A 576,716-nucleotide genomic window follows, 5' to 3' on the forward strand; every position below is an offset into this window, starting at 1 on the left:
TAGGGCCTTTTTATGCAGGGCTCAGATTACATAGCCACCTCCATGGGTATCACACGGGATAGGACACTAATAGTAATGCTACTCAACACCAGCAGTGTACACCTCAAGATGCATGCAGTGGACACTGTCCTTAGCATGGTGAACTGCAATATCTGTGCAGTAACAGATTCCTGATTCAAGGCTCACAGGTGCACCCCATCACTGCCAGGTTATACCTCATACCATGCTTGTCATCCCCTACACATGCACCAAACATGAACTGGGGGGAAGTATCTAAAAGCACCACAGATACACACATCTCCAGGTTGGTGGCACAACACAAAGCATCAGAGCCTATCCATGTGCAACTAACAGTGGGTTAGACTGCCTTCAGGTTCTTGGCCTGGCACACACCACCCTCCCATACCCAGGAAACCCACTTGTCCTCCCTGACAACACTGGGAATATGACGGTCTCTACATACATCATTATATGGCTGGCCTGCAACTACCCAAACATAGAGTGTGAGCATTACTGTAGCTCCAACATCCTAGCTGAAAGGTTCCTAGCATGTAGTCACTGAATTGCTATGGAACAACTTGTTACCACTCCCACAACAGGTGAAAACATGCAGCACCTGTTCATTAACAACATGTAGACTATATGCCCCAGACCAGATGTGTATCCCTCACTGCTAGGATGACACCATATACAACTCACACTGTATATTCACATACCACATGCAGCCCCTGCACAGAAAACCACAGTCATATTGTTATCCAGTGCAAATACCATGTATTCACATGAGGCAGGTGTCAGACATGGGAACTATTGATGATCACAGGTATATATGTGTATGTGGCACACGCATACATCATGTGTGCATTGCCATTACTGGTTTAATCGATGTCATGCATTATTGTGAACAACAACCTACACACATGGGCATTCTGTGTGACAAAAAACACGTGGCATTTGTAGGATTCAAACCCATACCTAACTGTGCTATGACAGTAGTGAGAGACACAGTAGTAGAGCACACTATTTGCATTACTGGGAGATTTGCCCTCTTTTGCTGTACTTATAGGTTGCTGATATAATCTCTGTTTAGAGATTGGAATAAGCAGCAGCTGGTGTGTTGTACTAGTTGCCAAAAGGGACAGTTCTCTCACACATATAATTGCAGCCACACTGGGTAGGGTCCAATGTCTGTAGGTACCCAATATCATTATTCCTGGTCTCCATGATCATCCTCTCCATTACTTAGCCGACCAAGATGGTCAGGCAGGGTTGAGGGGTGATAGTTTGCGTATCCATTCAGGCACCACCTTTGTGGTGAGGGACCACTGTTGCTGTACATCACTCTTTGGGTATGTATCCTGTGGTCAGCTGAGAGTGAGCAGTACTGCTATTTGGTATTCCATTCTTCTTACAGTTCTGGTTGGATACAACCCAGGACACCATCTGGTACCATTGATGCTGTGTGGTTTGCTTTGTAGATGCTGCCTGTTACCTCAGCATCTGCAATGTCAGGGGGCCGGCACTCTGCTGGGATAGATATTTGGCAGTCTGGTGCTGGTGGTGAGTTTGCAAAGAATCTGTTAGGTTGGATATTGACAATGTGTGTGGGTTTGGTGTATTGTTTGTGATATTTGGGTAATGCAGATCATATCTGTGGATTACCACTATGCTTCCTACCATCAGTTAAGACAGCTGTGTGATTATCCTTTGTGTCTTGCACATTTTATCTCGTCATAGGGTCATAGGTTCATACTAGGCTATCTGTCCTGGCCATGTTTAAGCCTAGACAGACTGTGTGTGGCTTTCGTCACCACTTGCAATGTGCATATTATGCCCATTTAGGGTTTACTTTACTAGATGTGACACAGAGATGGCTACCAGTGTTAACCTACTATCTCCCATGCACTCAACTGGATTTCTCTTGTAGAGTATGAGTGTGGAGCTATGCCTAACATGGACTGGGATTCTGTTCCAGACTGTAAGTTGCCTCTGGGTTATGTATCTGTCCCTCCAGCACATCCCATTTATGTATGTGATGCAGTTCAGATATCTCACTGTGGTGTCTCTGCTGCATTTGTGGTTTCTGCAGTGGAGCATGTCAATTAATTCTGGATTGGACTGGGCCTTGTACATCAGGCATGCATCGCCTCTGACTGGGCAGTATGCAAGTGAATTGGTCTGGGGTTTCTTCAGCCAGCCAGCAGATGACAATAGTTTGGACCCTTTATCCTCTTGGTGAGGTACGTTTGTGGTCTTTCTCACTGCTGCAGGTGTCAGGTATGGTACATCCAAAATGGGGCATTGTTGTCATGTATGGGCCTGATAAGTGTGGAGTATGGGGGCACAGTGACCTCTTTTGATCTACATGTGCATCCTTTCATGTTAAGGTGGGCAATATAGCAGGTCTTACTGGCCACCTTGGGAATGTCAGTGTCACATGACAGGTTACTGTCCACTTGTGTCCCTAGGTTCCTGATTACTACTTTCACACATACTTTGTGTGCCTTGTTTGGTATTTGGTGACACATTCATACTCTGCAGTGTCTTCATTACGGCTGCTGGGGTTCCTGCGTTTGGGAGGGTGGTCTGTAGCTGGCTGAAAACTGGGACACAGTTCAAGCCACTGTTACCTGCCCATGGATAGTCCATGCTGCTTCGTGCTGTGGTACCAACCTGGGGGTGTGGTAATCCTTGACAATTATTGATAGCCACACTCCTATTGTAGTTTGTTCCATATTTTGGGGCTGTGCAGCATGGTATACGGCATGACCTGGTAGTATTAGGGTCATCTTATGAGCCTTGACCCTGGTTTCTGTTACAGAACAGATATTACCATTCTCCATGCTGGGCTGGGATTGGTCTGCATGCATCTTGCAGTTTAGACCTCTGGCATTGGGTAGCATTACATCCAGGTTGTTACACCTTGTGCTACCTATGGTGGTGTGTTTGTGTTTCCAGCCTTACCTATTCAAGGCACAGTGGGGGTGACAACAGCCTTTGCCAGTATCCACACAGCCAGGTGTGCTGGGTGCATGCCATCCCTAGCAGGTGGTGCATTCTGTCTTGCTCAGCATGTCATTCCAGGCTGTCAGACATTTGATTTCCTGTGACTTGCAGCAGTACTTCAGCCAATTATTGTACTTGGTCTTGTTGTCTTCATAGTGTGGCATCATGCTTGGTGCGGGTGGGATGTTGGCAGGGTCGTCATGTTTGCATATACTAGATGGTGTTACATGGCTTAACACATGGCAATCATGCCTCAGGTGGTGCTGCAGGGCTGACTATGTCGGATGCACATACTACACTCCCTGTACATGTTTGACTGCAGGTTGTGTCATGTTAGGCATCCCTTTTACTATATGAGTGAGTCAGAGGGGGTATCATTCCCAGGGTTCCTACTGATCCAGTGTATGTGCTATGCGTTGCCTCTTTGCCAAGGCCAGGGCATACTGGGCACGCCTCCTTCTGCCTACTGGGGCAGGCTCAGGTTGTTCCTCCTCCGAGTCACGCTCTGCCTGTGATGGCCTTGGCAATGGTGGGGGGCTGTTTGGCCCAGCCCTATGCTGGTCCTGCTGCAGCTGTTTTCACAGGATCATATTATGTAGCATAGCACATACCATGACAATTTGGGTACATGTAGTTGGTGTGTACTGCAAGGCTCCACCAGATGTGTCCAGGCACCGGAACCATGACTTGAGCAGCCCAAACACATGCTCTATTACATTTCGTGTTTGTGCGTGTGCCTCATTATGGCGTTCTTGTTCGGGTGTGTGTGCATTTCTTGAATGCCATGAATGGTGGGTATAGAAAAGAAATAGATATGTTAAAAAATAGGCTTATTAAACGAGGGTACCATCCACATGAAGTAGAAAGTGGTTTGCAGGATATGGATTCATTAAGACAAAATAGAGCTGCCCCCGTCTTTTCCAATATTAGAGCCGAGACAAGTTCTAGGGAAAACTTTACATCTGTCTTGAAAGTCCCCATGTATTATACTAGAAACAATCAAGATATTATGAAAGTAATACAGTATCATTGGCGTATTTTAATGACAGATACACATCTTAAAAATATTGTAGGGGAAAAACCTAAATATCAGTTCAGAAATAAACCTAATATTAGAAAGCTTCTCTGTTACAAGGGAGATAAACCTAGGGTTGAGAACTATACCGGGACTTTCCCATGTAAAAGATGTAATTATTGTGCATATATTAATCAAACAGACAGATTTGTACATTCCGACATGCGCAATGTCTATAAATTTAAAGTTTCAGCTAATTGTAACACCTCGCATGTGGTATATCTAGCCACATGCCAATACTGCTCATCCTATTATATAGGTAAAACTGACAGGGCATTCCGTGAAAGGATAAGCGAGCATTTGTATGCTATCAGAATCAATTATTCAAACAACGCTCTTGCCAAACATGTACAGGTGTGTGGCGTAGAGCACACATTTAAATTTATGGTGATAGATATAAATGAACCAACTATAAGAGAAGGTGATGTTAGAAATGTTACAGAGAATAAAGACCTAACATGGATCCTTAGGATGAGGGCAGACAAAGGCAAGGGCCTTAATGAAAAAGCATCTATAAAGCCTGTCCTGAGAAAAAGATCAATCCGTTGTAATAAATGAAGGCATCCCACATATAGGTTTATTTAGTATTTCAGTAAATGTATCATCTCTGTTTTTTATAATAGATTAGATAGTTTGAGTTTTCTAGGTGCATTGTATGGTTTTTCGTTAGGATATATTGTATTGTACTGTCAGCTTCGTTGAGAATTTTGAAGTGCTCTTTGTTGTGAAATGTATTCGATATACGGTGCGCATTTCATGCAAGTCCATGTGACTCTAAGGCCTCTGATTCATTGATAGTCTTATGCTTGCTATTAATGTGTGCAATGGGTAGAATGTAGCGCCTTTATATCCATAATATGTATTAGCTTTAAAATAACTGGTTTACAACCTAGTTTTTTCTTTTTGATTTAACTAGCAGAATAGTTTTTTAATAACATTTATCTTGATGTAACATCATTAGAAGTTAGTGTAATTGTAACTCATTCTGCATGTTTATTTTTATTTTATTTGGTTATTATATGTTTGCATATACTAGTATATAGTTTGTTTGTTCACCTTTGGATATATTTTTTGTTGTGATCTCGTTTAGTTTATTCATTTGTATCCAACATTATGTTCATGCAAGCGTAGGTTTAGTTGATACATTTCCTAACAATGTAGTTGTCAGTTTTCTGGCGACATTTGTTAGATGCTATGCACAGAAGGCAAATGTATGATTTTACATTCTACATTATTATATATTCAGTTTCTAAGTTTCAGTGTATGCATAGATAGCTAGATAATAATTTGCACTTACATATTATAGTCATTAGAGTAGTAAATTTATTCTCTGGTTACGCATATGCTTTAAAATGAAAACAGTTTAATACATTTTTGTACTAGTTAACATATGTACTTTATTCATTTTTAAAATAAGTAGTTAGTATTTAGACTAAGTGTTATAACAATATATTCAAACACTGTGATTTTAAATCAGTAATTGATTAATTGATTTTTATCACATGATCATTATTTAAACAAGTGTTTGTGCTCTAAAAAGGTTTTACGGTCTGAGGAAGCAGATGTGAAAGCGCTTACCGAATAAACGTTTGTATTGTTTTTACTCAATACAGTTATACTGGAACTTTTTCGAGCCAGTGGTTGCCTTTTGCTGCTATATATTTTTGTACTTCATTCATATTGGTTTATTGGCAGCATTAAGGCATTTATTCTATCGTGTGATTGGCTATATTATCGTACTCTCTAACTGTCCTTAATTTATTACAGTTGGAATAAGACGAAGCTTGTATTATGTGTGCTTGTCTTGGGGAATTCCTGGACAACTTCACTCTAACTCAGTCTGCACTACTACCACACCATCTTCTCTATCCCATCAATCTGCACTACTGTTGCACCATCTTCTCCATCCCATCAGTCTGAACTACTGTTGCACTATCTTCCCCATCCCATCCCACCCATCACTCTTCCTCCCCATGTTATCTATATTCCACTGACATTTCTACACAACTAACACCTTATTTTACTCTAAAACCCATTCCTACCTCTACCATAAAAAGACTTATGTTTAAACTAAAACCTTGCTCTCATGCAGTAGATGATCTACCCTCTGAATATCTAAAAAATGGTGTAGTTTAGCTTACCCTATTGGCATACTTATAAACAGAACCATTCTGAAATCCTTTGTCCCAAAAACCTGGAAAATGACTTTTATCTTGCCCCTTCACAAAGGTGGTGACCTCACAGGTCTCTCTACCACCCTATAGCTATTCTCTCTCCCATATCCAAAATCCTTGATAAATGTATACAAGTTCGACATCTTGACTACCTCACTCATTGTCAAAGTCTATTATCCACACAGCATGGCTTTAGACCAGGTCACAGTACTATGGCCGCTTTGATTTCTTTCATGGATACAGTCAACAAAGCTAGGGACTCTGATAAATTACTCTGCTCACCATTTCAAGACCTTTCAAAAGTATTTGATATTATCCTTCTGTACACCTTTGATGATGAATAAAATAAATAATAAAGATAATCTATGTAAAAGATGTAATGTAGAAATTAATGCTGACTGGGATCATATGTTTTATGACTGTATAAAACTGAAAGAATATTGGAAGTCAATTAATAAATTTTTGCAGGCTCTTTTTACAGATAATTTCATTATTTCTAAATCTCTTATATTATTCAACACACCTGTACCTCAAAGTGTTAAAAAGGTTAGGCTTCCCTTGTTATGGTCTATTCTAGCAGTGGCTAGAAAAATAATAACCAGAAATTGGATTTCAGATACACCTCCTTCGTTCAATTAATTTAAAAATGTTATGAATATAGTGTGCCATATGGAATTGAGTACAATAAAGTCAAGAACTACTAGGAAAACATCTTATTATATTGTATGGGATAATTTACAAAACTTGTTAAAAAAATCTTAACTTCAATAGCATGGTATTTTAGTTTAATTAATTGATCTGATTGTAGTGGATGTCTTTGTAAATACTTTGGTTGTTTTGTTGAATGTTATAATCATATCTATTTTAATTACTTATATAAAATTGTTATGATATTTCTCTTGTATGTTAAAAACAATAAACTTGTTTAAAAAAAAAAAAAAAAGTATTTGATACAGTGTGTCACATGTCTCACAAACTGGACCCTCCTCCCCTACAGGAAACTATTTTATACTGAAATGTTTTAAACTGAAAACAGAAAAATAAGCTAGTGACTTTGAATCAGCTGATTTTTTTAAACCAAAGTGCCACTATTTCATACTATTTAGACTGTTTTACTTCCTAAATACAGACTGCATTTAATAACACTACCACTGTGCTGTGAAATGTGTTAACTACTGGGCTGGTCTGACTGTGTTATGGACATTTTCTGTGATTATTGCTGCTTTGCTGTATAGAAAATAAATGTTCTTAACAGTGCTATATTCTCCTTGCTGAAGGACCCTCTACTTAGCACATCTAGTAACTTATGTATGTATTATCAGGTTCTATTCCCCCTCTATCTGCTAGATCCCTGAAGGGCTTGAACGTTAGAAGGACACCTCCCCTGCTGAAACCTTACTGGAAACTTTCCTGCACTGTCCCTCGCCCCTGAAAAGATCTGCCAAGGTTAATATTACCTTATTCTGTCTGTGTGTACTATATTGAAAAAGATTTATTGGCAAAAACACGGTGTAGTCCACTAAAACCAGATTTATTATGTAAGTGCTTTCATGCACATAACTCCGTGCACTTCTTCAGACCCGAGCACTACCAGTAATCCCTCAAAGCCCGACAATCAACCCTAAAGTACTAAACTGGGTTACTCCTATATCTATCGCTAAGGATTTCCTAGTGAACTATCTAAGTTTCTAAGCAGCCCTAAAACTACAAAAATAGCAGAAAATTGGCAGAAGAAAGCTTAATGTATGAAAAGGCTGCAAAAAGTGATTACTAACAGTATACTACATAAAAATTGTATAAAGTCAAAAACAAGGGTAAGAAAGTATTTAAAATAAATAAAGCCTCATTGTACTTATGTGCTTATACAGGTCCTACAGATCTCATGGTCAAGTTAAGCCCCGCTGGCCCTCGTTGCACGTGGGCTCACTCCTCACCCCGCCCTGCTCCCAAATTCCACCCGCCTTTTCTACTACTAAATTTATAGCTCTAAAACCACTCACCCTCTATTTAGAACCAATCAGCAACTCTCCAGGCACTATGGGGACCCTCCCTCTGTACCTATTCTTATTATCCTTCTACTCAAGTTGGACAAAAATCAAAGCTAATATCTAGATAATGCCTCTGTTGTTCGCCATGAAACCTCTCAAATTAATGCTATTTATACTGCCTACTACCCTTGATGATAATTCCATATCTTCTCACCACCTACGAAAATTTGTCCTACCTAGGCTACCACTACCCAAGAAGCCAAGCCACCACTCCAGTAATACAAATTAAATTAGACCACTTAATAATCCCCCTTACGACAAACTCCTTGGATACAAAATACCACCAACCCATTAGATCCAGTTATATCAACCCCAAAACCAAGAATTACCTAAGACTAATATTTAAATTCCTGAAGGTCACAATTAGACTACATGCCAACCTCACAAGGAATGAGAACATTCATCTAAACCCTGGCCCAATCTCACTAGTCGATCCTAGCCCCAATTCTACTATTCCCATTAACTTATGAACTTTAAATAGACCTTTGAACTCCTGGTCAGTCACCTAAATATTAGAAGCTTAAATAATAAGGTCCACCACCTGCCTGCACTCTTAGATACACATTCCCCAGATATACTTTGACTTACTGAAACCTGGCTAAAACCATCAACACCAGATAATGAGGTTTTACCCCCAGGTTATAACATACTAAGGTTAGACTGTACCACTAGGAAGGGGGGAGGGGTAGCTGTACTATACAAAACTGCTCTAGATGTGACCTCTGATTCCACACAATCAACCTGTGTTGATAATGCTGAAACTCTTATTACCAAGCTTCAAATTAATAAAAACAAAAGTATTAACAAATCCTGTATCTACATTCCCCCAGGTAATAATGCAAACACCCTAGAAGATATCCTCTCTTGGCTGTCTAGTAACTACCCTCAAGAAACCATTGCTCTAGGAGACTGCAACCTTGACTGGAATATTTGTTCCTCAAAATCTCCAACCATCCATGTAAATCTATATGGATTTACTCAGATCATATCCTCCCCTACTAGGATCAGTAAACCTAACAACAAAGATAGTATCCTAGGTTGGATCCTCATTAATAGCCATCCTCACATGTATAGGGCCAGTACCTGACCATCCTCACATGTATAGGGCCAGTACCTGACCATCCCCACATGTATAGGGCCAGTACCTGACCATCCTCACATGTATAGGGCCGGTACCCAACCTGAAGACATAAGTGACCATTCTCTTACCTATATAATCAGGCATAAGACTGACATCCCCCACTAACCTACTTACAAAGCAATTAGAAACAACAAAAACGTTAACCCCGCTAATTTCCAAAATGAACTCAAAGCATGTAATTGGACAGGTTAAAACATCTCCCACTTGAAGAAGCTGCATCATATTTCAACACCACATTCCTAGCCATCCCTGATACCCCTGCACCTGCACGTTCTAGAAGAACTAAAGCAAAAGTTGCTCCATACCTTTCAAAAGAAACCAGACAAATGATTTTAATTAGAAACAAAGCTTGGACCACTTGGCATACCACAAAACCCCCCTTAGATCAGCTTAGATTTAGAGAACTAAGGAACAACACTAAAAAATCTACCACCCTAGATAAAAAAACTTTTACTGCCATTTACAACAGAAGCATCAAAACAATCAGCAAAAGTTGTGGGCAGGCATAAATATACTTATTCGCCCAGGGTAATGCACAACTCCTACCCCCTCAGCAACCATCCAAAAAGCTTCGGAAGACATTAACAATTCTGTTAATAGTTCCTTCACAGAAGCTATCCAGACACTAGCTAACCAACTATCTCCCAGTTGCCCAAGTTCTAAAGCCGCTGGACCTAGATGTCCTTCAAGGATGCATCTGCAGTCCTAACATATGGGTTGTCCTGCCTCAGGCAGCCCTTCGGTCGGCCGGATTCCAAAGTCTGGGTCTGGCCTCGGCTGATGTCGCACTTCACTCGACGTCATAGCTGCTGTTTATTGGGTATAAAGGCATCAGCCGACGCCATTTTCCTCAGTCTTTCTTGCCGCGCAGTGCCCGAAGCAGAAGCTGTTCGGAAGTGCCGGTCGGTCAGATCCAGAGATTTCTACTACCGAAGACTTCTAAAAAGCTAAGTACCCCGTTGGGGACTCTTTCTTGCCTCAGCTGATGTCAGACAAAGTAAATAATTGTTTAACTTATGGGAAACAAATACCTCATAAGGATTTCCACTCATACTGCCTTCCTTGCTTAGGCCCAGACCACGACGTATCAGCTTGTCTAGCCTGTGCTTCCTTCAACTGACGGACACTTAGACGTCGGTCGGAGTTTGCAGAGGAGTTTTTTGGTCCCGCTTTTGCATACAAAATGCCATCGGAGACTCCGACTACTCAATTAGCTAAAAAGCGCAAGGAAAAGGACCGACACTCGCGGCCCGCGGTTTCGGCTGAAACCACGGTTAGGCCAACCATGAGTGTCTCGGTTTCGGCTGAAACCGATCCCCAAGTTCTTCCTTCGGCCGAAAGCATGCCTCCGATAGCCGAGGCCTCACAGAGCATGGCTGAATCTGCTACTGAAATTACGGCTACAGTAGCAGGCACCCAGGATTTGTCAGATACTATTCCTTTAGACATATCTACCCCTGCACGTGGGGCTGCTAGACCCCCTGCTTCTATGTCTATCGAGGCTTTTGCCAGGGCTAAAGCAGCTAAATCTTCTAAGGCCTTACCTGCTAAAACTCCTTCACATAGGCCTACCTCTAGTTCCCAAATGCTCAGCCTGGCTGAGGATCTCATTTCTTTGATCAGGGGATCCCAACCTCACCCAGACAGGGCCTCTCAGCCCCCTCCAGACAAGAGGCCTAGGACTGAACCTCCGGAACCTGTCTCTACAGATTACTCCTCGGATGACTCAGACATTTCAGACCCTCACGAAGGCCCATATTCTCCTTATGAGGATTCTGATGCAGAAGACTCCATTCCTTCTGCTTCTCCTCCTGAAGAATTTTCCTTTGGGGAAACTTTGCATGCTATGAGGGAACACTTCCAATGGCAGGGCCAGGATTTTTCAGATTCATGGAAAAGGCTTAGGACCTTTTTACACTTACCACAGCATAGGCCTTTAGCCATTCCACCAGTACTAACAGTTGTTGATGATGCATATAATGATGCCTGTACTGCCCCTGATTCTCTTCCTCCGGCCCCTGCCAAACCAGACAGATATTACAGGGTCCCGGACACACATTACCATTTGTATAAGGCTCCTGTTGCAGACCCTGAAACCATTTCACAGGGCCCTAAAGGTGTGGCAGCTGCCTCTGCCAAAAACCCTCTTCCCTCTGAAAGGGAATCTAGAGCATTAGAGAGATGGGGTAAAAAGGTTTATACTTCTGCTACTCTTTCGGCCAGGGCCTTGAACTGTCATTTTCACATGATTCAGTACCAGGAATTTTTGTTAGACCAGATAAACAAAAAACTGTCTTCTCCTGAACCTTTAGATCGCAAGTCCCTTCAAGATTTGGTACATAACTCTCAGCAGGTCAGTAATCATTCCTTAAAATGTGGCTATGATGCACTGGAGGCTTCCTTTAGATCAGCTATGACTGGAACAGTGATTCGAAGGCATGCCTGGTTAAAAGAACAATCCTTACCAGACCATGTTAAGTCAAAACTTCTAGATGCTCCCATGGAGAAACAAAGTTTGTTTGGCTCCCCTGCACAGGAGGTTCTAAAGAAGGTGGAAGAAAAAGCAAAATCTGTCCAAACAGTCAAGGATTTCTTACAGGTCCAACCTCCGAGGTTTAGCCGAAATTGGCCTTCGAAGAATTGGTCCTTTCCAGACAACTCCAGAACCCAGAGAGGCAGAAATAGACGTCCCAGAGGCAGAGGTCAATCTAGGGGTGCCTACAGGGGACGTCAGTGGCAACCTAACAACCAGAGAAATACTGCCACAGATTCAACTACAACCGCTTCCACAGGACAGACACAATGACTTGGCTCTAGTTCCGCCTACCAGGGAACAACTGGAATCACCCTTGGGTGGAAAGCTAGCCTTATTCTCCGACAACTGGCATTACATTACAGGAGACAAATGGACTTTACAAACAATAGACAAGGGCTACAGGTTTCACTTCCATACTCTACCAAAAAAGAGAGGAATGCCAAACCTACCACCAAGCCAAAAAACAGACGCTCTAAGACAAGTCAACAACTTACTAAGGATGAGAGCTATAGAAGAGGTACCACCTATGGAACAAGGCCAAGGATTTTACTCCAGGCTTTTCCTTGTACCAAGAAAAGCAAATCAATGGAGACCTATTCTAGACTTGTCCGCACTGAACACATACCTCATTGTTCCAAAATTCAAAATGCTGACCCTCCAGCAGCTTCTTCCCATGCTGGGCAAGGAGTCTTGGCTGGTGACTCTAGATCTCAAGGAGGCATACCTGCACGTCCCTATACGACCAGATTGCAGAAGACACCTCAGATTTCTTGCAGGATCAGAGCATTATCAATTCTCAGCATTGCCTTTTGGCTTATCTACTGCCCAGAGTATTCACGAAATGCCTGGCATCAGTAATTGCTCATTGCAGGCTTCAGGGAATTCAAATTTACCCATACCTGGACGACTGCCTAATACAAGCGGACAACAAGGCAAAATTAACAAAATATTTGGAAAATGTCATACAACTGTTGCAAGCCTTGGGATACACAGTCAACATGCAAAAGTCAAGACTAGTACCATCCCAAAGGATAACATTCTTGGGTGCAGAACTGGATACATCAACTCAGATGGCTTTTCTCACAGAAGAAAAACAAAAGCAACTACCAGCCTACTTCATGACATTAACAACACAAACTTGGCTTACTGCAAGGAAAGTCCTGCAAGCCCTGGGCTACATGGCATCATGCATAATATTGGTTCCACATGCCAGGCTGCATATGAGAAAGCTACAATGGTACCTAAGGAATGTATGGTCTCAACACAAGCACAGTCTAGAAGCCCAGATTCCAATAATTCCATGCCTGAAGCAAGAATTCCTGTGGTGGGCTCAGGCCTGTTAGTGCAACAGAGGCTTGCCTTTCCACAAACCTCATTCAAGCCAGACCATCACCATGGACGCCTCAGACCTAGGATGGGGGGCACACATGGTGGACAAGTGTATTCAAGGCCTATGGACCCAAGACCAGTTGAATCTACACATAAATCTAAAGGAGATGCTGGCAGTGAAAAATGCGATCCAGGCATTCAGACCACTCCTTCAACGGGGTCATCTGCTGATAAGGACCGACAATACCACAGTCATGTGGTACATCAACAAACAGGGAGGTACACATTCATATCCTCTATGCCGGATGGCAATGGACCTGTGGAATGTGGCCCTGAATCTCAACATTCAACTTCAGGCCAGATTTGTACCAGGAAAAGAAAATTCTCTAGCAGACGCCTTAAGCAGAACTACCACGGATGCTCACGAATGGATGCTGCATCCAGATATCTTCAAAGCCATAACAAAGAAATGGGGACTACCAGAGATAGACCTGTTCGCCTCCCCACACAACCACCAATTGAAGAAATTCTGCACAAGAGCATACCACCCACGTGCTTAGAGGGTGGACTCCCTTTCCTTCAGCTGGAAAAACCTGACAGCATATGCATTTCCACCTCTTCCCTTGATGTACAAAGTTCTACTGAAGATCAGAGAGGATCAGCCAAGGGTAATCCTGATAGCTCCAGACTGGCCGAGGCAACATTGCTACCCGCTACTGAGAAGCATGTCTCGGACACACGCATGGCCTCTACCTCTATGTCCCTTACTTCTAACACAGGGCAACTACAAGATCCTACATCCAAACTTGAAAACACTGCAGCTAACTGCTTGGAATATTGCATAAAACAAAATAACCCAGGTTTATCCCAGAGGGTTAAGGACATTATCCTGGAGGCACGCAGACCTTCCACAAGGAAGACTTATTCAGCCAAGTGGAAAAGATACCTCATTTGGAGTGCAGCAAAGGGAGAAAATGTCTCATGGGCAAACATAGCACACATCCTGGAATATTTAGCAGAGCTGTTCCACAATGGCCTGTCTTACTCCTCCATTAAGATTCATGCATCAGCAATTTCAGAAGAATACAACATGGATCCTCCTGTCTTCTCTCATCCTCTACTCAGGCAGTTCTTGAGAGGAATCAAAAATGTAAAACCTCCAAGAAAACCACCTTTACCTTCATGGGATCTCAACTTTGTGCTGGAAAAGTTAACACTTCCTCCTTTTGAACCAGCAGCAACAGCAGAATTACAGTTCTTGTCTTGGAAAACTGCTTTCCTGCTAGCAATCACTTCAGCAAGAAGGGTATCTGAGTTACAGGCATTAATGGCAGTACAACCCTTCCTCATCTTCCATCAGGACAGAGTCTCTCTGAGAACTAACCCTACCTTTATGCCAAAAGTGGTCTCTAGAGTATCATTGAACCAAGCGATTCATTTACCTACATTCTTCCCCAGCCCACAGAACAGGGGGGAAAGACTACTACATACCTTGGATGTGCACAGACAATTACGCTACTATCTGGACAGAACTAAGACCAGCAGAAAAACTGACCAGCTTCTGGTAGCATATGCAACAGGAATGCAAGGAAAAGCAATTTCGAAACAGACAATCTCAAAATGGATAGGAAATTGCATTTGATTTTGCTACTCTTTTCATGGAAAGACAACTCCTGATAGTATCAGACCTCACTCCACAAGAGCTACAGCCACCACTACAGCTTTCCTACGAGGAGTGGCTACAAAGACATTTTAGAAGCTGCTACTTGGAGCTCCGTGCATACATTTGCCAAGCATTATAATCTTCCCTTATATTCTAGATCCCGAGCAGGTTTTGCAACTGCTGTTTTGCAAGGGATCTTAACTACACCATCTTTATCTTAGTGCCTCCTCCCCCAGTTTGGCTATGGTATTCTACCCATATGTTAGGACTGCAGATACATCCTTGAAGGACATAGTACAGTTTTGTACCTACCATAAATGTAGATGTCCGATAGGTATGCATCTGCAGTCAGGATTACCCACCCTCCTTCCCCTCTGTGGTATTCCTAGGGTATTTACCCCTCTTTTAGCTAGCTGGGGGAATCTATTATGGTGTATTTGTTTGTATATATGTATATATATATATATATATATATTCTTATATTGTTTGCTCTCTACTGTTTGGAATTATTTGCATTTATCCAAATTTAGCCTTCCTAGAGGGCACCTGGCATCTGGGGCAAGAAACACTGAGGAAAATGGCATCGGCTGATGCCTTTATACCCAATAAACAGCAGCTATGATGTCGGGTGAAGTGTGACATCAGCCGAGGCCAGACCCAGACTTTGGAATCCGGCCGACCGAAGGGCTGCCTGAGGCAGGACAACCTATATGTTAGGACTGCAGATGCATACCTATCGGACATCTACATTTATGGTAGGTACAAAACTGTACTTTCTCAACTCCCCTTTAACTTTCAACCAGTTTCTACATTACTTATCCATGCCCTAATCAAGGAACTAAAACCTACCACCCTTGCATCCGATCTCCTCCCAGCTGAGTATCTACAAAAAGCTGCAGATGCCATAGCATACCTGATCTCTATCCTGATCAATAGAACTATATCAGAAGCCAATGTCCCCTCCATCTGGAAGACAGCCCACGTTGTTCCATTCCACAAAGGGGGCAGTTCCACTGATCTATCAAATTGCAGACCTATAACTATTTTGTCACTCCTGGCTAAAATTATGGAGAAGTGCATTCATAAACAACTCCTGAGCCATCTCATTCAGCACAGTCTCCTGGCTAACGCACAGCATGGTTTCAGAACATGTCACAGTACAACCATGGCCCTCCTTTCCTTCTCCAATGTTATTAATAAAAACCGAAACATAATAACTTTTCTTCTGCCCTCTTTCTTGATCTTTCCAAAGCCTTCGACATGGTCGACCACCAACTACTCACACACACTTAAAACTATTCCCCTAGATGTCCAGGCTATCCAGTGGTTCAAATCTTATCTGAGTGGCAGACAACAGGCTGTACTATGTCAGAACAAACTATCTTCCCTTCTACCTATCACCCTTGGGGGTCCCTCAGGAATCTATATTAGGACCCCTATTATTTTCTATCTTTATTAATGACCTGTACATAGTCATCCCAACAGAAACCTGCATTCAATATGAGGATGACTCCACTTTGATTTGCTCTGCCACCTCCCCTTTAAGTCTGCAGACTCTGTCGCAAAATGTTTTTAATACTGTTGAAAACTGGCTCTGTAATCAATGTCTCCTGTTACCTAACAAAATGAATCTACTGCTTTTCTCGCCCACTCGTAAGGCCTCCACTCCAACCTTTACTGTAAAATATAACAATGGCACTGTCATTGTCCCAGATCCCTGTACCAAACTCTTAGATGTAACAGTGGATAATAACCTCAAGTTTGATATGCATATTAATCAAACTATTAAAAAGGTAAATAAAAAACTTGGCTCACTATACAAGATCAAACCTTTCCTCACTCCACTAGCTTGGACGGTAATTGCCCGTACGCATCTACTTTCCACCCTTCTTTATGCATCCCCTCTCTTCACGAACTTGATTAAGTCTGACCTTAATAAACTCTTTAGCTGCTTTAATCATATTGCTAGATTTGCCACTGGAGCAGCATACAGAACACACCACTGTCTGAAACTAAAAAATCTAGGGTGGCTAGAATTGCCTATCCAGCTTCAGTACAATCAGCTAATAGCAGCACATAAAATTCTCTACCAACCTGAAAACACACCCATATTTACAAATATTATCACTCCTTACAGCAACCTCAAGACGCTCATCCAACCAATTACTAGTCCAATCCTCAAAAGCAACAACTCATCTGGAGAATCTCTATATGACAACTCTGTTGACAAAATATGGAACTCACTTCCTGCTGAGCTTACTTCAGAACCTGTTCTAACCCAATTTACAAACAATCTAAAACAGTACTTTAAAAGGCAATGGCTATGTCCTTGCCCTAATCCTGAATAACTCTGACAATATAAACATGTGCTAAAGAGGTCTTTTGGCCACCCCTACATTGCTTCCTAACTGTTACTCTATAACAAATCATATATATATATATATATATATATATATATATATATATATATATATATAAAAACAGAATGAAAACTTTTATCCTATGTATTGTATTTGTAAGAGTGCTTTAACTTGTTTAATGTAACAGTTTTTCTGTATGTATATGTGGAGCTTTTCTCCCCGGGGCTCCTCTGAAAATGCACAAGTATCTAGTCGAACTATCCCTGTCAACAAATGTAAAATAAAATAAAATAAATAAATAAACAACTACAATCCACTCTGCTACAGGCCCCATGAAGGAGCTCAGTGTCTCTCCAACCTAACACCACTCTTAAGTATTCAGCTGCGGTACCACCTTTATCATTCTTATAAGAAAAGCGCAGTCCAGGTCTGAACTGTCTGCAAACAGCTAAAGTTAACTTTGAGTATGTGTCTACCTGTTTGAGCAAATATTCATTTTCCCCTGGAGAGCACTCTGCTTTGGCTTGTAAGCAGCCCCCCCACACACACACACACACACTCATCTTCCACTTTCTCTCTTATTCCCTTCTATTAGCAAATAGTATCCATAACTGATCAATACTGTGTGTTTGTTAATTTAAACTGAGACCACAGTAGCCTACTGATACAAGGTTATCCTGTTTTTCCACCTGAGAAATGGTTAAGAAATTACTTACAGTTTCAGAGCAGTCCTTGGTCAATTGTGATTGTTTCTTAAACACATACTTGTCTTGCTTTGGCTCATTAGCAGCAGTACAAAAGAACTGCATGTTCACACCCTTGTTCTCCCCTCCCCCTTCCCTGTTTATTACCTTAAGACAATCCCAAAGTTAATAAATATTACCTGTGGCAGGCACCATTTTTAAAACTACAACCACCCTTGTCACTATCATATGTTCATTTATAAGTTTACTCTGTTACCTGATTGTTTCCAGCCCCCTCATAAGAGTAACTAACAGGGTCTCCACCCGCTTCGCTCCCCACCCTGCTCCCTATTCCCTCCCGCCCCAGTGGTCCCACCTTTATTACACTCACAAACCCCTCCCATCTTTCCAATAGCCAACCACAGCAGTAACCCAACACTACCTCCTCCATCTTCAAACTACTATCACACCTCCTCAACTAACATGTACAAGCATACCTTACCTATGCTCACTGCATGCACTCTCCTTGCATATCTTACATCCTACCAAAGCTCCATCATTCCCCCACTCAACCACTACCACTGTACTAAAACTCACACCACCACTCATGTCTCACCCTCACTCAGCTCCCCTCCCACCAACTCAAGAAACATCCCTATGCACCCCCCACATATTCTTCAAACATAAAGCATCCCTACAACTTAACACAGTAACCCTCCCACCATACCTATTACCCAAAAAGCACAATTATAAAGATTCCCTTATAAACAAACACATTCAAAAACTAACTGAGAAAACTAATAACCTCATGCATATCTAAACTAGCCCAAAGTGGAGATATCCACCCCATCCCTGGCCCTACCATCTGCAACCCCAATCCTCATAATCAGAGTAGAAACCACAACTTCCATCCCATATTACAGCCAATAGAAAGCCAAGTGACTTCCTTCTACTAAGCCTAAATATTAGAAGTATATCCAACAAAGTCCATGAACTCCATGCCAGCATAGACTTGTACTCCCCAGATATAGTCATCCTGACAGAAACCTGACTAAAACCTCACATACCAGTGAGCAAATACTCCCTACAGGTTATGGCATACTAAGAGTAAACCGGCTAAACAAGAAAGGAGGCAGTGTAGTTATAATATTTAAACAGCATCTAAACATCCAGATCTTAAAATCAGAAACAGTATAAAAAACCAACCAACAGCACAATCCTGCCAACCGGGTCCCAATAGCTCGAACAGAACAGGACAGGAAATACAGGAAATCTGCCAGGATACAAAAATGTCTCCAAAGATGCACCAACAGTCAAGACTCAGCCGATAGTAAAAACACAGGTTTAATTCCACAAAATATAAGTTTCCACAATACAGGTTTAGCGCTTTCATCTACATCAGGTAGACTTCTTCAGAACCAATTGTAACCAATTACGTCAGCTTATTTAAAGCAGTTTTGGCGCCAAAAATACATATAGTACATTAAAATACATAAAAATACTACTTCTCCCTACAAAGTTAAAAATATTTAAAAATAATGTATTTGAGACAAATAGGGCTAATAGTACTTAGAATAAACCACTATCCTAACTAAAAAATATAAATTAGCTGCTATGAGTGAACATATAGATGTATATAATAATATATAGAAAATATATAAGTGAAGAATGGTGTAATGATTGTTACAAGATCTTATTGAATGAACAAGTGTATATGTAATATAAGAAGCTTACCAACCACAATGGGGGGGGGGGGTATGATTTGTGCGTAAAAATGGTATTAGCCACGGTCCAAAAGTAAAAAAGGTTTAATGCTGATACTTTCATTTAGACCTGGCCATGAAGTAGCGTCGCACAAAATATGCCATTTGGTCTCAAGGCATGACAATCCTACCTTCCAATTACCTCCATGCTCGCTCACCCCTATCTGATCAATTATTGAGAATGTAAAGCTGTGGTGGGAACCTTTTTCACTAATATGCTTACTTAAAGCATTATTCATATCAACCTTTTTGATTTTATATAGGTGTTCATATATGCGGGTTTTAAGCTTCCTTTCAGTCTTCCCAATATAGTATCCTTGACAGCTGGAACAAATAGCCAAATAAACCACCCGCATGGAATTACAATTTCCTTTCTTGCCATAACATGTAGTTCTATTTTTATTACATAATTTAATGGTGTTGCTCTCATTGATGTATTGGCAATACCTACAGCTACCACATTTATGAGTGTGCTCATCTTTGGATTTATTCAAATCCTTTTTCTTTCCCCCCTCAACAATCCTCTTGATGTTAACCGAAGTCTTGTACACACTGGTGGGATGTGTTCCCAATACTGAGGCTATGTCTTCAGAATTCAAAAAAATATCCCAATGTCTGTTCAGAATCTCCTTAACCAAATTAGAGAAAGGGTTGAACATAATAACGCACACATTCATTCTGTCACCTATCGCTTGCTTTCGGGTGTTCTTCCCCACGAATGTACCTCCTAACAGGGGGATATATTTGTTTCCCCATGATCTGGTGACATATTGGGTCACATCTGTCACCATCTCCAGAGGATATCCTCTGGCTAAAAACATTTTGGAAACAGTATCCATCTGTTCCTCCATAACCTGTCTCGTTGAACACATTCTGGCTACCCGAATGCATTGTCCCTTAAGAACATTGCGAAAAATGTGCGGGGGGTGACAACTGCCATATTGTATATAATCATTAGAGAAGGTGGATTTCCTAAAAATTTTAGACTGAAAACCATCATTCGTGGTACTGATGTAAGTGTCTAAGTAGGGGATACCAACCTTCTCCACCTTGTATGTAAATCTTAAAAAATTGGTCGTACTGTTAATGTATGCTATAAAATTGGGTATATCTTCTATTGGCCCCTTCCAGATGATAAATAAATCGTCCAAAAAACGTGTGTAAAGGGCAATGTTTGAAAAATTCACTAGATTTAACATAAACATCCTCCCACTCGAGCATAACGAGATTTGCAAAGATGGGGGCACAGGACGCCCCCATTGCAACTCCTCGAATTTGTTTGAAATATTCTCCTTGAAACTGGATATAATTATGTGAGAGGACAAGTCCCATCATATCCAATATCAAACAAATCTTGTCCCATGTAAGGTCGGAATATTTCCTTAAGCTATTTTCAAAATATTCAAGACCTGTTGTATAGGGAATGCAGGAGAATAAATCCTGAACATCTATCGTGAGAAATGTTAAATCACATGACCATATGTCATGTTTTAAAGTACTCAAAAAATCCCAAGAGTCCTTAGTTAAATGAGGGACTTTGTTGTAAATGTGTTTGCACCAAAAATCAATAGCTACCCCTAAGTTGAATGTTTTGGACCTAGAACCAGAAATGATGGGTCTAAAGGGGGGGTTTTCAACACTTTTGTGAATTTTAGGTATCCCAACTATTCTAGCCATTGTAGGATGTTCAGTTCTAATGAATCCATATTCCTCATTTGTAATACGGTTATCTAAGAGATATTCCTCTATTGCTAAATCTATTCTATGGTAACCAATGTTAATCTGATTGAGGGATGTCTGTTCATAATTACCAGAAGTAAATAAAATATCTTGAATGGCTTTGTAATACACATTTGTGTCATATACCACCAAACCACCCCCTTTGTCCGGTTTCATAATTCTAATATCACTATTAGCAACAATCTGGTCCAAGCACTCCCTTTCTCCCTTAGTTAAATTGTCACAAAAAAGTGAAAAATAACCTACATCTCTCCGGATATTTCCGTACAAATGATAAATGTCCTTACAGACCATTCAGTATGTAAAAACCTATTTATCTACACATTCAGATTTTTTAAGAGTGAAAATTGATTTGGTTGCTTTATACCTTGAAACGGTATTGAACAACAATGTGTTTGTTTTTGGAGAGGATGTGTACCTCCAAAGGGATGGCGTAGCTATGGGCACTTCGTGTGCCAATAGCTACGCCAACCTAGTTATGGCCACCTGGGAAGATGAATTTTTGTTTGAATACCAACTTTACAAGAAATATGTAGGGATGTACCGTCGATTTGTAGATGACCTGTTTTTTCTGTGGATGGGGAATATAGAGACCCTTGAAACTTTTGTACATCATTTGAATGAGTCAACCAGTTTTTTAAAGTTCACGTTAAATTATTCAGATGTGAAGATTTCATATCTGGATGTGAAAATAACTAGACTGGAGAATGGAGCACTGAATACCTCCATTCACAGGAAGTTATGCCATAGGAATACGCTGCTTCATAAAAGCAGCATGCATCCACAGCATATTTTCTATAACATCATGAAAGGTCAGTTTTTGAGAGCATCCAGGTACAATCCTCTAGATAGTAGCTATAAAATTGAAGTGGAAGAGTTAAGAAAGAGATTCATTGATAGAGAATATGATATAGAAGCAATAGAGAGGGTAATTTCTGAGGTTGATGAACTAAGGTCTACGACAGCTAAACCCTATTTTATAGAAGGGAATGAGAGCTTAGAAATCCCCCGATTGTTAGAGAGAGAAACAGTAAGACCTGTTATGACATATAGTAGGGACACCAAAGTGATTAAAGAACTATATAGTAAGCACTGGGAAATTCTGTCATCCAACAGGGAGGTTGGTGCTATAACAGGGTTCGAACCTAGTTTTGCCTTTAAAAATAAACCAAATTTAAAGAGATTGTTATGTAACCCTAAAAAGGTGAATTCTAAAAAGATATCTGATAAGGAAGATAGGAACACAGTGCCTTGTGGCAACTGCAACCACTGTGGTTTCATTAATGTAGAAACCGTATTTATTCATCCGGTTACAAATTATAGGTTCTATTTTGATACTAATACTGATTGTAATAGTAAAAATGTGGTTTATCTCGCAAGGTGTGATATATGTCCAGCCTTCTATGTAGGCAAAACTAATAGGAGCCTTAAAGAACGCATAAGGGAACATAACTATAACATCAGAATAAACTCAGAAGTAAATGCTTTAGCTAAGCACCACCAGGTATTAGGACAGAACCATATGTTTAAATTTAGTGTCCTACAATATATGAATACCAACTCTAGAGGAGGTGATATTGTTAACTTGACCTTAGAAAGTGAAATGAGGTGGATAATCAGACTGAATGCCGATGAACCACCAGGGTTAAACGATAAAGTTCAAGTTAAACCCATTTTGAAAAATAGAAGGGTATACAGACCCAAAAAATGTTACTAGTATTTTAGGAATTTGAACAAGCACTTTAAGTGAGGGTTTACACATAGGCAGTAAATGTGCTGTACAGGTTTTTTATGTTTTTTATATGTTTTAACATATGTATATATATTCTTTCTATATAAATTAGCTTAAGGATATATTTTACAACCTTATGTTTTATGAATTATGTATTTTCATGGTCGTAGGATATATATTTATTTGAATTATTCATGTTCACTTTTAGAATAAAATGTGTGCTTAATTAGTGAATTTGAAACGTATTGAACCAATCACAGTTCAATAGAATGTATTTAAATGCTTGCCTTTGAGTGCTATTTTATTAGTCTGAAGAAGCCTATTGGCGAAAGCGCTCACTCTGTTACTTGGAATAAATCGAGTTTTGGAATTTTAAACATTTGGATCCCCTTTTTGCAGTGGTTTGCTAACTTCCTTTAACTGTTGTGGATTTATTGGTACTCTGGACTGATACATTGAGGTGTAAGGAGTGTCTTTAGCATCTTTTCAGGAAGAGCGTGCTTTTGGTGAATGGTCGTACCATTAAATTATGTAATAAAAATAGAACTACGTGTTATGGCAAGAAAGGAAATTGTAATTCCATGCGGGTGGTTTATTTGGCTATTTGTTCCAGCTGTCAAGGATACTATATTGGGAAGACTGAAAGGAAGCTTAAAACCCGCATATATGAACACCTATATAAAATCAAAAAGGTTGATATGAATAATGCTTTAAGTAAGCATATTAGTGAAAAAGGTTCCCACCACAGCTTTACATTCTCAATAATTGATCAGATAGGGGTGAGCGAGCATGGAGGTAATTGGAAGGTAGGATTGTCATGCCTTGAGACCAAATGGCATATTTTGTGCGACGCTACTTCATGGCCAGGTCTAAATGACAGTATCAGCATTAAACCTTTTTTACTTTTGGACCGTGGCTAATACCATTTTTACGCACAAATCATACCCCCCCCCCCATTGTGGTTGGTAAGCTTCTTATATTACATATACACTTGTTCATTCAATAAGATCTTGTAACAATCATTACACCATTCTTCACTTATATATTTTCTATATATTATTATATACATCTATATGTTCACTCATAGCAGCTAATTTATATTTTTTAGTTAGGATAGTGGTTTATTCTAAGTACTATTAGCCCTATTTGTCTCAAATACATTATTTTTAAATATTTTTAACTTTGTAGGGAGAAGTAGTATTTTTATGTATTTTAATGTACTATATGTATTTTTGGCGCCAAAACTGCTTTAAATAAGCTGACGTAATTGGTTACAATTGGTTCTGAAGAAGTCTACCTGATGTAGATGAAAGCGCTAAACCTGTATTGTGGAAACTTCTATTTTGTGGAATTAAACCTGTGTTTTTACTATCGGCTGAGTCTTGACTGTTGGTGCATCTTTGGAGACATTTTTGTATCCTGGCAGATTTCCTGTATTTCCTGTCCTGTTCTGTTCGAGCTATTGGGACCCGGTTGGCAGGATTGTGCTGTTGGTCAGATCTTAAAATCATCAGCTCCACAAATAGGCAGTAAAGAAATAATATATACCAACCTCAAAATAAACCAAAACAAAACAATCAACATAATTGGATGCTACTTCCCACCTGGCCAAAACATCCCTCCACTAGAAAACCTCCTCAGCTGGTCTACCCACCATCTCCCCCAAGAAACAATCAATTTAGGTGATTTCAATATTGACTGGCAATCCTGTTCTGGCAACCATCCAACCCATCATGTAAACCTTCATGGCTTCACCCAACTAGTCCAGTTGCCAACCAGGATAAATAAAAACTTCAACAAGCACACTACCCTGGACTGGATGCTAGTCAGTAAGAGCCCTCAGTCATATATAACAGACCACTTATCAGATAGCCTCTGTGATCACTCCCCAACATTCCTACTCAAAAAATACCTATACCAAGCTAAACCTGTCATCTACCATCAAATACGTAAATAAAACTAAACTTTAACTCATCCCTCAAAGAATGTAACTGGCATCCTCTAAAGTACCTCAGTCTTGATGACGCAGTTGAATTTTTTAATACTACCTTCCTGAGCATCCTTAATTACCATGCCCCCATAAGACTTTCCAGAATCAAAGCACAACCCTCCCCATCGCTATAGAAAACCACTAAGTCAGAAATGAAAAACAGGGATAAAGCCTGGGAGCACTGGCGCAAAACCAAAACCCCCTCAACTAGACAGAAATTCCTAGAACTATGCAATAAAGTCAAAAAGCTAATAAAACAGGACAAATTCCAATACTACCAGTCTGCCCTTGACTCCTCCCAACACAGCCCCAAACAATTCTGGTACTTCATAAACTCCATCCTCCACCCAGGTCAAGTCAGTACCCTTCCTCCTAACATCCCTCACTCCTCAGATAATATTGCTACCTCATTCAATACACACTTCACATAAACCATACTATCACTAGCTAAACAACACAACCCCCTCCCCTCCAGCCCACACCTTCAACTAGTAATCTCCCCACTGCCTTCTCTTTTTCTCCTGTACCTACCTCCAACATAAAAAAACTCTTAAGTCAAAAGGAGAGTGCAAACAGCCAAAAAGAACTCCCATAACTTCTGTCCAAAGGCTTTAATGACACAATACGAACAAAGACATCATTCTTAACTATTTCAATATCTAAATATTGCAATACCTCCGAACTGATATTATAGGTAAATTTAAGAAAGTTGGTAGTGTGACTCATATATTCCATAAATTCTGTAAACTTTTCCTGTCCCCCAGTCCAAAAAATGACTATGTCGTCAAGAAATCTTCTGTACAAAAGCCATTCCCTACTAAATTCTGAATTCAACACGAATTTTTCTTCCCATTTTGACAACACTATGTTGGCGTATGTGGGTGCACACGCCGCCCCCATGGACACTCCTGCTTTCTGCTGGAAATATTCTCCATCAAATAATAAGAAATTGTATCTTAATATAGTGTCCATAAGGGCTACTGATAGTATTTTCTCATCCTGTGTCATAGTGTTGTCCTGGAATATACACTCTTCAAACATTTCCATACCACTATTGTGTGGTATGCTGGAAAATAAATCCACAATATCTATAGTGATAAAGAGAAGATCGTCTTTAAAATAATCAGGGGAAAGTTGTTTTAAAAAATCCCACGAATCTTTTAAAATAAAAACTCTTAACTAAACTTAAGCCCACCAGATTAGCAGCAGACAACCTCCCAAGTGAATACCTGCATATCGCAGCTGATGCTCTGGCCTACCCAGTATTCATCTTGATTAACCAATCTCTGTCAGAAAGTTACGTTCCCACACTGTGGAAAGTATCACATATAATTCCCCTCCAGAAAGGCGGACCCTCCACAGAACTAACCAATTACCGCCCCATAGCTATTCTCTCTCCACTCTCCAAATTACTAGAGAGATGCGTACACTCTCAGGTCTCAGACTACCTCCTTACTAACAACCTCCTTTCCAATACTCAGCATGGTTTCCGACCAAACCATAGCACCACCACTGCCTTACTCTCCTTTACTAACATTATCCTTCAGCATAAAAACAATGGCTATCTCTCCTCTGTTACTTTCCTAGACCTATCTAAAGCATTTGACATGGTCCCACACAAACAACATATCTCTGTCCTCAGTAACCTATCCTTCTCACAATCAGTCACCAACTGGTTTCAGAGTTACCTGTCTGACCACCAACAATCTGTGTATGGCAGAATGACATATCTCTCCAACTACGTGTCTTCATAGGGGTTCCCCAAGGATCCATCCTTGGACCCCTACTCTTCTCTGTTTTCACCAATAATCTAGCCTCTGCCACCAAACATGGCACACTCATACAATACGCTGATGACTCAACCATCATCTGCTCAGCCCAGTCCCTACCCAAACAGCAAAAAGTCACACATGAAGCCTTTTCCTCTGTTGAAACTTGGTTATCAGTTGCCCAATTAATACTCAACCCAAACAAAACTAAACTACTCATCTTCCAACCCACCAAACATACTCAAAACAACTCTTACTTTAACATCACAGCAAAAGACAACACCACTATATACCCAACTGAACACACCAAATTGGTAGGAGTGAAAATAGACAATAAACTCAAATTTGACATTCACATATCCATGACCATAAAAAAGTCTACAAAAAACTAGGAGCACTATACAGAAATAAGCAACTTCTTACCAAAGCAGCAAAGATTTCAGTAGCAAATTCCCACCTTATCTCCACCCTACTTTATGTCTCTCCAATATATACCAACCTAAGGCAATGCGATCTAAACAAGCTAGAGACCTGCTACAACAAAATCGCCAAATTCGCCACAGGGGCATCCTACCGTAGTCACCACTGTCTCTCACTTGCTGAACTGGGCTGGCTTGAACTCCCTCACCTCCTTCAATGGTATCATCTCTCACTCACCCACAAACTAGTAAACCATCCACTAAATGTCCCATCCCTCCAGAATCTACTCCAACCCTATCGCACCACCAGACCACTAAGATCCAGCAACAAAAATCACTTGCAGATCACTAAAGCCAATAACTCTGCTGGTGAAGCACTATTCTCTTGCACCATAGTCAAATTATGGAACTCCCTCCCACCCACAATTACCTCCATACTATCATGCACCCACTTCAAAACTTTACTAAAAGCGCACCTAAAACATGCTGGCTATGCCCTTGCAACTCCCACTCTAATATCACCCACCCCATCCAACCACTACACTAACTTCCTTGATTATAGCAAGCTCAGATGCTCATAAGCCAGTACTTATTATACAGCAGGAACTTCTTGTAACATTTGTTAATGTCTGTTATGTGCTTCACAAATAAAGATTCTAGTTGTCTACTGATGTACTTTGTTCTTCATCTGTAAATATGTTGTAAGTAATTGCTATGTAAATTGTTAATCGCTATGTAATCCAATGTAACTACTGTCTGTTTATTTTAACTGTGGAGCTTTTCTCCCCGGGCCTCCGCTGAAAATGGACCTACATCCAGTCGGACACTCCCGGCCAACAAATATAAATAAATAAATAAAAATAAATAAGATATCTTTCACAGAGACAACAAGCAGTTAGATGGAGCTCTTCCCTCTCTTTTTATCTCTAAAACCTTACCGTGTTCCCCATGGCTCAATACTTGGGCCTCTCTTATTTAGCATATTTATCAATAATCTACACTCCTCACTCAAACCTGGCTCTGTTATTCAATATGCAGATGATTCAGCTATCATCTGCTCAGCCAACTCCATATCAGTCCTCCAACATACAACACAACTCGCCATCACCTCCATAGAAAAATGGCTTTACAAAAATCACCAGTTACTCAACCCAAACAAATCCAAGCTAATTCTATAATAATAATAACCTACAAACAAAGACCAACTTACTATATTCTCTCAGAGCATAACAGCAATTGAAGTAGTATCCCACACTAAATTACTAGGGGTAATAATAGAGGAACACCTAAAATTTGACTTAGATATTCAACACAACATCAAAATAAAAACACCCAATACTTTGCATTCTGTGTAGGCATAAACACTTTCTAAGCTCCTCCAGTAAAAATTTCCTTGCCATCACATATCTATTACCCTCCCTAACCTATGGAGCTCCATTACTTATTAATTTACTTTCTACCCTACAGTCAAACTTGAAATGTGTTACAAAAAGGTTGCTAGGTTTGTAACCAATGACTGCCATTAAAGCCACCAATGAACAGCATTACACTCTCTTACTTGGCCCTAACTACCACATTACCTTTCCTATAAACAACTGACAACTGCTCACATATTAGTAAACAAACCCTCTGACTGTTCTGCCCTCACCTCACTGTTCAGTAACTACCTAACAAAAACGTCCCTTAGATCTGAAAATCAACATCTCCTACAGGTGCATAAACCCACCCTACCTGCAGGAAAACTTCTATACTCATACTCAGTAGCCAAAAACTGGAATTCTCTTCCCGCATCACTTAGAGCCAACCGGAGCCTTGCAACCTTTAAACTTCTTTACATACTCTCTTTGCCTCCATATGGAGATGCAACTACACCTGACCACGTCCATATCTCCTGTCACATTCCTACACCTTATACTCACTTCGTCTCTTTTTTGCTCTTTAGATAGCATATGCCTATAACTTAATTACACCTACCTACCACCTTACTCTAAATGCTCCATCGCTATTTTATTTTGTAACATTTGTCCGTAACAGCTGTACAGAGTGATTTTCTCCTCTGTTTTTCTACAACTGTTACTTGCCATATACTGAGCATTTGTGCGAACTTTATGTGAATTATCACCAAAATGCCTAATATTTATTTTTGTCTAATACTCATTTGTGTTAACATGCTTGTTATTGTAGTTATTGTTTAATTTCAAGTAATTGTTCATATTTGTCGTATTTACTTGTATTTTGTGGAGCTTTTCTCCTAGGCCTCCACTGAAGATGAGCTTTTAATTGCCCAGTGGACTATCCTGGTAAACAAATGTCAGTATATAGAATAAATAATGTTCTGCTGCTACATCTACTTTTTACCATATTTAGAACATCTCTTGGATTGAACTCCTGATAAAATGGTGGACTCGTAGAATGGTGTTTGCCCCCCAGGGTCAGTGTAGTTTACTTACCTCCGCTGTGTAATAATTACCAGTGGTGCCAGTGTCTTTATTTTATCTTTTGCACTGAATTACAAGGATGTACATATTCTTGCATTTTATGTTACATAGTCTGTCTAGGGAAATCATACACCTTTCATGCTTTCATAAAAATGGGCACTAATAAAACAAGTTACTGTATCTATTTTTTTATATATGTATATATGAAATATACACACAGACAATACCCCAAAACTCCTCAAATAACCTCTCTAGCATCTTGTGCCTTTCTACAAATTATAAGCAGAACAGTAACCACTGACGCACCTAGCAGTTAAGTAGCTTCATTTCATATTCACTCTGTGCTTTCATTGTTTCACCTGCCAGTCTGAGAGTTGCTGTGCTTGGTTAGTTCCTGATTGCTGTGACATGATGGTTTACACCAGTGTTGCAGAAGAGGCTGTAATATCTTTGACCTGGTCCTTACCAACCTACCCCCTACCTCTACCCCACCGCCCGTCTCCTCAACCCTAGTTAAATGTGCCCCACATCACAACTCCTCATCCTTAGTAAAATCTGACCACAAGTCAGCCATCTTGTCTGTTAGGTATAATCTTCCCAGCTCACCAACAAGTGAGACCTTCCTTAGGGACTTCAGGGCAGACCTACTTCAGCTTGTTGAAGACCTGTGTAAAAAAAAAAAAAAAAAGAAATAAACATTGCAAATGGACCTAACTCAGGTACTTGCCACATTCATCTCTGACTTTATAACATATGAACAGCTGTGCAAAAAAAGTAAGTACCTGTCTGCCATAAATATAATAGTAAATTCAGGAATAAAACACCATGGTGGAACTCTCATATTAATAAACTGTATAAGAAAAGATAGAAAATGAGAAATGTAAGCAATCCCCGTCAACTTTATCTCAGGACCCCTCCCCTTATATCAGGACCATCCCCTTATCTCTGGACTCTCCCCTTATCAGAGGACCATCCCCTAATCTCAGGATCCCTCCCCTTACCTCACAACCAACCTTATTTCAGGACCATCCCCTAATCTCAGGACCCCTCCCCTTATCTCACAACCATCCTTATTTCAGGACCATCCCCTAATCTCAGGACCCCTCCCCTTATCTCACAACCATCCGTATCTCAGGACCCCTCCCCTTATATCAGGACCATCCCCTTATCTCTGGACTCTACCCTTATCAGAGGACCATCCCCTAATCTCAGGACTCCTCCCCTTATCTCACAACCAAACTTATTTCAGGACCATCCACTCATGTCAAGACTCCTCCCCTTATCTCACAACCATCCTTATTTCAGGACCATCCCCTAATCTCAGGACCCCTCCCCTTATCTCACAACCATCCTTATCTCAGGACCCTCCCCTTATCTCAGGACCATCCTTATTTCAGGACCACACTGAAACCTGCCAGCAGGGAAGTGTAACATTAGGAAATGTAAAGTAGAGTATGAGACTGAGGTCAGTGCATGTCTAATCAGAAAACACTGCAACAGCAAATGCATGTTGTTGTCTTTACTGGTAGTAGGCAAACTTGAGCAATGATGCCAGCCATGTTTGTGTGATGTTAAGTGGAGAGCAACAGTGCCAAACGGAGAGGAAAGCAGTTTTCTAAATGCGAAGGTTAATGTGATACTTGGCATTACTTTGAAGGTCGGTTGCTGCTGTAACTGTTAATTAATTTCACTTTGCAGACATGTACAAGTTATGACCTGGCACATTTTTTTGCTTGGCTGTACACACTGATAAAATTAATTTTGACACTGTGGGACTCAAACCTATGCATAAGGACCAAAACAGTTTCTTCCACAGCAGTGATTTTTCATCCTTGCTACAGAAGAAGTGCTTGTCAGACATACTCATTATTTACATATAAATACACATAGGATCATAGCAAGTGACTAAGTTAATGGTCCTAGGGGCATTACAAGCCAAGCCAAGTTCTACCCTTATTTTCATGATCAGCACCTATAGTCCCTATGCAAGAGGGACACAAGTGGAACCCCTGGGGTTAATTTACAGTTACCCATCCAGTCGTCTAGACTGAGTTTGAAGAGGGCCAATGAGCTGCTGTGTTTGACATGAAGTGGAACTCTATTCCAAAGGTGTGGTAACCTCTGGGAGACAAATCTGTCCCTCCAGCAGGTTCTATTAATGTCACATACTAGGCTAAGGTCTTTAGAGCGATTAACCCATGTACCATTTGACTTATGGAGATGAAGCATTTCCAGTAAAGAAGGGTCAGAAATTGCCTTGTATGTAAGGCAATGATCGCCTCCGAGTAGTCTGTATGAAACAGAATAAAGTGACAGTGATTTCAGATGCTCCACATAGGAGAAATGCTGAAGACTTTGAGTTTTTCTTGTGAGGAACCTTTGTGTCTGTCCAATTGCTGCAGGTGCTTGGAAAGGTACGTACCCAAAGGGACGTTGTTCTGAATTGTTGGCCTGATCAGGGAAGATAACAGAGAGGTTATAACTTCTTTTTTCTGGAGGCAATACCCTTACTTATGAGGTGAGCAGTATAGAATGGTCATGACCTTCTTACTGCTGTGGAAACAAAAGGTAAGCTTGCTGTTAACCTGTGTGCCCAGTTCTCTCCCCACTGAGAGCATACATAAGTTGTTGCTATTGATGTGATAGTTAGAAGGAACATTGCCTTTACTGAAAGGGATGACAATACATTGTTTTGCACTGAGTTAAAGCCATGACTTTGGCACCAATAATTATATTGTGTAAGACCCTCTTGTAGGATGTTGACATAATTTCGAGTTTATTGATGACTACTCCCAGGATGTAGTCATCAGCAAACTGTGTCAGCCACAGACCTTTAGTTTTTGCTTGTACTTTGGAGAAATAGATTCCAAACAGTAGAAGTCACAGGACTTATACCTGGGAACACCACTGGTTTACAGGGAAGGCTCTTGCTATAGGACTGCAGGACTGCAGCCCCCCAGCTGTAGAAAGAAAAACAAAAACAAATTGTGAGTCCCAGAACCGACTGCATAGAACAGAAGCACTCCGGACTGCATCGTCTGCAGGCTGGAGCCTACTCTCAAGGGGAAACCAGCCATTAACTTGCACGGGATTGAGTATACTGCAGATGGACTCAGGGAACACTGAATGGGAAATGGACTCAGGGAACCTAGAACAGTCACTGAATGGAGGAGTGTATGTGTGTGTGTGTGTGTGTGTGTGTGTGTGTGTGTGTGTGTGTGTGTGTGTGTGTGTGTGTGTGTGTGTGTGTGTGTGTGTGTGAGAGAGAGATCCCCCAGTTGCTATATATTGGTGGCTAGAGAGAACTCAGGATACATGGTGGTGGGCTTGAACCCTGTACCTTAGGTGCAGGTAGCAAGATCCTGAATTCCCTACCCACCACTGTTTGTAGAAAATGTGTAGATTTTTTTTCTGTTCTGTTCCTCATAAAATTTGCAGTTTCTGTATTTTTGTTTCCTTACACAGTCAGTAGTGCAGTGGTAGCATTGTTGCCTGACAGGTACAGGTTCTCTGGTTTGATTCTTTGCTCTGGTGCCTTCTGTCTGGAGTCTGCATGTCCTCCCTGTGTCTGTGTGGGTTTCCTCTGGTGTCCTCCCATCTTACAAAGATGTGTTTGGAGTGTTTCTCCCTGGGCTTCTGCTGAAAATTGACTTTTGTTCTAAGTCAGACCTTCCTGGTTAACAAATGTTAAATAAATAAAAATGACAGGTATTTGAATTTCAGACTTCATATTCTTCAGAAAGTACATGGTAACACAAAACCTTTTTATTCCAGCAATGTTTCTAAGTTTATAAGATGGATATTTGAAATATGTCCCTATTTTGGGACAGTATTTCCCCATTATTAGCTTCATCCAGGTTTTTTGTGCTAAGGTTGAAAGCTATGGTGAGAACTGAATTCCCTGAATATGTCTGGGGGATGTATTCCCCCATTACTGGTTTTGTTCAGGTGTTTTTTGCTAAGAGGTTGAGAGCTGTGGTGAGAACTGAATTTACTGAATATGTTTGGGGGCTGTATTCCCCCATTATAGACTTTGTTCAGGTGTTTTGTGCTAAGAGGTTGACAGCTATAGTGAGAACTAAATTCACTAAATGGTAGCCATTTATGTTTCAGTATTCCTCTCTTTCACAAAACAGCTGATTTGGCATAATGCTATCTTGCTCTGTCTGTTTTTCACAGGATCCTGGGTTCAAAACTTGGCAGTGAAATGTATGGTGGTAACAGAGCATTTTATTCTAGCAACTTTCCAACATTATACAAGCAATGTTTAAAATGGGTCCCTGTTTTTTCGGCTTTTCTCCCTCCCCCCAATAAATGTTCGCTTTTTCCAGATTTCTTGTGCTGCAAAGTTCAGAGATACAGCTGAGTGTCGAGTAGATTTTACAAGGAGCTGAGAACTGCAGGGAACAAATGTTTAGTGCTGCTTATGCTGAGTCTGCTTGCATCATTAATAGCACAACAGGTAGTGTACTTGCTTTTGATGCAGAAGGTTGTGGGTTCTACTCCCACAGTAGGTAGATGCATTGCTGATACTGTATTGTGTTGTAAAGTGGGTGGATGCTGCAGCCCTTTTTGGTGAAGCTATCTAGTAACTGTTATCAGTTTGCCATCCATTCCCTATTGCAATATTACTAGCAATTTATTCCTCAAGGGCAACAGGCACTTTATTTGTAGATGAAACAATGAAATATAAAGTTGTTTGTTAGCAGCAACCTCTTTATTAATTACAGATCTCTTTAATGTGGAATTATTTAGATGACTTTTACTTCTTCAGAGATTGTGCATATTTACTGATATTGGTGGACTGTAGAAGTCTGAGTAGACTTTTATGATGGAAATGTTCTGAATTGGGCAGTTTTTTCATTATTGGTGCATGCATTTTGTTTCATTGTTTACTGGAAAAATGTTCAAAGCAATAGATTTAAAACACCCTCTAACAACTGTATTGTATTGTACATGGAATATCATTTAATACAATCAGGAAAGTGTATCAAACAGCATGTGTATGTTTTGTGTGCAAGGGGCCTATGATTTGAAAACAGCCCAAAGTTAATCTTTATCTGCCACTGGCAAAATGTATTTTCTTTGAATGGGGGTTTCAATGAATTTGAGTTTCAAGGGCAGAGAAGTTTTAATGCTAAGTCTATTTTCATTGCGAGACTGCATTGCTTTGTTTAGCAAATATCTGTTAGTCTTTGTGCTGTAAAATGCAAAATAAAACTTTCAAATGAAATCCAAATCATCTCAGAAGTAAAGCAGTATGCACATTACAGTGTTTATGGTAAATGGGGTGAAATAACCAAGGAATGGGACACTGGAATAGCTGCAGGGGGGAGGCTCCATTTGACCATGATTGTGAGAGGGGGGGAAGGGCAGCAAACTCAAAGACAGCCCTGGCTTAACTATACCTCTTAACTGTCCAGATTTTTGCAGAATTAATAGATTGTTGCTTCTTATTTTTGGTTTGTCCTCATAAAATTTGTGGTTTTTTTGGCAAATCATTTAGGAATGAAGTCACTAAATAATGACAGACATTGAGTTTCAGATGTCATAACCTTCAGAAAAATGCATGGTAAAGCAAGACCTGTTATTCTGTCAACTGTCTTAAGTTTATACAAGATCAATTTTTAGTACTGTTTGTATGTTCCCCCAATATATTTATCCTTGACCAGATTTCCTGCATTAAGAGGTTGAGAGGTACGTGCAAATAAATTGCTTTATAGAATTAGGAATATCCAAAACTCTCAACTGTCCCCAGTTTTGGCTCAAACTGTTGCTCTCCCTCTAATAATCCCTCTGCAAAATGGCAATTTTGGAAGAAAACATAGGGGGTTTAAAATTATAAATAACTGTAATGATCAGAGTTATAGATTACTTTTATTTCAGAAATGCATGTAGATTCTCTTATTTTGTTAGCTGCACAACTTAACCGTACTAATATTAAAAAGGTGTCCCATCTTTAACAGGTTCCCAGCTGTATTGTGTGGCAATTTTATATTTTGGCATCACATTTTTGGTCCATTTTTCATACAGTTGTGGTTTACTGGCAAATTAGTGGCAAATCATTAAAGAATGAAGTTAGAAAATTATAGCAGACATTTGAGTTTCAGATTACATACCCTTCAGAAAATTCATACTAATGCAAGACATACTACTATTCTATTATCTTTCTAAGTTTATAAGAGCAATATTTAAAAATTTTCCTTATTTTTGGGCCTTCGTCCTACTTCTATGTATGGCTTTGTCCAGATTTCTTGTTCTGAGGTTGAGAGGTGTGAGTGTCAGAGCCATCAGAGTCAGCCAGAGACATTTCAAATTGTGACATACTTGTTGCACCCCACTCCCCCATGTAGTGACTCTGGATGTGTCCAAGAAAGACAAGGAGCAGTTATGCAGTGTAAGTGTGCAGAATATTTCCTCATCCAAGGTAGACACAAGTATGACAGTGGCTTTCCATCTGTCCTTGATTTTGCAGAATGTTCTGGTTTTCTGTCATATTTTTATACTGTTGGTTTATGCTTCATATTATTCAGAAAATGCATGCTGTCGTAGTGCCCTGTTGCTCTGAAGTAGCAGTGCTTTAATGACCATCGGGTAAGCTTGTCAAGATTGCAAGATGCTAGTAAGCTTTAATAAGCATACTGTTAAAGAATTACCAACATTGAAAGCCTTTTTGCTGTTGCCATGCAGAGAATATTCACATAACTTGATAACGTATAAGCCTTAGGTATTGAAATGCATATGACAGTATTTGTAATAAAAGGCAGGATTACAGTATTTTCAGGTGCTCATTACATTTGTTGGAGACTTGCAGTCATCTTTGCAGGCTTTACCCATAAAATAAACTGCCAGTCTATCATGTGTGGTCCATAACTTGTGCAGTAATCGTTTAAGCAATTTATCCTGAGCTTGTTTCTTGTTTGCTGCTCATTTTTTACTTTGATCATGTCTTCCCCATAAAACAAGTAGATAGTTGTTGTCAGGCAGCAGGCCTTTTTTGGATAAGAAACATTTTTACAAGTGGGGGTATCACAGAGATTGCTACTTTAAGCATGTTACTTGGTAATTTTATAAAGCTGAATATAAATTATAATTAGAACTGCAGTGCAAGGAGAAGTGGTTTGAGCTGAGTGCTGCTTGTTTTTTTTTACTTGATTTTGACTGGCATTCCAGTAATGTATTTAAAAAGTAATTTATTTTTTCATGCCTCACAACCTTTGTGTTTCCATCTAGATATTAAGTAAGGTGTCACGTAGCCAATGCATTGAAATATTTTTTCTTCTACACTTCATTTTGTCTTGATTGGACTCTCGTAATGACAGTTTGGCACCCAGGGCAGCGTATTTAATTAAAGTTGCAGTTGTTGTGATTTTAAGCATAGGTCCACCCCTTTCTAGTTGACCACACCCCCTCCCATTGGCCACACCAATTCACCTGTCTCCTGCAGTCCCCCCTTTAATTTGAAGTCACCAGCTGCCACTTAAAGGTCTGCTGTTGGAGGTGGATTCCCCTGTTATGACTATATGGGTTATATCACTGAGCCATTTAGTGACCCATCTAAAGATATAAGGATTGATACCTAGCTGGATGAGTTTGCCAATGATGCCTGAGTAGGGGATCATGTCAAATGCCTTGGCTAAGTCTAGATAAGCTGCATGCACAGATTTCCTTACACTCAGGTACATGGTGTCTGTCTTGAAGAAGTCCACCAGGTTTAATGGCCAAGATCTCCCATCAACAAATCCATACTGAGTACGGTCAAGTGTTTAGAGATTACCTATATCTTTGTTGATAAGGTCCATGATGATTCACTCCAAAGCCTTGCAGATAAGGCTAGTCAGGCTAATAGGTCTACAGTTCCTGTGGTCATTGGAAGCACTACCTTTGTGCATGGGAATAACAGTGGTCATTTTCCATTCAGCTGGGATGAAGCCGGTGCTTAGACTATGACTGAAAAGAATACCCAGTGGTGTTGCTAATTCTTGTTGCAGCCCATGTAGGACACAGCCTGGGATGTTATCAGGTCTAATGGATGCTGTGTTTTTGGCCTTAGAGAGGGATTTTACGACCTGCTCTTTAGAGATACAAGGTAGGGGACAGGTAGTAGGGATGTCATGGGGTATGTGTAGCAGGGACAGGGGAGTAAAGTTTTCACAGAACCTGTCAGCCAACAAGTTAGTTATGTCCACAGGCTCAGTATATGTAGTATTATTAACTACCAGTTTCACACAAATCTGGGCCTTTCCTTTTAGGTTATCAATGTAACTAAATAACACGTTATGGGTTTCTTTAGTTGAGGAAGCTAATTTGGATTAATAATTTGCTTTGGAGGACTTTACAAAAAGTCTTATTTGCTTATTTAAATTGAGGAGGGAGTGTTTCCAGTTTAGGGCTCACGCACTCTTACTCTTAGACAGCAGTTTCTTCCTTTTATTGTAAAGCCTGTTAATGGGAGTTGTCCAGCAGGCAGGTTTTGTCTTTCTTGAAGAGCTTGTTTTGGTCCTATCAGGTGCAGCCGAGTCAATGCAGTTATACAGATGTTTGTATACAGCATTGTTGTAGAACTTGGCATAGTTGCCAGTTCCATCTGAGGGGGGAGGTGCAGTGAAACTGTTTATACCATCCATTAAGAGATTATAATCTGTTTTGGAGAAGTTTTTTAGTTTAGTTGCTGCTGGGGTGGGGGGGGTCAAGTGTGATAGTTACTTCAAATGAGACTGATTTGTGGTCAGATCTCACCAGGGAAAACCTCACAGTGGGGGTGCTACAGTGGTCCTCCATATTGGCAAACACCAGATCCAGGATGTTGGCACGGCTTATGGGGGTTTCAACCAGCTGGTCCAGGGCACTGCAGTTAACAAAGTTGAGGCACCTTTGGGCAAGTGAGTTTGAGCATAAATAATTTACCCAGTCAATGGATGGGTAGTTAAAGTCACCCAAAACCATGGTGTTCAGATGTATCTTGAAAGGCTCATTTAGATCCAAATAGGCAGAGTTGGTGTCCTGATTCATGGAGGGGGTCCTGTAGCTGGCAATGACTTAAATAGGTGTCCTACTAACAGTTAATTGCACCTAAATATCTCCAGGGAATCATACTGTTTAACCACTCTGTAAGTATATTTCTCTTTAAGGAATATTGATACACCACTTTCTTTAGTTTTCACACATTCAGTTTGTGGTCTCAACATGTAGAAGGAGATGTAACCCAGTATGGCTGGGGTGCTTTCTGCAGCTTTGAACCAGGTCTTCATGACGTCACAAATGTTTGCATCTTCCAAGGTGAGGGCTGCATCCACTAAGTGCAGTTGCATGTTAAGACTCCTAGCGTTTAGCAGCATAACCTTGAGGTTGTTTTTAGATGGAGTTTTTACATTGGGTGTTTTTTCTTGAGACACTGCCTGGGGCTGGCAAGAGCTCTATCCAGTAGATGAAATCCCAGGGGTGACAGATAAAGACCATCTCTGGCAAAGCATCGAGGTCTGTTGATCATGTCATCTCATGCTGACAGGTACTGCATCCTCTTAAATGACACCAGAAACTAAGCCAGTTATTGAAGTCAATCATTTTCTGTTTGTATTGAGGCATCATTTTAGGTGAAGGTAAAATTCTGTGTAAGACTAGGGATGTACCTGCCTGAAACATATAGTTCAAGAGCTCAGTCATGTCTCTCTTCATATAGTACAGAGAGATACGTCTCAAGTCGTTCACACCAACATGGACTATGATGGAGTCATAACAGTACCTGTTGTTGAGAGACATGAGTGCATATGCTAAATGGCGTATCCTGGCACCTGACTGATGACTGACCATGACCTTTTCCTTATCCAGCCTGGTGAGAGGGATGTTTATGTGTCTCACAATGAAATCACCTATAACTAATATGTTTGATTTTGTGGTGTGCCTTAAGGGCTTGACAGGTGAGACAATGGTGCATGAGCTGATGTTCATCATGTTTCACTGTCGCAGTCATTACAATTGGGTTATCCTGCTGGCAGGCTACCCGCAGTCAGCCTGAATTCCAAAGTCTAGGTCCGGCATTGTTTGCTGTTGCCTCCTCCCTGACATCAGTGTGCCAGGGGTATAAAAGATGCAGCCGATGACATTTTCTTCAGTCTTTCTTGCCGTGTGGTACCCAAAGCAAAAGCATTTCGCAAGTGCTGGTTGGCCAACTCCTGAGATTTTCAAGTTCAAATTTCAGATCCGAAGTCTTCATTAAAAGCTAAGTACCCCATTGGGGAAACTTTTTTCTTGCTCCAGACCGATGTCAGAAAAAGTTAATAATTGTATTTCTTGTGGGAAGCAAATACCTCATAAGGATTTCCATTCTTACTGTATTCCTTGCCTAGGCCCTGACCACGACGTTGCTAGTTGTCGGTTTTGTGCTAGATTTAACCAACGCACTATTAAGCGTCGGTTCGACTTTGCATTTCATTACTTTGGCAGATGATTTAATTATATAATGCCATCAGAACAGCCGACTACCAGAGTTTACAAAAAATGCAAAGAAAAAGAAAAGGACAGGCATTCGAAGCCAACACCGACGACAAGGCTTCTTCTAGGCCAGTCGACGGTTCGCCAGTTCTCAGTGAGGCGCTTTTGCAGCCCCTGACGACAGCTACTTTAGAGCCACAGGCCGATATTGATTCCCACGTGGAGTCAACCAGGCCTACAGAAACACAAGGTATTGGACCTTTGGAAACCATTCCCTCAGATGTGTCTGGAGCCGCTCAGCAGGCATCGGCTTCTGAGGGCGTTTTCAAGCCTACACAACTATATGTTAAAATGACTTCAGCTTCAAAGGCAAAAACTAAAGCAGCTTTAAAGACAAAGAAACAAGTACAACAGCCCCATGGACAGGCTTCCATGTCTAAAAAACAGATGCTCAAAATGGCCGAAGACCTGATTACTTTGATCAGGGGTTCTCATCCCCCTCCTGACAAGAGGCCTAGGCAAGAGATAGAATATGAATCTTCAGATCAGGTTTCCATTTCATCTGATTCCTCTTCTGATCAGCAATACTTTCTTCCTTCTTATGAGGATTCTGATGCTGAAGAATCTATCCCCTCAGCTTCCCCACCTGAGGATTATTCTTTTGGGGAAACACTGCATACCATGAGGGAGCATTTCCACTGGGAGAGCCAAGATTATTCAGAATCTAAGAAAAGGCTCAGAGGCTTTCTTTTACTGCCTCAGCACAGGCCCCTTGCTATCCCACCTGTGCTTGACACTGTAGATGATGTATTTTCGGAGTCCAGTCTGACTTCAGACTCCTTATCTCCAGTTCCTGTTAAGCCAGACAGGTACTACAGGGTTCCAGACTCCCACAAATTTCTTTTTAAAAACCCTGCTGCTGACCCAGAAACTATCTCTCAGGGTCCCAAGGGGGTCAAGGCTTCCACTGCAAAAAAACCCTACCCCCTCTGACAGAGATTCCAGGGCACTGGACAGATGGGGTAAAAAGATTTACACTTCTGCTACCTTGGCTATAAGGGCTTTAAATTGTCAGTTTCTTATGCTTAAATATCAGCAATACATAATGTCACTGCTTAAACAGAAAATGTTGACAAATTCTGAATGTGCATAAAATAAAGAAATGCAGGATTTATTGCATGCAGCTGAACAAGTTGGAAAGCATACTTTACAATGTGGTTTTTGACTCTCTGGAAGCCTCCTGTAGGGCCACCGTTACAAGTTCTGTCATTAGGAGGCATGCTTGGTTAAAAGAACAGAATCTGCCTGATCATGTTAAAGCAAAATTACTAGATGCTCCATTACAGCATGATACCTTGTTTGGTGTTAAAGCAGAAGAGGTGTTGAAGAAAATGGTGGGCAACGCCAAATCTATGTAGACAGTCAAGGATTTCTTACAGGTACAGCCTCCAAGATTTAGCAGACACTGGCCTACAAAGAATTGGCCCTTTCCAGTGTTAGACAGGCCACAAAGAGGCAGATACAGATGCCCCAGAGGCAGATCCCAGCCCCAAGGTTCATACAGGTCTAAACAATGGGGTGCTTCTACCTCCAAAAGTGGAGAAGACAAGTCACAGACATACAGAAAGCAGTTCCAATTACTTCCCCCTGCCAGCGCCAAGCACTTATCTACTGGCAGCTCCTTTAGGGGGGAAACTAGCATATTTTTTTTCTCAAAACTGGCACCTAATCACCCAGGACAAATGGGTCTTGAACATAGTGTCACAAGTTTACATGTTCCACTTTCACACCCTACCAAGGACAAATGGTATGCCAGACCTGCCAAAAAATAAATGAGCAGAGGCACAAAAACAAGTTACATCCCTCATGGACATGGGGGCCATTCAGCAAGTACCACAGCAAGTGCAGGGACAAGGATTTTACTCAAGACTTTTCTTGGTACCCAGAAAGGACAAAGCCTGGAGGCCAATACTGGACCTATCTATTCTGAACACATTCCTGGATGTTCCAAAATTCAAAATGTTGACTTTGCAGCAGCTTCTGCCCATGCTGGGCAAGAAGGCTTGGCTTGTAACTTTAGACCTAAAAGAGGCTTAGCTGCATGTCCCGATCAGACAATCATGCAGAAGATACCTCAGATTTATAGCTGGCTCAATGCACTACTAATTCTCTGCACTGCCCTTTGGCTTATCTACTGTGCCCAGGGTCTTCACAAATGCCTGGCACCAGTAATTGCATTTTGCAGACAAAGAGGAATACAAATATATCCTTACTTGGATGACTGCCTTATTCAAGCAGAGAACAAGGACATACTACTACAGCATCTGGCATTTGTAAAAAGATTATTAACATACCTAGGGTACACAGTAAACGAAAAGAAATCAAAACGTGTACCCTCTCAAGAGATAATATTCCTGGGTGCATGCTTAAATACAACTGCCTAGATGGCTTATCTCACGCCACACAAACAAAGGCAACTGACTACTTATTTCAAAAGGTTAGCAACAAACACCCAGTTAACTGCAACAAAAATACTGCAGGCTTTGGGCTTCATGGCATCCTGCATTCTGCTAATTCCATATGCACGACTGCATATGAGGAAACTACAATGGTATCTAAAAGTCTTTGGACTCAACATTGCCACAGCCTGGAAACAATAATTACACTCATTCTCTGCCTACAACAAGAGTTTCGATGATGGGCAAAGGCCTGTCACCACAACAAGGGGCAGCCATCCACCATGCCCCCAGCCAGGCAAACATTGACAACAGATGCATCATATTACGCCTGGGGGGCCCACATGGCAGGAAGATGTGTTCAGGGCTCATGGTCCACAATCCAAATGCATCTACATATCAATCAAAAAGAGATGCTAGCTGTTCAGAATGCCCTGACAGCCTTCAAGGATCTACTGCATCCAGGACAACTACTGATAAAGACGGACAATACTACAGTCATGTGGTACATAAACAAGCAGGGAGGCACACATTCCTACCCCCTCTGCAGACTAGCCATGACTTTGTGGGACACAGCATTGACTTACCAATTACATCTGCAAGCACAATTCCTGCTAGGAAAAATAAATACTCTGGCAGACAAACTAAGCAGAAACCTCATGGATCCCCATGAGTGGAAATTGGATCCACAAGTCTTCAACATGATAACAAGGGATGGGGGATGCCCGGACATAGACCTATTTGCCTCCCCTCACAACTGCCAACTACAGAGATTCTGCACAAGGACTTATCACAAGCAAGCATGGAAAGTGATTGCTCTGTCTTTCAGCTGGAAAAACTTAACAGTATACGCCTTTCCCCCACTGCCTCTCCTCCCCAAGGTACTCCTAAAGGTCAGACAAGAGAAGCCAAAAATGATACTGATTGCCCCAGACTGGCCCCGCCAGCACTGGTACTCAATCCTAAGGAACTTGACTCAATGCCCAGCATAGGCATTACCTCAAATTCCTCACTTACTGACCCAACAAAACAGTCAGATCCTGCACAGCCAACTCAGGACCTTAAATCTGGCAGCATGGCGGATAATGTAATTTTTCAAAACACACCTCTCTCTAAAGCGGTTATGGATGTTATCTTGGAGGCCAGGAGGCCCAGTACCAGAAAATCTTATGCAGAAAAATGGAAGAGATTCTGTGCATGGAACCAGACACAAGGAATTGACATGGTTGTACCAAATATCCCTCAGATTTTGCAATACTTAACTGAGATGCTGGACAAAGGCCTATCCTTTTCATCAATTAAGACTCATGCTTCTGCCATATCAGCTCATTACAATACAGAGCCACCTCTTTTTTCTCATCCTTTATTAAGACAGGAGATCATCAGTGCCTGCATGGGACCTCAATTATGTCTTGGAAAAACTCACTCTGCCTCCTTTTGAGCCAGCCGCTACAGCTGATATAACATTTTTATCATGAAAACAGCTCTGCTCCTAGCAATACCCTCTGCAAGACGAGTCACAGAGCTACAGGCACTCATGGCTGTGGAACCTTTTATCATTTTCCATCCAGACAGGGTTTCTCTAAGGACAAACCCCACTTTTATGCCTAAGGTGGTGTCCAGTGTGGCCCTCAACCAAACTATTCATTTGCCTACCTTTTATCCAAACCCACAGAATAAGGGTGAGAAACTTCTGCATTCTTTGGACATACACAAACAGCTACGCTTCTACTTGGACAGAACCAAAGCTTTCAGAAAGACAGAGCAATTATTGGTAGCATATGCTGCAGGATCACAAGGAAAGGCTATCTCAAAGCAGACTATTTCAAAGTGGATAGGTCACTGTATTTGTCTATGCTATTCTCAACATGGCAAATCTGTACCTAAGGGCATTAGGCCACATTCTACCAGAGCAGCAGCCACTTCAGCAGCCTTCCTCAGAGGAGCACCAACCAAAGACATTTTAGAGGCTGCAACCTGGAGTTCAGTGCATACTTTTACAAAGCACTACCACTTACATCTCTACTCCAAATCCAGGGCAGGCTTTGCCACTGCCGTTCTGCAGGGCCTCATAGCCACTCCTAATTCTATTTAGTTCTAGGCACCCAACCTTAGCTTTGGGATTCAACCCAATTGTAATGACTGCAATAGTGAAACATAATGAACATAGTACAGTTGTGTACCTACCATAAATGTAGATGTTTGAGTGTATTCACTGTTGCAGTCCAGGTTACCCACCCACCATCCCCTTTATCTTTGCTGGACCTTATCTGTACTTCTCTATTTCTATACAACCTGTGTGGTGTATTTGCTTGTAGAAGAAGGAAACTTGTTACTTGGTGCATGTATGCTTATTGACATATTTTTAGCCTAACCTTTTGGGGGCACCTGACATCTGGGGCAAGAAAAACTGAAGAAAATGGCATTGGCTGCATCTTTTATACTCCTGGCGCACTGATGTCAGGGAAGAGGCGACAGCAACTGACGCCTGACCAGGACTTTGGAATTCAGGCCGACTGCGTGTAGCCTGCCAGCAGGATAACCCAATTGTAATGACTGCAACAGTGAATACACTCGAACATCTACATTTATGGTAGGTCTGCAACTGTACTTTATGTGTATTGTGTTCTGCAGAGGAAGCATTATGTGTAGCGTGCTTGTGTTTGTGTTTGAGACGTCTCTGGCATTTAAGTATGTTTCTAGTGAGGACTTCCACATATGTAGGTATGTATGATGTGGATTAGGGTGGAGTAGGAGGTGAGGTGTGCATGCTGACAACCCACTCACTGTCTTATGTACTAACTGGTGTGTGAGAGAGCATGGATTCCAAGTTCTTAATATATTTCCATCTCTCACATGTTGAATTTGTGTGAACTAGGAACAGAGTGTTGTTGGTGAACATGAGACAGCTGCTACACTGCCTCAGGATGCCCATGTTGACCAAGCTGGCTGAAGAAACTGTGGGAAATTGTCCATCCATAGTGTTAGGTAAATTTATATGGTCAGGAAAAGAGGTCACACTTAGGAATGGCTAGTGGGTAAGAGGTATTTTGGTACTTCTGAGGTTAGGCTTAGTGTTCCACCTGACAGTAGAGCAGAGCCACAAAAAGCTCTGGAGATCCACAAGCAAACTGCTAAGGGAAAATATAACAAGCAAAATGTTTGCGTCTATAACCACCACTACGCAGCAGTGCATGATGGCGCACTACATGCAAACAAGCGAATGTTTGCGTCTATAACCACCAATGGTAAGTACCATTACGCAGCAGTGCATGATGGCGCACTACACGCAAACAAGCGAATGTTTGTGTCTATAACCACCAATGGTAACTACCACTACACAGCAGTGCATGATGGCGCACTACACACAAACAAGCACAAACGCAGGGCTTAAATAAAACAAGAAATGAGGGTTGTGTATGTCACCTCAATGTCCTAGTTTATACACTCATGTTTATTTATTTATTTAACATTTGTTATCTGAGAAAGTCCAACTTGGAACAAAGCCAGTTTTCAGCAGAGGCCCGGGGAGAAATGCTCCAGATGTATGTCTTTCTAATATGGGAGGAAACCAGAGCACCCGGGGGAAAGCCACACAAACGCAGGGAGGACATGCAGACTCTGCACAGAAGATACCCCAGCCAAGAATCAAACCAGAAAACCTCTTGTTGTGAGGGACAATGCTACCACTACACCACTGTGCTGTCCAATACAATAAATGGTTTTATCTTAATTCAGCTTGTCTGACTGAGCTGTATTTTCCAGTACTGGTTTATTCCATTGTGTTTTCTTCTGCTGTGCTGCCTTTTTATTGAGGTTTCTGGTTTGTTTGTGTTTATTTTACACATGATCTCTCCTTGACAAAAGCAAACCGTGTGGGATCAAGCATTTAGAGGTTGCAGATGTCCTTGTTAATGTGGTCCATGATAATGCGTTTGATGGCCTTGCAAATCAGGCTAGTTAAGCTGATGGTTCTATAACTGCCTGCATCAGTGAATGGTCCACCTTTGTGTAAAGGCATGATGATGGCCATCCTCTATCAGCTGGGATGAAACTGTTACTCAGGCTTAGGTTAAACAGGCTGCCTAATGGTGCTGTGAGTTTCTGCCTGAGTTGATGCAGGATACAGCCTGGGATGTTTTCAGGTCCCATGGAGGCTTTGTTTTTAGCCTTTGAGAGGGTTGTAATGACTTGTTCGCTAGAGATAAGGGGTGAGGGGCAGGTGCTGGGGATATCCTGGATTACTGATGGGGGGACAGAGGGGTGACATTTTCACTGAATCTGTCTGCCAGCAGCTTGGGTATATCCACGATATTTGTGTATGTGGTGTCCTTGCCAATAAGATGTAAGGATCATAGTAAGATACCCCAGCATTTATATATGTATCAGATTTCAAATTGTATAACTATTTTATCCCTGTATGAAGTCAGGAGAGTTATAATTGCCTAACTCTGTACTGGCATTCCAGACACAGGTTACACTAAATTAATACCACATTACTTCACCATACAGTAGTGCAATACAGCATGATAAATGTAAATATAGGTTCATAGGTAGGTAGTAGGCTATTGGCCCTAGGGCCTATATAAGCCTAGCCAAAAAATGTACCATGGCTTTCGCCACCCAAGAAAATTATTTTCCTGTGTCCCTGTCGAGCAGAGGCACAGAAGTGATCCCTGGGGTGAATTTCCCATTTCCCATCCAATCATACAGGTTCATAGGTAGGTACTAGGCTATTGGCCCTAGGGCCTATATAAGCCTAGAAAATAAACTGCCTCTGCAAGGCTCAAACTCAGGACCTGTACTCTATAGCCACAGTAGTCAACCACTAAGCCATCATAACAGCCTGTTTACTGTCGACATCTTAGCTATGGAGAACAAAATATCAAATAACTGGCAGATTTTGGGCAGCAGTGAGGATTTGGGAGAAACATTGGGGGTTGTTGCAACATGTACAAAGAGCAGGACTGTGAATGAACATTGCTTGTCATTACAGTTCATAGGTACTTAAAAAGTTAATGATCTATGAGGATCTTAAGAAGTCTAGCCTTACATTATCATGGTAGTTTTTAACAGTTATGTTTTGTGTAAGAATAACCCAGAGGTAGGAAGGACATAGATATGTTAAGACGTTTACTTGCTGCTAATTTCTGAGGGATATGGGTACTAAACCAGGGAAGAATTTACATTTTCCCATCCAGTCATTCAACTTTTATTTGAAGAGAGTAATAGAAGCATTTGGTATATTTGTAGTGGAATATTGTTCCACAGAAGTAGTATTCTCTGTGATTCTTGTCTATCACTCCAACGTGTCCTGTTTATGTTGCAGAAGAGGTTGAGATCCCTTGATCAGGTGTTTACAATTTACTTGTTGCACCTTTCTGTGAGGGACACGGGTGCTACACCAGTGTTGGACTTACAGTTTCCCATCCACGTTTCATCTGCCTAGAGTACGGGACATGTTTTGCTTTATGTGGAGTGGAAGGCTGTTCTGTAATAGAGGAATTCTCTGGCACACTTTCCTATCCTGAACAGATGAATAAACAAACCAAAAATAAAAGACCTGTTGCAGTGCACGTAGAGACAACTTCAAGCAGCACTAATGGTAAATCCAAAGGATTTATTAAAAGAGTTCAACGCTTCCATTCCTCTATGTTTGGAACTTCACCAGAACTAACAATATAGATTAAAACACATTTCAATACAAGAGTTTTAAAATCATATGAATCAAACCAACCAATTAAAACATTAAGTAACAACACAATTAACTTAAGCAGCATTATGGTATTTCAGTTTTAAAATAGCGTTAATAGAAAAGGTCTCATTTAACCCTGGGTAGTTCATGGCATTCAGTCTAAGTTGCCATTTAAGTTCAGATGCATCTAGATGTTCATTTATAATCCAACCCTGAGGGTAATTTCGTACCTGTTCAGTAACTAAAAAAAACAAAACTGTGTGTATTAAAATCAAGTATATGTTTATATAGAGCATTAGTCATTTTCCCTTTTCTTATATCTAATAAAAGCTAATACTTTCCTATCCTTCCAACATGTCCTGTTTATGTTGTGGAAGAGATTAGGATCCCTTAATCAGGTATTTATGTTACCATTGGACTTGCAAATGTGTAATATGTCTGATAGGATACGGTCTGTTGATGCTCTTTATGGGAGGCAGAGGTCACCTCTTACAGGGTCATAGGTAAGTACTAGGCTAGCTGCCCTTGTGGGCCAATTTTAAGTTTAGCCAATTTCTCCTTTTGTGCTCAAAATAAACTATCCCATTTTGCTATAGACTGGCCTTACGTATCCCATAGTCAAGAATTATGCTAAAGAAAATAACTGGGATCATACCATAGATAATTTGAATGGGCTCACCTGTGCATTAGTAGTATGGGGGAAGTCCTATGATACATTTTCTGTTTCCCATCCATAGATATAAGTTGTACTTGAAAATGCAAAGGTATGAACACAGATGAACTTTGTTTTCGTTTGTTTGTTGTGTTTCCTGTAGCCAGTATGATACAGCTACAGTTATCCCACTCCACAAGGGGGGATCCACCTTGGATCCTGGGAACTACCATCCTATCAGTTTGACGAGCCTGATCTGCAAGGGCATGGAACGCATTATCATGGAACTTATAAACAAAGACATTGGCAACCTTCAAACACTGGACCCCACCCAGTTTGGGTTTGTGAAGGGCCAATCTTGTCTCCTGAACCTGATTGACTTCTTCAAATAAGTCTCCAGAGCTGTGGACGAGGGTAAAGCGGTCCACACAACCTATGTGGACCTTGCCAAGGCCTTCAGCACCATCCCCCACTCTGGAATCATAGATAAACTTACTAAGCTGGGCATAAATCCCTACGTCACTCGATGGTTTGCCAACTGGTTTACTGACAGAACCCAGACTGTAAAAGTAGCCGACTCCAAATCCAGCTCTTGACAAGTGACAAGTGGAGTACCTCAGGGTTCAGTCCTGGGACCGCTCTTGTTTGGTATCTACTTCTCTGAAGTACAGGCCAACACTAAGAGACTCTGGCTAACAAAGTTTGCAGATGACTGCAAACTGGAAGCCATTATTGAATCCCCAAATGATGTGGATATTCTACAAAAGGGCCTTACAGAAACAGATGCTTGGTGCCAGAGCCATGGGCTCAAGCTTAATGCCAAGAAATGTATAGTTAACCCCTTTGGGAAAAACCATGTACCCATGAATTACCACATAGGCGGCAGTACACTAAACACTGAAAGTGTAATGAGAGACTTAGTAACACAGGTGGACAGTGGTCTCACCTTCGATAACCACATCACCACAGCAGTCAGGAAATCCTTCTATCTGGCACACCTCATCACTAAGGGCTTTTCATCCAGAAAAAAGTAGGTCATTTTCCCACTGTACTCATCCCTCATTAGACCCATTATAGAGTACAACTCCCCATTTGGTATGTACCTCACAAGACATCTGCAACAACTGGAAAGGCCGCAGAAATACCTCGCTAAAAGAATCACAGGTTTAAAGCAGATGCCCTATGCTGACCATCTAAAAAACTCCAGCTATACTCTGTCGCATATCATCTACTTAGAGGTGATCTCTGCTTAACATGCAAGGCCATGTCAAACTCTGAGCTGCTGGACATGCTACACTTAATGAAATCCCAATCCCTCAGAGCCACACGCTCCAGGGATCTAAACCTTGTCATCCCAATGAACAAAACATGCTGGAGAGATAGGTTCCTGACCCAGAGACTCTCCATACTCTGGAATAGACTTCCCATTCATGTCAAGAAGAGCACCTCCTTGGGCCCTCTTCAAAAGAAACCTTGACAATTGGATGGGAGATAAGAAATTCACCCCGGGGATCACGTGAGTCACCCTGCTAGACAGGAGTCCAGGGAAGTAAATATTGTGGGAAGAAATATCCAGGGAATTTTTATGGCTAGGCTTGTATAGGCCCTAGGGCTGATAGCCTAGTACCAACCTATGAAGAGGGACAAACTTTGCGATGGTCTGCATTGTTTTTATGATTTTGGTCTTTGACTTTTTATTAGAAAGCATTGTGGTCATTCCTCTTGCACCAAGTATTTGGATGAATGCATGTGAAAGGGGCATTATAGTCAATGATCAGTCTAATAAGAGCTGAGTACAGTGGAATGTGATTACATCCCTGGACCTGTAAGCCATACCTTCAGATATAAGCTGTGCAGCGAAGGACTTCCTTACAATAGCGGATACATGGTGATTGAAATGACAGTTCACTGTCAACAGAGGATTCCAGAATTTCTGACTATGGGATCAACTTTCAGGAATGTGTTGTCAATGTGATAGTGACAAGAGAGGTCATGTTTGCTGAAGGATATATTAAACAATTCTTGGTATTTAGTTTTAATCTGATTTTGACACTAGCTATTTGTTTGGGAAAGGCCTTCTTAGAAGATTTTGGTATTCTCTGGGTAGTGTATGATGTCAAAAAGTGTACAGTCATCTGCAGACTTAGTCAGGCATAAACCCTTAACATTTGTTTTGACCTCCAAGAAGAAGGTGTCAAAAAGGAGTGGTCCAAGGATTGAACCTTGGGGTACACCACTAATGATAAATCTTTTGGAGGAGGTAGAGCCAACAACCTTAATTTCCTGGATAACATTTGTGATCCAATTTGCTGTCCAATAAGTTACATAGAGATTTATATTTAACTGTGAGATTTTATTGATGATGCCTGAATGCAGGATTGTGCCAAACACCTTCATGAGGTTTAGATATTTAGTCTGTGCTGATCTGCCTTCTTCTATTGCTTCGGTAACCTTCTCAAAGACGTTGACTGTGTTAAGTAGGCAGAATCTGCCATTGAAGAATGTAAAATGGTTTGGGTCAAGAGTTTGTAGATTGCTTATGTCCTTATTTAGTGATTCTATAATTACAGATGAGGCTAGTCAGGCTTTTGGGACTATAGCTGGCTCCCTATTGAAATTTCAGCACTCAAAATGCTAACTACCAAAAAGCTTTAGAAAAAAGACCAAAAACTTGGAGAAGAGCAAATCTCAAAAATTCTCCTTAAATCTTTTTTTGTGGGGGCACCTCCTAAAGATATTTATACCAACTCTGAGATTGCCATACCTCAGAGAAAAGGGAATATCTGAGAAATGGCATCTTGGACTTGGTTTATATAAATCAATTCTTTCAGACATTCAGTCTCTGCGTTTCAGGAATCAATCTAGTTGGTCCTGGCATTTCAACTGGTTACCACTATAATTACATGGCTAGTTTACAATGCACGTTTGTATAAGGGAATGATGGTTGCTATTCTCCATTCATTCAGCGTTAAGCCTGTTTGGAGGCTTATATTGAATAGCCTTTGTCAGGGGTCTGACAAGTTTTGTTTCGTACTGACCAGAAGCGAGACTGGAATGTTATCCCAGGCCAAAGAAGAAGAAGTGATCCTGGCCTTGGATAGTGCCTTAAGGACTTTTTCTTAAAGGTGTTGAGGGAGAGGCTTAGAATGAGGTGTAAGATCTGGGAATGTAGGAGGGGCGGGGGTTAATGTGTGAGCTAAATTTGTCTGCTAATAGGTTGGCTACGTCCTCTGGGTCCAGTTACGTAATATCATCCTCTGCAGTGCTGTACATTCTTTCTGAGGTTTCTAGCACAGTTAAAGAAAGAATTGTGATAATCTTTCAGCTGTGTGGCTAGTTTTACCTCATATCTTGCTTTGGGTGATTTGTCCAGAGTCCAGAGTTCTCTGTTAAGTTCAGCTACAGCATTTTTAGCATCTTGAGATTTAATTACAGAGTCTGTTTATATTTTGTTTCCACCATTGTTGTTTTCTCTTAAATTTGTCATTGTATTTACTTCGGGGGGGGGGGGTACAAATGCACCTTTGCAGTTATTTACAGTTGCATATCATTTGGAGCTAATGGATTCTGCATAAGCGATGGAGAGATCAGATCGGAAGGGCATTTTTGAATTTAGTCAAGTTGTCACTCAGCTCTAGCAGATTAGCTTTTGCAGTTCTGAATAAAGAGACACTGGAAGATACTTCTTATTTCACAGGTTCATAAGCAAGTACTAAGCAATCGGCCTGCTGACCATTTCAAGCCTTGCCAAAAAAAATATTCAGAATTACTGTCTGGTCTTAAGGAGGGCAAGACAAAATAGATTGGGAGAGAATCTGAGGCTACCCATCAAATTATGTACTTTACCTTGAAGGTTGCAAGGATACTGCTTTGCTTGACATGTAGTGGAAGTTTGTTCCAGAGGTGAGGGATACATTGAATATGAATCTATCGCAACAACATATTTTATCTGCAGATAAAGGTTTTGTTCCTTTAACTGAGTGTTTGATGTACCATTAGTTTTGCAAAGGAATTAGAGATCAAATAGTGTTGGACCATTCATGGCACAAAAGGATATTCATAGATCTCCGTGGAGACCAAGTACAGAGAAATGGCTGTCAATCTCTCCTAATAATTAAAATTTTTGAGGACACTGATCATTTAGTTTTGAACCTCTGAGGTCTCAAGTTGTATGATATGTGTAGATAAACACATGCCAAAAGGTGCACTATATTCAATAATGGGTCTGACAGGATATGAGTAAGAGAGAATAAAGATGACTGAAGTTAGTGGAGATGCCTTTGGAAATTGTATGGAAAAAAATAAAAAGCTTTTCAAATGAATGTGGAGAAATAGCCAGGGAATTGTTATGGCTAGGCTTGTATAGGCCCTAGGGCTGATAGCCTAGTACCAACCTATGAACCTATGATGATCAAATAATAAGGAATTATCAACAAGAGTACCCAGATCCCTTACAACAATGTCTGATTAGAGGGGTGCATCTGCTGTATGGTAAGTGAAACTGTTGTTTACCAAATGAATTAAGCTACATTTTTTTTACGTATAGTTTGAGACTATAACATTGTCTAAATCATGGTGGACCAATTGTGAGTCAGTTCAAGACTGAATAACTACACCAGTTTACAGTTATCTGCAAACTTAGTTAAGTTAACCACAGAGCAGAAGTGCTGGCCTGAATCTCTAAAAAATATATGCCAAATAGGGGAGGGCCCTAAACTGTCCCAGTGGTACACCACTGGTAACTGTTCTGCATTCAGAAGTGGAAGTTGCAGTGACAGTTAGCTATCCCTCCCACAATATAAGGATTTGTATTCAGATTTACAAGTCTATCAATAATGCTTGCATGGGTAGGATTGGTATAATTGTTAAGGTCTTTATCTGACAGGTACAAGGTACTGGGTTTAATTCTAATCTTTGGTTATTGGCTAGGCTTGTAATAGTCTGTAGTCTGGTTTTCAGAATATAGGTTCATATGTAAATATTAGGCTTATTCCACTGGTGGAATTTTTTTTTTGTCAAGGGTAGATCATGCCTACTCAACCTGATGGACTTCTTTGGAGAAGGTCACCAAAGCAATAGATGATGGCAAAATTGTTTACACTGCCTACCTTGACCTGGCTAAGGCATTTGACACAATATCTCACTTGGGCATTGTTGACAAACTCAAGAGGTTAGGTAAAAACCCTTATGTCACCCGTGAATAGCTAGCTGGCTCAAAGATAGGACACAGGAAGTTAGAATTGGGAAGTCCGCTTCTACAAAGAGCCCAGTCACAAGTGGAGTCCTTGAGGCAGTTGGTCCTGGGACTTCTTTTGGCATTTACTTCTCTGAAGTCAAGGCCAATGTCAGTGGCCTCTGGCTGAATACATTTGCAGATTACTGCAAATTAGGAGCTGTCATTGAATCTGCCACTGACACAAATGTTCTCCAGGAAAGGTTCACACAGACAAATAACTGGTGTCTGAGTCATGGACTAACACTAAATGCCAAGAAATGCATAAAAGTTTCCTTCAGGAAGTCATTCACCCCGGAAACTATCATATTGACAACACAACTCTAAGAGCTGACCAAGCTGTCAGGGACTTGGGGACACACATAGGCAGTAATCTAGCCTTTGAACATCATGTGTTTACAGTACAGAGGAAATCATTCTGTGCTGTGCAACATATAAACAAAGGTATGGCATCTGGGTCTAAGGAAGTCATTGTTCCAATTTATTCGGCATTCATCATGCGTATCGTTGAGTACAGTGCCCATTTGGTATATATTTAATCAGGCATATCCAACATTTGGAACATCCACAGAGGTTCCTCACTAAAAGAATACGGGGCACAAGTAAAATGTCCTATGTAGACTGCCTCAAGGCCCTATTCCTCTATTCTGTCTCCTACAGGCTATTGAGGGGAGATCTATGCCTGGTGTATAGGGCATTGTCAGACCACATTTTGATAGTCCTCCTGCATATCCACAAAACAAACAGCACCAGAATTACCCATTCCAAAGACTTAAACATTGTCTGTGCTATAAATAGGACCTGCTGGAGAGAAAGAGACTGAGAAATGTCAACAAGAATGGATAATACGATTAGATGTAGATAGGTCACCTGGTATTAACGAGCGTGCTTCTCTCAAACCCCTGTTGAAATCCCATCCTTTGACACATTGAAGGTGCTATTTTTATAATTTGTTGATCCCTTGGAATTTCAAGTTTTGTGATGTTATTGAGTTTTATTAATGTTTTTAAATGTATTAATAGGTATTTTAATATATATCTTACAGCGGTTGTGTGATCTTTTCGTATATATGTATGTATGTATATATATATATATATATATATATATATATATATATATATATATATATATATATATATATATATGGGGTCTATATCACAATGTCAAACTTATAAAAGTTCGATCGTTGTAATATCGAACTATTATGTTCAAAACCCAACAAAGCCAAAAGTACAGAACAGCAATTTTTTCCCCAGAGAAAAAAATCGCTGTTCTGTGACAAAAAAAAAAAAAACTTAACCTTAAACCTAAACTGAAAAGGGGGACTTTGCCCCCCCACACCACCCAATGTGGTAGGCTGTGCCCCCACAACCCCTCTACTGAAATATACCAACTCCTGAACCTATACCAATGGATGGGAGATCGCAGATATACCCCAGGGATTATCTCAGTGTCACTGCTTGACAGAGGCACAGCAAAATAATGGGCATAGTACCCTCCAAACTAAAGGATAAATGCCCTTGGGCAGATAGCCTAGTATGAACCTATGAACCTATGAACTTATACAACAGTGAAGCAAATATCAAAGCCCTGAAAATGGCCCACCGATTTATTTTCCCTGGGAAAAAATATGATGTGCCGTGACTTCGCTATTTTCCACTTTCGGACTTAAGGGTTTGATATTTATTCATTTATTTTATGTATTTTACATTTGTTGACCAGGATAGTCCGACTGGATACATGTCCATTTTCAGCGGAGGCCTGGGGAGAAAAGCTCCAAGGGTAAGCAGATACAGCATTACATAATACCAGCATTACATATTACAAACAGACTATTTACAGAGATTACATAAGTAAGCAAGTTAAACAAGTTCCACAGGTTACAGTTAATCCTGAGCACAAGGCAGGATTAAATTAAATTAAATTACACAGTAAACTGGTTAACAGATTTTTACACATTCTAGAGACAGTTAGCCAGGCTTGATACATTGACATAGCCAGTTAAGTGACAAATATTACAACGTTCGAACTTGTTTTAGTTTGACTTTGTAATATAGACCTATATGTATGAATATGTGTTGTATAGATGCTTTCATACATTGATTGAATGAGTTATTTGATTGGCTTGTTTGTGTTTTAAAAGGAACCATTTAATGCTTTTTATTCAGGTCTGAAGAAGCAGCCTGATGGCTGTGAAACCACTTTTATCATTTTTTAATATTTTTGTTGTGTTAATTCGAGTTTCACACTTCAGCTGTGGTGTACGCTAAGTTCTTTGTATTGCTGTTGGACTTTGGCGTGTGCTACAGTGCATACTCTAGCAACCTGTAAGTTTTTTGTTTTTTTTGCAGAGAGTACCCCTTCTCTGACACAGCCTCCCCATCCTTGTGAAGTAGGTTTCTCCCTAAAGCAATTCAAGTTTAACATGGATTATCGGATGGGGAAAAGGAAATTCCTCCCTGGCTTGGCACCCATGTCTCTAATGGACACAGGCAGCTTGTAAATGGTTCATCTTCCAGGCCATCATCATCTTCTTCATCATCATCATCATCATCATCATCTTCTTCTTTCAGCTGTTCCCATTAGGGGTCACCACAGCTGATCATCTCTTTCCATTTCTTCCTGTCCTGTGCATCTTGCTCTTTCATACCAACCGCCTGCATGTCCTCTCTCACCACATCCATAAACCTTATCTTAGGCCTTCCTCTTTTCCTCTTACCTGGCAGCTCCATCCTTAGCATCCTTTTCCCAGTATACCCAGCATCCCTCCTCAGCACAAGTCCAACCCAATGCAGTCTCGCCTTTCTTGCTTTGTCTCCAAACTGTCCAACCTGAGCTGACCCTCTAATATACTGATTCCTACTCCTGTCCATCCTAGTCACACCCAGTGCAAATCTTAACATCTTTAACTCTGCCACATCCAGCTCTGACTCCTGCCTTTTCGACAATGCTACTGTCTCTAACCCATATAACATAGCTGGTCTCACTACCCTCTTGTAGACCTTCCCTTTCACTCTTACTGGTACCCGTCTGTCACAAATCACTCCTGACACTCTTCTCCACCCATTCCACCCTGCCTGTACTCTCTTTTTCACCTCTCTTCCACACTCACCATTACTCTGAACTGTTGATCCCAAGTACTTAAACTCGTCCACCTTTACCAACTCTACTCCCTGCATCCTCACCATTCCTCTATCCTCCCTCTCATTTACACACATATATTGTGTTTTAGCCTTGCTGACCTTCATTCCTTTCCTCTCTAAAGCATATCTCCACCTCTCCAGGGTCTCCTCGACTTGGTCCCTACTCTCACTACATATCACAATGTCATCTGCAAACATCATAGTCCACGAGGCCTTCTGTCTGATCTCATCTGTCAACCTGTCCATCACCACTGCAAATAAGAAAGGGCTCAGAGCTGATCCTTGATGTAATCCCACCTCCACCTTATACGTATCTGTCACTCCCACCGCAGTCCTCACCAGTGTCACACTACCCTCGTACATAGCCTGTTCCACTCTTACATACTTCTCTGCCACTCCTGACTTCCTCATACAATACCACAACTCCTCTCTAGGCACCCTGTCATGCTTTCTCCAAGTCCACAAAGACACAATGCAACTCCTTCTGACGTTCTCTGTATTTCTCCAACAACACTCTCAGAGCAAACATCGCATCTGTAGTGCTCTTTCCTGGCATGAAACCATGCTGCTGATCACTAATCATCATCTCCCTTCTTAACCTAGCTTCTACTACTCTATCCCATAACTTCAAGCTGCAACTGATCAATTTTATCCCTCTGTAGTTACTGCAGCTCTGCACATCACCCTTATTCTTAAAGATAGGTAGCAAAACACTTTTTCTCCATTCCTCAAGCATCTTCTGACTTTCCAAAATTTCATTAAACAATCTGGTTAAAAATTCCACTGTCATTTCTGCTAAGCGCCTCCATGCTTCCACTGGTATGTCATCTGGGCCAACAGCCTTTCCATTCTTCATCCTCTTCATAGCTGACCTTACTTCCTCCTTGCTAATCTGTTTCACTTCCTGATTCACTATCCCCACATCATCCAACCTTCTCTCTCTCATTCTCTTCATTCATCAGCCCCTCAAAGTACTCTTTCCATCTACGCAACACACTCTCCTCGCTTGTGAGTACATTTCCCTCACTATCCTTTATCACCCTTACCTGCTGCACATCTTTCCCAGCTCTGTCCCCTAGCCAATCGGTACAGGTCCTTTTCTCCCTCTTTAGTGTCCAATCTCTCATACAACTCTTCATACACGTTGTCCTTCACCACCTCTCTCTCTGCCATGCTCATCTCCTTATACTCATGTCTACTCTCTTCATCTCTGACAATCCCACTTCTTCCTCACCAACCTCTTCCTCTGTATACTCTCCTGTACTTCTTCATTCGACCACCAGGTCTTCTTGTCCTCCTTCCTCTTTCCAGATGTCATAACAAGCACCTTTCTAGCCATCTCCCTTACTAGCTCTGCTGTAGTTACCCAGCTATTCGGTAACTCTTCACTGCCTCCCAGTGCCTGTCTTAACTCTTCCCTGAACTCCACCTCACAATCACCCTTTTTTAACTTCCACCATTTAATCCTTGGCACTGCTTTCACACTCCTCCTCCTCCTCTTGATCACCAATGTCATCCTACAGACCACCATTCTATGCTGCTTAACTACACTTTCCTCTGTCACCACTGTACAGTCTCCAATCTCCTTCAGACTGGCCCTCCTACATAATGTTTCATCTCCCAAGCCCTTTCTTACACATATCAAGGGTACCAGAACTTGTCAGAGATTTGGGATGCATGGTTAGGCTTACAAAGACCCTTGTGGTCTTTTAGCCTAGTAAACACCTATGAACCTAATAGTGTCAAAGGCCTTGGCCAAGTCTAGATATGTTATGTGCACTGGATAACCACTATCCACTGCTTTAGTTAGCTTTTCCAAGTAATTATTGAGGTTAAAGCAGCAGAATCTTCCTTTGAAAAAGGCAAAGTGATGAGGGCCCAGGATTGACTGATTTTCAATGTCTAGATTAATGAAGTCTATGATAATGTGGCCCATAACATTACACAGGGGGATAGTGAGATTAACAGGTCTGTAGGCAAGAGGGTCCATGGTCGGGCCACCCTTGTGTAATAACAGTACAATGGCTGTTTTCCAGGCTTCAGAAATGTAACCATTGAAGGGGCTAAGATTAAAGAGTTTAAGTGGGTGGTCAGAGTAGCTATATTTTATACTGATAATAAGGCCCCCTGGTATGTTTTCAGGGCCCATGGATGAAATACTCTTAGTTTTTGACAGGGCTGAGAGCATGTCTTCTATACTAATTAAAGGGGTTGGCTGGAACTGTGTAACCTGCGTTGGAGTTACACCTGTTAGTGGAGTAAGATTTACACTACATTTGTTACACTACATTTGTTAACTAAGATATTAGCTATTTCCTTTGGGTCAGAGAATGTAGTATCATTGTGGACTAGCTAAGGACATTGTTGTGTGTTAGTCTTATGGTGAATGTGACTGATTAATGGTCCAGTTTGACCAGAGAGGAAGTCGTAAATGATGAGAAGCAAAGCTGTCCCTTATTGGTAAGGATCAAGCTATCCCTTATTCATAGGTTGGTACTAGGCTATCGGCCCTAGAGCCTGTACAAGCCTAGCCATAACAATTCCCTGGTTGTTTATACCCATGATATTTACTTCCCTGGGCCTCTGTCTAGTAGGGTTACTGACATGATTCCTGGGGTGAATTTCCTATCTCCCATCCAATTGTCAAGGTTCCTGTTGAAGAGGGCCAAAGAAGCGCTCTGCTTGACATGTATGGGCAGTCAATTCCAGAGTATGGGGAGTCTCTGGGTCAGAAACCTATCCCTCCATCATTTCCTGTTCATTGTGATGATGAGGTTTAGATCCCTGGAGCATCTAAGGGATTGGGATTTCTTTAGGTGGAGCATGTCCAGCAACTCAGGGTTAGACATGACCTTGTAAGTTAAGCAGAGATCACCTCTAAGTAGGCGATATGGGACAGAGTATAGCTGGAGTTTTTTTAGACAGTCAGCATAGGGCGTCTGCTTTAGGCATGTGATTCTTTTGGTGAGATATTTCTGTGGACTTTCCAACTGTTGCAGATGTCTTGTGAGGTACATACCAAATGGGGCGTGGTACTCTATAATGGGTTTAATGAGGGACGAGTACAATGGGACAATGACCTCTTTTTTTTTTTTAGATGAAATGCCCTTTGTGATGAGGTGTGCCACATAGAAGGATTTCCTCACTGTTGTGGTGATGTGGTTATCGAAGGTGAGACCACTGTCCACCTGTGTTCCTAAGTCTCTCATCACACTTTCAGTGTTTCGTGTATTGCCTCCTAAGTGCTAGTTCATGGGTACGTAGTTTTTCCCAAAGGGGATAACTATACATTTCTTGGCATTGAGCTTGAGTCCATGACTCTGGCACCAATCATCTGTTTATGTAAGGCCCTTTTGTAGAATATCCACATCATTTGGGGAATCGATAATTGCTCCCAGTTTGCAGTCATCTTCGAACTTTGTTAGCCAGAGTCCCTTAGTGTTGGCCTGTACTTCAGAGAAGTAGATGCCAAACAAGAGCGGTCCCAGGACTGAACCCTGAGGTACTCCACTTGCCACTTGTCTGGGGCTGGATTTGGTAAGGACCAAGACCAGGATTTTATTGCCTCTTGTTGGGGTGCAAACTAACTGGTCCACAAAGTTTGTATTGATGAAATCCAGAAATTTTTAGGCCTGCATGTTTGCCAATTGATAATTCTCCCAGATATTGGAAGGGTAATTGACAGTTGGCATAATGGTTAAAGTCGTCACACCTAATGCACAAGGTACAATTTATTTATTTTACATTTGTTTACCAGGAAAGTCTGACTTGGAATGAAGCCAATTTTCAGTGAGGGCTCGGGGAGAAATGTTCCAGATGCTTGTCTTTGAAACAAGGTTCAATACTCACCTCTGACCAATGCTTGTTTGGAGTTTGCATGTTCTCTCTGTGTCTCTTTGAGGTTCCTCCCACCTCTGAAAAACATGCTGAGGGTTTCCATCTCAAACTCACCTAAGAACACAGCTGTAGACAGCAGCACAGACTCTAGATGGTGCTGTATGGGGGAAGAGTTGTAGAGACCAACTGCTTTGGGCATCTACTGTGGTATGCAGTATCCTCAAGACAGAACCACAGACATCATGATGTGACTGGGCTAGCAATTTGATGGTGAAAAATATGGCTTTAGCTGATTTAGTCATGTTGACTGATGTTGTAAAAATGGACATGGGCATTTGCTACTGATAAGTGAACTGAGGACCTGGCATTTTCTGACCTATGCCAGGGAATGATGCTAATGGTGGGAGGGGTGTAGGTGCCCCTATTGGCCAATGATTGCCCACCATAAAGCCCAGCAACCCTGGATCAATACGTTTCTGGCAGGCCTGTGTCCAGTGTCCAGCTTGGGTTACCTGAGATAGATCTGTTGAGTGAAAGCTGGATATATAACCAAGCAACCTGCCAAACATGGACTACGATTTGCCACTTTCAATGTAGGTTCACTGACAGGGCATAGTTTGGAAGTGAATGACATGATGTTATGGAGGAGACTGGAAATCCTATGTATCCAGGAGACAAGATGGAAGTGCAGTAAAGTGACTTGGCTTGGAATCCAGAGTCTGCTACTCAGGTGGACGAAAGGCTGGACATGGTGTGAGAATTGACGTGAGGGAGAGTATTCAGAAGGTAGTGAGGGATGTCATCAGAATTAGTGACAGACTCGTGGCAATCAGACTCCAATGTAATGATAGGACAGTATTCATAATCTCAGCTTATGTCCAACAGCAGGGATGTGGCGGCAAGGAAATGACTGCATTCAGGCAGTAGTTGCCTAGTAGATAAAGCAGGACAGCAGGAATTGGTGTTGATAATGGGTGACCTGAATGCACATATAAGGAACAACAGAACAGGATTTGAGGACCCCCTGAAACGACATGGGTGGGGCAATGGGAATAAAGAAGGAGAGGTCATTCTATACTTCAATCTGGCAAATGGTTTGATTCATGGATTCATGGGTTAGTACCAGGCTAACTGTCTTTGTGGGCCATTTTAAGCCTGGCCAACTACCCCATGTGAGAATCAAACCCTGCTACATGTATCTATAAAGTAAACACCTTAACCATTACTCCAACCTCCCAACCCTTGAAGGTAGCCAACACATGGTTCAGAAAGAGAAACAGTCACAAGATCACATACAAAAGTGGCCAACGTGTAATTTAAGTGGACTTCCTCCTAGTAAGGAAAGAGCACTGCAGTAGAATCAGTGATTGCAAAGTCTTCCTCAGTGAAACACAGCCCATAGCATAAACCACTCATTGCCACAATTAGCTGCAAGCAGTGGTAAGAGAAGGCTCTAAGGTCAAGAGATACCAGGCTGAAGACCTGGAAGTTGACTAGAGAGAAAGCACAACAGCTCAAGGAATTACTCAGAGCTCTAGCAGTTGAGGAAGAAGACGAAATAGGTGGAGTTGAAGAAGAATAGCAGCACCTCAGAACATGTGTGAGGACTACAGAACAGGTATGTGTCAGAGCCAGGTATGGAAATAAGGTACATAAGGAAAGCTGGTGGTGGAATGTAGAAGTCTAGGAAGTCATCAAAAGAAATAAATATGCAGAAAAAAGTGGGATAGAAAACAGACACCAGGCTTGGAAGGAATATTGACTGGCTAACAAAGAGACTAAAACAGGAGTTGTAATTGCAAAGAACAATGCATCAGAGGCACTGTACCATCCTCTGGAAAGTGACTGCGTAGATGGCACAAAGAAACTCTTATGAGGTTGCAAGGCAAAGACAGAAAAATAAAGAAGATAGTCAGAACACCCTTAATTAGACATGCCAGCAACAACCTGCTCACCAGTCCAAAGGACATCAAAGACAGATGGAAGGAGTACTTCCAGCAGCTTCTGAATGAAGAAAAACCCACAGAAACTGTATTGCCACAGACACAGCCTACAATGAGAGAAGAGGAGGTGCGACCCTAGAAGAAGTAAGAACAGCACTAAGGAAAATGAAGTCTGGGAAAGCAGCAGGCTCACAGGAGGTCACAGCAGATATTATCAAGATGTTAAGTGAGACAGGGGAGTAATGGCTTCTGAGGGTACTCAGAGCAGTGTGGAGAGAAAGACGTATCCCAGATGACTGGAGAATAAGCATACTAGTACCAGGGTTCAAGAACAAAGGGGGCATCCACAACTGTGGGCAGTACAGGGGTATCAAACTCCTACCACACTGCATGAAGTTTATGGAGAGGGTGACTGTTATGTGAATATGCAGAGTACTAGAAAGTAAGATGGGAGATGAGCAGTTTGGATTCAGAGCAATATGAAACACAGCTGAACAGATGTTTGTAGTGAGACAGATACTTGAGAAGAAATGAGGAAATAATCCAACTGGGCATTACTAGACTTGGAAAAAGCATTTGACATGGTCTTAAGAAAGCTGATTTGGACAGTCCTGTTGTTGTTCAAAGTCTCAGAAACATTGGTCAAATTAGTTCAAGCTATGTACAAAAAAGTATGTACAGAATTTGATCTTACATATGGGTTCCCAGTGAGAGAGGGTGTGCACCACGGTTCAGCGCTCAGCCCAGTACTTTTCATACTGGTGATGGACTATACTAACAAAGAGGTCAGAGGGAACAGATCAGCATTACAGCATTACAGGCATCATCTGAGCAAGAACTTCAGCAAAAGACAGGGGAATGGAATGCAAGGCGCCAAGGTGCATGGGTTGAAACTGAGTACAGATAAGATATTTGTAATGGCAGAAATGGAAAAAAATCAGAAAATAGCTAAAAAAAAAAAAAAATAAAACAAGCTGTAGAAATAGATATATCTCCCAGAGACTGCCACTTCTCTGGAACAAGCTTCCAGTTCATGTGAAGTAGAGCCCCTCCCAGACCCTCTTGAAATGCAGCCTAGATAATTGGATGGGTGACTGCTCATTCAGTCCTGGGGTGGCACCCACATCCCTCCTGGACAGAGGAAGTCTGTATTAACTATCCAAGTGCAACTAACTTTGGGCAAAACTGCAATCCAAATTGTAGCTTGCTACAGATCCCCCACCATGCCCCAAAATTCCCACTCCTCTTTTCTTGATGTACTGGAAAATATTAGGGTTCAACCAAAGACCCTAATAATGGGCAATTTTAACTACCCCATCATTAACTGGGAAAACTACTCATGTACCAACTCCTTCACACAACGCTTTCTGGAATTCATAAACTCCAGTGCCCTGGATCAACATATCCACACCTCCACCAGGGCAACAATATCCTAGACCTAGTCATTACCAACATGGGTGACCTGTGTTCCACACCTGAAGTCAACTCCTCGTTGGTCCGATCCGACCATAAGCTAATCACCCTTGATATCCACATCCCGCCCCCACCCCCCATTAAGGAAATCATGGTAAAAAAATTCTCCAAAGCCAACTTCATTCTTCTTAAGACAGAAGTGGTGAACTTCATGACACCCATGCAGATGGACAATACAGTTACAACTGCTGAATCCCACACAAATGCACTCTATAAGCACTTACACGAGTGCATGTATCATGCTATCCCAAACAGAACCAAGACGCTATCCTCCAAAAAAAAGGAAGCCAATCTGGTGGTCCCCTGCCATAAACAAACTGTACAACAGAAGGAAGAAATTGTTGCAAAAAAGAGTAAAATCCCATGAGTGGAGGAGCTCCCTGGTCAGCCTCAGTAAGAAGCTGAGATCCCTTATAAGATCCTCCAAAGCTAGCTACGAAAACAAAATCGCCACTAATTCTAAGGACAACCACAAAGCATTCTATAGCTATGGCAAGAATCTCAATGGAAACATCCAAATCTGCTTTGAGTTACAGCACAATGGTATGAAAATTACAGAACCAACTGATACTGCGAACATCCTGGCAGATTCAGTGCTAACTTTACCCTCCCACCCCCTAAAGGGCCCATATATCTATATAGAAGAATGCAGAGTCCCTGGATAAGGGTAAGGTGGTCCACACAGCCTATCTGGACCTCGCCAATGCCTTTGACACCATCTTCCACTCTGGAATAAACTTACTAAGCTGGGAATTAATCCTATGACGCTCGATAGGTTGCCAACTGGCTCACTGACAGAACCCACACTGTAAAAGTTGTACACTCCAAATCTGACCTCAAACTAGTGACAAGTGGAGTACCACAGGGTTCAGTCTTGGGAGCTCTCCTGTTTGGTATCAACTTCCCTGAAGTACAGGCTAACACAGAAGGCCTATGGCTAACGAAGTTCACAGATGACTGAAAACTAGGAACCATAGCTGAGTCCCCAAATGATGTGGACATTTTACAGAATGGCCTCACTGAGACAGATGCCTGGTGTCAGAGCCATGGCCTCAAGCTCAATGCCAAAAAGTGCATTGTCATCCCCTTTGGTAAAAACTCTGTACCCATGAACTACTACATAGACAGCAGTCTACTTAACACCGAATGTGTGATAAGAGACCTTGGGACCCAGGTGGACAGTAGTCTGTCCTTTGATAGTCACACCGCCACAATAGTCAGGAAGTCCTTCTACGTAGCACACCTCATCATAAAAGGGTTCTCATCCAGGAAAAAAGAGAACATTGTTCCTCTCTACTCGACACTCATTAGACCCCATTATAGAGCAAAACGGCCCTTTTGGAATGTACCTCACAAGACATCTGCAGCAGCTGGAAAGGCCACAGCAGTACCTCAGAAAGAGGATTACTGGCCTCAAACAGATGCCCTACACTGACAGTCTCAAAAAACTCCAGCGTTACTCCGTAGCATATCGCCTACTCTGAGGTGATCTCTGCCCAACATATAAAGCTATTTCAAACCCAGAGCTGTTGGACATGCTACACCTAAAGAAATCCCAATCCCTACGGGCTACACAGTCTAGGGGCCTAAACCTTGTCACCACAATAAACAGGACATGCTGGAGGGATAGATTCCTATCCCAGAGACTTCCCATACTCTGGAACAGGCTACCCATCTATGTCAAGCAAAGTTCTTCATTAGCACTCTTCAAGAAAAAACTTGATGAGTGGATGGGAAATAGGAAATATACCCTGGGATCACTTCTGTGTCTCTGCTCGACAGTGGCACAGGAAAATAACTTTCTTGGGTGGCGTAAGCCAGGAAACCTTGTTGGCTAGGCTTATGTAGGCCCTCGGCCGATAGCCTAATACCTACCTATGAACCTATGAACTACCATAGAATCATAGCTGTATAAACTTCACTCACCTAACTACTGACAATTGGGGCAACTCGGGATAAATTTGGCTAGGCTTGTAAGGGCTTTAGGGCCATTATCTTAGTAACCTTCTATGAACCTATGAGCAATAAAAAGTTAATGCTTTCACTGGAGGTCTCTACCTGGTGATGAAAATGAGCATGACCAGGACTGGACAAGGTATTGTCCTGGTGATTCATGGATTCATAGATTAGTAATAGGCTAACTGCCCTTGCGAGCCATTTTAAATCTAGCCAATTATCCCTTGTGAGACTTGAACCCTGCACCTTGTGTTTGTAAGGCAAACACCTTATCCATTAGGCCACCCTCCCAACCCTTACTGGGTAAGGTATAGTCCTGGTGATGAACATGAGCATGACCAGGACTGGGTAAGGTAACCTGGTGATGAACATGAGCATGACCAGGGCTTGGTAAGGTATTGTCCAGGTGATGACCATGAGCATAACCAGGACTGGGTAAAGTAACCTGGTGATGAACATGAGCATGACCAGGACTGGGTAAGGTATTGTCCTGGTGATGAATATGAGCATGACCAGGACTGGGTAAGGTACTCTCCTGGTGACAAACATGAGCATGACCAGGACTGGGTAAGGTATTGTCCTGGTCATGAATAGGTGCATAATCAGGACTGTGTTTGGTATTGTCCTGATGATGAACATGAGCATGACCAGGACTGGGTAAGGTATTGTCCTGGTGATGAACATGTGAATGACCAGGATTGGGTAAGGTATTGTCCTGGTGATGAACACGAGCATGCCTTGGACTGGGTAAGGTATTGTCCTGGTGATGAACACGAGCATGCCTAGGACTGGGTAAGGTATTGTCCTGGTGATGAACACGAGCATGCCTAGGACTGGGTAAGGTATTGTCCTGGTGATGAAGATGATCATGACCAGGACTGGGTAAGGTATCATCCTGGTGATGAACACATGAATGACCAGGACTGGGTAAGGTATTGTCCTGGTGATGAATATGAGCATGACCTGGACTGGGCAAGGTGTTGTCCTGGGGATGAACATGAGCATGACGAGGACTGGATAAGGTATTGTCCTGGTGATGAACATGAGCATCACCAGGATTGGGTAAGGTATTGTCCTGGTGATGAACATGAGCATGAACATAATTGGGTAACTGCAAACCAAATGCAAGGACGGATTCTTTGACATACATGGTCAGCAAATGCATGCACTGTAAAATACTGCCTCTTGGTACTAGAATCCTGTGCACATATTGTCCCAAGTGAAACGTATGCAAAGTGAAATAGGTAATAGAAAAATGATTGATATGAAACAGCAAAGCTGTCAGAAGTGGGGTGGTGCTGCAACGTCATGTATGTTAGTAACTTCTAAAGAAAACAGCTTTTAAGGAGGTATATAATTGTTCCAATTATTCAGTTTTGTATATATGCAAATAGTGAATGTTCTACTATTATATTTTAGTGTGATACAAACAAATCTAAGTGCCTGCCTATAAATATCCATCTGTGCATGCTCATTTATCTAGCCTATTGTGAAATATTTGTAATCAGTTTTATTTGTGTAGCTTTTCTTCCTGGGCCTCCTCTGAAAATGGGTTATGAAACCCAGATGGACTATCCCTGTAAACAAATGTCAAATAAATAAGGTAGAGGGTTTACCTTTCTTTCTTCAACAAAACCAAATATCAAAATATGAAAGGTAAACCACATTATCTTAAAAATGGAAATGTTGATCTCTTACTATGCATGCCATGTTGTTGCATGCAAAATAAATAAAAAAAATATATATACTTGTTTTCCTGCCTTTCTAAGCTAGTATAGTCCAGTTTTCAGGTTAGTGCTGAATTCAGGGCTATGTTACAAGTTTCTGTGTGTGTCTAAACCTTACTTGGATATGTTCACCTGTGATAGAGGGGAGCTTTGAGCAGCCTGTCTGTCCCTGGAGGAGTGGTTTCAGCCCAGAAATTAGTAATTTATTGGCCATTTTGGGCTAATTTCTATCTATTTCATTTTCCTGCTATAAAACCCACATTAGCACGGTCTTGTGCGCCAGGCAGTGCCGGTTAGCTGGAGTATAACTATTCCCGACTCCACAAAGTCTACTCTTCAATTTTTCCCTTGGAACTAGACAAACATTCAACTTAAGCACTCAAACCATTCACTTCTCAGCCCGGCACTTGGTCAAAACTCATAGCAAGCTCTAATAAACCTTAGCACTAGACCCCCCCCCCATACTGTAGAGAAGGACAAGGCTCTCTATTCGACATTACCAGCCAATCAGTAAAACAGCTCACTGTACCTATCCAGGCATGTCCAAAGGGCAGTTTCAGATGTACTCTCTGGTCCAACTGGTGAATCTGGGCATTTTGAGGCAATGTTACAACTGCCTCATGTACACAGACAACCCTATCCTCCTACCACCAAACACTAATGCATGCGAGAGATTTATTTATTTATTTATTGCATTTGTTAACCGGGAAAGTCGACTGGGCCTAGAAAGAGCCCATTTTCAGTGGAGGCCCGGGGAGAAAAGCTCCACATGATTACATAAGAAATATACATAAGAAATTGACATAATTGCATAATCTTGGCATAAGTACATAGAACAATGTATGCTGATAATTTACATTTTAGCAAAATAATAGGAATAAACAGAAAAAATAACAAGTCAAAATGTTAACATTCTAGAGTAGTATATTGGTTGAGTTGGCATATGAATCTACAGAAGGCATATGTATCTGTACCATGGTTAGACAGGCTAGAGGAGAAGGGGGTGTGGTAGGAAGTTAGAATGTAGAGGTTAAACTGACGTTTCAGAGGGGGAGTTAGTTGTTGGGGTAAGTGGGGTGCAGGAGCATATCCAGTGAGAGGAGAGATGTAGTTTGAGTGTCTTTTTGAAAGTGGCAAGAATACTGATTGTTCTGATAGTAGTGGGAAGATTATTCCATAGCTTGGAGACAGTATGGGAGTACAACATCTGACCTGGTGATAATTTGGTTTTGTTAACTGATAGTAACTTTTTGCTTTCAGACTTAAGTTGGTGATTAGGATGGTACAGGTTTACTATGGAGGATAAAGAAGGGCAGGCTTCAGGTTGGTAGATTATTTTCTGGGCTGTCATTAGTTATAGATAATTAAGTTGGCGAGGGGATTCTAGCCAGTTGAGCTGATGTAAAGAGGAACAGTGGTGTGTGTAGTTGTTTGCATTAGTGGCAAATTTGGCTACTTTGTTATAGCAGGAGTCTAGTTTTGTTTTTAAGGACGAAGCAAGGGCTATTCTAGTTGAGTGGCTGAGAAAGTAGTTCTGTCTGTAGAGGGCACCGAGTTTCTGGTGGGTTCTTTTAATATTGCTATAAATATGAAGGGCACATGTTAATTTATCGTCTATGATGACACCTAATAGTTTGGTGCTTGGGACCACTTTTATGGTAGTGTTGTTTTGGGACTGGATAGAGAAAAGAAGTTTGTCAATGTGACTGGATTTAGTGGGGGAGAATACTAGAAGTTTGGTTTTATTGGGGTTAAGGGCTAGGTGGTTTTGGGACATCCATGTTTCAGTGGAAGAAAAGGCTTCTTGGGTAAGGTGCTGCAGAACAGTGGGAGATTTAGAGGAGCAGAGGATGGTCGAATCATCAGCATATTGGATAACAGTACTGTTGCTTAGGGAAATGTAAAAGTCATTGACGAATATGCTGAATAAGAGGGGACCAAAAAATGAACCTTGCGGGACTCCTGTGTTAGTGCTTATGAAAGGAGAGGGGGACTGCTGCCATATAGCGGCCTGGTGTCTATTGCTGAGATAGCTAGTAAACCATTTTAGGGTAGGGGAACTTAGGTTAAGGTTGGAGAGTTTAGTTAGTAGGAGGGAGTGGGAGATAGTGTGAAATGCTTTAGATAAATCTAGAAAGAGAGCAGAGATTAAGGAACCTGCATCAAGGGCTCTATTTACTGTGTCCAAGAATGAAATTAGGGCTGTGTTGGTGCTATGTCATGGTCTAAAGCCGTGCTGAGTTGGAGAGAGCATTTGGTGCTTTATTAAGTGGTCAGCATTTCTCCAGAATTTTGGAGATGGTGAAAGTATGGCAATAGGACGGAAGTTTGAGATGTCGTAATTAGAGCCCCCTTTGTGGAGAGGAAGGACAAATGCTTTTTTCAAGATGTCGGGAATACAGGATTCTTGAATAGATCTATTAAGGAGTATACTGACAGGATAGGCTATAGAAGTGGCAGCTAGTTGTAGGTATTCTGAAGATAGGTTATCTGGGGCGTTAGTGCAAGGTTTTAGTTTGTGTAGAAGTTTTTGGATAGTAGATGTTGGAATGGGTGCTAGAGAGAAAGTAGGTAGAAGAGAGCTGCTGGTAGGTCCTAAGGGTACAGTTGCAATTATGCAGCCAAACTAGAGGCTAAGCTCTCTCAACCCAAGACTGGACCAGACAATCAAGAGGAGAAGGGAATTACTTGCATCAGACCAACAGTCTCACATAGACCTATGAAACCAGCACCAGCAAAAAACACACACAAATACAAGAAAACATACGCGGAGGCTCTAAATAAAAATCTGCAAAACCAACAGATACCTCCAAAGCAGACATCCAAGCAACCTGCATCCCCCCAACACAAACCATGAAACAAATACTTTGCAAAATCAATTTGCCATGCAATCAAAGCCCTTAAGGCAAAATAACATATGCAACACACTAGTAATAGGTGACTCTATAGTCAGGCACACTGACGTCCCACTCACTAGGCTGAACAAGGAGAAGGTTACTGTTAGCTACCTGTCAGGTGCCAGAATCCGCCACATAACACAAGCACTCAGGTCACTCCAGAACAAGTACAAATATGACTCTGTCATTGTCCATGTTGGCGTGAATGACCTGAGCCATACCTCCCTGGACTACATGAAAAGAGACATGGAAAAGCTCTCCAATCACATAGCCCAGGCTGGTATGACCCTAACTCTGAGTAGCATTCTGCCATCACCAAGAATGATACCATGGTTTAAAGAAAAAAGGATCAATTTCAACAATTGGCTAAGCTTCTAGTGTCATTCAAAGGGGATCCAGTATCTGTTCACCTGGGATGACAGGCTCGACAAGCCACGCTGCTTCACTAGAGATGGCTTGAACCTGTCACCCTTAGGCTTTCGAATACTGGACAAGGCTACTGCCACCCCCATAGTGCCATTTTTAGGAAAGGCTCAAAAGACAAACCCACCGCCATAAGTAGCACAAGTAACAAAAAACTGAGGGTAATGCTACTTCAGTGTCAGAAGTCTAAACCTCAAAATGCATGCAGTCAAGGCACTCCTCAGTATGGAGAAAATCGATATATGTGCAGTAACAGAAACCTGGTTTAAGGCTCCAGAGAGCACCCCAGCACTACCAGGCCATGCCATACATTTTGGCTACAAAACCGGGACCGAAATATAAAAGGTGGGGGCATAGCCATATTCATCAAGGATACCCACACCTCCAGGTTAGTGGCACAGCAAGATGCTTCAGAGATCATCCACGTGACGTGCAACTAACAACGGGCAAAACTGCTATTCAGATTGTAGCTTGCTACAAATCACCCACCAGATCACCCACCTGATACTGGCAAAGGCTCTTGCTGCCCCTAGAGTGCCTTTTTTTGGCAAGGTTCAAATGAAAAATTCACCACCATAACAGGAACAGGCAAGCAAAAACTGAGGGTAATGCTACTCAATGCTAGAAGTCTAAATCTCAAAATGCAATCACTCGAGGCACTCCTTAAAATGGAGAACATTGATGTCTGTGCAGTGACTGAGAACTGGTACAAGGCTCCAGAGAGCACCCCTGCATTACCAGGCTATAACTCATACCACACTTTTCGGCCATTTAACCTGGACCGGAACACCAAAGGTGGAGGTGTATCCATATTCACTAAGGATATCCACACCTCCAGGCTAGTTGCTCAGCATAATGCAGCCAAGGTTATCCAAGTGCAACTAACTCTGGGCAAAACTGCAATCCAAATTGTCGCTTGCTACAGATCCCCCACCATGCCCCAAGATTCCCACTTCTGTTTTCTTGATATACTGGAAAATATTTGGGTTCAACAAAACATCCTAATATTGGGTGATTTCAACTACCCCACCATTAACTGGGAAAACTACTAATGTACCAACTTCATTCACTCAATGCTTTCTGGAATTCATAAACCCCAGTGCCCTGGATCAACTTATCCACACCCCCACCAGGGGCAACAATATCCTAGACCTAGTCCTTACCAACATGAGTGACTGGTGTTCCACACCTGAAGTCAACTCCTCGTTGGTCAGATCCGACCATAAGCTAATCACCCTAGATATCCGCATCCCATCCTCACCCACCATTAAGGAAACCAGAGTAAAAAATTTCTCCAAAGCCAACTTCATGCTTCTTAAGACAAAAGTGGTGAACTTCATGACACCCATGCAGATGGACAATACAGTTATGACTGCTGAATCCTACACTGCATAAATGCACTCTATAAGCACTTACACAAGTGCATGGATCGTGCTATCCCAAACAGAACCAAGATGCTATCCTCCAAAAAAAGGAAGCCAATCTGGTGGTCCCCTGCCATAAACAAACTCTACAACTGAAGAAAGAAACTGTTGCAAAAGAGAGTAAAATCCCATGAGTGGAGGAGCTCCCTGGTCAGCCTCAGCAAGAAGCTGAGATCCCTTATAAGATCCTCCAAAGCTAGCTATGAAAACAAGATTGCCACTGATTCTAAGGACAACCACAAAGCATTCTATAGCTATGTCAAGAATCTCAATGGCAACACCCAGATCTGCTCTGAGTTATAGCACAATGGCACAAAAATTACAGAACCAACTGATATTGCCAACATCCTGGAAGATAGGTTCAGTGCTAACTTTACCCCCCTATCACCCCCTAAAGGGCCCATATCTATACATGAAGAATGGAGAGTCCCTGTAATCACAACATCACAGGTAAAAACAGCACTCTCTAAAGCCAAAAACACAGCATCTATGGGACCGGACAACATCCCAGGCTGTGTTTTACACGAACTTCAGAACGAACTGGCTCCCCACCTAAGCACCATGTTCAGTCATAGACTCACGCCAGGCTTTGTGCCCACTGAATGGCGTAGAGCAACAGTTATCCCACTCCACAATGGGGGAGCCACCACTGATCCTGGGAACTATCACCCTATTAACCTGACGAGCCTGGTCTGCAAGGCCATGGAACGTATCATCATGGAATTCATAAACAAAGACATTAGTGACCTCCAAACTCTGGACCCCACCCAGTTTGGGACTGTGAAAGGCACATCTTGCCTCCTGAACCTGGTTGACTTTTTTTTTGGCAGCCACCAAAGCCATAGACGAGGGTAAGGTGGTTCACACAGCCTATCCTGACCTCGCCAAGGCTTTCAACACCATCCCCCATTCTGGAGTTATAGCTAAACTCACTAAACTAGGTATAAATCCTTATGTCACAAGATGGGTTGCCAACTGGCTCACTGACAGAACCCACACTGTATAAGTTGCAGACTCCCAATCTGACATCAAACCAGTGACAAGTGGAGTACCACAGGGTTCAGTCCTGGGACCTCTCCTGTTTGGTATCTACTTCTCTGAAGTACAGGCTAACACAGAAGGCCTCTGGCTAATGAAGTTCGCAGATGACTGCAAACTAGGAGCTATAGTCAAGTCCCCAAATTATGTGGACATCCGACAGAAGGGCCTCACTGAGACAGATGCCTGGTGTCAGAGCCATGGCCTCAAGCTCAATGCCGAAAAGTGCATTGTTAACCCCCTTTGGTAAAAACTCTGTACCCATGAACAACCACATAGGCGGCAGTCTTCTTAAAACTGAATGTGTGATAAGAGACCTTGGGACCTAGGTGGACAGTAGTCTCTCCTTTGATAATCACACTGCCACAGTAGTCAGGAAATCCTTCTACATGGCACACCTCATCACAAAAGGGTTCTCATCCAGGAAAAAACAGGTAATTGTTCCCCTCTAATCGACACTCATTAGACCCATTATAGAGTACAATGCCCCTTTTGGAATGTACCTCACAAGACATCTGCAGCAGCCGGAAAGGCCACAGAAGTACCTCACAAAGAGAATTACTGGCCTCAAACAGATGCCCTACACTGATTGTCTGAAAAAACTCCAGATTTACTCTGTAGCATATCGCCTACTCCGAGGTGATCTCTGCCTAACATATAAAGCTATGTCAAACCCAGAGCTGTTGAAAATGCTACACCTAAAGAAATCCCAATCCCTCCGAGCTACACAGTGTAGGGACCTAAACCTTGTCACCACAATAAACAGGACTTGCTGGAGGGATAGATTCCTGTCCCAGAGACTTCCCATACTCTGGAACAAGCTACCCATCTATGTCAAGCAAAGTTCCTCATTAACACTCTTCAAGAAAAATTTTGATGAGTGGATGGGAAATAGGAAATACACCCTGGGGATCACTTCTGTGGCTCTGCTCGACAGGGGCACAGGAAATTAACTTTCTTGGGTTGGCGTAAGCCAGGGAACTTTGTTGGCTAGGCTTATTTAGGCCCTTGGGCCGATAGCCTAGTACCTATCTATGGACCATGTCCCAGGACCCCCATTCCGGATTTCTGGAAACACTGGGAAATGTAAAGGTCCTACCAAACACCCTGATATTGGGTGATTTCAATTACCCAAACATTAACTGGGAGAACTACTCAAGTACTAACTCCCTTGCCCAACATTTCCTAGAATTTATAAACTCAAAACGCTCTGGATCAACTGATCAACACCCCCACCAGAGGTGACAACATACTGGACCTGGTCATCACCAACATGAGCGATTGGTGTTCCACATCGGAGGTCAACCCCTCACTGGTTAGATCTGACCTTAAACTAATCACTCTGGATATCCACATTCCGTCCCCACCCTCAGTCAAAGAAACCACTGTGAAAAACTTTTCAAAAGCAAACTCCACATTACTTAAGACCTTGGTGGAAAGTTTCAAATCCCCCGTGCTAAAGGATAATGCTGCCCAAGCTGAAAAATCCTTTAGTAATGCACTCTATGGGCACCTACAAGAATGCATGGATCGTGCTACCCCAAGTAAAACCAAGACTCACTCCTCCAAGAAAAGGAAAACCATCTGGTGGACCCCTGCCATAAACAAGCTATACAATAGAAGGAGGAAACAAATACAGAAACGAGTAAAATCCCAAGAGGGGAAGACATCCCTGATCAGTATTAGCAATAAACTACGATCCCTCATAAAATCATCCAAGGCTAGCTTTGAAAGAAATATTGCCAAGGACTCCAAAGATAACCACAAGGCATTCTTTAGCTATGTCAAGAATCTAAGTGGCAATCCCCAGATCTGCTCTGAGTTAGTGCAGAATGGCACAAAATACACTGAACCGACCGATATTGCCAACATCCTGACTGACAGGTTCAGTGTAAACTTCACCCCCAAAAGGGCCCATAACCATACCAGAAGAGTGTAGTGCCCCTGAAATCACAGGCACTCAGGTTAAAACAGCCCTCTCCAAAGCCAAAATCACAGCATCAATGGGACTGGACGGTGTCCCAGGCTGTGTCCTACATGAGATCAAAGATGAACTAACCCCTCACCTAAACACACTGTTCTAACTTAGCCTCTCCACTGGCTACGTGCCCATAGAGTGGCACACAGCAATGGTTATTCTGCTCCACAAAGGTGGAGCCACAACAGACCCCAGGAACTATCGCCCTATAATGGTTAAGGTGTTTGCCTTACAAACACAAGGTGCAGGGTTTGAGTCTCAAAAGGGATAATTGGCTAGGCTTAAAGTGTCTGGCAAGGGCAGTTAGCTTAGTACTAATCTATGAACCTATAAGCCTGACTAGCTTGGTCTGCAAGGCTATGGAGTGCATCATCATGGATCTCATTAACAGAGACATTGGGAACCTCCAAACACTGGACCCTACCCAGTCCGGCTTTGTTAAGGGCAGATCATGCTTCCTAAACCTGGTGGACTTCTTTGAGACAGTTACCAAGGCTATAGATGAGGGAAAGTTGGTGCACACAGCCTACCTGGACCTCGCAAAGGCCTTCAACACCATTCCCCATTCTGGTATTATAGGCAAGCTCACCAGCCTGAATAAACCCCTACGTCACAAGATGGGTTGCCAACTGGCTCACGGACAGAACCCACATGGTAAGAGTTGTGGGAGCTAGGTCTGACTCTAAACCGGTTACAAGTGACGTTTCCCAGGGCTCAGTCCTAGGACCCCTCCTGTTTGGCATATACTTCTCAGAGGTACAGGCAAGCACAGGAGGACTATGGCTGACCAAGTTCACAGACGACTGCAAACTAGGGGCTATAATTGACTCTCCTGCTGACACAGACATCCCCCAAAAGGGTCTCACTGAGACAGATACCTGGTGTCAAAACCATGGCCTCAAGCTAAATGCCAAAAAGTGCATAGTCATCCCTTTGGAAAAAAACAAACTGCCCACAAATTACCACATAGGTGGTAACTCCCTAAATACAGAAAACAAAATAAGGGATCTGGGGACCCAAGTAGATAGTAATCTCTCCTTTGATAATCACATTGCCAAAGTGGTTAGAAAATCCTTCTATGTGGCCCACCTAATCACAAAAGGGTTTGCATCCAGATAAAAAGAGGTCATTGTGCCCCTCTATGCATCACTCATCCGACCCATCATAGAGTACAATGCAATGCCCCATTTGGGATGTACCTTACAAGACACCTGCAACAGCTGGAAAGACCACAGAAGCACCTCACCAAGAGGATCACTGGCCTCAAACAGATGCCCTATGCAGCTCGACTGAAGAAAATCCAGCTGTACTCAGTTGCATACTGCCTACTCAGAGGTGATCTCTGCCTGACATACAAGGCCATGTCCAACCCAGAATTGATGGACATGTTCCATCTAAAGAAAACCATATCCCCTTGAGCCACACACTCTGGGGATCTAAACCTCACCACAGCAATAAATAGGACATGCTGGAGGGATAGATTCCTGTCCCAGAGACTTCCCATGCTCTGGAACAAGATTCCAAATTACATTAGGCAGAGCTCCTCACTAACACTCTTCAAGAGAAATCTTGACGAGTGGATGGGAAACAGGAAGTTTACCCCGGGATCACTTCAGTGGCTCTGCTGGACAGAGGCACAGGGAATGAATCTAAGGGGGCGGCGAAAGCCAACACATTCCAACTAGGCTTATAAATGCATTTGGGCAGATAGCCTAGTACCTACCTATGAACCTATAAAACAATTTTTTGAGGGGGGGAACCACCCAGCACCCTCTACTAATCATATATACTAATGCTGAGATCACACATTTTCTGGGGAAAGGGAATATTCCATTACCTAGAGATTGTTTATTTCCACACATCTGTCAACCATCTGTACAGCTGACCAAATGCAGCCGATTAAACACGTCAACCAAATTTCTCGTTGACTAATGCAGCTATGGTAACAATTGTGCAAGGAAATCCACTTGTAGCTAATGAAAATAAATCAACAAAATATACAATGACAAACCATGCAGGCCCCTTGTCAGTCTAGAAAAAACATTTTAAAAAGATAAAATGAAATGAAAGAGACAGCAAGCATAGCCCTCGGTCTCTCAGCATATGAAATCTGGACAAAATCAAAAATAATGAGGGGGACAAAGGCCTCAAAAATAGGGACAGATTTTAAATATTGTTTTTATAAACTTAGAAAGTTGATATAATAAAAGATGTTGTGTTAGCATGCATTTTCTTAAGGATATGAAGTCTGAAATTCAAATGTCTGTCATTGTTTAGTGACTTCAATCTTCAATGATTTGCCAGAAAACCACAAATTGTATGAAGAACAGACCAAATGTATGAGGCAAAATTCTGGACTTTCTACAAAAAATCTGGGACAGTTTATAGGTATGACAGCAAGATGCTATCTACTAATGTAAGTAAAACTGTATGAGTTAGTATAATGTGTCTTATTTATAGCTGCTGTTGTAATCTAAAACATATCCTATACCCATTTTTTCCTGTGATACTTATTTTATTTGAAGTTTGTTTCACTTACCATAACAAACACAAAGTTTAGCTTGACATATTTACTATTCTTTGAATATATCAGTATCACTGTTAAGTTTGCAGTTGTATTCTGTGCACACAATGCATTCCAAACTGCTGGTTTTGTTTACATCATGCATCATTCATGAGATACCAACGATCAAAGTAAAGTTGTTAGTGTGTAATTAGATATATAAAACTTGTAAGCTATCACTTACTGCTGCAGTGAACTCGAGACTGGAAGTGCAAAACAGATGCATCAAAATCACTAAACATTTAATGCATTCAGATCACAGTGCATCATAAAAATCTGCGGTTTTGGAATGAAATGGTTAACTGTTTGAGCTGCACTCTCCTTACAGAGCCTCTTTCCAAAATGCTTCCTATATGCACCCCTCCCCCAGCCAACATCTGAGCATGCTCAGAAAGGCACTCAGGAGGGTACATCTTTACAAAACAAAAGGTTAATGGTGAGCCTTTGAACAGGAAGTAAATGCTAGTGTTCAGAGGTTATTTGGTTCTGGAGTGCAGGGAACTGCTGAAGGAGTTGTTTGCAAGTGAAATCTTACAACTGGGTTTAATACGCCTGTCTGTGTTTCTGAGAAGTGCAGGTTGTGGTGCTAGTAAAACAGAGCAATGAAACTGAAGGTAGGTGATGTTTGTTTAAGTCACATGGTGCATACGACATTTGTTTAGTGAGATCACAGTTCTAGCATTTTTTTCTAGTTCTGAAATTGCAAAAAATAGCAGGATATATTTCTGTCAAGCAATTTCAATATAGAAGACAGACATTGCAGTAGTTGTTAGACTGCTTTGAAATTCTTTTGTTACTGTTAATTAGCTTGGGGGTTTCTGCTAACATTAAAATCTGTGTTGGTTACATTTCTAGTAATCATTTTAAATCGAGTTGCTGGCTACTGAGACTGTCTGCATATATCAACTGGACATAAGCTGATTTAAGTATATTTTCTGCACTTATTTAAGATTTGAGTGAGTAAATATTGTGTGTCGTGGATTCACTAAATATTGTGTGTGTCTCTGAATCTCTGCAGTAGGTGGCTTTGGAATTGCCCGCCCCTGCTGTAAATCTCTTTTTGCACACTCCTCCTGTACCCATCTCATTCGCTCACTCAACTGAGTACAGTGAGATCATATTTTGATTTTGGATACTCTTACCAGTCCCATCTCCTCTGCAGTGTACAGAGAGAGCACTTGGGAAGGGCATTCCCCTATAGTATCTTAATCTGCTCTGTTTCCTCCATCTCAAAAAAAAAAAAAAATTGCACTTCCTCTGCCTCACTGTATTTGTGTTTCTTCCGACTTTATTACCTTATTTTGCTTTTGCCTTTTTTTGGACATATATAGAGTATATTTCAGAGCATTTATTATAACTGTAATTGCCTTAATATTGCTACAACTCAAGTGCTCTAGGTTGCACTGCATCTGAAGGGTTTGTGTGTTTTAGCTGCTTTTCTGTATATATAGACTTCTCTGTTTCTTTAACTAAATAAGCTCTGCAAAGTTGTTTTATTGCATTCCTGCCTGTATTTCTGAGTTTTTTGCACTTTTAAAGTTTGTTTTTGCTTAGTTTAACTGGCAGGCTACACACTCAAGTGCGCTAGCCGAATTAAAGCATTTACTGTGTTTCTGTACCTAATTTCTGCTACTTTGTAAAAAAAAAAAAAAAAAAAAAAAATCCTTGTTTCCCACCTTTACTGAACTAGAATAGTCCAGTCTTCAGGTATTGCTGATCTCTGGGCTGTGTCATAGTTCCTGTTTTGCCCATGTCCTTATTTGGATAGGAGGAAGCTTCTTTGTTCACCAGTGAGAGTGGGGAGCTCTAAGCAGCCTATCTGTCCCTTGAGGAGTGGTTCCAGCCCAGTAACTTGTAGCTTATTGTCCATTTTGGGCCATTTCCTATCTCTTTCTAACCCCTTGCATTAAAGCCAGCTTTAGCACGCTTTTGCGCTTGTAATTTAAAGTTTGCCCTGTTTGTTGCATTTACCTGTTGAGGCTACACACTCAAGTGCGCTAGCCTGTGTTACATATTTATTGCTCTTTCCTGCTGTTTGTTGCAAAAAAGAAACAAAAAACAAAATTATCCTTGTTTCCCATCTTTCCTGATGTAGAGTAGTCCAAATACAGGCTTTGCTGTATTCTGGACTTTTGGAAAGTTCCTGTGTTGCCCATTTCCTTTCTTGGATAAAGGGAGGCTTCTTTGTTCACCAGTGGCAGTGGGGAGCTTGGAGCAGCCTATCTATCTCTGGAGGAGTGTTCCCAGCTCAGGAATCTGGTAGTTTATTGGCCGTTTTGGGCCAATTTCTAGCTCTTTCAAGTCCCCCTGTATAAAACCCGCTTTGGCGCGGTTTTTGCGCTTGTTACTACTCGGCCAAGCTCCTTGTGGTCCTGCAGAGTGGTGCTAGCAGCAGAGAGGCTAAAAAAGCGACTGCTAACCTGATTAAAGTGTTTGTTTTCCTGCTACTACCTGGGCGACTGTCCGATCTAGCTAAACTGCAAGTATTTCTGCTTCTTGAACTGTTTTAAACTGTTTAAAGTTGTTTTTGCACCTGCACTTTTAAAGTTTGTCCTGTTTGTTGCATTTACCTGTTGAGGCTACACACTCAAGTGTGATAGCCTGTGTTACATATTTATTGCATTTTCCTGCTGTTGGTTGCAAAAAAGAAAAAAAAAATTATCCTTGTTTTTGCATCTTTCCTGACCTAGAGTAGTCCAAATACAAGCTTTACTGTATTCTGGACTTTTGGAAAGTTCCTGTGTTACCCATTTCCTTTCTTGGATAAAGGAAGGCTTCTTTGTTCACCAGTGGCAGTGGGAAGCTTGGAGCAGCCTATCTACCCTGGAGGAGTGTTCCCAGCACAAGAATCTGGTAGTCTATTGGCCGTTTTGGGCCAATTTCTAGCACTTTCAAGTCCCCCTGTATAAAACCCGCTTTAGCGCAATTTTGCACATAGCGCAGCATTGGGCAGCTCCGCTTAATTGGGTTTAAACCATTCTCTGCTCCACAAAGTCTGCTCTTCACCTTTTCCCTTAGAACTGATCTAGTTCTCATAATAAACACTCTATTCCCACTCTAAAGCCTGGCACTTGCTCACTAAAGCAATTATATAAGTCAGCACAAAAAAATTAAAAGCATTACACCCTCACAAACTCCCCTTGAGTACTTTGTTCCCCAATTGGCCCTTTTTTCAATTCTAAAGGAATTCCCAATACTATTCTGGCATGTCCAAAGGTCAGTTGTCAATCTCCACTCCGGTCCAGCTGGTGAATCTGGGAATCTTGAGGCAATGTTACAACTGCCTCATGTACACAGATAACCCTCTCCTCCTCCCAACAAATTCCAACACATGTGAGAGATGCAACCATATAGCCAAACTGGAGGCTAAGCTCTCTCAACTCAGTACTGGCATAACCAGTCAGGAGGAGAAGGAAACCACACTCACTACAATTCCAGTTTCACATAGACCTACCACGACAGCAAACCAAACACATAAACACACAAAAACATACTTGGAAGCTCTAAATAAAAATCTGCCTAAGCAGGAGAGACCGCCAAAGCAGACACTCAAGCAACCGCTACCCCAAAACAAAACACGTGCAACACATAGCTCACAAAGCCAGTGTGCCGAACAGTCACAGCCCTTAAAGCTAAACAACACACCTGATACACTTGTAATAGGTGACTCTATCGTCGGGCACACTGACATCCCGCTCACCAGGCTGAACAAGGAGAAGGTCACGGTGAGCTGCCTGTCGGGCGCTAGGATCTGCCACATAACACAAGCACTCAGGTCACTCTAAGGCAAGTACAAATATGACTCGGTCATTGTCCATGCTGGTGTGAATGACCTGAGATGTACCTCCCTGGACTACATGAAAAGAGACATAGAGGAGCTCTCTGAGCATGTAGCCCAGGCCGGTATGACCCTGACCTTCAGTAGCATCTTACCCTCACCAAGAAGGATACTACAATATGAAGACAAGATGATCAATTTCAACAATTGTCTTAAGTATTAGTGTCATTCAAAGGGGATCCAATGCCTGTCAGCCTGGGATGACATGCTCGATAAGCCACGATGCTTTGCTAGGGACGGCTTGCACCTGTCACCCCTGGGCTTTCGGATATTGGCAAAGGCTCTTGCTACCCCCATAGTGCCTTTTTTAGGCAAGGCTCAAGACAAACCCACTTCCATAGGTATCACAAGGGTTAAGAAACTAAGAGTAATGCTACTCAACGCCAGAAGTCTAAACCTCAAGATGCACGCACTCGAAACTCTCCTTAGCATGGAGAACATTGATATCTGTGCAGTAACAGAAACCTGGTTCAAGGCTCACGAGAGCACCCTAGCACTACCAGGTTATACCTCATACCATGCTTTTCGGCCCCAAAACTTGGACCGAACCACAAAAGGAGGGGGAGTATCAATATTCGTCAAAGATACCCACACCTCCAGGTTGGTGGCACAGCACGAAGCATCAGAGACTATCCATGTGCAACTAGCAGTGGGTAAAACTGCCTTCCAGTTTATAGCCTGCTACAGACCACCCTCCCAAACCCAGGAACCCCACTTGGCCTTCCTGAGAACACTGGAAAATATGAAGGTCTCTCCAAACACCATTATGTTGGGAGACTTCAACTACCCAAACATAGACTGGGAGCATTACTCTAGCTCCAACACCCTAGCCCAAAGGTTCCTAGAATTTATAAACTCAAATGCTATGGAACAACTTGTTACCACTCCCACAAGAGGGGAAAACATACTGGACCTGATCATCACCAACATGGGGACTCTATGCTCCAGACCAGAAGTGTATCCCTCACTGGTAAGATCAGACCATAAACTAATCTCACTGGATATTCACATCCTGACCCCACCCCCTGCCCAGAAAACCACAGTGAAAAACTTCTCTAAAGCAAATTTCATACTCCTCAAAACCGAAGTGGAATCCTTCAAAGCCCCCGGGCCTGTGGAAAATACGTCCCAGACCGCAGAATCCTTTATAAACACATTCTATGAACACCTTCAGGAATGCATGGATCATGCAATCCCAAATAAAACCAAGACCCAATCCTCCAAAGGCATATGTCCTGTCTGGTGGACCCCAGCCATAAACAAACTATACAATAGAAGGAGGAAGCTACTACATCATAGAGCAAAATCCCAAAAAGGGAAGGCATCTCTAATCAGTGTTAGCAAAAAACTACGGGCATTCATAAAATCGTCTAAGGCCAGCTTTGAGAGAAAAATTGCACAGGACACTAAGGATAATCACAAGGCTTTCTTTAGTTATGTTAGCAACCTGGGTGGTAATTCCCAGATATGCTCAGAATTAGTCCAAAATAACAAAAAATACACTGAACCCACAGACATTGCCAACTTCCTAGCTGACAGGTTCAGCGCACACTCCCCCCCCCCCCACCAAAAAGGCAAATATCTATCCCAGCAGAGTACTGCCCCCCTGACATCTCAGATGCTCAGGTAAGAGCCACCCTCTCCAAAGCAAAAAACACAGCATCAATGGGACCAGATGGTGTCCTGGGCTGTGTCCTACATGAACTCCAAGAAGAGCTAAACCCAAACATAAAACTACTGTTCAATCTCAGCCTTACTACAGGATATGTACCCAAAGAGTGGCGTACAGCAACAGTGGCCCCTCTCCACAAAGGTGGAGCCTGAATGGATCCTGGAAACTGTCGCCCCATAAGCCTGACTAGCTTGGTCTGCAAAGCTATGGAAAGGATCATCATGGACCTCATAAATAAAGATATTGGGGACCTACAGACACTGGATTCTACCCAGTTCGGCTTTAAGGGGCAGATCCTGCCTCTTAAACCTGGTCGATTTCTTTGAAACAGTCTCCAAGGCCATTGACGAGGGGAAGGTGGTACACACAGGCCTACCTGGACCTCGCAAAAGCCTTCGATACAATACTCCACTCGGGCATTATAGATAAGCTCACCAGCTTAAATATAAACCCCTTTGTCACTAGATGGGTGGTAAACTGGCTCAAGGACAGAACCCACATGGTTAGAATTGCTGGAGCCATGTCAGACTCCAAACCAGTTACAAGTGGTGTCCCACAAGGCTCAGTTCTGGGACCTCTCGTTCGGTATATATTTCTTGGAGGTACAGGCCAACACGGAAGGACTGTGGCTGACCAAGTTTGCAGATGACTGCAAACTGGGCACCATAATCTACTCTCCAGCTGACACAAGTATCCTCCAAAAAGGCCTCATAGAAACAGACAACTGGTGCCAGAGCCATGGCCTCAAGCTAAACGCCAAAAAGTGTATAGTCATCCATTTTGGCAAAAACAAAGTGCCCACAAATTACCACATAGGTGGTAATCCATTAATTACAGAAGAAGTAATTAGGGACCTGGGGACCCAGGTTGATAGCAATCTCTCATTTGACAACCACGTGGCCAAAGTGGTTAGAAAAACATTTTATATAGCCCACCTAATCATGAAGGGATTCACATCTAGATCAGGGGAGGTCATCATGCCTCTTTACTCATCCCTCATCAGGCCCATAATTGAGTACAATGCCCCTTTTGGGATGTACCTTACTAGACACCTGCAGCAACTGGAAAGACCCCAAAAGTACCTCACCAAGAGGATCAAAGGGCTCAAACAGATGCCATATGCTGCCCAGTTAAAGAAACTCCAGCTCTACTCAGTGGCATACCCGCCTGCTCATAGGTGATCTGTGCCTGATGTATAAAGCCATGTCCAACCCGGAATTAATGGACATGCTGCACCTCAGAAAATCCAAATCCCATCGAGCTACGCGCTCGAGAGACTTGAACCTCAGCACTGAAATAAATAGGACATGCTGGAGGGACAGATTCATAACCCAGAGGCTCCCTTCACTTTGGAATAAAATCCCAGTCCAGGTTTGGCAGAGTCCCTCATTGACTCTCTTCAAGAGGAATCTTGATGAGTGGATGGGAGAGCGTAGGTTTACCCCAGGTATCACTTCTGTGTCACTGTTACAGAGGCACATTATAATTACCTCGAAAAAGGGCATAGCAAAATTAATTTAAAATGGGTGGCGAAAGCCAAACACACTCTGGCTAGGCGTATAAATGCCCTAGGGCAGATAGCCTAGTATGAACCTATGATGATACATTCCATGGCCTTACAAACAAGGCTCATCAGGCTAATAGGGCAATAGTTCCTGGGATCAGTGGTGTCTCCCCCTTTGTGGAGTGGGATAACTGTTACTGTGCGCCATTCAGTGGGCACAAAGCCTAATGTGAGACTATGATTGAACATGGTGCTTAGGTGGGGAGCCAGTTTGTTCTGAAGTTTGTGTAAAACACAGCCTGGTATATTGTCTGGTCCCGTGGATGCTGTGTTTTTGGATTTAGAGAGTGTAGCTTTTACCTGTGTAGTTGTGATTACAGGGAACTCTGCATTCTTCTTGTATAGATATGGGCCCTTTAGGGGGTGAGAGAGGGGTAAAGTTAGCACTGAACCTGCATAGTTGTGATTACAGGGATTCTGCATTCCTCCTGTATAGATATGGGCCCTATAGGGGGTGAGAGGGGGGGTAAAGTTACACTGAAACTATCTGCCAAGACGTTGGCAATATCGGTTGGTTCTGTAATTTTCTTGCCTTTGTGCTGTAACTCAGAGCAAATCTGGGTGTTGCCATTGAGATTTTTGACATAGCTGTAGAATGCTTTGTGGTTGACCCTAGAATCGGTGGAAATTTTGTTTTTGTAGATAGATTTGAAGGATCTTATAAGGGATCTCAGCTTCTTACTGAGGCTGACCAGGTAACTCCCCCACTTATGGGATTTTGCTCTCTTTTGCAACAGATTCTTCCTTCTGTTGTAGAATTTGTTTATGGCAGGGGACCACCAGATTGGCTTCCTTTTTTTTTGGAGGATAGTATCTTGGTTCTGTTTGGGATAGCACGATCCATGCACTCGTGTAAGTGCTTGTAGAGTGCATCTGTGTAGGATTCAGCAGTTGTAACTGTATTGTCCATCTACATGGGTGTCATGAAGTTCGCCACTTCTGTCTTAAGAAGCATGAAGTTGGCTTTGGAGAAATTTTTTACCATGATTTCCTTAATGGGGGTGGGAGTGGGATGTGAATATCTAGGTTAATTAGCTTATGATTGGATCTGACTAATGAGGAGTTGACTTCAGGTGTGGAACACTGGTCACTCATGTTGGTAATGACTAGGTCTAGGATATTGTTGCCCCTGGTGGGAGTGTGGATAAGTTGATCCAGGGCATTATGAATTCCAGAAAGCATTGAGCAAAGAAGTTGAAACATGAGTAGTTTTCCCAGTTAATGGTGGGGTATAGTTGAAATCGCCCATTATTAGGGTGTTTGGTTGAACCCTAATATTTTCCAGTATATCAAGAAAAGAAAAGTGTGAATCCTGGGGCATAGTGGGGGGGGGGGGTCTATAACAAGCGACAATTTGGATTGCAGTTTTGCTCAGAGTTAGTTGCACTTGGATAACCTTGGATGCATTATGCTAAGCAACTAGCCTGGAGATGTGGATATCCTTAATAAATATAGACTCACCTCCACCTTTGGTGTTTCAGTCCAGGTTTAGGTGGCCGAAAAGTGTGGTATGAGTTATAGCCTGGTAATGCAGGGGTGGTCTCTGGAGCCTTGAACCAGGTGTCAAGTCACTGCACAGATATCAATATTCTCCATTTTAAGGAGTGCCTCGAGGGAGTGCATTTTGAGAATTAGACTTCTAGCATTGAGTAGCATTACCCTCAGTTTTTGCTTGCCTGGTGGTGAATCTGTCATTTGAACCTTGCCTAAACAAAGGTACTATAGGGGCAGCAAGAGCCTTAGCCAGTATCCGGAATCCCAGGGGTGACAGGTGCAGGCCATCTCTGGCACAGCACCGTGGTCTGTCGACCATGTTGTCCCAGGCAGACAGTATTCTTGTGTAGTATCAGAGGCCTTAAGTCTGGGGATAGGTGGTTCTAAGAAGCTGGGGCAAATGTTGTAAAGGCTGTTTTTCTTGTGGAAGTACCTAATCTGGGTCTAGTGAAGAACGGTCCCCCTTCTTGGGAATTTCTGAATGCATAAATTGGCTGTCTTACCTGCAGCTTTGATCTGAATTATGGATAAGTGACCTAGAAACAGGATATGGAATATGGGTTACTAGGAATCAATATTACTTTGTTTTGTATTTTGAGCCAATGCAGGCCTCTGACCATGTGACAGTAATGTGTGTTATGGGTGGCTAGCAGTACAAAGTGGTAGTGGAGCATTTTCTAGCTTAGGAGTGCTTTGGGTGATAAGAGGTAGTTTATGCTGCTGCAACTTTTTATCTGGTTTAGTACCTTGCTAATTATGTAGTTGGTGTGGACCGAGAAGGAGATGTTGCCTTCCGGTTTCCCCTAAAGAGAGAAACTTGTATCTAGTGGCCTTACATGGTTAGCAATCAAAGAAAATGAATAAATAGATAAGTGATGTGGTTGATTAATGGGTACCTGCAACTTACTTGATGCTGACTGTGACAAAAGGAGGTACTGCCAGCACAGCTAGCTGGAATTTTGTAAATCATTCTTTTTGTCATTTGTGCATATCAGCATGATTTATGTAAGATGCTTGTGTTGCAAATGTATTTTAAACTGTATGTCATGTGTATATCAGACTGGTTTGTATAGACGCGTGTGTTGAAAAGGTATTTATAAAGTGGTTGAGTTTGTACTGTATCCGTAGTGTGCCTACTGCAGAGAACAGAAACATACACGCACTATTGTAGCTGTTTAAATGTGCATGTTTTAATAGAGGAAATGGGGAGGTTTACTGCAGTTCAGCAAACTTTAGAAAAATATCTGAAATTAAATCACTTTATAGGCTAAGTCATAAAGATGCTAGCTTACATGTTTCAATGCAGCCAAAGACACACAGTCTGTACTAGGAACCTTTATGTATTGTCTTTGGGGGTGAACTAATTGCTACTCTGGAATCATGAAGAAATGCAATTGTTTTATGACTTCCAGCACCTGCCAAAGATTGGAGAAAAAGCCCTTGTTTGTGTTACAGGTAGATGCTAAACACTACTAGCTGCCTGCACTGGGGGTTTTGCATGAGAAATAGAAGTTAGATGAAGAGCATTCTGTATTCTGTCTTGGACCTGACAACAATAAGGAGAACTATTTCCTACATCATCTGCCTTGCTCTAGTAAGTAAGTTATGAGGGAATAGTATCATTCTCTTAGATTCAGTCAGGAATATCGTAAAGCTTATTTTGGGTATTGTTTTTCTTTATTTGTATGAGACTATCCTTCAATGTTTTAAATATTTCCTGTGACTCACTATCCTGTGAATGATCACATCATTCGTGTTTGCAGTTGCATATTAGGAGTGAGGCTTCTTTATTTTGTTCATCAGCCACTGAAATGTAGTTGGAGCCCTGTGTGGGTGAAATGATAACATTGTGAACTGAAATAGACCATCATTTGTTACAAAGACAGTTTTATCTTTGGCTGAGGGTGTAAGTTTTATCTGCTAGTATCCCTTTATTATGTCTATTTTTCTACCCCTGTAGTAGACTATGAGCTCTCACCAGCTCCTTATCTTCTTCACCAGATATACTGAACCTAAGTTAGCTTCCTGTGGGCTCAGTGTGACTCATCTGGGCTGGCGAGGAGATTGATGCTGCGGGTGCAGCTTTGTATTACTTGTAGGAGAGTGTACCTCAACTCCCACCCCCCATGGAAGCCTTGCAAGCGCCATGATCTCTGCCTTTGGGAGGCACATGTGTGCTTCCACGCATGCACAGCCTCCCTACTGGGCAGATCACCATGCATACAGCATAGAACTGGCCAGGCTGCTATACTGCATATTGCAATGAACCATGGCTGCCACCTTCTCCCCAGGATGGGTGAGTTGACATTGGCCAAGCATTCTCACCCCCCCCTGCAGCCACTCCAGTGCCCTTGCCACTAATAAAACACTGATCGTCTCGGGTGCAGTAAGGGCTTATCCCTCTGTGCCATGGGACAGATCATTATCCATTGTCAGGTATCTCGCGTTTCCTAGGTTCTCTGTCATCTGCTCAGGTCTGGGTATTGGATAGCTGTCATATGTTTAATATGCTGTTCAGTTTCCTAAAGTAATTACAGAATCTTATACTTCATGTATGGGAACTGGCCCTATCGGTCTGCTGCATTCACTTTGACTCTTTGATCACCTCCAGATTGAGCACCTTTTGAACTTCCTTTACTAACTGTTTTTGTGGCTGATGTAAAGTCTCTGTAGCCTTTCTTCCAGGTGTTGTCTATGTTCCCTTCTGTTAGTTTCCTTCTCTCAGGTATGTGTGAGAACATTATTCCCCCCCCCAGTCTTACAGCTGACCATCCATTGCCATCAGCTTCTCATCTTGTTCACTGAGTGTACCTTCCCTGCAATAGCCTCCCCTTGGCTCAAACTGACCCCTGTCTGCGGCTGGTAAAAACATTGAGGATGGTGCTGCAGCATCGTATTGCTGCTGGTGAGGGTGGTTCAATCCCCCCTTGGCACTGAGCACTGTTTAGACTTTTATTTATTGTACATTTATTTACCAGGAAAGTCCGACTGGTCATAGGTCCATTTACACCGTGGCCCGAGCAGAAAAGCTCCGCGGTGAGATTAACATCAACATGGTAATACAAACAATCATATAACAGTGATAACTGAAGTAAGTACAGACATAAAAAGTCTCATACATTCCAGGCTAAATAATAAACAGTACATCAGCAGTAAGTGAGTAAATTTACAAAGACAAGTCTCGTACATCAAAGCTTTAACATTGATTAGTGAGACAGGATAAAAGAATAAAAAAATCATGATTACACGTGACGTGTTATGCAATTTAAAGTTGGCAGTAAGATACCCAACTGTAGCGTATATGCAGTATATATAGCAGGAGGGAAGGTGTAAAGTGTGCAGAGATTGTGAGATTCAAGTGATGCATGGACATAGCCATGTATTCATAACATGTGATTTGAGGGCATTTTTGAAGTGTGCGTTAGTGGGGGCAGAGGTCAGAGAAGGGGGAGGTTATTCCAGGATCTAGCTATAGCATGAGAAAAAAGAGCTTTCCCTGAGTTGTTAGCTTAAGAGATGCAGAAGAGGGATTTCTCAGTAGGTCGGAGAGTATGATTACTTTTGTATGGCGAGAGTAACTGGCTTAGCGCTAGGGCTTTTCAGGATGTCTGACAGTATTAAAGGCAATGACTATCTGGTGGTAATTGAGTAGCTGGAGAAGTTCTAACCATTGTAGTTCCCTTAGAGATTGACAGTGATGGGTTCTGAAGGTGGAGTTGGCAAACTTGGCAATTTTATTGTAACATGATTGAAGTCTGGTGAGATCAAGTTTTTCTGACTTGATAAGAATTGGCGTGGCATACATTAGAGTGGAGAGTAGATGGGTTTGGGCTAGAGTGATCCATGCCTGTTCTGAGAAGCATTGTTTATGCCTATATAGGGTTCTCATTTTCTGTGGACCTTTTGTATGGTTTGTGAGATGTGGACATCAAGGAGTAGGTTATTCTCGATTTCTACACCAAGGAGTATGGTCAGAGGGAGATATGATGGTACCAGTTTTGGAAGCGATTGAAAAGGATAGGGGGGTAGGTATAGATTTGTTGGTGGTGAAAAGTAGCAATTTTGTCTTGCAGGGTTTTAGGATTAGTTGGATGTCAGTAATCCAACTTTCTACAGAACTGAAGGATTCTTGTGTGGGTTGTTGTAGAGTGGAAAGTGATGGAGCAGAGCAGATAAGAGTCTCATCGTCAGCATACTGTATAAGGGAGGCATGCTAGGCGGAGATGTGTAGATTTTTGGCAAATATGGAGAAGAGTAGTGGGTCTAAAATCGAGCCTTGTGGTACACCTGTCATAGTTGGGAGTAAAGGAGATTGTATGCCTTGCCTTTGAATTGATTGCTGCCTATGTGACAGCTTTTAAACCAGGCTATAGTGGAAGGGAGGAAGGATAGGGAGGCCAGGGAGTCTAGAAGTTTTGAAGTGTGAGACCATATCAGATGCTTTTGAGAGATCTAAAAAGATTGCAGAAACAAAATTATTTCTGTGAATGTTGACCTGGTTGGTGAAAGAGAGGAGAGCAGTTGTTGTGCTGTGATTTTGCTGGAAGCCATGTTGTGTGGAGGAGAGGAGATGTGTGTGTTTAGGAATTTCATGACTAATACATTTTTCAAGCAGTTGAGATAAGGGGATAGAATGGCAATAGGATGGTAGTTTGAGAATTCATAAGAATTGGCCCCTTTATGAAGTGGTATAATATATGAAACTTTCCAGAGTTGGGGGATGTAGGCTTCCTGTATGGAGTGGTTGATGAGGATAGAAACTGGGAAAGATAGGAGTTTAGCAGCAATTTTTAGGAAGTTGACTGGTAGACTGTTAGCTGCAAAGGTGGTTGGTTTTAGCTTTAGGAGGAGCTTTTTAATAGTGGAAGTGGGAACTGGTGAGAGAGCAAAAGAGGGGATATTGTCGGTGCATTTGGTAGGCATATGTGTATGGTTGTTGTTGTGTAGCTGGGAGGATAGAGTCTGTAAAATAGTGATTAAATTGGGATGCTATGTCTTTGGTATTGTCTGAGGAGGGGGCTGGAGTGGTAATTTTTCCTGGTTTTAGAAGGGAGTTGATAGCATGCCAAAACATTTGAGGGTCTTTTGAGTGTTTGTTTTGGACCCCGAGGAAATGGTTATTTTTGTCTAGTTTGGTTTGTTTCTTGGCCTGATTTCTGATTTGTTGGAAATTTTGTTTGGCTATGCTGCTGTTATCCCTTTTCCAGATTTCCAAGCTTATCTGTAGACTTTAGTAGGGCTGTTGTGTCCCTACTCAGCCATGGTGTATAGTTTGCCTTTACTCTGATTTTTCTAATGGGTGCAACTTTGTGAGACTACTATTAAAGTATGTGGCATCTTTGTCTAAACCCAGGGTTAGTAGTGGTTTCCAGTTTGTTTTAGATTAGAGTTTAGCTCCTGTATGTTTAGTTTACAGTCATCTCTAACTTGTCTAAAGGTTATGAGTTTGGGTATGTTGGTGCGTTTGAGTAGGAGAAAGGTGGAGACATGGTCACTGAGACCATCTGGTAGGCAACCTGTCTTGTAGTTTTGTTTGGGGCAATTGACTAGTGTCCAATCTAGGATGGATTGTTTATGGGTTTATCAACTCTAGTAGGTTTTTGAATGAGTTGTGAAAAAGCAGAGAGATTAATATGATTAGTGGGGTTGTTAGAATTACAGGCTATCCAGTCAGTGTTTAGATCACCTAGTAAGATTGTTTCTTGTTGCAGATTCTCTGTGGTCCACTGTAATATATCCTCAATAGTAGGGGAGTTGTTTCCTGGGGGAATATAACAGCAAAGAATATTAATTGTTTGTTATTGTTTAAGTATAGAATTGTAGCTAAGATTTCAGCATTTTGAAACTTGGAAGTGGGATTTGTAGAGGTTTCATTTTGAGGTTACTTTTAAAGAAAATTGCAATTCCACCCCCCTTCTTGCCTACTCTATCTGGTCTTACGGTATTGTATCCTACTGGGAGGATTTCTTTGTTTTGGTTGTTGGGTTTTAGCCAGGTATCCGTGATTGTTAGTGTGTCTGGGGAGTACTGGGTTATAAATGCATGTAGGTCAGGAAGCTGTTTGGATATTCTCCTGGTGTTGATGAGAATTAGCAGGTCAAAGTTTTGTTTGTTTGAGGGGTGGGGTATTAAGTGGATCTGGATTTGGGTGTATGATACCTGATATAAGTAGGAGTTTTCTGATCAGTAGTGTGTGTTTAATTGTATGTGCTATTATTAAGTTGGATCTGAATTATATTTTAGTAGTGTAAGATCTAGTTATGTGGAATTTATGTATGTGTAGTATTGAGCTGTCGCTAAATAGTGTGGGACTGATAGGAAAGTTTGTGTGTGTGACACCCGTGCACTGGCCCAGCAATCAAGGAGCCTCAGTCCTCACCACTAACACCAGTGAGAGGCATCCGTATAGGGAAAGGATAATAAATGTGCACACACAGTGAAGTACAATTTCCCTTAAGAGCACACATAGATCACAGTCAGTCTGGGGCTGGTTTCTCCCTTTTTCTCCAGGTTTTCAATAAGACTCCCCACTGCACAGCTATAGGGTCCAGATCTCAGCCTAGTGGGCAAGCTAAAACCTCCAGCACCCTCTCTGCCCATCCAGTGCTTTGTGTCCCTGCCCAAATAGCACACACACACATTTTTTGATAAAGAGTTGTATACAACCACACAGACACTCCTGGAGAAGGCTGGCACAGCTTCCAGCTGTGCCCCTTTTACCCAGACTATACAGTAGTACCACTTGCCACCACCCACTAATATTTATTAGCTACTAAAAGACCCTTATGAAAGAGTATCCAATTATTACTGTGCAGTATTATTATCCAAATGGTAAGTGCAACTGAACAATCAAGGCTTATTGGAGTGGCTTGGCCAGTACCACTATATACATGCAATATACTCTAGAGCATTTCTACACAAAACAGCCACAGTTGAAAGTTTTAAAATATTTAATAATACATAATAAAAACACAAGACAATACTTCTTTACTGCACAGTGCTAGTCAGGATTTCAGAGATTACAGAGAAATGCTTAAAATAATACAGTAGAAAATTTTTGACATCAATACAGAAAAAAACTAATCTAATCTTCCTATTTCCTAGCTATATCTAAGAGAAAACACAGTTCTAAAATAAACTTACATATAGAACACAGGCAGAGTGCCGGGGGTTGGATGGCCCTTTTGATCGTGCAGCTGGTCAGGAAGCCAGAGCAATAAAAAATTATACATGGACACAGGTGGACAGTAGTCTCTTCTTTTGATAATCACATTGCCACAGTGGTCAGGAAATCCTATGTGGCTCATCTCATCACAAAAGGATTCTCATCCAGAAAAAAAGAGGCAATTGTTCCCCTCTACTCATCACTCATTAGACCCATTATAGAGTACAATGCCCCTTTTGGTATGTACCTCACAAGACATCTACAACAACTGGAAAGACCACAGAAATATCTCACAGAGGATTACTGGCCTCAAACAGATGCCCTATGCAGACTGTCTCAAAAAACTACAGCTTTACTCCATCGCATATTGTCTACTCAGGGGCGATCTCTGCCTAACATACAAAGCTATGTCAAACCCAGAGCTGTTGGACATACACTTAAAGAAATCCCAATCCATCTGAGCTACATGCTCTAGGGACCTAAACCTTGTCACCACAATAAACAGAACATGCTGGAGGGATAGATTCCTGTCCCAGAGACCTCCCATACTCTGGAACAGACTTTCTATCTGTCAAACAGAGCTACTCATTGGCACTCTTCAAGAAAAATCTTGATGATTGGATGAGAAATGGGAAATTCACCCCAGGGATCACTTCTATGGCTCTGCTCGACAGGGGCACAGGAAAATAATTTTCTTGGGTGGCGAAAGCACTCCCCTTTGGTAGCTGCATGGATGCGTCTGTGCATACTCGACCTCTGGTTAAGACGTGCAGTCCCCTTTGGTAGCTGCATGGATGCGTCTGTGCATACTCGACCTCTGGTTAAGACGTGCACTCCCCTTTGGTAGCTGCATGGATGCGTCTGTGCATACTCGACCTCTGGTTAAGACGTGCACTCCCCTTTGGTAGCTGCATGGATGCGTCTGTGCATACTCGACCTCTGGTTAAGACGTGCACTCCCCTTTGGTAGCTGCATGGATGCGTCTGTGCATACCGACCTCTGGTTAAGACGCACCCCTTTGGTAGCTGCATGGATGCGCCTGTGCATACCGACCTCTGGTTAAGACGCACTCCCCTTTGGTAGCTGCATGGATGCGCCTGTGCATACTCGACCTCTGGTTAAGACGCACTCCCCTTTGGTAGCTGCATGGATGCGCCTGTGCATACCGACCTCTGGTTAAGACGCACTCCCCTTTGGTAGCTGCATGGATGCGTCTGTGCATACTCGACCTCTGGTTAAGACGTGCACTCCCCTTTGGTAGCTGCATGGATGCGTCTGTGCATACTCTACCTCTGGTTAAGACGTGCACTCCCCTTTGGTAGCTGCATGGATGCGTCTGTGCATACTCTACCTCTGGTTAAGACGTGCACTCCCCTTTGGTAGCTGCATGGATGCGAATGTGCATACTCGACCTCTGGTTAAGACGTGCACTCCCCTTTGGTAGCTGCATGGATGCGTCTGTGCATACTCGACCTCTGGTTAAGACGTGCACTCCCCTTTGGTAGCTGCATGGATGCGTCTGTGCATACTCTACCTCTGGTTAAGACGTGCACTCCCCTTTGCAGTGAGGAGTTCACTAGGCTTATAATGCTAATGTACTGCAGTGAGCTTAGGTTGCCTCCCTCCCTCCCACCAGGATAAGAGACACTGCATTGGCCAAACTCTGCCATCATCCTCTCTGGGGGGGGGGGCTCCAGTCCCTGCACTGCTAGTGGTTTACTGGTCATCTGTGTTGCAATAAGGGTTTTATGCCTGAAAAGGAATACTGGTTAACCGATAATGTCATGCAGCTATTCAATTCAAAACACAAACTGTCAGATTCTGGATGCAAACACATTATTATAAAGTATCATAATAATGGAATATCTTAAAACAGGGAGATTCAACTGTATGCTCAGATGTAGCCCTTTTTATATCATAAAATTCAGAAACGTTTGGTTCATACAAACTTCAAAGCTTTATCAACTTGATTAAAGCTCAAGTTTCCAAGGTTGAACGGAGTAAATGGATAACAAGGTAGTCTTCTGTGAAGACAGCTGGAAACCTTCTCATGTTTGAGTCTGACATGGTTTATGTGTTTACTTTGAGCAGGCGTACCTCAGAGAAACTCCTTAAAAGTACAAAGTGCCTCTTAAGGTTAAAATATTACAGTAAACATTTCCCATCTGTTTGCAAAGCTCTAATGAACTCAAAGTCAAACCCTTCTCAGGTAAGTAGAAAAATGTATGAAGTTATTGCAGTACTCGTAAACTAGCAGTATATTTAAAATAAGGATTAATAGTCGCACAAATAACGCATCCATTACATGCTCCTGTACCGTGGAACTACTCTCACCCCTTTTTTTTTTCCCTTTCTCATGATAAATGGTTACTTCCTGGTTTTGTACCTTTGATGAGGATCCATCTAATTGTACTTCAAGTAAAGATCCTGTTTGACAATTACTTCTGAGGGTTAAAGCTTTGAGGCGCCAACAAAACTGTTGCCTGTAATCGAGGGTGCAGGGTTCGATTCCTTCCTTCCACCATTATTTGCCTACTTCTTGAGCAGAAAGTGCTCCCGAGTCAAACGAGAAAAGGAACACATGTAAGAAAAGACCTCTCCTGTATGCACTTCTACTTGCAAGTTGACTGAAGAATTTTCTACTCCATTATGTGTCTTTGATAAGTTAATGTGATGTGTTTGGTTTGTCTTTCCCTTTTCTGGCTGTCTAACCGTGATATCACTGCAGTGAGTCTGACACTTGGCCAGAAATTACCTTCTGAAGCAGATGGTTTAAACTCAAAGTTGGGGATTTGAATTATAAACTCACTGATGCATTTCCGGGGCTTTCTGCATGTGCTCCTTTACTATGGGTATAACCATCATTATTCTAGCCTGCAAGTTACCATAGTGACGTCCTTACATTCACTGCTGCAGTATTCCTAACAGGGATTCCCTGCCGTGAAAGCCCGGACGTTAGGCCAGCATACCAAAGACTACTTTTTGCTTTTAAAACATCACCGAAATGCTTTTGGAAAAGTTTTCTATGAAGGTTTACACTTCTGCTATCCTAACTTTTAGGGCTATTAATTATCAGACCCATATGTCTAGGTATGTGTTGCCTGTTCTTTCTTAGGTCTCTCAACTTATTTCCGATTTTTCCAGACTCTGAAGGTAGAACTTTTATGTTCTTTCCTTGCCAGGGACTTCCTCTCGCGTCATTCATCATTCCATTAAATATAGTTATGATGCAGGAGATGCCTCTTCTAGCGCTGTTGTTTTTGGATCAATGATGAGGTATTCCTGGCTTAGCTTCAACCACTACATGATGATATTAAAGCTAAGTTGATGGACGCTCCTCTGGATTCTAAAACTTTGTTTGGAGAAGCTGCTGCTAGTTTGTTTAAACCATTTCAGGCTAAGGGTAAGGCCTTACAGGAGCTTAAATATGTGTTTCTTTCTCCTGTGCCTAAATTTCAGAGACATTACCCTGCTAAGCCTGCCTTTCTTCATAGCCAATCCACCCTTCTACTAAAGGTAGAAAGAGTGGCAAACGTGCTCTTCCTGCTAAGGTTTCTCAGTTTTCAGGGACTCTGAAGATCAAGTTTCCAGACAAACCAGGTGCTGTATGACTCTTCATCTCTTCCCACCCACATTCCTGTTTATCTTCACTTTTTTTCTCTTCCTGTTTGGTGTCAGATCACTCAGGATTCTTGGGTTGTGCTGAATATTTGTCAGGGGTACTGGTGTGGAAATCCTGTCCTCCTTTTATGGGCATTCCTTAGCCTCCTCGGGAATAACTTCCCTTTTTCCCCAGGTTCTTCAAATTCTGTTGACTCAGGGTATTATTCAAGAGGTGTCTGTGTCCCAAATGGGAAAAGTGTTCTACTCCAGACTGTTTGTTTCTAGTGCCCAGAAAAGAGGGCACTTGGAGACCTATTCTGGACCTCTGTCATCTAAACACTTTCCTTCCTTTCAAATATTGCCCCTTCAAATTCTGTTTCCTCTGTTGCTCCCTCAGGTCTGTATTGTGTCTCTGGGTCTCAAAGATGCTTATCTCCATATTCTGATCCATCCTCTTTTCAGGAAGTTTTTATGCTTCTCTGTTGTTCCTGGCATTTTCAGTTCTGTACTTTGCTCTTTGGCCTTTCCTACTGCCCCACAGGTGTTCACCAAATACCTTGTTCCTGTGATTGCTTTTGCAGGCTTTGATGGATCCAGATTTTTCCTTAATTTAGAGAACCTGCTGATTTCAGGCATCCCCTCCAGAGACCCTTTTGCAAAATCTTTATTTTGTTGTTTCCCTTCTTTAGAGCCTGGGGTTCATTATAAATTTCAAAATGTCTTCTGACTTCTTCACAGGATCATGTTTTTCTGGGTTGCAGGATTCAGACCATACCAGTGCTTGCAACTCTGCCTCCTCCAAAGGCCTTGACTCTAATTTCTTTTTTTCAAACTCGTCCTCTGGCTTCCTTTACCACCTGGGAGTTTCTGGGCATCCAGCATTTTGATGGTCCATCTGGCCAAACTTCACTTTAGAAAGTTTCAGTGGTTTCTGAAGTCAATTTGGCTCCAGCATGCACATCCTCTAGACTTTGTAGTTCTCTTCTTCCTGGTCTCAGACAGGAACTTTACTGGTGGATTAAGTAGTTGTCTCTGAATCCAGGGATTTATTTTCATTCCCCTCTTCCCTCTCGGGAATTCTTCGCAGACGCTTCAGACATGGGATGGGGGGTGATATTTGGCTACCTAAAAGTACAAGAGTGAGGTCGCATTGTCAGCAGAAGGAGCACATCAGTGCCAAAGTGATGAGAGCTCTTCTGCTGGCTCTTCTACCCAGGGCCTCTCAAGGTGTTCACAGACAATATTACAGTGATGTGGTATATCAACAATTGGGGAGGAATGAGATCTTATCTTCTTTGCCGGATGGCGCTTCTGGTATGGGATCTTGCTGTCAAGTATCAAGTGACTCTTCAGGCAGTTTATTTCCCTTTCAGTCAGAACCTTGTGGCAAAGACTCTGAGAAGGTCCTTAACTCAGTCCCATGAGTGGATGCTTGTCAGGGATGTTTCTGAACATTATCCACCAGTGGGGTGCTCCTCAAGTGGATCTTTTTGCCTCCACTCTGAACAGACTTCCTCTGTTTTGTACTGGAGTTCCAGGTACTCTGGTGTGGAATGTGGGTGCCCTCTCATTTTCTTGGAAGGGGATGTTTATTTATGCATTCTATCCCCTTCCTCTCATTCTGAAAGTCTGTTCAAGATTAAACAGGCTGCTCCCAAAATCTTGTTGGACACTCCCTTTTGGCCATGACAGCACTGGTTTCCTATACTTCTGCATCTAGCCAGGGGCAGTCATCACAAGTTATCTCACAGGGTGGATCTAATCACACAAAATAAGGGGTCTCTCGTCCATCCCCACCTGTCCATGCTTCAGCCTACACTGTGGGCAGTACAATTTTGATTCTTTCAAACACCTTTTTTTTCTGAGGACATGCTGCAACTCCTGCAGGAGGCCAGGAAACCTATTACTAGGAAATCCTACTTGCACAAATGGAAGAGGTGTTCTATTTGTTGTCTCTCTTGTAACCTGGACTTACTTACTGTGGGTGTTCCTTTGGTTCTCTCATTTGTTTGAGTTGCTCAGTGCTGGTTTGGTCAGGTATTTCTGCTTGTCTGCCTTCTTCTCCTCCTCTAGGTTCTAGATTTAAGTTTAAACAGTTTCTTAAAGGCATCCCTAATATTACACCTCCCAGAAAGCCCGTTTCTCCTCCCTGGGATCTTAATTTTGTTTTGGAGAAGTTGATTCAGGCTCCTTCTGAGTCTGCTACTTCAGTTTCTGTGCTACATTATTCCAGGAAGACACTTCTGTTAACTCTTACTTCTGTCAGATGTCTGTTGCACGCTGTTATGGCTTGTCCTTTTTTTTTTTGGTCTGTCATAAGGACAGGTGCTCTTGAGCACTAAACCCTCCCTTTATGCCTCAGGTGGTTAATGGCTTATCAGTGAATGACTCTATAAATCTGCCTACTTTTTTTCCCCCTGTCCACAATCTGACAATGAGAAGGTGCTGCATACTTTAGACATGCATAGGCAACTCAGTGTTTATTTGGATAAGACTAAGGCTGTTAGAAAATCTGATCCGTTATTTGTTTCTTTTAATCCCTTCAGGGCAAGTGCCTTCCTTCAGTTAAGGCTCAGTCTACTAGAGCTATGGCTTCTTTAGGTGTTTTTCCTTTTCAAAGGCTTGGGTACTAATTCTATTCTTGAGGCAGCAGCTACCTGGACTTCATATTTTTACCAAGCAGTACGTTGGATGGTATTTCTAGAGCTAGAACTGGTTTTGCTACTGCCATTCATCTTGGCTTTTTAGGGGGCTCTTCTGCACACACCCTCCCAAGTTTCCTCTTGAACTTTGGCACTATCCCATCTGTGAAGAATACTGCAGCAGCGAATGTAAGGACATAGTACAGTTGTGTAAAAGCTTACTATACATAATGGTAGATGTCCTTGCCTTCACTGCTGCAGTATTCACTGCCTGTGTCCATTCCCCTGGTCTTCCTGGATGTACAGGTTATCTCTTGGTTTTCTTGGACTGTGTTCCTACTGAGGCATTCAGTTCTAATTATTGTAGGCCTGAATGTCAGCTTTATGGCCAATGCTACACTAGGACTGTTCTGTGTAGCTTTTAAAAGCAACATAGCAGTAGGAACTATCAGATTGTACAAGAACTGTATTTACTTGTAATGAATTTTTATTTGCACCATACTAATTGCCCCTTCTAATGCCAATACACTAACTTATTACTATGTACTTTCGAAATTCATTGTAATATTGCAACTTTTATCATTGCATTTGTATTTTGTACTTCTGTATTATTCTGGAGCTTTTCTCTCCAGGACTCCATTGTAAATGGGCTCCTAGTGGCCCAATGGACCATCCTGGCAAACAAACTGCAAATAAGTAAATAAACATTTAGTCTTTGGTAGATTGGCTGGACGTTCAGGCTTTCTCATCAGGGTGTCCCCATCTATTAAGAATACTGCAGCAGTGAAGGCAAGGACATCCACCATTACTGTAAGGTTTTACACATCTGTACTTTTTATCATTTATCACAGTTTAAATAGCTTTGTTTCTTCTTCCCAAATTTCCTTGATCATGGCTTTTTCCTTTTTAAGTTCTCCATGACTTTTGGATTTCTAACACCATGACGTTAATGGACCCCATTCCTAAGCCACAGTATGATTAAAGTTCATGAAATTAGTATTGTTTTAGTCTTTGATGTTAGCCAAAAGTGCTCTTCGCAGCACCCACAATGTTCCCAGACTTGACTCCTTCTGACATTCATACTGAATTACATGCATCAGTAGCATATCTACATATGATGTAAATTCTTTGAGACCCATTGTTCCTCATACTACTACTGGTACTGTCTGGTTGTCTTTCTTCCACATTGCTCTTGTTTCTGCCTGCAAATTGTGGTATTTTGGCTTTGTCTCTCGCTGTATGTAAGACTGTGTAATCACTGGTTGTAGCAATTTAAGCGATCAGTGATACTTTTTTCTTCTGTTCATGGACTGTTATATCTGCTTTTCTTGCATCCATTTTCTGAACTGTTGGTAACAGATGTTAACATGTGATATATACTTTATCATTTTCTATAGTACTTTATGTCTCGTGTTTCCATTGTTTCTCCGCTATTTCAATGTTTTATAATGTTTGCACAAACCCCAGTGCAACAGTCTTGCCACGTTGTTATGCCTTTCAGTATGCAGGCTTTCTGCCATTAGTGCATCACACCCGGTAACAAGATGGGTGTGATACATCAGCAACAAGATTTGTGATCATTTCCAGTTCTGGTTTATAAAACTTGCATTTGTCTGTAAGGGATTTTGTAAACCAACATGTAATCCACTGTCTTGGTCTGCCATTATTAATCTTTCATCTTTTAGTTTAAAATGTACCTTTCCTTAACCATTCCTGCATTAAATCCTGATCAACATGAGCTTGTTCCAGAAGTTTTATTCATGCATTTTCCATATTTCTTGCCTTTTCATCTGATCCTTCACCTTATATATTTTTTTTGTTTTTTAACACATTCAGTTGCTGCCTTATTTTATTTTATATTTTATCTACTTCTGTTTTGATTTCCACTCCAGCTTGATAAAGATATAGTTCTTGTAGGTTCGTAGGTGTTTACTAGGCTAAACCACAAGGGCTTTTTTAAGCGTAGCAATGCATCCCAAATCTCTGACAAGTTTTGATAACCTTGGTAAGTGTAAGCAGGGATTTGGGAGATGAAACCTTTACAAGCCCAGAGACTGGAGATGAACCATTACAGGTTGTCTGTGTTCGTTAAAGACATAGGTGCCAAAGTTACAATTGAATTGGGTTAGGGATGAACTCTACTTCACATGGATGGGGAGCTTGTTCCATAGACAGGGTATTGTCTTGGATACATACCTGTCTGTCCAGCAGGTCGTCTTTATATCACAGGCAAGGCATAAGTCTTCAGAATAGGTAACTGTGGTGCTGTTTGTTTTGTGGATATGTGGGAGGTCCATCATGGTGGGGTCTGACTATGCCCTGTATGCCAGGCATCAATTTCCTCTCTATAGCATGTAGGAGACAGAATACAGGGATTGGGCCTTGAGACAGTCTGTATAGGACATTTTACTTGCACCTTGTATTCTTTTAGTGAGGAACCTATTTGGCTGTTCCAGTTATTGGACATGCCTAGTTAACTGTGTCAAGAAAGGAGATGCTATCTGCTCAGCTAGCTGGACCTTTGTAAATAATTATATGTACTTTGTGAATATTAACATAATTTATATAGAAGTGTAACAAAAGGAGATACTGCCAGCACAGCTGTCTGGAATTTTGCAAATGTTTGCGTCATTTGTGAATGTCAACATACTTTATATAAGATGGCTGTGTTACAAATGTATCAGAATTGTATGTCATATAAGATGGTTTATACAGATGTATGCTGAAGAGATATTTGTAAAGTACTGAGGTTAGAGGTGTGACCACCCTGTACCCGGCTGGATTAGTCAGAAATGTATACATATTATTGTAACTGTTTAGTTGTATATGTTTTAACAATGGAAACTGGAACACAGGAGGTTAATTTCAGAAAAATAGCTGAAAATTTAAATTACTTTTTGACCACTTAATAAAAGGATGTTATCTTTAAGTTTCAGTCAACAGGAGACGTAATGTCTGTACCAGAGAAGTTTTTTGTATGGTCTTTAAATTTGGAGGAATGAGAATTATTTTATGACGTCCACCAATTGCCAAAAGATCTGAGGTCTGTGCATTTTCACAGGTAGATGCCAAATGCTACCAGCTGCATCAGTGGTTGTTTTCGAGCCTGGGAAGTGAAGGCAGATGACAAGAAATGATTTAATTCTGCAAGGATCCCAGCAGTAATATTTAGGATATTAATTTGGGAGGTCTCTGCATGAGAGAGAGAGAGAGAGATAGCATTCTATATTCTGTCTTTGACCTGACGACATCAGTTAGAGGATCCATTCACCACACATCTGCCTTGCTCTTAAGTAGGCTAACTAGGGTATAGTAACTCTCTTAGATTCAGTCAGGAATATAGTGAAGCATAGTTTGGATATTTTTTTCTTTATTTGAGACTGTCCTGCAGTGTTTTAAATATTTGCTATGATTTTTAATTCTGATGACACTGTAAATATACAGTTAGTATTGTCTTGTTCTTTTATTATTTATAGTTAAATATATTTAATCATTTCATTGTGGCTGATCTGTCTAGAGATGTTTAAGTTCTGAGAGTATTTGCATATTTATTTGGTGACACTGTGTAGGCCACTCCTAATAGCCTTGCTCTTGGTCAGACTACAATTTATATTAACAGTAACATTACACAGTAAGATTGGACACCTTTTGTTAAGGGTCTTAAAGTAACTCATAAGGACATGCAGTGATAACTACCTTATAGTCTGAGCAAAATGGAGCATAGCTAGTAAACCTATGTCAGCCTTTCCCAGGTGTGTGTGTGTGTGTGTGTGTGTGTGTGTGTGTGTGTGTGTGTGTATAAAACAAACCCAGAAGTGTGTGTGTGTGTCAACTACTTGGACAGGGACACAAAGTACTGGTTGGACACAGAGGGTGCTGGAGGTCTTAGCCTGGCCACTCAGCTGAGATATCAACTCTAAAGCTGTGCCAGTGGGGATATGGAGAAAGAGGGAGAAACCAGCCCTGGACTGACTGTGGTCTTTGTGTGCTCTTGAGGAAAATTGCACTTGATGCAGAGAGCTGCATCTGGAAATACTGTGCGCCTACCTGTCATTCTCCCAGTGTGCATCCTCCACTGGTGAGGATTTAGATGCCTTGATTACTGGTCAAAAGATAGGTCTGAGGAATGCTGAATACAGTGGAACAATGACTTCCTTGCACTTAGATGCCATACCTTTGTTTATAAGTTGAGCAACATAGAATGATTTCCTCACTACTGCAGACACATGATTGTCAAAGTTTAGACTACTTTCATAGGTTGTTGCTAGGCTATCGGCCCTAAGGCCTATACAAGCTTGGCCATAATAATTCCCTGGCTATTTCTTCCCACAATATTTACTTCCCTCAACCCCTGTTTGTCATGGTGACTGACGTAATCCCCGGGGTGAATTTCCTATCTCCCATCCAGTCGTCAAGGTTCCTTTTGAAGAGGACCAAAGACGCGCTCTGCTTGACATGCATCAGCAGTCTATTCTAGAGTCTGGGGAGTTTCTGGGTCAGGAACCTATCCCTCCAGCATGTTTTGTTCATTGTGATGATAAGATTTAGATCCCTGGAGCATGTGGCTCTGAGGGATTGGGATTTCTTTGTGTAGCATGTCCAACAGCTCTGGGTTTGACATGGCTTTGTATGTTAATCTGAGATTGTCTCTGAGTAGATGATATGCGACAGAGTATAGCTGGAGTTTTTTTTACATGGTCAGCATAGGGCATCTGCTTTAGGCCTGCTATTATTTTAGTGAGGTATTTTTGCAGCCTTTCCAGTTGTTACAGATGTCTTGAGAGGTACATACCAAATGGGACATTGTATTCTATAATGGGTCTAATGAGGGATGGGTACAGTGGGACAATGACCTCCTTTTTTCTGGATGAAAAGCCCTTAGTGATGAGGTGTGCCACATGGAAGGATTTCCTGACTGTTGTAGCAATGTGGTTATCGAAGGTGAGACCACTGTCCACCTGTGTCCGTAACTGTCTGTGTGTGTCCCTAAGTCCCTGACTACTGAGTCAACTCTAAATGGTGTGTTGTCAATACGACAGTTGCCATGGGTGGTTGACTTCCCAAAGGATACTATTGTGCATTTCTTGGCATTTAGGTTTAGTCCATGGCTCTCACACCAGTTGTTTCTTTGTCAGCCCCTCCTAGAGAACATTTTGTGTCCGTGTGGGATACATTGGCAGCCCCTGATTTGCAGTCATCTGCAAATTTAGTCAGTCAGAGACCACCGACATTGGCCTTGACTTCCAAGAAGTAAATGCCAAAAAGGTGCAATCCAAGGACTGATCCTTGAGGGACTCCACTTGTGACTGGCCTCTTGTAATGGTGGACTCCCCAATTCTAACTTCCTGGGTCCTGTCTGTGAGCCAGTTGGCTATCCACCGGGGCACCTTTTGAGTTTTTCAACAATGCCCGAGTGGGGTATTGTGTCAAATGCCTTGGCCAGCTCAAGGTAGGCAGTGTGGACCATTTTTCCCTCATCCACTGCTTTGATCATCTTCTCAAAGAAGGCCACCAGGTTGAGTAGGCATGATCTGCCCTTGACTAAACCAAACTGGGTTGGTTCCAGTGTCTGGAGATTTACTCTGTCTACTGATCATTTGCAGGATAATTCTTTTCATGGCTTTACATATAAGACTAGTGAGACTTATGGGTTTGTAGTTCCCAGGGTCTGTAGATGGCCCACCTTTGTGCAGAGGGATGACTGTTGCTGTTCTCCGTTCATGAGGCATGAAGCTTGTTTGCAGGCTATACTTAAACAGATGCCCTGATAGGTCATGTTTCATGCTGTTTAGAAGGCATCCTGGTATATTGTCTGGTCCCATTGATGCATTGCTCTTGGTCCCAGAGACAGCATTAAGGACCTGTTCCCTAGTGATTAGTAAGGGAAGTTATATTTGACAGTATTTCTTGAGAGAAGTTTGATAGGGAGAGAGAGAGGTAAATTTGGAGCTGAATTTTTCAGCCAGGAGGTTTGCTATATCTTTTGGGTCAGTATACGTGGCTCCATTTACAATGAGCTTTGCACACAAGTTGTGTATTGCCTTTGAAGTTATGGTATAGCTAAAGAATGCTTTGTGGTTGTCCTTGGACTGGAGGCCAAACTTACCTCAAATCTAGCTTTGGTAGACTTTATTTATCCTCTGAGTTGTTTTAGTTTGAGAGTGTTTTTATCCTGCAGGGGGCTGCATGTCCTAATTTTTGTCATGGTTTCTTCCTTCTGTTGTGCAGGTTATTGGTCTTGTGATTCCACCAGGGGGGCCTGTTTTTTTAGTTAGTTCTGTACTTCTTCTTGGTATGTACAGCTGCCTCAGTGTAGCTACTAACGTGCTTGTACAGGGGTTCTTTGAAGAGTTATGCATAGGCAGTATTCCTCACAGGGTTTATGGGGGCTTGAATTTTTGCCAGGTTATCAGTTAATAGCAGGAGAATAGCCTTATAGCAGTTCCTGAATGTTCCAGATTAGATGGGGATCCAGGATTTTTTTTTACTTCAGAGGAGACCATTTTTTGGTCTGACCGTACCAGGGAAGACATTACATTAGGGGGTGTGCAGCACTTTCCAATATTAGTGAGGACCAGATCCAGTATGGTTGCAGCTCTGGTTGGTGTATTGACCATCTGGTCCAGGGAGTTTGTGTTTACAAAATTCAGGAATCTGTATGCCTGTATGTTTGATGTCATATAGGATTCCCAGTTAATAGTGGGGTATTTAAAGTTACCCATGAATATGGTATTGGGTTGGATGGTTAGTGTTTCTAATAAGTTTAAGTACATGGTATGGGTTTCCTGGGTCAAATTGGTGGGTCTACAGCTTGCAAGGAAATGGAATTGGATTTTACCAATGGTGATTTGAATATGGAGAAGCTCAAGTGCATCGTCCTGTCTGACCAGCCTTGATGTATGTATATCTCTGATGTAAATAGAGACACCGCCACCTTTAGTGCTGCCTGTATTGTAGCTGGTGTAAATATGTGGAAGGCATTATAACCTTGCACTGTTGGTGTGCTCTGCATGGCTTTAAACCATGTCTCTGTGACCGGACACACATCAGCATTCTCTAGGGTGAAGAGAGCTGTTAAGGAATGGAGTTTTTGTTTAGACTCCTAGCATTGAGCAGTAATACCTTTAGATTTTCCTGGTTTTGACTGGATATGTCGGAAGTACTTTCAGTTTGGCATTACCTTAAAAAGGCCCTATGGGGGAAGACAATGTTTTAGCTATTTTACTGTGGGAACATCCTTGGAGAAGATAAAATGCTACTTGGTGTGATGCACATACCAACCTGAGAGATGTATTCTGAGAGTTCTATGATGTTTCTCTTCATATAGTTTAGGGAGGTACATATCGGGTAAATTTATTCACACATGCACTATGACTGATTCATATTGGTACTTGTGGTCCAATGACCTGAGTGCTTGCATAATGTGGTAGATCCTGGCCCCGATAAATAACCAACCATGACTTTCTCCTTACTCAACCTGGTGTTCAGTGTGTCTCATGATGGAGTCTCCAATGATTAGAACGTTGGATTGTGTGGTGGCCTGCCTTATGGGCTTAGAGGTAGAGGCTCCATGAAATGTAGCTCTACGTGTTGTTTTGAAAGAGTTCATTTGGGGCTGCTGAGGGTATTTGTTATGTGTACTTTGTCTAGGAGGTCTTTATGGTTTAGGAAGGTTACATTTATGTGCCTCAGCATGTATGGGTATGTATGTCTGCTTTGCATAGTGTGATGTGTGCAGCGTGTTTACTGTTGGCAACCTTATTGACATTAGAAGTATTTTTATGTGAGAGCTTTGCCTCCAGTGACTTTGTGTAAATACTTCTCTCACATACCACATCAGTTTGTTTGAGAATTAACTGGTTGTCAGTAAACATGAGGCAATTTCTACATTGTCTTAGGATGCCCATATCCACCAAGCTAGTAATGGAGGCGGTGTGAAAGTTCATATCCATGGCAACAGTCAGTATCAGTAGTATCTGGTTTGCAATTATGTGGACAGTGGTCATCACTGCACACTAGTTGTCATGTGTGGTATTGTAGAAATTTCAGTTGTGCTATTACAGGAAAAGTGTCACTCGTGGTGTCTGAGTCTGTACAGAGCACTGCCAAACTCGAGGGGACCTGAAAATTTAAGAGTGAAGTATTTAGGCAGTGAGACCAGATGGCTTAGTGGTTAAGGTCTTCGCCTCCAATGCACAAGGTACAAGGTTCGATTCTGACCTCCGACTAATGCCTGTTTGGAGTTGGTATGTTCTCTCTGTGTCTCCGTGGGGTTTCTCCCATGTTCGAAAAACATGCTGAGTGTTTCCATCTCAAACTCACCAATGAATGGAGCTGTGGGCAGCAGCACAGACTCTACATGGTGCCCAATGGGGGGAATAGTTGTAAAAAGACCAACTGCTTTGGGCATCTATTGTGGTGCACAATATCCTCAAGATAGGAGAACACGGATCACAAACTGAGTGCCATGGCAGGGCTAGCCACTCGACGGTGTAAAATATGGCTCTAGGTGATTCGGTCATGTTGACTGTCGCCAAAAAAAAAAATGGGCATGGGTAGTTACCAGTGATAAGTGGGTTGAGGACCCGGCCTTCTCTCTGACCCACGCCAGGGACCCATGCTAACGGTGAGAGGGGTATATGTGCCCCTATTGGCCAGTGTGTGCCCGCCATAAAAGCCCAGAAGCCCTGGGTCAGTAGGCTACTGGCTGGCCGGTGTCTAGTTGCCCAGCCTGGGTTACCTGGGATAGCTCTGTTGAGTGAAAGCTGGACATAAAACCAACCAACCTGCCAAACATGAACTGAGAATTGCTACGCTTAATGTAGGTTCACTGACAGGATGCAGCTTAGAAGTGGATGACATGATGATACGGAGGAGGCTGGACATCCTATGTATCCAAGAGATGATGGAAGGGCAGTGCAACAAAGCCACTTGGCTTGGGATCCAGACTCTACTACTCAGGTGGTGGACAGGCTAGAAATGGTGTAGGAATTGTGAGACAGAGGCTTCAGAAGTCAGTGAGGGATATCATCAGGATTAATGACAGACTCATGGCAATCAGACTCCAGTGTAATGATAGGACAGTATTCATAATCTCAGCCTATGCCCCACAGCAGGGTTGTGATAGTGAGGAAAAGAGTGCATTCAGACAGCAGTTGCAGGACCTACTAGATAAAGCAGGACAACATGAATTGGTGTTGATAATGGGTGACTTGATTGCACATATCGGGACAGACAGAACAGGATATGAGGACTGCCTTGGGTCCACATGGGTGGAGCAACAGGAATAAAGAAGGAGAAGCCATTCTAGACTTCTGTCTGGCATACGGCTAGATAGTAGCCAACACATGGTTCAGAAAGAGAGACAGTCACAAGATCACATACAAGAGTAGTCAACATGCAACTCAGGTAGACTTCCTCCTAGTAAGGAAAAGGCACTGGGGTAGAATCCATGATTGCAAAGTCATCCCCAGTGAAACAGTCGGTTCACAGCATAAACCACTAGTTGCCACAATCAGCTGCAAGCAGTGGTCAGAGACGGCTCTAAGGTCAACAGAGACCAGGATGAAGACCTGGAAGTTGACTAGAGAGAAAGTACAGCAGTTCAAGGAATTACTCAGGGCTCTAGCACCCCAAGAAGAGGAGGAAATAGGTGGCAGCACCTAAAAACAGCATGTGTTAGGACTACAGAAAAGATATGTGGCCGAGCCAGGTATGGAAATAAGGTACATAAGGAAAGCTGGTGGTGGAACGCCGAAGTCCAGGAAGTAATCAAAAGAAAGGAGTGCAGGAAGAAGTGGGAGATTGAAAAGACTGACCAAGCTAGGAAGGACTACTGGTTGGCTAACAAAGAAACTAAGAAAGAAGTTGAAATAGCAAAGAATAGGGCATCAGAGGCACTCTATCAGCTTCTGGAAAGTGACTCAGTAAGGGGCACAAAGAAACTGTACCAGGTTGCAAGGCAAAGACAGAAAGATAAAGAAGATAGTCAGACACCCTTCATAAGGGATTCCAGCAACAACCTGCTTACCAGCCCACAGGACATCAAAAGCAGATGGAAGGAGTATTTCCAGCAGCTTCTGAATGAAGAAAACCCCACAGAAGCAGTACTGCCCCAGAAACAGCCTACAATGAGAGTAGAAGAGGAGCCCAGCTTAGAAGAAGTAAGAGCAGCACTAAGGAAAATGAAGTCAGGGAAAGCAGCAGGCTCAGATGAGGTCACATCAGATATAATAAAGATGCTGGGTGAGCTAGGGGAGAAATGAGTCCTGAGGGTACTAATTGCAGTGTGGAGAGAAAGGCGTATTCCAGATGACTGGAGAATAAGCATACTTGTGCCAGTGTACAAGAACAAAGGGGACATCCACAACTGTGGACAGTACAGAGGCATCAAACTCCTACCACATTGCATGAAAGTTCTGGAGAGGGTGATTGATAAACGGATACGCAGAATAGTAGGATACACAGAATAGTAGAATGTAAGATGGGAGATGAACAGTTCAGATTCAGATCAGGATGCAACACAATTGACCAAATGTTTGCATTGACACAGATACTTGAGAAGAAACTAGAGAAGAGGAGAGAGTCAAACTGGGCTTTCCTAGACTTGGAGAAAGCATATGACAAGGTCCCAAGAAAGCTGATCTGGGCAGTACTGCGGTGGTTTGAAGTCCCAGAAACATTGGTAGAATTAGTACAGGCTATGTACAAGGACCCAGTGACTCAAGTACAAACAGTGTTTGGCCTCACTGAGGGGTTCCCAGTGGGAGTGGGTGTACACCAGGGTTCAGCTTTGAGCCCACTGCTGTTCATACTGGTAATGGATTACATCAGCAAACAGGTTGGAGGAGTCAGAGCAACAAAGCTGCTGTATGCAGACGATGTGGCAGTACAGGCAGACTCTGATCTAGAACTTCAGCAAAGGATAGGAGAATGGAATGCAAATCTGAAGGCACATGGGATGAAACTAAGCACAGATAAGACAGTGGTAATGGCAGCAGATTGGGGAAATCAGAAGAAGCTGAGAATAGAGATAGATGGGAAGATAGTGGAACAGGTAAACAGCTTCAAGTATCTGGGAGGGGTGGTTGAGGAGAAGGGTAGTCTAAATGAAGATGTCAAAGCTAGAATCAGAGGGGCTGCAGCCAACTGGCATAGAGTATCAGGTGTAGTATATGACAGAAGAATGCCAAAGAAGCTGAAAAGTAAGGTGTACAAGACAGTGGTGTGACCAGTACTACTGTATGGTACAGAAACCTGGGCAGTAAAGGCAGAACAGTTGAAGAAGCTAGAGGTGATGGAAATGAAGTGCCTGAGAAAGGTGGTAGGATGCACACTGTGGGACAGGTGAAGAAATGAGGACATAAGAGCAGAAGCCAAAGTAGCTCCAATTGCAGAAAAGATCAAAGAGAACAGATTACGATGGTTTGGGCACATGTGTAGAAAAGCAGAAGACAATCTGGTGAGGGAGATTTGGGACAGATAGGAAGAAGGTAAGAGGAAGTGAGGGCGTCCAGCAAAGAGGTGGATGGATTGTGTGAAAGAAGATCTGCGACAGTCAGGCATGAGTGTTGAAGAAGGCAGGAGAGTTGCACTGAATCGAGAGAGTTGACAGTTAATACGATACCTCGATCCCATGTAAATGGGAAAAAGGGGATGATGATGATGAAGATGATGCCTGCAGGTAGCCCTCAGCCAGCCTGAATACCAGATTCTTTGGATTTCTGCGTCGGATGCTGTCTCTTCTTCCATGACGTCAGGTCGTCAGGGGTATAAAACATGCAGCCGACGCCATTACATCAGTCTTTCTTGCTGTGCAATGCCTGAAGCAGGAGCAGTTCACAAGTGCCAGTCGGCTGACTCCTGAAATTAAAATTTTCGAGTTTCAGACCCGAAGTCTTCAAAAGATATAAGTACCCCATTGGGATCCTTTTTCTTGCTCTAACCAAAGTCAGTAAAAGTTAACAATTGTCTTGCCTGTGGAAAACGTATACCTCATAGAGATTTTCATTCTTACTTCATTCCCTGTTTAGGCCCAGACCACGACATCCCTTGCTGTCAGTTTTGTGCCTTGTTCAACCCTCAAACTATTCATCATTGGGCTATTTTTGCAGCCAGTTACTTTTGTATTCGATCTGTGTACTCCGAAATGGCTTCATTAAGCCATCCAACTACTGATCTTCCAAAAAAAGTAAGGATAAAGATAGAGACAGACTGCATAGGTCCAAAACTGCTGACAACGCGTCCGTTAAGCTAGTCGCCAGCCCACCAATATTCAGTGAGGTGCTTTTGCAGCCCCTGATACCCGCTACTTCAGATTCGCAGGCCTCTACTGAGACCCATTCGGAGTCCGGTATGCCGTGAGATGCTTCTTTGACTATGGAACCTGCGGCTGTCTCTACCTTGGATGGGTCCGAAGCCACTGTGCAGGCACCAGCTACTGAGGGTGCATTCAGGCCTACAGACATTCATATTAAACTGACACCATCGTTTTCATCCAGGCCAAAAACTCGCACTGCTCCTAGAAAACAGACAACCAAACCGCAGGCTCAGGCCCATACGCCTCAAAAACAAATGCTTAGAATGGCTGAAGACCTTATTACCTTAATTAGGGGAAGCCAGCCTTCCCCCTCTGAGACCTAGAACTGATTTTCTTTCTGATTCTTCTGACCAGGAATCTGATATCTCTGTTTCTTCTGATTCCCAGGATTTGCCCTTATCTGCTTATGAGGATTCTCATGCAGAGGATTCCATTCCCTCTGCTTCCCCCCCGGAAAATGTTTTTCAGTGAAACCTTGCATACTCTTAAGGAGCATTTCTGCTGGGAAAGCCAGGATTACTCTGACTACAAAAAGAGACTTAGGGAATTCTTACTCCTACCTCAACACAGGCCTTTAGCTATCCCTCCTGTTCTGGACATTGTAGATGATGCTTTCTTGGAATCTAGCTTTACCCCAGACAGCTCCCAGAAAACCTGGCAGGTACTACAGAGTACCTGACTCTCACAAGTTCCTCTTCAAGAATCCTTCTGCGGATCTAGAGAGCATTTCCCAAGGACCAAAAAGCATTAAGGCTACTCCTGCCAAAAATCCTACCCCTTCTGATTCTAGAGACTTGGACAGATGGGATAAGAAAGGTATACACTTCTGCAATTTTGGCCAATAGGGCTTTAAATTGCCAGTTTCCTATGTTCAAGTAGTTCCATAATATGCTGCTGATACTTTGACAGAAAATTATGTTGATTCCTGACTGTGCTGAACACAGAGAATTACAAGATTTAATGCATTCTGCAGAACAAGTTCTGGAACAAGATTCCAATCTACATTAGGCAGAGCTCCTCATTAACACTCTTCAAGAGAAACCTTGATGAGTGGATGGATGGAAAACAGGAAGTTTACCCCGGGATCACTTCAGTGGCTGTGCTGGACAGAGGCACAGGGAACTAATCTAAGGGGGTGGCGAAAGCCAATACATTCTGGCTAGGCTTATAAATGCCTTTGGGCAGATAGCTTTATACGTACCTGTGAACCTATAAGTTGGTAAACATACTTTGCAATGTGGTTTTGATGCTTTGTGGTTTTGATGCTTTAACAGGGGTGTCCAACCTTTTGGCTTGCTGGGGCCGCATTGAGTGAACATAAATGGTCTTGGAGCCGCATATAAAATATATCATATAGTTAACTCTTTCATTGCTCAGGAAGACCACAGTCGACCTCCTGGCTGTACTGTAGGTGCATTTGAACAATGAATAAATGTAATAAATGCCTAATATTTGCCTTAAAATTCTAATGCTCATTCTAATTCTCTAATCTAACATTTAACTTTAACATCTTAGTTACCATATCTATATAGCGGGGTATATATATATATATATATATATATATATATATATATATATATATATATATATATATATATATAAAAATTTTTTTTTTTTTTTTACAAATAAACAGATAATTCACTAAAGCACTAGCATTTCTTACTGGGAAAACCATTCCAGCAGTCCAACTACATAAAATGTCAACATCAGCAGTCCTACAATACTATAATCCACAAAAATAACCCAACAAATTTGCAATAAAATAAAGCATTCACATTACTGAATTAATAAAACAATTCTGAATAAGCTACAAGAGGGTCTCACCCAAACAAATAACTGGTGCCGGAAATATGGCCTCAAGTTAAATGCCAAAAAATGCATCATCATCCCCTTTGAAGAGAGTGATGTCCCCACAAATTATCACAGTAATAACAATGTTGTAAGCACGCAATCAGTCGTGAGGTGCTAGGGCACCCAGGTTGATAGAAATCTAACTTTTGACCACCACGTTGTCTCCGCTGTAAGGAAAGCTTTTTACACGGCCCACTTCATTAGTAAGGGTACCTCATCCAGGGACGAGGAGGTCATAACATCCCTGTATTCTTCCTTTACAAGAGCCGTTATTGAGTGCAATGCCGCTTTTGGCATGTGCCTCAGCAAAACACCCTGCCAAAAGAAAGACTACAACCATTTCTGACAAAAAAGGTCAAAGGACTGAGTTCACTTAGTTATCCAAACGGACTAAAAAGCTTCTTGCTTTCCTCTGTCTCTCACTGGCCCCTATAAATTTCATCATTGGCTTGCTTTACAGGCTAAGAAAGATCCTGCCTTAAGAGACTTCCTCCACCTCAGAAATACTGGTCATTCTCCTAAAAACTTAACTCATTGATATTTGCCTTGTTGTAATTATAACTGTAAAAAAAATGTTTTTAAGTTTATTCTGTACCTCAATGATTCTCACTGCTATGAGATGTAATCTCTGCCATATTGTATGAGTATTACATCCATAATTTGCTGTCTCTCTCTCATGTATTGTATTATATTTATTTGTGGAGCTTTTCTCCCCGGGCCTCAGCTGAAAATGGACCTGTGTCCAGTCGGACTTTCCCGGTAAACAAATGTAAAATAAAATAAATAAAAATAAACTTCCCTTCAATCTAAAGCCATTTGGCATTCAGACATTTTAAGTTGTGCAGAAGTTACTCACACACTGACATTTTACTGAGCTGTAATGCTGATCTTCGCTTTTGAAAAAAACAAATTCCCAGACTTTGTCAATAGCTCAAAGTGTAGAGAGGATTATTTATTTATTATATATTTATTTATTTTTGGAAAACATCTTTAAAATTGTTAAATTGATTACACACCCAGAAACACAGAAAAGATATTGTGATTATGTAAACCACAGACTGCTGCAAGAAATCAGTCACATTAGCAGTCTATGCTTATGTCCGAACAGATGAATAATACCTGTCGATTCTAAAAGAAGTAAAGTAGCTTAATAAGAAGGTTATTTGCAATGTTACATGGCAGTTTATATTGGAAATAAGCAGAGATATTAAAAAGGCTCTGTTTTTCATAATTACACCGAAAAGTCTTCCAAGGTAAATTCAACTTCTGATTTAGTATGGAACCATACCTCTCAACCATAGAGCAAGAAATCTTGACAAAGCGAAAAATAAAAGTGGGACACAGGCCCAAAAATAGTTATGCATCACAGACACCATTGAAACAACTGTAGCTGCAAACATTATACATCACTTATAATCTTTCTATCCCATCATTGTCAAACATTATATGGCTCATTCAGTCATGCCTTCTTTTGCATCAAAGAAAACCATGCTTTGAAATGACAAATGCATAAAAAATAATAAATAAAACACATTGCATCAACATCCTGCAACTTCCTAGGGAGGGTGGCCTAATAGTTAAGGTGTTTGCCTTACAAACACAAGGTGCAGGGTTTGAGTCTCACAAGGGATAATTGGCTAAGCTTAAAATGTTTCGCAAGGGCAGTTAGCTTAGTACTAACCTATGAACCTGCAAGCAGCCACAGAGCTTTCACTGAAACTAGGGCTGCTTGTTTCCCCAGAATGACAGCTCTCCCTAATTAAGTCTAATGGTATAAAATCTACCAGTATCTGGACTACCTGAAATAAATTAAATTATGGCCTGTAAATTGAAAGTACACTTTGTTTAATTAAACTATATAAGCCCACTTATTATATTTTTTCAGTAACATCCCAATGTCCATTTCCAGGTCACTTTACAAGACATTGGCAGTTGTAGACTTGGCATCCTTCAGAACCCCACAGGCCCACGCTAATACATTGCCCATTAAATGTAAATATCCATCCACTGTAAATGGCAAGAAGCTGCGTTCCCAAGTATTAGGTTTTGAAACAAAGAAACATATTTTCAACAGTCCGTAAGTCTCTGTCTTTAATAATCATCTAATGTTGCAGCACTCCCATCAAACAAGCACACACATACACACTAAAATCCCCAACATTTAAAAAATTACATTGTGCCCATTTGATTTGCCAGTATTGATGATCCGCCAATGCTATGCTTACTGTTGTCCAATCTATCACTGCTTAGAACCCACTAATGAAAAAACAGTACTAGGTGCTTTTTTGTTTGTCTGAAAAAACAATACTATTTTATATGCTACAATCCTACATAGTCAGTCCACTACTGACCCATTAACCCTAGGCTGCTGTCTCATTCTTACTCCCTGGAACTGCATTACCTTGGATGACTACTTTTATTTCCTAAGCAAAAGGCACAAATTGGAAGATGAGGCAAAATTTAGACATTCTTTGAAAATCCATAAAGTTAAGAGGTATGAGTTCATGTTCAATACCACACTCTCTCAGTCAGGAAAGCCACAATTTAATGAAAGTGTACTCCTTAATGTATGATATATTTGTGAGCTAACTTGTGTGTGTTCAATAGGTAGACTGATCATAGTCTCTTTGTGCATGCTTCTCTCTCTGTCATGCACACATATACACGCACACACTCTTCTTCTACTTTCACGCACACAGTTCTGCTTTTATGCATACACTCAGTCACTCCGTACTTACCTATTAACACAGGTAATTGCTGTCCCTTTCAAAGGCAACAGCGGCAAATCCATACACGAGTCCCTCTTCAGCGAGAACACACACACACACACACACACACACACACACACACACACACACACACACACACACACACACACACACACTGATTGCTCGGCGCAAAATAATGGCGTAAACACAGACCCTTTTTTGGCTCAAAAACAAAACTAGAAGGGTGCTTTGGCACATGCGCACACCGACATTAGCGTTACAGGTCACGGGAGCGAAAAACACAAAACAAAAAAAAGGGTTTTGGGGCATGTGTACATCGATGTTGGAGGTTGAGGGCCGCATGGAAGAGCTCTGAGGGCCACATGCGGCCCACGGGCTGCAGGTTGGACACGTCTACTTTAGAAGCATCTTGCAGGGCTGCTGTCACTGGGTTTTCTACTTAGAAGGCATGCTTGGCTTAAGGAACAAAACTTGCCATGTCATGTTAAAGCTAAATTACTGGATGCTCCTTTAAACCAAGACTGCCTTTTTGGCAACAAAGCAGAAGTCCTCAAAAGGATGGAGGAAAAAGCTAAATCTATGCAAACTGTTAAAGATTTCCTACAAGTACAGCCTCACAGATTCAGTAGGCATTCACCTTCAAAGAGCTGGTCCTTTCTAGTCTTTTACAGGCCTTCTCAATCAAAACCCAGGAACAGCAGACCACCTAGGCTACAGTCTGACTATGCACAGATCCAGGCATTGGAGGGGGGGGGGGGCTCCCACTTCCAAAGCAGGTAGTAGTAAGCCACCCCCCTACAGAAAAATGACACAATGACTTTATCTTAACCCTTTCAAGCCCTCCTCAACAACCTGCTCCCTTAGGAGGAAAGCTCGCCCTGCATGCAAAAAACTGGGAACTCATTACCCAGGACAAATGGGTTTTGAACATAGTTTCCCAAGGATACAGATTCCACCAACCCCAAATGGTTGACCAGACCTACCCCCAAATCAATGGGTGGAGGTCCAACAGCAGGTTCTCTCTTTTCTCAGTATCGGGGCTATTCAACCTGTCCCAGCAGAACAAAGGGGACTAGGTTTTTATTCAAGACTTTTTCTGGTACCCGGAAAAGACGACAACTGGTGCCCTATCCTGGACTTCTCTGTTCTCAACACCTTTCTGGTGGTTCCAAAATTCAAAATGCTAACTCTCCAACAGCTTCTTCCTATGCTAGTCAAGAATGCCTGGCTGGCAACCCTAGAAATAAAGGAAGCTTACCGGCACATCCCAATAAGGGAATCTTGCAGGAAATGCCTACACTTCAGGGCAGGCTCTCTGCACTTCCCTTTGGCTTCTCTACTGCGCCCAGGGTATTCACAAAGTGTCTAGCTCCAGCCATTGCATTTTGCAGGCAGAGAAATATTCAAATGTACCCACACTTGGATGATTGTCTGATTCAGGCAGAAAGCCAGGACTTGCTATTACAACACCTGGCATTCATAAAGAAACTTCTAACCTCACTAGGGTACACCATCAACGAAAATAAATCTCACCTATTACCCTGCCAACAGATTGCATTCCTGGGAGCAAGCTTGAACACAACTTCCCAGATGGCATTCCTCACTCCGGAGAAACAAGTTTATTTGGCAACCTACTTCAAACTATTGGCCACAAAACCGCAGCTATCTGCAAGGAAAATACTGCAAGCTTTGGGGTTCATGGTCTCTTGCATTCTACTAATTCCATATGCAAGACTGCATATGAGGAAACTTCAATGGTATCTAAAAAGCCTATGGTGTCAACATTCTCAGGACCTGTATGAAGAGTTCCTTTGGTGGGCAGAAGCCTGCTACCACAACAAGGGACTCCCTTTCAGTCTTCCCTCTGCCACCCAAACCCTAACAGCAGATGCATCAGACTATGCATGTGGGGCTCACATGGCAGGGCAGTGCATTCAGGGCAAATGGAACCCGAGACAGATGCACCTGCATATCAACCAAAAAGAAATGTTAGCTGTACAGAATGCTCTGACAGCCTTCTAAGACCGTATTTTACCAGGACAACTATTGGTAAAGACAGACAACACCACAGTTATGTGGTACATAAACAAGCAGGGGGGAACCCACTCGTACCCCCTCTGCAGACTAGCCAAGGCTCTGTGGAACACAGTCTTGAGCTACCAAGTGCACCTACAAGCACAATTCCTGCCAGGCAAACTAAATTCACTGGTAGACAACTTCAGAAGAAATCTCATGGACCCACACAAATGGAAACTACAACCCAAAATATTCAACGTCTTGAGGAACAAATGGGGGAACTTTGAACAAATTTTGCACAAGAACTCCCCACAGGCAAGCTTGGAAAGTGGATGCTCTGTCCTTTACCTGGGAAAGCCTCTCAGTTTATGCCTTTCCCCCTCTGCCTCTCCTCTCAAAGGTTCTACTAAAGATTAAACAGGACAAGCCAAGGACAATACTGATTGCACCAGGCTGGCCATGCCAGCACTGGTACCCCCTCTTGCGCAGTGTGACACTGCTGCAACCATGGCACCTGCCGCAGACCTCTTCTCTGCTGTCCCAGTAGGCGGCCCAGATCCTGCACCCTCCGCTTCAAACCCTGAACCTTGCAGCCTGGCTAATTCCTTGAGCTCTCCTCTAGCATCCCTCAGTAAGCAGGTGCTGGATGTCATTCTGGAGGCAAGGAGGCCTAGTACCAGAAAATCCTATGCTGAAAAGTGGAGAAGATGCTGTTCCTGGAGCCAGGCTCAGGGGATGGGCACAACAGTGCCCAGCTTACCTCATAGTCTAGATTATTTAGCAGAAATGCTCCACAAGAGTCTATCCTTCTCGTTAATTAAAATTCATGCCTCTGCCATTTCAGCCCATTATAATACTGAGCCACCCCTCTTCTCTCACCCCTTTGCTAAAACAAATCCTTAGAAGGGCAAAAAATTTAAGACCCCCCCCCAGGAGAGCTCCTACTCCAGTCTGGGACCTTAACTTTGTATTGGAAAAGCGCATTCTTCCCCCCTTTGAACCAGCTGCAATAGTAGAGTTGAAATTCCTTTCTTGGAAAACAGCCTTCCTTCTAGCCATCACTTCAGCAAGAAGAGTGTCTGAATTACAGGCCCTCATGGCAGTGGAACCCTTCATTATCTTCCATGCAGACAGGGTTTCCCACAGGATTAATCCTTCCTTTATGCCCAAGGTGGTGTCTAGTGTGGCCCTAAATCAGTCCATTCGTTTGGCTACTTTTTTCCCTAATCCACAAAACAAAGGGGAACGGATACTGCACTCTCTGGACATGCACAGGCAACATAGATTTTATTTGGACAGGACTAAGCCTCTCAGAAAATCTGAACAGCTGCTGGTTGGCTTTGCTGCAGGGGCAGAGGGGAAGGCCATTTCAAAGCAAACCATTTCCAAATGGATAGCCCATTGCATTAATTTCTGCTACAAGCACCATGGAAAACCTTACCCCACAGGGGATAAGATCACATTCCACCAGGGCTGCATGTACCTCTACAGTCTTTCTCAGAGGAGTCCCTACCAGGGACATCCTAGAAGCTGCTACCTGGAGCTCTGTACATACCTTCACCAAGCATTACCACATGCCTATCTTTTCTAAATCCAGAGCTGGATTTGCCACTGCAGTCCTGCAGGCCTTAATAGCTGGCCCTAATGTTCTTTAACTTCCTCCTCCCTTACTTAGCTTTGGGAATCGACCCAAATGTGATGACTGCAACATTGAAACATGAAGAACATAGTACAGTTGTGTACACTTACCATAAATGTAGATGTTAGAGTGTATTCACTGTTGCAGTCCTGGTTACCCTCCCTCCAGCCCCCTGACTTCTCTTGGCTCTCCCTTTCCTTCTTGTTTGGTATAGCTATTTTTTCTGGTGTATTTGCTTTTTGATGGGGGTGTTCCATACCATATAATTGCTTCCTGTTGTGGGGGCAGCTAACATCTGGGGTAAGAAAAACTGATGTAATGGCATCGGCTGCATGTTTTATACCCCTGATGACCTGACGTCATGGAAGAAGAGAGAGCATCCGACGCAGAAATCCGAAGACTCTGGTATTCAGGCCGCTTGAGGGCTACCTGCAGGCAGATAACCCAAATGTGATGAATGCAACAGTGAATACACCCGAACATCTACATTTATGGTAAGTGTACGCAACTGTACTTTCTTCGTCTTTCACTGTTGCAGTCATCACATTTGTCATCACATTTGGATTATCCCTGCCAAGGGTAGCCCTTGGCTGGCCCGAATACCAGAGGCTCAGTATTTCTGCATCGGTTGCTGTCGCTTCAGGGCTGACGTTAGGTCGTCAGTAGTATAAAGTAAGATAGCCGACGCCAATACATCAGTTCATAGGTTCATAGGTTCATAGGTTAGTACTAAGCTAACTGCCCTTGCGAGCCATTTTTAAGCCTAGCCAATTATCCCTTGTGAGACTCAAACCCTGCACCTTGTGTTTGTAAGGCAAACACCTTAACCATTAGGCCACCCTCCCAACCCCCCAGTCTTTCTTGCATGGATCCTGAAGCAGAAGCAGTTTGCATGAGTGCCATTTGGCCGCTACCCGAGTTTCGTCTTCTGAACTGAAGCTGAAGTCTTCTAAAGTTAACTGTTTTGCCTGTGGAAAGCAAATACCACACTGAGACTTTCATTCTTACTGCATCACTTGTTTAGGCCCAGACCACAATGTCCCCCGCTGTCGCTTTTGTGCTTTGTTCAGTGCCAGAACTATACATCTTCGGGCCTTTATTGTAGATAGATATTTTCGCTTACAGTCCCCGAATTCCGATATGGCTTCAGTAAGCCATCTGACAGCAGATCTTCCCAAAAAACATAAGGATAAAGACAGAGACAGACCACACAGGTCCAAACCTACCAACGATGCTTCTGTTAAGCTAGTCATCAGTTTTCCGGTCCTCAGTGAGGCACTTTCACAGCCCCTGATGCCCGCTTCTGTGGATTCGCAGGCCACTACTGAGACCCTTTCGGAGTCCAGTATGCTGCAAAACTCCTCTTCGACCAAGGATCCTCCAGTTGTCTCTCCCCTGGATGTCTCCGGAGCCACTGAACCGGCACTGGCTTTTGAGGAAGTACTTCGCACTACCGATTCTCGACATAAACTGAGACTTCTTTCGCGACTACCTTTCTTTCAGAAACTACTGAGTTTCTTTGGCCCAGGGTACAAACCACACCCAAGAAACCGACCCAATCTCAAGCACCTGTGTCCTTGCCTCCGTCTTAAATACTTAAAAGGGTGGAAGGACCTTGTCATGCTGATTAGGGGAAGACAAGCTACCCCTTCCAAAAGAAAGAGGTCTGTCCCCAGTAGTTTTGTCTGAACTGGAGTCTGATAACTCCGATGCATCTGAATATGAAGACATGCAACCCCTCTCTGCTTATGAGGATTCTGATGCAAAGGACTCTATTCCTTCAGCCTCTCCCCACCGAGGACTTTTCCTTTGGGGAAACCTTTCATACCTTAAGTGAGCATTTCCATTGGGAATGTCATGACTACCCTCAGTCTAAAAAGAGACTCGGGGAATTCTTGGATCTTCCACAGCACAGGCCCCTGGCCATTCCCCCAGTTCTGGATGTTGTGGACAATGTTTTCTTGGAATCCAGTTTGACTCCTGACACCCTCCCTCCTGCACCCAAAAAACATTACAGGTATAACAGAGTCCCTCACTCGCACATATTTCTTTTTAAAAATCCAACTGCTGACCCTGAGGTAATTTCTTAAGGGCCTAAAGGAATTAAAGCAACCTCTGCTAAGAATCCCACCCCCTCAGATAGGGATTTCTGAGCACTAGACAGATTGGGTAAAAAAGTATACACCTCTGCTACTCTTGCTATCAGAGCACTAAACTGCCAGTTTTATATGCTAAAATTTAACAACATACCATGGAACTCCTCAAACAAAAAGTGTCTTCCTTTCCTGCTTGTGGAGAATCTAAAGCGTTACAAGAGTTAATGCATTTGCAAGTCAAGTAGCTAAACACCTTGCACTGTGGTTTTCATGCTCTAGAAGCTTCTTACAGGGCAACAGTCACCAGTTTGTCCTTAGAAGGCATGCATGGCTTAAAGAACAGCCCTAGTCAGACCATGTTAAATCTAAATTGTTGGCTGCACCCTTGCACAAAGACAGCTTATTTGCCTCTAAGGCAGAGGAGGTCTTACAAAAGATGGAAGAAAATGCTAAATCTCTGCAGACAGTTAACAATTTTTTACAGGTCCAGCAAGCATTGCCCCTCCAAGCACTGGTCCTTTCCTGCTCCCACCAGGTCAATTTATCCCAGACCCCATGGAAGCAGGGTCTATACTATAAGATCGACGGTTGAAAACCTCGAACAACATATGGCCAACACCATATGGTCGATGTCTTCAAATGTCAACCTTATAAAAAAAAAAAAAAAAAAAAAAGTACCCTAACTGGCTTAAGCAGGGGAGTAAACCCCCTGCACCCCCCCCACTGCTTAAATATACCAACTCCGAGACCGCACTACATTGCAGTAAATGGAAATCTCCCCTTACAGAGATTTCCGTTTACATGCTTGAGATTCTGAGCGGTCGATATTCTCGTGTCGACAATGTCAGATTAGACATTGTCGGCTTTCAAGAATATGATATAGACCTTGGAAGCAGACCCCCCCCCCCCCTCAGACAGCTGCCACAGGGAATGCAGAGATTAAAACGGTGGAATTCCTCCACCTCAAAATCAGGGAGATCTAAGTCACCCCCTCATGGTCACAATGACTCTCCTCCCCCACCCCTTCCCACTGCCCACCTTCACTTACCCCTAGGAGGAAAACTCTCCTTTCATGCAAGCACCTGGGCCATCATTACTAACGACTGCTGGGTCCTCAACATAGTGTCCCAGGGATACATATTTTCTTTCGACACTCTTCCACCTCCAAAAGGGTTCCCAGATCTGCTCCCAAGCCAATGGGCAGAGGCACAGAAGCAAGTCCTTTCCCTGTTCTCTGTGAGGGCAATAGACCATGTTCCTGCAGAACAGAAAGGCCAAGGTTTCTACTCCAGACTTTTTCTGGTACCCAGAAAAGAAGGCACCTGGTGCCACATCCTTAGTCTATACATTCTAAACACCTTCCTGGTGATGACCAAAATTCAAAATGCTCACCCTACAGCAACTGCTACCCATGCTCTCCAGTGATGCTTGGCTAGCCACCCTTAGACCTGAAAGAGGCCTACCTCCACATTCCTGTCAGGGAATCATGCAGGAAATATTTGTGTTTCAGGGCAGGCTCTCTGCACTTCCCTTTGGCTTATCTACTGCTCCCAGTGTTTTTCACAAAATGTCTGGCTCCGGCCATTGCCTTTTGCAGACAAAGGAATATCCAGCTTTTCCCATACTTGGATGACTGCCTAATTCAGGCAGACAGCCAGGAAAAGCTGCTGAAGCACCTGGCCTTTAAGTCCCTACTGACCTCCCTAGGGTACACTGTCAATGAAAAGAAATCCAAACAAGTACCCACCCAAATGATTATATTCCTGGCAGCAAGCCTGGACACAGCATCTCGGATGGCATTCCTTACTCCAGAGAAGAAAACTTACCTGACGATGTACTTCTCTCAACTAGCCACCAGACCCCAGTTAGTTGCAAGGAAAATCCTGTAAGCTCTGGGGTTCATGGCATCTTTCATTCTAATTATTCCATATGCCAGACTGCATATGGGGAAACTTCAGTGGTACCTAAAAAGCCTTTGGTGTCAACACCCTCAAGACCTGGAAACTCTTATACCCATGATACCTTGCCTCAGAAAAAAAATTCTTTGGTGGGCAGCAGCATGCTCACACAACAAGGGAATACCTTTCTCGCCAGCCCCTGCCACCCAGACCCTCACCACAGATGCATCAGACTATGCCTGGGGTGCACACTTGGATGGCAGGTGCATACAAGGTCAATGGAGCCCATAGCAAATCCATCTGCACATCAACCAAAAAGAGATGTTAGCTGTCCAGCACACATTGACATCTTTCAGGCCCCTTCTCCCCCCCCCCCAGGGGCTCTCCTGATCAAAACAGACACCACCACTGTGATGTGGTATATCACCAACCAGGGAGGGACTTACTCCTGTCCTTTATGCAGGCTAGCCAAGACCCTTTGGCACACAGCCTCTACCATGCAACTCCACCTGTTAGCACAATTCCTACCAGGTTCTCTAAACTCTCTGGCATACCACTTAAGCAAAAATCTTCTGGACCCACATGAGTGGCAGCTAGACAAAAGAACCTTCACCCTGATAACTCAGAAATGGGGCACGCCAGAGGTCAACCTCTTTGCCTCCCACACTAGCCATCAGCTCAGCAAGTTCTGCACCAGGCAGCATCACTGTATGGCTTGGAAAGTGGATGCCCTGTCCTTCCCGTGGGTCAGTCTATCTGTCTGTGCCTTTGTCCTTCCCCTGGGTCAGTCTGTCAGTCTATGCCTTTCCTCCACTACCTTTCATCCCCAGGGTACTGCTGAAAATAAGGGAGGAAAAATCAAGGACAATTGTTATTGCTCTAGACTGGTCTCGCCAGCACTGGTACCCACTGCTGCGCAGCCTGTCCCCACTGCCACCATGGCATCTCACTCAGACCCCAACCCTCCTGACCCAGAGGGAAGAAGAATTCATGCATCTCCAGTTGCAGACCCTCAGTTTGGCAGCCTGGCTTACTCCCTGCCCACTGATCAATCTGTCAACCCCAGTAATCCGGTACTAAATGTTATAAGTGAGGCCAGATGCCCTAGCACTAGAAAGTCTTATGCTGACAAATGGAAAAGGCTCTGCACCTGGATTCAGGCTAAGGGAGCCAATATGGGACAGCCCTCCGTCTCATCCTGGATTACTTAGTTGACCTGTTACACAGTGGTCTCTCTTTTTCCTCTATTAAAATTCATGCCTGTGCTATCTCTACTCATTTCCCCACTGAGCAGCCACTTTTCTCACACCCTGTGATCAAACAATTCGTAAGAGGGACTAGCAACTTGAGGCCACCCAGAAGAGTACCTACCCCAGCTTGGGACCTTAACTTTGTGTTGGAAAAGCTCATCCTACTCCCCTTCGAACCAGCATCTTCAGCAGAGTTAACATTTCTTTCCTGGAAGACAGCTTTCCTTCTGGCCATCACTTCAGCCAGAAGGGTCTCTGAGCTACAAGCACTCATGGCTGTAGAGCACTTCATCATCTTCATGCTGACAGGGTTTCCCTCAGGACTAACCCATCCTTCATGCCGAAAGTGGTGTCCACTGTAGCTCTCAACCAGTCCATTCATTTGCCCACCTTTTTCCCTAACCCATAGAACAAGGGTGAAAGGAGCCTGCACCCTCTAGATGTGCACAGACTGCTCAGATTCTAGCTAGACAGAACTAAATCCTATAGAAGGTCTGATCAATTGCTGACTAGCTTTGCTGCAAGGGCAGAGGGCAAAGCCATCTCCAAACAAACAATTTCCAAATGGATAGCACACCATACATTTATGTTACAAGCAATATGGAAAGCCTCCCCCTAAGGGGGTCAGGACTCACTCCACAAGAGCAGCCTCCACCTCTGCAGCTTTCCTCAGAGGACTCCCCAGCAGGGACATCCTGGAGGCTGCCACATGGACATTTGTTCACACTTTCACCAAACATTACCACCTACTTATTTTCTCCAAATCCAGGGCAGGCTTTGCCACTGCAGTCTTGCAGGGCATCCTAGCCAGCCCCAGTCTCCTTGACTGCCTCCACCCTTTTCCTCAGCTTTGGGAATCAACCCAAATGTGATGACTGCAACAGTGAAACATGAAGAACATAGTACAATTGTGTACACTTACCATAAATGTAGATATGTGAGTGTATTCACTGTTGCAGTCCTGGTTTCCCTTCCTCCACCCCCCTCTTCTTTCTTCTCTCTCCTTACAAGGGGCATTTGGTATTTACTTTCTACTAGTGGGGTTCTTCCACCAGAACCTGGCTCCCACTTGGGGGCTCCTGACAGGGCAAGAAAAACTGATGTAATGGCAGTCCTGAAGCAACAGCAACCGATGCAGAAATACTACGCCTCTGGTATTTGGGCCAGCCGAAGGCTACCCTGGCAGGGATAACCCAAATGTGGTGACTGCAACAGTGAACACACTCTAACATCCACATTTATGGTAAGTGTACACAACTGTGCCTTTTTGGCTTCTCTTTGGCTAGGTGCTTCAGAGAAAAGGTTTACTGATACTAGCTGTTAGTGTGTAGTTGCAAATATGAAAATTAGTGTGTGTGTGGGGGGGCAGGGGGGTGTAACAATCACTGTAACTTGGCTGTATTCAGTTTCTTACTATAATGCAAGGGACATAATTAGTATTTGAATTCCTGAACTTGATGTCAGTTTTTTTTTTCCCTGGAGTGGAGAGAGGAATTGTTTTGTCACTGAAAGTTGGAAAACAATGTATTTATTATAACTGTGGGAGAATGTTGTTATGGTTTATTTATTTGCAAACTTTAATATTTGAAGAAATGGTACAGAAAAATATCATACTTTTTTTAGGTACCAAAAACCTTTAAAGATGTTGCTGTTGCGTTTTCAAGAGAAGAATGGCAAATGCTGAGCAAAGAGGAGAAACAGCTACACCAACAGGTGATGGTGCAGAACTACGAGCACATGGTGTCAGTAGGTAAGAGTGGTCTCTCTCACACACACAGCATACCTCTTAACTGTCCATGATCTGGCTCAACATTTTGGTATGTACATACTAAAACTGACTTGTTTTGAAAGGAGATGATAGATTATATTAAGTGAATGTTGCTTTCAATATAGTTGCAGACTTCTTTTGCTGTAAAAAGTGATTGTCAAATTCTGCCAGTATTCCAGGTTCATGCCACAAAGTATGTGATGTAATTCTTTTTGGCTTTGCCCATTACTGTGGAGGAACAGTGCTACATGGGGTGGTAACGCTACAGAGCTGTTAGTACATTCTTTTAGGATGTAAATAGGGTGGTCTGAGAGCTACACATGGTGTTAGTAGGTAACAAGAAAGGTCCAAGAGTTACAGAAGGAGGTGATGGTACAGAAGTGTGATCACACAGTGTAAGTAGGTAGTCCCAGAGGTACACAGGAAGGGTAGTACAGAAGTGTGATCATGTGGTCTGAGTAGGTAATGAGGAAGGTCCGAAAGGTACACAGTGAGGCAATGGCACATAATTGTATTCACATGAATTTATGTATTTTACATTACAGTTGTTTACCAGGAAAGTCCAACTGGACACCAGCCCTTTTTCAGCAGAGGCTGGGGAGAAAAGCTCCTTGTTTATGAAACAAAATTACTACAATAAATGAAGGTTACAGAGAATTCATGCACAAGTTAATATATGCAGTTTTACAGTTTAGGGAAAGTGTCATGTTGCAGGAAGGGTTACATTAAGATATAAATTTAATTCATGGAAACTCTTATTATATACAGTTTTACAAGTGAGGGAAGGTATCATGATACCGGAGGTGTGTGAAGAATAGTCAGTCATATGTATATACGTACATATACAAGTCTTAGAGATGTAGGACATTCCCTGTATTACATAAGTTGCAGAAACAGATGAGGTCTTGCATGGAACAAGTCGCATACACTGTGGAGGTTCTTTGGCCTACAGTGTGGAAATGCTGAAGGAGGAAGGAGACAGTAGACCGTTAACTGGTTAGTAGTCGGTATGAAACAGAGTTGAGGAAAGCGAGAAGAATTAGTGTTATCTAGTGGACTGGTACCAGCCAGGGGTGGCACAAGACCAGAGCCATGTATCAGCCAAGTGAGTTTTTAAAGTTTTTTTCAATTGTGTTGAGGTTGTAGCTGTGAAGTTGTTGGGTAAGGAATTCCATGTTATAGTTATAAAATTTGAGTAGAGGTATTCGTCTGCTGTATTTTTGGCTTTAGTTGCATCCAGTAGTTTATTATTGGCGCATAACACTCTGTTACTATAGGGATGAAGTCATTTTTTTAGAACATTGTTTTTTATCAGGATGATACAGAATTTTGTGGGCTAGAGTAAGTTGATTATAAAGGATGAGCTATAGCAATTCTAACCATTTAAGTTGCTGCAGGGATATACACTGGTGAGACCCATAAGGAGAGTCTGTGGCAAACCTGGCAAATTTATTGTCACCTGAATAGTTTTGCAATGTCTGTTTTTCTTGGATTAGTGAGAATTGGAGAAGCGTAGGTAAGTGTTGAGAGGAGGTGTGTGCGTGTTATGGTTTCTTTAGTTAATCTTGTAAGAAATTGTTTATTTCTGTGTAGGATACCCAGTTTTTGTGGATCTCCTTTTATGCTGTGGGATATGTGAATGTCAAATTTCATATTTCAGTTGATTTCGACCCCAAGTAGTTTATTGTCGGTGACAAGTGAGATAATGGTGTTGTTTTTGGATGTGGTTGTAGTTTATTGTCGGTGGCAAGTGAGATATTGGTGTCGTTTTTGGATGTGGTGTAGTTTATTCTAGGTGACAAGTGAGATAATGGTGTCGTTTTTGGATGTGGTTGTAGTTTATTGTAGGTGACAAGTGAGATAATGGTGTCATTTTTGGATGTGGTGTAGTTTATTGTCGGTGACAAGTGAGATAATGGTGTCATTTTTGGATGTGGTGTAGTTTATTGTCGGTGACAAGTGAGATAATGGTTTCGTTTTTGGATGTGGTGTAGTTTATTGTAGGTGACAAGTGAGATAATGGTGTCGTTTTTGGATGTGGTGTAGTTTATTGTAGGTGACAAGTGAGATAATGGTGTCGTTTTTGGATGTGGTGTAGTTTATTGTAGGTGACAAGTGAGATAATGGTGTCGTTTTTGGATGTGGTGTAGTTTATTGTAGGTGGCACGTGAGATAATGGTGTTGTTTTTGGATGTGGTTGTAGTTTATTGTAGGTGACAAGTGAGATAATGGTGTTGTTTTTGGATGTGGTGTAGTTTATTGTAGGTGACAAGTGAGATAATGGTGTCGTTTTTGGATGTGGTGTAGTTTATTGTAGGTGACAAGTGAGATAATGGTGTCGTTTTTGGATGTGGTGTAGTTTATTGTAGGTGACAAGTGAGATAATGGTGTCGTTTTTGGATGTGGTGTAGTTTATTGTAGGTGACAAGTGAGATAATGGTGTCGTTTTTGGATGTGGTTGTAGTTTATTGTAGGTGACAAGTGAGATAATGGTGTCATTTTTGGATGTGGTGTAGTTTATTGTAGGTGACAAGTGAGATAATGGTGTCGTTTTTGGATGTGGTGTAGTTTATTGTAGGTGACAAGTGAGATAATGGTGTCGTTTTGGATGTGGTGTAGTTTATTGTAGGTGACAAGTGAGATAATGGTGTCGTTTTGGATGTGGTGTAGTTTATTGTAGGTGACAAGTGAGATAATGGTGTCGTTTTTGGATGTGGTGTAGTTTATTGTAGGTGACAAGTGAGATAATGGTGTCGTTTTTGGATGTGGTGTAGTTTATTGTAGGTGACAAGTGAGATAATGGTGTCGTTTTTGGATGTGGTGTAGTTTATTGTAGGTGACAAGTGAGATAATGGTGTTGTTTTTGGATGTGGTGTAGTTTATTGTAGGTGACAAGTGAGATAATGGTGTCGTTTTTGGATGTGGTGTAGTTTATTGTAGGTGACAAGTGAGATAATGGTGTCATTTTTGGATGTGGTGTAGTTTATTGTAGGTGACAAGTGAGATAATGGTGTCCTTTTTGGATGTGGTGTAGTTTATTGTAGGTGACAAGTGAGATAATGGTGTCGTTTTTGGATGTGGTGTAGTTTATTGTAGGTGACAAGTGAGATAATGGTGTCGTTTTTGGATGTGGTGTAGTTTATTGTAGGTGACAAGTGAGATAATGGTGTCATTTTTGGATGTGGTGTAGTTTATTGTAGGTGACAAGTGAGATAATGGTGTCATTTTGGATGTGGTGTAGTTTATTGTAGGTGACAAGTGAGATAATGGTGTCGCTTTTGGATGTGGTGTAGTTTATTGTAGGTGACAAGTGAGATAATGGTGTTGTTTTTGGATGTGATGTAGTTTATTGTAGGTGACAAGTGAGATATTGGTGTCGTTTTTGGATGTGGTGTAGTTTATTGTCGGTGACAAGTGAGATAATGGTGTCGTTTTTGGATGTGGTGTAGTTTATTGTCGGTGACAAGTGAGATAATGGTGTCGTTTTTGGATGTGGTGTAGTTTATTGTAGGTGACAAGTGAGGTAATGGTGTCGTTTTTGGATGTGGTGTAGTTTATTGTAGGTGACAAGTGAGATAATGGTGTCGTTTTTGGATGTGGTGTAGTTTATTGTAGGTGACAAGTGAGATAATGGTGTTGTTTTTGGATGTGATGTAGTTTATTGTAGGTGACAAGTGAGATAATGGTGTCATTTTTGGATGTGGTGTAGTTTATTGTAGGTGACAAGTGAGATAATGGTGTCATTTTTGGATGTGGTGTAGTTTATTGTAGGTGACAAGTGAGATAATGGTGTCATTTTTGGATGTGGTGTAGTTTATTGTAGGTGACAAGTGAGATAATGGTGTCGTTTTTGGATGTGGTGTAGTTTATTGTAGGTGACAAGTGAGATAATGGTGTTGTTTTTGGATGTGATGTAGTTTATTGTAGGTGACAAGTGAGATATTGGTGTCGTTTTTGGATGTGGTGTAGTTTATTGTCGGTGACAAGTGAGATAATGGTGTCGTTTTTGGATGTGGTGTAGTTTATTGTCGGTGACAAGTGAGATAATGGTGTCGTTTTTGGATGTGGTGTAGTTTATTGTCGGTGACAAGTGAGATAATGGTGTCGTTTTTGGATGTGGTGTAGTTTATTGTCGGTGACAAGTGAGATAATGGTGTCGTTTTTGGATGTGGTGTAGTTTATTGTAGGTGACAAGTGAGATAATGGTGTCGTTTTGGGATGTGGTATTGAAAGGAGGAGATGGTAGAGTGAATCTAGTTGGGTGGAAGTGCAGCAGTTTAGTTGTATTGGGGTTCAGAATAAACTGGGAGTCAGAGAGCCAAGGTTCGACAGAAAGAAAGAGGCTTGTGTTAGTGAGTGAAGTTCTTGAAGGGAAGAGGCAGCATGTATTAACGTGGAGTCGTTTGCATATTGAATGACCGTAGCATGTCGTATAGAGGTATGAAGGTCGTTAGTAAAAATAGAAGACAGTAGGGGCCCGAGGATGGTGCCTTGGGAACACCCAGGGTAAGTGGAAGTATAGGGGAAAGGCCTTAGAACTGCTTTCTGCCGACCTGATAGTTTTGGAACCAAGCAATAGTAGGTTCACCGAGATTTAGATCAGAAAGAACATTTAACAGGTTTCTTGAGTGCTTCTGTATCAAATGACTTAGAGAGGTCCAGAAAGATTGCAGATACCAATTTTCCATTACTTCTGTGATTAATTGTGTTTGTGAATGACATTAGGGCAGTGGTGGTGGTGCTATGAAAAGGCTGAAATCCATGTCATGTATTAGTCAGAAGTTTGAGAGTATTTGATAAGACTTTGGGACACAGGTGGACAGTGGTTTCGCTTTAGATAGCCACATCACCACAACAGTCAGGGAATCCTTCTATGTGGCACACTTCATCACTAAGTGCTTTTCATTCAGAAAAAAAGGAGGTCATTGTCCCACTGTACTCATCCCTCATTAGACCCATTATATAATACAACGCCCTGATGTTCATCGTGTTTCACTGTTGCAGTCATCACTGTAGGGTTCTCCCCTGCCGGCAGGCAGTCTTCTGTCGGCCAAAATCCCCAAGTCCGTGTCCGGCATCGGCTGCTCAGCCATGCTCCCTGAAGTCAGAGCGCCAGAGTACAAAGCTGGCAGCCAATGCCATGTTCTTCAGTCTTTCTTGCCGTGCGGTGAAAGCAGTTCGCAAGTGCCGGTCGGCTGACTCCTGACAATTTTTTCTTGCGTACTTCAGTCCGAAGGCTTTCTTCTTCTAGCTAAGTACCCCATTGGGGAAACTTTTTTCTTGCTCCAGTCCGATGTCAGAAAAAGTTAATAATTGTATTTCTTGTCGGAAGCAAATACCTCCTAAGGATTTTCATTCTTATTGTATTCCTTGCTTAGGCCCTGACCACGAAGTAGCTAGTTGTCGGTTTTGTGCTAGATTTAATCAACGTACGATTAAACGAAGGTACGATTTTGGATTTCATTACTTCGGTAGGTGATTTAATTACAAAATGTCGTCGGACACACTTCCGACTACCGGACTTTACAAACGACGCAAGGATAAAGACAGGCCTCTGAAGTCCAACACGGATGCCGTTGTGCAAGTAGAGCCAGCTTCAGGTTCTGCCGTCGTCAGTGAGACGCTTTTGCAGCCCCTGTCGTCGGCCATTTCAGAACCAATGGCTGAAACGGACTCCCACGAGGAGCCAACTAGGCTTTTGAATATTTCAGTTGCAGGACCTTCGGACAATGCTCCCTCGGATGGGTCCGGAGCCTCTGTGCAGGTACCGGCTTCCGAGGGGGTTTTTAGGCCTACACAGCTTCTGATAAAAGCAAAGCCAAAGACAAAGGCAAAAGACACCTTCCAAATCAAAGACTACAGCCCAGGCCTCTTCTGATCCGGGACCCAAGTCTCAGAAACAGTTACTTAAGATGGCGGAGGACCTCCTTACTATGATTAGGGGTTCACATCCCCCTCCAGATAAAAGGCCAAGGCAGGAATTGTATTATGACTCTTCTGATCAGGCTTCTGTTTCTTCAGTGTCTTCTTCCGACCAGGATTATTCTTTCCCTCCTTATGAGGATTCTGATGCTGAGGAATCCATTCCTTCAGCTTCTCCCCCTGAGGATTTTTCATTTGGGGAAATTTACATGAAGTGAGGGAGCATTTTCATTAGGAAGGACAGGAGTACTCGGAATCTAAGAAAAGACTTAGGGATTTTCTTCTTCCCCAACATAGACCCCTGGCTATTCCTCCTGTTTTGGATATTGTGGATGATGCCTTTTCTGAGGCTAACTTAACTCCCGACTCTCTTCCTCCAGCTCCTGTTAAGCCAGATATATATTATAGGGTTCCTGACTCCCATCAATTTTTATACAAAAATCCTACTGCTGATCCTGAAACCATTTTTCAGGGCCCTAAGGGGGTTAAGGCTGCTTCTGCTAAAAAAACCCATTCCCACAGAGAAGGATTCCAGAGCTTTAGAGAGATGGGGCAAAAAAGTTTACACTTCTGCAACTTTATCTGTTAGGGCTTTAAACTGTCAATTTCATATGCTGAAATACCAGCAGTTTCTATTGTCTGTTTTGAAACAAAAGCCAACTTCTATTTCCGCTTGTGCAGATAATAAGGAATTACATGATTTAATGCATGCCACTGAACTAGTAGGGAAGCATGGTTTACACTGTGGATGTTCTTCATTCCACATTGCTGCAGTCCTAACTATTGGGTAGTCCGCTGTCCAGTCGGCCCGAATACCAAAGTATATGGCTGACGTCGGTCAGGGCGCATTAGACTGACGTCAGTACGTCAGGGTACTAATGCGCATGACCGACGTCATATCCTCAGTCTTTTTTGCCGCATGGTCCGATGCAGAAGCTTTTTTGCGAGTGCAGGTTGGCGTTCTGAAAGTTTCTGAAGTCAGAATTTCAGACCGAATCAAAGTTGGCTAAGTACCCCGTTGGGGATTATTTTGGTTTTTTCTTGCCTCAGTATTTAACCGGATGTCAGAAAAAGTGAATAACTGTATTTCTTGTGGGAAACAGATACCTCATAGGGATTATCATACTTTGTGTATACCTTGTTTATGGCCTGAGCACGACGTTGTTGGATGCCGCTCTTGTGCTAGATTTAACAAACGCACTATTAAGAGAAGGTTAGACTGTGCCAGGTTAGTGTTTGGGAAGCGTTGTAATTATAAAATGCCGTTGGATGCTCCGACGCCGGCTTCGGCTAAAAAGCGCAAGGACAAAGCAGCAAAGCCTAGAGGGGAAGAACCGACAGTCCCAGACGTCGGTTCTTTGGAAGAATCAGTGGAGCCGGAGGTTCTGCCAGGTATTTCTTTGGAGTCTCAGGGAGAGGCTTTATTGTTACAGGATGTATCCTCTCAGGAAGTAGGCCAGGCTGAGGGGGCTTCTCAGGTGACTGTTCTTCCCTCTCTTCCTAAGGTGGTTAGAGCCTCCCCCTCTGTTTCCAAGACTTCTTTGAGAGGCAGGCCTAGTGTAGCTTCAATGGGGGTTTCTCCTAGTGCTTCAGGGTCTTTGCCTAAGAAACATATGCTTAAAATGGCAGAGGATTTGATTACTATGATAAGAGGTTCTATGCCCCCTCCTGATAAGAGGCCTAGGGTGGAACCTGAGTTTGAGAGTTTTGAGCAATGTTCGGAGGCTTCTGAGTCTTCGGCTGAAGACTTGCAGGAGTATCCTCCTTATTCTGATTCTGATGTGGATGATTCTACTCCTTGGCTTCCCTCCTGAGGATTTTTCATTTTCAGAGACCCTGCATTCCATGAGGGAACATTTTAAATGGGAAGGTCAAGATTTCTCTGACTCCAGGAAAAGGCTTAGGAATTCTTATTTTACCCCAGCATAGGCCTTTAGCTATACCTCCTGTTCTGAATGTGGTGGAAGATGTTTTGCAGAGGCTTCCCTGAATCCTGATTCTTTGCCTCCTGCCCCAGTTAAACCGGATAGGTATTATAGGGTGCCTGAAGCTCATAAGTATCTTTTAAGAGTCCTAGAGCGGACCCGGAAACTGTCTCTCAGGGGCCTAAAGGTGTGAAGGCCTCAGTTGTTAAAAATCCTGTCCCTCCTGATAAAGAGGCAAGGGCTTTGGATAGATGGGGAAAGAAAGTGTATACTTCTTCCACTTTAGCCATGAGGGCGTTGAATTGTCAATTTCACATGTTAAAATATCAGAATTATCTCCTTTCACAACTGAAAGCTAAGGTGGATGCTCTGGCGGAAGGTATTGAGTGTAAAGAGTTGCAGGATTTAGTTCATGTGTCTGAACAGGTGGGTAAACATTCCTTGCAGTGTGGTTTTGATGCTGTGCAGGCCTCCTCGAGGGTGGCTGCCACTGGTTCTGTTCTTCGTAGGCATGCCTGGTTGAGAGATCAGAATTTAGCTGAGCATGTTAAGACACGAATTTTGGATGCTCCTTTGCAGTCTGATGTGTTGTTTGGTTCGCCTGTAGAAGCAGTTTTGAAGAAAATGGAGGACAAGGCTAAGTCTATGCAAACTGTTAAAGATTTTTTGCAGGTGCAGCCTCCGAAGTTTAGTAGAAATTGGCCTGCTAAGGGATGGACTTATCCTGCTTATGATTCCCAGTCTAGGGGTAGGTCTAGACGTGGTAGGGGCAGAGCTCAGGGTTCTTTTAGGCCTAGGACAGGGAGTTCCCCTGCTCAGACTTCTGGTGAGGGCAGGGGTCAGTCCTTTCGTAAGCAAACCCAATGACCTGCCTTTTCAGCTGCCAGTTCATTCTCGCCTGGCAGCACCGTTGGGAGGAAGGCTGTCTCTTTTCAAAGAAAATTGGGATTTGATTACCCAAGACAGATGGGTTCTGGATATCATTCACCACGGTTACAGGTTTTATTTCCATACCTTGCCTCCTTTCAAAGGCATGCCAGACATTCCTCCTCTACAAAGACAAGAGGCTCACAAGCAAATTTCTCTGTTGCTCCAAATAGGGGCCATTCAGCCGGTTCCTGTGCCAGAAAGGGGCCTAGGTTTTTATTCTCGCCTGTTCCTAGTACCGAAGAAGGGGAACACGTGGAGACCAATTTTGGATTTATCTATCCTCAACACTTATCTGGACATTCCCAAGTTCAAAATGTTGACGTTACAACAGCTTTTACCTCTGCTGGGCAAAGATCACTGGATGGTAACTTTAGATCTCAAGGAAGCTTACCTTCATGTGCCTATAAGACTAAGTTGCAGAAAGTATCTGCGTTTTCGAGCTGGAAATTCTCATTATCAGTTCTCTGCATTGCCCTTTGGCTTATCTACTGCGTCCAGAGTATTCACAAAGGTTCTGGCTCCAGTGATAGCTTACTTCAGGCTAAAAGGAATTCAAATCTATCCTTACTTGGACGATTGCCTGATTCTGGCTCAAGAAAAGGAAGATCTTCTACAGCATTTGGAGTATGTCATAGCAGTGCTAAGATGCCTAGGGTATTCTGTGAACGAAATAAAGTCCAGTCTAGTACCCTCTCAAGACATGTGCTTTCTGGGTGTGAGACTGAATACAGCAGCCCAGATGGCCTTTTAACCCCGGACAAACAAAAGAATCTTTCCAGTTACTTCCATCACCTATCTCTTCAGTCCGGGCTGACTGCAAGGACAGTCCTTCAAGCCTTAGGGTTCATGGCATCTTGTATTCTGGTGCTTCCCAATGCCAAACTGCATATGAGGAAGCTGCAATGGTATCTCAAAAATGTATGGACACAGCACTGCCAGGATTTGGACACTGTCATTCAAATAATACCTTGCATTCAAAAGGAATTTTTGTGGTGGGCTCAGGAATGTCACCTAAACAAGGGACTCTCTGTGACCCGGCCAGAGGCGAGTCAGATTCTAACGACAGATGCCTCAGACATTGCTTGGGGAGCTCATCTAAATGGAAAGTGGATACAAGACAAGTGGCCTGCCAGACTACAGCATCTACATATCAACATAAAAGAGATGTTAGCAGTCCAGTTTGCATTAATGGCTTTCAAGGAATTACTTCGTCCAGGGCAGGTGTTGATTCTAACAGACAACACAACTGTCATGTGGTACATCAACAAACAAGGGGGAACACATTCTTACCCATTGTGCAGGCAAGCAATGATTTTATGGGAGACTGCGCTCAGCTTGCAACTAACTCTTCAGGCAAGGTTTCTGCCGGGAGCAGAGAACTCCTTAGCAGATGCGTTAAGCAGACAAATCATGGATCCCCACGAGTGGAAACTGGATCTTCATGTATTTCAAAAATTGACAGTGTCATGGGGAACTCCAGACATAGATCTGTTCGCTTCTCCACTAAACCACCAGCTGCCAAAGTTTTGCACAAAGAGGTTTCATCACACAGCTTGGAAAGTGGATGCTCTTTCTTTCAGTTGGAAAAATCTTCATGTGTATGCGTTTCCACCTCTGCCTCTTCTTCCAAAGGTGCTTCTAAAGGTCAGACAAGACAAGCCAAGGATGATTTTAATAGCTCCAGATTGGCCTCGGCAGCACTGGTACCCATTACTGAGGAGTCTGGTAAGGAAGCCTCCATGGCCTTTACCTTTGATTCCACATCTGTTGTCTCAGAGGGACGGGCATCTGCTCAATGTCAAGCTTCACTCTCTTCATCTAACAGCCTGGCATATTCTGTTTTGAAAGACAGCAGGTCTCAACTTCCTCAACAAGTTTTAAATGTGATTATGGAAGCCAGACGACCTAGTACAAGGAAAGTGTACGCTGAAAAATGGAAGAGATTTTTATTTTGGAGTGCAGCAAACAATTTGGAGATTTCTGAGCCTAATTTGAGTGTGGCTCTTCAATATCTTACTGAGTTATTGGACAAAGGTTTGTCTTTCTCTTCCATTAAGATTCATGCTGCAGCAATTTCAGCTCACTATGATTGTGACCCACCATTGTTTTCGCATCCTTTGTTCAAGCAATTTCTTAGAGGGGCAAAGAATATAAGACCCCGTAGAGCTCCTACTCCTGCTTGGGATCTCAATTTTGTGTTGGAGAAACTTACTCTACAACCTTTTGAGCCTGCGGCTACTGCTGAATTGAAATACTTGTCATGGAAGACTGCTTTTTTGTTGGCCATTACTTCTGCAAGAAGGGTTTTTGAGTTGCAGGCCCTTATGGCAGTGGAGCCTTTTTTGATTTTTCATAAGGATAGGGTATCTTTACGTACTAATCCTTCCTTTATGCCTAAGGTGGTTTCTAGTGTGGCTTTAAACCAAACTATTCATTTGCCTACTTTTTATGCAGAACCCCAAAATAAAGGGGAAAGGATTTTGCACACTTTAGATGTACACAGGCAATTGCGTTATTATTTGAGCAGGACTAAGGATTTTAGGCAGTCTCAGCAGTTGTTTGTTTCTTTTGCTTTGAGTTCGCAGGGCAAGCCTGTGTCAAAACAAACTATTTCTAGGTGGATTGGGTGTTGCATTGCATTTTGTTATTCCCATCATGGCAAGGAGATTTCAGCTGGGATTAGGCCTCATTCCACTAGGGCTACTGCCACTTCAACAGCATTTCTAAGGGGGGTGGCAACTAAGGATATTTTAGAGGCAGCTACTTGGAGTTCAGTGCATACTTTCTCTAAGCATTATCACCTTCCTCTCTACTCTAAGTCTAGGGCTGGTTTTGCCACTGCTATTTTGCAAGGCATGTTGTCAGTTCCTGCTTCCTTATGATTTGCCAGCCTCCCTTACCTCTGCTTTGGGATTCTACCCAATAGTTAGGACTGCAGCAATGTGGAATGAAGAACATAGTACAGTTTTGTACCTACCATAAATGTAGATGTTCGAGGATCCACATTGCTGCAGTCCAATTTACCCTCCCTCCTTCCCCTCTGTGTTAGGGGTGGTTGTGTAGGTGAGGTTGTCTTCTGCTACTTTTGTATATATTGTACATATGTTTGGTGCAGGTATGTTTGGAGTTTTTGGGTTTTGGCCTTATCTTTTCAGGGTCTTCTGACATCTGGGGCAAGAAAAGACTGAGGATATGACGTCGGTCATGCGCATTAGTACCCTGACGTACTGACGTCAGTCTAATGCGCCCTGACCGACGTCAGCCATATACTTTGGTATTCGGGCCGACTGGACAGCGGACTACCCAATAGTTAGGACTGCAGCAATGTGGATCCTCGAACATCTACATTTATGGTAGGTACAAAACTGTACTTTTTGATGCCTTGGAGGCTTCTTGTAGGGCTGCTGCCTCTGGCACAGTCATTAGAAGACATGCTTGGTTAAAGGAACAAAACTTGCCAGATCAGGTAAAAGCTAAGTTACTGGATGCTCCTGTTCAGCATAATGTTTTGTTTGGATCTAAGGCTGAAGAGGTGATAAAGAAGACGGAGGACAAGGCAAAATCCATGCAAACGGTTAAGGATTTCTTACAAGTACAGCCCCCCAGATTTAGTAGGAATTGGCCTACTAAAAATTGGTCCTTTCCCAATTCAGACAGGCCTCAGAGGGGTAGATACAGATGCTCCAGAGGAAGGCCCCAAACACAGACCTCCTACAGACCAAGACAGTGGACTGCTTCCACCCCTAGAGGTGGAGAGGACAGATCTCAAGCTCATAGAAAACTGGCTCAATTACTCCCTCTGCTGGGCTGCAGGAACTTCTTGCCTGGAAGCCCCTCTTGGAGGAAAACTGTCTCTTTTTCACCTAAATTGGACTTACATAACCCAAGACAAGTGGGTTCTGGATGTGGTTTCAAGAGGTTACAAATTTCATTTTCACACCCTACCAAGACCAAGCGGATGGCCGGATCTACCAAAACATCAATGGTTAGAGGCCTTAAACCAGGTGGAAGCCCTCTTGGCTATGAAGGCCATAGAACTGGTCCCACTTTCGGAAATGGGACAAGGTTTTTACTCAAGGCTCTTTCTAGTCCCCAGAAAGCAAAATTCATGGAGACCCATCCTGGATCTGTCAGTCTTGAACACTTTTCTCGAGATACCAAAATTCAAGATGCTTACTCTACAGCAGCTACTTCCAATGCTGAGCAAAAATGCATGGATGGTAACTTTGGATTTAAAGGAGGCTTATTTACACATTCCCATCAGGCAGGAGTGCAGAAAATACCTCGGGTTCAAGGCCGGATCGAGGCACTATCAATTCTCTGCGCTGCCCTTTGGATTGTCTACTACGCCCAGGGTCTTCACCAAATGCCTGGCACCAGTAGTAGCTTATTGCAGACTCAAGGGAATTCAAATTTACCCATATTTGGACGACTGTCTTATTCAAGCAGACAGCAAGGATGTCTTACTCCAGCATCTGGAATTTGTTCAGAATCTTCTCAAGTTCCTGGGATTCACTGTGAACATAAAGTCAAATTTGACACCCTCACAACAGATAACTTTTCCCGGTGCTCTTCTGAACACAACAACCCGGATGGCATTCCTGACATCCGAAAAACAACTACAGCTGGCTTCAACTTTCAAAACCTTGGCATCTCTAACTCAGTTATCTGCAAGGAAATTCCTGCAGGCTTTGGGTTACATGGCCTCCTGCATCCTCCTAGTACCATATGCAAGACTACATACGAGGAAACTACAGTGGTACCTAAAAAGTGTATGGTCCCAGCATTGCCACAGTCTAGACACACTGATCACCGTCCTGCCTTGTCTACAAAAGGAATTCCTTTGGTGGACCAGGGCATGTATTCAAAACAAAGGGAAAGCCTTAAGTCTGTCTCCAGCCACCCAGATACTAACCACAGACGCCTCAGATTATGCATGGGAAGCCCACTTGCAGGGAAAATGTCTGCAGGGCCTTTGGACAAAGGATCAGATGCACCTGCATATCAATTTAAAGGAAATGTTAGCTGTTCAGAATGCACTATTGGCCTTCAAGAATCTGCTACAACCAAGACAACTACTGATATGGACAGACAACACCACAGTTATGTGGTACATCAACAAGCAAGGGGGTTCACACTTTGCAGACTAGCCATGAATTTATGGAACACAGCTCTAGCTTGCAAAGTGGACCTTCAAGCTCAGTATCTACCAGGGAAACAAAACATCCTGGCAGACAGTCTGGGCAGGAAAACGGTCAGACCCACACGAGTGGATGCTGGACACCAAAATATTCAAGATGATTACAGCAGTCTGGGGATGCCCGCACGTAGATCTTTTTGCATCCCACCTCAATCATCAACTACAGAATTTTTGCACAATGACATTTCACGAACTAGCATGGAAAGTGGATGCACTATCATTCAGTTGGAGAAACCTCTCGGGGTATGCCTTCCCGCCTCTACCTCTTCTTCCACGGGTGTTATTAAAGATCAAGCAGGACAGGCCAAAATCATTCAGTTGGAGAAACCTCTCTGGGTATGCCTTCCCGCCTCTACCTCTTCTTCCACGGGTGTTATTAAAGATCAAGCAGGACAGGCCAAAATGATAATTTTACTGGCCCCAAATTGGCCTCGACAGTTTTGGTATCCGACACTGAAAAACCTTTCTCTGGAACCTCCTTGGTTTTACCTCAGACTCGAACCTTCTGTCCCAACTCCAGGGTCAGGTTCTGCACTCTCATGTCAAAACTCTCAGCCTGGCTGCCTGGCTAATCCAGGGTTTATGATTCATTCTCTCCTACCCAAGCAGGTTATGGATGTCATTTTAGAAGCTAGGTGTCCTAGCACTAGAAAATCTTATGCAGGAAAATGGAAAAGATTTTGCACCTGGATGCAGACTCAGGATTCGGATCCTCTTATTCCTAATATTCCTCTGATTTTACTTTACCTGTCAGACCTCTTGCATAAGGGTCTCTCCTTCTCTTCCATAAAGATATATGCCTCTGCTATCTCTGCTCATTATAATACAGACCCTCCTATCTTTTCCCATCAGCTCATGAGACAGTTTCTCAGAGGAGCTAAAAATTTAAGGCCCCCTAGATCTCCGCCCATTCTTGCCTGGGATCTCAACTATGTTTTGGAAAAACTCACCTTGCCTCCTTTTGAGCCTGCTGCCACATCTGACATCAAGTTTTTATCATGGAAGACAGCCATCCTGTTGGCTCTGACCTCTGCCAGGAGAGTCTCGGAGTTGCAAGCTCTCATGGCTGTGGAACCTTACCTTATTTTTCACCAAGACAGGGTGTCTTTAAGGACTAATCCTACTTTCATGCCTAAGGTGATTTCCAAGGTGGCTTTAAACCAAACTATTCACCTGCCAACTTTTTTCCCCAGTCCTCAAAATAGGGGGGAAAGGATCTTGCATTCCGATGTACACAGACAACTACGTTTTTACCTGGACAGAACCAAGGACATCAGGAAATCAGAGCAATTATTTGTTTCTTATGCTTCAAGTTCCCAAGGCAAAGCCATTTCAAAATGGACCATTTCTAAATGGATTGCTCATGGAATCAGATTTTGTTATTCGCACCATGGAAAACAAATCCCAAGGAGTATTAGGACTCTCTCTACCAGGGCTGCTGCCACTTCAGCTGCCTTCCTCAGGGGAGTCCCTACCAAAGACATTTTGGAAGCTGCAACTTGGAGTTCAGTGCATACTTTTTCCAAGCAGTACAATCTACCTGTCTACTCTAAGTCTAGGACAGGCTTTGCTTCTGCAGTCTTGCAGGGCCTTTTAGCCACCCCCTCTACTTTGTGACCACCTCCCTTTTCTTTTGCTTTGGGATTCAACCCTACAGTGATGACTGCAACAGTGAAACACAATGAACATAGTACAGTTGTGTACACTTACCATAAATGTAGATGTTCGAGTGTCTTCACTGTTGCAGTCTGGGTTATCCTCCCTCCTGTCCCCTCTTATTTTTTCTTTTGTATTGTTCCCTTCTTCACCCTTCTTCTGAGGTGTATTTGCAAAGGGTATGGTGTTGCACTCATTTTGGAACACCTGACATCTGGGGCAAGAAAAACTGAAGAACATGGTGTCGGCTGCCAGCTTTGTACTCCTGGCGCTCTGGCGTTGGGGGGCATGGCTGAGCAGCCGACGCCGGACCCAGACTTTGGGATTCTGGCCGACTGAGGACTGCCTGCCGGCAGGGGAGAACCCTACAGTGATGACTGCAACAGTGAAGGCACTCTAACATCTACATTTATGGTAAGTGTAAACAACTGTACTTTTGGTATGTACCTCTCAAGACATCTACAACAACTGGAAAGGCCGCAGAAATACCTCATTAAAAGAATCACAGGCCTAAAGCAGATGCCCTACGCTGACCACCTTAAACAACTCCAGCTATACTCTGTTGCATATCGTCTACTCAGAGGCGATCTCTTCTTAACATACAAGGCCATGTCAAACCCAGAGCTGTTGGACATGCTACACTTAAAGAAATCCCAACAGGGATCTAAACCTTATCACAATGAACAAAACATTTTTGTGGACGATGTATTTATTTTTTGGCAGGGCACTGTTGACATGTTACATAGGTTTTTAGAGTTCCTCCACTCTACAACCTCTTTCTTTAGGTTTACGTTAGCTTATTCCCATGTACAGATTGATTTTCTGGATGTAAGGATCAAACCTACTCTGGAAGGATTTTCGTCCAGCTTGTATAAGAAAGATTGCTGGAAAAATCATCTATTATCTTTTGATATCATGCACCCCCGGTTTATGTTTCCAAACATTGTACAGAGCCAGGTGTGTAGGACATCCAGGCTGTGCCTGGAAGATGAACAGTATGAAATGGGAAGTAGAGGGGTTGAAAACATGTTTTAACTTGAGAGGTTATAATGAGAGCATGGTAAATAGGATAGTTGATTCCAGCTCGACAAAGAGAACCAACAGATATAAACCTTGGTTGAGACAAGATCGAGTTGAGGGGGGTACATCTTTGCAAAGCAAAAGATCCAACAATGCCAGGCTATAGTTTACTTACAGTAGTAATATTAATGATATAAAAAACATAGTCAGTAAAAATTGGAACATATTGAGGAGTGATGCTAGGCTACATGATTTGGTTGGTCCCAGACCCAATTTTGGCTATAGACGTAATACCAATCTGAAGGATATGCTATGTAGAGAAAAATCTATGTCTGGTCAGAGACCTTTGATGGCTAAAACAGGAACGGTACCATGTGGCACCTGTAAGGCCTGTAATAGGATAAATAAGATTTCCACCTTTACACATCCAGTGAGTGGCCAGTTTTTTCAGTTTAAGGCCAGAGCAACATGCAGAACAGCTAATGTGGTATACTTGGCTGAGTGTTCACAATGTTCGGTTTTTTATGTTGGGATGACCAACAATATGCTAAAGGTTAGGATACTACAACATTTATCCTCTATTAGGAATAAGGACCAGCATAATGCCCTTTATAGACACTTGGCAGACAACCCTACACATGTATTTTTGTTTAAGGCGGTTATTAATGTAAAATTAGGTATCAGAGGGGGAGACATTAGATTACTTACTGAAACATTAGAGTCCAAATGGATCATAACACTTTCATCTCATAGGTACCCAGGTTTAAATGAAGATGGTACCTTTAAAACCGGCCTTACAAAAAAGGCGGGTAGTGTACTGAAAGCTGATTGGCTGTTTTAAGATTTAAATTATGAAGTCACTTGTCATTTTAATTGTCTGATGAAGGGTTGTTGAACCCGAAAGCGCTTAAGATTTGGATTTTATCGTTTTATTAAAGAAGGTCACTTCATAGCTGTGTCTTGCCTTTCTTTCTTTTTTTTTACCATTGACATTATTGGCTTGGTGAGACTTTGGTTTAAGCACAGAACATTGTTTTTTGGAATGAACAAAACATGCTGGAGGGATAGGTTCCTGACCCAGAGACTCCCCAGACTCTGGAATAGACTGCCCACACATGTCAAGCAGAGCGTGCCTATTTGGCCCTCTTCAAAAGTAACCTTGACGATTGGATGGGAGATAGGAAATTCACCCCGAGGATCACGTCAGTCCCCTTGCTAAAGGGGTCCAGGGAAGTAAATATTGTGAGATGAAATAGCCAGGGAATTGTTATGGCTAGGCTTGTATAGGCCCAAGGGCCTAATACCAACCTATGAACCTATTTAGGTGTTCGTGATTTGCGTATGTATGCAGCACTCTAGGATTTTAGATAGGGGAAAGAATGGCGATAGTATGTCCACTCATTTGAATGATTTCCTTTGTAGAGGGGAATTATAGGGGAAATTTTCCAGATACCAGGAACTAGCTTTTCTGATGTAGATCTGTTAATAAGAATGGCTACAGGGTGGGTTATTGCATCAGCAGTAATTATCAGAAAATCAGCTGGTAGTTTATCTGCAGCTAATGTTGTGGGTTTTAATTTTTTTGGAAGTTTATTACTCGTGTCCATACAGGTTGTAGGGAGAAGCGGTTATTGTTTGGTTTAGGTGGTTCTTTGGGGATGGGGGTGTTGAGGGCTAGTTAGGGCAAGAATAGATTCAATGAAATATTTGTTAAATTGTTTGGCTATATTTTCTGTGGAGTTTGTTGTGGCTGGGGAGGGTTTACCAGCTTTAACAGGTAGGAGAATGTTGTTAATGGCTGACCAGAATTTTTGTGGATTGTTTAGATGTTTTTTTTTTTATATTGTGATAGTTGATCTATCTAGTTTGACCTATTTCTTTGCTTTATTTCTTATCTCTATGTATAATTGTTTAGAGGCTTGAGAACTGTTATGTCATTAGTCCCAAATTTTGTCTCTAACTTGCAGTAGTGATGTTGTTTATTTGCTAAGCCATGGCGTAAATTTAACTTTAATTCTGATGGTTCTAGGAGGGGCACTTGAGTTCAGGATGTCTAGAAAGTTAGAGTTAAAGTAATTAACTGCTTTGTTAAGGTTTAGGGTCTTAAGTAGCTCCCAATTACAACTTATTAAGAATAGTAATAAAGTAGGTGGGGTTAGTTTCTTTTGTTTCTTATTAGCTGGTAGGTTTTAGGTTTAGCCTGATATGTTTGTTGTTTTAGCATAAAGGTTGGTAGGTGGTCACTCAGGCTGTCAGGCAACCAGAATGACAGGACTGAGGTGGTCTGTTTATCAGTATCCAGTCCAGATTTGTCTATCTGGATGATTTATTGATTCTAGTGAGTGACTGGATTATTTGGTTATATCGGTGGAGGTTGATGTAATTGGTGGGACTGCTTGAGTTACAAGTTGGGTAATCTATATTAAAGTCCCAATAATGATTCTTTCATAAGCGAATGTATTGGAGGCCTAGTTTAATAATAAGTTCTCTAATGTGGGTATGTTATTACCGGGTGGGATGTAGCATCTAATTAAGTTAATACATTTTGGGGGGGGTTAATTTTTAGTCTGGGAAGGATAACATCTGCTTTGTCAACAGTAGGGGTGGATAGTTCCAAAGTTTCAACATCAAGCTGATTTTTAAACAAAATGGCTATGCCGCCTCCCTTTTTGTTTTTTCTATCATTATGCAAGACATTGTCGCCTCACAGTAAGACACTGTCCGGTTTGATTCTCAGCTAGAGCGTCTTCTGCGTGGAGATATGCATGAATGGGTGTACCTTCGTTGAAGGTTGTGTATCAGGGCTGGTAACTCGGCACGTAAAAATCAACTACCAATCATTAGCGGACCGGAGTTCCACTGTGGCGACCCCTAACCTGGAAAAGCCGAAAGACACAACAAGACACAACATGCAAGAGATTGTAACCTGGCGCCGAGATTTCATTATTTGTAAGGTTTGGTTTTAGCCATGTGTCAGTTAGAAGAACAATGTTAGGTGAGTATAGTGAGAGGTTTGCGTGTAGCTCATGAATTGTTTTAGTAATGCTTCTTGTATTTATATTTAGTAATATGTCTGCAGCTTTCCTAGGGAGTTGTAGTGTTGTGTGATGGTGACTAGAGTGTTGAGTGGAGGGGCGGACCAGGATTAGGATGTACATTTCCACTGAGAGATAGTTTAGATGTCACATAGATTATGATTTTTGCCATATACTTGTATTTCAGGGAAGGTTTGGGGGGAGTGATGGTGAGGTAGTGATATGTAGGGAGTGTAATGAGTTATGTTGAAAATGGATGAATTGGTGAGAGAATTGAAATAAGTAGAGTTTTGACAATGATGGGTAGTCGTGGCTTGGTGGGGTGTTGAATCAATTAGATTGTCATGGCATGAGGTACCCTGGGAAAGTATTGTCAGAAATGCCAGGGTAGTGAGGTATAGTTGGAGCGTATTGTTATTTAAATTTAAATTCTCTTTAAGTAGCAGATTATCTAGCAGGGTATAGTTTACTTAGAGGTTGTGTCAATGTTGAAAGCAGTTTTGATGCCTATGTGAGATGAGTGGTAAGTCATTTTATCACCTAAGTGTATAAGATTTAGAGGAGAACATGGGAGGGTTGGGGTATTTAAATAGTTATGTTTTCCAAGTATGATGATGATCTATGTTTACAGTTTCATTATGGCAGAGTCATGGGTAGAGGAGTGAAGATTAGATAGAAAGGAGTACTCTGTAGTAGAGTGAGGAGTGGGACTGCTAGGTCGTATTGGCATGTAAATTATATAGGTACATGAGTTGAAGTGGGGCAGTTATAGGGAGGGAGGGATGATATAGGCACGAGTTGAGGTGGGACAGTTATAGGGAGGGAGGGATGATATAGGCACATGAGTTGAGGTGGGACAGTTATAGGGAGGGAGGGACTAGCGCTGTAGTTGCTAAGGAATGTGGGTGGAGTGGAGAGGTGAGGAAAACAGGATTGGATCAAATGGATAGATGAAGTCAGAGGGATTTGATTTGTTCATGTACAGGTGTGAGAGTGGTTATGGTGTATAAATGTAATTGAAGTGGGGGTGGGTGGTAATGACAGTAAGGCAGAGGAGTGGAGTTTGCCTGCGCTTAGCGAGGGCGAACATAGCAGGTAGAATCAGAAATTTCCCACAGTGTTCCCAAACAAAACTAAAACAGAGGGACAGTAACGCAGGTACTAGAACTGCCTACTACTCGGCTGCACAGTGCTCAGTTAACTAACATGAGCTCTCAGTCACAGTGTTGTGTAACGCAACAGAAATTAAAAGGAATTAGGAACATGGAGAGCTAGCTGGTATTGTACTCCTCTGCTGACCACTCTGCTGAGCCCAGTATTATAATTGGTGTCCGTAGCCAAGGAGTGTGGTCCCAGAGGTATGCAGGGAGGAGATTTATAAAACTATGAACTGATGATGTCAGTAGATAGAGGGTGATCACTGAGGTACCCAGAGACATGATGGTACAGAGGTGTCATCACATGGTTTCAGGTAATGAAGGTGTTTCCAGAGTTATGTGTGTGTGTGGGGGGGGGGGTGATGATACAGAACTGTGATCACATGGTGTTGGTAGGTAAAGAGGGTGGTCTCAGAGGTATATTGGGGGGGGTGAGGATCCAGAACTGTGATCACATGGTATCAGTAGATATGGAGGAAGGTCCCAGAGGTACATAAGAAGGTGATGCCTGTGATCACATGGTGTCCTAGGTAAGGACAGTGGCCCTAGAGGTACACAGGGAGGGTATAGTACAGAACTGTGATCACATGGTGTCAGTATATGTTATTATAAAGTATCATAATACCTGAAATGTCTCAGTATAGAAAAATTAAACTGTATACTCAGATGCAACTCCCTTTGTTTTTCTAAATTTGATATAAAAGATTTCTTCATACAGAGTTCAAAGCTTGTACTTTTAATTACAAATAAACACACATTTCCATGGCTGTAAGGAGTATTTAGATTACAAGATATGCATACAGTAGGACACTTATGCTTTACTACTTTGCTTTTGACAGGCTTAAGGGTTCCTTTTCAGCAGACTTGCCTCCTACAGAATATCTAACTTTCTTTCAAGGCTAAATGATTGATTATAAGAAACATTTACCATCTGTTTGCCAAGCTCTAATGAACTCAACAAAGTCGAGCTGTTTTTTTTTTTTAACTAAGTGAAATACATATGTGAAACTGTGCATTATATTTTTATAGACAACTAGCTTAAAATAAGCATTAATAGACATAAAAATAAAGTATTTTTATTTATTTATTTATTTTATTTATTTACATTTGTTGACCAGGAGTGTCTGACTGGACGTAGGTCCATTTTCTGCAGAGGCTTGGGGAGAAAAGCTCCATAGTTAAAATAGGCAGACAGTAGTTACACTGGATTACATAGCAATTAACAATTTAACATAGCAATTACTTACAACATATTTACAGATGAAGAACATAGTACATCAGTAGACAACTAGAATCTTTATCTGCGAAGTACATAACCGACATTAACAAATGTTACAATAAGAAGTTCCTGCTGTATAATAAGTACTAGGCTTATGAGCATCTGAGCTTGCTATAATCAAGGTAGTTAGTGGAGTGGAAAGAAAGGTAGTTGTTGGATGGGGTGAGTGATATTAGAGTGGGAGTTGCAAGGGCATAGCCAGTATGTTTTTTAGGTGCGCTTTTAGTAAAGTTTTGAAGTGGGTGCATGATAGTATGGAGGTAATTGTGGGTTGGAGGGAGTTCCATAATTTGGCTATGGTGCAAGGGAATGGTGCTTCACCAGCAGAGTTATTGGCTTTAGTGATCTGCAAGTGATTTTTGTTGCTGGATCTTGGTGATCTGGTGGTGCGATAGGTTTGGAGTAGATTCTGGAGGGATGGGACATTTAGTGGATGGTTTATTGGTTTGTGGGAGAGTGAGAGTTGATACCACTGAAGGAGGTGAGGGAGTTCAAGCCAGCCCAGGCCAGCTCAGCAAGTGAGAGACAATGGTGACTACGGTAGGATGCCCCTGTGGCGAATTTAGTGATTTTGTTGTAGCAGGTCTCTAGCTTGTTTACATCGCATTGCCTTAGGTTGGTATATATTGGCGAGGCATAAAGTAGGGTGGAGATAAGGTGGGTATTTGCTATTGAAATCTTTGCTGCTTTGGTGAAAAGTTGCTTATTTCTGTATAACGCTCCTAGTTTTTTGTGGACTTTTTTATGGTCATGGATATGTGAATGTCAAATTTTAGTTTGTCTATTTCCACTCCTAGCAATTTGGTGTGTTCAGTTGGGTATATAGTGTTGTCTTTTGCTGTGATGTTAAAGTGAGAGTTGTTTTGAGTATGTTTGGTGGGTTGGAAGATGAGTAGTTTAGTTTTGTTTGGGTTGAGTATTAATTGGGCATCAGATGTTTCAACAGAGGAAAAGGCTTCCTGTGTGACTTTTTGCAGTTTGGGTAGGGACTGGGCTGAGCAGATGATGGCTGAGTCATCTACGTATTGTATGAGTGTGCCATGTTTGGTGGCAGAGGCTAGATTATTGGTGTAAACAGAGAAGAGTTAGGGGTCCAAGGATGGATCCTTGGGGTACCCCTATGGAGACAGGTAGTTGGGGAGATATGTCATTCTGCCATACAACGGATTGTTGGCGGTCAGACAGGTAACTCTGAAACCAGTTGGTGACTGATTGAGATAAGGATAGGTTATTGAGGATCAAGATAAGTTGTATGGGACCATGTCAAATGCTTTAGTTAGGTCTAGGAAAGTAGCAGAGGAGAGATAGCCATTGTTTTTATGCTGAAGGATAGTGTTAGTAAAGGAGAGTAAGGCAGTGGTGGTGCTATGGTTTGGTCGGAAACCATGCTGAGTACTGGAAAGGAGGTTGTTAGTAAGGAGGTAGTCTGAGACCTGAGAGTGTATGCATCTCTCTGTAGTATTTTGGAGAGTGGAGAGGGAATAGCTATGGGACAGTAATTGGTTAGTTCTGTGGAGGGTCTGCCTTTGTGGAGGGGAATTATATGTGATACTTTCCACAGTGTGGGAACGTAACTTTCTGACTGAGATCGGTTAGTCAAGATGGATACTGGGTAGGCCAGAGCATCAGCTGCGATTTGTAGCTATTCACTTGGGAGGTTGTCTGCTGCTAATCTGGTGGGCCTAAGTTTAGTTAATAGTTTTTTTTTATGTTGGAGGTAGGTACAGGAGAAAAATAGAAGGCAGTGGGGAGATTACTAGTTGAAGGTGTGGGTTGGAGGAGAGGGGGGTTGTGTTGTTTAGCTAGTGATAGTATGGTTTGTGTGAAGTGCGTGTTGAATGAGGTAGCAATATTTTCTTAGGAGTGAGGGATGTTAGGAGGAGGGGTGTACTGACTTTACCTGGGTGGAGGATGGAGTTTATGGAGGACCAGAATTGTTTTGGGCTGTGTTGGGAGGAGTCTAGGGCAGACTGGTAGTATTGGAATTTGTCCTGTTTTATTAGCTTTTTGACTCTATTGCGTAGTGCTAGGAATTTCTGTCTAGCTGAGGGGGTTTTGGTTTTGCACCAGTGCTCCCAGGCTTTATCCCTGTTTTTCATTTCTGACTTAGTGGTTTTCTGTAGCCATGGGGAGGGTTGTGCTTTGATTCTGGAAAGTCTTATGGGGGCATGGTAATTAAGGATGTTCAGGAAGGTAGTATTAAAAAATTCAACTGCGTCATCAAGACTGAGGTACTTTAGAGGATGCCAGTTACATTCTTTGAGGGATGAGATGAATGTGAGTGGGTTAAAGTTTAGTTTTTTACGTATTTGACGGTAGATGACAGGTTTAGCTTGGTATAAGTATTTTTTGAGTAGGAATGTTGGGGAGTGATCACTGAGGCTATCTGATAAGCGGCCTGTTATATATGACTGGAGGCTCTTACTGACTAGTATCTAATCCAGGGTAGTGTGCTTGCTGGAGTTTTCATTTATCCTGGTTGGCGACTGGACTAGTTGGGTGAAGCCATGAAGGTTTACATTATAGGTTGTATGGTTGCCAGAACAGGATTGCCAGTCTGTTGAAATCACCTAAAATGATAGTTTCTTGGGGGAGATGGTGGGTACACCAGCTGTGGAGGTTTTCTAGTGAAGGGATGTTTTGACCAGGTGGGAAGTAGCATCCAATTATGCTGATGGTTTTGTATCCATTTTACTTCCTCACTCGGATGCTACAAAGCATCACAATCCTAGATTATTTTGAGACATGTCTTTGTCAAAGATGTAAGCCATAGGATACTTTTGTTTAGGAACTACAGTCATTGTATGTGCACTTTAACAAAGCAGTCTGCTAATAAACTTTTATATACAAGAGCTGGGAAAAGCACAATTATGTTAAAAGTAATTATAATTTGCATTATACTAGTACCAACATTTCCAAATACATTACCCAATCACCCAAACAAGTTCCAACCAGACTCCATTTTAGTCATATTAATGGCCAATTGCTCCATAAAGTCAGCCACCTTTTCCTGTTTATCAAGGAAAATATGAAAAAATGTACAGCACCATTTTCCATGAAATGGCAAACAAGTACATAGTCTAGAGCTATTTAGTTTTGCAAAACTGTGGCTCAAACTGCAATTAATTTTCTTTTTACCATGCGAATGTGCTAGCCATTTTAGCTACTATAAAGGACAGCTGATTCATTCTATGTATCATTTCCAACAAGCCCTACTGTTGAGAACTGAATGCTACAGCTTTTTCAGTAGGATGTGTGGCTCTCATTTCATAACCTTCCAGCAGGTACAGAAAACAAATGAAAAACAGCTGGTGTCATTTGTCCCACATAACAACCAGACCAGTTTCCGGGTAACCAGGGGTAGGCATTGTCTCCACAGATGTAATACAATTGTGCAACATTTGCATGACTTTTTCCTGGAAATATCTGGTTAATCCAAGATCCTTCAGTAAAGTCTAAGGGTGTCATGTCAGCTGTTGTAACCTTCTCACTCCGTTCCTTTTCTAGCATAACAACATAACAAGTATTGCCTTGAGTCGATGCAACCATTTGGTAATATCCTTTCTTTGCACAATCTGTAACTTTAAGCCAGGTTTGATTTTTCACAACATTTTGCTTTTCTACACAAGTGTTGCACAGGGACAGGTAACATTTGAGTGTCATCTTTAGCATTATGGGGAACAAATCCACATACCAGCAGTTGGAAACAAATAGTCATTGGCATATTGGTGGAGTATTTGAAAAACAGGTTTTCTTTTATGTCATTCAGAAGCAACAGCAGGAGGACATGCAGTGTTGTCATCAACAGAGGGTGTGGCTTTATTTTCTGTAGATAGGTGAGACGTCAAGCAGGTTGTTTGTGGACCCAGTTTGGTACTTCAGCACACTTTACTGCAGTATGATTTGTTAAGAGGATAAGATGAAATCGCTTTCACTGTGGCTCCAAAGAAGATTTGCATTTGAATACCTTTACATAGACCCAATCACGTGGCCATAGGTCATGGCAAGCATCAGCAGATGGACAAGAGAGGCCTGTTTCCACTCTCTTGTGGAAATTCTATAACGCAGAAGTCAATTTTGAGCAATAGTCTAGCAAAGCTTCATTAGTAAATACAAGTTCACAGTTTCTGACTGGTGGCAAAAGTGGCATTCTCATGGGATGACCCATAAGAATTTCATGCAGGCTTAGTGTAGCTGCACGTCCCCCGCATACTCATTAAAACCAGAGGCAAAGCATCGGACTGTTTTAGTGTTGTCTCACTGCAAATCTCACTAATTTTGATTTTATGATTCTGGTTAGTCCTTTCAACAAGACCAGATGACTGTGGATGGTAGGAACAGTGTAACTGAAAAGAAGTTTTAAACACTTTACACTATTGCTTAATGGTTTTAGCAGTAATATGGGTGCCCATGTCTGAAGTTATGCTGTGTGGGACACCAAATTGAGGGATAAATTTTGGCACATGTCACATCCCATGCAGAACCCCCCCCCACACACACACACACAAATTATTGCTAAAATGTAATTTAAATGTAGCACAATGGGATTGTGTATATTTACAAAGGGTCCCCAAGGTGGAGGCAGTGCTGAAGGCTTTATTTGTACAGATGCTGCAACATTATAAGATAAACATGGTTCGGGATTATTTATATAATTACTAATTAGAGACTGAGAAAGAGGGGTAATCCAATGCCCTTGAATAAGGTTAATAATTCCATGCTTACTAATATAATTCAGTAGGTGATGTGCCCCTACTGACCAAGGTAGTACGACCAAAGGTGCTACTATTCTTTTGTTAGGATACACACATAAGTTATCTCTTCTGCAACCAACACTGATCCACCTGTTTTTCTCTGCCTCTGTTGCCCTGTTTTGCAAGGCAATCCAATCATTAAAATCACAAGGGTTATTAATTTCTGCAGATGTTTTCATGCATAACAAAAGCAAAATTCTTAGTGACATTTAAATCAGCAGCTTGTTTGGATATATAATCCGGTAAGCGATTACCTTTTACACCAACATTCGGTCCTTTTGTGTGACCTTGTACTTTTCCTTTGGTACGAACAAAGCATCTAATAAGTCCTTCAGAAACTTTCCATTTTTTTATTTCAGTACCTGCTGATCTTAAAAATTCCCTCTGTCTCCACAATTTCCCCAAATCATGAGGTTCCCCAAAGCCATAACTGCTGTCTGTCTAAATATTTGTAACCTCATCCTTGGCTAATTTAAAAGGTTTTGTTAATGCAATTGATTCAGCAACTTGTACAGAACTAAACACTTGTAAAAGTTTTTGACAAATTTGTTTCTGTGCAGACAGCTATGCCTTCTGTAAGGTTTTTATTTCTCTCTCTTCTGCGTGATCTGTCCATGAACAGTTCCATTTTTGCCTTGTCCATTGGAGTATCTTTCAAATCAAATCTAAGAGAAAGAGCACAGATAGACAAAGTTGTACAGTCACGTGGTTCACCATCTGTTGTCATGGGCAGGAGGGATGCTAGATTCAATAACTGACTTTGTTCAATGATGATCGGAGAGTTTGAAATCGGCAGATGCTCATGCTTTGACAGCCTAGCAGCTGAGAGGTGCTGCATTTTAGATTTCTGCAATAGTGCAGATACCACATAGAGAACTGCAACTGTACATTTGTGTCCCGGGACTAATATTGCCAGATTGTTCCACCATCAGTGCAGCTGTACGTTTTTGTCCTGGGACCAATGCTGCAGATTGTTCCACCATCAGTGCAGCTGTACGTTTTTGTCCTGGGACCAATGCTGCAGATTGTTCTACCATCAGTGCAGCTGTAGGTTTGTGTCCTGGGACCAATGCTGCAGATTGTTCCACCATCAGTGCAGCTGTACGTTTTTGTCCTGGGACCAATGCTGCAGATTGTTCTACCATCAGTGCAGCTGTACGTTTGTGTCCTGGGACCAGTGCTGCAGATCGTTCTACCATCAGTGCAGCTGTACGTTTGTGTCCTGGGACCAATGCTGCAGATTGTTCTACCATCAGTGCAGCTGTACGTTTGTGTCCTGGGACCAATGCTGCAGATTGTTCTACCATCAGTGCAGTTGTACGTTTGTGTCCTGGGACCAATGCTGCAGATTGTTCTACCATCAGTGCAGTTGTACGTTTGTGTCCTGGGACCAAAGCTGCAGATCGTTCTACCATCAGTGCAGCTGTACGTTTGTGTCCTGGGACCAATGCTGCAGATTGTTCTACCATCAGTGCAGCTGTACGTTTGTGTCCTGGGACATTCTACCATCAGTGCAGCTGTACGTTTGTGTCCTGGGACCAATGCTGCAGATTGTCTATCATCAGTGCAGCTGTAAGTTTTTGTCCTGGGACCAATGCTGCAGATCGTTCTACCATCAGTGCAGCTGTACGTTTGTGTCCTGGGACATTCTACCATCAGTGCAGCTGTACGTTTGTGTCCTGGGACCAATGCTGCAGATTGTCTATCATCAGTGCAGCTGTACGTTTTTGTCCTGGGACCAATGCTGCAGATTGTTCTACCATCAGTGCAGCTGTACGTTTGTTTCCTGGAACCAATGCTGCAGATCGTTCTACCATCAGTGCAGCTGTACGTTTGTGTCGTGGGACCAATGCTGCAGATTGTTCTACCATCAGTGCAGCTGTACGTTTGTGTCCTGGGACCAATGCTGCAGATCGTTCTACCATCAGTGCAGCTGTACGTTTGTGTCGTGGGACCAATGCTGCAGATTGTTCTACCATCAGTGCAGCTGTACGTTTGTGTCCTAGGACATTCTACCATCAGTGCAGCTGTACGTTTGTGTCCTGGGACATTCTACCATCAGTGCAGCTGTACGTTTGTGTCCTGGGACCAATGCTGCAGATTGTCTATCATCAGTGCAGCTGTACGTTTTTGTCCTGGGACCAATGCTGCAGATCGTTCTACCATCAGTGCAGCTGTACGTTTGTGTCCTGGGACATTCTACCATCAGTGCAGCTGTACGTTTGTGTTCTACCATCAGTGCAGCTGTACGTTTGTGTCCTGGGACATTCTACCATCAGTGCAGCTGTACGTTTGTGTCCTGGGACCAATGCTGCAGATTGTTCCACCATCAGTGCAGCTGTACGTTTGTGTCCTGGGACCAATGCTGCAGATTGTCTATCATCAGTGCAGCTGTACGTTTGTGTCCTGGGACCAGTGCTGCAGATTGTTCTACCATCAGTGCAGCTGTACGTTTGTGTCCTGGGACCAGTGCTGCAGATCGTTCTACCATCAGTGCAGCTGTACGTTTGTGTCGTGGGACCAATGCTGCAGATTGTTCTACCATCAGTGCAGCTGTACGTTTGTGTCCTGGGAACCAGTGCTGCAGATCGTTCTACCATCAGTGCAGCTGTACGTTTGTGTCATGGGACCAATGCTGCAGATTGTTCTACCATCAGTGCAGCTGTACGTTTGAGTCCTGGGACCAGTGCTGCAGATTGTTCTACCATCAGTGCAGCTGTACGTTTGTGTCCTGGGACCAGTGCTGCAGATCGTTCTACCATCAGTGCAGCTGTACGTTTGTGTCCTGGGACAATGCTGTAGATTGTTCCACCATCAGTGCAGCTGTACGTTTGTGTCCTGGGACCAATGCTGCAGATGGTCTATCATCAGTGCAGCTGTACGTTTGTGTCCTGGGACCAGTGCTGCAGATTGTTCTACCATCAGTGCAGCTGTACGTTTGTGTCCTGGGACCAGTGCTGCAGATCGTTCTACCATCAGTGCAGCTGTACGTTTGTGTCGTGGGACCAATGCTGCAGATTGTTCTACCATCAGTGCAGCTGTACGTTTGTGTCCTGGGAACCAATGCTGCAGATCGTTCTACCATCAGTGCAGCTGTATGTTTGTGTCATGGGACCAATGCTGCAGATTGTTCTACCATCAGTGCAGCTGTACATTTGAGTCCTGGGACCAGTGCTGCAGATTGTTCTACCATCAGTGCAGCTGTACGTTTGTGTCCTGGGACCAGTGCTGCAGATCGTTCTACCATCAGTGCAGCTGTACGTTTGTGTCCTGGGACAATGCTGTAGATTGTTCCACCATCAGTACAGCTCTACATTTGTGTCCTGGGACCAGTGCTGCAGATTGTTCTACCATCAGTGCAGCTGTATGTTTGTGTCCTCAGTCCAATGCCACAGATTGTCTATCATCAGTGCAGCTGTACGTTTGTGTCCTGGGACCAATGCTGCAGATTGTTCTACCATCAGTGCAGCTGTACGTTTGTGTCCTGGGACCAATGCTGCAGATTGTTCCACCATCAGTGCAGCTGTACGTTTGTGTTCTGGGACATTCTACCATCAGTGCAGCTTGTTCTACCATCAGTGCAGCTGTATGTTTGTGTCCTCAGTCCAATGCCACAGATTGTCTATCATCAGTGCAGCTGTATGTTTGTGTCCTGGGACCAATGCTGCAGATTGTTCCACCATCAGCGCAGCTGTACGTTTGTGTCCTGGGACCAATGCTGCAGATCGTTCTACCATCAGTGCAGCTGTACGTTTGTGTCCTGGGACATTCTACCATCAGTGCAGCTGTATGTTTGTGTCTTGGGACCAATGCTGCAGATTGTTCTACCATCAGTGCAGCTGTATGTTTGTGTCCTGGGACCAATGCTGCAGATTGTTCCACCATCAGCACAGCTGTACGTTTGTGTCCTGGGACCAATGCTGCAGATCGTTCTACCATCAGTGCAGCTGTACATTTGTGTCCTGGGACATTCTACCATCAGTGCAGCTGTATGTTTGTGTCCTGGGACCAATGCTGCAGATTGTTCTACCATCAGTGCAGCTGTACGTTTGTGTCCTGGGACCAGTGCTGCAGATTGTTCTATCATCAGTGCAGCTGTACGTTTGTGTCCTGGGACCAATGCTGCAGATTGTCTATCATCAGTGCAGCTGTACGTTTGTGTCCTGGGACATTCTACCATCAGTGCAGCTGTACGTTTGTGTCCTGGGACCAATGCTGCAGATTGTTCTACCATCAGTGCAGCTGTATGTTTGTGTCCTGGGACCAATGCTGCAGACTGTTCTACCATCAGTGCAGCTGTACGTTTGTGTCCTGGGACAATGCTGCAGATCGTTCTACCATCAGTGCAGCTGTACGTTTGTGTCCTGGGACAATGCTGCAGATCGTTCTACCATCAGTGCAGCTGTACGTTTGTGTCCTGGGACCAATGCTGCAGATTGTTCTACCATCAGTGCAGCTGTACGTTTGTGTCGTGGGACCAATGCTGCAGATCGTTCTACCATCAGTGCAGCTGTACGTTTGTGTCCTGGGACCAGTGCTGCAGATTGTTCCACCATCAGTGCAGCTGTACGTTTGTGTCCTGGGACCAGTGCTGCAGATTGTTCTACCATCAGTGCAGCTGTACGTTTGTGTCCTGGGACATTCTACCATCAGTGCAGCTGTATGTTTGTGTCCTGGGACCAATGCTGCAGATTGTTCTACCATCAGTGCAGCTGTACGTTTGTGTCCTGGGACCAGTGCTGCAGATTGTTCTACCATCAGTGCAGCTGTACGTTTGTGTCCTGGGACATTCTACCATCAGTGCAGCTGTACGTTTGTGTCCTGGGACCAATGCTGCAGATTGTCTATCATCAGTGCAGCTGTACGTTTGTGTCCTGGGACATTCTACCATCAGTGCAGCTGTACGTTTGTGTCCTGGGACCAATGCTGCAGATTGTTCCACCATCAGTGCAGCTGTACGTTTGTGTCCTGGGACATTCTACTATCAGTGCAGCTGTACGTTTGTGTCCTGGGACATTCTACCATCAGTGCAGCTGTACGTTTGTGTCCTGGGACATTCTACCATCAGTGCAGCTGTACGTTTGTGTCCTGGGACATTCTACCATCAGTGCAGCTGTACGTTTGTGTCCTGGGACATTCTACCATCAGTGCAGCTGTACGTTTGTGTCCTGGGACAATGCTGTAGATCGTTCTACCGTCAGCGCAGTAACCACGGTACCTAACCTCTTCAGTTTGTACCTGCACTGATGATCGATATTCTTCATCTCACATTGCTGCAGTCCTAACACTTGGGTAGTCCGCTGTCCCAGTCGGCCCGAATACCAAAGTATAAGGCTGACGTCGGTCAAGGCGCATTAGTCTGACGTCAGGACGTCAGGGTACAAATGCGCATGACCGACATCATTTCCTCAGTCTTTTTTGCCGCATGGTCCGATGCAGAAGCAGCGTTGCAAGTGCAGGTTGGCGTTCTGAGATTTTCCGAAGTCGGAGTTTCAGACCGAATCCAAGTTGGCTAAGTACCCGTTGGAATATTTTGTTTTTTTCTTGCCTCAGTATTTTACCGGATGTCAGAAAAAGTGAATAACTGTATTTCTTGTGGGAAACAGATACCTCATAGGGATTACCATACTTTGTGTATACCTTGCTTAGGGCCTGAGCACAACGTGGTTGGCTGTCGCTCTTGTGCTAGATTTAACAAACGCCCTATAAAGAGAAGATTAGATTGTGCCAGGTTAGTTTTTGGGATGCGGTGTAATTATAAAATGCCGTCGGATGCTCCGACGCCCGCTTCGTCAAAAAAGCGCAAGGACAAAACAGCAAAGCCTAGGCTGGAAGAACCGTCCGTACCGGACGTCGGTTCTTTAGAGGGCTCGGTGGAGCCAGAGGTTCAGCCAGAAGTTTCTTTGGAGTCCCAGGGAGAGACTTTGTTACTGCAAGATGTGACCTCTCAGGAGGTAGGCCAGGCTGAAGGGGCTTCTCAGGTAGCTGTTCTTCCCTCCCTTCCTAAGGTGGTTAGGCCCTCCCCTTCTGTTTCCAAGGCTTCTCCCAGGGGCAGGCCAGGTTCTGTTTCAGGGGGTACCCCTAGTTCTTCAGGGTCTGTGCCTAAGAAACATATGCTTAAGATGGCAGAAGATTTGATTACAATGATTAGAGGTTCTATGCCCCCTCCTGATAAGAGGCCTAGGGTGGAACCTGAGCTTGGGAGTTTTGAGCAGGGTTCGGATGATTCTGAGTCTTGGCTGAAGACGTGCAGGAGTATTCTCCTTACTCTGATTCTGATGTGGATGATTCTACTCCTTCTGCTTCTCCTCCTGAGGATTTTTCTTTTTCAGAGACTCTTCATTCCATGAGGGAGCATTTTAAATGGGAAGGTCAGGATTTCTCTGATTCCAGGAAAAGGCTTAGGGAATTTCTGTTTCTACCCCAGCATAGGCCTTTAGCTATACCTCCTGTTCTGGATGTGGTGGAAGATGTTTTTGCAGAGGCTTCTCTGAACCCTGATTCTTTGCCCCCTGCTCCAGTTAAACCGGATAGATATTATAGGGTGCCTGAAGCTCATAAGTATTTTTTTAAGAGTCCCAGGGCAGACCCAGAAACTGTTTCTCACGGGCCTAAAGGTGTTAAGGCTTCTGTTGTTAAAAATCCTGTCCCTCCAGATAAAGAGGCAAGGGCTTTGGATAGATGGGGAAAGAAAGTGTATACTTCTTCCACTTTAGCCATGAGGGCTTTGAATTGCCAGTTTCACATGTTGAAATACCAAAATTATCTCCTTTCACAATTAAAGTCTAAGGTAGATGCTTTGGCGGAAGGTATTGAGTGTAAAGAGTTGCAGGACTTAGTTCATGTTTCTGAACAGGTGGGTAAGCATTCTTTGCAATGTGGTTTTGATGCTGTACAGGCCTCTTCGAGGGTGGCTGCCACTGGTTCGGTCCTTCGCAGGCACGCCTGGCTGAGGGATCAGAATTTAGCTGAGCATGTTAAGACAAGGATTTTAGATGCTCCTTTACAATCTGATGTGTTGTTTGGTTCGCCTGTGGAAGCAGTTTTGAAGAAAATGGAAGACAAGGCTAAGTCTATGCAGACTGTTAAAGATTTTTTGCAGGTTCAGCCTCCGAAGTTTAGTAGAAATTGGCCTACCAAGGGGTGGACATATCCTGCTTATGATTCCCAGTCTAGGGGTAGGTCTAGACGTGGTAGGGGCAGAGCTCAAGGTTCTTTTAGGCCTAGAACAGGAGTTCACCTGCTCAGTCTTCTGGTGAGGGCAGGGGTCAGTCCTTTCGTAAACAAACCCAATGACCTGCCTTTTCAGCTGCCAGAATCTTCTCGTCTGGCAGCACCTTTGGGAGGAAGGTTGGCACTTTTCAAAGAAAACTGGAGTTTAATTACCCAAGACAGATGGGTATTGGATATCATTCACCACGGTTACAGGTTTTATTTCCATACCTTGCCTCCTTTCAAAGGCATGCCAGACATTCCTCCTCAGCAAAGAAAAGAGGCTCACAAGCAAATTTCTCTGTTACTCCAAATAGGGGCCATTCAGCGGGTTCCTTTGGCAGAAAGGGGGCTAAGATTTTATTGACGCCTGTTCCTAGTACCAAAAAGGGGAACACGTGGAGACCAATTTTGGATTTATCTATCCTCAACACTTATCTGGACATTCCCAAGTTCAAAATGTTGACGTTACAACAGCTTTTACCTCTACTGGGCAAAGATCACTGGATGGTAACTTTGGATCTCAAGGAGGCTTACCTTCATGTTCCTATCAGACTGATTTGCAGGAAGTATCTGCGTTTTCGAGCTGGGAATTCTCATTATCAGTTCTCTGCATTGCCCTTTGGCTTATCTACTGCGCCCAGAGTATTCACAAAAGTTCTGGCTCCAGTGATAGCTTTCTTCAGGCTAAAAGGAATACAAATCTATCCTTATTTGGACGACTGCCTGATTCTGGCTCAAGGAAAGGACGTGCTTCTTCAGCATTTGGAATATGTGATAGCAGTGCTAAGATGCCTAGGGTATTCTGTGAACGAAATAAAGTCCAGTCTAGTACCCTCTCAAGACATGTGCTTTCTGGGTGTGAGACTGAATACAGCAACCCAGATGGCCTTTTTAACCCCGGACAAACAAAAGAATCTTTCTCTTTACTTCCATCAACTATCTCATCAGTCCGGGCTGACTGCAAGGACAGTCCTTCAAGCCTTAGGGTTCATGGCATCTTGTATTCTGGTGCTTCCCAATGCCAAACTGCATATGAGGAAGCTGCAATGGTATCTCAAAATGTATGGACACAGCACTGCCAGGATTTGGACACTGTCATTCAAATAATACCTTGCATTCAAAAGGAATTTTTGTGGTGGGCTCAGGAATGTCACCTAAACAAGGGACTCTCTGTGACCCGGCCAGAGGCGAGTCAGATTCTAACGACAGATGCCTCAGACACAGCTTGGGGAGCTCATCTGAATGGAAAGTGGATACAAGACAAGTGGCCTGCCAGACTGCAGCATCTACATATCAACATGAAGGAGATGTTAGCTGTCCAGTTTGCATTAATGGCTTTCAAGGATTTACTTCTTCCAGGACAGGTGTTGATTCTAACAGACAACACAACTGTCATGTGGTACATCAACAAACAAGGGGGAACACATTCATATCCTCTATGCAGGCAGGCAATGATTTTGTGGGAGACTGCGCTAAGCTTGCAGCTGAATCTTCAAGCAAGGTTTCTGCCGGGAGCACAGAACTCCTTAGCAGATGTGTTAAGCAGGCAAATCATGGATCCCCACGAGTGGAAACTGGATCTTCATGTATTTCAAAAATTGACAGTGTCATGGGGAACTCCAGACATAGATCTGTTCGCTTCTCCACTAAACCACCAGCTGCCACAGTTTTGCACGTAAAAGGTTTCATTACACAGCTTGGAGAGTGGATGCTCTTTCTTTCAGTTGGAAAAATCTTCATGTGTATGCCTTTCCACCTCTGCCTCTCCTCCCAAAGGTACTCCTAAAGGTCAGACAAGACAAGCCAAGGATGATTTTAATAGCTCCAGATTGGCCTCGGCAGCACTGGTACCCTTGCTGAGGAGTCTGGTAAGGAAGCCTCCATGGCCCTTACCTTTGATTCCACACCTATTGTCTCAGAAGGACGGGCATCTTCTCAATGTCAAGCTTCACTCGCTTCATCTAACAGCCTGGCATATTCTGTTTTGAACCATAGCAGGTCTCAGCTTCCTCAACAAGTTTTGAATGTGATTATGGAAGCCAGAAGACCTAGTACAAGGAAAGTGTACGCAGAAAAATGGAAGAGATTTTTATTTTGGAGTGCAGCAAAGGATTTGGATGTTTCAGAGCCTAATTTGAGTGTGGCTCTTCAATATCTTACTGAGTTATTGGACAAAGGTTTGTCTTTCTCTTCCATTAAGATTCATGCTGCAGCAATTTCAGCTCACTATGATTGTGATCCACCATTGTTTTCTCATCCTTTGTTCAAGCAGTTTCTTAGAGGGGCAAAGAATATAAGACCCCCACGTAGAGCTCCTACTCCTGCTTGGGACCTCAATTTTGTGTTGGAGAAACTCACTCTACAACCTTTTGAGCCTGCAGCTACTGCTGAATTGAAATATTTGTCATGGAAGACTGCTTTTTTGTTAGCCATTACCTCTGCAAGACGGGTGTCTGAATTGCAGGCCCTTATGGCGGTTGAGCCTTTCTTGATTTTTCATAAGGATAGGGTATCTTTACGTACTAATCATTCCTTTATGCCTAAAGTGGTTTCTAGTGTGGCTTTAAACCAAACTATTCATTTGCCTACTTTTTATGCAAATCCCCAAAATAAGGGGGAAAAGATTTTGCACACTTTAGATGTACACAGGCAGTTGCGTTATTATTTAAGCAGGACTAAGGATTTTAGGCTGTCTCAGCAGTTGTTATTTTCCTTTGCTTTGAGTTCTCAGGGCAAGCCTGTGTCAAAACAAACTATTTCTAAGTGGATTGGGTTTTGCATTTCTTTCTGTTACTCCCATCATGGCAAAGAGATTCCAGCTGGGATTAGACCTCATTCCACTAGGGCTACTGCCACTTCAACAGCATTTCTAAGGGGGGTGGCAACTAAGGATATTTTGGAGGCAGCTACTTGGAGTTCAGTACATACTTTCTCTAAGCATTACCACCTTCCTCTCTACTCTAAATCTAGGGCTGGTTTTGCCACTGCTATTTTACAGGGCATGTTAGCAGCTCCTGCTTCTTTGTGATTTGCCATCCTCCCTTACCTCTGCTTTGGGATTCTACCCAAGTGTTAGGACTGCAGCAATGTGAGATGAAGAACATAGTACAGTTTTGTACCTACCATAAATGTAGATGTTCGAAGATCCACATTGCTGCAGTCCAATTTACCCTCCCTCCTTCCCCTCTGTGTTTAGGGGTGGTTGTGTAGGTGGGTTTGTACTTTTCTGACTTTGTATATATTGTACATATTTTGGTACAGGGGTGTTTGGTGTGTTGTTGTTTTTTTGGTTTGGCCTTATCTTTTTAGGGTCTTCTGACATCTGGGGCAAGAAAAGACTGAGGAAATGACGTCAGTCATGCGCATTTGTACCCTGACGTCCTGACGTCAGACTAATGCGCCTTGACCGACGTCAGCCTTATACTTTGGTATTCGGGCCGACTGGGACAGCGGACTACCCAAGTGTTAGGACTGCAGCAATGTGGATCTTCGAACATCTACATTTATGGTAGGTACAAAACTGTACTTTTCTTCTCTAGCTACTTAGCTGCTTCATTACCTGTCTCCTGCTCAAGAACTTAGCTCCTTCTCACCTCTCTACTGGCTGTCATCTCCCTGTCCCTTTCACGTTATCTGTTTCAGCCCTTGCCATGCCTACTTCTCTTGCATTCTGTAACATTTGCACATTTTGCAAGATGACCAGTAGCCTTCTCTGATGTTGTCCATCTCTTGCCCCTCCTAACTGTTCCTGATTTTCTTCCTGTTTCACTGTTGCAGTCATCACATTTGGGTTATCTGCTTGCAGTAGCCCTCAGTCAGCCAGATTAACAAAGTCTTGGGTCCTGCGTCAGTTGCTGTCTCTTCTTCCATGACGTTAGGTCATCAGGGATATAAAATATATAGCTGATGCCATTAAATCAGTCTTTCTTGCTGTGCGGTGCCCGAAGCAGAAGCGGTTCGCAAGTGCCATTGGGCCGACTCCTGAAACTTTCGTTTCTGAGTTTCAGAACTGAAGTCTTCGACTAAAAGCTAAGTACCCCGTTGGGGAAACTTTTTTTCTTGCTCTAAACCAATGTCCGTAAAAGTAAATAATTGCATTACTTGTGGAAAGTAAATACTCGTAAAGATTTTCATTCATACTGGGGGGGTTAGGAGGGTGGCCTAGTGGTTAAGGTGCTTGCTTTACAAACACAAAGTACAGGGTTTGAGTCTCACAAGGGATAATTGGCTAGGCTTAAAATGGCTCACAAGGGCAGTTAGCCTAGTACTAATCTATGAACCTAAGAACCTACTGTATTCCTTGCCTAGGCCCTGACCACAACATACCTCACTGTCTGTTTTGTGCCTTATGTAAACCACAAACTGTCCGTCGTCGGTATATTTTCACTTCTAAATATTTTGGTGCTCTGTTCAATTATCCTGATATGTCTTCAGTAAGCCATCCAACTACCAACATTCTGAAAAAAACGCAAAGATAAAGACAGAGACAGGCCGCCTAGGTCCAAAGCTGCCGATGACGCTTCTCCTAAGCCAGTCGCCAGTTCGCCGGTACTCAGGCACTTTCACAGCCCCTGATACCCGCTACTTCAGATTCGCAGGCTTCTACGGAGACCCATTCGGAGTCCAGTATCCCACGAGATGCTTCAACTGTGGAACCTGTGGATGTGTCTACCTTGGATGGGTCTGGAGCTGTCTTCTGAGAGTGTATTCAGGCCTACTGACTTGCATATTAAACCGATGCCATCTTCTTCTTCAGGGCCAAAAACTCGAACCATGCCTAGAAAACTGATGCCCAGGCTGCATGGTCATGCCTCTATGCATAAAAAAACAAATTATAAGAATGGCTGAAGACCTTATTACTTTAATCAGGGGAAGCCAGCCTTCCCCCTCTAAGAGACCTAGGACTGAGTTTGCTTATGATTCTTTTGACCAGGATTCTGAAATTTCTGGTTCCTCTGATGACCAGGATTTACCCTTATCTGCCTATGAGGATTCTGATGCTGAGGACTCTTTTCCCTCTGATCCCCCCCCCCCCCCGAGGATTTCTCTTTTGGTGGAACCTTGCATACTCTCAGGAGGTATTTTCGTTGGGAATGTCAGGATTTCTCTGATTCTAAAAAGACGCTTAGGAATTTCTTACTCCTGCCCCAGCACAGGCCTTTAGCCATACCTCCTGTACTAGACATTGTTGATGATGCCTTTTTGGAATCTAGCTTGGCCTCTGACTCTCTACCTCCTGCTGCCAGAAAACCTGATATATATTACAGGGTTCCTGACTCTCTCACACATTCCTTTTCAGAAATCCTACTGCGGATCCTGAGGCCACTTCACAGGGACCCAATTAAAGCTACTACTGCAAAAATCGTACCCCCTCTGATAGAGACTCCAGTTCGCTGGATAGATGGGGTAAGAAGGTATACACTTCTGCAACTTTGGCCATTAGGGCCTTAAACTGCCAGTTTCATATGTTAAAGTATCAGCAGCATATTATTGGATTGCTTAAGCAGAAAATTATGTTGATTCCTGATTGTGCTAAAAATAAGGATTTACAGGATTTACTGTATTCAGCTGAACAAGTTGGAAAACATACTTTGCAATGTGGTTTTGTTTCATTAGAGGCATCTTGCAGGGCTGCTGTAACTGGGTCTGTACTTAGAAGGCATGCTTGGCTTAAGGAACAATCCTTGCCAGATCATGTTAAAGCGAAATTACTGGATGCTCCCTTAAATCAGGACCGTCTGTTTGGCAACAAGGCAGAAGTTGTTCTTAAAAAGATGGAGGAAAAAGCTAAATCTATGCAAACTGTTAAATATTTTTTACAAGTACAACCCCCAAGGTTTAGTAGGCATTGGCCTTCCAAGAATTGGTCCTTTCCAGCCTCATCCAGACCTTCTCAGTCCAAACCCAGGTCCAGCAGAGCTCCCAGGCTTCAGTCCCAGGGTATGCACAGGACTAAGCAGTGGGGGGCTGGGAGTAATAAAACTCCCCCCTATGGTAAACTGTCTCAATTACTTCTTTTTAAAATTTCCAAGCACTTATCTGACTGCCCCTTTGGGGGAAAAGATTGTTCTTCATGCAAAGAACTGGGAACTCATTACCCAGGACGAATGGGTTTTAATTAGTGTCCCAGGGATGCAGATTTCACTTCCACACGTTACCATCATGAAACGGGTGGCCAGAGCTACCCCCAAATCAGTGGGCAGAGGCCCAAAAGCAAGTATTTTCTCTCTTAAGCATGGGGGCTATTCAACCCAGGAAAAAACAGGAAGTTACATCTCCATAAAAGGAGTGATGGTGTTAACTTTTTTAATTGATTCAGTTTGATTGTAATTAAGTTTTAAAATTGTTTAATTAACTTTGGGTATTTAAATGAGTCTATTGTTATGTGTTTTTTATTCTGAAGAAGTCTACGGACGAAAGCGTGGAAATAAATCTTGTTTACGCTATTTGCTTCATTCCTTTTCGTTTGCCTCCGATTGCTGCTTTTGCCAGTTTGTGTTTTGGGTTGTGTTTCCATTGGCTTTTTACTTGATTATGGGGGCTATTCAGTTGGTACCAGAAGAGGAAAAGGGACAAGGTTTCTACTCGAGACTTTTCCTGGTACCCAGAAAAGACAATTCATGGCGTCCTATCCTGGACCTGTCTACTCTAAACACCTGTTGACTCTTCACCAGTTGCTCCCTATACCAGGCAAAGATGCCTGGTTGGCAACACTAGATTTAAAGGAAGCATACCTGCACATCCCAATCAGGGAATCTTGCAGAAGATACCTATGCTTCAAAGCAGGCTACACGCACTTTCAGTTCTCTGCACTGCCCTTTGGCTTATGTACTGCGACCAGGGTATTCACAAAGTGCCTAGCTCCAGTCATTGCATTTTGCCGGCAAAGAAATATTCAAATATAACCATACCTGGACAATTGTCTAATTCAGGCAGAAAGCCAGGACATACTTTTGAATAATCTGGCCTTTGTACAAAGGGTGTTAACTTGTCTGGGGTTCACCATAAACAAAAAGAAATCACACCTGGTACCTTGTCAACAAATTACATTCCTGGGAGCAAGCTGGAATACAACTTCCCAGTTGACTTTCGTCACTACAGAGAAACAAATTTATTTGACAACCTACTTCAAACAAGTGGCCATAAAAATCCTGCTATCTGCAAGGCAAATACTACAAGCCCTGGGGTTCATGACCTCCTGCATTCTTCTAATTCCATATGCAAGACTGCATATGAGGAAACTACAGTGGTATCTAAAAAGCCTATGGTGTCAACATTCTCAGGATCTAGAAGCAATGAATGATGTTCATAGTGTTACACTGCTGCAGTCATTACACTTGGGCTATCCTGCCGTCAGGCGGTCCCGCAGTTGGCCTGAGTTCCAAAGTCTTGGCCCGGCGTCGGTTGCTGTCGCTTCTTCCCTGACGTCAGTGCATCAGGGGTATATAAGAGGCATTCAGCGCCATTTTCTTCAGTCTTTCTTGCCATGCGGTGCCCGAAGCAGAAGCAGTTTGCAAGTGCCGGTCGGCCAACACCTGAGACTTTTGAATCAAATTTCAGTCCGAAGTCTTCAATAAAGCTAAGTACCCCATTGGGAACCTTTTCTTGCCTCAGTCCGATGTCAGAAAAAGTTAACAATTGCATTTCTTGTGGGAAGCAAATACCTCATAAGGACTTCCATTCTTATTGTATACCTTGCCTGGACGCAGACCACGACGTCACTGGTTGTCGGTTTTGTGCTAGGATAAGCGAACTATAAAGCATCACTTTGATTTTGCTCGACACTACGGTAGGAAATTTAATTATACCATGCCGTCTGAACAACTGACGACTGGCGTACATAAAAAAAAAAAAACGCAAAGATAAGGACAGGCAGCCTAGAAGAACCAAGCCAGACTCGGAGGCCTCTGCTGGGCCTGTCGCCGGTTCTCCAGTTTTCAGTGAGACTCTTACACAGCCCCTGACGACCGCAGAATTGGAGCTCCAGACTGCTTCGGATGCGAGTACTAGGCCGACGCAGCCATTTTCTTTAGGCACTACCGACACCATTGCAGAATGAGAAACCAGTGCTGTGGAAACACCTTCAGCTACAGAAGGTGTCTTTAGACTACTCTCACTATTAAATCTTATGCTAAGCTTAAGACTCCTTTAAAACCTAAAAAGACTACTTCAGTCTCCAGTTCAAGGCCCCATACCTAACAAACAGATGCTTAAGATGGATGAAGATTTCATTACCCTGATCAGGGGTTCCCAACCCCCTCCAGACAAAAGGCCAAGACAAGAGGAGGATTATGCCTCCTCTGATCAGGTTTCTATTTCCTCAGACTCGTCTGAGGGACAGGATTACTCATTTCCCCCTTATGGAAGACTCTGATGCTGAAGACTCTATTCCCTCAGCATCTCCCCCTGAAGATTATTCCTTTGGGGAAACTTTACATACCTTGAGGGAACATTTCCACTGGGAAGGCCAGGACTACTCCGACTCAAAGAAAAGGCTCCGAGGGTTTCTCTTACTTCCCCAGCAAAGACCACTTGCTATCCCTCCAGTTTTAGACATTGTGGATGATGTTTACTTAGAATCTAGTCTAAATCTCATCTGCTCACACAGCAAGACAGTCAGATCCTTCACAGCCAGCTCAAGACCTTAATCTGGCTGCATGGCAAATCACCTACGCCAGCTCCTCTATCAAAAGCTGTTGTGGATGTCATTCTGGAGGCCAGAAGACCCAACACCAGGAAAGCCTACTCGGACAAATGGAAAAGATTTTGTGCCTGGAACCAAGCTAAAGGCCAAACTCCCCTTGAGCTGGACATACCTCAGATTCTACAATATTTAACTGAGATGTTACACAAAGGACTTTCCTTTTCATCTATTAAGATCCACGCCTCAGCGATTTTGGCTCACTACAACACATATCCTCCCTTATTTTCACATCCACTCCTAAGACAGTACCTCAGGGGGGCCAAGAACATAAGGCCGCCCAGGAGAGTACCAACACCAACTTGGGACCTCAACTTTGTTCTGGAAAAGCTTACGCTACCACCTTTTGAGCCAGCTTTCTCAGCTGATTTAAAGTTTATATCATGGAAGACTGCCCTGCTGCTGGCAATTACTTCAGCCAGAACAGTCTCGGAGCTACAGGCACTAATGGCAGTGGAGCCTTTCCTCATTTTTCATCAAGACAGTCTCTCTCTATGAACTAACCCCTCCTTTATGCCAAAGGTGGTATCCAGTGTGGCCCTAAATCAAACCATCCATTTGCCCACCTTTTTCCTAAATCCACAGAACAAAGGAGAAAGACTCCTGCACTCCTTGGACATTCACAGGCAACTACGTTACTACTTTAAGAAAATCTGACCAACTCTTTGTATTCTATGCTACAGCATCACAAGGAAAAGCCATCTCAAAACAGACCATTTCAAAATGGATAGGACATTGCTTACATTTCTGCTACACTCATCATGGAAAACCAGTTCCTGCTAGCATAAGACCCCACTCCACCATGGCAGCAGCTACATCTACAGCCTTCCTCAGGGGGGTGCCAACCAAGGATATTCTGGAAGCTGTAACTTGGAGTTCAGTACACACCTTCACCAAACACTACTACTTGCCACTTTACTCTAAGACTAGAGCTGGCTTCGCCACTGCAGTTTTGCTGGGCCTACTAACCCTGTTTGATTCCACCTCCCATCCTTAGCTTTGGGATTCAACCCAAGGGTGATGACTGCAGCAGAGTAACACGATGAACATAGTACAGTTTTGTACCGACCATAAATGTAGATGTTCGAATGTTCACCCTGCTGCAGTCCAGGTTACCCTCCCTCCATCCCCTCTGATCTAGCTGAACCCTTTCTATGCCTTTATATCTGATACAACCTTTGTGGTGTATTTGCTTATAGCTGGAGGTATGCTTTGTTTGTTCTTCACATTTCTTATTGGTACTATGTAGTGACCTCCTGTTGGGGGGCACCTGACATCTGGGGCAAGAAAAACTGAAGAAAATGGCGTTGGATGCCTCTTATACCCTTGGCGCACTGACGCCAGGAAGAAGCGACAGCAACCAACGCCGGACCAAGACTTTGGAACTCAGGCCGACTGCGGGACCGCCTAACGACAGGATAACACAAGTGTGATGACTGCAGCAGGGTGAACACTCTAACATCTACATTTATGGTAGGTACAAAACTGTACGTACTTCGTGTTTCACTATTGCAGTCATTACATTTGGGTAATCTGCTGGCAGGTTGCCCTCAGCCTGAATAACAGTGTTGAGTCCTGCGTCGGTTGCTGTCTCCTCTTCTAAGACATCAGGTCATCTGGGGTATAAAACATGCAGCCGATGCCATTTTAATCAGTCTTTCTTGCCGCGCGGTGCCCGAAGCAGAAGCCGTTCGCAAGTGCCGGTCGGCCGACTCTTGAAATTTCAATATTCGAGTTTCAGAACCAAAGTCTTCAAACTAAAGCTAAGTACCCCGTTGAGGAAACTTTTTCTTGCTCCTTACCAATGTCAGTAAAATTTAATAATTGCATTACTTGTGGGAAGCAAATACTTCATAAGGATTTTCATTTGTACTGTATTTCTTGCCTAGGCCCTGATCTCACAGTGTGCCTTGCTGTCGGTTTTGTGCTAAATTTAACCAATGCGCTATTAAGCGTCGGTATATTTTTGCTTCTAAATATTTTGGTTCAAGATTTAACTACCCTGAAATGTCGTCTGTTAGCAATCTGACTACTGGAGTTCACAAAAAACACAAGGAAAAAGACAGTCGAGGTCCAAAACCGATGACAAAGCTTCTTGTAAGCCAGTCGCCGGGTCACCGGTACTCAGTGAGGCGCTTTCGCAGCCCCTGATACCCACTACTTCTGAGTCGCAGGCCTCTACAGAGACCCATTCGGAGTCAGATATGCCACGAGATTCTCAGAGTATTGAACCCGCGGATGTTTCTCCCTTGGATGGGTCTGGAGCCGCTGAGCAGGCACTGGCTTCTGAGGGTGTTTTCAGGCCTCAACATTTTTATATTAAACCGACTCCAGCATCAAAAACAAGATTAAAAACATATTTTCTGTCTAACAAAACAACGCTTGAGCCATGTGCAGAGGTCCCTATGCCTAAAAAAACAGATGATCAAAATGGTTGAAGATTTAATTACCTTGATCAGGAGTTCCAACCCCCCCCCTGCTAAGGGGCCTAGGCAAGGCACTGACTATGAATTTTCAGATCAGGTTTTCATTTCTTCTGATTCCTCTTCTGATCAGGAATTATCTATTCCATCCTATGAGGATTTTGATACAGAGGAATCCATTCCATCTGCATCTCCTCCTGAGGATTACTCTTTTGGAGAGACTTTGCATACTTTAAGGGAACATTTTCACTGGGAGAGTCAAGACTTCTCTGAATCAAAAAAAAGAGGCTTAGGGACTTCCTTCTTCCTCAGCATAGGCCTTTGGTAATACCACCTGTATTAGACATTGTTGATGTGTTCTCGGAATCAAGCTTGGCCCCTTATTCCCTGCCACCAGTTCCTAGTAAGCCAGACAGATATTACAGGGTTCCTGACTCCCACACATTTCTTTTCAAAATCCTTCTGCTGATCCTGAGACTATTTCTCAGGGTCCCAATGGGGTTAAGGCTTCTACAGCCAAAAATCCTACCCCTTCTGATAGAGATTCTAGGGCGATGGAGAGATGGGTAAGAAGGTTTACATGTCTGCAACCTTGGCAACCAGGGCTTTAAACTGCCAGTTTCATATGCTTAAATATCAACAGCATGTTATGGGCTTACTTAAACAGAAAATGATGTTGATTTCTGATTGTGTGGAAAATAGAGCTACAGCATTTATTGCATTCAGCTGAACAGGTTGGAAAGCATACTTTTGTAATGGGGTTTTGATTCCTTGGAGGCCTCTTGTAGGGCCGCCGTTACTGGATCTGTGATTAGAAGGCATGCTTGGCTCAAGGTGCAAAATCTGCCTGATCATGTTAAAGCTAAATTGTTGGATGCCCCTTTACACCATGATACTCTGTTTGGAAATAAGGCAGAAGAAGTTTTAGATAAAATGGAAGACAAAGCTAAATCTATGCAAACTGTAAAAGATTTCTTGCAAGTGCAGCCACCCAAGTTCAGTAGGCACTGGCCTACTAAAAATTGGTCCTTTCCTGTGTCCAACAGAGCCACTCAGGGCAAACCCAGGCGCTCAAAAGACTCCAGATATCAATCACAGGGTTCTTACAGGTCAAAGCAATGGGGTGCCTCCACCTCCAAATCCGGAGGGAACAAAGGACAACCCTACAGTAAGCAGTCTCAATGACTTTCCTCTACCGCCACCAAGCACTTATCTTTTGGCAGTCCCCTTGGGGGGAAAGCTAGCACTTCCTGCTCAAAATTGGCAGTGGGTGTTAAACATAGTATCCCAGGGGTAGAGATTTAATTTCCACACTTTGCCAATTCTGAATGGATGGCCGGATCTGCCACAAAACCAGTGGGCAGAGGCCCAGAAACCAAGTTATATCCCTCATGGATATGGGGCTATTCAACCGGTACCAGAAAAGGAAAAAGGACAAGGATTTTATTCGAGACTTTTCCTGGTACCCAGAAAAGACAATTGATGGCGTCCAATACTGGACTTGTCGATTCTGAACATGTACCTGGACATTCCAAAATTCAAAATGTTGACTTTGCAGCAGTTACTGCCTATGCTAGGCAAGAATGCTTGGTTAGTCACTCTAGACTTAAGAGGCATACCTGCATATTCCAGTAAGGGAATTGTGCAGAAGATACCTCCGCTTCAAAGCAGGTTTTTTGCATTACCAATTCTCTGCACTGCCCTTTGGCTTATCTACTGCACCCAGTGTCTTTACAAAGTGCCTGGCACCAGTAATTGCATTCTGCAGACAAAGAAACATCCAAATGTATCCTTATCTGGACGATTGTCTCATTCAAGCAGAGGATAAGGACACTCTCTTCTTCAACATCTGGCCTTTGTAAAAAGGCTTCTAGCATGACTAGGGTACACCATAAATGAAAATAAATCTCAAATGGTACCCTCTCAAATAATTACATTCCTGGGTGCAAGCTTGAATACAGCTGCCCAGATGGCTTACCTCACGCCAGACAAACAAAGGCAACTGACAACATACTTCAAACAAATTGCAACAAAAACTCAGTTATCTGCAAGACAAATTCTGCAGGCTTTGGGATTCATGGCATTCTGCATTCTACTGATTCCATATGCGAGGCTGTATGTGAAGAAACTTCAATGGTACCTAAAAAGTTTATGGAGTCAATATTGTCACAGCCTGGAAACAATGATTTCTCTCATTCCCTGCCTGCAGCAGGAGTTTCTTTGGTGGGCAGAGACATGTCTTCAGAACAAGGGACTGTCATTCACTCTATCCCCTGCCACCCAAACCCTAACAACAGACTCCTCAGACTATGCTTGGGGGGCCCACCTGGCAGGGAGATTCATTCAGGGCAAATGAAGCCCAAACCAAATGCATCTGCATATCAACCAGAAAGAAATGATGGCTGTTCAGAATGCTCTGACATCCTTCAAGGACTTACTTCATCCAGGACAGCTACTGATAAGGACGGACAACACCACTGTTATGTGGTACATAAACAAGCAGGGGGGTACACATTCCTGCCCCCTTTGCAGACTAGCCATGACCTTGTGGAACACAGCCTTGACTTATCAAATACATCTTCGAGCTCAATTCCTGCCAGGAAAGCAAAATACTCTGACAGATGACCTAAGCAGAAATCTTATGGACCCGCACAAATGGAGACTGGAGCCAAAAATCTTCAACAGGTTAACACAGAAATGGGGAAGCCCGACATAGATCTTTTTGCTTCTCCCCAAAATTATCAGTTGGACAAACTTTGCACAAGAACTCATCACAAAAAAGCATGGAAAGTGGATGCTCTATCCTTCAGCTGGAAAAACCTATCAGTCTATGCCTTTCCCCCTCTGCCTCTTCTCTCCAAGGTCTTATTAAAAGTCAGACAGGAAAAAACAAAAATTATCCTAATTGCTCCAGACTGGCTTCGCCAGCACTGGTACCCACTTCTAAGGAATATGTCACACCTTCCTCCGTGGTACTTGCCTCAAAACACCTCATCTACTGTCTCAGCAGAACTTTCAAATTCTACACACTCTGCTCCAAACTCTGAATCTTGTAGCATGGCTGATCAATTAATTATTCAAACAACACCTCTCATCTGTGATGTATGTCATTTTGGAAGCCAGAAGGCCTAGTACTAGAAAATCTTATGCTGATAAATGGAAGAGATTCTGTGCTTGGAACCAAGCACAAGGAATAGACACAGCAAAGCCCAATATTCCTCAGATTTTGCAATACTTAACTGATATGTTTGACAAGGGCTTATCTTTTTTTCTTCAATAAAAATCCATGCCTCTGCCATCTCGGCTCATTACAACACAGACCCTCCCCTCTTTTCTCATCCACTGCTTAAACAGCATCTCAGAGGAGCCAAAAATTTAAGTCCTCCCAGGAGAGCACCAACTCCTGCATGGGACCTCAATTTTGTGCTGGAAAAACTCACCCTGCCTCCTTTTGAGCCAGCAGCTACTGCGGATATAGAATTTCTATCTTGGATGACAGCTTTTCTTTTGGCAGTCACTTCAGCTAGAAGGGTTTCAGAGCTACAGGCTCTCATGGCAGTGGGGCCTTTCATTATTTTTTACCTGGACAGGGTGGCCCTCAGGACCAATCTTTTTATGCCTAAGGTGGTATCCAGTATGGCTTAACCAGACCATTCACCTGCCAACATTTGACCCAAATCCGCAGAACAAGGGGGAGTGGATTCGGCATTCATTGGATGTACACAGGCAACTAAGATTCTACTTAAACAGGACCAAATCTCTAAAAGTCTGAGCAACTACTGGTAGCATTTGCTGCAGGATCAGAGGGGAAGACTATATCAAAGCAGAGTATTTCTAAATGGATAAGCCACTGCATTCGTTTCTGCTATTTGTACCATGGTAAACCTGTGCCCAAGGGGATCAGATCACATTCCACCAGGGCTCCACTACTTCAGCAGCTTTTCTCAGAGGGGTCCCAACCAAAGACATTCTAGAAGCTGCTACTTGGAGCTCTGTTCATACTTTTACAAAGCATTATAATTTGCCTCTCTTCAATAAATCCGGGGCAGCCTTTACCATTGCAGTTCTGTAGGGCCTTATAGCCACTCCTAATGCTATTTAGTTCCATCCTCCCATCCATAGCTTTGGGATTCTACCCAAGTGTAATGACTGCAGCAGTGAAATACGAAGAACATAGTACAGTTGTGTACACTTACCATAAATGTAGATGTTCGAGTGTATTCACTGTTGCAGTCCGGGTTACCCACCCGCCATCCCCCATTCTATACCTTTTTTTTCCTTCGCTAAACTCAAAAGCCTTTGTGGTGTATTTGCTTTTAGACGAAGGTAAAGTTTATGTTTCTAAAAGTGCATATATATTTACAGTTTATATATATTTTTGCTCCCCATTTGGGGGGGCACCTGACATCTGGGGCAAGAAAAAATGATTAAAATGGCATCTGCTGCATGTTTTATACCCCTGATGACCTGACGTCATGAAAGAGGAGACAGCACCCGATGCAGGACCCAAGACTTTGTTAATCAGGCCGACTGAGGGCAACCTGCTAGCAGATTACCCAAATGTAATGACTGCAACAGTTATAATATACTCAAACATTTACATTTATGGTAAGTGTACACAACTGTACTTTCCCATCATACCTTGCCTATGCCTAGAGTTCCTTTGGTGGGCAGAGGCCTGCCACCAAAACAAGGGACTACCATTCACACTACCCCCTGCCACCCAAACCCTAACAGACGCATCAGACTATGCATGGGGGGCTCACCTGGCAGTTAAGTGCATTCAGGGCAAATGGAACCCAAGTCAATTGCACCTGCATGTTAATCAAAAAGTAATGTTAGCTGTACAGAATGCTCTGACAGCCTTCAAGGACCACATTCTTCCAGGACAATTAATGGTAAAGACGGACAACACTACTGTTATGTGGTACATAAACAAGCAGGGAGGGGTACACCTTCTTATCCCCTCTGCAGACTAGCCATAGTATTGTGGAACACAGCCCTGAGTTACCCAGTGCATCTTACAAGATCAATTCCTTCCAGGAAAACTAAATACACTGGCAGACGAACTAAGCAGAAACCTCATGGACCCACATGAGTGGAAACTGGAACCAAGGATTTTCAACATGTTGACAAGCAAATGGGGGAGCCCAGATATAGACCTGTTTGCCTTCCCCCGAACCATCAGTTGGACAAATTTTGCACAAGGACTCCCCACAAACGAGCTTGGAAAGTGGATGCTATGTCCTTCATCTGGAAAAATCTATCAGTTTATGCCTTTCTTCCTCTGCCTCTGCTCTCCAAAGTACTACTAAAGATCAAACAAGACAAACCAAGGATGATTTTGATTGCACCAGACTGGCCACGCCAACACTGGTAGCCCCTCTTGCGCAGTGTGTCACTGTTGGCCCCGTGGCACCTGCCTCAGACTCCTACCCTATTGTCTCAGCAGGAGAACCAGATTCTGCACTCTCAACTTCAAGCACTGAACCTAGCAGCCTGGCTAATTGCCTAATCTCTCCTTTACCATCCCTCAGTAAACCAGTGATGGATATCATTTTAGAGGCTAAGAGGCCTAGTACTAGAAAATCTTATGCTGAAAAATGAAAGATTCTGTGCCTGGAACCACTCTCAAGGGATGAGCACAGCAGTGCCCAGTCTACCTCAGATTTTACAATACTTAACTGAGATGCTTCACAAGGTCCTGTCTTTATCTTCCATCAAAATTCATGCCTCAGCCATTTCAGCTCATTTATAGGTTCATAGGTAGGTACTAGGCTATTGGCCCTAGGGCCTATATAAGCCTAGCCAAAGGTACCCTGGCTTTCGCCACCCAAGAAAATTATTTTCCTGTGCCACTGTCGAGCAGAGCCCCAGAAGTGATCCCCGGGGAGAATTTCCTATCTCCCATCCAATTATCAAGATTTTTCTTGAACAGTGCTAATGAGGAGCTTTGTTTGATATAGCTATGTAGTTTGTTCAGAGTATGGGAAGTCTCTGGGACAAGAATCTATCCATCCAGCATGTTCTGTTTACTGTGGTGATGGGGTTTAGGTCCCTAGAGCATGTAGCTTGTAGGGATTGGGATTTCTTTAAGTGGAGCGTGTCTAAAAGCTCTGGGTTTGACATAGCTTTGTGTGTTAGGCAGAGATCGCCTCTGAGTAGGCGATATGGAACGGAGTAAAGCTGCAGTTTTTTGAGACAGTCTGCATAGGGCATCTCTTTGAGGCCGGTAATCCTCTTTGTGAGGTATTTCTGTGGCCTTTCCAGTTGTTGTAGATGTCTTGTGAGGTACATATCCAAAGGGGCATTGTACTCTATAATGGGTCTAATGAGTGACGAGTAGAGAGGAACAATGACCTCTCTTTTTTTCCTGGATGAGAAACCTTTTGTGATGAGGTGTGCCACATAGAAGGATTTCCTGACTACTGTGGCAATGGGATTATCAAAGGAGAGACTACTGTCCACCTGTGTCCCAAGGTCTCTTATCACACTTTCGGTGTTAAGTAGACTACCGCCTATGTTGTAGTTGGTGGGTACTGAGTTTTTACCAAAAGGAATGACAGTGCACTTTTTGGCATTGAGCTTGAGGCCATGGCTTTGACACCAGGCATCTGTCTCAGCAAGGCCCTTTTGTAGGATGTCCACATCCTTTGGAGTTTTGATTATGCCTCCTAGTTTGCAGTCATCTGCAAACTTCGTTAGCCAAAGACCTTCTGTGTTGGCCTGTACTTCAGAGAAGTAGATACCAAACAGGAGAGGACCCAAGACTGAACCCTGTGGTACTCCATTTGTCACTGGTCTGAAGCTGGATTTGGAGTCTGCTACTTTCACAGTGTGGGTTCTGTCAGTGAGCCAGTTGGCAACCCATCTTGTGACATAGGGATTTATACCTAGTTTAGTGAGTTTATCTATAATTCCAGAGTGGGGGATGGTGTCAAAAGCCTTGGCGAGATCTAGATAGGCTGTGTGAACCACCTTACCCTCATCTACGGCTTTGCTGACTGCTTCAGAGAAGTCTATCAGGTTTAGGAGACATGATCTGCCTTTTACAAACCCGAACTGGGTGGGGTAAAGTTAGCACTGAACCTATCTGCCAGGATGTTGGCAATATCCGTTGGTTCTGTATATTTAGTGCCATTGTGCTGTAACTCAGAGCAGATCTGAGTGTTACCATTGAGATTCTTGACATAGCTATAGAATGCTTTGTGGTTGTCCTTAGAGTCAGTGAAGATTTTGTTTTCATAACTAGCTTTGGAGGATTTTGAGGGATCTCAGCTTCTTACTGAAGCTGACCAGGGAGTTTTTCCAATCATGGGATTTTACTCTTTTTTGCAACAGTTTCTTTCTTCTGTTGCAGAGTTTGTTTATGGCAGTGGACCACCAGATTGGCTTCCTTTTTTTGGAGGATAGAATCTTGGTTCTGTTAGGGATTGCACGATCCATGCACTCATGTAAGTGCTTATAAAGTGCATTTGTGTAGGATTCAGCAGTCATACCTCTGTTGTCCGTCAGCATGGGTGTCGTGAAGTTTGCCACTTCTGTCTTAAGAAGTGTGAAGTTGGCTTTGGAGAAATTTTTTACTGTGGTTTCCCTAATGGGGGGTGGGGGAGGGATGTGGATGTCTAGGGTGATTAGCTTGTTGTCGGGTCTGACCGAGGAATTGACCTCTGGTGTGGAGCACCGTTTGCCCATGTTGGTAATAACCAGGTCTAGGATATTGCTGCCCCTAGTGGGGGTGTGGATAAGTTGATCCATGGCATTGGAATTTATGAATTCCAGGAAAAAGTTGATCACAAGAGTCTGGTACATGAGTAGTTTTCCCAGTTAATGGTAGGGTAGTTGAAATCGCCCATTATTAGGGTGTTAGGTTGTACCTTAATATTTTCCAGTGTATTAAGAAATGAGGAGTGGGAATCCTGGGGCATGGTGGGGGATTTGTAGCAAGCTACAATTTGGATTGTGGTCTTGCCCAGATTTAGTTTTACTTGGATAATCTCGGATGCATTATGCTGAGCAACTAGCCTGGAGGTGTGGATATCCTTAATGAATATGGATACGCCTCCGCCTTTAGTGTTACGGCCCAGGTTAGGTGACCAAAAGGTGTGGTATGAATTATAGCCTGGTAATGCAGGGGTACTCCCTGGAGCCTTGAACCAGGTCTCTGTCACTGCACAGATGTCTATGTTCTCCGTTTTAAGGAGTGCATTGAGAGAGTGCATTTTGAGGTTTAGACTTCTAGCATTGAGTAGCAATACCCTCAGATTCTTCTTGCCTGTACCTGTTAGGGTGGTGAATTTGTCATTTGAACTTGCCTAAAAAAAGGCACTATAGGGGTGGCTAGAGCCTTAGCCAGTATCCGGAATCCCAGGGGCGACAGGTGCAGGCCATCTCTGGCAAAGCATCGTGGCTGGTCGATCATGTCATCTCAGGCAGACAGATATTGGATCCCCTTAGAATGACACCAGAAGCTTAGCCAATTGTTGAAGTCAATCATTTTGTCTTTGTACTGTGGTATCATTCTGGGTGATGGCAGGATGCTACTCAGGGCTAGGGTCATACCTGCCTGGGTTACAAGATCAGACAGCTCCTCTATGTCCGTTTTCATGTAGTCCAAGGAGGTACGTCTCTGGTCATTCACACCAACATGGACAAGAGTCATATTTGTACTTGTTGTGGAGTGACCTGAGTGCATGCGTTATGTGGCGAATCCTGGCACCCGACAGGAAGCCGACAGTAACTTTCTACTTGTTTAGCCTAGTGAGTGGAACATCAGTGTGCCTGACTATAGAGTCACCTATGACTAGAGTGTTGGGTACGTTGTTATTCCTTATGAGCTGTGGTTGAGTGGTACACTGATTGTTTAGCCTAGTGAGTGGAACATCAGTGTGCCTGACTATAGAGTCACCTATGACTAGAGTGTTGGGTACGTTGTTATTCCTTATGAGCTGTGGTTGAGTGGTACACTGAGTTTGTGGGCTATGTGTCATTTGGGTTGTGTTGGGCGGTGGAGGTTGCTTGTATTTCTGCTTTGGAGGTTCCTGTTGCTTGGGCAGGTTTTTACTGAGAGCCTCCGCGAATGTAGGTGTGTGTTTTGTGTTTCTATGTGTGTGTTTTGGTGGTGTAGGTTTTAAGGGACTATGTGCTGAGTGTGGTGTGGTGCAAGTGTTTACCTTCTCCTCTCGACTGTCTAGTCCAGTCTTGGGTGAAGAGAGCTTTGCTTCCAGTTTGGCTATATAAGTGCATCTCTCACAGGTTGTAGTGTTGGGTGGTAGGAGGGGAGGGTTGTCTGTGTACATGAGGCAATTGCTGCATTGTCCCAAGATGCCCAGATTCATCAGGTAGACAGGAGAATACACCGGGAGCTGACCTTTAGACATTCCTGAATAGATGCTTATTTGTTAAGTACTAGAAACTGTTTTCCCCTAGACAGTGAGGAAAGTTGAGTGCTGTAGTAATTTGTAGCTTATTTAGTGTTTACAATAAGTTCTGAACAAGTGCTGAAATAAAAAACTGGCTAGTTCTAAGAAACAAAATTAAGCTAGAAGGCTTCCCTCCAACGCAGAAAGGCTGGGCCCTAGAAGCCTACAAATAGTCCTGGACACAGCAAATGTATATCCAGGCTAGACTACCCACAGGAAAGGCAGGAAACAAGCTTAAAAAAAGTTTTTTTTTTTTTTTTTCTTTAGTGGAAAGAGAGAAAGGAGTAGCAGAAACTAAGCTGATTGACCTTCTCAAATGTTCTCCCTGTACTGGGTAGAATGAGGTAATGACACTAGACTGGGAGGAGGGTCCCAGATCAAATTTATACTAGGGGCGGGCAACTGCAAAGCCACCAACTATAAATAGAAATGTTTTGAGCCTTTAAATGAAAGTTTTAAACAGCTAAAGGAGCCTCTAGAAAAAAGTTTTAACTGCAACAAGTTATCAGAAACAAACAACCCAACAGATGCTTATAAAAGTGGACAGTTTCCAGTTAATACCTCACACACAGTGAAACTAGCTAGAAAAATACACAGTACACAAAGTGCTGTAAATAACAAAGAAATTAAGAAGTTTGCTCAGTGTCCTTCCTTCGATTAGCTCAGTGTGAAATGGCAGAGCATTCACAACTGAACTTCTTAGGTAACAGAAAGTTGAAACCTGAGACAGCTTTTAAGAAAGAAATCTCAAAAGAACCAATGAGGTGCTTAGCCTAAGCTGTAGTCCAGGTGACCTCAGTCAGCCAATGACCTCAAACAATTCTCTCTCACTGAAATGCCTGATGGCTTTGGCTAAAACGAGATATCCCTGAATTATGTGCTCAGACACACAGCCTCCACAAACACTAGGCCCAAATACTAGCCTGAATATGGACAATGCTACAAATATCCCCACTACTTAGAACAAACTGCAGAAATGTTACTCACAGCTGAAAAGTAGCAGTGAGCCTTTAAATAAAACGCAGAACATCCCATCTTCTCGCATCCTCTGCTCAAGCAGTTCTTCAGAGGGGCCAAAAATTTACGACCACCCAGGGGAGCTGCAACTCCAGCCTGGGACCTTAACTTTGTATTGGAGAAGATCACTGTTTGTCCTTTCGAGCCAGCTGCTACTGCAGATTTAAAATTCCTTTTTTGGAAAACCACTTTCCTTTTAGCAATCCCTTCAGCAAGGAGGGTATCTGAATTACAGGCCCTTATGGCAGTGGAGCCTTTCATCATCTTTCATGCGGACAGGGTGTCCCTCACGTCCCCTCCTTCATGCCCAAGGTGGTATCCAGTCTGGCCCTTAATCATTCAATTCATTTGCCAACCTTCTTTCCTAATCCACAGAACAAAGGGGAATGGATACTGCACTCCTTGGATATGCACAGACAACTTAGATTCTACTTACAGTACTAAACCCTAAAGGAAATCTGAACAATTGCTGGTGGCGTTTGCTGCAGGGGCAGAGGGGAAGGCTATTTCAAAGCAAACCATTTCCAAATGGATAGGCCATTGCATTCATTTCTGCTACAAGCACCATGGAAAACCTATCCCACAGGGGATCAGACCCCACTCAACCAGGGCTGCATCTATCTCTACAGCCTTTCTCAGAGGCGTCCCTACCAGGGACATCCTAGAAGCTGCTACCTGGAGTTCTGTACATACTTTCACCAAGCATTACCGTCTGCCAATTTTCTCTAAATCCAGAGCTGGCTTTGCCACTGCAGCCTTGCAGGGCCTTATAGCTTGTCCTAATGCTATCTAAATTCCTTCGCCCATCCTTAGCTTTCGGAATTTCCCCAAATGTGATCACTTCAACAGTGAAACACGAACATAGTACAGTTGTGTACACTTACCATAAATGTAGATGTTAGAGTGTATTCACTGCTGCAGTCCTGGTTACCATCCCTCCAGCTCCCTGACTTTTATAGCTCTACTCTCCTTTACTATGCTCAAAAGCTTTTTGGTGTATTTGCTTTTTTGTTTGAGGTATAACCTTGTATATTTATAGATTTAATTCCTTCCCATTAGGGGGTACCTGACATCTGGGGCAAGAAAAACTGATGTAATGGCATCGGCTGCATGTTTTATATCCCTGACCACTTGACATCACGGAAGAAGATGTATTTATTTGATTTGATACACTATTTTTAAATACTTGTGGCAACGTAACTTTGGTGTTCAAGATGAAACAGCTGATATTTTTACTGACATCACTTCCTGTAAGGAGATATATAAGAAAAGTATTTTATTACTGCATTGTTCTCTGATGAAGCTGAGTTTTTAACAAGGCGAAAACGTTGACTAATAAATCTTGCGTTAAGAATTTCATTTGGCACTTGAGCAGTTTTCATTTATTTGCAGCTGTTTTCTAAGCTGGAGCAAGGTTTCCGTGGCATTCTTGTGTTTTATCACGGAAGAAGAGACAGCAACTGACGCAGGACCCAAGACTTTGTTAATCAGGCTGACTGAGGGCTACTGCAAGCAGATAACCCAAATGTGATGACTGCAGCAGTGAATACACTCTAACATCTACATTTATGGTAAGTGTGCATGACTGTACTTTCTTCACCTTTCTCCCCTCCCCTCTCCACCTTTATCCTCTGGACTCCCATAAATACCCTGGGTTTTGTGTGGCACCATCTTTAGTAATCTAGAAATGCCCTGGCTGCTGTCTGCTCCTCTCCCAGTGTCTATTGCCTGTGGTGTGTAGTGATTTGCTTGATGTTGTTTGTCTTTCCATATGTTGACATGTTTGTGAGAACTGAGTGCCTAATACCCATCTCCTAAACTGCTGCTGTTGAAATAATTCTAGTTTGCTTGTTTTGTAAACATGTAAAGGCTCCTTTGTTTCGCACCTCACACGTGGAACCTTTTTGTAGTGTGCTAGTTCTCAAATTGCTTGTTTTAGGTTTATATTATTTTAGTTGTGGTTTTGTAAGCCGGTAACGGCTAATTAGTATCAGTCCACCCACGCAGAGCCATCTCTGAGTGCGTGCCTGTATTCTATTGTTTGTTTTAAGCCTGTAAATGGCTTTTTGAACTACGCCACTCACATGGAGAGACTTTGAGCGTGTTAGAGCTTAATCTCATGCCTAGCTGTTCCCTTACTGATACAATTTAGTTGTGACTTAGCTGTTCCCTTACTGATGCAATTTAGTTGTGACTTAGCTTTAACATATGTCTAGCTGATTTCAAACACTGTTTTTGATGTGTCTAGGAATACTCTTTACTGTGTTTGCAACCTGTTTAGCATACCCTGCTCATTTCTTACATGACCCGCTGTATGGGAATTTGTTCACATCATTCTGCAATTCTTAGCGATGTTCTTCATGTTTCACTGTTGCAGTCATTACATTTGGGGTAATCTGCTGGCAGGTTGCCCTCATTCGGCCTGAATTCCTAAGTCTTGGGTCCTGCGTCAGTTGCTGTCTTCTCTTCCATGACATCAGGTCGTCAGGGGTATAAAGCTTGCAGCCGACGCCATTTTCTTTAGTCTTTCTTGCCGCGCGGTGCCCGAAGCAGAAGCATTTCGCAAGTGCCGGTCGGCCAACTACTGAAATATTCGAGTTTGAGTTTCAGACTGAAGTCTTCACTAAAGCTAAGTACCCCGTTGGGGAAACTTTTTTCTTGCTTTTTACCGATGTCAGAAAAAGTTAATAATTGTATTACTTGTGGGAAGCAAATACCTCATAAGGATTTCTATTTATACTGTATTCCTTGCCTAGGCCCTGATCACAACGTGCCTGGCTGTCGGTTTTGTGCTAGATTTAACCAAAGCACTATTAAGCATCGGTATATTTTTGCATCAAAGTATTTTGGAAACAGATTTAACTACCCAGAAATGTCGTCTGATAGCAATCCGACTACCGGAGTACATAAAAAACACAAAGAAAAGGACAGAGAAAGTCAGTAGAGATCCAAAACTGACTAAGCTTCTCCTAAGCCAGTCGCCGGTTCGCTGGTACTTAGTGAGGCACTTTCGCAACCCTTGATACCTGCTACCTTCGGGTCGCAGACCTCTACCAACACCCATGTGAAGTCCAGCATGCTGCAAGATACTCAACGTATTGGACCGATGGATGTATCTCCCTCGGATGGGTCCGGAGCCGCTGAACACGCACCGGCTTCTGAGGGTGCATTCAGACCTCAACATTTGTATATCAAACTGAAGACAGCTGCAAAACCAAAGACAAAAGCAATTTCTAAAACTAAAAACCCGACGCAGGAGCCACGTGCACAGGCCTCTATGCCTAAAAAGCAGATGATCAAAGTGGCTGAAGACCTTATTACATTGATCAGGGGTATCCAACCCCCTCCAGATAAGAGGCCTAGGCAAGATACTGATTATGAATCTTCAGTTCAGGTTTCTCGAATTCCTCTTCTGATCAGGAATTATGTATACCTCCCTATGAGGATTCTGATGCTGAGGAGTCTGTTCCATCTGCATCTCCTCCTGAGGATTATTCATTTGGAGAAACCTTGCATACTTTGAGGGAGCATTTTTACTGGGAGAGTCAAGACTTCTCAGAATCAAAAAAGAGGCTCAGGGATTTCCTTCTCCCTCAACACAAGCCTTTAGCCATTCCTCCTTTTAGACATTGTGGATGATGTGTTTTCGGAGTCAAGGTTGACCCCTGACTCCTTACCTCCGGCTCACAGTAAGCCTGACCAATATTACAGGGTCCCTGACTCACATAAATTTTTATTTAGAAACCCTGCTGCTGATCCTGAAACTATTTCACAGGGTCTAAAGGGAGTTAAGGCCTCAACAGCAAAAAATCCTACCCCCTCGGACAGAGATTCAAGGGCACTAGACAGATGGGGGAAAAAGGTTTATACATCTGCAACCTTGGAAATCAGGGCCTTAAACTGTCAATTTCATATGCTAAAGTACCAACAGCATGTTATGGGACTGCTGAAACAGAAAATGATGTTGATTTCAGAATGTGCAGAAAATAAAGAATTGCAGGAATTATTGCATGCAACTGAACAAGTTGGAAAGTATACTTTGCAATGTAGTTTTGATTCCTTAGAGGCCTCCTGCAGGGCCACAGTTACTGGATCTGTGATTAGAAGGCATGCCTGGTTAAAGGTACAAAATTTGCCTAATCATGTTAAAGCTAAATTGCTAGATGTACCTTTACAGCATGATTCTCTGTTTGGTATTAAGGCCGAAGAGGTTTTAAAGAAAATGGAAGACAAAGCTAAGTCTATGCAAACTGTTAAAGACTTCTTACAAGAAGATTCAGTAGACCCTGACCTACAAAAAAATGGTCCTTTCCTGTGTCAGACAGAGCTCAAAGGGCAAATTCAGATGCCCTAAGGGTTCCAGATACCAGGCGCAAGATTCATACAGGTCAAAGCAATGGGGCACTTTTACCTCCAAATCTGGAGGTGATAAAGCGCAAACCTACAGAAAACAATCCCAGTGACTTCACTCTGTCTACACCAAGCACTTAGCTTTTGGCAGCACCCATAGGGGGAAAGTTAGCACTTTTTGATCAAAATTGGCAGTTTATAACCCCAGGACAAGTGGGTACTAAGCATAGTATCACAGGGATATCGATTCCATTTCCACACTCTGCCAATGGCAAATGGTTGGCCAGATCCGCCAAAAAATCAATGGGCAGAGGCACAGAAACAGGTTACGTCCCTCATGGATAACGGGGGACATTCAGACAGTACCAGAACAGGAAAAAGGACAAGGTTTTTACTCAACTGTTCTTGGTACCCAGAAAGGACAAGGCCTGGAGGCCAATACTGGATTTATCAATTTTGAACACATACCTGGACATTCCAAAATTCAAAATGCTGACTTTGCAGCAGCTTCTGCCCATGCTGAGCAAGAATGCTTGGCTGGTGACACTAGACCTAAAAGAGGCATACCTACATGACCCAATAAGACATTCGTGCAGAAAATACCTCAGATTCAAGGCTGGCTTAATGCATTACCAATTCTCTGCACTGCCCTTTGGCTTTTCTACTGCACCCAGGGTCTTTACAAAGTGCCTGGCACCAGTAATTGCATTTTGCAGACAAAGAAGTATACAAATATATCCTTAGACGACTGTCTCATTTAAGCAGAGAACAACATTATTCTTCTTCGACATCTGGCGTTTGTGTAAAGGCTTCTAACGTGCCTAGGGTGCACAATAAACAAAAAGAAATCACAACTGGTACCCTCTCAAAAGATAACATTCCTGGGTGCAAGCTTGAATACAACTGCCCAGATAGCTTACCCTCATGCCAGACAAGCAAAGGCAACTGAGTACTTACTTCAAACTGATGGCAACAAAAACCCAATTATCTGCAAGACAAATTCTGCAGGCTCTGGGCTTCATGGCATCCTGCATCCTACTGATTCCATATGCAAGACTGCATATGAGGAAACTTCAATGGTACCTAAAAAGTTTATGGAGTCAACATTGTCGCAGTCTGGAAACAATGATTCCTCTCATTCCTTGCCTACAGCAGGGGTTTCTGTGGTGGGCAAAGGCCTGTCACCAAAACATGGGACGGCCCTTCACTCTACCACCTGCCAGCCAAACCTTAACAACAGATGCCTTGGATTATGCCTGGGGGGCCCACATGGCAGGAAAATGCATTCAGGGCATATGGACCCAAAACAAATGCATCTACATATCAATCAGAAAGAGATGCTAGCTGTTCAAAATGCCCTAACAGCCTTCAAGGACTTACTTTATCCAGGACAACTACTGATAAAGATGGACAACACCACAGTCATGTGGTATATAAACAAGCAAGGGGGCACACATTCGTACCCCCTTTGCAGATTAGCCATGGCACTGTGGGACACAGCTTTGACCTATCAAATACATCTTCAAGCTCAATTCCTGCCATGAAAACAATATACACTGGCAGACGATTTAAGCAGAAACCTTATGGATCCTCACTAGTGGAAACTAAATCCACAAGTCTTCAGCATGATAACAGAGAAATGGGGGAGCCCAGATATATATCTATTTGCCTCTCCTTAAAATTATCAATTGAAAAGATTCTGCACAAGGACTTATCACAGACAAGCGTGGAAAGTGGACACTCTTTCCTTCAGTTGGAAAAACCTATCAGTTTATGCCTTTCCTTCTCTGCCTCTTCTCCCCAAGGTCCTCCTAAAAGTCAGACAAGAGAAACCAAAGATGATACTAACTGCCCCAGAATGGCCCCACCAGTACTGGTACCCCAATCCTAGGGAACTTGTCTCAAAACCCACCTTACCTCAAAGACCTCAGCTACTGTCACAGCAAAACAATCAGATCCTGCACAATCAACTACAGACACTGAACCTGGTGGCATGGCTGATCATGTAGTTATACAAACAACACCTCTCAGTAAAGCTGTGATGGATGTCATTTTGGAAGCCAGAAGGCCTCGTACTAGAAAATCTTATGCTGACAAATGGAAGAGATTCTGTGCTTGGAATCAAGCACAAGGAACTGATACAGCAGAAACAAATCTTCTTCTTTCGGCTTTTCCCAGTTAGGGGTCACCGCAGCGGATCACCTGGCCACTCATGATTGGCAGTGGAGTTTTTACAGTGTCGAGTTGCCAGCCCGGCGCCCAACCTTCCACAGAAGGCACACACATGCACACACTCACACCTAGGGCCAATTTAGAGTGTCCAATCCACCTACAGCGTGTCTTTGGGATGTGGGAGGAAACAGCACCCGGAGGAAACCCATGCGACCACAGGGAGGACATGCAGACTCCACACAAAAGGCACCCCAGCCGAGGATCAAACCGGAGAACCTCTTGCTGTGAGGCGGCAACGCTAACCGCTGCACCACTGTGGCCGCCCATACAGCAGAACCAAATATTCCTTGGATATTACAATACTTAACTGAGATGCTTGACAAAGGCCTATCTTTCTCATCAATTAAAATCCATGCCGAAAAGCCTCTGCCATTTCGGCTCATTACAATACAGAGCCACCAATCTTTTCTCATGCTTTACTAAAGCAGTATCTTAGAGGAGCCGAAAATTTAAGGCCTCCTAGAAGATCACCATTACCTGCATGGGACCTCAATTATGTGTTGGAAAAGCTCACCCTGCCTCCATTTGAACCAGATGCTACCGCTGATATAAAGTTCTTATCATGGAAAACAGCTCTGCTACTAGCAATTACTTCAGCAAGAAGAGTTTCAGAGCTACAGGCCCTCATGGCTGCAGAGCCTTTTATCATATTTTACCCAGACAGGGTGTCTCTGAGGACAAATCCTTCTTTTATGCCTAAGGTGGTTTCCAGCGTGGCTCTTAACCAAACAATTCATCTGCCAACCTTTTATCCAAATCTGCAGAACAAGGGGGCGAGAATTTTGCATTCCTTGGATGTACACAAACAGCTAAGATTCTACTTGAGCAGGGCTGAACCTCTAAGAAAAACTGAGCAATTACTGGTGTCATATGCTGTAGGATCAGAAGGAAAGGCTATTTCAAAGCAGACAATTTCAAAGTAGGTATGCCACTGCATCCGTTTCTGCTACCTGCAGTATGGTAAACCTGTGCCCAAGGGCATTAGGTCTCATTCCACCAGAGCTGCAGCTACTTCAGCAGCCTTTCTCAGAGGAGTACCAACCAAAGACATTCTAGAGGCTGCTACATGGAGTTCTGTTCACACCTTCACAAAGCATCATCATTTGCCTCTCTACTCATTTTAAGTCCAGGGCAGGCTTTGCCACTGCAGTTCTGCAGGGCCTTATAACCACACCTAATGCTGTTCATCTCCAGCCACCCATCCATAGCTTTGGGATTCTACCCAAATGTAATGACTGCAACAGTGAACTACGAAGAACATAGTACAGTTGTGTACACTTACCATAATGTAGATGTTTGAGTGTATTTACTGTTGCAGTTCAGGTTACCCTCCTGCCATCCCCCTGTCATTCTGGAGTTTATCTTTCCTTCTCCATCCCCCTGTCATTCTGGAGTTTATCTTTCTCTATCTTCTACTACCTATGTGGTGTATTTGCTTGTAGAGGAAGGTAAAATTTATATTGATGCATGTATAGATATATTATATATATATATATATATATATATATATATATATATATATATATATATATATATATGTATATATATCTATATATGTATATATATGTGTGTGTGTATATGTGTATATATATATATATATATATATATATATATATATATAATATTTTATATATATGTGTATGTGTATGTATATATATATATATATGTGTATATATATATATATATATATATATATATATATATATATATATATATATATTTATTTAAAATATTAATTTTTTTGCTACCTTTTTGGGGGCACCTGATATCGGGGTTAAGAAAAATTAAAGAAAATGGTGTCTGCTGCATGTTTTATACCCCTGACGACCTGACGTCATGGAAGAGAAGACGGCAACTGACGCAGGACCCAAGACTTTGGAATTGGCCAACTGAGGGCAACCTGCCAGCAGATTACCCCACTGTAATGACTGCAACAGTGAATACACTCTAATATCTACATTTATGGTAAGTGTAGACAACTGTACTTTCTTTAGCTCTGTAGAGTTCCAGGTGCTGAATCGCTAATGTGGGCAGTATCCTACTGATTCAAACAATTATGTTAATGAAGACACTATGCTTCTAGTCTACTTTAACGTCTTGTAGATTGCTGAGACATGAACAGCATTTTTGCTTTATTTATCCATGTTGTGTACTTGTTAGCAATCTCTAGCTCTGTAGAGCCATGGGTGTTTAAATGCTATCGTGGGCAAACTGGAGTAGCATAGGTTGTTACATTGTGTTTTATTACCCACATTGTGCTACATAAGTGCTTCTGTAGCTCGGTAGAGTCCCCAGGAGCCTCATCACTAATATCGGATTACTCTGGTAGTTGCCCCTGAGGGCTATTGCATACCTCTACTCTATGAGCAGCTCAAGTAGCATAATTTGAAGTTGGTTACTCGTATTTGAGTAATTCTAACGGTTCTCTAGCTCTGTAGAGTCCCAGGAGCTGAGTTGCTGACACGAGCACACCTGAGTAGCTATCCCTGATGACTGCTGCATACAACCCCTTGGCTAGCTTTAGTAGCTGAACTGGGATTTGTTAGCCACAAATTCTGTAAATTTCACTACATCACAGGTGGAAGTAGCTTAGTCTAAGGTGTGGATTGCAGTCCTACTGAGCCCACAAACAGTGTCCTGTTAAAGCATAGACTTACAGAACTGTTGTTTTAAAAGTGTTTTCTATTGCTGCTACCAAGGATGAGGGAATGTATATTTGCTAACTTTATTTATACTGTTACTGCATAGACTTACAGAACTGTTGTTTTAAAAGTGTTTTCTGTTGCTGCTACCAAGGATGAGGGAATGTTTATTTGCTAACTTTATTTATACTGTTACTGCATAGACTTACAGAACTGTTGTTTTAAAAGTGTTTTCTAGTGCTGCTACCAAGGATGAGGGAATGTTTATTTGCTAACTTTATTTATACTGTTACTGCATAGACTTACAGAACTGTTGTTTTAAAAGTGTTTTCTAGTGCTGCTACCAAGGATGAGGGAATGTTTATTTGCTAACTTTATTTGTTTGTGAATGTTTTGTGTAACTTGGCCATACTTACCTACTTCCCTTGCCATGTGCTAACTGTTGATGTTCATCATCTTACCCTGCTGCAGTCATCACCCTTGGGTTATCCTGTCGTCAGGCGGTCCCGCAGTTGGCCTGAGTTCCAAAGTCTTGGTCCGGCGTCGGATGTTGCCGCTTCTTCCCTGACATCAGTGCGCCAGGGGTATACAGGAGGTATCCAACGCCATTTTCTCCAGTCTTTCTTGCTGCGCGGTGCCCGAAGCAGATTGCAAGTGCCGGTCGGCCGACACCTGAGATTTTCGAATCGAATTTCAGTCCGAAGTCTTCAAAGCGAAGTACCCCATTGGGGAACCTTTTCTTGCCTCAGTCCGATGTCAGAAAAAGTTAACAGTTGTATTTCTTGTGGGAAGCAAATACTTCATAAGGACTTTCATTCTTACTGTATACCTTGCCTAGGCCCAGACCACGATGTCACTGGTTGTCGGTTTTGTGCTAGGTTCAATAAGCGAACTATATAGCGACGTTTTGATTTTGCTCGACACTACTTCGGTAGGAAATTTAATTATACTATGCCGTCGGAGCAATCGACTACCGGCGTGCATAAAAAAACACAAAGATAGACAGGCAGCCTAGATCCAAGCCAGACTCCGAGGCCTCAGCTGGGCAGGTCGCCGGTTCTCCGGTATTCAGTGAAGCGCCTGCGCAGCCCCTGATGACTGCAGAATTGGAACCCCAGACCGCTTTGGATTCTCAAGCAGAGAGTACTAGGCCAACGCAGCCATTTTCTTTAGGCTCTACCGACAACATTGTAGAAGGAGAAGCCGGTGCTGTGGAAACACCTTCGGTTACAGAAGGTGTCTTCAGACCGATGACTCTCACCATAAAATCTTATGTTAAGCTTAAGACTCCTTTAAAGCCTAAAAATAATGTACATCATTCTCCAGTTCAAGGCCCCTATGCCTAACAAACAGATGCTTAAGATGGCTGAAGATTTGATTACTCTGATCAGGGGTTCCCAACCCCCCCCCCGACAAAAGGCCAAGACAAGAGGAGGATTATGCCTCTTCTGATCAAGTTTCTATTTCCTCAGACTCCTCTGAGGAACAGGATTACTCTTTTCACCCTTATGAAGACTGATGCTGAAGATTCTGTTCCATCAGCATCTCCCCCTGAAGGCTATTACTTTGGGGAAACCTTACATACCATGAGGGAACACTTTCACTGGGAAGGTCAGGACTACTACGACTCAAAGAAAAGGCTCTGAGAGTTTCTTTTACTTCCTCAGCACAGACCACTTGCTGTCCCTCCAGTATTGGACATTGTGGATGATGTTTACTTAGAATCTAGTCTAAATCCGGATTCTCTGCCTCCTGCTGTGGCCAAGCCAGACAGATATTACAGAGAAATAGCCACTGAAAAAGAATGTATTCCTCTAGCGCCTCAGCAACAGTAAGCCTTCAAGGCTTACTGTTGCCGAGGCGCTAGAGGAATAAATTCTTTCAGTGGCTATTGCTGTGTGGTTCGTTTTTGTGGTGAAGCAATTTTCTTGTTTGCTGTGGTTATTTCTAGATATTACAGAGTACCGGACTCTCACAAATTCTTTTATAAAAGCCTGTTGCTGACCCAGAGACATTCTCCCAGCATCCCAAAGGGGCTAAGGCTTCTATGGCTAAAAATTCTGAGCCCTCTGAAAGGGACTCCAGAGCACTAGATAGGTGGGGGAAGAAGGTTTACACCTCAGCTACTCTTGCTATGAGAGCACTAAATTGTCAATTTCACATGCTGAAATATCGGCAATTCCTAATGTCCCAATTAAAGCAAAAGATGAGCTCACACTCTCAACAGTCTGAATTCAAGGAAATGCAGGATCTGTTGCATGCAGCTGAACAGGTGGGCAAGCATACTTTACAATGCGGATTTGATTCATTAGAAGCTTTCTGAAGAGCAGCTGTTACTGGGTCTGTCATACGTAGGCATGCTTGGTTAAAGGAACAAACTCTGCCTGATCATGTTAAAGCAAAGTTACTAGATGCACCTTTACAGCAGGATGTCTTATTTGGGGTTAAAGCAGAAGATGTTTTAAATAAGGCAAAGTCTATGCAGACGGTCAAAGATTTCTTACAGGTACAACCTCCTCGCTTCAGCAGAAATTGGCCAACAAAATATTGGTCCTTTCCAGCTTCTGACAGACCACAGAGGGGTAAATACAGACACCCAACGGGCAGAGGTCAAGCACAAATCCCTTACAAACCTCAACAATGGGGCACAGCAACACAAAGTGGAGGAGAAGACAGGCCCCAAACTACTAGAAGACAAACACAATGACTTAACCCTCAATCTGCCAAGAAAAGCTCTCTTGGCAGCTCCCTTGGGAGGAAAATTAGCACTTTTTGCAGACAACTGGCGCATCATCACAAAGGACAAATGGGTCCTTGACATTCTCACAAGGATCCAGATTCCATTTCCACACCTTGCCAAGGATAAAAGGAATGCAAAACCTGCCACCAAATCAATGGGCAGAGGCACAAAAACAAATTGCAGCTCTCATGGACATGAGCCATTCAGCTGGTACCTACACAGGAGCAAGGCCAAGGATTTTACTCAAGGCTCTTTCTAGTCCCCAGAAAGAACAATGCATGGAGACCCATTCTGGACCTTTCAATTCTAAATACCTACTTGCAAGTACCCAAATTCAAGATGCTAACACTACAGCAGCTTCTTCCCATGTTGGGCAAGAAGGCTTGGCTAGTAACGTTGGACCTCAAGGAGGCATACCTGCATGTCCCTATCAGACAAAATTGCAGAAGATACCTCCGTTTCATTGCAGGTTCAACCCATTACCAATTCTCTGCACTGCCCTTTGGCTCATCTACTGTGCCCAGGGTCTTCACAAAATGCCTGGCACCAGTAATTGCATACTGCAGACAAAGAGGAATTCAAATATACCCATACCTGGACGACTGCCTCATCCAAGCAGAAAGCAAGGACATTCTCTTACAACATCTGGCGTTTGTCAAACACCTTCTAAGTTGCTTAGGGTACACAGTAAACGAAAAGAAATCAAAACTAGTGCCCTCACAGAACATGACATTCCTGGGTGCCAACTTGAATACAACGGCCCAGATGGCTTATCTCATGCCAAACAAGCAACAACAGCTGACTCAATACTTCAAAATAATGGCAACAAAGACCCAACTCCCTGCAAGAAAAATTCTGCAGGCCTTGGGATTCATGGCATCTTGCATACTACTAATACCATTTGCAAAACTGCATATGAGGAAATTACAATGGTACCTGAAAAGCGTATGGACTCAACACAGCCACAGCTTGGAAGCAATGATACATCTCATTCCCTGCCTTCAACAGGAGTTTCTATGGTGGTCACAGGCATGTCACCTAAACAAGGGTCAGCCTTTCACCTTACCCCCAGCCAGGCAGACTATGACAACAGATGCATCGGACTATTCCTGGGGGGGGCACACATGGCAGGACAGTGTGTTCAAGGCAAATGGACTACAGATCAAAATCTGCACATCAATCAAAAAGAAATGCTAGCTGTACAGAATGCTCCGACAGCCTTCAAGGACCTCTTACATCCAGGACAACTTATGATAAGGACAGACAATACCACAGTAATGTAGTACATAAGCAAGGGGGTACACACTTCTACCCTCTATGCAGGCAAGCAATGACCTTGTGGAACACAGCACTGACTTACCAAGTTCAATTACAAGCACAATTCCTGCCAGGAAAAAAGAACACATTGGCAGACTACCTAAGCAGGAACATCATGGATCCCCACGAGTGGAAACTGGATCCACAAGTATTTGCAATGATAACTCAAAAATGGGGGCTCCCAGACATAGACCTGTTTGCTAGCCCCCAAAAGTATCAGCTATCAAAATTTTGCACAAGAACATTCTACCATCAAGCTTGGAAAGTGGACGCCCTCTTTCAGTCGGAAAATGTTGACAGTTTATGCCTTCCCTCCATTGCCCCTCCTAACAAAGGTGCTGCTGAAAGTCAGAATGGAGAGACCATGAATGATACTCATTGCCCCAGACTGGCCATGCCAGCACTGGTACCCACTACTAAGAAACATGGCCCACGACCCACCATGGATTTTACCACAAATTCCTCATCTGCTCACACAGCAAGACAAGTCCGATTCTACACAGCCAGCTCAAGACCTTAAATCTGGCTGCATGGCAAATCATCTAACCAAACAGCCAGCTCCTCTATCACAAGCTGTTATGGATGTCATTCTGGAGGCCAGGAGGCCCAGCACCAGGAAGGCTTACTCAGACAAATGGAAAAGATTTTGCGCCTGGAACCAAGCTAAAGACCACAATCCCCTTGAGCTGAACATATCTCAGATTTTACAATATTTAACTGAGATGTTACACAAAGGACTTTCCTTTTCATCTATTAAAATACACGCCTGAGCTATTTCAGCTCATTACAACATGGATCCTCCCTTATTTTCACATCCACTTCTAAGGCAGTACCTCAGAGGGGCCAAAAACATAAGGCCTCCCAGGAGAGCACCATCGCCAACTTGGGACCTCAACTTTGTTCTGGAAAAGCTTATGTTACCACCTTTTGAGCCAGCTTTCTCAGCAGATTTAAAGTTTATATCATGGAAAACTGCCCTGCTGCTAGCAATTACTTCAGCCAGAATAGTCTGAGCTACAGGCACTAATGGCAGTAGAGCCTTTCCTCATTTTTCATCAAGACAGAGTTTCTCTACGAACTAACCCCTCCTTTATGCCAAAGGTGGTATCCAGTGTGGCTCTAAATCAAACCATACATTTACCCACTTTTTTCCCAAATCCACAGACTAAAGGAGAAAGACTCCTGCACTCCTTGGACATTCACAGGCAACTACGTTACTACTTGGATAAAACTAAGGCTTTCAGAAAATCTGACCAGCTCTTTGTATCCTATGCTACAGCATCACAAGGAAAGGCTATCTCAAAACAAACCATTTCAAAATGGATAGGGCATTGCATACGTTTTTGCTACACTCTTCATGGAAAACCAGATGTTCATCGTGTTTCACTGTTGCAGTCATCACTGTAGGGTTCTTCCTGCCGGCAGGCAGCCCTCGGTCGGCCAGAATCCCAAAGTCCCGGCATTGGCTGTGAACTCATCCTCCCCAACGTCAGAGCGACAGGGGTGTAAAGCCCTCAGCCGATGCCATGTTCTCCAGTCTTTTTGGCGCACGGTGAAAGCAGTTTGCAAGTGCCAGTCGGCTGTCTCCTGTTATTTTTGGTGCTTCAATCCAAAGACCTTCTTCTTTTCAAAGCTAAGTACCCCGTTGGGGAAACTTTTCTTGCTCCAGTCCGATGTCAGAAAAAAGTTAATAGTTGTATTTCTTGTGGGGAAGCAAAAACCTCATAAGGATTTTCATTCTTACTGTATTCCTTGCCTAGGGCCTGACCACAAAGTAGCTAGCTGTCTGTTTTGTGCTCGATTTAACCACGTACTATTAAACGGAGATACGATTTTGCATTTCATTACTTTGGATGGCAATTTAATTATAACATGTCGTCGGACACTCTTCCGACTACCGGAGTTCATAAAAGGTGCAAGGTTAAGGATAGGCCTCTGAGGTCCATATCAGACGACAGTTCACAATTAGAGCCAGCTACCGGTTCGACCGTCGTCGGTGAGGCACTTTCACAGCCCTTGCCATCGGCCATTTCAGAACCGCTTGCCAATACAGACTCCCACAAGGAGCTGACTAGGCCTTCGGATAGTCAAGGTGCAGGACCTTTGGATAATACTCCCTCGGATGGGTCCGGAGCCGCTGTGCAGGTACCGGCTTCCGAGGGAGTTTTCAGGCCTACGCAGCTTCAGGTAAAGATAAAGGCAAAGACTCCTAAAACAAAGACTCTAGCCCAGGCTTCTTCTGATCCGGGACCTAAATCTCAAAAACAAATGCTTAAAATGGCTGCAGACTTACTAACTATGATTAGGGGTTCCCATCCCCCTCCAGACAAAAGGCCAAGACAAGAGTTGGATTATGAATCCTCTGATCAGGTATCTATCTCTTCCTCTGAACAGGATTATTCTTTTCCTCCTTATGAGGATTCTGATGCTAAAGAATCCATTCCCTCAGCTTCTCCTCCTGAAGATTACTCTTTTGGGGAAACTTTACATGATATGAGGGAACATTTCCACTGGGAAGGCCAGGAGTACTCAGAATCTAAGAGAAGGCTTAGAGATTTCCTTCTTCTTCCCCAACATAGACCCCTTGCTATTCCTCCTATTTTGGATATTGTGGATGATGTCTTCACTGAATCTAATTTAACTCCTGACTCTTTTCCTCCGGCCCCTGCCAAGCCTGATAGATATTACAGGGTTCCTGACACTCACAAATTTCTGTTTAAAAATCCTACTGCTGATCCAGAAACCATTTTTCAGGGTCCTAAGGGTGTTAAGGCCGCCACTGCTAAAAACCCTGTCCTGTTAGAGAAGGATTCCAGAGCTTTGGAGAGATGGCCAAAAAAGTGTACACTTCTGCTACTTTATCTATTAGAGCTTTAAATTGTCAATTTCATATGTTGAAATATCAGCAATACTTTCTGTCTGTTATGAAACAAAAAATGTTTACTTTTTCTGCATGTGCAGACAATAAAGAATTACACGATTTAATGCATGCTACTGAGCAGGTGGGGAAACATACTTTACACTGTGGTTTTGATGCTCTAGAGACCTCCTGCAGGGCGGCTGCCACTGGCACCGTTCATTAGAAGGCATGCTTGGTTAAAGGAACAAAATTTGCCTGACCAAGTAAAAGCAAAATTACTGGATGCTCCTGTTCAACATGATGTTTTGTTTGGGCCTAAGGCTGAAGAGGTTATAAAGAAAATGGAGGATAAAGCAAAATCCATGCAGATGGTTAAGGATTTCTTACAAGTTCAGCCTCCTAGATTCAGCAGAAATTGGCCAGCTAAGAATTGGTCCTTTCCCAGCTTGGACAGGCCTCAGAGGGGCAGATATGGGTGCCCCAGAGGGAGGGCCCAAGCACAGGCCTCGTATAGGCCTAGAAGGTGGAGTGCTTCTACCCCCAGGGGTGGAGAGGATAGGTCTCACCCTTATAGGAAACATGCTCAATGACTTTCCCTGCATGGCTCCAGGATCCTCTCTCCTGGAATCCCCTCTGGGAGTAAACTTTCCCTTTTCCACCGAAATTGGACTTGCATTACCCAAGACAAGTGGGTTCTGGATGTAGTTTTAAGATGTTACAAATTCCACTTCCACGCCTTGCCAAAACCAAATGTATGGCCAGACCTTCCAAAAAATCAATGGGCGGAGGCATTAAAACAGGTGAGGTCCCTCATGGCTATGAGGGCCATAGAATTGGTTCCAAATTCAGAGACGGGACAAGGCTTTTATTCCAGACTCTTCTTTCTAGTTCCCAGAAAGGAAAATTCTTGAGACCCATCCTGGATCTGTCAGTCTTAAATATTTTCCTGGAGATACCAGAGTTCAAGATGCTTACTCTGCAGCAGCTCCTGCCAATGTTCAGCAAACATGCATGGATGGTGACATTGGACTTAAAGGAGGCTTACCTGCACATTCCTATCAGACAGGAGTGCAGAAGATATCTCTGATTCAAGGCAGGCTCGAAGCATTACCAATTCTCTGCGCTGCCCTTTGGCTTATCTACTGCGCCCAGGGTCTTTACCAAGTGCCTGGCACCAGTGGTAGCTTACTGCAGACTCAAGGGAATTCAAATTTACCCTTATCTGGATGACTGCCTTATTCAAGCAGACAGCAAAGACATACTACTCCAGCACCTGGAATTTGTTCAGAATCTACTCAACTGCCTGGGATTCACTGTGAATGTAAAAAAATCTAATTTGATACCCACTCAAAAGATAACTTTCCTGGGTGCTCTTTTAAGCACTACAACCCAGATGGCATTCCTGATGCCAGAAAAACAACTGCAGCTGGCTTCAACTTTCAAGAGCCTGGTGCTAATGTCTCGGCTAACTGCAAGAAAATTTCTGCAGGCTTTTGGTTACATGGCTTCCTGCATCCTACTCATAGCACATGCAAGATTGCATTGTCACAGTCTGGAAACAGTGATTGCTGTCTTACCTTGCCTACAAAAGGAATGTCGTCGGTGGGCCATGGCATGTCTTCAAAACAAAGGGAAAACCTTCAGTCTACATCCAGCCAACCAAGTGCTAACCACGGATGCCTCGGATTATGCATGGGGAGCCCACTTGCAGGGGAAAGGCCTGTAAGGTTTTTGGACAGAGGATCAGAAGCATCTACATATCAATTTAAAAGAGATGTTAGCTGTACAGAATGCCCTCATGGCTTTCAGGGATCTTTTAGAGCCAGGGCAGCTCCTGATAAGGACAGACAACACCACAGTGATGTGGTACATAAACAAGCAGGGGGGATCACACTCCTACCCCCTTTGCAGACTAGCCATGACTCTATGGAACACAGCACTGGCTTGCAAGGTGGATCTACAAGCTCAATTCCTGCCAGGAAAAGAAAACACTCTGGCAGACACACTGAGCAAGAATCTGTCAGACCCACATGAGTGGATGCTAGACACCCAAATATTCAAGATGATTACAGAAGCCTGGGGCTGCCCAGACATAGATCTATTTGCATCTCCCCACAACTACCAGTTACAGACTTTTTGCACAAGGACATACCACAAGCTAGCATGGAAAGCGGATGCTCTCTCTTTCAGTTGGAGGAACATCTCGGGGTATGCCTTCCCTCCACTACCTCTTCTACCAAGAGTGTTATTAAAAATAAAATGGGACAAACCAAAGATGATCTTATTGGCCCCGAATTGGCCTCGACAGTTTTGGTACTCAACACTGATAAATCTATCTCAGCAACCTCCTTGGATTCTACCTCAGATTCCAAACCTTTTGTCTCAACACCAGGGCCAGGTCCTGCACTCTCATATCAAAACTCTTAGCCTGGCGTATTCAGGATCTATAATTAATCCACCCCTTACCAAACAGGTTATGGATGTTATCTTAGAAGCCAGAAGGCCTAGCACTAGGAAATCTTATGCAGGAAAATGGAAGAGATTTTGCACCTGGATGCAGGCTCAGGAATCGGATCCTCTCATTCCAAATATTCCTTTGATTTTGCAGTACCTTACAGATATGTTGCGTAAGGGTTTATCCTTTTCTTCCATAAAAATACATGCTTCACCTATCTCTGCACATTATAACACAGATCCACCTATTTTTTTTACGTCCACTTCTCAGACAATATCTCAGAGGGGCAAATAATTTAAGGCCTCCAAGGACTCTAACCATTCCTGCTTGGGACCTCAATTATGTACTGGAAAAGCTTACTCTGCCACATTTTGAGCCTGCTGTCACATCTGATATAAAGTACCTATCATGGAAAACTGTCATCCTACTGGCTTTAACTTCAGCAGGAGAGTCTCAGAGTTACAATCACTCATGGCTTTGGAACTTTACATTATTTGTCATCAAGACAGGGTTTCTTTGAGGACTAACCCTACTTTCATGCCTAAAGTAGCATCCAAAGTGGCTTTAAACCAAACTATTCACCGCCAACCTTTTTCCCTAATCCCCAAAATAAGGGGGAGAGGATCTTGCATTCTTTGGACGTACACAGGCAGCTTCACTTTTACCTGAACAGAACCAAGGATATCAGGAAAACACACCGTTTGTTTCTTATGCAGCTAATTCTCAAGGTAAACCTATTTCAAAACAAACCATTTCTAAATGGATTGCTCATGGAATCAGATTTTGTTACTCTCATCATGGAAAGCAAATCCCTGGAAAAATTAGAACTCACTCTATCAAAGCTGCTGCTACTTCAGCTGCCTTTCTCAGGGGAGTCCCTACCAAAGATATTTTGGAAGCTGCAACTTGGAGTTCAGTGCATACTTTCTCTAAGCACTATAATCTCCCTCTTTACCCTAAATTCAGGGCAGGCTTTGCTTCTGCAGTCTTGCAGGGCCTTCTAGCCGCCCCTTCTGCTCTGTAACCACCACCCTTTTTCTCAGCGTTGGGATTCAACCCTACAGTGATGACTGCAACAGTGAAACACGATGAATATAGTACAGTTGTGTACACGTATCATCCCCTCTTATACTCTTTTTGGCGTGGTTATCTGCTTTACCCTTCTTCTGAGGTGTATTTGCTACAGGGTAGGGGGTTTGTTGTATGTTACACCCTTGTGGTATTTTGTTTTGGGTATGGGGTTTGTTGTATGTTACACCCTTGTGGTATTTTGTTTTGGGTATGGGGTTTGTTGTATGTTACACCCTTGTGGTATTTTGTTTTGGGTATGGGGTTTGTTGTATGTTACACCCTTGTGGTATTTTGTTTTGGGTATGGGGTTTGTTGTATGTTACACCCTTGTGGTATTTTGTTTTGGGTATGGGGTTTGTTGTATGTTACACCCTTGTGGTATTTTGTTTTGGGTATGGGGTTTGTTGTATGTTACACCCTTGTGGTATTTTGTTTTGGGTATGGAGTTTGTTGTATGTTACACCCTTTTGTGGTATTTTGTTTTGGGTAGGGGGTTTGTTGTATGTTACACCCTTTTGTGGTATTTTGTTTTGGGTAGGGGGTTTGTTGTATGTTATACCCTTGTGGTATTTTGTTTTTTTGTTGTATGTTTACCCTTGTGGTATTTTGTTTTGGGTATGGGGTTTGTTGTATGTTACACCCTTGTGGTATTTTGTTTTGGGTTTGGGGTTTGTTGTATGTTACACCCTTGTGATATTTTGTTTTGGGTATGGGGTTTGTTGTATGTTACACCCTTGTGGTATTTTGTTTTGGGTATGGGGTTTGTTGTATGTTACACCCTTGTGGTATTTTGTTTTGGGTATGGGGTTTGTTGTATGTTACACCCTTGTGGTATTTTGTTTTGGGTATGGGGTTTGTTGTATGTTACACCCTTGTGGTATTTTGTTTTGGGTATGGGGTTTGTTGTATGTTACACCCTTGTGGTATTTTGTTTTGGGTATGGGGTTTGTTGTATGTTACACCCTTGTGGTATTTTGTTTTGGGTATGGGGTTTGTTGTATGTTACACCCTTGTGGTATTTTGTTTTGGGTATGGGGTTTGTTGTATGTTACACCCTTGTGGTATTTTGTTTTGGGTATGGGGTTTGTTGTATGTTACACCCTTGTGGTATTTTGTTTTGGGTATGGGGTTTGTTGTATGTTACACCCTTGTGGTATTTTGTTTTGGGTATGGGGTTTGTTGTATGTTACACCCTTGTGATTTTGTTTTGGGTATGGGGTTTGTTGTATGTTACACCCTTGTGGTATTTTGTTTTGGGTATGGGGTTTGTTGTATGTTACACCCTTGTGGTATTTTGTTTTGGGTATGGGGTTTGTTGTATGTTACACCCTTGTGGTATTTTGTTTTGGGTATGGGGTTTGTTGTTTGTTACACCCTTGTGGTATTTTGTTTTGGGTATGGGTTTGTTGTTTGTTACACCCTTGTGGTATTTTGTTTTGGGTATGGGGTTTGTTGTATGTTACACCCTTGTGGTATTTTGTTTTGGGTATGGGGTTTGTTGTATGTTACACCCTTGTGGTATTTTGTTTTGGGTATGGGGTTTGTTGTATGTTACACCCTTGTGGTATTTTGTTTTGGGTATGGGGTTTGTTGTATGTTACACCCTTGTGGTATTTTGTTTTGGGTATGGGGTTTGTTGTATGTTACACCCTTTTGTGGTATTTTGTTTTACGTTTAGCCTTATTTTTGGGCACCTGACATCTGGGGCAAGAAAAACTGGAGAACATGGCGTCGGCTGAGAGCTTTATACCCCTGTTGCTCTGACGTCGGGGAGGATGAGTTCTCAGCTGACGCCGGACCCAGACTTTGGGATTCTGGCTGACCGAGGGCTGCCTGCTGGCAGGAAGAACCCTACAGTGATGACTGCAACAGTGAAGACACTCTAACATCTACATTTGTGGTACGTGTACACAACTGACTTTCCTGCTAGCATAAGGCCCCACTCCACCAGGGCAGCAGCTACATCTACAGCCTTCCTCAGGGGGTGCCAACCAAGGATATTCTGGAAGCTGCAACTTGGAGTTCACCTTCACCAAATACTACCACTTGCCACTTTACTCTAAGACTAGAGCTGGCTTTGCCACTGCAGTTCTGCAGGGCCTACTAGCCTCTTCTAACCCTGTTTGATTCCACCTCCCATCCTTAGCTTTGGGATTCAACACAAGTGAGATGACTGCAGCAGGGTAACACGATGAACATAGTACAGTTTGTACCTACCATAAATGTAGATGTTCGAGTGTTCACCCTGCTGCAGTCCAGGTTACCCTCCCTCCATCCCCTCTGATCTAACTAAACCCTTTCTATGCCTTTTAATCTGATACAGCCTTTGTGGTGTATTTGCTTATAGCTGGAGGTGTGTTTTGTGTTTCACTTTTATTATTGGTACTATGTAGTGAACTCCCATTTGGGGGCACCTGACATCTGGGGCAAGAAAAACTGAAGAAAATGGCGTTGGATGCCTCTTGTATACCCCTGGCGCACTGACGTCAGGGAAGAAGCAACAGCAACCGACGCCGGACCAAGACTTTGGAACTCAGGCCGACTGCGGGACCACCTGATGACAGGATAACCCAAGTGTGATGACTGCAGCAGGGTGAACACTCGAACATCTACATTTATGGTAGGTACAAAACTGTACTTTTCTCTCCACCACTTTGTCTCTCTCTCTCCCTTATGTACCCTGCTCTCCTTGTACTATTCCTGCACTAGTTTCTAGGAACCTACCTATCTGATGGTAAAGGACCCTCTCCAAATACCAGCTGGTTCACCTCACAGCCTTAATTCTCTGCACCCTCTCTCAAGGAAACAAGAAAAGTACGTTGTTGACTAATTCCTGCCAGTAATACTTTCTACTATTGTGCCATTGCTACTGTGGTAAAAGCACGCTCTGAGCCAGGACAGCCAGCAGCCTCTACCCCCTCTCTCTTTTTTTACCCTAAAACCAACTCGCCCCCTATCCTTCATAGTAATCCCTTTTACTAGCACTCAGTCCTCTCATACCTACCTGCAATGTAAGACCTGTCCACTAGGTGGAACCCTTATCCCAGACTTCATCTCTTGCTTACCCTTCTGTTATTCTTAGTTACTTACCTTAATATTTCCGAAGTCCCATACCTGCTTTTATTTCTCTCACTTCACCCTTTACTACTGCTGCCTACAGCTACCTTTTCTAGGCTCACTTCTCACTGTTACCCACTTCTGACTTGTCTAACTTACCTTCAGTAGCCTGTACTGATTGTTTCTTCTCTAGCTGCTGCTTCATTACCTGTCCCTACCCGCTCCGTTCGCCCTGTGGGCTCACTCCGCTCCCCTATCCTACCCCCAAATTTCACCCACCCCCAGGGGTCCTACTCTTTTATACAGCCTAGCCACACCCCTTCCCACTAATCTCAGGGAAGTTTACCATTGGCCATCATCTCCTATTCCATTCTTCTCCTACCACACCCTCCACCTCTCCCCATCCACACCTAGTATACTTCCATACCTACAACAAGACACCCAACAACTGATCCATCCAAATGTATAAACTACCCACCCCAGCACATTTACAGCTATTACTTGTACTTATATTGCTACCACCTTTAATTTGTGCCTACTTACTCACCTCCTCTGAACACTTATGTCCACACCTTCACTACCCTAATAAGCTAACCAGCTCTCCTTCCCTACCTATCCTTTATAACCATGTTAACTTAACATCTGCACCCAGCTGTCTACTAGCAAAATAACATAGAATACTCCACGTTAGATATAACGCTCTCAGTCCCAGAAAATCTCTACCCCTAAGCAGCAGATTCACAAATCCAATCTTTCTAATACAACTCCTCTCATTAAAAGATGGAGACATACACCCAAACCCAGGCCCAACAACAACTCCTACCACACAATTCTATAACCCCAATCAATCCATTATTCATTCCCTTACTAAACCATCCAACTCGTCCCTTGTAGCTCATATCAATGTACGTAGCATTAACAACAAGGTTGCTCAACTCCATGCTCTCTTGGAAGTCTACTCCTTTGACATTCTCAGAAACCTGGCTAAAACCTGTAACTAAAGACAATGAAATCATCCCACGGTGATATAATATCCTGAGACTGGACCGTGTAGCCAAGAAGGGTGGGGGTAGCTAACCACATATGACTGTAAGTCACCTCAAAATTCCAATGCAGAAATTCTTATTTCCAAACTTCAACTTAACACTGCCAAATCCATCTATATTATCTGTATCTGTCTACCTCCTGGTAATAACAATGCCACCATAGGAAAATATCCTTTGCTGGCTATCTCAACACCTGCCCCAAGAAAGCATAATCCTGGGTGATATAAACATTGATTGGAATTGCTGTAGCAACAGCCACCCTCCCACCCACATTAACCTACTTGTTTTTTCTCAAACCATTACCCCCCCCCAACCAGGATAAACAAACCTAACAAGAAAGTAAGTACTTTAGACTGGATTCTCATAAATAACCATCCCCAGAAACAGGAATCTGGAACCCTCCCTGAAGACATAAGCAACCACTCACTCACCTACATCATCAGGCATAAGACCAATGCTTCCATTCCAGCCACTTTCAGGAAAATTCGGTCCAAGAAGAACTTTAACCCTGAACTCTTCCAAAGTGAACTAAGAGCATGCAACTGGTCTCCCTTAAGATACCTCCCATTGGAAGAAGCTGTTAAATACTTTAATTCTAACCTCCTAGCTATTGTAGACCACCGTGCACCTACCCGTTCTATTAGAATTAAGACTAAATCCGCCCCATGGCTTTCTAAAGAAACCAAACATAAAATCTATCTCAGAAATAAATACTGGGCCAAATGGCGAATGACTAAAAACCCTGTAGACCAACAAAACTTCAGACAGCTAAGAAATTACACTAAGAAAGCTACACTGTCTGATAAAAGAAACTACGACCTACAATTTCAGCAGGCTAACCATAATAACCCACAAAAATTCTGGGCAAGCATTAACCAACTACTACACCCAGGTCAATCCATTACACCAAACCCACAAGGCACAGACCAGGAGAATTCAATGCCTTTGATACCTTTTCACTGATGCTATCCAAACACTAGCCAGTCCGCTATCACCTAATAACTTCACTATACCTTCCTATAACACAACCCGACCCCCTCTATTTCTCTTATAACCAGTCCAAACGACATATATTCTTGCCCTTATCCAAAAACTGTAACCATGCTCTCCTTCAGCAGACCAACCACCTGCTGAATATCTACAGAAATCAGCCAGAGCTATTGCCTATCCCATTTCTATTCTGAACAAGAGAACCATTGGTGAAGGTCACATCCCCAGCATCTGGAAAGTCTCCCATATAACCCCCCTTCTTAAAGGTGGAAACTCCACTGAATTCTCGAACTACCATCCATAGCCTTACTTTCTCCTTTGGCAACGATCATGGAGAACTGCATCCATAGCTAATTGCTAGTCCATCTAATCCAAAATAACTTACTTTCCAGCTGTCAACATGGTTTCAGACCTTCCCACAGCACTACCACTGCCCTCCTTTCCTTTACTGACTGTATTAACAAAAACTGAAACTATAATATGCTTTCCTCTGTACTATTTATTGATCTGTCCAAAACATTCGGTATGGTAAATCACCAAATACTCATAAATATCCTCAAATCCCTGTCACTAGAAGCACTCACTATAAAATGGTTCCAGTCCTACTTAGATAACAGACAACAAGCAGTGCTTTGGAACAACACTCTATCTACCCACCTGCCCATTACTCTTGGTGTCCCTCAATGGTCCATATTAAGACCCCTCCTTTACTCCATATTTATCAGTGACCTTCATCTAGCCATCCCCAAGTTACATGCATACAATACATAGACGATTCCACACTTATATGCTCAGCCACATCCACTTCTGAACTTCACTCCCTTACCCAAAAAGTATTTAACACAGTTGAACAATGGTTTACACAGTGTTGCCTTCTCTTGAACTCCCCAAAAAACTAAACTCCTCCTTTTTAATCTTACTTGTAAGTTCTCTCCAACAGATTTCTCAGTTACATCCACCAGTGGTACCATTATATCACCAGACCCAACTACCAAACTACTTGGCATCACCATTGGCAACAACCTTAACTTTGACATCCACATCAACAATACTATAAAAAGGTTCAAACAAATTGGCTCTCTCTGCAGGATTAAACCCTTCCTTTAACGTACAGCCAGAACAACTATTGCTCACACTCCTCTAATCTCTACACTCCTCTAATCTCCTCTACGCCTCATCCATTTTCACCAATCTATCTAAGAATAACCTCAACAAAATGGAAATCTCCTACAATAACATAGCCAGATTTGCTACAGGCAACCCATTCAGAAACCCACCATTGCTTTAATTTAAAGCAGCTAGGATGGCTTGAACTACAAAATCTGCTTAAATTCCACTACATTGCCCATAAGACTCTTTATAAACCTTCTGATATTCCTATTCTATCTACCCTCATCACCTCTTATAATAATCTGAAGTCCTTATGGTCATCACATAAACGTCTTGTAAACATCTCGAAATCTAACAACAAGGCCGGGGATTCTCTCTTCCCTAATACTGTTGGAAAATACTGGAATCTTCTTCTCAGTGACTTTTCCTCAGTCCTGTATATCACTCTTCAAAAACAGTCTGAAACTTTTCCTCAGAATTATGGCCCCTGTACTAAACCTGACTGGTCATCTTTCTCTTCAAACTAGGCTCTGCCTACCCCATACTTAAGTGTTATACCTTCCTTATTAACTGCAATTACCGTTTCCCTCTACATTACATTATTTCTATCCTTTGTGTTTACTTATTACTGGGAGAACTCTTTTTATTAATCTAATTATGCAGTAAGCTGTCTCTTTTTTACTGCCTTTATATCACGTTATCGAAAGATGAAAATAGCGAATGCTATTTCATCTAACCTAAAATATCTAAATCACATAATATCAGACATTCAGAACAACAAATTTTTCCCCAACGAAAAAATTTGCTATTCCGAAACACACACACACAACACAAGCACACCTAAAAACCATCAATACACTTAATAATCCTACAACTAACCCTGCACTAAACTATACATACACTACTATCTATCCACTTACCTTAACCCAAACCCTAACTCTAAGGTCCGTCACTATTGCACACTCACCTAACCCGCCTCTAATCTTAATTCACCTAACCCACGCCCTAATCCCAACAACCACACAATCGCACACTGAACCCAACCCGTACAATTTACACCACAGCACTGAAAATAACGAAGCCACAGAACTGGGCAACTTGAATTCTTTCCCTAGGAAAGAATTTGGTGTTCTGCAGCTTCGCTATTTTTGCGTTCACTCAAAACGGGTCGATATTAGAACATTCGAAGTTTTAAAACTGATATAGACCCTTTTTTGTTTATGTATTGTACCTGTATGTTGTATTGTACCTGCATTTTACACTGTTATGATTTCTGCCCTCTCTGAAAATTTTGTGTTAACCTGTAATGTGCATTGTATATTTGATGTTATATGTTATTTGCTGTGTTTTATTTATTTATTTTTTTTGTCATGGAGCTTATCTCCCCGGGCCTCTACTGAAAATGGACATATATCCAGTTAGACTAGTCCGGTCAACAAATGTAAAATAAATTTAAGATTGCTCTCTTTGCTCTCTTTGCTCTCTTTGCTCTCTTTGCTCTCTTTGCTCTGTTGATCATTTCCATGATTATTCTTTCCATGGCTTTACATATAAGACTAGTGAGACTTATGGGTCTGTAGATGTTCTTCGTGTTTCAATGTTGCTGTCATCACACTTTGGGTTCTCTGCCTGCAGGTAGCCCTCAGTCGGCCCGAATACCAGACTCTTGGGATTTCTGAGTCAGATGCTGTCACCTCTTCCATGATGTCAGGTTGTCAGGGCTATAAAACATGCAGCCGACGCCATTACATCAGCTTTTCTTGCCACATGGGAGCCTGAAGCAGAAGCAGTTTGCAAATGCCAGTTGGCCGCTACCTGAAATTTTCGTTTTTCGAGTTTCAAACCTGAATTCTTCTAAAGCAAAGTACCTCATTGGGTATCATTTTTTCTTGCTCTAACCAATGTAAGAAAAAGTTAACAATTGTCTTGCCTGTGGAAAGCAAATACCTCACAGATATTTTCATTCTTACTGCATTGTTTAGGCCCAGACCACAACGTTCCTCGCTGTAGAGTTTGAGCCTTGTTTAATGCCCAAACTATTCGTCGTTGGGCTATCTTTGTCACTAAATTATTTTGCTGTCATTCTCCATTTTCCAAAATGGCTTCCATAAGCCATCCAACTACCTATTGTCTGAAATAAACGTAAGGATAAAAATGGAGACAGACTGCGTAGGTCCAAAACTGCCGGAAACGCTTCCATTAAGCTAGTCGCCAATCACTGGTACTCAGTGAGGCACTGTTGCAGCCCCTGATGCCTGCTTCTACAGATTTGCTGGCCTCTGCTGAGACCCCATTCAGAGTCCAGTATGCCGCGAGATGCTTTTTCGACTATGGAACCTGTGGATGTCTCTACCTTGGATGGGTCTGGAGCTGCCATGCAGGCAATGGCTTCTGAGAGTGTATTCCGACCTTTCGATGTTTGCATTAAACTGACAGCTTCGTTTTTGATTAAAACTACCAAGTTTCTCAGGCCTAGAGTTTGCAGTACACCTAGAAAACTGACAACCAAAGCACTTATTCAAGCTCCCTTGCCACAAACTAATTCTTAGAATGGCTGAAGACTATATAACTTTAACAAGGGGATGCCAGCCTTCCCCCTCTAAAAGACAAATAATTGATTTTCCTTCTGATTCTACATTTATGAGTCCAATGACTGTGATCCTTCTGATTACCAGGACATACTCTTATCTACCTATGAGGATTCGGGTGCAGAGGATTCCATACCCTCTTCCTCCCCTCCACAGGACTTTTCTTTTGGTAAAACCTCTTGCATACTTTGAGTGCATATCCACTGGGAATGCCAGGACTACCCTTAGTCCAAAAAAGAGACTCAGAGAATTTTTAGTCTTACCACAGTACAGGCCTCTAGTTATACCCCCCTGTTCTGGACATTGTAAATGATGTCTTCCTGGAATCCAGTCTTACTCCTGATACTTTAGAAAGCCTGATAGGTACTACAGAGTACCTGACTCTCACAAATTTCTCTCTAAGAATCCCACTGCGGATCCAGAGACCATTTCCCAGGAACCTAAAGGCATTAAGGCTACTACAGCCAAAAACCCTATCCCTTCGGACAGGGATTCTAGAGCTTTAGACTGATGGGGTAAGAAGGTATATACTTCTGCAACTCGTGCCATCAGGGCTTTGAATTGCCAGGTTCACATGTTGAAGTACCAGCAGCATTTTATGGAACTAATTAAACAATGTTGCTTCCAGATTGTACAGAAAATAAAGATTTACAACAGTTAATGCATTCTGCAAACCAAGTTAGTAAACCTACTTTTCAGTGTGGTTTTGATGCCTTAGAAGCATCTTGCAGGGCTCCTGTCACTGGGTTTGTACTGAGAAGGCATGCTTGGCTAAAGGAGCAAATCTTGCCAGACCTTGTCAAAGCAAAATTACTAGATGTTTCACTAAACCAGGAAAGGTTGTTTGGCACAAAAACAGAAGTTCTTAAAAAGTTGCAGGAAAAAGCTAAATCTATGCAAACTGTTAAAGATTTCTTACAGGTGCTGCCACCTAGATTCAGTAGGCAGTCGCCTTCTAAAACTGGCCCTTTCCAGTCCCTCCCAGGCATTCAGTCCAAACCCACGGGCAACAGGCCACCAAGACTACAGTCTCAGGGTATGCAGAGACCTAAACAATGGAGTGCTCCCCCCTCAGAAACAGGTAAGGCACCCCCTTGATCTGTCAATTCTCAGCACCTTCCTGGTGGTCCCAAATTTCAAAATGTTGACTCTGCAAAAGCTTCTTTCTATGCTAGTCAACGACGCCTGGCTAGTCGCCCTAGACTTAAAAGAAGCTTATCTGCACATTTCCATAAGGGAATCTTGCAGGAAATATCTACGTTTCAGGGCAGGCTCCATACACCATCAGTTCTCTGCGCTTCCGTTTGGCTTATCTAACGTGCCCAGGGTATTCACAAAGTGCCTGGCTCCAGCCATTGCATACTGCAAGCAGAGAAATATTCAAACTTACCCATACTTGGATGATTGCCTGATTCAGGCGGACTGTCAGGAATTGCTGCTTCAGCACCTGGCATTTGTAAAGAGACTTCTAACTTCTCTGGGGTACACCATCAATGAAAATAAATCACAGCTGTTGCTCAGCCAAAAGATTGTATTCCTGGAAGCAAGCTTGAACACAACTTCCCAGATGACATTCCTCACTCCAGAAAAACAGGCTTATTTGACAAGCTACTTCAAGGTAATGGCCACCAAAACCCAGCTATCTGCAAGAAAAATACTGCAGGCCCTAGGGTTCATGGCCTCATGCATTCTACTAATTCCATATGCAAGACTGCATATGAGGAAACTTCAGTGGTACTTAAAAGCCTCTGGTGTTAACATTCTCAGGACCTGGAAACACCGATCCCTATCATTTTTTGTCTAAGGGCAGAGTTCCTTTGGTGGGCAGAGGCATGCAACCACAACAAGGGACTTTCTTTTACTCAACCCCTTGCCGCCCAAACCCTGACAATAGATGCATCAGACTGTGCGTGGGGGCTCACATGGCAGGCAAATGCATTCAAGACAAATGCAGCCCAGAACAAATTCCCCTGCATATCAGTCAGAAAGAAATGTTAGCTGTACAGAATGCTCTGACAGCCTTCAAATACCTTATCCTTCCAGGACAACTCCTGATAAAGACAGACAACACCACAGTTATGTGGTACAAAAACAAGCGGGGGGATCTAATTTCTACCTTCTCTGAAGGTTAGCCATGGACCTGTGGAACACAGCCCTGAGCAACCAAGTGCACCTGCAAGCTCAATTCCTGCCAGACAAACAAAATTCACTGGCAAACGACTTTAGCAGAAATCTACTGGACCCACATGAGTGGAAGTTGGAACCCAACTCATTCAAACTCCTAATCCACAGGTGGGGGACTCCAGAGGTGGACCTCTTTGCCCCCCCCCCCCAAAACCATCAATTGAGCAAATTTTGCACCAGAAATCCCCACAGCCAAGCGTGGAAAGTGGATGTCTTATCCTTTACATGGGAAAACCTCTAATTTTATGCCTTTCCCCCTCTGCCCCTCCTCTCAAAAGTACTACTCAAGATCAAACAGGACAGGCCAACGACAATCCTTATTGCCCCATACTGGCCACGCCAGCACTGGTACCCACTCCTATGCAGAATGACAGCAGTGCCACTCTGGCACCTACATCAGACCCCCTCCCTGCTGTCCCAGCAGGAGGGACAGATTTTGCATCCACAGCTGCAAACCCTGAACCTTGCAGCCCGGCTTATCCCCTGAATACACCACCAGCAACCCTCAGCAAACCGATGCTAGACATCATCCTTGAGGCCAGAAGGCTAGTACTAGGAAATCCTATTCAGAAAAGTGGAAAAGATATTGTTCTTGGAGCCAGTCTCAAGGAAAGGACACAGATGTGCCCACCTTACTTCTCGACTGCCTCCACCCTTCCTTAGCTTTGAGAATCAACCCAAGTGTGATGACTGCAACAGTGAAACACAAAGAACATAGTACAGTTGTGTACACTTACCATAAATGTAGATGTCTGAGTGGCTTCACTGTTGCAGTCCTGGATGTTCATCGTGCATAAAGCTGCAGTCATCACACTTGGGTTATCCTGCCGTCAGGCGGGTCCTCGGTTGGCCGAATTCCAAAGTCTAGGTCCGGCATCGGTTGTCGCTTCCTCCCTGACGTCAGTGCGGCAGGGGTATAAAAGAGGCAGCCGACGCCATTTTCCCCAGTCTTTCTTGCCGCGCGGTGCCCGAAGCAGAAGCAGTTCGCAAGTGTCGGTCGGCCAGCTCCTGAGATTTACGAACAGTATTTCAGCCGAAGTCTTCTTTAAAGCTAAGTACCCCGTTGGGAAAACTTTTCTTGCCTCAGACCGATGTCAGACAAAGTTAATAATTGCATTTCTTGTGGGAAGCAAATACCGCATAAGGATTTTCCCTCTTACTGTATACCTTGCTTAGGGCCAGACCACGACGTCTCAGCCTGCCGTTTTTGTGCTAGGTTTAACAAGCGCACTATTAAGCGCCGGGCGGAGTTCGCCCTTCATTATTTTGGCAAAAAATGTAATTATATCATGTCGTCTGATACACCGACGCCAGTTTTAGGCAAAAGACGCAAGGATAAGGACAGACTTCCGAGGCCTGCACCGAGTACTGAGGCCACGCTTTGGCAGACTACCGGTTCTCTGGTTATCAGCGAAGCGCCTACGCAGCCCCTGACTACCAGTGAAACTATTTTACCGGCGACTTCAGTACCTGAGGTCGCAGGCTCCATTCCCACTGCAGATACCGATGCCACTCTTGGGGAAACCAGAAATTTAGTGAGGCCTGCCATTTCTGAAGGTGTTTTCAGGCCTACCACCTTCTCTATTAAATCCTTCACTAAATCTAAAGCTGCATTGAAAACTAAAAAATAGGGTCCTCAGACCTCCTCTCAAGGCCCCATGCCTAAAAAACAGATGCTTAAAATGGCTGAGGATTTGATTACTCTCATCAGGGGTTCTCAACCTCCCCCAGACAAAAGACCCAGGTTGGAGGAAGACTACCCTTCCTCAGACCAGGCTTCTATTACCTCAGACCATTCTGTGGACCAGGATTACGCCTATTCCCCTTTTGAAGACTCTGATGCTGAGGAGTCTATTCCCTCGCCCCCCCCCCCCTGAAGACTACTCTTTTGGAGAAACCCTGCATACTTTGAGAGAGCACTTCCACTGGGAAGGCCAAGATTACTCAGATTCCAAGAAAAGACTCAGGGAATTTTTACTGCTTCCCCAGCACAGGCCCCTGGCTATCCCTCCTGTCTTAGATATTTTGGATGATGTATACGGAGAAGCCAGTCTTAATCCAGACTCTTTACCTCTAGCCCCTGTTAAACCAGACAGGTATTACCGGGTCACTGATTTTCACCAGTTCCTTTATAAAAGCCATACTGCTGACCCAGAAACAATTTCACAGGGTCCCAAGGGGATTAAGGCCTCTACTGCTAAAAACCCTTTACCTTCAGAGAGAGATTCCAGAGCATTAGAAAGGTGGGGGGAAAAGGTGTATACCTCAGCCACTTTAACCATGAGGGCATTAAACTGTCAATTTCACATGTTAAAGTACCAACAGTTCTTGCTATCTCAGCTGAAAAGCAAAATGACACAAACAGAACAACCAGATTTGAAAGAGTTGCAGGATTTGTTGCATGGAGCAGAACAAGTGGGGAAACATAGCTTGCAGTGTGGTTTTGATGCTTTAAAGGCCTCATGTAGAGCTGCTGTCACGGGATCTGTCATACGTAGACATGCTTGGCTCAAAGAGCAAACCTTACCAGATCATGTCAAAGCAAAGTTATTAGATGCGCCACTACAAAAAGATGTATTGTTCGGTGTTAAAGCTGAGGAGGTACTAAAGAAAATGGAGGAAAAAGCGAAGTCTATGCAAACAGTTGAAGATTTCTTGCAGGTGCAGCCTCCACGCTTTAGCAGAAACTGGCCTTCAAAAAATTGGTCCTTTCCAGCCACGGACAGACCCCAAAGGGGCAGATACAGACGCCCAAGGGGTAGAGGACAACCTCAAGGATCTTATAGAGCTAGACAGTGGCAAGCACCAGCCCCGAGAGGTGGAGAATATAGACCACAGTCATTTAGAAAACAGACACAATAACTTTCCCCCATGCCTGCCAAACAAAGCTATAATGGCAGCACCTTTGGGTGGAAAACTGGCCTTATTTTCAAAAAACTGGCACATTGTTACAAAGGACAAATGGATTCTGGATATCATAGACAGAGGCTACAGGTTCCACTTTCACATCCTTCCAAAAATGAGAGGCATGCCAAACCTGCCACAAAATCAATGGGCAGAGGCACAAAAGCAAATTTCCGCTCTCATGGATATGAAAGCAATTCAAGAGGTACCTGCAAAAGAACAAGGTCAAGGTTTTTATTCAAGGTTATTTCTGGTACCAAGGAAGGACAAAGTTTGGAGACCCATCTTAGACCTATCTATTCTAAACACATATCTAGAGGTACCAGAAGATGCTCACATTACAGCAGCTTCTTCCCATGCTGGGCAAGGAGTCTTGGCTGGTAATGTTGGACCTCAAGGAGGCATACCTGCATGTCCCTATCAGACAAGATTGCAGAAGATACCTCAGATTTCTTGCAGGTTCAACCCATTACCAATTCTCTGCATTGCCCTTTGGCTTATCTACTGCACCCAGAGTGTTTACGAAATGCCTGGCATCAGTAATTGCCTTCTGCAGACAATAAGGAATGCAAATCTACCCATATCTGGACGACTGCCTGATCCAAGCGGACAGCAAGGACATTCTATTGCAGCATCTGGCGTTTGTAATAAAACTGTTAAACTACCTGGGTTACACAGTGAACAAAAATAAATCAAAACTAATACCTTCTCAACAGATAATTTTCCTGGGTGCCAGCTTAAATACAATGACCCAGATGGCCTACCTCACGCCAGACAAACAAGGGCAACTGTCTCAATACTTCAACAAAATGGCAACTTTAACCAGGCTAACTGTAAGGAAAGTCCTGCAGGCTCTGGGGTTCATGGCATCTTGCATCCTACTAATACCGTGTGCAAAGCTGCATATGAGGAAACTACAATTGTACCTAAAAAACTTATGGTCTCAACACAGCCACAGCTTGGAAACAATTATACCACTCATTCCATGCCTTCAAAAGGAATTTTTGTGGTGGGCTCAAGCATGCCAAAGAAACACAGGTCTCCCTTTCTGTTTACCACAAGCAACTCAAATCATCACAACAGACGCCTCAGACTACGCCTGGGGAGCACACGTGGCAGATCAGTGCATTCAGGGAAAATGGTCCCAAAAAGAGGTGCACCTACACATCAACCAAAAGGAGATGCTAGCCATGCAAAAGGCTCTTATCAAAGACCTACTGCATCCAGGCCAGCTATTAATAAGGACAGACAACACCACAGTCATGTGGTACATAAACAGGGGGGGACTCATTCATACCCCCTGTGCAGGCAAGCTATGACCCTGTGGAACACAGCACTGGAATTACAAATTCAACTACAGGCACAATTCCTGCCAAGGAAAGAAAACACACTGGCAGACAACTTAAGCAGAAATATGACAGACCCATACGAATGGAAGTCGCATCCTCAAGTCTTTTCAAGGATAACTCAGGCATGGGGACAGCCAGACATAGATCTATTTGCTACCCACAGAAATTACCAGTTGGAGAAATTCTGCTCAAGGACCTATCATCCACAGGCCTGGAAAGTGGACGCAGTCTCTTTCAATTGGACAACGTTTACAGTCTATGCCTTCCTGCCTGTACCTCTACTGACCGAAGTCCTATTAAAAACCAGAGCAGAGAGGCTACAAATGATTCTCATTGCTCCAGACTGGCCACGACAGCACTGGTATCCTCTCCTAAAGAGCCTGTCATACTCACCACCATGGATCCTACCTCAAGTTCCTCTTCTGTTGTCCCAGCACAACTACAAAACCCTTCACAGTCAGCTCAGAACATTAAATCTAGCTGCATGGAGAATACCTTAATTTCCCAACAGACTCTCCTCTCCAAGGAGGTGCAGGATGTCATCTTAGAGGCCAGGAGACCCTCTACTAGAAAAACCTACTCCGCCAAATGGAAACGATTTTGTTCCTGGAATCAAGCAAAGGGCCAGAATCCTTGGGTAATAAATATACCTCAAATTTTACAGTACCTAGCTGAGATGTTACAGTGGCCTTTCCTTCTCCTCCAAGATCCACGCTTCAGCCATTTCAGCACAATACAATACGGATCCTCCTTTATTCTCACATCGTCTATTAAGGTAGTTCCTCAGAGGGGCAAAAATATAAAACCCCCACGGAAACCACCAGTCCCAGCTTGGGACCTCAACTTCGTATTGGAAAAGCTGACCCTGCCTCCTTTTGAGCCGACTTCTTCAGCAGAGTTACAATACTTGTCGTGGAAAACAGCCTTCCTTCTGACTATTACCTCAGCATGAAGGGTTTCGGAGCTACAGGCCCTCATGGCTGTGCAACCATTCATCATTTTCCATCAGGACAGGGTTTCCTTATGAACCAACCCTACCTTCGTGCCAAAGGTAGTATCCAGTGTAGCTTTGAATCAGACTATTCATTTGCCTACCTTTTATCCAAATCCACAGAACAAAGATGAGAGGCTACTACATTTCTTGGACATTCACAGGCAACTTCGTTATTACTTGGACAGAACAAAGTCATTCAGGAAATCTGAGCAGCTCTTTGTGTCCTATGCTACAGGTGCTCAAGGAAAGGCTATTTCCAAACAGACTATTTCAAAATGGATAGCCCACTGCATACGCTTTTGTTATTCATTTCATGGAAAATCAGTGCCTGTATACATCAGATCCCACTCCACCAGGGCTACAGCTACCTCTGCAGCTTTCCTCACGGGGGTCCCTACCAAGGACATTTTGGAAGCAGCTACTTGGAGTTCAGTGCACACTTTCTCCAAGCCCTACCACCTTCCACTATACTCAAAATCTAGAGCGGGCTTTGCCACAGCAGTCCTGCAGGGCATTCTAGCTCCTCCTAATTCTGCTTAGTACCAGCCACCCTTACTTAGCTTTGGGATTCTACCCAATTGTGATGACTGCAGCTGTATGCACGATGAACAGTACAGTTTTGTACCTACCATAAATGTAGATGTTAGAGTGCTCATACAGCTGCAGTCCAGGTTACCCTCCCTCTATCCCCTCTTAGGACAGGGCTTATGACAAACACCTTTAACATACAACCTATTTGGGGTATTTCTTTATGGTGTAATTGCTTGCAACTACTGTTTTGATTTATCTACTTATGTATGTTTGCATAACATCATGTTTTGCCTTCCTTTCTGGTGGCACCTGACATCTGGGGCAAGGAAGACTGAAGAAAATGTCATCGGCTGCCTCTTTTATACCCCTGCCGCACTGACGTCAGGGAAGAAGCGACGACAACAGATGCCAGACCTAGACTTAGGAATTCGGCCGACCGAGGACCCGCCTGACGGCAGGATAACCCAAGTGTGATGACTGCAGCTGTATTAGCACTCGAACATCTACATTTATGGTAGGTACAAAACTGTACTTTACCATCCCTCCAGCCCCCTGACTTTTCTTTTCTTTCCATCCATCCTCTTTTTGCCATATCTTATAGGTTCATAGGTTGATAGCCTAGTACCAACCTATCAGCTCTAGGGCCTAAACAAGCCTAGCCATAATAATTCCATGGCTATTTCTTCCCACACTATTTACTTCCCTGGACCCCTGTCCAGCAGGGCGACTGACGTGATCCCGAGGGTGAATTTCCTTCCTCCCATCCAATAGTCAAATTTCCTTTTGAAGAGGGCCAAAGAGGCATTCTGCTTGACATGTATGGGCAATCTATTCCATAGTCTGGGGAGTCTCTGGGTCAGGAACCTATCCCTCCAGCATGTTTTGTTTATTGTGATGACAAGGTTTAGATGCCTGGAGCATGTGGCTCTGAGGGATTGGGATTTCTTTAAGTGTAGCATGTCCAACATCTCTGGGTTCGACATGGCCTTGTATGTTAAACAGAGATCGCCTCTGAGTAGACGATATGTGACAGAGTATAGCTGGAGTTTTTTTAAGGCGGGCAGCGTAGGACATCTGCTTTAGGCCTGTGATTCTTTTAGTGAGGTATTTCTTTTGCCTTTCCAGTTGTTGCTGGGTGTAATGAGGGATGAGTACAGCGGGACAATGACCTCCTCCTTTTTTTCTGGATGAAAAGCCTTTAGTGATGAGGTGTGCCACATAGGATTTCCTGACTGTTGTGGCAATGTAGTTATCGAAAGTGAGACCACTGTCCACCTGTGTCCCCAAGTCTCTTATCACACTTTCGGTGTTCACTGTACTGCCACCTATATGGTAATTCACAGATGCATGTTTTTTCCCAAAGGGGATAACTATACATTTCTTGGCATTGAGCTTGAGCCCATGGCTCTGGCACCAAGCATCTGTTTCTGTAAGGCCCTTTTGTAGAGTATCCACATCATTTGGGGATTCAATAATGGCTCCCAGTTTGCTGTCATCTGCGAACTTTGTTAGCCAGAGTCCCTTAGTGTTGGCCTGTACTTCAGAGAAGTAGATGCCAAACAAGAGTGGTCCCAGGACTGAACCCTGAGGTACTCCCACTTGTCTGGAGCTGGATTTGGAGTCGGCTACTTTTACAGTGTGGGTTCTATCAGTAAGCCAGTTAGCAGACCATTTGGTGACATAGGGATTAATGCCCAGCTTAGTAAGTTTATCTATGATTCCAGAGTGAGGGATGGTGTCAAAGGCCTTGGCAAGGTCTAGATAGGCTGTGTGGGCCACCTTACCCTTGTCCATGGCTCTGGAGACTGATTTAAAGAAGTCAGTCCGGTTCAAGAGACACGATCGGCCCTTCACGAACTCAAACTGGGTGGGGTCCAGTGTTTGAAGGTTGTCATTGTCTTTGTAAGTTCCATGATAGTACGCTCCATGGCCTTGCAGATAAGGCTTGTCCGACTGATGGGACGGTAGTTTCCGGGATCCAAGGTGGGATCCCCCCTTGTGGAGTGGGATAACTGTAGCTCTGCGCCACTCAGTGGGCACAAAACCTGAGGTGAGGCTATGATTAAACATGACACTTAGGTGAGGTGCCAGTTCATGTAGTACACAGCCCGGGATGTCATCTGGTCCTATGGATGCTGTATTCTTAGCTTTAGAGAGTGCGTTTTGTACGTGTGTGGCCATTATAAACGGAATTTGGCAATCTTCCGCTATTGAGATGGGCCATTTAGGGGGTGAGGGGGGGGGTGAAGTTGGCAATCGATCTGCCAGGATATTGGCAGTATCCTTGGGATCAGTATATTTAATGCCATTCTGTGTTAGCTCAGAGCAGATCTGAGCATTGCCATTTAGATTCTTGACATAGTTATACAATGCCTTGTGGTTGTCTTTGGAATCTTTGGCAATTTTATTTTCATAACTTGCTTTGGAGATAATATCTTACGGCAATGGTATTTGCTTTTTACTGGAGGCGTTTCACATCATGTAATTGCTTCCTATTTTGGGGGCTCCTGACATCTGGGGTAAGAAACTGATGTAATGGTGTCGGCTGCATGTTTTGTACCCCTGAGGACTTGACGTCATGGAAGAGGTGATAGCATCCAACGCAGAAATCCCAGGACTCTGGTATTTGGGCTGACCGAGGGCTAGCTGACGGCAGATAATCCCAAGTGTGATGACTGCAACAGTGAATACACTCTAACATCTACATCCAGGGTCTGTAGATGGCCCACCTTTGTGCAGACGGATGACTGTTGCCTTTCTCCATTCATGAGGTACAAAACCTGATACATATGTAATATGTATGACATGTGGGAGTGCAGGACAGCTTGCCTCACTGTAAAAATCTGTTTCTGTTATCTGCTTTTGGAGGATAATCCAGTTCAATTTTCTGATCCTCAGTTTTTTGCCATTCGATCATGTGGAATTTCAGCCATGTGATATAGATTGTGTGTGTGTGTGTGTTTATATCCGTCTCTATATGTGTGTGTGTGTGTGTGTGTGTGTGTGTGTGTGTGTGTGTGTATACATATATATATATATATATATATATATATATATATATATATATGTATATATATATATACACACACACCACATAGACACACACATATCTATCTTTCCCGATTAACAAAAAATCAACATATATAATCTCCTTCTACTCTGTATAATCAAATGTACATAATGTCAAATGAAAATATTGGCATTAAGATGTTCACACATACAGAATATTGAACACCCTAAAAATCGATCCCCAATAGATTGAGTAAGGAAAAACCCTAACCCCCCCATAATACTAACCTCAGATTTCTTTGAATTAGGTTTGGGAAAGGGGGTTTGCGTTAGGTTTAGAGTTACCACCCATCACTACTGCAGTCTTCAGACACTATTGATAATGCATGTCATAGGTTCATAGGTTCATACTAGGCTATCTGCCCTGGGGCATTTATAAGCCTAGCCCGATTGTGTTTGGCTTACGCCACCCCTTGATTTGAGTATACTGTGCCCTTTTTAAAGTTTAGTTTACTGTGCCTCTGTCTAATAGTGACACAGAAGTAATCCCTGGGACAAACCTACGATCTCCCATCCACTCATCAAGATTCTTCTTTAAGAGAGTCAATGAGGTGCTTTGCCTAACATGAATTGGAATTCTATTCCAGAGCGAATGTCAGCAATGACTTGCTCAGAGTCAGCAGTCCACAGGACATCAAAGGTAGATGGAGGGAGTAATTCCATCTGCAAGAATCCCCCTAGAGGAAGTAAGGAGAACAACAAGGAAATGAAGTCAGGGAAAGCAACAGGCATACGTGAGGCCACAGCAGATATGATGAAAACGCAGATGCCTTATGGGAGAAATGGCTTCTGAGGGTTTTCATAGTGTTATGGAGACAGGAGCATGTCCCAGATGAGTGCAGAATAAGCTTTCTAAAACCAGGAATGAACTTTGCAGTGTGGAGGGTGTGATGTCCACTTCCTGAATTATGTTATGCACTTAGTTCACTTAATAAATTTGAAGTGTAAAATATAACTATAAAATACACGCTACAAAATAATCAAATATAAAATAGTAGGTAGTCCACAGCTGAGTTAAAAATGGAATATCCTTTATTGAGACACACAAACCAGCGATCCTAGTTGAGTATAATGAAGAGCATAAAGAACATTCCTTATTTATATATAATCAGGTTGTTTGGAGCAAGGGAGTTGTTACAGAGGGTAGTTCTGTTAAGAGCAATAAAAGCATTAAAATCATTCCTTTAGCCAAGTCCCCCTTCCCCCTGAACACTATAGTGTAACCAGAGACTGTGCTACATAAAACTGAAACTGAAAATCTAGAGACAAATTACAATCTAAGACTCGTTTATTAACACTTTTTATAGGCTAACAACTAGTCACATCTTTATTAAGAAACAAACTAATGTAAAGATATATGACTAGACATCTACCAGAATAAATATTAACAAATATGCAACTTTTAACAAAGATCACTTTTGTATCAGATAAACACTTTGTCAGGTTTGTATGTCAAAACAAATCATAATATGAATAAACGTGTATAGGTATACAACTGAAAACTTAAGTAGGATGAAAAACAAAAATAATTGCTAAGCTGGATCAGTGAAAATGTTAAAAATATAAATAAAGCATAAGGCTAGGCCCATGTACATTGTGTGCACTGTCAGACTTTCACTGTCTAAAAGAAAAACGTATAACAAAAGTATTAGGTTTAAAATCGAAAGCAGTATTTAATTTATTTAGTATTTTATTTATTTGACATTTGTTGACCGGGTTAATCTGACTGGGCAGCAGCCCTTTTTCATAGGAGGCTCAGAGAGAAAAGCTCCATAATGAATACAGTCTTAAGGCAGAAAAAAATACAATGGTTCACAAAAAATAAAATAATTGTATGCTAAGGTTATTTAGGAAACCACAGAAACACTAATCAAGTGAGGTATGCAACATATTTACTTTAAACATAAAAAGCAGTCAAAAATTATGTAAAAATCTAGCAGTGCAGGCTCTATATTTACTGAATTGATTAAATGTGGGTGAGTTTATAGGTTCTTAGATATTTACTAGGCTAAAGACCACAAGAGCCTTTTTAAGCCTAGCCATGCAATCCAAATCTCTGACAAGTTCTGATACCCTTGATAAATGTAAACATGGTCCTGGGAGAAAAAGCCATTTACAGCTTACCTGTTTGCAGTAGAGACATACCAGGGATGAATTTCTGGTTTCTCATCCAATTCTCCAAGTTGCACTTGAATTGTGTTAGGGAGGAACTCTGCTTCAGAAAGAGGTCATTGTCTCCCTCTGCTCTTCTCTTATTAGGCTAGTCATCGAGTACAATGCCCCGTTTGGCATGCACCTCACTAGACACCTGCAGCAACTGGAGAGGCTGCAAATGTACCTCACAAAGAGGATCCCAGGCCTTAAACACTTGTCCTATGTGGACAGACTCAAAAAAAACTCCACCTATTAACTGTGTCACCTACTTGGAGGCGATCACTGCTTGACTTACTAAGCCATGTCTGACCCAGCTCTGTTAAAAATGTTACATCTAAAGAGATCCCAATGCCTCCACACCACACACTCCAGAGACCTCAACCTCATTACCACAATCAACAGAACATGCTGGAGGGACAGGTTCGTAACACAGAGACTGCCCATGCTATGGAATAGACTTCCCATACATGTCTAGCAGAGCGCCTCACTGGCCCTCTTCAAGAGAAATATTGATAACTGGATGGGAAGTAGAAAATTCACCCCAGGGATCACTCCAGTGGCTGTGCTCTACAGAGACACTGGGAACTAAGGTTGGGTGGCCAGATGCCAGGGTAATCCTATGGGCTAGGCTTGTAAAGGCAACAGGGCCATTAGCCTAGTGCACACCTATGAACATGGATGGGGAGCTTGTTCCATAGACAGGGCAGACTCTGGGATACATTCCTATCCCTCCAGCAGGTCCTATTTATATCACAGGCAAGGTTTAATTCTTTAGAATGGGTACTTTTGGTACTGTTTGTTTTATGTATATGCAGAGATCCTTCATAGTGGGGTCAGACATTGCCCTGTATACCAGGCATAGATCTCCCTTCAAAAGCCTGAAGGAGATAGAATACAGGGATAGGGCCTTGAGGCAGTCTGCATAAGACATATTACTTATGTCCTGTGTTCTTTTCGTGAGGAACCTCTGTGGATGCTCCAGTTGTTGGATATGCCTGGTTAGGTACATACCAAAGGGGGAATTGTACTCGATGATAGGTCTAATAAATGTCGAATACAGTGGAACAGTGATTTCCTTGGACTCTGTCATACCTTTGTTTGTAAATTGCGTAACATAGCATGATATCCTCGTCACTGTAGACGCACTGTGATCAAAGGCTAGATTACTATCTGTGTGTGTGTCCCTAAGTCCCTGCCTACTGGGTCAGCTCTAAGGGGTGTGTTGTCAATATGATAGTTACCAGGGATGGATGACTTCCCAAAGTATACTGTTATACATTTCTTGGGATTTAGTTTTAGCCAATGGCTCTGACACCAGTTGTTTGCTTGTGTCAGCCCTTCCTAGACAGCATTTGAGTCCGTGTGGAATTCAATGACAGCTCCTAATTTGCAGTCATCTGCAAACTTAGTCAGCCAGAGACCACTGACATTGGCCTTGACTTCAGGGAAGTAAATCCCATAAAGGAGCAGTCCAAGGACTGATCCCTGAAGGACTTCACTTGTGACTGGCCTCTTTGTAGAGGTGGACTCTTCAATTCTAACTTCCTGGGTCCTGTCTGTGAGCCAGTTGGCTATTCACTGGGTGACGTACAGGTTTGTAGCTAACCTCTTGAGTTTATCAACAATGCCTGAGTGGGGTATTGTCAAATGCCTTGGCCAGGTCAAGGTAGGCAGTGTTAACGATTTTGCCCTTATCCATTGGTTTGGTGACCTTCTCAAAGAAGTCCACCAAGTTGAGTAGGCATGATCTGCCCTTGACGAAACCAAAGTGGGTCGGGTCCAGTGTCTAGAGGTTTATTATATCTCTGTTGATCATCTCCATGATAATTCTTTCCATGGCTTTACATATAAGACTAGTGAGACTTATGGGTCTATAGTTTCCAGGGTCTATAGATGGCCCACCTTTGTGCAGAGGTATGATTGTTGTTTTTCTCCATTCATGAGGCATGAAACCTATTTGGTGGCTACAGTTAAATAGTAATTCCAGAGGCCCTAATAGTTCATGTTTCTTGCTATTTAGAAGGCCTCCTGGGATATTGTCTGGGCCCATTGAAGTGGTCTTCTTGGTCTTAGACAGATAGCATTAGACCTGTTCCCTAGTGATGGTAGGGGGAATTAAATTTGATCATATTTCCTGAGGGAAGTTTAAAGGGGAGAGAGGAGTGAAGTTGGAGCTGAATTTATAAGCCAGGAGGTTTGCTGTAGCTTCTGGCTCAGTATAGGTGGCTCCATTTACACTGAGCTCTGCTCACAATTGTGTATTGCCTTTGAGGTTACGGACATCGCTAAAGAATGCTTTATGGTTATCCTTGGCCTGGGAGGCCAAACGTACCAAAAATTTGGCTTTGGTAGACTTTATTTGTCCTCTGAGTTGTTTAGTTTAATGAGAGTGGTTTTATTTTGCTGGGTTCTGCACCTCATAATTTTTACCATGATTTTCTTTCTCCGGTTATACTGTGCTGCAGTAGCGTTGTCGCCTCACAGTTAGACATTGCACGTTCGATTCTCAGTTAGAGCGTCTTCTGTGTGTTGACATGCGTGAGTGAGCATTCCTTCGATGAAGGTTGTGCGTTAGGCCCGGCAGGCCAGCACATAAAAATCTACTGCCAATCATTAACGGACCAGAGTTCCACTGTGGCGACCCCTAACCGGGAAAAGCCGAAAGACAGAAGACATCTAATTGATTTTGTGATTCCACCAGGGTGGCTTGTTTTTTGAGTTAATTCTGTACTACTTCCTGGTGGATACAACTGCCTCTCTGCAGCTATTAACATGCTTGTACAGGGTTTCTGTGAACAGTTCTACTTAGGCAGAAGTGTTCTCAGGGTTTATAGGGGCTTGAAAGTTTGCCAGGTTCTACAGTTAATAGCATGAGGTTAGTCTCAGAATAGTTCCTGAATATTCCCGGTTGAGCTGGGGGTCCAGGTTTTATTTTTACTTCAAAGGAGACTATTTTGTGGTCTGACCTTATCAGGGAAGGCATTACAATAGGGGCTGTGCAGCGCACTCCCATATTAGTGAGGACCAGATCCAATATGATTGCACCCCTGGTTGGTGTATTGAATATCTGGTACAGGGAGTTTGTCTTTACAAAATCCAAGAATCTCAGTGTATGTACGTTTGATGTCGTATAGGATTCCCAGTTAATAGTGGGGTAGTCACCCATGACTATGGTATTGGGTTGGATAGTTAATGTTTCTAATAAGTTTAAATACATGGTATAGGTTAACTGGGTCATAGATGGGGACCTATAGCTTGCGAATAAGTGGTATTGGAGTTTACCTATGATGATTTGAACATGGAGCAGCTCAAATGCATTGTCCTGTTTGACCAGCCTTGATGTATATTATTTATTTATTAATTTACATTTGTTAACCGGGAGTGTCCGACTGGACGTAGGTCCATTTTCAGCAGAGGCCCAGGGAGAAAAGCACCACATTTAAAATTAACAGACAGTAGTTACATTGGATTACATAGCGATTGACTAACATAACATAGCAATTACTTACAACATATTTACAGATGAAGAACATAGTACATCAGTAGACAACTAGAATCTTTATATTTATTTTTGATGTAAACAGAGATACCTCCACCTTTAGCCCCTGCGTGTGAAGTAGTTGGTCTAAATGTGTGGAAGGAATTATAACCTTGCACTGTTGGTGTGCTCTCCGTGGCTTTAAACCATGTCTCAGAGGCTGCACAGACATCAGCATTCTCTAGGGTAAAGGGAGCTTCCAGGGAGTGGAGTTTCCTGTTTAAGCTCCTAGCATTGAGCAGTAATACCTTTAGATTTTCTTGGTTTTGATTTGCTATGTTGGAGGTATTTCCAGAAATTAAGCCAATTATTAAAGTCAGTCATCTTTTGTTCGTATTGTGGCATCATCCTTGGAGAGGGTAAAATGCTGCTCAGTCCTAGGCTCATACCAGCCTGAGGCACACATTCCGAGAGCTCAGGTCATTTACTCCAACATGGACTTTGACGGAGTCTTATTGCTAATTGTAGTCCAGTGACCTGAGTGCTTGCGTAATGTGGCGGATCCCAGCCCATGATAAGCAACTGACCGTAACTTTCTCCTTACTCAGCCTGGTGAGAGGGACATCACTGTGTCTCAATGATGGAGTTTCCAATAACTAGAATGTTAGATTGTGTGGTGACTTGTCTTATGGGCTTGGAGGTAGAGGCTCCATGAGACTTAGTTCTATGTGTTGAAGTGGATGTGGTTTTGAAAGAGTGTGTTTGGGGCTGCGGAGGGTATTTCTTGTGTGTACTTCATCTAGGAGGTCTTTGTGGTTTAAGAAGGCTACATGTAAGTGTCTCAGCATATGTGGGTCTATATATCTGCTTTGAATTGTGCATGATGGGTGCAGCATGTGTACTACTGACAACCTTATTGACATTAGGAGTACTTTTATGTGAGAGCTTTGCCTCCAGTGACATTGTGTAAATACATCTTTCACATATCGTATCAGTTTGTTTGAGAATTAACTGGTTGTCAGTAAACATGAGGCAATTTCTACATTGCTTCAGGATGCCCATATCCACCAAGCCAGTAACGGAGACAGTAGGAATGTTCATATTCATGGCAACAGACTATTTTTTTTTTATTGATTAGACTGTTGGAGTCAGAATATCAATCACTATCAGGAGTATCTCGATTGCAACTATCGGTCAGTGCTTGTCACTGCAAACTAACTGTCCTGTGTGCAACTAGATATTGGAGAAGCTTCAGTTGTGGTTTTACAGGAAAAATGTTATTCAAGGTGTCTGTGCCTATACAGGTCACAAACACTTGAGGGGAAACTAATACGTAGACCCTGAAAAATTAAGGATGACGTATTTAGGCAGATATTCTGAAGTTAGAAACAAATCAAGCAGTACTTACTGAAAACAAAGAATTAGCTTGTCAAGAATGATGAAAAGAGGGGAGTCACGTGAATGGCTACTACTAATGCTGGTCTCAGCACAGCTTCACTCTGTTGGGATTCGGTGCTCCTTTGCTTCTTCTCTCACCTGAAGCAAAATGTTAGCACCAATCCCAAGAAGAGAAGAAGGCCACAGCCTGCTTGTTGATCCACAGTCTTGTCCCAGATGATGCAAAGGTCTGTAGGCTTGTAGCCTTTTTCTGGTAGATGGCTCGAATTGCAACCAGACCAGTCAGGTACGTAAAGCACAGACACTCACTCTCCAACCAGAAACAGTCCGGAATCAATGCACTCTGCTCCTACTCTCACCAGGATCAGAATACAAGCAAAGATTCCAAGCTGTCACCTATAAAGCAGTTATTAGGCTTTCTGGTGATCAGCAGTCTTCAGAAAATAATTTCACTGTACTCCTTTGCTTACCAGGAGAAAACAGAAGCACTAATCCCAAGATTACTACTGAGAGGCAGAATGTGGGCTCTCCAGTAACTGGTGGTCCTGCGATAGATGTTTAATGGTAACATGAAAAAAAATGGTTTATCCTAAACACTGCAGTGTGCATAGATATGAAAGTGGGTAACTTAAGTTTTAACTGTCTAAAAAGTAAAGTTTTAGTGGAGAGCCGCTATTTTTAAAAGAGCAAGATAGATTGAAAGGGGGTGGGCACTTTTGTATTCTGGTACTATGGAATACAGTAGGATGGCCAATTAATTTAAATAGTTGAATGGGAGTGATTTCACAAAATGATAATTTTGTCCATACACCAGCCAGTAAAAGCAGAGACTAAATGAGATATGGGGTCAAATTAACATAAGGGGCAGGCAACTAGAAAGACAGTGGTGTTTAAGAACACTGCAATAACCAGGTGGGAGGGTGGGGAAAAATCTGTCCGACTCACAAGAGACAGAGCTGTGCTCTCTTTTCAAGTTTTAATATGCAGTTAAAAGCAGAACAGAAGTAAAACACAGTGTAAAGAAAACAAATCCCAGAATAGAAAAAGCCAGTGAAGTAATACAAAATACAAGAAATAAAAAGCAAACTAACCTTTCCCACACAGAAAACTATAGCAGGGTCTGGGTGAGCCTTTCTAGTAAAGCAAGTTTAATGTGGAGCCATTAAAAACGATTAATGTATATTAATGTATACATAAGCCATCTAAAGTATGTCCTTTGTAACATTGTAACTTAGTTTTAAAAGAAGTAAACATCGTTTGACATTTGTTTTTAAACACAATATATGCAACTAATGTCAGAATTGATCAGTCCCGTATCAGTCTTTTAAACAGTGGGGCGGTTTGAGTATTATTGGAAGATATTATATTGAAACGTATTTTTTGTGCTGCAAATTGTTTTGGAGTAAGTAGAATTAGGGTTTATGTTTGTTAGTTTGTTTTAAGGGTTTTGAAATGGTTGGGAGCTTGTAAGCCTGTTTATACTAATGTGAAGGACTGTTGGGTGATTTCTTGAAGCTGTTCAATGGTTTCTGCAGAACAGGTCAAGGTAGTAACATCTTCAAATTGAAGAGTGGTGGCATGTTTACTTGCTAGGTTGAGGTAATTAATACAAATACTAAAGATTATGGGGCCTGGGATAGACCCGTCAGGTATGCTCAGTGATGCACAGAGGAAGCTTCCTGCTGTACTTGTTTCTGCCACAGTGTTTGCACTCAGATAGTGTGAGTTTTCTGAGATAAATGGAAGGATACACATAGCTGCTTTTTAATTAACATCTTGAGTGTGTTGTGTGATGACCAGTTATTTATCTTTTCAGTCTGTGAGAATATGAACACACATAGCAGTTACCGATTTATAGAAGTATTGTTTTGCACTTTATCAGACTTCATTTTGGCCAAAAAATTAATCAGGGGTCCCATTTTTCAGAATGGGCATCTGTTATGATTTAAAAATTGAGACAGATACAATATTTTTACAGCTATAGGGTGACACTTGTGGGAGGAATGTGTTTTGTTTTGTTTTCCTAGTGTTATGCAGTCTCAGATTAATTATATTTATTTTGGTGTTTTTTCAAGATCGGGTATATTGTGGGTAAGAATTTTTCATCTTTTTCCCAGTGATGAGAGATATTGGGGTTAGTATTTTAGGAGACTGGTATGTGAGATGTGCAGGGCATGTGGATGTGTTTGTTTGGTGTAATGTTTTTCAATACTTTTCTAAAGATATATTGGATCATGACATAGTGTGCACTGATGATTCAGTATTGACCTGGCAGTAATTTATGCAGCTTGTCTGTACCATGTTTGAACTCTGATTATGCCAATTGTATTAATTTTTGTTTGTGAATTGTGAAGTGTCATCATGGGCAGACCCTGAGTCAGAATATAAATAAGAAAAGAAGTGCATGCTGGCTGTGGAGAGACCTGAGAGTATAACCAAATCAGTTACTGGATCATTAAAGGACAACCAACTTGTCACCTCAATTATCAAAAGTGCAGTGGACCAGACTTCGTCTAAGCAGGCAGATGGATTGTTCTGGAAGTTAATGGTTCATCATTCCAAGTGGAGTTCAGTTTCAGACGTCAGCTTGACTCACTACAGTAAATTTATCATATTTGTAAGATTTTGTGTAACTTGAAATCCCAATTTATATACTTTATCTTGTCCTGTACAAACCCTTATGTTTGCATCCTACGTACTTGTCTTAATAATTGTGCTGCATTATTACTGAAGACCTGACTTATTGACATGGAGCCTTTGAAAACACATCCTTAATCAGTTCATGACAATTCCAAATATCTTAAATTAATAGTGTCCAATTAGCTATAAAGTTTTATAGACATTTCAGCTAATTTCCGGGATTATGTGTGTTTTAATCATACAGTTTATGGTTTTGTATTATGCAGGATACAAAATACCATTGGAAGAACTAGCAATGCTGCTTGACCCTGATAAACGTCCATTTAGCATGATGGAAGAAAGAGTGACATCACTTCAGCCGGATCCACGTGACGTCCCCCAAGCAGGTAAGTAAGTAGCAAACTAGTGAACTGATTTGGCTTTATTACTCATTGCTGAGACTGGTTTAAACAATCCCTGAAAGATGCAGAAGGATGAACCTCTGACTGCAAGTCAGGTAGTAACTTGGTTAAAGTGTAGCTATCATTCTAAGTCTTTTGGATTAAGCACTTGGGCTTCAGATCAGTTGTTTTACATTAGGAAGGTTTGTGGCCTGCACTGTGGTGGCAGGACAGGTAGCTTACATCCTTCTAAGTTGTGAACTGCTGATTGAGGGCTCAGTGTCTGTTATTCTAAAAGTGTATTAGTTCTGGTTTAAGCACTTGGGTTTCAGGCCAGTTATTTTACATTAAGAAGGTTCGTGGTCTGCACTCTTGTGGGAGGAGAGGCTGGACTCTGCCCTTCTGAGCTGGGAATTTCTGGTTAAAGGCTTAGAGTGCCTGCATATTTGAACTGTTTCTTACTGAAATTGGTACAGCTTGTTTGCTGTAGCATAGACTAGATCCAGGCCTGCTGAATCTAGCTTTATTTGTATGCTGCTTGCTTGTTTGCTTCTTATTACCCTGAAACACTAATTCCACTTAAAACGCGGCTTTTCAGTGCTTCTGTGGATCCCCAGTGAAATATGCATTGCTTACTGTACTTATTTCCTTGATGTCCTTCATGGATGCATCTGCAGTCATAACAGCTGGGTTGTCCTGTCGTCAGGCAGCCCTTCAGTCGGCCGGATTCCAAAGTCCGGGTCCGGCTTCGGCTGATGTCGCACTTCACCCGACGTCATCTCTGTTGGTCTTCGGGTATAAAGGCATCAGCCGACGCCATTTTCCCCAGTCTTTCTTGCCGCGTGGCGCCCGAAGCAGAAGCTGTTCGCAAGTGCCGGTCGGTCGGATCCAGAGATTACTTCTACCGAATACTACTTCGAAGACTTCTAAAGCTAAGTACCCCGTTGGGGACCATTTCTTGCCTCAGCCGATGTCAGAAAAAGTTAATAATTGTTTAACCTGTGGGAAACAAATACCTCATAAAGATTTCCATTCTTACTGTCTGCCTTGTTTAGGCCCAGCCCACGACGTAGCAGCCTGTTCGGCCTGTGCTTCTTTCAACCGACGAACGCTTAGGCGTCGGTCGGAGTTTGCAGAACAGTTTTTCAGTTCTGACTTTGCTTACATTATGTCGTCGGAACCTCCGACTACACTTTCTGCCAAAAAACGCAAAGATAAAGACCGACACTCGCGGTCCGCGGTTTCGGCCGAAACCACGCTTAAGCAAACCGCGAGTGTCTCGGTTTCGGCCGAAACCGAGAAAACTGATCTAGGTACAGCCGAATCTCTTTCTACAGCTGAGGCCCCTGCTACAACTCTTGAAACGGCCTCTGAAATTTTATCCACTACGGTGGTTCCCACTGACTTATCAGACACCATTCCCTTAGATGTCTCTACCCCAGCACGTGGTGCTGCTAGGCCTCCAGCAGCCATGTCCATTAAGGCCTTCGCCAGGGCTAAAGCAGCCAAGACTACCAAATCAGTGCCTGTTAAACCACCCTCAACCAGGCCCTCTTCTAGTTCTCAAATGCTTACTTTGGCAGAAGATTTAATTTCTTTAATTAGAGGATCACAATCTCACCCAGACAGGGCCTCTCAGCCTCCAGATAAGAGGCCTAGGGCAGAGCCCCCTGAGCCAGTGTCCTCTGATGATTCTGCTGATGAATCAGACATTACTGACCAGCCAGAGGCCCCTTTCTCCAATTTTGAAGATTCTGATGCTGAAGAATCCATTCCAGCTGCTTCCCCTCCAGAAGAATTCTCCTTTGGGGAGACCTTACATGCCATGCGAGAGCAGTTCCAATGGCAGCAACAAGATTTTTCAGATTCCAGAAAAAGACTTAGAACCTTTCTGCACCTTCCACAGCACAGGCCCTTAGCTATACCTCCTGTTCTCTCTGTGGTAGATGATGCTTTTAATGATGTCTGCTCTGCTCCAGATTCATTACCCCCAGCCCCTGCCAAACCAGACAGATTTTACAGGGTGCCAGATACTCATCACCACCTTTACAAGGCCCCACGTGCAGACCCCGAAACTATATCCCAGGGTCCCAAGGCAGTAGCCGCGACCATAGCTAAAAACCCTACTCCTTCTGAAAGGGAAGCAAGGTCATTAGACAGATGGGGTAAAAAGGTTTACACTTCAGCTACTCTCTCAGCTAGAGCTTTAAACTGTCAGTTTCACATGATACAATACCAAGAGTTTATGCTTGATCAGTTAACTAAAAAACTAACCACTGATGAATCTCTTGACAAGAAATATGTATTAGAAATGGTAAATAACATACAACAGGTTAGTAACCATTCCTTAAAATGTGGCTATGATGCACTGGAGGCTTCATTTAGATCAGCCATGACTGGCACAGTGATAAGAAGGCATGCATGGCTCAAGGAGCAAGCTCTACCGGATCATGTTAAAGCTAAGTTGTTAGATGCTCCTATGGATAAGACAAGTTTGTTTGGTGCTCCTGCCCAGCAGGTTATGAAGAAAATGGAAGAAAAGGCAAAATCAGTTCAAACTGTTAAAGATTTCCTGCAGGTTCAACCCCCAAGGTTTAGCAGGAACTGGCCTGCCAAAAATTGGTCCTTTCCTGACTCCACAAGATTTCAAAGGGGCAGGAATAGACGTTCCAGAGGCAGAAACCATCCCAGAGGAGGTGCCTACAGAGGACGACAGTGGCAAGGTAACAACAGAGGCACAGACACAGCCACTGCCACTACATCAACACAGCCACAGTGACTTAATCCTAAATCCGCCTACCAGGGAACAAATAGCAGCTCCACTAGGCGGAAGGTTAACCTTATTTTCAAAGAACTGGCACCACATAACAAAAGACAAGTGGATTTTACAAATTATAGATCAAGGTTACCGATTCCACTTCCACACTATACCAGTCAAAAGAGGAATGCCAAATCTACCTCCAAATCAAAAAACAGAGGCTTTACAACAGATAATGGAGTTAGCAAACATGAGAGCTGTGGAAAAAGTGCCAACAGCAGAGCAAGGAAAGGGGTTCTACTCCAGACTATTCCTAGTTCCAAGAAAGGAAAACAGTTGGAGACCAATTCTCGACCTGTCTACCTTAAATACATACATCATTGTCCCAAAATTCAAAATGCTGACCCTACAGCAACTTCTTCCCATGCTGGGCAAGGAGTGTTGGCTGGTAACTCTAGATCTCAAGGAGGCATACCTGCACGTCCCCATTCGACCAATCTGCAGAAGATACCTCAGATTTCTTGCAGGATCAGAGCACTATCAATTCTCAGCATTGCCTTTTGGCTTATCTACTGCGCCCAGAGTATTCACAAAATGCCTGGCATCAGTAATCGCCTATTGCAGACTACAGGGAATTCAAATTTACCCATACCTGGACGACTGCCTGCTACAAGGGGACAACAAAAGCAAGTTGACAACAGATTTACAAAGGGTCATTTACTTGCTACAAGCACTGGGATACACAGTCAATTTACAAAAGTCAAGGCTGATACCATCCCAAACAAGGACATTCTTGGGAGCGGAATTGGACACAGTAAGACAAATGGCATTCCTAACTACAGAAAAACAAAAAGAACTCCCTCTTTACTTTTTGGCACTAACAAAGCGGAACAAGTTAACAGCAAGAAAGGTACTGCAGGCCTTGGGCTTCATGGCATCATGCATAATCCTGGTCCCATTTGCCAGACTACATATGAGAAAACTACAGTGGTACCTAAGGAATTTATGGTCCCAACACAGACACAGCCTAGAGACAGAAATCCCACTAATTCCATGCTTAAAACAGGAGTTCCTATGGTGGGCTCAGGCATGCCAGTCCAACCCAGGCCTTCCCTTTCGCAGATGTCAAGCAAGCCAGAGCATTACAACAGACGCTTCAGACCGAGGATGGGGGGCCCATATGCTGGACAAATGCGTACAAGGATTGTGGGCTCAGGATCAACTTCACCTGCACATCAACCTAAAAGAAATGCTGGCTGTAAAACTGGCAATCCAAAAGTTCAGACCATTTCTCAAAGAGGGCCAGCTGATGATAAGGACAGACAACACCACAGTCATGTGGTACATCAACAAACAGGGAGGCACTCATTCATACCCCCTATGCAGAATGACTTTGGACCTGTGGACCCTGGCACTCAGCTACAACATCCAGCTACAGGCAATATTTGTACCAGGAAAAGAAAACACTCTAGCAGACATATTAAGCAGAACCACATCAGATGCCCACGAATGGCACCTGCACCCGGACATCTTCAGGACCATTTCAAAGAAATGGGGAATGCCTCAGATAGATCTGTTCGCATCACCTCACAATCACCAACTCAAAAAATTCTGCACAAGGACATTCCACCCACTAGCATGGAAAGTGGATTCGCTCTCCTTCAGCTGGAAAGGCCTAACAGCATATGCATTCCCACCTCTTCCCTTGATACACAAAGTACTACTAAAAATCAAGGAAGAACATCCAAGGATAATCCTGATAGCTCCAAACTGGCCAAGACAACACTGGTACCCACTACTGAGGAGCCTGTCTCGGAACAATATGTGGCCAATACCCCTGATGCCTTTGATGCTAACTCAGAACAACTACAGCACCATACATCCAAACCTAAAAACGTTACAACTGACTGCATGGAACATCACATAGCAGCAGCTAATCAAGAACTTTCCCAAAGAGTTAAGGACATTATTCTTGAAGCACGCAGACCTTCAACAAGAAGGAACTACGCTGGAAAATGGAAAAGGTTTGTCATTTGGAGTTCTGAAAGAGGAAAAGATGTGTCAAACATAGATATGCCTAACATTCTGGAGTATCTGGCCGAACTTCTCCATTCAGGCCTGTCCTACTCCTCCATCAAGATACATGCATAAGCTATTTCAGCAGAATACAGCTTTGATCCACCTGTCTTCTCACACCCGTTGCTCAGGCAGTTCCTCAGGGGAATCAAGAATGTAAAGCCTCCAAGGAAACCACCATTACCAGCTTGGGACTTAAATTTCGTACTAGAAAAGTTGACACTCTCACCCTTTGAACCAGCAGCAACAGCAGACCTACAACACCTGTCATGGAAAACTGCTTTCCTACTGGCAATCACTTCAGCAAGGAGGGTTTCAGAACTACAGGCCTTAATGGCAGTGCAACCCTTCCTAATCTTCCACCAAGATAGGGTGTCCATGAGGACTAATCCAACCTTTATGCCTAAGGTGGTATCCAGAGTGTCTCTAAACCAGGCAATCCACTTACCTACCTTCTTTCCCAACCCACAAAACAGAGGGGAAAGAATTCTGCACACCTTGGATGTGCATAGACAGCTACGCTACTACTTGGACAGAACCAAAAGCAGCAGAAAGACTGACCAACTTTTTGTAGCCTATGCAACAGGAAGGGAAGGAAAAGCTATCTCCAAACAGACAATCTCCAAATGGATAGGAAATTGCATACGATTCTGTTACTCCTTCCATGGAAAACCAATTCCACAGAACATAAGGCCTCATTCTACAAGGGCAACAGCCACTACCACAGCCTTCTTACGAGGAGTGGCTACCAAAGACATTATTGAGGCGGCTACTTGGACCTCCGTGCATACATTTGCCAAGCATTATAATTTGCCTCTATATTCCAGATCCCGAGCAGGGTTTGCCACTGCTGTACTGCAAGGGATCCTAAACACACCATAATCTACTTTTATCCTCCTCCCCCTAGTTGGCTATGGTATTCTACCCAGCTGTTATGACTGCAGATGCATCCATGAAGGACATAGTACAGTTTTGTACCTACCATAAATGTAGATGTCCGAACTGGATAGCATCTGCAGTCAGGATTACCCTCCCTCCTTCCCCTCTGAGGTACTCCTAGGGTGTTTACCCTCCTAATAGCTAGCTGATGGGGGGGAGTCTTTTATGGTGTATTTGTTTGTGTATATGTACATACATGCTTATTTTTGTGTTTACCTCTATCCTTTTGGAAACATTGGCATCTATCCAAATTTTCAGCCTTCAAGAGGGCTTCTGGCATCTGGGGCAAGAAACACTGAGGAAAATGGCGTCGGCTGATGCCTTTATACCCGAAGACCAACAGAGATGACGTCGGGTGAAGTGCGACATCAGCCGAAGCCGGACCCGGACTTTGGAATCCGGCCGACTGAAGGGCTGCCTGACGACAGGACAACCCAGCTGTTATGACTGCAGATGCTATCCAGTTCGGACATCTACATTTATGGTAGGTACAAAACTGTACTTTTCACTTGAAAGAAAGTTACTGTTTGTCGTTTTTGCATTTAAGTTACCTGAAACACATTGCATTTAGGTTACCTGGCACTTGCTCACTAAAGCAATTATATAAGTCAGCACTAAAATATTAAAAGCACTGCACCCTCACAAACTCCCCTTCTGTACCTCGTTCCCCATTGGCCCTTTTTTTTCAATTATAAAGGAATTCCCAATACTATTCTAGCATGTCCAAAGGTCAGTTGTCAATCTCCTCTCCGGTCCAACTGGTGAATCTGGGAATCTTGAGGCAATGTTACAACTGCCTCATGTACACAGACAACCCTCTCCTCCTCTCAACAAATTCCAACACATGTGAGAGCTGCAACCATATAGCCATACTGGAGGCTAAGCTCTCTCAACTCAGTACTGGCAAAACCAGTCAGGAGGAGAAGGAAACCACACTCACTACAATTCCAGTCTCACATAGACCTACCACGACAGCAAACCAAACACATAAACACACAAAACATACTCGGAGGCTCTAAATAAAAATCTGCCTAAGCAGCAGAGACCTCCAAAGCAGACACCCAAGCAACCGCTACCCCAAAATAAAACAAGTGCAACACATAGCTCACAAAGCCAGTGTGCCGAACAGTCACAGCTCTTAAGGCTAAACAACACACCTGATACACTTGTAATAGGTGACTCTATCGTCAGGCACACTGACGTCCCGCTCACCAGGCTGAACAACGAGAAGGTCACGGTGAGCTGCCTGTCGGGCGCTAGGATCCACCACATAACACAAGCACTCAGCTCACTCCAAGGTAAGTACAAATATGACTCAGTCATTGTCCATGCTGGTGTGAATGACCTGAGACGTACCTCCCTGGACTACATGAAAAGAGACATAGAGGAGCTCTCTGAGCATGTAGCCCAGGCCGGTATGACCCTGACCTTGAGTAGCATCTTACCCTCACCAAGAATTATGCCACAATATGAAGACAAGATGATCAATTTCAACAATTGGCTTAAGTATTGGTGTCATTCAAAGGGGATCTAATGCCTGTCAGCCTGGGATGACATGCTCGACAAGCCACGATGCTTCGCTAGGGACGGTTTGCACCTGTCACCCCTGGGCTTTCGGATATTGGCAAAGGCTCTTCCTACCCCCATAATGCCTTTTTTAGGCAAGGCTCAAAAGACAAACCCACCTCCATAGGTATCCCAAGGGATAAGAAACTGAGTAATGCTACTCAATGCTAGAAGTCTAAACCTCAAGATGCACGCACTCGAAACTCTCCTTAGCATGGAGAACATCGATGTCTGTACAGTAACAGAAACCTGGTTCAAGGCTCCAGAGAGCACCCCAGCACTACTAGGTTATACCTCATACCATGCTTTTCGGCCCCAAAACTTGGACCGTACCAAAAAAGGAGCGGGGGGAGTATCAATATTCGTCAAAGATACCCACACCTCCAGGTTGGTGGCACAGCACGAAGCATCAGAGACTATCCATGTGCAACAAACAGTGGGTAAAACTGCCTTCCAGTTTATAGCCTGCTACAGACCACCCTCCCAAACCCAGAAACCCCACTCGACCTTCCTGAGAACACTGGAAAATATGAAGGTCTCTCCAAACACCATTATATTGTGCGACTTCAACTACCCAAAGATAGACTGGGAGCATTACTCTAGCTCCAACACGCTAGCCCAAAGGTTCCTAGAATTTATAAACTCAAATGCTATGGAACAACTTGTTACCACTCCCACAAGAGGGGAAAGCATACTGGACCTGATCATCACCAACATGGGGGCTCTATGCTCCAGACCAGAAGTGTATCCCTCACTGGTAAGATCAGACCATAAACTAATCTCACTGGATATTCACATCCCGACTCCACCCCCTGCCCTGAAAACCACAGTGAAAAACTTCTCTAAAGCAAATTTCACACTCCTCAAAACCGAGGTGGAATCCCTCAAAGCCCCCGGGCCTGTGGAAAATATGGCCCAGACCGCAGAATCCTTTATAAGCGCATTCTATGAACACCTTCAGGAATGCATGGATCATGCAGTCCCAAATAAAACCAAGACCCAATCCTCCAAATGCAGACGTCCTGTCTGGTGGACCCCAGCCATAAACAAACTATACAATAGAAGAGGAAGCTAGAGCAAAATCCCAAAAAGGGAAAGCATCTCTGATCAGTATTAGCAAAAAACTACGGGCACTCATAAAATCGTCTAAGGCCAGCTTTGAGAGAAAAATTGCACAGGACACCAAGGATAATCACAAGGCTTTCTTTAGTTATGTTAGGAACTTGGGTGGGAATTCCCAGATATGCTCAGAATTAGTCCAAAGTGACAAAAAATACACCGAACCCACAGACATTGCCAACATCCTAGCTGACAGGTTCAGCGCAAACTTCTCTCCCCCCCCCCCCCCCCCACCAAAAGGGCAAATTATTTATCCTAGCAGAGTGCTGCCCTTCTGACATCTCAGATGCTCAGGTGAGAGCTGCCCTCTCCAAAGCAAAAAACACAGCATCAATGGGACCAGACGGTGTCCCGGGCTGTGTCGTACATGAACTCCAAGAAGAGCTAAACCCAAACATAAAACTACTGTTCAGTCTTAGCCTTACTACAGGATATGTACCCAAAGAGTGGCATACAGCAACAGTGGTCCCTCTCCACAAAGGTGGTGACTCAACGGATCCTGGAAACTATCGCCCCATAAGCCTGACTAGCTTAGTCTGCAAAGCTATGGAAAGGATCATCATGGACCTCATAAATAAAAATATTTGGGACCTACAGACACTGAATCCTACTCAGTTCAGCTTTAAGGGCAGATCCTGCCTATTAAACCTGGTTGATTTCTTTGAAACAGTCACCAAGGCCATTGATGAGGGGAAGGTGGTCCACACAGCCTACCTGGACCTCGCAAAAGCCTTTGATACAATACCCCACTCGGGCATTATAGATAAGCTCACCAGATTAAATATAAACCCCTATGTCACTAGATGGGTTGCAAACTGGCACAAGGACAGAACCCACATGGTTAGAATTGCTGGAGCCATGTCATACTCCAAACCAGTTAGAAAGTGGCATCCCACAAGGCCCAGTCCTGGGACCTCTCTTGTTCTGTATATATTTCTCGGAGGTACAGGCCATCATGGAAGGACTGTGGCTGACTAAGTTTGCAGATGACTGCAAACTGGGTGCCATAATCGACTTTCTAGCTGACACAAGCATCCTCCAAAAGGGCCTCATAGAAACAGACAACTGGTACCAGAGCCATGGCCTCAAGCTAAACGCCAAAAAGTGTATAGTCATCCCCTTTGGCAAAGTGCCCACAAATTGCCACATAGTTGGTAATCCATTAAGTACAGAAGAAGTAATTAGGGACCTGGGGACCCAAGTTGATAGCAGTCTCTCATTTGACAACCACGTGGCCAAAGTGGTTAGAAAAACATTTTATATAGCCCACCTAATCATGAAGGGATTCACATCTAGATCAGGGGAGGTCATCGTGCATCTTTACTCATCCCTCATCAGGCCCATAATTGAGTACAATGCCCCTTTCGGGATGTACCTTACCAGACACCTGCAGCAATTGGAAAGACCCCAAAAGTACCTCACCAAGAGGATCATAGGGCTCAAACAGATGCCATATGCTGCCCGGTTAAAGAAACTCAAGCTCTACTCAGTGGCATACTGCCTGCTCAGAGGCCGACGTATAAAGCCATGTCCAAGCCGGAATTAATGGACATGCTTCACCTCAGAAAATCCAAATCCCATCAAGCTACGCGCTCGAGAGACTTGAACCTCAGCACTGAAATAAATAGGACATGCTGGAGGGACAGATTCATAACCCAGAGGCTCCCTTCACTCTGGAATAAAATCCCAGTCCAGGTTAGGCAGAGTCCCTCATTGAGTCTCTTCAAGAGGAATCTTGATGAGTGGATGGGAGATCGTAGGTTTACCCCGGGTATCACTTCTGTGTCACTGTTAGACAGAGGCACAGTATACTAACCTCGAAGAAGGGCATAGCAAAATTAATTTAAAATGGGTGGCGAAAGCCAAACACAGTATGGCTAGGCTTATAAATGCCCTAGGGCAGATAGCCTAGTATGAACCTATGACCTGTGTTTAATTAGCTGCTTAGGCATTGGAGGATGTAAGAATGTGGGCGGGGCATGAAGGAAATGATGAGGCAATGACAACTCACCTTTTCCAAGAGGAGGGTGAAAGGACATTTTGGGGGACACCTACCTAGGATATAAGCTCTTGTGGTGGTACTTGATATAGGAGGAAAGGCAGCTGCAACATTCTAAGGATGTGAACAAGTGAAACGAGCAGTAAACAAGCCAGCTGTTGGAACACTGATGCTAAATGTGCACCTTTTGCATTAATGCTGTAATGTACAGCAGCAACGCTGTTACGGCACAACTTGTTTCTGCCACAGTTAGTTTGCATCAGGGCTTTTATAATTTCTTCAGCATTTGGTAAAGCGGTTATAGTTCTGCCCCCCTCGATAGCATGATGTGTGCAAGGATGTTGACTTCTGCACCAGGATGAAAAGGTTGGCCTTGTCCTTGACTGTTAATATGGGTCATACCCTCCACCTGCAAAATTGCTGAACATACTGCCATCAAAATCTTTCACATAACAAGAGTACTTGTCTTGTAATATATTTTCATTTCTTTAAACCAGAATCTGATGCAAAATATTCCCTCGCATATATAAAAACAGCGTATACTGGAAATCCCATCATTTTAGGAGGCACTTCTGTCACAGATGATGCAGCAGTTTCACTTTGGTTGTTTCAACATTATATTTATATTCGTCTGTATCAAATGTGTGAATATATATTATATATATATATACATATATATATATATATATATATTCACACATTTATTTAGATATATATAGAGAGAGAGAGAGAGATGGAGAGATACTGTATGTGGATCTACTTCTAAATCTTGAAGCTTCAAACCTTTGAACTTCAAGTGACCGAGACCAGAAGTTCAGAGTTTTGATTTTTTTTTAAGTTTTTGCAGGGGGCAGACCCTCCTGTGCCCCCACACCCCTGCTAAATAAATATACCAACTGAGATCACACTATATTGAGAAAAATGGTAACGTTACTATTCCACGCTGTACAGCGATCTTCATTCAGAATGTTTGAAGTTTCAAAACATCAGTCTTCTGGTCACAGACATTAGAAGTGTGAAGGTTTTAAACTTTCAGCTTCTGAAGAGGACACTTATATATTGTGTGTGTGTGTGTGTGTATATGTGTATATGTGTGTGTATATATATATATATATATATATATATATATATATATATATATATATATATATATATATATATATAGATATATATATATATATATATATATATATATATATATATATATGTAATTTATTTATTTAACATTTGTTTTCCATGAAAGGTCCAACTGGGACAGAGCCCATTTTCAGTGGAGGCCCAGGAAGAAATGCTCCAGATGCATATCTTTGGAATGTGGGAAGAAACTGGAGGACCCAGAGAAACCCCACATGAATGCAGGGAAGACATGCAGACTGCACACACAAGACACCTCAGCCGAGAATCAAACCGGAGAACCTCTTGCTGTAAGGCAACAGTGCTAACCACTGCGCCAAGTTGTGTTTTTTTTTTTTTTCAATTGACAACTAGGAGAAGAATTTCACACCTTCTGCCACCTGAAGATTTCCTCAAATATAAAATAATTCTGTGATGTAGATAAAGCCTGTGTACTAAGAAATCAAGTAAAATAAAACAAAACCTAAAGTAAATCAGCACCACGACACTTGAGTCTTAAACAGCAGGAAATTTGTTAAGGCTTGGTAGTACTAGACTTTCACCAATATAGGCGTCTTCAGAAAAATAGCTGATTTAAAACACCTGGTTTAAATACAAAATGAAAAGGTTATGTGTCTTCACCTTTAAAGAAGTAACACAAAAAAGACTAATACATAAATAAATGCTTTATATGTTCTAGGAATAGTAAAAAGTACAGTTATCTGCATGTAACATAAATAAGGAGGATTTCCTCCCCGTATAGTTTTCACCTGAACCCTACAGTTTGTCTTGAGAAATGCATTAGCTACGTGACAACTGTCAGCAGGTAGTTCATACTCTCAAAGCTTTAACTATTTTTTATCCAAATATAACCCTGAACAATGTCAGTTTGTTACTGACATTAAATAACTGTTATTCTGTTTGTGACTGCAGTATATAGACCATTGCTGTCAGTAGCAATGCTGTTTGTGTAGCTGTGACCTTCAAATCAGTGTGAAACCATATAAACATTTTTTTATTTTAATATTTTTATAAATACGGATGTTTATTTGTATCTCTTAGTCCTTTACATCCTTGGGTCTGTGCTGATTGGCCCTTTGACTTGCAGTTCAGTAATAATCAAGTGATAACAATAATTCATAATTGTAGGATAATCCTAAATTGATTGTCATCCAAGACAGACTATGCTTCACACAACTAATTGAGCTGTCACTTTTCATAAAACGTTAGTTCAGACATTGCCGCAGTACTGTAGAGATGATAGACTGTCATCCATTGAACATGCATACATCACCTTATGCCACAAACCGTGGAACCAACTCATTATGAGCATAAAATCAAATAAAAAAATAGTGGCTTCCCTATGTGAATCAGTCAGCTTCATGTTTCAGACCACCTTCTGTTCCTAATTCTCCACAGATGTAGGCTCCATTATGATGCACTCTCATTAGATTTAACATACCCCCTATGTACAATCTTATTTTTACATGTGTAACTAGTTAGTAATGCAATGAGGTATTAACTGCAATACTAACTAGTAACGCATTGAATAATTCATTACAGTTCGATCTTTTCATTGTACTTACCTGCACTGGTATGTAGTAACACATTGAATAATTAATTACAATTCGATCCTTTCATTGTACTTACCTGTACTGGTATGTAGTAACACATTGAATAATTCATTACAGTTCGATCTTTTCATTGTACTTACCTGCACTGGTATGTAGTAACACATTGAATAATTCATTACAGTTCGATCTTTTCATTGTACTTACCTGTACTGGTATGTAGTAACACATTGAATAATTCATTACAGTTCGATCTTTTCATTGTACTTACCTGCACTGGTATGTAGTAACACATTGAATAATTCATTACAATTCAAGTCCTTTCATTGTACTTACCTGCACTGGTATGTAGTAACACATTGAATAATTCATTACAGTTCGGTCCTTTCATTGTACTTACCTGTACTGGTATGTAGTAACACATTGAATAATTTATTACAGTTCGATCTTTTCATTGTACTTACCTGCACTGGTATGTAGTAACACATTGAATAATTCATTACAATTCAAGTCCTTTCATTGTACTTACCTGCACTGGTATGTAGTAACACATTGAATAATTCATTACAGTTCGGTCCTTTCATTGTACTTACCTGTACTGGTATGTAGTAACACATTGAATAATTCATTACAGTTCGATCTTTTCATTGTACGTACCTGTACTGGTATGTAGTAACACATTGAATAATTCATTACAATTCGATCCTTTCATTGTACTTACCTGTACCGGTATGTAGTAACACATTGAATAATTCATTACAATTCGATCCTTTCATTGTACTTACCTGTACCGGTATGTAGTAACACATTGAATAATTCATTACTGTTCGATCTTTTCATTGTACTTACCTGTACCCGTATGTAGTAACACACTGAATAATTCATTACAGTTCGATCTTTTCATTGTACTTACCTGTACTGGTATGTAGTAACACATTGAATAATTCATTACAATTCGATCTTTTCATTGTACTTACCTGTACTCGTATGTAGTGACACACTGAATAATTCATTACAGTTTGATCTTTTCATTGTACTTACCTGCACTGGTATGTAGTAACACATTGAATAATTCATTACAATTTGTTCTTTTCATTGTACTTACCTGCACTGGTATGTAGTAACACATTGAATAATTCATTACAATTCGATCTTTTCATTATACTTACCTGTACTGGTATGTAGTAACACATTGAATAATTCATTACAATTCGATCTTTTCATTATACTTACCTGCACTGGTATGTAGTAACACATTGAATAATTCATTACAATTCGATCTTTTCGTTGTACGTACCTGCACTGGTATGTAGTAACACATTGAATAATTCATTACAATTTGTTCTTTTCATTGTACTTACCTGCACTGGTATGTAGTAACACATTGAATAATTCATTACAGTTCGATCTTTTCATTGTACTTACCTGTACTGGTATGTAGTAACACATTGAATAATTCATTACAGTTCGATCCTTTCATTGTACTTACCTGCACTGGAATGTAGTAACACATTGAATAATTCATTACAGTTCGATCTTTTCATTGTACTTACCTGTACCCATATGTAGTAACACATTGAATAATTCATTACAGTTCGGTCCTTTCATTGTACGTACCTGTACTGGTATGTATTAACACATTGAATAAATCATTACAGTTCGATCTTTTCATTATACTTACCTATACTGGTATGTAGTAACACATTGAATAATTCATTACAGTTCGATCTTTTCATTGTACTTACCTGTACTGGTATGTAGTAACACATTGAATAATTCATTACAGTTCGATCCTTTCATTGTACTTACCTGTACCCATATGTAGTAACACATTGAATAATTCATTACAGTTCGGTCCTTTCATTGTACGTACCTGTACTGGTATGTATTAACACATTGAATAAATCATTACAGTTCGATCTTTTCATTATACTTACCTATACTGGTATGTAGTAACACATTGAATAATTCATTACAGTTCGATCTTTTCATTGTACTTACCTGTACTGGTATGTAGTAACACATTGAATAATTCATTACAGTTCGATCCTTTCATTGTACTTACCTGTACCCATATGTAGTAACACATTGAATAATTCATTACAGTTCGGTCCTTTCATTGTACGTACCTGTACTGGTATGTATTAACACATTGAATAAATCATTACAGTTCGATCTTTTCATTGTACTTACCTGTACTGGTATGTAGTAACACATTGAATAATTCATTACAGTTCGATCTTTTCATTGTACTTACCTGCACTGGTATGTAGTAACACATTGAATAATTTGTTACAATTCGGTCCTTTCATTGTACTTACCTGTACTGGTATGTAGTAACACATTGAATAAGTCTTTATAGTTCGGTCCTTTCATTGTACTTACCTGTACTGGTATGTAGTAACACATTGAATAATTCGTTACAATTCGATCGTTTCCTTTTACTTACCTGTACTGGTATGTAGTAACACATTGAATAATTCATTACAGTTCGATCTTTTCATTGTACTTACCTGTACTGGTATGTAGTAACACATTGAATAATTCATTACAATTCGATCCTTTCATTGTACTTACCTGTACTAGTAAGTAGTAAAACATTGAATAATTCATTACAGTTTTTTTTTCATTGTACTTGCCTTTACTGGTATTTAATAACACATTGAATAATTCATTACCGTTTGATCTTTTCATTGTACTTACTTGCACTGGTAAGTAGTAACACATGGAATAATTCATTACAATTCGATCCTTTCATTGTACTTACCTGCACCGGTATGTAGTAACACATTGAATAATTCATTACAGTTCGATCTTTGCATTGTACTTACCTGCACTGGTATGTAGTAACACATTGAATAATTCATTACAGTTCGATCTTTTCATTGTACTTACCTGCACTGGTATGTAGTAACACATTGAATAATTCATTACAATAAGATCTTTTCATTGTACTTACCTGTACTGGTATGTAGTAACACATTGAATAATTCATTAAAGTTCGATGTTTTCATTATACTTACCTGTACTGGTATGTAGTAACACATTGAATAATTCATTACAGTTTGATCAGCCAGATAATTTTTTTTCTTGGAAAAATCTGATGGGGCAGCAGTTTCTTTAATGGTGTTTCTAATCACAGTCAGTACAGATATTTGGTTTTGTGTATTAACAGACCTTCTCTGGATTAATTTTATTTTCAGCAAACCTTTACCTTTCCGGAAGATTCACATTATTACAGTAAATCCACTGACGACCTGAACTCGCAAGTACATACTTCTGGAACTTAAGCCAAGCAAACAGGTTAACCCAGTGTAAGCGTTACTTCTGAGCCCCATCCCAAAACTTGTGCTGTTCAAGCTAGTGTAGTCAGAGATTTGCATTTTCGCTCATTCACTCGTATTATTACCCAACAATCCACCTCAGAATTAAGGACATCTAGTGTTTCATCTACATGGCTTCTGAATGGCCATGACTTTAACTTCTTAAGTCTTTAGGATTGCATTCAGGCCAATGAAGTCAGTGGTCTGAATGCAACCATAAAGAGTTAAAAAACAACTCCTGGACATTCAGGAGCCATATAACTGAAACACTTGATGTCCATAAAAATTATTTGTATCTTTTTCATGGGACTCCATTAACAGGAGGTTTAAAGTATCATACAGTGAAAACTCTAGCCACAACTATCAGTTTGACATTTCTTCATGCTGTGATCTTAATTTCCTGCAAAGCAGTCTTGCTGTAGTCTCTCGATTTTAAGTATGTGCATAATTATGATTTAGATACATATTTATATACATAATAGATAAGTAAAGGTAAATATATGGATAGCAATGCTAGTTAGATGCCAACTTCAGTGTCAACGTATTCCGGCATTGTGTATGCTTTCATTTGATACAGTGAAATATCCTATAAACTCCTTCTGCTTCAGGTTATTAATATAATTATTAATATATAACCTGTATTCATAATACTCAAGGAAAATAATTCATATTTTCTCTGGTGCTGAGTACGCTGTTTGGCTCGGGAGCCATTTATGATCTTTACTTTTAACTGGGCATGTGAAATACTACGGCAAAACGTTGTTAAATAGTCACAAGCGGTTACCCCCGAAGACTAAAGCTGTGCGCTGTTTAATGAGCTGTGTCCTGTGTCCATGGGTACAGAGTTTGATTTGTCCCACCTTCTTGTGCCTGCTGTTAGCCAGACTATGTTCCTTGGTTGTCCTTGAGAGTTAAATTAAAAAGAAAATATGATATTTTTGCTTACATTCATTTTTTATTGCTAAGCAAGCATAAATATCTGAGGAGTGGTGGTATTTAAACAGCAGGTGTCAGTGAAACATTGAGCTTTCATTTATAGATTTGTGCGTTGTTACTAGACATGAGGTTTAGAAAGTCATTGAGGAGCCTGGTTCAAGATTTCCATTTACCTCCGCTCACTGTCTAGTAAACGGACTTGTTGAAAGTTACACATAAAGCAAAAGGGTACTGCGAGAATCGAACCCTGGACAATAGGAAGCAGATCATGTAGAGCTCATAGCCTAAATACTCTACACTAACTGCCATACTGCCTGATACCAGGAAGTTACTGACAGAAATACAATGTACGACATATTCATAACTAGCAAAATCTATTCCAGAGTCTGGGGAGTCTCTGGGTCAGGAACCTATCCCTCCAGCATGTTTTGTTTATTGTGATGACAAGGTTTAGATCCCTGGAGCGTGTAGCTCTGAGGGATTGGGATTTCTTTAAGTGTAGCATGTCCAACAGCTCTGGGTTCATGATTCATTCACTGCAAGAATCCCTAGTGTACTTTGTCCATGACGTATGAATCATTTGCCCAAGGATCCCATAATTGCCTTGGTCCATGTATGCACAAACATAAAACAATTTTCCACAACAACCTCATCAGTACTCTTGTCAATGCATGGTAAGCAGAAAATTACATCTAAATAAATCACCCCCCCTCCAAGAATCCCTTGTGTACTTTGTCCATGTATGCAGAAACACAAAAAAAAGCATATTTTCCAACAAACCCTTCATCACTTCGTCTGTGTAAAGCACAAACACCCAAATGAAACCTTTCCTGCAATGACCCCTTCACTCCACTGTGCCCATGTGTGCACAAGCAGCAACAATGATGAAAATATATCCAGGTGAGAGGTGTGATCCACAGTCATGTCCCCCTTACGTGAATCCACACACACACACACACACACACACACACACACACGCACTTCCCCCTGGCTTGCATACACACACACACACACACACACACACACACACACACACACACACACACACACACACACACACACACACACACACACACACACACCAATTCACTCATTATTTTTTTTTTTACTATTATCCTGTAGTGTTTCTTGGGGTAAATTTGCATTAAGTTAAATGTTTTAGTGCAGTTCAGGGTCCTCAATTCTTTTGGTATATGGAAAGTTTAGCTATTTAACATTATCTCTAGATCTTAATGTATAACTTTTTTTAGGATTTGACCATTTATTTTGTAAAGCTAATGTATTTCCTTAGAGGATTAATTTATACCCTTTATGTTCCCCAGAGTAGCCATGGTCAAACTTCAGTTTGGACAAGTATACAATGTACTTAACAAAATGTTCCTCTTCTGTCTTTTGTAGTACCACTTAATGGATCTACTTCAGTAGATCGATTTTATCTGAACACTGAAGCCCAGATACCCGAGACAAAAGAATGAAAAGTCCAGGATACTGAACAGCAAAACATCTGAAGTTTAACAGCGGAAAAGAATCAGTTGGTTAACTTGGTGACCTTTGCCCTTTTCCACACTGTAGTGTGACTTCAGATTTGGTATATGTAAGGGGGGTCGGGGATGTAGCTTTCCATTTGGATGGGTTCATAGGTAGGTACTAGGCTATCTGCCCGAAGGCATTTATAAGCCTAGCCAGAATGTGTTGGCTTTCGCCACCCCCTTAGATTAGTTCCCTGTGCCTCTGTCTAGCAGAGCCACTGAAGTGATCCCCAGGGGTAAACTTTCTGCTTCCCATCCACTCATCAAGGTTTCTCTTGAAGAGTGCTAACGAGGAGCTCTGCCTAATGTAGATTGGAATCTTGTTCCAAAGCATGGGAAGTCTCTAGGACAGGAATCTATCCCTCTAGCACATGCTATTTATTGTTGTGGTGACGTTTAGATCCCTAGAGCATGTGGCTCGAGGGGATAAGGTTTTCTTTAGGTGGAGCATGTCCATCAATTCTGGGTTAGACATGGCCTTGTATGTCGGGCAGAGATCACCTCTGAGCAGGTGTTATGCAACCGAGTACAGCTGGGGTTTCTAAAGTCGAGCTACATAGGGCATCTGTTTAGGTTCATAGGTTCATAGGTTCATACTAGGCTATCTGCCCGAGGGCATTTACAAGCCTAGCCCATAGTTTTGTGGCTTACGCCACCCCTTTAGTTTGGAGAAACTATGCCCATTATTTTGCTGTGCCTCTGTCGAGCAGTGACACTGAGGTAACCCCTGGGGTGTATCTGCGACCTCCCATCCATTGGTCAAGATTCCTCTTGAACAAGGCCAGCGAGGTGCTCTGCCTCACATATACCGGGATTTTGTTCCACAGCATAGGGAGTCTTTGGGTGATGAATCTATCCCTCCAGCACGTCCTATTAATAACCGTGTCGAGGTTTAAGTCTCCCGCCCTTGTGGCTCTGAGGGATCTAGATTTTTTGAGATGAAGCATGTTCATCAAATCTGGGTTTGACATGGCCTTGTATGTCAGGCACAGGTCACCTCTGAGCAAGCGGTAAGCAACTGAATATAGCTGGAGTTCTTTCAGTCAGGCAGCATAAGAAAGATTGAGACCCTTTATCCTTTTGGTGAGGAACTTTTGTGGCCTCTCCAGCTGCTGCAAGTGTCGGGTCAGATACATTCTGAATGGGGCATTGTACTCAATCATTGGTCTGATGAGTGATGAGTATAGGGAGACTATGACCTCCCTTGATCTAGATGTGAATCCCTTCATGATAAGGTGGGCAATGTAGAAGGTCTTCCTAACTACTTTAGCAATATGAGTGTCGAATGAAAGGCTACTGTCAACCTGGGTCCCCAGGTCCCTGATAACTTCTTCTGTGATCAGTGGATTGCCACCTATATGGTAGCTAGGGGTAACCTTGTTTTTCCCGAAGGGTATGACTATGCATTTCTTGGCATTTAACTTTAGGCCATGGCTCTGGCACCAGTTATCCGTTTCTGTGAGACCCTTCTGAAGGATATCTGTGTCAGATGTGTTTTCGACTACGGCCAGTTTGCAGTCATCTGCAAACTTTGTCAGCCATAACCCTCCTGTGTTTGCTTGTACTTCAGAAAAGTAGATGCCAAACAAGAGTGGGCCCAGGACTGAGCCCTGTGGGACACCACTTGTGACAGGCTTTGAGTCTGACATGGCGCCAGCAACTCTGACCCTGTGGGTTCTGTCACTCAGCCAGTTTGCAACCCATCTTGTAATGTATGGGTTTACATGTAAGTTGATGAGTTTTTCAATGATACCCGAGTGTGGTATTGTATCGAAAGCCTTCGCCAGGTCTAGGTAGGCTGTATGGACTGCCTTTCCCTCGTCAATGGCCTTGGTGACTGTTTCGAAAAAGTCAACCAAGTTTAAAAGGCATGATCTGCCTTTGACAAAGCCAAACTGGATTGGATCCAGTCTGCAAATTCCCTATGTCTTTATTTATGAGATCCATTATGATCCTCTCCATGGCTTTGCAGATAAGGCTTGTCAAGCTAATGGGACGGTAATTTCCAGGGTCGGTGGAGGCACCGCCTTTATGAAGTGGGACCACAGTCGCTGTGCGCCACTCCCTGGGTACGTATCCGGAGGTGAGACTAAGATTAAACAGCTGTCCTAACTGTGGGTTTAATTCCTCGTTGAGTTCGTGGAGCACACAGCCGGGGACACCATCAGGTCCCATGGATGCTGTGTTCTTTGCCTTGGAGAGAGCAGTTCTCACCTGGGCGTTAGAGATGTTTGGGGGGCTACAATCATTTGGTATAGATATCTCTCCTTTTGGGGGGGAGGGGGGAGAAGTTTGCACTGAACCTGTCAGCCAGTATGTTGGCAATGTCTGTGGGATCAGTAATCTTCACATCATTTTGAACTAATTCTGAGCATATCTGGGAGTTTCCTCCTAGGTTTCTGACATAGCTAAAGAATGCCTTATGGTTGTCTTTAGAGTCCTTAGCTATTTTTCTCTCAAAATTAGCTTTGGATGATTTTATGAGGGCTCTTAGCTTTTTACTTATAGTGATCAGCGGTGTCTTACCTTTTAAGGATTTTGCTCTATCTTGTAGTAGCTTTCTCCTTTTGTTGTAGAGTTTGTTTATGGCTGGGGTCCACCAGACTGGACGCTTGCCTTTGGTACAAAGAGTCTTTGTTTTGCTTGGGATTGCCTGATCCATGCAGCCTGCAGGTGCTGGTAGAAGGCATTTGTAAGTGATTCAGTGGTTTGAGTAATGTTTACCGGCTCGGGGCCTTAAAGGAGACCACACTAGTCTTTAGAAGTGTGAAGTCGGCTTTCGAGAAGTTCTTTACTGTGGTCTTTTTATTTCGGTGGGGGCGGGATGAGGACCTCCAGCGAGATTAGTTTGTGATCTGATCTCACCAGTGAGGGGTATACTTCCGGTGTTGAACATTGTGCTCCCATGTTTGTGATGATGAGATCAAGTATGTTTTCTCCTCTTGTGGGGATGGTGACTAGTTGTTCCATGGCATTTGAGTTTATGAATTCCAGGAACTTTTGGGCTAGAGTGTTTGGGCTTGAGTAGTGTTCCCAGTCTATGTTAGGGTAGTTGAAGTCACCTAGTATGATGGTGTTCGGAGATACATTTATCCCCTCCAGTGTTTTCAGGAAGGCCATGTGAGGTTCCTGAGTTTGCGAGGGTGGCCTGTAACATGCTTGTTTGAGGCCAGTGATCCTCTTGGTGAGGTACTTCTGTAGTCTTTCCAGCTGTTGCAGGTGTCTTGTAAGGTACATCCCAAATGGGGCGTTGTATTCTATGATGGGTCTGATTAGTGATGAGTAGAGGGGCACAATGACCTCTTTTGATCTGAATGCAAACCCTTTTCTGATTAGGTGGGCCACATAGAAGGATTTTCTAACCACTTTAGCAATGTGATTATCAAAGGAGAGATTGCTATCTACTTGGTTCCCCAGATCTCTTACTATGTTTCCCTTATTTAGGGGACTACCACCTATGTGGTAGTTTGTAGGTACTTTGTTATTTCCAAAGGGAAGAACTATGCACTTTTTGGCATTTAGGTCGAGGCCATGATTTGACACCAGGTATCCATCTCAGTGAGACCCTTTTGGAGGATGTCTGTGTCAGCCTGTGAGTCCATTATAGACCCTAGTTTGCAGTCATCTGTGAACTTGGTCAGCCATAGCCCTCCTGTGCTTGTCTGTACCTCTGAGAAGTATATGTCAAACAGGAGGGGTCCTGGGACTGAGCCTTGGGGGACGCCACTTGTAACCGGTTTAGAGTCTGACCTAGCTCCCGCAACTCTCACCATGTGGGTTAGTCCGTGAGCCAATTGGCAACCCATCTTGTGACATCGGGGTTTATGTTCAGGCTGCTGAGCTGGTCTATAATACCAGAATGGGGAATGGTGTTGAAGGCCTTTGCGGGGTCTAGGTAGGCTGTGTGTTCCACCTTTCCCTCGTCTATAGCCTTGGTAACTGTCACAAAGAAGTCCACCAGGTTTAGGAGGCACGATCTGCCCTTAACAAAGCCGAACTGGGTAGGGTCCAGGTTTAGAGGTACCAAATGTCTCTGTTAATGAGTTCCATGGTGATGCGCTCCATAGTCTTGCAGACCAAGCTAGTCAGGCTTATAGGTTCATAGGTTCATAGATTAGTACTAAGCTAACTGTCCTTGCAAGCCATTTTAAGCCTAGCCAATTATCCCTTGTGAGACTCAAACCCTACACCTTGTGCCATTATAGGGCGATAGTTCCCAGGGTCTGTTGTGGCTCCACCTTTGTGGAGCAGAATAACCATTGCTGTGCTCATGTAGGACGCAGCCTGGGACACTGTCCACTCCCATTGAAGTTGTGTTTTTGGCTTTGGAGAGGGCTATTTTAACCTGAGTGTCTGTGATTTCAGGGGCTCTACATTCTTCTGGTATGGTTATGGGGTGAGGGGGGGGGTGAAGTTTGCACTGACCTGTCTGCTAGGATGTTGGAAATATCTGTTGATTCAGTGTATTTTGTGGCATTCTGCACTAACTCCGAGCAGATCTGAGCATTGCCACTTAGATTCTTGACATAGCTAAAGAACGCTTTGTGGTCATCTTTGGAGTCATTGGCAATTTTTCTTTCGAAACTAGCCTTGGATGATTTTGAGGGATCGTAGTTTCTTACTGATACTGATCAGGGATGTCTTCCCTTCCTGGGATTTTACTCTCTTCTGTACTAGTTTCCTCCTCCTATTGTATAGCTTGTTTATGGCAGGGGTCCACCAGACTGGTCTCCTTTTCTTGGAGGAGTGAGTCTTGGTTTTGGTTGGGGTAGCACGATCCATGCATTCTTGTAGGTGCCCGTAGCATGTATTAGTAAAGGATTTTGTACCTTGGACAGTGTTATCCTTTAGCATGGGGGCTTTGAAACGTAGCACCTCCATCTTAAGTAATGTGAAGTTTGCTTTTGAAAAGTTTTTCACAGTGGTTTCCTTGTCCGGGGGGTGGGGGTGGAATGTGGCTATCCAAAGTGATTTGTTTATGGTCAGATCTAACCAGCGAGGGGTTGACCTCCGGTGTGGAAACCAGTCGCCCATGTTGGTGATGACCAGGTCCAATATGTTGTCACCTCTGGTGGGAGTATTGACCAGTTGTTCCAGGGCATTTGAGTTTAAAAATTCTAGGAAATGTTGGGCAAGGGAGTTAGTACTTGAGAAGTTCTCCCAGTTAATATTTGGGTAGTTGAAATCACCCAAATATTAGAGTGTTTGGCAGGATCTTTGTTACCCAGTGTTTTGAGAAATGCTGAATGGGGGTACTGGGACATGGTGGGTGATCTGTTGCAAGCTATAATTTGAACTGCAGTTTTGCCCGTTGTTAGTTGCACGTGGATAATCTCTGAAGCATCATGCTGCACCACTAACCTGGAGGTGTGGGTATCCTTGATGAATATGGATACTCCCCAGCGTTTTGTATTTCGGTCCGGGTTCTGTTGGCGAACTCTGTGGTATGAGTTGTAGCCTGGTAGGCCTGGGGTGCTCTCTGGAGCCTTAAACAAGGTTTCTGTTACTGCACATTTATAGATTTTCTCCATGTTAAGGAGTGCCTCGAGTGCATGCATTTTGAGGTTTAGACTTTTGGCATTGCGTAGTGTTACCCTCAGATTTTTGTTACTTGTGCTATTTAAGGCGGTGGGTTTGTCTTTTGAGCCTTGCCTAAAAAAGGCACTATGGGAGTGGCAAGAGCCTTGGCCAGTATTCGAAAGCCTAAGGGTGACAGGTGAAAGCCGTCTCTAGCAAAGCAGCGTGGCTTGTCGAGCATGTCATCTCAGGCAGACAGACACTTGATCCCCCTTGAATGATACTTTAGCCAGTTGTTGAAATTGATATTTTTTTCTTTATACCGTGGTATCATTCTTGGTGAGTGCAGGTTGCTGCTCAGGGTCGCAGTCATACTGGTCTGGGCTACGTGATCAGAGAGCTCTTCCATGTTTATTTTCATGTAGTCCAGGAAGGAATGGCTCAGGTCATTCACACCAACATGGACAATGACAGAGTCATATTTGTACTTGGTCTGGAGTGACCCGAGTGCATGTGTTATGTGGTGGATCCTGGCAACCGACAGGCAGCTAACAGTAACCTTCTCCTTATTCAGCCTAGTGAGTGGCACGTCAGTGTGCCTGACTATAGAGTCACCTATTACTAGTATATTTGGTTTGTTTTGCTTTGAGGGCTGTGATTGCATGGCACACTGGTTTTGTGAAGTATGTGTTTCATGGTTTGTGTTGGGGGGTGGGTGGAGGTTGCTTGGATGTCTGCTTTGGAGGGCTGTTGCTTTTGCAAATTTTTATTTAGAGCCTCCGAGTATGTTTTCATGTATTTACTTGTGTTTTTTGCCAGTGCTGGTTTAATGGGTCTATGTGAGACTGGTGGTGTGATGCCAGTATTTTCCTTCTCTTGACTGTCCGTTCCAGTCTTGGGTTGAGAAAGCTTAGCCTCCAGTTTGGCTGTGTAATTGCATCCCTCGCATGTATTAGTGTTTGGTGGTAGAAGGAGAGGGTTGTCTGTGTACATGAGGCAGTTATAACATTGCATAACATTGCCTCAAAATGCCTAGATTCACCAGTTGGACTGGAGAGTACATCTGAAACTGCCCCTTGGGCATGCCTGGATAGGTACAGTAAACGGTTTTACTGAATGGCTGGTAAGGTCCAATAGAGAGCTTTGTCCTTCTGTAGTACTAGGGCTTATAAGTGCTTGTTATGAGTTTTGAGCAAGTGCTGGGCTGATAAATGAATGGCTTGAGTGCTTAAGTTGAAAGTTTGTCTAGTTCCAATGGATAAATTGAAGAGGAGACTTTGTGGAGCCGGGAATACTTATACCCTAGCTAACTAGCACTGCCCAGTGCACAAAACCGGGCAAATGCGTTTTTTTATAGCAGGGAAATAAAAGAGATGGAAATTAGCCCAAATTGGCCAATAAACTACTACTTTCCTGACTGAAACCACTCCTCCAGGGACAGATAAGCTGCTCAAAGCTCCCCTCTCTCTCACAGGTGAACAGAGAAACTTCCTTCTATCTGTGTAAGGTATGGGCAATCGCAGAGATTTGTAACACAGCCCTGAATTCAGCACTAACCTGAAAACTGGACTATACTGGCTTAGAAAGGCGGGAAACAAGTGTGTGTGTGTGTGTGTGTGTGTGTGTGTGTGTGTGTGTGTGTGTGTATATATATATATATATATATATATATATATATTTTTTTTTTTCCAGAAAATAAAGCAGATATAATCAAAAAAACACTTTAAATACCCAGAAAAGGATACCTATTGTTAAATATTGCAGATAAGAGTTGTAGTCAATGCCCCCAGTAATAAAGTAGGAAGAAACACAAATACAGTAAAAGCAGAGGAATTTTTTTTTTTTTTTTTTTTGGTAGTGAAGTGCAAGGAGAGAGGCGGGAAGAACCTAAGTGGCTGGTCATCTCAAATCTTCTCTCTGTGTTAAGTAGAGTGACCACTAGACTCAGAGTATGATCTCTCTGTATTGAGTAGAGTGATCGCTAGACTCAGAGTATGATCTCACTACTCGGTTAAGTGAGCAAATGAGATGGACTCTGGAGGAGTTTTCTAATACAGACTTACAGGAGGGAGCGGGCAGATGTTCATCGTGTTTCACTGTTGCAGTCATGACTGTAGGGTTCTCCTCTGCCAGCAGGCAGCCCTCGGTCAAACACAATCCCAAAGTCTGTGTCCGGCGTCTGCTGTTCAACCCTGCTCCCTGACGTCAGAGCGCCAGGAGTATAAAGCTAACAGCCGACGCCATCTTCTCCAGTCTTTCTTGCCGTGCGGTGATAGCAGTTCGCAAGTGCCGGTCGGTTGACTCCTGATAAATATTTTACATACTTCGGTCCGAAGACTTTCTTCTCCACTCAAAGCTAAGTACCCCATTGGGGAAACTTTTTTTCTTGCTCCACTCCGATGTCAGAAAAAGTTAATAATTGTATTTCATGCGGGAAGCAAATACCTCATAAGGATTTTCATTCTTACTGTATTCCTTGCTTAGGCCCTGACCACGACGTAGCTAGTTGTCGGTTTTGTGCTAGATTCAATCAACGTACAATTAAGCGAAGGTACGATTTTGCTTTTCATTACTTCGGTAGACGCTTTAACTACAAAATGTCGTCTGATACGGTTCCATCTACCGGAGTTCACAAGCATCGCAAGGATAAAGACAGGCCTCCAAGGTCCAAATTTGATGATAGTGCACATGTGGAGCCAGCTTCAGGTTCGGCCGTCGTCAGTGAGGCGCTTTTGCAGCCCCTGTCGTCGGCCATTTCAGAACCGACGGCCGAAACGGACTCTCATGAGGAGCCAACCAGGCCTTTACATATCTTTATTGCAGGACCTTCGGACAATGCTCCTTCGGATGGGTCCGGAGCTGCTGTGCAGGTACCGGCTTCCGAAGGGGTTTTCAGGCCTACTCAGCTTCAAGTAAAGGCAAAGCCAAAGGCAAAGACGCCTTCTAAATCAAAGATTTCAACACAGGCCTCTTCTGAACCGGCTCCCAAGTCACAGAAACAGTTACTCAAGATGGTGGAGGATTTACTTACAATGATCAGGGGTTCTCATCCCCCTCCGGACAAAAGGCCAAGGCAGGATGTTTATTATGATTCCTCTGATCAGGCTTCTGTTTCCTCAGATGTCCTTCAAGGATGCATCTGCAGTCCTAACATATGGGTTGTCCTGCCTCAGGCAGCCCTTCGGTCGGCCGGATTCCAAAGTCTGGGTCTGGCCTCGGCTGATGTCGCACTTCACCTGACGTCATAGCTGCTGGGGTATAAAGGCATCAGCCGATTCCATTTTCCCCAGTCTTTCTTGCCGCGCGGTGCCCGAAGCAGAAGCTGTTCGCAAGTGCCGGTCGGTCAGATCCAGAGATTTCTACTACCGAAGACTTCTAAAAAGCTAAGTACCCCGTTGGGGACTCTTTCTTGCCTCAGCCGATGTCAGACAAAGTAAATAATTGCTTAACTTGTGGAAAACAAATACCTCATAAGGATTTCCACTCTTACTGCCTTCCTTGCTTAGGCCCAGACCACGACGTATCAGCTTGTCTAGCCTGTGCTTCCTTCAACCGACGGACGCTTAGACGTTGGTCTGAGTTTGCAGAGGAGTTTTTTGGTCCCGCTTTTGCATATAAAATGCCGTCGGAGACTCCGACTTCACAATTAGCTAAAAAGCGTAAGGAAAAGGACCGACACTCGCGGTCCGCGGTTTCGGCTGAAACCACGGTTAGGCCAACCGCAAGTGTCTCGGTTTCGGCTGAAACCGAGTCCTCGGTTCTTCCTTCGGCCGAAAGCATACCTCCGATAACCGAGGCCTCACAGAGCATGGCTGAATCTGCTACTGAAATTACTGCTACAGAAGCAGGCACCCAGGATTTGTCAGACACTATTCCTTTAGACATTTCTACTCCTGCATGTGGGGCTGCTAGACCCCCTGCTTCTATGTCTATCAAGGCCTTTTCCAGGGCTAAAGCAGCTAAATCTTCTAAGGCCTTACCTGCTAAAACTCCCTCACACAGGCCTACCTCTAGTTCCCAAATACTCAACCTGGCTGAGGATCTTATTTCTTTGATCAGGGGATCCCAACCTCACCCAGACAGGGCCTCTCAACCCCCTCCAGATAAGAGGTCTAGGACTGAACCCCCGGAACCTGTCTCTACAGACTATTCCTCGGATGACTCAGATATTTCAGACCATCAGGAAGGCCCATATTCTCCTTATGAGGATTCTGATGTAGAATACTCCATTCCTTCTGCTTCTCCTCCTGAAGAATTTTCTTTTGGGGAAACCCTACATGCTATGAGGGAACACTTCCAATGGCAGGGCCAGGATTTTTCAGATACAAGGAAAAGGCTAAGGACTTTTTTACACTTACCACAGCATAGGCCTTTAGCCATTCCTCCAGTACTATCAGTTGTTGATGATGCATATAATGATGCCTGTACTGCCCCTGATTCTCTTCCTCCGGCCCCTGCCAAGCCTGACAGATATTACAGGGTCCCGGACACACACTACCACCTGTTGCAGATCCTGAAACCATTTCACAGGGCCCTAAAGGTGTGGCAGCTGCCTCTGCCAAAAACCCTCTCCCCTCTGAAAGGGAATCTAGAGCATTAGAGAGATGGGGTAAAAAGGTTTATACTTCTGCTACTCTTTCGGCCAGGGCCTTAAACTGTCAATTTCACATGATTCAGTACCAGGAATTTTTGTTAGACCAGCTAAATAAAAAAATGTCCTCTCCTGAACCTATAGACCGCAAGTCCCTTCAGGATTTGGTACATAACTCTCAGCAGGTCAGTAATCATTTCTTAAAATGTGGCTATGATGCACTGGAGGCTTCCTTTAGATCAGCTATGACTGGAGCAGTGATTCGAAGGCATGCCTGGTTAAAAGAACAATCCTTACCAGACCATGTTAAGTCAAAACTCCTAGATGCTCCTATGGAGAAACAAAGTTTGTTTGGCTCCCCTGCAAAGGAGGTTCTAAAGAAAGTGGAAGAAAAAGCAAAATCTGTCCAAACAGTCAAGGATTTCTTACAGGTCCAACCTCCAAGGTTTAGCAGAAATTGGCCTTCGAAGAATTGGTCCTTTCCAGACACCTCCAGAGCACAGAGAGGCAGAAAATAGACGCCCAAGAGGCAGAGGTCAATCTAGGGGTGCCTACAGGGGACGTCAGTGGCAACCTGCCAACCAGAGAAGTGCTGCCACAGATTCAACTACAACCACTTCCACAGGACAGACACAATGACTTGGCTCTGGTTCCGCCTACCAGGGAACAACTGGAAGCACCCTTGGGCGGAAAGCTAGCCTTATTTTCCGACAACTGGCATTGCATTACAGGAGACAAATGGACTTTACAAACAATAGACAAGGGCTACAGGTTTCACTTCCACACTCTACCAAAAAAGAGAGGAATGCCAAACCTACCACCAAGCCAAAAAACAAAGGCTCAAAGACAAATCAACAACTTATTAAGGATGAGAGCTATAGAAAAGGTACCACCTATGGAACAAGGCCAAAGATTTTACTCCAGGCTTTTCCTTGTACCAAGAAAAGAAAATCAATGGAGACCTGTTCTCGACTTGTCCGCACTGAACACATACCTCATTGTTCCAAAATTCAAAATGCTGACCCTCCAGCAACTTCTTCCCATGCTGGGCAAGGAGTCTTGGCTGGTGACTCTACATCTCAAGGAGGCATGCCTGCACGTCCCTATACGACCAGATTGCAGAAGACACCTCAGATTTCTTGCAGGATTAGAGCATTGTCAATTCTCAGCATTGCCCTTTGGCTTATCTACTGCGCCCAGAGTATTCACGAAATGCCTGGCATCAGTAATTGCTCATTGCAGGCTTCAGGGAATTCAAATTTACCCATACCTGGATGACTGCCTAATACAAGCGGACAACAAGACAAAATTGACAAAAGATTTGGAAAATGTCATACAACTGTTGCAAGCCTTGGGATACACAGTCAACATGCAAAAGTCAAGACTAGTACCATCCCAAAGGATAACATTTTTGGGTGCAGAACTGGATACATCAACTCAGATGGCTTTTCTCACAGAAGAAAAACAAAAGCAACTACCAGTCTATTTCATGACATTAACAACACAAACTCAGCTTACTGCAAGGAAAGTCCTGCAAGCCCTGGGCTACATGGCATCCTGCATAATATTGATTCCGCATGCCAGGCTGCATATGAGAAAGTTGCAATGGTACCTAAGGAATGTATGGTCTCAACACAAGCACAGTCTAGAAGCCCAGATTCCAATAATTCCATGCCTGAAACAAGAATTCCTGTGGTGGGCTCAGGCCTGTCAGTTGAACAGAGGATTGCCTTTCCACAAACCACATCCAAGCCAGACCATCACCACGGACGCCTCAGATCTAGGCTGGGGGGCACACATAGTGGACAAGTGTATACAAGGCCTATGGACCCAAGACCAGCTGAATCTACACATAAATCTAAAGGAGATGCTGGCAGTGAAACATGCAATCCAGGCATTCAGACCACTCCTTCAACAAGGTCACCTGCTAATAAGGACGGACAATACCACAGTCATGTGGTACATCAACAAACAGGGAGGTACACACTCATATCCTCTATGCCGGATGGCAATGGACCTGTGGAATTTGGCCCTGAATCTCAACATTCAACTACAGGCCAGATTTTTACCAGGAAAAGAAAATTCACTAGCAGACACCTTAAGCAGAACTACCACGGATGCTCACGAATGGATGCTGCATCCAGATATCTTCAAAACCATAACAAAGAAATGGGGAATGCCAGTGATAGACCTGTTCGCCTCCCCACACAACCACCAATTGAAGAAATTCTGCACAAGAGCGTACCACCCACTTGCCTGGAGGGTGGACTCCCTTTCCTTCAGCTGGAAAAACCTGACAGCATATGCATTTCCACCTCTTCCTTTGATGTACAAAGTCCTACTGAAGATCAGAGAGGATCAGCCAAAGGTAATCCTGATAGCTCCAGACTGGCCAAGGCAACATTGGTACCCGCTACTGAGAAGCATGTCTCGGACACACTCATGGCCTCTACCTCTATGTTCCTTACTTCTAACACAGAACAACTACAAGATCCTGCATCCAAACTTGAAAACACTGCAGTTAGCTGCCTGGAATATTGCATAAAACAAAATAAACCAGATTTATCTCAGAGGGTTAAGGACATTATCCTGGAGGCACGCAGACCCTCCACAAGGAAAACTTATTCAGCCAAATGGAAAAGATACCTCATTTGGAGTGCAGCAAAGGGAGAAAATGTCTCATTGGCAAACATAGCACACATCCTGGAATACTTAGCAGAACTGTTCCACAATGGCCTGTCCTACTCCTCCATTAAGATTCATGCATCAGCAATTTCAGCAGAATACAACATGGATCCTCCTGTCTTCTCTCATCCTCTCCTCAGGCAGTTCTTGAGAGAAATCAAAAATGTAAAGCCTCCAAGGAAACCACCTTTACCTACATGGGATCTCAACTTTGTGCTGGAAAAGTTAACACTTCCCCTTTTTGAACCAGCAGCAACAGCAGACTTACAGTTCTTATCTTGGAAAACTGCTTTCCTGCTAGCAATCACTTCAGCAAGAAGGGTATCTGAGTTGCAGGCATTAATGGCAGTACAGCCCTTCCTTATCTTCCATCAGGATAGAGTGTCTCTGAGAACTAACCCTACTTTTATGCCAAAAGTGGTCTCCAGAGTATCATTGAACCAAGCGATTCATTTACCTACATTCTTCCCCAACCCACAGAACAGGGGGGAAAGACTACTACATACCTTGGATGTGCACAGACAATTACGCTACTATCTGGACAGAACTAAGACCAACAGAAAAACTGACCAGCTTCTGGTAGCATATGCAACAGGAATGCAAGGAAAAGCAATTTCAAAACAGACCATCTCAAAATGGATAGGAAATTGCAATAGATTTTGCTACTCTTTTCATGGAAAGACAACTCCTGAAAATATCAGGCCTCACTCCACAAGAGCTACAGCCACCACTACAGCTTTCCTACGAGGAGTGGCTACCAAAGACATTTTAGAAGCTGCTACTTGGAGCTCCGTGCATACATTTGCCAAGCATTATAATCTTCCTTTATACTCCAGATCCCAAGCAGGTTTTGCAACTGCTGTTTTGCAAGGGATCTTAACTACACCATCTTTATCTTAGTGCCTCCTCCCCCAGTTTGGCTATGGTACTCTACCCATATGTTAGGACTGCAGATGCATCCTTGAAGGACATAGTACAGTTTTGTACCTACCATAAATGTAGATGTCCGATAGGTATGCATCTGTAGTCAGGATTACCCACCCTCCTTCCCCTCTGTGGTATTCCTAGGGTACTTACCCCTCCTTTAGCTAGCTGGGGGAATCTATTATGGTGTATTTGTTTGTATATATGTATATATATTTTTTTTGCTCTCTACTGTTTGGCATTATTTGCATTTATCCAAATTTAGCCTTCCTAGAGGGCACCTGGCATCTGGGGCAAGAAACACTGAGGAAAATGGCGTTGGCTGATGCCTTTATACCCCAGCAGCTATGACGTCGGGTGAAGTGCGACATCAGCCGAGGCCAGACCCAGACTTTGGAATCCGGCTTACCGAAGGGCTGCCTGAGGCAGGACAACCCATATGTTAGGACTGCAGATGCATACCTATCGGACATCTACATTTATGGTAGGTACAAAACTGTACTTTTCTTCTTCTGATCAAGAATATTCTTTGCCTCCTTATGAGGATTCTGATGCAGAAGAATCCATTCCTTCAGCTTCTCCCCCTGAGGATTTTTCTTTTGGGGAAACTCTGCATGAAATGAGGGAACATTTCCACTGGGAGGGACAGGAGTATTCAGAATCCAAGAAAAGACTGGGGGATTTTCTTCTTCTTCCCCAACATAGACCCCTGGCTATTCCTCCTGTTTTGGATATTGTGGATGATGCCTTTTCGGAGGCTAACTTAACCCCTGACTCTTTTCCTCCTGCTCCTGTTAAGCCTGATAGATATTACAGGGATGTCCTTCAAGGATGCATCTGCAGTCCTAACATATGGGTTGTCCTGCCTCAGGCAGCCCTTCGGTCGGCCGGATTCCAAAGTCTGGGTCTGGCCTCGGCTGATGTCGCACTTCGCCCGACGTCATAGCTGCTGTGAATTGGGTATAAAGGCATCAGCCGACGCCATTTTCCTCAGTCTTTCTTGCTGCGTGGTGCCCGAAGCAGAAGCTGTTCGCAAGTGCCGGTCGGTCAGATCCAGAGATTTCTACTACCGAAGACTTCTAAAAAGCTAAGTACCCCGTTGGGGACTCTTTCTTGCCTCAGCCGATGTCAGAAAAAGTAAATAATTGTTTAACTTGTGGGAAACAAATACCTCATAAGGATTTCCACTCTTACTGCCTTCCTTGCTTAGGCCCAGACCACGACGTATCAGCTTGTCTAGCCTGTGCTTCCTTCAACCGACGGACACTTAGACGTCGGTCAGAGTTTGCAGAGGAGTTTTTTGGTCCCGCTTTTGCTTACAAAATGCCGTCAGAGACCCCGACTTCACAATTAGCTAAAAAGCGTAAGGAAAAGGACCGACACTCGCGGTCCGCGGTTTCGGCCGAAACCACGGTTAAGCCAACCGCGAGTGTTTCTGTTTCGGCCAAAACAGAGTCCTCGGTTCTTCCTTCGGCCGAAAGCTTGCCTCCGATGCCGAGGCCTCACACAGCATGGCTGAACCCGCTACTGAACTTACCCCTGCTGTAGCAGGCTCCCAGGATTTATCAGATACTATTCCTTTAGACATATCTACTCCTGCACGTGGAGCTGCTAGGCCCCCTGCATCTATGTCTATCAAGGCTTTCTAGGGCTAAAGCAGCTAAATCTTCTAAGGCCTTGCCTGCTAAAACCCCCTCACACAGGCCTACCTCCAGTTCCCAAATGCTCAGCTTGGCTGAGGACCTCATTTCTTTGATCAGGGGATCCCACCCTCACGCAGACAGGGCCTCTCAACCCCCTCCAGAGAAAAGGCCTAGAGCAGAGCCCCCGGATCCTATTCTACAGACTACTCCTCGGATGATTCAGAAAACTCAGGTCCACCAGAAGGCCCATATTCTCCTTATGAGGATTCTGATGCAGAAGACTCCATTCCTTCTGCCTCTCCTCCCGAGGAATTTTCTTTTGGGGAAACCTTACATACTATGAGAGAGCATTTTCAATGGCTGGGCCAGGATTTTTCAGATTCAAGGAAAAGGCTAAGGACCTTTTTACATCTACCACAGCATAGGCCTTTAGCCATTCCTCCAGTACTTACAGTTGTTGATGATGCTTATAATGATGCCTGTACTGCCCCTGACTCTCTTCCCCCGGCCCCTGCCAAGCCCGACAGATATTACAGGGTCCCGGACACACACTTTTACTTGTATAAGGCTCCTATTGCAGATCCTGAAACCATTTCACAGGGCCCCAAAGCTGTAGCAGCTGCCTCTGCCAAAACCCTCCCTCTGAAAGAGAATCTAGAGCATTAGAGAGATGGGGTAAAAAAGTTTATACTTCTGCTACTCTTTCGGCTAGGGCCTTAAACTGTCAATTCCACATGATTCAGTATCAGGAATTTTTGTTAGACCAGCTAAATAAAAACTGTCCTCTCCTGAACCTATAGACCGTAAGTCCCTTCAGGATTTGGTACATAACACTCAGCAGGTCAGTAATCATTCCTTAAAATGCGGCTATGATGCACTGGAGGCTTCCTTTAGATCAGCTATGACTGGAACAGTGATTAGAAGGCATGCCTGGTTAAAAGAACAATCCTTACCAGACCATGTAAAGTCAAAGCTTCTAGATGCTCCCATGGAGAAACAAAGTTTGTTTGGCTCCCCTGCACAGCAAGTGCTAAAGAAGGTGGAAGAAAAAGCAAAATCTGTCCAAACAGTCAAGGATTTCTTACAGGTCCAGCCCCCGAGGTTTAGTAGAAATTGGCCTTCGAAGAATTGGTCCTTTCCAGACACCTCCAGAGCACAGAGAGGCAGAAATATGCGCCCAAGAGGCAGAGGTCAATCCAGAGGGGCCTACAGGGGACGTCAGTGGCAGCCTAACAACCAGAGAAGTACTGCCACAGATTCAGCTACGACCACCCCCACAGGACAGACACAATGACTTGACTCTGATACTGCCTACCAGGGAACAACTGCAAGCACCCTTAGGCGGAAAGCTTGCCTTATTTTCCATAAACTGGCATTACATTACAGGAGACAAATGGATTTTACAGACAATAGACAAAGGCTACAGGTTTCACTTCCACACTCTACCAAAAAAGAGAGGAATGCCAAACCTACCACCAAACCAAAAAACAAACGCTCTAGCACAAATCAACCACCTACTAAGGATGAGAGCTATAGAAAAGGTACCCTATGGAACAAGGACAAGGATTTTACTCCAGACTTTTCCTGGTACCAAGGAAAGAAAACCAATGGAGACCTATTCTCGACCTGTCCGCTCTGAACACGTATCTCATTGTTCCAAAATTCAAAATGCTGACCCTACAGCAACTTCTTCCCATGCTGGGCAAGGAGTCTTGGCTGGTGACTCTAGATCTCAAGGAGGCATACCTGCACGTCCCTATACGACCAGATTGCAGAAGATACCTCAGATTTCTTGCAGGATCAGAGCATTATCAATTCTCAGCATTGCCCTTTGGCTTATCTACTGCACCCAGAGTATTCACGAAATGCCTGGCATCAGTAATTGCTCATTGCAGGCTTCAGGGAATTCAAATTTATCCATACCTGGACGACTGCCTGATACAAGCGGACAACAAGACCACATTAACAAAAGACTTGGAAAAGGTTATACAACTACTGCAAGCCCTGGGATACACAGTCAACATGAAAAAGTCAAGGCTGGTACCATCCCAAAGGATAACATTCTTGGGTGCAGAACTGGACACATCAAATCAAATGGCATTTCTCACAGCAGAAAAGCAAAAGAAACTACCACTCTATTTCATGGCATTAACAACGCAGAACCAGCTTACAGCAAGGAAAGTCCTGCAAGCCCTGGGATACATGGCATCCTGCATAATATTGATTCCACATGCCAGGCTACATATGAGGAAGTTGCAATGGTACCTAAGGAATGTATGGTCTCAACACAAGCACAGTCTAGAAGCCCAGATTCCAATAATTCCATGCCTGAAACAAGAATTCCTGTGGTGGGCTCAGGCCTGTCAGTTGAACAGAGGTCTGCCCTTCCACAAACCTCACCCAAGCCAGACTATCACCACGGACGCCTCAGACCTAGGCTGGGGGGCACACATGGTGGACAAGTGTATACAAGGCCTATGGACACAAGACCAGCTGAACCTACATATAAATCAAAAAGAGATGCTGGCAGTGAAACAGGCACTTCAGACATTCAGACCTTTTCTTCAACAAGGTCATTTGCTGATAAGGACGGACAACACCACAGTCATGTGGTATATCAACAAACAGGGAGGCACACACTCATATCCTCTATGCCGGATGGCAATGGATCTGTGGAATGTGGCCCTGAACCACAACATTCAGCTCCAGGCCAAATTTGTGCCAGGAAAAGAAAATTCTCTAGCAGACACCTTAAGCAGAACTACCATGGATGCCCACGAATGGATGCTGCATCCAGACATCTTCAAAACCATTACAAAGAAATGGGGACTACCAGAAACAGACCTGTTCGCATCCCCACACAACCACCAATTGAGGAAATTCTGCACAAGGACATACCATCCACTGGCTTGGAAGGTGGACTCCCTATCCTTCAGTTGGGAAAACCTGACAGCATATGCATTCCCACCTCTTCCTTTGATGCACAAAGTGCTACTGAAGATCAAAGAAGATCACCCAAGGATCATCCTGATAGCTCCAGACTGGCCGAGGCAGCATTGGTACCAGCTACTGAGGAGTATGTCTCGGACACACGCATGGCCTCTACCTCTAGTTCCTTTACTACTAACACAGAACAACTACAAGATCCTTCATCCAAACTTGAAAACACTGCAGCTAGCTGCTTGGAATATTACATAAAGCAAAATAACCCAGACTTATCTCAGAGGGTTAAAGACATTATCCTGGAGGCTCGCAGACCCTCCACAAGGAAGACTTATTCAGCCAAATGGAAAAGATATCTCATTTGGAGTGCAGCAAAAGGAGAAAATGTATCATTAGCAAACATACCTAACATCCTGGAATACTTAGCAGGACTTTTCCACAATGGCCTGTCTTACTCCTCCATTAAGATTCATGCATCAGCAATTTCAGCAGAATACAACACGGATCCTCCAGTCTTCTCTCATCCTCTACTCAGGCAGTTTCTGAGAGGAATTAAAAATGTAAAGCCTCCAAGGAAGCCACCTTTACCTACATGGGACCTTAACTTTGTGCTGGAAAAGTTGACACTTCCCCCTTTCGAACCAGCAGCAACAGCAGAATTACAGTTCTTATCTTGGAAAACTGCTTTCCTGCTTGCAATCACTTCAGCAAGTAGGGTTTCTGAATTACAGGCATTAATGGCAGTACAGCCCTTCCTTAACTTCCATCAGGATAGAGTGTCCTTGAGAACTAATCCTACTTTTATGCCAAAAGTGGTCTCCAGGGTATCATTGAACCAAGCAATCCACCTGCCAACATTCTTCCCCAATCCACAGAACAGGGGGGAAAGACTACTACATACATTGGATGTACACAGGCAATTGCGCTATTATCTGGACAGAACCAAGACCAACAGAAAGACTGACCAGCTTCTGGTAGCATATGCATCAGGAATGGAAGGAAAAGCAATTTCAAAACAGACAATCTCAAAATGGATAGGAAATTGCATTAGATTTTGTTACTCTTTTCATGGAAAGACAACTCCAGCATACATCAGACCTCACTCCACAAGGGCTACAGCCACTACTACAGCTTTCCTACGAGGAGTGGCTACCAAAGACATTTTAAAAGCTGCTACTTGGAGCTCCGTGTATACATTTGCCAAGCATTATAATCTACCTTTATACTCCAGATCCCGAGCAGGTTTTGCAACTGCTGTTTTGCAAGGGATCTTAACTACACCATAATCAGCTTAGTGCCTCCACCCCCAGTTTGGCTATGGTATTCTACCCATATGTTAGGACTGCAGATGCATCCTTGAAGGACATAGTACAGTTTTGTACCTACCATAAATGTAGATGTCCGAGAGGTATGCATCTGCAGTCAGGATTACCCACCCTCCTTCCCCTCTGTGGTACTCCTAGGGTATTTGCCCATCTTGTAGCTAGCTGGGGGAATCTATTATCGTGTATTTGTTTGTATATATGTATATACATGCTTATATTGTTTGCTCTCTACTGTTTGGAACCATTTGCATTTATCCAAATTTAGCCTTCCTAGAGGGCACCTGGCATCTGGGGCAAGAAACACTGAGGAAAATGGCGTCGGCTGATGCCTTTATACCCAATTCACAGCAGCTATGACGTCGGGTGAAGTGCGACATCAGCCGAGGCCAGACCCAGACTTTGGAATCCGGCCGACCGAAGGGCTGCCTGAGGCAGGACAACCCATATGTTAGGACTGCAGATGCATACCTCTCGGACATCTACATTTATGGTAGGTACAAAACTGTACTTTCCTGATTCCCATCAGTTTTTATACAAGAATCCTACTGCTGACCCTGAAACTATTTCTCAGGGTCCTAAGGGTGTTAAGGCCGCTACTGCCAAAAATCCTATTCCTACTGAAAAGGATTCTCGAGCCTTGGAAAGATGGGGCAAAAAGGTGTACACTTCTGCCACTTTGTCCATTAGGGCTTTAAACTGTCAGTTTCATATGCTTAAATATCAGCAATTTCTCTTATCTGTCTTAAAACAAAAATTTACTTCCATTTCTGCCTGTGACTTATTGCATGCCACTGAACAAGTTGGGAAGCTTGTTTTACACTGTGGATTTGATGCCTTGGAGGCCTCTTGTAGGGCTGCGGCCTCTGGCACAGTCATTAGAAGACATGCATGGCTAAAGGAACAAAATTTACCTGAACAAGTAAAGGCTAAATTATTGGATGCTCCTGTTCAGCATAATGTTTTGTTTGGATCTAAAGCTGAAGAGGTGATTACAAAGATGGAGAATAAGGCAAAATCCATGCAAACAGTTAAAGATTTCTTACAAGTACAGCCTCCTAGATTTAGCAGGAATTGGCCATCAAAAAACTGATCCTTTCCCTCTTCAGACAGGCCTCAAAGGGGTAGATATAGACACTCCAGAGGGAGGCCTCAAACACAAGCTGCTTATAGACCAAGGCAGTGGACTGCTTCTACCCCTCGGGGAGGAGAGGACAGACCACAGTCTCAAAGGAAACAAACTCAATGACTCCCTCTGTTGGGCTGCAGGAACGTCTTGCTTGGAAGCCCCTCTCGGAGGAAAACTCTCTCTTTTTTACCAAAATTGGACTCAACCCAGGACAAATGGGTTTTGGATGTGATTTTAAGAGGTTACAAATTCCATTTTCATACTTTGCCAAGGCCAAGCGGATGGCCAGACCTTCCAAAACATCAATGGACGGAGGCCTTAAACCAGGTGGAAGCTCTTTTGGCTATGAATGCCATAGAACTGGTACCTCTTTCAGAGATGGGAAAAGGGTTTTACTCAAGGCTCTTTCTAGTTCCAAGAAAACAAAATTCATGGAGACCCATTCTGGATCTGTCGGTCTTGAACACCTTTCTAGTGATTCCAAAATTCAAGATACTTACTCTACAGCAGTTACTTCCAATGCTGTCCAAAGATGCATGAATGGTGACTTTGGATTTAAAGGAGGCATATTTGCACATTCCCATCAGGCAGGATCGCAGAAAATACCTCAGGTTCAAGGCCGGATCGAGGTACTTTCAATTCTCTGCGCTGCCCTTTGGATTGCCTACTGCGCCCAGGGTCTTCACCAGATGCCTGGCTCCAGTAGTAGCTTACTGCAGACTCAAGGGAATTCAAATTTACCCTTATCTGGATGATTGTCTAATTCAGGCAGAGACAGCAAGGATGTCTTACTCCAGCATCTAGACTTTGTACAAAACCTCCTCATTCCTGGGATTCTCTGTAAACATAAAAAAGTCAAATTTGACACCATCACAAAAGATAACTTTTCTGGGTGCTCTTCTAAACACTATAACCCAGATGGCATTTCTGACATCCGAAAAGCAATTACAGCTGGCATCAACTTTCAAAGCCTTGGCAACTCTAACCCATCTATCTGCAAGGAAATTCCTGCAGGCTTTGGGTTACATGGCCTCCTGCATCCTTCTCATACCATATGCAAGACTACACATGAGGAAAATACAGTGGTACCTAAAAAGTGTATGGTCTCAGCATTACCACAGTTTGGACATACTGATTCCTGTCCTTCCTTGCCTTCAAAAGGAATTTCTTTGGTGGTCCAGGGCATGTGCTCTAAACAAAGGGAAGCCCTTCCGTCTACCTCCTGCCTCTCAGATTCTAACCACGGACGCCTCGGATTATGCTTGGGGAGCCCATTTTCAGGGCAATCGTCTGCAGGGCCTTTGGACAAAGGATGAGAAGCACCTGCATATCAACTTAAAGGAAATGTTAGCCATTCAGAAAGCTCTATTGGCCTTCAGGAATCTCATACAACCAGGACAACTACTAATACGGACAGAAAACACCACAGTTATGTGGTACATAAACGAGCAAGGGGGATCTCATTCCTACCCCCTTTGCAGACTAGCCATGGATTTATGGAACACAGCTCTAGCTTGCAATCTGGATCTTCAAGCTCAGTTTCTACCAGGGAAACAAAACTTACTGGCAGACAGTTTGAGCAGAAACCTTTCGGATCCACACGAGTGGATGCTGGACACCAAAATATTCAGTATGGGGATGTCCTCACATAGATCTCTTTGCATCCCATCTAAATAGTCAGCTACAGAATTTTTGCACCAGGACATTCCACAGAGAGGCTTGGAAAGTGGATGCCCTGTCATTCAGTTGGAGGAACCTCTCGGGATATGCCTTTCCGCTTCTACCTCTTCTTCCACGAGTTTTATTGAAGATAAAACAGGACAAACCCAAGATGATAATCTTGTTGGCTCCGAATTGGCATCGGCAGTTTTGGTATCCAACTCTAATAAACCTATGCCTGGAGCCCCCTTGGATTTTACCTCAGTCTCCGAACCTTCTGTCCCAACATCAGGGTCAGGTTCTACACTCTCATGTCAGAACTCTCAGCCTGGCGGCCTGGTTAATCCAGGGACTTTGATTTCTTCTTTCCTACCCAAGCAGGTTATGGATGTCATTTTGGAAGCCAGACGTCCTAGCACTAGGAAATCTTATGCAGGAAAATGGAAAAGATTTTGTTCCTGGATGCAGGCTCAGGATTCTGATCCTCTTCTTCCTAACGTTACTTTAATTCTACTTTACTTGACGGATCTCTTACATAAGGGTCTCTCTTTCTCTTCCATTAAGATCCATGCTTCTGCTATTTCTGATCATTATAATACAGACCCTCCCATCTTTTCCCACCAGCTCATGAGACAGTTCCTCAGAGGAGCTAAGAACTTAAGACCTCCTAGATCTCCTCCTATTCCTGCTTGGGATCTCAATTATGTTTTGGAAAAACTAACCTTGCCTCCTTTTGAGCCTGCCGCTTCTGCTGACATCAAGTTTTTATCTTTGAAGACAGCTATCCTGTTGGTACTAACCTCTGCCAGGAGAGTTTCAGAGGTACAAGCTCTTATGGCGGTGGAACCTTATATTATTTTTCATCAAGGCAGGGTATCTTTGAGGACTAATCCGACCTTCATGCCTAAGGTGGTTTCCAAAGTGGCTTTAAAATCAAACTATCCACTTGCCAACCTTTTTCCCCACTCCTCAAAATAAAGGGGAAAGGATCTTACATTCCTTGGATGTACATCGACAGCTAAGTTTTTACCTGAACAGAACCAAGGACATCAGAAAATCAGAACAATTGTTTGTTTCTTATGCTTCAAGTTCCCAAGGTAAAGCCATTTCTAAACAAACCATTTCTAAATGGATTGCTCATGGAATCAGATTTTGTTATTCACACCATGGAAAGCAAATCCCAGGGAGCATACGGACTCATTCCACCAGAGCTGCTGCCACTTCTGCAGCCTTCCTCAGGGGAGTTCCTACCAAGGACATTTTGGAAGCTGCAACTTGGAGTTCAGTGCATACTTTCTTTAAGCACTACAATTTGCCTCTCTACTCTAAGTCTAGGGCAGGCTTTGCCTCTGCAGTTTTGCAGGGCCTTTTAGCCGCCCCTTCTTCTTTATGACCACCTCCCTTTCTTTCAGCTTTGGGATTCTACCCTACAGTCATGACTGCAACAGTGAAACACGATGAACATAGTACAGTTGTGTACATCTACCATAAATGTAGATGTTCAAGTGTCTTCACTGTTGCAGTCTGGGTTTCCCTCCCTCCTGTCCCCTCTTATTTTTACTTTTGTGTGGTTCCTTTTTTCACCATTCTTCTGAGGTGTATTTGCAAAGGTTTTGGGACCATTTTCATTTTGGGACTCGTGACATCTGGGGCAAGAAAAATTGGAGAAGATGGCGTCGGCTGTCAGCTTTATACTCCTGGCGCTCTGACGTCAGGGAGCAGGGTTGAACAGCCGACACCGGACCCAGACTTTGGGATTCTGGCCGACCAAGGGCTGCCTGCCGGCAGGGGAGAACCCTACAGTCATGACTGCAACAGTGAAGACACTCTAACATCTACATTTATGGTAAGGTGTACACAACTGTACTTTCCACAGCCACCAACACTAAAACCAAGACGTAAACAGAGAGGGTGGGTGAGGACAAACAGGAAGAAGAATAAGTACAGTTGTACAGATTACAGAGATATTAAATCAAAATGCAGACAAAAAATGAGAATAAACACTTCTTTTCTTAATATCACAGCTGGCAGTAGGTCAAGCTCTCTGCAGCAGCCTGAGCAACAGGTATATCTGATTTAAAACACAGGACCGAAACCAAACAATACAGATGCAGGAATACTTTGGCCGGATGAAACCAGTTCTGAAAATGTACTGCCACTAAGAAAACAGACGAGGCCTCCAGACAAAGGATTTCACTACAACTGAGGTCAACACTAAGAGAATATACAGCTATAACATACAGGAAGAAGACTAAGTACAGTTGTACAGATTACAGAGGTATTAAATCAAAATGTAGACAAAAATGAGAATAAACACATCTTTTCTCAAGATCACAGTTGGCAGGGTTGAATTTAGTGTTTTTTTTTTTTTTTTTTTTTTGTGGTGGTGTTGGACGCCTTACCATTTTCCTGGTGTAACTTTCTGATGTTTTGTACGGTCAGCATCCTGGCCTGTTCAGTGCTTTTGTCTCTGGTATTTGGGCTTCGGTGTTCAGGTAAGTTGATCTACTGAACTGGATCCCACTCAGTTTACATTGTGCTGAGAATGACTATCACGGTGTAATAACATATATTATAGAAATATATATATATTCATAGGGTCTACATCAGTTTGATGCAACATATATTGAGAACTGATATAGTGAATCATAACACTTTCAAAACGATATGGTTATACTACATAATACAACTGATATACAGGTATGTAGGCAGAAAATAATTCTGTCTCTAAGTCCAGCGGCAGCATAACAGAATCATTCTATAATCATTCAGCTCACAACACAAGATGCTGCTGAGAGCAAGGAACTCCACACAGATAGTTTGTAATCCACTGGCACTTAAAAGTTTCGTTAAAAGCAGAGATATGCAAGCTTTTTTGTGGTGGGGCACTTTTCCATCTTGGCCTGTAAAAAAATTAGGCTAAAAAATGAAGGCAAACTTAAGAAAGTACTTAAATTTCTATGAATACATAGTTATAATGAATACCCATCACTTATTAAAGCTACTGTCAAGTAAGAACCATGAAAGATGGTCATTATTTCATTTTAAATTACAGACTAGTAAAAAATGCACTGCTTACTGTTTTTTACATGTGATGGTTTTGGTTTGCGCATTGTTTGTAAGGCTCTTGATATTTACTTATTTGATATTGCAATCAGCAGGTTTTTGATGCCAGTGCTCTTCCATACTTTTGGGAGTTTATAGGAGGGAATATTTGTTCGTATATTTAAGTACTTGGAAAAAAGGCTACCATCATATAGGCTGCAAAGTCCTTCACTATGGGGGGAAGAGTTGAAATGGGATCCAAGAATAAAATGTTTTCAGATCTCTGGTGTTAATTGCATCTCTGAGTGTCTCTATTCCATACTTCAAGTAATGTAAATGGCTTCTGGAAAATGTCAAATTATCTGTGGCCAGGAATTCCTGCATCTTGATACAGATTTGTTTCTGAAGCAACTTGCTAACCTTAACAATTATTTTGTTCTTGTCATGTTTCATCAGTACTGTTGTAGCTTCAAAACAGAAAAACAAAAGGACCAAATTATATGTACTTTTTTTATAAATGTTAACTTCATTTCAAAAACATTGGTGTCTGAAAATGGATCGGGCAACAGGTTTTCACTCCTTGAATTCTTTTTTTAATGTCTGCCAAAAGGAAACTCCAAGCGTCACACAGGAAAAAATTCCAACTGTTTTATTTTAAGTGCTTTACGCCCCACACAATAGTGGGACTTCTTCAGATAAACTCAGATCAACATCTATTAAATAATTAACCTAAGAAGGTCATATATTTACTTGTACTCTAGTTACACTATTTAACTTTTGTAATTTTACATGAGTTTTATCTTTTCTACCAAGCCTGATGAATATTAATCAACGTATTTTAAATTGTTTGATTAGAAGAGGTGTATCGGAGGCGGTTTCAAATTGTTCTGTCATGGTGTGGATGGGAGGAGAAATGGGGTGTAGGGGTTATCCTGAAGGAACAGTATGCCAAGAGTGTTTTGGAGGGGGTCAGGTGCCTAGGCAGTGTGACATTTCCCTGAGATACATTTTGGTTGGGGACACATGGCTGAAGTGACATTAAGCTGCAGAGAAATATGGCTGTTTGTTTTCCCCCTGTGCATGTGGTTATTGAAGTTGTAGGTATGACAACACATTCTTCTCTTTGCCCACAGGGACTTTGCAAACAGCCATATTTCTCTGCAGCTGAATGTCATTTCAGCCATTTGTCCCCAGACAAATGTATCACAGGGGAAGTGTCTCGCTGCCTAGGTGCCTGAACCCGTTTTGGAGGTGAAAAGTGTCGGATAGAGTGATGTTTATGAAACTAGAAATTGATGGCGTAATGAATGTTGTTAGTGCATATGCTCCGCAAGTTGGGTGTGTGATGGATGAGAGAGAGAAATTTTGGAGTGAGTTGGATGAAGTGATGATGACTGTACCCAAGGGTGAGAGTGGTGATTGGAGCAGATTTCAGTGGGCATGTTGGTGAAGGGAACAGAGGGGATGAGGAAGTGATGGATAGGTATGGTGTTAAGCAAAGGAATGCAGAAGGTCAGATGGTAGTGGATTTTACGAGAAGGATGGACATAGTTGTGGTGAATACGTATTTTAACAAGAGGGAGGAGCATAGGGTGACATACAAGAGTGGACGAAGATGCACACAAGTTGATTATATCCTATGCAGGATGGCCAGTTTGAAGGAGATTGAAGACGGTAAAGTTATGACAGAGGAAAGTGTAGTTAGGCAGCATAGAATGGTGGTCTGTAGGATGATGTTGGTGGTCAAGAAGAGGAGGACAAGTGTGAGAGCAGTACCAAGGATCAGATGGTGGAAACTAAAAAAAAAAAGGGTGATTGTGAGGTGGAGTTCAGGGAAGGGTTAAGACCGGCACTGGGCGAGAGTGAAGAGTTACCGAACAGCTGGGTAACTATAGCAGAGCTAGTAAGGGAAATAGCTAGAAAGGTACTTGGTGTGACATCTGGACAGAGGAAGGGGGACAAGGATACCTGGTGGTGGAATGAGGAACACAGAAAGAGGTTCGCGAAGAAGAAGTGGGATTGTCAGAGAGATGAAGAAAGTAGACAGGAATATAAGGAGATGAGGTGCATGGCAAAGATAGAGGTGGTGGAGGCTAATGATAAGGCTTATGAAGTGTTGTATGAAAGATTGGACACTAAGGAGCGAGAAAAGGACCTGTACTGATTGGCTAGACAGAGGGACCGAGCTAGGAAAGATGTGCAGCAGGTAAGGGTGATAAAGGATAATGAGGGAAAGGTACTCACACGTGAGGAGAGTGTGTTGAGCAGATGGAACGAGTACTTTGAGGGGCTGATGAATGAAGAGAATGAGAGGGAGAGAAGGTTGGATGATGTGCGGATAGTGAATCATGAAGTGCAGTGGATTAGCAAGGAGGAAGTAAGGATAGCTATGAAGAGGATGAAGAATGGAAAGGCTGTTGGTCCAGATGACATACCTGTGGAAGCATGGAGGTGTTTAGGAGAAATGGCAGTGGAGTTTTTAACCAGAGTGTTTAATGACATTTTGGAAAGTGAGAGGATGCCTAAGGAGTAGAGAAATAGTGTTTTGGTACCAATTTTTAAGAATAAGGGTGATGTGCAGAGCTGTAATAACTACAGAGGGATTAAATTGATCAGTCACAGCATGAAGTTATGGGAAAGAGTAGTGGAACCTAGGTTAAGAAGGGAGGTGATGATTAGTGATAAGCAATATATTCCCATGCCAGGAAAGAGCACTACAGATGCTATGTTTGCTCTGAGAGTGTTGATGGAGAAGTACAGAGAAGGTCAGAAGGAGTTGCATTGTGTCTTTGTGGACTTAGAGAAAGTATGACAGGGTGCCCAGAGAGGAGTTGTGGTATTGTATGAGGAAGTCGGGAGTGGCAGAGAAGTATGTAGGAGTGGTACAGGATATGTACGAGGGTAGAGTGACAGCGGTGATGTCTGCAGTGGGAGTGATGGATGCATTTAAGGTGGAGGTGGGATTACAGCTAGGATCAGCTCTGAGCCTTTTCTTATTTTGCAATGGTGATGGACAGGTTGACAGATGAGATCAGACAGGAGTCCTTGTGGACTATGATGTTTGCAGATGACATTGTGATCTGTAGTGAGAGTAGGGAGTAGGTTGAGGAGACCCTGGAGAGGTGGAGATATGCTCTAGAGGAATGAAGGTCAGCGGGACTAAGACAGAATATATGTGTGTGAATGAGAGGGAGGATAGAGGAATGGTGAGGATGCAGGTAGTAGAGTTGGCGAAGGTGGATGAGTTTAAATACTTGGGATCAACAGTTCAGAGTAATGGTGAGTGTGGAAGAAAGGTGAAGAAGAGATTACAGGCAGGATGGAGTGGGTGGAGAAGAGTGTCAGGAGTGATTTGTGACAGACAGACAAGTACCAGTAAGAGTGAAAGGGAATGTCTACAAGAGGGTAGTGAGGCCAGCTGTGATGTCCTTCAAGGATGCATCTGCAGTCCTAACATATGGGTTGTCCTGCCTCAGGCAGCCCTTCGGTCGGCCGGATTCCAAAGTCTGGGTCTGGCCTCGGCTGATGTCGCACTTCACCCGACGTCATAGTTGCTGGGGTATAAAGGCATCAGCCGACGCCATTTTCCTCAGTCTTTCTTGCCGCGCGGTGCCCGAAGCAGAAGCTGTTCGCAAGTGCCGGTCGGTCAGATCCAGAGATTTCTACTACCGAAGACTTCTAAAAAGCTAAGTACCCCGTTGGGGACTCTTTCTTGCCTCAGCCGATGTCAGACAAAGTAAATAATTGTTTAACTTGTGGGAAACAAATACCTCATAAGGCTTTCCACTCTTACTGCCTTCCTTGTTTAGGCCCAGACCACGACGTATCAGCTTGTCTAGCCTGTGCTTCCTTCAACCGACGGACGCTTAGACATCGGTCGGAGTTTGCAGAGGAGTTTTTTGGTCCTGCTTTTGCATACAAAATGCCGTCGGAGACTCCGACTACACAATTAGCTAAAAAGCGTAAGGAAAAGGGCCGACACTCGCGGTCTGCGGTTTCGGCTGAAACCACGGTTAGGCCAACCGCGAGTGCCTCGGTTCTTCCTTCGGCCGAAAGCATGCCTCCGATAGCTGAGGCCTCACAGAGCATGGCTGAATCTGCGTCTGAAATTACCCCTGCTGAAGCAGGCACCCAGGATTTATCAGATACTATTCCTTTAGACATATCTACCCCTGCACGTGGGGCTGCTAGACCCCCTGCATCTATGTCTATCAAGGCTTTTTCCAGGGCTAAAGCAGCTAAATCTTCTAAGGCCTTACCTGCTAAAACTCCCTCACACAGGCCTACCTCTAGTTCCCAAATGCTCAGCCTGGCTGAGGACCTCATTTCTTTGATCAGGGGATCCCAACCTCACCCAGACAGGGCCTCTCAACCCCCTACAGATAAGAGGCCTAGAACTGAACCCCCGGAACCTGTTTCTACAGACTACTCCTCGGATGACTCCGATATTACAGACCCTCAGGAAGGCCCATATTCCCCTTATGAGGATTCTGATGCAGAAGACTCCATTCCTTCTGCTTCTCCTCCTGAAGAATTTTCTTTTGGGGAAACCTTACATGCTATGAGGGAACACTTTCAATGGCAGGGCCAGGATTTTTCAGATTCAAGGAAAAGGCTAAGGACTTTTTTACATTTACCACAGCATAGGCCTTTAGCCATTCCTCCAGTACTAACTGTTGTTGATGATGCATATAATGATGCCTGTACTGCCCCTGATTCTCTTCCTCCGGCCCCTGCCAAGCCTGACAGATATTACAGGGTCCCGGACACACACTACCACTTGTATAAGGCTCCTGTTGCGGATCCTGAAACCATTTCACAGGGCCCCAAAGCTGTGGCAGCTGCCTCTGCCAAAAACCCTCTCCCCTCTGAAAGGGAATCTAGAGCATTAGAGAGATGGGGTAAAAAGGTTTATACTTCTGCTAATCTTTCGGCCAGGGCCTTAAACTGTCAATTTCACATGATTCAGTACCAGGAATTTTTGTTAGACCGGCTAAATAAAAAACTGTCCTCTCCTGAACCTATAGACCGCAAGTCCCTTCAGGATTTGGTACATAACTCTCAGCAGGTCAGTAACCATTTCTTAAAATGTGGCTGTGATGCACTGGAGGCTTCCTTTAGATCAGCTATGACTGGAACAGTGATTAGAAGGCATGCCTGGTTAAAAGAACAATCCTTACCAGACCATGTTAAGTCGAAACTCCTAGATGCTCCTATGGAGAAACAAAGTTTGTTTGGCTCCCCTGCACAGCAGGTTCTAAAGAAGGTGGAAGAAAAGCAAAATCTGTCCAAACAGTCAAGGATTTCTTACAGGTCCAACCTCCGAGGTTTAGCAGAAATTGGCCTTCGAAGAATTGGTCCTTTCCAGACACCTCCAGAGCACAGAGAGGCAGAAATAGATGCCCAAGAGGCAGAGGTCAATCCAGGGGTGCCTACAGGAGACGTCAGTGGCAGCCTAACAACCAGAGAAGTACTGCCACAGATTCAGCTACAACCACTTCCACAGGACAGACACAATGACTTGGCTCTGATTCCGCCTACCAGGGAACAACTGGAAGCACCCTTGGGCGGAAAACTAGCCTTATTTTCCGTAAACTGGCATTACATTACAGGAGACAAATGGACTTTACAAACAATAGACAAAGGCTACAGGTTTCACTTCCACACTCTACCAAAAGAGAGGAATGCCAAACCTACCACCAAGCCAAAAACAAACGCTCTAAGACAAATCAACAACCTACTAAGGATGAGAGCTATAGAAAAGGTACCCTATGGAACAAGGCCAAGGATTTTACTCCAGACTTTTCCTTGTACCAAGAAAAGAAAATCAATGGAGACCTATTCTCGACCTGTCCGCTCTGAACACATACCTCATTGTCCCAAAATTCAAAATGCTGACCCTACAGCAACTTCTTCCCATGCTGGGCAAGGAGTCTTGGCTGGTGACTCTAGATCTCAAGGAGGCATACCTGCACGTCCCTATACGACCAGATTGCAGAAGACACCTCAGATTTCTTGCAGGATCAGAGCATTATCAATTCTCAGCATTGCCCTTTGGCTTATCTACTGCGCCCAGAGTATTCATGAAATGTCTGGCATCAGTAATTGCTCATTGCAGGCTTCAGGGAATTCAAATTTACCCATACTTGGACGACTGCCTAATACAAGCGGACAACAAGACAAAATTAACAAAAGATTTGGAAAAGGTCATACAACTGCTGCAAGCCTTGGGATACACAGTCAACATGCAAAAGTCAAGACTAGTACCATCCCAAAGGATAACATTCTTGGGTGCAGAACTGGACACATCAACTCAGATGGCCTTTCTCACAGAAGAAAAACAAAAGCAACTACCAGTCTATTTCATGACATTAACAACACAGACTCAGCTTACTGAAAGGAAAGTCCTGCAAGCCCTGGGTTACATGGCATCCTGCATAATATTGATTCCGCATGCCAGACTGCATATGAGAAAGTTGCAATGGTACCTAAGGAATGTATGGTCTCAACACAAGCACAGTCTAGAAGCCCAGATTCCAATAATTCCATGCGTGAAGCAAGAATTCCTGTGGTGAACTCAGGCCTGTCAGTTGAACAGAGGATTGCCTTTCCACAAACCTCATCCAAGCCAGACCATCACCATGGACGCCTCAGACCTAGGCTGGGGGGCACACATGGTGGACAGGTGTATACAAGACCTATGGACACAAGACCAGCTGAATCTACACATAAATCAAAAGGAGATGCTGGCAGTGAAACATGCAATCCAGGCATTCAGACCATTCCTTCAACAAGGTCACCTGCTGATAAGGACGGACAATACCACAGTCATGTGGTACATCAACAAACAGGGAGGTACACACTCATATCCTCTATGCCGGATGGCAATGGACCTGTGGAATGTGGCCCTGAATCTCAACATTCAACTACAGGCCAGATTTGTACCAGGAAAAGAAAATGCACTAGCAGACACCTTAAGCAGAACTACCACGGATGCTCACGAATGGATGCTGCATCCAGATATCTTCAAAACCATAACAAACAAATGGGGACTACCAGAGATGGACCTGTTAGCCTCCCCACACAACCACCAATTGAAGAAATTCTGCACAAGAGCATACCACCCACTTGCTTGGAGGGTGGACTCCCTTTCCTTCAGCGGGAAAAACCTGACAGCATATGCATTCCCACCTCTTCCTTTGATGTACAAAGTCCTACTGAAGATCAAAGAGGATCAGCCAAGGATAATCCTGATAGCTCCAGACTGGCCGAGGCAACATTGGTACCCGCTACTGAGAAGCATGTCTCGGACACACGCATGGCCTCTACCTCTATGTCCTTTACTTCTAACACAGAGCAACTACAAGATCCTACATCCAAGCTTGAAAACACTACAGCTAGCTGCTTGGAATATTGTATAAAACAAAATAACCCAGATTTATCTCGGAGGGTTAAGGACATTATCCTGGAGGCTCGCAGACCCTCCACAAGGAAGACTTATTCAGCCAAATGGAAAAGATACCTCATTTGGAGTGCAGCAAAAGGGGAAAATGTCTCATTGGCAAACATAGCAAACATCCTGGAATACTTAGCAGAACTGTTCCACAATGGCCTGTCCTACTCCTCCATTAAGATTCATGCATCAGCAATTTCAGCAGAATACAACATGGATCCTCCTGTCTTCTCTCATCCTCTACTCACAGTTCCTGAGAGGAATCAAAAATGTTAAGCCTCCAAGGAAACCACCTTTGCCTACATGGGACCTCAACTTTGTGCTGGAAAAGTTAACACTTCCCCCTTTTGAGCCAGCAGCAACAGCAGACTTACAGTTCTTATCTTGGAAAACTGCTTTCCTGCTTGCAATCACTTCAGCAAGAAGGGTATCTGAGTTACTGGCATTAATGGCAGTACAGCCCTTCCTTATCTTCCATCAGGATAGAGTGTCTCTGAGAACTAACCCTACTGTTATGCCAAAAGTGGTCTCCTGAGTTTCATTGAACCAAGCGATTCATTTACCTACATTCTTCCCCAACCCACAGAACAGGGGGGAAAGACTGCTACATACCTTGGATGTGCACAGACAATTACGCTACTATCTGGACAGAACTAAGACCAACAGAAAGACTGACCAGCTTCTGGTAGCATATGCAACAGGAATGCAAGGAAAAGCAATTTCAAAACAGACCATCTCAAAATGGATAGGAAATTGCATTCGATTTTGCTACTCTTTTCATGGAAAGACGACAACTGAAAATATCAGACCTCATTCCACAAGAGCTACAGCCACCACTACAGCTTTCCTGCGAGGAGTGGCTACCAAAGACATTTTAGAAGCTGCTACTTGGAGCTCCGTGCATACATTTGCCAAGCATTATAATCTTCCTTTATACTCCAGATCCCGAGCAGGTTTTGCAACTGCTATTTTGCAAGGGATCTTAACTACACCATCTTTTTCTTAGTACCTCCTCCCCCAGTTTGGCTATGGTATTCTACCCATATGTTAGGACTGCAGATGCATCCTTGAAGGACATAGTACAGTTTTGTACCTACCATAAATGTAGATGTCCGATAGGTATGCATCTGCAGTCAGGATTACCCACCCTCCTTCCCCTCTGTGGTATTCCTAGGGTACTTACCCCTCTTTTAGCTAGCTGGGGGAATCTATTATGGTGTATTTATTTGTATATATGTATATATATATATGGGTCTACTTCTAATGACCGAAACGCCGATTCGCCGACAGTGAAATCACCGACGCCAGAAAACCGACAACACACAAACCCGACAACGCGAAACACCGAACACCATAACACCGACACACTACACGTAAACAACACAGTACACTACAACACATATCCACTAGCCCTAACCCAAACCCTAACCCTAAGGTCCGACACTACCGCACACTCTCCCTACCTGCACCCTAACCCTAACTCACTTACACACCCCGAACCCCAAGCTCCGACACTACCGCACTCTCCCTACCTGCACCCTAACCTTAACTCACTTACACACCCCGAACCCCAAGCTCCGACACTACCGCACCTCTCCCTACCTGCACCCTAACCCTAACTCACTTACACCCCGACCCCAAGCTCCGACACTACGACACTCACCTATCACACACCTAACCCTACATCCCTGAGTATTGCACACTTACCTGTCCGCTCCCTACTCCTAAATCCCTCACTATCGATACTTACCAGGTCGCTTACACATTCCCTTGTCGGTCTTCCGTCTGTCGGATTCGAGTGTCGGTCAACTGCGTTGTCGGTCGTTCGCCGGTGATTTCACTGTCGGCGAATCGGCGTTCGGTCATTAGAAGGAGACCAGATATATATATATATATATATATATATATATATATTTTTTTTTTTTGCTCTCTACTGTTTGGAATTATTTGCATTTATCCAAATTTAGCCTTCCTAGAGGGCACCTGGTATCTGGGGCAAGAAACACCGAGGAAAATGGCGTCGGCTGATGCCTTTATACCCCAGCAACTATGACGTCGGGTGAAGTGCGACATCAGCCGAGGCCAGACCCAGACTTTGGAATCCGGCCGACCGAAGGGCTGCCTGAGGCAGGACGACCCATATGGTAGGTACAAAACTGTACTTTATATGGGTTGGAGACCGTAGCATTGACAAAAAGGCACGAGTCAGAGCTTGACGTGGCAGAGTTGAAGATGTTAAGATTTGCACTGGGTGTGACGAGGATGGACAGGATTAGGAATAAGTATATTAGAGGGTCAGCCCAGGTTGGACTGTGGGGAGACAAAGCCAGAGAGGCTCGATTACGTTGGTTTGGACACGTGCTGAGGAGGGATGCTCGGTATATTGGGAAAAGGATGCTAAGGATGGAGCTGCCAGGTAACAGGAAAAGAGGAAGGCCTAAGTTAAGGTTTATGGATGTGGTGAGAGAAGACATGCAGGTGGTTGGTGTGACAGAGCAAGATGCAGAGGATAGGAAAAAATGGAAACAGATGATCCGCCGTGGTGACCCCTAACGGGAACAGCTGAAAGAAAAAGAAGGCCTTGTGTATTGGTCTTAGGTTAATTATTTAATAGATGTTGATACGTTTGTTTTATCTGAAGTCGTCCCACTGTTGTGTGGGACTAAAAGCACTTAAAATAAAATAGTTGGAATTTTTTTCCTGTGCGACGCTTGGAGTTTCCTTTTGGCAGACTTTTTTTTTTTGTGTTCTAGTAGTTTACTTTTGCTTCTTAAGTTTTTTTTTTTAATGTAACAGCAAAGTGTGGAACTCAGTGTTGCATCTTAAAAGTATTTTTTTGATGCCTGAATTTCCAAAGGCACATTTAAAGAAAATCAAACCTATTTTTCCTTTTTGATCTTAAATGAAAAGATCCACAGTCACAATCGGGCCAAGTTTGTGTGAATAGTGATAGTGTTACCGAAAGGATTTTACCAAGTTAAAGTGCAAGGGTAGGGGTAGGGTTAGGTTTATCAGATGTTAGGTGGTACAATGGTCAAAGCCTCATTTCTGCCTTAGTGCAATAGCTGCTGATCCTAACCCTCTCCTAATGTTACACCTTAACTTAGAAAACACCTTTCTTTAACACTGCCACTACAAAAGACAGGCTGAGACACCCACCACATGCACCAACACCAAGGTTCAGCACTAGATATATGCCCTTACTTCCCCTTTACCCTAACTGTAGCACACGTGATTACATACACACTCCTAACCTGCACTGCTGAAATTTTCAAAATATCCAAGATTATTACCATAGCAAAAAAAAAAACAAAATAATGTATCTACAGAAATGTATGCCCATATACTGCAAAATCAAATTGTAAGTGATTGAACACAACTGGTCCATCACCAGCTGATTGTAAACACAAAAACAAGTTAAACATGTTTTTGTGTGGGAGGGCAAGACCCCCTGTGCCCCCAAATCCCCTAATTATAAATGCATCAACTCTGACACTGCAGTATAAATTTCCCAATCTCCTGCACCACAAACTCACACAGAAAAAAAAGTTATGTGCAATCAACTGATACCTGATCAGCTTTATAGGCTTTTTTCTCTTCAACTATTAGAACTTGTGACCAATTGCCAGCAATATATATGTATGTAGAGGTGCATGTTACGTCATTAAAAAAGCAACATATTCAAATACAACTTATTGAGCACGAATGCTTGAACATTTAAACTTTCTAATAAACCTAAAACAGACTACTATACACACCCTCTTCAAAATATACATATACCAAATTCCAAGGTCACAGTACAGTGGGGAAAGGAAAAATTCCACATTCCCCACTGTACCACACTGTTGCACAGAAATAAAAGCTGGCATGCACAATAAGCTGACTTTAAATAACACGTTGGGTTGTATTGCATTCTAGAAAAGAAACATTTGACAAAATTAATGTCTACTATATTTGTATATATATATGTGCATATGTGTGTGTGTGTATATATATACACACACACACACACACACACATACACACATATATATATATATATATATATATATATATATCTATCTATACACAGTTATATATGGTGCCACCATGTGTAATTAAAACGTTGTTGTTGTTTGTCTTTCGGCTTTTCCCAGTTAGGGGTCACCACAGCGGAACTCCGGTCCGCTAATGATTGGCATTTGGTTTTATGGTGTCAAGTTGCCAGCCCAATGCCCAACCTTCAATGAAGGCACACCCATTTAACACATGTCTTTCAATCGCATACTCTACCGCGGGGAGGACATGCAGACTCCACACAGAAGGCACTCCCAACCCAAACCTCGAATCGAATGGGAGAACCTCTTGCTGTGAGGCAAAAATGCTACTGCTGCGCCATCGCAGAAGTTGTGCAATTAAAACATTAGGAACTCGTTGAAACCTCATAAAGCCCCAGGGCCAGATGGTTTGACCTCTGAATTTTACAAAACTTTTAGTGAGATTCTGAGTAGAATACTTTCACAGACGTTTAACTATATAATTCAGAATAAAATTAATGATCCCCACTTTAATGCTTCAAAGACAATTTTGATACCGAAAGAGAAAAGTGATTCTAAAAACCCAGATAATTACAGACCCATTTCACTCTTGAATATAGACATGAAAATTATGACATCCATCCTGGCAAATAGACTGAAGAGGGTCATAAATTTAATAATATCAGAGGAACAGGCGGGGTTTATAGATGGGAGACAGACCACTGATAATACATTAACGCTTCACACATTAATCTCCTACGCCAACCATAAAAATCTCAATATGTATGCACTTATAATTGACGCACAGAAAGCATTTGACAGAGTTAACTTGGTATACTTATTTGACATGTTAGCATACTTTAATATACCTCAGGATTTCACTCTAACATTAAGGAAAATATATAACAACGCATATACAAATATATTTATCAATCAAGAACGCTCTAAAGGAATACAAATTACAAATGGTACCCGACAAGGGCGCCCGTTATCTCCGATTTTATTTAATCTTTATTTGGAACCGTTATTTTTACACATTAAACAAAATGTTTTTTATAATCCCCCGATATTATATGGTATGAAGATAAATATGGTTGCCTTCGCAGATGATTTAAATATATATTGTACCACACCTGATGTCCTTCAAGAATGCAACTGCAGTCATAACATATGGGTTGTCCTGCCTCAGGCAGCCCTTGGTCGGCCGGATTCCAAAGTCTGGGTCCGGCGTCGGCTGGAGTCGCCTCCTCTCCGACGTCAGAACAGCTGGAGTATAAAGGCATCGGCCGACGCCATCTTCTTCAGTCTTTCTTGCCATGCGGTGCCTGAAGCAGAAGCAGTTGGCAAGTGCCGGTCGGTCAGCTCCATTGTTTTCAGTACCGAAGTCATTTAAAAACTGGCATATATTAACCAAGGACAACTGGATTCTGGATTTAATAGACAAGGGTTACAGATTCCACTTCCAAACTTCACCAAAAAGACAAGGCATGCCAAACCTGCCACATCATCAAAGGGCAGAGGCACTCACTCAAGTTTCAAAGCTGTTAAGTATAAAAGCAATAGAAAGGGTTCCTCCTCAGGAACAAGGCCAGGGATTTTATTCAAGACTGTTCCTTGTTCCAAGAAAAGAAAACAAATGGAGGCCTATACTGGACTTGTCTACTCTGAATACTTTTCTCATTGTGCCAAAATTCAAAATGCTGACGTTGCAGCAGCTCCTTCCCATGCTGGGCAAGGGGTCTTGGCTGGTCACTCTGGACCTCAAGGAGGCATACCTGCATGTCCCAATCAGACAAAGCTGCAGAAGATACCTCAGATTTCTTGCAGGGACAGAGCATTATCAATTCTCAACATTGCCGTTTGGTTTATCTACTGCGCCCAGAGTGTTCACGAAATGCCTGGCATCAGTAGTGGCACACTGCAGACTCCAGGGGATTCAAATATACCCCTATCTGGACGACTGCCTCATACAAGCAGACAACAAACAAACCTGAATAGCAAACTTGGACTATGTCATTCAACTACTGCAGGCTTTGGGATACACAGTCAACATTCAGAAATCAAGACTATTGCCATCCCAACAGATTATTTTCCTAGGAGCCAAACTGGACACAGAAACACGAATGGCCTACCTCACAGAGGAAAAACAACAGCAGTTACCAGAGTACTTCAAAGGACTAGCAAAACTCTCCCAGCTTACTGCAAGGAAAATCCTGCAGGCCCTGGGATTCATGGCATCTTGCATTCTTCTAATACCTTTGGCAAGACTTCATATGAGAAAGCTGCAATGGTATTTAAAAAGCTTATGGTCCCAACACAGCCAAAGCCTAGAGGACGTAATCCCACTCATTCCATGTCTGCAAAAAGAATTCTTGTGGTGGGCTCAAGCAAGTCGGTTAAACAAAGGCATGTCTTTCAGCAAACCTCAAGCAGGTCAAATGATTACAACAGACGCCTCAGATCATGGTTGGGGGGCGCACATGGAGGGCAGATGCATTCAAGGTCTGTGGACACCAAGGGAAAGACATCTGCACATAAACCAAAAAGAGATGTTGGCAGTGATGCATGCAATTGAGACTTTCGAAAAATCACTACAACAAGGACATTTGCTAATAAGGACAGACAACACCACTGTCATGTGGTATATAAACAAGCAGGGAGGCACTCATTCTTATCCCCTCTGCAGACTGACAATGATTCTCTGGGAAAAATCCCCAAGTCTGAAGATACATTTGCAATCCCAGTTTGTGCCGGGCAAGGACAATGTACTGGCGGACAAGCTGAGCAGAAATTTCTTGGATCCACACGAATGGAGGCTGCATCCTCACATTTTCTCACAAATAACAAAGACATGGGGAAGACCGGACGTAGATCTCTTTGCTTCTCACATGAATCATCACCTGGAAAGGTTCTGCACAAGGACCCACCATCCTCTAGCCTGGAAAACAGATGCTCTCTCCTTCAGCTGGAATTCCCTAAAAATTTATGTATTCCCTCCTCTGCCTCTGCTGACCAAGGTGATACTGAAGATCAAAGCAGAACAGCCAACAGGCATTTTGATAGCTCCAGACTGGCCAAGGCAACACTGGTACCCATTGCTGTTGAGCATAACTCGGACCAAACCGTGGCCTCTGCTCCTATGGCCCCTGCTTCTAACACAACACAATTACATGACTGTCCATCAAAACCTGAAAACATTGCATCTGACAGCCTGGAGGTTACCATAACTCCTTCCGCTATCTCTCTTTCCAAAAAAGTTCAAGAGATCTTACTGGAAGCACGCAGACGTTCCACCAGAAAAACTTATTCAGCCAAGTGGAAGAGATTCAGCATCTGGAATGCCAACAGGGGTCAGGATGCAACATTACTGAGTATACCTCAGATATTGGAATACTTGGCAGAAATGTTTCATACTGGACTCTCATATTCTTCTATAAAGATTCACGCCTCAGCAATTTCAGCAAAATACAATTGTGATCCACCAGTGTTTTCACATCCTTTGCTAAGACAGTTCCTAAGAGGGATAAAGAATATCAAACCTCCCAGAAAACAACCAGTACCTGCATGGGACCTCAATTTCGTTTTGGAAAAAATAACTCTTCCTCCCTTTGAGCCAGCAGCAACTTCAGAGATGCAATTTCTATCATGGAAAACGTTTTTTCTATTGGCAGTCACATCTGCAAGAAGAGTCTCGGAGATGCAGGCACTCATGGCAGTACCTCCTTTCCTCATTTTTCATCAGGACAGAGTTTCTCTAAGAACCAATCCTACATTCATGCCAAAAGTAATTTCCAGGGTGTCTCTAAATCAAGCTATTCACCTGCCTACTTTCTTCCCCAATCCTCAAAACAGGGGGGAAAAACTGCTGCATACTTTGGACATACACAGGCAACTACGCTACTACTTGGACAGAACTAAGGCCACCAGAAAGTCTGACCAACTGTTTGTAGCCTATGCTGCTGGAGTACAAGGAAAAGCAAACAATCTCCAAACAAACAATTTCAAAATGGATTGGACACTGCATCAGATTCTGCTATTCTTTCCATGGAAAAGATGTGCCAGCCAATATTAGGCCACATTCCACCAGAGCTATAGCCACATCCACAGCTTTCCTCAGAGGAGTGGCTACAAAGGACATTCTAGAGGCTGCTACATGCAGCTCTGTGCATACATTTACCAAGCACTACAACCTGCCTTTATACTCCAGATCCCGAGCAGGCTTTGCTTCGGCAGTCCTGCAGGGCATTTTAGCTGCACCATCCCTTTCTTAGTTCCATCCACCCCAGCTTGGCTATGGTATTCAACCCATATGTTATGACTGCAGTTGCATTCTTGAAGGACATAGTACAGTTTTGTACCTACCATAAATGTAGATGTCCGATAGATATGCAACTGCAGTCGGATTTTCCCTCCCTCCTTCCCCTCTGCATCTTTCTTTATGGGTCCACTACCCCTATTCCTATTAGCTGGGGGGGGTATCTCCTATGGTGTATCTGTTTATTACTGTTGTGCATGTCTGGAATTGTTTATCCATTCACCAATTTTAGCCTTCCTAGGAGGGCACCTGGCATCTGGGGCAAGAAACACTGAAGAAGATGGCGTTGGCCGATGCCTTTATACTCCAGCCGTTCTGACGTCGGAGAGGAGGCGACACCAGCCGACGCCGGACCCAGACTTTGGAATCCGGCCGACCGAGGGCTGCCTGAGGCAGGACAACCCATATGTTATGACTGCAGTTGCATATCTATCGGACATCTACATTTATGGTAGGTACAAAACTGTACTTTTCAGATACTGAGAAAATATTAAAAGCAGTAGAAGACTTTGAGAAAATCTCTAATTATAAACTTAATTTTAAAAAAACAAAATATTCCCATTAAAGACACCCACACCCTTTTCATTGTTACCATTGATAGGACAGGTAATGACGGAAGAAAGAACAAAATATCTGGGTATTGTATTTTCAACCGATAATAGAGATTTTTTTATGAACAATGTTAAGTCAACTTGGGATCAGTTAACATTGGACTTGAAAAGATGGAGTAAATTGAAATTACCAATAATGGCAAGAACCGCAATTATCAAAATGAATGTTCTTCCCAGAATACTATATATCCTTAGAGCTACACAACTTAGAATAACAAGGAATTTTTTTAAACAGCTTCATATAGGACTAGGGAGATTTCTCTGGGAACCTAGGAAAACGAGGATAACATATGAGAAACTGATGGCTCCAAAGAATAGGGGAGGTCTAGACTTACCGGATCTTGAAACCTATTATTTGGTAATTAATGCTAACAGAATTTTAAGGGCGATTCACTTTGACAGAGCCAGCCTAAAATGGGCACCAGATGGTTGGTCCTAACTTATAGACACGTAACTGGAGTGGGAATTAACTGTAAAGCACTACCCTTTCTAAACAGAGGAACACTCAGTAAATATGACTTAATGGAACATATTAAAAGCTATGTAACTTCAATTCAAAATCTCTTTACTTCATTAAACCTATTAAAGTATATGATGGTGTTTCAACCATTCCACAAGAACCCAAACTTAATAATTGGGAATCAATTGATAGACTTACAGAAATTTCCTCTAATAAAGGATTTAACCATACTTGATTTATACCCCTTTCTTGGGGTATCAGTACATGATATTTTAAAAGAGAAGAATCTTCCTATTTCCTGTCTAATCATTATGAGGCAACTAAAAGATCTGGCTATAAATTATTTCAATAACTTTGAACTTAAAGAAGAAGACTTAAACATATGCCGTAATCTGTGGGAAGCTCTGATACAGGACAAAAAATATATAACTACCTCATATAAACTGATAAAAGAGATGAAATATAATAAACATATTCTCTTATCGAATTACTGGAGGTAAAAATTCATATTGGTTGACGACAGCAAGATTTTGGAAGCATTTAATCTAACATTAAAGTCAGTATCCCTCCAAAAATTACTATTCACACAACTGATGATATTTAATAATGCCTACTATACCCGTCTTACTCATAAATTTGACTCAAAGAATTCGCCTAAATGTCCACATTGTATAGATCAGACGGCTGACCTGTTGCACATGTTCTGGAGTTGCAAATGCATTTTTAAACTTTGGAATTCGTTAAAACTTCATTTACAGAAAATGGGCTACCAACACTCAACACTCTCTTGGGAATTTATGATCCTACACATTCCCCCAGATAATTTAGACAAATCAAAAAGGATCATAATCATGAATATTTGTTTATTAATGAAACTGTACATAGCTTCAAACTGGCTGAACCCGGCCCAGACATCTTGGGAAAATTTTAGAACATTAGCAATAAGACATATTCTAGCGCACAAATTGTTAATCAATGACCATAAGAAAAGCATAAACAATATAAAAATACGGGAGCAAATCTTTAATATTGTGTTGGCCTAGAGGTTTCTGTCCACTTTTTCTCAGGGCATACATTTATAGGACAGATTCAATCTTAGATTCGATATCGGTTGTAATAATAATATACCGTTGGCTTTTTGTTGTATTTCCTTCTTAATAATTTGTGTTAATATACAATGTTTGTGTAACTTTTGGAAGCAGTCATGTACATATTGTATATACATAGTGGTTTGTAGTCATGTAGTTGAAAAATAATAAAAGACGGATTATTGAAAAAAAAAAAAACATTAGGAACTCAAATTCTCATTTTTAAATATTAAAGAAATATAAATCCTAATCTTTCAACATGTGGTATTCTGCACTGAGAAATTAGTTTAGTAAATATTATTTTGTTGTATGTCCTGTTATATTATTTCATCAGCTGCATTTTAGATAATTATTAGTTTGTTCAGCTTAACTATTTGAAATAGCATACACTGAAAATGTTTCTTTCACTGAGCTTTTGTAATGCCAAAGTTGGTTTATTGGCTTAGGAGGAGCAAAGGACAAATCCCTTTGCATGTGTTTTGTGCAGGCTTGCTCCTGACATAAAAAAAAAAAATAAAAATCATGACAATCAGTTTGAATAGTCAAAGCCAATGGGTCATGGATTGCTTAGTCGAAATTCAGTGAGGCATAAAATAATAACAATTGTTTCGTAAAGATTGGGATTCCTTGTAAATCAAGATGTGCTGCACAGTAATACTTTAAGGATTCATAACACGTGAAACTGCATTCTGAAACAGGTAAACTGGCCTGCTGAGAAAAAAGGAAAGCCCAAATGGAGACGCTGGTTATGGGATAAAAGCATAAGTATCTTCTAGCGTAAGAGCTTTAAAATATGTGATACCAAAACGCACATACTAGAGTGGATGAGAAGTAACTAGAAGGAGCAATCAGGTCTTTGTCTGGCTACTGAAATTTTTATAGTACTATTATCCATTTATAGACCTACAGACTATTACTCCACTTAACTATATCAGTGAAAATATTTCATAATCCGTATACTGGATCTCTACTTGTTGACATTTCTAAATAAAAAAGTATTTTGTGTTTTGACCGTCTGCACTGATTGAATGCCAGTTGCATTTTTTAAAACTGAGATAAGTAGAGGCGTGGAGAAATATGTCTGAATAACCATGAACAGACATTTACCACATTAATGGTGGGAAAAATAATTTTCTTTTTTGTTTACAGCTTAAAGAACACATAAATAGTGGCACAGTTTCACTACATACTCTAGAAAGCTCGACAGACTGAACAAAATGATAATAAGGAACAGTCTGGAAACGCTAATGCAGACCTCGGCATACTAATCAGCGAGTCCGTTCCCCCGAATACTAATCAGACAGTAAGCAAGGCCATAATTTGCCTAATTAGCTAATTTAATGCAAAGTGGAGGCATAAAGTCTGGAAAAGCAATTAATATCAGAACATATATTTTAAGCATCATTCACTGTGCAAATAATAGTTCAATCTAAGAATAGGGTGCATGTTTCTGAATAGGTTCATAGGTTCATAGTTTGGTACTAGGTTACCAGCCCTAGGGCCTATACAAACCTAGCAATAACAATACCCTGGCTATTTCTTCCCACAGTATTTACTTCCCTGGACCCCTGTCTAGTAGGGCAACTGACGTGATCCCAAGGGTGAATTTCCTATCTCCCATCCAATCATCAAGGTTCCTTTTGAAGATGGCCAAAGAGGCACTCTGCTCGACATGTATGGGCAGTCTATTCCAGAGTCTGGGGCGTCTCTGGGTCAGGAACCTATCCCTCCAGCATGTTTTGTTCATTGTGATGACAAGGTTTAGATCCCTGGAGCGTGCATCTCTGAGGGATTGGGATTTCTTTAAGTGTAGCATGTCCAACAGCTCTGGGTTTGACATGGCCTTGTATGTTAAGTAGAGATCGCCTCTGAGCAGACGATATGCGACAGAGTATAGGTGGAGTTTTTTTTATACGGTCAGCATAGGGCATTTAATTATTTAGGCCTGTGATTCTTTTAGTCAGGTGTTTCTGCGGCCTTTCCAGTTGTTGCAGATGTCTTGAGAGATGCATACCAAACGGGGCGTTGTATTCTATAATGAGTCTAATGAGAGATGAGTACAGTAAGACAATGACCTCCTTTTTTCTTGATGAAAAGCCCTTAATGATGAGGTGTGCCACATAGAAGGGTTTCCTGACTGTTGTGGCGATGTGGTTATCGAAGGTGAGACAAGTGTCAACCTGTTTCCCTAAGTCTCATCACACTTTCGGTGTTTAGTGTACTGCCACCGATGTGGTAATTCATGGGTATATGTTTTTTCCCCAAAGGGGATAACTATAGACTTCTTGGTATTCAGCTTGAGCCCATGGCTCTGGCACCAAGCATCTTTCTGTAAGGCCCTTTTGTAGACTATCCACATAATTTGGGGATTCAATAATGGCTCCCAGCTTGCAGTCATCTGTAGACTTTGTTAGCTAGAGTTCCTTAGTGTTGATGTCCTTCAAGAATGCAACTGCAGTCCTGACATATGGGTTGTCCTGCCTCAGGCAGCCCTTCAGTCGGCCGGATTCCAAAGTCTGGGTCCGGCGTCGGCTGATGTTGCCTCCTCCCCAATGTCAGAGCGGCTGGGGTATAAAGGCATCCGCCGACGCCATCTTCTTCAGTCTTTCTTGCCGCGCGGTGCCCGAAGCAGAAGCAGTTCGCAAGTGCCGGTTGGTCAGCTCCCGTGTTTTCAGTTAACCGAAGTCATCTAAAGCTAAGTACCCCGTTGGGGGACTTTTTTTCTTGCCGCAGCCGATGTCAGAAAAAATTGAAAAAGTTAATAATTGTTTGTCTTGTGGTAAACAAATACCTCATAAGGACTTCAATCATCTGTAGACTTTGTTAGCTAGAGTTCCTTAGTGTTGGTCTGTACTTCAGAGAAGTAGATTCCAAACGAGTGATCCCCAGGACTGAACTCTGAGGTACTCCACATGTCTGGAGCTGGATTTGGAGTCTGCTGCTTTTATATTATGGGTTCTGTAATTAAGCCAGTTGGCAACTCATTGAGTGATGTAGGGATTAATGCTCAGCTTAGTAAGTTTATCGATGATTCCAGAGTGGGGGATGGTGTCAAAGGCCTTGGTGAGGTCCAGATAGGCTGTGTGGACCACCTTACCCTTGTCCACGGCTCTGGAGACTGATTTGAAGAAGTCACTCAGGTTCAGGAGACAAGATCAGCCCTTCACAAACCCAAGCTGCATGGGGTCCAGTATTTTGAAGGTTGCCACTTTGTTTATAAGTTCCATGATAATACGTTCCATGGCCTTGCAGATCAGGCTTGTCAGACTGATGGGGCAGTAGTTCCTGGGATCCAAGGTGATTCCCCCCCCCCTTGTGGAGTGGGATAACTGTAGCTGTGCGCCACTCAGTCAGCACAAAGCCTGAGGTGAGGCTATGATTAAACATGGCACTTAGGTGAGGTTATGACTAAACATGACACTTAAGTGAGGTGCCAGTTCATTTTGTAGTTCATGTATACACAGTCTGGGATGTAGTCTAGTCCCATGGATGCTGTATTCTTAGCTTTGGAGAGTAATTTTTTTACCTGTGTTGCTATTATTACCAGACTTTGGCAATCTTTCGGTATTGAGATGGACCCTTTAGGGGGTGAAGTTTGCATTGAATCGATCTGCCAGGATATTGGCAATATCCTTGGGATCAGTATATTTAATGCCGTTCTGTTGTAGCAGATCTGAGCATTGTCATTTAGATTCTTGACATAACTATAGAATGCCTTGTGGTTGTCTTTGGAATCTTTGGCAATTTTATTTTTATAACTAGCTTTGGAGGAGTTTGAGGGATCTCAGCTTCTTACTGAGGCTGGTAAGGGAGTATGTTAGATAGTCCAATCTCACCTTCATTTTTACATGCGGGTTCGGAGCCGATCCTCTGCTCTGACTCTGCCGATTTACAAGCTCGAAGACTTCTGGTTGGCTCGTGGCTAAGCAAGTATCCCATTATGCACCAGTGCAATCCCTAGATCTCGACTGCCGCATAGACTAGTTTGGATGTGCTCCTCTTGGCTCTGGCTAAGTCCCTTTCAATTCTTAAATTCTTAGTGGATATTGCATATTTAGTGATATATTAGTATTGTACCTTATTGGCCTTTGCCGAAGTTGTCTTTGTGGACTTTTTTGTCACTGTAGTAGTTTCAGTATCCTGTGTGCCAGTTAGTTAGGTGCCGTTACGCTTTTTTGCCTAGGTAGAGTTTGTTTTGGCATTTTTTTACATTCTTGATCAACAGGGGCTCCTGTTGATTTATTTGTACTGCTCGGACCTTTGTTGGTCTCTGTTGACTGTTAACTTGTTGCCTTTGGCTGGGATCCGCTAAGGTGGTACAAAAGTTTTTCCTGTGTGATTTCACTTGTGTGTGTCTGTGTTAAATACTTGATCTGTTTAGGTTACAAGACCTAGTTTTTCTGTTTCAGACTTAGAGGACCTAGTCCTTGTGTAACTTTTGTATTTTTAGTTTGGACATCTCAAATTTTTTCCTGTGTGACTGAATCTGTGTGTATCTGTGTTAATACTTGGTCTGTTTAAGTTAGAAGACAGAGTTTTTCTTACACCGGGCTACTTCGAGAACCTAATCCTCATGTAACTCTTCTGCAGGGCTAGGCCCGTTTTAGTTACAGGACCTAGTCCTCATTTTTTTTCTCTTCCTATCTCTCCTCTGGTTTTACATGTGTGTCTGCAATGTCTAAGGATAGCAAGGAGCATAAACCCTCCGGGTTAAAAAAATGCATGAAATGCCCCCAGAAAATGTCATTAACGGATGGCCATAGTAGCTGTGTCTACTGCTTGGGAACCATCCATTTGCAGGAATCATGCTTGTTCTGTCATACTTTCTCTCCTAGATTGTTGCAGGAGAGAAAGAACAAGCTGATACTCAAGGTTCTTCTAAAACCGACCTTTGAGGAAGCTTTATCTAGTTCGTCAGCTTCTTCCAGGTCTACAAAATCCAGCTGTGAATCCAAAACTAAAGCTTCTAAAAGGCCTTCTCTGGCACCGGCTGGTGTCTTGGAGCCGCCTACAAATTACCAAAATTTGCCTCCTCGACTCCTCAGTCTTCGGAGCCAAAGGAAAGCACCATGGTGTCGGAGTCGGTCACAGGTGCTTCGGTGCCGAATTCTGAACCTTTGAAAATAGCAGTTGACTCTACTGCTCAGAGCCGGTTTGTAGAATTCCTACCAGTCTCCTTGCTAATCAAGTCTCCAGTGCCTCCTAGGTCGACATCCCCTACTTTATCTTCCAGATCTTCTAGGAGCCTTTCGGAAGAATATGTGGAGAGGGTAGTACTGAGACTCCTGAAGTCATCTGCTCTGCTTAAATTTTTGGTGGCTCCAGCCCAGTCTGTTCCGGTGCCACTCGAGTCATTTTTGCCCTCGTCTGTGATTTCTCCTCCGAGCCATGTTGGCATTTCGGAGCCGGAGTGCTTGCTACCAGTGGAGGAATCCTTGGTTCCGGCTCCCCTTGCTGTTGCATTGGAGCCGAGTTCGGCTCCGACACTCTCCAGGGACGATTGCGATAGATTCGGACAATGTCGGTTGTGTGGTATATCAACAAACAGGGTGGTACCAGATCTTACCCACTCTGTCGAGAGGCCATGCGAGTTTGGGAATGGGTGATTTCTTCCCAGCACTTTCTGGTGTCAATGTACATTCCGGGGACAACCAACGTGATAACCGACAAGCTAAGCTGTGCTATCTTACTGCCTCACGAGTGGTCTCTGAAACGGAAAATAGTGGAACAGATTTTCCAGAGTTGGGGCAGCCTTGCTGCGACCTTTTTCCAGCTCAGTCATTGCCAAGTGCAGCAGCTATTTTTCCCCAATTCCTCCTCTGGGGGAAACACCAAGAGACGCTCTGGTCCACAACTGGCCCACGGGACTTTTATATGCCTTTCCTCCATTCCCTCTTGTAACCAAAGTGATTCAGAAAGCCAGTCGTCTGGGAAGTTGATCCTCATTGCTCCTTACTGGCCTCATCGGGTCTGGTTCCCCTTCCTCAAGCCACTTCTCTTGGACGATCCTTGGATTCTGGACCCAGTTCCATATCTATTGACCCACATGTTTGGTTCCCTGCATCCCGCTCTCCACACCCTCAAATTGACAGCATGGCTGCTCCAGTTCCATCGCTAGACAGGCTTCATGATGTTTCTTCATCAGTATCACATATTCTCTTATCCTTGCATAAACCCTCAACCAGAAGACTGTATGACAGTAAATGGAAAAGGTTTTCTATTTGGGCACAGAAAATGAACATGGATCCTTACACCGCTGCCATTCCCGTGATTCTGGAATTCCTTTCAGAGCTTTTTCAACAGGGATCTGCCATGGCCACCATCAAAGTACAGTTGGCGGCAATCTCTCATTTTTATTTAGGGTCCCCAAATGCCAACCTTATGTGTCATAAGCTATGCAAGACTTTTTTGAGAGGAGCCACTTTACTGAGACCACCATTACAAGAACCTGTGGCTTCTTGGGACTTAAATTTTCTGTTGTCCAAATTGACATCCCCACCCTTTGAACTTTCTCACTCATCTTCTGTAAAATATTTTTTATTTTTAGTAGCTATTACATCAGCCGGACGTGTGTCTGAGCTACAAGCTTTGTCTATTAAGCCACCTTATTTAGTCTTTCATAAAGACAGGGTTTCTTTACGTACCAATACTTCGTTTGTTCCCAAAGTTTCTTCTAATGCCACCTAAAGTCAGTCCATTGAGCTTCCAGTTTTCTTTCCCAGTCACTGTAATGCAGCTGAATATCGTTTCCACCAGCTGGGCGTTCGTAGACAGCTACGTTTTTATTTACAACGGACCAAAGAATTTCAGAAGTCAGACCAGTTATTCATTTCTTTTTCCAACTCCAGATTGGGCTTGCCAGTTTCTAAGGTGACATTGTCTAATTGGATTTCTAGTTGCATAGCCTTCATCTACAATTCGGAGAGGAGACCTTTACCCCACAGGATCAAGGCTCACTCTACCAGGTCTCTGTCTACCTCTGCAGGTTTGTAAGCCAGGGTACCACTTGATCATATTTGTGCAGCAGCTATGTGGGCTACCCCTCACACCTTCATTACTCATTATAAATTGGATTTGGCTTCTAAGGGTAGAGCATCCTTTGGCTCCATGGTGCTCAGGAGTATTTTCCAATGAGCTACCCAAGAATAAGGCGATAGGGACACTGTCCCATATGTAAAAATGAAGGTGAGATTGGACTACCTAACATAAAGAAGTTATTTATTCACCATAACGTTCCATGTTGGTAGTCCATCTCACCCTTCATTTTTACCAACCCGCCCTCTTGCCCCCATCCTGGAAGATCTGGAGGTAATAATTTGATTCTCTTGGTTGGTGAACCTTTAGTATTGGTTTGTTGGTTAGGGGGTTTTCTGTTTCTAGCGAGCAGCAAACAAGATCTGGGTATTGCACTGGTGCACCATGGGATACCTGCTTAGCCGTGAGCCAACCAGAAGTCTTCGAGCTTGTAAACGGCCGAGTCGGAGTTGAGGATTGGCTCAGAACCCATATGTAAAAATGAAGGGTGAGATGGACTACGAACATGGAACATTATGGTGAGCACATAACTTTTTTTTTTTTTTTTGCATCCTGGGATTTTCCTCTTTTTCTGCAACAGTTTCTTCCTTTTGTTGTAAAGTTTGTTTATTGCAAGAGACCACCAGATTGGCTTCCTTTTTTGGAGGAGAGCATCTTTGTTCCCTTGGGGATGGCACGATTCATGTATTAGTGTTGGACTCAGCAGTTGAACTTTCAGTTCCCGTCTGCATGGGTGTCATGAAGTTGTCACTTCTGACTTGAGTAGCATGAAGTTGGCTTTGGAGAAGTTTTTTACGGAGGTTTCATTACTGGGGGGTGGGGGTTGGGATGTGGATGTCAAGGGTGATTAGCTTATGGTCAGACCTGACCAACGAGGGGGTGACCATGGGTGTGGAGCATCAATTTCCCATGTTGGTAATGACTAGGTCTAGGATATTGGTGCTCCTGGTGGGACTAAGGATTACTTGATCCAGGGTGTCGGAATTTATGAATTCCAGGAACCGTTGGGCAAAGGTGTTGGTACACGAGTAGTTTTCCCAGTTAATTGCAGGGAAGTTGCAATCACCCAGTATTTGGGTGTTTGGTTGTATCTTAATATTTTCCAGTATGTTTAGAAAGGTATAGTGAGAATCTTGGGGCATGGTGGGGGATCTGTAGCAAGCTACAATTTGGAATTGCAGTCTTCCCTAGTGTTAGTTGCACCTGGAGAATTTCAGATGCATTGTGTTGGGCAACTAGCCTGGTGTTGTGAATATCCTTGGTGAGTATGGGCACTCCTCATCCTTTAGTGTTTTGGTCCTGGTTTGGTGGACAAAAAGTGTGGTAAGAGTTGTAGCCTGGTATTGCAGGGATGCTCTCTGGAGCCTTGAACCCGGTCTCAGTTACTACACAGATATCGATATTCTCCATTGTTAGGAGTGCCTCGAGAGAGTGCATTTTGAGGTTTAGACTTCTAGCATTACCTTCAGATTTTGCATGCTTGTCTCTGTTATGGTGGTGGTTTTGTCCTTTGAACCTTCCCAAAAAAAGGCACTGTATGGGGTGGCAAGAGCCTTAGCCAGTAATCTGAATCCCAGGGGGGACAGGTGCAGACCATCTCTGGCAAAGCATAGTGGTCTGTCGATCATGTCTTCCCAGGCAGATACTGAATCCCCTTTGAATGACACCAGAAGCTTAGCCAGTTGTGGAAGTCAGTCATTTTGTCCTTATACTGTGTTATCATTCTGGGCGTAGGCAGGATGCTACTCAGGGCTAGAGTCATACCTGCCTGGGCCACATGATCTGAGAGCTCTTCCATGTCTCTCTTCATGTAGTCCAGGGAGGTACATCTCAAGTCATTAACACCAACATAGACAATGACAGAGTCATATTTGTACTTGTTGTGGAGTGACTTGAGTGCATGCATTATATGGCGGATCCTGGCACCTGACAGGCAGCTGACTGTAATTTTCTTCTTGTTCAGCCTGGTGAGTGGGACATCAGTGTGCCTGACTATAGAGTCACATATGACTAAAGTGTTGGGTACATTGTCTTGCCTTACGGGCTGCTGTTGGGTGGCACACTGGTGTTGTAAGCTATGTGACACTTTGGTTGTGTTTGGTGTTTGTTTGCGTTTCATCTTCAGAGGTCCTTGTTGCTTGGGCAGGTTAATGTTAAGGGCCACCACATATGTGGGTTTAGTGTTGCTGTGTGTGGGTGTTGGTGGTTTGGGTTTAGAAGGGCTATGTGTTGCTTGAGGTGTAGTGCACGTGTTAACCTTCTCCTCTTGACTGTCTAGCACAATATTGGGCGGATAGAGCTTTGCTTCCAGTTTGGCTATGTAAGTGCATCTCTCGCAGGTTGTAGTGTTGGGTGGTAGGAGGAGAGGGTTGTCTGTGTACATGAGGCAATTGCTACCTTGCGCAGTATGCCCAGATTCACCAGGTGGACAGGAGAAATCACCAGAAGCTGTCCCTTGGACATTCCTGGTTTGGTGCTTTTTTTTTTGTAAAGTACAAGAGCTGTTTTCCCTTACCTTAGCAAGGTACTTTGCAGTTATAGGCTGTTTAGTGCCTATGATTAATTTCTCCTTATTAATAAGGAGAGCTGAGTGCTTGTATCAGTTTAAGGCTTCCTAGTGCTTTCCAGCAGATATTAGAGCAAGTGCTAGTCACAGGGATGCTTAAAGGTAAGATGAAACAAAAAGTGTTTATCCTAAACACTGCAGTGTGCACTAGAGAAGTTAGATGTGAAAGTAGGTAACTTAAGTTATACCTGTCTAAAAGTTAGGTTTTAGTGCAGAGTCAGTATTTTTAAAACAGCAAGATAGATTGAAAGGGGGTGGTCACTTTTGTATTCTGGTACTATGGAATACAATAGGATTGCCAATAAATTTAAATAGTTGAAGGGGGGTGATTTCTCAAAATTATAATTTTGTGCTTACACAAGCCAGTAAAAACAGAAAGGAAATTAGATATATGGTCAAATTAACATAAGGGGAAGACAACTAGAAAGACAGTGGTGTTTAAGAACACTGCAATAACCGGAGTGGGGGGGGGGGGCTTTCTGCCCGACTCACAAGAGACAGAGCTGTGGTCTCTCTTCAAGTTTTAAAATGCAGTTAAAAGCAGAATACAAGTAAAACACAGTGTAAAGAAAACAAATCACATTATTCAAAGTAGAAAAAGGCAATAAAGTAAAGTAACAAATAAAAAGCAAACTAACCTTTCCCCTCACAGCAAAGTGTAGCAGAGACTGGGTGAGCCTTATTTAGTAAAGAATAGAATGAGCTCTATATAGTGTATAACAACAAAATCAGCAATATGCCAAGAGTTTAAATTTAGATTTGTGCTGCAGTATAAGAAATCTACTTTATTTTCTTTACTTATTCATGTTGGCCGCATGTACAGTTATTTTCAGTGGAAATTTTAGATATGTTCCTACTACTGAACTGCAGTCAGTCAATCGTTTGAAGAATGCTCAAAAATAATGCCTGTAACTAATGCATCTGTCTTTGAAACCCAAAAACAACAGGATGGACTTCGGCAACCCGAACCAAACTTTACAAACTAGAACAACGACTGAAGTGAAGAGTAGAATGACCACACTGGCAGTGTGGTCATTCTACTCTTCACTTCAGTCGTTGTTCTAGTTTGTAATGCATCTGTCTTCTCAACAAGTAAATATCAGTACACAGCAGTTAGAATGTGTAGTAATTAAACTGGTTTTAAATACCACACTCCATATCTTTCTGGGTAGTGAATCCTTGGACTGCCACACTTATCTGCTTTTGCTTAAAATTATTTAAAATATAAGACACTACTCTGTACAAACATGTAGGTTCATAGGTTGGTACTAGTCTATCGGCCCTAAGGCCTATGCAAGCCTAGCCATAACAGTTCCCTGGATATTTCTTCCCACAATATTTACTTTTCTGGACCCCGGTGTAGTAGGGCTTCTGACATGATACCCTGGGTGAATTTCCTATCCCCCATCCAATCATCAAGGTTCCTTTTGAAGAGGGCCAATGAGGCGCTCTGCTTGACAAGTATAGGCAGTCTGTTCCAGAGTATGGGGAGTTTCTGGGTCAGGAACCTATCCCTCCAGCATGTTTTGTTCATTGTGATGACAAGGTTTAGATACCTAGAGCGTGTGGCTCTGAGGGATTGGGATTTCTTTAAGTGGAGCATGTCCAGCAGCTCAGGGTTTGACATGCCCTTGTATGTTAGCAGAGATCGCCTCCGAGTAGACGATATGCCACAGAGTATAGCTGGAGTTTTTTTTAGACGGTCAGCATATGGCATCTGCTTTAGGCCTGTGATTCTTTTAGTGAGGTATTTCTGTGGCATTTCCAGCTGTTGCAGATGTCTTGTGAGGTACATACCAAATGGGGCATTATACTCTATAATGGGTCTAATGAGGGATGAGTACAGTGGGACAATTACCTCCTTTTTTCTGGATGAAAAGCCCTTAGTGATGAGGTGTGCCACATAGAAGGATTTCCTGACTGTTGTGGCGATGTGGTTATCGAAAGTGACACCACTGTCCACCTGTGTCCCTAAGTCTCTCATCACACTTTCGATGTTTAGTGTCTTGCCACCTGCGTGATAATTCATGGGTACATGTTTTTTTCCAAAGGGTATAACTGTACATTTCTTGGCATTAAGCTTGAGCCCATGGATCTGGCACCAGGCATCTGTTTCTGTAAGGGCATTTTGTAGAATATCCACATCATTTGGGGATTCAATAATGGCTCCCAGTTTGCAGTCATTTGCAAACTTTGTTAGCCAGAATCTCTTAGTGTTGGCCTGTACTTCAGAGAAGTAGATGCCAAACAAAAGTGGTCCCGGGACTGAACCCTGAGGTACTCCAGTTGTTTGGAGCTGGATTTGGAGTCTGCTACTTTTACAGTTTGGGTTCTGTCAGTAAGCCAGTTGGCAACCCATTGAGTGACGTAGGGATTTATGCCCAGGTTAGTAAGTTTATCTATGATTCCAGAGTGGGGGATGGTGTTGAAGGCCTTGGCAAGGTCCAGATCGGCTGTGTGGACTGCCTTACTCTCGTCCACAGCCCTGGAGATTGATTCGAAGAAGTCAATCAGATTCAGGAAACAAGCTCAGCCCTTCACAAACCCAAACTGGGTGGGGTCCAGTGTTTGAAGGTTGCCAATGTCTTTGTTTATAAGTTCCATGATAATGCGTTCCATGACCTTGCATATCAGGCTTGTCAGACTGATGAGATGGTAGTTCCCAGGATCCAAGGTGGATCCTCCCTTGTGGAATGGGATAACTGTAGCTGTGCGCCACTCAGTGGGCACGAAGACTGAGGTGAGGCTATGAATAAACATGACACTTAGGTGAGGTGCCATTTAATTTTGTAGTTTATGTAGTACACAGCCTGGGATGTCATCTGGTCCCATGGATGCTGTATTCTTAGCTTTGGAGAGTGCAGTTTCTACCTGTGTGCCCGTGATTACCAGAATTTGGAAATCTTTTGGTATTGAGATGGGCCCTTTAGGGGGTGAGAGGGGGTGAAGTTGGCACTAAATTGATCTGCCAGGATATTGGCAATATCCTTGGGATCAGTATATTTAATCTCATTCTGTTGTAGCTCAGAGCAGATCTGAGCATTGCCATTAAGATTCTTGACATAACTATAGAATGCCTTGTGGTTGTGTTTGGAATCTTTGGCAATTTTATTTTCGTAACCAGCTTTTGAGGATTTCATGAGGGATCTCAGCTTTTTACTAAGGCTGGTGAGGGAGTTTTTGCATCCTGGGATTTTCCTCTTTTCTGCAACAGTTTCTTCCTTGTGTTGTATAGTTTGTTTATAGTAGGGGGCCACCAGATTGGCTTGCTTTTTTTGGAGAAGATCATCTTGGTTCTCTTTGGGATGGCACGATTCATGCATGAGTGGATGTTCACGCAGTGCCTTAGTGTAGGATTCTGCAGTTGAACTTTCAGATCCCGTCTGCATGGGTGTCGTGAAGTTTGTCACTTCTGACTTCAGTAGCATGAAGTTGACTTTAGAAAAGTTTTTTTAAGGACACAACTAGTACATATTCACAGACTAGGATTGAATTTTTGGATGTTATGTTGCAGAAGGAAAACGAGATCTTGACTACAGAGATATATAGGAAACCTTGTAGGTGAAATGCTGTCCTACATAGAGATAGCATGCATCCACCACACATACACAAAAATATTGTTAGGAATCAAGCAGTACGTCATTCTCATTTGATAAGTAATGATTCTGTGTTTTCAGATGCTGTTACAGGAGTTTATAGATAGAGGTTATCCTAGGAAAGATCTTGTAACTCTACATGAAGTAGAACGTGAACAAGTAGGACTACCATATATAAAAAGAAGTAATTCAACATATGAGAAACTTATTAGGAGTAGAGATGATAGGAGAAGGATAGTTATTCCCTATACTAATAACAACACTTCTATTGTAGATGTTAATAAACATTGGGGATTTCTACAGCTAGATGAGATACTAATAACAACACTTGTATTGTAGATGTTATTAATAAACATTGGGGAATTCTGCAGCTAGATGATATACTTCTATTGTAGATGTTAATAAACACTGGGGAATTCTACAGCTTGATGAGATACTAATAACACTTCTATTGTAGATGTTATTAATAAACATTGGGGATTTCTACAACTACATGAGATACTAATAACACTTGTATTGTAGATGTTATTAATAAACATTGGGGAATTATACAGCTAGATGAGATACTAATAACACTTGTATTGTAGATGTTATTAATAAACATTGGGGAATTCTACAGCTAGATGAGATACTAATAACACTTCTATTGTAGATGTTATTAGTAAACATTGGGGAATTATACAGCTAGATGAGATACTAATAACACTTGTATTGTAGATGTTATTAATAAACATTGGGGATTTCTACAACTAGATGAGATACTAATAACACTTCTATTGTAGATGTTATTAATAAACATTGGGGAATTCTACAGCTAGATGAGATACTAATACAACACTTGTATTGTAGATGTTATTAATAAACATTGGGGAATTCTACAACTAGTTGAGATACTAATAACACTTCTATTGTAGATGTTAATAAACATTGGGGAATTCTACAGCTAGATGAGATACTAATACAACACTTGTATTGTAGATGTTATTAATAAACATTGGGGAATTCTACAGCCAGATGAGATACTAATAACACTTGTAGATGATATTAATAAACATTGGGGAATTCTACATCTAGATGAGATACTAATAACACTTGTAAATGTTATTAATAAACATTGGGGAATTCTACAATTAGATGAGATACTAATAACAACACTTGTATTGTAGATGTTATTAATAAACATTGGGGAATTCTACAGCTAGATGAGATACTAATAACACTTGTATTGTAGATGTTATTAATAAACATTGGGGAATTCTACAACTAGATGAGATACTAATAACACTTCTATTGTAGATGTTAATCATTGGGGAATTTTACATCTAGATGAGATACTAATAACACTTGTATTGTAGATGTTATTAATAAACATTGGGGAATTCTACATTTAGATGAGATACTAATAACACTTGTATTGTAGATGTTATTAATAAACATTGGGGATTTCTACAACTAGATGAGATACTAATAACACTTGTATTGTAGATGTTATTAATAAACATTGGGGAATTCTACAGCTAGATGAGATACTAATAACACTTGTATTGTAGATGTTATTAATAAACATTGGGGAATTCTACAATTAGATGAGATACTAATAACACTTGTATTGTAGATGTTATTAATAAAGATTGGGGAATTCTACAGCTAGATGAGATACTAATAATTCTTGTATTGTAGATGTTATTAATAAACTTTGGGGAATTCTACAATTAGATGAGATACTAATAACACTTGTATTGTAGATGTTATTAATAAACATTGGGGAATTCTACAGCTAGATGAGATACTAATAACACTTGTAGATGTTATTAATAAACATTGGGGAATTCTACATCTAGATGAGATACTAATAACACTTGTATTGTAGATGTTATTAATAAACATTGGGGAATTCTACAATTAGATGAGATACTAATAACACTTGTATTGTAGATGTTATTAATAAACATTGGGGAATTCTACAACTAGATGAGATACTAATAACACTTCTATTTTAGATGTTATTAATAAACATTGGGGAATTCTACAACTAGATGAGATACTAATAACACTTCTATTGTAGATGTTATTAATAAACATTGGGGAATTCTACAGCTAGATGAGATACTAATAACACTTGTATTGTAGATGTTATTAATAAACATTGGGGAATTCTACAGCTAGATGAGATACTAGTAACACTTGTATTGTAGATGTTATTAATAAACATTGGGGAATTCTACAACTAGATGAAATACTAATAACAGCACTTGTATTGCAGATGTTATTAATAAACATTGGGGAATTCTCCATCCGTCGTGTCCAGGGACCGAAGCTCTTCTGTCAGTGCCGATGGGGAGGGCTTGAATTAATCTTCGGTTCCAAGCCTTCCTCCTGGTGCTTCGGCCAGGTTGAGCGCCTACCCTGCATCTATCTCGGAGCCGATGGCTCTTGCCCCAGCACCAACCTTTGTCTCTTCGGAGCGGGGAAGGTCTTCAGAGCCAGAGAGGTTGGCTTTTGAGGTGATGAGGAGCGTGCTCTCTCAATCTACAACCCCTGCCAGTGGTACAAGCACTCTTCCCCCCAGGGCACCCACTTCAGTCTTAGTACCTACTCTCTCCGGAGACAGCAGAGACCCACAGCCTCAGGAGCCACCGGCTGGTGGTCCCCACTCTTCTGAGGCCTCCCCAGAAGGTCCCTTCCAGGAGCCCTCTCGAAGAGGGTATACAAGAGGAAGCATACTGACTCCCAGGATGAATCTCTGACATTGGACACTGACCTCGAGGAGTCAGAAGGGTCCCCCAAGTCGTCCTCTGATGATGTCTCCTTTGTGGACTTCCTGGAGGTCCTTAAACAGAGGTGCGACTGGACCACTGTCAACCCTTTTGATGAGGAGTCTGTGTACCTGAAGGCTTTCGGATCTCAACCCTCTGCCTCTTGAGTATCTCCACCTTTCGACGAACTAATGGATCTGGTTAGTCGGAAGGTGTGGGATACTCCCGATGCAGTGGAGCCAGATGTTCGTGTTACACTGCTGCAGTCATCACACTTGGGTTATCCTGCCGTCAGGCGGTCCCACAGTCGGCCAGAGTTCCAAAGTCTTGGTTCGGCGTCGGTTGCTGTCGTTTCTTCCCTGATGTTAGTGTGCCAGAGGTATTTAAGAGGCATCCCACGCCATTTTCTTCAGTCTTTCTTGCCACGTTGTGCCCGAAGCAGAAGTAGTTCGCAAGTGCCGGTCGGCCTACTCCTGAAATTTTCAAATCGAATTTCAGACCGAAGTCTTTAGAAAAGCTAAGTACCCCATTGGGGAACCTTTTCTTGCCTCAGTCCGATGTCAGAAAAAGTTAAAAATTGCATTTCTTGTGGGAAGCAAATACCTCATAAGGACTTCCATTCTTATTGTATTCCTTGCCTAGGCCCAGACCACAACGTCACAGGTTGTTGGTTTTGTGCTAGGTTTAATAAACGAACTATCAAACGTCGGTTTGATTTCACCTGGCATTACTTTGGTAGGAAATTTGATTATACCATGCCGTCGGAGCAGCCGACGACCGGCATGCATAAAAAACGCAAGGATAAGGATAGGCAGCCTAGAACCATACCAGATTCCGAGGCTTCTGTTGGGCCTGTCACCGGTTCTCCGGTTTTCAGTGAGGTGCCTACGCAGCCCCTGACGACCGCAGATTTAGAACCCCAGACAGCTTCGGATTCACAAGCGGAGAGTACTAGGCTGCCGCAGCCATCTTCTTTAGGCCCTTCCGACTCCAGAGCAGAAGGAGATTTCCGGTGCAGTAGAAATGCCTTTGGTTGCAGAAGGTATCTTCAGACCGACTACACTCACCATTAAATCTTATGCTAAGCTTAAAACTCCATTAAAACCTAAAAAGACTGTACATCAGTCTCCAGTCCAAGGCTCCATGCCTAAGAAACAGATGCTTAAGATGGCTAAAGATTTGTTTACCCTAATCAGGGGTTCCCATCCCCCACCTGATAAAAGGCCAAGACAAGAGGAGGATTATGCTTCCTCTGACCAGGTTTCAATTTCCTCAGATCCTTCTGAGGAACAGGATTACTCTTTTCCCCCTTATGAAGACTCTGATGCTGAAGAGTCCATTCCCTCAGCATCACCCCCAGAAGACTACTCCTTTGGGGAAACTTTACATACCATGAGGGAACATTTCCACTGGGAAGGCCAGGATTACTCTGATTCTAAGAAAAGGCTCCGAGATTTCCTTTTACTACCCCAGCACAGACCACTTGCTATCCCTCTAGTTTTAGACATCGTGGATGATGTTTACTTAGAATCTAGTCTAAATCCAGACTCTCTACCCCCTGCTCCAGCCAAACCAGACAGATACTTCAGAGTACCTGACTCTCACAAATTCCTTTATAAAAACCCTGTTGCTGACCCAGAAACAATTTCCCAGGGTCCCAAAGGGGCTAAGGCTTCTATGGCTAAAAATCCTGTACCCATTGAAAGGGATTCCAGCGCACTAAATAGATGGGGAAAGAAGGTATACACCTCAGCTACTCTAGCTGTGAGAGCCTTAAATTGCCAGTTTCACATGCTGAAATATCAGCAATTCCTAATGTCTCAAAACAAAAAATGAGCAAACAGTCTGAATTCAAGGAAATGCAGGATCTGTTGCATGCAGCTGAACAGGTGGGCAAGCATACTTTACAATGTGGATTTGATTCATTGGAAGCTTCCTGTAGAGCTGCAGTGACTAGGTCTGTCATACGTAGACATGCTTGGTTAAAAGAACAAACCTTGCCTGATCATGTTAAAGCAAAGTTATTGGATGCACCTTTACAGCAGGATGTCTTATTTGGTGTCAAAGCAGAAGAGGTTTTAAAGAAAATGGAGGATAAGGCAAAATTTATGCAGACGGTCAAGGATTTTTTTACAGGTTCAGCCACCTCGTTTCAGCAGAAATTGGCCAACAAAAAACTGGTCCTTTCCAGCATCTGACAGACCACAGAGGGGCAAATACAGATGCCCAAGGGGCAGAGGTCACTCACAAGGCCCTTACAAACCACGCCAATGGGGTGCCGCTACCCAGAAAGGAGCAGAAGACAGGCCCCAATCTAATAGAAGACAAATACAATGACTTAACCCTCAGACTGCCAAGCAAATCTCTCTCTCTCTCTTGGCAGCTCCCTTGGGAGGAAAATTAGCACTTTTTGCAGACAACTGGCACATCATCACAAAGGACAAATGGGTCCTAAACATTGTTTCACAGGGATACAGATTCCACTTTCACACCTTGCCAAGGATAAGAGGAATGCCAAACTTACCACCAAATCAATGGGCGGAGGCACAAAAACAAATTACAGCTCTCATGGACATGTGGACCATTCAGCAGTTACCTACACAGGAGCAAGGGCAAGGATTTTTACTCAAGACTCTTTCTAGTCCCCAGAAAGGACAAAGCCTGGAGACCTGTATTGGACCTTTCAATTCTAAACACCTACCTCCAAGTACCCAAATTCAAGATGCTAACACTACAGCAGCTTCTTCCCATTGCGGGCAAGAAGGCTTGACTAGTAACATTGGATCTCAAGGAGGCATACCTGCATGTCCCTATCAGACAAAATTGCAGAAGATACCTCCATTTCATTGCAGGTTCAACTCATTGTCAATTCTCTGCACTGCCCTTTGGCTTATCTACTACGCCCAGGGTCTTCACAAAATGCCTGGCACCAGTAATTGCATACTGCAGACAAAGAGGAATTCAAATATATCCATACCTGGATGACTGCCTTATTCAAGCAGAAAGCAAAGACATTATTTTACAACATCTGGCGTTTGTCAAACATCTTTTAAGTTGCCTAGGGTACACAGTAAACGAAAAGAAATGAAAACTAGTGCCCTCACAGAACATGACATTCCTGGGTGCCAGCTTGAATACAACAGCCCAGATGGCTTATCTCACACCAGACAAGCAACAACAACTGACTCAATACTTCAAAATGATGGCAACAAAAACCCAACTCCATGAAAGAAAAATTCTGCAGGGGGGGATTTATGGCATCTTGCATACTCCTGATACCATTTGCAAAGCTGCATATGAGGATATTACAGTGGTACCTGAAGAGTAATGTGGTGCACAAGTAAGCAAGGGGGCACACACTCCTACCCCCTGTGCAGACAAGCAATGACCTTGTGGAATACAGCATTGACTTTCCAAGTTCAACTACAAGCACAATTCCTGCCAGGAAAGAAAAACACATTGGCAGACGACCTAAGCAGAAACATCATGGATCCCCATGAGTGGAAACTGGATCCACAAGTATTTGCAATGATAACTCAAAAATGGGGACGCCCAGACATAGATCTGTTTGCCAACCCCCAAAACTACCAACTTCAGAAATTTTGCACAAGGACATTCCACCCACTAGCCTGGAAAGTGGACACCCTCTCATTCAGTTGGAAAACATTAACAGTGTATGCCTTTCCTCCACTGCCTCTTCTAGCAAAGGTGCTCCTGAAAGTCAGATTAGAGGCCACAAATTATACTCATTGCTCCAGACTGGCCACACCAGCACTGGTATCCTATACTAAGGAACATGACCCACGGTTCACCATGGATTTTACCCCAAATTCCTCATCTGCTCACCCAGCAAAACAATCAGATTCTACACAGTCAGCTCAGGACTTTAAATCTGGCAGCAGGGCAAATTACCTAAGCAACCAGACAACATCTCTATCTAAAGCTGATTTGGATGTCATTCTGGAGGCCAGAAGGCCTAGCACCAGGAAAACATATTCAGACAAATGGAAAATATTTTGCGCCTGGAACCAGTCTAAAGGCCAAAATTCCCTTGCTCCATACATTCCTAACATCCTACAATATTTGACTGAGTTGTTGCACAAAAGACTTTCTTTCTCTTCTATTAAGATCCACGCCTCAGCAATTTCAGCTCACTACAACACGAATCCTCCTTTATTTTCACATCCACTCCTAAGACAGTACCTCAGAGGGGCTAAGAACATAAGACCATCCAGGAGGGCACCAACACCAACTTGGGATCTCAACTTTGTTCTGGAAAAACTTACACTGCTGCCCTTTGAACCAGCTATTTCAGCTGATTTAAAGTTCCTATCTTGGAAAACTGCCCTGCTACTAGCAGTAACCTCAGCTAGAAGAGTCTCAGAGCTACAGGCACTAATGGCAGTGGAGCCTTTTGTCATTTTTCATCAAGACAGAGTCGCTCTACGGACTAACCCTTCCTTTATGCCAAAGGTGGTATCAAGTGTAGACCTAAACCAAACCATTCATTTACCCACTTTTTTCCCAAACCCCCAGAACAAAGGATAAAGACTTCTGCACTCTTTGGACATTCACAGGCAATTACGTTACTACTTGGATAAAACTAAGGCTTTCAGAAAATCTGACCAGCTCTTTGTATCTTATGCTACAGGATCGCAAGGAAAACCTATCTCTAAACAGACCATTTCTAAATGGATAGGACACTGTATACGTTTCTGTTACACATATCATGGGAAACCGGTACCTACTAGCATTAGGTCCCACTCTACCAGGCTACAACATCATCAACAGCCTTTCTCAGGGGGGTACCAACCAAGGAAATTTTGGAAGCTGCAACCTGGAGTTCAATGCACACCTTCACCAAGCACTACCACTTACCTTTATACTCCAAGACTAGAGCTGGCTTTGCCACTGCAGTTCTGCAGGGCCTACTAGCTTCTCCAAACCCTGTTTAACTCCACCACCCATCCTTAGCTTTGGGATTCTACCCAAGTGTGATGACTGCAGCAGTGTAACACGAAGAACATAGTACAGTTTTGTACCTACCATAAATGTAGATGTTCGAGTGTATACACTGCTGCAGTCCAGGTTACCCTCCCTCCATCCCCTCTAATCTAGCTGAACTTTTCTATACCTTTCATTCTGATACAACCTTTGTGGTGTATTTGCTTGTAACTGAAGGTATTCCTGGTATTTTATTTACATGTTTTATTGGCAATATGTATTGCTCACCTACTAGGGGGCACATGACATCTGGGGCAAGAAAAACTGAAGAAAATGGCGTTGGATGCCTCTTAAATACCCCTGGCGCACTGACTTCATGGAAGAAGCGACAGCAACCGACACCGGACCAAGACTTTGGAACTCTGGCCAACTGCAGGACCGCCTGACGACAGGATAACCCAAGTGTGATGACTGCAGCAGTGTGAACACTCGAACATCTACATTTATGGTAGGTACAAAACTGTACTTTCTCAGGAGACCAGATAAGTTTCTGTCTGCTCCTCCTGGAAAAGAGTTCTTGTCTAAGGGTGTTCCAGTAGATGCCATGGTGGTGGCGGTGGCGGCCACGAAGAAGGAGTTGGCAGAGACTAATTCCTCTGTTTATCTGCCAAACAAGGAGTCTCGACAGATGGACAGATTTGAGAAGCATGTATTTAGTTCAGCGGCATTTACACTCCGCTCTCTGAACTATCTTGCTCACTTCACAAGGTTGCCGAGGAATCTCCTCGAGGAGTTAGGAGATTCCATACAGGGTGCTTGTCCTGAGGGGAGTCCCTGATATGATCTCTGCTCAGTTGTCCACCCTACTTTCTGTAGTTAACTCCTCCATGCGGCTGATGGAGCGAGCAGAGCAGCGGGTTCAGGAGTTGCCCTTAGGTGCCACTCCTGGATGCGCCTGTGTAATTTTTTGGAGCCCTTCAAGTTCACCTTCACCCATGCCCTGTTTGATGGTTCCTTCTTGTTTGGTCTGAAGGTGAAAGAAACACTCACTCGATGTGAGCAGGAAGGAGAAAGACTGCTGTGGGAGTCCATTTTACCGATGTCCTTCAAGGATGCATCTGCAGTCCTAACATATGGGTTGTCCTGCCTCAGGCAGCCCTTCGGTCGGCCGGATTCCAAAGTCTGGGTCTGGCCTCGGCTGATGTCGCACTTCACCCGACGTCATAGCTGCTGGGGTATAAAGGCATCAGCTGACGCCATTTTCCTCAGTCTTTCTTGCCGCGCGGTGCCCGAAGCAGAAGCTGTTCGCAAGTGCCGGTCGGTCAGATCCAGAGATTTCTACTACCGAAGACTTCTAAAAAGCTAAGTACCCCGTTGGGGACTCTTTCTTGCTTCAGCCGATGTCAGACAAAGTAAATAATTGTTTAACTTGTGGGAAACAAATACCTCATAAGGATTTCCACTCTTACTGCCTTCCTTGTTTAGGCCCGGACCATGACGTATCAGCTTGTCTAGCCTGTGCTTCCTTCAACCGACGGACGCTTAGACGTCAGTCGGAGTTTGCAGAGGAGTTTTTTGGTCCCGCTTTTGCATACAAAATGCCGTCGGAGACTCCGACTACACAATTAGCTAAAAAACGCAAGGAAAAGGACCGACACTCGCGGTCCGCGGTTTCGGCTGAAACCACGGTTAGGCCAACCGCGAGTGTCTCGGTTTCGGCGGAAACCGAGTCCTCGGTTCTTCCTTCGGCCGAAAGCAGGCCTCCGATAGCCGAGGCTTCACAGAGCTTGGTTGAAACGGCTACTGAAATTGCCCCTACAGAAGCAAGCACCCAGGATTTGTCAGATACTATTCCTTTAGACATATCTACCCCTGCACGTGGGGCTGCTAGGCCCCCTGCATCTATGTCTATCAAAGCTTTTTCCAGGGCTAAAGCAGCTAAATCTTCTAAGGCCTTACCTGCTAAAACTCCCTCATACAGGCCTACCTCTAGTTCTCAAATGCTCAGCCTGGCTGAGGATCTCATTTCTTTGATCAGGGGATCCCAACCTCACCCAGACAGGGCTTCTCAACCCCCTCCAGATAAGAGGCCTAGGACTGAACCCCCGGAACCTGTTTCTACAGACTATTCCTCGGATGACTCAGATATCTCAGACCCTCAGGAAGGCCCATATTCTCCTTATGAGGATTCTGATGCAGAAGACTCCATTCCTTCTGCCTCTCCTGCTGAAGAATTTTCTTTTGGGGAAACCTTACATGCTATGAGGGAACACTTTCAATGGCAGGGCCAGGATTTTTCAGATTCAAGGAAAAGGCTAAGGACCTTTTTACACTTACCACAGCATAGGCCTTTAGCCATTCCTCCAGTACTAACAGTTGTTGATGATGCATATAATGATGCCTGTACTGCCCCTGATTCTCTTCCTCCGGCCCCTGCCAAGCCTGACAGATATTACAGGGTCCCGGACACACACTACCATTTGTATAAGGCTCCTGTTGCAGATCCTGAAACCATTTCACAGGGCCCTAAAGCTGTGGCAGCTGCTTCTGCCAAAAATCCTCTCCCCTCTGAAAGGGAATCTAGAGCATTAGAGAGATGGGGTAAAAAGGTTTATACTTCTGCTACTCTTTCGGCCAGGGCCTTAAACTGTCAATTTCACATGATTCAGTACCAGGAATTTTTGTTAGACCAGCTAAATAAAAAACTGTCCTCTCCTGAACCTATAGACGGCAAGTCCCTGCAGGATTTGGTACATAACTCTCAGCAGGTCAGTAACCATTTCTTAAAATGTGGCTATGATGCACTGGAGGCTTCCTTTAGATCAGCTATGACTGGAACAGTGATTCGAAGGCATACCTGGTTAAAAGAACAATCCTTACCAGACCATGTTAAGTCAAAACTCTTAGATGCTCCTATGGAGAAACAAAGTTTGTTTGGCTCCCCTGCACAGGAGGTTCTAAAGAAGGTGGAGGAAAAAGCAAAATCTGTCCAAACAGTCAAGGATTTCTTACAGGTCCAACCTCCGAGGTTTAGCAGAAATTGGCCTTCGAAGAATTGGTCCTTTCCAGACACCTCCAGAGCACAGAGAGGCAGAAATAGACGCCCAAGAGGCAGAGGTCAATCCAGGGATGCCTACAGGTGACGTCAGTGGCAACCTACCAACCAGAGAAGTACTGCCACAGATTCAACTGCAAACACTTCCACAGGGCAGACACAATGACTTGGCTCTGATTCCGCCTACCAGGGAACAACTGGAAGCACCCTTGGGCGGAAAACTAGCTTTATTTTCCAACAACTGGCATTACATTACAGGAGACAAATGGACTTTACAAACAATAGACAAAGGCTACAGGTTTCACTTCCACACTCTACCAAAAAAGAGAGGAATGCCAAACCTACCACCAAGCCAAAAAACAGACGCTCTAAGACAAATCAACAACTTACTAAGGATGAGAGCTATAGAAAAGGTACCGCCTATGGAACAAGGCCAAGGATTTTACTCCAGGCTTTTCCTTGTACCAAGAAAAGAAAATCAATGGAGACCTATTCTCGACTTGTCCGCTCTGAACACATACCTCATTGTTCCAAAATTCAAAATGCTGACCCTCCAGCAACTTCTTCCCATGCTGGGCAAGGAGTCTTGGCTGGTGACTCTAGATCTCAAGGAGGCATACCTGCACGTCCCTATAAGACCAGATTGCAGAAGACACCTCAGATTTCTCGCAGGATCAGAGCATTATCAATTCTCAGCATTGCCCTTTGGCTTATCTACTGCGCCCAGAGTATTCACGAAATGCCTGACATCAGTAATTGCTCATTGCAGGCTTCAGGGAATTCAAATTTACCCATACCTGGACGACTGCCTAATACAAGCGGACAACAAGGCAAAATTAACAAAAGATTTGGAAAAGGTCATACAACTGTTGCAAGCCTTGGGATACACAGTCAACATGCAAAAATCAAGACTAGTACCATCCCAAAGGATAACATTCTTGGGTGCAGAACTGGATACATCAACTCAGATGGCTTTTCTCACAGAAGAAAAACAAAAGCAACTACCAGTATATTTCATGACATTAACAACACAAACTCAGCTTACTGCAAAGAAAGTCCTGCAAGCCCTGGGTTACATGGCATCCTGCATAATATTGATTCCACATGCCAGGCTGCATATGAGAAAGTTGCAATGGTACCTAAGGAATGTATGGTCTTCAACACAAGCACAGCCTAGAAGCCCAGATTCCAATAATTGCCTGAAGCAAGAATTCCAGTGGTGGGCTCAGGCCTGTCAGTTGAACAGAGGACTGCCTTTCCACAAACCTCATCCAATCCAGACCATCACCACGGACACCTCAGACCTAGGCTGGGGGGCGCACATGGTGGACAAGTGCATACAAGGCCTATGGACCCAAGACCAGATGAATCTACACATAAATCTAAAAGAGATGCTGGCAGTGAAACATGCAATCCAGGCATTCCGACCATTCCTTCAACAAGGTCACCTGCTAATAAGGATGGACAATACCACAGTCATGTGGTACATCAACAAACAGGGAGGTACACACTCATATCCTCTATGCCGGATGGCAATGGACCTGTGGAATGTGGCCCTGAATCTCAACATTCAACTTCAGGCCAGATTTGTACCAGGAAAAGAAAATTCACTAGCAGACACCTTAAGCAGAACTACCATGGATGCTGCATCCAGATATCTTCAAAACCATAACAAAGAAATGGGGATTACCAGAGATAGACCTGTTCGCCTCCCCACACAACCACCAATTGAAGAAATTCTGCTCAAGAGCATATCGCCCACTAGCTTGGAGGGTGGACTCCCTTTCCTTCAGCTGGAAAAACCTGACAGCATATGCATTCCCACCTCTTCCTTTGATGTACAAAGTCCTCCTGAAGATCAAAGAGGATCAGCCAAGGGTAATCCTGATAGCTCCAGACTGGCCGAGGCAACATTGGTACCCGCTACTGAGAAGCACGTCTCGGACACATGCATGGCCTCTACCTCTATGTCCCTTACTTCTAACACAGAACAACTACAAGATCCTACATCCAAACTTGAAAACACTGCAGCTAGCTGCTTGGAATGTTGCATAAAACAAAATAACCCAGTTTTATCTCAGAGGGTTAAGGACATTATCCTGGAGGCTCGCAGACCCTCCACAAGGAAAACTTATTCAGCCAAATGGAAAAGATACCTCATTTGGAGTGCAGCAAAGGGAGAAAATGTCTCATTGGCAAACATAGCACACATCCTGGAATACTTAGCAGAACTGTTCCACAATGGCCTGTTCTACTCCTCCATTAAGATTCATGCATCAGCAATCTCAGCAGAATACAACATGGATCCTCCTGTCTTCTCTCATCCTCTACTCAGACAGTTCTTGAGAGGAATCAAAAACGTAAAGCCTCCAAGGAAACCACCTTTACCTACATGGGATCTCAACTTGGTGCTGGAAAAGTTTACACTTCCCCCTTTTGAACCAGCAGCAACAGCAGATTTACAGTTCTTATCTTGGAAAACTGCTTTCCTGCTAGCAATCACTTCAGCAAGAAGGGTATCTGAATTACAGGCATTAATGGCAGTACAGCCCTTCCTTATCTTCCATCAGGATAGAGTGTCTCTGAGAACCAACCCTACCTTTATGCCAAAAGTGGTCTCCAGAGTATCATTGAACCAAGCGATTCATTTACCTACATTCTTCCCCAACTAACAGAACAGGGGGGAAAGACTGCTACATACCTTGGATGTGCACAGACAATTACGCTACTATCTGGACAGAACTAAGACCAACAGAAAAACTGACCAACTTCTGGTAGCATATGCAACAGGAATGCAAAGAAAAGCAATCTCAAAACAGACTATCTCAAAATGGATAGGAAATTGCATTCGATTTTGCTACTCTTTTCATGGAAAGACAACTCCTGAAAATATCAGACCTCATTCCACAAGAGCTACAGCCACCACTACAGCTTTCCTACGAGGAGTGGCTACCAAAGACATTTTAGAAGCTGCTACTTGGAGCTCCGTGCATACATTTGCCAAGCATTATAACCTCCCTTTATACTCCAGATCCCGAGCAGGTTTTGCAACTGCTGTGTTGCAAGGGATCTTGACTACACCATCTTTATCTTAGTGCCTCCTCCCCCAGTTTGGCTATGGTATTCTACCCATATATTAGGACTGCAGATGCATCCTTGAAGGACATAGTACAGTTTTGTACCTACCATAAATGTAGATGTCTGATAGGTATTTATTTATTTTTTATTTTATTTTATTTTACATTTGTTGACCGGGCTAGTCTAGCTGGAGAAATTTCCATTTTCAGTAGAGGCCCGGGGAGAAAAGCTCCACAGAGTGATATACATTCAGAGATGAAAAAATTTACATACAAACAAAAAATGTCATACAAAAATGTAATAGCAGTACTCAATATAATGAAAATCTAAGAGTTAGTAATAAGAGTTTGCAAGCAAACATTAAAAATAAAAGATAACACTTATATATAAAAAAACTACTACAAGAGTTAGTTACTATAAACACTCCATACAGTTCAAATCTCAATTAACAAGTTGGAAAAATACTGAAAGGATTAATATAGAAAGGAGTGAGGGTAAGGAGAAAAAAAGGTGGGAGTAGAAAGTGGTGAAAATAAAAGTGGATGCACTGCAGAATAGTAGGTAGAGAAGTAAGGGGAAGACAGAAGACAGACAGAAGGCATGCAGAATAGAAAGGAGAAGAGAAATGGTTTTATTAGGTAGTAATAGTGATAGACTAATCAGGTTTATTACAGGAGCAAAGCCAGTGATTTTGGAAATGCACTTTAATGTTCTGTTTGAAAAGGGGCAATGAAGTTATCTTTGTTATGCTAGTGGGTAACAAATTCCATTTTGTCCCAATAGCATTGGTAAATAGAGAGTCACCAGCATTATTATTTGACTTTGTTGATCTTGTCAGAAGTTTGCTGGATGAGCGGAGAGAGTTGAGATTTTTATAAGGGGTTATGAGTTGTGAGAGTATGGGGGTATTATTAGGTTGGTATAGTATTTTATGGGCAATGCAGAGTTGATGGATTAAAAGATAGTTCTGAAACTCAGGCCAGCCTAGAAATTTTAAGTTGAGGCAGTGATGAGTTCTATAGGAATTACCAGTAGCAAAGCGGGCAATGTTATTATAACAGGTTGCCAGTTTGTTAAGGCTGGTTTTTTTGAGGTTAGTGAAGATAGGCGCAGCATATAGAAGAGTTGAAATAAGATGAGAGTGAGCAATCCTTGTTCTGGTAGATGGTGTAAGAAAAGGTCTGATTCGATATAAGGATCCTATCTTTCTGTTAACTAACTTTATGGAGTTGTTAATGTGTAGGTCGAAAGAGAGATGATTGTCAATTGTAATACCTAACAATTTAGTTGAAGTGTCTGGTAAGATAACAGTGGCGCTGTTTGAAGAGATGGAGAAATGTAAGGGGGAGGTTCTAGATGTGGGAGTAAAAAGAAGAAGTTTGGTTTTTTTGGCATTTAGTAAGAGGAAGCGACTAGAGAACCATGTTTCTACTGTACTGAATACTTTTTGGGTGAGAGAGATTAGTTCTGGGGTAGATGGAGCTGAGCAAATGAGTGTCGAATCATCTGCATATTGAATGCAGGTTGCTTGAGGGATTATTGTTTGAAGATCATTAATGAAGAGGGAGAAAAGAAGTGGGCCGAGGATAGAGCCTTGAGGAACCCCAATGGAAACAGGCAGGAGAGATGAGATGTGATTATCCCGGAGAACAGCTTGTTTTCTGTTAGTGAGGTAAGATTTAAACCATTTAATAGCTGGGGGATCAAAGGAGATGGATTCGAGAGTATTAAGTAATACGGGGTGGTTTACCATATCGAATGCTTTGGAGAGGTCAATGAAGAGGGCAGAAGAGAGTAAGTTGTTGTTTCGGTTCTGGTTTATAGTCTCTACAAAAGAAAGCAGGGCAGTGGTAGTACTATGATGTGGTCTAAAGCCATGTTGGCAGTTTGCTATTATGTTATGCTTTGAAAGATATTGTACAAGTTGAAGGTGGATACACTTTTCCATAATTTTGGAGAGAGGTGAGAGGAGAGCAATAGGCCTATAGTTGGAGTAGTCAGTTGAGTTTCCACCTTTGTGAAGAGGGATTATATGAGATACCTTCCATACTTCGGGGATGATTCCTTCACTAATTGTCCTATTTATAAGAATAGATATAGGATATGCAACAACCTTAGCAGCCTTTTGAAGAAAAAGGGAAGGGAGTTTATCAGCAGAGGGGGTGCATGGTTTTAGCTTGAGAAGAAGTCTGTGAATATATGATGTGGAGATAGGTTGTAGAGAAAAGTTAAAAGAGGAGTTGGTTAGTTTACTTGGAGGACAGAAGTTGTTGGCATTAAGTTGTTTAGCTAGTGCTTGAATAGTTTCTGTGAAGAATGAGTTAAGAGCATCTGCAGTCTGTTGTGGGGTATCAGGGTCTGCATTTAGTGGGGAAGGTGTTTTGGAAGTTCCTGGTGAGAGGAGTTTATTGATTGAGGACCAGAAAAGTTTAGAATTGTTAAGATGGGTTTGTTGTAGGTCAATATAGAATTTCTTTTTATCGGCTATAACTGCTTTTTTAGTTAGATTTCTATGCTGTCTGAAGAGTAGGAGATCTGTTTTATTTCTGTGGGATCTCCAACTAGCCCAGACTTTATTCCTAGCGAGAATAAGATTTTTGGTTTCATGGGAGAGCCAAGGGGCTGTATTGGATTTCATTCTAATAGCACGTTCCGGTGCATGTGTGTCAAGAATGGATAAAAATATTTTGTTAAAATGTAGTACTGCATCTTCAAGAGGGAGTGTTTTTAATGGGTTCCAGTTACATGCGCTGAGTTCGGCTTGAAATAGTTCAGGATTAAAATGTTTGATGGTACGTATTTTTCTAGTAATGTGGGGATTTGGACAATCATTTCTTTCTCTTGTTATAAAAGTTAAGGAGTGGTCACTAACATCGTCTGGCAAGGTTCCTACTTTGTAATTAGTTTTTAGTCTGTTTATAAGTATCCAGTCTAAAATGCTTTCTCGATTAGTGTGTTTATTGAGCCTAGTAGTCAAGGTAATGGTTTGGGTGAAGCCGTGAAGGTTAATATGGGATGAAGGATTTTCTGCATTAATGCTATTCCAGTCTATGTTCAGGTCTCCTAGAATGATGGTTTCCTGTGGATAAGTAGCTGATATGCAACTAAGATAATCTTTGAGTATTGGAATATTGTTACCAGGAGGCAGGTACATACAGATGATATATATGGATTTTTTGGAATTTAATTGGAGTTTGATAATGATGGATTCTATCTTGCTGTCTTGAGATGATAGGGGTGGAAGGCTAGTGATATTAAGGTGGTTTTTAAAAAGAATAGCAACACCACCACCTTTTCTTTTGGGACGATCGAGTCTTACTATGTTATAGCCTTGGGGAATAATTTCAGTGTCTTTAGTGCTAGGTTTTAGCCAGGTTTCTGAGAGGCATAGAATATCAAATGAGTGTATGTGAAGGAGGGCATGTAGGTATGGTACTTTGTTGTTTAGGCTTTGGGTATTAAGATGTCCGATTAAGAAGCTATTATTGGTTTTGGGCATATATACTGTGGGGGAGGAGAGTGAAGGGCCAGGGTTAGGGTGGATATCACCATCTTGAAGGGTAGGATTTCTACATTTGATAACCAGGTAGAGTCTATGTAAGGTTAGATTTTTATTTTTGTTATAAGTTGTCAAGACATAGTTGAGATGTCTAAGTCTGTGGAATTTTGGTAGTTGATAATTGGGGGTTAATGAAGTAAAAGGATAAGAGATAAGTGGAGTGATGAATGTAGAGGTGTGTTTATGTGGAAGGAGGGATGGAGTATCAAGTGATATCTTGTAAGAGGATAGGAGATAGATTGAGCATAGGGTGGAGAGTAGCAGGAATGACAGTAAATGCTGGCTAGGTAGGTAGGGAGCCATGGTAAGATGAGTTTGAGAAGTTAGAGAAGGCAATAGAGTGTATGGGAGACAGGATGTATTCTACTGTAGAGTAGATATAAAGGTATAATAGGAATAGGGAAGAGTGGACAGTAAAGTGTTAAGGATTAAAGTGGGATAGATAAGTAAAAGATGTAGAGAGGAGGAATGGGAAAAATACAGTGGGAGTGGGTTGTAGAGGTGGGGTGTGTGTGGATGGGAGGAGGTTTGAGCGGGATGGAGAAGGATTGGAAGTGAGGGATAGGGGAGTGGCTAACAGTACTATAAGGTTAGGACCCCGGTGGGTGGGTGGGAAATGGGGGTAGGGAGGGGAGCGGAGTGAGCCCGTAGGGCGAATGGAGCGGGTACACACAACAGAGGTGGAGAGCGTTGACAATCAGAAATGCAGGTAGGTATGGCAGGAGCAAACAGTATATGGAAGGAAGAGAAAGACAGGAGACCAAAGGACACCAGAGGAATAGAAATAGGTATGCAGGAGTAGGTAGAAAACAAGCAGTAGGAGGTAAGGTCGAGAGGGGTGAGGTGGAGCTGAGAGGTCAGGCAGAGTACTGGAGCAGTACCAGCACTATTAGCAGGGAGATAGGCAGACTGTAAGATAGAATATCTAGCTTAAGGGAGATAGGGAAAGTAACAAATAACTTTAAGGGCTGATTCTAGGCAAGAGAAGTAGTGATGGAGAAAGAGAATAAGGAGAGCGCCACCTAGTGGCTAGGGCAGGGAAGAGAGGGAAAAGTCTCAAGAAAAAGAGAGTAGTGTAGAGGCAGGAGAAGGCAAGAGTAAGGGGATATGAGAAGGAGAGGTACCGGCTGCTAGGCACACAAGCACAGGGAACTAATAACTCTATAGGTTGACTGGAGCAGAGGTTAAGAAATCATCAGTGCAAAGCCCATAACCTACTTTGGTTCCTTGATAGAGGAGTAAATAAGGGAGGCAGATAGTCTTTCAGTACTGTAGGCAAGGCAGGAAATCGTCCGACACCTGTAGGGCGAAGGCAGGTCAATATTCAAAAGGGATTGAGCTGAGAAATTTTTTTGTTCCTTGATAGAGGAGTAAATAAGGGAGGCAGATAGTCTTTCAGTACTGTAGGCAAGGCAGGAAATCGTCCGAGACCTGTAGGGCGAAGGCAGGTCAATATTCAAAAGGGATTGAGCTGAGAAATTTTTTGGTTCCTTGATAGAGGAGTAAATAAGGGAGGCAGATAGTCTTTCAGTACTGTAGGCAAGGCAGGAAATCGTCCGACACCTGTAGGGCGAAGGCAGGTCAATATTCAAAAGGGATTGAGCTGAGAAATTTTTGGTTCCTTGATAGAGGAGTAAATAAGGGAGGCAGATAGTCTTTCAGTACTGTAGGCAAGGCAGGAAATCGTCCGGTATGCATCTGCAGTCAGGATTACCCACCCTCCTTCCCCTCTGTGGTATTCCTAGGGTATCTATCCCTCTGTTAGCTAGCTGGGGGAAATTATTATGGTGTATTTGTTTTGTATATATGTATATAGATATATATATATATATATATATATATATATATATATATATATATATATAATTTTTTGTTCTCTACTGTTTGGAATTATTTGCATTTATCCAAACTTAGCCTTCCTAGAGGGCTCCTGGCATCTGGGGCAAGAAACACTGATGAAAATGGCATCGGCTGATGCCTTTATACCCCAGCAGGGTTCTATCTTAGTACATCGACATTTCGAAATAGCGAAAACGAATTAACCGACACCAGAACATCGAAAGTCACGTCACCGACGCCAGAAGATCGACAAGGCAGAAGACCGACGGAGGAAGACACCGACGCTGAGAACACTGAGATGGGGAAAGGATGTGTAAGTATGCGGTAGTGACGGACGATAGGGTGCGAGTAAGGTAAGTGTGTGATGCTGGTGTTTTGTAGGGGTAGGGGTGGGATAAGTGAGTTAGGGTTAGGGCGCGGGTTAGGTGAGTGTGCGAGTAAGGTAAGTGTGCGATGTTGGTGTTTTGTAGGGGTAGGGGTGGGATAAGTGAGTTAGGGTTAGGGCGCGGGTTAGGTGAGTGTGCAAGTAAGGTAAGTGTGCGATGTTGGTGTTTTGTAGGGGTAGGGGTGGGATAAGTGAGTTAGGGTTAGGGCGTGGGTTAGGTGAGTGTGCGATAGTGACGGACCTTAGGGTAAGGGTTTGGGTTAGGGTTAGGGTTGTAGATAGTTGTGTATGTATGGGTTAGTGTTCGTTTGTAAGGATTTTGGTGTGCTTGTGTTGTGTGTGTGGGTGTTGGATAGGGGATGTGTTTTGTTTGTTGGTATGATGTGTCGGGTGTATGCGATGTCGTGTTTGTGACATGTCGATCTTCTGGCGTCGGTGATATGACTTTCGATGTTTTGGTGTCGGTTAATTCGTTGTCGCTATTTTGAAATGTCGATGTAGTAAGATAGATCCCCCAGCAGCTATGACGTCGGGTGAAGTGCGACATCAGCCGAGGCCAGACCCAGACTTTGGAATCCGGCCGACCGAAGGGCTGCCTGAGGCAGGACAACCCATATGTTAGGACTGCAGATGCATACCTATCGGACATCTACATTTATGGTAGGTACAAAACTATACTTTTCCTCTCGACCATACCCCAAAGGTCAAAGGGAAGGTAAAATGTGGTTCAAAAAGTCCCCGAGGGTTTTTCAGGAGACACAGAGTGAATCCTCCTTCAGAGGCAGAGGAGGAGGAAATGGTAGACATCGCCCTAGAGGCAGGGGCAGTCCGCAATACCAGCAAGGCCGTGATTCCTTTCGAGGGCGGCCTTATCAGCGCTCCTGATGTGGGGCCCGACTGCATTTCTCTAGGGCCAGTCGGGGGTCGCATCTCTTTGTATTCAGAAGCCTGGCTAAATATCACCCAAGACAAGTGGGTACAAAGAGTTGTTACCAGAGGCTATATCATACCCTTTTCCCTTCCACCATCTGTTCCCAAAAAGATCCCAGATGTTTCACCCAATCACAGGGATCAGGCAACTGTGGAGATCAACAAGTTGCTCTTAGAGTCATCCAGCCCGTCCCAGCAGACCAGACAGGATCTGGAACTTACTCCAGGTTCTGTTTAGTCTCGAAATGAATCAGAGACTGGAGTCCAATTTTGGACCTCAGCAGATTAAACGAATCCATGAAGAAGGACAAGTTTCGGATGGTCACACTGCAGTTGATACTCCTGTTGTTAGGGAAAGACTGCTGGATGTGCTCTCTGGATCTCCAAGACGCCTACTACCATATAAAAATGGACAAGGCGTCAAGGAGATGTCTGCGCTTCTGGCTGGGAGACAGTCATTATCAGTTTCGTGCTCTGCCCTTTGGTCTCACCACAGCCCCTAGGGTGTTCACCAAATACTTGGCAGTAGTGACAGCTCACTTGAGACGTCAGGGATTCCAGGTGTTTCCTTATTGGGACGATTGGCTCCTGACCGCCCCCACCATCCAAAACAGGGATGCCACCATTCAACTTTGTGCTCAACTAGGGATCTCCATAAACTGAGAAAAGTCTGCATTACTGCCCTTGCAATATGTGATTTATAGGCACAGAGGTAGACACAGTGGATATGACCGTTCGCCTCCCCGCCGAAAGAGCACAAAAACTCATATCACAAGTTCAGCATAGTCTTCCACTTCGGAAGGTCAAAGCAAAATTAATTCTTCTTCCACTTCGGAAGGTCAAAGCAAAATTAATTCTTCCAACTTCTCAGTACGATGACCTCAACCATTCTGTTAATACCTTTAGCCAGGTTGCACATGAGAATCCTCTAATGGCTCCTGTTTTCCCAGTGGTCATTCCAATACCTACTGCTGAATTACCCTATCCTGCTGACTGAGTCATGCAAAAAGGACCTTCATTGATGGATAGCCCCCAACCACTTGTTCACAGGAGCTCCCTTTCTTCCTGCCCAACCCGTTGCCACTGTGACCATGGATGCCTCCCAGGTCAGGTGGGGGGGCATTATCTTGGCAGGACTGTCCACGGCACATGGCAAGAACACAAGGCTCATCTGCATATCAGTGTTCTGGAGATGAGGGCGGTGCTTCTGGCGTTACAAGCACTTCAGGACCTTCTTCCTCCAGGGACGATTGCGATACATTCGGACAATGTCGGTTGTGTGGTATATCAACAAACAGGGTGGTACCAGATCTTACCCACTCTGTCGAGAGGCCATGCGAGTTTCGGAATGGGTGATTTCTTCCCAGCACTTTCTGGTGGCAATGTACATTCCGGGGACAACCAACGTGATAACCGACAAGCTAAGCTGTGCTATCTTACTGCCTCACGAGTGGTCTCTGAAACGGGAAATAGTGGAACAGATTTTCCAGAGATGGGGCAGCCTTGCTGCGACCTTTTTCCAGCTCAGTCAATGCCAAGTGCAGCAGCTATTTTTCCCTAATTCCTCCTCTGGGGGAAACACCAAGAGACGCTCTGGCCCACAACTGGCCCACGGGATTTTATATGCCTTTCCTCCATTCCCTCTTGTAACCAAAGTGATTCAGAAAGCCAGTCGCCTGGGAAGCGAGTTGATCCTCATTGCTCCTTACTGGCCTCGTCAGGTCTGGTTCCCCTTCCTCGAGCCTCTTCTCCTGGACGATCCTTGGATTCTGGACCCAGTTCCATATCTATTGACCCACATGTTGGGTTCCCTGCATCCCGCTCTCCACACCCTCAAATTGACGGCATGGCTGCTCCAGTTCCATCGCTAGACAGGCTTCATGATGTTTCTTCATCAGTATCACATATTCTCTTATCCTTGCATAAACCCTCAACCAGAAGACTGTATGACAGTAAATGGAAAAGGTTTTCTATTTGGGCACAGAAAATGAACATGGATCCTTACACCGCTGCCATTCCCGTGATTCTGGAATTCCTTTCAGAGCTTTTTCAACAGGGATCTGCCATGGCCACCATCAAAGTACAGTTGGCGGCAATCTCTCATTTTTATTTAGGGTCCCCAAATGCCAACCTTATGTGTCATAAGCTATGCAAGACTTTTTTGAGAGGAGCCACTTTACTGAGACCACCATTACAAGAACCTGTGGCTTCTTGGGACTTAAATTTTCTGTTGTCCAAATTGACATCCCCACCCTTTGAACTTTCTCACTCATCTTCTGTAAAATATTTTTTATTTTTAGTAGCTATTACATCAGCCGGACGTGTGTCTGAGCTACAAGCTTTGTCTATTAAGCCACCTTATTTAGTCTTTCATAAAGATCGGGTTTCTTTACGTACCAATACTTCGTTTGTTCCCAAAGTTTCTTCTAATGCCACCTAAAGTCAGTCCATTGAGCTTCCAGTTTTCTTTCCTGATCACTGTAATGCAGCTGAATATCGTTTCCACCAGCTGGGCGTTCGTAGACAGCTACGTTTTTATTTACAACGGACCAAAGAATTTCAGAAGTCAGACCAGTTATTCATTTCTTTTTCCAACTCCAGATTGGGCTTGCCAGTTTCTAAGGTGACATTGTCTAATTGGATTTCTAGTTGCATAGCCTTCATCTACAATTCGGAGAGGAGACCTTTACCCCACAGGATCAAGGCTCACTCTACCAGGTCTCTGTCTACCTCTGCAGGTTTGTAAGCCAGGGTACCACTTGATCATATTTGTGCAGCAGCTATGTGGGCTACCCCTCACACCTTCATTACTCATTATAAATTGGATTTGGCTTCTAAGGGTAGAGCATCCTTTGGCTCCATGGTGCTCAGGAGTATTTTCCAATGAGCTACCCAAGAATAAGGCGATAGGGACACTGTCCCATATGTAAAAATGAAGGTGAGATTGGACTACCTAACATAAAGAAGTTATTTATTCACCATAACGTTCCATGTTGGTAGTCCATCTCACCCTTCATTTTTACCAACCCGCCCTCTTGCCCCCATCCTGGAAGATCTGGAGGTAATAATTTGATTCTCTTGGTTGGTGAACCTTTAGTATTGGTTTGTTGGTTAGGGGGGGTTCTGTTTCTAGCGAGCAGCAAACAAGATCTGGGTATTGCACTGGTGCACCATGGGATACCTGCTTAGCCATGAGCCAACCAGAAGTCTTCGAGCTTGTAAACGGCCAAGTCGGAGTCGAGGATTGGCTCAGAACCCATATGTAAAAATGAAGGGTGAGATGGACTACGAACATGGAACATTATGGTGAGCACATAACTTTTTTTTTTTTTTTTTTGCATCCTGGGATTTTCCTCTTTTTCTGCAACAGTTTCTTCCTTTTGTTGTAAAGTTTGTTCATGGCAAGGGACCACCAGATTGGCTTCCTTTTTTGGAGGAGAGCATCTTTGTTCTCTTGGGGATGGCACGATTCATGTATTAGTGTTGGACTCAGCAGTTGAACTTTCAGTTCCCGTCTGCATGGGTGTCATGAAGTTGTCACTTCTGACTTGAGTAGCATGAAGTTGGCTTTGGAGAAGTTTTTTACGGAGGTTTCATTACTGGGGGGTGGGGGTTGGGATGTGGATGTCAAGGGTGATTAGCTTATGGTCAGACCTGACCAACGAGGGGGTGACCATGGGTGTGGAGCATCAATTTCCCATGTTGGTAATGACTAGGTCTAGGATATTGGTGCTCCTGGTGGGACTAAGGATTACTTGATCCAGGGTGTCGGAATTTATGAATTCCAGGAACCGTTGGGCAAAGGTGTTGGTACACGAGTAGTTTTCCCAGTTAATTGCAGGGAAGTTGCAATCACCCACTATTTGGGTGTTTGGTTGTATCTTAATATTTTCCAGTATGTTTAGAAAGGTATAGTGAGAATCTTGGGGCATGGTGGGGGATCTGTAGCAAGCTACAATTTGGAATTGCAGTCTTCCCTAGTGTTAGTTGCACCTGGAGAATTTCAGATGCATTGTGTTGGGCAACTAGCCTGGTGTTGTGACTATCCTTGGTGAGTATGGGCACTCCTCATCCTTTAGTGTTTTGGTCCTGGTTTGGTGGACAAAAAGTGTGGTAAGAGTTGTAGCCTGGTATTGCAGGGATGCTCTCTGGAGCCTTGAACCAGGTCTCAGTTACTACACAGATATCGATATTCTCCATTGTTAGGAGTGCCTCGAGAGAGTGCATTTTGAGGTTTAGACTTCTAGCACTGAGTAGCATTACCTTCAGATTTTGCATGCTTGTCTCTGTTAAGGTGGTGGTTTTGTCTTTTGAACCTTCCCAAAAAAAGGCACTGTATGGGGTGGCAAGAGCCTTAGCCAGTAATCTGAATCCCAGGGGGGACAGGTGCAGACCATCTCTGGCAAAGCATAGTGGTCTGTCGATCATGTCGTCCCAGGCAGATACTGAATCCCCTTTGAATGACACCAGAAGCTTAGCCAGTTGTGGAAGTCAGTCATTTTGTCCTTATACTGTGTTATCATTCTGGGCGAAGGCAGGATGCTACTCAGGGCTAGGGTCATACCTGCCTGGGCCACATGATCTGAGAGCTCTTCCATGTCTCTTTTCATGTAGTCCAGGGAGGTACATCGCAAGTCATTAACACCAACATAGACAATGACAGAGTCATATTTGTACTTGTTGTGGAGTGACTTGAGTGCATGCATTATATGGCGGATTCTGGCACCTGACAGGCAGCTGACTGTAATTTTCTTCTTGTTCAGCCTGGTGAGTGGGACATCAGTGTGCCTGACTATAGAGTCACATATGACAAAAGTGTTGAGTACATTGTCTTGCCTTACGGACTGCTGTTGGGTGGCACACTGGTGTTGTAAGCTATGTGACACTTTGGTTGTGTTTGGTGTTTGTTTGCGTTTCAGCTTCAGAGGTCCTTGTTGCTTGGGCAGGTTAATGTTAAGGGCCACCACATATGTGGGTTTAGTGTTGCTGTGTGTGGGTGTTGATGGTTTGGGTTTAGAAGGGCTATGTGTTGCTTGAGGTGTAGTGCGGGTGTTGACCTCCTCTTGACTGTCTAGCACAATATTGGGTGGATAGAGCTTTGCTTCCAGTTTGGCTATGTAAGTGCATCTCTCGCAGGTTGTAGTGTTGGGTGGTAGGAGGAGAGGGTTGTCTGTGTACATGAGGGAATTGCTGCCTTGCGCAGTATGCCCAGATTCACCAGGTGGACAGGAGAAATCACCAGAAGCTGTCCCTTGGACATTCCTGGTTTGGTGCTTTTTTTTTTGTAAAGTACAAGAGCTGTTTTCCCTTACCTTAGCAAGGTACTTTGCAGTTATAGGCTGTTTAGTGCCTATGATTAATTTCTCCTTATTAATAAGGAGAGTTGAGTGCTTGTATCAGTTTAAGGCTTCCTAGTGCTTTCCAGCAGGTATTAGAGCAAGTGCTAGTCACAGGGATGCTTAAAGGTAAGATGAAACAAAAAGTGTTTATCCTAAACACTGCAGTGTTCACTAGAGAAGTTAGATGTGAAAGTAGGTAACTTAAGTTATACCTGTCTAAAAGTTAGGTTTTAGTGCAGAGTCAGTATTTTTAAAACAGCAAGATAGATTGAAAGGGGGTGGTCACTTTTGTATTCTGGTACTATGGAATACAATAGGATTGCCAATAAATTTAAATAGTTGAAGGGGGGCGATTTCACAAAATGATAATTTTGTGCTTACACAAGCCAGTAAAAGCAGAAAGGAAATTAGATATATGGTCAAATTAACATAAGGGGAAGACAACTAGAAAGACAGTGGTGTTTAAGAACACTGCAATAACCGGAGTGGGGGGGGGGGGACTTTCTGCCCGACTCACAAGAGACAGAGCTGTGGTCTCTTTTCAAGTTTTAAAATGCAGTTAAAAGCAGAATACAAGTAAAACACAGTGTAAAGAAAACAAATCACATTATTCAAAGTAGAAAAAGGCAATAAAGTAAAGTAACAAATAAAAAGCAAACTAACCTTTCCCCTCACAGCAAAGTGTAGCAGAGACTGGGTGAGCCTTATTTAGTAAAGAATAGAATGAGCTCAATATAGTGTATAACAACAAAATCAGCAATATGCCAAGAGTTTAAATTTAGATTTGTGCTGCAGTATAAGAAATCTACTTTATTTTCTTTACTTATTCATGTTGGCCGCATGTACAGTTATTTTCAGTGGAAATTTTAGATATGTTCCTACTACTGAACTGCAGTCTGTCAATCGTTTGAAGAATGCTCAAAAATAATGCCTGTAACTAATGCATCTGTCTTCTCAACAAATAAATATCAGTACACAGCAGTTAGAATGTGTAGTAATTAAACTGGTTTTAAATACCACACTCCATATCTTTCTGGGTAGTGAATCCTTGGACTGCCACACTTATCTGCTTTTGCTTAAAATTATTTAAAATATAAGACACTACTCTGTACAAACATGTAGGTTCATAGGTTGGTACTAGTCTATCGGCCCTAGGGCCTATGCAAGCCTAGCCATAACAGTTCCCTGGATATTTCTTACAATATTTACTTTTCTGGACCCCGGTCTAGTAGGGCTTCTGACATGATCCCCTGGGTGAATTTCCTATCCCCCATCCAATCATCAAGTTTCCTTTTGAAGAGGGCCAATGAGGCGCTCTGCTTGACAAGTATGGGCAGTCTGTTCCAGAGTATGGGGAGTCTCTGGGTCAGGAACCTATCCCTCCAGCATGTTTTGTTCATTGTGATGACAAGGTTTAGATACCTAGAGCGTGTGGCTCTGAGGGATTGGGATTTCTTTAAGTGGAGCATGTCCAACAGCTCAGGGTTTGACATGCCCTTGTATGTTAGCAGAGATCGCCTCCGAGTAGACGATATGCCACAGAGTATAGCTGGAGTTTTTTTTTAGACGGTCAGCATATGGCATCTGCTTTAGGCCTGTGATTCTTTTAGTGAGGTATTTCTGTGGCATTTCCAGCTGTTGCAGATGTCTTGTGAGGTACATACCAAATGGGGCATTATACTCTATAATGGGTCTAATGAGGGATGAGTACAGTGGGACAATTACCTCTTTTTTTCTGGATGAAAAGCCCTTAGTGATGAGGTGTGCCACATAGAAGGATTTCCTGACTGTTGTGGCGATGTGGTTATCGAAAGTGAGACCACTGTCCACCTGTGTCCCTAAGTCTCTCATCACACTTTCGATGTTTAGTGTCTTGCCACCTGTGTGATAATTCATGGGTACATGTTTTTTTCCAAAGGGTATAACTATACATTTCTTGGCATTAAGCTTGAGCCCATGGATCTGGCACCAGGCATCTGTTTCTGTAAGGGCATTTTGTAGAATATCCACATCATTTGGGGATTCAATAATGGCTCCAGTTTGCAGTCATTTGCAAACTTTGTTAGCCAGAGTCTCTTAGTGTTGGCCTGTACTTCAGAGAAGTAGATGCCAAACAAAAGTGGTCCCGGGACTGAACCCTGAGGTACTCCAGTTGTTTGGAGCTGGATTTGGTGTCTGCTACTTTTACAGTCTGGGTTCTGTCAGTAAGCCAGTTGGCAACCCATTGAGTGACGTAGGGATTTATGCCCAGGTTAGTAAGTTTATCTATGATTCCAGAGTGGGGGATGGTGTCGAAGGCCTTGGCAAGGTCCAGATCGGCTGTGTGGACTGCCTTATTCTCGTCCACAGCCCTGGAGATTGATTCGAAGAAGTCAATCAGATTCAGGAAACAAGCTCAGCCCTTCACAAACCCAAACTGGGTGGGGTCCAGTGTTTGAAGGTTGCCAATGTCTTTGTTTATAAGTTCCATGATAATGTGTTCCATGCCCTTGCAGATCAGGCTTGTCAGACTGATGAGATGGTAGTTCCCAGGATCCAAGGTGGATCCTCCCTTGTGGAGTGAGATAACTGTAGCTGTGCGCCACTCAGTGGGCACGAAGACTGAGGTGAGGCTATGAATAAACATGACACTTAGGTGAGTTGCCATTTAATTTTGTAGTTTATGTAGTACACAGCCTGGGATGTCATCTGATCCCATGGATGCTGTATTCTTAGCTTTGGAGAGTGCAGTTTCTACCTGTGTGCCCGTGATTACCGGAATTTGGAACTCTTTTGGTATTGAGATGGGCCCTTTAGGGGGTGAGAGGGGGTGAAGTTGGCACTAAATTGATCTGCCAGGATATTGGCAATATCCTTGGGATCAGTATATTTAATCTTATTCTGTTGTAGCTCAGAGCAGATCTGAGCATTGCCATTAAGATTCTTGACATAACTATAGAATGCCTTGTGGTTGTGTTTGGAATCTTTGGCAATTTTATTTTCGTAACCAGCTTTTGAGGATTTTATGAGGGATCTCAGCTTTTTACTAAGGCTGGTGAGGGAGTTTTTGCATCCTGGGATTTTCCTCTTTTCTGCAACAGTTTCTTCCTTGTGTTGTATAGTTTGTTTATAGTAGGGGACCACCAGATTGGCTTGCTTTTTTTGGAGAAGATCATCTTGGTTCTCTTTGGGATGGCACGATTCATGCACGAGTGGATGTGCACGCAGTGCCTTAGTGTAGGATTCTGCAGTTGAACTTTCAGATCCCGTCTGCATGGGTGTCGTGAAGTTTGTCACTTCTGACTTCAGTAGCATGAAGTTGACTTTAGAAAAGTTTTTTTAAGGACACAACTAGTACATATTCACAGACTAGGATTGAATTTTTGGATGTTATGTTGCAGAAGGAAAACGAGGTCTTGACTACAGAGATATATAGGAAACCTTGTAGGTGAAATGCTGTCCTACATAGAGATAGCATGCATCCACCACACATACACAAAAATATTGTTAGGAATCGAGCAGTACGTCATTCTCATTTGATAAGTAATGATTCTGTGTTTTCAGATGCTGTTACAGGGATGGAACAGGAGTTTATAGATAGAGGTTATCCTAGGAAAGATCTTGTAACTCTACATGAAGTAGAACGTGAACAAGTAGGACTACCATATATAAAAAGAAGTAATTCAACATATGAGAAACTTATTAGGAGTAGAGATGATAGGAGAAGGATAGTTATTCCCTATACTAATAACAACACTTCTATTGTAGATGTTAATAAACATTGGAGATTTCTACAGCTAGATGAGATACTAATAACAACACTTGTATTGTAGATGTTATTAATAAACATTGGGGAATTCTACAGCTAGACGAGATACTAATAACACTTGTAATGTAGATGTTATTAATAAACATTGGGGAATTCTACAGCTAGACGAGATACTAATAACACTTGTAATGTAGATGTTATTAATAAACATTGGGGATTTCTACAACTAGATGAGATACTAATAACACTTGTAATGTAGATGTTATTAATAAACATTGGGGAATTCTACAGCTAGATGAGATACTAATTACACTTGTATTGTAGATGTTATTAATAAACATTGGGGAATTCTACAGCTAGATGAGATACTAATATCACTTGTATTGTAGATGATAATAAACATTGGGGAATTCTACAGCTAGATGAGATACTAATAACACTTGTAGATGTTGTTAATAAACATTGGGGAATTCTACAATTAGATGAGATACTAATAACATCACTTGTATTGTAGATGTTATTAATAAACATTGGGGAATTCTACAACTAGATGAGATACTAATAACCCTTCTATTGTAGATGTTAATAAACATTGGGGAATTCTACAGCTAGATGAGATACTAATAACAACACTTGTATTGTAGATGTTATTAATAAACATTGGGGAATTCTAAAGCTAGATGAGATACTAATAACAACACTTGTATTGTAGATGTTAATAAACATTGGGAATTCTACAATTAGATGAGATACTAATACCACTTCTAGATGTTATTAATAAACATTGGGGAATTCTACAGCTAGATGAGATACTAATAACACTTCTATTGTAGATGTTATTAATAAACATTGGGGAATTCTACAATTAGATGAGATACTAATAACATTTCTATTGTAGATGTTATTAATAAACATTGGGGAATTCTACAGCTAGATGAGATACTAATAACACTTGTATTGTAGATGTTATTAATAAACATTGGGGAATTCTACAACTAGATGAGATACTAATAACACTTCTATTGTAGATGTTATTAATAAACATTGGGGAATTCTACAGCTAGATGAGATACTAATAACACTTCTATTGTAGATGTTATTAATAAACATTGGGAAATTCTACAACTAGATGAGATACTAATTACACTTGTATTGTAGATGTTATTAATAAACACTGGGGAAATCTACAATTAGATGAGATGCTAATAACACTTGTAGATGTTATTAATAAACATTGGGGAATTCTACAGCTAGATGAGATACTAATAACACTTGTATTGTAGATGTTATTAATAAACATTGGGGAATTCAACAATTAGATGAGATACTAATAACACTTGTAGATGTTCTTAATAAACATTGGGGAATTCTACAACTAGATGAGATACTAATAACACTTCTATTGTAGATGTTATTAATAAACATTGGGGAGTTCTACAGCTAGATGAGATACTAATAACACTTGTATTGTAGATGTTATTAATAAACATTGGGGAATTCAACAATTAGATGAGATACTAATAACACTTGTAGATGTTCTTAATAAACATTGGGGAATTCTACAATTAGATGAGATACTAATAACACTTGTAGATGTTCTTAATAAACATTGGGGAATTCTACAATTAGATGAGATACTAATAACACTTGTAGATGTTATTAATAAACATTGGGGAATTCTACAATTAGATGAGATACTAATAACACTTGTATTGTAGATGTTATTAATAAACATTGGGGAGTTCTACAGCTAGATGAGATACTAATAACACTTGTATTGTAGATGTTATTAATAAACATTGGGGAATTCAACAATTAAATGAGATACTAATAACACTTGTAGATGTTCTTAATAAACATTGGGGAATTCTACAATTAGATGAGATACTAATAACACTTGTAGATGTTCTTAATAAACATTGGGGAATTCTACAATTAGATGAGATACTAATAACACTTGTAGATGTTATTAATAAACATTGGGGAATTCTACAATTAGATGAGATACTAATAACACTTGTATTGTAGATGTTATTAATAAACATTGGGGAATTCTACAGCTAGATGAGATACTAATAATAACACTTGTATTGTAGATGTTATTAATAAACATTGGGGAATTCTACAACTAGATGAGATACTAATAACCCTTCTATTGTAGATGTTATTAATAAACATTGGGGAATTCTACAGCTAGATGAAATACTTATAACAACAGTTGTATTGCAGATGTTATTAATAAACATTGGGGAATTCTACAATTAGATGAGAGCATCAAGGATTTAGTAGGCACTTACCTTGGCATTAGCTATAAGAATACAAAGTCATTAAAAAGAATGCTTTGTTATGAAAAGAAAGGAAGAAATAGGGTGATCTCCCAAAGAAAGGGAACATATGCTTGCCATAATTGTAATCAGTGTGGTTTTATTATGAATTCAAATGTCTTTGATCATCCAGACACTGGTGCTGTGTATGAGTTTAATCATTATGCTTGTAAGTCTAGAAATGTGGTTTACCTCGCTCTGTGTATGAATTGCCAATGTTTCTATGTTGGTAAGACCAATAGAACATTAACAGAAAGAATTGGAGAGCATGTTTATGCTATCCACAGAGAAAATGAGGGTAATGCCCTAGCTAATCATGTTTTACAACTTGATACAACACATACCTTTAGGTTTATGGTTTTAGGACATATGTATACTACTGAAAGGTTAGGAAATATTAATAATAATACGGAAAAGGACGAAGCAAAGTGGATCATTAAGTTAGCAGCAGATAAAGGACATGGCCTTAATGATAAGTTTTCACTAAAACCTTTTTTAGTAGATAGGCCGCTCAGACATTAGTTTTATTCTTGTGTGTATAAGTTTTGTTTACTAGATATATGTAATAATAAGTTAATTAACATTTTTGCTGTTTTTTGTTTTTTATTTTTATTTATTTTTTATATTGTATTTTTCATAAAGATGCTTTTTATGAAGATGTTTTTTGATATTTTTGTATGTGGATATTTGAGGAATGATTTTTTATTTTTTTATTTTTTGGAAAGGCTAGCTGTTTATATTTTGTGTGATGTTTTATTAACTTGAGCACCTATGATATTGCTTTTAGTGATCATGTGTTGCGTATCTAGCTTCCCATAGGTGTTATAGTAGTATTAAACAGCTTCGATCTGAAGTGTTTTATTTCAAGTCTGATGAAGCGTCCTTAGATGATGTGAAAGCGTTTATTGATTCGATAAAGGATTTTTACCTTCACTTGGAATTATTATTATTTCATGAACTGACTGCATCTGGTTTGCTTTGATTGCCTTGGCGTATCCACCTTTCTTCCTTTGCTCTTTATAACGTTTTTTAAGGAGGTTTCCTTACTGGGGGGTGGGTTGTGGATGTCCAGGGTGATTTGCTTATGGTCAGACCTGACCAATGAGGGGTTGACCACTGGTGTGGAGCATCTATCTCCCATGTTGGTAATGACCAGGTCTAGGATATTGGAGCCCCTGGTGGGACAATGGATTAGTTGATCTAAAGAACCATTGGGAAAAGGAGTTGGTACCCGAGTAGTTTTCCCAGTTAATGGCAGGGTAGTTGATATCACCCAGTATGAGAGTGTTTGGCTACATCTTAATATTTTCCAGTATGTTTAGAAAGGGGTAGTGAGAATCTTGGGGCATGGTGGAGGATCTGTAGCATGCTACAATTTGGATTGCAGTCTTACCTAGTGTTAGTTGCACCTGGAGAATTTCAGATGCATTGTGTTGGGCAACTAGCCTGGAGGTGTGAATATCCTTGGTGACTATGGACACTCCTGCACCTTTAGTGTTTTGGTCTCTGTTTTGTGGCCAAAATGTGTGGTAAGAGTTGTAGCCTGGTATTGCAGGGGTGCTCTCTGGAGCCTTGAACCAGGTCTCAGTTACTACACAGATATCAATATTCTCCATTTTTAGGAGTGCCTTGAAGAGAGTGCATTTTGAGGTTTAGACTTCTAGCATTGAGTAGCATTACCTTCAGATTTTGCATGCTTTTTTCTGTTACGGAGATGGTTTTACCCTTTGAACCTTGCCTAAAAAAGGCACTATAGGGGTGGCAAGAGCTTTAGCCATTAATCTGAATCCCAGGGGTGACAGGTGCAGACCATCTCTGGCAAAGCATCAACGTTTGTCGATCATGTCTTTCCAGGCAGACAAATACTGGATCCCCTTAGACACCAGAAGCTTAGCCAATTGTTGAAGTCGATCATTTTGTCCTTGTACTGTGGTATCATTCTGGGCGAAGGCAGGATGCTACTCAGGGCTAGGGTCATACCTGCCTGGGCCACATGATCAAAGAGCTCTTTGTCTCTTTTCATGTAGTCCAGGGAGGTACATACGTCTCAAGTCATTCACTCCAGCATGGACAATGACAAAGTTGTATTTGTACTTGCTGTGGAGTGACTTGAGTGCATGCGTTATGTGGTAGATCCTGGCACCCGACAGGCAGCTGACTGTAATTTTCTCCTTGTACAGCCTGCTGAGTGGGACATCAGTTTGCCTGACTATAGATTCACCTATGACTTAGTGTTGGGTACATTGTCTTGCCTTAGGGGCTGTTGTTGGGTGGCACACTGGTGTTGAGAGTTATGTGTCACTTTGGTTGTTACTGGTGTTTGTTTGCGTTTCAGCTTCGGAGGTCTTTGTTGCTTGGGCAGGTTAATGTTAAGGGCCTCCGCATATGTGGGTTTAGTGTTGCTATGTGTGGGTGTTGACGGTGTGGGTTTTGAAGGGCTATGAGTTGCTAGAGGTGTAGTGCAGGTGTTAACCTTCTCCTCTTGGCTGTCTAACACTGTCTTGGCCGGAGAGAGCTTTGCTTCCAGTTTGGCTATGTAAGTGCATTTCTCGAAGGTTGTAGTGTTGGGTGGTAGGAGAGGATTGTCTGTGTACATGAGGCAGTTGCGTTGCCCCAGGTTCACCAGGTGGACAGGAGAAATCACTGGAAGCTGACCCTTGGACATGCCTGTTTAGGTGCTTTTTTTTGTAAATTTTAAGAGCTGTTTTCCCTTACCTTTGCAAGGTACTTTGCAGTTATAGGCTGTAGTGCCTATGATTAATTTCTCCTTATTGACAAGGAGAGCTGAGTGCTTGTATCAGTTTCAGGCTTCCTAGTTCTTTTCAGGCAGGTTCTAGAGCAAGTGCTCGTCACAGGGGTTCAGATTTTAGTGCTACTACTGAGAAACCAGCTAGTTCTAAGGGAAAATTTCAACAGTAGACTTTCTGGCACCTGCAGTAGTTTAGCTGTAGCCTCGCAGTGCTGCACAATGTGAAAAATGTGCAAACACACATGTTTTTAAGCCAGAAAGTTGAAAGGGATATAAATCAGCCCAAAAAGGCTAATAAAATTACAGTTTCTGAGCTGGAAACCACTCCTCTAGTGTTAGATAGGCAGTACAATGCTCACCACTCACACTGGTAAAGCAGTAGGACCTCCATCTACTACAGCAAAGTCTGGATAGCTCTAAACACTGAAAATAAAGTCCTGAGACAAGCAAAGTCTAGGATTTGGATTGGCTAGGAAAGGTGGGAAACGAGCCAACAATGCAATAATACAGTAAACACAGAAAAGGCTAACACACTTGAGTGTGTAGTCCTAAACAGTAAATGCAATTAAAACTCTACAAAATTAGCAATTTAAAACGTTTTAAATGAAGCAAGGCAAGTGCACAACTGAAAAATGATTTGAGGCAGTAACACAGCAGAATAAGTAGCTAGTCTACATATACAGAGAAGTCTATATATACAGAAAAGCAGCTAAAACACACAAACACTTCAGATGCAGTGCAACCTAGAGCACTTGAGTTGTAGCAATATTAAGGCAATTACAGTTATAATAAATGCTCAAAAATATACTCTGTAGTTCCAAAATGTTTGAGAAGCACAGTCTGATCACAGGGAAATTCAGGCAATTTTTTGAAAGTGGCTCCAAAACAAGTTCAATTGTAAATACAATATGCCACATTCTATTAAATTGTTTACACCACAATTAAGAACCTTGCTGTGTCATCACCACAGTCCTAATTTAAGATATTTTCTTTTTGCACTATAACCTTTCTTATTTTTCATTGAGGGGAGGGAAAAAGCTCACTTTGACAAATTGTGGTTATGGAAATAAGCACAACTGTTGCAAAATAACACATTTTTAACGAATTGCCAAGACTCTCAACTTTACCAAAGATGATATTGTGTTGTCTATTTCCACTGATCATCCCTGAATGAAAAAATATTACTGCTGAATACTATAAGACCATAATGATGGTCTACTGGACCTATTATTAAATGCCTGGGGAAGGGTAGCACCATAAATTGCAGAAGGAAGTGAGCAACACAGCAGATCAGCTATTCAAAAGGGAATGCAGACTGTGGGTTAGCTGAGCTATGGAAGAGGACTTGAAGTTTATATGCTGCTCAGTCACCACCAGCAAGGACGAGTCAAAACATATCAGAGCAGTGTTCATCAAATGATGCCAACTTGGGGGGGGGGGGGCAGTGTTCATCAAATGATGCCACCTTGGGGGCAGTGTTCAAATGCCACCTTGGGGGGCAGTGTTCAAGTGATGCCACCTTGGGGGGCAGTGTTCATCAAGTGATGCCACCTTGGGGGGGCAGTGTTCATCAAGTGATGCCACCTTGGGGGGCAGTGTTCATTAAATTATGACACCTTGGGGGGGGGCAGAGCAGTGTTCATCAAATGATGCCACCTTGGGGGGGTCAGCAGTGCTCAAATGATGCCACCTTGGGGGGTCAGCAGTGTTCATCAAATTATGCCACCTTGAGGGGGTCAGGGCAGTGTTCATCAAATGATGCCACCTTGGGGGGCAGTGTTCATCAAATGATGCCACCTTGGGGGGCAGTGTTCATCAAATGATGCCACCTTGGGGGGGTCAGAGCAGTGTTCATCAAATGATGCCACCTTGGGGGGGGTCAGAGCAGTGTTCATCAAATGATGCCACCTTGGGAGGATCAGAGCAGTATTCATCAAATGATGCCACCTTGGAGGGGGGTCAGAGCAGTGTTCATCAAATGATGCCACCTTGGGAGGATCAGAGCAGTGTTCATCAAATGATGCCACCTTGGGGGGTCATCAGTGTTCAAATTATGCCACCTTGGGGGGTCAGCAGTGTTCATCAAATTATGCCACCTTGTGGGGGTCAGGGCAGTGTTCATCAAATGATGCCACCTTGGGGGGGTCAGAGCAGTGTTCATCAAATGATGCCACCTTGGGGGGATCAGAGCAGTATTCATCAAATGATGCCACCTTGGAGGGGGGTCAGAGCAGTGTTCATCAAATGATGCCACCTTGGGGGGGCAGTGTTCAAATGATGCCACCTTGTGGGGGAAGTGTTCAAATGATGCCACCTTGGGGGGGTCAGAGCAGTGTTCATGAAATTATGCCACCTTGGGGGGGCAGTGTTCATCAAATGATGTCACCTTGGGGGGCAAAGCCATGCTCAGAAGCTTTGTTAAAACACATTATTTCTATGCAGGATCAGGCTAAAGGCAAAAGGCTCGCTTGCAATTTAATAGCAAAAGGAGAATTTATTAAATCAAACCTTGATTTCTCAAGTATGCTTCTGTCTGTGCATTGGTTAAGGTTGCTGTTCTACTTCTATATACAGCAACATAATATTTTTATTCAGGAATGTTCAAAATACTTGCTTTGTTATTTAGAGGAAGCAAGGCGGCTCAAACTTTTCTTTGATTGTTGGAGGATCAGTGTAACAGTGTGTGAGAAACTATACACCAGAAGAATCCTTTCAAGGGCAGACAAAAGAAGAATGCAGTTAGGATAGAGTAATTATCATTTTATTGTTGCATATATAAGGAAGCTTTTCAACAACGAACATTTACCATAAAATATTCAAATATAATGTTCATTCTATATCTCTCCACCATATAGGCAACATATTTGCCATAATGCATGTTAAAACAGATATCTGACATTTACAGCTTATTGCAGTATAACAACATTTTTGCGTTTCTACTCATTCTAACATGTTCTATAATCGTAACGACACCCCAGAATTTCAGCCCTCTTCAAAAGTATATCAGCCTTATCCACCCAAACTTTCAGTGCCTGAAACCCAGCTTGAATTGGTGTAGAACAAGGCTGAGAACATACATACAAAGTAAACAAGTATCGATTTTGATCCATTCTCTGATTTTTATTTTTTCAATATTTTCTTAGCGTCTTGTAAGTACTAGAAGTAAGGTTTACATCATTCGACCGTAAGTAAGATATATATATATATATATATATCTATATATAAAGCAAAGCCCAAGAGTGTGTCGGGACAGCTTAGAAAAGAGTAACTAAAACACAAAAAAGCCCACAATGTGTGGTGGGGGGCTTATAAAAACTGCTTCTCCTCAAAAACCAAATACTTTCTCAATTAATTGAATGGTCAGGCACATCAGAACATAAATATAGATCTATAATAAAAACACCAATTGCCACTAACCCACTTCAACGAAAAAATACACCACAATTCCAAGCAGACAGGAAAACTAAAACGCAGAGATGGTAAAAAAAAGTTTTTCTTTTAATAACCAGTCCTGGTACCTCGGCTGTTCACCTTCAATGGAACACCTCACCATACAAAAAACATCTCCTTATATATTCTTTTAACAAGCAACTCATTAAACAATTAAGGCAAAAATTCATCATTTAAAGTGCAACATCTCTGTTTATTTACATTGTTAAAAATGCATCACAATGTTGCATTATTACAATGAAAGAACATTGATGAAAGGAATTCAGTAAACTTCATACTTTACATAACCATACATGCAACTATTAATTTATTACTTAATACATAATCAAATTGATGTTCACAATATAATAATATGACCATCATACTAAAATACCACTGTCTAAATTCATGCCCCTCAGATATAAAGTATGAAAATTCACTATCAGTCTATATTCTAATCTATTCAATTCTGTTTTAAAGTTCCCTGCCTCAGAATGTGGTCTAGCCAACGCACTAAAAATAAATCCATTACAATTACCATTCTGCAAGTTGACGAAATGTGAAGCCACAGGGCTGTCTGTATTGCTCCTCCTAACATCCCCAAAATGCTCTAAGGTGCGGATTTTAACTTTCCTCATAGTTTGACCAATATACCAAAGTGGCTAACACAATCACACCCTAAGTTATTAAAAGAAAAACTTTTTACCATCTCTGCGTTTGTGTTCCTGTCTGCTTCAAATAGAGATCTAAAAGAAAGACTAAAGGGTAGCGAAAACGGGAAAAATTTACAAACCAGATGAAGCATTGCATTCATGCGGCAGCATGCGACTTTTGGAGGCACTAGACTATGTTATGGCAAACAAGCACTTTCACTCAGTCACTCAAAGCATTCACACACACATGCAGACTTTAGTTACACTAAACACTTATCCTAACAACTATCGGAAATAAAAAAAAAAAGCTGATAAAAATGTCATTGGCCAGTACAGTTTGTTAAGACAGCAACAGAGAGAAAAATGGGTAGCCAAAGGAAAAAAAACAGAGAAAAACAAATGGCAAAAATGGAAATAGTTACCTATGAAGTTCGCATTAATTCTCTGCAGCATGTACATTCACTCAGTCACTTGAAGCATTGACACACACAAGCAGACTTTACAGTTAAACTAAACTCTTACCTGCACTTCAGCACATACATCAACAGCAGCAGTACATCGACCAAAAATAAGACAGCAACAGTAACGAGAGGAAAGGTATTTTGTTCAAAGCCAGCAGCAATATACTGAAGCCCCTAATCCGCTGTAAGGAACTACACTCAACTTCACCCCTACAGAAACCAAAAAACGACTGAAGCATGTGGCACCCACAAACACATAACCACAATTTACATAAGAATTACTCATCGGCTACCTATAAATGCAAACATGGGCTTCATGTAGCATGTATTCTTCATAAGGAAGACTTGCCTTCATATAAAAAGTGAATTTATGTCAGGGAAGATGCAGGCAATCCAACGCTATGCTGAAGTCCCTCACCAGAATACAGTCGTCACGACACACTGATAAAGAAAAATAGTTCCATATTGCAGCTGCTCATTTTTATTAAGCTAATTGAATGGGCCGGGCAAGACAGCTCTGACTTCACTGAGTGGGAGGTTCAATATCTAGTTTTATGGAGCATACAAATGTGGGAGTGCTGACGTCAGTTTGTGGGAGGATGCTGCCCAGTAACTACTGCAGAAGTGCAGTAGTCCTGACATCAGCAATGAAGACAGCTACAGGTTTTTCTATGGCGTGATAACTAGGTTTGAAACGGAACGTAAAATAGTACGGAAAGGCAGGGTGACTTTGAGGTTAAACAGTAGAGTGTATTTTTTTACAAAGCTGCAATGAGGGTTTCATTGTTTATGATCAAGTTACAGGGAGTAAAAGACACAGCAGGTTCAGCAACCTGCTTTCATATCCTGTTGTTCTCCTTTAATTGATGAATAATTAACTTGAGTTGACAATTTCCCTAAGGGCATTATAATGCATTTTTCGGCATTGACTTTTAGGCCATGGCTTTGGCATCAGTTATTTGTCTGGGTTAAACCCACTTGCAAGATATTGGTGTCTTGGGGAATTTTTAACAACTCCTGGTTACAATCATTTGCAAACTTGGTGAGCCAGAGGGCTAGAAAGTTTACCTTGCCGTCTGAGAAGTAGATGCCAAACAGGAATGGGCCCAGCATAGAGCGTTGGTGTACTCCACTGATGACCAGCCTCTTTGTGAGGTAGTCTCACCAATCCTGACTTCTTGGGTCCTGTCTGTTAACCAGCCAGTTCCAGGGACTTATGCGAGGATTTATGCCTGGTGGATTGTACGGTGTAGACTATTATTCAAAAGAAAAAAAATACTCAAAAGAAATTACTTTAAGATAAGAGAGCACCTAGTTCATAGGTGTTTCCTAGGCTAAATGACCACAAGGACCTTTTTAAGCCTAGCCAAAGGCTTGGGAGGTGGGTCATTTACAAGCAGGCGCCTGAGAGATGAACCATTTACAGTTTGCTTGTGTCCATCAGAGGGACAGGCATCAAACTAGGGATGAATTTCCTGCTCTTCATCCAGAGGGACAGGTATCAAACTAGGGATGAATTTCCTGCTCTTCATCCAGAGGGACAGCTATCAAACTAGGGATGAATTTCCTGCTCTTCATCCAGAGGGACAGGTATCAAACTAGGGATGAATTTCCTGCTCTTCATCCAGAGGGACAGGTATCAAACTAGGGATGAATTTCCTGCTCTTCATCCAGAGGGACAGCTATCAAACTAGGGATGAATTTCCTGCTCTTCATCCAGAGGGACAGGTATCAAACTAGGGATGAATTTCCTGCTCTTCATCCAGATATCTAAGTTGCACTTGAATTGGGTTACAGAGGAACTCTAATTCACACAATGGGGAGCCTGTTCCAGAGACTGGGTAGTCTCTGGGATACATACCTGTCTCTCCAGCAGGTTCTATTTATATCACAGCCACTATTTAAGTCTTTAGAACAGGTAATTCTGTTGCTGTTTGTTTTGTTGATATGCAGGAGGTCCCTCAGAGTGGGGGTCTGACAATGCCCTGTATGCCAGGCAGTAGGAGATTTAAATATACGGATAGGGCCTTGAGGCAGTCTGTATAGGACATTTTACTTATGCTCTGTATTCTTTTAGTGAGGAATTTCTTTGGACGTTCCTACTGTTGGATATGCCTGGATAGGTACAGAGCAAAGGAGGAACTATACTCAGTGACCGGTCTGATGAATGTCAAATATAGTGGAACAATGATTTCCTTGGACCTACATGACATACCTTTTGTTTATAATTTTCTAAACGTAGAATGATTTCCTGGCTATTGTAGGCATGTGATGGTCAAAGAATAAATTTCTGTCTGTGTGTGTGTATCCTTACGTCCCTGACTTCTGGGTCAACTCTAAGGGATGTGTTGTCAATATGATAGTTACCAGGGATGGACGACTTTCCAAAGGATACTGTTATGCACTTCTTGGCATTTAGTTATATTCTAATGGGTCAGCCTACCCCCTCCCCCTCCTGGTCATATGATATACTGAATTAGTCAGTATATCTGGGCAGTTAAGCGCCACAAGTAGAATTAATGCAAAATACCATTTTTAATAAAAATATAAAGAAGTGATAATATACTGGTAAATGGCATTGGTCATTACAAAGCAGGAGCCCATGTGAATTCTGTCCAGAGCTGCATAGATGTCACAATTGTTCAGTGATATCAGATATCCCTGAATGTCCAGATGCAGCAGCCAAAACATGCTATATTGCACACTGTTCAGACAGCACAAAGGAGTTGTTGGCAAATCTGTAAGAAAACTAAAAGATGTCTAATTTGTTTCTAATTATTGTCCATCAGCAGTTAATTTTTACCTTGCAAGTCTGACTGGGCTAAGATGGTCTCTGTAGCTGAGGTACAAGAATACAATCTGCTATATCTGTGGCACAAGGTGCAAGTGAAGTAGAGAAAAAGACCATATAATCCTGCGTTCAAATCCAGTTTATTGATATTTTCGGGAGGAGGTGCTGCATTGGTTAAGGTGTTAACCTCAGACATAAAAGTACAGAGTTTGATTCTCACCTTTGAGGAAAATTGGCTAGACTTAAATTGGCCTATAAGGGCAGCTACCCTAGTACTTACCTATGAAGCTATGCTAAGTTAAATATATGATGGGAAATTATACATTTTCACCCCGAGCATATGACATAATTTACACACCATCATTTGTTTCAAGAATGACATTAAAAACATTTCTTATCGGGCAGATTAACTGAAGAACTTACCAGGCATAAAATATAGTCACGTATTTGACGGGATTGTAAATGAACATAGAGCTACTGCTGTGACTCGTAAGAAACTTAAGAACTGTTTGAAAAGTGGAGTTTTCAGCATGAGCTTTCAATGCTGGCATAGACAAGAAGATAAAATTAAAATTGTGATGCTTGTCTCTTCTGTGAATGATAAGTAGTGAAGGAATGCAGGATAGGAGAAAAATAGATGTTGGGGTTCTGTAGATGGGGAGGAGAGGTCTTCGGCAGGGGGAAGGAAGCAGCTTAGGGGAGGAATTGAAGTGGATCACAGTTTCTAATGAAAAATGAGAGAACAAGGGATTTGATAAAGAAAGAAGAGTGAAATTAAGTTAGGAGGGAGGAAAGAGAAAGGCAGTATTAGAGGAATAGGATGTAAAGTGAAGGAAATGAGGGCTGCCATGGAAAAATGTAAGGAGGTATTTACTTGAGGCACTGCAGGATCAACTAGATATGCTATTAAAACCTGCTTTTTTATTTCTTTTCAAATGGTGTCTGTTTTTGTGCTGCAGTTAAACATGCACAGTGATCTTTTTTTTTTAAACAAGTTTATTAGTTTTAACATACAAAATAAATATTATAACAATCTTATGCAAGCAGTTAACATATAAACAGTTATAACATTTGATAAAACAACTAAAGTATTTACAAAGACATCCACTCTAAATCAAATCAATTAATTAAACTGTAACATCTTACTAATGAAACTAAGACTGTTTTAACAAGTTTTGTAAGGTATCCCATATATTATAGTAAGATGTTTTCCTAATGGTTCTTGACTTTATTGTCATTAGTTCCATGTGACACACTTCAATCATAACATTTTTAAATTCATTAAATGAAGGAGGAGTATCTGAAATCCAGTTTCTGGTTATTATTTTTCTAGCCACTGCTAGAATTGACCATAATAAAGGAAGTTTAACTTTTTTAACACATTTAGGAACAGGGGTGTTAAATAATATAAGTGATTTAGAGACTATGAAATTATCTGTGAAAAGAGCCTGCAAAAAATCATTGATTAACATCCAATATTCCTTCAGTTTTATACAATCGTAAAACATATGTGCCCAATCAGCATTTTATTTCTACAGTACATCTCTTACATATGTTGTCTTTATTGTTTATTTTATTCATCATTAAGGGTGTATAGAAAGATCTATGTAAAAATTTCCAGGTAAAAAGTCACCAATTAATAGAAGAAGTAGTTTTATAAGCAGATTCCAATATATATTGTTTATCTTGTTTTGGTAATTCACCATTAATGGAATTGAAATAATTCCAGTAATTATCTGAACTATAATAGGTTTCATCTCTAATAATTTTATGTATGTGTGAGAGCTTACCTTTATCAGAAACCCTATGTTGTAAATTTAATATCAAGTAGTCAATCAGTATTGGAACAGATTCTTTAACTGTTAAAGACATTAAATCAAGTTTGTTAGTAAGATGTCTAAAAGTTTGAATCTCTAACCAACATGTTTCTCTCAAATCAAATTCTTGCTTTAAGAAGACTAAAATTTTACTTTGTCAGACAGCATCTGATACCAATACTTTAAATTATTCTCTGTGACTAGAAGAGTTCTTTCAGAGGTGGATGATAAAAGAATACCTTGTGTATACATTATAGGAAATAAGATAAAATTCCATTCCTTATACTTAGGATGTATATATATATAATTACGATATCTAATAATAATATTTAATGGGTAACTAGCTATATATTTTGGTGTAGTAGATGAGGTACAAAACTCTTTTAGTAACCATAACATGGGATTGTTTATAATAGTATTTTTGTGTATTAACAATATTTTTGTGAAGTGCATGCTAATTAATTCCCAATATTCCTTCCATTTTGCAACATATGACTGATCTATTAGCTATGTTATAACTTTTATAATAGAAGAGATAGCATATAAATTAAAGTCTGGAAATGATATGCCCCCTTGAGACCAACTATTAGTATGTTTCTTTAATGCAGTCCTAGGTCTATTAGGTGCCCATAAGAAACATTTGTGAATTTAATTTCTTAATAATTATTTTTGTAGGTGGGAGTATTATTGATTGTATTATGTATAATATTTTCGGGAATATTATCATTTTAATAATTGTGAGTCTTTCTTCCATGGTAAAAAACATATTGTTCCAGCTATTGAAATGATTTTGTATATTATGAAGACAATTACTATAATTATTATGTATAATGGATTTAATATCTTTAGTTAATATTATGCCTAAATAAGTTATTTGACCTGAATTGGGTATGTATTTAAGAAAATCATTAGTGAGAACATTTTTCCCTGTGTATATTGGTAATATTTTAGTTTTTTCTTCATTAAATATCAAACCAGAAATATTCTTGAAATCTGTCATCTTATCAAATAATGACTGCATAGAATAATTTGTTTCTGCTGATGTAATTAAAACATCATCTGCAAAAAGTTGGATTTTAGATATTGTATTTTCGTCTATATCAAATCCTTCTATATCTTTGCTGATTCTAATCAAATTAGCCCAAGGCTCCATTATTAAAATAAATAATAATGGTGAAAGTGGACACCCTTGTTTTGTACCTTTTAATATGGGTATTTTTGTGAGACATATGTTCCAATTTTAATGTAAGCCAACGCTCCTTTATATAGATGTTCAATTAAATTCACAAATGTATTAGAGAAATTTGTATACTTCAATAAGATAAACAAATAGTCCCAACTTACTGAGTCAAATGCTGAACTTATATCAAGGCTGATGAGTGTCAAATCTTTCTTTTTTCTGTTTGCATAATCAATCAGAGTTAAAGTTCTCCTTATATTATCAAAATTATTTCTGTTTGTAATAAAGCCTGTCTGATCTATATCTATTATACTTGGAATGATTGTCTTTAATCTGTCAGCAAATATATTCATGAACATTTTATAGTCAACATTAAGTAATGAAATAGGTCTATATGAAGTGCATCTAGTTGGATCTTTATTGGGTTTCAAAATTGGTGAAATAAATGTGTATTGCCAGGATGGGGGAATTGACAATTCATTTTGAGCTGAAATGAAAACCTTATGTATTAATGAATAGGTACTCTTAGGAAGGATTTTATAAATCTCAGGAATAATACCATCATTACCTGGTGCTTTGTTTGATTTAAGTTTATTTATTTGTGTGATAACCTCTGTATATGAAATATTTTTATCTATTAATCTAGTCTGTTGTTAAGTTTTTTGTTCATGTTTGTAATTATAAAGTTCTTTATTTTGTCTTTAGATTCCATATTAATGTTATTATGGTTAATGTTATGAAAGTGATTTCTAAATTCATCTAATATTTCTGGTAAACTAGAGACATTCTTCTTTTTCCTTGGAGAGAAAATTCCTTTGATGTGATTTTGTTTATTCAGCCTTTTTTATTTTATTTTTAAGTCTATGTAAGTATTTGGGACTTATTGAGTAAGACAAAAATTTATATTTCTCTAATGTTATTTTGACTTTGTGACTTAAAATTTCTTTGTATTTCTCATTTTATTTATTTATTTCCTCAATTACTTTTTTTGTCCATAATATTTTCCTTATTATTATGTTTATATGAGTCTAATTTGTTTTGAATGTCTATTAATTCCCTGTCCCAAGATTTCCTTTTATTATACCATCTGATACTTTGTCCATATAAATAAGATTTTAGAGCATCCCAAATGTAAATAATGGAGACGTCAGGTGTAGTGTTTAAGTCTAAGAAATGTTGCACCTCTGTAAGTATATAATCTTTATAATCTTTTAGTTGTTAGGTTTGCTGGTATTCTTTTGATCTGAACATTATAAGTAATATTTACCATAAATTCAAAGACAATTGAATTATGATCTGATATAGGGCATGAAATGATCTTAGAATTAGTTAGGTCTGTTACCAGTTGGTTAGAAATAAAGACTCTATCTATTCTTGAATAAGTTTTATGTCTGTTAGAAAAAAAAGTATATGGTAATGATTTAGAATCTGTCTGATCATTAATATCATTCAAATGATATAAATTAATAAAATCCTTTAAATGTTTTGCATTAGATGTGATTTTCCTTTTTCCTATAGTAGTAGTATCTTTTTCATGCAGGATACAGTTAAAATCTCCTGCTAAAATAATATCTCCTATAGAGAATGATATAATCTTATTGAGATGGTGTTTCACTGGATTAGTGCCAATTCCTGGTATCCAGTATACATTAATCAATGTATATGTTTTCCCATTAATCTGTATTGTAACCAGGCAGAACATACCTTTGTCATCTTTATATGACTTAATAGTTTTAGGTATGGGCATATTTTTGTTCCATAAGATAGCCACTCCTCTTTTTTTCTGTGTGTGTACCAAGACTGTATATTTATTAGTGGCTAATTTATCTATATCTTTTTTCAGGAGATGTGTTTCCTGAAGGAATATTAAGTTGGCTCTATGCAGATTAATATATCTCATTAAACTTGCCCTTTTACATGGGTTATTCAATCCATTAATGTTTAAAGAAATTCCTTTTAAAGTTACCATTTAACTTTTATAAACATATAAAACTTATAATCAGAATAGCATTTACTAAAGTAAGTATTATTATGTCTCCTCCTTTAGGTGTTCTATTAATTATAGCTGCATTTAGTGAAAATCTTATGGAATCTTGTGAAATTTTAACTTTTATTTGTAGTGACAGTGAGTTTATAAAATGTGATGTGGATGTCAAAACTACATACACATAACAATAATCAGGTGAAAATATTGTTTGGATTAAACAATGCATCCAGCCTGGAGTTAAAAACTCCAACTTCGAGTAGCAAATACCACTCAAGTTATCCCCCTATCCTAAGCAGCAGTACCCCAGCTGCCACCAAAATTAATTAAATATTAACTTTTATTAACTAAAGTTAAGCTCATTATTTTGATTATCTATTATAACAAGACTTAAACAATTTATATAACAGCTTTGTATAATCATATAAAACTTTTATAATCAACTTAACAATGCTATGTACATCTATTCTATATAATGAGTACATTATCATAATAGCATTCTACCAATCTTGAAAGTGGGAGCAGAGGAGAGAGAGAGAGAGGAAAAAAAAAAAAAGAGAGAGGATACCCATTTGGCAGTTTGGCAGTTTAATAAAAATTTGTAATGATAGGTTCTTATTATATGTTTATGTTCATTTGAATTCAATAACATTTGTTATCTCAGGCTATTATGACTCAGACATTACTTACATTAGAGTATTCATATTTTCTGCCATAACAGTACTGTTAGTAGTTTTAAAACTTTAAACTACATGCACTAGAAGCTTCCTTCTCTTACTTATTCTTACCATTTAAATAAAAATGATTATTCTCAGTATATAAGATAAAAGAACATACTACAAAGCAATGTTGATCCCTAGTTATGCATAAATCATTGTGATGAAAGCCAGCTATATCTTATATATCTGACAAAAATTAAACCAACTAGTAAAAAATAATAAATGAATGGCGGAAGGCAACTGAAATATTCGAAAAACTTTAATGTAACAAAAACAACCACTGAGCGCTTTCACCCACCACAATGCAGGTTTCATCAGAGTAACAACTTAGAGGAGCAGCTTGTCTTATATACAACTGTCTGACCAACAGTAACAATTCATTAATTCATATACAATTGGGAAACAAAATGTCAATTAAGTCGATATTATGTTTAAATACATACTGAAGCAACCTAAAATACTTGTTAAATATTTATAAGAACTAAATATTAAAAACATGAATTAATTTGTCAAATCAAATTATTATAATATTAATATATATATACAATTCATTTAAATATATATAAATAATAAATAAATATATTTATAAATTTGTTATAATAATTTAATTAAGAAGTATATATATCAAAAATGTATTTAAAATATATCCAATTTATATTATCTGTGCATTTAATTTTAACTTACTTGAAATTGAGATTTGTTCGTTAATACCAGGCTTTTTACATGCATTCAATCTCAACTGCCATAAACATTCCCTTAACTCTAACAAAGCATTAATTTCAAGTAATTAAGTATTTAAAAAAGATGTAATGTTATTACCTTCTATATTTTCTGGCAGTCCAAAAATCCTTATATTGTTACGTCTGGATCTGTTTTCCAAGTCATCTAGTTTGGATTGAAGGTGCGTGTTTTGTTTCAATAAGAATTCATTGTTTATTTCTTCTTCCTTAATTCTGTTGTCCATATCATTAAGTGTCTCTTCTTTACCTGTTATCTGAGCTTTCTGATGTTGTAGATCTTGGTGTAGCACATCCATTTGTTTTGTGGTTTTCTCTATAAAATTATCAATTTTAACATCCAGTCTGTCCATTTTAGTTGTTAGTTGTTGTATAGTTGATAATAATGTCTGAAGCTCTTTCTTAATGCTGGAATCCTGACTGTTAGCCTTGCTGGAACTCATTCTGAACAGAGGTGATGAGAGAGAAAATTCCAAAAAGATTTCTGACAGGAAAATTAGTTAAATTTTCTTTCTTTTTTGGATATTATTCAAGGTAATGATATTCCAAACGTTTTTAGAAAGAAAATTATTCCATTAGTTGAATTTTGAAGTAATAATTTCCTGTTAATGTAGTTATGTTGGTGGAGCTGAAGAAATCTGCTGCTATCCTGTGTTCATCCTTGGCCACGCCCCATGCACAGTGATCTTGAGGTGCGAGCTAGCTGTGTGTTTGTAGGTGAGCTCATATGGGCTGTAGGCATAGCAGGAACACTTGCTATTACAGAACTTGTGCTGTAGGTATGAGTCTGAGATGAGAATGGTGCTATTAGCAAAAAAGCGTTAAACTGGCAGCTATCAGAAAAATGCTGAAAAGTAGAAGAAATAAGTACATGCTGGATGCAGTTCCAGGAATCTGACACATAAACAGATATTTTATGTGAGTGGAAGCAGTGTGTTTTTAAAATGTTAAAAGTAGTTACTGCATTACTTGTAAAGATGACTACTAGTGCATTGTTGATTCTGTGTACATGTAGCAATTCAATAAATAGTGCCGTACTACACACAAGTCTTATACAAATACACACTAATGGTTGCACTAATGACATATTGCACATGGATGTCCATTGTTTTTTTTTATTTTTTTTATTTTTTTATAAAGTTAGTGGAATGAAGTTTTATGCCAGAAGAATGTGGAAATTTGAGCATATTATTGATTTGCAAAATGAAATTAATTGCATATCTCTTTAAGTCCATAGGTGGGCAGACTGTGAAGGTCGTCAGAGGTCATTGTCAGAAGATCACATGAATTCTGAAGACACCAAAAGCTTCACTGATAGCATGGCCATAGCAGGACATGAGGATGTTCTCCACAGAAACCATCAGAGTAAATACATGGAGTCTGACATGAGTTTTACCCAGAAGAATGAGATAAAAAGCCCTCTGCAAAGGCATGAAGTAAAAGAATTATGCAGCTACAGTAACTGTAAACAGAGTGGTACATTTCCGTTTACTGTAAGAACAGATGTTAAAATCACTCAGACAAATAAGAATGGGTTTATTTCCTCTCACTGTCTGAATGTTTTCAGGAAATTTAGAATTATTAAAGGTGATAAAGATAAGGATATACAAGTAACGCACCAAGATTTCTTCACAGGAGAGGAATCATATAAATATGATCCATTGGCCAAAAGCTTCATAAAAAAGGATAAATCTGTAACTATTCAAACTGGTGAGAGGCCGTATAACCATGTTGCATGTGAGATGAGTTTTTTACAGAAGAATAACGTGACATTACAAGAGAATATCCAGAAAACAGTGAATCTCTATAAATGTATCCCATGTGGCAAGAGTTTTTCCAGTAAAGGCAGCCTTACAAACCATGAAAGAATCCATAGAGAGGACAAATTTTATAAGTGTGCCACATGTGGTAAGGGTTTTGCACGGAAGAGTAATCTCAGAAAACATGAGGGAATTCAGAGTGGGAACAAATCCCTTATATGTATCCAATATGGCAAGAGTTTTCCCAGAATAACCAGATTTAAAAATCATGAAATAATTCAGAGAGACACATGTGGTAAGAGTTTTGTATGGAAGTGTCAGCTCAGAGATCATGCAAGAATTCATGGTGGGGATAGACCACATACATGTGATACGTGTGACAAGAGTTTTACACAGAAATGGACCATAAAAGTCCATGAAAAAACACACATTAATTCTTATACCTGTACCACATGTAGCAAGTCTTTTAGATGGAAGGACCAACTCACAGTCCATGAGAGAAGACACACTGGAGAGAAGCCATATAAATGTGCATCTTGTGACGAGCATTTTGCACGAAAGGACAAACTTATTATCCATGAGAGAATCCACAGTGGAGAAAAGCCATATAAATGTTCAATTTGTAGCAAAACATTTACACGGAAGGACAGACTCGTAGCCCACAATAAAATCCATAAAGTAAATGCTGTAACTGTACCGCATGTGGCATGAGTTTTACACAGAAGGTTTACCTGAAAGTCCATGAGAAAAGCTAGTAACTTGCCTTCTAACAATGTATGAACTATAGACTGGAATTGATGCTGACACAGTTTATAGTAATTTAGAAGAAAGCTCAATTATGGCAGTAAAAGAAAGTCTGATGGAACAAAGGATCATTTATTGTTAAAGACATAGTGGAGAACTGTAAAAAGGGGAAGAATTTAAGTGTAGCATGGATTGGCTACAAAAAAGCATTTGATAGTATCCCACAGTCATGGATAAAACAGTGCTTAAAAATATATAAGATTCACCCTACACTGATCGACTACATTTACAGTGACCATGAAACAGTGGGAGATCACGTTGTAATTGAGCCATGATAAAGGACAAATTATTATTCCATGGATAAAAATTCAAAGGGGGATATTCCAGGGTGACTATCACCGCTGCTGTTCTGCATTGCCCTTAACCCATTAAGCTGTCTACTTAACAGCTTAGGCCATGGCTATAATTTGGCTCCTGGAAAACAAGAAAGTGTAATGACTTCTCATCTTCCCTTTGTTGATGATTTAAACCTGTATAGCTCATCAGATGAGGAACTGAAAGCATAATTGCAAGTTGTCAAAAGTTTTTCAGATGATATAAGAATGTTATTTGGTCGTGATACATTTGCAAAAGCTTCCTTTAAAGGAGAAAAACTGCAGCACCAAGAAAACATCAGTTTGAGGAAATAATGATAGAGGGGGTGTACAAATAATTGGGAACTGATGAAGGATCAACAATAAAACATGAACAAATGTGAATAAAACTTAGTCTTCTAAAATATTTCTTACTAATTCTGAAACAGCATTGACATCTAGAAACAAAATTCAAGCTATAAACCAATTTGTTCTTCCTGTCCTAACTTACAGTTTTGGAGTGATTGACTAGCCCAAAACATGTTGGGTAGATTAAAACCAAAAATAAATCCACTAGTCAAGAAGAACAGGATCCAAACACCATAATTAGCGAAAAACACCTTTTAATATTGCTTTCCTCCCAACAGGAACTTCTTCAGAACACAATTAAAACAGAACTGAACACATCTCTTACCCCCTCCAATTAACACACCCTGCAAACAATTGCTTAATAAATTAATAAATAGTATTATACTGATATATACAGCTGAAGTAAAGAAACAAACACACTACCCTGTTAAGGAAATATAAAATTCACAGCAAACTTTTATACATCTTTAACCTCCTATTCTTTAAAAAAAAAACACTTCATATTGATAGGTTCATTTAAACCAGGCTTTTTGTCTGCTCTCACTTTCAGTTGCCAAGCAGTTTCCTTTTGTTCAACCTGATGTTTGTAACACCCACCTCTCAGGTTTTTGGACACATGTTCTAAGATGGAAAATAAAAATTTCCTAAAATGTGGACAAACAGCAGAATGTCTAAACAAAGCATCGGCCCCATTTTTTACTCTAATAGCTTGTAAATGCTTGTTAAGCCTTTGATGTAAGCAGCTGGTTGTCATATGTATGTGTGTGTGTGTCTTTCGGCTTTTCCCGGTTAGGGGTCGCCACAGTGGAACTCCAGTCCGCTAATGATTGGCAGTAGAGTTTTACGTGCTGGCTTGCCGGGCCTAACGCAAACCTTCGATGAAGGAATGCCCGTTCACGCATATCGTCACAGAAGACGCTGTAACTGAGAATCGAATGGGCAACGGAACTGTGAGGAGACAATGCTACTGCAGCACCACCACCGCTATACCAATATAAAAGTCTTTACACCAAGAATATACTGCTCTATAAACAACTCCTTGTGTCTTACAACTGTACCTGCCCAACACAGGCAACGTCCTATCTAAATGGGGTAATTCTATAAAATGGCCTTCAAGAATATATCTACAAACAACACAAGAACCATATTTGTGCATTCCCCTAGACCTTCCACTTGGAACAGTTTCAACCACATTATACCTGCCCCTTTGTAGACATCTCTTTAAATTAAAAGTATTTTTAAAAACAAATCTCAGTCTATCCCCCACTTTTCTAATAAAATCAGAATTGCCTTTAATTATGTTCCAGTTCTTGTTAATGATAGGCACAATGCTTTGTCAATCCACTGTCATGTACAAACAACAAAAACTAGCGTTTCTTCCCATTTTCAGACAATGACACATTGTTAGTATCCCTCACAACCAGTCCTGACTTTAATATAGGAAGGATATCAGTTTGGCTTCTGCCCTTTTATTTCTTTAACCAACCTCTCTAACAGATGGTGCTTGTAACCTCTTTCAGCAAACACATTAACAATTGGTCTGACCTCATCCTCAAATACCTTGCCATCTGATGTCATCCTAGAGGCCCGTATCAACTGCCCCTTAGGAATGTTGGTCTTCATATAGACAGGATGCTTACTAGCATAATGTATGTAACTATTAAGAAAAGTGTCTTTTCTATAAATCCTACTGATGAAATTACAATTACAAGTAAAGGGTTCCCATTTTACAGAAACATCTAAAAAATGTACTTCAGACCCTGTGCCCTCCCTTGGTGAAATGCAAAAATCCTGACTATTCATTTAAACTAAAAATTAGATTGTACGACACTTCTTTTTCCTGTACCTTCAATAACAAAAAATAAATAATCAACAAATCTAACATAAAACTTAAATCTGGCCATAACATGCTTCAACATTTCCTGTTCCCACCATCCAAGGACTAAATTAGCATAGGCCAGAGCCACAGCAGAGCCCATAGCTACACCTTTTTGTTGTTTATAAACCTTCTTATTAAATAAAAAATAGTTGTTATGCAAAAGAAGCTCCAACCGTGTACTGCAAACATATGTCATTTTCAGAAAGGGAAGTAAAGTTAGAAACAACCTCACAGACTTGACTCTAAAATCATGAGGTATACAAGTAAACAAGGAACAAATATCAACTGTGAACATGACATTCCTTCCAAATCAAATTCAACCATGAAACTTCAAAAAATCCCATGGATCCCTAATATAAGAATCCATTTTTTGTACTATAGGGTTTAAGAAAAAATCCAATACTAAAGAATTACCTTCAGTTACAGAGTTGGGTGAAGAAACTACAGGTCGGAAAGGGGGGTTTAAACAATCTATGAATCTTGGGGATCCCGAAAAAGACCCCCCAACAAAGGCTCTTCTACCATCATGAAATCAAACATATCAGACAAAATGAAACCAGTCATTAGCAACTCATACAATTCAGCCCATATTTTCCTATAACAAAAACAGAGTGTTCACAATTGAATATTCGCTAGTATTTTCCAACATTTTTTCAGTGACCTGGACATACTTGTCTTGCTCCATGATGACAAGCCCCCCTCCCTTGTCAGCTTTAATAAATCTTAAATGGGTAAGTCTTTTTAGTTCATCTGATGTACTTCGTCGTTCCAAAGAATGGTTGACAAAAGGTCTGTTAACCTTAGTACACATTAAATTCCTAATATCCTCCTGACAACAATTTTCAAAAACTTTCAAAGTATTCACTAGAGCAGGATTATAAGAACTTGGCTTACAAAAAGCACTGTTTTAACAGCTCAAACATATTTTGGGCTAATTTTTTGATGTATTTGATTGTATACGGAATGTAGTTTATCATTTTTGGTTCAAGTTATATGTATGTATAAGTAGTATTTATTGCTAATACTACATATATTTTAATTTCTACACATTTATACATATAATTTATATGATTGTGTTTGTCTTTTTAACTAATTTTCATTTTTACTGTTAGATTAGATAATTGATTGGTTAATGACATGGGTGGGGTTGATGTTTTACCTTATTTAAGTGAACTTCATGGTTAACTTTTTTATTCTGAAGAAGTCCACATAGGACGAAACCTAGGTTAATCGACTCTGTTGAGCTGCTGTTTGTTTTTTATGTTTGTGGTGTTCGCAATAAATTCCATTTTGGGTCCGACCTCGTTCTTCATTCCTTTGGTGTTGAGGTTCATCTTGGTTCTTTGGTAATTTGTTTGTTCGTTATGGAGAGCGGTGGTATATCGGCAGATATTATGGAATTATTGGCGCAGATTAAAGAATAATTAAGGGAGCATTCCGATCAAATTCAATCCTTAGTTGAGAAGCAAGGTTCTGGGCTTAACTTGCAGGAATTTGGCAACTACGGTAGTTTGGGAGTGCCTCTCACTCAACCTACACCCAATATTAATACACAGACTGGGAGTAATGGTGGTAACAGTGTGAACAATGTAAAGTAATTAATCATGAGAGACCCCCTGGAGTTGAGGGGAAACCAACACGGGTCAGTAGTGATTGTTGGAAAAATAATACCTTCATTTTTAATGCAGAAAAAAACTATAATGTTGGAGAGTAACAAGGCTAACCAGTCTTTGACTGAGCAGCTTAAGCAGTTTGAATTTAAGTTATTCAAACTGCGGAGAACTCAGAAAATAGTTATCTGGTTAGGAATATCGAGCTAGGACTGGTACCAAAAGGTTTGCGTGTGTGGAGGTACCCTAATGGTATTAATGGTGATATGGAAATGATCAATGAATTACACACGCTTTTTAATAAGACTGGTTTGGCCATTATGGACATTATGGTTAAATTCAATAATAACAAAATCAACATTTATTTATCTGATCTTGAGCGTATCAACGACAATATTACTAAGGACTTACTTTTTGAACAGTATTACACTAATTATACCAACATTATTGACTATGTTGAATGTAGTTGTGGTTCTATGTTCAATAAAAAGATACAAAAAATACAACGGGATATTAGAATTTACGAATTGAACACTGTTTACCTACAGTCGAAGGGTAACCAACGTAACCATAGTAATAGGTCTTCCACCAATCAAACATCCGATGAAGCGGAGATGACGTCAGAGAAACGTAGTGGCGATAAAAACGTGAGGTTTGACGGTGGGAGCCCTTTAGGAGAAGGGGTAAGGCGTTCCGAAAGGATACGAAACAGAGAGGTATCCCACGAGGAAAAAAGATTTTCATGGGATGGGTGCCTGACCAAAAGCGGGGTACACTGCCAGCAATCACCGGAATGGTGGTTGGAAAACGAGGAGGTGAGGAATGATGTTATTTCAGTTCATGAATCAGCTTACACGGAATTTGGTGTGAATTCTGAGATTAGTAACTTTATTGCCGAAGACTTTGTCGTCCAAAGGACATTAGTCGTAAGTAATGAATGTTTTAATCATCTGAATGATGCGAACTTTAATGTAAAATCCTCTGAAGCATGTAAGGTGACGGCGCAAGATTTTGATAATGCATACATTAATGCGCCGGATTTATTGACTTTAAACAGTAGCCTTACAGAGGTGACTACCAATTCTATTAATGTACATGATGATTTATTAAATTTAAGTGTCTATTCTGTTAAGGGAGTTACTGGTGATGTGGTTGTAAGCGAAGGCATAGAACCACACAACTGTTATAGTGTTGTGGAAAGTTTTTCTCCCAGCAGTGCAAGTGTTCTTGATTATTCCGAAGTGTTGGTCAGTAAGGATGGGATGGAAGCGATATTTAATGACACATATAATGAACATGTGCGAACCGTCAGTATTGAGAAAAGGGAAGATGAAAATATATATGATGGTTCGTTGCTTTTACAGGAGGGTGCTGAGAATATTACACTAAATGGAATGTCCCTAGAGGGTGATGAATTAGGAAGTAAGTCACCACAAGGGGAACATAACGGGTTTTTAAGTAACCCTATTATTATGGAAAATGCTACCGGTGACTTTAAGCTATTTAATTATTCCAATTATAGTTTCCATACTGAACATGTCAATTTATTTTCCAAGGGTTTTACCTTTGTTCCGTGTAGCAGGGGCACATTGGTTGATGCCTTAATTGATTTAAAATTATTTGTACGGAAAATGAATTTGAGAGTGTTCTTTGATGGGGTTAGTGTGGTTAACAGACAAGGGTTTATAACAAAACCAAGTATTTTTAATCCTCCCCTCAACCCTGTTATAGCTACTTTTGAAAAAGTGTGTGAACTTGACATTAGGGATTACTATAAGAAAACTATAAGACAACCATGTCTGAATTTAACAGAGTTTGAGTGCACATTGCTGAATAATTTAAAAAAGGTTGACAATATACATATAATGAAGCCTGATAAAGGCAATAGAGTTGTCATAGTTGATAACAATGATTACAGTAATATTATGATGACTATGCTTATGAATGACAATTACGTAGAAACCAGTATTAATGAAATCAATATTGCTTTTAAAAAATTGGACCTCATGTTAGAAGACATGTTGTTTCAAGGGGAATTAAATGAAGTTGAGTATGAATTTATGTGTAACCCATACCCAGTAATTTGTGGACTTTTTGGAATGCCCAAGATACATAAAGGGTTGGATAACGTTAAATTCAGACCTGTTGTAGATGGCAAAACTTGTTTCATAAGTCAGTTTTTAGATCATCATATGAAACGAGGATTAAATGCCTTCCCATACATAACAAAGGACTCTTGGGATTTTTTGGAAAGGGTTAAAAAATTTAAGTGTAATAGTCAATTGAGCTTTCTTACCATAGATGTGTGTAATTTGTTCTCAGTTATTCCCCACGATATTGGTCTCACATGGTTAGAGGAACAATTGCTGATGACAGGCAATTTCGAACAAGATAAGAATAATGTTTTTGTCAAACTTATGGAAGCAGTTTTGAAAAATAATTTTATATTTTTTGAAGGGCACCTATTTAAGCAACACACTGGTGTGGCTATGGGTGCCGCTTGTGCCCCAATTTATGCCAATTATGTCATGGCATATTGGGAGCAAAATTATGTTTTTACCAGTGAATTCAGACAGTACATCAAATTATACACGCGTTACCTTGACAACATATTTATTATATGGGAAGGTGAGCGAGTTGTCTTAGATGCTTTTTTAGTATATATTAATAATTCAGTTTGGTTCCTAAGATTTACCTATGATTTTGATATGAATAATATCACATACTTGGATGTCAGATTAACCTTTGATAAGACATTACAAATGATAAAATCTAACATATACAGAAAATCCTTCATACCTCCAATATAGGAGCTGGCATCCAAGGCACCAAAAAAGAGCCATAGCAAAGGGCCAAATGGTGAGAGCTGCCAGGATGGTCAGCAAGGAAAAGAGCCATAGCAAAGGGCCAAATGGTGAGAGCTGCCAGGATGGTCAGCGAGGAGGAGGATTGCCATAGTAAAGGGCCAAATGGTGAGAGCTGCCAGGATGGTCAACGAGGAGGAGGATTGCCATAGTAAAGGGCCAAATGGTGAGAGCTGCCAGGATGGTCAGCGAGGAGGAGGATTGCCATAGTAAAGGGCCAAATGGTGAGAGCTGCCAGGATGGTCAGCGAGGAGGAGGATTGCCATAGTAAAGGGCCAAATGGTGAGAGCTGCCAGGATGGTCAGCGAGGAAAAGAGCCATATTAAAGGGCCAAATGGTGAGAGCTGCCAGGATGGTCAGCGAGGAGGAGTATTGCCATAGTAAAGGGCCAAATGGTGAGAGCTGCCAGGATGGTTAGCGAGGAGGAGGATTTCGTAAAAGAATTGAATTTTATGATTACTTTGTTTTTAAACAGAGGATATCCAACGGAATTATGTTCAGAATTGTTCAAGGAGGTCAAATATAAAAGGGATACTGGTTTTTACATTCCCATTCTTAAAGGTGACGAGTCTAGTATTACATCTGTTAATTTAGGAAATCTAGGAAGACTAGATGAACATCCAATGTATTATATTTTAACTTACAATTTTGATTCTGAATATATAACAGGTATGGTTAACAAGAATTGGGGTATTTTGCAAATGGATAAAAATATAGTAGCAAAAATGGCCTTGTTACCCAAGTTTATATATAGGAAGGATGCATCCTTAAAAGATATTTTTGAAAGATGTTCTCCATCCCCAAGTCAATGTAATAGCAGGGTATTTGGCAATTTTAAATGTGGGAGATGTAGCATTTGTGAACATATACTGACATCAGGCAGCATTCTAACTTTTAATCAACATCATATTCATATCACAGGACACTTGGATTGTTATACCAAGAATGTTGTCTATTTGGCCAAGTGTCAAGTATGCCCTGCTTTTTATGTGGGAAAAACTTGCCGGTATTTTAGAGAAAGGGTTAGAGAGCACTTATTAGACATAAAACATCTAAAATTAACCAATGCATTAGCCAGGCACATTTCTACTTGTTTAGACCATTCTTTTAAATTTTGTATACTGCAACAAATCAGGTATGATTCACAGAGTAGAACTTTAGAGGTGCACTTAGATTTATGTGAGCTTAGATGGCAACTTAGATTGGATGCACATTGTCATCCAGGGCTAAATGATTGTTGCACAATCAAGCCTGTTCTCAAGCTCAAACATATTTTGGGCTAATTTTTTGATGTATTTGATTGTATACGGAATGTAGTTTTATCATTTTTGGTTCAAGTTATATGTATGTATAAGTAGTATTTATTGCTAATACTACATATATTTTAATTTTTACACATTTATACATATAATTTATATGATTGTGTTTGTCTTTTTAACTCATTTTCATTTTTACTGTTGTTAGATTAGATGATTGATTGGTTAATGACATGGGTGGGGTTGATGTTTAGCCTTATTTAAGTGAACTTCATGGTTAACTTTTTTATTCTGAAGAAGTCCACATAGGATGAAACCTAGGTTAATTGACTCTGTTGAGCTGCTGTGTTGAGCTGCTGTTTGTTTTTTATGTTCGTGGTGTTCACAATAAATTCCATTTTGGGTCCGACCTCGTTCTTCATTCCTTTGGTGGTGGTGTTCCAAAGAATGGTTGACGAAAGGTCTGTTAACCTTAGTACACATTAAATTCCTAATATCCTCCTCACAACAATTTTCAAAAACTTTCAAAGTATTCACTAGAGCAGGATTATAAGAACTTGGCTTACAAAAAGCACTGTTTTAACAGCAACATCAGAAAATGCATAAGAAAGATTCAATTTATGACTAAACATTTTTAAATCAATGTCCCACTCAAATCCACCCTTTTAGTCAGGATAAAATTCAACCCCAATGATAAAACGGAAAGTTGTCCTGCATTGAACTGGTATTCAGATAAATTGAACAGTTCTGCAGTTACTTCCTACAGAAACATGGCATTCAGTACCCTCTACTTCTTTCTCGGCCTCCCTGAAGCTTTTCTGGATGCAACTTCGACATCCTTCTTCCGAATGGAGTCGCTCACCATCCCGTTCTCTAAAGGGGAAGCTGAATTCTCATTGATATTGTCCTCTCCGGGCACTGCTCTGATGTCATCAGCTACTTCCCCTGTATCTTCAAAGGATGAATTAAATTTCGAAGGGCCGTCATCCTCCATGTACAAACCACAGGGTTCAGGGCTGTACATCGCAAGTTTCATTCCTCCCGGCTGATTTTAATTGTTCTGTAGTTGCCGTGGTAACCACTGTCTCTCTGGAGAAAATTAAAGGGCCTCTGTGCACTTTTCACTTCCGAAAAGTGAGAATATGCACTGTTCACCCCATAAGCTGCTACATCCCTCTGCAATTTTTTCACTTTCCTATGGATCAAGCCTTTCTCAAAATCCTCAATATTTGCCAACATCTCCGAATAGTCATTCTTTGAAGCTGGTAAGCTAGCCAACAACTTTTGTAAAAAAAAAATCCTCTGCCCTGATCATCTCCTCACACTTTTCCAATCCGTAATTTGTTCCTGCTGACTAACAACTGCAGTAATTCTAGACCAGCTTTATTAAAAAAGGACACAACTTCCTCGAAGAACTGTTCAGAAGGCGTCACTCTATTAGGACACTTCGAGTTTTAGACCCTTAAGGACCACTTTTAGGCAGATAAACTTCTCAAAATATTTAGTTTTAGCCACAAAAACCCAGTACTTCTTTAACTTCTCCAAACTATTCAACAATGCTCTAATCTCCTTTTCAGTATCAGGAGTCCTTAACAGCCTAGTCAGCGAACCCAGGCCAGTGTCTCTGCTAACAAACGTATCATAGTCACTGTTCAACATACTTTTAATGTCCGTAAAACAGCCATTAGGGCCATGTTTAGAACCAGTGTCCCTTCTGTGGTCAGTAACAGTAGTTTCACAAATGTCTTCCTCTCAACTGACAGAGGAGGAAAGAAAACATTTCTATATGTTTTTATATCCTTGGCTCTTATCAGTTCATCCAGAGTCTTCTGCTGTTCACAGATCTCATTAACACTGCCAACATATCACCACCTTTAGAAGTGGGTATAGGATAAACCGACAAATCCAAAAGAGGATCCTTGTTCACACCAGCCATTGCAGGAAACCAAATTCACAACCACAAAAAACTGTAAGATTTCCACAAGGTGGAGCGGTATCAAACAAACCAAAAATAAATCCGCTAGTCAGAAAGAACAGGATCCAAACACTGTAACTGGCAAAAAACACCCTTTATTATTGCCTTCCTCCCAAAAGGAACTTCTTCAGAACACAAAACAGAACTGAACACATCTCTTAAAAAGCACAAGCCACCCCCTCCAATTAACACACCCTGCAAACAATTACTTAATAAATTCTAATATACAGTTGAAGTAAAGAAACAAACACACTACCCTATTAAGAAAATATAAAATTTACAGCAAACTTGTATACATTTTTAACCTCCTATTCTTTAAAAAAAAACATTTCATATTAATAGTGTCATTTAAACCAGGCCTTTTGTCTGCCTCCAATTTCAGGTGTAGCATGTGATAAAATGTTTCTTTTTTTTTTTTTTTTTTTTAACAAAAGCTTCATCGTGTAGGAAGAGAATGTCAGTGGGGATGTGTGAAAAGAAAAAAGTAATATAAAACTTGAGGACAAAAGAAATTAAAGTATGAATGCCTACACTTATAGTGACAGAGCAGTACTTTAGCAGCTATTGATTGATCAAGATTTGATATGTGAATGACTAGAGAAAGGTGAACTTAAAGCAAAAGATGGCAGGCTGATTGTGGCAGTACAAGGTAATGGGGCACCTGGAAAATAGTTTGCAAAATGGAGGGGAATGGGGAGACTGCAATTTTGCAAGACAGACCTAAGAATAGTTACAGACCTTTTAGCTTGTGAATGTAGAATGGCATCCATTTTTAACATAGCATGTGGGTGACAGTAACTGTATGGCTAAGGGCTTGTATATTGAAAGAGTTTGTAATGACACGAGGTACATTACAAAATGTAAAAAACTAACAACATGTAAGTAGCGTAGAAAAAGTGAAACTCAAACGACAAGGGAAAAGGTGCAAATGAGTCACTGATAATGTTATGGGATCATCCAAAATTAAATCATAAAAATGTTGTAGCTGAAGTAACATAAAAATACAGCATATCAAAAATCGCAATCAGAAACTATAACAATATGCAACAAGGCTATTGTTCCAGCACTCATGCCAGCAACTGAACTAATAAAAACATTTGAAGCATCTTCTATTACCTTATGATTGTATAGTTTGTCCAACAATGAAATTACATCTATGGGCATTTACAAAGTTTTCTGATAATGGAATGACATTTGACCTTCATAGTTTTATGAATGCAGTTTTTCACATGAAAAGTTGATGCATCAAGAAAATTACAACATGGGGCAGGTGTAATAACATCAAGAAAATTACAACATGGGGCAGCTGTAATATAACCATCAAGAAAATTACAATATGGGGCAGGTGTAATATCAATGTCAAGAAAATTACAACATGGGGCAGGTGTAATATCAACGTCAAGAAAATTACAACATGGGGCAGGTGTAATATCAACGTCAAGAAAAATACTCCATGGGGTAGGTGTAATATGAGCATCAAGAAAGTGACAACATAGGGCAGGTGTAATAACATCAAGAAAATTACAACATGGGGCAGGTGTAATATCAACATCAAGAAAATTACAACATGGGGCAGGTGTAATAACATCAAGAAAATTACTACATGGGGCAGGTGTAATATCAACATCAAGAAAATTACAACATGGGGCAGGTGTAATATCAACATCAAGAAATTACAACATGAGGCAGGTGTAATAAGAAAATTGCTATATGGGGCAGGTGTAATAACATCAAGAAAAGTACATGGGGCAGGTTTAATATCAACATCAAGAAAATTACAACATGGGGCAGGTGTAATAACATCAAGAAAATTACTACATGGGGCAGGTGTAATATCAACATCAAGAAAATTACAACATGGGGCAGGTGTAATATCAACATCAAGAAATTACAACATGAGGCAGGTGTAATAAGAAAATTGCAATATGGGGCAGGTGTAATAACATCAAGAAAAGTACAACATGGGGCAGGTTTAATATCAACATCAAGAAAATTACAACATGGGGCAGGTGTAATAACATCAAGAAAATTACAACATGGGACAGGTGTAATATCAAGAAAATTACTACATGGGGCAGGTGTAATAACATCAATAAAATTACAGCATGGGGCAGGTGTAATATCAGCATCAAGAAAATTACATGGGGTAGGTGCAGTAACATCAAGAAAATTACACGGGGCAGGTGTAATATGACTATCTAGAAAATTACAACATGGGGCAGGTGTAATATGACCATCAAGAAAATTACAACATGGGGCAGGTGTATTAACATCAAGAACATTAAAGCATGGGGCAGGTGTAATATCAACATCAAGAACATTACAACATGGGGCAGGTTTAATATGATATAAAATTACTGAAGTAAGAGTGACAAAATAACTACAGGCCCATAAGTCTGACCTGTCTCGTATGTAAGGCCATGGAATGAAACATCATGTACATGATAAATGGGGACATGTGTAACCTGCAAATGCTAGACCCATCACAGTTTTGCTTTGTTAAAGGAAGGTCATGCTTATTAAATCTTGGAAATCTCTTTGAGAGGGTTAACAAAGCAGTTGATGAAGGCAAGACTGTGTACACACAGCTTACCTCGACTTGTACAAGGCTTTTGATAATATCCCACTTTGGCATTATACACAAGATCACTAAAATTAGGTATAAATTATTTTATCACCCACTGAATAGCCAAATGGCTTATTGATATGACCAAGTAGGTCAAAATAGGAAACGACACCTTCATTATGTGGTCAGTCACTAGTTGAGTCCCCAGGGCTCAGTAATAAGCCCTCTGTTTTTTGGCATCTACTCGTCCAAAGTTGAAGCAAACACTGAAAGTTTATGGTTTACTATGTTTGCAGAGGATTGCAAGTTATCAACTTCCCTGCAGACACAATCTTCAAGAAGACCCATCACTGACTAACAAATGATTCCAAGCTCTTAAATTCAATGCTAAGAAATGCATAATTGTCCCCTTTGGGAAGTCAACCATCCCTACCAAGTTGATAGTATACCCCTAAGAGTTAACACCGTGGTCAAGGATCTGGTACGCACACAGACAGTAGCCTTACCTTCAACCTCCGTGTGGCCACAGTGGTGAGGAAATCCTTTTACGTTGTGCAACCTATAAGTAAGGACATGGAATCTAGCTCCATAGAGGTCACTATCCTGCTGTCCTCTGCCCTTATCAGATCAATCATAGATTACACTGCACCAGTCGGTATGTATGTGGGCAGGCATATAAGGACCTGAATTTTGTCTGTGACTTAAACAGAATATGCTGAAGATAACTGTGTGTCACAGAGACTGTCCTCCTGTGGAGCAGGCTTCCAATCCATGTGAAGCTGAGTTTATCTGTTACCCAATTTAAATACAAGCTAGACCAGTGGATGGTGAATAGGAAACTTGCAGTGGACCAGGCACCTGTGTCCCTTATGGACAGAGGGAGCTTATATAAGTGCCTGGTCCTCAGAGTCCTGTTTGGATACAGGATGTCCTTATTCTTTCTGGAAAACTTGGTTAGGCTTAGAAAGGCCCCTGTGTAGTTAGCCTAGTAACAATGTATGAATCTGTAATATCTGGGAATAGAAGGAGAATTAGTATTACTACTTATTCACCAAAAATTTGAAGATGATAGTGAAAATTACTTGGACATGTTAGAGTAGGTATAAAGTAACTGTTCAGGTTATGTAGCTTTGGTGTGTTCAGGTGGCCCAAAAAATAGATCAGTTAAACAGAAAAATAAGAAAAGTGTTTCTTTTCTGTCAGTTGATATATTTAAAAAAGTCTACACTTGGCAAGATTATTTGTCTTTTGTATAAGAGACGTATAGGCCTCCCTTAAATTGATCGTGTACATATTCCCACTTCTGGGACTACAAACATATATTTTGACATCCCAAATCCAAACAGAATGTTCAGAAACCCAAAGAAAGAAAACCTAGGATGGCATCCATTCTCAGATTAGCAAAATCTTTTCAGAAATGAATGGGAATTTATCTTAGGAATCAAGTTTGTGTGGAAATTAAGACTGGGAAATAAACCAGGCATACATAAGACACACATAAAAGCTGATTGTGTAAAACAATTTAATGGTAAATCTCAAGACTACCATGCACAATGCTTAGCCAGCTCACTAAGGCCAAGGCAGACCTACCATGGTTAGGGACTTGTCTCTACCTCTGACAGCCATGAGCTTAGAGGCATTCTAAGTCATGAGTTGGGCTATCTGTGTGGATGGGATGCAGAAACCAATGGCCAGCTCTGTTGTCAGTAGAAAGGTAGGAAGACTCCTTGATGTTCATGCTTCTTGATTGATACTTAAATACCCAATGTATTTCTGGGCCTTTGTATTTTTCTAAAAAGATTTCAAACTTGCATAAACTAAACTACTGCTGGTGATTCCCTGCTAGTTTTTCTTCACCTGCCCTCCCCTTTGTTGCTGTGCTTTTTAAAGCTGGTGTTTTTAAGCTGTCCATCCATACTGTAAATTGAGCTTAATAAGCTCCTCCCTTTCTACACTGCTGTTTATATCTTTATTTGCCTTTCCTTGTGCTTAATATTGAAAAAGTGAATTTTGCATCTCATTGTATGTTGTCCGCAGTGGTGGTGGTGCTGCGGTAGCATTGTCGCTTCACAGTAAGACACTATCTGGTTCGACTCTCAGCTAGAGCGTCTACTGCATGGAGACATGCGTGAATGGGAGTACCTTCATTGAAGGTTGTGCGTCAGGGCTGGTAACTCGGCACATAAAAATCAACTGCCAATCATTAGCGGTCCGGAGTTCAGCTGTGGTGACCCCTAACCAGGAAAAGCCGAAAGACACAAACAATTGTATGTTGTACTAATTTACTTGCTATGAATTCCTTGGCTAGCTAGCTGTTTGGATAAAGCAGTGTATTTTTACACTTTACCGAGCTGTTGCTTTTACATCATTAGGTCAATGGATTTTCCATCTAGTGCACTGAGAGGTGCCCTGGTCTGTTTAGGTCGGGGAAATACTTGAGGTTTCTGCATGTAGTTTCCCCTGACTGTGGAGGGCTTAATAATCATCTTATCTTGTTTATAGTGCCTTCATAAATTCTGAACAATTGAGTGGCTGTTTACAGAGTACTTTTATTAGCTCATTACATCTGAGTGATGCGTCCAGGTGCATCTGCCGTTAACTCCTACTGATGCCTCTAGGCGTTAAATGTTGCTTACTCATATTTGCATCAGTAATTCCAAGACCACGCTATATACAAGGTTTTAAAAGTTTTCATCTTAAAGCTTACACAGTGGCAAACTCGACTGTCTTAAAAGACAACAACTGGATTCTGTTATTACATGCTGAACTTCTCTGTCCCTTTTGTCACTATTTACTGTCCCTGCTATGAACAACAATAATACAGCATCTAAAACATTTTAAATTGGCTGTTTTTCTCCACTATAACAGTATCTTACTGTACTGTGGTGCTTTCACTTTCAAAAAGTGTTTGCTCCACCCTGATATAGTTTGCTGCAGTCTCCAATTCTTTGATGTCAACAACACCTATGAATACAGGCAGTTTTTTGGCCAATTCCTTCCCCAAACTGACATGTCCATGAGCTTCCTAAAAGCCCACCCATGCTGTGATGTCACAGCTGCCTTGTCCTTTTCCTCTCCATACAGAAAGTAAAGTCTAGAACAAGGAAATAGTACATGTCAAGTCTCCTGTTGTGGGCTGTCAATCACAGGTGGTAACAGCTCAAATTAACCTTAGCACTTTGACAGCTAGGGAAATTAGGTGTGAAGGGGGGTTGGGGGATGAGTCAAAGTAGGACACTTCAGGCTTCTCAAAACACTGCAGTTTGGCCATTCTAAAAAGAAGCAGCAGTAAAAAGCACTTGGAAAGTCTGTTATTTGGCATTTGCACTGTTTGTGTTTTAAGTAGTCACTGAATGGCATGAAATGTTACTAAAACTAACTGAGAAAGACAGGAATGTATGCATGTAAAATCAGTGCAGTGACCGGAGCTTCAGGAAGAAATAGGCATACATGGCATAATTTTTTACAGCCAAGCACTGCATTATGGGACAGACTAAACAATCAGAATTATTTCATGATGCCAGATCCCACATGGTCAGACTCAGAAATTATATATAAAAATATTTAAATACACGTAAATAGTCACAGAGTGGTGTGGAATTTGTAGGAAATACCAAACCATGATGAAATAAACATGTTGTTTGAGTCTGTGAGTGTGGTTCTCCTTTAATGTTTGACCTCTGTCTAGTGCAAGTAAAGCAGTATTAACTGTTCTTTTCATGACAATGTGTATACATAGAATTTTCATATTTTTCTACATATCTCAACAACCAAGTAACACAGACAGCACTCCTTAGCCAAATATGAAAGCTCTCAACTAGATAAATAAAACGCTACTGACAGTATGTGTGTAACTTGAATGGTTGCTGTAATGTTGTAAGTTGTTTACAAAATATTACAAATGTAATAGCTTGTGTTTACTGTGATTTCAAAAATTCAGTTTGACGTAGAACCTAAAGAATACTACCACTATAAAATAGTTTGTGCTGAAGAGCTTGCTGTTTATACTTCTGTCATAACCCCAACTTAGTTTTGTTGGCTTGGGAAAGGATTTAGGTTTTTCCTTCTAGGTTTAATGACAATATTATTTTGTATAATAGGTTTTTAGATGATCTTTTGATTTTATGGAGAGGTGATGAAAAAATGGCAGTTGATTTTTGTTGATTACCTGAATGGCACCACAAAATTCCTTTAGTTTACATATTTGTGGAATAATTAAGTTATTAATTTTTTGGGTCTAACCATTACCAAAACCAATGAAGGTTTTTCTAGTAGTATATTTAGGAAGGAGACCTATTCTAACTCCCTGTTGCACTTTGGGAGTTGTCACCCCTGGTATCAGAGAAGAGGTATAGTGAAGGGGCAAATGGTTAGAACATCTAGGTTAGTCAGTAATGATGAAACTTTTAGGAAAGAGATTTTTAAGTTGATTGGAATGTTTTGGGAACGGGGTTACCCTCTCAAATTGCTGCTCAAAATCAGAAAAGAAGTGATGAGGAAAAGGGGTACACACTATATGCCAATTTTGAACACTAATGTCCCATTAGGTAAAGTAGGTAACAATAAAACAGGAACATTTTTTCTATTGAAGTACAACAACAGGGTACCTGAATTGTGTGCTAGTTTGAAAAACATTTGGAGGTGCTTTTTGAGTAATGAAAACAAGGTGATTTTAGGGGATGAACCTTTGATTGTTTTTAGTAAGGGTGAGAACCTTAAGTCAGTTTTGGAAAAAGAAGTTAGACCACACAAAAAATAATATATGAGAAAATGTGGGGCATTTAAGTGGTGTAGGTTTATTAGTGAAGGGCCTTACCTGTGTGTTTTGATTACAAATACACTATTGCTTGCCCTGGATAGTGTAATTGTAACACTAGAAATTTAGTGTATGTGGCTTCTTGTATGGCATGTGAGGCATTTTATGTGGGTAAGACCATTCGAAGATTAAGGGATAGGATATCAGAACATGTTAGATCCATTAAGAAAAAAGACGTACACAATGCATTTTATTTGCACACCACTACATGCTCCAATTTTAACAAGTTTTTGTTTTTTGTTGTGGATCGAGTTTGTATGACTGAGAGTGGTGGGGATTTGGTTAACAAAGTTGCAGTTTTGGAAATTGAATGGCAACTTAGGTTAAATGCCTTGAAATTTCCTGGTCTCAATGATTGTGTGTCTTTGAAACCTATTTTGAATTTTAAATCTAATCAGATTTAGGCAGATGAATTATTTAGAAGTTTAATTAATTATGTTTGTTTTTTACAACAGTATTTAATGTTTTTTATGTATGTTTGGTTGTATTATGTATTATTATTATGTATAGTATTTAGACTATTGTACTATTAGGACATATTTAAACAGTAGAACAGGATTATGATTGGTTGTTGTGTTACTGATGTCAGCTCATTATCATGGGATAGTTGTTATAAATGTGTTTTAATTGATTGTGAAAATGACTCTGAAGAAGCCAGCATTGTTCTGGTGAAAGTGCCAAGTCATTAAAGTTTTTTGATTCACCGTCTTGCTTGAGTCATCCTCAGTGGCTATTATTTCAGTAATTATTGTTTTTTGCCCTATTTTGGGTTTTTTGTTGTTTTGCAATATTAACAGTTCTTTAAATGACAATGTGTATACATAGAATTTTCATATTTTTCTAAATATCTCACCAACCAAGTAACACAGCCAGCACTCCTTAGCCAAATATGAAAACTCTCAGCTAGATAAATAAAATGCTGCTGACAGTATGTGTGTAACTTGAATGGTTGCTGTAATGTTGTAAGTTGTTTACAAATGTAATAGCTTGTGTTTACTGTGATTTCAGAAATGCAGTTTGACCTAGAACCTAAAGAATACTACCACTATAAAATAGTTTGTGCTGAAGAGCTTGCCATTTATACTTCTGTCATAACTCCCGTGGTTCCAGAAAGATGAACATTTGTTTGAAATGTGATGACATAATTTGATTCTGTCATAAGGCTTAGGCTCCATCCATTGGAACTTAGTGTTAGCTTCCCGAGCGCTATTGGAATTTAAATCACACTTTTATAAGCTATTTAAAGTACACTTCTGTATGTGTATGTTTGTTCGTGGTAGCATTTTGTATGTTTTAAGTTTGTGGTAGCATTTCACTCTGGATACTCCTTTTCTGTACTTTTACATTAGAAGGACTGGGATTATATTTCTAGTGGCAGTAGGTGTTTACCTGGTCTGTCTGAGCTAGGAAGCACACAAAACGGCTCTGTGTTTTTTTTTTTTTTTTTTTTGCACTCATCTTATATACTGTGACTTTAGCAGTTTCAAAAAACTGTACTGCCTGCTGCTGTTTTAAGTAGTTAATTGCACTGTATTACATTATATATGTCTTGTAGGGCCAGTTTAGGTCATTTGTGTGGTCTTGTCGCACTTGGGGCTCCAAGCCAGTTATTCTACACTAAGAACATGTTTTTCTGCACCCTTGTGGCAGAAGTGTGTTGGTCTAATCTGCCCGAGTTGGGGATTGCTGGTGGAAGGCTTATTGTGTGCTTTTCTGATTGGTAGTTAGCTTAAAACTTGTTTCTCTTTGCTCATATTTAAGCCTCGTGTTTGCATGGTGCTGTACTTGTTAGTAATATCCTGTATAGACACAAAAGCCTAGAAGCTCAGTTTTTCCCTAAACAGCTGTCAGTGAGAAACCCTGTCAATCTTTTCTGCTGCTATAGGAGCATCTCAGTTGCGCATTGAGCAGCGTTGGCTTATTGATCAACCTTATCTTACATAAAGTGTATAGGTCTATCTTGTAGTCTTGGAGCAACCAGCACAGTCCTGTCAAATAACACGTTCCCTTCTCTAATAAAACATACAGTAAGAACCTGCTATCATGGACAGGCAGTTTCCTATCATTTCTCCGGTCAGTCAGTGTAGCAGTTCTCATGTATAGTGACAACCACTTACTCATGAAACCAATACTTTATGTGAGAGATGTAGTTACACTTTGAAATTGGAGACAAGACTGTCACATAAGGACAAACTGAATATGAAACTGATCATCAGCACACAGTGACTTCCTACTCCTAAATAAGGAGACGACACACAAATCCACATATGCAGAGGTACTCAATAGTAACTTACCAAAAGATCCGAGGCCTCCCAAACAGAAACCACTTACACACATAACAATGCAAAATACAACCACAACACATGACGTACACACCAGTGTCTCACTAAATAAGCCCATAAGGCATAAGATCAAAAAACCTAATGTATCATAGGTGACTTCAGTGTGAGACACACGGATGTTCTCCCCACGAGGCTAGATAAAGAGTGGGTTACAGTTAGCTGCTTGTCAGGTGCCAAGATCCATCAAGTCACTCAACCATAAGTACCAGTATAACCCCATCATTGTCCATGTGGGAGTGAATGACTTGAGACGTACTTCACTGGATTATGTGAAGAGAGGCATGACTGAGCTGTCAGACTGTGTCACAGGCAGATGTAGTCCTTGCCTTAAGTAGCATTCTACCTTCTCCCAAGGATACTGCTACAATACAAACAAAAAAAAATGATTGACTCTATGGCTTAGTTTCTGATGTCAGACGAAGGGGATCCAATATCTTTCAGCCTGGGAAAACATGCGTGACAGGCCATGCTGCTTTGCAAGAGATGGTGTGCACCTGTTTCCTCTAGGCTTTCAGATACTAGCAAAGGCATTAGCCACCCCTATCATTTTTATATATAGTGAACTGGTTTACTACAAGACTTGCTTTTTGCATGAGGCTTTTTTTAAACATACTACCTCCAAAGTCTCATCAGCTCAGAAGAAAGGCAAATGCATTGAATGTCTTTTCTATGACTTGGTGGAATTATGTAGAGATTAGAGTAGGGGCAGGGTCCACATGGGTAAAGGTGCATAACGTAAAGCCCCCCCCCCTTTAAAAATGCCTTAAAGTCATACGTTTTGCATTTATCTATGCACTGACCATTTCAAAAATGACCATTTCAAGCATTCTTCAGTGTTGAGCGGCTGGATGTAGAGAAATTCCAAAGTAGGACAATAAAATCCCTATAAAGGTTATGTATTTTATTTATGTTTTATTTGAACTGAATCTGTTAATCAGGGTAGTGCACTGACCACAAATGGACAGCTACAGTTTCAGCCCTGGAAAAGTACATAAACAAAAGTAAAGTATACAGTACATACAGAACATCAGTGAAATGCAATGTGTACAACAAGGTTAGAGTATTGTTGCAAGGTAAGTATAGTTAAACACCCAGTATTAGAAATCATTTACATTATACAGTTAATTGAACTTGAAATAAATTTAAACAGTATGGAAATTGTATGTACACTGTGTACAGGAGAATCAAACATTAAGATAAGTGTGATACACAGAGGGATAGAAAGAGTAATAAAGTTAATAAACAGATGGTAATTTGACCAATGCATAACAATGACATTTAGCAAGTTTCAGGAGATTTGTTCTCGGTTGTGTCCAGAAGACTGAGTGTGAGGATATTTATTTAAGATAAATGGGAATAAATCGACCAAGAATAGAGAAGCAGTGATCTGTGAGGTGCAGCTTGGTCTGAGGTTATTAATAAGGGAGTTGAATGGTCAGGATTCTTTTGGATGCTCTCAGTTTAATTTCTTCAAATCTTTTGGGTTTCTAATACCATGATGGGAATGGACCCCATTCCTAACTCAAAGTACGATTAAAGTTCATGAAATTAATATTGTTTCAGTCTTTGATGTTAGCCAAAAGTGCTCTTTGCAGCACCCACAATATGCCCAGAAATGTCCACAAATAACAATGTAAATATGACTGTAAATTCTATTTTAAGACCCATTTCTACTACTACAATTGGAGTTGTCTGGTTATCCTTCCTCCACATTGCCCTTATTTTGGCTTGCAAAACCTGATATTTTATTTCCCTCTGTATTTAAAACACTGTAATCATTGGATCTAGTGATTTCAGTCATCAATGCTGCTTTTGTCTTCTTTTCATGGGCTACTATTTTTTTTTTTTGAACTATTGGTAATGGGTGATCCCATGTGCTATATATATACTTCATTTTCTGTAACACTTCATGGCTCATGTTTCCAGTGCTTCTCTGTTACTTCAGTGTTGTAATGTTTGCATGTTGCCACATTATTATGCCTTTCAGTATACAGGCCCTCTGCCATTAGTGTATCATACCCAGCAGCAAGATGTGCAGCTGATTTCATTTATGTTTTACAAAACCTGCATTTGTCTGATGTTCTTCATCTCACATTGCTGCAGTCCTTACACTTGGGTATAGCGCTGTCCTCGGTCGGCCCGAATACCAAAGTATATGGCTGACGCCGGTCATGGCGCATTAAACTGACGCCAGGACGTCAGGGTATAAATGCGCATGACCGACGTCATATCCTCAGTCTTTTTTGCCGCGTGGTCCGATGCAGAAGCAAATTTGCGAGTGCAGGTTGGCGTCCTGAGATTTTCCGAAACCGGAGTTTCAGACCGAATCCAAGTTGGCTAAGTACCCCGTTGGGGAATATTTTGGTTTTTCTTGCCTCAGTATTTTACCGGATGTCAGAAAAGTAAATAACTGTATTTCTTGCGGGAAACAGATACCACATAGGGACTTCCACAGCTTGTGTATACCGTGTTTAGGGCCTGAGCACGACGTTGTTGGGTGTTCCTCTTGCGCTAGATTTAACAAACGCATTCATAAAGAGGAGATTAGACTGCGCTAGGTTAGTCTTCGGAAGCGGTGCAATTACAAAATGCCGCCGGATGCTCCGACGCCGCCCTCAAGAAGCGCAAGGACAAAACACCTAGGCCTAGGTTAGAGGCACCAGCCGACCCGGACGTCGGTTCTTTAGAGGGCACGGTTGTGCCAGAGGCCCAAACAGAAGTTTCCTAGAGTCCCAGGGGAGACTTTGTTGTTACAGGATGTGTCTTCACAGGAGGTAGGCCAGGCTGAAGGGGCTTCTCAGGTAGCTGTTCTCCCATCTCTGCCTAAGGTGGTTAGGCCTTCCCCTACTGTTACAAAGGCTTCTTCCAAGAGTAGGCCAGGTTCAGCTGTAGCATGCTCCTCCTAGTACTTCAGGCCCTGTGCCCAAGAGACATATGCTTAAGATGGCTGAAGATTTAATTACTATGATTAGGGGTTCTATGCCCCCTCCTGACAAAAGGCCTAGGGTGGATCCTGAATTTGGGAATTTTGAACAGGATTCTGATATTTCTGAGTCTTCGGCTGAGGATTTACAGGAGTTTTCTCATTATTCTGACTCTGATGTGGATGACTCCACCCCTTCTGCTTCTCCTCCTGAGGATTTTTCATTCTCAGAGACTCTCCATTCCATGAGGGAACATTTTAAATGGGAAGGTCAGGATTTCTCTGATTCCAGGAAAAGACTTAGGGAATTTTGTTTCTACCTCAGCATAGGCCTTTAGCTATACCCCCTGTTCTTTCTGTGGTGGAAGATGTTTTTGCAGAGGCTTCCCTTAACCCTGATTCTTTACCTCCCGCTCCTGTTAAACCAGACAGATACTATAGGGTGCCTGAAGCTCACAAGTATCTCTTTAAAAGCCCTAGGGCAGATCCAGAGACAGTTACTCAGGGGCCTAAAGGGGTTAAGGCTTCTGTGGCTAAAAATCCAGTTCCTCAGGACAAAGAGGCAAGAGCTTTAGACAGATGGGGTAAGAAAGTGTATACTTCTTCAACTTTAGCCATGAGGGCTTTAAATTGTCAATTCCACATGCTGAGATATCAAATCTATCTCCTTTCACAGTTAAAGTCTAAGGTAGATGCTCTGGCAGAAGGTATTGAATGTAAGGAGTTACAAGATCTGGTACATGTGTCTGAACAGGTGGGTAAGCATTCCTTACAATGTGGTTTTGATGCTGTACAGGCCTCTTCCAGGGTGGCTGCCACTGGTACTGTCCTTCGCAGGCACGCCTGGTTACGGGATCAGAATTTAGCTGAGCATGTTAAGTCAAGGATCTTGGATGCCCCTTTACAATCTGATGTGTTGTTTGGTTCGCCTGTTGAAGCAGTTTTAAAGAAAATGGAGGACAAAGCTAAATCTATGCACACTGTTAAAGATTTTTTACAGGTTCAACCACCAAAGTTTAGCAGAAACTGGCCAAGCAAGGCGTGGACATACCCTTCTTATGATTCCCAGTCTAGGGGTAGGTCTAGGCGTGCTAGGGGCAGAGCTCAGGGTTCCTTTAGATCCAGGACACGGGGCTCACCTGCACAGTCTTCAGGGGAGGGCAGGGGTCAGCCCTTTCGTAGACAGACACAATGACCTACCTTTTCAACTGCCAGAACCTCCACGTCTCGCAGCACCTTTAGGAGGAAGACTGACACTTTTCAAAGAGAACTGGAGTTTAATTACCCAAGACAGATGGGTATTGGATATCATTCACCACGGTTACAGGTTTTATTTCCATACCTTACCACCGCTCAAGGGCATGCCAGATATTCCGCCCAACACAAATTGGAAGCTCACAGACAAATATCCATATTGACACAGATAGGGGCCATACAACCGGTGCCTATGGCAGAAAGGGGCCTAGGATTTTACTCGCCTATTCCTAGTACCAAAAAGGGGAACACGTGGAGACCAATTCTGGATTTGTCTATCCTCAACACCTTTCTGGACATCCCCAAGTTCAAGATGCTGACATTGCAACAGCTTTTACCCCTCCTGGGCAAGGATCACTGGATGGTAACTTTGGATCTCCAAGAGGCTTACCTTCATGTCCCTATCACTCTAAGCTGCAGGAAGTATCTGCGTTTTCGAGCTGGAGATTCACACTATCAATTCTCTGCATTGCCCTTTGGCTTATCCACTGCACCCAGAGTATTCACAAAAGTCCTGGCTCCAGTGATAGCTTTCTTCAGACGGAAAGGAATACAGATCTACCCTTATTTGGACGATTGCCTGATTCTGGCTCAGGGCAAGGACGAACTTCTACAGCATTTAAAGTATGTGATAACAGTGCTAAGATGCCTAGGGTATTCTGTGAACGAAACAAAGTCCAGTCTAGTACCCTCTCAGGACATGTGCTTTCTGGGTGTGAGACTGAATACAGCAGCCCAGATGGCCTTCTTAACCCCGGACAAACAAAAGAATCTTTCCCTTTACTTCCAACAACTATCACATCAGTCCGGGCTGACTGCAAGGACAGTCCTTCAAGCCTTAGGGTTCATGGCATCTTGTATTCTGGTGCTTCCCAATGCCAAACTGCATATGAGGAAGCTACAATGGTATCTCAAGAATCTATGGACACAGCACTGCCGATCTGGACACTGTCATTCCAATAATACCTTGCATCCAAAAAGAATTCTTGTGGTGGGCTCAGCAATGTCACCTAAACAAGGGACTTTCTGTGACCCGGCCGGAGGCAAGTCAGATTCTAACAACAGATGCCTCAGACAAAGCTTGGGGGGCTCATCTCAATGGAAAATGGATACAGGACAAGTGGCCTGCCAGACTACAACATCTACATATCAACCTAAAGGAGATGTTAGCAGTCCAGTTTGCATTAACAGCTTTCAAGGAATTACTTCTTCCGGGACAGGTGTTGATTCTAACAGACAACACAACTGTCATGTGGTACATCAACAAGCAAGGGGGTACACATTCTTACCCTCTATGCAGACAAGCAATGATTCTATGGGAAACGGCTCTCAGTCTACAACTGGATCTTCAGGCAAGGTTTCTGCCGGGGGTGCAGAACTCCTTAGCAGATGTGTTAAGCAGGCAAATCATGGATCCCCACGAGTGGAAACTGGATCCTCAGGTATTTCAGCAATTAACAGTGTCATGGGGAACACCAGACATAGATCTGTTCGCTTCTCCTCTAAACCACCAGCTGCCAAAGTTTTGCACAAAAAGGATACACCAGGCAGCTTGGAAAACGGATGCTCTTTCTTTCAGTTGGAAAAATCTTCATGTATATGCCTTTCCACCACTTCCTCTACTTCTAAAGGTTCTGCTAAAGGTAAGCCAGGACAAACCAAGAATGATCCTGATAGCTCCAGATTGGCCCCGACAGCATTGGTACCCACTACTGAGAAATTTAATAAGGAAACCACCGTGGCCCCTGCCTTTAATTCCTCAACTGTTGTCTCAAAAGGACGGTCATTTACTCAATGTCAAGCTTCACTCTCTTCATCTCGCAGCATGGCATATCCTGTTTTAGCTCATAGCAGGGCTCAACTTCCTCAACAAGTTTTGAATGTGATTATGGAAGCTAGGAGACCTAGTACAAGGAAAGTGTATGCAGACAAGTGGAAGAGATTTTTGCTTTGGAGTGCAGCAAAGGGTGTGGATGTTTCTGAGCCTGATTTAAGTGTGGCTCTTCTATATCTTACTGAACTATTGGACAAGGGTTTGTCCTTCTCTTCCATTAAAATTCATGCTGCAGCAATTTCAGCTCACTATGACTGTGATCCACCTTTGTTTTCTCATTCCTTGTTCAAACAATTTCTCAGAGGAGCAAAGAACATAAGACCTCCACGAAGAGCTCCTACTCCAGCTTGGGACCTCAATTACGTGTTGGAAAAGCTCACTCTGCCACCTTTTGAGCCTGCAGCTACGGCTGAGTTAAAATATTTGTCATGGAAGACTGCTCTTTTGTTGGCCATTACCTCTGCAAGAAGGGTTTCTGAATTGCAGGCCCTTATGGCTGTTGAGCCTTTCTTGATCTTCCATAAGGATAGGGTATCTTTACGCACTAACCCTTCCTTTATGCCTAAGGTGGTCTCAAGTGTGTCTTTAAACCAGTCTATTCATTTACCTACCTTTTATGCAGACCCCCAAAACAAGGGGAAAAGATCTTGCATACTTTGGACGTGCACAGACAGTTACGCTACTACTTAGATAGGACTAAGGGTTTCAGGCAGTCGCAACAGTTGTTTGTTTCTTTTGCTTTAGGTACTCAGGGCAAGCCTGTGTCAAAGCAAACTCTTTCTAAATGGATTGGGTTTTGCATTTCCTTTTGTTATTCTCAGCATGGTAAGCAGATCCCAACAGGGATCAGACCTCATTCCACTAGGGCTACTGCCACCTCTACAGCCTTTCTAAGGGGAGTGTCAACTAAGGACATTTTGGAGGCAGCTACTTGGAGTTCAGTACATACTTTCTCTAAGCACTACCACCTTCCTCTCTACTCTAAATCTAGGGCTGGGTTTGCCACTGCTATTCTACAGGGCATTTTGACAGCTCCTGCTTCTATTTGATTTGCCATCCTCCCTTACCTCTGCTTTGGGAATCTACCCAAGTGTAAGGACTGCAGCAATGTGAGATGAAGAACATAGTACAGTTTTGTACCTACCATAAATGTAGATGTTCAAGATCCACATTGCTGCAGTCCAATTTACCCGCCCTCCGTCCCCTCTGTGTTTAGGGGTGGTTGTGTGGTTAGGTTAGTACTTTATTAGATAATTGTTAGAAGTTGTACATAGTTTGGGTGTGGGGGTGTTTAGTGTTTGGTAATTTTTTGATTTTACCCTGTTTAGGGTCTTCTGACATCTGGGGCAAGAAAAGACTGAGGATATGACGTCGGTCATGCGCATTTATACCCTGACGTCCTGGCGTCAGTTTAATGCGCCATGACCGGCGTCAGCCATATACTTTGGTATTCGGGCCGACCGAGGACAGCGCTATACCCAAGTGTAAGGACTGCAGCAATGTGGATCTTCGAACATCTACATTTATGGTAGGTACAAAACTGTACTTTTCTGCAACATGTTCAGTGGACTTACAATGTGTACGTATTCCAGTATCCACCAATTTTAACCTTTCATCTTTTAAATTGACCTCTCCTTAACCATTCCTGCATCAGATCCTGATCAACATGAGGTTGTTCCAGGAGTTTTCTGTATTTGTAGCAATATTTATGCCTTTTCACATTTATTGCCTTCTCATTTGAGCTTTCATCTTAATCTTTTTTTTTTTTTTTGGCACATTCAGTTGCTGCCTTATTTTCATCTGTCTCGAGTTTGCTCTCCATTTCTGGTTGACACCGATACACTTCTGCTAAACTAAGTAGGGACGTCATCTTAGACTTGTTCTCCTCATATTTTAAAACTTTCACTATGTTTGGATCTTGAGGTCAGCAAGTATGTATGCAGTTTTACAATTGAAGATCTGTATGTGTAATCAGTTTTGAGGAGGCCCATATCTTTTTCAGGATGGGGAATATATAATCTTGGTATGCACTGATTTTTATAAATCATTCAATAAGTGTGACGTATTTTTGTTAATTTCTTGGCTAACTGATCCCAGTATCTTTTGGGACCAGTCAAGCAACACAAAATTATATGTAAGAACAGGAAGTGTATATTGATTTATAGCTAGGAGTTTGTTCGTAGATGTCAGAGCTGTTTTCATTATTAATTGTAGTCTTCTAAAATATCCCTTCATACGTTTTGTTCTCATTTGTTCATATTTTATTGTCAAACCACTGCACAACAGTGCTCTGTGCAGTGAAGCCTGGTTTGGGGTTTAATAGTAAGGGTGTTGAGTGGTCATACTAGTTTTGGTTGTAGTTTGGGGTTATCATACTACTTAAACTGGTAAGGGGTAGAATGTTTGGTTGCATATAAACCTGAACAGCTAGAAGCTTAATAGGAAGTCAGGTCTTTGTGTACATGGGAGCATTTTGCTTTTGCAAGGGTTTTGTGAGGGTATTTATGCTTATGACAGGCAGTAATGAACTTGCAGATTTTATGGGTGATTGATGGCTGAGCTGGGTGTTTGGTGTATATATAGTTCTGTAGCGGTTCCTTTTGTTTGATGATATGCACATATACAGACATTGTATGACAAGCATTACACTGAAATTTAGTACATTGATGCATGTAGTTTTGACTGTGCAGACTTTATTCAATAGAAGCAGCGTCTACATTTTTTTGAAGTAATTAGAGTTGTATAAAAAAGTTGTTCCTGATTGTAGCTTTATTATTTTTCAATGTGTCTTGAATTGTTGAGCTGAAAGGTTAAGAAGTTTGCTTGTAAGTGAATATTAGATTTACTTATCCTGGTGTCAGCAGTATGGCTCTTCTGAACAAGATCACACATGGTGGCTTATGAGAGTTTGCCTTTCACTCCACTGTTGTGGAATCTCAGAGCTGGTATTTTAAAGAAGGGTACTGTGGTGCGTATTGCCCCTCAGACATTTTGTTTAATTTATTTATTTTAACTTTTTAGATTAGTTTTTCAAATTTAGTAAATGTAAATTTTTAAATATATTGAAAAGCTGGATTAGTGAAATTCTACTTTCCAGTAAAGACCTTTGGGTTGCATATCACTTAAACAAGAAACTGATGAGCATTTAGGTGTTGCCACTATGCATTGCAAGTACAAAAAAAAAAAAAAACAAAACTGAAAATGTAAGGAGTAAAAAAACAAGGTGTAAAGGTAGCTGCAGAAAAGAATAAATAAAACCAAGCACTGTATCAATGTGTACAATAAAATAAAACACCACACTAGGTTATTTTGGTGAAAATGTAAGAAGCTGTTCTGATCATTAGAACCACAATGCTAGTGGTACCCCATAATGTTTGAGACTCCACAGTGGTACCTATTATATACCTCAAATGAAGGAACCTCAGAAAGGGACCAAGTAATCTGTTAATGAATGGAATTTCACCATAATGTGATCACTATTTGTAGTCAATGTTTTTGTGTGGTTTTCTGTCACAGCTGTGAGAAAAGGAATTTCTGTTGTAGGCTGAGCCTGACATCTGGTCCATCTTCTCAAAACTGACTCCCCCCTAATGTTCAGCTAATGCCAGATATGTCGTGTATTAATGTGATGTTATAAAGAATGCATCTGTTCATACTATTTTTAGTTCTTTCTTTCCACTTTGGTATATATTCATTATTTGAAGTACGTTCACAAATCTGGCATTGGCCTAGGCCAAAACATACCACAGACTGATTAGAAAAGTTCCCCACTGGGGCATTTTCTATGAAGTTTGTTAGCATTAGTGAGTTCTTTGGATTAAGATACCCTGGTTCGCATTCTGACCTAGAGTTGTATGCAGTATGCCTAGCAAAGTGAAAAAAAATATATGTTTTTAGCAGGTAGATTCCCCATTACACTACCATGATTAGTAATTGTACTGCATTGATTCAGAACCTGCCATCCTGAACTGAGATTTGCCACAAGTTCAGTAATATGACAAGCAAAGAACTTGTACAGCAGGAATAACTGGATAAAAAGTGACTAGTGAACCTAGTTAAGTTGTTGCCATAACCATAGAAAGCTCCATCAGGCACTTGCATACATCCAAAATACAAGTAAATAAATACTGTTTTAAAACAGAAAAGTGTGCACTGAAAAGATACAAGAACTCCTGGAGTTGCTTGGTTCCCAGAAGATTGCTAGATATGAGCATCTCATCCAAGGAGGTACCTTTCCAGCCCCCAGCTCTCAGCCCTGTTGCCTACTTTAACCAAGGCTTCTGGTGCAGCTTCTATGGAAAATCCCATGTTGTCTGTCTCTGGCTAAGCCTGGAGCATTTTACTTACTGATAGCATAGGTCAACATACCTACAGCTTTACTGAAGAAGCTAACCTAGATTCTTCCACAACTTGCTGTGATGGAAAGGTTAATTTGTTTTTGCTTTCTTGTCTGTTCTTGCACCTTCCATTTTGTATATTGTGATTTTATTTTATTTACACTGGTTTACTTGTATTCTGCTTTTAATTCCATATTTCAACTAGGAAAGTGACTACAGTTGTGTCTCTTGAGTAACACAGAAATTACGTTTTCACCTCTGTCATATCTAATTGCTTAGTGCACACTGCAGCTGTTAGAATATTAACCCATTTTTTCCATCTTGCCTTTAAAATTTGAAAATTTACTCAGAGGCCACCAGTTATTAGAGAGCCCGCATTCTGCCTGTCACTGGTAATCTTTGGATTTGTGCTTCTGTTTTGCTTGTGGTGAGAATATGAGTGACATTTATTTCCTGGACTCTGCTGATGACCTTAAAGCCTATCTTTTACATAGGTGCCACTTTGGAACTTGTACTTATGTTTTGTTCCTGGTGAGAGAAGCAGAGTGCTTTGTATGACCTTACTGATTGGTCTGGTTGCTATTCAAGACATCTACCATGAAAAGTTTACAAAAGCCTACAGACCTTGAATAATCTCTGCAATACAGTGGATCACCAAACAGGCCCTTGCCTGCTTCTCATTTTGGGATCGGTGCTGTCATTTTGCTTCTGGTGAGAAAATAATTGGGAGACCATAGGTTCATAGGTGTGTGCTAGGCTAATGGCCCTGGAGCCTTTACAAGTCTAGGCCATAGGATTACCCTGGCATTGTGCCACCCGACCTTGGTTCCCAGTGCATCTGTCAAGTAAAGCCACTGGAGTGATACCTGGGGCAATTTTTTTATTTCCTATCCACTCATCAAGATTTCTCTTGAAGAGGGCCAGTGAGGTGCTCTGTTTGGTATGCATGGGAAGTCTATCCCAGAGCATGGGCAGTCTCTGAGTTATGAACCTGTCCCTCCAGCATGCTCTGTTGATTCTGGTAATGAGGTTGAGGTCTCTGGTGCATGTTGTGTGGAGGGACTGGGATTTCTTTAGATGTAGCATTTCTAACAGAGCTGGGTCAGACATGGTTTGGTAAGTCAAGCAGAGATTGCCTCTTAAGTAGGCAATATGAGACAGAGAATAGTTGGGAGTTTTTTTAGTCTGTCCATGTAGGACAAATGTTTAAGGCCTAGAATCCTCTTTGTGAGGCACTTTTGTGGTCACTCCCGTTGTTACAGCTGTTTAGTGAGGTACATGCCAAATGGGGCATTGTATTCAATGATTGGCCTAATGAGGGAGACAATGACCTCTTTCTTCCTGGATGCAAAACCCTTAGTAATGAGATGTGCCACATAGAAGGACTTTCTGACCACAGTGACATTGTGGTGGTCAAAAGAGAGGTTGCTGTTAACCTGTGTTCCCAGATCTCTTATAACGCCTTCTGTGTTTAATGGACTACCATGGATGTGATAATTCATGGGAACTGGGTTTTTCCCAAAGGTGGTGACACATTTTTTGGCATTGAGCTTAAGGCCATGTTTCTGACACCAGTCATTGGTCTCAGTGAGGCCTTTCTATAGGATGTTAACATAACTTGGGGAGTTAATAGTAGCTGCCAACTTTCAATCCTCTGCAAACTTTGTCAGCCATAATCTCTTTGTGTTGGCCTGGACTTCAGAGAAGTGGATACCAAACAGGATAGGACCCAGGACTGAACCCTGTAGGACTCCACTCGTGACTGGTCGGCAGTCTGACTTGGAGTCAGCTAATTTCACACTGTGGGTTCTACCTGTGAGCCAGTTTGCAACTCACCTTGTGATATAGGGGTTGATGCATAGCGTAGTGAGTTTTTCTATGATTCCTGAGTAGGGAATGGTATCAAAGGCCTTGGCCAGATCAAGGTAGGCTGTATAAACCACCTTGCCTTCATCCACAGCTGTGGTGACTGACTCAAAGAAGTTGACCAAGTTGAGCAGGCATGATCTACCCTTCACAAAACCAAACTATGTGGGATCCAGGGTTTGGAGATTCCCTATATCCTTGTTTATTAGGTCCATAGTGATGCATTCCATAGCTTGGCATGTCAGACTTGTCAGGCTAATGAGGTGATAGTTCCCAGGGTCTGTAGTCACGCCTTCTTTGTGGAGAGAGATGACTGTAGCAGTGCAGTGATGCTGTGATTGAACAGGGCACACATGTGAGGTGCCAGTTCATTCTGTAGTTCATGTGGAACACAGCCAGTGATATTGTCAGGTCCCATAGAAGCTGTATTCTTGGCCTTCGACAGTGCAGTTTTAACCTGTGCAGCAGTAATACTGGGTGCCTGGTAATCTACTGGTACTGTGACTGGGTCCCATGGGGGGAGAGGGGGTAAAGTTGGCACTGAATCTGTCAGCCAGTTTATTGGCAATATCTGTTGGGTCGGTATAGGAGGTACCATTGTGCATTAGCACAGAGCAAATCTGGGTATTGCCATGGAGAGTCTTTACATAACTATTGAAGGCCTGTGGCTGTCTTTACTTTCTGCTGCAATTCTGTTCTCCTAGCTAGCTTTAGAGGATTTGATGAGGGATCTCAACTTTTTGTTGAGGCTGATATGGGAGTTTTTCCAGTCTTTGGATTTCACGTTATTCCATATCAATTTCCTCCTCCTGTTGTAGAGTTTGTTTGTTTGTTGCAGGGGACCACCAGATTGGCTTTTTTTTTTTTTTTTTTGGACGAGAGGATCTTGGTTCTGTTGGGTATGGCAAGATCCATGCTTTTGTGTACGTATTCGTACAGTGCATTGGTGTATGATTCAGTGGTCATGCAACTGCACGGGTGCTGTGATGTTAGCCACCATACCTGGCAAACCAGCACTAGTAATAGGCAGTTTCCATTCAGGTGACTTTTCTCGTTTCTTCATTCTTGACAAGCTAATTCTTTGTTTTCAGTAAGTATTGCTTGGTTTGTTTCTAACTTCAAAATATCTGCCTAAATACTTGATGTATAAGTCATCTGGGTCTACTTATTAGTTTCTCCTCAAGTGTTTGGCAGTGCCTTGTATAGACAGACACCTTGAGAAACATTTTTCCTGAAAAGCACGATTGAAATCTCTCTAGTACTTAGTTGCACATAGGACAACTAGTTTGCAGTGACAAGCACTGTCCCCATAGTTGCAAACCAGATTCATATTCTCCCTTCAGCTGCCTAATCAATAAGAAAGGGTCTGTTGACATGGATATGATGTTTCACATTGTCTCCATTACCAGCTTGGTGCATATGGGCATACTGAGGCAATGTAAAAATTGCCTCATGTTTACTGACAACCAGTTAATTCTCAAGTAAGTATGGTTTTGTGAGAGATGTATTTACACAATGTCAAGGGATGCAAAGCTCTCACATAAAAGTACTCTTAATGTCAATAAGGTTGTCAGTAATTCACACACTGCACCCATCACACACAGTTCAAAGCAGATACATAGATTTGCATATGCTGAGCCATGTAAATATAACTTATGAAACCCCAAAGACCTCCTAGATGAAGTACATAAAACAAACGCCCTCATCATCTAAGTCCATAATGCAAGTCCCCATACAGTCCAACATTCATGTCATTGTAGACTCCATTGTGAGACACACTGATGTCCCTTTCATCAGGTTGAGTAAGGAGAAAGTCACAGTCATTTGAATATCTGGGGCCAGGATCTGCCACATTACACACGTACTCAGGTCACTGGATCAGAAGTACCAGTGTGACTCAGTCATAGTCCATGTGACTGTAAATCACCTGAGAGGTACCTCCTTAGACTATATGAACAGAGAAATCATGGAGATCTCGGAATATGTGTCCCAGGATGATATGAGCCTATCACTGAGCAACATTTTACATTCTCCAAGGATGATGGATTTTAATAATTGGCTTGCTTTATTTTGTTATTCTAAGGGAGTGCAATATTTTTCACCATGGAAGGAGATGGTCAACAGACCATGTTGCTTTGTCATGTATGGTCTCCCCCTCGGCTTTCAAATATTAGCTAAAATATTGTCTTTCCTATAGTCCCTTTTTCAGGTAATACCAAACCAAAAGTACTTCTGATATAGCATAATCTCAAGGATGGGCAATGCACTTTGAGCTTCTCCACATCCAAATCCAATACAACCTCCTTGCAAGCTGTAGTGTCCCCTGTATAACTCAGGAAACCTATACCATGTATTTAAACGTATTGGAAATGCTCACCGTCCAACCAAGTACCATATTTATGGGTGACTTAAATTATCCCATTATTAAGTAGGAATCCTATATGACACCAAACATATAGTCACAGAGATTCCTGGGTTTTATAAACACACACTCCCTGGACCAGATTGTCAGTACCCCAACCAGATTGTCAGTACCCCAACCAGTGGTGCAACCATACTGAATCTGGTCTTCACTAAAATGGGAGAGTGCTGCACATCCCCTAGTCTAATGTCTTTCCTGGTAAGGTCAGAGCACAAAATGCTCTCTTGAAGTAAAAATTAAACCTGGATTATCCAGGAACTACTGTATGGCTAACTTCTTACTATGAAGTGGTAACCTGGCAAAATTTCAACCTCCATAAACCCTGAGAACACTGCTGCCCTATGCAGAACTGTTCACTGAAACACTATACAAGTTTGTTAAGGGGTTGGGAGGGTGGCCTAATGGTTAACGTGTTTGCCTTACAAACACAAGGTGCAGGGTTTGAGTCTCACAATGGATAATTGGCTAGGCTTATCAATGGCTTGCAAGGGCAGTTAGCCTAGTACTAACCTGTGAACCTATAACAGCTGCATAAAGCTAGCTTTACCCACCAGGAAGAAGTACAGAAGTAACTCAAAAAACAAGGCACCTTGATGGAATTGCAACAATAAGTTGTATGATGAAGTGAAGAAAATCATGGCAAAAACTAGGAGGCACCCATTAAGATAAAAAGCACTATCATCAAACTAAACAAACAACACAGAGGGCAAGTAAAGTCTAACAAAACTAAATTTGAGGTAAATTTTGCCTCCAGGATAAGGACAACCACAAAGCATTCTTTAGCTATGTCCGCAACCTTATAGGGGCCCAGGCATTATCCATAGATCCCTTCTAAATAGCATGAAATGACCTCTCAGGCCCCCTGGAATTCCTGTTTAACTGTAGCTTCCAAACAGGCTTTGTGCCTCATGAATGGAGAACAGCAGTCATCCCTCTGTTCAAAGGTGGGCCATCTACAGACCCTGGAAACTACAGAACAAGTCTCACTAGTCTTGTATATAAAGCCCTGGAAAGAATTATCAGGCAAATTATCAACAATAACATAGGAAACCTCCAGGCACTGGACCTAAGCCATTTTGGTTTCAGCAGTAGCAGGTAAAGACTACTCAACCTGGTTGATTTCTTTGAAAAGGTCACCAAAGCAATAGATGAGGGTGAAATGGTTCACACTGCCTACCTTCACCTAGCCAAGGCACAGTACCCCACTCAGGCATTGCTGACAAACTCAAGAGGTTAGGTTCAAAGTCTTATGTTTCCTGGTGGATAGCCAGCTGGCTAATAGACAGTACCAAGGAAATTAGACTTGGGGAGCCAACCTCTACAAAGTGGCCAGTCACAACTGAAGTTCCTCAGGGATTGGTCCTGAGACCACTCATTTTTAGCATCAATTCCGTAAAGGTAAAGCTGATATCAGTGGTCTTGGGCTGATTAAATTTGCAGATAATTGCTGTCATTAATTCCTCCACTGATGCAAATGTTTTCCAGGAAGGGTCGACACAGGCAAGCAACTGGTGTCAGAGATGTGGACTAAAACTAAACACCAAGACCTGCATAACAGTATCCTTTGGGAAGACATCCACCCCTGGTAACTATCATATTGACAGCACACCCCTAAGAGTTGTCACAATAGTCAGGAACTTGGGGACACACACAGAAGTAATCTAGTCTTTGACTACCACATGTCTACAGTAGTAAGGAAATCATTCTATGCTGTGCAACTTGTAAACAAAAGTATGGCATCTAGGTAAAGAAATTCATTGTTCTACTGTATTTGGCATTCATCATACCTACCATTGAGTACAATAAACCCCCTTTAAGCATGTACCTAACCAGGCATATCCTACAACTGGAATGTCCACAGTAGTTCTTCACAAAAATAATACAGGGGGGTAAGTAACATATCCTATGCAGACCACCTCAGGACCCTATCCCTGTATTCTTTCTCCTACAGGCTGCTGAGGGGAGATATATGCCTGACAATACAGGGCATTGTCAGACCCCACTCTGCTGGAGCTACTGCATATCCACAAAGCAAACATTCCCAGGCCATAGTACCACCATTGCTTTGCTTACCTTCACCAGTACTGTAAACCAGCTAAAACACAGCAGCCAAATGGTCTCCTCAGTTTTCCTAGATAGGTCAAAGTCATTTGACAGTGTCCCATGAGCAACTCTTACAAGAGTTAACATCCTTGATGCATCTAAAAATACCCTCTTATGGTTACAAAATTACCTTTCAGATCACCAGCAAGCAATAAAGTGGCAAACTCCTGCCTGCTTCCTCTAACATTAAGTGTTCCAAAAGGTTCAATATTTACGCCATTGCTCTTCTCAGTCCACACCAATAATCTCTACACTGCAGCTAACCTTGCTACCATTACACAATGTGCAGAGGACTCAGTTGTCATCTGTGCCATACCCTCCCTGCCAGAGCTACAAGAAGGTACCCTAAGATCCTTCATGGCCATCAAATTGTTCCTACATAAATATCAGCTCATGGTAAACCCTAATAAAACTAAACTGATACTATTCCCCAACAATAATAATAAAACGTCAACCAGGACTTTAAAAATCGCCTCATCCAACCACACACTAAATGTACCAATGTCAGAAACTACTTCTAGGTGTCACTATTGACAGAAATTAAAAATTTGGCAGACGCATATCACTTGCAATTAAAAAGGCCCACTTTAAATTGGGTTCACTTTACAGGATTAAGACTTATCTAAACAACTCTTCCAGACAGACAATCCCCAGGACCCACCTACTGTCCACCCTATTCTATGCCTCCACCATACTCACCTCAGGAAAACTGACTTAAGCAAACTTGAAACATGCTACCACAAGATGGCCAGGTTTGTGACAACCTATCCCACAGAGCCCATCACTGCCTCACTGTAAAACACCTCAAATGGCTAGTACTTCCTAACCTGTTATCCTTAAATCAGCTTACCCTAACCCACTTTATGGTGTACCTACCTGACAAATGTCCAGCCAACCACAATCTAGTACAAATCTACCTCAATAACTTGATCCTGAGATCCTCCAACAAACTACCAGTAAAAGTTACAAAATCTGACAACAGCTTCGAAAACTTTGTACTCTAATCCCATCTCTAAAGCATGGAACACTATCCGTCATAATCTGCTAAACACAATTGACCCAGCACAGTTTAAAAACTGGCTGAAGATCCAGCTAAATGACAACTGGTTATGCTCTTGCTCCTCACCTGGCTTGAACAAACCCATCATTTCACCACCTCAATCCACCCTCAAACTCTTCTCCCACTCACGACTTTGATGTATATATAACTTCTGACAAAATTATTGTATGTTATTGGACAAACAATATTGCGTAGTATTGCATTCTATACTATACTTTCTTTAAGATCCGTATAACTTTTCCATCCACCTACTACGATGTATACACAACTTCTGACAAAATTACTGTATGTCATGCGATAAACATCAGTGAGTATTGATACCTTGTATAGAATGCTTTCTTTATGATCTGTATAATTTTCTGTCCTGTATAATTGTGTGCTGTTATACTGTGTACTTTTATGTGGAGCTTTCTCCCTGGGCCTCCGCTGAAAATGGGTAGCTAGCCCAGTTGGACTTTACTTCCCTGGTAACAAATGTTAAATAAATAAAAATAAGGACTTAAAACCTTGCCTGTGATATAAATAGGACCTGCTGAAGAGAAGTATGTATCCCAGAGACTACTTCTTAGGAACGTACCCCCCACCCAAGTGAAGCAAAGTTTCTCCCTAACCCAATTCAAGTGCAGCTTGGACAATTGGATGGAGAGCAGGAAATTCATCACTGGTTTGCAGCTATGTCTCTAATGGACACACGCAGACTGTAAATGGTTCATCTCTGAGGTCCCTGCTTATACATGTTTAATCTCCCAGGCCCCTGCTTACAGTTATCCAGGTTACCTGAACTTGTCAGAGATTTGGGATGCATGGCTAGGCTTAAAAAGGCTCTTGTGATCATTAGCCTAGTAAGCCCCTATGTATAAGATGATGAGAGAATAAATGGCGGTTAACGTTGTTGCCTCACAGCAAGAGGTTGTCCGGTTCGATTCCCAGCTGTGTGGAGTTTGCATGTTCTCCCGGCGTTCGCGTGGGTTTCCTCTGGGTACACAGGTTTCCTCCCACATACTAAAGACATTCATTTGGAGCATTTCTCTCTGGGCCTCCACTGAAAATAGGCTCTGTGGAGCCTAGTCAGACTTTACTGGTCAACAAATAATAAATTCAAAATGAAAAAAATAAAAATCAAAACATACTAGGGCCAGCATTGAAGAACAAAAGGGACTGGGGACAGTACAGAAGTGAGAAAACTCCTGTCACAGTGCGTGAATGTGTGATTCTTCAGGAAGTTCCCTGTTTGCAGTCCTTATTCCTTCAACTTTAGTATAACTTACAAACACTTGTTCATCGTGTTTCACTGTTGCAGTCATTACATTTGGGTAATCTGCTGTCAGGCTGCCCTCATTCGGCCTGATTAACAAAGTCTTGGGTCCTGCGTTGGTTGCTGTCCCTTCTTCCATGACGTCAGGTCATCAGGGGTATAAAACATGCAGCCGATGCCATTACATCAGTCTTTCTTGCCGCGCAGTGCCCGAAGCAGAAGCAGTTTACAATTGCCAGTCAGCTGACTCCTGATATTTTCATTTTCGAGTTTCAGAACCAAAGTCTTCAACTAAAAGCTAAGTACCCCATTGGGGAAACTTTTTCTTGCTCCTTTCCGATGTCCGTAAAAGTTAATAATTGTATTACTTGTGGGAAGCAAATACCTCATAAGGATTTTCATTTGTACTGTATTCCTTGCCTAGGCCCTGACCACGATGTACCTTGCTGTCGTTTTGTGCTTTATTTATTCAGCACACTATCCATCGTCGGTACATTTTTGCTTCAAAATATTTCTTTTCTCAGTTTAATTATCCAGAAATGACATCAGTTAGCCATCCGACTACCAGAATACCGAAAAAACGCAAAAGAAAAAGAGACGGGTCATTGAGGTCCAAAACTGCCGGCGACGCTTCTCCTAAGCCAGTCGCCAGTTCGCTGGTACTCAGTGAGGCGCTTTCGCAGACTCTGATACCCACTACTTCTGATTCGCAGGGCTCTACTGAGACCCATTCTGAGTCTGGTATGCTGCGAGATACTTCACATATGGAATCCGCGGATGTCTCTACCTTGGATGGGTCCAGAGCCACTGAGCAGGCACCGGCTTCTGAGGGTGTATTCAGGCCTACAGACTTGCATATTAAACAGACTCCAACTTCAGTGCTAAGGCCTAAATCTCAATCTATGTCTAAAAACCAACACCCAGACCACATGTTCAGGCCCCTATGCCAAAAAACAAATGATCAAAATGGCTTAAGATTTAATTACTCTAATCAGGGGTAGTCAGCCCCCCCCCCCCAAGAGGCCTAGGATTGAATGGGACTATGAATCTTCTGAACAGGATTCTGTTTCTTCTGACTTTTCTAATGATCTGGATTTGTCCATACCTACTTATGAGGACTCTGATGCAGAGGATTCCATTCCCTCTGCTTCTCTGCCTGAGTATTTCTCTTTTGGGGAAACTTTACATACCTTAAGGGAGCATTTCCACTGGGAAAGTCAGGATTTCTCTGAATCCAAAACGAGGCTTGGGGATTTCCTCCACCTTCCTCAGCATAAGCCTTTGGCTATACCTCCTGTACTAGATATTGTTGTTGATGTGTTTTTGGAATCCGGTGTGGCCCCTGATTCCTTACCTCCAGCCCCTAGCAAACCAGACAGGTACTACAGGGTTCCTAAGTCCCACAAATTTATTTTCAAAAATTCTGTTGCAGACCCTGAAACCATTTCTCAGGGGCCCAAGGGCATTAAGGCTTCTACTGCAAAAAATCCTACCCCTTATGATAGAGACTCCAGGGTGCTGGATAGATGGGAAAAAAGGTTTATACTTCTTCAACCTTAGCAATCAGGGCTTTAAACTGTCAATTTCATATGCTAAAACATCAACAGCATATTATGGGACTGCTTAAACAGAAAATTATGTTAATTTCTGACTGTGTGGAGAATAAAGATTTGCAGGATTTATTGCATTCAGCTGAAAAAGTTGGAAAGCATACATCTGAAGTAGTTAACTTCATTTGGTCTGCAACCTGTGGGGATACGGATCCGATCTCGGATCCGAGCCGGCAACTTTACAAAGCTTAGATCCGAGCTCCTAGCTCCTCCCCTTACCCATAATCCCCTGTCAACCCTGACTGACCTCAGATTTAGTTTGCCGCGCTTCTGAACAGCAGCTAGATTGCGAGCTCCTGGTCTTTGGTCAGATAAGTCACTTTTTTCATTGTTGTCTGTTTAATTTTGAGCGAGTGTTAGAGTGGGTTAGGTTTCCCTTTATTATACTCTAGTTTCAGTTAAATTTTGTCTTAGTTTTTTTCCTCCTCACCCCTTGCTGGTCGTAGTTTTGTGTGTGTGTGTGTGTGTGTGTGTGTGTGTGTGTGTGTGTGTGTGTGTGTGTGTTTAGTGTGTTGGGGCCTACTGAGTGAGTTTTAGTTTTAACATGTCTGAGGCCCCAAAACCAATATTTTCAAAGTGCACCGAATGTGGCCATAAGCTAACCCCGGCGGATGGCCACACTCTGTGCGTCCGGTGCCTTGGGGTTGAACACCTCTCCTCTGGGTGTTCTATCTGCGTGGCATTCAAACCCAGGGCACTGAAGGACCGGAGGTCAAAGCTGATCCTAGCGGGACATTTGTCCCCGGATTCGGCTTCGGCCTCCGGTGCTTCTGTGGCCTACTCACAGGCTTCGGTGGAAGTCACTCCTACCTCTCTCCCCCTGGCTGGGACTCAATCTCCCACTTCTGCGCCGGAGGAGAGGGAGGCCAGGAAAGAAAAAAGGAGGGAGAAGCACCACAAGCGGCAGACCAAGGCCTCCACTTCGGCCCCCCGGCTAAGCGGGCTTCTCCCTCCACGGCTTCTAGGTCTCCACCTTCTCTGCTCCGGTTTCCATGCTTCTCACCAGGATCCGAGGAGGAGACCTGATCTCAGTCGAGGTCATCGAGGCGGCACTGCCGGCCAGCGTTGGTGGCCTCATCGAGATAGACTCATAGTCTTTCGGAAGCGGATTTGGACCGGGTGATGCGAAGGGTCATCGAGGCCCAAATGCAGATGGGAGTGCTCCTGCCTCCTCCCCCCTCCGGGGGGCAGCTCAACACCCTTCTTTGCCCCGATAGCTCCTTCTCCAACCCGCTTCCCGGGTTCGGAGCGCTCTGAGCCAGGCAGCATTGGAGCCGGGGGTGGGTCGGTGCCGACAGTATCTGGTACTTCAGCTCCAACTCTTCCTTTGAGTTTGCCGGATCCGTCCTTGTCGGATCTGAGGTCTCAGAGCTGTGTTCTGAGCTCTGGATCTGAGGGGGTTCAGTGTGCCTTCGGCTCCCTCCAGGTTGGAGCGCACTGGCCCTTCGGATCCGATGGTTTCTGCGCCGGCTCCGATCCATCCATCGGATCCGAGTGAGGGTCGGCTCTCTGATCCCAGAGAGAGTGGCTCTCCCTCGGCCTTCGATGTGGTGGAGTGGGCTCTGTTGAGTGCATCCAGGCCCCCGCTCCCTGCTACAGTTCCATCCCGCACTCTCTCTCGTTTGGGTCATGCTTCTGTCACCCGGCCGCAGGGACAGCCTGCTTTGACGTCTCAGGTCATTCCCCTGGAACAAGACGAGGCTGGTGAGTCGTTTTCGGACAGTCCCCCCCGAGGATGTTCCTCACAAGTGGAAGTGTAAGAGGAGGCACGTGGACTCCGCCGAGTCCTTGACGGAAGACACGGATTTGGATGAGGGGGAAGGCTCCCCAGGGTCACCCCCCCGAGGATGTCTCCTTTGGAGACTTCATGGAAATGCTTAGGATAAGGGGGGGTGGTCTTCCCCCAAGGATTCCTCGGACGAATCCGTGTTCCTGGAGGCGTTCGAAGCAGGCCCATCTACCTCTTGGGTATCCCCTCCGGCTGACCCCTTAGTGGACCTTATTACCACTAGGGCGTGGAAGGAGCCAGACACTGTGGAGCCAGTCCCCAAACGTTCTGACAGGATCCTAAGCCCCTCGACCGAGAAGTCCCATTGGAGCAAGGGACCCCCCCATAGATGCCCTGTTTGGTGGCAGCAGCAACCAAGAGGGAGTTAGCCCAAGAGAGTCCCTCGGTACATCCCCCGAGCAAGGAGTCTCGCTCGATGGACCGTCTCGAGAAGCGGGTCTTTAGTTCAGCGACCTTTACTGTAAGGTCCCTGAACTACATGGCACGTGATTCGGCTGCAGCGAGACCTTATTACAGAGTACGCTGCATCGCCCCCGGAGTCCATGTCGGGGAAGGACAAACAGTTGTACTCCACTCGCATGGCCACTCTTAGGTCTATATCCAACACCTCTATGCGGCTTTTATCCCACAGAGGGAGCCGCTAGAGCCAGCGGAGCAGGCTTAATTATGAGGCGACAGGCCTGGCTCCGACATTGTTATTTCACGGAACCCTTCAAGGCGTCCTTTGCGAATGCCCCCTTCGATGGTTCTGCCCTATTTGGCAAGACAGTTCATGAGACTTTGGTCCAGAGTGAAAAGGACGGGGAGACGTCTGCCGTCGGGGTCCGCTTCTCTGCTCCCCAGAGGTCCTTCTCCAAGAACCAAAAGGGACAGAAGAAGATGTTCCGAAAGTCGCAACAATCCCAGTCCGCTCCGGACTCCCAGTCCTTCCGCGGCAGAGGAGGACAGGGTGGATGCCGCCCTAGAGGCAGAGGGGGCCCGAAGAACTTTGGGTCCAGAGAAGTCTTCTCTGATCGGCCCACGCAGCAACCCTGAGGGGTTGCCCGGCTGTTCCACTCTGGAGGCAGTCGGGGGAGTTTCTCAAAGCACCTGGCAGCTTGGGAGTCCATTACAACAGACTGCTGGGTGCTTCGTATCATATCCAGAGGATACAAAATTCCCTTTTCCTACATTCCCGACACCCCCGGACACCTCCTCGATGTTCCACCCAATCAGAGGGAGGCAGCAGCTGCAGAAATTCAGCTGCTTTTAGAAAAAGGAGCTATCCAGCACGTCCCCCCAGGCCAGTCTGGATCGGGTTACTACTCCAGGTTCTTTTTGGTGCCAAAAAAGACGGGGGACCTAAGGCCCATCCTCTATCTTTTCCTACTAAATCTGTCAGTAACCAAAGAAAAGTTCCGGATGGTCACTCTTCAATCTATTCTCCCCCTCTTGCGGTAGAACGACTGGATGTGCTCCATAGACCTCAAGGATGCATATTACCACATATTGGTGGATGAACGGTCCAGGAGGTTTCACCGCTTCTGGCTGGAAGCCAATCATTATCAATTATCAATTCAGGGTCCTTCCCTTTGGTCTCACCTCGGCCCCCAGGGTGTTTAACAAGGTATTAGCAGTGATAGCGGTCCACCTGAGACTCCAGGGAATGCAGGATTTCCCATACCTGGACGACTGGCTCCTCACCGCCCCGACAAGGCATCTACTATGCTTAGCCAGGGACTACTTTCTCAACATTGCTCCACAACTAGGGATCACTATAAACTCAGACAAGTCCTCTCTCACCCTGACTCAGGTGATAGATTTTATCGGGGCCAGACTGGACACCAACAAGCAGCTCATCTTCCTAAATCCCGACCGGTTGCACACTCTGAGGGCACATGTACGGGCCATTTTTCAATGTTCAAAACCTCCGGCGGGATTGGTTCTGAGGGCCCTAGGGTCCATGGCAGCCGCAATAAACCTTCTTCCCATGGCGCGTCTCAACATGCGGTTTTTGCAGTGGACTCTACAAGTTCAATAGTCCCTTCATCAGTACCCCTTGAATCACCCCATTTCCCTCAGCAGGGTCTGCAAGAGGGCTCTCGTTTGGTGGCTTCAATCGCCGGACCTCCAGGCGGGACGCCCCTTTGCCATGGCCCCCCCTCTCGCCACGTTGACCATGGACGCCTCTCGTCTTGGGGGGGGCATTATTCGGGCAGGACGGTCCAAGGCACGTGGAACGATTCAGAGACCTTATTGCACATAAATGTTCTAGAGATGAGGGCAGTGCTGTTGTCGTTGCGAGCACTTCAGAGCCTTCTGCCTGTAGGAATGATTGCAATCCAGTCAGACAGTATGTCTGTGGTTTGGTATATCAGCAAACAGGGGGGAACCAGGTTTTAACTCTGTCGAGAAGCCATGAGAGTGTGGGAATGGGCGATCTCCACCAACCGCTTTCTCATTGCAACGCATATTCTGGGATGGACCAACAACCTGGTGGACGGACTGAGTCGCACCATCCTTTCACCTTACAAGTGGTCCCTCAGTCCCCAAGTAGCAAGTCTAATTTTTGCTGTCTGGGGGCAGCCCTGTTGCGATCTCTTCACATCTCCCTCAAACACAAAATGCAACAATTACTTCGCTCTCATTCCCCCTGCCGGGGAAGTGCCGGGGGACGCTTTGGTGCATGCTTGGCCACCCGGTCTTCTCTATGCCTACCCTCCTCTTCCACTGATGCTGAAACTTCTTCAGAAAGCCAGTCGGTTGGGGAGCAGAATGATCCTCATTGCCCCATTCTGGCCTCACCAAGCTTGGTTCCCTTACCTCTGGTCTCATCGAGTGAATCCGCCCTAGATTCTAGATCCCCTCCTGGATCTGATTTCCCACCCCCTAGGGCTCCCAGTCCCCAACCTGGTCAGCCTCAAGCTTACAGCTTGGCTGCTCCAGTTCCAATCGTAGCTAGGACTCCCGGTATCTCATCCCCGGTTAAAGCTATCCTAGTAGCGGCGCACAAGCCCTCTACTAGGAAGGTCTATAGTAGTAAATGGAAGCGCTTCTCTATCTGGGCAGAACACCATAATTTGGATCCTTTCACAGCCCCCTTGCCTGCGGTGCTGGATTTTCTTTCAGGACTTTTTAATGAGAGAGCTAGCTGTTCTACGGTGAAGGTGCAATTAGCAGCTATCTCTCATTATCACGCAGGCAGTGAAATGGGTCCTTTGATTACTACAAAATTGTGCAAGACATTCCTAAAGGGCACCTTTCTACTTAGACCTCCAGTAAAGGAAGCTGTACCTCCATGGGACTTGACCTTGGTATTACAGGCCTTGACAGCTCCTCCCTTCAAACCTGCAGTGTCAGTAGACCTCAAATATTTGTCGTGGAAAACAGCCTTTCTAGTGGCTATTACTTCAGCTTGGAGAGTATCTGAATTACAAGCTCTTTCCGTCAAACCCCCATACGTAGCCTTTTACAAGGATAGGGTTTACCTCAGGACCAATCCCTCCTTCCTTCCGAAGGAAATTTCTGAGACGAATATTAACCAATCTATCAATTTGCTGGTCTTTTTTCCTAACTACCAGAACAAGGGAGAGTACAAATTACATTCTTTGGACGTGCATAGACAACTTAGGTTTTACATTCATAGGACATCTGGTCATAGGCAATCCGACCAGCTGTTCGTCTCCTTTGCCAAATTTAATCTAGGTAAACCAGTCTCGAAAGTTACTTTATCGAAATGGATTTCACAGTGTATCATCACGTCTTATCAAAATTCCAGCAGGCCCACACCACAGGGAGTTCGTGCCCACTCAACTCGGTCTATGGCTACATCTGCCGCATTTAGATCCAGTTTCCTTGGATGATATCTGTTCAGCAGCCACTTGGGCCTCATCTCATACTTTCATCAATCATTCTAAGCTGGACATTATCTCCAGAGGGAGAACTTCGTTTGGCTCCGCAGTGCTCCGGGATATCCTTCCATGAAGGCCGCCCAAGGTTTAGGTAGCTGGGGACTCTGTCCCACAGGTTGCAGACCAAATGAAGTTAACTACTTCAGATTAAGAAGTTATGTACTCACCATAACGTTCCATCTGAGTAGGTAAACTTCATTTGTCTGCAACCGTTCTCCCCCCGACCTTCAGAGGTGTTTATGGCATATAGTGATGTACCTTTCCGATAAGGTAGTTAGTTACCTGCTATAGTGGTTGTGGGCAAACTTGATCTGAGGTCAGTCAGGGTTGACAGGGGATTATGTGTAAGGGGAGGAGCTAGGAGCTCAGATCTAAGCTTTGTAAAGTTGCCGGCTCGGATCCGAGATCGGATCCGTATCCCCACAGGTTGCAGACAAATTAAGTTTACCTACTCAGATGGAGCGTTATGGTGAGTACATAACTTCTTATTTGCAATGTGGTTTTGATTCTTTAGAGGCCTCTTGTAGGGCTGTTGTTACTGGGTCTGTACTTAGAAGGCATGCTTGGCTTAAGGAGCAATTTCTGCCTGATCATGTTAAAGGAAAACATTTGGATGCTCCTTTACAGCAGGCCTGCCTGTTTGGCAATAAGGCTGAGGAAGTTCTAAAAAAGATGGAAGATAAAGCTAAATCTATGCAAACTGTGAAAGATTTCTTACAAGTGCAACCTCCTAGATTTAGTAGGCATTGGCGTACTAAGAACTGGTCCTTTCCATCTCCCTCCAGAGCCACTACGGTCAAATCCAGACATTCCAAAAGAACCAGGTTTCAGTCCCAAGGGACTTTCAGAACTAAGCAATGGGGTGCTTCCACTTCCAAATCTGGAAACAAGGCACCACCTTATGGTAAACAGTCTCAATGACTTCCCTTTGAAATTACCAAGCACTTATTTCTTAGCTGCTCCTTTTTTGGGGGGGGGGGCTGGCTCCTCATTCAAGAAACTGGCAACTTATAACCCAGGACAAATGGGTTTTAAATAGTGTCCCAGGGATACAGATTTCATTTCCACATGCCGCCAACTCCAAACGGGTGGCCAGACCTGCCCCCAAATCAGTGGGCAAAGGCTCAGAAATAAGTACATTCCCCCCTAAACATGGGGGCAATTTAACCAGTACCAGAAGAGGAAAAGAGACAAGGTTTCTATTCCAGGCTTTTCCTGGTACCCAGAAAATACAAATCATGGAGTCCAATGCTGGACTTGTCTAGTCTAAACACCTACCTGGACATTCCAAACTTCAAGATGCTGACTTTTCACCAGTTACTTCCTATGTTAGGCAAGGATGCCTGGTTAGCAGGTCTCGACTTAGAGGCTTACCTGCATATCTCAGTCAGGGAATCTTGCAGAAGATACCTCCGCTTCAAAGCAGACTGCATGCATTATCAGTTCTCTGCACTGCCCTTTGGCTTGTCTACTGTGCCCACGGTATTCACAAAGTGCATGGCTCCAGTAATTGCATTTTGCAGGCGAAGAAATATTCAAATATATCCATACCTGGACGATTATCTAATTCAGGCAGAAAACCAGGCCATTCTTCTAAAACATCTGGCATTTGTAAAAAGAGTTCTAATCTAGGGTACACCATAAACGAAAATAAATCTCAACTGGAACCCTCTCAAAATATTACATTCCTGGGTGCAAGCTTGAGTACAACTGCCCAGGTGGCTTTCCTTATTCCAGAAAAGCAAATTCATTTGGTGACTTACTTCAAACAGATGGCCACAAATACCCTGCTTATCTGCATGGCACATACTGCAAGCCTTGGGGTTCACGGCCTCCTGCATTCTTCTAATTCCATATGCAAGTCTGCATATGAGGAACCTTCAGTGGTACTTAAAAAGTTTATGGAGTCAGCATTGTCACAGCCTGGAAACAATGATTCCTATCATACCCTTGCCTGCGAATAGAGTTCCTATGGTGGGCAGAGGCCTGCCATCTAAACAAGGGACTGCCATTCACACCACCCCCTGCCACCCAAACCCTAACTATAGATGCATCAGACTATGCATGGGTGGCTCATCTGGCAGGGAAGTGCATTCAGGGCAAATGGAGCCCAAAACAAATACACCTTCATATCAATCAAAAAGAAATACTAGCTGTACAGAATGCACTGGCAGCCTTCAAGGACTACCTTCATCCAGGGCAATTACTGATAAAGACGGACAACACCATGGTTATGTGGTACATAAGCAGGGGGGTACACATTCCTACCCCCTCTGCAGACTAGACATGGCATTGTGGAACATGGCCTTGAGCTACCAAGTACAACTATAAGCTCAATTCCTGCCAGGAAAGCAGAATGTTCTGGCAGACTAACTAAGCAGAAATCTCATGGACCCTCACGAATGGAATCTGGAACCACGGATTTTCAACATGTTGATACGCAAATGGGGGAGCCCAGACATAGATCTTTTTTCCTCACCCCAGAACTACCAGTTGGACAAATTTTGCACACAAATCACAAAACAGCCTGGAAAGTGGATGCTCTGTCCTTCAGCTGGAAAAAACTATCCGTCTATGCCTTTTCCCCTCTGCCTTTGCTCTCAAAAGTTCTACTAAAAGTCTAAAACAGGACAAACCAAAAATGATTTTGATTGCTCCTGACTGGCCTCGCCAACACTGGTACCCACTCCTGCGCAGTGTGTCACACATTTCACCATGGCACCTGCCTCAGACACCTTCCTTACTGTCTCAGCAGGAGAACCAAATTCTGCACCCTCAGCTCAAAACATTGAATCTTGCAGCTTAGCTAATCATTTAAATTCCCCCTTAGCATCCCTCAGCAAACCTGTGTTGAATGTCATTTTGGAGGCGAGAAGACCTAGTACTAGAAAATCTTATGCTGACAAATGGAAAAGATTCTGTGCCTGGAATCAATCTCAAGGGAAGAGCACAGCAGTGCCAATTTACCTCAGGTTTTGCAATACTTAACTGAGATGCTTCACAAGGGCCTGTCTTTTTCTTCCATAAAAATCCATGCCTCAGCCATTTCAGCTCATTACAACACAGACTCCCCCTTCTCTCATCCTCTTCTAAAGCAGTATTTCAGAGGGGCCAAAAACTTGAGACCACCCAGGAGAACTCCACCCCCTGCCTGGGACCTTAACTTTATATTGGAGAAATTCACTGTACCTCCTTTCAAGCCAGCTGCAACTGCAGAATTAACATTTCTTTTCTGGAAAACAGCCTTCCTTTTAGCAATCACTTCAGCTAGAAGGATATCTGAATTGCAGGCCCTTATGGCAGTGGGAGCCTTTCATCATCTTTCATGCGGACAGGGTGTCACTCAGGACCAATCCATCATTCATGCCCAAGGTGGTATCCAGTGTGGCTCTTAATCAGTCCATTCATTTGCCAACTTTCTTTCCCAATCCAAAGAACAAGGGATAGCGGATTCTGCATTCATTGGATGTACACAGACAACTTAGATTCTACTTGGACAGGACTAAATCTCAAAGAAAATCTGAACAACTGCTAGTAGCTTTTGCTGCAGGGGCAGAGAGAAAGGCCATTTCAAAGCAAACTATTTCCAAATGGATAAGCCATTGTATTAATTTCTGTAAAAAGCACAATGGGAAAACCTATTCCCCAGGGGATCAGATCTCATTCCACCAGGGCTGCATCTACTTCAGCAGCCTTTCACAGAGGTGTTCCTACCAGGGATATTCTAGAAGCTGCTAACTGGAGTTCAGTTCATACTTTCACCAAGCATTATCACTTACCAATTTTCTCTAAATCCAGAGCTGGCTTTGCCACTGCTGTTTTGCAGGGCCTTATAGCTGTATCTAATGCTGTATAAATCCATCCTCCCAACCTTAGCTTTGGAAATCTACCCAAATGTAATGACTGCAACTGTGAAACACAATGAACATAGTACAGTTGTGTACACTTACCTTAAATGTAGATGTTCGAGTGTATTCACTGTTGCAGCCCTGGTTACCCTCCCTCCAGCCCCCCGTTTTTCTTCTACTATATACTTCTTTGTTTTACTATGCTTAAAATCCTTTTTGGTGTATTTGCTTTCGTTTGGAGGTATATTTTTGCATTTCTAATTTTATATATATATATATATATGTGTGTGTATAATTTTTTTTTTTTTTTTTTTTTTGCTCCCCATTTGGGGGGCACCTGACATCTGGGGCAAGAAAAACTGATGTAATGGCATCAGCTGCATGTTTTTATACCCCTGATGACCTGACATCATGGAATAAGGGACAGCAATGACGCAGGACCCAAGACTTTGTTAATCAGTCTGACTGAGGGCAACCTGCCATCAGATTACCCAAATGTAATGACTGCAACAGTGAATACAGAACATCTACATTTAAGGTAAGTATACACAACTGTACTTTACTGCAACATGACAGATCTTGTGTTAATAAAAGCCTCATACTGTGGATATTGATGTTCCTACTTTCATACCTTCATTTAAGTGCAACAATGTATTTATTTGTTTGTCAGGCGGAATTATGTTACAATGTAGTTTTACACTTCTTTTAAACATATTAAAATCATTTTTGAAAGAAGAAAATGACTTGATTTCTGACATAAGGAAAAGTATATCTGATAAACTTGGAAGACATTTGCAATATTTTGTTCCCCTGCCTTGTTATTCCAAACCTATACTCTGAAACAGAACCGGATCAGACATTGTCATACATCAGATGGTGGTGGCTTCTAAGAAACTAAGAAACAGGGACTTGTGACCGTTTCTGAAACCTTTCTAGTAGTTTATTTTCCATCTGTTTGATTTTTCTGGTAAGGAATGTTGTATTTCAGCTGGCTTGTTTGATGAATAAAGACTACAGCACAGAGACATGAAGTTGCTACAAAAGAACCCTGCCAGTCTTTTGTTTTACCAAGCACTGAGAAAGCCATTAGAAAAATTAAGTTTTTTTTCTTTTGGATGAGTGTCTAAAATCATTTGTGAAGGACTTTCCATCTTATTAAACAGATAATGCACACTCATATCTAGCAGGAATGTGGACCTTCAGGCTGTGTCATATTGCTGTAGCTGAGTTAGTGAAGGCGTTGTCTGTCCATGAACAAAAAGACCTCAATCAGTATTTGATACATGAATGAGTAATAATGGGGACTAAATTTGCCAACAGTTATGGAAATAATTTTATGTGAATGTTTGAAAATGTTATTTTAGAAACAGCACCTGTTTCTACCTGTTTAATATATTGCTATTTTATTTCCTGTGGCGAGATGTACATAGGTGTATACTAGGGTAATGGCCCTGGAGCCTTTACAAGCCTAGCTCATAGGATTAACCTGGCATCATGCCACCCGACCTTATTTCCCAGTGCCTCTGTCGAGTAAAGCCACTTGAGTGTTCCCTGGGGTGAATTTTCTTTTTCCCATCCACTCATCAAGATTTATAGGTTCATCAGATGGTTTTGCTGCTTTTGTGGAAAGTCTGCAGTTGCAATCTTATGGAGTGTCTTTCATATAAAATAAATGTGAAGTTGAGTGTTTGGGCATTAAACTATGTGGAAAAATGCAGGTTATCAATCCATATATTTAAAAAGCCAGCAGCAGGAAATATGTTTTACATACTGCAAGCTCACATCTAATTGGTGCCTACAGATTCTTCACTGATATCACCGAATTTCAGCACTTAGTGGAAGGTACTAAAAACTGAACAGTAGTATTCCCTAGATGTACTGACTTCATCTTGTTATAGGGTGAATCATCAGCATGAACTGCATTGTCTAGAAAATAGAATGATTAATCAACTCAAACAGTTAACCCCTGATTATCTGCAAGTTCTGCATTTTTCCTTTATTCTTGTTTAGTAACCTGACTAGGACCTACAGAGTCAGAGTGAGGTACTGGACCTAGAGAGTCAGAGTGCAGCACCAATTCCTATGTGCATATGAGTTTTATCAGTAAAGTGGTGATATTGTTTGAATTTGTTATTTTTCCTTGTATAAAATATTAACTTTTGACTACCTTTGTCTTTAATGATGGTGTCTTTATTTCACCACTTATTTTGTAAACATAATGTACGTCCTTTCTGTCACAGTTTGTGATCCTGCCATTGTTGATCCTAAGGGTGGCATCTTTACTGTAGCAGATCAATTTCTGCCTTTACCCTAATAACAGCTGAATTCATAACACCTTACTTTTTCCATCCCTAAAATAATGTTTTCCATCAACACAGGTATTGCCATCAATGACATGCCCCATCTGTTACACCTATACTTCTTAGAGGGGGCAGAGACTACTCCTCCTCACTGCATGTCAGACCTGCCTTCGACTGACTGTCCATCTCTGCTGCTGTTGCCTAGCCTTGTATCGCATAGCTTTATCTGACCATGTCTGACTGTCCATCTGTGCTGCTGTTGGCTAGCTTTATATTGCATAGCTTCATCTGACCATGTCTGACTGTCCATCTGTGTTGCTGTTGGCTAGCTTTATATTGCATAGCTTCATCTGACCATGTCGGACTGTCCATCTCTGCTGCTGTTGCCTAGCCTTGTATCGCATAGCTTCATCTGACCAAGTCTGACTGTCCTTCTCTGTTGCTGTTGGCTAGCCTTATATTGCATAGCTTCATCTGACCATCCGTCTCTGCTGCTGTTGCCTAGCCTTGTGTCACATAGCGTCATCTGACCATATCTGACTGTCCATCTCTGCTGCTGTTGCCTAGCCTTGTATCTCATATATATTTGTACTTTTGTTGCATCTTCATATCCTGATCCTTCACGCATGCTCATTTAAGAGGCTGTTTCCTGCAATGACATTTTGTCATCTTGTGCCACAACAACCACAGCTGCAGATTTTCTGTGTTGTTATTGTCATTATCAACTTCATCTGAAGTAGTTACTTCATTTGTTCTGCAACCTGTGGGTACCGGATCTGACCTCGGATCTGAGCCGACAGCTTCACAAGCTAAAAGATCTGAGCTCCTAGCTCCTCCCCTACCCATAAGCCCCTGCTGTCTACTGTATTACCTCAGATTGAGTTTGCCACGGCTGAAGACAGCTACTCGTGAAGAGCTCCTTAAGCTGAGTGAGGTCGTTTCAGCTTTTTTCTCTTTGAGAAAATCTTGTGAAGTTAGATTTAAAACTAGTTAGTGTTAATTTCAGAGATATAGTGTTAGCTCCCTTTCTGTAGTTTATCATGGTCGTTAGTTTTTTTTTTCTCCCCCTCCCCCTTAGTGTTTGGGTATGTGTGTGATTATATAATGGTGGAAGGGCCCAAAGCCATTTTTTCCAAGTGCACTGAGTGTGGCCATAAGCTTTCCCCAGCTGATGGCCACACTCAGTGTGCCTTGTGCCTGGGGGTGGCCCACTTATCAATGGCTTGCCAAATTTGTGCAGCCTTTAATCCATGGGCAATTAGGGACAGGAAGAACAAGCTGATCCTGGTGGGCCTTCTTCCCCAGGACTCTGCTTCTTCTTCCTCCCCTTCGAAGGCTCAGGCTACTATAATAGCCCTGGCGCCTTCAGTTCCCCCCACTCTGCCTGGGACTCAAACTCCCTCTGCTGTGCAGAGTTCGGGGGACTCTAGTGCTTCTTTCTCCGGGGAAAACAGGCACAAGTAGAAAGACAAACATAGATCTCACAAAAGGCGGGCTGAGGCTCACCCCTCAGCCCCCCTTCAAAAGTTACCAGTTCTCCTTTGAAGGCCCCCGGATCCTCCCCCTCTCTGCTCTGTTTGCCTTGTTTATTGCCAGAGCCGGAGGAGGAGTACCGGTCTCGTTCGAGGTCGTCGAGGTGGCCCTCCCGGCCCGCTTCAACTTCCTTTAGGTCAACCAGGAGCCTTACCGACGTGGACATGGATCGGATGATGCGTCGATTCCTGCAGACCCAAATGCAGATGGGGGTGCTCAGCCCCTCTCTTTGCTCCGATCACTCCTTCTCCGACCCGGTTTAGGGTTTTGGAGTCATCGGATCCAGGCCCTTTTGGAGCCGGGGTTTCTTCGGCACCGATAGTTCCGGTATCTTCGACACCGACATTGCCCTCGAGCGTGTTGGATCCTTGCTCTCGGGGCCGAGGACTGAGAACCGAGCATCGGATCCATAGGGATTGGTGTATCTTTGGTGCAGTGTAGGTCGGAGCACACCTCTCTCTTGGATCCGACTGCTTTGGCTCCGACCCCGATCCCTGCTTCGGAGCCGAGGTGACTACTTTCGAAGCCTGGAGAAAGTAGTTCTCCTTCAGCCTTTGAGGTAGTGGAGAGGGTTCTGTCAAGGTCTTCCAGATCCCCGTCCGGGCCTCGGATCCTCCCACCCCCCCAATGCATATGAGTCTATCCTCCATCATCCATCCTATGGGACAGCCTGCTCAAACCCTCCAGTCAGTTCCCTTGGAGGAACAGGACTCTGTGGGCGAGCCCTCCTCGGCCAGTCCCACCGAGAAGGTGCCTCGCAAATGGCAGTGTAAAAGGAGGCACCTGGACTCCCCTGAGTCCATCACCACAGACACGGATTTGGATGAAGGGGAAGGTTCCCCAAGGTCACCACCTAGGATGTCTCCTTTGGAGACATCATGGAAATGTTGCGTATTAGAGGGGGATGGTCTGCCCAAAAACCTTCCTCTGATGAATCGGTGTTCCTGGAGGCTTTTGAGGCTGGCCCATCTACCTCCTGGGTGTCCCCCCCACTGACCCCCTGGTGGACTTAATTACCACCAGGGCGTGGAAAGAACCCGACAGCATGGAGCCAATCCCAGATGTCCTGACAAAGTTCTTAGCCCCCCTCCCCGCAGATAGGCAGTCCTGGGCTAAGGGGTCTCCTGTTGATGCCATGCTGGTGGCGGCTGCCACGAAGAAGGAACTCGCACAGGAGAGTTCCATGGTCCATCCTCCGGATAAGGAATCTCGGGCGATGGACCGCATTGGGAAGCGGATGTTTGCTTCAGCAACCTTCTCTATAAGGTCGCTGAACTATATGGTACACATTATCAGGCTACAGCGAGACTTGATTAAGGAATACGCTACAGCCCCCCCAGAGTCCATGACGGTCGTGGTTAAGGACACATTTGCTACTCGTATGGCCACTCTAAAGTCCATCTCTAACACTTCCATGCAGTTACTCTCTCATGCTACTGAGGGAGCCGCTAGGGCTAGAGGAGCCAGGGTCGTCTTGCTGCATCATGCCTGGCCCGCCTTTTTGATTTTGTGGATCCCTTCAAGGTGACCTTCGCGGATGTGCCCTTTGACGGATCTTTGCTTTTTGGCAAGACCGTACGCGAGACGCTGGTCCAAAGCGAGAAGGATGGGAAGACGCTGTCTGCCGTTGGGGTCCACTTCTCAAATCCCCAACTATCTTTTTCTAGGAATCAGAGGGGACAAAAGAAGTTGTGGTTCCGCAAGTCTCAGCAGTCCCACCTGGCTTCGGACCCCTCATCCTCTAGGGGCAGTGGAGGACAAGGTGGACACCAGCCCAGAGGCAGAGGGGGGCCGCGTAACTTCAGGTCTAGGGAACCTTTCTCGGACAGGCCCGCGCAACAGCCCTGAGGGCTTACCCGGCTGTCCCTCTCTGGAGGCAGTTGGGGGGCATTTATTGGAGCATCTGTCAAATTGGGAGTCCATCACGACAGATCGATGGGTGCTCCGAATCATATTCAGAGGTTACTCCACTCCTTTCATGCACCTACCCCCCAAAGGTAGGCGCTTTCCAGATGTTCCACCCGATCAAAGGGAGGCGGCAGTCTTAGAAGTAGAAAAGCAACTAGGGAAAAGAGCCATCCAGCCCGTCCCCCCAGACCAGTCTGGATTGGGCTACTACTCCAGGTTCTTTTTGGTGCCAAAGAAGACTGGGGACTTAAGACCGATTCTAGATCCCTGTGCCCTGAACCTGTTCGTTCCCAAGGAAAAGTTCCGGAAGGTCACTCTTCAATCTATTCTCCCCCTTCTTCGGGAGAATGACTGGATGTGCTCTATAGACCTCCAGGATGCGTACTACCACAGTCTGATGGACAGACTGTCCAAGAGGTTTCTCCACTTCCGGCTAGAAGACTGTCATTATCAATTCAGGGTTTTCCCGTTTGGCCTCACCTCAGCCCCCAAGGGTATTCACCAAGGTCATGGCAGTGGTCGCAGCCCACCTCTGAGACTCCAGGGAATTCAGGTCTTTCCATACCTGGACGACTGGCTCCTTGTCGCCCCCAGTAGGCATCAACTCAGAGTTGCAAGGGATTCCACTCTAACTCTTGCCCAGAAATTGGGCATATCGGTGAACCTTCAAAAGTCCTCCCCTCAGCCAGTACAGGTCTTGGAGTTTATAGGGGCCAAGTTGAACACGTGCATCTGTCGAGCCCTGCTGACTCCGGACAGAGTGAACAGCCTATCGCATCAAGTCTTATCCCTTCTTCGAAGCCCAGCTCCTGTGGCAGAGTTAGTCCTGAGGGCTGAGGGATCCAGCAGCCATCGGTCTCTCTCTTCATGCACGTCTCCAGATGAGGATCTTACAGTGGACTCTTCAAGTTCAATGGTCCTTAGTGCTTCACCCGATGAACACCCCGATTTCACTGAGCAGAATTTGCAGGGACTCCCTCCTTTGGTGGCTTTGCTCGCAGGAGCTACAAGAAGGAGACCCTTTGTAATTCCCCCCCAAGCCACGTTGACCACAGATGCTTCTCGCCTCGGGTGGGGGGGCATTGTTCGGGCAGAACCGGCCAAGGCACGTGGACCCCCATAGAGACCGCTTTGCATATCATTGTCCTAGAGATGAGGGCGGTGCTTTTGGTGTTGCAAGCTCTCCATGACCTTCTCCCTCTAGGGACTATTGCGATCCAGACAGACAACATGGCGGTAGTCTGGTACATAAACAAGGGGGAACCAGGTCTTATCCCCTCTGCCGAGAAGCCATGAGAGTGTGGGAATGGGCGATATCCACCAACCGCTTTCTGATAGCAATGCACATTCTGGGTCAGACCAACATTTTGGCGGACAAACTGAGTCGGGTGATTCTCACTCAGTTCGAGTGGTCTCTCAATCCTTCAGTTGCGAAGCAGATCTTCCGCGCATGGGGTTGGCCTCGCTGTGATCTTTTCGCCTCTCTGTCAAACACAAAGTGAAGCGAGTACTTCGCAATACTTCCCCCTTCAGGGGAGGCCCCAAGAGATGCTCTAGTACATGCTTGGCCGCCCGGTCTTCTCTATGCTTACCCCCCCTCCTGCTTATGGTGAAGTTCACTCAGAAAGCACGTCGGTTGGGGAGCAGAGTGATCCTCATAGCCCCATTCTGGCCTCGTCAGATCTGGTTCCCTTACCTACGGTCTCAGTGTTGTTCCTCCATGGATTCTGGATCCCATACCAGATTTGATCTCGCATCCTGCAGGATGCCAAACCCCGAATCTGCTAAACCTCAAGCTGACTGCTTGGTTGATCCAGTTCCTCTGATGGCTAGAACTCCCGGTATCTCATCACCAGTGAAGGCCATTCTGGTGGCGGCCCATAAACCTGCTACCAGAAAAATTTACAACAGTAAATGGAAACGTTTTTCCATTTGGGCCGAAAGCAAGGACATGGACCCATTTACGGTTCCTATTCCTACGATTCTGGATTTCTTGTCACTAATCTTTCAGAAGGGAGCAAGCACTTCCACAGTTAAGGTACAGTTAGCAGCCATTTCCCACTTTCATGTGGGGGATGGACTGGGATCACTAGCATCCTCAAAGATGTGCAAAACCTTCCTCAGGGGTATTTTTCTTTTGGAACAACTGGTTAAATCTGTAGTACCGCCATGGGACTTAACTTTAGTATTGCAAGCCTTTACAAGTCCACCCTTCGAGCCCGCCTCTTCAGTTCCATTGAAATTCTTGTCTTGGAAAACAGCCTTTTTAGTGGCGATTACATCAGCCAGGAGGGTCTCAGAACTTCAAGCCGTGTGCATGAAACCTCCCTACCTCATTTTTCATAATGATAGACTAAGCCCTCTTTCCTACCGAAGGTGGCTTCAGAGTCAAATTATTAACCAATCAATCAATTTACCAGTGTTTTCCCCAAATTTTCAGAACAAAGGGGAGTACACATTGCACAAACTGGACGTACACATTCAATTACATTTTTATCTGCACAGGACTAAGGATTTTCGCAAGTCTGATCAGTTGTTTGTGTCCTTTTCCAGATCAGCTAGGGGAAAGGCAATTTCTAAAGTAACTCTGGCAAATTGGATTTCCCAGTGCATAACCTACGCGTATACATCCTCAGGCAAACCAGTTCCTATGGGAATTCACGCTCACTCAACCCGTTCCATTGCTATATCAGCAGCCTTCTGGTCCAGGGTTCCTCTGGATGACATATGTTCAGCAGCTACTTGGTCCACTTCTCATTCGTTCATCTCCCATTATAAATCGGATATGATTTCGAGGAGTAGGGCTTCCTTTGGCTCCACGGTGCTTCGGAATAGTCTTCCGTAAGGCCACCCAGGGATGTCCTTCATGGATGCATCTGCAGTCATAACAACTGGGTTGTCCTGTCGTCAGGCAGCCCTTCAGTCGGCCGGATTCCAAAGTCCGGGTCCGGCTTCGGCTGATGTCGCACTTCACCCGACGTCATCTCTGTTGGTCTTCGGGTATGTAAGCATCAGCCGACGCCATTTTCTTCAGTCTTTCTTGCCGCGTGGCGCCCGAAGCAGAAGCTGTTCGCAAGTGCCGGTCGGTCGGATCCAGAGATTACTTCTACCGAATACTACTTCGAAGACTTCTAAAGCTAAGTACCCGTTGGGGACTCTTTCTTGCCTCAGCCGATGTCAGAAAAAGTTAATAATTGTTTAACCTGTGGGAAACAAATACCTCATAAAGATTTCCACTCTTACTGCCTGCCTTGTTTAGGCCCAGCCCACGACGTAGCAGCCTGTTCGGCCTGTGCTTCTTTCAACCGACGAACGCTTAGGCGTCGGTCGGAGTTTGCAGAACAGTTTTTCGGTTCTGATTTTGCGTACATTATGCAGTCAGATCCTCCGACTACACATTCTGTCAAAAAACGCAAAGAAAAAGACCGACACTCGCGGTCTGCGGTTTCGGCCGAAACCATGGTTAAGCAAACCGCGAGTGTCTCGGTTTCAGCCGAAACCGAGAAAACTGATCAAAATACAGCTGAATCTATCTCTACAGCTGAGGCCCCTGCTACCACTCTTGAATCGGCCTCAGAAATTTTATCCACTACGGTGGTTGCCACTGACTTATCAGACACCATTCCCTTGGATGTCTCTACCCCAGCACGTGGTGCTGCTAGGCCTCCTGCAGCCATGTCCATTAAGGCCTTTGCCAGGGCTAAAGCAGCCAAGACTACTAAAACAGTGCCTGTTAAACCCCCCTCAACCAGGCCCTCTTCTAGTTCTCAAATGCTTACTTTGGCAGAAGATTTAATTTCATTAATTAGAGGATCTCAATCTCACCCAGACAGGGCCTCTCAGCCCCCAGATAAGAGACCTAGGGTAGAGCCCCCTGAGCCAGTGTCCTCTGATGATTCTGCTGATGAATCAGACATAACTGACCAGCCAGAGGCTCCTTTCTCCAATTTTGAAGATTCTGATGCTGAAGAATCCATTCCAGCTGCTTCCCCACCAGAAGAATTCTCCTTTGGGGAAACCTTACATGCCATGCGAGAGCAGTTCCAATGGCAGCAACAGGATTTTTCAGACTCCAGAAAAAGATTTAGGACATTTTTGCACCTTCCACAGCACAGGCCCTTAGCTATACCTCCTGTTCTCTCTGTGGTGGATGATGCTTTCAATGATGTCTGCTCCGCTCCAGATTCTTTACCCCCAGCCCCTGCCAAACCAGACAGATTTTACAGGGTGCCAGATACTCATCACCACCTTTACAAGGCCCCTCTTGCAGACCCCGAAACTATATCCCAGGGTCCCAAGGCAGTAGCCGCGACCATAGCTAAAAACCCTATTCCTTCTGAAAGGGAAGCAAGGTCATTAGACAGATGGGGTAAAAAGGTTTACACTTCAGCCACTCTCTCAGCTAGAGCTTTAAATTGTCAGTTTCACATGATACAATACCAAGAGTTTATGCTTGATCAGTTAACTAAAAAGCTAACCACTGACAAACCTCTGGATAAGAAATATGTATTAGAAATGGTAAATAACATACAGCAGGTTAGTAACCATTCTTTAAAATGTGGCTATGATGCACTGGAGGCTTCATTTAGATCAGCCATGACTGGCACAGTAATTAGAAGGCATGCATGGCTAAAGGAGCAAGCTCTACCGGATCATGTAAAATCTAAGTTGCTAGATGCTCCTATGGATAAGACAAGTTTGTTTGGTACACCTGCCCAGCAGGTTATGAAGAAAATGGAAGAAAAGGCAAAATCAGTCCAAACAGTTAAAGATTTCTTGCAGGTTCAACCCCCAAGGTTTAGCAGGAACTGGCCTGCCAAAAATTGGTCCTTTCCTGACTCCACAAGATCTCAAAGGGGCAGGAATAGACGTTCCAGAGGCAGAAACCAATCCAGAGGAGGTGCCTACAGAGGACGACAGTGGCAAGGTAACAACAGAGGCACAGACTCAACCTCTGCCACTACATCAACACAACCACAGTGACTTAAACCTAAATCCGCCTACCAGGGAACAAATAGCAGCTCCTCTAGGCGGAAAGCTAACTTTATTTTCAAGAAACTGGCACCACATAACAAAGGACAAGTGGATTTTACAAACCATAGATCAAGGTTACCGGTTCCACTTCCACACTTTACCAGTCAAAAGAGGAATGCCAAATCTACCTCCAAATCAAAAAACAGAGGCTCTACAACAGATAATGGAGTTAGCAAACATGAGAGCTGTGGAAAAAGTGCCAACAGCAGAGCAAGGAAAGGGGTTCTACTCCAGACTATTCCTAGTTCCAAGAAAGGAAAAAAGTTGGAGACCAATTCTCGACCTGTCCACCTTAAATACATACATCATTGTCCCAAAATTCAAAATGCTGACCCTACAGCAACTTCTTCCCATGCTGGGCAAGGAGTGTTGGCTGGTAACTCTAGATCTCAAGGAGGCATACCTGCACGTCCCCATTCGACCAATCTGCAGAAGATACCTCAGATATCTTGCAGGATCAGAGCACTATCAATTCTCAGCATTGCCCTTTGGCTTATCTACTGCCTAGAGTATTCACAAAATGCCTGGCATCAGTAATCGCCCATTGCAGACTACAGGAATTCAAATTTATCCATACCTGGACGACTGCCTGCTACAAGGAGACAACAAAAGCAAGCTGACAACAGATTTACAAAGGGTCATTTACTTGCTACAAGCACTGGGATACACAGTCAATTTACAAAAGTCAAGACTGATACCATCCCAGACAAGGACTTTCTTGGGAGCGGAATTGGACACAGTAAGACAAATGGCATTCCTAACTACAGAAAAACAAAAAGAACTCCCTCTTTACTTCTTGGCACTAACAAAACTGAACAAGTTAACAGCAAGAAAGGTACTGCAGGCCTTGGGTTTCATGGCATCATGCATAATCTTGGTTCCATTTGCCAGACTACATATGAGAAAACTACAGTGGTACCTAAAGAATTTATGGTCCCAACACAGACACAGCCTAGAAACAGAAATCCCACTAATACCATGCTTAAAACAGGAGTTCCTATGGTGGGCTCAGGCATGCCAGTCAAACCCAGGCCTACCCTTTCGCAGAGGTCAAGCAAGCCAGACCATCACAACAGACGCTTCAGACCTAGGATGGGGGGCCCACATGCTGGACAAATGTGTACAAGGATTGTGGACACAGGATCAACTTCACCTACACATCAACCTAAAAGAAATGCTGGCAGTAAAACTGGCAATCCAAAAGTTCAGACCATTTCTCAAGGAGGGCCAGTTGATGATAAGGACAGACAACACCACAGTCATGTGGTACATCAACAAACAGGGAGGCACTCATTCATACCCCCTATGCAGAATGACTTTGGAGCTGTGGTCCCTGGCACTCAGCTACAACATCCAGTTACAGGCAATATTTGTACCAGGAAAAGAAAACACTCTAGCAGATATATTAAGCAGGACCACTTCGGATGCCCACGAATGGCAGCTGCACCCGGACATCTTCAAGACCATCTCGAGGAAATGGGGAATGCCTCAGATAGATCTATTCGCATCACCTCTCAATCACCAGCTCAAAAAATTCTGCACAAGGACATTCCACCCACTAGCATGGAAAGTGGATTCGCTCTCCTTCAGCTGGAAAGGCCTAACAGCATATGCATTCCCACCTCTTCCCTTGATACACAAAGTACTACTAAAAATCAAGGAAGAACGTCCAAGGATAATCCTGATAGCTCCAAACTGGCCAAGACAACACTGGTACCCACTGCTGAGGAGCATGTCTCGGAACAATATGTGGCCAATACCCCTGATGCCTTTGATGCTAACTCAAAACAACTACAGCACCATGCATCCAAACCTAAAAACGTTGCAACTGACTGCATGGAACATCACATAGCAGCTGCTATTCCAGAACTTTCACAAAGAGTTAAAGACATTATTCTTGAAGCACGCAGGCCTTCAACAAGAAGGAACTATGCTGGGAAATGGAAAAGGTTTGTCATTTGGAGTTCTGAAAGAGGAAAAGATGTGTCAAACATAGATATGCCTAACATTCTGGAGTATCTGGCCGAACTTCTTCATTCAGGCCTGTCCTACTCCTCCATCAAGATTCATGCATCAGCTATTTCAGCAGAATACAGCTTTGATCCACCTGTTTTTTCACACCCTTTGCTCAGGCAGTTCCTCAGAGGAATCAAGAATGTAAAACCTCCAAGGAAACCACCATTGCCAGCTTGGGACTTAAACTTTGTGCTAGAAAAATTGACACTATCACCCTTTGAACCAGCAGCAACAGCAGACCTACAACACCTGTCATGGAAAACTGCTTTCCTACTGGCAATTACTTCAGCAAGGAGGGTTTCAGAACTACAGGCCTTAATGGCAGTGCAACCCTTCCTAATCTTCCACCAAGATAGAGTGGCCATGAGGACTAATCCTACATTTATGCCTAAGGTGGTATCCAGAGTGTCTTTAAACCAGGCAATCCACCTACCTACCTTCTTTCCCAACCCACAAAACAGAGGGGAAAGAATACTGCATACCTTGGATGTACATAGACAGCTACGCTACTACTTGGACAGAACAAAAAGTAGCAGAAAGACTGACCAACTTTTCGTAGCCTATGCAACAGGAAGGGAAGGAAAAGCTATTTCCAAACAGACAATCTCAAAATGGATAGGAAATTGCATACGATTCTGTTACTCCTTCCATGGAAAACCAATTCCACAGAACATAAGACCTCATTCTACAAGGGCAACAGCCACTACCACAGCCTTCTTATGAGGAGTGGCTACCAAAGACATTATTGAGGCGGCTACTTGGACCTCCGTGCATACATTTGCCAAGCATTATAATTTGCCTCTATATTCCAGATCCCGAGCAGGGTTTGCCACTGCTGTACTGCAAGGGATCCTAAACACACCATAATCTACTTTTATCCTCCTCCCTAGTTGGCTATGGTATTCTACCCAGTTGTTATGACTGCAGATGCATCCATGAAGGACATAGTACAGTTTTGTACCTACCATAAATGTAGATGTCCGAACTGGATAGCATCTGCAGTCAGGATTACCCTCCCTCCTTCCCCTCTGTGGTACTCCTAGGGTGTTTACCCTCCTAATAGCTAGCTAGTGGGGGGGAGTCTTTCATGGTGTATTTGTTTGTATTTATGTACATACATGCTTATTTTTGTGTTTACCTCTATCTTTTTGGAAACATTGGCATCTATCCAAAATTTTAAGCCTTCAAGAGGGCTTCTGGCATCTGGGGCAAGAAACACTGAAGAAAATGGCGTCGGCTGATGCTTATATACCCGAAGACCAACAGAGATGACGTCGGGTGAAGTGCGACATCAGCCGAAGCCGGACCCGGACTTTGGAATCCGGCCGACTGAAGGGCTGCCTGACGACAGGACAACCCAGTTGTTATGACTGCAGATGCTATCCAGTTTGGACATCTACATTTATGGTAGGTACAAAACTGTACTTTACTTCTAGAGGTAGCTGGGGACTCTGTCCCACAGGTTGCAGAACAAATTAAGTAACTACTTCAGATAAAGAAGTTATGTACTCACCATAACTTTCCATCTGAGTAGGTACTTCATTTGTTTGCAACCAATCCCCTCTCCATTCCCCCTAACCATGTCGGGATAACTGGCCAACTGTAAAATGTTCTTTTTCATGAGATGAAGCAGGGCTTGATCCTCTGTTGAGGGTGTGAAGTGTTTAGGACTAAGCAAACTCGATCTGAGGTAATACAGTAGGCAGCAGGGGATTATGGGTAGGGGAGGAGCTAGGAGCTCGGATCTTTTAGCTTGTGAAGCTGCCGGCTCGGATCCGAGGTCAGATCAGAACCCAACAGGTTGCAGACAAATTAAGTACCTACTCAGATGGAACGTTATGGTGAGTACATAACTTCTTTTTTCTGACATCAGGAACATTTTTTTCAGACCTGGCTATGTCGCATTTTGTTTGCACTGTAGCACTTGAAGTAAACTCTTTTCAGCTCATCAGTACCATAAGTAAGACGTTAAAACAAATGCAGACTGTGCTTAGCATTCAGTGCAAATGTGGCATTATTAGTGTGGTACAGCTATGACCTGTGCCATGCATCATGTAGATTCAGTGTTTGTGTGAGCATGTTCTGTCTTAGATAGTATTCATGAATACTGGTTTGATCAAGAGTTTTCTAAACTTAAAGTGCAATGGAGGATAAAACACGTTTACTAAAAGTAATCAGGCTACCACAGTGACCACTGATAAGCTACCAATCACAGTGTCATGTAAGAAGATAAGTTCATGTTCACTGAGATTTCAGTGGCTTCCAGCCATCCAGAAAAAGTCTTTAGAACCATGAACATGTTATGCAGGCCACCTTACCTTGTGCTGCAGAAGGCCTTTCCAGCCTTAAAAGTGAGCTGGTTACATGAGTCTTTGCCATTTAAGTTATCCAAACTGTACATAATTTCTTCTGAACTGCTATCTCATTACATGATGATCTGTACAAGGTGTCCTCTTGCGGTTTGTACAATGAGTTTGGATATATTGATAGTGGTGATATCATGGAAATTATTTTAACAGTTAATCCTAATCACTGGTTATGAGAAGTATAAAAAAAAACAATATGGGATTACAAAAATCAAGCATCTTAAGTCAGCAAGTCATAAACCTGACAAGGGAACCTATAAACTGCAAGCTTGGTCCTACTCCTACCAAGTAACTGCTCTGTTCTCTCGAATTTCAGACCAAGCTATCTTCCCCAAGGATTGAATGATGTTCTTCATCTCACATTGCTGCAGTCCTTACATATGGGTAGTCCGCTGCCCTCGGTCGGCCCGAATACCAAAGTATTAGGCTGACGTCGGTCAAGGCGCTTAAAACTGACATCAGGATGTCAGGGTACAAAAGCGCATGACCGACGTCATATCCTCAGTCTTTTTTGCCGCATGGTCCGATGCAGAAGCAGCGTTGCAAGTGCCGTTCGGCGTTCTGAAATTTTTCGAGTTTGGAGTTTCAGACCGAATCCAAGTTGGCTAAGTACCCCGTTGGGGAATATTTTGGTTTTTTCTTGCCTCAGTGTATTACCGGATGTCAGAAAAAGTGAATAATTGTATTTCTTGTGGGAAACAGATACCGCATAGGGATTACCATTCTTTGTGCATTCCTTGTTTGGGGCCTGAGCACGACGTAGTCGGGTGTCGCTTTTGTGCTAGGTTTAATAAGCGCACTATTAAGCGAAGGTTAGATTGTGCTAGGTTGGTCTTCGGTAAGCAGTGCAATTATAATATGCCGTCGGATACTCCGACGCCTGCTTCCATGAAGAAGCGCAAAGACAAAGCGGTTAAACCCAGGCATGATGAGTCGTCTGTTCCGGACGCCGGTTCTTTAGAGGCTTCAGTGGAACCGGTGGTTCCGATGGAGGCTTCTCTGGATTCTCAGGGGGAGACTTTAATTTTGCAGGATGTGGCCTCTCAAGAGGCAGGTCAGGCTGAAGGGGCTTCTCAGGTTTCTGTACTCCCTTCCCTTCCCAGGGGGGTTAGGCCCTCTCCTTCTGTTTCCAAGGCTTCTTCCAGAGGCAGGCCTGTTCTAGCTTCTGCTGGTGTCAGTCCTAGTTCAGCAGGGTCTGTGCCTAAGAAGCACATGCTTAAAATGGCAGAAGATTTGATTACTCTGATTAGAGGTTCTATGCCCCCTCCTGATAAGAGGCCTAGGGTGGAGCCAGAGTTGGAAGGTTTTGAACAGGCTTCGGATGGTTCAGAGTCTTCGGCTGAAGACTTGCAGGAGTACACTCCTTATTCTGATTCTGATGCAGAAGATTCCACTCCTTCTGCTTCTCCTCCAGAGGATTTTTCTTTTTCAGAGACACTTCATTCTATGAGGGAACATTTTAGGTGGGAAGGTCAGGACTTCTCTGATTCACGGAAAAGGCTTAGGGAATTTTTATTTTTACCTCAACATAGGCCCTTAGCTATACCCCCTGTTCTGGATGTTGTGCAAGATGTATTTTCAGAGGCTTCACTTAATCCTGATTCTCTGCCCCCTGCGCCTGTTAAACCGGATAGGTATTACAGGGTGCCTGAGGCTCATAAATATCTCTATAAGAGTCCTAGGGCGGACCCAGAAACTGTTAGTCAGGGACCTAAGGGTGTCAAGGCCTCTGTTGTTAAGAATCCGGTTCCTCTAGATAAAGAGGCCAGAGCTTTGGATAGATGGGGAAAGAAGGTCTATACATCTTCCACCTTAGCTATGAGGGCTTTGAATTGCCAGTTTCATATGTTGAAATATCAAAATTTTCTTCTTTCGCAATTGAAATCTAAGGTGGATGCTCTGGCAGAAGGCATTGACTGTAAAGAATTACAAGATTTGGTGCATGTCTCTGAACAGGTGGGTAAGCATTCTTTGCAGTGTGGTTTTGATGCTTTGCAGGCCTCTTCTAGGGTGGCTGCCACTGGTTCAGTTCTTCGCAGGCACGCCTGGCTTAAGGATCAGAATTTATCTGACCATGTTAAGACAAGGATTTTAGATGCTCCCTTGCAGTCTGAAGTGTTGTTTGGTCCACCTGTGGAATCAGTCTTGAAGAAATTGGAAGACAAGGCTAAGTCTATGCAGACTGTTAAAGATTTTTTGCAAGTTCAGCCTCCAAAGTTTAGTAGAAATTGGCCTGCTAAGGGGTGGACATATCCTTCTTCTGATTCTCAGTCTAGGGGTAGATCTAGACGTGGTAGGGGCAGAGCTCAGAGTTCCTTCAGACCTAGAACATGGAGTTCACCTGCACAGTCTTCGAGTGAGGGCAGGGGCCAGTCCTTTCGTAAACAGGCCCAATGACCTACTTTTTCAGCTGCCAGAGCCTTCATGCCTGGCAGCACCTTTGGGAGGACGGTTGGCACTCTTCAAAGAAAATTGGATTTTAATTACCCAAGACAAATGGGTATTGGATATCATACACCAAGGTTACAAGTTTTATTTCCATACCTTACCTCCTTTCAAAGGCATGCCAGACGTTCCTCCTCAGCAAAGACTAGAGGCTCACAAACAGATTTCTCTACTACTTCAAATAGGAGCTATACAACCGGTCCCTCTGCCAGAAGTGGGCCTAGGATTTTATTCTCGCCTGTTTCTAGTACCAAAGAAAGGGAACACGTGGAGACCAATTTTGGATTTATCTATCCTCAACACATATCTGGACATTCCCAAGTTCAAAATGTTGACGTTACAACAGCTTTTACCTCTACTGGGCAAAGATCACTAGATGGTGACTCTGGATCTCAAGGAGGCTTACCTTCATGTTCCTATCAGGCCCTGTTGCAGGAAGTATCTGCGTTTTCGGGCTGGGACTTTTCATTATCAGTTCTCTGCATTGCCCTTTGGCTTATCTACTGTGCCCAGAGTGTTCACAAAGGTTCTGGCTCCAGTGGTAGCTTTCTTCAGGCTAAGAGGAATACAAATATATCCTTATTTGGACGATTGCCTGATTCTGGCTCAAGGAAAGGACGAACTTCTTCATCATTTACAGTATGTGATGGCAGTGTTAAGATGCCTAGGGTATTCTGTGAATGAAATAAAGTCCAGTCTAGTACCCTCTCAGGACATGTGCTTTCTGGGTGTGAGACTAAATACAGCATCCCAGATGGCCTTTTTGAACCCGGACAAACAAAAGAATCTTTCTCTTTACTTCCACCAGTTGTCTCGTCAGTCCAGGCTGACTGCAAGGACAGTCCTTCAAGCCTTGGGGTTCATGGCATCTTGTATTCTGGTACTTCCCAATGCCAAACTGCATATGAGGAAGCTACAATGGTATCTCAAAAATGTATGGACGCAACACTGCCAAGATTTGGACACTGTCATTCAGATAATACCTTGCATTCAAAAGGAATTTTTGTGGTGGGCTCAGGAATGTCACCTAAACAAGGGACTCTCTGTGACCCGACCAGAGGCGAGTCAGATTCTAACGACAGATGCCTCAGACAAAGCTTGGGGAGCTCATCTAAATGGAAAATGGGTACAAGACACGTGGCCTGCCAGACTTCAACATTTACATATCAACTTGAAGGAGATGTTAGCAGTCCAATTTGCATTGATAGCTTTCAAGGATTTACTTCTTCCAGGGCAGGTGTTGATTCAAACAGACAACACAACTGTCATGTGGTACATCAACAAGCAAGGGGGGACACATTCTTATCCTCTATGCAGACAAGCAATGATTTTGTGGGAGACTGCTCTCAGTTTACAGCTACGTCTTCAGGCAAGGTTTCTGCCAGGAGCACAGAACTCCTTAGCAGATGTGTTGAGCAGACAAATTATGGATCCCCACGAGTGGAAATTGGATCCTCATGTATTTCAAAAATTGACAGTGTTATGGGGAACTCCAGACATAGATCTGTTCGCTTCTCCACTAAATTACCAGCTGCCAAAGTTTTGCACAAAAAGGTTTCATCCCACAGCTTGGAAAGTGGATGCTCTCTCATTCAATTGGAGCAATCTTCACGTGTATGCCTTTCCACCACTGCCTCTCCTCCCAAAGGTACTCCTGAAGGTCAGACAGGACAAGCCAACCATGATTCTATTAGCTCCAGATTGGCCTCGACAGCACTGGTACCCATTACTGAAAAGTCTGGTACGGGAGCCTCCATGGCCTTTGCCTTCGATTCCACACCTGCTGTCTCAGGAGAACAGTCATTTACTCAATGTCAAACTTCACTCTCTACATCTAACAGCCTGGCATATTCTGTTTTAAACCCTGGAGGGTCTCAGCTTCCACAACAAGTTTTGAATGTTATTTTGGAGGCCAGAAGGCCTAGTACAAGGAAAGTTTACACAGATAAATGGAGGAGATTTTTAATTTGGAGCACAGCAAGGGACTTTGATGTTTCTAAACCTAATTTAAGTGTTGCTCTTCAATACCTTACTGAGTTATTGGACAAAGGTTTGTCCTTCTCCTCTATAAAGGTTCATGCTGCAGCGATTTCGGCTCACTATGACTGTGACCCGCCATTATTTTCTCATCCTTTGTTTAAGCAATTCCTTAGAGGGGCAAAGAATATAAGACCCCCACGTAGAGCTCCTACTCCTGCTTGGGATCTCAATTTTGTGTTGGAGAAACTCACTCTACAACCTTTTGAGCCTGCAGCAACTGCTGAGTTGAAATATTTATCATGGAAGACTGCTTTTTTGTTGGCCATTACCTCTGCGAGAAGGGTTTCTGAATTACAGGCCCTTATAGCGGTTGAGCCTTTCTTAATTTTCCACAAGGATAGGGTGTCTTTGCGTACTAACCCTTCGTTTATGCCTAAAGTGGTTTCTAGTGTGGCTTTAAACCAAACTATTCATTTGCCTACTTTTTATGCAAACCCCCAAAATAAAGGGGAGAAGATTTTGCACACTTTGGATATACACAGGCAGTTGCGATATTATTTGAGCAGAACTAAGGGGTTCAGACAGTCTCAGCAGTTGTTTGTTTCTTTTGCTTTGGGTTCTCAGGACAAACCTGTTTCAAAACAAACTATTTCTAAGTGGATTGGTTTTTGTATTGCTTTCTGTTATTCCCATCATGGTAAGGAAATTCCAGCTGGGATTAGGCCTCATTCCACTAGGGCTACTGCCACTTCTACAGCTTTTTTAAGGGGGGTGGCTACTAAAGATATTTTGGAGGCAGCTGCTTGGAGTTCAGTGTATACTTTCTCTAAGCATTATCACCTTCCACTTTACTCTAAATCTAGGGCTGGATTTGCCACTGCAATTTTACAGGGCATTTTGGCAGCTCCTAATGCTTTTTAGTTTTGCCATCCTCCCTTACCTCTGCTTTGGGATTCTACCCATATGTAAGGACTGCAGCAATGTGAGATGAACATAGTACAGTTTTGTACCTACCATAAATGTAGATGTTCGAAGATCCGATTGCTGCAGTCCAATTAACCCTCCCTCCTTCCCCTCTGTAGTTAGAGGTGGTTGTGTGGTTTGGGTTGTAAATATTGTAAATATGGTTAGTGCAGGGGTGGTTGGTTGGTTTTTTGCTGTTTTTTGGCTTTGGCCTTTCTTTTTAGGGCCTTCTGACATCTGGGGCAAGAAAAGACTGAGGATATGATGTCGGTCATGCGCTTTTGTACCCTGACGTCCTGATGTCAGTTTTAAGCGCCTTGACCGACGTCAGCCTAATACTTTGGTATTCGGGCCGACCGAGGGCAGCGGACTACCCATATGTAAGGACTGCAGCAATGTGGATCTTCGAACATCTACATTTATGGTAGGTACAAAACTGTACTTTTTCTATCATTAGAAACTAATACACACTCTTTTTAAAAACTCTTCCTTAGGTGCATACAGCCTTGAGAATTGCTGCTCATTTCATTCAATTTATTAAGACTTAATGGAATTTAGAATTTATTCAGTTCAAATCATATTAATTTAGTTTCAATATGGTTTGTTTAGAGACATTTTGTCATGATTTGAAACTCTCTTATACAATGTTGACACACCAGTATATTGGATGTTGGTTTATTGCAGGCAGTTTACTGAATTCTGTGTTCCTTGTCTACTCAGTTGGCAACCATATTGTTTCACAGAACAGATTTAAATAAAAAAAAAACACTTATTGAAAGAGGCATAGCTCAAAATATACACTGCTAAAGAATCATTTTTCATCCTTATTACTGATGGCACTGGTGTATTCATAAATGTTTGGAGTTTACATTTGAGTTTGTGAGACCATTTCCTGTATGAAAACTTCATGACACTATTTTATGTAATAGTTTTTAAACATGGAAGTTGTGATTTTATTTGTATTCTGATTGTTACTTATAATCTGTGGGAAGAAAGAGCTAAATAGTTTGTATTAAACATTACTTCAGTGATGTTGGCAGTTTTTTTTTTTTTTTTTATTATTATCTATTTAGTTTTTGTTTGCTATTGTTTATTTTGGCAACTTAACCTACATTTGACTTTAATTTGTTACTGGCTTGTGCCAAATGTAGATTTGTTTCTCATCTGAGTTTTCAGTCATGAGAAATGGAACTTTAGTGAATTTTCCACTTTGATTAGTCTGTTATGTTAAAATGGTTGTCACAACTTATGCAGAGGACATTACCCAGAAGTGAATGTATATATTTATTGGCATTTGATTACTGGGAAAGTCCACTGGCCCAAGGTAAGCCCATTTTCAGTGGAGGTTTGAGAAGAAAATCTCCAGGTTATAATCAAACTTACATAAATATAAAACATAAAACTTGCATGCAACTTACATAAAAGTTTCCAAAGAAAAAGTTAACTTTCAAGGGGAAATCAAGAACATTACAGAAAGAAAGAAAGAAGAAAAAAAAATTAGAAGAAATTACTGAAGAATCTACCTGAAAAGTATACATTAGTGATAATGGTGAGAAGACATTAAGTTATCAGCAGAGTTCAACGTGGTCAAAATACAGACAGTAATATCATGGCAGAATGGTTAGAATGTTATACAGATCACACCAAAGTATACATAGTCATTACTGAGGATAAACAATGTAAACCTAAGGAGGAAGGCATAAGTGGAGAACTCTGTAATACATAGTAAAGAATGTAAGAGGGGTAGGGGAGGTAATAGTAAATGGAATGGTCAGGAAACGAGAGAGACAGGAATGAATGAAGAGGAATGATGTAGAATGAAAGAAGAAAAGATGGAAAATAGAGGGGCAAGGGGCTAGTGAGTTAATAGAAAGCAAGAGGTGGAATTAAGTTCAAAATAAATTATTAGGAAAAGTATTGGAGCAGAAGCTAAGGGTATACACAGATATGGCTTTATGTTCATAGATTAGTACTAGGCTAATTGCCCTTGTGGGCCATTTTAAGCCTAGCCAATTACCCGCTGTGAGAATCAAACCCTGCACTTTGTGTCTGCAAGGTAAACACCTTAACCATTCTGTCATCCTCCCAATGGATCAAGTGTAATAGATCAACTAATAGCAGAGGAAGGAATTGAGCAGTTACACATCCAGTTGGTGAGGAGATGATTATGCAGTGCAGTTCTGAAACTGTGGGGCTTTCTCATATGTTGATAAGGTAATTTCCATTTTCTGGTAATGGTCGAAGAGTATAATAAATGGCCGGCAGGTAGTTTAGGTTTAAGAAGTTGTTGTTTAGCTCGCAGAGGCCTAATAGGGTTGTAAAAGGTAAGTAAAGAGCTAAGTGCATGGCAGTCTTGTGGTTTATAAATAAATTTATGTGCAATTGTGAGCTGAAAGATAGATAATGAGGGAATTCAAGCCACTGTAATATTTAGGGCAATACAGTGGTGAGTAGAATGAGGACTGTTTGTGGCAAATTTAGCTGTCTTGTTATAGCATGTTTCTAGTTTTGATGACAAGGAAGACTTCAAGTTTGTTAGTAAAGGTGCACCACAGGTTAGAGAGGATAATAGGTAAGGTAATGATAATAATTGTTTCATAGGGAGGGAGAAGAGCTTATTGTGTCTATAGAGTGACCCTCGTTTTTTATGGGTCTTGCTTAAATTATTTTGAATGTGCAGATCAAATTTGAGTTTCTCATCGATTATTAATCCGAACAATTTAGTGAGGGTTACTGGCTCAATTTTTGTAGTTAAGAAAGATTGTGCAGCATGTTATTACCCAAACAGCAGAGAATAAGAATCCTAGTTGTACACAAGAGTCTGTAGCAGGAGAGGGCTATACTTCTAATAATGGAGCAGGGAGTCTAATGATTCAGAATGCCTAGAGGGTTACAATTGGAGCAATCACTTTACTGACTTTGATTTATGTTTTGAAAACCTGTTTTTTTACACCATGGTCTGTGAAGTTGGGGAATAGAGTTAGCTCTGTTCAACAACAAATGCAGATGTTTGAGAAGAATGTTTTAAAATTAAATAGTTGTAATTGAGCAAGTTTTTTTTATAGAATGACTTAGGTTCATAAGTGATTACTAGGCTAATGGCACAAGAGGCTATACAAGCCTAGCCAACAATACCCTTGATATGACAATATTAATTCACCAGATATGGGATGTGGTAGTATTGGGGTAGTGGGTCTTTGGGTGTTATAGCCCTGAGTCATTTCACAGGCTGCCTGTGTCCTTCAGGGACATGTGCAGTACTGTGGGAGTGAATTTACTGTTCCTCATCGATTTATCCAAATCCTTTTTGAAGGTAGTGAGAGATGAGCTTTGTTTTATAAAGATGAGAAGTTTATTACTTAGCCTTTGGGATATGAATCTCTTTCTCCAGCAAGTTCTGTTCATGTCACAAATAAGGTTCAGGTCCATAGAATCCATAACCCTCATATAATGTTTCTTGTGAATATGTAATTTTCATCAGAACTAGATCAGCCAATGCTTGTAGGTCAGGCATAAGTCTTCTCTCAAACTATACAAGCTGGAGTAAAGGGATAGGGCCTTTAGTCATTCTGCATAAGACATGTCTTCACTGTGTACTTTTTTAATGAGAGACCTCTTGGACCACTCCAGTTGGTGTAAGTGCCTGGTTAGGTACATGCAAAAGGGAGCATTGTGCTCAATTATGGGCCTAATGAGGGCTGAGTGCAATGGCATTATGACTTCCTTTGACCTTGATGCCATACCTTTACTTATAAAGTTGAGCCACACAGAAGGATTTCCTTAACACCATAGATACCTGTTGATCAAAGTTTTATCTGTGTTTCTAGGTGCCTCACCACTGAGTCTAGTTTTATGGGGGTGTTATCAATATTCTTATTATTTGCAAGGATATCTGATTTAGCTAATTGTATTAGTATGGATTTTTCAGCATTTAGCTCATACCATGCTTTTGTCACCAGTCGTTTATCATTTTAGCCCTGTTTCTAGGATGCTAGCATTGTTTGGGGAATACAATGATTGCTCATATCTCCTAGTCACCAGCAAACTTGGTGAGCCACAGGCTCCCAACATTGGCCATCATTTTAAAGAAGAGCAGAACGGACAGGAAGGGTCCCAATCATGAGCCCTGTGGGACACCACTAGCAACAGGTTTCTTATTGGAAGTGGATAGACCTATCCAGACAACACGTGTCCTGTCAGTGAGCCAGTTTGCTATCCACCTGATGATGTAGGGCGTTATGCCTAATACAGTAAGTTTATTTACGATCCCTGAATAAGCGATTCTGTCAAAAGCTTTGTCCAGGTCTAGATGAGTGGTGGGCACCATTTACCCTCATCCATGGCTCTGGTGAGTTTCTTGAAGTCCACCAAGTTGAGGAGGTAAGATCTCCCGTTGACAAAGCCAAATTGGGTCTAGTCCAGTGTTTTGAGATTTTCTATGTCATTGTTGATCAGCTCCCTGATATTTCTCTGTGTTTTGGGCTTTATTGAGGACCTGGTCCCTCATAGTTACCCATAGAGGGATTGTTGCAGGTATTTCTTTGGGTGTGTCAGGATGTGGTGGGTGGAGAAGTTTGAACTGAACTTGTTGGTCAGCAGGTTTTCTATAGTTTCAGGCTGGGTGAAAGTGCTGTCATTGAGAGCATTTCTCACTGAGATTACAAACATAATTTAAACAAAAACAACAGCAAAAAAAACTTATGCTTATCTGCCACCTGGGAGGCTATTTTTCCCTGTAGTCTGCTTTGGCAGATTTGACCAGCTCTGTAATTTGTTTGCATGTCACCTTGTATTGTTTTGTCTGATTCTGCTTAGCTTTGGGGAGGATTTTATTCCTTTTGTTGAATAGCCTGTTTATGCTAGGGCTCCAACAACACAGAGTGGGCCTCAGTGTCATCCAGGTTTGAAGGGCATGTAAGTTTAATAAGCTGTCAGTTTGAGTTAATTCACCTTAGCAAATTTCTTAGCAGGTTTGGGGTTTGATGGGGCTTCTAGGTTAGTTTTAACACTAAAGTAGATACTTTTATGGCCAGATCTTACCAGGGAGAAGTTAATACATGTGAGGGAGCAGCATCCTCCATGTTCATTGTTAGCAGATCTAGGATATTTGCACCTATAGTTGGGGAGCTAACTAGTTGTTCCAGTGTATTTGTGTTGGCGAAGTCCAAAAACCTCACAAGTGAATGATTGGTCATGTAAGTCTATCAGTTTAAGGAGGGGTAGTTGAAGTCACCCATAATTATCATGTTAGGCTGAATGTTAAAAGATTCCAGTAGGTTTAGGTAGGTGTGGTTTCCCATGTTAGGGGATCTGTAGCTAGCAAGGATATGACAGTGTGTTGTACTTTTGGTTAGATGGGCATGGAGCAGCTCAAGTGAGTCATGTTGTTGAACCATTCTAGCAGTGTACTTGTCATTTATGAACACTGAGACACCTCCCACATTTGTTTTGTGGATCGAAATGTATGAAAGGCATTGCAGCTTTTAACAGGCAGGGTCCTGTCCATGATTCTGAACCATGTTTCCTGCACATATGTCTGCATGCTCCAGGGTGAGGAGTGCTTACAGGCAGTGCAGTGTTTTATTTAAACTCCTAGCTTTGGGCAGCAGTTGTTTTTGTCAATATCTGAAAGCCAAGTGTTGACAAATGCAAACCATCTCTGGCAAACCATCATGGTTTGTCAGTTATGTCTCTCCAGCTTGACAGATATTAGATCCCCCTGCTGTGACACCAGAGCTAAGCCAATTTGAAGTTCATCATTTTTTTTTGCTGGTTCTGTAGAAACATCATTGGTGAACATAGGATGCTACAAAAGGCTAGATTCATACACATCTGGGACATGGGAAACATATTCAGGGAGCTCCATCATGTGTCTCTTCATATAGACCGGTGAGGTATGTTTTAGGTCATAGGATCATAGGAAGTTACTAGGCTATTGGCCCTGAGGCCCATACATGCCTAGCCAAGAATTTATCCCATGTTCCAACAAGTTAGCACTTAATGCCCCTGTCCAGCAGGGACACTGAAGAAATCCCAGGGGTGTATTTTCTGTTCCCCATCCGGTTATCCAGTTTGTGCATAAAAAGGGTTAAGGAGGTATTCTGCTTGATGTGAAGAGGGAGTCTATTCCACAGAAGGGGGAGTCTTTGGGACACAAATCTGCCCTGCCAAGTCCTATTGATGTCACAGACCAGGTTGAGGTCACACATGTGGGTTACTTGAGTGGAGGTTGACTTGTGGATATGCAGCAATCCTATCAAAGCAAGGTCTGAGATTGCTTTGTATGCCAGACAGAGATCACCTCTGAGGAGTCTATATGAGACTGAGTAGAGAGATAGGACATTTAGCCTATTGTTGTAGGGTAGATGTTTGTATTCTCCTGATGAGGAACCTCTGTGGTCTCTCCAGCTGATGTATGTGCTTTTTGAGGTGCATGGTAAAAGGGGCATTGTACTCAAGAATGGGTCTTGTAAGGGAAGAATACATTGATGCTACGACCTCCTTGTCCCTGGATGAGATGTCCTTAGTAATGAGGTTGGTAGAAAGCTCAAATGAGTCATGTTGTTGAACCGTTCTAGCAGTGTACTTGTCCAGACACCTCCCACATTTGTTTTGTGGATCGAAATGTATGAAAGGCATTGTAGCTTTTAACTGGCAGGGTCCTGTCCATGGTTCTGAACCATGTTTCCTGCACATATGTCTGCATGCTCCAGGGTGAGGAGTGCTTACAGGCAGTGCAGTGGTGGTCAAACTCAGTTTGCTATCAACCTGGGAGCCGGGAGCCTAAGTCCCTGATGACTGATTGCATGCCTATGACCTTGTTATTAATATGATAATTTGTGGTGATATCACTCTCCCCAAAGGGGATCATAATGCATTTTTTAGCATTCAGTTTGAGGCCATGTTTCTGGCACCAGTCATTTGTTTGGGTGAGACCCTGTTTGAGGATGTCCACATCACTAAGAGAGTTGATGACAGTGCTCAGCTTGCAGTCATTTGCAAACTTGGTCAGCCAAAGCCCACTGGTTTTGACTTGCACCTCAGAAAAGTATATCCTGAACAACAGAGGCCCCAAGACTGATCATTGGGGTACACTGCTTGTTATGGGTCTACTGCTTGAGGTGGCTTTCCCTATTTTGACTAGGTGGGTTCTAGTAGTAGGCCAGTTTCCTACAGCTCTGGTAACATACAGATTGATGCCTATTTGAGAGATTTTATCTATTATACCTGAGTGGGGAATAGTAGGTTCATAGGTAGGAACTAGGTTATCGGCCCTGGGGCCTATATAAGCCTAGCCAAAAAGGTTCCCTGGCATTTGCCACCCAAGAAAATTATTTTCCTGTGCCACTGTTGAGTAGCACCGCAGAAAGTGATCCACAGGGTGAATTTTCTACTTGTCATCCAGTCAAGATTTTTCTTAGAGGGCCAATGAGGAGCTTTGCTTGACATGAATGGGTAGTTTGTTCCAGAGTATGGGAAGTCTCTGGGACAGGAATCTATCCATCCATCATGTTCTGTTAATTGTGGTAATAAGGTTTAGGTCCCTGGAGCATGTGGTTCGGAGAGATTAGGATTTCTTTAGATGTAGCATGTCCAATAGTTCTGGGTTTGACATAGCTTTGTATGTTAGGCAGAGATCACCTCTGAGTAGGCGATATGTGACGGAGTTGAGTTGGGGTTTTTTGAGATGGCCTGCATATGGCATTTGTTTGAGGCTGGTAATCCTCTTAGTGAGCTATTTCTATGATCTTTCCAATTATTGTAGGTGTCTTGTGAGATACATGCCAAATAGGGCATTGTACTCTATAATGGGTCTGATGAGAGATGAGTAGACAGGAACGATGACCTCCTTTTTTTGTAGAGGAGAACCTTTTTGTGATGAGGTGTGCTATGTAGAAGGATTTCCTGACTACTGTGGCGATGTGGTTATCAAAGGAGAGGCTACAGTCCACCTGTGTCCTGAGGTCTCATCACACTTTTAGTGTTTAGTGAGCTACTGCCTATGTGGTAGTTCATGGGTACTGAGTTTTTCCCCAAAGGGGATTATAATGCACTTCTTGGCATTGAGCTTGAAACCATGACTTTGATACCAAGCATCTGTCTCTGTGAGGCCCTTTTGTAGAATGTCTACATCATTAGGTGATTCTATTACTGCTCCCAGTTTTCAGTCATCTGTGAACTTTGTTAGCCAAAGACCTTATGTGTTGGCCTGCACTTAAGAGAAGTAGATGCCAAACAGTAGAGGGCCCAGAGACCGAACCCTGTGGTACTTCACTCATCACTAGTCTGAAGTCAGACTTGGAGTCGGCTACTTTTACTGTGTGGGTTCTGTCAGTGAGCCAGTTGGCCACCCAACTTGTGACATAGGGATTTATACCTAGTTTAGTGAGTTTAGCTATAATTCCAGAAAGTCAAAAGCTTTTGCGTGGTCAAGATAGGCTGTGTGAACCACTTTACCCTCATCTATGGCTTTGGTGACTGCCTCAAAGAAGTCAATAAGGATCAGAAGGCATGATCTGCCTTTCAAAACCCGAACTGGATGGTATCCAGAGTTTGAAGGTTACCAATGTCTTTATGAGTTCCATGATGATATGTTCCATAGCCTTGCAGACCAGGCTCATCAGGCTAATAGGGCGATAGTTCCCAGGATCAGTGGTGGCTCCCCCTTTGTGGAGTGGGATAAATGTTGCTGTGCACCATTCAGTGGGCACAAGACCTGATTTGAGACTGTGATTGAACATGGTGCTTAGTTGGGGAGCCAGTTTGTTCTGAAGTTCATGTAAAACTCAGCATGGGATGTTGTCCTGTCCCATGGATGCTGTGTTTTTGGTTTTAGAGAGTGCAGCTTTTACCTGCATAGATGTGATTACAGGGAGTCTGCATTCTTCCTGTATAGATACAGGCCCTTTAGGGGGTGAGAGGGGGTGTAAAGTTAGCACTGAACCTATCTGCCAGGATGTTGGCAATAGTTGGTTCTGTAATTTTCATGCCATTGTGCTGTAACTCAGAGCAGATCTGGGTGTTGCTGTTGAGATTCTTAGATTCTTGACATAGCTATAGAATGCTTTGTGGTTGCCCTTAGAATCAGTGGTGATTTTGTTTTTGTAGCTAGCTTTGGAAAATCTTATAAGGGATCTCAGCTTCTTACTGAGGCTGACCAGGGATCTCCTCTACTCATGGGATTTTACTCTCTTTTGCAACAGTTTCTTCCTTCTGTTGTAGAGTTTGTTTATGGCAGGGACCACCAGATTAGCTTCCTTTTTTTTTCTTTTTTTTTTTGAAGATAGCGTCTTGGTTCTGTTTGGGATACCATGATCCATGCACTTGTGTAAGTATTTATAGAGTGCATTTGTGTAGGATTCAGCTGTCGTAACTGTATTGTCCATATGCATGGCTGTCATGCAGTTCGCCACTTCTCTCTTAAGAAGCATGAAGTTAGCTTTGGAGAAATTTTTTACCATGGTTTCCTTAATAGTGGATGGGGGTGGGATGCAGATATCTAGGGTGATTAGCTTATGGTCAGATCTGACCAACGAGGAGTTGACTTTAGGTGTGGAATACCGGTCATTCAAGTTTGTAATGACTAGGTCTAGGATATTGTTGCCCCTGGTGGGGGTGTGGATAAGTTAATCCAGGGCATTGGAATTTCTGAATTCCAGAAAGCGTTGAGTGAAGGAGTTGGTACATGAGTAGTTTTCCCAGTTAATGGTGAGGTAGTAGAAATAGCTAGAAATAAGGCATGGGACAAATGGCATGCCACAAAAGAGCCACTAGATCAACTCCGATACCGACAGCTAAGGAATCACACAAAAAATCTAATCTGGAGTAGGGACTTCAGTGTGAGTGTGCTAGGTTTCCTTTAGCCTGTTAACTTTTAAGTTTTTTTACCCTCCCCTCGCTGGTCGTTAGTGTGTGCCTATGTGTGATTGCGTTTGGGGCCTAGTGTTTTTGTGTAGCTTTAGTTTTAGGTATGGCAGAGGCCCCAAAGCCTATTTTTTCTAAATGCACCGAGTGTGGCCATAAGCTCTCTCCAGCAGATGGCCACACTCTGTGTGTTCGGTGCTTTGGGGTTGAACACCTGTCCTCGGGCTGTACCATTTGTGCAGCGTTCAACCCCAGGGCACTGAAAGAGCCGAGGTCGAAGCTGATCCTGGTGGGACTTCTGCCCCCGGATTCGGCTTCGGCCTCTGCTCCTCCCATGGCACCTCCTCAGCCTTTGGTGGCGGGCAGTCCTGCCCCCCTTCCCCCGGCTGGGATTCAAACTTCCACTAAAGTGCCGGAGGACAGGGAGGCCAGGAGGGAGAAACAGAGGGAGAAGCACCACAAGCAGTGGGCCAAGGCCTCCGCTTCGGCCCCCCCTAGCTAAGCGGGCTTCTCCCTCCACGGCTTCCAGGTCTCTTCCTCCTCAGCTCCGATCTCCTTGCTTCTCCCCAGGACTCGAAGAGGAGGAGACCCGATCTCCATCGAGGTCATCGAGGTGGCATTCCAGGCCTGCCTCAATGGCCTCTTCGAGATCTACCTACAGCCTGTCTGATGCAGACTTGGACCGGATGATGAGGTTCATCCAGGCCCAGCTGCAGATGGGAGTGCTCCTGCCTCCCCCGGGAGCTCAACACCTTTATTTGTTCCGATTGCTCCTTCTCCGACCCGCTTCCCGGGTTCGGAGCACTCAAGAGCCGGGCAGCGTCGGAGCCGGGGTTGGGTCTGCACCGACAGTACTGGGTACTTCGGATCCGACCCTGCCCTCGAGTCTGTCAGTTCCATCGTCAGATCCGACCTCTCGGAGCCGTGGGGCGAGCTTCGGATCTGAGGGATTCAGTGTGCCTTCGGCTCCATCCAGGTCTGAGCACACTGGTCCCTCAGATCCGACGGTCTCGGCGCCGGTTCCAATTCCTTCATCGGATCAGAGTGGGAATCTGCTTTCAGAGCCCAGGGAGAGCGGCTCCCCCTCGGCTTTCGATGCAGTGGAGAGGGCTCTGTCGAGAGCATCTGGACCCCTGGCCCTTGTCTCGACTCCACCCTGCACTCCCTCTCTACTGGGTCAGGCTCCCATCACCCGGCCACAGGGACAGCCTGCTTCGGTGTCCCAGGTTGTTCCATTGGAATAGGATGTTGCTGATGAGACCTCCTCGGACAGCCCCCCCCCCAAGGAAGTGCCTCACAAGCACAAGTGTAAGAGGAGGCACGTGGATTCCCCCCAAGTCCTTAACAGAGGACACAGACCTGGATGAAGGGGAAGGCTCCCCAAGGTCACCCCCTGAGGATGTCTCCTTTGGAGACATCATGGAAATGCTCAGGATCAGAGGGGGTGGTCTGCCTCCAAGGCTTCCTCCGATGAGTCCGTGTTCCTGGAGGCATTTGAAGCAGGCCCGTCTACCTCTTGGGTGTCCCCCCCCGCCGACGACCTGGTGGACCTTATCACCACCAGGGCGTGGAAGGAGCCGGACACTGTGGAGCCAGTCCCTAAGCATCCGGATAGGATATTAAGCCCCCCTGCAAACCAGTCCCACTGGAGCAAGGGTCCCCCCGTAGATGCCATGTTGATGGCGGCAGCCACTAAGAGAGAATTAGCTCAGGAGAGCCCCTCGGTCCATCCACCGAGCAAGGAGTCCTGCTCGATGGATTGCCTTGAGAAGCAGGTTTTGGTCCCTGAACTACATGGCACATGTTATCAGGATGCAGCGGGATCTTATTAAAGAATACGCTGCTTCCCCCCTGAGTCCATGTCAGCGGAGGACAAGCAGTTGTACTCCACTCACATGGGCCACTCTGAGATCTATTTCCAATACCTCTATGCGGCTGTTGTCCCACGCCACAGAGGGAGCCTCTAGAGCTAGCAGAGCGGGCCTAGTCATGAGACGTCAGGCCTGGCTCCGACATTGTGACTTCGCGGAGCCTTTTAAGGCATCCTTTGTGAACGCCCCTTTCGATGGTTCTGCCTTGTTCAGCAAGACTGTTTGTGAGACACTTGTCCAGAGCAAGAAGGACAGGAAGACGTCTGCCGTCGGAGTCCGCTTCTCTGCTCCCCAGAGGTCCTTCTCGAAGAACCAAAAGGAACAGAAGAAGATGTGGTTCCAGAAATCGCAACATTCCCAACCTGCTCCAGACAACCAGTCCTTCCGTGGCAGAGGAGGACAGGGAGGACGCCGCCCTAGGGGCAGAGGGGCCCCGAAAAACTTTGGGTCCAGAGAATCTTTCTCTGATTGGCCCACACAACAGCCCTGAAGGGTTGCACGACTGCTCCACTCTGGAGGTAGTCGGGGGGCGCTTCTCGAGGCATCTGGTGGCATGGGAGTCCATCACGTCAAACCACTGGGTGCTTCGGATCATATCCAGAGGTTACAAAATCCCAATACAACATGTCCCCAAACTCCGAAACCTCCCCGATGTACCACCCGATCAGAGGGAGGCTGCAGCCGCAGAAATCCAGCAGCTGCTAGAAAAAAAGAGCCATCCAGCCCGTCCCCCCAGACCAGCTCGGATTAGGGTTTTACTCCAGGTTCTTTCTGGTGCCAAAAAAGACGGGGAACTTGAGACCAATTCTAGACCTTTCCTTCTTAAACCTGTCAGTAACCAAGGAAAAATTCCAAATGGTCACCCTTAAATCCATTCTCCCCCTCTTGCGGGAGAACGACTGGATGTGCTCAATCGACCTCAAGGATGCGTACTACCACATTTTAATGGACAGACGATCCAGGAGGTTTCTCTGCTTCCGGCTGGGAGCCAGTCACTATCAGTTCAAGGTCCTTCCCTTTGGCCTCACCACAGCCCCCAGGGTGTTCACCAAAGTTTTAGCAGTGATAGCGGCCCACCTGAGACTCCAGGGAATGCAGGTCTTCCCGTACCTGGACGACTGGCTCCTGACCGCCCCAACAAGGCATCTACTCTGCTTAGCCAGAGATTATTTTCTTCGCCTAGCCCCCCCCCCCCCCCAGTTAGGCACCACAATCAATCCGGACAAATCCTCCCTTGCTCTGAGACAGGTAATAGAGTTTATAGGAGCCAAGTTAGATACCAGAAGTCTGCGAGCCTTCCTGACTTCAGAACGACTACAGAATCTGAGACTTCATGTGTGGGCCATCCTCCATTCAGAAGCTCCACCGGCAGAATTGCTCCCGAGGGTGCTGGGCTCCATGGCAGCCGCAATAACACTTCTCCCATGTGCTCGCCTAAATATGAGGGTACTTCAATGGACCCTCCAAGTACAATGGTCCTTCCAATTTCTTCCTCTCTGCCACCCTATCTCTATCAGCAAGGCTTGCAGGAGGGCCCTATTATGGTGGCTCCAGTCCCCAGACCTCCTAGGCCGGCCCTTCTGCACTCCTCCCCCTCTCGCCACGGTGACCACGGACGCTTCTCGCCTCGGGTGGGGGGGGATTGCTCAGGCAGGACTGTCCAAGGCACGTGGAATGACACAGAGACCTCCCTGCATATCAGTGTTCTGGAGATGAGGGCGGTGCTGTTAGCGTTGCAAGCACTTCAGAACCTTCTCCCCGTAGGAACTATTACGATTCAGATGGACAACATGTCAGTTGTTTGGTACATCAACAAACAGTGGGGAACCAGGTCCTACCCTCTCTGCCGAGAGGCCATGAGGGTGTGGGAATGGGCAATCTCCACCAAGCGCTTTCTGATCGCAACGCACATTCCGGGATGGACCAACATTCTGGCGGACAAACTCAGCCGCACCATTCTTTCCCCTTACGAGTGGTCTCTCAACTCCCAAGTAGCGAAGCGGATATTTGCAAAATGGGGGCAACCCTGATGCGATCTCTTTGCCTCTCCCTAAAATACAAAATGCGGCAGTTTCTTCGCTCTTATTCCCCCACCAGGGGAAGCCCCGAGAGATGCTCTGGTGCATGCTTGGCTGCCTGGTCTACTTTATGCCTATCCTCCTCTACCCCTGATGCTAAAGCTCTTACAGAAAGCCTCGTGGTTGGGGAGCAGAATGATCCTCATTGCCCCATTCTGGCCTCAGCAAACTTGGTTCCCTTACCTGTGGTCTCACCTAGTAAATCCTCCCTGGATTCTGGATCCCAGCCCAGACCTAATATCCCACCCATCCGGTTTACCCATACCGAATCTGGACAGCCTGAAGCTGACAGCTTGGTTGCTCCAGTTCCACTCTTAGGACTCCCGGCATCTCTTCACCAGTCAAAGCCATCTTAGTGGCAGCGCATAAACCTTCCACCAGGAAAGTTTACCGCAGTAAATGGAAGTGCTTTTCCGTCTGGGCGGAACATCATAATTTGGACCCCTTCATTGCCCCTCTCGTGTCCGTGCTGGACTTTCTCACCAGACTCTTTCAGCAAGGAGCTAGTAGTTCGACAGTCAGGGTACAATTGGTGGCCATCTCCCATTACCATGTGGGACATGAGACAGGTCCTTTAATGTCAGCTAAACTTTGTAAAACCTTCCTCAAGGGTACCTTTCTGCTCAGGCCCCCTATCAAAGAAGCCATACCCCCCTGGTATCTGTCACTAGTCCTCCAAGCTTTGACTGCTTCTCCCTTTGAACCAGCTGCATCAGCAGAACTTAAATATCTGTCCTGGAAAACAGCATTCCTGGTAGCCATCACTTCAGTGAAAAGTGTTTTGGAGCTTCAAGCCCTTTCAGTAAAGACCCCTTACTTGGTTTTTCATCCAGATAGAGTGTACCTCAGGACCAATCCCTCCTTCCTACCCAAGGTGGCCACAGAAACCAATGTCAATCAGTCCATCAACTTACCAGTTTTCTTCCCGGAGTATCAAAATAAAGGAGAGTACAAGCTGCATTCCTTAGATGTACGCAGGCAGCTGCATTTCTATATTCATAGGACAGCTGGTCACAGACAAATCCGAACAGCTGTTTGTCTCCTTTGCCAAATTCAGTTTAGGTAAAGCCGTTTCAAAGGTCACGTTGTCATGCTGAATTTCCCAATGTATTCTTCTAGCTTACGAAGCTTCTGGGAGGCCCGCACCTCAGGGAGTCCGTGCACATTCAACTTGCTCCATCTCTACTTCGGCGGCCTTTAAATCTAGAGTTCCCTTGGATGATATTTGCTCAGCAGCCACTTGGGCCTCATCTCACACCTTTATCAACCACTACAAACTGGACGTCCTTTCCAGAGGGAGAGCATCCTTTGGCTCCTGCAGTGCTCCGGAAATCCTTCCATGATGGCCGCCCAAGATTCAGGTAGCTGGGGACTCTGTCCCAAAGATTGCTGACAAATGAAGTCCCTACTCCAGATTAAGAAGTTATGTACTCACCATAACGTTCCATCTGAGTAGGTGGCTTCGTTTGTCTGCAACCATCCCCCCCTCCTTCCCCCCTGACCTTCAGAAGAGTTAATCTTTTTCTATTGTCCTACCTTTTCCCTGTTGGGACACCCTTTCAGGTATCTTTGGAGGGGAAAACTTGATCTGAGGTCATTTGGGGTTGGCAGGGGATTATGGGTGAGGGGAGGAGCTTGGAGCTCAGATCCATAGCTGTATAAGAAGTTGCCGGCTCGGATCCGATGTTGGATCCAAGACCCAAAGGTTGCAGACAAATGAAGCCACCTACTCCGATGGAATGTTATGGTGAGTACATAACTTATTATACTAGACAAAAAAACTTCCACTGCTATCTTTAACAAAAACATTACAACAAACCTCAAAAGTTTTGGGCAGGAATAAACAAACTTCTTCACCCAGGACAGTCTTCCACTCCTACCCCATCAACGTCCAACCATAAATCCCCAGAGAATATTGCAAATACGTTCAATAGTTTCTTCACCGAGCCGACTGGCACCCAACTGCTCAAACCCAAATTCTGCCACAGCTGACACCCCACTCTCCTTTAGCTTTCAGCCTCTTTCTACATCACATCAGATCTCTAATTAAGAAATTAAAACCAACTACTCTAGCAGCTGATCTCCTCTCACCAGAGTATCTGCAAAAAGCAGCAGTTGCCATAGCATAACCCATCTCCACCATAACCAACAGAACTTTATCTGAAGCCACCATCCCCTCCATTTGGAAAATATCTCATGTAATACCATTCCATAAAGGAGGAAACTTCTTCGAACTGTCCAACTTTAGACCCATAGCTATTGTGTCACTATTGGCTAAAATTGAAGATGTGTCCATAAGCAACGTATGCATTATATTACCCAGAATAAGCTATTGGCTAACTCTCAGCATGGTTTTAGGCCACACCACAGTAGCACCTCAACCCTCCTATCCTCCTCTAATACCATAAACCATAACTGAAATAATAGCAAGGTTTCCTCAGCCCTCTTTTTAGTTCTCTCCAAGGCCTTTGATATGTTCAACCACCAAATACTCATGCACACCCTTAAGGCATTCTCACTAAATAGCCATGTGCTTCAGTGGTTCCAGTATTACCTGTGTGGTAGACAACAAACCATCCTATGGCAGGACAAACTATCAACCCACCTACCTGTCACCCTAGATGTCCCCCAGGGCTCCATACTAAGACCCCTTCTTTTCTCTGTCTCTCTACTAATGGCCTTCCCAAATGTTACCTGTATCAAATATGTGGATGACTCCACCTTGATTTATTCAGCCACCTCCCTGACAGATCTAATGACATTAATCCAAAATACTTTCAGTATAGTTGAAAACTGGCTCTCTGTCAGTTTATATTAAACCCTAACAAAATAAAATTGCTACTTTTCTCACCCACTTGCAAGTCTTCCTAACTACTCTTTACCATAAAATCTAATAATGGCACCATTATCTCCCCAGATGCACAAACCAAACTCTTAGGTGTCACAATAGACAACACCCTCAATTTTGATATCCATGTCAATCAAACTATCAAAACCAGTAAACTTGGCTCCCTCTTTAAGATCAAACCTTTCCTTACTCCTTTTGTTAGGACTGCTGTTGCTCATTCCCATCTACTTTCCACTCTTCTCTATGCTTCCCTTCTACTCAGTAATTTGAAGAAATTTGCTCTTAGCAAACTCTCCAGCCATTATAACCATATTGCTGCAACAGACATGGCCTATAGGACTCACCACTGTCGCAACCTAAATCTTCTGAGGTGGCTAGAATGGCCTAGCTTACTTTAGTACAACCAGCTTATAATTGCCCATAACATTCTCAACCACCCTGATAATATGCTTGCACATAAAAATATCATCAACCCTTGTAGCAACCTGAGGTCATGTCACTCTTCTAATAAACTACTGTTTCAAACATCCAAAATCAACACCTCTACTGGGGACTCTGCAAAACCTAGAACTCTGTTCCAGCTGATCTTACTCTTGAACCCTCTCTCACTCAGTAAAAAAAAAAAAAAAAAAAAAAAAAGCCTCAAGCTATACTTTAAAACTCACTTATGTCCTTGTTCAAAACCTGACTAGTTCCTCTTCTATAGTCTGTAATCATGTTACATTGCCTAGTCAATTTGTCAAAACTGTTTTATAAATATATGATTATATTACCTGCTAGCTCAACTGGAGCCTGTAAACTGTGTATAACTTGTAATCGTTTTATGATTTTTTACTGTATGTTCTACCTTGGAGCTTTTCTCCCCCAGCCTCTGCTGAAAATGGCCATGTATCCAGTCGGACTTTCCCAGTCAACAAATGTAAAATAAATAAACGTACCCACACATGAACTGGTTCAGCAATACACATATTTATAGGAACATGATAAAATGAAGTACTTCGAAGTATGTGTTAGAAAGATTCTGTTATGGCAACTAAGCATATGTGGGAAAAGACTAAACAAAAGGTAATATAAAAACTGAAAAATTGGAAGCTGTGTTTTATGGATATGATCACCAAATACAAACAGTGAAACCCTTTATTTTTATACATAGGTCAGGCATTTTTTTTTTATTAAACAGAGGAGAATTGTGGACAGTAATTAATAAAGAGCAGAAGGATTTTATCTAAGAGGGCAACAGTCAAGTGAGATAAACGTATACTTCCACTAGAACAAGGTGATTTGGGATTACCTGATTTGAAGGGGTATTTCCAAGCTACACAGTTAAGGGTCCTATGCACAGCACAAGCATAACGATTTAATTCAAAGTGGAAATGGATGATGATCAGTGGGAGAAGCTCAAGAAATAAGTAGAGACTGGGATTTCGAATGCAGATCCTAAACGAGGATAACCATAGCCATACATAATATTATTGTTATAAAGCAGCAGAAAATATTCGAACAACTAAGCAAACATGGGAATGGGAAAGGAGATTCTATCAACAAGAGGCTGGAAATTTACTGGAGAAAACTGGAAAAGGAACAAAGGTCTTGGGAGCTAATAATTAGAGAGGGAAAATTAATGCAATGCAAAGAGGCCAAGAATTCATTTGGACTACAGGCTAGAGACAATCTTCCCTTTTAAGGCTTGATATCCGAGTATAGGTAAGGCAAAGGGAATAGGGGCCTATTAATTGAAAGACCAGCACTAGTAGAGATTTTAGTAAACTCTAGAACATACGCCACTGTTAAAAAAATGGATGTTTAGTAGGACATATAAAATATTGCATGATGACTATTTGAATCAATCAGAGGAGGTTAGAAAGGATGACAAAGAGAGACTGAGTAAGCAAAATTCACAAAGAAAGAATAGGAGGTGTGATACCCCTGCACTGGCTCAATAATCAAGCAGCCTCAATCCTCACCACTAGCAGCAGTAAGGGACATGTCATCCTCAAGTACACACACACAGTAAAGTACAATTTTCCTTAAGAGCACACAGAGATCATAGTCATTCTGAGGCTGGTTTCCCCAGATCCCCAATATGACTCCCCACTGGCACAGCTATAAGGTTAATCCGAGCTGAATAGTCCAGCCACATCCTCCAGCACCCTCTCTGTCCAACCCAAGTAGCCGACACATGCACACTTTGAGAGTTGATCTATATACAAATGTATAGACACTCATAGGGAAGTCTGGCACAGGTTTACCAGCTATGCTCCTTCTACCCAGACTATAAGGTAGTACCAGCTGCCACCAATCACTCTTATTTATCAGCTAATATATAAGGCCCTTACCAAAGGGTGACCAATCCTACTATGTAATGTTACTATTATCCAAATAGTAGTGTTGACCAAGACTAAGGCTGTTTAGGAGTGGCCTGTGCAGTGTAATCAAATACAATATGCAAGCACTCTCAGAGCTTAAATATCTCTAAACAAAGGTTTAAATACACTTAATAAATAATAAAAGAACAAGACAATACTCAATCACTCAGCACAGTGACAACAGAGTTCAGAATAACAGGATTTTTTTTAAAACAACAATGCAGGACAGTCTCATATAAATACAGAAACATCTAAACTAATCTTACTATATTCCCATCCATCTCTGAGAGAAATCACTGTACCTAAATAACTTACAGAGCAAGACAAGTGCTGATGAGAGGATGTTGTCAGATCCAAAGACAAGATACAAAATGCACAGACTTTTCTCTGAGAGAGTTCTTAAATTACTATCAAACATTACTGCTGGGTTATCTCAGATTACATCACTCTTGTCACCTCTGCCTTCAGTTCTCAGGCTAACAGATACAAACAGAATTTAACATTTCTCTGTGAAAAATACTTCTCTCAAAGATTTTTTTTCCCTAGAACTGGAAGTTGTAAAATATCTAACATTTTTTAAATTTTGAAACTTGTAATTATTTCTGTTTCCAGACAAAAGAAATAACTCCTAGCTGTAGACATTCTGTCTCCTAGTTGAGATAAACACCATTATAAAACTCTCTGCTTTTCTTGAGCTTTTGCAAGTTAACTCTGTATGTTCTAGCCTTTACCATCAAAACATACACTTGCATAGGCATATGGTTTATGCACATTTCTGCTCTTTTCCAGCAGGGTACACTGTGGTTACATTCTTGAAGCTCAGTACAGAACATACAGTTCAACACACACTCCTGCACCAGTAGTTTAATATACACATAACATAGTTTTCTTGCATTTGTAAGACAAGCATATAAACCATATTACTATTCACAAATAACATAGAATTATTTACAAAATTCCAGCTAGCTAGGCTGGCAGCCTTCACATGAGGATATATGTATGGCTTGCAAATATGCAACAAAGTCCAGAAGATTTATCATTTTTTTACTTAGATGTGTTTGCATAGATATTTTTATACTCCAAGAAGACTGAAAAAAACCCAGCCTTGGGCAGATCACAAATGTTGGAGAAAAAGGTAATTGGGAACATTTTTTGGGAGTGCAATGAGTGGGCAGACTTTAAAAATTCCTTTTAGACTACTCTGTCAGAAATACTGGGTGAGCAAACTGGTGTAACAAAGGAAATTATTTTTGAGATGTTAAATAGAGCTGGGATTGCCTAGACATGGCACAGTCTTGCTGAGTTTAATTCTGGTGGCTGCCAAAAGAAAAAAAGAAAAACAATTACTAGAAAACAGAAATCAAAGTCTAAACCAGCTCTTTTAGAATTGGTGAATGTAGTAACAGAGAGTATAACTAGGAGCTTTTGAAAAGGGTAGGAGCAAATTACTTAGAAAGCAATACAAATTGTGGAAACAATACATTCAAAATAATGTTTTGGAGGAGCAATGCAGTTTAAGTGAAGGCAGGAACTGAATGAGCATGACTGACAATAACTGTATAGAAGATTACATGTGATGTATAATGTTTGAAACTGAAAGTGTGTCAACAAGGTTTGTTTTTATTTATATATACATTTTTGATTGCCTGTGTCATAAGTAATAATTCAGTAAAGATGTTTCTTGTTAAAAAAACAATTTTGTCAAATTCAGGTTTATTAGGAAATCTATTTTTTTACTGTAATAGCCACCCTTGCTCATTGGGGTGGTTTTATGTGGCCAAGTGTACTTCTTTTACTGTTTTTTACATTGATACAACAACAGAAATAAAATAAATTTATGAACACACCAATGCCATTTGTAACAAAGATGCAAATTATGCCTTAATGAAGCATAGTTTGAGCTGTGTCTCCAACAAGTTTTTATTTTTTGTATTGGAACATGTTCTATAGAACAGGATCGATGGCAGCTAAGACAGTTTGGAGTATAAGGAACTGGTTTGGGTGATAAGGTAAAGTGCCTCAGCTCTAACTGACTTGAGTGAACATGTTCATCAATTCTCTTTTAAAAATGCATACTGCCAAATGTAAATGGACTGAATAAGTAATTTATTTGCCTATACCAACTTCAAATTTTTAAGCAAGTTATTTTTTTTTAGTTGTTTACATTTGAATTTGTGACCTCATTTCCTGGTTTAGAAATTTGTGACATAATTTCCTGTAATACATTTTAAATGTGGACGTTATTTTATTTGTACTCTGATAAAGTCTTGTGTAATTTGTGCAATGAAACAGCTTAATCATATATATTAAACAATTCTTCAGCAGGATTGGTGGTTGTTATTTGGATTGTCCATGTGATTTCCTTCACTTACTCTTTACTGTCCTTAATTTATTACAGTTGGAATAAGATAGAGCTTGTACTATGGGTGCCTGTCTTGGTGAATTCCTGGACAACTTCACTCTATCAATTTGCACTATTACCACACCATCTTCTCCATCCCATCTGTGATGTCTGTACATTGGCCCAGCAATCAAGAAGCCTCAATCCTCACCACTAACACCAGTGAGGGGCATCCATATTGGGAGAGGATAATAAATACACACAAGGTTAAGTCCAATTTCCCTTAAGAGCATACAAGAGATCACAGTCAGTCTGGGGCTGGTCTCTCCCTTTCCCTCCATTACCTGCTGCCCCACAGCATACTCTATAGCTTGAGCATTCCTGTCATACCACATCTTTTCCTGTTGTTGGGCTTCTGCCAGGTTCTCCTGGGCCAAGCCCATGAGTTCCCAGAGCCTTGTCCTGAGGTTTAGGACATATGCCACAACAGACTCCTTGTGAGTTTCACACTCACCTTCAACTCATTTCAAATTAAGCTAGAGGTCCCCTCACCCTATGCCCATACAGCATCTCAAAGGGTGAAAAACCCATGGATTTCTGGGGAACCTCTCTGTAAACAAACAACAGATGGGGCAAATATTTGTCCCACTCCCTCTTAAACTGGTCTGCAAATGCCCGTAGCATGGACTTGATTGTAGAGTTTAACCTCTCAACAAGACCATTAGTCTGGGGATGGTAGGGGGTGGTCTTCATGTGCTTCACCCCATAGGATTTCCACAGACAAGCCAGCAGGTCTGACATGAAATTGGCACCTCTGTCAGTCAGCATTTCTTTTGGGAAACCTACCCTGCTGAAAATGTCTTAACTAAGCATTTGCCACCTTTTCTGCCTTAATGGAGGACAGAGCCACTGCCTCAGGGTATTGTGTAGCATAATCCACTACCACTAGGATATTCTTTTTCCTTGTGGAATGTGGGGTACTTACTACCCTTTGGAATGGCTCCTCAATCACAGGCAAAGGCATCAAAGGAGCTCTCACCTTGTCTCTTGCATTGCCTACGTTTTGGCACTGCTCACAGGTCCTCCAGTACCCTGTTACATCTCTGGAAATTCCAGGCCAATAGAAGTTCTGCATAACATGTCTCTTTGTACATTTTATGCCCATATGACCTGCAAAGGAAATATCATGGACTATGGTTAGAAGTGCCAGATGGTAGGCTCTAGGTACTATCAACTGTTGTACCCTCTCACCTTCTAGCCCTCCCTCAGGGGTTCATTCTCTATACAGTAACCCTTTGTCCCAGTATACAGATTCCTCTTCTCTTGAGAATCAGGTGCCTTACTAGCTACCTGCCTCAGGCCTTGCAATGCAGGGTCTGAGAGCTGAGCCTATCTCAACTCTCTCTCTGTAACCCTTCACAGATCCCCTTCCACAGGAAGTCTGGCATCCTCTGACAGTGGTGCCTCACTGTCAGCCTGGGTACTACTACTCACCTCTACCTTTGCAGTCACTCTGTCCAAGGGAACATCAGTACCCATAAGCAGCTGTGGGTAACCTTCAGTCCCACTGCTACAGCTTAGCTTCCTCCCTGAAGTAACCACCTCACCAGTCCTGGCTGCAGGTATGCAGTCTGTCTGGGTCTCTTCCAGGCTACCAGACCCACATGCTTGTCTCCTAGCCTGACTGCATGTAACTGCATAAGCACATGATACTGCCTTATCCAAATCCTTCACTATCAGGACTTCTTCATGATGGTAGTTTGGTACCCCTGTTATCTCAAGACAACTTACTATTGGCATTTTGTCTTTCTCACTTACTGGCTCCCATGCCTTTTGTTCCCCATCTTGCCACCGTGGAGATCTGTATGCCACATGGCCCCACTGGTTGCATTCAAAACATTTAACCCTAGGTCCTGGATGTCTACCTGAACTAGTGGCTTCCACTGCTACTGGCAGATTCTGTTGGGACAGTCTGTAGACCCATGAGCAGTACTGGGGGTCCCTTTACTGTGCAGGGCTGCGATACCTGCTAGGTGTAGGTCTCCCTTCTTCCCCCAACTTGTCTGAAGTAGCACATTGTCTATCAGCTAACCAGATCCTCATGTCCTCAGGCTAAGTGCTTGTTCCCTCACCAAAAGGTCTGCCAGCCCTTCAAAAGGGGTGATCTGACATCCAGTCACCCACCTATGAAAATAAGTGCTCAGTTCAGCAACATATTCACACAAACTTTCATTTGCCTTGCATCTATGCTCACAAAACATTTTCCTATACATTTTGGGTGTTAGTTTAAAATATTCTAACAAGTGATTTTTAACAGCAGTATAATCAAAACATGCAAATGTTAGACATTTTAGACAATACAGTTACAGCTTTGCCATGGAGAAGGGGGTCAGGAACTGTACACAGAACCTTTGGTCAGCATCATACCCTCTCAAACATATGAATGAAACTATCAAAATTATCCCCCTCTTTAAACTGCAGAAGAAATGTACTAACCTTTTAAACTTCTGCTGTCCTGTTACTCCCTTCCCCATTACCTCCATGACTCTGGCGAAGATTCATCATCTCCCTATCATGCTTCCTCTCGCGTTCCTTTTCCTCAGCTTCCAGACATAGCAGTTTCTCATTCTCCTCAGCCTGCAGACATCTCAGTCTCTCGCAGCTGCTTCTATTTCCAAAGGTGTGGTCTCCCAACTCAAGTCTCTTTAGCTTCAGATGGATTTTTAAGTCCTCTGCAGAAAGGTTGAGCTGTCCATTCTCTGAGTGTAGTACATCTCCACTGCCAGTCTGATTGTCCTCCTGGTTGCTGTTTTCTGATGCAGCTGTGACCAAAGCTGCAATTATGTCTGTCTTAGTCAGGTTTCCATGCACCAGTCCCTTTAGCCTGGTACATCTCAGCCAGCTGGCTCCTTGTCAGGTTTCCATACTCCTCTGCTGACATGCTGCCTGCTCTCCCTGACTAACTAAGCTAACAAAGGAAATAAAACAATTGTGATCTGAACTTATTCATTGTGTGGCTGATTTAGAGTACAAAACACCTTCGGACATCACTTACACAAGCTACAGGAATTTACCCACACAACTACAAGCCAATTAGTATTTGCCAACCAATTAATATGTGGTGTGGATATCCCACCACTACCAAACAATTAATATGTGATGCCCATGCACTGGCCCAGTAATCAAGGAGCCTCAGTCCTCACCAGTGAGGAGCATCCATATAGAGAAAGGATAATAAATACACACACACACACACACACAGTAAAGTACAATTTCTCCTTAAGAGCACACAGAGATCACATTCAGTCTGGGGCTGGCCTCTCCTTTTCCCTCCAGGTTCCCAATAAGACTCCCTCCAGGTTCCCAATAAGACTCCCCACTGGTACAGCTGTAGGGTCCAGATCTCAGCCGCTAGGCAAGCTAAAACCTCTAGCAGCCTCTCTGTCCAACCAGTGCTTTGTGTCCCTGCCCTAGTAGCTGAGACACACACACAAACTTTGAGATGAGTTTATACAACCACACAGACATCCCTGGGGAAGACTGGCACAGGTTCTTCAGCTGTGCTCCTTTTACCTAGACTATACGGTAGAAATCACTGCCACTACCCAGCTAATATTTATCAGCTACACAAATGGCCTTAAAAGGGTGTCCAATTATTACTCTGCAATATTATTAATCAAATAGGTAGTATAGCCCAGGGCTAAAGCTATTTGAGTGGCTTTGTACAGTTTTACCAAAGACATGCAAGCACTCTTAAGAGCTTAAATTATCTCTACACAAAATAGCCACAGTTGACAGGTTTAAAAATATTTAATAATAAATAATAAAAAGACAAGACAACATTTCTTACTACACAGTGCTAGTCAAGAGTTCAGAGATCACAGAGACATGTTTAAAATAATAGAGTAGCAAAAGCTCTGACATCACAGAAAAACACTTTCTAAAATAAACTTACATATAGTGCAAAGGCAGAGTGCTGATGAGTTGGATGGTCAAGACAAAAATGCTTAATGCTCTCTGATTCTCTCTGTTTAAATTGATATCACAGTCCTGATTCACATTACATCATTCTTCACACTTTCCTGGGCTTCCCAGGCTAACAGGCTACATTCTTTAGTAAGTTCACACCTGGTCAGGAAGCAAAGCCGTAAAGGACATTTATGCATGCAAATTCTGGCCATTAACTCTGGCTTTAAAACAATGGCAAGAATTCCTTCATCTAAACAAGTCGGAGCTGTGTTTAGACCAAAGGGACACAACATGCTTTACTTGGATGGCTGAGTGCACTGTTGTTACATTTTTGCAGTTCCACATGTAACTGTAGTTTTTCCATTTAAGACAACACGCCTGTGGCTTACATTAATATTTACAAATGACAGAATTTATCTATAAAATTCTATCTGGATAGGCTGGCAGCCTTCACCTGTCTTCACACCATCAGTCTTTACTACTGTTGCACTATCTTCTCCATCCCATCCTGTCCCACCCATCACTCTTCCTCCCCATGTTATCTCAATTCCACTGACATTTCTACACAACTAACACCTTATTTTACTTTAAAACCCATTCCTACCTCTACCATAAAAAGACTTGTGCTTAAACTAAAACCTGGCTCTCGTGCAGTAGATGATCTACCCTCTGAATATCTAAAAATGGGTGTAGAAGTTTAGCTTACCCTTTTGGCATACTTATAAACAGATCCATTCTGAAATCCTGTGTCCCAAAAACCTGGAAAATGACTTTTATCTTACCCATTCACAAAGGTGTGATCCCACAGGTCTCTCTACCACCTTATAGCTATTCTCTCTCCCATCTCCAAAATCATTGAGAAATGTGTACAAGTTCGACATCTTGACTGTCTCACACATAATCAAATTCTATTATCCACACAGCATGGCTTTAGACCAGGTCACAGTACTATGACTGCTTTGATTTCTTTCATGGATACAGTCAACAAAGCTGGGGACTCTGAAATATTAGTCTGCTCACTATTTCTTTTCAAGACCTTTCGAAGGCATTTGATACAGTGTCTCACCTGACTCTCCCAAACTGGACCCTCCTCCTCTACATTAAACAGTTTTATATGTTATATATGTTATATATGTTATATATGTTTTATATGTTATATATGTTTTATATGTTATATATGTTTTATATGTTTTATATGTTTTATATGTTATATATGTTTTATATGTTTTATATGTTATATATGTTTTATATGTTTTATATGTTATATATGTTATATATGTTTTATATGTTATATATGTTTTATATGTTATATATGTTTTACATGTTATATATGTTTTACATGTTATATATGTTTTACATGTTATATATGTTTTATATGTTATATATGTTTTATATGTTATATATGTTTTATATGTTATATATGTTTTATATGTTTTATATGTTATATATGTTTTATATGTTATATATGTTTTATATGTTATATATGTTTTATATGTTATATATGTTTTATATGTTATATATGTTTTATATGTTATATATGTTTTATATGTTATCTACCAAAGAGACAACAAGCAGTTAGATGGAACTCCTCCCTCTCTTTTTATCTCCAAAACCATACCGGTGTTCCCGAGGGCTCAGTACTTGGGCCTCTCTCATTTGGCATATTTATCAATAATCTACACTCCTCACTCAAACCTGGTTCTGTTATTCACTATGCAGATGATTCACGTTTCATCTGCTTAGCCAATTCCATATCAGACCTCCAACATACAACACAACTTGTCGTCACCTCCATAGAAAAATGACTTTACAAAAATCACCAGTTACTCAACCCAAACAAAATCAAGCTAACTCTATTCACTCCATGGAAAAAAAAAACTATAAACAAAGACCAACCAACACCCAAAGATTGGCATTCTTTGAGGGCATAAACACTTTCTAAGCATCTTCAGTAAATATTCCCTTGCCATCACATATCTATTACTCTCTCTTACCTATGGAGCTCCATTACTTATTAATTTACTTTCTACCATACAGTCAAAACTTGAAATATGTTACAAAAAGGTTGCTAGGTTTGCAACTAATGCCTGCCATTAAAGCTATAGCATTACACTCTCTTACTTGGCCCTAACTACCACATTACCTTTCCTATAAACAACTGCTCACATATTAGTAAACAAACTCTCTGACTGTCCTGCCCTCACCTCACTGTTCAGTAACTACCTAACAAAAAGGTCCCTTAGATCTGAAAATCAACATCTTCTACAGGTGCATAAACCCACCCTACCTGCAGGAAAACTTCTATACTCATACTCGGTAGCCAAAAACTGGAATTCTCTTCCCACATCACTTAGAGCCAACCGGAGCCTTGCAACCTTTAAACTTCTTTACATACTCTCTTTGCCTCCATATGGAGATGCAACTGCACCTGACCACGTCCATATCTCCTGTCACATTCCTACACCTTATACTCACTTCGTCTCTTTTTTGCTCTTTAGATAGCATATGCCTATAACTTAATTACACCTACATACCACCTTACTCTAATGCTCCATCACTATTTTATTTTGTAACATTTGGCCGTAACAGCTGTACAGAGTGATTTTCTCCTCTGTTTTTCTACAACTGTTACTTGCCATATACTGAACATTTGTGCGAACTCTGTGTGAATTATCACCAAAATGTCTAGTATTAATTTTTGTCTAATACTCATTTGTGTTAACGTGCTTGTTATTGTAGTTTCTGTGTTTAATTTCAACTAATTGTTCATATTTGTCATATTTACTTTAGATTTTGTGGAGCTTTTCTCCCAGGCCTCCACTTAAAATGGGCTGTTAATGGCCCAGTGGACTGTCCTGGTAAACAAATGCAATAAATAGAATAATTAATGTTCTGCTAGAGCTACTTTTTACCATATTAAGAACATTTCTTGGATTGAACTCCTGATAAAATGGTGAACTTGGAATGACCACTCATGGAATGGTCTCTGCCCATCAGGGTCACTGTAGTTTCCTTTACCTCATTCTGTGTAATGTCAGCCTTGGTTACCTACAGCTTATCCAGAGTACTGCAACGTGTGGTGTGCAGGGATTGGAATTCCTTTAGATGTAGCATTTCTAACAGAATTGGGTCAGACATGGGTTTATAAGTCAAGCAGAGATCGCCTCTAAGTAGGCAATATGAGACGGAGAATAGTTGGAGTTTTTTGAGTCTGTCCATATAGGACAAGTGTTTAAGGCCTAGGATCCTCTTTGTGAGGTACTTTTGTGGCCGCTACAGTTGTTGCAGGTATCTAGGGAGGTACATGACAAATGAGGCATTGTACTCAATAATTGGCCTAATGAGGGAAGAGTAGAGGGAGACAATGACCTCTTTCTTCCTGGATAAAAAACCCTTAGTAATGAGATGTGGCACATAGAAGGATTTTCTGACCACAGTGGTAGTGTGGTGGTCAAAAGAGAGGTTGCTGTCAACCTGTGTTCCCAGATCTCTTATAACGCCTTCTGTGTTCAGTGGACTACCATTGATGTGGTAGTTCATGGGAACTGGGTTTTTCCCAAAGGGGATGATGACACATTTTTTGGCATTGAGCTTAACACCATGGTTCTGATACCAGTCATTGGTCTCAATGAGGCCTTTCTGTAGGATGTCAACATCACTTGGGGAGTTAATAATGGTTCCCAACTTGCAATCATCTGTGAACCTTTTCCGCCAGAGTCCCTTTGTGTTTTACTGGACTTCTGAGAAGTAGATACCAAACAGGAGAGGACCCAGGACCGATGCCTGTGGAACTTCACTCGTGACTGGTCGGCAGTCTGACTTGCAGTCAGCTACGTTCACACTGTGGATTCTATCTGTGAGCCAGTTTGCAACCCACCTAGTGATATAGGGGTTGATGCCTAGCTTAGTGAGTTTTTCTGTGATTCCTGAGTGGGGAATGATATCAAAGGCCTTGGCCAGATCGAGGTAGGCTGTATGAACCACCTTGCCTTCATCCACAGCTCTGGTGACTGACTCAAACAAGATGACCAAGTTGAGCAAGCATGATCTACCCTTCACAAAACCAAACTGTGTGGGATCCAGAGTTTGGAGATTTCCTATATCCTTGTTTATTAGTTCCATGATGATGTGTTCCATAGCTTTGCATATTAGACTTGTCAGGCTAATGGGGCGATAGTTCCCAGGGTCTGTAGTTGCTCCTCCTTTGTGGAGAGGGATGACTATAGCAGTGTGCCATTTGGTAGGGACAAAGCCTGAGGTGAGGCTGTGATTGAACAGGGCACACAGGTGGGGTACCAGTTCACTCTGTAGTTTATTTAGAACACAGCCAGGGATAATGTCAGGTCCCATTGAAGCTGTATTCTTGGCTTTGGACAGTGCTGTTTTAACCTGTGCTGCAGTATTACTGGGTGCCTGGCAATCTACTGGTATTGTGATTGGTCCTTTGGGGTGGGGAGTTGGCACTGAATCTGTCAGCCAGTATATTGGCAATATCTGTTGGCTCAGTATAGGAGGTACCATTGTGCAGTAGCTCAGAGCAAATCTGGGTATTGCTGTGGAGATTCTTTACATAACTATAGAAGGCCTTGTGGTTGTCTTTACTATCTGCTGCAATTCTGTTTTCATAGCTAACATTAGAGGATTTGATGAGAGACTTCAACTTTTTATTGAGGCTGATAAAGGAGCCTTTTCCAGTCTTGGGACTTCACCTTATTCTGCATCAGTTTCCTCCTTCTGTTGTAGGGTTTGTTTATGGCAGGGGACCACCAGATTTGCTTCCTTTTTTTTGGAGGAGAGCATCTTGGTTCTCTTGGGTATGGCAAGATCCATGCATTTGTGTACATGTCTGTACAGTGCATTGGTGTATGATTCGGCAGTCATGCAACTATTTTCCATTTGCATGGGTGCCGTGAAGTTAGCCACCTCTGTTAGGAGCCCAAAGTTAGCTTTGGAGACGTTTTTCATGGCGGTTACCTTTGTGGGGGTGGGAGGTGGAATGCAGATTTCCAAGGTGATTAGTTTGTGGTCGATCTAACCAGGGAGGAATTGACTGTTGGTGTAGAGCAATGGTCTCCCATGTTAGTAATGACCAGGTCAAGGATGTTGCTACCTCTAGTGGGGGTAAGAAAGAGCTGGTCCAGGGCATTGGAATTAATGAATTCCAGGAAACGTTTGGCAAGTGTATTGGTACATGAGTAGTTTTCCCAGTTAATGGAGGGGTAGTTGAAGTCTCCCAGTATGAGAGTCTTAGGTTGGATCTTAATATTCTTGATGGTGCTTAGGAATATGGAGTGAGTGTCTTGGGACATGGTTGGGGACCTATAACAGGCTATGACCTGAATCGCTGTTTCATGTAATGTTAGCTGCACCTAAAGCATCTCTGATGCATTATGTTAGGCTACTAGTCTGGAAATGTGCGCATCCTTTATGAATATGGAAACACCACCACCTTTGGAGCTTTGGTCCAAGTTCTGGGGCCGAAAGTTGTGGAATGAGTTATAGCCTCGTAGTGCGGGCTGCTTTCTGCTGCCTTGAACCAAGTCTCTGTTGCAGCACAAATGTCAATGTTCTCCTTTTTAAGGAGTGCTTTGAGCGAGTGCATTTTGAGATTTAGACTTCTAGTGTTGAGCAGCATGATCCTCAGATTGCATTTGTTTGTAGCTGTTATGGTGGTAATTTGGTCTTTGAACACTGCCTAAAAAAAGGCACTATCCAGGTTGAATTGTTATGTTACATAGTCTGTCTAGGGAGATCATATACCTTTCATGCTTTCATAAAAATGGGCACTAATAAAACATGTTACTGTATCTATTTTTCTATATATGTATATATGAAATATAAAACAGTGTAAGAAACTGCTCTGTGTGGAAGATTTTCAGTCCCTGTATTTCCAGTTAATCACTAATCAGATCAGACAATAGTAGTAGAAGTAGCGAACATAAACTCGTCTTAAGTCAAAACAAAACAAGAAGTAATAATAGAAAATATATAATTGTACAGCATTACTAAGTATTTGAAAGTAATCCAAGTAAGGCAGGCAGTCTGTTTCCAGTTGAAAATCCTTTATTAATTACAAGCTATCCAAGTAAAACAAAATAATTTCCTCACAAGCTTTCTAAATATATATATATATATACTTTTTATCAGGCATGGGAGTGATTTATTGTGCTGTAAAACAAAGTGTTATTGGTACACATGTCAAATTCACATCCCTTCCCCCATCAGTGTGACATTCGAGCTGGTCTTGTCCTACTTAGTAGCTGTCATAATAATATATAGCCCTAATGTACTTTAATTGTACATCTTATTTAACCAAATTATAAGTAGATTATTAAGTCTGTGATTTTATCCAAGGCAACATACTACATGGCTGGAAATATATCAACCTTAGTTCATTTGGCAATCAAAATATATATATAAATATATACATATACATTTTGCATGTAAAAATCAATTTCTGTTTTCATAACCCATTGTTAACAAAGATCGCTTTCGTCCTTCTAGACTTCTTCGGGTCTGTGTACAAGAACCCTAAAAACCTATATAATTGTATAATTAGTATTGTTATTACACATCATTTTGAATAAAGTGGAAAAAAGAACCAGAAAAAAATAAGAAAAACGTATGTATGATGATGGAAACAAAATATACACTTAAATTTCAACTGATTTAAAATGGTATTTAATATCAATTTGTAGAATAAAATAAAATGAAATACAATTAGTCATGTAAACAATGTGGCAATTTTCTAAATTCCAGTGCACTCTTAATTGAACAGTAGAAGTTTAGTCCAGGCTTTCTAAAAGAGTTCAGCTTTAATTGCCACATGAGTTCATGTTTCTCCAGAATATTCGGGATGTCTTCTTCAAGATCACCCATGTCTATGTGATCCAGGATCTGGAACTTAAAACCTGTGTGTCTTTTATGAAGAGAAAGGTGTTTGGCTAGTGCATTATTTTTACACCCAGAGCGGATTTCTGACAGATGACATGAAATCCTTTGTTTGAGTTTATTTACAGTATTGCCCACATAGAATGCATCACATTTATTGCACTGTGCCCTGTAAATTACTTTTGTAGTGTTACAGTCACCCCCCCTGCACTGGTTTTAATGATCTTCTTTAAATAGGGGCAATAAAAACTATCATCTTGATGTATAAATATACAAAATGCACAATTAGTTTTACATCTTTTAATGCTTTTCTCATATGGTCTAGGTTTAAATTCAGCAAAACGTCTAATGTTCCTGGCCTTCCTATAAACAAACGATGGGGCTTCACCTAAGATGTTAATCAGAAAAGGGTTTCCTGTGACAATGTCCCAGTTTTCTTCAATAATATTTTTGATACTGTGATAATCCAAAGTGTATGTCAGGATGCAGCTATTTTTGCATTTGTTATTCTCTGTACAATTTCTTAACATTCTCCTACTGGGGAGGTTGAGTGAAGGTGCTTCAGTCCTTTTTAGTTCTATAATGGGTTCCAGGATGTTTTTTAACATCTGACTTTCATAGCCTCTCACTAGAAAATCATTCTCTAAGTTCAGGTTTCTCAAAAATGGTTCCATCTCTGTGGTAATTCGAGCTAATCTATAGCCTTGGGACTTCACTACATTATACTTGTTTTTTCTAGGATGTATATTTTTATTGTGAAGTAATAAGTTAACCCTCATTGGTTTTCCCAATAGATCAGTGGTGATTCTACACACAGCACCCCAAAAACTCCTCAAATAACCTCTCTAGCATCTTGTGCCATCCTTCAAATTATAAGCAGGACAGTATCCACTGACGCACCTAGCAGTTAAGTAGCTTCATTTCATATTCACTCTGTACTTTCATTTTTTTTCACCTGCCATTCTGAGAGCTGCTGTGCTTGGTTAGTTCCTGATTGCTGTGACATGATGGTTTACACCAGTGTTGCAGAAGAGGCTGTAATATCTTTGACCTGGTCCTTACCAACCTATCCCTACCTCTACCCCACCGCCCATCTCCTCAACCCTAGTTAAATGTGCCCCACATCACAACTCCTCATCCTTTGTTAAATCTGACCACAAGTTAGCCATCTTGTGTGTTAGGTATAATCTTTCCAGCTCACCAACAAGCGAAACCTTCTTTAGGGACTTCAGGGCAAACCTACTTAAGCTTGTGTAAAATTAAAAAAAAAAAAAAAAAAACATTGCAAATGGACCTAACTCAGAGGCTTGCCACATTCACCTCTGACTTTTACCAACACCTTAACAGCTGTGCAAAAAAGTCAGTACCTGTCTGCCATAAATATAATAGTGAATTCAGGAATAAAATTCCATGGTGGAACTCTCATATTAATAAACTGTATAAGAAAGATAGAAAATGAGAAATGTAAGCGACCCCCATCAACCTTATCTCACAATCATCCTTATCTCAGGACCCTTCCCCTTATTTTATCTCAGGTACCCTACCCTCATCTCAAAACCATCCTTATTTCAGTACTACCCCCTTATCTCACAACCATCCTTATTTCAGGACCATCTCCTCATCTCAAGACCCTCCCTTATCTCACAATCATCCTTATCTCAGGACCCTTCCCCTTATTTTATCTCAGGTACCCTACCCTCATCTCAAAACCATCCTTATTTCAGTACTACCCCCTTATCTCACAACCATCCTTATTTCAGGACCATCCCCTAATCTCAGGACCCCTCCCCCTATCTCACAACCAACCTTATTTCAGGACCATTCCCTCATGTCAAGACTCCTCCCCTTATCTCACAACCATCCTTATTTCAGGACCATCCCCTAATCTCAGGACCCCTCCCCCTATCTCACAACCATCCTTATTTCAGTATCATCCCGTTATCTCAAAACCCTTCCCCTTATATCAGAACCATCTCCTTACCTCTGGACTCTCCCCTTATCAGAAGACCATCCCCTTATCTCAAGATCCCTCCCCTTACCTCAGAACCATCTCCTTATCTCTGGACTCTCCCCTTATCAGAAGACCATCCCCTTATCTCAAGATCCCTCCCCTTACCTCAGAAACATTCCCTTATCTCAGGACCACACTGAAACCTGCCAGCAGGGAAGTGTAACATTAGGAAATGTAAAGCAGAGTATGAGACTGAGGTCAGTGCATGTCTAATCAGAAAACACTGCAACAGCAAATGCATGTTGTTGTCTTTACTGGTAGTATGCAAACTTGAGCAATGATGCCAGCCATGTTTGTGTGATGTTAAGTGGAGAGCAACAGTGCCAAACGGAGGGGAAAGCAGTTTTCTAAATGCGAAGGTTAATGTGATACTTGGCATTAGTTTGAAGGTGGGTTGCTGCTATAACTGTTAATTAATTTAACTTTGCAGACATGTACAAGTTATGACCTGGCACATTTTTTGCCTGCCTTTACACACTGATAAAATTAATTTTTACAGTGTGGGACTCAAACCTATGCATAAAGGCCAAAACATTTTCTTCCACAGCAGTGATTTTTCATCCTTGCTACAGAAGAAGTGTTTGTCAGAAATACTCATTATTTACATATAAATACACACAGGATCATGGGATCATAGCCAGTAGCTTAAACCCCCCTCGCTCCATTTCCCTGCTCTTCCCCCTCATCCTGGTCCCTGAATTACACCAGCTCCCTTCTTCTTCCAGTCCACCTTTGTCCAGAAGTTATCCTAGTGGACTAAGGCGCACTTCTGCAACTGTCCACTAGATGGCATCATCCCCCCTCTATAATAGACTTATTTTCACTCTATAATAGACTTACTTTCACTCTCTTCAGGCTTTCTCTCTAAGCTCTATTTTTTCTTCTTCTTACTTTATCTCCTATACTCTCTTAGCCCATTCTAGCTGGACTCTTCTTCTCTTCACTCTCTCCTACATTCTCAAAACCCACTCTTATCTTAACCTACTTGGTTCCCTCTACTTCCCATACTGCAAACTTACCCCTCTGCCTCAATGTTCCAGTGATTGGCTCTTGAACCTCTCTAGCCTTCTCTGATTCTTCCCGCTCTGTTCGCCCTGTGGGCTCACTCCGCTCCCCTACCCTGCCCCCAATTCCCACCCGCCCCCACCACCACTACATTTATACCTAACTAACTCCTCCTACTAAATCCCTCATCCACTCATAGACCTCTTATTACTGCCCCTCCCCTATTCTATAACCCTATCACACTCTTCTCTTAACTATCCATCCCCCTTGGTCTTATCATACTATACTCCTCCTCCCATTTCCTCCATCACCTCTACTCCTCCCACCCTAAACCTACACCACTTTTGACTTAGCCGTCCCCTATTCCCTGTTATCTCTTTAACTCTCCTCATCCTCCTTTGTACCTTCCCACCTTAACTAGTACTTCATCTTCCTCACCTTACTTCTATCTCATCCCCACCCTTTCCAAACATGCCCTCCCATTATCCCTACACCATCCGACTCCCCTGCTTACTCCTCATCTTACTAATACCGCTATATTATGTGACCTCCTACTCTCATATAGCCCTCCAACTCCCTCCCCCTACCCAAACTACCCCTACCACTCAACAGCAATCTTCACTACTCTCTCACTTTCACAACATATCCTCCTCTCTTATCTATCCCAATCTACTGCACCTCTTCCATCTTAAGCTTTTCCCTAGCACTATAAAAACTCCCTCTCTTAAATTTTTACTAAACTCTGATAAATACCTTCCTCCCACACACTTCAGGCCGAAACTTATTACCTACAATATCCTAGCCTTATCTGGAGACATTCATCCAAACCCTGGCCCCTGCCTCAGCTCAAACCTCACCATCCCTCCACCCCCTTCTTCACCCTCTATAAACAAGACATCCTCCCTTTCCCTAACTCCACCCTCTTCCCCTCTTAGTTCTCTTAAGATCTTCACTGTCAATGCCCAGAGCCTTAACAACAAATCTCACCTTATCCATGCTTGGATTAATCACTACCCACCTGACATCTTAGCCTTATCCGAAACCTGGCTAAAACTCCACATTACTGACTCTGAAATCCTACCTCCTGGCTACCACATCCTCAGAAGCGACTGTTTAAATAAAAAAGGTGGAGGCTCTGCACTAATCTACTCCAACCTTCTCTCCCTAATTCCTCGCCAAATCCATACCCCTCAATTCAAAAATTCTGAAATCACAACTAGCCTTCTCCGTTTCAACAAACACAAAACCATATGCATTATTTCTATATACATCTCACCCAGCAATAATATCTCCACCCTCGAAGATATACTACACTGGGCCTCAACCGAAATAACATATGAAACCTTTATTCTAGGTGATGTCAATATTGACTGGAATAAAATCAACACTCCTTCCCCTCTTCTATCTATTAACCTTTACAACTTCACTCAAGTAATCCATTCTATAACTCATCCTAACAAAAAACAACCCCCAGGCTCCATCCACTGAGTAGAGCTGGAGTTTCTTTAACTGGGCAGCATTTTTGTATTGTACATTTTTCCATGTCTGGATTCCTTTGCTTGTATTTCTCTTCCAATATCATTGGTGCTGCTTTTTTTGTATTGGTTAGTTTTGCTTTCTCCTTTGCATAAATATTACAACATATTAAATTTCTTTTTCTTTCCCATGTCCATATTTCTTCTTTAGATGTTACCAGAAAGGCTCATCCAGACTCTGCTACAATTTGCTGTGAAGGAAAGGTTAGTTTTTCTTTTGTTTTTTGTATTTTGTATTACTTTATTGACTTTCTATATTTTGAATACTGTGGTTTGTTTTCTTTACCTTGTGTTTTACTTGCATTCTGCTTTAACAGCATATTAAAACTTCAAAAGAGACCACAGCTCTCTCTCTTCTGAGTCAGGCAGAAATTAGAACCGAGTCAGGCAGAAAATAGAACTGATCAATTAAGGACTCATTCATAAGATAGAAGAGGTCACTTAAGGTTAATCATTTGTTAACTGAGGGGGTGAAGCTAGGAACTAAACCTTCTATTTAAGGGGTTTGTTTGTTTCTTTCGGCTTTTCCCAGTTAGGGGTCGCCACAGCGGAACTCCGGTAAGCTAATGATTGGCAGTAGATTTTGACGTGCTGGCTTGCCAGGCCTAATGCACAACCTTCAATGAAGGAATGCCCATTCACGAATGTCGCCACACACAAGATGCTCTAACTGAGAATCAAATGGGCAACGTCTAACTGTGAGGCGACAACGCTACATTTCAGAGCTTTACCAGAAAGGCTTATCCAGACTCTGCTATACTTTGCTGTGAAGGAAAGGTTAGTTTGCTTTTATTTTTTGTATTTTGTATTACTTTATTGCCTTTCTATATTTTGAATACTGTGGTTTGTTTTCTTTACCTTGTGTTTTACTTGCATTCTGCTTTAACAGCATATTAAAACTTCAAAAGAGACCACAGCTCTTTCTCTTTCTTCTGAGTCAGGCAGAGTTTTTTTCCTGTCCTCCCACCCAGTTACCGTTGTCTTGTTAAATACCACTGTCTTTCTAGTTGCCTGCCTCTTATGTTAATCTGACCATATATCTCGTTTCCTCTCTACTTTCAGTGGCTTGTGAGTAATCACAAAATCATCATTTTTGAAATCCCTCCCCTTCAACTATTTAAATTTATTGGCCATCCTACTGTATTCCATAGTACCAGAATACAAAAGTGACCACCCCTTTCAACCCATCTTGCTGTTTTAAAAAATAGTAACTCTCCACAAAACCTTAACTTTTTAAACAGGTAAAACTTAAGTTACCTACTTTCACATCTAACTTCTCTAGTGCACACTGCAGTGTGCATTTTTTTCATCTTACCTTTAAGCATCCCTGTGACTAGCACTTTCTCTAATACCTGCTGGAAAGCACTAGGAAGCCTTAAACTGATACAAGAACCCTACTCTTCTTGTTAATAAGGAGAAATTAATAGTAGGCACTAAACAGCCTATAATTGCAAAGTACCTTGCTAATGTAAGAGAAAATGGCTCCTGTACTTTACAAAAAAAAAAAAGCACCAAACCAGGCATGTCCAAGGGTCAGCTTCCAGTGATTTCTCCTGTCCACCTGGTGAATCTGGGCATACTGGGGCAATGCAGCAGTTGCCTTGTACACAGACAACCTTCTCCTCCTACAACCCAACACTACAACCTGTAAGAGATGTAGTTACATAGCCAAAATGGAAGCAAAACTTTCTCCACCCAAGATTGTGCTAGACAGTCAAGCGGAGAAGGTTAACACCCACACTACACCTCAAGCAACACATAGCCCTTCTAAACCCACACCACCAACACCTACATATAGCAACACTAAATCCACATATCCACAGGCCCTTAACTGTAACCTGCACAAGCAACAAGGACCTCTGAAGCTGAAATGCAAACAAACACCAATCACAACCAAAGTGTCACATAGTTCACAACACCAGTGTGCCACCCAGCACCAGCCCCTAAGGCAAGACAATGTACCTAACACTTTAGACATAGGTGACTCTATAGTCTGGCACACTGATGCCCCTCTCACCAGGTTGAACAAGGAGAAAATTACAGTCAGCTGCCTGTCGGGTGCCAGGATCTGCCACATAACGCACGCACTCAAGTCACTCCACAACAAGTACAAATATGACTCTGTCATTGTCTGTGTTGGAGTGAATGACTTGAGACATACCTCCGTGGACTACATGAAAAGAGACATGGAAGAGCTCTTGGATCATGTAGACCAGGCAGGTATGACCCTAGCCCTGAGTAGCATCCTGCCTTCGCCCAGAATGATACCACAATATAAGGACAAAATGATTGACTTCAACAATTGGCTAAGCTTCTGGTGTCATTCAAAGGGGATCCAGTATCTGTCTACCTGGGACGACATGATTGACAGACAATGATGCTTTGCCAGAGATGGTCTGCACCTGTTGCCCCTGGGATTCAGGTTACTGGCTAAGGCTCTTGCCACCCCTATAGTGCCTTTTTTAGGCAAAGTTCAAAGGACAAAACCACCACCGTAACAGGTACAACCATGCAAAATCTGAAGGTAATGCTACTCAATGCTAGAAGTCTAAACCTCAAAATGCACTCTCTCGTGGCACTCCTAAAAATGGAGAACATCGATATCTGTGCAGTAACTGAGACCTGGTTCAAGGCTCCAGAGAGCACCCCTGCAATACCAGGCTACAACTCTTATCACACGTTTCGGCCACCAAACCAGGACCGAAACACTAAAGGTGGAGGAGTGTCAATATTCACCAAGGATATTCACACCACCAGGTTAGTTGCCCAACACAATGCGTCTGAAATTCTCCAGGTGCAACTAACACTGGGTAAGACTACAATCCAAATTGTAGCTTGCTACAGATCCCCCACCATACCCCAAGATTCTCACTACACCTTTTTAAACATACTGGAAAATATTAAGATAGAACCAAATCCCCTAATACTGGGTGATTTTAACTACCCTGCCATTAACTGGGAAAACTACTCATGTACCAACACCTTTGCCCAACGGTTCTTGGAATTCATAAATTCCAATGCCCTGGATCAACTAATCCATAGTCCCACCAGGGGCTCCAATATCCTAGACCTGGTCATTACCAACATGGGAAAGCAATGCTCCACACCTATGGTCACCCCCCTCGTTAGTCAGGTCTGACCATAAGCTAATCACCCTTAACATCCACATCCCACCCTCACCCCCCAGTAAGGAAACCTCCATAAAAACTTCTCCAAAGCCAACTTCATGCTACTCAAGTCAGAAATGACAAACTTCATGACACCCATGCAGATGGGAACTGAAAGCTCAACTGCTGAATCCTACACTAAGGTACTGTGAGAGCACATCCACTCATGCTTGGGGTTGGGAGGGTGGCCTAATGGTTAAGGTGTTTGCCTTATAAACACAAGGTGCAGGGTTTGAGTCTCTCAAGGGATAATTACCTAGGCTTAAAATGGCTTGCAAGGGCAGTTAGCCTAGTATTAATCTATGAACATTCTATGAACATTCTATGCATGAATCGTGCCATCCCAGATAGAACCAAAATGCTCTCATCCAAAAAAAAGGAAGCCAATCTGGTGGTCCCCTGCCATAAACAAACTTTACAACAAAAAGAAGAAACTGTTGCAGAAAAGAGGAAAATCCCAGGATGCAGAAAACTCCCTTACCAGCCTCAGTAAGAAACTGAGATCCCTCATAAAATCCTCCAAAGGTAGTTACAAAAATAAAATTGCCAAAGATTCCAAAGAAAACCGCAAGGCATTCTATAGCTATGTCAAGAATCTAAACGGCAATGCTCAGATCTGCTCTGAGCTAAAACAGAATGGCATTAAATATACTGATCCCAAAGATATTGCCAATATCCTGGCAGATCGATTCAGTGCAAACTTCACCCCCCTCTCACCCCCTAAATGGCCCATCTCAGTACCGGAAGATTGCCAAATTCCGGTAATAATGGCCACACAAGTAAAAACCGCACTCTCCAAAGCTAAGAATACAGCATCCATGGAACCAGATGACATTCCAGGCTGTGTACTACATGAACTACAATATGAACTGGCACCTCACCTAAGTGTCATGTTTAATCATAGCCTCACCTCAGGTTTCGTGCCCACTGAGTGGCGCAGAGCTACAGTTATCCCACTCCACAAGGGGGTATCCACCTTGGATCCCAGAAACTACCGCCCCATCAGTCTGACAAGCCTTATCAGCAAGGTCATGGAGCGTATTATCATGGAACCTATAAACAAAGACATTGGCACCTTCAAACACTGGACCCCACCCAGTTTGGGTTTGTGAAGGGCCGATCTTGTCTCCTGAACCTGACTTCTTCGAATCAGTCTCCAGAGCCATGGACAAGGGTAAGGTGGTCCACACATCCTATCTAGACCTTGCCAAGGCCTTTGACACCACCCCCCACTCTGGAATCATAGATAAACTTACTAAGCTGGGCATTAATCCCTACATCACCCAATGGGTTGCTAACTGGCTTACTGATAGAACCCACACTGTAAAAGTAGCTGACTCCAAATCGAGCTCAAGACAAGTGACAAGTGGAGTACCTCAGTGTTCAGTCCTCGGACCGCTCTTGTTTGCCATCTACTTCTCTGAAGTACAGGCCAACACTAAGGGACTCTGGCTAACAAAGTTTGCAGATGACTGCAAACTGGGAGCATTATTGAATCCCCACATTATGTGGATACTCTACAAAAGGGCCTTACAGAAACAGATGCTTGGTGCCAGAGCCATGGGCTCAAGCTCAATGCTAAGAAATGTATAGTTATCCACTTTGGGAAAAAACATGTATCCATGAATTACCATATAGGTGGCAGTACAATAAACACAGAAAGTGTGATAAGAGACTTAGGGACACAGGTGGACAGTGGTCTCACCTTCGATAACCACATCACCACAACAGGAAATCCTTCTATGTGGCACTCCTCATCACTAAGGGCTTTTCATCCAGAAAAAAGGAGGTCATTGTCCCACTGTACTCATCCCTCATTAGACCCAGTATAGAATATAATGCCCCGTTTGGTATGTACCTCTCAAGACATCTGCAACAACTGGAAAGGCCACAGAAATACCTCACTAAAAGAATCACAGGCCTAAAGCAGATGCCCTATGCTGACTGCTTTAAAAAAACTCTAGCTATACTCTGTCACATCTCGTCTACTCAGAGGCGATCTCTGCTTAACATACAAGACCATGTCAAACCCAGAACTGTTGGACATGCTACACTTAAAGAAATCCCAATCCCTTAGAGCCACACGCTCCAGGGATCTAAACCTTGTCATCACAATAAACAAAACATGCTGAAGGGATAGGTTCCTGACCCAGAGACTCCCCAGACTCTGGAATAGATTGCCCATACATGTCAAACAGAGTGCCTCTTTGGCCTTCTTTAAAAGGAACCTTGAAGATTTAATGGGAGAAAGGAAATTCACCCCGGGGATCATGTCAGTCACCCTGCTAAACAGGGGTCCAGAGAAGTAAATAGTGTGGGAAGAAACAGCCAGGGAATTGTTATGGCTAGGCTTATATAGGCCCTAGGGCTGATAGCCTAGTACCAACCTATGAACCTATCAACCTGATCTTCCTGTTTCTCCCTACTTTGGGGACTCAATCCATCATACTGTGATGTAACCTGTGTTATACCTTTTACACTAAATCCTTCACTTCGCAGGCCCTCCATAACTTCAACTTCTATTTTTTTAACTTTTACTTTACTGGTCTTCTTTTCTACATTCCCTATTTGTGATATTTTTTTTTTGTAAAATTTTCTATATCTAGATACCTTTGCCTGTATTTCTCTTCAAATATCTTTGGGGCCACCTTCTTTATATTGATTAATTTGGCGTTCTCCTTTGCATAAATATTGTACCATATCAAATCTCTCTTTCTTTCCCATGTCCATATTTATTTTTTTATATTTTTCCAAAATCTCTAGGTTTTGTTGTTTATATTTTTGCACTTCCTCAGATGCTTCTTTCTTCAAACAGATCAAAGTTTATTGATCTATGTACTGTTTTTCACAAATCTGTTGTATTAATGAACATAGATTTTCATTTGAAGCTTCTGACTGGTTTTCCTGTGGAAGTATTTTTCTTTCCTCTGATTTCTCTTTTAATCATTTTGTATATCTTGTGTCTGAAATTTCTGGGCTTTTTACGTAATAGCAACAATACATAATTTCTTTCTTATCCTCAATAGTCCACTTTATTGTCTCTATGGCTCTTCTTTGGCCTAGGAGTTTTTGAGATTTTTGTGGACTATAATTTCCTTCTACAACAGAGGGGACATCCTCCCCCTGGGCCTGGCCTAGCCCCATTGTAGGACTGTTTCCATATTTTGAGGATTCTACACTATCTTTTCCAGTCCTGGCACCAGTGTGCCTACAAGGACTGGGCATTTTTTTAATCCTGGATCTTGTGCACCCGGCTCTCTTTTGTTATTTTTAACCTACTTCTGTTGAAGATATATACTGTATAAATACAGTCTATATATCAGTGTCATCTTGGTGAGATTTTGTGAAAACGGTACGTCTCATTAAGGTACTCACCAAGACCTGAGGATGAATTTAGTTTCAGGAATAATACTTTCTTTAACTTGCTGACTTATGATGTCTCCATTCGGATCTCGGACTCCGTATAGACGACTCCATTTACAATGAGCTGTACACACAATTATGCAGTGGCTTTGAGGTTGGAGACATAGCTAAAGAATGCCTTGTAGTTGCATTAAGAATCTGTTGTCTAAACATAGCAGGGGAGTGATATTTGGTAGTATTTCCTGAGGGAAGGTTAAGGGGGCAAGATGGATACAGTTAGAGCTGAATTTGTCAGGTAGTAGATTTACTATATATTCTGGCTCAGTATAGGTGGTTCCATTAACAATGAGCTCTTAACGCAGTTGTGTATTGCCTTTGAGTTTGCAGACATAACTAAAGAATGCTCTGTGGTTGTCCTTGGCCTGGGAGGCCATATTTACCTCAAAGTTGGCTTTGGTAGACTTAGTCCTCTGACTTGTTTGTTTAGTTTTGAGTTATGTGCTTTATCCTGCTGGGTGCTGCACCTCCTAATTTCTGCCATGATTTTCTTCCTTCTGTTATTCAGCCTTCTGATGTAATTCTGCCTTCTGATGTCATTCTGCCTTATGATGTTATTCTGCCTTCTGATGTTATTCTGCCTTCTGATGTCATTCTGCCTTATGATGTTATTCTGCCTTCTGATGTTATTCTGCCTGCGTGGCTTGTTTTTTGAGTTAGTTCTGTACTTCTTCCTGGTGGGTACAGCTGCCTTTAGGTAGCTATTTATATACTTCTATAGACTTTCTGTGAGCAGTTCCATGTAAGCAGCAGTGTTCTCAGGGTTTATGGAGGCTTGAACTTTTGCCAGGTTATCACTTAATAGTAGGACGGTACCCTTAGAGTATTTCCTGAATATTCTAGGGTTAGCTGGGGTTCCATATTTTATTTTTCTTCAAAAGAAACTATTTTATGGTCTAACCTTACCAGAGAAGACATTACACTATGGGGCGTGCAGCACTCTCTCATATTAGTGAGGACCAGATCCAGTATGTTTACACTTCTGGTCAGCTTATTCACAATCTGGTCCAGGGAGTTCATAGGTTCATAGGTAGATACTAGGCTATTTGCCCTAGGGCATTTATAAGCCTAGCCAGAGTGTATTTGGCTTCCGCCTCCCTATTAGATTAGCCTACTGTGCCTCTGTAAAGTAGGTCACAGAAGGTACCCTTTTAAGATTAGTTTACTGTGCCTTTGTCTAGCAGGGACACAGAAGAGATCCCAGGGGTGAATTTGCGATTTCCTATCCACGCGTCCAGATTTCGCTTGAAGAGGGTCAGCGAGGGGCTATGTCTAACATGAATTGGGATTCTATTCCAGAGTGAGGGGAGCCTCTGGGAAATGAATCTGTCCCTCCAGCATGTCCTATTTATTTTTGTGCTGAGGTTTAGGTCCCTGGAGCGTGTAGCTCTAAGGGACTTGGATTTCTTGAGGTAGAGCATGTCCATTAATTCTGGGTTTGACATGGCTTTGTACGTCAGGCATAGATCGCCTCTGAGTAGGCGGTAAGCAACTGAGTAGAGTTGGAGTTTCTTTAGTCAAGCTGCATAGGACATCTGTTTGTAGCCCATGATCCTCTTGGTGAGGTACTTTTGGGGTCTCTCCAGTTGCTGCAGGTGTCGGGTAAGGTACATCCCAAAAGGGGCATTGTATTCAATTATGGGCCTGATGAGTGATGAGTAGAGGGGCACAATGACCTCTCTTGATCTAGATGCGAACCCTTTCGTGATAAGGTGGGCTATTTAGAAGGTCTTTCTAACCATTTTAGCAACGTGATTATCAAAGGAGAGATTACTATCTACGTTGGTCCCCAAATCTCTAATTACTTCTTCCGTACTTAATGGATTACCACCTATGTGGTAATTTATAGGCACCTTGTTTTTCCCAGAGGGGATGACTATGCACTTTTTAGCATTTAGCTTGAGGCCGTGGCTCTGGCACCAAGCATCCGTCTCTGTGAGACCCTTTTGGAGGATGCTTGTGTCAGCTGGAGATTTGATTATGGCCCCCAGTTTGCAGTCATCTGCGAACTTTGTCAGCCATAATCCCCCCGTGTTAGCCTGAACCTCAGAGAAGTATATATCGAACAAGAGAGGTCCCGGAACTGAGCCCTGTGGGACGCCACTTGTAACTGGTTTGGATTCGGACATGGCACCTGTGATGCTGACTATATGGGTTCTATCTCTGAGCCAGTTTGCAACCCATCTTGTGATATAGGGGTTGATATTTAAGCTGGTAAGCTTATTTATGATGCCCAAATGGGGTATTGTGTCGATGGCTTTTGCGAGGTCTAGGTAGGCTGTGTGGACTACCTTGCCCTCATCTATGGCTTTGATAACTCTTTCAAAGAAATCAACTAGGTTTAAGAGGCAAGATCTGCCCTTAACAAAGCCGAATTGGGTAGGGTCCAGTGTCTGGAGGCTCCCAGTGTCTTTGTTTATGAGTTCCATGATAATACGCTCCATAGCTTTACAGACCAGACTAGTCAGGCTTATGGGGTGATAGTTCCCGGGGTCCGTTGTGGCACCATTTTTGTGAAGTGGGACCACTGTAGCTGTACGCCATTCTTTGGGTACATATCCTGTAGTAAGGCTAAGTTTGAACAGTGACTTAATGTGAGGGTTCAGTTCTTCTTGGAGCTCATGTAAGACACAGCCTGGGACACCGACCGGTCCCATAGATGCTGTGTTTTTTTGCTTTGGAGAGGGCAGCTTTCACCTGCATCTGTGATGTCAGGGAGGTTACATTCAGTTGGGATAGACATTTGCTCCTTTGGGGGGAAGAAGTTTGCGCTGAATCTGTCTGCCAGGATGTTGGCTATGTCTGTAGGTTCGGTATATTTTGTACCATTATGCAACAATTCAGAGCATATCTGGGAGTTTCCGCCCATGTTCCTGACATAACTAAAGAAGGCCTTGTGATTATCTTTAGTGTCTAGGGCAATTTTTCTTTCGAAACTGGCCTTTGATGATTTTATGAGGGATCGAAGTTTCTTGCTAATACTGATCAGAGATGCCTTCCCTTTTTGGGATTTTGCTCTGTCATGTAGTAGCTTCCTCCCTCTGTTGTATAGCTTATTTATGGCCAGGGTCCACCAGATCGGTCTCCTGTTTTTGGAGGAGTGAGTCTTGGTTTTTATTTGGAATAGCATGATCCATGCATTCCTGCAGGTGCTCATAGAATGCATTTGTAAAGGATTCTGCAGATTGGGCTGTATTATCCTCTGGCCCGGGAGCTTTGAAGGATTCCACCTCAGTCTTGAGAAGCGCAAAGTTTGCTTTTGAGAAATTCTTTACAGTGATTTCCTTGGCTGGGGGTGGGGACGGGATATGGATGTCCAGGGAAATTTGTTTATAGTCTGATCTTACCAATGAGGGGTTTACCTCTGGTGTGGAACATAGAGTCCCCATGTTGGTGATGACCAGGTCCAATATGTTGTTCCCTCTTGTGGGAGTGGTGACCAGTTGTTCCATCACGTTAGAGTTTATAAATTCAAGGAACCGTTGGGCGAGGGTGTTTGGGCTTGAGTAGTTTTCCCAGTCAATGTTTGGGTAGTTGAAGTCACCCAATAACATAGGGTATGGAGAGACCTTCATATTCTCCAGTGTTCTCAGGAATGCCAAGTGGGGTTCCTGTAACAGGGAGGGTGTTCTGTAGCAGGCTAAAAACTGAAAGGCAGTTTTGCCCGCTGTTAGTTGCACATGGATCGTTTCCGATGCTTCATGCAGTGCCACTAACCTGGAGGTGTAGGTATCTTTGATGAATATAGATACACCCCCTCCTTTTGTGCTTCGGTCTGAGTTTTGGGGCCGAAACGCATGGTATGAGTTTTAACCTGGTAGTGCTGGGGTGCTCTCAGGAGCCTTGAACCAGGTTTCTGTTACTGCACAGACATCAATTTTCTCCATACTGAGGAGAGCCTTGAGTGCATGCATCTTGAGGTTTAGACTTCTGGCAATGAGTAGCATTACCTTTAGTTTTTTTATCCTTGGGTTGTCTATGGAGGTGGGTTTGTCATTTGAGCCTTGCCTAAAAAAGGCACTATGGGGGTGGCAAGAGCCTTGGCCAGTATACGAAAGCCTAAGAGCAACAGGTGCAAGCCGTCCCTAGCAAAGCAACGTGGCTTGTCGAACATGTCATCCCAGGCTGACAGACACTGGATCCCCTTTGAATGACACCAATACTTTAGCCAATTGTTGAAACTGATCATTTTGTCTTTATACTGTGGCATCATTCTTGGTGAGGGCAAGATGCTACTCAATGTCAGGGTCATACCAGCCTGGGCTACATGGTCAGAGAGCTCCTCTATGTCTCTTTTCATTGTAGTCCAGGGAGGTACGTCTCAGGTCATTCACACCAGCATGGACAATGACGGAGTCATACTTGTACTTGCTTTGGAGTGACCTGAGTGCTTGCATTATGTGGTGGATCCTGGCACCCGACAGCTTACAGTGACCTTCTCCTTGTTCAGTCTGATGAGTGGGACGTCAGTGTGCCGGACAATAGAGTCCCCTATAACAAGTGTATTTGGTGTGTTGTTTGGCCTTAAGGGCTGTTGCTTGGATATCTGCTTAGGAGATCTTTGCTGTTTAGGCAGATTTTTATTTAGAGCCTCCGAGTATGTTTTTGTGTGTTTATGTGTTGGGTATGCAGATGCAATAGGTCTGTGTGAGACTGGATTTGTGGTGTGGGTGGTTACCTTTTCCTCCTGACTGACTGTGCCAGTCTTGGGTTGAGAGAGCTCTGCCTCCAGTTTGGCTGTGTAACTGCATCTCTCACATGTATTAGAGTTTGTTGGAAGGAGGAGAGGGTTGTCTGTGTACATAAGGCAATTGTAACATTGCCTCAAAATTCCCAGATTCACCAGCTGGACTGGAGAGTTGAAACTGACCCTTGGACATACCAGATTAGTATAGGGAACTGTTTTTTTACTGATCAGATTAGGGAAGGGAACTGATTTTTAACTTGATCAGGAAGGACCAATCGGGAGCCTAATACTTATGAGAAGTCAAGGAGGGTGTAGTGCTTTAGTTAGTTAGTGTTTCCTTATAAGAGCTGAGCAAGTGCAGGGCTTTAGAAAGAGAATAGAGTGATTACTTTGAGAGTTTGAACAGTTCTAAGGGAAAAAGTGAAGAGCAGACTTTGTGGAGCCTGGAATAGTTTAAACCTGTTTAGGCAGCGCTGCCCGACGCTGCTTAGTGTGCAAAACCGTGTAAAAAGAGAGTTGTAGTGTTTTAAGAGAGAGAGATCAAGGAGTTTAGAAGTGACCCAAAATGGCCAATAAAACTACAGCTTCTAGGTAGTAACCACTCCTCCAAGGACAGGCAGGCTGTTCAGTGTTTACCACTCTCACTGGTGAACACGGAGACTTCCCTTTAGCCCAAGCAAGTACTGGCCTTCTAGAAACTTCCAAACAGTTCAGAACAGCAAATCTGTAACTGAACTTTCTTAACTTTCAGAAAGTGGGAAAAAAGCAAGATTTTTTTTTCTTTTAGTTGTAGTTTAAAGGTAGCAGAGATACACAAGCAGCAAAATAATCACAACAGTGCAATAAATGACCCCACACTTGAGTGCTAGGCCAAAATCAGGTAAAATGCAGTTTTTAGAGAAAAAAACGATTTTAAATTGTCCAACACAGGAAATGCAGTAAACAGGCTCTAGATGTGTTCCAAGTACTGTTACTGTTAGTGTTACAGATATAAACTTTAGCAAGCCGGAAAATGCCAAAAAAGTAGGCAGAAAAGCAGTAAAACTTAACAAAAAATCAGAAGAAAATACTTAAAATCACAAAAGTGGCTCCTTTTCTTCTCTCAGTGTTTTCTCCCCTTGGTAGGTGCTTCAGCAACAACTAGCAAGCCTGAAAAGACGCCAAAACCATGAGGCAGCCTGGTTTTAAGAGAGAGAGAGAGATCAAGGAGTTTAGAATTGACCCAAAATGGCCAATAAAACTACAGCTTCTAGGTAGTAACCACTCATCCAGGGACAGGCAGGCTGTTCAGTGTTAACCACTCCCACTGGTGAACACAGAGACTTCCCTTTAACCCAAGCAAGCACTGTTTATAATGTTTACAAAATCCAGAAGTCTCTCTACCTGTAGGTTTGGTGTCATATATGATTCCTAGTTAATAGCGGGGCAATTAAAGTCACCCATAAATATGGTACTGGGTTGGATGGTGAGTGTTTTAAATAAGCTTAAATACATATTATGGGTTTCCAGGATCATAGGGTGGGACCTATAGCTTGCAAGGAAGTATTATGGGATTCTGTGTGTGGTGATTTGAAGATAGAGAAACTCATGTGCATTGTCCTATTTGACCAGCCTTGATGTATATTTATTTTTAATGTAAATCAAGACACTTCCACCTTTAGTACCTCTCTCTATAGTAGCTCTCCGCAGCTTAAAACCAAGTCTCAATTGATTGCACTGATGTCAGCATTCTTTAGGTTGAGGAGGGTTTGTAGGGAATGAAGTTTCTTGTTTAGACTCCTAACTTTGAGAAGTAACACCTTTAGATTTTCTTGGTTTTGATTTGTTACACTGAAAGTACATTCAGTTTAGCATTTTTTAAAAAGGCACTATGGGTGAAGACAATGTTTTAGCTAATATTGAAAAGCCTAGAGGGGAGAGGTGCAGACCATCCCTGGTCTGTTGACCATCTCCTTCCATGCTGAAAAATATTGCACCCCCTTAGAATGACACCAGAAACTAAGCCAATTATTAAAGTAAGTCATCATCTGTTAATATTGTGGCATCATCTTTGGGGAAGGTAAAATGCTGCTCAGTTCTTGGCTCATACCATCCTAGGATGGTTTACTATCAAAAGGGTGATCAGAGTATGTCTGAATCGGAAACATTTAATGCCATAGTTCAACATTTTAAAATACCGAAAAAAAAATGCTGAAGTCAGAACAGTGAACGCACGCTAGCATTCGCTGTTGTGGATTCAACATTTTGAATGCAGATTGCACTATAGTGGGTTTTCGGGAAATGTACCCTTTCCCTCACTGTAGTGCAATTTCAGAGATTGTATATATAATTAGCAGGGGATGTCGGGGGTGCAGAATGGCTTTCCCCCCTTCAAAACGTTTGTTGCTCATGACCGGAAGTGTGTTATTTTTGGTAAAGTCAACATTCCTCAGATTTCGACTTTTCTGAAATACCTCGTTTGGTCATGTTCATGGTCGTAGATTTGATTTCCGACATTTCGGGTCAGGAACATGAACACTCACACATTGCAGGTGCAAGATTTTGATAGTAGCCCTCCTAGGACAGATATTCCTAGAGTTCCATGATATCTCTCTTTGTATCACTTACTTTGTTACTTCTCGGGTCATTTACTCTCACATGGACTATGACTGAGTCACATTGGTATTTGTGTTCCAATGATCTGAGTGTGTGTATAATGGCTGGATCCTGGTCCCAGATGAGCAACTGACTGTGACTTCATTCTAGTGAGATGGAGATCAGTGTATCTCACAATGGATTCTCCAAAGACCAGAATGTTTGATTGTGTGGTGGCTTGCCTTATGGGCTTAGAAATAGAGGCTCCATGAGATGTAGCTGTATATGTTAATGTGGATGTTGTTTTAAAGAGTGCATTTGGGGCTGCTGAGGTTATTTGTTAAGGGTGCTTCATCTAAGAGGTCTTTGGGGATTATAACATTACATTTAAGTGTGTCAGCATATGTGAGTCTATGTGTCTTCTTTGCACTGTGTGTGATGGGCATAGTGTGTATACTACTGACAACCTTCTTGACATTAGGAGTGCTTTTATGTGAGAATTTTGCATACAGTTACATTGTGTAAATACATCTCTCACATATATCAGTTTGTTTAAGAATTAGCTGGTTGTCAATAAACATGACATATTTTCTACATTTCCTCAGAATAGCCATATCCACCAAGTTGGTAACAGAAATAGTTTGAATGTTCATATTCATGGCAACAGGCTCTTTTTTGGTTGCAGTTAGACTGTAGAGTAATATCAGGAGTATCTGGTTTGCACCTATGGGAGCAGTGTGTGTCACTGCAAACTAGCTGTCCTGTGTACAGATAGATAGTGATGAAATTTGAATGGCAAGAAGGTGATCACTGCTTTATTTGAACCTACAGCCTTTTAGTTACACATTCTAGAGAACAGTTAAGAACCACAAGCAGCACAGGAGAAGTTTATAATATTTATAGTTGGAGGGGTTATGCTTGAAGGTATGTCTTGCAGAGTGGCTGAAGGTGAGTCGGGGTAAAGATGGAACTGAATTTCTCAGCCATCAGATTCACTATATCACCCAGCTCAGTGACTGCATCGCCATTAACCCCCAGTGCAGCACATTCCTGTATGCTGTCACTGAAGTATCTGACATAGCTGAAGAAGGCCTTATGGTTGTCTTTCACCTGGGAGGGTATCTTGACTTAAAAACTGTCTTTATTGGTCTTAATTAACCTTCTTAGTTGCCTGTTTAATTTGATGAGACATTTCTTCTCTTTATGGGAGTTGTGACACCCCACCATTGACCCAGTAATCAAGGAGCCTGAATCCTCACCACTGGCATCAGTGGGGGACGTACATTGGGAGGATGACAGGTACACACACAGTATTTCCATATGCAGCTCTCTGCATCAATTGTGATTTCCCTTAAGAGTCCAAATAGGAAAATATGGTGAAGAAACAAGGCAGAAGTATAAAATCACACTTTAATTGGTAAGTGCTTACCAATTAAAGTGTGATTTTATACTTCTGCTTTGTTTCTTCACCACATTTTTATATTTGGACTGTTATATTTTGTTGTGTAGGTGAAGTTAATCTACAGTGGCACCTTTTATATTTCTTTGGATTTCCCTCAAGAGCACACAGAGACCACAGTCAGCCCAGGGATGGTTTATCCCTGTTTCTCCAGATCCGCAATAAGAATCCCCACTGGCACAGCTGTAGGTTTGAAATCTCAGCTGAGTGGCAAAGCCAAGACCTCCAGCATCCTCTGTGTCCAACCAGTGCTTAGTGTCCCTGCTCAAGAAGCTGACACACACACATACACTTTGATATTTTATTTGCTTACACACACACACACACACACACACACACACACACACACACACACACACACACACACACACACACATGGGAGAAGCTGGCACAGATTTACTAGTTATGTCCCCTTCTGCCCTTCTAGTTACCACTACCAACAGTTAACTCCTTATTAGTTACCTTAAGGCCCTAAACAAAGGGATGTCCAATCTTACTGTGTAATGTTACTATCAATACAAATGGAAGTTTGACCAAGAGCAAGGCTATTAGGAGTGGCCCATACAGTGTCACCAAATGTATATGCAAGAACTGTCAGAAATTAAATATGTGTCTACACAGATCAGACACAATGAAAGGTTTGAATATATTTAATAATAAATAAAAAAGAGCCAGACAACACTATATATATATATATATATATATATATATATATATATATATATATATATATCCACTTCCAGCAGCTCACAGCAGAGTCTCCAAATGTTCAAAATACACAGTCTTTCTTAAAAATGTTTATTAGGTAAGTGCGTTCACAAACAGTAAGTTTGCTTCCTCAGACCTTAATGAAAAAACAGCCATGAAACTCATAACCTCCCATAGATTTAAAACAGCCTGTAACTCATCATTTCTAATTAGCAACAAGTAAACCATGCATTGCCAAGTTACATAGAGAAAATACAGACATTAAAAATACAAACATTAAAAATACAAACATTAAAAATACAGGCAATGAAAATACAGGCAATAAAAATACTAAGACGTAGGATTCCACACTATTTCATCTTATTTCCTTAATCTTTTATTTTTCAGTGTTGATATTTAGGTGGTCATTGAGTCCCTTCCCCAGATGTGCACTAAATTTATTATCCATTTTAGTTCTTGTTCTTCTGTTATTAATGTTCCCGAACCTGATATTTTCATGTAAAGTCTCCAAGACACTGAACTTAAAATGGTGCTGACTGCCAAGTTCCAAAATGTGTTTGGCTACAGCACTCTATACATGCCCCCTCCTCAAGCTGTGCATGTGGTCCCATATTCTCTCCCTTAACCTTCTATTTGTTTTCCTGATACAAAATGATGCACAAGTGCAACAATGGACAAGGTAGACCAAATTCCTAGTTACAGTTGGCATCTGTCTCTAACACATAAGATCTACCAGTGTCAGGATGTATAAACTCTGTCCCTTCTTGGATATATTCACAAAAATGCATTGACCACATTTAACTGTACCCATACCCTTAGGTGTAGGAACTAATTGTGAGTCCATCTTCGGATAACATAACCTACGCCTCAAGTTCTTTGTGTTCTTATATACCATGTATGGTCTATTTCCCACTAGCTCTGCCACTTTGTGATCTAACTGAAAGATATACCAATTCCTAACAAACATATCATGCAATACTTTGCTATCCCAAGTGTAAGCAAGACACAAGGGAATGCTTCTTTTACTGTCAAATGTCCTAGTGTTACCAGATGCCTTATGGACTGAAAAATAGGGTTTAGCTCTATCATTTCTCATACATTTTGTAGCTTGGCAGACCTGCCTGACCTGTTCCTTGTTATAACCCCTGCTGACAAAATCTTTTTCTAGTTTAATAATTTCCATCTCATACTGACTATCTCTGTCTGCCAATCTGGAGCATCTAATTGCTTGGCCCATGATGACATTATTGAAAATGTGGGGGGGGGTGCATACTTGTCCTATGGACATAGGCCGCACATTGACAAGTCTTCCTAAATCTATCAGAATTTAGCTGCACTAGTGTCTCAATGTTAATCTCAACATCTAAAAATTCAATATTTCTATCTGAATATTTCAAGGTGAACTTTAAAAAATCATTTGTGATGTTAATGTCATGTGCAAAATTCTTAAGCTGAGTTACACTCCCTTTCCATAAAATGAAAAGGTCATCTACAAAGCATCTGTAAAACTGTATACATGACCTTGCTAGAGGATGTGGTAGCACGCATGCTAATTCCAACTCCACCATAACCATATTGGCGTAATTGTTGGCACATGGAGTACCCATGGCCACACCAGATATTTGTGAGTAGTATTTCTCATCAAAGACAAATACATTGCTTTATAAAATCATTCCTAGCAAGTCACATAATTCACTGATCTGTCCAGTAGTACACATCTTTTTTGTCAAAAAAATTTTCAACATTCTTATTCTTAGTGTTCTTATTCTTCTTATTCTTAGCATTCTTATTCTTCTTATTCTTAGTGTTTTTATTCTTCCTATTCTTAGTGTTCTTATTCTTCTTATTCTTAGTGTTCTTATTCTTATTCTTAGTGTTCTTATTCTTCTTAGCATTCTTATTCTTCTTATTCTTAGTGTTTTTATTCTTATTCTTCTGTTCTTATTCTTCCTATTCTTAGTGTTCTTATTCTTCTTATTCTTAGTGTTTTTATTCTTCTTATTCTTAGTGTTCTTATTCTTCTTATTCTTAGTGTTTTTATTCTTATTCTTAGCATTCTTATTCTTCTTATTCTTAGCATTCTTATTCTTCTTATTCTTAGTGTTTTTATTCTTATTCTTCTGTTCTTATTCTTCTTATTCTTAGCATTCTTATTCTTCTTATTCTTAGCGTTCTTATTCTTCTTATTCTTAGTGTTTTTATTCTTCTTATTCTTAGTGTTCTTATTCTTCTTATTCTTGGTGTTCTTATTCTTATTCTTAGTGTTCTTATTCTTCTTATTCTTAGCATTCTTATTCTTCTTATTCGTAGTGTTTTTATTCTTATTCTTCTGTTCTTATTCTTCTTATTCTTAGCATTCTTATTTTTCTTATTCTTAGTGTTTTTATTCTTCTTATTCTTCTGTTCTTATTCTTAGCGTTCTTATTCTTCTTATTCTTAGTGTTTTTATTCTTCTTATTCTTAGTGCTCTTATTCTTATTCTTAGCGTTCTTATTCTTCTTATTCTTAGTGTTCTTATTCTTCTTATTCTTAGTGTTCTTATTCTTATTCTTAGCGTTCTTATTCTTCTTATTCTTAGTGTTCTTATTCTTCTTATTCTTAGTGTTCTTATTCTTCTTATTCTTAGTGTTCTTATTCTTAGCATTCTTATTCTTCTTATTCTTAGTGTTTTTATTCTTATTCTTCTGTTCTTATTCTTCTTATTCTTAGCATTCTTATTCTTCTTATTCTTAGCGTTCTTATTCTTCTTATTCTTAGTGTTTTTATTCTTCTTATTCTTAGTGTTCTTATTCTTCTTATTCTTAGTGTTCTTATTCTTATTCTTAGTGTTCTTATTCTTCTTATTCTTAGCATTCTTATTCTTCTTATTCTTAGTGTTTTTATTCTTATTCTTCTGTTCTTATTCTTCTTATTCTTAGCATTCTTATTCTTCTTATTCTTAGTGTTTTTATTCTTCTTATTCTTCTGTTCTTATTCTTAGCGTTCTTATTCTTCTTATTCTTAGTGTTTTTATTCTTCTTATTCTTAGTGTTCTTATTCTTAGGTTCTTATTCTTCTTATTCTTAGTGTTCTTATTCTTCTTATTCTTAGTGTTCTTATTCTTCTTATTCTTAGTGTTCTTATTCTTTTTATTCTTAGTGTTTTTATTCTTCTTATTCTTAGTGTTCTTATTCTTATTCTTAGCGTTCTTATTCTTCTTATTCTTAGTGTTCTTATTCTTCTTATTCTTAGTGTTCTTATTCTTCTTATTCTTAGTGTTCTTATTCTTATTCTTAGCGTTCTTACTCTTCTTATTCTTAGTGTTCTTATTCTTCTTATTCTTAGCGTTTCTGCGCCATTTTGTTTTTCCTCTTCCCACTAGCCTGTGGCTTCATGTCAGTGGTGTGCAGGTCCCTAATATTACTGATGTAAACAGCTTTTCACTTGTACTCAGCATTTAAACTGCATTTACTTCACATGGAAGAGCTTTGTATGCTGTTGCAACTTATTTGTGGGACTTTGCTTTTAAAAGCAAAGTGTCTTCCCTCAAGACTGCGTCTACCTTTACTGATACTGCTCCAACTCCTGGAATTACACCTGTGCTCTATTGTATAGCCAGTTTACACTAAAGGTATGTTCTAAGCTCATACCACAAATTAGTCTTTGTCTACTGTACAGGATACCTGTATACCACTGAGACACACCCCATACTCACCTGTTTAGAAACCTTGCTTCTGTCTCTCTTTGCCATCTATAAGTTAGTCAATACACTAGTGTCAACTCTCTCAGTTAGCTATACTCTTTGTTTTTTTTGTGTGTGGTTTCCTTTTAACTGTTTTTATCTTACTGCAAATGCCTGTGTGTACCTCACTATGACATTTCTTCCTTCTGTCTACACCACCCAGCTCTTCTACTTACCTGCTGACTCTCACTGTATGCTCCTTACTGTTTCTCTTCTGGCCTGCTGATTGTTTGTTTCTTGTGGAGACTACCATTTACTGGCACATCCCTCAACATTCACTCACTCCCACCCTCATTTCCACCCACCCCCATACCATTTCCTTTATACCTAACCAACTAATCCATTCCACCCCTAACTCAACCCTTTTCCATCTGCTAAAACATTAAAAACACCTTACCCTCCCCTACTTATCACTTCATAGTTTAGTCTGTTGCAAATTCTACTTCTTCCTACATATCTCCTACTCCCCCTACAGGTTGTTTCACTTAAATTTTACTTCACCTCTCTAACAGGTCCAACAACTTACTTTTCCTAGTCCTTTACTCACTCCTCACTCCATCCCAGTCATACTACCCCACCTTAGGCCATGGCTACTGCAACCCTCTCCATTTTTCTCTTGCCTCCATTACTTCTCCTTCTCTATCTTACATCTTGTACTACTCCGTTACCATCTGTCCATAGAGATCCCACTAATCCCCATACTAACTGCTTCTCGTCTCTGCAGTACTATATTACAATCTCCTTGTCTATCTTACATCTTGCACTACTCCGTTACCACCTGTCCAGAGATCCCACTAATCCCCATACTAACTGCTTCTCGTCTCTGCAGTACTCTATTACAATCTCCTTGTCTATCTTACATCTTGTACTACTCCATTACTACCTGTCCATAGAGATCCCACTAATCCCCATACTAACTGTGTCTCATCTCTGCAGTACTCTATTACAATCTACTCCTCTATCTGACATCTTGTACTACTCCATTACCACCTGTCCACAGAGATCCCACTAATCCCCATACTAACTGCTTCTCACTAGGGTCAGAAACGCACAGCAGCTAGGGGTAGACCAGGATAAAGATGGCATCCAAATAGGCAGGACCACTTTATAGACACCGGGCAGGATGTGAGGTAAAACAATGGAAGGAGTAGTGAGTGAGGCAGGTGAGACCAGGAGGAGTTGTATTGGAGGATACAAAATGATGGAAATGAGTGCATACAACACTGCAGGCTGAAGGGGAGGGAAGGGGTAAACACATTAGGAACAGCCACAGATACAGGTACAGAGTAAGGACGATATTGGAGAGAGTTTAGCAAAGGAAAATTAACAGCTAGTAGGATACAGGGAAGGAAGGGAGGGAGGAGACCAAGGAAGGACAACCGTCAGAAAACAATCAGAAAACACAGCTATTTTAAGGTAAGTGAAGGTGGGTGAAAGGAGTGATAGAAGGGTTAGGCTATGTTCAGTCTGAGAATTTAATAAATATATATGTGGGGGAGAAAGGAAAGGTTCAGAAGCAATGTTAAAAACAGCAGGAATATTAGGTTAGATTAATGTAGTGGGGAGAGAGAGATTTAGGTAGAATATTGTTGCAAGGTTATGGTGCCCTCTTGTGGACAAAAAAAGAAATACAGAAGAGAGTACTTTGCTGGGGAGAGCTAGGATGAGAAATAAAAGGAGAATGAAGTTTGTAGGGATTCTTCCAGGAGGGCAGGTGTATTATGTGGTGGGCAGGCCAGAAAGGGAGAGGGGGCAACTAGTAGTTGGGAGAGTGGGGTGAGGCTGCTATGTGTCCAGGCTGAACTAGCGACGCTATAGCTGAGGTTACATAAAACAGAATATAAAATTCAACTATAATGCTAGATGAGGGAACACATGCTTTCTAGATTCCTTTTAAATAAGGGTTCCAAGGTGGGAACCCCAAATTCTTTGAGAAAAACCGGGGAAGAGGCAGTGGAAGGTCCTTTATATGGTTCTTGTTCATCAGGAGAGCATCTCTAGATCCAGGGATAGGGTAGAGCTAAATAGCTGGAAGTAATAGAAAGGTTTGAGCGAAGAATGAGACAAGATGGCAAATGTTAAAGTATAAGGACACGTTAAGCTAGTTAGTTACGCTAATAAACGTTATCAAGCTGTAAACGTTATGTCTTACATGAGTATTCTAAACATTGCACATATGGAAAAACTGACAAAGTGCAGAGCTGTTAACCAACAATTGTATTAAACACATTCCATAATGATGAAAACAAGACATTCAAAAGCCAGAGGCAGTAGTTATCAGAAAACGCATGAAACAAACTATTCAGCGCAGGAGATGAAAAACTTAAACAGATACTGTAAAACGCACAAAAAGTGAAAAACAAAATAACATTTATGCATTCAGGGGTATAGAAACATGTAGAGCAGCTACTTGTATGTTTGCGTACTCATGAGCCTTCTGGTATTAGGGTGTAGGGAACAGAGAGAACTTCCAAGTAAGATCAGGAGTAATACTCCCTTTCCAAAGCCTTGTCTGTATAGGGTTTCATGCACTTTGCATTTGTATGGTTTTAAATGTAGTATCTGTTTATTTATGTGTTACAACTCACTAGAAGGAATTGGAGGGAACAGAGTGCTGGGGAAAAACGGGTGTAGCAGAGTAGTATGAACTAGTATGGACTAACTTAGTCCAGGAAGAATGTGGGTATTTGAGTAAACCACTTAAGACACAGCTGTAGACATGCCTCTAAGGCAAGCACGCTATATAAAAAATAAGAGGTCTTGGGGTGGGTCAAAACTATAGATAATAAAGCTAATCAGCTTATAGCGGTAAATACTAGAGCTATGCAGAGCTTAAATTCAGGTGCGTGCAGACCTAGCGTAACTCAATAGTATCCACTGCGGATACAAAATAGTAAGTACCAAACTATAAGTAGTTACTAAAAACAGAAAATGTGCAATTCTAGCGCATGGGAAGAATAAATTAATAGCAGCAAACTGTAAGGTGACCACTGTGATTACACAAGTAATGCATTATTGCTTTACTAGCTACTGAAATGTGGAAAAAAAAAAAGGCGCAAATCTCACCCATATGTAAATTAAGTTGGAAGCTATTACCTGTTGGTATGCACACAGCAAGAACACAAGTAGCGCCGTATCAGTTTATCAGTATCTACTAAAAAGTAGAGAAAGAAGGGACAATTCTGGCCCAGGGGAATTTAGACTGATAGCAGCGAATTGCAAGGTTTCCACTGCGAGTACACAAGTAGCGCAGTAGCAAACAGTACACCCTCGCAGAAGCACAATACTAGTAACCTTTGCATTAATAGATAGCACAAGCAAAGTTAAACATAAGGAATTAAAACATTTGGAGAAGCAAATAGACAGGAAAACTTCATTAAAGCCAGGAGAAGAATACACCCCGTCATTACACTTTTCAATGAATACAGTACAACAAGACTCTAAGCATATCTTAATAAATCAGAGCAGCACCGATAACTTACTGGCACAGGATCTCTAGGGTCAGAAACGCATAGCAGCTAGGGGTAAACCAGGATAAAGATGGCATCCAGATTGGCAAGACCATGTTATAGACACTGCAATACCAGGCTACAATTCTTACCACACTTTTCGGCCACAAAACCAAGACCGAAACGCTAAAGGTGGAGGAGTGTCCATATTCACCAAGGATATTCACACCACCAGGTTAGTTGCCAAACACAATGCATCTGAAATTCTCCAGGTGCAACTAACACTAGGTAAAACTGCAGTCCAAATTGTAGCTTGCTACAGATCCCCCACCATGCCCCAAGATTCTCACTACACCTTTCTAAACATACTGGAAAATATTAAGATACAACCAAACACCCTAATACTGGGCGATTTCAACTACCCTACCATTAATTGGGAAAACTACTCGGGTACCAACTCCTTTTCCCAACAGTTCTTGGAATTCATAAATTCCAATGCCCTGGATCAACTAATCCATTGTCCCACCAGGGGAGCCAATATCCTAGACCTGGTCATTACCAACATGGGAGATAGATGCTCCACACCAGTGGTCACCCCCTCATTGGTCAGGTCTGACCATAAGCAAATCACCTTTAACATCCACATCCCACCCCACTCCCCAGTAAGGAAACCTCCTTAAAAACTTCTCCAAAGCCAACTTCATGCTACTGAAGTCAGAAGTGACAAACTTCACAACACCCATGCAGATGGGATCTGGAAGTACGACTGCAGAATCCTACACTAAGGCACTGTACGAGCACATCCACTCGTACATGAATCGTGCCATCCCAAATAGAACCAAGATGCTCTTCTCCAAAAAAAGGAAGCCAATCTGGTGGTCCCCCGCTATAAACAAACTACACAACAGAAGGAAGAAACTGTTGCAGAAAAGAGGAAAATCCCAGGATGCAAAAACTCACTCACGAGCCTCATTAAGAAGCTGAGATCCCTCATAAAATCCTCAAAAGCTAGTTACAAAAATAAAATTGCCAAAGATTCCAAAGACAACCACAAGGCATTCTATAACTATGTCAAGAATCTAAATGGCAATGCTCAGATCTGCTCTGAGCTACAACAGAATGACATTAAATATACTGATCCCAAGGATATTGCCAATATCCTATCCTGCCAGATCAATTTAGTGCCAACTTCACCCCCCTCTCACCCCCTAAAAGGCCCATCTCAATACCAAAAGATTGTCAAATTTCGATAATCACAGCCACACAGGTAGAAACCGCACTCTCCAAAGCTAAGAATACAGCATCCATAGGACCAGATGACATTCCAGGCTGTGTACTACATGAACTACAAAATGAACTTGCACCTCACCTACGTGTCATGTTTAATCATAGCCTCACCTCAGGCTTTGTGCCCAATGAGTGGTGCACAGCTACAGTTATCCCGCTCCACAAGGGTGGATCCACCTTGGATCCCGGGAACTACCTCCCCACCAGTCTGACAAGCCTGATCTGCAAGGGCATGGAACGCATTATCATGGAACTTATAAACAAAGACATTGGCAACCTTCAAACACTGGACCCCACCCAGTTTGGATTTGTGAAGGGCCGATCTTGTCTCCTGAATCTGATTGACTTCTTCGAATCAGTCTCCAGAGCTGTGGACGATGGTAAGGTGGTCTACACCACCTATCTGGACCTTGCCAAGACCTTCAGCTCCATCCCCCACTCTGGAATCAGAGATAAACTTACTAAGATGGGCATAAATCCCTACATCACTCGATGGGTTGCCAACTGGTTTACTAACAGAACCCAGACTGTAAAAGTAGCCGACTCCAAATCCAGCTCCAGACAAGTGACAAGTGGAGTACTTCAGGGTTCAGTCCTGGGACCACTCTTGTTTGGCATCTACTTCTCTGAAGTACAGGCCAACACTAAGGGACTCTGGCTAACAATGTTTGCAGATGACTGCAAACTGGGAGCCATTATTGAATCCCCAAATGATGTGGATATTTTACAAAAAGGCCTTACAGAAACAGATGCCTGGTGCCAGAGCCATGGGCTCAAGCTTAATGCCAAGAAATGTATAGTTATCCCCTTTGGAAAAAAACATGCACCCATGAATTACCACATAGGTGGCAGGACGCTAAACATTGAAAGTGTGATGAGAGACTTAGGGACACAGGTGGACAGTGGTCTCACTTTCGATAACCACATCGCCACAACAGTCAGGAAATCTTTCTATGTGGCACACCTCATCACTGCGAGCTTTTCATCCAGAAAAAAGGAGGTCATTGTCCCACTGTACACATCCCTCATTAGACCCATTATAGAGTATAATGCCCCGTTTGGTATGTACCTCACAAGACATCTGCAACAGCTGGAAAGGCCACAGAAATACCTCACTAAAAGAATCACAGGCCTAAAGCAGATGCCATATGCTGACCATCTAAAAACACTCCAGCTATACTCTGTGGCATATTGTCTACTCAGAGGTGATCTCTGCTTAACATCCAAGGCCATGTCAAACCCTAAGCTGTTGGACATGCTCCACTTAAAGAAATCCCAGTCCCTCAGAGCCACATGCTCCAGGGATCTAAACCTTGTCATCACAATGAACAAAACATGCTGGAGGGATAGTTTCCTGCCCCAGAGACTCCCTATACTCTGGAATAGACTGCCCATACATGTCAAGCAGAACACCTCATTGGCCCTCTTCAAAAGGAACCTTGATGATTGGATGGGAGATAGGAAATTCACCCCGGGGATCATGTCAGTCACCCTGCTAGACAGGGGCTCAGAGAAGTAAATATTGTGGGAAGAAATATCCAGGGAATTGTTATGGCTAGGCTTGCATAGGCCCTAGGGTCGATAGCCTAGTACCAACCTATGAACCTATGAACTGGGCAGTATGTGAGGTAAAACAGTGGGAGGAGTAGTGAGTGAGGCAAGTGAGACCAGGAGGAGTTGTATTGGAGGATACAAAATGATGGAAATGAGTGCAAACAACACTGCAGGCTGAAGGGGGAGGGAAGGGATAAACACATTAGGAATAGCCACAGATACAGGTACAGAGTAAGGAAGATATTGGAGAGAGTTTAGCAAAGGAAAATTAACAGCTAGTAGGATACAGTGAAGGAAGGGAGGGAGGAGACCAAGGAAGGACAACCGTCAGAAAACAATCAGAAAACGCAGCTATTTTATAGGTTCAAAGGTTCATAAGTTGGTACTAGGCTATCAGCCCTAGGGCCTATACAAGCCTAGCCATAACAATTCCCTGGCTATTTCTTCCCACACTATTTACTTCCCTGGACCCCTGTCTAGCAGGGCAACTGACATGATCCCCGGGGTGAATTTCCTTTCTCCCATCCAATCGTCAAGGTTCCTTTTGAAGAGGGCCAAAGAGGCACTCTGCTTGACATGTATGGGCAATCTATTCCAGAGTCTGGGGAGTTTCTGGGTCAGGAAGCTGTCCCTCTAGCATGTTTTGTTTATTGTGATGACAAGGTTTAGATCCCTGGAGCATGTGGCTCTGAGGGATTGGTATTTCTTTAAGTGTAGCATGTCCAACAGCTCAGGGTTTGACATGGCCTTGTATGTTAAGCAGAGATCGCCTCTAAGTAGATGATATGCGACAGAGTATAGCTGGAGTTTTTTAAGGCGGTCAGCATAGGGCACCTGCTTTAGGCCTGTGATTGTTTTAGTGAGGTATTTCTGTGGCCTTTCCAGTTGTTGCAGATGACTTGAGAGGTACATACCAAATGGGGCGTTGTATTCTATAATGAGTCTAATGAGGGATGAGTACAGTGGGACAATGATTTCCTTTTTTCTGGATGAAAAGCCTTTAGTGATGTGGTGTGCCACATAGAAGGATTTCCTGACTGTTGTGGCGATGTGGTTATCGAAGGTGAGACCACTGTCCACCTGTGTCCCTAAGTCTCTTATCACACTTTCGGTGTTTAGTGTACTGCCACCTATATGGTAATTCACAGGTACATATTTTTTCCCAAAGGGGATAACTATACATTTCTTGGCATTGAGCTTGAGCCCATGGCTCTGGCAACAAGCATCTGTTTCTGTAAGGCCTATTTGTAGAGTATCCACATCATTTGGGGATTCAATAATGGCTCCCAGTTTGCAGTCATCTGCGAACTTTGTTAGCCAAAGTCCCTTAGTGTTGGCCTGTACTTTAGAGAAGTAGATGCCAAACAAGAGCAGTCCCAAGACTGAACCCTGAGGTACTCCACTTGTCACTTGTCTCGAGCTGGATTTGGAGTCGGCTACTTTTACAGTGTGGGTTCTATCAGTAAGCCCGTTAGCAACCCATTGGGTGACATAGGGATTAATGTCCAGCTTAGTAAATTTATCTATGATTTCAGAGTGGGGGATGGTGTCAAAGGCCTTGGCAAGGTCTAGATAGGCTGTGTGGACCACCTTACCCTTGTCCATGGCTCTGGAGACTGATTTGAAGAAGTCAATCAGGTTCAGGAGACAAGATCGGCCCTTCACGAACCCAAACTGGGTGGGGTCCAGTGTTTGAAGGTTGCCAATATCTTTGTTTATAAGTTCCATGATAATACGCTCCATGGCCTTGCAGATAAGGCTTGTCAGACTGATGAGACAGTAGTTTCCGGGATCCAAGGTGGATCCCCCCTTGTGGAGTGGGATAACTGTAGCTGTGCACCACTCAGTGGGCACAAAGCCTGAGGTGAGGCTATGATTAAACATGACACTTAGGTGAGGTGCCGGTTCATTTTGTAGTTCATGTAGTACACAGCCCGGGATGTCATCTGGTCCCATGGATGCTGTATTCTTAGCTTTGGAGAGTGCGTTTTTTACCCGTGTGGCCGTTATTACCAGAATTTGGTAAGTGAAGGTGGGTGAAAGGAGTGATAGAAGGATTAGGCTATGTTCAGTGTGAGAATTTAATAAAAAATATATATGTGGGGGAGAAAGGAAAGATTTAGAAGCAATGTTACAAACAGCAGGAATATTAGGTTAGATTAATGTAGTGGGGAGAGAGAGAGAGATTCAGGTAGAATATTGTTGCCAGGTCAGGGTGCCCTCTAGTGGACAAAAAATAAAGAACTACAGAAGAGAGTACTTTGCAGGTGAGAGTTGGGATGAGAAATAAAATGAAAATGAAGTTTGTAGGGATTCTTCCAGGAGGGCAGGGGTATTATGTGGTGGGCAGGCCAGAAAGGGAGAGGGGGCAACAAGTAGTTGGGAGAGTGGGGGTGAGGCTGCTATGTGTCCAGGCTGAACTAGTGACCCTGTAGTTGAGGTTACGTAAAACAGAATACAAAATACAACTATAATGCTAGACTAGGGAACACAAACTTTCTAGATTCCTTTTAAATGCAGGGTTCCGAGGTGGGAAGCCCAAATTCTTTGAGAGAAACAGTGGAAGGTCCTTTATATAGGTTCTTGTTCACCAGGAGAGCCTCTGTAGATCCAGGGAGCAGGGTATAGCTAAAGAGCACACAATGTTTCCTTATCCCCTCAATCCTCAAACCTCAGTCCTCAGTCTTCAAACCTTCAATCCCTTCAATGTTGACAATGATTGTAAATGCTTCATCTATTTCCTGAATTATCATCAAAGTGACCCTCGTCTGCCAAGCCCACTTCATAATTTCATTTTGTCTTAATCTTTTATTTACAGTGTAAATGTCTTCGCACCAATCAGGAAAATATTTAACAATGTCCTGTTCAGAAACAGTGTGTTTTAAATTGCAGCAGTACCACTGTATGGTGCCTTGGAATTGTATTTATGTATGTAATTATGATATACTAAGACACTTGGGTAGAACCTGAAATAGGTTCACATATAGCAGCATTGTAACAGAATTCCATAAACTAAACATAAATAAATATGTTCCCTGACTGCACGTCACTGCAGACCCTATATATGTGTTGGTGGTGGTGGGGACTGTAACATTCTTCAGGGACCTCACACACTTTTCATTACTACCGGTGACAGACATCACTCAGTGAGGTGATGAGGAGGCAGTGTACCCAGATACTACGCATGACAATACAGGCATTGCTTTGCTTCCCTTTCATGTACATAGTGTATATCATCTGATATACTCATTTACATTTATCTGTTACTTTACACCATTATACATTATGGAAGAAATCTATTATCATTTGTCAGCATGATGTCCTGCAAGCTCTGACTCATGGTGCCATTGTTTGGTTCTGTGACTGTGCAGCTTAATTTATAGTAAGTATGGTGCACCATGCCTATTAGTGGGTTACTGTGCCATAGGGCCATTACTGGCTATTAATATTATGATGTGCACAGATAAAAAGGTACACATATAACAAACCTTTTCCTTGGGTAGATATATTTATTTTATTATTCATTTAACATTTGTTGACCAGGAAAGTCCGACTAGGACAGAGCCTAGTTTTAGGACCAGGGAGAAACACTCCAGATGCATGTCTTTGGAATGTGGGAGGAAACTGAAGCACCCTGAGGAAATCCATGCAAATGCTGGGAGGACATGCAGACTCCACATAAAAGGCACCCCAGCTGAGAAGCGAACTGGAGAACTTCTTGCTGTGAGGTGACAACATTAACCGCTGCACCATTGTGCCACCCAAATATGTTTATTATATGTACTTTCCCTGTGTCTAGCTATGTGTATTAGCAGATAACCATCTGAAATGTTGAGACACACTAAAACAAGTCACAAAATACAGAGACTGAATGGCCACATGATCAGACTTGCATATACAAAGTACAAAATGGCCATTTCTCAGAATATTCCATTTTCACCAAGGTTTTCAAATCTAACAGAATGTACACATAAGTTTGGGGGTGTATCGGGACTTGCTTTCTACATAAGGGTTGCCCTTGCAAAAAGAAGTTTTAAGGAGAGGAGAAATTTTCAATATTCTCTATTTTTTTTTTTTTTGTCTTTCCGACACTCGGTATTTCTAGTGCCAACATTTCAGTAAGGAGCCATATTTGCACAGTGATGAGCCTGCACATACTTGGTTACATAGTCGTGTGCCCTTGTTACACACAGTCAGTGTGTATGATTCATAAACGTGAGTAACTCACTTTACATCACACAGTGCGCTGTTATTTGTGAATCCCTCATTTTAACAATTGCAGAAAGTCAGACTTCAGTTTCACGTTGTTGTGCAATTGAATGTTATGCTTGTAAAACCTCACATAATTCTGGAATGTATCTCTTGGTGCAGTAAGAAGCCATGTTCAATCTTTTTTACTCTAAAGGCCATTGGCTTAGCTTTTTTTCTTGCTGTCTGCATAAAATCAGTGCAAACACAAGGGTGAGAAATTTGCAGTAACTGATTTAAAAAAAGATCACCTCAGTACAAATCTAATTTTATGCAAACAGAGTAAACTCCATCTTATAAACCTACATACTAACAATAATGCACACTTGCTTGAAGTTGTTTTCTATGTTGTGAGCAATAATTGTGATGTTAATTTAAAGATGGCTGTCTTAGTTGCTGTGATATAGTCTGCAGACTTAAGTATTTCCTATTGTTTGATTGGGTATCACTTTAGAACCTCACTATTAGACAATTTCTCCCTACATAGAAATGATTCATATATTTTTTTTTACTTATTTGAGGTTAACTAATTTTTGCTTTGTCCCAACATCTCCTGTGTGTGTTATTGTCCATATAACCCATCCCTGCATACATCCGTTTATGAGGAGGGTGTATTCTCCTGACAGGTAGAATAGTGGAGGTCAGCAGGCTTTCATAATGTTCTGCCTCTTGAATCCCTCAAGGACCCACCATAGAAAAAGATACCAACATGCACTATGGTACATGCTTTCATACAGCACTGCACACCAACATACTCCTTTACAACTCATTCATGTACATTTTGTGCATATGCTATGCTTGTCTCACCACCATGGGGTGGCCATTTGGAGCAGGTCCTTTGTGCCATGTGCCTCATGTGGAATGAGAGCTGATCATTGGCTGCTCAGTCTGTCCACCTCTAGCCAGTCCTTCAGGCAGTACATAGGCTATTCAAACCAAAGTCACTTGTGATGTAGTTTGGAGTCTAACATCTAAACAAACAGATCTGACCATGTGTAAGAATTACAAGCAAGTAATTGTTGGAGGCTTTATTAGAACATTTATTTCTGGACATTTATTTCATTTTTTTTTGTCTCAGGTCCCATTTGTCTCTCGGCTTTGTCCCCAGTAACCTATTCATTCCCTTATGCTCTCTTAAGGCAGATGACTACAGTGAAATCCTCCTGCACCCTTTGACATGAGTAGATTCTCTGTCTTCAAGGAGAGAGAATGGCCTTTCCTGCCCTTCTCTTTGGTGAGTTTATCATCCTCCTTTAAGAAGGATGAGAACCGTAATGTATTTTATATATACACAGATGTATATATCTATATGTATCTATACACACACACACACACACACACACACACACACACACTCACACTCATATATATATATATATATATATATATATATATATATATATATATATATATATAAAAATATATATAAACAAACACAGTGAGTGGTGGAGATTTTCGAATGAAGGGAAAGGGCAACCCTTACTAGGTAAAGCAAAGTTGATTAGAACCCTAATCCCACCACCTCCCAAGATGGGCAGGCTGAGGTAAGACATTTAATCCCACCTTATAAAATCCCACTTTATAAAATAAAATAAAAAAAAAAAACCTTCCTGCCCAGCTCCTTCAGCACCTGGAAAATATTCAAACTCAGGTTGTGAGGGCTTTAGCCCCAAAACCACAAGGCCAGGTTTCTTTTACTTTACTTCTGTTTCTTTTTCAAAAGAAGTAAATGTATGCATAACTGATTTGTTCATGTATGAAATGGCTGCAAACTCTTTAGTAAGTAAGGGAATTAATCAACACCAACCATCAGCTGGTACATACCAACAACAAAAGTTGTGCTGAACATTTTCTACACACATAAGTGTCAGATATAATGTGTATTCCTTCCCAGTTGGAAAGAGTATGTAAGGCTTGGGCTCTGCAGACCCGTCATGTCAAATGCATCCAGACATGTTTCTGACTGCAATCACAATCACCGATGACTATAAATATCACAGGTTTGATGAACAAATGTTTATAAACTGTGATTTAAACAACACAGAGCTACCAGTCACCTTCTTGTGGCTGTGGGACTTAATCTGGTTTAAAATTACAAATGTCATGTAGGAAAACAGTTATGCACTGCTGCTCACAGGAAATATCAGATCTTTGGTGACAGCTGGTATCAGCATTATGCCTTAAGGTTCCACCATTGCAAGATTTAGATAAAGTAACATTTTAGTTAGCTACTAAGAAATAAGCATAACCTGGAAAATAAGTCATGTTTTTAAAAGCATGGATGATAAAATTTAACAAATTATAAGAGTAACATTTGCATTTGTTACGTGACCTAACAGAAAGTATCCATTTTATCCTGCTATGTCATAATAAGAACAGCAGATGGCAGTGTTTGGCTACTAATTGATATGTAACACAGCTGCTGTATTGGGGATGTTGCAGTTAAGAGTCTAGTTGAACAGTTTTATTATTTTAATTTAATTTATCCTTTGTTGACAGTGTCGGTATCGATAGGCTTTGGGCCTCTTTTTAGTGCAGAGACCTGAGGTGGTATTTATACTGCCAAGGGAAATTTGCATCCACCTGAACTGCTATCAAGCAGAAGGGATCTCGGTTTTATGTCTCATCTGAAGGACAACGAACTCAGAAGTGCATCACCCCCCCCCCCCCCCCCATGCTGCACTACAGTGTCAGCAATCCTTCTGCCTGGTGTGCAATTAGAACACACAGACTTCTACACCAAAGGTGATTGTGCTAACTGTTGCACAGATGACAATGCAAGTGTTCATATTTATTACTGGAAGTTTAATTGTTCAGTGGTTTGTATAGCTTTAAATAACTTATATGAGCAGTTAGAGTTGTTTGGAAAATGTTTTAATGGTATTTTGCTGCTGTAAACAGGATATAGATATTGCCTTGTTTTTGTAACATAAACACACAAAAACATACTCAGAGGCGCTGATTAAAAATCTACCAAAACAACAGAGGCCTCCAAAGTAGACACCCAAGCAACCGCCACCTCAAGATATAGCACATGCAACACATAGTTCACAAAGTCAGTGTGCTGAACAGTCACAGCCCTTAAGGCCAAACAACATGCCAGACACACTTGTAATAGGTGACTCCATAGTCAGACACACTGACGTCCCGCTCACCAGACTGAACAAGGAAAAGGTCACAGTAAGCTGCCTGTCGGGAGCTAGAATCCACCACATAACACAAGCACTCAGGTCACTCCACAGCAAGTACAAGTATGACTCAGTCATTGTCCATGCCGGTGTGAATGACCCGAGACGTACCTCCCTGGACTACATGAAAAGAGACATAGAGGAGCTCCCTGATAATGTAGCCCAGGCCGGTATGACCCTGACCCTGAGCAGCATCTTACCCTCACCAAGAATGATGCCACAGTACAAAGACAAAATGATCAGTTTTAACAATTGGCTTAATTACTGGTGTCATTCTAAGGGGATCCAATGTCTGTCTGCTTGGGATGACATGCTTGACAAGCCACGCTGCTTCGCAAGGGATGGCTTGCACCTGTCACCCCTGGGCTTCCGGATATTGGCCAAGGCTCTTGCCAACCCCATAGTGCCTTTTTAGGCAAGGCTCAAATGACAAACCTACCTCCCTAGAAAACACAAGTGGAAAAAAACTAAGGGTAATGCTGCTCAATGCCAGAAGTCTAAACCTCAAGATGCATGCCCTCCTCAGTATGGAGAACATCGATGTCTGTGCAGTGACTGAAACCTGGTTCAAGGCTCCTGAGAGCACCCCAGCACTATCAGGTTTTACCTCATATCATGCTTTCCGGCCCCAAAACTTGGACCAAACCACAAAAGGAGGGGGAGTATCCATATTCATCAAAGATACCCACACCTCCAGGTTAGTGGAAACGCACGAAGCATCGGAGACCATCCAGGTGCAACTAACCATAGGCAAAACTGCCTTACAGTTTGTAGCATGCTACAGACCACCCTCTCAAACTCAGGAACCCCACACAGCCTTCCTGAAGACACTGGAGAGTTATGAATGTCTCTCCAAATACCATCATATTGGGAGACTTCAACTACCCAAACATAGACTGGGAACATTACTCAAGCCCCAACACCCTTGCCCAAAGGTTCCTAGAATTCATAAACTCAAATGCAATGGAACAACTAGTCACCATTCCCACAAGAGGAGACAATATACTACACCTGATCATCATAAACATGGGGACAATATGCTCCACACCGGAAGTATATCCCTCTTTGGTAAGATCAGACCATAAATTAATCTCACTGGAAATCCACATCCCGCCCCCACCCCATGCACAAAAGACCACAGTGAAGAACTTCTCAAAAGCCAACTTCACACTTCTTAAGACTGAAGTGGTATCCTTCAAGGCCCCTGGGCCAGTGGAAACCAAAACCCACACTGGTGAATCCTTTGCAAATGCCTTCTACGGGCACCTTCAAGAATGCATGCATCATGCAATCCCAAATAAAACCAAGACCCATTCCCAAAAAGGCAGGCGCCGGTCTGGTGGACCCCAGCCATAAACAAACTTTACAACAGGAGGAGGAAGCTACTACATGACAGAGCAAAATCCCTAAAAGGGAAGGCATCTCTGATCAGTACTAGCAAAAAACTACGATCACTCATAAAATCATCCAAGGCCAACTTTGAGAGAAAAATCACAAAAGACAATCACAAGGCCTTCTTTAGCTATGTTAGAATCCTGGGTGGAAACTCCCAGATATGCTCAGAGTTAGTCCAAAATGACACAAAATACAATGAACCCACTGACATTGCCAACATTCTAGCAGACAGGTTCAGTGCAAATTTCTCCTCCCCCTCCCCCCCCAAAAGGAGAAATAACTATCCCAGCAGAGTGTAGCCTCCCTAACATCTCAGATGCCCAGGTGAGAGCCGCCCTCTCTAAAGCTAAAAACACAGCATCAATGGGACCGGACGGTGTCCCGGGCTATGTGCTACATGAACTCCAAGAGGAACTAAACCCACACATAAGGCTGCTGTTTAATCTTAGCCTTATATAGGATATGTGCCCAAAGAGTGGCGTACGGCAACAGTGGTCCCAGTTCACAAAGGCGGTGCTTCTACAGACCCTGGAAATTACCACCCCATAAGCTTGACGAGCCTGGTCTGCAAAGCTATGGAGAGGATCATTATGGAACTCATAAACAAAGACATTGGGGACCTACAGACATTGGATCCTACCCAATTTGGCTTTGTCAAGGGCAGATCCTGCCTTTTGAACTTGGTCGACTTTTTTGAAACAGTCACTAAGGCCATTGATGAGGGTAAGGCAGTTCACACAGCCTACCTTGACCTTGCAAAAGCCTTTGACACAATACCCCACTCGGGCATCATAGACAAACTCACCAGCTTAAATGTAAACCCATATGTCACGAGATGGGTTACAAACTGGCTCAAGGACAGAACCCACAGGGTCAGAGTTGCTGGAGCTATGTCAGACTCTAAGCCAGTCACAAGCGGTGTCCCACAGGGCTCAGTCCTGGGACCCCTCTTGTTTGGCATTTATTTTTCCAAGGTACAGGCAAACATAGGAGGATTGTGGCTGACAAAGTTCGCAGATGACTGCAAACTGGGCGCCATAATTGATACTCCAGCAGACACAAACATCCTTCAGAGAGGCCTCATAGAAATGGATAATTGGTGCCAGAGCCATGGCCTTAAGATGAACGCCAAAAAATGTATAGTCATACCCTTTGGGAAAAACAAGGTACCCACAAATTACCACATAGGTGGTAATCCATTAAGTACGGAAGAGGTAATCAGGGACCTAGGGACCCAGGTTGACAGAAACCTCTCATTTGACACTCACATTGCCAAAGTGGTTAGGAAGTCCTTCTATATTGCCCACCTGATCATGAAGGGATTCACATCCAGATCAGGAGAGGTCATTGTGCCCCTGTACTCTTCTCTTATCAGGCCAATGATTGAGTACAATGCCCCATTTGGGATGTATCTTACCCAACACCTGCAGCAGTTGGAAAGACCCCAAAAGTTCCTCACCAAGAGGATAAAGGGTCTTAAACATATGTCATATGCTGCCCGACTGAAAAAACTCCAGCTCTATTCAGTCGCATACCGCCTACTCAGAGGTGATCTGTGCCTGACGTACAAGGCCATGTCCAATCCGGAATTAATGGACATGCTCCACCTCAGAAAATCCAAATCCATCAGAGCCACGAGAGCAAGAGACTTAAACCTCAACACAGAAATAAATAGGACGTGCTGGAGGGACAGATTCATAACCCAGAGGCTCCCTACACTCTGGAACAGAATCCCAATCCATGTTAGGCAGAGCCCCTCACTAACTCTATTCAAGAGAAATCTTGACGAGTGGATGGGAGATCGTAGGTTTACTCCGGGTGTCACTACTAGACAGAGGCACAGTAAACTAAACCCTAAAAGGGCGTAGTATTCTCATCCTAAGGGGTGGTGAAAGCCACACACACTCTGGCTAGGCTTATAAATGCCCTAGGGCAGATAGCCTAGTACGAACCTATGAACCTATGAACCTATACATCACTAGATTTACTAGATGTAAATTTCCTCTGGCAGTATAAATACCACCTCAGGTCTGCACTGAAAAGAGGCCTCAAGCCTACTGATAAACTGAGTTTACTGACCAGAATACCCATTTTTTGATCAGCTGAAATACTAGTAAACCAACTGTAATTCTGTGAGTTTCTCTTAAACAAAGTATACTAATCACTATTTAATCCTTAAGAAACTTCCACAAGGCAAAGGTATAATCTCCTTCGTGTTGTACAGAGTATACTTTGTGTCATGATTGTTTATATTGAATGTCGTCAACAAGTTGTCCATTTACATACCGCACAAGTTCTACTGTCATTTATTTTCACTACATAATGACATTGTACTTTGTATATTTCTATCAATAAGAAATGCTATTTATATTTGTATCCTTTCTTATTACTGTAAATCTTAGCCTGTTGGATAATAATTTTTGTTTAGTTGTTTGCTGTAGTAATTTTTCATTTGTTACTGGAGCTTTTCTAAAAATGTGTTATTACTGGTCAACAAATGTCAGTATATATATATATATATATATATATATATATATATGTGTGTGTGTGTGTGTGTGTGTGTGTGTGTGTGTGTGTGTATATATATATATATATATATATATATATATATATATATATATATATATATGTGTGTGTGTGTGTGTGTGTGTCTGTATATATATATATATGTGTGTACTTTGAAATAGAGCAGCAGACCCACACTTCAGAGAAAGTTCACTTCAATGAAAGTGCACTTTCGCTGAAGTCTAGTTGCCGGAGTGACAAAAAACCCAAAACACTAAAACATGTTTTTGCATAGGGGCAAGTCCCCACGGACCCCCCCCCCACACACCCCTACTTAAATATACCAACTCCAAGATCGCACTACAGTGCGGAAAATGGAATATTCCCATTCTGCGCTGTAGTCTGATTGCCGAAGTCAATGTTCGAACTTTCACTATTTCGAACAAGTGTACTTGGTGAAGTGAGTTCAAAGTAGTGAAATTTCGACGTACTGCTCAGATCCCATATATATATATATATATATATATATATATATATATATATATATATATATATATATATATATATATACATATATATATACATACACATGGTTCTACTTTCAAATCCCAAATGCTCACAATATCGAACTACATAATCCCCAGATGACACTAGCAAAAGTACAACTGATTGAAAATGCAAAATATCGACGTTTAATATATCGAAGAAGAAGAAACAGAAGCAACAACCCAACCCTCCCCCGACAAAAAGCACAGTAACAAATGAATTCAATACACAGTTCTATAAGTTTAAGCAGGAGGGCAGCCCCCCTGCACCCCCTGCTAATTAAATATATGAACTCCAAGATTGCACTACAGTGAATAGAATGTAAGCACTAGCACACATGCATAATGACCACTACCTGTAGCTTTTCCTCCCCACCACACACAAGAAAAAAAAACATTGGCTAATACACCAGATTGCATACACTAAACCTACCCTACAGAAAGACAAGTAGCTTTTCTTCGTAGCACTCTACATGCATACTTTACCAATGACTCGCCATTCCAAGCTTAACTTCTGCCATACTGTTTCCCTTCACAAGCTAAGAACTGTAAAGAGATAGCTCACAAATAACTAGTACACTATTTAACTAACAATCAACAGCATTTCAGAATTTTCATACTCAGGGTTTTCAACTTACAGTAAAGTCAACTTTCGCTATTGTCATCATGTGATTGTGTAGTTTGATATCGTGAGAATTGGAGATTTGAAAGAAGAACTATATATATATATATATATATATATATATATATATATATATATATATATATGGGTCTACTTAATTTCACCTAACTTCCAATTCACTGACTCCCATTTGACTGAGACCAAATGATTGAAATTTCATTTCATAGGTTCATACTAGGCTATCTGCCCTAGGGCATTTATAAGCCTAGCCAGAGTATGTTTGGCTTTCGCCACCCATTTTAAATTAATTTTGCTATGCCCTTTTTCGAGGTTAGTATAGGTTCATAGGTTCATACTAGGCTATAAAACACCTCTGTAAGTCTCGAACCCCGGACCTTGCACACACTACACAATATGAAGTACCACTAAGCCATGGTAGATATAAATATATATAAAGATATAATTTCACTGACACTTCATTTCACTGACAGTTCATTTGACTGACAAGTATTATTAGCAAGAAAATGGAATATGCCCCCTTCCCCACTGTAGTGCGACCCTGGAGTTAGAATATATAGTTGGGGGTGTGGGGGGCACAGCCCCCCACAATGGGGGGTGTGGGGGGGCAAAGCCCCCCCACTTACTTTTCTTTTACTAAGCAATATTATATCAAAACTTTCATATGAAATGAAGTGGGGGGCTGCGCCCCTCACACCCCCCAATGTGGGGGGCTGTACCCCCCACACCCCCCCAACTATATATTCTAACTCCAGGGTCGCACTACAGTGGGGAAGGGGGCATATTCTATTTTCTTGCTCATAATACTTGTCAGTCAAATGAACTGTCAGTGAAATGAAGTGTCAGTCAAATGAAATTTCAGTGAAATGGGGTCAGTGAAATGAAAGTCAGTGAATTGGAAGTTAGGTGAAATGAAGTAGACCCATATATATATATATATATATATATATATATATATATATATATATATATATATATATATATGTGTGTATAGGTCTACTTGATAACATTGAAAACCCACAGACCCAAAAACTATAAGACCAAGACAAAAAAAAAAACAACTCATCACTTAACCAACTCCATACAACACCAAAAATTTACTGAGGGAAAATAACTTGTTGGCAAACTGTTAGAAAAATGTGTACTTAAACATATATGAAGTGCTAGTTTAAAAGCAAATAGTATGTAATGCATTTTATTCTATTTTACAATATGGCAGGAAGAATGATCTTACATGTAATTGCTTGAAGCTTTGGAGCTGCAGTGTGATTGAACTCTGACCCTGGCAGTAGCCAGCTCAGCAAGCTTATGTTTTTCACTAATGATTATCTGCTGGATCAGGAAAATGAATGTATAAAGCATTGAAATCTTTCTTCCTTCCTCTGAGATGGTTGGCCTTGCGAATATTATCTGAGATAAAGCACAGCTGCTAAAAGTAATGTTGCGAGAAGAACAAAGAAGTGTATTACAAGACGAAACTGACTATTGTATTCGAGCAGGACTGAAACCTTGAAAGAATAACATTTACAGAAAGACATTATAACTGACCAGGTGCTTTGCAAGGCTGTATTATTCTCATGGAAAAACTTTTAAAAAGTATAACATCAGCGTTTTCTTATGAATAAAATATTGTAGACCATAGTGATGTAGGTGCCCTGTGACTGACCACGTCAGTAAGGTGGGCACAGCTTGAATGTATGGTGTATAAAATGTAGAACATTTCCTGTATCATGCCAGACAGAATTCTATACTTGTATTGTATGGTCTTTTGCCTCCTGGTGTACACTAGTAAAGTTTTTTGCATCTGAGCCTCCTGTGTTGTCCTAATTTGTTTTATTTAACACAAACAATCACAAGAAACCACATGGAAGCACTTCGAACCCCTCCACCCAACTAATTATACCAACTCAGAGATCACACTATAGTGGGGAAAAGGGCAAACTCCCAAATGTTGGCCAACTGCCTCCTTTCCCCTGGGTAAATTGTCGGTTATATGAGGAATCGTTTAAATGGTGATTCATTGTTTTTGTCTCGGTGTTATCATTTTCGAGTATGTGGGTTTTTGATCTTATCAGGTAAACCCATATATATATATATATATATATATATATATATATATATATATATATATATATATATATATATATATATATATATATATATATATATATATATATATATATATATATATATATATATATATATATATATATATATATATATATATATATATATATATATATATATATATATGGATCTAGAACATTTGATTGAATGATCAAATGTCCGAATCCATAACCACCGAACACACTTTAACAAAAGCACTTTAACTGAAAAAGCGCTTTAATTAAAGTGTGTCAATAAAAGAAAAAAAACACTACATTTACGTTTTTGCAGGGGAACTTTGCCCCTCTGCACCCCCCATGTGAGGGGATGTGCCGAACACCCCCCCACTTTAATATTCTCCCTCTGAGATCGCACTACAGTGGGGAAAAGGGAAGTTTCCCTTATCTGCACCATAGTACGGCCTCAGCAATAGGCATACTTACACGAAAGTGCATCTTCAGTGAAAAGCACTTTCGCACAATTATGCTCGCTCTTAATGGAGTCGGACGTTTGATCATTTGATCAAATGTCCTGGATCCAAATATATATATATATATATATATATATATATGTGTGTGTGTGTGAGTATGCATGTAAAGTATGCATGGCTCTGTCAAGTGTTCCACTCCAGTCTATTTTATTTCACTAATTCCAAAGGTGCCGATGTTCACTCATTATCTCCACGTTAACTAGTTAGTCTGCCTTGGTTCATAGTTCTTATTTCAGATTCCTGTGGTTTATAGTGCTTTGTAGCGTCAGACTTTCCTTCCATCTAGTGCTTTGTAGCATCAGACTTTCCTTCCATCTCTAACACGTTAACTAGTTAGTTTACCTTGGTTCATAGTTCTTATTTCAGATTCCTGTGGTTTATAGTGCTTTGTAGCATCAGACTTTCCTTCCATCTCTAACACGTTAACTAGTTAGTTTACCTTGGTTCATAGTTCTTATTTCAGATTCCTGTGGTTTATAGTGCTTTGTAGCATCAGACTTTCCTTCCATCTCTAACACGTTAACTAGTTAGTTTACCTTGGTTCATAGTTCTTATTTCAGATTCCTGTGGTTTATAGTGCTTTGTAGCATCAGACTTTCCTTCCATCTCTAACACGTTAACTAGTTAGTTTACCTTGGTTCATAGTTATTATTTCAGATTCCTGTGGTTTATAGTGCTTTGTAGCATCAGACTTTCCTTCCATCTCTAACACGTTAACTAATTAGTTTACCTTGGTTCATAGTTCTTATTTCAGATTCCTGTGGTTTATAGTGCTTTGTAGCATCAGACTTTCCTTCCATCTCTAACACGTTAACTAGTTAGTTTACCTTGGTTCATAGTTCTTATTTCAGATTCGTGTGGTTTATAGTGCTTTGTAGCATCAGACTTTCCTTCCATCTCTAACATGTTAACTAGTTAGTTTACCTTGGTTCATAGTTCTTATTTCAGATTCCTGTGGTTTATAGTGCTTTGTAGCATCAGACTTTCTTTCCATCTCTAACACATTAACTAGTTAGTTTACCTTGGTTCAGAGTTCTTATTTCAGATTCCTGTGGTTTATAGTGCTTTGTAGCATCAGACTTTCCTTCCATCTCTAACACGTTAACTAGTTAGTTTACCTTGGTTCATAGTTCTTATTTCAGATTCCTGTGGTTTATAGTGCTCTGTAGCATCAGACTTTCCTTCCATCTCTAACACGTTAACTAGTTAGTTTACCTTGGTTCATAGTTCTTATTTCAGATTCCTGTAGTTTATAGTGCTCTGTAGCATCAGACTTTCCTTCCATCTCTAACACGTTAACTAGTTAGTTTACCTTGGTTCATAGTTCTTATTTCAGATTCCTGTGGTTTATAGTGCTTTGTAGCATCAGACTTTCCTTCCATCTCTAACACGTTAACTAGTTAGTTTACCTTGGTTCATAGTTCTTATTTCAGATTCCTGTGGTTTATAGTGCTTTGTAGCATCAGACTTTCCTTCCATCTCTAACACGTTAACTAGTTAGTTTACCTTGGTTCATAGTTCTTATTTCAGATTCCTGTGGTTTATAGTGCTTTGTAGCATCAGACTTTCCTTCCATCTCTAAGCACCTCAGCAGAATGGATTCCTTCCAACTTTAACCATCCTGTCCTCTGCTCTTCCCAAGTACTATGACAATTACCTTTAGACCTCAGGATCACATCTTTTGGTGTTATATTAACAGGAATCTGATTGCATTTGCCCATAGATAAAGTTATTGTGGAAGTTATTTTAGAAGTTACGTAAAAGGCCATAGTTATTTATGCATCATTTGCTTACAAGCATTTTTTCAAATATTTTTTTGAGAGAGCATAGGTTAGTGACTGGCCTGCAGTCCTTTAGAGAGCTGGGCAGGTGCAAGATAACATTTGAGTGATAGTGGTACGGTGTCAGAGGTAAGAGATTTGCTTAAAATAAGTGTAAGTTAATGGAGGCCCCGAGAGAAAAGCTCTCTCTCTCTCTCTCTCTCTATATATATATATATATATATATATATACATTATTAATAAAATACAGAGAATTAATACAGGATTCAATTAAAGTTATAACAAATGTAAATTAGGAATTAAAAGATATATGCACATACATTATGAACAAAGGGAAGTAGTGCAGGAGTTTTATAGAGTAAATGCAAAAACAAAATTGTCAGAAATAAAAGCAAAGTTTGCACACTTTATGTTTCATTTAAACATTTGATGTAGTGGTTACAGTAGCAATGGATTGGCTTAGTATACAGTAGTTGTAGATTGGAACAAGATGAAATAATAAGCATACTGTTGGGTATGGAAAGATAATGGTAGCGTGAGGTTGGGTATAGATGGAGTAAACAGTGTGAGAGATGAGGAAGGAGGAAGCACGGGAAAGATTAGGAGGAAACAGTTGTAAGTGGGAGAATGGATGAGAAAAGCATAGCTAGAGTAGCTAGAATTTGTGGGAGAGAGGAGAATTAAGTGACGAGGGAGAAGGGGAGTAAGGTACAAGGGATGACAGGAGCATTCCCAAGTAGAAGAGAGAGAGCAATGCAGCAATATTTTAAAAGAGTTTTGGGTAGTGCAGATATGGGCAGGGAGAGTTCCATTTGTGTGGCAGGGAAAAAGACAATAGAAATTGGCATGAAGTATGTGAGGGTTTGTAAACTTTGATGAGATTCTGATTATTGGACCTGAGAGATTGATTGGAGAGATGCAGAGTGAGGATGGAGGAGAGGGAGGGGCAGAGAGATGGCTTAAAAATGTGTTTACGGGCAATGGAGAGCTGAAAGTAAGAGAGATAATTGGGGAGTTCCAACCAGTTCAAGGAATGTAAAGAGTTACAGTGATGGGAGGAGGATAATGAGTGGGTGGCAAAATGTGGAGATCTTATTTTAACAGGATGCTAGTTTGGCCTTGTGGGTGTCTTGTAGGTTGGTAAGAAGAGCAGCTCCATACATGAGGGAAGGAAGGAGGTAGGTGGTAGATAGGATAAGTTTGTTTGAAGACGTAAAGTAACGATTAGGGTGGTAAAGCATTCCGAGCTTCTGGTGAGTTTTCTTGATATTAGTTTGGAAGTGAATGTCAAACTTTAGCTGTTCATTGATAATGACACCCAGGAGCTTAGTATAGGGGACAACTTGGATAGGAGTCCTGCTTTGGCTAACTATAGAAAAGGTGTTCTTGTCTAAGTTGGTGTTTTTAGATGGGGTAAAGATCATGAGTTTTGTTTAGATATATTTAGATCCAGGTGATTGTTAAGCATCCATGTCTCAGTGAGGTTGAAGGCAAACTGGGTATCATGCATGAGTTTGGGGAGAGATTCAGCAGAGCAGATGATAGTGGAATCATCTATGTATTGGACAAGCTTGGCATTTGGGATACTAAGATGGAGGTCATTAATGAAGATATTAAAAAGTAAAGCACCCAGGATAGAACTTTGGGGGGCAGCTGTCAGAGTGTTAAGGTGAAAATTTGATCATTTTATGTGAGGCTATTGTCAGGACTTCTAGACAGAGTGTGCTAAATTAATTCCTCAAGAAGCTTTCTTGTTTCTTTGTAAGAAGTTTGTCACTGGAGGAACAGGTAGCACACTCTCACCTATTGTGCAGAAGGCTGTGGGTTCTATTCCCACATCAGGTAAATTGATTGCTGACACTGCAGTACAGCATGGTGGGGGTGCTGCACTCCTGTGTTTGCCATCCTGGAATGAGATGTTAAACCAAGGCCCATCTGCCCAAGCTGGTGATAATGCAGGTGAATCTAAACGATCCCACAGCAGCTATTAAAAACAGTAGGGAAGTTCCCAAATGTCCAGGTCAATTTTTCTTAGTAGTGTAAATACCACCTCAGGTCTCCACTGAAAAGAGGCCACTAGCTTAGTGTGAGTAAGCTGGTCAACAAAGGATGAATGGATGGATAAAGAAAGAAAGAAAGAAAAATATAACTAAAATTTAGTTGAAGTAGAAAATTGTGCAATTAACAACCATGGCATACAGTACAGGAAAGGATAGTTGAAGCTGGTGACCTAGTGTTTAGTGAGGAAGTAGTAGGTATACATTTTATAATGGAGCCTATTGATGTCAGCAGGAAATTTTTGCACTCAAAGACAATATTGCTATGCAGCAGGAAGGAGTGTGATGCCCCACCACTGGCAGCAGTAATCACGGAGCCTCAATCCTCACTACTAGCACCAGTAGGGGGCGTACATTGGGAGAATGAGAAGTACATACTCAGTATTTCCAGATGCAATTCTCTGCGTTAAGTGAAGTTTCCCTTAAGAGCACACAGAGACCACAGTCAGTCCAGGGCTGGTTTCTCCTTCTTTTTCCAGATCCCCAGTAAGACTCCCCATTGGCACAGCTATAGGGTTGAGCTCTCAGCTGAGTGGCCAAGCCAAGCCAAGACCTCCAGCACCCTCACTGTACAACCAGTGCTTCGTGTCCCTACCCAAGTAGCTGACACACACACACACACACACACACACACACACACACACACACACACACACACACACACACACACACACACACACACTTTAAGGTTTGATTTACACACACACACACACACACACATACATACACACCTGAGAAAGGCTGGCACAGGTTTGCTAGATATGCCCCCTTCTGCCCAGACTGTAAAGCACTTATCACTACCACCAGCTACATCCTTATCAGCTACTTAAAGGCCCTTAACAAAGGGTGTCCAATCTTACTCTGTAATGTTACTTTTAATACAAATGGTAGTTTGATCAATAGCAAGCTATTAGGAGTGGTCTACACAGTGTCACCAAATAAATATGCAAGTCAGAGCTTAAATATGTCTAGACTGACCAGCCACAATGAAAGGTTTAAATATACTTAATAAAAATAATAAAAGAACAAAAGAATACTAAATGTATGTGTGTATATATATATATATATATATATATATATATATATATATATATATATATATATATATATAGTAACACCAGAGTCCAACATCACAGGAAATATTTAAAACAACATTGCAGAATAGTCTCAAATCAATATAGAAAAACATCTAAACTATACTTCACTGTATTTCTGACTGAATCTAAAAGAATAATACTGTTCCCTAGACTTAAAGAGCAAGCAAGACAGATGTGGTAAGTGGTTCTTATCGTTGGGTCAAATACAAAATACAGAATGCTATCTCTCCCTCAGAGACTTACCCAAATTAATATCCCAAATATTACTGCTGGGATACTTGCAGAATGATATCACATTTTGCCATCTGACTCTATCCCAGGTGAAAAACAACCACTGATGCAGCTGGTAGCATTTAACATCTAACTATGAAAATGCATATGCAAGGGCTTTTCTTCAAATCTTGGTACTTGCTGGAAGCCATAAAACAATAAAACACTTGCAAGACAATTCAGAGAGCCTCTAGTTCTAGACATTGTGTCTGTTACTGCACTGAAACCGAAAGATAACATAATTTTATTACGTGGTCATAAGGTAATTTAAATTTTTAGCTATTTTTCTGAAATTATCCTCCTGTGTTCCAGTTTCCATTGTTAAAATATATAAATCTAAACAGTTATAATAATGTATGTACATTACACTGTAGATACATTTTTAAAGCTCAGTACTTTACAATCCTTTTCAACACACACTTCTGTACCAGCAGTTTGATATACACATAACATACAGTTCTAATACATCTGCACTGTCTGTGAATGAGCATAGGTAAGCCATGATTCATAGAGTCCACTTGTGATGGCCATGAATAAGCCTAAGCAACTGATGTCATAATTAGATGTAAATGAGAAATTATGTAAAACAGTGTATGCTAATGAAGCATTCTCTAGGTACTTGTGATTCATAATTAAATTTCCTGATTTTTCTCACCATCCACAGGTTTGTTATATAAAGAGGAGTCACACCTATTATATCTACTTTACAATCTGTTAATATGCTGTCACTTGCTGCTAGGGTTATTTCCCAGTATAAGGTGCTTGCCTTGACTGAGTCAAAACCTTTGCATCCAGTGATTCTCACCAACCAAGAAGACAGAGGTATAAGCAGAAAACAACCCACTGTAATTTTGATAATCAGGAGATACTTGATTGGTTCAGAGTGGGCAGGGATATTCTAAGGGTTTTACCCCACGGGATACTGCTGGGATGCATGGAATTCCTATCCCTTTAGATGCTAAGGCATTTATAACCCTTACTATACTTGGCATGTGGACCTTCCAGAGACAGGCTGGACACAAGCTGGGTATCTCACAGGCTACTGCCTCATGGATACTGCAGCAGTTCCTGTGTGTACTGCTGGCATGTGGATCAGTACATCTTGTTCCTGGTATCACCTCAGCATCGAGCCCAGAGTAGGAGTGCCTTTTATGGGGTAGCATGTTTTCCTGAGGTACCTGGTGCAATAGATTGCACTCATTTTGCAATTAGGGCCCTATTTGGTCCACAGGGGTGGTGGTACTTCAATAGGAAGGGCTGCCATTCCATCAGTTGCCAAGGAGTTTGTGATGCATGTGGGTGAATTACCAATGTTTCTTCCCAGCATCCTGTCTGTGCATATGATTCCCATATCGGCCATACTAGTTTACTCTGCCTCCTCTTCCTGCTTCCCAGCATCCTGTCTGAGCACATGATTCCCATATCGGCCATACTAGTTTACTCTGCCTCCTCTTCCTGCTTCCCAGCATCCTGTCTGTGCATATGATTCCCATATCGGCCATACTAGTTTACTCTGCCTCCTCTTCCTGCTTCCCAGCATCCTGTCTGTGCACGATTCCCATATCGGCCATACTAGTTTACTTTACCTCCTCTTCCTGCATGGTAGGATGTTCAGTGTTTTCTCTTTTTTTCTATTTTATTTAAGTAGTTATTCATGGTAACATGTATTGCTGAATCCTAAACCACTTTTTTTTTGTTTTGTCCTCACCTTTTCTCTCCCTCTCTCTCTTTTTTTTGTTTTCTTTCTGGTGATGCCAGATATTCACTGGAACCATGGCTCATGACACCAGTGAGAAATCTAGGTGGAGTTGCAGAAAAGATCCTTAATATAGCCCTATCATAGACCTGTGTTACCATTAAATGGGTCTTTGACCTCCTGAAGAGTCATTTTAGATGCCTGGATGAGTCTGGGGTGCCCTTCAGTATAACCCAGCTACTGCACATAAGATGTTTACTAAATGTTAAATTCTGCACAACATGATCATGTGTCAGTCTGATGGTGAAGTAACCCATGTTGTCACTTAAGTTCCCAGTTCCCAGTCCAACTATGATTAATAATGACCATCCAGCAGAAGTAGTAATGATCCCCATGTAGCAGGCTAGTGCATGGGCATATGGCTGCACAGGTAAAGAGGCAGCATCTGCTCCAGAACTATGGACCATGGCATTCAGGTTCGTGTTTCTTTTCTATTAAAGAACTCATAGAGTATAACTGATGCATGCTGTGATATCTGTGGCCTGTGCTGTGTAGTGCGTGGTCTCCTACAAATAATTACTTTTTATTTTAGAGCAGATAATCATATTATTGTTTGTAAAAGTCATGCCTGAGTGCTCACTGACTCCTGTTCAGTGATGTCATAAGGCATCACCTAAGGAATAATCACATTTTTAAACTGTTTTGCAGAATAAATTCTAGTGTGGTGGTTTTAACAGTATGCATGTACTGAATATCCTGAAGTGGTACAATCAGTAAAAGTGTTACTACAGACAGAGGCACAATACAGGGCCAGCAGGAGGCTGACCCCCCCCCCCAACATCTCATTTCCCACCATCCCAATCCCCTCTGGCTGTCAGCATTCCACAGAAGCCTTTGACATCACAGATGGCTCAGGACAGGAACATAAGCCACAGAGGTGACCAGTACTGACAGTGAGTTCTACAGGATAAATTACAGGACAACCGGGACCACAGACTATCCAGCTACCAGGAGCAGCAGCACCTTCACAGAGACCAGCTTCTTTGGGAAGACCAATATCGACAGCACAGACACCAACCACTGCACCAATACTAAAGCCAGCACCAGTACCAGAACAAGAACGACAACTACCACCACAGCCTCAGAGCTTGTCCCTCTTACCAGGTTCCCCCCTACCACAGCCTCAGTGAGAAGTACTACTACAACCCACTAAGATTCCAGAAAACAGAGGAGGAATTCTAGAGGTCTCAGACCCTATCCACGAATCCCCCAGAGAGACAGGAGAACCAAACAATGGACAGGGGTGAGGGAAATACAATACCTGGGCAATCCCAACTGGAACCCTGACTACAAACCAGGTCCCAGGTCAGATGGAGCAACCAGCCACAGGCAGAATAACAGGTGCTGCACTTATCTGGAACAACTCTGTTAAAGCGCTGACTGAAGATGAAAAAAGTGTGTTGTCCAAAGGACTTACTTTTTTACCAAGCTGCAGGAGAGAGATAGCTTAGGTACTGCTAGACCTTAAAATGTTTGTGAGGAAGCTCAACTTAAAGGTACAGTTTCATGGGAAAATTAATGACATTGAAACTAAACCTTTTGATGAAACTATAAAAAAGCCTAGCAGCTATTGTCCACTGCTATATCAAACATTAGCTTCCTTCGAAGTGAAATGTGAGATGGATATCAGGAAACTACTTAACGAAACTTGTAAGAAAAACACTTTATAACTTAACACGGAGAAAGAGAAGCAGTGATCGAGCTAGGCAAGGATAAATCCAGGCATGTAATGAAGGCAGACAAGGGAGGAGGTATACTTGTGACTGATACCACTAGCTACAACCAAAAGATAGAGAACATGCTGGAGGATAACAGATTTTATGAGTAATTTACCATGGCTGACATAGAACATATGATTTATGGAACACTAATCTCACCACATTATGGGAAGAAAAACTTATTAAAAATCTAATTATTTATGGAGCCCATGCCAATGTTTACCTTATGTTTTTGGAACACCAAAACCACACAAGAACAGAGAAGACCGACCTTGGATTCTTTTAAGAAACATAATCAAGGTACACAGGCATAACTGCAAAAGTTAAGCAAGTTCATTAATCTTGTACTGGACTTTAATTTCTTTACCTTCAATGGCAAACACTACAAACAAAAAACTGCTATAGCAATGGGGGCTGCCATGGCTCCCAGCGTAACTAACATAGCCCTGGGCAAATGGGAGGAGGACTTTGTGTTAAACAACACAGATTACATGGAACATATCACATGCTATTTACATTTTATTGATGACATCTTTATTGTGTGGGAAGGTGACACTTTGCAGTTTGGAGATTTTATCACTTACCTCAATCAAACAACCCCCTTCCTGAAGTTTACCTCTTCCCATAGCTGTACTTCAACCACTTTCTTAGATATGCAGATTTCCAAGGACACCAACAATAACGAATCACCACTGATCTATTCAGAAAACCAACGAGGGTTAACTTATTACTCCACAGTAAAAGTCTACATCCTACAAAAACCAAGTATAATGTAGTGAAGTCCCAGGGCTATAGATTAGCTCGAATTACCACAGAGATGGAACCATTTTTGAGAAACCTGAACAACTTAGAGAATGATTTTCTAGTGAGAGGCTATGAAAGTCAGATGTTAAAAAACATCCTGGAACCCATTATAGAACTGAAAAGGACTGAAGCACCTTCACTCAACCTCCCCAGTAGAAAAATGTTAAGTAATTCCAGAGAGAATAACAAATGCAAAAATAGCTGCATCCTGACATACACTGTGGATTATCACAGTATCAAAAATATTATTGAAGAAAACTGGGACATTGTCACAGGAAATCCTTTTCTGATTAACATCTTAGGTGAAGCCCCATCATTTGTTTATAGGAAGGCCAGGAACATTAGAAGTTTTGTTGAATTTAAACCTAGACCATGTGAGAAAAGCACTAAAAGATGTGAAACTAATTGCACATTTTGTATATTTATACAGCAAGGTGATAGTTTTCATTGTCCTTATTTAAAGAAGATCATTAAAACCAGTGCAGGGGGGTGACTGTAACACTACAAAAGTAATTTACAGGGCACAGTGCAATGAATGTGATGCATTCTATGTGAGCAAGACTATAAATAAACTTAAGCGTAGGGTTTCATGTCATCTGTCAGAAATCCACTTTGGATGTAAAAATAATGCACTAGCCAAACACCTTTCTCTTCAGAAATGGCACACAGGTTTTAAGTTCCAGATCCTGGATCGCATAGACATGGGTGATCTTGAAGGAGACATCCCGAATATTCTGGAGAAACATGAACTCATGTGGCAATTAAAGCTGAACTCTTTTAGAAAGCCTGGACTAAACTACTACTGTTCAATTAAAAGTGCACTGGAACTTAGAAAATTGCCACATTGTTTACATGACTAATTTTATTTTATTTTATTTTATTCTTCCAGTTGGTTTTAAATACCATGTTAAATCAATTGTAATTTAAGTGTATATTTTCTTTCCATCATCATACATTTTTTCTTATTATTTGTTCTTTTTCTGGTTCTCTTTTTTTCCACTTTATTTAAAATGATGTGTAATAACAATACTAACTAATTATACAATAATATTTTTATAGACAGTTTTTAGGGTTCTTGTATACAGACTTGAAGATGTCTAGAAGGATGAAAGTGATCTTTGTTAACAATAGGTTATGGAAATAGAATATGATTTTTACAATGGATTTTTTGCATGCAAAGTGTATATGTATATATATATTTATAAATATTTATAGACTGCTAACTGGTCTAAGGTTTAAATATTTCCATTTCCAACCATGTAGTATAACTGTCTTGGATAAAATTACAAACTTAATAATCTGGTTAAATAAGAGGTACCACATCATTATTAATTTTATTTAAAGTACATAAGGGTTATATTATTATGACAGCTACTAAGTAGGGTAGGACTAGCCCGAATGTCACACTGATGGGGGAAGGGATGTGATACACTTTGTTTTACAGCACTGATAAAAAGTATGTATATAGTTAGAAACCTTGTGAAAAAACTATTACTCTATTTTTGTTTTACATGGAGTGCTTGTCTGTGTACTTAATAAAGGATTTCTGACTGGAAACAGACTGTCTACCCTGCTTGGATTATTTTTGAATACTTAGTAATTCTGTATAATATTTCAAATTACGTATTTTTTATTATTTTTTTGACATAGGATGAGTTTAAGTTCGCTACTTCTACTACCATTATCTGATTAATATGCAGTGGTTAACTCTCTCTCTCTCTCTCTCTCTATATATATATATATATATGGATTCCTATTACAAGAATGAAAGTTCACTACTTTGAACTTGTAATAAGAAGCCTCACTTCTGCGAAAGTTCACTTTAATGAAAGTGATCTTTTGAGTAAGTGCACTTCACCGAAAACACCACCACACAGTGGAGGACATAAAAAACATGCTATAGCCTCCACTATGGTGTGATAGCCATGGACGTTAGGGTTAGGGCATAGTTAGTAAAGCTATCTCCTTACCCCAACCCATGCCCTAACCCTAACGTTTGTGACTATCGCACCATAGTGGAGGACATTGCTATGTCCTTCACTGCGCTGTAGTCGGCACGGACCTTCGGGCTATCCCCATACTATGACCCATGCCCTATCCCTAAGGTCCGTGAGTACTGCACGGAAGTTCAGTACAACACCCATTCGTTTTATTGAACTTCGCATAAGTGCACTTTCGATTAAGTGCACTTTCGGTGCAGTGAGCATTCCATGCACTATTTCGAATTAGTGAAAATTCGATCTAGTATATGGAACCTATATATATATATATATATATATATATATATATATATATATGGATTCCATATGTTTTGTCAAATTACACTTAGTGGAAAATGATACCAGGCATTGCACAATGGGGAGTGTGAGGGGCATAGCCCCCCACATAATTTTAATGTATTCACTATTATAAGAAGGTATATCCATTAGAAATGCATTGATATATATATATACATACATATATATATATATATATATATATATATATATATATATATATATATATCTTTAGTAAAAACTATTGGCATAATGTGGGGGGCTACATCCCCACAACCCCCAATTTGGGGAGCTGTGCCCCTCACACCCTCTTATTTAATATTCTCACTCCAGGGTTGCACTGCAGTGGGGCAGGGGCTATATTCCATTTTTGACCAAATGAACTTTGACCAAGTGAGCTTTCAGTCAGGTGAGCTTTCTGTGAAGTGAAATGCATGGAATCATTTTTGACTAGTTGTAATTCGATCAAATGTATGGTATCCATATATATATATATATATATATATATATATATATATATATAAATATTGAAAATTGTTCCACACTGAGGCATTTCTTACACTGTTTTAAAAGTGTTACTTCAGTAACATGATCCCATACCTTGCAATTGAATGAAAAGTGATCATACTTTTTTATATTATGCAAACTGTCTCAGTTTGAACTATGCTGTTTATTGAGGTACTGCACATAAGATTGTTTTATTTTGTTAGACATAATAATTTGTAGCCTCAGAAACAAAAACTAAAGTTTGTGCAGTGGTGAAGGTAAAGTGGCAGCAGTGTTTGTTTATGTGGCAGGATGCTCATTTTAATCTGGTATTATTCTTATTGTTTCCCTGAAAACTTGTGTATTACTGCTTTTAAGTTGTAGGTAAGTGCCAGCTGTAGCAATGTCAGTGCATATAGCATTAATGGTATTAATGTGTATTACTGCTTTTAAGTTGTAGGTCAGTGCATATAGCATTAATGGTATTAATGTGTATTACAGCTTTTAAGTTGTAGGTAAGTGCCAGCTGTAACAATGCCAATGCATATAGCATTAATGGTATTAATGTGTATTATTGCTTTTAAGTTATAGGTAAGTGCCAGCTATAACAATGTCAATGCATATAGCATTAATGGTATTAATGTGTATTACTGCTTTTAAGTTGTAGGTAAGTGCCAGCTGTAACAATGTCAGTGCATATAGCATTAATGGTATTAATGTGTATTACTACTTTTAAGTTATAGGTAAGTGCCAGCTGTAACAATGTCAGTGCATATAGCATTAATGGTATTAATGTGTAATACTGCTTTTAAGTTGTAGGTAAGTGCCAGCTGTAATAATGTCAGTGCATATAGCATTAATGGTATTAATGTGTATTACTGCTTTTAAGTTATAGGTAAGTGCCAGCTGTAACAATGTCAGTACATATAGCATTAATGGTATTAATGTGTATTACCGCTTTGTAAGTGCCAGCTGTAACAATGTCAGTGCATATAGCATTAATGGTATTAATGCGCATTACTTGCTTTTAAGTTATAGGTAAGTGCCAGCTGTAACAATGTCAGTGCATATAGCATTAATGGTATTAATGTGTATTACTGCTTTTAAGTTGTAGGTAAGTGCCAGCTGTAACAATGTCAGTGCATATAGCATTAATGGTATTAATGTGTATTATTGCTTTTAAGTTATAGGTAAGTGCCAGCTGTAACAATGTCAGTGCATATAGCATTAATGGTATTAATGTGTATTACTGATTTTAAGTTGTAGGTAAGTGCCAGCTGTAACAATGTCAGTGCATATAGCATTAATGGTATTAATGTGCATTACTGCTTTTAAGTTATAGGTAAGTGCCAGCTGTAACAATGTCAGTGCATGTAGCATTAATGGTATTAATGTGTATTACTGCTTTTAAGTTGTAGGTAAGTGCCAACTGTAACAATGTCAGTGTATATAGCATTAATGGTATTAATTTGTATTATTGCTTTTAAGTTGTAGGTAAGTGCCAGCTGTAACAATGTCAGTGCATATAGCATTAATGGTATTAATGTGTATCACTGCTTTGTAAGTGCCAGCTGTAACAATGTCAGTGCATATAGCATTAATGGTATTAATGTGTATTATTGCTTTTAAGTTGTAGGTAAGTGTCAGCTGTAACAATATCAGTGCATATAGCATTAATGGTATTAATGTGTATTACTGCTTTTAAGTTGTAGGTAAGTGCCAGCTGTAACAATGTCAGTGCATATAGCATTAATTGTATTGATGTGTATTATTGCTTTTAAGTTGTAGGTAAGTGCCAGCTGTAACAATGTCAGTGCATATAGCATTAATGGTATTAATGTGTATTACTGCTTTTAAGTTGTAGGTAAGTGCCAGCTGTAGCAATGTCAGTGCATATAGCATTAATGGTATTAATGTGTATTACTGCTTTTAAGTTGTAGGTCAGTGCATATAGCATTAATAGTATTAATGTGTAATACTGCTTTTAAGTTGTAGATAAGTGCCAGCTGTAGCAATATCAGTGCATATAGCATTAATGGTATTAATGTGTATTACTGCTCTTAAGTTGTAGGTAAGTGCCAGCTGTAACAATGTCAGTGCATATAGCATTAATGGTATTAATGTGCATTACTGCTTTTAAGTTGTAGATAAGTGCCAGCTGTAACAATGTCAGTGTATATAGCATTAATGGTATTAATGTGTATTACTGCTTTTAAGTTGTAGGTAAGTGCCAGCTGTAACAATGTCAGTGCATATAGCATTAATGGTATTAATGTGTATTATTGCTTTTAAGTTGTAGGTAAGTGCCAGCTGTAACAATGTCAGTGCATATAGCATTAATGGTATTAATGTGTATCACTGCTTTTAAGTTGTAGGTAAGTGCCAGCTGTAACAATGTCAGTGCATATAGCATTAATGTATATTACTGCTTTTAAGTTGTAGGTAAGTGCCAGCTGTAACAATGTCAGTGCATATAGCATTAATGGTATTAATGTGTATTGCTGCTTTTAAGTTGTAGGTAAGTGCCAACTGTAACAATGTCAGTGCATATAGCATTAATGGTATTAATGTGTATTATTGCTTTTAAGTTGTAGGTAAGTGCCAGCTGTAACAATGTCAGTGCATATAGCATTAATGTATATTACTGCTTTTAAGTTGTAGGTAAGTGCCAGCTGTAACAATGTCAGTGCATATAGCATTAATGGTATTAATGTGTATTACTGCCTTTAAGTTGTAGGTAAGTGCCAACTGTAACAATGTCAGTGCATATAGCATTAATGGTATTAATGTGTATTATTGCTTTTAAGTTGTAGGTTAAGTGCCAGCTGTAACAATATCAGTGCATATAGCATTAATGGTATTAATGTGTATTACTGCTTTTAAGTTGTAGGTAAGTGCCAGCTGTAACAATGTCAGTGCATATAGCATTAATTGTATTAATGTGTATTATTGCTTTTAAGTTGTAGGTAAGTGCCAGCTGTAACAATGTCAATGCATATAGCATTAATGATATTAATGTTTATTACTGCTTTTAAGTTGTAGGTAAGTGCCAGCTGTAACAATGTCATTGCATATAGCATTAATGGTATTAATGTGTATTACTGCTTTGTAAGTGCCAGCTGTAACAATGTCAGTGCATATAGCATTAATGGTATTAATGTGTATTATTGCTTTTAAGTTATAGGTAAGTGCCAGCTGTAACAATGTCAGTGCATATAGCATTAATGGTATTAATGTATATTACTGCTTTTAAGTTGTAGGTAAGTGCCAGCTGTAACAATGTCAGTGCATATAGCATTAATGGTATTAATGTGTAATACTGCTTTTAAGTTGTAGGTAAGTGCCAGCTGTAATAATGTCAGTGCATATAGCATTAATGGTATTAATATGTATTACTGCTTTTAAGTTGTAAGTGCCAGCTGTAACAATGTCAATGCATATAGCATTAATGGTGTTAATGTGTATTACTGCTTTTAAGTTGTAGGTAAGTGCCAGCTGTAATAATGTCAGTGCATATAGCATTAATGGTATTAATGTGTAATACTGCTTTTAAGTTGTAGGTAAGTGCCAGCTGTAATAATGTCAGTGCATATAGCATTAATGGTATTAATGTGTATTACTGCTTTTAAGTTGTAGGTAAGTGCCAGCTGTAACAATGTCAATGCATATAGCATTAATGGTGTTAATGTGTATTACTGCTTTGTAAGTGCCAGCTGTAACAATGTCAGTGCATATAGCATTAATGGTATTAATGTGTATTACTACTTTTAAGTTGTAGGTAAGTGCCAGCTGTAACAATGTCAGTGCATATAGGATTAATGGTATTAATGTGTATTATTGCTTTTAAGTTGTAGGTAAGTGCCAGCTGTAGCAATGTCAGTGCATATAGCATTAATGGTATTAATGTGCATTACTGCTTTTAAGTTGTAGGTAAGTGCCAGCTGTAACAATGCCAATGCATATAGCATTAATGGTATTAATGTGTATTACAGCTTTTAAGTTGTAGGTAAGTGCCAGCTGTAACAATGTCAGTGCATATAGCATTAATGGTATTAATGTGTATTACTACTTTTAAGTTGTAGGTAAGTGCCAGCTGTAACAATGTCAGTGCATATAGCATTAATGGTATTCATGTGTATTATTGCTTTTAAGTTATAGGTAAGTGCCAGCTGTAACAATGTCAGTGCATATAGCATTAATGGTATTAATGTGTAATACTGCTTTTAAGTTGTAGGTAAGTGCCAGCTGTAATAATGTCAGTGCATATAGCATTAATGGTATTAATGTGTATTACTGCTTTTAAGTTGTAGGTAAGTGCCAGCTGTAACAATGTCAATGCATATAGCATTAATGGTGTTAATGTGTATTACTGCTTTGTAAGTGCCAGCTGTAACAATGTCAGTGCATATAGCATTAATGGTATTAATGTGTATTACTACTTTTAAGTTGTAGGTAAGTGCCAGCTGTAACAATGTCAGTGCATATAGGATTAATGGTATTAATGTGTATTATTGCTTTTAAGTTGTAGGTAAGTGCCAGCTTTAGCAATGTCAGTGCATATAGCTTTAATGGTATTAATGTGCATTACTGCTTTTAAGTTGTGGGTAAGTGCCAGCTGTAACAATGCCAATGCATATAGCATTAATGGTATTAATGTGTATTGCAGCTTTTAAGTTGTAGGTAAGTGCCAGCTGTAACAATGTCAGTGCATATAGCATTAATGTTATTAATGTGTATTAGTACTTTTAAGTTGTAGGTAAGTGCCAGCTGTAACAATGTCAGTGCATATAGCATTAATGGTATTAATGTGTATTACTGCTTTTAAGTTGTCGGTAAGTGCCAGCTGTAACAATGCCATTCCATATAGCCTTAATGGTATTAATGTGTATTACGGCTTTTAAGTTGTAGGTGTCAGCTGTAACAATGTCAGTGCATATAGCAGTAATAGTATTAATGCTGGCAACATGTTATAACCTACAGATTTCTATCCTCACTTCCATAAGGTTTTAGGCATTACTATTACATGAATTAAATACATATACAGTTAAACAGTGTATTAAGTACCTCATTTTGGTTTTAAATGATGAAATATTGCTAATTATGTCCATGAAGTCTGTATAATGGAACTGTTCTCCCCATGCCTCAGCTGAAAAACACTGCTTAGTTGGACTTTCCTGCTAAAGAAATGCCAATAAATAAATGCATTAATTAATTAATAATTATTTCCTCTTTTATGTTAACATTTAACATTTGTGTGTGTGTAAATGTAAAATTCTAAGTAACAGAAATGTCACACTTGAATCACAGTAGGTCAAGGTCAAATGTCTGATACCTATATCTCCTACAGGTAGGCTCGGTGATGGTGAAAATGATTTTGAAGAGGGGGGTGTCATCAGACATGGATGTTGAGTTGGTCTGATGTTATAACCTTCTTACTCAAGGTGGTCCTACAGATACTGATCTGACAGTGCTAAGAAACCCAGACCCCGAATGAGTGGTTCTACTAAGTGAAGATGAAAACTGATGTGGCCTGCATGAAATCTATTGTTTTTGTTCCCCCTGACTAATTACAGTACAATCTTGAGAAGCACTTGTCTGTTGTGATCTGCCCCCACATACCCTAACAGCACTTTTTCTCTTCCCCTTCCAAGACTGTGACTGACTCCTATTTGAATCTGGTAAGTCCTAACTAGTGTATGAATAGAGGTTGCCACAGATGCTTGCTGTGACACCGTACCACACAGTGTAATCATGGCGTTATCTCTACTCTGTGCCATTTTCATGTTGTATGGGAAATCCTCACATATATCCTGGATGGCATTGATAATTTCCAGTTAATTCTCTGTGGCAGTGCTCTGAACCGTAACAATGTTGCAGCACATTTGCTACTGGGCAGCTTAATGTATTTCTTGGGGTAACTGTGACAAATCCCTGCACCTGGTTCCCCTTGTCAAGGAGCTTTTGTGGCTAAGGAGACTGTTACCTCTGAATGTCTGTCATCATCCTGAAAGTTTTCCTCTGGGTTTGGAGATACTGGTGTAAAGGTTCATAGGTTTTCTCCCTGTACAAGTTGGAGCGTAATGTCAACATGTGCTTGACTTTGTGACACACTGGCACTTCCTGCAGAGTTGCTAACATTGCGGGGTGAGAGGTCCTGCTATTAAACTTGGGGACTGCATGACATTTTTTTAGGCTGCCTCATAAATATAACAGCTAAGCTATTGCTGATATCCCCAAATGTATTGGCATAGTAGAACTTTTTGGTTCTGCTGCTGACCCTGTAAAAAAATATTTGAAAACATTACTAATAAAGGCATAAGATATACTACTGTATGTTTTGTAAAGACAGTAGGGGAACACTTACCAGGCACACTACCTTGACTATTTTTATTTATTTATTTAACATTTATTTTCTGGGAAAGTCCAACTTGGAATGAAGCCAATTTTCAGTGGAGGCTCCAGAATACATGCCTTTGAAACATGGGAGGAAACCTGAGCAGCAGGAGAAAACCCACAGGACAGCAGACTCTGCACTGAAGGCACTCCAGCCGAGAATCAAACTGGAGAACCTTTTGCTGTGAGCCAACAATGCTACTGCTGTACCACTGTGCCATCCACTGCATCACTGTGCCATCACACTGCAGCACTGCACTATCCACCTAGACTGTTATTCTTTGCAGATGCAGAAGGTTCAGCTGTTAATAGCAATTGTGCTTTTAATGTAATCATTCCATGTTAGCTTTCAGTTCTCTATAGAAATATATGCTACTGTTTATAAACCAATCTTCTGAGCAGATATGTCCTGCTGCTGCAGACTTTGGTAATAGCCAGTGCCCACACCACAGCCAGTGGCCACATCCCCACTGATTATTGCACTGCCATCATCTTCTGTGTCATAGTCACTCCCATGAATGGCAATAAGGTATTTATCATCTGGAGTTAAAGGGATAAGTGTTGAGGTCCACCTCCACATACTGGTATGGGCAATTGTGTTCTGGCCCATCTTGCTCTAGCGCATCCTACTGTATCATTTGCCGTCTTCTTGCACTATGTTAATGTGCAGTTTCTTCCACTGGTTGCATTAACGTCCAGTTTTACTTGATTCTGGGTTTTTGTCCTCTCAGCTTGTTTGGGCCTCCTTATCAAAAAGACATTTGCAATATGTCCTAAAGGCTGTCTTGAGGATATAGTTTTCCTCATGGCTGAAGTTGTCCTTTTTCTGCTTTGATAGTTTCTTCTGCATCACTACTGCAGATAAAAAACGAGCCACAGTTGTACACAAAAAAACATTTGATGCAATTGTCAGACAAAACAACAATAGAAGCTTTCCTGCCATCCTCATAAAAAAGGTATGTGACACAGACCCCCATAATCATGCACACATGCCGAATCTCAATCTTGTCAAGCAAAGTTGTGCTAAAGTAATATTTGTGCTGTCATAAATATATTCACAACAGTCAAGTGATCAGCTACTTTACTGATTCATCCTTCTGATAGCCCCATCACTTTATTGCAATCCTAACACACTCATTTTTCATTCAATCACACTCAGAAATCCCCAAGTGAAGACAGGTGTACGTTGAGCCAACAAAACATCCTTGTTACTTCAGCACTTCACAATTGCATCACTGTATTTAAACTATGTATGTACAAGCACTAAATCACACCTAAGTAAATTATTTTTCTCCATGATCACTAATCATTTCCACTTCCACTGTAATGATCTTATATTTACAAATGACAGCTTTACAGTTTCCATGAAAGCCATTGTAGTATGCCTATATCTTTGAAACAAAGCATTTCTTGAAATTAACTCACTCATTGTACATCATTTTGAACTGATTCACATTAATTTACAATATTTATATAATTTTTCTTACTTTAAAAAGTCTGAGGTTTCCTAAGTCACTTGCCATCTAACTTGAGTAATTGCAAGTTAATATCGCAGTGTTAAACTTATTCACATTAGTTCATGGTCATTTATACATTTTGTATGCAACGTTGGCTCTTTTACATTTACCTCTGAGAGTCAGAGTAATATGTGAAAGTGTATGGCCACTTATGCACATAATTAGGATGTGGCTACTCATGGAAACAGTCTCTGGATCCCTGTGAATGAGCTGTGGAATGTGTCAGAGTCCACAGCAATCCTCAGCAGTCTGCAGCATGCTGAAGGAATGTGCAGATAGCCTTAGTTATGCTCAAAGCTGACTATATTTAGAAAAGCCAAAATGGAGTCATATGAATGTGAGTTTACACAGCCATGCAGTATAATCCCAGCCATCTTGCATCATCTGGAACACCTTATTAAATCAAACATTACCAAGCGTTGGTAATCACATACTCACAGACATAGAAATATTTATTTCTGCAAAAAGCATGCCCCCACAAAAATAATAAAATAATAAAATAAAAAAAAAAATTATTGCATGAGACATGTATAAATTCCAAAAAAGGTAGCCCAGGCAGTGCACAGCAGCAATTCTTAGTGATATAAAAATGATTATTACTTTTGTCCACCATATAAAAGAAATGTAAAAGTTTTCTTTCAATTAAAAACATGTAGGTGAAAAATCATTTTTTTATAAAAGGAAACTTGCCAGTGATAGCAATACTTGGTCTAATGTACCTGGTGGTTAATTTGGTTTTGTTATGGGGATGTCTCACCCTAGAAAGAGCAGTTCCAAACCTGTGAACCACAGCACTGCTAGTACTTAGTTCATTCTGGTTCTAGAACTTGAAATAATAGCAGAACCTGTAAATGAACGAGGCAGCATTCCAAGCTGATCTTGTAAAGAGACCAAGATTATGTTCCACCTTTTCAGTGAGTTGTACCTGGATAAGATTCAGGCATGCATTAGGAGTACTGAGTGGAAAAACTCAACATCTGTCAGGAGCGAGGCAAGCACCTGTCATCCCTGATAGGAATCACCTGCTCTAACCAACAATGTCGCCACAGGTATAATGACCTACAGAAGCAAAGGCCTGACCAGCTGGTTGAGTGAGTTGACCAGGTATCAGTGAGAAGGCCAGAGTTCTGTAGTAAGTATAATTTTTTTTATCATATTAAACATAAAAATAAAATATAACAATATTGCATGATTAAAGGTATTTGCTAGAAGAAATATGCTTCACTACAAGTATGCATCTATAATGTTATAATAATTCAAAAAAAGCATAAGCATATCTGTATACCAATATTATCTACATACATTTTCTGTTTAAATACAAACATAATATATGTATTATTAAAGAAATGTATGTAAGTCTGTATGTATATGTCTATAAACTACAGGTGTATTTCTTCATGAGTGCACTTACAACTATTTTTTCATAGATATAAATGCATATGTTTACACACACACTTAAAAAATATTTGCTATGCTGTATAATTTTAGTTACAGTATTGTCTTACCTTAATACATCATCTTAAAAGACCATTTTCATAAAAAAACGATTTTACTTGTCTATGCCAAAAAGTGTTTATTAGTATAGTAATTATATAAGGCAGCTATTTCTTCTATAATATTGACTACACATACAAGATGGCTGAAGTCTCAGTCAAATATTACACCCTGGCCAGAGTGGAGGTTCAGGGAAGGGGGGGCTGGAAATTAATATCAAGTGAATGACCAGAACATAGTCTAGAGTGAGATTATCAATTGAATTATTTCTGTATATATTTATGCACAATGCCCATATATGCTTACAGTTTTTAAGAATAAAATTGTCAAGCCATACATTATTGTCATGAAGTATATGTGCTGCATCCATCCATAACACTATTCTTTTAATTATGGTTGAACAGAAAGGAATAGAAAACTTATTTCAATTGTTAAATCTTTCTGTATGTTGACAACTTCTGCTGAACACTATTCACAGACTGTTGCATACAATCCATAGCAGTTAAAAGTATAACCTAAACTGAAATGTATAGAAAGATTAGAGACAACATCCTTCTCCTGAACAGACATGCTGTACACACATGCAAAAGTATAACAATTTAAAGGAAGATGCAGTCCTACTAATTATAATGTGCATTATTGGAAATATTGGGACAGTATGCAAATTCAGATATTCATAAATATATAAACACATACTAAGCTGTGGAGCACTGGTTTCCTTGTCACCTCACAGCAAGAGGTTCTCTTATTTGATTCTCTGCCGGGGTGCTTCTGTGTGGAGTCTGCATGTCCTCCCTACATTCAGGTTGGTTTTCTCTGGGTGCTCCGGTTTCCTTCCATGTCACAAAGACGTACATCTGGAGCATTTCTCCCTGGACCTCCACTGAAAATTGGCTTTGTTTCAAGTCAGACTTTCCTGATAAACAAGTGTTAAATAAATAAAATCATAATAAATAAGCTAAGCAAGTACAGCAGTGAATGAAATACTTTGTATGGTAGTAGTTATTTCAGTAATGTTATGGAAAAAAAGGTGAAATACAAGTAAACAACAATTGCCTTCTGTCTTCTGTATCTAACCAAATGACAAGATTGAGTAGAGCAAAACCCAGCAACATAGAATTATATACATTAGTTGAAACCATTGATAAGCATGAATAAAGTAGTAAATGCAGTATTCAATCTTTAATTGATTTTGTTACTCTATCTAAATACAAGTATTTATAAAAGATGATAAATGAATGCCTGTATTGCTTTCCATACATTAACCAAATCTAAAAGATATATCAATGTATAAATGCAGTATGCTGTCTTTAACTGATATATATATATATATATATATATATATATATGTATATGTGTGTATGTATATATATATATATATATATATATATATATATATATATGTATATATACATATATATATATATATATATATATATATATATATATATATATATATATATATATATATATATATATATATATATATATATATATATATGGATCTATCTTACAACGTCGACAAGTCAAAACGCGGAAAACGAAATCACCGACACCACATAACCGACATTTCACAAACACGAAACGTCACATGCCCGACACACCATAATCCCGACAAGCAACAAACAAAACAAATCCCGGTCCAAAAGCACACACACAACACAAGCACACCAAAATCCTTACAAACCAACACTAAACCTCACATACACAACTACCTACAACCTTAACCCAAACCCTAACCCTAAGGTCCGCCACTATCGCACACTCACCTAACCCGCGCCCTAACCCTAACTCACTTAACCCACCCCTAACCCACAAACTATCACAGTCGCACACTTACCTAGCCCGCGCCCTAACCCTAACTCACTTAACCCGCCCCTAACCCACAAACTATCACAGTCGCACACTTACCTAGCCCGCGCCCTAACCCTAACTCACTTAACCCGCCCCCAACCCACAAACTATCACAGTCGCACACTTACCTTACTCGCACCCTACCGTCCGTCAGTACCGCATACATCCACAGCCTTTTCCCATGTCGATGTTCTCAGCGTCGGGGTTTTGATCCGTCGGTCTTCTCCGTTTTCGATCTTCTGGCGTCGGTGTTCTCGCTGTCGGCGTTCTGACTTGTCGACGTAGTCAGATAGAACCATATATATATATATATATATGTGTGTGTGTGTGAGTGTGTGTTTGTGTATATATATATATATATATATATATATATATATATATATAGCTATATATAAAGGTTGGGAGGATGGCCTAATGGTTAAGGTGTTTGCATTACAAACACAAGGCGCAGGATTTTGAGTCTCACAAGGGATAATTGGCTAGGCTTACAATGGCTCGCAAGGGCAGTAAGCATAGTACTAACCTATGAACCTAACCTATGAACCTATATAAGGGAAAGTATTTTTAAGGGTGGTTTCAGTACAGTATTGCAAACAAAAGCATGGATATGACATGTAATTATCATATATCTTCATAGGTTCACTGGTTCATATGTGTTTGCTAGGCAAACGACCACAAAGGCCATTTTAAGCCTAGCCATGCATTCCATGAATTTTTAGTTTAATAAAGATTTAAAAATAAAATTGTTTTAGAATGCTGTCTAACAATATGTGTGAATTTACTGTGTATATTTTATCTTTGTTTCCCCAATTTTTTACTCTTTTTCTTATTTTAATTATGCATTTCTTTGTCCTTCTTTATTTTATTTCTGTACCATTTCTGTTAATTTTTTTACTGATCCAAATTCCTCAGGAGCAGTCCAGTCATGTTCCCCACAGGTTAGGGAGTATTAATCCTTTGTTTGTCAAGGAACATGCTTACAGGGCTGGGATGGTGGCACCAGTCCTATAGGCACCCTGGCATGTGTAGCCTAGAAAGGCTGTCCATATGGGGGCTTTGGTAATTGGTTGAAGATGTGGTAGAGCAGGTCATGGGTAAATGGCTTCAGCCAATCAAAGCATCTCTTCACTGGGTGGGAGACTTGCTGCCCTGATTAGTGCTAACCACCCTGCCACCACAGGCCCCCTGCCCCTTCAGCAATGGGGTATTCCACTGCAACATATTAAGGAGTGTGCATTTCTTCTTATCTCCACATGTCATTAGTATAAATTCACTAAAACACTGAAAGTTGTTTAGAAAGCATTTAAATTCCCACTAAATATCAGCACATCCAAACTATACTAATTAAAAGTATACACTAATACAGCAGAATTACAAATATTTATGTACATGAAACAAAGAACAGACAGGTTCTGGAATATTCCTTCCAATCATAATTCACAAACATGATTGGCAGTAGAAATATGTAATTATTATTCAGAGACTGTTGGCTAACATATTTTTACATACTCTGCACTTTCTCCTGACTTCATTTGCATACCTACACAAACAGAGCTATATTAAAGTACAGACCATGGGTAAACTGCAAAGCCATATTATTTATGTCTCTAACTGTTTTACTCAGTGTTCCTTTGTTTCAGAACAAAGCAGTGCCATGCAGCTTATCTAGATTTACAATAAATATGTTTCTGGTATGAAATACAGAAAACCATTTCATCAGTTGTAATGTCTGAAATAACTCTACTACAGAAAATCTATCCTGGCACTTATAGTTTTAAAAAATTGATAGTAAAATATCACAAAATAGTATCTGACAGTAGAAACATTTGAGACCTTGTGGATGGGGACTCTTGTTGGGCACCATGGTTTGTCACTGTTTCCTTAAATGATCCTCTCTGCTACACTTTTTACATACTTCCCACCCACACTACCCTCTTATAAAAGGTAACACGTCACCTCTTCCATCATTTCCAGCACAACCCTCTTCGTTTTCCTCCCTTTTTCTTGTGTCACCCCTTATCAATCTTTCCTGTCTCCCTCTTTTCATGTTTTACAGCAATCCACAAGGAGTCTATATAAGAATACCCCCATATAAAATGTAATAAACACCTTTATGTTTGCAAAAAAACTAATAATAAAAGCTTCACTGTCTGCCGCTTGCCCTAAATCTTTCATGTGTGCCTGCAAATACCAGTGTTTATCTGCAACATTTGAGTACATACTAATACAAAGTCTACAGCTTTTGTGTAGTCCTTCCCATATACATAAATCTTATCTTCAGGTGTTTTTTGCTTTTGAGAAAGTCAGTATGCTTATCAAAACTCCTATGCATGTCATTAATCAGTGTGAATAAGCTGCTCTAGGTTTATTTGCATACACGTGGAGCAGTTGTCTTGGTAAATAATGATAACTGTATGTAAGTATGAAACCCCAGACTATAAGTACCAACAGTTTCTCTGTTTCACTAATCATTTTAAGTTTGTTGTGTCAGGAGCAGCAGCGTCCTCTAAACCTTCTTACTGTCACAGGAAACAGAATGCCCTGGACCACTAAGAGGCACAAAATATTTCTAAACTTGAGTCTGAATAAGGAGGTGTAGCGTCACCATTCCACAGAGGGCTCATGGAGACAGAGCAGTCTGAATAAGGAGGTGTAACATCACTTGTGTCAGATCATCCTGTAGCACTGCACAGAGTTTTCAAGGCAGACCAAGGGGTCTGAATAAGGAGGTGTAGAATCACTGCTGTCAGATCAAACTGTAGCCATTGCACAGAGTGGTCATGGAAGATTGGGGGTTCTAAATAAGTAGGTGTAGTATCATTGGTGTCAGATCATCCTGTAGCCATTGCACAGAGAGCTCATGGGAGATCGAGGGGTCTGAATAAGGAGGTGTAGCATTTATATAGACATTGGACAGAGTGCTCATGGGAAATTGAGCAGCCTGAATGAGGAGGTGTAGCATCACTGGTGTCACGTCATCCTGTAGCCGTTGCACAGAGAGCTCATGGGAGATTGAGGGGTCTGAATAAGGAGGTGTAGCATGTCTGGTCTTAGATCATCCTGTTGCCTTTGCTCAAAGGGCTCATGGGAGAGCATTCTGAATACAAAGGTGTAGCATCACTGGAGTCAGATCATCATTTAGCCAATGCACAGAGTGCTCATGGGAGATCAAGTAGCCTGAATAAGGAGGTCTAGCATCACTAGTGTCATATCATCCTGTAGCCATTGCACAGGGTGGTCATGGGAGATTAAGGGTTCTGAATAAAGATGTGTTGCATCACTGGTGTCAGATCATCCTTTAGGCATTGCACAGAGTGCTCATTGGAGATTGAGCAGTTTAAATAAGGATGTGTAGCATCAGTGATGTCAGATCATCCTGTAGGGATTGCATGGAGTGCTCATGAAGATCAGTCTGAATAAGGAGGTGTAGTATCAGTGGTGTCATGTCATCCAGTAGCCATTGCACAGAATTCTCACGGAAGATCTGTCTGAATAAGTAGGTGTCGCATCACTAGTGTCATATCATCCTGTAGCCATTGCACAGGGTGCTGGTGTCAGATTATCCTGTAGGCATTGCACAGGGTGTTCATTGGAGAAGAAGGGGTCTGAATAAGATGGTGTAGCATTACTGGCATCTGATCATTCTGTAACCATTGCACCGAGTGCTCATGGGAAATCAAGCAGTTTAGATAATGATGTGTAGCATCACTGATATCAGATCATCCTGTAGGCATTGCATAGAGTGCTCATGGGAGATCGAGGGGTCTGACTAACAAGGTGTGGCATCACTGGTATCAGATCAGATCATTATGTAGCCATTGCACAGGGTCCTCATTGGAGATTGAGTGGTCTGAATATGGAGGTGTGGCATCGCTGGTGTCAGATCATCCTGTAAACATTGTACAGAGTGCTCATGGGAGATTGAGGGGTCTGAATAAAGATGTGTGGCATTACTGGCAACAGATCATTCTGTAGCCATTGCACAGTGCTCATGGGTGATCAAGCAGGCTGCATAAGGAGTTGTACAATCACTAGTGTCAGATCATCCTGCAGCCATTGCACAGTACTCATGGGAGATTGAGCTGTCTAAATAAGGATGTGTAGCATCACTGATGTCAGATCATCTTGTAGGCATTGCACGGAGTGCTCATGGGAAATTGGTATGAATAAGGAGGTGTAGCTTCAGTGGTGTCAGGTCATCATGTAGCCATTGCAGAAAGTGCCTATGGGATATCAAGGGTTCCAGATGAGGAAGTGTATCACCACTGGTATCAGATCATTCTGTAGCCTGTAACCATTGCACAAAGTGCTCAAATGAGATTGAGGGGTCTAAATATGGAGGTGTAGCATCACTGTTGTCAGATCATTGTGTTGCCATTGCACAGAGTGCTCATGGAGATCGAGCGGTCTGAATATGGAGGTGTAGCATCACTAATGTCAGATCATCCTACAGCTATTGCACAGAGTGCTCATGGAGATCGAGCAGTCTGAATATGGAGGTATAGCGTCACTGACATTGGCTCCTCCTGTAACCATTGCACAGGGTGCTCATGGGAGATCCAGGGTTCTGAATAAGGAGGTGTAGCATCACTGGCATTGGCTCCTCCTGTAACCATTGCACAGGGTGCTCATGGGAGATCCAGGGTTCTGAATATGGAGGTGTAGCATCACTGGTGTAAGATAACCCTGTAGCCTTTGCACAAAGTGCTCATGGGAAATCAACAGGTATGAATAAGGAGGTGTAGCATCACTGGATTCAGATCAGCCTGTAGCCATTGCACAGTATGCTCATCGGAGATCAAGGGGTCCAAGTAAGGAAGTGTAGCATCACTAATATCATATCATCTGGTAGCCATTTCACAGAATGCTTATGGGTAATCGGGGTTTCAAAAAAATGAGGTGTAGCATACCTGGTGCTGTTGCCATTACACTGAGTGCTCATTGGAGATTGAGGGGTCTGAATAAAGATGTGTAGTATCACTGGTGTCAGATCATTGTGTATCCATTGCACAGAGTGCTCATGGGGGATCAAGGGTTCTGAATAAGGGGCGTGGCATCACTGGCATACTTTGTAGCCTCTCCAGTTGTTGCACGTGTCTGCTGAGGTACAAGCCAAATGGGGCATTGTACTCAATGATTTGCCTAATGAGGGAAGAGTAGAGGGAGACAATGACCTCTTTCTTGCTGGATGCAAAACCCCTAGTAATGAGATGTGCCACATAGAAGGACTTTCTGACCACAGTGGCAATGTAGTGGTCAAAAGAGAGGTTGCTGTCAACCTGTGTTCCCAGATCTCTTATAATGCTTTCTGTGTTCAGTGGACTACCATAGATGTGGTAATTCATGGGAACCAAGTTTTCCCAAAGGGGATGACGACACATTTTTTGCATTAAGCTTAAGGCCATGGTTCTGATACCAGTCATTGGTCTCAGTGAGGCCTTTCTGCAGGATGTCAACATCTCTTGGAGAGTTAATAATAGCTCCCAACTTGCAATCATCTGCAAACTTTGTCAACCTGAGTCCCTTCGTGTTGGCCAGGACTTCAGAGAAGTAGATACCAAACAGGGGAGGACGCAGCACCAAACCCTGTGGGACTCCACTCATGACTGGTCATCAGTCTGACTTGGAGTCAGCTACTTTCATACTGTGGGTTCTATGATTCCTGAGTGGGGAATGGTATCAAATGCCTTGGCCAGATGAAGGTAGGCTGTAAGAATCACCTTGTTTTCATTCAAGCTCTGGTGACTGACTCAAAGAAGTCAACCAGGTTGATCAGGCATGATCTACCCTTCACAAAACCAAACTGTGTGGGATCCAGAGTTTGGAGATTCCCTATATATTTGTTTATTAGATCCATGATGATGCATTCCATAGCTTTGCATATCAAACTCATCAGACTAATGGGCCAATAGTTCCCAGGGTCTGCAGTCGCTCCTCCTTTGTAGAGAGGGATGACTGTAGCAGTGTGCCATTCTGTAGGGACAAAGCCTGAGGTGAGGCCATGATTGAACAGGGCACACAGGTGTGATGCTAGTTCACTCTGTAGTTCATGTAGAACACAGCCAGGGATATTGTCAAGTCCCATCGAAGCTGTATTCTTGGCCTTGGACAGTGCTGTTTTAACCTGTGCAGCAGTAATACTGGGTGCCGGGCAATCTACTGGTATTGTAATCCGTCCTTTGGGGGAGAGGGGTAAAGTTGGCACTGAATCTGTCAGCCAATATATTGGCAATATTTGTTGGCTCGGTATAGGAGGTACCATTGTGCAGTAGTTCAGAGCAAATCTGGGTATTCTGTGGAGATTCTTTATATAACTATAGATGACCTTGTGGTTGTCTTTACTCTCTGCTGCAATTTTGTTTTCATAGCTAGCTTTAGAGGATTTGATGAGTGATCTCAACTTTTTGTTGAGGCTGATAAGGGAGTTTTTCCAGTCTTGGGACTTCACCTTATTCCGCATCTGTTTCTTCCTTCTGTTGTAGAGTTTGTTTATGGCAGGGGACCACCAAATTGGCTTCCTTTTTTTGGAGGAAAGTGTCTTGGTTCTATTGGGTATGTCGCAATCCATGCATTTGTGTACATTTTTGTACAGTACATTGGTGCATGATTTGGCGGTCATGCATCTATTCTCCATTTGCATGGGTGCCGTAAAACTAGTCACCTCTGTTTTTAGGAGCCCAAATTTAGCTTTGGAGAAGTTTTCCAGGGTGGTTAACTTTGTGGGGGAGAGTTGGTAGGGATGTGGATTTCCAAGGTGATTAGTTTGTTGTCGGATCTAACCAGGGAGAAGTTGACTATTAGTGTAGATCAATGGTCACCCATGTTAGTAAGGACCAGGTCAAGGATGTTGCTACCTGTAGTGGGAGTAAGAATGAGCTGGTCTAGGGCATTGCAATTAATGAATTCCAGGAAATGTTGGTCAAGTGTATTGGTACATGTGTAGTTGTCCCAGTTAATGGAGGGGTAGTTGAAGTCATGCAGTATGAGAGTGTTAGGTTGGACCCTAATATCCTCCAGGGTGCTTAGTAACATGGAGTGTGAGTCTTGGGACATGGATGGGGACCTATACCAGGCTACGACCTCAATCACTGTCTTACCCAATGTTAGCTGCACCTGCAGTATCTGTGATGCACTATGTTCGGCAACCACTCTGGAAATGTGTGCACCCTTTATGGATATGGAAACTCTACCCCCTTTGGGGCTTCGGTCCGAGTTCTGGAGCTGAAAGGTGTGGAATGAGTTATACCTGGTATTGCAGGTGGGCTTTCTGCTACTTTGAACCAGGTCTCTGTTACAGCACAAATGTCAATGTTCTCCATTTTATGGTGTGCTTCGAGCGAGTGCATTTTGAGATTTAGACTTCTAGCATTGAGAAGTAAAGCACACTTCTTACTGATAACATTTTTATTTGTATAGTTTTAATAGCTTTACTGTTCACAAAATGCTTACATTTGTTTATGTTATACATTTTAATGTTTTTTTCAGAACATGTTCTGGAATACAAGATGTGTGTAGGTTGCTAGAGGTGTGACATCCCACACCACTAAGGTAAAGAAATAGTTAAAATTTCCCAAGAGAATAGTGTTAGGATATTGCCTTGTTAAATATGCCCATGGAATGCCTGGATTAATGAGGGCATACAGTACTTTTCAGTGATGTACTGGGTTTTGGTTATCATGAGAAGACTGTGGAGGAGTTCAACGGCATTATCCTGCATTACGAGTCTAAAGGTGTAATCTTTCAAAAGAAAACAGACACACCTCCCTGTAGCTTCTTCTGTCAAATTCGGTATTGTTCTGAAGGAGTCGTAGGCACTAAAACCCTACACTGTGGGGGTGCTTTTGTTGTTCTAAAACCATGTTTCAGTGACTACATATATATCTGTATTTTCAAAGGTTAGGATTGTCTGTAAGGAGTGCAACTTTTTTTTATGGGTTCTAGCATTAAACAGTGCTATATGATTTTGATGATGGTAGGCTATATAGTAATATGTGGACATTGTGCCTAAAAAGACAGTATGGAGGAAGAAAACGGTTTGGCTAAAATATGGAAGCCATGAAAAGAGAGATGCAGGCTATCTCTAACAAAGCAGACAGGGTTGTCAGACCTCTCCTTCCAGGCTGCTGAATATTGGATCTCTGTAGAATTACACCAGTAGTAAAGCCAGTAATTAAAGTCAATTAGCTTTTGTTTTTATCGAGACAGCATTCTTGGTGATGGTTGGCTACTGCACAGTACTAGTTTCACACCCATTTCAGATGCATATTCAGAGACTTCCATTATGCCCCTCTTCATATGATCCAAGGAGGTGAGTCTCAAGTCATTTACTCCCACGTACTCAATGAGCAGATCATATGTGTACTGGGGTGAAGGGACTCTTGGGCCCTAGTGACACTGTGGGTCCTGGCTCTTGAGCAGCAGCTAACTGTCACTCTACTTGCTCAGCCTGGTGAGTGGACATCTGTCTGTGTGTCTAACTATGGGGTCAGTCAAGACCAAGACATTGATAGAAGTGCTAGGTTGGTCTTGCTCTCTTAAAGGCTACCGCATACTAGTTATGTGACCCCTTTTCATACTTGTGTTTTCTTCCGTGTCAGAGCATGATGTATGTTGGTTATGATCTGTTGATTGTGGGCAACATGCAGGATATTGGCCTGAGGTTATAGCATAATGCTGAAACTGCCCAAAGGCACCATCTCTGGGTCTCACATCAGGCAAATGAAGGATGAATGAACCAAACCCTTTACCACATGAAGCAGGTCACTAACAGTCCATAACTGTAATCCTCTGCACTAACTGCCAGATTTTAACCAGTTTAGTTACACAACAATAAATATAAACAGAGGGATATAAGATGGGGTAAGATACTAACAAAAGAAAAGAATGTCGAGGAATACAGGACATTTTGCAGTTATGTTCTGTCCTTTTTCAGGTAATAACACCAGAAATAAAAAAATGTACTCTCCCTGTCCCAAAACAACAAAGTAATCCTAAGTATCTTCTGAAAATCAGCACACCGACTGTGTGAAAAACATTTGTTTCCTCATTGCCAGTCTGACCACTGCATTCAAATGTACTATCTACATAGTCCTTTGTTTTTGTGAATGCCTCTATGTTTCGAAATTTGCAAAAATCTGTGAAGTGATTTATGTGTGTAAAAGGATTCAGTGAGGCAGATAAGTAACATCATGTACACTTCAAAGAAAGTGAGTTTGATTGGCTAGACATAAAATGACCTAAATAGGTGCCTCCCACTCTCACAAACAGAGTATAAACCTCTGAGTGACCGGTCATTTTACTACTGAATATGGAACCATGGCATTATTTAAGGACTGATCTCATCTTCTTCTTCATGTATTTTTGTTTTGGACCATAATATTAATGTCAGCCTGAAGTATTGGTGTTCAAAATGAGGTTTACTGCTGTCATTGCACTGTTCTGGATACCTTGTAAGTACTTTCCTATATTTATTATTGTTACTTAAAAACAAGTATTTTATTTTATTAGGATGTTATAATCTTACATTTCATATATAATTGCAGCCTTTAGAAATCCCAAGTCCCAAGTCTGTAGTGAAAAAGGGAAATATTCATTAACAAAATTAAATCATTGGAGATGCCTGCCAGATATTTTGGGTCTGAAGTGGACAGTATAGTAGCATTAAATACTGAAATGAATACATTAGATGGGGCACTGATGACGGTGGAGAAACTCATCAAGTACTTGATAATTTTCAGCAGCACAGGACTGATGTGGACTACATCCAGGGGTTCTCCAGGGGATCATTAACATCTGGTGTAGTGGGAGCAGTAGAACATCTGTTACTGTGAAACAAGCAATGGCAGCGTGGTTTCCGAGGACAAAACTGACATGTGCTCAAGGACAATATTACAAATTCCTTAGACTACGTTGTGGTCCCAGGACATAAATAATATGAAATGTGTGAGTTTGGGTTCAGCTGATTGCTGGAATATTTGAGGTTTGCTGAGGGTTCATGGACCATAAATAATGATAAAACTTATAAGATGGCCAGTGTTGGTGTGGGCTATTCAGGTTTAGGGCTGCCCCCCTATGATATGGACTGGATTAGGATATACTGAACAACAGGCATCTCTGTGTGAAATGGAAATTCTGGACATCAAAAATCCTCGACAGAATGTACTATAGGGCATTTATATGGAGTCAGGTGTCAATAAAAATGTAAACTTTGAAAAGGCAACAGTAAAAAAAACATCTGTACAGTTTTTGCTGAGATGCAAAATACTGGATGCCATTGGAGAGCACAGGTACAAAGGTTTAACATTTCCAAAATTAGCATGCCTGTTTACATTGTAAGTCGTACCCTGCTGTGAGAAGCAGCGGGAGATCACTCTGCCCATATGCTAGTGATCTATCTCATGCACCTAAAGCAGCAGGGCATGCAGGTAAGACTAAGGAGATGCACACCTTTAGCCACATTAGAATAGGAAAATCACAGCTGGAAGGGTTAAACACAGAAACATATACTTTGTCAACAGATAAGAACAGCTTGCCTTCATAGCCACTGATTATTTTACCTGAAGATAAGCTGCATTTCCTGGTAACCCATCTATGAAGTTTTTCTCCAGTGTCTCCCATCCATTCCAGGATTATGCCACAATAAGCTTGTACAACTTGTCAGAAGGTAGTTAATTATTGTACTTCTCTGTGTGAAAACATACTTCTTCAGATCATTTCTGAATTGCACTTTTTAATTCCAATCACCTCACCACCAATTTATGCAGTTGTGCTCATTTATATCTCTTTTGAAAATAATAGCGTTATGGACTATATGAATTCTTCTGAGTCTTCCCTCCTCTCTCATGCCCTCATTCTAAGGTACACGTGCTACATGCTGTGGTTTGGTATAAAGGAACATCAGTGCAAAGAAACGAAGATGAAGATTTGATGAAGATGAAGATTTGGAACTGACTGTGGAGGGAATCACGGTTTGTTAGGATAAGAAGATGCATGCATTTTCTACTATTTCGAGGCTGTCAGTTACTGAATACAATCATTAGCTGTGAAATTATATGAAGGAGACCCCACAGTACTGACCCCAAACAATGGTAGGTGTTCCTACCAGGACTGTGGCCCCATTTATCAAGCTTTCTATAAGGTGACAACATCCATCACTGTCCATTACAAGTTCCAACAGAACGAAAACGTGTATTTGAGCTGTCACTAATTAAAAGTTAATAAAGAAAAAAAGCATGATAAAATATTATAATGACTAAACATTCAAGTAATATAAATAAATCAGAATCACAAATGCATCCTGTTACAACAGTTTGTATAAGTCATATTACTGAAAGGAGTGTGTGTATGTGTGTGTGTGCGTGCGTGCGTGTGTGCATGTGTGTGTGTGTGTGTGTGTGTGTGTGTGTGTGTGTGTGTAGCTTCAGTATTATTAATATTACTAAGAATCAGTTCTAAAAATAGAAACAGATAAAAAGATGTTAGAGCAAATTGTTTCCTGACAGGCTTCTGCATTGTGTCACATACAATCTGCACATTCCTTTGTCTTATTCTTTGTGCATTTTAACACAACGAAGTGAAAGACAGAGGGCAGAAATGGCACAGACTACATTAGTGTACTTTATTCATTTACAAAAACACTGAAAACACAATTAACAAAGCACGCAATAAATAAAGAAATTAACTGAAAAATTACACACACTTTCAAAACAATTAACCATTTCTGATACAAACTAGGCATTGTATAATTTATTTTATTTTATTTTAGATTTGTTGACTGGGCTAGTCTAATTGGATATATGTCCATTTTCAGTAGAGGCCCGGGGAGAAAAGCTTCAAGACATATGCTAAAATACAATATAAAAAGAACAGTAAAGATACATGCAAACTGAAATTTAGAAAGTAGTAGCAATTAGGAAATAAAACAAAAAAGAAAAAGAAAAACTTTTTTTTTTTGTTATGTTAGATGTGCCTTGTCAAGGTTAAACATAGAGGCAAAGCATACGAGGTGCTGCAATCCTTAGGCTATAGTTGCAAAGGTTACTAAAACACTGGCAGATTTTTGTAAAATACTTATTCAGAGTTCAGATATTCATTTTATAAATGTAGTATTCATCAGCAGCTAGAAGCAGCCTGTGTATACCCTGACATTGGACAGGTGTCTGTCCATGCTACCTGCCAGAGACCGACATTTCTTCATGACCATTCAGTTTTACTATAAGAAATGACAAGCAGCAACTAAAAATTTAATTTAATTACTAGATTATTAGCATAAATAAAATGCTACTGCAGCCCGTATTGATAAACATGCAGATATCTCTTAGTAATGATGGATGATAGGAATGAACACTACTGGTTAAACTTGTATTTTGTGGCTCCATTTTAAATTGGTTTTATAGAAGGCAAAGATCTTCAGTTTATATTACTGTTTTAAAATTTAGAGTAAAACCGGTATTAACCATTCCTAGTTAACTTAAACTGATACTTTTTTTAATGATGTAACAATAAAACATAACAGTTTGTTGAAAGAGATATGAATTATATTTACCTAAAACAGATGATTTTCAGTGGACATTAGTTCTGAAGTCTGTGGTTGCTGACAGTAACATTTTTGTTTTTCATCATATACAGTGGTCTCACATTTTGGTTGCATTACTGGCAGAAAGTACAGAGGAGGTCCAATCCAGAAAAAAAAAAAAATATATATATATATATATATATATATATATATATATATATGTTTTCTTTTAATTCATTTTATTTTTCTTTTTTAACTGGGGTAGTAGAATACAAATCCCCATGGACCCTTTTTCAGGTTCAGCTGACATTGGAAACTGAGGGGGGGGGGGTAACCATACATACTTTTAACAATATGGACTTAATGCATTAATTATGGATGTTGTTCTTAAAAATGTTAAGTTAAAAATAAGCAAGTTATTTAGCAACCTATATATGATAATATGGTTTTACCATTTAAACCATCACAAGTAATTAAGTTTTGAACTTACAACATGTTTGTGGAATTCAGAAGATACAGAAAGACTGAAATTTATTGGAACATAGTTTTGAGAGGGGGAAGGCTGTAGAGGGAAGGGAATGCAGTGGAGATATTAACTTCACAAAAAAAGATATTTTTTACATTGTCTGACTAAATTGGTTTAGTAAACAGTGCTGATGGGGAATGTTCTCTATAATACCAGAGAGGCACCTCTGAATAAAGTGACATTGTGTGCACATAACATACTATAAAGATACTAGCATTATGTTCCCATATGCCATTTACTTCTATTTGTTTGTTCAAAATATTAATTGGTGCCACAGATGCCAGGATTAGGTCAGACAAGTGAAGCACAGATCTCAAGTCCTGCTTTAAGATGATTTATGTTTCCAAGCTGGCCAGAAGGGCTGTTATCATTGGAAAGAATCCTGCAGAAAGGCCTCACTGAGACCAACAACTGCTGTCCGAACTTTGGCCTTAAGCTCCATGCCAAAAAATGTGTTGTCATCCCCTTTGGGAAAAACCCGGTTCCCATGAATTACCACATCGATGGTAGTCCACTGAACACAGAATGCATTATAAGAGATCTGGGAACACAGGTTGACAGCAACCTCTCTTTTGACCACAACATTGCCACTGTGGTCAGAAAGTCCTTCTATGTGCCACATCTCATTACTAAGGGTTTTTTATCCAGGAAGAAAGAGGTCATTGTCTCCCTCTACTCTTCCCTCATTAGGTCAATCATTGAGTACAATGCCCCATTTGGCATGTACTTTACTAGACACCTGCAACAACTGTAGTGGCTGCAAAAGTACCTCACAAAGATGATCCTAGGCCTTAAACACTTGTCCTATATGGACAGACTCAAAAAACTCCAATTATTATCTATCTCATATCGCCTACTAAGAGGCGATCTCTGCTTGACTTACAAAGCCATGTCTGACCTAGCTCTGTTAGAAATGGTACATCTAAAGAAATCCTAATCCCTCCACACCACACACTCCAGAGACCTCAACCTCATTACCATAATCAACAGAACATGCTGGAGGGACAGGTTCATAACCCAAAGACTGCCCATGCTATGGAATAGACTTCCTGTACATGTCAAACAGAGCACCTCACTGGTCCTCTTCAAGTGAAATCTTGATGAGCGGATGGGAAATAGAAAATTCATCCCAGGGATCACTCCAGTGGCTCTAGTCGACAGAGACACTGGAAACTAAGGTCAGGTGGCATGATGCCAGGGTAATCCTGTGGGCTAGGCTTGTAAAGGCTCCAGGGCCATTAGCCTAGTAAACACCTATGAACCTAAGATGTTAAAACTTCAGTAGATCTTCCAGATAATAAATAAACATCTCATCACAGCGAGTTCCAGCTTTCAACCCCACTGCACAATCACAAATTAACTCACTGTCAGATTTTAGTTAATTACAGCATTTTAGCTATAATTCCATTAGTCACATAAAACCGTGTGTTACTTCCCTGAATGTTGTAAAGGCATTGCTTTATGGTATGAAAACGGGTTGTGTAGAAAATAAGAACACAGTATTCTGGAGAGATTGTTTGTTTGTGTCTTTCAGCTTTTCCCGGTTAGGGGTCGCCACAGTGGAACTCCGGTCCGCTAATGATTGGCAGTAGATTTTTATGTGCTGGCTTGCCGGGCCTAATGCACAGCCTTCAATGAAGGAGCGCCCATTCATGCATGTCGACACACAGAAGACGCTCTAACTGAGAATCGAACGGGCAACATCTAACTGTGAGGTGACAATGCTACCGCAGCAATGGAGAGATATATGGCTTTAATTGTTAAAAAACAGAATGGGATGCATTTATATCACAAGCATTCAGAGTTTTAGAGACTCAAGGCTTGTTGTATTCAGCTGACTTCAGGTATGGAACACTGCTCACTCATGTTGGTAATGACTAGGTCTAGGATATTGTTGCCCCTGGTGGGGGTGTGGATAAGTTGATCTAGGGCACTGAAATGCATGAATTCCAGGAAGCGTTCAGTGAAGGAGTTGGGGCATGAGTAGTTTTCCCAGTTAATGGTGGGGTAGTTAAAATTGCCCATTATTAGCGTGTTTGGTTGAACCTAATATTTTCCAGTATATCAAGAAAAAAGGAATGGGAATCCTGGGGCATGGTTGGGGATCTGCAGCAAGCTACAATTTGGATTGCAGTTTTGCCCAGAGTTGATTGCACTTGGATAACCTCGGATGCATTATGCTGAGCAAATAGCCTGGAGTTGTCGATATCCTTAATGAATATGGACACACCTCCTCCTTTGGTGTTCTGGTCCAGGTTAGGTGGCTGAAAAGTGTGGTATGAGTTATAGCCTGGCAATGCAGGGGTGCTCTCTGGAGCCTTGAACCAGGCCTCAGTCACTGCACAGATATTGATGTTCTCCATTTTAAGGAGTTCCTCAAGTGAGTGCATTTTGAGATTTAGACTTCAAGCATTGAATAGCATCACCCTCAGTTTTTGCTTGCCTGTTCCTGTTACGGTGGTGAATTTGTCATTTGAACCTTGCCTAAAAAAGGCACTATAGGGATGCCAAGAGCCTTAGCCCGTGTCCGGAATCCCAGGGGTGACAAGTGCAGGCCATCTCTGACAAAGCATCGAGGTCTGTTGACCATGTCATCCCAGGCAGACAGATACTGGATCCCCTTAGAATGACATCAGAACCTTAGCCAATTGTTGAAGTCAGTCATTTTGTCCTTGTACTGTGACATCATTCTGGGCAATGGCAGGAGGACTAGGGTCATACCTGCCTAGGCTGCAAGATCGGAGAGCTCTTCCATGTCTCTTTTCATTCAGTCCAGGGAGGTACATCTCAGGTCATTCACACCAACATGGACAATGACAGAGTCATATTTGTACTTATGGAGTGACCTGAGTGCATGAGTTATGTGGAGGATCCTGGCACCTGACAGGCAACTGACAGTAACCTTCTCCTTGTTTAGCCTGGTGAGTGGGACATCAGTGTGACTGACTATAGTGTCACCTATGACTAGTGTTTTGGATACATTGTTTTGCCTTATGGGCTGTGGTTGAGTGGCACACTGAGTCTGTGGGCTATGTGTCATTTGGGTTGTGTTGGGGGGTGGAGGTTGCTTGCTTTTCTGCTTTGGAGGTTTCTGTTGCTTGAGCAGATTATTATTGAGAGCCTCCGCAAATGTTTTTTGTTTTTCTATGTGTGGAGGTTGGTGGTGTAGGTTTAGTGGGACAATATGATGAGTGTGGTGTGGTGCAAGGGTTTACCTTCTCCTCTTGACTGTCAAGTTCAGTCTTGGTTGGAGAGAGCTTTACCTCCAATTTGGCTAGATAAGTGCATCTCTCACAGGTTGTAGTGTTGGATAGTAGAAGGAGAGGGTTGCCTGTGTACATGAGGCAATTTCTGCATTGCCCCAAGATGCCCAGATTCATCAGATAGAAAGGAGAGAACACTGGGAGCTGACCCTTGGACATGCCCGAATAAAAAACTATTTTCCTCTAGATAAGTGAGTACAAGAGCTGTTTTTCTCTAAGCAAGTGAGGAAAGTAAGTACAAAATCTGTTTTCCTCTAGGTAATGAGGAAGATTAAGTGCTGTAGTAATTTGTAGCTTATTTAGTTCTTAACAACAAGTGCTGAGCACGAATAAGCAAATTCAAGTGCTAAAACTAAGATTCTGTATCTGAACTAAACTAGTTACAGGAAAGAAACAAGTACAAATGCAGGGCTTTTAAATCAGAAAGTTGAAAGAGATGGAAAAACTGCCCAAACGACCAATAACTACAATTTCTGGGCCAGAAACCACTCCTTGTGTGGTAGATAGGTTACCTAGTGCTTACCACTCCCACTGATAAGCTAGCAGGCTTCCCTCCAACACAGAAAGGCTTGGGGGCCTGAGGAGCTTACAAACAGTCCTGGATACAGCAAAGCTGTATCTGGACTAGACTAGTTGCAGAAAAGGGGGAAACAAGTGCAAATGCAGGATTTTAAATCAGAAAGTTGAGAGAGATGGAAAAACTGCCCAAACGGCCAATAACTACAATTTCTGGGCCAGAACCACTCCTTATGTGGTAGATAGGTTACCTAGTGCTTACCACTCCCACTGATAAGCTAGCAGGCTTCCCTCCAACACAGACAGGCTTGGGGGACTCAGAAGTTTACAAATAGTCCTGGATATAGCAAATCTGTATCTTAACTAGACTAGTTACAGGAAAGGCAGGAAACAAGCGTAATTTTTTTTGTTACACTTAAACAGAACACAGGAAGATTCTAGCAAAGTTTTTTTTCTCTAATAAATGTTTTTTTTCTAATAAATGCTTGTGATGCATAGGGACACAATTAGGTAAGGTTGTACAGCTAGGCATATAAAAGTCCTGGTGGTTATTAGTCTAGTTTATAGCTATGAACACCTAACCCACCCAACCACTCACTGCAAAACACACAACCCACATATCCCAGCACTCTTCACATGCACTTGCACAAAAGAGCAGTTGCTTTATTTACACATCAACCACAAGTGCCGGCCAAATGAAAAGTTGACCATACAACCTGCACTCCGATATCAGAGCAGTGCTGCATGTGACAAAGGTATAATAAGATATATGAAAGACTGGGGGCTGGTTTGCTAACATTAGTAAAACAAAACAGCTTAAAGAGATTGTTACTGAATATGTAGATGAAATTAAAAATTGCATAGAAAAAACATTTTTCTTGGGATCAGCTAATACTGTGTCAGATGTAGAAGCTGATTGGCAAGTAAAAATACGAATACATGGAACAGTTGTGAGTTTTGAAATATCTACAGGGGTCAGTCTTACTTAATTCCTAAAGTGTTGAATGATGCCGGGACTGAAATTCTAAGCCAAGCAGTCAAGCTCAGGTGCATTGGAAAATTTTTAGCCTTGTCTGAGTTGGAAGGGACAGAAATCTAAGTTCTGGGTTTATGTGATGGATTATCCATACATAAATAATCTTGTTTCTGGTAACATATTTTTTTCTGACCACAGAGGTTCTGATTATAGCTTTGTTATATGAACCCTTTAAGCAGAATACTGACACATTATTTAATGAATTTCCCATATTCCTCAGCTTTGCCTAGACTGCATTAGTTCTTGCAAATGCAGTGCTTTGGGGCAGTGTATTCATGAATGTGTGCATGATAGCTAAAGGTGAGGTCAGGTTGATTAAGTAATACCGTTAAGCATTCTAACATAAAGGATGATTTTTTTACTGAAAAGTACTTTCTCCTGTTGATATTTCCTTACTGATACCATAAAGCTATGAAGGATTAATTTAAAAAAGGTTTTCTCCCATCAGAGTTGCCACACAACGGAAATTATTATGGATTCTTTTAATAATATTCATAAAACGATCTCACATTTCCTAATACTAGCTAAATCTTTAAACAAAACGTACTTTGCATTTTGTTTATATGTGTTTTATTAATGTGACATAACCACCAAGGTCAACACATACTTCACTGAATGTATAACTAAACTGACAACAAAGTTGGGCTACTCATGCCCTTCTTCACCAGCTAATTCCCCAAAATCTACCACTAATACATGTTCTTCTCAATACTCACAAAACTGACAGCTGTCGAATCCTCTGTTACCTAACCCTGGTGACTTTTCTTTCTGGCCAGTTCCTGTAACCCTAAAAAAAAATAGAACTGTTACTTAAACTCAAACCTTGCTCAACCTCAGCTGACAACCTCCCCACAGAGTGCCTAAGACTAGGTGCAGAGGTCATAGCATATCCAATTAGTATTCTTTTTAATAGCTCCATCACAGAATCAGATGTGCTAGACTTATGCAAACATCTCATATCAAATTGCACAAAGGTAGCATACTGACATAAAAAACTTATGACCTATAGTCATCCTGTCCCCCCCTCCAAACATTTAGGAAAATGCATTCAACAACAACTTCTCCAATATCTCATTAAAAAATGATTTTATATCCAACACGGCTTCAAACCAGCACATTGCACATCCTCACCCCTGTTATCTTTCCTGGACACTGTCAACAATGCAAGAGACTCTGGCAAAATTGTATCTTCTGTATTTCATAACGGTTTCCTACTCTAAACTTCTCAATCAACTTTCCTTCCTTGGTCTATCATATCCCTCAATTAAATGGTCATCTAGTTACTAAGAGACAGCAATCAGTAAAGTGGCAAGGTACCACCTCACTACTCCTTCTGAGTTAAACAGGTGTACCTCAGTGATCCATCCTTGTTCATCTAACATTTAACATTTTTATCATCAACTCACTTACCTCCTTTGTTCAAGGCACACTTGTTCAATATGCAGACAATTTCACTAGCATCTGCTTTTCAACCAGCCCAAGACATTTTCAGCAGATAATCCAACAAGAATTCACCTCCACTGAAACCTGGCTTACCAAAGCCCATCTTTTACTTAATCGTAACAGAACCATGTCCTTCCTCTTTACTTCAAAAATCACTCTCCCCTGATAAAAAAACTGTATTCAAGATTTAATCCTTAAATAACAGTAAAATTGAACTGGTCCCCCATACTAAATTCCTTAGGGTAATAAACGACGGAAATCTTAAGTCTGACCTTCACATTCAAAGTAGCATGAAGAAACTACCAGAAACTTGATATGCTATACATGAACAAACACATCATGAACAGATCTACCAAAATGACTCTGACCAAGTCCTACCTTTTACCATCTTTATTCTATGGGGCCCCATTACTGAACAATTTACGGTCTTTCCTATAAATTAAGTGGATGTTGTTACAACAAAATCTCAAGGTTTGCCTCTAGCCCCAGTTGCACTACACACCAGTGTAAAATGCTGCATTCCCTTAATTGGCTTGAACCTCCCAAACGTATTTCCTATCTGCCACTCGTAACTGCTCATAACACCATTCACAAACCCTTACCCTGTCCAGGTATTAGAAAATGACTTAACTTTATGTCCTAGACTGAACTAATAGATCAGAAGATAAACAGCTCCTCTGGCCAAAGCCTTAACTCTTCTGAGTAGCAAACGTTTGAAAGTTTAACTATCAGAACTACCTCTAACCTGTCCACTTTGAAATGCTCATTAAAAGAACACTTAATTAAACCCTGGATCTGTTCCTGCTCCAATCCAGAATGAATTACTAATCTCTCTTGTCCTTCTTTGTCCTTTAAGTGTTTTGCTTCCACATTCTTGCCATTCTCCACCACTCTAACTTCCCAATTTACTATTTTCTTTCCTCTTTTTCTCCTTTGTGTACTCTCTCTCTCTCTAATTTATTTTACTCCTTTGTGTTCTCTCTCTCTCTCTCTCTCTCTCTAATTTATTTTACTCCTTTGTGTATTCGCTCTCTCTAATTTATTTTACTCCTTTGTGTTCTCTCTCTCTCTAATTTATTTTACTCCTTTGTGTTCTCTCTCTAATTTATTTTACTCCTTTGTGTTCTCTCTCTCTCAAATTTATTTTACTCCTTTGTGAACTCGCTCTCTCTAATTTATTTTACTCCTTTGTTTACTCGCTCTCTCTAATTTATTTTACTCCTTTGTGTTCTCTCTCTCTCTCTAATTTATTTTACTCCTTTGTGTTCTCGCTCTCTAATTTATTTTACTCCTTTGTGTACTCACACTGTCTAATTTATTTTACTCCTTTGTGTTCTCTCTCTAATTTATTTTACTTCTTTGTGTTCTCGCTCTCTCTAATTTATTTTACTCCTTTGTGTACTCGCTCTCTCTAATTTATTTTACTCCTGTGTGTACTCGCTCTCTCTAATTTATTTTACTCCTTTGTGTACTCCCGCTCTAATTTATTTTACTCCTTTGTGTACTCGCTCTCTCTAATTTATTTTACTCCTTTGTGTTCTCTCTCTCTCTAATTTATTTTACTCCTTTGTGTACTCTCTCTCTAATTTATTTTACTCCTTTGTGTTCTCGCTCTCTAATTTATTTTACTCCTTTGTGTACTCGGTCTCTCTCATTTATTTTACTCCTTTGTGTTCTCTCTCTAATTTATTTTACTCCTTTGTGTTCTCTCTCTCTCTAATTTATTTTACTCCTTTGTGTTCTCTCTCTCTAATTTATTTTACTCCTTTGTGTTCTCACTCTCTAATTTATTTTGCTCCTTTGTGTTCTCTCTCTAATTTATTTTACTCCTTTGTGTACTCGCTCTCTCTAATTTATTTTACTCCTTTGTGTTCTCTCGCGCTCTAATTTATTTTACTCCTTTGTGTACTCGCTCTAATTTATTTTACTCCTCTGTGTTCTCTCTCTCTCTAATTTATTTTACTCCTTTGTGTTCTCTCGCTCTCTAATTTATTTTACTCCTTTGTGTTCTGTCTCTCTCTAATTTATTTTACTCCTTTGTGTTCTCTCTCACTAATTTATTTTACTCCTTTGTGTTCTCGCTCTCTAATTTATTTTACTCCTTTGTGTACTCGCTCTCTCTAATTTATTTTACTCCTTTGTGTTCTCTCTCTCTCTAATTTATTTTACTCCTTTGTGTACTCGCTCTAATTTATTTTACTCCTTTGTGTTCTCTCTCTCTCTCTAATTTATTTTACTCCTTTGTGTTCTCTCTCTCTAATTTATTTTACTCCTTTGTGTTCTCGCGCTCTCTAATTTATTTTACTCCTTTGTGTACTCGCTCTCTCTAATTTATTTTACTCCTTTGTGTTCTCTCTCTCTCTAATTTATTTTACTCCTTTGTGTTCTCTCTCTCTAATTTATTTTAATCCTTTATGTACTCTTGCTCTCTAATTTATTTTCGGCTGTGTATACACTGTCTCTTAACCTCGGACCCGCTTTCTCTTTCTCCCTCGCCCTACATTACCCTTGTATACTCCTCAGCCTGTAAGCCCAAGTATATAGCCTTGATTTATTACTCCTCATCCTAAACGTAGTCTCTTACGTCGACTCTTTGATTGTTCATACAATCCTTCCTTCTCTCTTGTCCTTTTTCATCTTCATTTATCAGCTCCCCCAAGTTTATGCACCACTTGTTATGCACAGTACTTTGTCTCACTCATTCTATATTGGCTGTATTATTCCTAGCCTTATCAAATTGCAGGTTGTGTTATCTGACCATGCACTTATTATTTTGTATAATAACAAATCACTGTTTCCAAACTATATATAACATTTATGATCATAATAATATATTTTTCCAGCTAATATAATGGTTATAGATTCACATGTCTATTCCATCACTGTCCTGCTGAATGTTATACTTTGCTATTTATATATTACACTGTGTTTTGTTTTTCTCACGTGTTTGTATTCCATGTTAAATGTGGAGCATTTTTCCATGGGTCTCCTCTGAAAAGGGGTGCTTTAAGGGGTGCTTTGTTATCCTAGTGGCACTTTCCTGTTAAATATCAAATGAAAATAAACAAATAAAACATATGCTTTTCTCTAATTTGTCTGTCTTTCGTAATGATGCATGTTTACATTATGATGCATATTCGCTTTGTATTGTCATGGTTTCTCAAATTCTGCTTGTACTGTGTAACGACCCTTAACTTGCAATATCGTTAATATAACTTGGTCGTGGCTGAAAAGTGTCAGCAGACCAGCTCACGTACCTGGTTAAAACTGAAAATAAATAGTTTATCAACTATTTTAAAAGATGTGGGAGACATTACAGTGCTTTTGACATTTTGATTTTTTGCATTGCCCGTTTACAGCTGTTCCACTTATCTGTGTCCTTTGCTTCATGAGCAAAGTCGAGTCCCACCACTGCCTACTTCAAGGTAAATCTAGATAACTGGATGGGCCGCCTCAAATTCTCCCCAGTCTGTCTTGTCTTTCATTCTTGAGGCTTGAGGAGACAGGGTGGCCTAATGGTTAAGGTGTTTGCCTTACAAACACAAGGTGCAGGGATTGAGTCTCGCAAGGGATAACTGGTTAAGCTTAAAATGGCTCACAAGGGCAGTTAGCTTAGTACTAAACTATGAACTATGAACTTGAATATGGGATTTTGGCCAAGATTGCAATGGTCTCTCTGCCATCTTCCTTTCCACATAAAGTACTTCTATTACACTATTCAAATTTAATTTGGATGGATGCAGGGATGGATGGATGGGAAACCACAAATTCAGCCCCTGGTTTAGCATCCATTTCCCTCATGAATAGCAGCAACAAGAAAATGCCCCAGCATACCCTTGTTGTGCCTGCCTCTGGTTGTTTGTAAGAACAATATAATGGCTAAAACCTACCATGGGAATGTCAGGCTAGGCGTCTTAAGATCCTCACAGATGACTAGTCTAGTAAGTACCTAGGAACCTATGATTATGAGGTGGGAGCAGCTTTTTTGCCAAATGTTACTATGCTGCACTTTTTACATTTGACTTGAGACCATTTTTGGTACACTAGGTATGAACATATTCCAACCCTTGCTGGAGATGTTTCATATCATGGATAAGTGGATAACAATACCTACCCTGCAGTTATCAGGAAACTTAGTCACTCAGACTTCTGGGATATTGGCTTGGATGCCTGCAAAATAAATGCCAAACAGGACAGGACCCAGAACTAATTCCTGCGCTCCCCCACTAGTTACATGTCTCAAGGCAAGCATTTTTCCTCCTAACACATGCATTGTAAGTTCTATTATGTCTCTTTGCATGCCCCCTCGAGTGGAGTTCCTCAGGTCATTCACTTCCACATGGCCACCAGTAGGTCATAGTCATGTTTGTCAGGCTTAAAGGAACTTAGAGATCGTGTCACATCATACATCCTAGCACTAAAAAACCCAGTTCTTGTCCAGTCTTATGAGTGCGGAGTCTATATGCCTACCTGTAGAATCACCTATGATTAAAACATAGGTGATTGTGGAGTCTCTATGCCTACCTATAGAACTACCAATGACTAAAGCATTTTCTTGTTGGGAAACAGACTTAGTGGGCCTGACAGGCTTAGGCACGCTCTTGAGGGAGGTGTGTGTGTGTGTGTGTGTGTGTGTGTGTGTGTGTGTGTGTGTGTGTGTGTGTGGTATGTCTGAGTGGGGAAAGAGAAGGTGTTGTTTTATGGACTAGGATCCTTCAGGATTTGTTTCAGGAGGCTTTGGCAATTTTTTCCCTTATAACCTTAGTGTTAGTTAAAGGCCTAGAGGTGTGTTGTGATTGATGTGGTGTTGTGAAGGTGTGATTCTTACTGATAGGGAGCTGATGCAAGAGGTCTGTGTTTCTGTTTCTTAAATGTTTACATCTTTCACCTGTTGTGCTAATATTTAGCGAATAGCCAGACAGCATAAGGTAGTTGGTACAGTGACTTACAGCACCTAACACAATCAGATTTGTCACACATGGGATAACAGTAGACTCTAGAGCCATGTTACCAGATGGTGGAGGAGACATGTTTGTGTACTTAGTGACTGGAGGGAAACAGCTATAGTAGATTGTGAAGATTTATGGAAGAAGTATTTAGTATGATACGCTGAAGTTATGTTTTCTGGTAACTAATGTAATAGTACTTAGTAAAAAGATTAAATTAGCTGCAAGCACTGGCTATGAATCAATGCCCCTTTGCTCCTTCTGTCATCAGAAACAAATTAGTTGCACTAATACCAATCTGGATGTATAGAAGTGTGTCAGAGGCACTTTGGAGATCAGTAATGTCATCTTCAATGTTGCAGGGGTGTAAATATTGGTTGCAGTCTGCTCCTGGTAGATGCCTCGATAGCACATACAGCAACTCATCAAACTGGAGAGACAAGCTGTGCAATTATGACAAATTAAAACAGAAGAGGTTTTCACAAAAACAGTGACCAGTCCAATGACAGAAGCCCTGCACACACTTCCTAATCAGAAACAGTCAGCAGTCAATGTCTGCATGCTCCTTCTCTCAGCAGGAGAAACAGACATAACACTTACCTAAACTATCCTCAGTAATAAGTATTCTCTAGGGACGCTAGGAAACAATGCTTCACTTCTCACCAGGAACGAAACAGAAGCAATATTCCCAAACTGATTTCTGAGAAATGGCCTGTAGGATCCTCAGTGAGCAGTGGTTTTGTCCCAGATGTTGCCAATTCTGAAAGTAAGATGCAGAAAAGGGTTAAAATTCTAGGTATTGCGGTGTGCAGTAAGTGGGCAAGAGGATGAAAGAGAGAATACCTCAGGCTTTGACATTGTAAGGGGACGGCCTTCCCAGCATCATTTTCTAGTTCTTACTAGTATGAGCAGATAAGATGAGATTGGGAAGGGATTCGAAAGTCAGATTTGGGGGGAGGGGCACTCAAGTGCCACTAAGTTTAAAATCATAAAGACTGGATGGGTGAGTGGGAAATTTAAAAAATAGCCCCACAGCAGCAGCAACAGTCACAGGCCAATGGCAGCTCCCAATGTTGAAATCTTTTTCTAGTCTGCTTACATTAAATGAAATCCTACTTTTCAGCTCTTCCCACAAAATAAACGCGATTTAATCGCAATTTTGTAGAAAACTAACTGTAAAAGAACAAAAAAACAGGAAACAATCCAATTGTTCAAACTTTAAATGAAGAATCCTAAAACAGTCGCAAAACTGCTGCAGTACCAGAGCCAATGTCAGTTCCCAAAGGAGCTGAAGTTCATAGCTGTTATATATTAGGAAACAACGAGGACAGAACCCATGTCTCAGCTTTCATAATTTCACTGTGTCTTTAGAATCAACAAGCATCTTCTTTTGTACCTTTTTCTGACGGTGCAGTACATACTATATAAAGTTATAATTAGTTTGCTTTTATAACAGAAGGATAAACTATACAGTCTGTTTCTCCATGAAAGAGATAGAGATGCTTTCCAGCGTTTGAAATGCCTTTACAGTAAAAACAAAACAAAATAGGAAAACATTCCTGGGCTTGTGATTTGACCCTCAAAAATTCAATGTGCATCTCTTCTATTAGTGCTCTGGCTAAAACCACTATATTAATACCTCTACCAGTAGTACTTCATAGCCATTAGGATGTGCCAATCAGGCTGCTAAGTTTCTTTACACTCCACTTCCATTAAGGGCAGAGAAATGCAGCCCATATCAAGAAATTCTCTTTTGTGTTATTATGACATCATTGTTGTCATTATCAATCCCCCTTTTACCCATTTTCTACACGGGCAGGGTGCTGCATCATCTACCACCATCTTTCTTGATTCAGTGCCCTCTCTCACCTTCTTCTGCAGTTATGCTTGACCATTACAGGTCTTCTCTCATTTAATCTAGCCACCTCTTGGCTGGACATCCTTGTTTCCTCTTGCCTTCTTCCCATCTGTCCCAAATCTTTTCATCTGATTGACATGTGCCTTCCTGTACGTGTCCAAACCACCATCACAACTGTTGCTGTTTTTGCTTCATCTCTGATGTCCTTGTTTCTTCATCGGTTGTACAGCGTACATCCTGCCACCTGTCTCAAGCCCTTCAGCTCCATCACCTGTAGCTTCTTCACGTACTCTGACTTCACCTTCCCAGGTTTCTGTACCATAAAGTAGAACTGATTGCCCCTCTGTTTTGTACACCTTACTTTTCAGCTTCTTTGTCATTCTTCCATCACACACTACCACTGACACACTGTGCCCTTTGGCTATAGCCCCTGATTCAGTCTTTGACCTCCTCATTCAGATTTCCCTTCTCCTGCACCACCCCTCCCAGATGTCTGAGCACCCCTCCCAGATGTCTAAAATAACTACAGCTTATAATTACTACAGAGACTATTTATCCACTAGAACGATTTTGTTTTATTTCACCCCTCCCAGATACCAGAAACTGTTATCCTCTTTCAATATTTCACTTCAATCACATTTTCAGCTTCTTTTGATTTACCCCATTTGCTGCCATTACAACTCTCATATCTGTGCCCAGTTTCATCCTATGTGTCTTCAGTTTCCGTATCCTTTGCTGATGTTCTTTTTCAGAGTCTGCAGGTACTGCCACATCATCTGCATAGAGTAACTTTGTTGATCTGTCCCCCTCTGACCTGCTTGCTAATGTAGTCCATCACCAGTATGAAATGCAGTGGGCTCAGACCTGAACCCTGATGCACCCCCCACCCTCGCTGGGAACCCCTCTGAGTCCAAACACTGTTCACACTTGTGTTATTGGGTCCTTGTACAGAGCCTGCACTAGTTCTACCAATGTTTTGGGGTCTTTGAACCATGACTGCCCAAATCTGATTTCTTGGGATGCTGACTTTTTCTCATTTCTAGTTTCTTCTCAAATATCTGACTCAATGAAACAGGCTCTTCATCTTGGACAGTTGGGCAGGGAAGAAGAAATTCATCCCTGAGTTGGCACCTATGTCTCTGATGGATACAGGCAACCTATAAATAGTTCATCTCCCAGGCCCATGCTTTCACTTATCAAGGGTATCAGAACTTGTTAGAGATTTGGGATGCGTGGCTAGGCTTGAAAAGGCCCTTGTGGTTATTAACCTGGTACACACATATGAACCTATTGAGTCAGTTATCCTACATCCTGATCTGAATCTAAACTGCTTAGCTTTCTACTGCCCTGCATATTTATTTATCCATCACCCTCTCCAGCACTTTATTTTAGCTTAATACCTCTGTACTGCCCACAGTTGTGAATGTCTCATTTGTTCTGGAACGCTGGCACTTGCATGCTTTTCCCTCCGGTCATCTGTGATTTGACTATCTCTCCATAATGCTGTGAGTACCCTCTGGAGCCATTTCTCCCCTAACTTACGCAGCATCTTGGTCATGAGCTGTGCTGCTTTCCTTGACTTCATTTTCCTTAGTCCGTTTTATTACTTCTAATGTGGGCTCCTCTTTTTCTTTCACTGTAGGCCTTGTCTGGGGCAGTACAGCTTCTGAGGGGATTTCTTCAGTCAGAAACAGCTGGAAGTACTCCTTCCATCTGTATTTGTTGTCCTGTGGACTGGTGAGTAGGTTGTTGCTGGCTAAAGACTATTGTCATTATCTTTCTGTCTTTGCTTTTGAGACTGTTCTGTTAACTTCTTTGTTAGCCAACCAGTATTCCTTCTTAGCATGATCAGTCTTTTCTTTCTTCCACTTTTTCCTGCACGCCTTCTTTTTTCTGATAACTTCCTGGACTTCTGCATTCTACAAACAACCTTCCTTCTGTATCTTATTTCCTACCAGGTTCAGCCTCATATCTGTTCTACGCTCTGTGTGCATGATGTTTTGATATTCTATCATTCCTTCACTCCACCTATTTCCTCTTATTCCTGAAGTGCTAGATCCCTGAGTATTTCGTCAAGAATTCTTGTGCTTTTCCTCTAGGTAACTACCAGGTCTACAGCCTAGTCTCTGCATCCTCTGACCACTGCTTGCAGAGGATTGTGGCATGAGTGTTTCGCTGGGGGTGGTTTTGCAATCTCTGATTCTAGCCCATTACCCTTTCCTTGCTAGGAGAACGTCTGTTGGGTTAGTCTCTTTTCGAGGGTGATTGGACTACAGCTCAGAGAGAGCATCTTATTGGCTAGTTTGAGTTAAAACAGTTATTTCTTGTTTTATTTAAGCCCCATGTTTGCACTTATTTGCATGTAATGCACCATCGTGCACTGTCACTTAGCAGTGGTTACTGTTGGTTGTAGATGCAAATGTTTTGCTTGGTAATTATCTCTTAGTACTTTGCTTGTGGTCCTCCAAAGGTTTTTAGCAGTCCTGCTCTACTGTCAGGTGGAACACTAAGCCTAGCCTCAGAGGTACCAACACACATCTCAGCAACTAGTCATTCCTAGGTGTGACCTCTTTAATTGACCATATAAATTGATCTAAGGCTATGGAAGGACAATTCCTCGCAGTTTGTCCAGTCAGAATTTTCAACATGGATATGCTGAGGCAGTGTAGCAACTGCATCATGTTCACCGACAAGCATGTACTCCCAGTCCACGCAAACTCAACATGTCAGAGATGCAACTATATTAAGAACCTTGAATTCATGCTCTCTCACACACCAGTCAGTACATATGACAATGAGCAGGTTGTCAGCATGCACACCTGACCTCCCATGCCACCCATTCCCACATCACACATACCAACATATGTGGAGGTCCTCACCAGAAATATACCTTAACATTAGAGCCCTCCCAAATGCAAGCACACTACACATAACACTTCCCCTGCAAAACGCAAGAGGTTCATAGGTAGGTACTACGCTATTGGCCCTAGGGCCTATATAAGCCTAGCCAAAGGTACCCTGGCTTTCGCCACCCAAGAAAATAATTTTCCTGTGCCACTGTCGAGCAGAGCCACAGAAGTGATCCCCGGGGTGAATTTCCTATCTCCCATCCAATCATCAAGATTTTTCTTGAACAGTGCTAATGAGGAGCTTTGTTTGAGATAGATAGGTAGTTTGTTCCAGAGTATGGGAAGTCTCTGGGACAGGAATCTATCCCTCCAGCATGTTCTGTTTATTGTGCTGACGAGGTTTAGGTCCCTAGAGCGTGTAGCTCGTAGGGATTGGGATTTCGTTAAGTGGAGCATGTCTAAAAGCTCTGGGTTTGACATAGCTTTGTGTGTTAGGCAGAGATCGCCTCTGAGTAGGCGATATGCAATGGAGTAAAGCTGCAGTTTTTTGAGATGGTCTGCATAGGGCATCTCTTTAAGGCCAGTAATCCTCTTTGTGAGGTATTTCTGTGGCCTTTCCAGTTGTTGTAGATGTCTTGTGAGGTACATACCAAAAGGGGCATTGTACTCTATAATGGGTCTAATGAGTGACGAATAGAGGTTCATAGGTTCATAGGTTGGTACTAGGCTATCAGCCCTAGGGCCTATACAAGCCTAGCCATAACAATTCCCTGGCTATTTCTTCCCACATTATTTACTTTCCTGGACCCCTGTCTAGCAGGGTGACTGACGTGATCCCTGGGGTGAATTTCCTTTCTCCCATCCAATCGTCAAGGTTCCTCTTGAAGAGGTCCAAAGAGGCACTCTGCTTGACATGTATGGGGAATCTATTCCAGAGTCTGGGGAGTCTCTGGGTCAGGAACCTATCCCACCAGCATGTTTTGTTTATTGTGATGACAAGGTTTAGATCCCTGGAGCGTGTAGCTCTGAGGGATTGGGATTTCTTAAAGTGTAGCATGTCCAACAGCTCTGGGTTTGACATGGCCTTGTATGTTAAGCAGAGATTGCCTCTGAGTAGACGATATGCGACAGAGTATAGCTGGAGTTTTTTAAGGTGGTCAGCGTAGGGCATCTGCTTTAGGCCTGTGATTCTTTTAGTGAGGTATTTCTGAGGCCTTTCCAGTTGTTGCAGATGTCTTGAGAGGTACATACCAAATGGGGCGTTGTATTCTATAATGGGTCTAATGAGGGATGAGTACAGTGGGACAATGACCTCCTTTTTTCTGGATGAAAAGCCCTTCGTGATGAGGTGTGCCACATAGAAGGATTTCCTGACTGTTGTGGTGATGTGGTTATCGAAGGTGAGACCACTGTCCACCTGTGTCCCTAAGTCTCTTATCACACTTTCTGTGTTTAGTGTACTGCCACCTATATGGTAATTCATGGATACATGTTTTTTCCCAAAGGGGATAACAATACATTTCTTGGCATTGAGCTTGAGCCCATGGCTCTGGCACCAAGCATGTGTTTCTGTAAGGCCCTTTTGTAGAGTATCCACATCATTTGGGGAACAATGACCACTTTTTTCCTGGATGAGAAATCTTTTGTGATGAGGTGTGCCACATAGAAGGATTTCCTGACTACTGTGGTGATGTGATTATCAAAGGAGAGACTACTGTCCACCTGTGTCCCAAGGTCTGTTATCACACTTTTGGTGTTAAGTAGACTACCACCTATGTGGTAGTTCATGGGTACTGAGTTTTTACCAAAAGGAATGACAATGCACTTTTTGGCATTGAGCTTGAGGCCATGGCTTTGACACCAGGCATCTGTCTCTACAAGGCCCTTTTGGAGGATGTCCACATCTTTTGGAGTTTTGATTATGGCTCCTAGTTTGCAGTCATCTGTGAACTTCATTAGCCAAAGATCTTCTGTGTTGGCCTGTACTTCAGAGAAATAGATACCAAACAGGAGAGGACCCAGGACTGAACCCTGTGGTACTCCACTTGTCACTGGTCTGAAGCTGGATTTGGAGTCTGCTACTTTCACAGTATGGGTTCTGTCAGTAAGCCAGTTGGCAACCCATCTTGTGACATAGGGATTTATATCTAGTTTGGTGAGTTTATCTATAATTCCAGAGTGGGGGATGGTGTCAAAAGCCTTGGTGAGATCTAGATAGGCTGTGTGAACCACCTTACCCTCATCTACGGCTTTGGTGACTGCTTCAAAGAAGTCTATCAGGTTTAGGAGACATGATCTGCCTTTTACAAACCCGAACTGGGTGGGGTCCTGAGTTTGGAGATTACCAATGTCATTGTTTATAAGTTCCACGATGATACGCTCCATAGCCTTGCAGACCAGACTCGTTAGGCTAGTGGGGTGGTAGTTTCCAGGGTCTGTGGTGGCTCTTCCTTTGTGGAGTGGGATAACTGTTGCTGTGCACCATTCAGTGGGCACACAGCCTGAGGTGAGGCTATGATTGAACATGGTACTTAGGTGGGGTGCCAGTTTGTTCTGTAGTTCATGCAGAACAGAGCCTGGGATGTCGTCAGGTCCCATGGATGCTGTGTTCTTGGCTTTGGATAGTGTGTTTTTTACCTGTGCAGCCGTGATTACAGGAACTTTGCATTCTTCTGGTATAGAGATGGGCCCTTTAGGGGATGACAGAGGGGTAAAGTTAGCACTGAACCTATCTGCCAGGATGTTGGCAATATCCGTTGGTTCTGTATATTTAGTGCCATTGTGCTGTAACTCAGAGCGGATCTGAGTGTTGCCATTGAGATTCTTGACATAGCTATAGAATGCTTTGTGGTTGTCTTTAGAGTCTCTGGCGATTTTGTTTTCATAACTAACTTTGGAGGATTTTATGAGGGATCTCAGCTTCTTACTGAAGCTGACCAGGGAGTTTCTCCAATCATGGGATTTTACTCTTCTTTGCAACAGTTTCTTTCTTCTGTTGTAGAGTTTGTTTATGGCAGGGGACCACCAGATTGGCTTCCTTTTTTTGGAGGATAGAGTCTTGGTTCTGTTAGGGATTGCATGATCCATGCACTCATGTAAGTGCTTATAAAGTGAATTTGTGCAGGATTCAGCAGTCATACCTCTATTGTCCGTCAGCATGGGTGTCGTGAAGTTTGCCACTTCTGTCTTAAGAAGCGTGAAGTTGGCTTTGGAGAAATTATTTACTGTGGTTTCCCTAATGGGGTGTGGGGGAGGGATGTGGATGTCTAGGGTGATTAGCTTATGGTCGGATCTGACCAATGAGGAATTGACCTCTGGTGTGGAGCACCGGTTGCCCATGTTGGTAATAACCAGGTCTAGGATATTGCTGCCCCTGGTGGGGGTGTGTATAAGTTGACCCATGGCATTGGAATTTATGAATTCCAGAAAACGTTGAGCACAAGAGTTGGTACATGAGTAGTTTTCCCAGTTAATGGTGGGGTAGTTGAAATCGCCCATTATTAGGGTGTTAGGTTGTACCCTAATATCTTCCAGTGTATTAAGAAATGAGGAGTGGGAATCCTGGGGCATGGTGGGGGATCTGTAGCAAGCTACAATTTGGATTGCGGTCTTGCCCAGAGTTAGTTGCACTTGGATAATCTCGGATGCATTATGCTGAGCAACTAGCCTGGAGGTGTGGATATCCTTAATGAATATGGACACGCCTCTGCCTTTAGTGTTTCGGTCCAGGTTAGGTGGCCGAAAGGTGTGGTATGAATTATAGCCTGGTAATGCAGGGGTACTCTCTGGAGCCTTGAACCAGGTCTCTGTCACTGCACAGATGTTGATGTTCTCCATTTTAAGGAGTGCCTCAAGAGAGTGCATTTTGAGGTTTAGACTTCTAGCATTGAGTAGCAATACCCTCAGATTCTTCTTGCCTGTACCTGTTAGGGTGGTGAATTTGTCATTTGAACCTTGCCTAAAAAAGGCACTATAGGGGTGGCTAGAGCCTTAGCCAGTATCCGGAATCCCAGGGGCGACAGGTGCAGGCCATCCCTGGCAAAACATCGTGGCCTGTCAATTGGTGACAAAGTCATAGCCTTAAACTCGATGTACAAAAATGTATTGTCATCCCTTTCTGTAAGAGTGATGTTCCTGCTAACTACCACGTCAGCAGCAACACCCTAAGTACCTACTCAGTGGTGACAGACCTGGGCACACAGGTTGGCAGCAACCTTACCTTAGATCACTGTGTCTCCACACTGGTAAGAAGGGCATTCTATAATGCGGTCTTGCCCAGAGTTAGTTGCCAAACTGGAGGCTGAGCTCTCTCAACATAGGACTGGCAAGACCAGTCAGGAGGAGAAGGTTACCACACACACTATAGACCCAGTCTCACATAGTACCATTACAACCTCAAATCATACACATAAACACACAAAGACATACTCGGAGGCTCTGATCAAAAATCTACCAAAACAGCAGAGGCCACCAAAGCAGACACCCAAACAACCACCACCTCAGAACACAACACCTGCAACACATAGACCTCACAGTCAGAGTGTCAAACAGTCACAGCCCTTAAGGCCAAACACAATGCCAGACACACTAGTCATTGGTGACTCCATAGTCAGACACACTGACGTCCGCTCACCAGACTGAGTAAGGAGAAGGTCACAGTAAGCTGCCTGTCGGGCGCTAGAATCCGCCACATAACGCAAGCACTCAGGTCTCTCAACAGCAGGTACAAATATGACTCGGTCATTGTCCACGCTGGTGTAAACGACCTGAGACGTACCTCCTTGGACTACATGAAAAGAGACATTGAGGAGCTCTCTGATTATGTAGCCCAGGCAGGTATGACCCTGACCTTGAGCAGTATCCTACCTTCACCAAGAATGATGCCACAATACAGAGATAAGATGATCAGCTTTAACAATTGGCTTAAACACTGGTGTCATTCAAAGGGGATCCAGTGTCTGTCTGCCTGGGATGACATGCTGGACAAGCCACGCTGCCAAGGGACGGCTTGCACCTGTCACCCTGGGATTCGGATATTGGCAAAGGCTCTTGCCACCCCATAGTGCCTTTTTAGGCAAGGCTCAAATTCTAAACCTACCACCCTAGAACACAAAAAGGAAAAACTAAGGGTAATGCTGCTCAATGCCAGAAGTCTAAATCTCAAAATGCACGCACTCGAGGCCCTTCTCAGTATGGAGAACATCGATGTCTGTGCTGTGACAGAAACCTGGTTCAAGGCTCCTGAGAGCACCCCAGCTATCAGGTTTTACCTCATATCATGCGTTCCGGCCCCAAAATCCGGACAATACCAAGAAAGGAGGGGGTATCCATATTCATCAAGGACACCCACACCTCAAGACTGGTGGCAACGCACGATGCATCGGAGACCATCCAGGTGCAATTAACCATAGGCAAGACTGCTCTGCAAATTGTAGCATGTTACAGGCCACCCTCACAAACTCAGGAACCTCACATGGCCTTCCTGAAAACACTAGAGGGATAAATGTATCACCAAACACCATCATACTAGGTGACTTCAATTACCCTAATATAGACTGGGAACACTACTCAAGCCCAAACACCCTAGCCCAAAAGTTCCTGGAATTCATAAACTCAAATGCCATGGAACAACTAGTCACCATCCCCACAAGAGGAGATAACATACTTGATCTCATCATCACGAACATGGGAGCACAATGTTCAACACCGGAGGTGTACCCTCACTGGTGAGATCAGACCACAAACTAATCTCGCTGGAGGTCCTCATCCCACCCCCACCTGAAATAAAAAGACCACAGTAAAGAACTTCTCAAAAGCCGACTTCACACTTCTAAAGACTAGTGTGGTCTCCTTTAAGGCCCCGAGCGGCGGAAAACAGTACTCAAGCCGCTGAATCACTTACAAATGCCTTCTACCAGCACCTGCAGGACTGCATGGATAAGGCAATCCCAAGCAAAACAAAGACTCTTTGTACCAAAGGCAAGCGTCCAGTCTGGTGGACCCCAGCCATAAACAAACTCTACAACAAAAGGAGGAAGCTACTACAAGATAGAGCAAAATCCTTAAAAGGTAAGACACCCTTGATCACTATAAGTAAAAAACTAAGAGCTCTCATAAAATCATCCAAAGCAAATTTCGAGAGAAAAATAGCTAAAGACTCAAAAGACAATCATAAGGCCTTCTTTAGCTATGTTAGAAACCTGGGAGGAAACTCCCAGATATGCTCAGAGCTAGTTCAAAATGATGTGAAGATTACTGATCCTACAGACATTGCCAACATACTGGCTGACAGGTTCAGTGCAGACGTCTGCCCCTCCCCAAAAGGAGAGATATCTATACCAAACGATTGCAGCCCCCCCAAACATCTCCAGCGCCCAAGTGAGAACTGCTCTCTCCAAAGCAAAAAACACAGCATCCATGGGACCTGATGGTGTCCCGGCTGTGTGCTCCATGAACTCAATGAGGAATTAAACCCACAGCTAGGACAGCTGTTTAATCAAAGTCTTACCTCTGGATACGTACCCAGGGAGTGGCGCACTGCAACTGTGGTACCACTTCACAAAGGCGGTGCCTCCACCGACCCTGGAAATTACCGGCCCATTAGCTTGACAAGCCTGATCTGCAAAGCCATGGAGAGGATCATAATGGACCTCATAAATAAAGACATACGGAATTTGCAGACTTTGGATCCAACCCAGTTTGGCTTTGTCAAAGGCAGATCATGCCTTTTAAACTTGGTTGACTTTTTCGAAACAGTCACCAAAGCCATTGATGAGGGAAAGGCAGTCCATACAGCCTACCTCGATCTGGCTAAGGCCTTCGATACAATACCCCACTCGGGTATCATTGAAAAACTCATCAGCTTAAATGTCAACCCATACATCACAAGATGGGTTGCAAACTGGCTGAGTGACAGAACCCACAGGGTCAGAGTTGCTGGCGCCATGTCAGACTCAAAGCCTGTCACAAGTGGTGTCCCACAGGGCTCAGTCCTGGGCCCACTCTTGTTTGGCGTCTACTTTTCCTTAGTACAAGCAAACACAGGAGGGTTATGGCTGACAAAGTTTGCAGATGACTGCAAACTGGGCCATAGTAGAAAACACATCTGATACAGATATCCTTCAGAAGGGTCTCACAGAAATGGATAACTGGTGCCAGAGCCACGGCCTAAAGTTAAATGCCAAAAATGCATAGTCATACCCTTCGGGAAAAACAAGGTTACCCCTAGCTACCAAATAGGTGGCAATCCACTGAGCACAGAAGAAGTTATCAGGGACCTGGGGACCCAGGTTGATAGTAGTCTGTCATTCGACACCCATGTAGCTAAAGTAGTTAGGAAGACCTTCTACATTGCCCACCTTATCATGAAGGGATTCTCATCTAGATCAAGGGAGGTCATAGTCTCCCTTTACTCATCACTCATCAGGCCAATGATTGAGTACAATGCCCCATTCGGAATGTATCTGACCCGACACTTGCAGCAGCTGGAGAGGCCACAAAAGTTCCTCACCAAAAGGATAAAGGGTCTCAAAATCTGTCCTATGCTGCCCGACTGAAAGAACTCCAGCTCTATTCAGTCACCGCTTGCTCAGAGGTGACCTTTGCCTAACATACAAGGCCATGTCAAACCCAGATTTGATGAATATGCTTCACCTCAAAAATCTAGATCCATCAGAGCCACAAGGGCGGGAGACTTAAACCTTGACACGGCTATTAATAGGACGTGCTGGAGGGATAGATTCATCACCCAAAGACTCCCTATGCTGTGGAACAAAATCCCGGTACATGTGAGGCAGAGTACCTCGCTGGCCTTGTTCAAGAGAAATCTTGACCAATGGATGGGAGATCACAGATATACCCCAGGGATAACCTCAGTGTCACTGCTCGACAGAGGCACAGCAAAATAATGGGTATAGTTCCCCATACTAAAGGGGTGGCGTAAGCCACAAAACGATGGGCTAGGCTTGTAAATGCCCTCGGGCAGATAGCCTAGTATGAACCTATGAACCTATGAACCTATAAGTAAAAGCATTGCTTCCAGAAAAAAAGATGTTATAACCTCCATGTACTCTTCCCTCATCAGGCTAATAATCGAGTAGGATGCCACTTTTGGTATGTACCTTTCCAAGTACCTGCAGCAATTGGAGAGATCACAAAGACTCCTCACAAGAAAAAATCAAGGTTTTAGCATCTGTCTTGTGTGGATCATCTGAAATTACTGTCATTTTTATTTCATACAGACTTCTCAGAGGCATCTCTGCCTTGCATATAAAGCAATCTCTGACCCTGCTTTATTGGAAATGCTGCATATTCACAAGTCACATGGTACACTGGTTATTCTCTCTAAAGACATTAACCTGGTATGTGACATTAATAGAACCTGCTGAAGGGACAGAATTGTCTTCCAGAGGTTACCACACCTTTGGAACAGGCTCCCACTTCATGTCAAACAGACCACCTCATTGGCCATCTTCAAACGCAACCTGGACAATTGGATGGGTAACCATAAATTCACCCCAGGGGTTCCACCTGTATCCCTCTTGGACAGGGGCAATAGGTGCTGATCATGGAAATAAGGGTAGAACTTGGCTAGGCTTGTAAGGGCCCTAGGGCCATTGGTCTGGTAAGTTCCTATGATCCTACCTGAGGGGCATGTTGGCCACTCTTTTATGTGATCTTGTGACTGTCTCTGTCTTGCTGAACCATGGATTGGCCACCATCGATCCATTTGCTAGATAGAAGTCTAGCATGACTTCTCCTTTTTAATTCCTGTTGCCTCAGACATGTGGACCCAGACAGTCCTCATAACCTGTACTATCTGTCCCACTATGAGTATTCAGATCTACAGTTATAAACACCAGTACATGTGTCCTGCTTTATCTAGTAGGTCCTGCAACTGCTGCCTGAATCCACTCTTCCTCACTATCTCAACCCTGTGGGGCACAGACTGAGATTATGAATACTGCCCTATCCTTACACTGAGTCTGTCACTAATTCTGATAACATTCCTCACTATCTTCTGAAGACTCACACTCACCATTCCTAGTCTGTTCTCCTACTGCATTGTAGACACTGGATCCCAAGACAAGTGGCATTGTTACACTGTCCTTCCATCTTATCGCCTGAATACATAAGACGTCCAGCCTCTTCCTTACCATCATGTCATCCACTTCTAAGCTGCGTCCTGTCAGTGAACCTATATAGAGTGTGTCAGTCCTTAGTTGATGTTTGACTTGTTCAATTAGCTTTCAGGCTTTCAACTGGACCCTGGACAATAGCTTGTTGACCCAGGGGTGCTGGGCTTTATGGTGAGCACATGCTGGCTAATAGAATAACGAGTCTGTATTATGAGATTGAAAAGACTGGAGAGTGAACAGCTTAAACATCGAAAGCGCCATACCTCAATGTCGCTCTTGTGGGAGGCTGTGCCCCCCCGCTAATTATATATACCAACTCTGACATTGCACTACAGTGAGAAAAGGGCAAAGTTCCGATCTTCACTGTACTACAATCTTACAAAAAACACATCAATGAATGATATGTCCAATGTTAAAACCATTTGTTCTCCAACCTGTTTGATTTCGTGATAAGAACCCCCTAATAACTCGGGTCATTGGCATAGGTCAGACTTTTATATTGCTGACATTAGTCAACATGAAGAAATCACCTAGAGTCATGCCATGGTGCAGTCTTTGATTCATGTTATTCTATACATAGGATACTGCACACCATATCTGATACTTAAAGCAGTCGATCTGTGCAACTCTTCCCCTGATAGGCACCACTGAGAATCTGTGTTGCTGCCTATGACTCCACTCAATTTGGAAGGGGGGGGGGTTGAAGAGGAAACACCCATCATGTTTTTGGATCATGGTAAGGAGTCCAACAGAAATACATAGAAACATGCTAACTCTGCAGAGCTATAGAGCAGAGATCAGGACTGAACCTTATACCTTGTGCATGGAAAGCAAAGACCTTCACCATTATGCCAGCTGTGTATAAGTTACTGTATTGCATGTAAAACAATATGACATATTTTCACCATGCATGACATCATTCCCATTGCAGCACAGAGACTGAAGCTGAAACTCCACACATTAAGAAATGAAATGTACTGCCATGTAAATTAGGATTGAGGCACGGTGAAATTTGGTGGGGTAGAATGTTGTTCTTCAGTATGTTTTGCTTCTAAATATCTTATTAGAATTGCCAGAATATTTTATTATGATCTGACACATGAGTAAGAATATGCAGCTAGAAAACTTTCAGACATTTGTCATCAGCCAGGTATTAATTACCAGATCCCAAAAGATGTGTCGTTTGACCTCTGCTCATAAGGCCAGCTGAAACTAATGTCCAAAATGTATGTGTGCCAAGTTACCATTACATCAGAAGTAAAATTCTTAGTTATTTCACCTGAAAAAAATCAGTTGAAACATGCTTTAGTTACAATGCTTTGATTTCAAACAGCCAAACTGTTGTGGTTAAATTCAGAATTGAGCTACACTGAATTTCCAAATAAGTTTTTTTTTTTAAGTTGATAAACATTAATGATAAACATTACTACAAACTTCTACTCAAAGCCCTCAAATTCATTACCACTCTGAATTACAGACTAGTCACAGATGGTGATATCCACCCCAACCCTGGCCCTTCCCCTCCACTCAATTGTAATTCCACCCTATCCTCCCCTCCACTTCTCAATCTAAACTCTAGACCCTTTAACTCTCTTCTGACCTGTCATCTAAACATCAGAAGTGTAAACAAAGATTCACAACCTACATGCCCTTTTAGCTACTTGTTCCCCAGACCTACTATGTCTCACAGAAACCTGGCTTAAACCAAGTACGAAAGACACACAGATAATCCCACCAGGGTATGATATACAAAGAGCAGACCGAATAACTTGTAAAGGTGGCGGTGTAGCCATACTCTACAAAAATACATTACAAATCGCCCTTGCCTCTCCACAACCCCTCCTAACAAACAATGCCGAAATTCTACTTGTAAAACTTCAACCAAACAAACATAAAAGCATAAATATAGCATGTATTTACATCCCCCCAGGCAACAATAATAACAAAACCTTGGAGGACTTTCTCCACTGGTTAACTCAAACTCACCCCCAGGAATCCATAGTGTTAGGTGACTTCAACATCGATTGGAATTCCTTCTCATCTAGCTCCCCATCTAGCAGCATAAATCTACATGGCTTTTCTCAGCTCATATCCACTCCTACCAGACTAGGTAAACCCCAAAACAAAGACAGCATCCTGGACTGGATCCTTACTAATAAAGATCCTGACCAGTACTCAGCAGGTACTCACCCAGAGGACATGAGTGATCACTTACTCACCTATGTTATCAAATTCAAGAAAATCACCCCCCTTCTTACAACCATAAAAAAAATCAGGAATAATAATAAATTCAAAGCCTCCATTTTTCAAACTGAACTTAAAGCCCACAACTGGACAATACTCAAGTCTCTTCCTCTTGAAGAGGCAGTTATCTACTTCAACACCACCTTCCTCAAGATTCTAGATTCCCATGCTCCAATACGGTCCATTAGAACTAAAACCAAAACCGCACCATGGCTCTCTAAGGAAACAAAATCCAAAATCCTATCTAGAAACAAGATGTGGGTCACATGGCGTACCTCTAAAGACCCACACTCCCACCAAACCTTCCGGCAACTTAGAAATGAAACTAAAAGAATGATCTTAAATGATAAAAAAACTTCTTCCTCCACCTCCAACACAAACACCTTAATAATCCACAAAAATTCTGGGCAGGCTTAAACAAGCTCCTACACCCAGGCCAGGCAACCACCCCCACTCCAACAACTTGCAAACAACAGTGCCCTGTAAACATTGCTAACACATTCAATAGTTTCTTCACAGAAACTATACAATCCCTGGCCACACGATTCAAACAAACAACCAGCCCACTCCACTACCCATGCCAGCAGAATACTACAACTACATCAGATCATCTATTTACCTTCGATCCAGTACCCATATCCTTTATAACATCTCTTCTTAAAAACTAAAACCCACTAAGCTAGCAGCTGACCTTCTCCCAGCTGAGTTTCTGCAAAAGCAGCTGAGGCCATTTCCTATCCGTCTCCATAATCATAAACCGTACCTTGTCAGAAGCCTTCATCCCCTCCATATGGAAAATGTCCCACATTATTCCTCTCCATAAAGGTGGTAGCTCACTAGAGCTAACCAACTACAGACCTATAGCTATACTCTCACCCCTGGCCAAAATTATGGAAAAGTGTGTCCACAAACAACTGATGGAGCACCTCACCAAAAATAAAATTCTAGCCAACTCCCAACATGGCTTCAGGCCAAATCACAGTACCACATCAGCCCTACTATCCTTTTCTAATACCATCAATAACTTCAGAAACAATAATAAACTATCATCTGCTCTTTTCTTAGACCTCTCCAAGGCCTTTGATATGGTGAACCACATTCAACTCCTCTATACACTAAAAAAACTATCACTCAGCAATTCCACGCTGAAATGGTTCCAATCCTACCTGTCCAATAAGCAACAGGCTGTTCTATGGCAGGACAAATTATCTACATGCCTACCTGTTACACTTGGAGTTCCCCAAGGATCTATTCTTGGCCCTCTTCTCTTCACCATCTTTGTTAATGACCTGCCCACAATCACCCCCCATGCCACATGCATTCAATATGCAGATGATTCGACTATCATCAGCACTGCCTCCAACCTGGCAGACCTCACTGCTTCAACCCAAGACACCTTCAACCTAATAGAAAAATGGTTCTCAAGTCGACAACTAGTTCTCAACCCCAACAAAACAAAACTACTTACTTTCTCACCCACTAACAAGACTCTTCCCCACCTTCTCTATTACATCCTCCAATGGAATCACTATATCACCAGAAGCTCACACAAAGCTATTAGGTGTTACCATTGATAACTCCCTTAAATTTGACACCCATTTCAATCTTACCATCAAAACCGTCAATAAAAAGCTTGGCTCTCTCTATAAAGTAAAACACTTTCTCACTCCTCACGCTAAAATTACAATTGCCAGCACACACCTACTATCAACTCATTTCTATGCCTCCCCCCTTTTTACAAACCTAAACAAGACAACCCTTAACAAACTTGCTTCTTGTTGCAATCACATAGCTAGATTTGCCACAAATTCCACCTTTAGAATGCACCACTGCACTAACTTGAAGCAACTAGGGTGGTTAGAGTTTTCCAGCCAACTCCATTTCAACCAACTCAAAACGGCTCACCAGATACTGTATCACCCAGAGAAAACACCAGCTCTGAAAAACATCATTCACCCCTATATTAACCTGCAATCTTTACGCTCCTCCAATAAGATCTTAGCTCAAACTACCAAAGCCAATAATTCTGCTGGGGATTCTCTATTCTCAAACTTTGTAGGTAAAATGTGGAACTCCCTACCGACCATGCTCACCTCAGAACCCTCACTCCTACAATTCAAAAAAAAGCTTAAACCCCATCTCAATACTCTCTGGCAATGTCCCTGTTCCAAACCTGATTAACCACTATCATTTACCCTTCTCTTACCTCACTATCCTTAACCGCTTTTTAACAAGGCGCCTCGCCTTTGTAACTGACCTGTTTTTTTTTATATGCTGCTGTTGTTTTTTTTTTCCCAAGATGTGATGTATCTTTATATTGTATTTAGAACTCAACTATCTTCCTTTTTTTGCATTAACAATGTTCATATGTCTGTTATGTACTTGAAGCTTTTCTCCCCGGGCCTCCGCTGAAAATGGACATGTATCCAGTCGGACACTCCCGGTTAACAAATGTAAAATAAAATAAATAAATAAATAAATAAATAAAGTTTTCCAATTTCAGACTTTCTCATCACAACTTGTAACTTCACCTTACCTCAGTATGGAGCTGTCTACCGTCAGCATTACTTTAACGATGAATTCTCTCACAGTATTTTTATAATTGCTATTGAAGTCTGGACAACTTTCTAAAAAAATATTTTTATATATTCTGTATTCTAAATTCCTCCTGCTCTTCATTCTTACTTCCCTTCTACCCTCATCTGCTTCTTCTGTAGTCACTGCATACTTAAACTCATTTCCTCTCATGCTCACTTTTGTCTTCATCCACGTAACTTTGCTTCCTCTTCTGTCATCATCTGTTTCTACCCACACAATGCACGTGGGGTACTACTTTTACTACTTTTATTACTTTTACTACTTTTACTACTTTTAGTACTTTTACTACTTTTACTACTTTTCTCTCCCCCAAATTCACTCTCTTTAAATGTTGACTTTTACCACATTTTCCCACGTAACCTCTTTTCTCTCTTACCTATGGCAAATATGAGAGTGTGAATGGTGCAACACAAATCACACCAGATCCTTGTGTAGAAGTCTCTGTGTTCTGTTCTCACATCAGGTAAATGGATTGCTGACACCGCAGTGCAGCATAGCGGGGGTGCAGCACGCTTCAACATGTCATTTTTCAGATGAGATTTTAAACTGAGGCCCTATCTTCCTGAGTTGGTGGTAGTTTAGATAGATGTAAAAGATCCCATAGCACTTATTCAGAAGAGTATGGCTACTTTATTTATATACAAAAATAACAATTAATTACAAAATATTTACAGATATTTACAAATGTACAAATATATAGATACACAAATCTGTTTACACAATCATACTAATGTTCTTCCCTATTAGAAATCCACTCCTTCATTCCATAACCACCATTTGATTTTACTTAATATTCTTGCTAAAATTCATTTACTATTAAACATAATTTCATTTATTCTTTCATTCAGTATAACTCATAGAACATAAAATAACTTTTAACATATTCTTTACTTCTATTCTTACAATATCCATATTTAATAATATCTATTCTCATTTTTTTTACTTATTTTATATCTTTGAAAAAAAATCTTCTTTATGTAGTTTTCCCCATACCTTTTCTACTCTTTTATATTCTTCTGTAGTTATATGTTCTGTAGTTTCTTTTTTTTTTACATTGTAAACCCGCTCTATCAATTTTCTTCTTATATGGCATATTTCCTTTTACTGTCAATGTCCCTATTGCCAGTATACAAAAAAAATCTTGACATTCATAGCTTTATTTTTTTTATCTGTTAATTTCTCCCATAGTTTTACATAATAATATTTTATTACAACATTCTTACACCATACTTTTCTGACTTTTTCTATAGAATAATTTTTTTCTTGGTAACATATTTTTTCTTCATTTATACACTCTTTTTTTTCTCTTTTAGTTTTTTACCATCACTAAAATTTTACCACAACTAGAATTTATCATACTTATATTTATGCAGTTTTACAGTTACATGTATTTATCCACTTTAATACATTGTACAAATGTAATGAAGCAGCATATACCATTTACTATTTTTATATCTTCTTTGTTTTCCTTTTTCTCTAGCCATATCACAAAATTATCAGAAAATCCTATTTCAACTACCTCCCCTTCTCCTATAACGAAACCTTCTGATACTATAAAATAATCTATTTTAGTTCTATACATGCCCCTTTTGTAAGTCAATTAATTTTTGTCC

The 576,716-nt window shown here is 42.1% G+C and overlaps 1 protein-coding gene and 1 long non-coding RNA gene across 4 annotated transcripts; both read left to right on the forward strand.

The window, feature by feature from the left end:
• Positions 1–78,484: 78,484 nt before the first annotated feature.
• LOC122808426 (zinc finger protein 585B-like) lies at positions 78,485–360,135 on the forward strand. Of its 3 annotated transcripts, none has more exons than XM_044079388.1 (4): positions 78,485–78,588; positions 128,135–128,261; positions 233,361–233,480; positions 358,709–360,135. In XM_044079388.1, the coding sequence occupies exons 1-4, from the start codon at positions 78,508–78,510 to the stop codon at positions 359,947–359,949; spliced, it is 1,569 nt and encodes a 522-aa protein (XP_043935323.1). In that variant the 5' UTR covers positions 78,485–78,507; the 3' UTR covers positions 359,950–360,135. The 3 variants fall into 3 exon arrangements, with proteins under 3 accessions (XP_043935323.1, XP_043935336.1, XP_043935329.1); XM_044079394.1 differs by lacking the exon at positions 78,485–78,588 and adding an exon at positions 78,830–79,349 and having other exon boundaries at positions 358,709–360,132; XM_044079401.1 differs by lacking the exons at positions 78,485–78,588; positions 128,135–128,261 and adding an exon at positions 78,826–79,349 and having other exon boundaries at positions 358,709–360,134.
• A 1,439-nt stretch (positions 360,136–361,574) lies between these two features.
• Positions 361,575–371,569, forward strand: LOC122808446. Its single transcript, XR_006365798.1, has 2 exons — positions 361,575–363,372; positions 368,775–371,569. It is a non-coding gene; the product is annotated as an uncharacterized LOC122808446 (long non-coding RNA).
• The last annotated feature ends 205,147 nt before the right edge of the window (positions 371,570–576,716 follow it).

The sequence above is a fragment of the Protopterus annectens genome, chromosome 1.part1 (genome assembly GCF_019279795.1).
Source record: "Protopterus annectens isolate FY-2018-M chromosome 1.part1, PAN1.0, whole genome shotgun sequence".
NCBI lineage: Eukaryota > Metazoa > Chordata > Ceratodontiformes > Protopteridae > Protopterus > Protopterus annectens.

What these genes read in the sequence shown, in the direction of transcription:
- LOC122808426 (XM_044079388.1), top strand. Translation starts at nt 78,508, where the DNA reads ATGTATGAGGCAAAATTCTGGACTTTCTACAAAAAATCTGGGACAGTT. An exon ending in GCAAGATGCTATCTACTAAT is followed by an intron (nt 78,589 to 128,134) that starts GTAAGTAAAACT and finishes TACTTTTTTTAG; the next exon opens with GTACCAAAAACCTTTAAAGA. An exon ending in ACGTGACGTCCCCCAAGCAG is followed by an intron (nt 233,481 to 358,708) that starts GTAAGTAAGTAG and finishes TATCTCTTTAAG; the next exon opens with TCCATAGGTGGGCAGACTGT.